This window comes from Siphateles boraxobius, unplaced genomic scaffold (genome assembly GCF_051911475.1).
Source record: "Siphateles boraxobius isolate OS27281-9 unplaced genomic scaffold, OSU_SipBor_1 66, whole genome shotgun sequence".
NCBI classification, from domain to species: domain Eukaryota; kingdom Metazoa; phylum Chordata; class Actinopteri; order Cypriniformes; family Leuciscidae; genus Siphateles; species Siphateles boraxobius.
In genome coordinates, this window is record NW_027509193.1 from 14796207 (window position 1) to 15372922 (window position 576716).

A 576716-nucleotide genomic window follows, 5' to 3' on the forward strand; every position below is an offset into this window, starting at 1 on the left:
CAAGAAGGTTATCGTTAATAGAGATCTGGATTGGAAAATAAATTAGATTAATGGCCTGGAAGAATCTGAACATACTCCCCAAACAAATAGCCTATATTTTTTCTCAGCAATGCTCAGAGGTGCCTTTATTGTACGAGCAGGGCAAAAGAGGCAGCCAAGTTTAAGCTTCAATTAAGTGAAACGTTTCTGGCTCCTCTTTACCCCTTCCCAGGAGAAGCCCCTTCTGCTTTCCCGCCACCGAGAAGATCAATTCTCCCGGCTAAATGAGCTTGCAATCCCATGGAACATCTACACCACCTCTATTTGTTTCAGGAGAAGAATATAAAAACAAATTAGCCATAAAATTGCCAATGCACTTTAGGTTATGCCATTGCAAGTCACCATCTTTATGGTATAATTTAGCTGGATTCAATTAAGGCACATTCCTAACGTTAGAAAGCGCCGAAGGAACAAGACTTGTTTTGTGTTTAACTAGTGTGAGATCAGACCTCAATGTCACCAATCCTATCCGCAATTGGCTCTGACTTTGACAACCTAACTGCACCGAGGATCATGAAACGATCTTAGACACTGATCTAATCAAGTGGCCCTAACTATCCCTCCATCTGCTACTTTGTACTCAAGCTTGCTGTGAGCATTACACGCCCTGCGCAGATGATAATGAGCTGCCTGCTTGAAAAAACATGCATCCTTCCACGGCATCTGAGCAATTCTCACGAATGGCACGAAACTGCGGGGCAAGGCTTTGCTTTCTGCAGGCAACCATGCTTGTTATGAGAATTAATCACAGTAATGATGGCATAATGAATGAACATGAATTAACTTGCATATGCATAATTCTGGTATTTGTGTTAGCGGAGGGGAAATATTTCTTGACGTGTGTGACAAATGGGGCATCGGCAGCATAAAGCCACGACGAACCTACTCTACCAGCGGGGACGTTTTTTTTAAAGCACTCTGCTTTAACGGATGAAAAAAAAGAGATAAATATGATGAATTCGCAAAGCATTTGGCCTGTGGACTCTCTGCTTAGAAGAGTCTACCTGGCTTCACATGTGGTCACATGCACACGACGGGACAGATATTAAGCCAGTGGTTGAGCGCTCTCACTTGCATGATGAATGTTTGTTTTGAAGCCCTGTAGAGTCAGGTACCACCTGGTCAGAATTAAATGAACCGTATCTAGGCTGAATTCCCACCGTACAATAATACAGGAGGCTGTTTACAATCTAGTTGACATTTATGCACTTATTCACAGTGTGCATGAATCTGAACATTTGGCATTTTAGCGATCCTGGAAAAAGAAGCTGAATTTTAATATTGCGGAGAAGACTCCACATTTATTTTGTAGGATTTCACTTAGTAGTCTGGCAGGGAAACAAACACTTGTGGGGCTTGCGTGACAGGCGGGTCTTAAAGCAAAACTGACTGTTGTACTGCTGGCAGAAGTATTATCATAACGACCCCTCCTGCCACATTAGAAGTTCGAGAGCGGAAGATTGGCTGCCGTAAACCGTGTGACTTTCCGGGCTTCATATTTGCAGCCATTAGTTACCCTTTTAGAGTGAAAAACCAGGCAAATATAAATGTGCAAAGATGAGACGTGGGAATTCAGGGTACATTGAACACTGATGCATTTTAAATACCGAGGCACATTCCTTTTACTGTAACCTTATTAATTCACCTCATTATGAGCTTTGATATTATTTTGGAGCTTATTCATGACTAATGCCCCATGGCGGCGGTTAGCTGATGGGGGATTGGGGGGGGATGGGGCTGTGGATGCCCGTATCAGTGGAGCTTTACCGAGGACATCTTCCATACGGCAACTTGAATACGGTCTTATTACTCATCTCCCAAACCCAAAGTGACAGATGCTCCAATGTTCCATTTATTATTGAAGGCAACCAATAAATATTTGCCTGACCTGACACAGTGAGTAATGACAGAGCACACAGCCTGACAAATTATGCTGCTCAAGATTTTCAAATTATGCATTTTCGATGCCGATTCTGGTGCAGACGTTGGCTGAGCGAGCAAGACCCCCTCCCATGAACCATGTCATTAGCCTGCGAAACCGTGGCCACTTTGATTATGCAATGTGAAGGATCAGGGGAGCCAAGGAGGTTCCTTCACTCTGAGATAAAACAGACTCACAGCTAACAAATCCAGCACATATTGCTGATGCATCTAATGCTTTCCTGGAAAACACATATTTATGGGGACAGCATGCAGCTGGAAAGTCATCCAAAACTCCCTATGCTGAGGCAGAGACTTAATGTTTTCCAATGCAGAACAAATGCAAATTCATGTGAACACAGATATAAGTACCTCCCCTAGCCACATGCTCAGACAGAAGGTTTATAACTTGAAACACCGAGCATTTAAAATTCAGTTGGAGGAGCAAATAAATTATGTCACTGAAATCTTGTCAGCCCTGATAAATGTAAAATATTCATCCTTTAAAGGCCGAGACAGGAAAGCATTTTTCTTTAAAGCCCAGGTGGTGTTTTATAGCAGGCAGAAGCTATGGGACGTTCTGGCAGGCTTGCTATCTACTCTTCCTTCATGGTGATAGGCTGGGGAGAAAAAATCCAAAGCTATTTAAACCATGTTGAATTTCCTTCTCGCCTGACTTCTTAACTGATGCTGGTTTCAGCCACCGGTGCAACAGAGGCGCACGCTTACTTGGAAGTTTTTAAAGGACAAGTTTGGTTACTCAGCATCACCGACTGACTGCTGTGTTTCTGACTGTCCATTAAGCACCATGACAGACATAATGCGGCTATCAGGGTTAAGATGTTTGACCAGCATTACCAGGCCTTAAAGTTATAGAATAAGATTACCAGAGGTGACTATGGTGCTTTATCTATTCTGAAGAGTACCTGAAGAGAGTTATCCGTTAACATTCCCAGCTGCTCAGCTGGACCCCCTGTTGAATATGCAATGTGACTAATCACTCTGGATGAAAATGACATATGACAAGGCTTATGGCACCAGAAGAACGCACACTTCATAAGCAACCTGAGCTATGATGTGAAAAGCAGCAGACAGGGAAAAATATAAGTCAATTTCACAGCTTAAAGAGTCCACCAAATATAATCTGTCACTGGTAAAAGATATACTATTGTATAATGATTATGGGGCCTGATTTCCTTAATCTATGCCAATGATTAATTGGGTGAACAATGTCATTTTAATGTGATTGAATTGAATTGAAAAGTATTTATTAATGTTTTGAATTAAGTTAGACAGTTTTAATGTATTAGCTTTTAATATCTTAAAAATTCTTAATTTCTTTTAATTTCTTAAAAGCTAAAGATATAAATTAAATCTATCTTTTAATTTCTATTTCAGTCATTTTTGTCCTTCAACTTATTTTAGTTAGTTGCCAGGAAATATTTCAAGGCAAAACCGAAATCATTTGATTTGCATATTAAAGAGGTGATCAAAGTAGCCTTCTTTCATCTCCGAAAAATCGCAAAGATTAGATCAATATTGGCACTGAAAGATGCTGAGGCCCTTATCCATGCCTTTGTTACATCTAGGCTGGATTATTGTAATGTACTGTTCTCGGGGCTGCCTAAGAAAAGTTTGCGAGGTCTGCAGATGGTCCAGAATGCTGCAGCTCGTATTCTGACTGGATCATCTAAATACATGCATATAACTCCTGTGCTGGCCTCACTGCATTGGCTCCCTGTTCAGGTTAGAGCTGGTTTTAAGGTTTTGTTGTTAACATACAAAATAGTGAATGGCCTTGCACCATTATATTTGTCTGATCTTCTAAATTCTTATGTGCCTACACGGTTGCTGCGCTCCCACGGGACAGGACTTCTGACTGTACCTAAGGTTAGGAAGAAAACGGTTGGTGAGCGAGCCTTTTCGTTTCGTGCTCCAACACTATGGAACAGTCTTCCGGCAGATATTAGGCTGGCATGTTCGATTGCGGTTTTTAAATCAAAGCTTAAGACCTACTTATTCACTGCTGCGTATGAGTCCTAAATGTTCAGTTATCTTTGATGTTTTTGTATAGTGGTATTACTTTTTACTGTCTTAATGTACTGCAAGGGACTGGTAACCTGTCTGGAGTGTACCTCGCCTTTTTCGTTAATGTGGGATGGGATTGGCTGCAGCCCCCTGCGGCCTTGTGTGCAGGGTGGGATGGATGTATGGATGTCTCGATTTTAAATTGTTATTGTACTGCTTGTATTTTAACTATATTCTTTTTGTAAAGCACTTTGATTGAGAGCGCTCTATAAATAAATGTATTATTATTATTATTAAAACATTTTCATCTAATATTTATATATTACATTTTTTAGCTTTATTTCCAATTACCAAAAAACGATTGCTGTTCAGCACTAAGCTCTAACCAGGGGTCACCAGAGATTCCCTGTGCCAAATAAGAGAGCCGACGCACAATAAACAATGAATCAAAGAAGCGCCCAGGCAAAGGAAGAGGCCACGATCATTTAATTATGCCAAGATATCCATCCCTGACTCGAATCTCATTGCAGTGACAGAGAGTGTTCCCTCGCCTTCATTCTGACTGACACAGAGTACTATTCGGTTCTGATTTAGAAGCACGTCTCTCCCCTCATGCCGCACCCTCTGCTAGCCAGCACAGAGGCAGTGGATACAATTACCCATTCTGATCGGGTTTCACTGCACTAGAATAATCCTCCCCATTATTGCCATAAATATTTTATGAATCATTTTGACAGAATAAAGGAGTCACTAAGGCCTCATATTAATCCGATGATGGTTTTTTTTTGTTGTTTCCTGTCACCATAACGACCCCCCATTCTTATCAGCCCTTGCCGCTGCCTAACATTCTTTACGTCTTCATCAACAAAATGTTACTGGTTGCTAAGTGGCACATGGCCTCTGGCCTCGTCTGGCCGCAGCGTCACCCATGCCCTGAACGGTCACTGCGCTGGCACATTTCCGCCGTCTCCCAGAAGCAGATGACATTTGTCATGGCTTGACCCCTTGCCTCAACGATCGACAGAAAGTGTGTTGAAGGAGCACTGTGGTATTGGCTCAAACCCATGCAGCTATTTCTACAAATATGTCTGAGTGCAGCAGGGTCAACGTGATTCAGTCCTAGTGATACTAAACTAGCTCGCATGACATTTAGCTGAGGGGAATCTCTGGGTCGGCAGGATTTGTTGCTTTGCCCTGGCCAGTGCCATGGATCTACCAGCCTGGATCAACCAACACCTTTCACATGATGCCGTGCGACATGAGGGCTTACTGAAAGCACGTCGAGCAGCACATCCTTCAGGGCAAGTTGATCAGTGTGAAAAGCTGTTATGTGTTGGTGCGAATGGTTTGCCTTTGGACAGGCATGCTACTCAGGTCAGACACATCACGCAGCTGCAGTCTAGATTCTGGCAGGGCCTGGATTTGTCCCTGAAAGGTTCACACCAGTTAATTGGCCCTTGCTCAAGCCTGCGAATCGTATGTCAGACTAATATTATCAGCTGCAATTATACACAGCCACCCTGAAAGAGAGACGGAGGGTGAGATGGGTGTGGAATGAACATATTGGAGTTTTCTGGGCAAAAGTAATGATGCAATTACAATAACATGATTTTTAGAATCAAATTCCAGATCTGATATTACATTAAAGTATTTTAGTGTGTGTTTAATTTGAACAAAAAGTAGGCCTACTAAAAGCAATGAACACTATCCAGTCTGTCTGATGTCCTCATTGCAAAATCAATAAATGCATGTTGTACTTCATTCATAATAGAATTCAGAATAGGAGTGTAATAATGACATGTAATTCCAACAAGTATATTTTAAAACAATCTAAATGAGTCTAAAAAGACTTTACCCTATATATGCATGAATTATTCAAAGCATTCCGTTAGCTCTGTTTATCAGTCCTTCTCTAGGTTTTTTTTCAGCCATGCTAAAAGTAAGAAAAGGCACAGATTATCTTGGCTGGTTTCATAAAGTTTAGAATGAACACTTTAATTTTGACCCCATTATCATTTTCAACAGTAATTGTTCTGCCAGTGTCAAAAAAACAGTGCCTGTAAATGTGACCTCAACTAAAAGCACTCATACACTGAGATGTTCATATTCAGCTCTTGTGTGACTACATTTAAACAAATTTTTTAATGTACTTTAGTTTTATAAATGCCGCCTTCTACAATTCACAACAGCAGGAGACTGGGGAACAAAAAAAATGATGTTCCAATACTGCCATCTACTGCTTGGTGTAAAATCAATCAGTCTTATTCAAGACAGTAACCATCTTCAAAACATGAATTAGCCTAACGTTACCACCCATCATAGAATTTAACGTTTATTTTGATTTACAATTTCGCCTTCAAACAGCTGTTAAACTCTTTCAGAATATTTCAGAAGTAACAATAGCTGATGTAAATAAAGTTAACATTGTAGTTTTGTGAGAAGTGTATTTTTTTATTGTTGATTCTTTTTTTTATTATTAGGCCTTATTTTTATGGTAGGCCTACGTGTTGGTAAATTCCCATTAATTTAATTGACAGATAATTTAAGTAGCTGCTAGGCCTAAACTGTTGTCTTTTTTCTCCGAGTTTCTCCACACACACACACACACACACACACACACACGCACAAAGCAAAAACAGAACAACAAACAGCGTTTAACGTTACCTGACGGACGATATCAGCTGCTGTCATCATCCCTGAGAATATTCTTAAGGTAAACAGTTAACTTATTTGAGACAAACAAAACCGATAACGTTATGGTGGGGATTTTGATTCATCACAGTGACTCGAAAAATTGAATACGTTTGAATCGTGATGTTTTCTGCAGGCCACATCGTTACTCCAGTCCAGTCTCACAGTAGACGATGCCCGATGACAAGTGACTTTTTGTATTTTTTTGTGTGCAAATCACTGAATCATAACATGTAGGTAGCTATCTACCAGAGGACGTCACAAAAATTCATAAGCGGTTAGGCTAAATAAAAACGAAGCAAATCTGTGATACTTTTGGTTTCCATTTTGTCAAATTTTGGACTTTTAAAAAGATTACTATGAATATTCCTTAACGTACAAAACACTAAAACGATCGAGTATTTGTATTTATATATTATTGTTGTAAATGTTTATTTAACACGCATTTGTTAAATATATAGGCCTAAATAACAAAAAGGTATTCATCTAATCTCTTGATTTAATTGACCATTTTGGAGTAACAGTTACTGATTCATTGGATTATTAGTCTTGAACAGCAGCGCCATCTTTGATTTTTAACGGGAATGAAAGCTAGGCTGTGAGGGATGGGGAAAAATTATATAAGACACTCATACAAGTTTGGAACAACATAAGGCTGAGTAAATAATAACAGAATTTTTGGGGAACTAACGTTAGGCCTATCCCTTTAAGCAGGTTACTGTTATAAGTTTTTTTGGATTATCAGTTTATGAAACACTGCAAAATATCTTTCTAAGAAACTTCAATAGACAAAATTCCAGACAACAGGAGCTGTGGAACATGATATGCGATCTAGGAGCTTTACAGCGGATGCCATTGAACAAAAAACAAACCGAAACACGGTGTTCTCTTTATCCCTCACAGCTTCGCTTTCATTCATAACTGTCCTCATGGCACGGCTCTGAATAAGATCTATTTCACTTGCTGATAATGGTACAGTGACACGTTCTGTAGGTCAAAAACCTTAAGAGAGACTTGCCATCCAAGACAAATGTGACAGATTAAAACATTTGCATGACCATATTGACTGGAAATTTTCAGAACAACCTAATCAGTTCCTAAAAATTTCCCTAAACAAAAGTAGAACAAATTAACCCTGTAACGGGGGAATGGAAATTAGAACAGATCAAATAACAGTTCATTTTTTAAGCTGTAAGTCCCATGGTGACACCAGGTGAGAGATTTAACAATCGGTTTGCTAACAACATCAAACATATCTTTCTGCCAACGTTCATGAATTTGTTTAATCCTTCAAAAAGTAAACAACAGTTGTTGTTCAGTATGTCGTCATTATATTGCTGCTGACAAGTTGAAAGACAGTCACAGTTAATGAATAACTAATGAATACCTTTTTAAATGTAATGCAATACCTGACCACAGAGTTCCTCCTGAATGGTATTGGTTGGTGAAACCCGTTACCCGGACAACAAGGCACAAAGATAAAATGAGTTACAGCCCACTTGTACCTTGTATCCTACAATTAAACCACAGCTTCCTTGTTCCTCCAGTGAGGTCAGCAAACCCAGCAGTTTATTGTTCCTGGAGCATGTATACATACATGTAGTATTTAAAAGGAATTTATTTATTCTCTGACAAATCTATGATCAAAACAGCAGGATGAGGAGGATGAGTGTATTCCCACAGCATGGCACAGCTCTGGGAACCCTGGGACTTACTGCAAACGAAATCCGACAGGAAGTTGAAAACAGTAAGTCATATTTGACCGAATCTGCTTGATATTTATATCTAGCCTATAACTATATCTAGCCTATAAAATATGCTGCTCTAGAAACATTTCTTATTATTGTATTATATGTTGAGAATTTTTTGTATTATATTTGAGGATACATTTGTTTTCAGGATTCTTTGATGAATAGAAACTTCAAAAGAACAGCATTTATTTAAAACAGAAATGTTTTGTAAAATTATAAATGTCTTTACTGTCACATTTGAACAACTAAATGTATTAATTTCTGAATAAAAGTGTTATTTACTTTTTATTTACTAAAAATTCTACTGGTAGTCTACGAATAGTGTAGTTTAGAAGTGTAGTGACTATATATAGGTATATAGTGCCTCGTGAAAGTATTCGTAGTACCCCTTTGGTTTTTTTTCACGTTTTGTTATGTTGCTTGCTGCCTTATGTTAAACTACTTTAAATTACAATCTACACTCCTTTCACCATAATGACAAAGCAAAAAACAGATTTGTGACAACTTTGCAAATGTATTAAAAAGGAAAATCCGAAAAGGGTAGTATTTCTACCCTTAACTCAATACTTAGTTAAAGCACCTTTATAGCCTCAAGTCTTTTTGGATATGATGTGACAAGCTTTGCACATCTGCATTTGGTGATTTTCTGCCATTCTTCTCCTCAGATCCCCTAAAGCTTTGTCAGGTTAGATGGGACCATCAGTGGATAGTCAGTTTCAGATTTCTCCATAGATGTTCGATTAGGTTCAAGCCCAAGCTCTTGCTGGGCCACTCAAGGCCATTCACAGAGTCATCCATGAGTGTTGCAGTGATGTTTGTCCTTCTGTATTTCTCCCATAACCATATATGATCAACCAGAGTGATCATCATCAGCTTGGTCGTCACTCTAACCAAGGCCCTTCTCAATCCATTGCTCAGTTTGGCTAGAAGGCCAGCTCTAGGAAGAGTCCTAATTGTTCCAGACTTTCTTCCATGACGGATTATGGAGGCTACATGCTTCTGTCAACCTTCAATGCAGCAGAATTTTTTTGTAGTCTTCCTCAGATCTGTGCCTTGATACAATCCTGTCTCTTAGCTATACATGCAGTTCCTTTGTCCTCGTGGTTTGGTTTTTGTTTTGATATGCATTTTCAGCTGTTAGACCATTCAACTGAATTTGCCACAGGTTAACTCCACTTAAATTGTAGTAATATCTACAAGCCAAATTGGACTGCTCCTGAGCTAAACTTTAAGTGTCCCAGAAATGGGTTTGAAACTAATGCAATGTATTTTTAATAAATTTGCAAAGTTGTCACAAATCTGTTTTTGCTTTGTCAGTATGGTGTATGGAGTGTAGATTAACGTGGGACAAAAAAAAGTAATTTAAAGTAGTTTAACATAAGGCAGTAACATACAATTAAAAAGAAGGGGTATGAATACTTTCACAAGGCACTGTATATTTATATTGTGTATATATTGTACAGAAAGGGTTTTGGAACAAATATGTTACATTGTCTACAATAAGAAGGACTGTTTCAGATATGAACTATCTTAATGTCTGTGATCCCAGAGACATCTGAACTGGTTTCAGACCTGGTTAACCTGTCAGCCGGAGGCAGATTTCAAGCAATTCGATCATTACCTATGTCATTTAATGAGAGGAAAACAATCAGGTTTACGTATTTTATAATAATACATTTTTGCAGTATTTCCCACAATGCTAAATTTGATCTAAACTTGAACTTACACTCCCCTCAACAGGAATAGAGTGAACTCTGTCAAACTCTCAAAGACCATCCTCCGTGCAGACTGTCGTCAACAGGTGTCTCGGGTAAAAAGATAAACACACTTTTTTAAATCTAGATTAATTATTATCATGGTTCACAATCAAGTGCTATAATATTTCAAGACTAATAATCCGCCTCTTTAGTCTTTCCGCAGATTCCGCGCCAACTTGGCATCAGCCAGGCAGCATTTGGTTGTATGGCAGGACACCCTGAAGGAGATCGGGGGCAGGTTTGGCACTTCTGTCCTCTCCTACTTCTTGTTCCTTAAATGGCTGCTGAAGTTCAACCTCTTCTCCCTCCTCATCAACTTCTGCTTCATCACAATCCCACAAATTGTGCATGCGCCCAATATCAGCAGCGTCACAGAGTTCAGAGGACTTGAGCTCCTCACAGGGGTGGTGAGTTTTAATATTGAGTCCAAACTTTATATTTATTAACACTTAACTAGTGAATTAAGAAGGTTTTTTTTACAGCGATGCCATATCGAAGATTTTTTTTATTTTGCTCAGAGAACCTTTTAGTGAACAGTTCTTTTCAAAATACTTTTCTAAGTTTGAAGAACATTTTAATAATCTAAAGAACCTTTTTCCCACTATAAGAACCTTTTTGTGGAATGGAAAGGTTCCATGGATGTTAAAGGTTCCCTTTCAGTCGCTCACGTCGACGTAGTCTACGTGTTGACTGGTTGGGATCACGCATAGGGAGCCTGTCATCTTCGAGTACTGTTAAAACAAGCCAATGCACATTGGCGTGCGAGATTTGCATCTCACACTCCTCCCCGCGGCGCGGGTTTAAATACGGAAGTGGATGCACGCACCAGTTGTCTTTCGCTTCAGAGCTAATCGGTCTTGATGTCGATGTCTCTGAAGAGTCTTGTTATATTACAACAAACGAGTTTGTCGGCGCTTCTTCAGGAAGTCTCTCCCGGTGCTGGTGGTTCTGCAGCGCGAGTGCAGCGGTGGTCGGGAGCCTTCTGAGCTCTCAACTGCTGTTTTAAAGATGCAATGTGTAAAAAATTTGAGTATCTATTAACAGAAATGCAATATGACATCCATAACTATGTTTTCAGTGGTGTATAAAGAACTTACTTAATAAACCGTAATGTTTTTTATTACCTTAGAATGAGACATTTATATCTACATAACCGCGGGAATCCCCTTCTATGAAGGTCGACATATTGTGACGTCATGTTTCTACCGTAGCCGACAGCGAACAAACAGCGCAACAGAGCGCGTTTCGTCACAAACTTGAAAAAGAAGCAGCAGAAAGCTAGAAGCAAGCCATAAACACCGTGAATAGTGACTTTTCCCTTGTCAGTGGTGTAAAATATGTAGTTGGATTGTTTCATGTAACTTAGTTCTTCTCCCTCGCTGTGTTATGGCTTTGCTATGTGGGGATAAATGTGCTGCACGTTCGTGAGACAGCTGATTAGTACTCTTGTCATTGACCGTAAAACAGTAACGTTACAGGAATCACCAACCCGTCGATCTTGGAACCATTTTAAGTCGATCGCGTACAGTTTTCAAAATCAGAGAAAAAAAGCCTATTGTTTGTAGTAAATGGTGTCTAGGGGATGCGGAGTGGCGCGCGCTGTACAATCATGCCATTTTTGCCGCGCGCACCTTTGGGCTCATGCGGACACGTCGAGTTTAAACAAGACTTTACGCTTTAACCAGCTCAGCCACAGTAACAGCTCATATTGAGCCAGCTAAACTTTTACTTTCCTGTTAGAAACAATATATAGTTGCATAGTTTCATGTGGTTCTTCTCCCTCGCTGTATTATGGGTTTGCTATGTGGGGGGAAATGTGCTGGTTACGTTTGTGAGACAATCAGCTGATTACTATTATTATATTATATATTAAGACCCTTGATCCTCACCTGACTATGGCTTTGTAAACTTTATCCATGATGTGGTTTATAATGGACCGTGGTACAGAAACAGTGACAATGTTACACACTCTTGGCTTACTCTGGCTATTCTCTGCTGTCTCAGACGACGATATGTTTGTCCAGTTTCAGGCACCGTAGCTTCTTCGAAAGGGAGGGGTGAGCAGTGGGCTGAGCCCTCAGTGCAACTCGCAGCCGAACCGCTAGATGTCGTAAAAAATCACACACTGCACCTTTAACAGCATCACATTTCTGTATTTGTTTGTCTGATGGCCGATTGAGGGCGAAGAAAGTGAGTGCTTCACTGGTACAGGCTCCACCATCCCTGTCAGTGTTGCCGCAAATTGTTGCATCACATGTTTGGGCTTACAGCACGCTGAAGCAGCTTTTGTGGATGGCTCATGCGGGAATATGATCGTGGTGTTGAGATCGAGACTCGCCTTCGTCCGCGAAGGCGGAGTCCCCATTACCATGCCCCACCCTAGGGTGCCGTGTGGGATGGGTGATCGGAGGATAGGATTGAAATACCCGCCCGGTAACCATTCCCTGTGGGCTCACTCCTACACTCCTCACACTTTTATTACAGCATTTAAGTTAATGTAAGTATTATTTTAAGTATTTAACCCTTGTGCTGGGTTGAAAACCCTATAACACTTGTGGTGTTCCCAGTCAAAAATGACCGGCTTGAAAATAATTGCTTATAAATCTCTTGATATGTACCGTATCACCAATATTGCATTCAATCTTTTTGTCAGCTTGTTTTCTTTCAATTAGGACAGGTTTTGTATTTATTTTTGGAAATGATAAATCGTAGGCCTCATTGATCTGAGCCTCACTGATTTGAGAATAAAGTTCATGTGACATGTCTGTGAAAAAGAAATTCTGCAAGCCTGCAAAATAGTTTGTTTGTGTACATAAATGTGTGTGTGTGCGTATGTGCGCCGATGCACGTGTATGCATGTATCCACACATGCACAGATCCGAGGCCTTTACTTTTGCAAGCCCACATGTACATATGTGAACATGATGAACATGCTCCTGTGAACACTAATTGTTTCTTTGATTATCGATTCTCCCATTCAATTCATTTTCAATGGGCAGTCATTTTTGACCAATATAAGCTCAGATCAATGAGACCTACGATCAAACATTTTAAAAATAAATACTAAACCTGTCCTAATTTAAAGAAAACAAGTTGACTAAAAGTATTAATCCAGTATTTGGTGATAAAATAGCATAACAATATATTTATAAGTTGTTGTTTTTTTGGCCGGTCATTTTTGACAGGGAACATCACAAGTGTTGCCATTTTGTACAAAATAAATGCTTTTTTTTTTTAAATCCTGGTTTAACATTATAGCACACTAGTGTGGTAAACGGTACAAATGTTTTTCACATTTTATGTAAAATTATTTACAAATAATGCCGTTTTTCACTGAAAAACTAAGGTATAATAACCTGTAAGACTCAGATAAATAAGGCCTCAATTCCAAAAAGAAATATAAACCCGGTCCTGATTGAAAGAAAACAAGTTGACAAAAAGATTGAGTTTAATATTTGGTGATGGTGTAGCATAATATTTGGTGATGATGTAGCATAATGAAAGATTTATAAGCAATTTTTTTTAAGCCAGACATTTTTTACCGGTCACCACAAGTGTTACAATGTGGAAAAAACCCACAAGAAATTACAAAAAGTATCAAAACATTTTTGGGAAGTTGTTAGACTCTCAGAGAAGTAAATTTACTTCTGTGAGAGTAAATTTAGTCAGTAAATTTAGTCAAATGCAATAACATTAACTAGCTTTTTGGGATACAGGAAAATCCTCTCCGGGTCAAAATGACCCGAACACAACTTAAGTAAATTAAATACTAAAGTTAATTTAATTGAAGTAAATGAATGATAATGTATTAATCATTAACCAATCATAATTTTTTACAGCTTTAAAAGTTAAAAAATGTATTAGAGATCTTAATAAATGTGGTAAAAATATTTAAAAAAAAATCATGATAATTAATGCATTAACTGAACTTAATGAACTGAATCTTGTGTTCATCATACAAAACGTTGGTTTTCTAGATCTATAGAATATGGAGTGACAATATCTTTGTCGACAGGGTTATTTCAACCAGACGGTCTTGTTCTATGGTGGTTATAATGGTGAAGTGATTGTATCCACACCAGCCTACAACATGCAGTTGGCCTACTTTTTCACCATAGCTGCATATCTGGTGCTGTGTGGGGTGTCTCTTATCTACAGGTAACATATTTAGCGGTACGCTAGGTTTCTAAGGCCTTTACAGCATACAAGCAATACAAAGCTTGTTTTGTAGCTAGACAACTTCCTGTTGCACATTTTCCCAAATTTCACGTATAAAATGTTTGCCATTTGAAAGCCATATGGAAATATAAGGTTCCAGTCATTGGCTATGATAATTTCCTAGACAAATATGAATGTTTTGAAGTTTGAAAATTTGCATTTTGTGACTCAAAAGTCACCATGTGAGCAGAAGTAATGAACGGTGTAACAAGATAACATGTATACAGAATGTTAGATTAATGCCAGAATGGAATGCAGAAAAAAAGATCTGGTTTTCTTTTCCTCCTCCTCAGCATGTCCAGGTCCTTTCAGAATAACTTTGTGCTGGAGACAGGACCCGTCTCTGGAGGAGCATGGCGTCTCTTGTGCAGCTGGGACTTCAGTGTGGTCAATGAAAAAGCCATTCAGTACAACAAGAACAACCTCGGTATTCAGCTGAAGGTTCATACCCGTTTACTTTCTTGAAAGTGTCATCCCTTTTCTGTTTCCATTGGCTCATTTTGACCGTGTCTTCCAGGAGTCCTTATCAGAAAGGTTACAAGAGAAAAACAAAACGTCTCTCTCTGACAGAATAAAGCGTTTGTCTCTCCACCTACTGGCCTGGCTACTCTCTTTAGGACTTGCCCTAGGCTCCGGTGCAGGGATCTACTTCCTGGGGACAGATCAGCTGGTAAGTTCATTCACAGTGTGGTAAATACACAAAAAATACTCATTTTGCCTGCATTTCACGCTCTTGTGCATATGTTTTACAGCAGACCTTTAATTACGATCATGATCCAAATGATTTAAAGGCCGAGGCATCTACTCTGCTTCTGCCTGTGGTTGTGTCTCTCATAAACCTGATCGTGCCTCTCCTCTACTCCCTCATCAGCAAAATGGAGAGCTACTCCAATCCACGAGCACAGATCTACATAAGCATCATCAGGTGTGATAATTGTTTTGTCACCAGAGGCATCAGATTTCCATTGCTAACAATACCAGGTGACCTCATCTTTATTGTCTGTTTTGTTCCTAGAAATGTTGTTTTAAAGATGTCTCTTCTTGGAATTCTTTGCTTTTACTGGCTGAATTTTGTTCCCAACAGAATCTCAGTAGGTGCACCATAAGTGAAATTTATCATGGATTACTAGCAAAGCATGATTATGTTTTTACGCAGTTGTAATCTTTTTTATATTCAAGTGTTGGGAGTCCTTTGTGGGGCAGAGTGTGTATCGACTGCTGATAATTGACTTCATATTCTGTCTACTCGGCATTTTCTTTGGGGAATTCCTACGCAAGTGAGTCAAATACATCTTGGCTGCTGAAGTAGGCCTGCAAAAGGCAGCTCACAGCTGGAAATTTAGTACCATTCAGTGGATGATTTCCACCACTTTAATATGTAAAAATTGTATGCAGCTTTAGTAGAATTTTTCTAAGATTCCAAAGAATACTACCGTTCCAAAGTTTGGAGTTTGTATGTTGTTTTTTTTATTTTTGTTTTTGAAAGTCTCATATGTTCACCAAGGCTGCATTTATTTTGATTAAAAAAAATGCAGTAAAACAGTAATATTGTGAAATATTACTGCAATTTAAAATAACTGTTTTGAATTTGAATATATTTTCAAATGTAATTTATTCCTGTCATGGGAAAGCTGAAGTTTCTGTGCCATTGCTTCAGCCTTACGTGACACATGATCCTTCAGAAACGAATCATTTTTTGAATAAAAAGTTCAAAAGAACAACATCGTGAATCTATTTAAAATAGACATATTTTGTAACATTATAAGGTCACCAATTAAATGCATCCTTGCTAAGTAAATGAATATAAATGCTAAATTTAAATAATTGTAATTTGTTTATTTTTACATTTTTTACATATCTTACTGACCCCAAACTTTTGAATACTGTAAAAAATATATTTGCCGTTTACTTTGTAGAATAAACTGTTTTTACAGACCGATAAATAAATAAATCTAAGAAAATGGTTTACATTACAGTTCTGTTCATGAGTGTACTGTGGACCCTTTCAAATGAAGAGTAATTACTGATTACAAATGACACAGAATCAATAGATTCACTTTCGTTTCACTTTTTCAAAATTGCTACAGTGTAATCGGAACCATGTGCATCCAGAGTCTTGGCGTCCCAGAGTTTGACATTGCTAGGAATGTACTTGATCTGATCTATGCCCAGACTCTGGCTTGGTAAGTCAATATCTGCATCTCTTAAGGTCTATACTTTGATATTCCTTCAAGCTGATTGCACTGTCTCTTTTATCTCTCTTCCTTTCTGCCCCAGGATAGGAATTTACTTCTCCCCCCTACTTCCTGTAATGCAAGTCTTCAAATTGTTTATCATCTTTTACTTGAAAAAGGTAAGCACCATTATAGCATCACTTTGGCCTTGCAGTCGAGATTATATTGCATGTTCTTAGTCTCACGGTTCCTGTTTCAGATCAGTCTGAGCATGAACTGTCAGCCTCCCAAACACACGGGCAGAGCCGCACAGATACAGACAGTCTTCATCGCCCTGCTCTTCTTCCCCTCATTTGTGGGCACGCTGTCCATGGTAGCATTCACAGTGTGGAGGTGGAGTTGACTTCCGACCAAATGACATATCTTAAATGTAGTTTGTTGTTTCATTTTGTTTCGTATAATCGTGAACACTTCCTAATTCTACGACAGATTAGAGAGTGACACCAATCAATATGATTTTTGTTATAGCTTATCTATTTAAACATGATCTAAATAGGCGCTTTGTTCTGCAAGCACCACATTTTTAAAATGCCATGTCAGTTTATTTATTAGTTGTTTTGACAGGGTATGTTCATGGCAAGAACAGGGTAAAATCGTTCTTTTTTAATCTCGTGTCAAGTTAAAGGAACTAAAAAACCTGTCTAAATACCATTTGTGTTTTAAGATGTAAGGCGGCGTAATCTGTAAACGAGGCTGTTCACGCTCTTGCATTTAAGCGCAGAGAAATAGAAAAATTAAAACTAAACGTTTTTAAAGGTTGATCTTTTAATTTGACACTGCCTTTTAATAACGTGTGAGACGCTGAGAGCGAGAGGTGTGCAATGGTCAAAGATATCCGTCTAGATCAGTTGTTCTCAACCAGGGGGCCGCAGCAAACTTCCAAGGGGGCTTCAAGAAGACCTAAAGTCATCATGAAATCAAAATGGAGAATTCTTATTGTTTATAGAATATTGCAGTCTTTTTTATATGATTTAACCATGCACAAAATTTTTTAATACATTTTTTAATCTTTAATCAAAATAACTCCTCCCTCTTGCAGCAACTAATGCTAGGGTGGGCCGTGGGACAACCTGTCACTCACATGACATCACAGCAATAGCAAACCACAGCGGTCCCGCCCTAAATTTCTTCTTGTTTCAGAATGTTTCATTTGAATATGTCACAATAGGGAATAAAAGACTATCGCAACTTTCGTTTCGATTTCCGACTTGATTTAAAATAACACAAAACAACAAAAAAATCAAAATATTTCTTATATTAATTCACCCTCTAAACAACTGTCTTAAAACAATTGGATATATGAGGCAGCCTATTTTAAAAGTGTGATTGCTATGCCCAGAAAAGCCAAATAAATTAATAAAATAATTTAAAGATTTTTTTTTTTATTGAATATAAATTTTTCTAGTTATGCCGGACTTCCAAATATTTGAATGGGGTAGAAATTTTGAGTTCAAAATATAATTTTAAAAACCTTCTCCTTGGGTCATAAAGTAAATCATGAACTTCTGGAAAAAAAATCATGAGGCATTTGAATATTGTTGTGGACGAAGGGGGTTGGGGTTATGGATAGGAGGGCCTTGGTGTCAAAAAAGGTTGAGAAACACTGGTCTAGCACATTATGTAGATAAAAGCAACACAGTGGGGTGCAAAATGCATTGTGTAAACCGGACCTTACTCTATGTTACAGTCTTTTCCGCTTGTCTTGCAGTCTACAGCCCTCAGATCAGTGTGGGCCCTTCCAGGGTCTCGACACCCCCTTCTACGCCATTTTCAATTGGATTGATTCAATCCAGGACCCTCCTGAAAGTAAATGGGTCTGGTGGATATTTGAAAACGTACTGAGAAGTGAACTCTTCTACTATCTGATTAGCCTCATCATTCTGTAAGTCCACAAGCTGGATGTTTTGTGAATGCCTTAACACAAAAGGAAACCTTTTTTCTGGACCTTTCTTCATTCCTCGCTCTATTCTTTCAGAGTCATCACTTTTTTTCTCTGGCAAATCACTCAGGGACGGAAACAGCTCATCAAGACTCTGCGAGAGGAGATTGTGAATGTGAGTGCTGAGATAATACGGACGTCACTTTAGCATCCACTGCACTTCTGTGTCGTCAAAAACTAATAGTTTTAACCTCAGTGACTCTTCTTCCATCTGCCTGACAGGAAGGAAAGGACAAAGTGTTTCTTTTGAATAAACTACAAACTATACAGAAGCAGAGAAGGGAAATGGCATCTTACATACCTCAGGTGCGTGTTTCTCATGTGTTCTGTCTGGTCTAACATACATTCTTCTTGCATCTAGTTATCGTTAGTAAAATACTGTACTCAACAGAAAGAGAAACATATTGTGATTGTGGAGATTTCAGCCCAACACAACAGAACTCAGGGTACTACAGTCCTTAGCAGGCTTCAGAGAAACCCCAGAATAGGGCACCTTCATACTGAAGATACTCTACTGCCAGGGGCCGTGCCTTCAAACGCCACAACCTCTTAACAGACAGAGGTCACACGTTCCCTCTTAACAGACAGAGGTCCCACGTTCCCTTCTGACATGTAGCAGGGATCGAAATAAGATCAATATTTATGTCAAATGTATTTCCATCTCACTCTTTCTGGCGGCCTGTAAAAGCAGAAAAAAAGCACAGCATTTTTCTTGTGAGGTCATATATTCAGTACAACTGAAACTTTTTGCTCATTTGAAAGCACTTTTAAACAATCATCATCTTGATCTTATTTTCTGTCATGTAGGACTTCGACCAGACACCACATTTCAACACAAACTGGATGAATACTCTGCCCTTCGATATGTGACAATATATTCTCTGATTATTTTTGGTGTAATCCCATTCATTTTTCTGTAAATATTGCATTTATCTGTAACTTACTCAGAAAAATCTAACTATCCTGTGTGTATTGGATGGGAAGAGGAATTGTTTGGAAACCATGTGTTCCCTCATTTTCATTTAGTTAAATAATGGCTACAACTTCTCTAAAACAGAAGAACAATTTAATAAGTCTTGGGAATTAATTCTAAATGCATGGGCATTATATCCTTTTTTCACCCTGCAAGTCATGCGCAGGGCTCCGTACTTTCCTCATGATAAGTAGGAAAAACAAGCTAACATTTTACCCCTAGTCATTTGAGTTTTTCCTCCCACTACATAATCTGGTACATCCTAATAATTTATTCTGATTTCTTTGTAAATATCAAGAAATAAATATTTAAATATGTAAATAAGTGTCATCTGTGGTAGGCAATGTTGGATGCAAAGAACCTCAAAGCTTTGTTTTACTGATAACAATGTCAATTTTATTGTGAAAAAGTCATTGCTTTCATACACTTAAGAACTGTACAATCAATAATTTAAAAAAATGTTTTTCGTTGTTATTGTTGCAAGAACTTCTGATAATTATGCAGGTATTTCAGCAGCTTTTAGCTTCAACCAAAGGAAAATAGTGTTTACAATTGTGTGTTCCTACTGCTCCACCAAATCACATTTCCCTTTATCCCGTTCACACAGAAGAGGAAACACCAGGAGGGTCCCGTCATGCTGCCCGACGTTACACTTAAAAAACATGAGCATGTTTTTTTTTTTTTTTAAATATAATCAGAGGCTTCAGTTACAAAGAGGAAAAACACTTTACAATACAAAAAAAGTTGAAATGGAACATTCTAACTAAGTCACATAATTTCTTTGCACCGTATGATGTGCATATTACAGAGAAGAACAACCAGTGCTCTCGACCGAGAGGCTCAAACTAATACCTAGGGATTCTGAAGATGTCCAAAAAGGATTAAAAGAACACTTCTTTGTAGTATTTCTATTACCACATCCTTTCAGGATTCAAATATTAATGGGGGGAGGCCAATAACATTCTGTGGACCCTTTAGTATTTATGTCACTCAACAGATGGACACTAATATGCACAACTGCTCTAAACGCAAGACAGGTTCATTCTATCAGCTATAGCGACTGCAAAAGGCCTGTAGCGAATAGCTTATAGGTCAAACACTGAGAGCTTGCAGCCCTCTAGAGGAAGTTTAAAGGCCTCCTGCTGGCAGCCTGTCGCTCAGCCCGGTTTAAACAGGCTTCATTGGGCAGGTCTGTCGCTGGAGGACGAGGCAGGTCCCTGAGATGAGGGGGTTGGAGGAGAAACGGAAAAGATGAGGAGCATCTATTATTCAGCAAACACGGCTCATCAGACCTGGAAGAAATGCACCGCTGCTTCTGACGTGATTTGATACCGCCAGGAAAAGCCAAAGGAAGTGCTGTAGATTCCACTTGTAACGTCACGATTTCATTTGTGCTTGATATTTAGGAGCAAGCATGAATGGGTTTATTATTCTTCACTCTGACATATCTATAGAGAAACCATGCTGTATGTGCAGATTAAAAGGGCTTTGAGCAAAAGACCTGACTTTTGAACTCATGCGACAACACTGAAAACTGGTAGAACACATGGGATTTGAGATCATTCTGCATTTTTGCCAGACAAAAGAGAAAATATAATGGGAAAGTACTGAAATGTGTGGCAAATGCAGGGTCACACAATGAGAAAATCAGGCAGTTGTGGTACTGAACTCTGGACATTAGGAGAGGTAATTACAGTATAATGTTAAAATATTGTAAATATGATGAATAATCCCACAAGACATGCAGGAAAAAGCAAATCAGAGGAGCCGAGTAAAAAAAAAAATTTTTTTTTAAAAAACTCTTTGCCAATACTGTCCGCTGAGGAGAAATTTCCTGTAATCTGTTTTTAAGGAGAAGACAGTTCTGACCTAAAGAGTAACATTTCCTCAAAAACCTTTTTTTCCTGGATCTTCAAGGACTTTTCAGCGAACAAAAGATGCATGGAAATGCTTGTGCCGTCTCTCTTTTAGCCGAGTGGTCCCACAGTCCACATTCTGTTGTTAATAAACTCTGTTGATTGAGTCATTGTGCAAACGGCCGGCAAATTCAAAGACCACCAACTTGCAGTGCAAATCACATTTTTAATACATCAGTTCATACGCAAGCACTACAAGTCATTTCGCATCAGCCCTCATTGTTGGTAAGCATGCAAGACCATGTGACCGTTTGAGGTACTTTGCAGGGAGCCGAAAAGAGGAAAACCATATGCAAAGCACAGAGGATTATGAGTATGAGCAACCGAGAACTCAACCAATGCGTAATGAGCCCATAAAACAACTTCAAAATGAGGCCTGTCAGCCACTGCAGGGTTTAATCTGCATGAATTCTCCAGCAGAGGGCGCTAGTGAAGAAGGAAACATGCTGTCGGTGATCACTGCATAAAATAAAAATAAAATAAAAATAAAAGAGTCTGATGAAGGACTCGTTTTTATTCAAGGCCTGTGGGTGAGAAATCAAATGTACTGCAGCAAGGTGAGGGGAATAATGTAGCCGTTTGTAGCGCCAGGAAGTGTTTGTTCACATCCTGCTCTCTCCACGTTGGGAGGTGCCACACCTCTGTTGCGCCATCAACACAGCCCTGTGTCGGTTTCCTTGTGTGTTTGCCCGTGTCCACCTGAGTGTTATATAAGGGAAGGGAGGGGGCGGCCCCACCCCTATGCCCGGAGGCTAGGAGATCTTACAGTTGCTCCTAGTGCAGTTCTGTGGCGGACTCTGAGGCGGCCGGATGGATTTGGAGCGTTTGAGGCTGTTGCCTTTGCTGCCTCCGGCGGCGTTGGCCAGCGAGTAGGACCGACCGTGCATCATGACGGCGTTCATGCCGTTCGCCATGGAGAATGACTTCAAATGGCTCTTGATGGCTACAGGAAGCGGTAGCTTATCGATTAGGTGCACAGGGGTACAGGAAACAATGGCGCGGCAGCACAAGTCCTGCAGACTGAATACTGCAATGATACAAAAGACAAAACACACACACACACACACTAGAGTTACAAAACAAAGGCGATCAGGAGGTTGAGCGGTTACATAATCGAACCATAATAACTAGATAAGCAAGCATGTGATACTCCAGGGATTCAATAGTAGCTGCCTCAATGCATCTGCATGCTGAGATCATTTTTTAATCTCTTTACAAAAGTAATGAGAACATTTAAATGATTCAACATTCCCTCGGCAGATGTTAACACGCTGCATGCATTTTTTTTAAAGATAGAGTCCAATGCAAATGGTGAGAATCATATGGTAAGCCTGACATGGGAATATTATTTAAGTATTGGAATGTTATCTACATTTTTAAAAAAAACCTCAGGGAAGATATTTGGTATGTTTAGCTTAAACCACAGTGCTGTTAGCAAGGCTTCTTTAACACAGTCAGTGTTTGGGATTAAAACCATATTTACTAACAGCTGTAATTCTTGAATAGTCCTGTTCATGCTACAGTTTATAGGGGGTTCTAAACTTGTAGTAAACATGAATGATGCCTGAAACTATAGTGGAAAAAGCCTTAATGTATAATGCATTTTAAAGGTATTAATAATGTAATAAATAATTGTAACCAAAGTTAAAATGCATTATAATATTTGCAGATTCCTTGTTACATCTGAAATGGTTGTTTGTCATGTGTTTTAATGCATTATATGTTCTAAAGGAGTAACATAAGTATTATGTATTATAACTGTTTACACAATTATTCACGAGATCATATAAGCTTTAAGTACCAACAGATGGATCTTTTATCTTTTATTTTATTCATAATATAATATAATTAGGCCTGCAAGATATTGAAAAAATGAAAAACTCGATAAACAACAAATAACATAACAGCTCCTGCATGAACAGTCAAGGAGAGAGTGTAAATGGCTGACATTTTGAAAGGCATGTTGAGAGCACTTCCCGTTCTCTGAAATGCAGGATACTGCTTCTGCTAAACAGCTCATCTGGGGCACTGTGAGGTCTCATGGGAAAATCCCACATAATAGTGGAAACAGACAGAGAAAGAAGTGCTTCACTGAAAGCCTTCTGCCTCTAATTACGCAGCTCTGGACGACATACAGTGTGGTTTTCTATGCTAATGGAAAGCTATGCTGATCGTGCCAGTCTTCCTGCATCACCCAGAAGGTTAAAACCAAAGATTTCCACTGTATTAGTGGCATTGCGGTCTAAAATATCAGGAAGAATAGGCCTTTTTGTCACTTTTAATGGATTTGAAAGTGAGGAGATGTTGCCGTATCGATCTATCACTAGTTATCTTATTCCTCTGAATGCTTAGGAGAAAGACTCACCTCTGTTGGGCTTCCAGAACTTCTCCATGCCATGCCTCATGAGCACGATGCGTGAGAGCTCCGTAAACGACTCTATAACGTTGAAGTTACAGAGGGGACTCACTTCGAAAAACGTCATGCCGTTTTTTTCTGCGTACGCCCGTGCCTGTTCAGTGGGGACCTGTCGCTTGAAAGCCAGGTGCAGCCGGTTACCCACAAGAATACGGGGCACACCAGGTGCATGCTGAGGAAAGACAGAGACAAGAAAGTGGGTTACAAAAGGGGGATGGGAGGACCAGAGAGATGAGAACAAGGGAGATACACAGTCCTGTCAGACTGAGTGAATCTCAAAGTGTCACAGCTGGCCTGTCTCATTTATTTATTCAATAAGGCCTGTCATATCTGTGCCCTTCTCTAGTCCTACTCTCTAGGAGCTGTACAGGGCAGCCGCAAGTGGATTCAAACAAACCAGAGTCTTTGAATCCGGGTCAAGTCTTGAATCGTGCTCCAAAAAGATGCGAGTCAAGACCAAGCAGGGATGCACAATATAGCAGTACCGTATATAACCGTGTATAATATATCAATGCTCTGCATTCCCAAGCCATTCGTGGACTCGCTGAAATAACATTAATACTATAAATTCCCTTGTTGGAGGTGTACCATAAAGCTTACATGATAAAATACGTATGTAACTCTCTGTCATTTATTTATTTGCCAAACGACTGTCTTTTTATTCAAATCTGCCCAGTTATGGCGGGTTTTGGGTAAGTGAAACCACAGCAGCTTTGGCGCGCTACGTTATGTATCGTCGTCATTGTCCCGGGTTCTCATTGGTTTGCTGGCATATGGGGAATTTAATGCGCAGGGAAAACTGTCCGGGAATTGCTCGCCCAAGAGCAAACTACATCAAGTGGGGGGAAAAGTCATAACTGAAACTATCATAGCACTTTATTTTCTCCACGGGGAAATGTACTTTTAATGAAAACTTGTAAACCGTTAAACACAGACCTACTGTAAGTAGACCAACTGCAACTATATGAGGTTGTTAATCGATAGTTTACACGTTTGTTAAAGTCATTCTTTAGTTGTTTAAAGAATAGTTAAATTTTCTATATATATATATATGTAGGCTACTAATACTTATAATATTATACTTATTTTTAATTCTTAATAAAAAAAGCAAACACTTCTGGCATACATTTAAATTAGCGCCTGCCATGGTTTCTCTTATTTGTTGTCTCTGATGTTGATGTGTGTGTCCTCAGCCGATGCACCGTACCGTTAATGGTGAAGCATGTAGTTTCTGCCACACTACTGACACCTAGCGAAATTACAAATATACAGCATATTTTGCAAACGGCCCTTTCGCACATCCCTCGAACACAATTCAACAACTTTTACGGGTGTTTGTGAAGGTATCAACAGGTAAATGTAGAATACTTTCAATAAAAGGTCAAACATATTAGGGCTACTTTTAGCTTTGTTGCTATGTGTAACGAGAATAAGCAACTGAGCAGCTAACACTCTGTCTAAAGTGAAAGAGAGCGACTCGCTTATTTTAAAACCCATCCAACACATCTGCACCAGGTGCATTTTTCACATAACACTTCACCCAGTATACCCGGGTAAAAAAGTCACCGCTCACCACTGCCGTATAGGTTACCATATCAGCCAATATTAGAGATTATTTACATTTTGAGTAACGCTCAATACTGAATATTTAATTGTGCATTAATGTACACTATTTTTACATTTAGATTATTTATAATAGTATATGTATACATATTTTTATAACAATTAAATCTTACTGATAAATACATAGCCAAATTATTAATTTACATTATTATCAGCAATTTAAAAGAAAAAAAACTATAATATGGGGATATATCTACACTACTGTTTAAAAGTTTGGGGTCAGTGTTTTTTTTTTTAAGAAATTATTTTATTCAGCAAGGATGCATTAAATTGAGCAAAAGAGACCATAAAAACATTTGTATTGTTACATAATAATGCTGCCATTTTCAACTTTCTATTAAAAGAAACTTAAAAAGAAAATTGATCAGTTTCCAAAAAAATAAAGCAGCACAACATCGATTATAATAAGAAATGTTTCTTGAGCAGCAAATAATCATATTAGAATGATTTTTGAAGGATCACGTGACAGTGAAGACTGGAGTAATGATGCTAAAAATACAGCTTTACCATCACAGGAATAAATTACACTTTAAAATATATTCAAATAAAGGTGGTCTCGCCCAGGGTGTAATTCTGTGTAGAACCGCCACTGGTATGGATTGTACAAATGTGATACCCGGTATCCTAAAAGTTTGGATGGGGGAGTGGAATTTTTTTCCTTCCCGAAAATCTAAAAGCCAAGGGGATGATGGGCGTGGATCAAGCAGTGGGAGACCCCATTCACAACTAAATGTAGCAGGATTAACAAAAACACGTATTGCTTGGAAATAATGACAGTTCTTGTTCATAATGCATATATTTTAACGTAAAATAAGACGATTAAAGACAAGACGGCGGCTCACTGACATACTTCAAAATATATTTCAGCATTTTGGTAATCGAAGGCCTACTACCCCGACTAAGTAACTTTAACCCATACACACTGTAATAGACGTGCCAAGTGCGAAAGCTTGTCAGGCGTAGCAACAGTAACTAGGGAGGGCGGGGCTTAGCGAAGGGTCAATTGTAATTTTGATCAAATAAATGCAGCCTTTGTGAGCATGAGACTTCTTTTTAAAATATTTTGAAAATCTCACTGACCCAAAATTTTTGAACTGAAGTGTACATGTTATTATTATACGTTTCTTAGCAGACTGCTAAAACAGTTTCCTCCCTATACTCATTTGATTCTTACTGAGCAAATCCCTGCACCATGCACCCTTTCAAAGCTCAGCAAGGTCAAAGCTCATTCCGTGTTGAAATGACTCATTATGAATCATCAGCTCAAGTCTGACTCAAGTAACAGCAGCAATGTCAAAGCAGAGGAGCCTCAAGTATTCTAATATTTACAAAAGCAGGTCAAAAGTTCTCAAGTTTAAGTCTCCTGTTCCAACTAATACAACCCTCTTTCTCTCCATAATATGTGCGGTTTGTGCAGCACAGATATCTTCCCGACATGTATCCACTTAATTAAACACAAGAACATACAACTCTCAAACGAGGAAGGAAGGAAGAGACTGTAACAGAGAAGCCTACAAGGAAGGGGGCTGCAGTAAGAGAGGACATCCTCTCTGGATATCAAGCACAGGGCCAGGAACAGGGGGACGAAAGACAAAATAGCTATAATAAATGGAAGTAGGGCTGTATATGTGTGTATATATATATATATATATATATTAGTGCTGTCAAACGATTAAAATATTTAATCGCGATTAATCGCATCAATGCCATAGTTATTAACTCACGATTAATCGCACATTTTTATCTATTCTAAATGTCCCTTGATTTCTATTTGTCTCATTATTTTTTCTAATTTTAATGCTCTTATCAACATGGAAAAGTGGATCAGCAGTAAGTTTGTTCTTAGCTGTGGTATCCATGTGCTTCTGTCTGAAGTCATCCATTGTAGAGCTTAGATCGGGCCCAAAAAATCAAGCCCGACCCGAGCCCGTGCGCATTGTGTCCGAGCCCGGCCCGGCCCGACACATAAACTGTAATTATGAGCCCGAGCCCGATTTAAACCCGTCCATTTTTTAATACGTGAGTCGTTATAACTGACGTTCTCAACTACTTTCTATGTTACTTTCTCCCGCCCGCAACATTTTTGTCCCGCTCCCGCCCGCAAATAGACTCTTTTTTTGTAGGCTACCTCCAAATACTTTCTCCTACGTGTCGCCACCATACACATCAGCATAAATGCTCCGGATAAATTATTTGTTATTAAAGCATTAACACACAAACCACTGTTATAACATAAAAGCAAGCAGGCTACTGAGTGCATGGTTTGGCATGACTGAATGCGCGCAAAGTGCGCTCCCTTAATAATTCCTAAAAAGCTGACATTAGTTCATCGCAATCTCACACATCTGTTATTATCAATGAAGCTGACTGCACAATGCATCTTCCATAATATATACACTTTGTTTGTTATAATTAGAGGATTTGCCAGCATACAGAATTCAGCACTGAACAAAAAGTCTGCTTTGAGCGGTGAGGGGAGTCTATTTTAAATGCTTCTGATTGCCCATTGCGTTCAAAATCAACACATATGTCTGTGATTGGCTACATCACTCAACGCTGCAAACATGTTATAAAAAGAAACTCTGGCCTGTAAATCGTTTCTATTTTGTTTTAGTTGTTCTTGTAGCTTTTCTGCAACATATGAATAAAAATGTATAAGTTTTTATGTTTTATTCATAGATATTTCTAGTTTGGGGGAGTCCCGCGAATCGTTTTATTCTCCCGTATCCGCACACACAGAGTGAGTGCATTACCGCTCGAGCCCACCCTCGCACTCGGCCATCAAATCTAGTCCCGCACCGCACTCCATTGCGTTGAGAGTGCACGTCTCTAGATCGGCGTCTCGCGCTCGCGCCATCCACTCAAAACGTAACGTTAGCCTACTACTCTTTGGCCGGCGCGCAAGCCCAAACAAGTACGTGCGGCGTGCCTGTTGTTTTGTTTCCGGTCTAGCTATCCGGTGTGATGTTGTAGTTTTTCTAACGTTACTAGTTGTTGCAACAGCATGTGAAAAAAATACAAAGTTTGCTAGGCCAAAAAGAGCGTTAATCTCACGATAAAAAAATTGACGCCGTTAAAATGTGTTTGCGTTAACGCCGTTAATAACGCGTTTAACGCACAGCACTAATATATATATATAAATATATATATATATATATACACACACACACAATACATACACACACACACACACACATCAATAAAATACGTTTTGAAATAAAAAAAATAATTAACAAGGCTCAAACATCCATTTCGTAACAGACGTGAGTGTTTATTTGAGCATTTCCGTCAGTGAAACAACACACTAAAGCCTGTAAAACATCGAAATAAATATCAGTAAATAATGGTTACCGAAATAATATAAGAAAGTATTATTTAAAAAACGTTCGTTCCCCACAAGATGCGTTATAAAGCCTACCGATCTGAGCTTTGAGAGGGATGTGGGGCACGAGCAGGAAAGAGACAACTCTTTTCTAATGTCTTTTCTAATTTTATCTTCCGCAGTTTCAAGACATTTAGGCTGTTTGATTTTGCGCTGCCAGAGAAAGCGAAACTAAAATCACCGGTGTGTGTGAAATGCACTTTACAAATAAACTTCACGCGCCTTATCAAGTCTAATAACAAGCACAAACTGTGCTAAATAGATTTTGATGTTTACCACAGTAAAGAACGCAAATATAATAGGCCTGATTTGAACATGAGCCAATAGGAAGAAACATTTATAATTCCCTGTGAAAATGGATGAGACGCGAGTTAAGATTTGGAAAACGAAACAAGAGATTCCATGTCCAGTGGAATAACTAATGGAAAACTGTTAAATTCGCCGATAATCTGGTGACTAGATTGCAAATCAGCATAAAAATCTTAAATTTATGGGCTTGAGTATCTCTCTTATACAGCATGAATCCAAATGTTTCCAAGGCTGCAATGTAACATTTAATTGCTAACCTATTATTTCTTTTGTAAACAACGTTTTGTGCTTCACTCATGTCATAATATTCACGTAAAACAAATCACATACCAAAAAAAATGTTTTGCGTCCCGGAGTATCAGCACCGCTGTGGTGCGGTTGTCAAATTTACAAGCAAATTCCTAAATGGGAGTTGCTTCAATCGGGGAAACCATTGTGGCTGTCTTTCGTACATCAATTGTTTGCGTGCAAACGAAACACAATAAACGCTGTCATGTCATCTTGCTTTCATGATGTTTGGGAATACAATTGCGTGACTTTTGAGATGGCATGTGATGAGATTGATCCGCTGGTTAGTCCAGTTATCCAATCAAATCCTCTGTTGAGTTTGCAATATCAAGCAGCATAAAAGGCTGTTTTGTACAGCTAAAAATGACTAGAAGCAGATGACACCAGACACATTCAAGTTACAAAAGCTCTCTGATGTTAAAAATAAGGTGGATAGCCTACAGAACTATGGGTATAATTGTGACATCACATCCTGTTATCATTCAGAGCAGTTTAATCTTACCTCATCAATCTCCCTGATCCATCGGTCTATCCCGTCAAATGACCAGCGGTTGGTGATGTCATACACCAACAGGATCCCCTGTAGAGGCCAAACAAACAATGCGTTGTGAGCCGGTATCCTGTTCATGCAGTGAGGAGGGACGTTAACAGACTAGCATGACATGAACTGTGCTCGGCAAAAGCATTTCAACACCCTCTAAGCCCACTAGTGAGAAATGTCCTTGTTCAAATCAAACTTTTGAACTCCCTTGAGTATAGACATACTGGTCCTTGTGGATTATGTAAACTTGTTTATAGGAAGTGAATGTGTATGCCCTTTTTTGCCTTTGTCTGAGCACTTAGTACAACATCAGTCCTCTGACCGAGATCATTAAGTGACTCTTTACCTGCGCTCCCCTGGAGTACGACCTGAAAATGGTGCAGAACCTGCCTTGTCCCGAGGTGTCCCTAGAAGCAAACGAGACGAGTCAGGACAAAAAGACTGTAAATACCATGTCAGTTAAGCTTGACACATCAAAACATTTCAAATTTCTAAACACCGTAAGCTGAAGCACCGAGGCATCATAAGCACATTTCTGATGTGAAAGCTGTCCCAAAAGGTAGGCAGAAAAATTGTCCTGCCTTTTAAGTTATCCTTCTTTTGGCCACAATTAAATTCTGTTGCTTTTTAGAGTATAGCACCGCTGCTAACTTAACAACATGCTAATATTAAACAAGTCTCCATGCTTCACATAAGGAGCACTATTTGTGTGGCCCTCAGAGTTAATGCCTATGAAAAGCGTTCCAAATCTGTCACTTAAGAGGTTCTATTTCAGTTAGGATGCTCCCTTAAAAGGCATCTGCCTATGTAGGCAGTAAATAGAAAGGCAGCTCACTTCATTTTGGAACAAAGCTATCAATTTGAAATCGACACTGTTTTGGATGCTGTACTGAGTTTAGAGTTAACCCAAATACAAGATGACTCAGGCGTTTGTGTTGGCGTCACAGCCTAGAAAACCTAGTTTTCCACTGTGGCACGTCCGCACCCAAATAACCTATCCAGCTGCATACACTCAGTGAGAACATTCTCACACACTTAAACTAGCCTTAACTGGCTGGAAAGTGTTAAATATATCTGCATTAAAAAGTCAGAGTGGCTGTTGCCTTTTTGGAGTGGTGGGACTGAACCCACTCTTGAGAATGCCGTTTAGTGCAGCACTTCCACAGTCGTATCAGAGAGCCAATCAGATTTACCTGGGAGCTCTGAAAAGTGCGTTAGCAAAGATAGATGTAGGGCGAGATGAAAGCCCTGAGGACAGACTCTATGAGAAGGAACATGCAGTTAGAAGCCCAATTACTATAAAGCATTACATTATATAGCCCAGCCATTACTGCACACCATGGGAAAACCCTCAAGGGTTTTGAGAATTGCTCCTCGGGCACTTACTACACTCTATGTTAACGCTAATGAGCTTGCTGTTTGTCTTCGTAATGTGTAATTCTGCTGTCTTACAATCCAATGCCTTCCTGATTAGGAAACTTTTCTGTCTCTCTGGGGAAGTGGCTAAATGCTTCTATGGATGTTTAACAGCGACTTCTCAGCCTCTCAGTTAATGGAACTTTCTCTTATTTATGATTTATGAGCTATACATGATTTCTGTATTTTTTTATGTATACACACACACACACACATATATATACAATTTCTTTTATGTTTTTTAAAGTAGGTAGTCTCATATGTTCACCAAGGCTGCATTTTTACAAAAATACAGTAAGAACAGTAATATTGTGAAATATTATTACAATTTAAAATAACTGTTTCTATTTGAATATACTTAAAATGTAATTTTTTCCTGAGATGTCAAAGCTGAATTTTCAGCATCATTATTTCAGTTTCATCTTTCTTGCTGAATGGGAAATAACCCAACACTCATATCTGTAAGGTTGATGAACATGATGGCCAGTGATTTATTATCATTTTGTAAATCTGTCTCAATGCTTTTTTTTTTCAGTGCAAGGAGAAGGAAGGCCTGCTGTCTGTGGATTGAAGCCCAACTATAACACACTGACTCTTTACTTAAAGATTGAATTTGCTTTTAGCAGGTGATGCATCATTCTGTCATGAGGGGAACAAGACAGACAAGAGTTGTGATCCACTTACCAAAGCTCTAGTTTCACTCTCCGTCCGTCCAACAGGATTGTGGTGGTCTTGTAGTCAATTCCTGCAGAATGAGAGACAGAGAACACTTAGCTAAGACCAGTGTATGGTTGTCTACTGAAAAGAAAATAAGTCAAGAGAGGATTGGGAACTCGAAAAGCTTCAGGCGTCATGGTGATTGCATTTGGTGTAAACCTAATTTAATTCCCAGCCAATTCTTTCTTTCATTAGAAGGCAGTAAAGCTGAGATGACCATCTTGACAGTGACGGCGCACATTCAGTGGAGAGTCTGACAGCTGCAACCAATCTGCTGTTACTTAATGCTATCATAGCAGAAATGTGACTAGGACGCTTCCAATAAGGCAATTATCTTGACTGCTCATCTACATTTATCATTCATAAAATGAAAATATGAACTCAGTACGGGCTCCATTAACTGAATGGCAATATCTGCATTTTCGGTCGCTTCACAGCAGGTCAGCATTCAAACCTGTTTTGCATTTTAATAGACAGCTCTGTCTCTAACAAAGGCTCACTTGCGTCTCTTTCCAGTGTGTGTAATATTCACCATGCCAAGAGCACTTGTCTCAGTGAATCATCTTTTTGTCCACTTGAAAAATCTGATTATCCGTAATGCCGACAACACGGATATGGACTACACCTGCCTGGAGTAGTCCAGGAGAGTTTATGAGAGTGGTTTTGGCCATTGCTTCCTCAGGAACATCAGTTCTAGAAAGGAAATCAACTTTGTTCCTCTCGGATTAGAGGAAAAAACAAAGTCACACCCCTCTGTAGTCTATCTATTCCACTTTATATCAGCCGTTTACTCCCTGCTAAGACAAATAAAAGTGGGGACACAGCTGAATAGGGCTGCATGCTTGAGGGGAAAAAACTAATTGCAATATTACTGATAAAAATTGTAATTATAATTTAAACCATTTTTAAAATTTATTTATTTATTTTTTACCTCCAGCTTAGCTGTGCTTGTTTGTAGGGCTGGCCAAAACTTGTCATTACATATGCTACATCCTATACTGCTATACTACAAAATAAAAAGATTAAGAATAATAATAGTAGTACAATAAAATTTCTATTATTATCATTAAATTAAAATAAGAAACATTACTATTGTAATTTATGGTTTTTTTTTTTTTTTACAGGACATCTATAAAATAATACTAATATTTACGGCTATCTTAATTTCTTCATTTTCAAATGTCAAACTATTGAGATTTTATTTGGCAGAAAACCACAGAGAGACCCTTAAAGTTTCTCTTTTGTTGACGAAAGCATGCCCAGTTGCAATTTCGAGGTTTGATTTTGATTAATCATGCAACCCTAAAGCAGAGGCTTTAAAATGGAGAAAGGGTAGGGCAAGGATGGGCGTCCATATTTTTTTCAACAGACAGATGTGGGCTGGTTCTGAGCCCATAGGCTTCGTCTGTCCTCCATTATTAAACATCTAGAAGAGAATGCAACGAGGGAAATGACTCGCACTTAAAAAGGACCACTAGGGCTGATTTCCTGCTGCTCTCCATCCTGCAAAAAGCTTTGCTCTTAAGCAGGGCAGCACATCAAGCCAAAGGCGCATCACACTTCCTTCCTCTAGTATCCCTCCTCCTTTGTTCTGGGTAATTTTATGGGCAGATGGCTCAGCAACGAGGCCTGATAAGGGCAGTACGGTGTAATTATCTCAGGTTCCAGCTCCGGGCCGCAGGCCAAGACTTCCCAGACTAAAGCGGCTAGTTTTGAGGAAGAGCCTGGAAGTGAAAGCTCCAGCAGGACTTGAGGACACCTGAGAGGGATTGAGTGGAGAGTGACACATACGGGCATGTTTAATTAAATTTAAACAGCCTATTATCAATGGGTGGTGGAAAACAAAATAGCTTACAACTGGAGAATGTAGAAGCGTTGGATTTCTTCAATGCAGGAGACCTTTGTTTTTAGAGCATGTCTTTGTGTCTCATTGTTGTGCTTGCTCATAACACATTCAGACAGTATGAATTGCAACGTACCCAGCTACGCTCAGGAGCCAGAACTGGGTGCATGTGAGTTTGAAAGTAATTTCAAAGACTGCAAGCGCATGAGAGTAATGAAACTAACATGCCTGAGGCTGAGAAAGGTAGAAAAGCTGGTTTCAATGAGACCCTGCACTTCAACAGTAGCAGACAACATGATTCTACGCTCGCTGACTTTCACATCTGATCATAACTTTACCATCAGAAGAAATGCCGATACTCTCTTTTTGCTAAAAATGTAACACAATAAAAGCAGTTTTATAATGATGTTTTTAAAGGTTTGCTCCATAATAACATATTCAGAATAACTTAGGTTTAGCTGCAAGTCTGACTTCAGGCCTCAATTTTGTAAAAGAATGAATGAAAACTGACTACAAATATGATAGGAGGATAGCAGTGATTTTGTACCAGGACTGGGGAAATGCAACATATTTTCAAAATGGACTGGACAACTAATTGGTCTTAAAGGGATAGTTCAACCATAAATGAAAATTATGTAATTATATTTGCCGTTCCAAACCGGATTGACTTTCTTCTGCGGAACACAAAATAAGATATTTTGAAGAATGTTGGCAACCAAACACTTTTGGTTCCCACAGACTTCCAATGTATGGACAAAAATATATATTTTTATGTTTCACAGAAGACACAAAGTCCTACAGGTTCGAAATGACATGGGGTTGAGTAAATGAATACAGAATTCTCATTTTTGGTTGAACTAAAACTTATCAAAAGTGACAGTAAAGACATTTATAATGTTACCAAAAGCTGCTTTTCCACCGTCGGGCCGAACGGTTCTTAGAACAGTAAGAATTGGTTCCAGTTGTATTTCCACTTGAGCCTGGTAAGGCATGGCATGATTACAAACTGTGCTCAGCCCGGAATTCTCAGAACGGTTGGCTAGACGGAACCGTGCTGTTAGGATGCGTGTAGTGATGTCGCCCCTTCACTTGACTGTTGCCTGGCTACCAATTTCTCACAAATTAATAATAAAATTAAAATAAATATCTGATCATCCTCGATAATGGTTGCCATTTACATCTCATATCGTCTGTAAACTGTTGCATTACCAAGGCAATGACTGGCGCATTTGTATGGCTGCAACTACTAATTGATAAAATCGATAATGATCGATAATGAAAATTATCGACAACGAATGTCATTATCGTTTAGTCACGTCTGCCGACCGTGTACGTTAGCGTAATGTTAAACATGGCTTGCCCTGTCAGGCGCGCTTTGACAGTGTGTTGTTTAATGTATGCTAATTCCTCAGCGCAGAATTTTCATTTTTATATGCTTATATCCTGATCTACTGACGTAGATTTGTGGGGCGTGTTTGAAAGAAGCGTTTTAGGCGTTTTGAGCGTTTAACTTTTACAAAGAATATCTCTTTGCGTTTGAGACTTTGAGCTTTGTAATTCTGCAGATCTTATACATGCACAAACAGCTACATAGCAAACTAAAGAAAAAAGAAAATAAGAAATCTCATCATCATATGACCCATTTAAGCAAAGAGAATGATTTGGCCTGACAGCGGAAAAGCGTCTAAGGATTTCTATTAATAAATGTTGTTTTTGAACTTTCTTTTCATCAGAGAATGTTGAAATTTTTTTTATCACAGTTTCCACAAATATAAAGCAGCACAACTGTTTTCAACATCGATAATAATAAGAAATGTTTCTTGAGCATTCAATCAGCAGCATATTAGACTAATTTCTGAATGATCATGTGACACTGAAGACTGGTAGCCTGGATGCCAGCCCGAAACCCGCCCACAAAATATTTAGGTCGGGAAGTTCGGTCTGGACTCGATCCGTTGAGGAGCTATTCTGCCCGAACAAAAATAGTTCGGACCAATCAAATTGTCAGGGCAGGCTTTATACGATGATGGACAGACAGATGAGCAACCATAGACATCATATCTATGTGAGCAACGGTAACGTAACAATCCACGTCATCAGAGCGCTTGGGTTGAATTCATGGCTGCCGCTGGAGAATTGAGTTGTGTATATTCCGCTATCGCGTGTGTTATAGATAGAAGGTTTAGACAGCACATTAATTTTAGAAGAGGAACAGAGAACCGCGATCAAGGCATTTGTCGATGGGAAAGATGTTTTTGCCGACCTTCCTACGGGATTCGGATAAAAGTTTAATCTATTAGTGTTGTCACGATACTAGAATTTCTAACTTCGATACGATACCTTGAAAAATATCGATATTCGATACCATTTACGATACCACAGAGAAAAAAACTGCCACAATATTAAGGGGGTCTTTTTTTATTTAAAGTTAAATATAACAAGTCTAGAACATGACAATGAGGTATATTTTACATGAAAAAAATGTCCTGAGTTCTATCTGTTAATATTATTTCATTGGACAAGAGCTAACATGAGCCGTTCTTTTTTTATTACCTACTGTTATCAAAGATTAAAATATACTGTTACAAATGCATTGTTCATCGGTCATAAATGCTGGTTAATACATTAGCGTAAATCAAAGATTAAAATATACTGTAACAAATGCATTGTTCATCGGTCATAAATGCTGGTTAATATATTAACGTAAATCAAAGATTAAAATATACTGTAACAAATGCATTGTTCATCGGTCAAAAATGCTGGTTAATATATTAACGTAAATCAAAGATTAATATATACTGTAACAAATGCATTGTTCATCGGTCATAAATGCTGGTTAATAGCCTACATTAACGTAATTTGATGAACCGATTTAAATGCAAACGTGCGTGCATCACACGCGGAAACAATGCTCAATGGATTGGCATGAAGTCAAGTCACCTTTATTTATATATTGCTTTTAACAATACAGATTGTGTCAAAGCACTTAACAGTATCAAATTGGAGTGTGAAGCGCGTCTCCGCGCTATTCTCCGACATGCCCGCTCGCGGTGTGTAGCGCGTGCCCTGTCCACACTATTCTCCGACATGCCCGCTCGCGGTGTGTTTTTTTACACGTGTCAGCGCTATTCTCCGGCATGCCCGCTCGCGGTGTGTTTTTTACGCGTGTCCGCGCTATTCTCCGGCATGCCCGCTCGCGGTGTTCTTTATCAATCAACCAAAGCCGGTCGCGGCGCCGCACTCGCCATCTTCCCATTCACTTTTGCTATTTAACCAGAGCGAATGAGACGAGTGCGTCACGTGTCGTGTTTGTCAACGCGCCTTTGGCGAGAAGTGAAAGTGACCCCTCGGCTAGTATCGGTGTATCGATACTTCGGGAAATTAGTATTGGTACCGTTCCGATATTTCAGTATCGATATTTATCGAAATATCGATATTTTTGAATACACTACATTTATCTCTCAACATACGTCACTTACTCCGTTGCTTTGATTGGTTCTAGGTCTATCCAATTGAGTGCAGAGGCCTTTCATTTCCTAGTTCGGTTGACACAGGCCCCATAATCACTGCCCAATGGAGCAGTATCAGACTCACATTCTGACTAGAATCTGAGTATGACGACGTCAGGCTACAAGACTGGAGTAATAATTCAGCTTTGCATCACAGCAATAAATTACATTTTAAATCTATGAAAATATAAAAGTTTCAATCCCAATATTTTTACCGCATTTTTGATCAAATAAATGCAGCCATGGTGAGCAAAAGAGATTTCTTTCAAAAACAAGAAAATCATACCAAACCCAAACTTGTGAATGGTAATGTATCATGGGTTCTTGTGTTCGTAAACAGTTAGGCTAGAAGAAGAGCAACAAAATAGAATCAAATTGGTCTCGAGATGCATTTTTAAAAGTTGTTCTATTTTAACTTGACAGGCGGTGTTAAAAAACACTGACGGAGCTTTAAAGGGGATAAATTCAAAGATGCAAGTTTCTGAGGATCTTACCTTACCAACTAGCCTGGTTAAAACCAGACCATTCTCAGTTGTAACTGAGTTAGGGTCTGGCAAAGCGTCATAGACAAATCATTTCCTGAGGGGCGTCACCAACGGACGTCGCGGATAGACCTAAAACCAATCAGAGCGATGAAGGAGATGACTGTAGCAATGTTTACGATTTAGGGAAGGAGGAGGCGGGAACCGGAGAACGTTAAACACTTTATTTAAAATAAAACAAACAAACAAACTACAAAGAACCGCCAGCAGCCCCTCGCGGACGACTGCTGGCTACCGAAAATAAAAATCAAACATAAACAAAACACAGGCCTGTTCCTCTCTCGATCATCCACGCCGTCGCTCCTCCATGAGAGATGCGAGACCGGTGTGCTCACAGGTGTCGCTCATTAACACTCGCACCACCAGTCTCGCGCCGTTCTCTCATGTCCCTCGGCCTTGTCCTGTTCGCCACAATGACGTATGCAGAGCGACGGAGAAACATCTCAGAGTGTTGTTTTTTGCTTGGTTTTTAACTAAAAGGAAACGTACAAATTGCTTAAAACAGACGCAATAGCTGATTCGAACAAGTAATGTTCGACGGCGGCATCCATCTTTGTAAAGAAGGCTACAAAATCTGCATCAAAATCCTAGTGCTGTCGTCATTGTGTAAAGCCCGCCCCAACGTTTCAGATTGGTGCCTCGATTCCGACGGATTGGAAATGGGTTTGAATGGGTTCTTTGCCAGACTAACTTTCAGAGCTAATCTAAATTTGCCGGAAGTTCTCTGGGTTTTCCCAGGCTACTTACCAACTGTCAAACAACTAAATTATACTGCCAGCATACTAAAGCACATACAAAGCACAGCCACTAAACACAAGTTTTGTACTCACGAAAAAGATAAAATCGACAGATCTCACTAATCAGCTAATCAGACATGATTCTGTAGTCTCTAGACTTCTGTGTGCAATGATGACCTTTTTCTATTGTATATGTTTCTTTCTTTACTTGTTTTTCTATTATGCCTTTTTTTTACTACTACAAGTACTGTTTAATGGAGAAAAACACTATCATGGTTATATTGGAATCGCTGTGCTTGTCTGAGCCAAATCCATCAATCACTAGCAGGCCAACCAAGATGTCTGCATCTGCAACTTTAGACTCTAAATATTTACAGATGTCCACTTAAAGCCAGCGCAAAGACGAATCAATGAGAGTAAACACCACAGAACCAATTTATAAGAATACAGACTGCAAAATTTAAAACCAACAGCATAAAGCGGTTTGACAAGGCTTCTCTGAACTCATAAAACATTTTATTTGTCATTTAGCTAAAGCATTGTAAAAAGTAGGTGGCTGCAGGGGAGCACTAGTTGACTTTATATATATATATATATTTCACACGTTTTACTTTTGAATTAATATTAAGACAAATATATTATGAATGATAATAATTCAAGTTAATTTATCTACACATCAACCAAAGTTTATCGTGTGTCTCCAAGTGAAGCTGAACTGACCGTCACGCAGAGTAACACATTCATGATTCATGCAGGCTACAAATGCGCACTTTGAATCTGAACTACTGGATTCGACTAAGGCTGCAAGGTTTGTGAAATTAAATGTTCAATAATGATAAATTATATAAATGCATACTTGCTGAATGCTGATGGTAAATCAGAAAGTATTATAGCCTTTCTGTTACTAATAATATAAAAGGAAACACTATAACGCTTTTTTGTAGGGGTGGCATGATCCGCTTTTTTTGCCTCCGATACCGATTCCGATACCTGGGACTCAGTATTGGCCGATACCGATTCCGATACCTGGGACTCAGTATTGGCCGATACCGATTCCGATACCTGGGACTCAGTATTGGCCGATACCGATCCGATCCAATACTAAAATAATAATTAAAAAAACAGTGCCAAATTACCTAATAAACTGTATCTGTATGCCTCACTGTGGGGAAGAGACTGTGATTATTCTTTTGTTGAAGGCATCAAAGCTTGACTTAAACATTATTTTCCTTACTTTGTAAAACAATACAGACAAAATATATACTATATAATTAAAATACATTTATTTTAAAATTTTAAGCGCAACTTTTTAATGAAGCAGCAACATATGATACATAGATTGGACAGAACAACTAATGCTTTCTGTACACCTAAAGACTTTGAAAAGATTTAGAAAAGACTTTATAAGATTATCAGCTCACATCTAAAGACTTGGGTTCACAGTTTTTAGTCTCAGACTAAAGACTTGCGATAATATCAAACATGTTTGATATGAAAGACTAGAGAAAGACTGGCATAAATCGGGTCGCCGACTGCAGATTATCACCTCACATTTAACGATCGAGACGACGGGAGCGCGCCGAGACTCCAGTAAGATTCCTAAAGACTGCCGGTCTTTAGTCTGGGACTGTGAAAATCCTTTGGTGTACGCCCGGCATAAGGCTATCAATAAACTGCCATTGCGCATAAAGTATTGTAATATGAAAGGATCCAATTCAGAGCGGCACAAAACCTTATGCGCTTCCCGTGCGCAGAATGATGCGCTCGAAGCAACATGGAGTCACGGCGTGCAGCGCGTCGCATTGAAAAGTTCAAAGCACAAAAGTAAGATATACATATATTTCTTTATTTATTCATTAGTTTGAGCCTTTTAACAGTTTTAAATTTCAGTTAATGTGCGTGTGAAGAGCAAATATATTGCTCTCTACTCCAGTGTTGTGATCACTGAGGAGTTGTGTTGTGATCTAACAGACACCCGGTTGAAAGTAACATGTGAAACTCCAGCACGTTAAAATCCTTTTATGCAAACCATAGACCTTTATCTACATATCTACAGTATAATAATAGGAACATTGACTCATCTTGGAGAGAGTTTCACCGTGTTGACTGTTTTACCCGAGCGCAACGCGCTGTTTGAGTGCTGAGAATGACTGACAGCCGCAGCGGAGGGAAGCACTTAGGTGAAGATTAATTTAACGATTTAAATCTGTACCTCACATTATGTAATGGCTTCACAAATCTTGGAATACAGTACACGAAAACATTATAGTGCTTTATAATGTTTTTGTGCCTTTTGTGTTGTATAACAATAACATAGGCTATACAATATCGGATCGGATTTGGATGGTCTCGTCGGGCGATACCCGATCCGGCAAATATTGCTAGTATCAGAGCAATACCGATACTGAGTATCGGATCGGCGCACCCCTACTTTTTTGCATACAGTTTACTTTCTTTGTTTAACATTAGGGCTGAAACGATTCCTCGAGTTACTCGAGTTACTCGATTACAAAAATTCCTTGAGGCAAAAACTCTGTCTCGAAGCCTCGTTAAATTCCTATGACGCGCACTAGGCGCGGCGTAGGGATTTGATTGTTTCACACGGACCGTTTATTCACACGGACCTGTTCAAGAAGCATATATTTTTAATTTAGTTGGCGCGATGGCGGAGAATAAATATGTAAATAAACGGCAGAAATTGTCTAAAGTGTGGGATCATTACACACTTAATTCACTTAATACACTTAACTCGCTGAAACAAGGTAACGTAGTCTAAGCCTATTGATGTTCGCTGATTTTAATCCCATACTGTATTGTAGCGATGTCGTCATGATGCGGTTTGACTAGATATGATTTTTAGCTTTGATGACATTTTTAAGTAGTAAACGTAACTATCACGTTCAATTGCAAGAGAGTATAGCCTAAAAAAGGAACCCCTTCACACACACACACACACACACGCCAGTCAGACCGATTGCAGCAATGCATCACATATGCTTAAACTTTTATGTAGCCACGCAACAATAATTTCAGCATGCATTCACTGTACACACCGGGACGGTGGAGGTTCCTCGATGGAGGAACAAATATTGTATTGCAGTCTTTGCGAGACCTTGTTTGTATTTCACGTCTGCCAAATACAGACAACAACAAAAAATTAAAGTCCCCAGCCTGTTAGTTTTTAATAAAGATTCAGAGTACTCATTTTTCAGTTAAAACGCACAGAACAAAAAGTGCGTCGGCTTGTACTGCGTGTTCAACAAGTCACGTTACAGCTCTTCTTCAGCGTCAAACTACCAGAATACACAAATATGCTTAGATTCTTAGAGTGGTTATATTATAACATCTTAAAGGAAAATTCACATATGAGATAGCTTTATAACTTGCATACTATATAACTTATAGTATATAACTTATAACAGCTTTAACTGAAATAGACTAAAGTTTAATATAACTATTCTGTTAATAAAACACACACACACACAAAAAAAATCCGATTACTCGATTAATCGATCGATTAAGTGCTAGATTAATCGATTACAAAAATAATCGATAGCTGCAGCCCTATTTAACAGTTCTATCTAGTAATGTATTAGACAAAAAAAAGATCATAAATAATAAAGACAGAGAATGAGAGCGCTGGCTCAGGCACTGCCATTCTCAGGCCCATCAAAATAAAAGTCCCGCTTCCAACACGTCGGCCAAACAGAAAAAATTAACACCCAATGGCAATATAAAAAAAATATAACAAAGTAAAATATCAGCCGATATGTTGGCATGGCAATATATCGGTTGACCACTTTATATAATGAGTTTTTAAACCATAAAAGGAACCATTCTTGGCTTTAATACTTCACCTTGCTCACAGCCAATTCCTCCAGATACCCTATGTATAATACATTAAAAAGGCCTTTCAACTTTAAAACAATCTGAGCACATCAGGATGGCATCTCTCTCAGGGATGTATACAAGCCTGCAGCGGAAATCACCAGCGCTGAATCCACGGACTGCTCGTGGAGCCATCTGTGTTGATTTTGAGTGATTGTGCAAGGCAACTCTTTTGAAGCTGGACCAGCAAGCTCCCCAAGAACACTTCAGAAAACAGCCATCAACTGTGAGATCTCTCACACCCATAGAACACACGGTTCCCTAATAGGTTCAAGCAACAAGATAAACAGCAGCCCGTATGTATAAAAAAGGGATAGAACAATAGCGACCCAACTCACATGAGGCTCATTTGGATATGAAAGGCATATCGGTCAATAATTGGTCTATCACCTCACTGAGTCGGCTTACGCCTAATGACAGAGCGTGGATGATCTCATCTCATCACAGCCAATGGAGAGCCATTAAATAAACCAAATAAAATTAGCTTGTGTTTAAAACTGGTCTTGACGGTGTGCTGTACTGACCTGTTCAATGAAAACAGACACTTCCAACTTCTTAGTCATGTTTACTTGTGTGTTTTGTATCCTGAGGGAAATCTCTGTGCTGGAACACTCCCCGAAAACATCTAGAACAATCTTAACTAATAAATAAAAGAGTTCAACCAATACTGATTTTTTTGACCAATACTAATAGGCCTACAGATTATTTTTGATAACATCTCAAAATTACAGATAATGGGTGTATGACCAATATTCATTCCACACTTTTTAAGTTAAACTGTTATCGATTCCACAGAAAAATGGCACCATTTGAGAGAAAAGCACCCAACAACAACATTCAGCTATGAGTGTCTGTATTTTAGGATAATTATTCAACACTTTAAATAGCAGTGATTCACTGTGAAAAATATTACGTGTTGTTTTTCCTCATGATCATTATTATTGTGACAAAATAAAACAAATTCAAATTGGTTCTGCCGGTTATCAGGTACTTGTCGGTCATAAAAAAGCAATATGGGTTGATCTCTACTCATTATCCATATCCAATAAGCAATGTGTAGAACGGATTTAAATTATTGGTCCTATTTTTAACACAATGATAACTAAATTATTATTATACTACAACAATAACACATCATATGCATAAATAATATTGGTATTATTATTATTTTATGCAAAGTTGATCTGCAATCTAGAGGGTCACAAATATATTTTTTGTCATTGTTTAAGCTACCTCTAGGCCTAATAGCTACACATTTCTTATTTGAAAATAAATGGTTACTTTTTAAAAAGTTAATGGTGCCATTTATCTATCCAGCACACTGCTATTTCCGCTCCTAAAGAAGTTTAATAAATAGCAAAGTTTCAGCTTTTTATATTTTTATCAACAACTGTTATATCCATTCCATGAACAATCACACATAGTCAATAAGTAAATCCACCAATCATCTAATAAATGTATAATTTATCCATCAAACAATAACCAATTAAACTGAGATCTGTGAATACTGGTCAACAATACTGTATAAAAACAATTATTGGAACTCCACTAAAAAACATGAAGTGTATGTTACACAACTACTGAGTAGAAAATGTGCAGCTTTTATATAACAATCTGATTGGGCAAATGTGAGAATTACACAATCCTCCAAGAGATAAACAGAATAATAAACTATTTTCAATCACATGCGTTTCCACCTCCTGTAAGTCACTGACACTGCAATATGGAACCCACAGAATGACTCACCATAAACACAAACATAATATTGACCATGTTATTTGGTAAACCTGTTAATACAACTATTCTCTGAATGGGTCACAGTAAGTGACAGCCTTGAGCTGAGATCATTCCGGCTGAATGATGTGTTACTCGCATTCTGCGTAGAGAAGATTGTGTGGGATGTGTTGACAAACTCACCACTGCTGTAGGCATATGGAGACTCAGCAGATCCATCTTGAAGGCTGTCCAGGATCTCTCCTTTTCCCACATCGCTGTCTCCAACCAGGAGGAACTTGAGCAGGTAGTCGTAGCTCTTTACAGGGCTGCCCTGGGTGCCCATGATTGCTCACATCAGAGCCAGACTGAGAGCAAAGGATAGGAGACAACCGTGTGTGTCCCTCTCTGATGTCAAAGATGGGCCCTGAATCCTCCAGAGCTTTGGGGGTCTGAGTCTCTTGTGTCAGGTCTATCTTTAAATGGGTGTCAGGCCAAATCAGCAGATAGACCAGTTCAAATCATTCCCCACCCGTCCAGTCCAGATCCGGAAATGGTTTAAAGTGTACAGCCTTTAAATTGTCCAGCCGTATTCACTCGTCCAGTCTAAATATTGTAAAATAATATGGATCATCAATACATTCATAATTTATTGGCTGGAAAACTGAACAAGTAGGTTGTTTACATTTCTTCCGAGACGCTCAAATCATCATTACTGACAAAAAATTAAAATAATACACGTATAAGTCTCAAAACAATTTACCAAAACATCTATTTTATCATAGCAAGTTATTGCTATAATAGAAAAGCAATGGAGCTATCAAGCTAGTGCATTGTTAGCATGCGCCTGCCAAGCTGTCAATACAAAGAAATAATCTCATCAAATTTTTATCTAATAATCGCCAGCACGGTTATGACAATATTAACAATAAGAATGTATATTTGTTATCTTAAAACGAATTAAAATACATTAAAGGCGAGATGTTGTACAGATGGCGCAACACAGCATCGGCTAACGCTAACGTTACTAGCTATGAGCCTAGCGCGTCAAAAACAAGTGCACATTGATTTTATATCATAGTTAAGGGAATAAACTTCTCACAATCACAATATATTCCTGCTGCAATTTGATGTTAGATAAAACCTCAGCCTGAAAAAAGGAAGAAGGATATCCACATTCGCGCTCCAGCTAGCTTGAGCAGCCGATGCTAGCGCGTCTGGCAGAAATCATGGCTCCATTTCTGTTTTTCTCTTAATAGAGATTCATGTGAGATCGCGCTGCTCGTCTCGGGACCTCTGTTCGTTATCAGGCGGTTCTGGGGTGAGGCACGGTAAGTGAGGGGTTAAACAATAATCCGACCGACCCGCAGGTTATTATTGCTTGTGCTGTAAATGCTCTCAGATATCCAAATATGTTCCATGTTCTCTCACACAGGAGAGATCACACACAACACACTGTCACGCTGAGCTTTCACCTCTGCGCTCTGACTGACTGTAGTGTACCTCCCCCTACACACACGCGCGGGCACACACACACAAAAACATTATTTTGATATAAATTTAATTTAAAAAATAAAATTATTGGAAATATTTTGATATATAATTAATAAAAATAAATTATTTTTAAAATACCTTTACGGTTTGGAAGATAGATAGATAGATAGATAGATAGATAGATAGATAGATAGATAGATAGATAGATAGATAGATAGATAGATAGATAGATAGATAGATAGATAGATAGATAGATAGATAGATAGGCAGGACACTAGGATTGGAAACGCATCCATTCATACAATTAATTTGTTCTCAGTGTGTATATAAAGGCAGGTTATGTATATGTCCAAATCTCTTTCTTTTATAGTTATGTAACTGTTTAGGCTGAGGGACAGTTCAATTGGTACTAATTCCAAATATGACTGAGGTTGTCCGTACCTAATATGCTGCATACATAAATTAAGGTGAGTAAATGACAGATTTTTCGTTTTTGGTTGAATCATATTATTTTAAATCTACCTTTTGAAAATCTAAACGGATGATGTTCACCTTCTGTTCACAGTGCTTATATTACAGGTTGCTGCTCATGTGACAGATGCAGGGGGGTTAATGTGAAAGGGACAAGCTAAAGGTCTTGGCACTTTCAGGCAATCATCAAACGAAGATAATCCCCCTCCCCTGAATAGATTAAAATGCAAATTGCATATGAAGTCTTTGTGTCTGCCCATTGAGATTAGAGCTACATGAGGGTCTCAAGAGAGACAAGGGGACATCTGGACCCTGCATCAAATTCTATACCAGCCATTAAAACCATAAATGCTCAACCCCCATCATATACATAATGGTGCTTGTTATATATGATTTGAGAAAGCTGTTTTGAATAGAATTCTATCAATTTCCTTTGTTCGTTCATGTATAGTGAGCTTCTCAGCTTCCAATAAATGAGTATACGACCATACACTGTATAACATGGCACATACTTATATGTGACTATACAAAATACAGATCAACTTTGTCCTATCTATGTAAAACAGGAAATAAACGGTGGAACTAAACTGTAATAGATATTTTGACTACCCATCTTTGTGTCAGATACAAACACAGAGGTGTTATTCCCTCACAACAAACATACAGGTGAATCCCCAGCTCATTTGTTTTCATGCGTCATTGAATAGTCAGTTGCCACAGCACAGCAGTCATTGTTTTATTGAGCTCTCAAGTCTAGTCTGAGCACATTCTTCTAAGGCTGTACTCCCAAACAAAAGATCCAACACTAGTTTCACTAGTATGTTTCGGAAAATGGGTAAATTTTAAATAGCAATTGTTTATAGTGCAAACATGACTCGTATAAGAATGATTTAAAAAGATGCACAAAGATACTGTAACGTGTAAAAGGATTAAATAAACTTTATTGAGGTAAATTAAGGGTTTTAAAATGAACATCAGAAATGTATGTTTTGATCATGATCATCAGAATTTATACAAATCATGTTTTTATTAAATCATTTATATTAATAACTATAGCTACAAAACAACATTGATTTGGCAACACTGACATAACACGCGGTTCATGGTCAAATAATTTAATACACAAATCTATATTTAAACTCAACACCGATAGCCAGTTCACATAAGTTAGCTAGATTAGACTCATAAAACTTTAAACACATTAATTTGACAAACTTCTACAAGTCATTCCCTTTCCATCTCATGAGAGACAGCAAAAAACTGAAGAGAAGTCAAAAGTTTTACTTCCAGTTCAAATGATCCTGATGAAATTATGGTTTTGATATAGTGACTAGTCTTAAAATTACATTTATTTTTAAAATGGCACATCTTCAAATGTTATACAAAAGTAGTAGAAGAATAAATACAAAACATAATCACAGTTTCAATCAAAGATTCTGGTCGGTGTCTGCAAAAGGAAAGATTATGATTTAAATAATAACAATGTAGGATTATTTCCATTAAAAACCTAATTAAGACTATATCTTGAAAGTCAGCAAAGTCTGACCAACACAGCACCTTCCCCCAGTGTGCACGTGTCTAGCTGGTGACTTCTAGGGGGTCTTGCAAGATCCCCCAAAGTTAGTCCATCTTAGCAGTCTTCTGCTTCCAGGGGTAAATGAGTTCTCCTACAAACAGTTTCTTGGACAATGCGGCCCAGGAATCCTTCGGGTAACAGCTATAGGTGGGTGCCCGGTAACACTGCAGTACAGAGCTGATCTTTAATGGGTTGATCTGAAGATGGAGGGAAAAGAAAATTTTTTTGCTCATCCGGAACATGATTCATTATCAAACCTCAGAGACAATTAAAGCACAGACAGTGTTTGCACTGATTATGTGTAATACAACAAACTGCACAGTGAGCCAAACAGAGCTATTCAATAACCCATCCCACAAAATCAACAGGTCAAACCCAAACCTGTGAAGTGAAACCCAAGCATAAATAAACTACAGGATGACATTCTGTTTAACCAATTACCGACTTACCTCCATCATCAGGTGAAGAGGAGTTCCTGGCTCCTGACAAAGCACCTTGAATTTAACCCCCTCTGGAATCCAAAGAGATTCATAAAGTACCTTTACTAATTGATCAGTTATATAGACACATAATTGGCAAGTACAAGGCCTAGAAGTACATTCATAATTTAATCTTTAACATCAATAAATAAAAAAACTTGTCAAAAGTTCTGAAAGTTTGCTTTCTTCAATGTTATACAGTATGGCTCACCTGCCAGTCTGTACGGTCTGCAGATACGTAGGCCAATGGCAAACAGGGGGATGGAGTTGATGAAGTCAACACTGAGGTGAATCACTCCCTGAAACAACACCACCACCAGCCGCAGCTAGAAACAGACAGAGAAACAACTTACACATCATAACTCATGTCTATGAGATTTCTAGATTTATTACTTATACTAGAGACATTTTACATCTAAAGTTGAATTTCAACCCCACATTTCTCTGCTATTTGCTTTATGTATTATGCATTAGTAGAGTATCAAGCGCTACGGTATAGCCATGAACCAATATATTCAGTAGACTTGTATTAGAACAATCTACAAAACCAGTAACAACCTGTTACGTTCACTACAGTTTTTTAAAAAAAAAGAAATTAATACTTTTATTCAGAAAGGAAGGATTAAATTGATCAAGTGGCAGGAAAAAGTGACTGTAAAGACTTACATTGTTACAAAAATTATATTTCAATCAAATGCTGTTTTTTAACAAGTCACCGAAGAAATCATGAATTTTTTTATCGGTTTCCACAGAAACATTAAGTAGCACAACTGTTTTCAACATTGATAATAATAAGAAATGTTTCTTGAGCAGCATATCAACATGTTAGTATGATTTCTGAAGGATCCCGTGACACTGAGGACTGGAGTAATGATCCTGATCAGAGGAATAAATTACATTTTAAAATATATTGAAAATAATAAAACCGTTATTTTGATCAAATAAATGCAGCCTTGGTGAGGATAAGAGACTTCTTAAAAAAAAATAAAAAAAAAAATATATATATACACATATATATATCTTACCGACCCCAAACACTTTTCAGGTTAAACAGAAAGCTCCTCAAGTAGGGGTACTCTCTGACGTAGGGTACTCTGTGACGGAACTCTGTCACGCCCTTGGTGCGAGCTCACCACGCCCTTGGCAGCCCCTGGTATAAAAGCATCTGCTTCCATCAAAACTACTGTAGCGAGTCAGGAGTTGGAATAACGAGTACTGAAAACGATCGTCATGATGTGAGTAAGCATATATTTTTAATCACAATTTATGTTCCTTAGGCTAAAGTTAACCCTCTGGTGTCGACAAACGCGCGTTTTGCTGGATATTTTTTTCACATAGCAGCAAAATATACTGAACGTAATAGTAATAATAACCCTGGAAAGAATTACCTCAAAATGACTGAATATAAGATGCAGGAGTTAAGACTGCAGTTTGAGCCAGCGGCTCAAACTGATATGGCTCTGGACCTGTGTCCACACAGACAATTCAACATCCTCCACTTCAGGTGAAGGTGGGGGAGAAAAGTCCTCGACTTCGCATGACTGCTCTGTCGCAAAGCTACTTGCGTCACTCCAGTCGCTCTCCATTTTAGAGTCTGACAGCAGCTGTCAATCAATCCGTCTCTGCGGGTCTCAGGTGCACGCCCCCCGCCTAGCCCCGCCCTCGGTTCGTCCCTTCCATCTCTGCTGGACTCTGCCCACTTTTCCAGCATTTTTCAAATATTACCAGTGGGTGGAGTCAGGCTCTGACCAGGGGTTTAGTTACCCTTTAAGACTTTACAAGTGTGAAATTAGCAGAGAACTGGATCAGATGCTCCAATGGGACTGGAATAAGGATGAAGTTGAAACTCATGTCAGAGTGACTCACCAGGGTAAAGACCAGGTAATACAGGGCAGTGGTGGGAAGCAGGAACAGCAGAATTGTAAAGAGCAAAGTGCCAATGAACAACTGCAAAGGAAAGAGAGCAGAGTCAATCATGTTCTGTAAGGTTGTGTTGAATAGCTAGTACATGAATGAGGGATATAAAAAGTGTGCAAGAGGACACCTGGTCCAGGTCGTATGAGCACGAGTCGACCCTCTGCCTCAGTACATTCCATTTCTTTCCCCTGAAAAGCCGCCACAGGGAGGAAAGACCATAGATCTTCAGACAGTACAGCCTGACCAGAGAGAAAAGAAAGTACAATTCACAACAAAGAAACTGCAATTCTCAGAAAAGATAAAAAGCCTTAGAATGTTGTGTAATCCTCAAGACCGTAAATAAAGATAGCAAGTAACAGACCAGACAGATTTGAAATATAACCTTAAAGAGACAGTACACCCAAAAATTCCAAGACCTGTATAACTTTCTTTCTAGCATAGAACATAAAAGTCACTTTTATTCCAACAATGTAAGGTATTGGTGACCTCAGCGGTCCCTTTAAGTGGCCCAATGTAATTATAAATGTTGAAAGATTGAGACCGCCCTCTACTGGAAAATGCTGGAAGTGCATGAACATGACAGTTAGTTAGAAAACTACATGCAGAACTACAGAATTGAACCTCACCTTGCCCCATACACATAAAAACAGTAGATGTGAAAAGTCAGGAGGGCCACAATGTCGGACAGTATGGAAAGAGCAAAGGTCAATCCCAAGCAGGCTGAGAGTCCAACATACCACAGGATCCTCTCAATGAAAGGAGACATGAGGTGGATGTAACCTACCGACACAATCACAAGATATATATGAGTTTTTGTATTAAGTTTAAAACACCATGCCTCAACTGAGGATGTACTTACTGATCCACAGATGGATGTGATAGAGAAAGAACCTCCCCAGCACCTGGTCGAGAGCTCTGTTCATCTTCAGTCCAGCAGGAGCTCCCATCAGCCATTCTAACAGCTCCTGGAGCTCTTTAGCCACACGCTGTGAGATAATAAAAAAAAAAAAAGGAAATTAATACTTTTATTCAGCAAGGATGTGTTAAAATGCTCAAAAGTGACAGAGAAAGCATTTATAGTGTTACAAAAGATTTCTATTTCACCAAAAACTACAAAAATATTACTCGGCACAACTGTTTTCCATAATAATGAAAGTTTCTTGTGCAGCAAATCAGCATATTAGAATGATTTCCGAAGGGTCATGTGACAATGGAGCAATGATGCTGAAAATTCAGCTTTGCCATCACCAAAATAAATTACATTTTAAAATATAGTGAAATAGAAAACAGTTATTTAAAATTTTAGTAATATTTCACAAAATTATTGCTTTTACTCTATTTTCATTAAATAAATTGTACTCAATTTTTCAATTAGATCCGCAAAAGTACTTACATCTGCCACAGGTACCAGAGTATCCGCTAATTTGCTGATACGATTCTCCCTATAAAGCCACGAGACAAGCAGCAAACCAAGGGCTATGTCCACAAGAAAGGACACAAAAATGTTTGCTTTTCTGCAGACAAGTGAAAAAAGAAGGGTATGAGAATAATGTAATATAACAATAATGCCATAACATGATACATCGTTCAAAACGCACATTTGTTTTAAAAATGTCATCAATTACTCACGCTCATGTCTTTCCAAACCCTTAAGACTTTTGTTCATTTTCGAAACACAAATTAAGATATTTTTAATAAAACCTGAGTAATTTCTGTCCCTCCATTGACAGCTACTCAACTACCAATTTGACACTTCAAAAAGTTCATAAAGAGATCATAAAACTGATTCATTGAATCAAGAGGTTTATTCAAAATTTCCTGAAGAGACTCGATCGCTTTATATGATGAACAGATCTAATTTAGGTTATTTACATTAAAATATTGATCAGCGAACATAAACAAAATCTAACACACGAGAATGAACCTCATTGGTTCTTGAGGAAGCTTAAACATGCTGCCTAACACGAGAATGAACCTCATTAGTTCTTGCAGAATCTCAATAGTACTCGCTTTAACAAGAAAATGACATTTATTCATTTAGCTGACGCTTTTATCCAAAGCGACTTTACAATTGCTATATATGTCAGAGGTCGCACACCTCTGGAGCAACTATGGGTTAAGTGTCTTGCTCAGGGACACAATGGTGTCTCACAGTGGATTCGAACCCGGGTCTCTCACACCAAAGGCATGTGTCTTATCCATTGCGCCATCACCACCCCTATGTGCCTCATTGGTTCTTGCAGAAGCTCAAACGTGCTGCGTAAAGCCCAATTTATACTTCTGCGTCGAACTCACAGCGTAGCTACGTCGTAGGCTGTGCGTAGCGCCAGTACCCTTCGGCGTACCCTGACGTGCACCTCTCCAAAAATGTACAACGCGTCAATTCTACGCGGACGCAAGCGCTGTGATTGGTCAGCTAGAACCCCTCCCTCTGGTTTCACATGTTCCGTCTGCATGTGTAATTGTGGGTCAACGCGGACAACAACGCAGAAGTATAAATGAAAACCAACGCGTAGTCTATAGCGTAGAGGCTCCGGCGTAGGTCCGACGCAGAAGTATAAATCAGCCTTAATACACGAGAATGAATCTCATTGGTTCTTGCTGAAGCTCAAACGTGCTGTGTAACACGAGAATGAACCTCATAGGTTCTTGCAGAATCTCAATCATACCTGCTTTAACACGAGAATGAACCTCATTGGTTCTTGCTGAAGGTCAAACGTGCTGACCAACACGAGAATGAATCTCATTGGTTCTTGCTAGGGATGCACCGAATGTTCGGCAACCGAAATTATTCGGTTAAGAATAAGTAAAAAGACCGAATAAATTTGACCGAACAATGATGTTTTGATGACGCGATCAAATAGTAACCAGCGAAGAGTGAGAGGCGCGCGCTTTATAAAAGCAGCAAACATGCCCCCTTTGAGCAGATAACAAAAGAGAAGCTCATCTGATGCATCTGTGGCAGACGTTATACCCTTACTTGCAGCACTAAAGCGTCTTTTAACCCTCTGTAGTTGACAAACAGGCCGCCGCGTTCTGCTGGATTTTTTTCACATAGCAGCAAAATAGACTTAAATACTCCGTCATTTATGGTCACTTAAATGCAGACTTAAGAAATATGAAAAAATAAACAGTTAAATGTCTACTTGTGTCCACTTACAATCGAAACAAAACTGCTTTTGTAAAATAAAGAAAATGAACAGGGTGTGCTCTCTGCCTCTGTCTCCGTTAACTTTTTTTCTGGAGCACGTCTCTAAACTTAAACAAAACTCAGCCAATACTAGTCACACAGGCAAAGGCAATATATCTTTATAATCATTTAATTGTCTACTTTTAAATGATCTAATTCAAACGAAAATAAATATTCTCTGTTTATGTAATCTGTATGAAAAGAGAGAGATGTCAGTCGTTCTCATGGCAACTCCTTATCTGCTAATCGCCACGGAGTGCGCGCGCTATATTGAAACCCAAATGATCTGAGGCAATCCATGCAAACCTGTCAACGCCCACGATAAAGTGTATGTAAACCGCAAAAGTAGGCTTATGTCTATGACAGTTATTCATTTGTTGTTGAAATTTGCATTTTTTTGCACTTTTCAATACACTTTTTTTTAGTTACATTCTTCCAGCAGTCACCTATAGGTCTAACATAGGCTATTCAAGAAGGGGGGCTTCAAAGATGGCCTAATAAAAATTTATTTGACTAATTTATTTATTTTAAGTTATATTGTGCTTTGTTAAATAATATCTGCTGGAATGTTTAAAAAAAATTCAGTGTTAAATAAATGGTATTTTTGCAATTAGATTTTTTTCTCTGAAAAGCAAGACAAAATAGTAAAAAAGGATATTTTTACTATTTAATTAAATGCAATGGTGAAAAAATTAGCATAAATGGAAAAAAAATGTGAAACCGCGTTCGGTATTCGGCCTTCGGCCAAGCGTTTCATTATTATTCGGCTTCGGCCAAGAATTTTCATTTCGGTGCATCCCTAGTTCTTGCTGAAGCTCAAACGTGCTGCGTAACACAAAAATGAACCTCACTGGTTCTCTCGCACGTCAATCGAACATGCTTGAGCTTCCATTTACCACAATTGATGTGCGAGTTGATTAATGTTAATGTCAATAAAAGCCTAAATTCAATATGTTCAAAACAAAAATATTCAAAATAATTGTGTCTCTTCAGATTTTTTTTAATAAACTGCTCAAATCACATGGATTAGTTTTAATATCTTGTGAACTTTTTGAAGAATCAAAGTGGTAGTTACGTAGCTGGCAATGGAAAGACAGAAATTACTCAGATTTCATCAAAAAGATAATCAAATTTGTGTTTCAAGAGGAACGAAAGTCTTACAGGTTTGGAATGACATGAGGGTGAGTAAATTAATGAAATGAAAAATTCATTTTTGGGTTTTTTCTTTTTCGCTATCAATGATGCTCTTATATGTCATTGACTTAAGCACTATACCTCATAAAATCCATGTGTGTAGCAGCTTTTTTTGGGGAGAAAACAGTCTTGAAATGAACTGCCCTGTACCCTAACTGAACACATGTAGACAGCTTGCTCAAGATGAACAGCACCGGCCAACTGTGTAAAATCCTGTAAAATACCAAAAGATTTTGAATTTCAATTTCCTCCATCACTCTTCAGTATTGACAACAGGTTCAAGCTGGAACACATTAACTCACCTGAAGCTGCAAAACCAGTGCCACAGAGACAGCAACCACGTTAGGAAGATGCAGACCGGAACAGATGCTTGTTTTAGAAGTTCTGCAATAATACTAGCCTCTCTGCCTTCAGACTGCCAGTGGGTGAGTTTGAGAGGCCCGTCGTCATATTTGTCCAGGAAAAAGAGAGGCTGACTTTGAGCCACTGTCTGGAAGACCAAGCGAAGCTCTGAAGGATCAATGTCAGACTTCTGGCTGACCTCCTGTACCGGGTGAAGCTGGGACAGCATAACCTTCCTCTGGTCGTAATGAACGAAGATGATCTTATCTTCCTCGCCGCTGTCATCAGCATTCTTCTCCTCCTGGTCCTGTAGAAGTTTCCCATCGTTCTGGACCACCTGACAGGTAAAGCCTGTTTTGCCAATTTCACGGCTCAACTGCAGCCAACATTTCTGTGGAAAGATAGTACTCAGGTCTTTTAGAAAGCTGTCCATTCCTTCTTTACCTTCTTTGGGCATACTCCAGGAACCCAGGACGGTAAGATTCACTTGAGACTGGCTCTGCATCTGACTCAAGTACTTCTTCACCTGACCCGGTATGAACGGGTAGTGAACGACGGCCAGAACCACAGCAGAAAATTGGCCTGGGATCCAGTGCCCAACCAGCACGCCACTGTCAGCAGTATTGCAGCACTGGGGAAAGAAGATCTTCAGCACCATGGTTGTGTGCTATAAAGTCCAGCAACAGCGAAAGATACAGTCCTGTTTGGGCAAAAGGCACAATTAAAAAGCTGGAAGCAAGCATATAATAAGTACAACTGATAATATGCATAGCACTTATAAGGCAAAGTTTTGAGTTATCAAGTCAAAATGAACGTGTAGTTCGCTTAACAGAATCCACAGATCGCAGCGAGGACAGTTTTGTACTCGTGCCCTTCAAATGCACTGAACACTCGGGTCGTTTCTATGGAAACCACACGCTCCGGGCAAAAAATTAAATCGATTTCATTTGCAATATTACCATGAACAAATGCGGTGACATGTTGCTGTAATTAGTAGTAAAGTAGTCAAAAATTACCTTGTGGATTTTGAAGGGCGAGGACTTCTGAGAAGTTGCTTTTATTTTATTAACGTTACCGACAACGAGCAAGTTATCTCTATGTGCGTTAAATAACAATGGCATACTCTCAAATAATAATAATTAAAAAAATGGTCACGCAAAATCATAGGAAAATAGTTCCAGAGAGATAATAGTCCAGTCCAGACTCTCGTTTAACTGAAAACCATTTCATAGGAGTAAACTGATCATACCGTTTGTAACTTCGTATTGTTGATAGTCCGTCATTAAAATTCCGCCGAGTGAACTCGAGGGATATTTTCAGTTCCGACACAAATGGCTCAAGTAACGTTTGACTTCATTTTACAATTACAGGTTTCCAACGTATCTCTGTATCTCATGTTCTCCACAATATATTAATACATTATTTAAAATGTAATTTAATAAAAATGTAATCAAATTTAAATGTAGCACATGCATTTCCCGCTCAACTGTTATCGATAGAGTGAGCAAACATTAAGATTTAGCTGTGAGGGACATTATACTTGTTAATAACAATCGTAGCATTATAGTGTTATCCTTTTCTCCAAACCTATTGATTACCATTGTCATTTTTTTTATCTCACTGATTTCATCTCATACAACACAATTTTTCCTTTGCATAGTATCGTCTTTGTTTTATAGGCCTATAAACAGACAGTGTACAGCCAGCCAAATTTACATACTTTGAATTGCCATTAAGTATGAAAATTAGTTAAACATGTCTTGCATTGCCTATAAAAGCCTAAACACGTCTACTTACATGTCCTGTCGACCGGTGAATGTGTCTGAATGGGAATCGTAACCTAAAGGAAACGTTATTATCTTAACATTCAAGACAATATAGGGGCCACTAAAGAACCAGCTTTTCTTTCCTGATAACAGCTTCACAGATGATAAGACTTGAATTTTAGGAGGGAACCGCAGCAAAAATGAACAAAAGCTATGGATAAAAATAAGGTACACTGTACAAAAGTAAACTGTTTTTTTTCTTTCTTTTCTTTTTGGTTTTTAGAACAGTTGTCAAACAAAAGCAAAGCATTTAAGTGTATATAGGCTACCATTTGCACCACTGTTTAATTATCAATATTGCCCAATTAGAAAGCAACTTTTGGTGAGCTTGACCTGAGTCCGACATATCTACATCAGTCACTCACTAGACATATTAGCAACATTATTTCACTTTTCTAAATGAACTGAAATAATGTGTAACTGATATAATTGATGTTTAAATTATGTGTAAATTAAGCTAAACATAGTGTTGTTCCCAGAAGATGGCGCTAGAGTTGAATAAATGTTTCCCAGAATGTCAAAGAATGATTGCATGAAATATTCAGTTTGAGTATCCAGGATGTTGAGGATTTTAAATGGGAATAACAGGAAGAGTAGCCTGACGTCGTCATTCTCAGATTCTAGTCAGAATGTGAGACTGACACTGCTCCATTGGGCTGTGATTAAGGGTCGTGTTTCAACCGAACCAGGAAAGAAAATGCCTCTGCGCTCAATTGGATCGACAAATGCCTTGATCGCGGTTCTCTGTTACTCTCTTAAAATGAACGCGCTGTCTACATCTTCTCTAACAGACGCGATGGCTGAATCTACACATCTAAATTATCCAGCGGCAGCCATTCTTTGTTGTAAAAGAATTCAACCCAGGCGCTCTTTGGTGACGTGATGATTAGTTACTGTTGATCATCTGTCCCTCATCGTGATCGTATAAAGCCCGCCCTGACAATTTGATTGGTCCGAACAGCTTTGGTTCGGGCATACTTGCTTTCACAAAGGATCACTCAAGACCGAACTTCCCATCCTTGCCTTATTATGGAAGAATGTTGTGTTTTGCTTTTATGAAATTCAAACTAAAGATAAGAGGTACTTCATTATAAATTTATTAATTCTTTTGGCAAAATTTCACATTCATAAGTCCAAATTTAGCGCTAAAACCCCTAATTTTGTTCTGTTTCTCCACGAAGTTGCACATTATATTAATCTGATTTCTGGTTCCAACAACAAAAAGGCAATTAAAACTGTCAACATATGGTCTTCTTTCTCTTTGTAATGGTCCGTAAGCTTCCCCTGGCAAAATTGTATTGTATTCTTTTTATGTGTTGTATTTTTGTATATTGTTATGTATATGTTGATTACTTATTTGTGATTTGTACCCTTCTCTGAAATTGAAGTTAATAAAAAAAAAAAAAAAAAAAAAAAAAAAAAAACTTCCCATCCTCAAATGTTGTGGGCGGGGCTAAATTCGGCTGGCATCCAGGCTACAGGAAGAGTGCAATTAAAGGAAATTCAACACATAGGCTACCCAAAAGTTGAGACAAAACTAGGCTAATAATTAGGCCTACGTAATTAATCATTATTAATTATACAGTCAGATACTTGTAATAGGCCTATGTCTCAACCGAAGACGTTCTTAAATAAATTAAGTTCAGTAGGCTACTGTACTGTCAAAACAAATAACATGAGCCAGTAATTCATCTTATCAAAGGGACAGTCATAATTTACTCACCACCATGTTGTTCTAAACCGGTATCCATTTCTTTCTTCTACAGACATAAAATAAGACATATAGCCTACTAGTGAAAAATTTTGGTAACCAAAAATTTTCGTTTGCCCCTGACTTCTAAAGGGCACGTGTAGCCTCTACTGTTAATCAGCATTCAGGAGCCACACAGTTTGGACAGGTGCCATCGGATATGCAACCTGTCTGGCTCCTGATTATGTAACAGTACACATGTGCCCCATTTAAACGCATCTTTGCTAGTGAACAGCAATTACAGTAAAGATGACGTTTCCATGAAAAGATCTGTGTGGCATGCATGGCGCCAGTCACGTGATAAGAATTTTATCAAGGGATTTTCGCATTTTATCGCAAATAATTTTTCATAAATTCTCCATGCCTCCAGGCCTTGCATTGCATCCACATTAAACGGATCAAGTTTATTATTATTTTGACTGATTATTAGCTTTTAAACAAGCAACTTTTGAAATTAGGAGTAGCAAATATTTAGCAAATATAGGAGTAGCAAATATATACATATGTTAAATATGTAGCCTACTCCTAATTTTAAAAGTAGCATTGTAAGTAGTTGGTACAATGTTTTTCGTCAGAGGAAAATCAAGCATCAAATTTAGTCTGAATGCAATAGTGCAAAAGTAGATTGTTGCAGAGGATAGGCCTATTATTGAATTGAGCTCACGATAATGGTTTCATACAAAAACGTAAGGGAAGTAGCGTTTCTAAACATTGGCTACTATTCAAGGAAACCACACGAGGTACATTGTGGTGGTTTTGTTCACGTGACTTAAGAAAAGTTCCAAATGAAAGTGACCAGTTTATTTTCTTTATCTGATGTCTGAATCACGACAGCACTGCTTTAATTTTTCGAGACAGTGTATGACAGATACAATTATCGAGCAGCGTAGGCTACGAGATAAATATGTGAAAGTGAGGTTCAGATAATCTTTACAACATCCTTAGTTTCTTTATGTTTTAGAGATGATGATAGTAGTACTAGCCTGCCTATTTAAAGCTATTCTTTGTTTTCCATAAATAGCACAAGGCGACTCCCGTGAACAGCGCCATCTACAGGAAATTATGTGGAAAAGCAGTAGGCTTTCACTTTCATTTTCCCGTAAAGCACTGGATTATGGAGCAAGATTTGAATAGCAAACACTGCTTTTCAAACATAAAGGAACTAGGTAAATATCATTTTCGTGTATGTAATTATGCAAACAGATTGTATGCTGCAAGCATTTGGCAGATTTATCCTGTAGCTACTGTGAGTTTGATCTGTAATAGCCTATAGAAGTGATTTAGTCGGATACTATTAATCTGCAATACAATAAGGAAATGGCTTTGTGAATTAAACGGATATGCACAAATTAAATATGCAATTGATTTCTGGTGGACTGCATCCTCAACACAGTCCCCAGACAGCTTGGATTTTGGGTTATGCATTTGTGCGTTGTGAATAAAAATATAGGCCTGGTGCTACATACTGTAAATATCTGAAGAGAAGTCTGGAGATGGCATGAACCAAAATGTCATTTAGAAAAATTTGCCTAACACGTTGAAGCAGTTCCTCCATCTGATAAAGAGATTTGTTTCATGGAAAAGCTCTGACAATTCACATGCTGTTTTTTTATTGATTTTTTTGTTTCCTCTTCCTTGGATCTGGAAGTGCAAGTTCGTTATTCTCCACTAGTGGTCCTCCTACTGTAAATATGTGTCTTTCTGAGAAATGCAAGTGAAACGAAAGTACAACCAGTAATTCTACTCCAAAGCAAACAAGTCATTGAAAAGAAAATACACCCTCGAATTTGCATGACTGGTATTTCAGTTTCACAATGATATCATTCAAAGGAATCACAGTCGGGACAGTTCATTTTAGAAAATTACTAAGTATTTAGTTCGTGTTTTGATGTAAGCTGATGTCATTCTTCTTGTTAAAAGGGCCCTCAAGTCACACTTAAATCTCTTTTATTGGGCCATAACGACTGAAAGCACATGCAGACTACTGATGAATTTTGTTTTCCTTAGTTATCATGAAATAATAATGAACTGCACTTCTAAAGCAGTTATTAATCTTTGTTACTGTTCATTTCAACAATACATGATCAAAAGTTGTAGGCTATATGTTAACATTAGTTAATGCACTGTCCCTGTTAATGCAATGCAGTGTTTACCATATCGGAGTGTCTATACCCATGTCATGCAACATCTCTATTTGTAAGAAATGAAACTTATGTAAAAATGTTTGCCTGGTCCGCAGCTGTGGATTTATGGGCTGAAAGTGAGTTTCATTTATGGCTTATGTTTTAAAGATCCACTGTGGATCTCAACTGACACAGTGTCACATTACCAGGACAAATGCAGCCAAACATAATCCACATAATCCCTTTTTCTTTTTTGGTGCTATTCACAGTATGACAATAAGCATGCTCAAACCCTAGATGCATACACTGATAGGTCTATATGATAAAAAAGCATAGTACTTTTAAGGTGTTTTCTTTATGTCAGGTGCACACTTGTTCATTGCAATAGTAGCCTAATAGCCATTTTTAATTTGTTATCATAAAGAAAAAGAATATGTAAAAAAAAAACACTAATATATGCAATTATATTTTTTTATAGAGAAAGGATTAATAATATAGTTAAGTGACCCAGTCAGGGTGAATCCGACTGTATAATTGAAACACAAATAACATAATGATTGTCATGTAACCCTTCACTCGCATGTTGATCATAAGTAGATGAAGATAAGATGTAATTTGCTTGTCCTATGAAAGTTTGGTATATATGGAACTTTTTTTGGAAATGCTTTAAGGGTTAAAGGAGAAGTGAAAGAATACTATCATGTCATTTAGGTAGGAGGGGCTGAATCCTGAATTGATTTCACAGAAAAAAACCTGTAAGTGAAAAAGGATTCCGGGAAATGGGCGGAGCTGCTCGCGTATATGTACAGTTTCAAAGCGCATATCACTTCATTCTGACATTACAAAGAGTTACTGTCGTGCGCCGTAAGGAAATCTCTATCGAGATATAACGGTGGAATAAATCAATCAATGGGAGTTCAAAAAAAACGAATTTTGGAAGCGGCGACGAGAGTTTGTCAAAGGCAAAGTTGTATTGACTACTCCTGGAGTTCATATTTGTTAAAACGGTAAGATTTACGCAGAACTAACTTTACTGTTTAGATCGTTTTAACGGTCTGTTTTTCATTTAAATCGCGCGATTAAAAATGAAATAATTGCTTGTTGTAGTCCTACGTCATAATGTAACGCTTATAACACGATCAATGAAGTAAACTTTTATATAGGCTAAAAGAAGTGTCTTGTATAATGTAGCAATGCTAAAATATAAAACACTTAAAATAAACGTATATTACATTAATATAATTGCTTGTTGTACGTCACAATGTAACGCTTATTATTAGATCAATGAAGTAACTTTTATACAAAATAAGTGTCTTGTATAATGTAGCAATGGTAACATAAAGCCTAAAACACTTAAAATAAACGTATATTAAATATAGAAATAATCAAATAGACTTACCTAACATAACTTTGCTTTGATAATGAAGTGAAAAGGATTTGTAATTTAACAGATAAATCCAGCTGTACATGATTGAATCCCAATTATGTCACAATCTTGCCATGAAACACTCAAGTCTATTGTAGCCTGTGTGATGTTCAGTACAACATGTGATTGGGTTTGGATGGGGCCGCTGAGTAACTGTTCTTCACTTGCTCTTCAACAGACAGATGAGTCTCATCTAGATGACCTTCCAGTGGTACGGTATGGAAGACCACACCGGTTGGTCTTTCCTGTAGGATGGTGGCGCACAGTACAGTGGAAGGGAATCAAGGCACAGAAGAACCCCAAGCGAGCACAGAAGCCTCCCCAGAGGTCTCCCAATCCCAAAAGTCCAGACCCGGCCAGCTGGCAGCTGTTTTCCAGACACATTTCAGGCCCTTCAACTTTGCGAGAGACTTCAAGACCATCGCAAAGACCACCTCAATGCTAGAGGAGAGTGGCTTCTACTGGGGTCCCATGACTGTGGAGGAGGCACATCTGAAGCTGAAGAAGGAGCCAGTCGGAACTTTCTTGATCCGGGACAGTCGTCAGAGCGACGTATTCTTTACACTGAGTTACAAAGGACAAAACGGTCCCGTGAGCGTCCGGATTAACTTCAAGAATTCCAAATTCAGTCTGACCGGCAGCAAGGAATCCTTTGACTGTCTTTTCAAACTGCTGGAACACTACATCAGTTCCCCAAAGAAGGGTCTCGTCAGGCCCTACAGGAAAGAACCAGTGCAGTCCCTGCAGCAGCTGTGCCGCAGACGGATTATTGAAACATGCGACGGAAAAGACATCGACCGCATTCCTGTGCACCCAATCCTCAAAGACTTCCTCCATGCCTTCCCACATCCACTATGAAGACGAGACTCATTGCATTAAAGCGCTGCTGGAATATTCTGGAGATACTTGATGGACTCCTCCTCGTGGTCCTGCTCTGTTTTAGGACGCAGGAATCATACTGTAGCACATTTTGGAATATCAGTCTTGAACACTGCACAATGAAAGTTTACATTGTCTGTGAATGTTTACACTATACAGGAATATTGTTTTCCTTTTATTACGTTTCTGCTATGCAGAAAGAAATATTTCAAGATAATTTTTATAAAAAGAATAAATATATTTGTAAACAATTTAAAACATCTCAATGTTTACTTTATTTGTTGGGGGACTCGTACACTCTGAGGCCTGAATGGAAATGCTTGGATACGGGTTATATATATATATATATATATATATATATATATGTATACACACACATTACAAAAAAAAGATCAACATTCACAAAAAAGCAGATCTACTTTAGTCATCAAACTAAACTGTTTTAAACTATTACATTTCAATGGAATGCTTAGTGAAAACTGTTTAATGAGAAGACATAAGTTAAAAAAAAACATTAATACAAATATTAGTTATAAATTTACTTTTTTATGATTAACTATGTAAGTGAGAACTTTAAGTTTCCCACACACAAGTCGAGCCTCACCCTTGCCTAACTAGATTCATATCTTGGCTTAATTCATGAAACCTGCCTTTTTCTTAGAATAAGGCATGCCATGTTTAAGATATGGTATTATTTACTAGATTACAGGCTTAGTGTACCTGGATTCCTGAAATGACATGAAGATGAGGATTTATTGTAAGTTTAGGCCAGATATTCTGTGCTGAACCAGGCTGATTAATCTAGGTAGTAGCGTGGTTGAGAGGCGGAGCTGTGGTGACCGTAAACTGCTTATGGCTCAGACAGACATTTACAAGAAATGAAGTGCGTTGTGAGGACTGATGGAGTGTGATGGGGAGGAGCCTGTGATCTCCAGAGACGCTAGTACACGGTATCAATAAAACTTTGCGACACATCTGACAGGCTTACACAGAAAAATGACTAAGAACAAAACAATACTCGGCATCAGGGGTTCACGTAAACTTTAGAGATCACTGCTTGGAATTCCACTCGAGGCTGAAGGAAGTGATCTGTACCGCACAATCATCAGATAAGACATGGCAAGAGGTTGTAACACTCCGATTGTGTGTTATTTTGTGTCAGACCTCTGTCTGAGTGATTTTGCTTTATAGAACAATGGAAGTGGGCTGCTTTCGGACTAAACGTAGTTGTGAGTCAAATCGATCATAAGCAAAGACAGCAGATGAAAACAGGTCAAAGGTCATAAGTACGATGGAGGCAGATTTATTACAAGGAAGCTTATCTTTGAGGAGAAAACTTTCCTGATTCTAATGAAATCATGATATCATATAGTGGAAGTGAGGGGGAAATCATTCGATGTGCCCGATTGGCTACTTTATCGAGGGATTTCCCTTCTTCAATCTCGACACACAGATTACCAATTAACTTTGTATTTATTTCACAGGCGAATGACACAAATAGGAATCTGCCTATTATAAAGAAAACCAAATGCAAAAGCCTTGTTTGATAAGGCTTAGGTTTGCGGGGTTGACTTTGGTGATGCCGTACAGGGTTAATCAGTCTGTCTTTCTTTGCTCATCTGTAGTGATTAATACACATGAAAGAGCATAGTCACTTCCAGGAAAGAGACAGTTGTGTTTCCCTGAAGAACCCCTAATCTCCACTGCATCTGGCCACAACTTACACACACACACACACACACACACACACACACACACACACACACACACACACACACACACACACACACACACACACACACACACACACACACACACACACACCTCCTGAGTGGTGTATTTCCTTTTGGAACCACAATGCACCCCTCCAAAATGCTGAGACTGAAAGACACACAAACACACACAGTTTCGCTATCTTTGTGGGGACTCTCCATAGGCGTAATGGTTTTTATACTGTACAAACTGTATATTATCTCTCCTTACATTAAACCAACCTTTCACACAAAACCTTTTGCATTTTAACATCTTCAAAAGAACAGACAAAAAAAAACAATTTAGTATGTTCATTATTCAATTCGCCTGTGGGGACCGCTGGGTGGTCACCACAATGCAGGTGATCTCAGGTTTTACTATCCTTGTGGGGACATTTGTACACACATTTGTGTGTACATTTTCCCCACAATGTAATATAAACCTGTACACACACACACATGCAAGCTTGTGTGGCTAATCTGCGCATAGAAACGGCCGTGGTTTGAGCTTTTGAGCGATCATTACGGGAGAACAACCTCAACTGATAAAGGCCAGAAAGTTGATATAATTCCATAATTTGGAACTTTTAATGAAAAAAAAAAAAAATCAAATTTGTGGCAAATAATAGTCTCTTTAAAATAAATAAAATAGTGGTAATATGTGGCAATATATATATATATATATATATATATATATATATATATATATATATATATATAAATAAAATAAATTCTCTGGTGTAATTTATTTTTAAATGAAAAGGCAAGTAGCTTGTCTGCACTACATCAAAACCTACTCATTGAATAGATATATGTTGCTATGGAAACTCGTTACACAAGATCAAACTGTAATTATTAAAATTTATGGTTATGATGCTGAAGACCCCTGGGAGTGGTTTTTGTAAATTGGCAATGTTTAAGACCACAAGCTAAATTCCAGGAAGGCAAGTGATATGGCTACCCACATAATGGTTACTATGACAACACTCATCTCTAGCCATCCCACATCAAGGTAGAAGGTCCCCATGACCTCCACTGAGAATATGTGGGCAGGACTTCCAATTTACTGATTCACAAAGATACATGTTTCACACTGACAGAACACACAGACCACCTTTGAGTAATCCCCTCACCTCCTTTTCTATACACAAACAAGTGGGTTTTAAATAATCGGATGAGTATGTAAAAAAAAAAAAAAAAACTCGGGCATTAAAGGGATAGTTCACCCAAAAATGAAAATTATGTCATCATTTACTCACCCTAATGTTGTTCCAAACCTGTATGAGTTTCTTTCTTCTGCTGAACACAAAACAAGATAGAGTGAAGATTTTTGGTAACCATACAGTTGATGGTGCACTATTGACTTTTCCATACTATGGACATCAATGGTGCACCATCAACTGTTTGGTTACCTGTATTCTTCACTTCATCTTGTTTTGTGTTCAGCAGAAGAAAGAAACTCAGGTTTGGAACAACATTAGGGAGAGTAAATGATGCGGAATCCCATTAAGAGGGGTTTGTGACCAGTTTTCAAACTGATTTTTTAAAACATTTTCCCTTTCACATTTAAATCTAGTAGGTGAAAAATAAACTGGGCAAGTATACAACTTTAAACATCAATACTTATAATGGCTTTCCAATGTAGCACCCGCAACAATCTTGCCATCTCATCTATTTACAGTGAAATACAGGTTGCTGTATTGTGGCAAGTCATATGGCTCCTCTCAGGCACATGCCGTGTAATGCAAACCACAAGGTAGTGAGCGTGTGTTCCTTAGAAATATCACCCCTGTGAGGCTGCCTTCAGCAGAAGGCATGAGACACTATCAGCAAAAGCTCCTGGAACGAGACCTCTAGTGAACCCGCCAATAAGACTCTCATGAGACTTTAGCCTGCGCGCATCCATTTATAGTTGCTCTTAATAAGTTTCATATCAACCCGTTTCTCAGACGAGGAACCACACTGAAGACAAAGGCAGCGTTTATTCATTTAACGGATGCTTATGGAAAACCAGCATATTCGTGATGACCATCCCAGCCTATTTTTTTCACAGAAACGCTTATCAATAGTGAACTGAAAGCATTTCACAGCATATTACTGCATGACATTCATTTTCAGTTGAAGAGGATCTGCTGATAAGCAGAAGTGGGACCCCTGAATTACATAGTTTGTTCACTAATTGTAAACATCTCTACTTAAATGTAGGAAGTGAGTGTGGGGGTCAACTCAATGCAAAGTCTCTGGGGAAAAGAATAAACATAAATGCAGTTTTCTCAGTATTGCACAGATCCATCACTGGTTTTCCGGATAAACAATTAAAAAAAAAAACCTTCCTATTCTGGGAGTGTTTAGTACAATTGCATGGAAAATGAACTAAGATAAATAACATCCTAATAAGCAGCCCACTTTACACAGTAAGAAAGAAAATAACCTCACCGTTTATTTCCATATTAGCAATTTCCCCTCCCACAGGTCATCACAGTAATAAAATACACATGCTTAGTTCCAAAAATGGTATGTATAATCTTTATTTTAATTAAACCATATCACAAGAACTGGGTTCCAGTAAGAGTTCCCCTCTATCATCAAGAGACCCAAGCACAGAGAAGCCCACCTATTCTAGGAAATGACGATCGGGAACTTCACTTAGGCTTGTTTAAATTTCACCAGAACAGGAAATTTGCACATCTATTTTGAAAGATTAACTATCAAAGATAAACAGTGTGGGGGGAATGATTTAATGGCAGATTAATGTTTAATAAAATTCTGTTTCTTCATTAAACTTAAAAAGTAAGACAACCGGAATGTACATCAGAATAATTTATTGCATGACTTGGTAATTAGTTCTAACATTAGATCAAAACAAATCTTTACACTGTGTACAAACTATGATGCCCTCCGCGCCACCTTTCACAATGAATTTAACCTCAAAATACTGATATATGCAGAATGGTATTGCTTTAAAAGGTCATATTTTACAAGCTCCGTTGGTAAAGCTTGTGAGTGCATTTCTTAGAGAGAAAAGCGCCCAGTCACGGTTACCACACATTTCCATCTGTGCAACACCGCAAGAGCGTGAGGATCCCTTCTATGTGCTGCTGTCTATAAACCAAATATTAATTTTCCATTTCAGTCCATTAGTGACGTTAGTCCAACTACTTGAATCTGTAAGTGAAATAAATTAGTCTTGAATTACTGTTATTGCACACCAAAGTAAAACGAAACCACAAATGCATCACACCCAGCTTTGATTAAGTGTGTCCAGCACAAGCTCTTGATGACCTCTAGAATATTAAGTGTTAAATATTAAACATTAAAACACGCCTAAAAAAAAAAATGAAAAACTTGCCTCAGCCTTAAAGAAAGGAAGAGAACACCTCGATACTAATAATTAACAACGTAACTGCATGAACGAAAACGGGCATATTTATCCTGCGTCGGCAGATTGCAGAATCTTACAGAAAGCAAGCAAACGCATGAAGGTACGGCAGTGACATAAACGCTCAGGAATGAAACTCGTCTACATCAGGTGTGTTCAACTGATGGAAAAAAACTCACTTTAGAAAGTGACCGACAAAAGCAAGTCAGCATTTTTTATACAAAGAGGCTTGGTGGAGCAAGAGTGGATGGTTGGATGAACCTTCTACGCTGCCAAAACTGAGCAAGAGTTCACAAGTTAAACACTGATGAATTAAAACGGGTCATTTTAAGCACATACTTTATCTGTTCCTTATGATCTCCAAATGATGACACAAAAGGGCTTAAAAAAAAAAAAAACTGTTGAAGTGCAAATGAATGTTCAACCCAAATGAAATATACCTTCAGAAAAGAGCACCGCTGGATAGACCCAGAAGTCTTTGTACATTCCTCAGTTAAGACTGGTAAAATCAAGCGGGCAGTCCCCACCAACCCACTCAGATATATATTTATACGAACTCGCCCTTCTCTCTGTCTGCACACACACACACACACACTCTCGAACAGTCGCACACAATCACAAAACAGTCACACATGCAGAGAAACAGCTGGAACACCTCAGCACCAGAGAAGGAAGAATAACGCACGACAGAAAAAAAAAACTGTGCTTTAAGCAGCACTCGTGATGAACAATAATGTCATTGTTCTGAGAGTGCCGTTTTCCTCTGAAATGCATCATGGTTTTGATGTGAAGAGAAGTATTGTTAACCGCTGTGTTGACAGTCGGCAACTACACAGAAACAATTGAGGACGAGAATCACTAAAGCTGAAAGCATGTGAAAACCAGAATCGGTCATGCTCATATTGAGTAATCAATAGAACATGCATTTCATGCTTTAGTAACCTGGCCCTAATTTCTTCAGTACATTTTAGTTTTAGTAGCACTAGACATCCTATCAGTCTATCGCGGTCTCCACCTCCAGGTCTGGGTCGTCCTCTTGGTCGGTCGTGACGCCCGCAGAGTCTGTCTCGGGCTGAGTCATAGGTACCTCCCTCTGAACCTTCGTCAAATCCTCAGTTTCTTCACTAAGCAAATGCCCAGACTCAGGAGATGCCTCATCTTCCTCTGGTATGACTGGAATATCCTTCCTGTCGTCTTGAGACTGTACGTCCACTGCTATCATATGGTCATCTGTTTGGCCAGCAGAAATCTCATCCGCATCCTGGAGGGAGGACTGGGTGCTGAAGGAGCGCAGGCGAGGCGGGTCGGCGGGGGGCAGCAGGGTCAAGGAGTCCACGCTCAGAGTTTCGGCATCATTGTTAGACAGGAGAGAGATGGTGGGTTGGGGTGCAGGGGTGAGGCTAGGCGCCAGGGAAAGTCCTGAAACAGGGAGAACAGGGTTGGTTAATCCCGACAGACCTCTCCTTACTTTTGGAGGAGGTGGGTGTGACACGCATTCAGAAACATCTATTCATACTGAACAGGCAAACAAGGCAAAGGCAGTAATGCAGACAGTGTGGAGGAGGAGAATGTTAGCTTTATTAGGTTGTTTGTAATGTGTCTAAGTTTGTGTGTGCTATGATAAATAAATGTGTGAGCTTAGAAGTTCTGCTAAGATGATTGACAAAGAGAATGGATTGATAGATGGCTAGATGCATCGATAGGCAGGTAGAAAGGTAGATGGACAAACAGGTAGAAACGTAGATCTGACATTCTATCTGAGCTAGATAGGTCAAATAATAGATAGATGGCTAGATCGACCAATAGATAAATAGATAGTTGGTTGGATTGATAGATGGCTAGATAGTAGGAAAGCAGACAAACAGCTAGACAGAGATAGATGTCTGCGAAAAATAATTATATGAATGTAAAAAGAGGAACCTGAATGGCAGAGAGCAACAGAAGTGACCAGATAAATAATAAAACGAGTGAAGGGCTGAAAAACAGGTTCTAGGGTGGAATTAATTTAAAGAGTCTTTGGATGTCATCAGCTTGCTAATACCATGCACTTCTAAAGAGAAGTTTCACAGTTTCTACAATGATGTTTACACACACACACACACACACACACACACACACACACACACACACACACACACACACACACACACACACACACACACACACACACACACACACACACACACACACACACACACACCTTTAGTTTTTTAATAGCACAATGGCAGTCACTGGAAACTAAGGGGGACACTCTGCATAGTCAATCTACATTAAAGCGTCACACGGACATGCCTGTTACGTCTGCCTGGAGCTCTAAACCCATTCTCCACCGTGCCTGTCATCCTCTGACAGAGAAAACACGCACCTCCGGCCTTCCCTGCCAGACCTGACTAGAGAACAGAGGGACAGATCAGAACGCATCCTACAGACATTAATTACAGCATCTAATCTAAAGGGTGCATTGAGCAAAACCTACAGCCAAAGGATATTATCAACTAGAAATAACATGCAATTCTATAGCTCAGAACATGCTTAACCATTGGTGCTCATGCAGGTGATCTGGGTTCGAGTCTAGCATGAAAAATATCTTGATCCTATTCCTCCTCTCTCTCCCAATGATTTTGTGACTCTTCCCTATATCTAGATATCTAATAAAAGAGGAAAAGGGGCACAAATAAAATTTAGTAGTGAACTTAAATGACCCTTCAAAATCCATTTTACTTCTATAATGAGCCAATGCAAATGAGAGGCAGAAGATTTTTATTACATTTTGATACACTATAAATTTATTTTATTTGGAATAACATGCACTCATGAAATGTGCACAATAAGATGGCAAAATAAGAAGGCAAAAAAGGTCAATTTGAATTTCTTGTTGACTTTAACTCTATGCAGGTTGCATACATGCAACCACACTTACACTAAACAGTCTCTGTCATAACAGACATGTACCGAGGAAGAAGAAATCGATGTCAGTCTCACCACAAATCCACACCTTCAAAACAATACGTCATCTGCTACCGCTGCTTCTGTTTCTAAGAACTTCTCTTCAAAGATGTACCACCCCACGAAGCATTAACAAACAGTGAATGTGGTCCGCTTACACTGCTGCACTCTGTTGTTTGTGACAGTGGCCCTTATAGAAACAACTTATTCATGTGACTTCAGAAGACTATTTTTCCAATTTTTTAGAGACACTATTAAATATGGACAGTTTCACTTCAGACAACCCCCAAAAGGTCACTGTATTCCAAAATAGATCATTATAGTGATTCCGAGAATAAAAGGAACAGAGATACATAGTGAAAGAAAAAAAAAAGCCCATGACCGTATTAGTTAAACGCCCCCGCCACAAGAAAGAAATCTGTAGGAGACTTCACAGAGGCCACAATACTCCACTCCTCTGTTCAGAGAATCAGCCAAAAGATTGGTTCCTGGTCTCTTGTGGTGTGAAGACTTTTTGATCTTTCAGGTTTTTCCAAAACCATACCCGACCACCAGTGTTCAGCTCAGGAAGGCAGCGTGGGAGGCAGAGAGTGAGATAAAGCACCAAATGGCTACACAGAACTTTAGAGGTGAACAAAGTCCTTCAGGGACCCTTGTTCTATACCCAGCAAACAAATTAAAGGAAGTTCATTTCAAAAGGAACATTTTGTCATCCTTTAATCACCCTCAAGTTGTTTCAAACCTGTATGAATTGCTTTCTGCTGCTGAACACAAAGGAAGATATTTTGAGAATGTCAGTAACCAGACAGTTGATATCCCATTGACTTCCATAGTAGAAAAAAATACTATGAAATTCAATGGGATATCAACTGTCTGGATACTGACATTCTTCAAAATATCTTCCTTTGTGTTCAGCAGCAGAAAGAGGGTGAGTAAATGATGACTTGAGTTTCATTCTGAAGTGAACTATTCCTTTAATTTCCGAGAGGCCCTTTAGGGGAACATTTAACAGTTGTAAAATAGTCTTCCACTTAAAGATCTACTTGACCATTGCTTACCATAGAATTTCTTTCTAAATGTGACAAAATTGACTGGCTGACAAGTGCGCAAAAGGATGAAGTGGAAAGAACATGTAATTACATGTATATACACATTCAATCATGCATACATGCCCTTGAATTAGCAAAGAATTAGTGTATGAGCTGTGAGGCTTTGAGTGTATAGAAAAGTATCGAAACATGAGTCTTAAGGTCCATTCACACCAAGAACGATGACTATATTAGTGTCCACACTAACGCACGATCTGTCTCTTATAAGAACGTGCTGCAGTTATATCGTCTACCACTTTAAATGCTTGCACTCTATAAAGTCGGATGGATTCTGATTGGCTGTCAATGTTTTTAACATTCATCAGCTGGGGTGATTCCAATAATATCATTATCGCTATATATGTGGTGTGGACTTCCCTATTCTCAAGAATGATTATTCAAACTTTATATTCATAATTATTGCCGTTTTTATGAATGGGGCTTTAATCATACAGCAATAATACTGCTGCGGCAGTTTAAAATCTTCATTTACAGGTGTGTGACTATAAAACTAACACCTTAAAAGCTACTGGGACAGAGTTTAAAATCCCACCCTACATTTTTTTCTCATTCCAGAAGCTGTTTCACTGAGGGAATAGGGAAGAAAAGACTATTTCAACTTCCGTGTCATGCAAAATCATAATAAATTGCAATTCAAGAATGTTAATTTCTGCACTAGCAATGCCAAAGTCATGGCTTCAATTCCCAGGGAATGTAGAAACTGATAAAATGTCTAACTTGAAAGCATAAATGTAAGTCGCAATGCAATTATTGCAATTATTAACTTAAGAACTCCAATCTTATTCCAGATCTGTGGAAATGCATACCTAGTGTTAAACTCGCAGAACAAAATCAAAATCACTCTTTATGTGGCGACTGACTGACAGAAAGACATATGATGATGCGAGACACAAATGACCAGCACTGTTTGCTGAAAATATACAAAGGAAAATAAATAATAGTTTTAATGGCCGAAATTCCATTAAAACTATTATTTAAAAAAAGAAAAAAAGAAAAATTCCATTTAAAAAAGAAAAGAAATAAAATGAATTGTCTGGCAATTTTTTAATTTTTTTAAAGTCTATTAAGTCTGATCTACCATGTGAGAAAACAAAAATGATTATGCAATCTGCTTCTTTGCTAACCTGATACTCATGTGGAGGTGCTTAGATTCAGATGAGGGTGTGTCGTAGCATTTGTGTGTGAAGTGTTTTGGTTTTTCAGTAAAAGCAGTTGATAGTAAAATGGGGTGGTTGAGCAAAAGTAGCGAAGGGAGTGGCATGTATGTAATTGTGTGTTTTACCTGTTTGACTCGGTGTTGCGGTGTGTGTGGATGGGCTGCTGGATGTGACAAAGTCACATGTGCCGGTGGGGCCACTAGAAGGTGGTGAGGTGAAGGAAGTTGATGTGGAGTTGTGCTGGGCAACGTGAGCAACTGCAAAACCTGGAAAACAAAACACATGGTCACATATAGATAGCTAAAACACGGACAGACAAATCAGTGAATGTCCTGCAATACTTTCAATTTTAAACTTTTTTTACTGATAAAAACCAGCAGGAACTGTGGCTTAGTTGATAGAACAGGTGCGGGTTTGAGCCTGGTCATCCCCCTATCTTGTCAAAATATTTTGTTTCCAAAGTAAATTTAAAAAAGATGAAAATAAGGAAGCTTTATATACACAAACAAATACACAACCTTTCTTGCTAATAACTGAAACAAATCAGATTCCTAAATTTTGGTACAAATGAGCACAACCTTAAAGTGATCCAGTGGCAGACAATGAACAGGTCAGGCTTTTTAAAACACTTGGCATCACACCAAGACTTCTGGGAACCACAATCTCTTTTACCTGAACCAACAACACATCATCAACAGGGACTGAGAGACAGCTATTAGTCATCTGTTTCCCTAAACAGAGAACTAACTTTTGTGAAATTAAGAGAATCACAATCCTACTCAAATCTGAAAGTATCGGTACATTTTGTAAATATTGAGAGATTTGCTCTTTGTAGCGAAGGGGCTTTTGAAGGGGGAGAATTCAGCATCAATTCGTCTTGGGAATGAGAGATGCAAGTGCTGCACATGGTCGGAGGAATTTTGAGGGATTCCTCTTGCAGAACAGTGGCCAGGTCGCTATGTGATGCTGGTGGAGGAAACGCAATAACTAAATCAGCATATTATCACCTGAAAAATATTGCAAGAATTAGATGCTTTGTTTCCAGTCAAGACTTAGAAAAACTTGTGCATGCTTTCATCACCAGTAGGGTGGATTATTGTAATGGACTTCTCACTGGCCTTCCCAAAAAGACCATAAGACAGTTGCAGCTCATACAGAACGCTGCTGCTAGGATTCTGAGCAGAACCAGAAAATATGAACACATCACACCAGTCCTCAGGTCTTTACACTGGCTGCCAGTTACATTTAGGATTGATTTTAAAGTATTATTACTGGTATATAAATCATTCAATGGCCTAGGACCTCAATACATTGCAGATATGCTCACTGAATATAAACCCAACAGATCACTCAGATCATTAGGATCACATCGGCTAGAAATACCAAGGGTTCACTCTAAGCATGGTGAGTCTGCTTTTAGCTACTATGCCAGCCGCAGCTGGAACCAGCTTCCAGAAGAGATCAGATGTGCTCCTACAGTAGTCACATTCAAATCCAGACTCAAAACACATCTGTTTAACTGTGCATTTACTGAATGAGCACTGTGCCACTGTTCGTCCGACTGTTTGCACTGTATTTTATTTTATGTTTTAATTATTCTGATTTCTGTATTTTATCTTTTATTCTAAACTGTTTTAATTATTCTGATTTCTTTTGATTATTTTAATTTCTTCTATGTAAAGCACTTTGAATTACCATTGTGTATGAAATGTGCTATATAAATAAACTTGCCTTGCCTTGCCTTGCCTTTCACACGGATCCGCGAAAATGACTAAAAACTATGTATTCTGCTGCAAGGCCATTAGATGGCTATGAAACACTATAAATTGAACACGTAATACGCATGTGCATGACAACATCAGTTTCAGAGATTGGCGTTTTTGTTGTTTACACTGAGACAGTTTTCGAAAGTTCCAGGCACCCAAAACGCCGTTGTCGTGTAAATGAATGGCCAAAACGTAAGTTAAGTTTTTAGTTAAAAAAAAAAAACGTGTTGTGTAAACAGCCCCTTAATTCTGCAGTCAGTTGGGCAGCTGTGTTTTTATGCTTTTTGTATATAATCCGGGTTAATACCTGGACATCCCCTTCAGACAGCTTCCTATTGATTCGACAGTTACTCCTGTTGGATGTGTTTCGGATCCTTTGTGGTGGTATGCCAATATTACCCTAATTCAACCTTCACACTCTGATCTTACTGATGGAATGTAAAATCACTGAAGATTAGCCAACAGGCCGCACGTATATAGGTGTGAAACCTCAAACACTTATTGCCAGTGTTTCAGTTTCATTGTCCAACCAATTTATACAGGATTTGAAATTAACTTTGTCACTCATCAGCCAATTTGGCTACTAAATTTTGAAGTTACAAGCCATTCAGAACTTCTACTAGCTAAAACATAAATATCAGAAATAATCCAGATTAACAAAGTCACTGCTTAGATTTAACTATATTTATTATTAAATCAGATTCTGAATCATTGTATTGTTTTTAGCTTTACGACAGTCAATATTTCTTTTGCAGATACCATTCAAACAAAATAAAATGGAAATAAAAATGAAATTCTCTGTGACTTCTTATAACTTCGGAGTTTACCTGCACATAGCAATAAAGACAGGGTGCTTTTTGGACATGCATCATTTATGAGAATGGGTTAATTGTCTCTAAAGGCTCTGGTGGAGCGTTAACCGCAGCATGCAGGCTTCATTCTGTTCTTGCGTTCAAGTTCAAGGAGGCAGTCCAAAACAGTAGATCACAATACAGGCAAAAGTTCACTTCAAGAATGAACAAAGTGGTGTCAATGAGATTGGATTAAGGTATTTGAAAAAAAAAAAAACAGCGGAAAGAAAATTATCTTCTGAAAATGTAAAATGTCCTGTATATGAAGCATATTTATTCAAGCCACCAAAACAAACCTGTTACTGAAAAGTGCACAATACATAATATTCTAGGGTTAAGTCAGTACCATACATACAATAGTTTTCCATTAAAATACAATGATTTAGGACAAATATGAGTAAGTCGTAGTTGTATACGGCACGTAGAAAACACGGTCATAGAAAACAACGTGTTCGAATTTTGAACTTTCTCTCAGTGTGCATCTCAGTTTACGTGTAGCTTTTCTAATGTTGAAGGCACCTTTTAGGAGAAGGGGTCTGATAGCACAAGTGATAGAACATAAATTATGAATCATAACCCACTGAATTGGCTAATGTGTTGATATGCGTTACCCGCCACAGTGGATTTTCACCAGCATTTGACTGATGACTCTATATATACATATATATATATATATATATTAACACCCATCACTTGGCATTACCCACTGGTCTGGAACCAAAAGTCTAAATAAGGGCTGCATACTGACAGAACAGCTGGCAGAGAGGAAGCAATACCTAGAAACCTCAGACAAAACATAACTGTAACTTGGAGAAGCACTAGAGAAATTCTGGGGAAAACAAAATTAGGATGTGCAATTTTTCAGAAAATGATTCACGTTTCTGTGCAAATCTCCACATGTCCCTTTTAGAAACAAAAAATGCAAAGGAGGTAAATGTTTCACAACATATTAAATATAGCTTAAATATAACAAACAGGAACCTCTGATGTTCTGAGCACTGTCCTATAAAATATAAATTTCACATTAAGACAACTCATCTACCACCATGTGAGTGGAAAGATTACAGTTATAAAAAATGACTGAACGCATTGTTTTATACCTTTAAGTTATGCAGCAGCTTGCTCAAAAACCTACAATAAAATATATATTTTTTAAATTAACTTCAGCAATAATATACACCAAGGCATAGCTATAAGTGAAAAATAACTCTTACATTTAATTTATACATACAATGATGTATAAATATGTAATGGAGCCTGTGATGGTACCCCAGTCTTCAGTGTCACATGATACTTCAGAAATCATTCTAATATTATCTGATTTGGTCCTCAAGAAACATTTCTAAATATTATTAATGTTGAAAACGTTAGAAGAACTCTTTACTTAAAATAAACTTCAAAAGAACATTTTATTTGAAATAGTAAAGGCTTTTAAATTATTATCTTTCGAAACTATTTTAATCGATTTCATGCAATCTTGCTTAATAAAAGTATTAATTATTTTCCACAGAAAATATGCACTAGTGGATAACAGCTGGCCGCTTAAAAAGATAGTTCACACAAAAATGAAAATTACCCAATGATTCACTCAACCTCAAGCCTTCCTAGGTATCTATGACTTTCTTCTTTCAGACGAATAAAATTGGCCGTCTGTCGGAAGTTAGTTATTTTAGTTGATTAAGTTTTAAACATTGATATTTTTCTTACACAAAGCATCGTTTCAGAAGGCCTTTATTATCCCCCCCAGAGCCGTATGGATTTACTTTTATCATGGATCAAAATCTCAACCTCCATTCACTGCCATCATAAAGCTTGGAAGAGCCAGGACATTTTTTGATATAACTATCCCTGTAATCTTCTGTGAATTCCTCTTAATCATTCAAATATTTACCTGGAACTTTATCTACGGAGGCGAAGGCTGGGCCACGTCTGGACTGGTCATAAAAGCGGAAAGGCAGAGATGATGTAACAGATGGTTGGCTAAAGCCCAGAACCTCTGTGGAAGGCTGAACAGGAAGGTCCAATAGAGCTGGAGGATGAATATTTATGGAAGGAAGGGGAAACAAAGAGAACATGAGTAAAATAAAGAAGAAGTGTCTTTCTATGTCATGCTAAAGGCTACTTATGCCAATCATTGTCATAATAAACTTACATTATACTTATGAAAATACCAGGGCCCAAGTTTGAAGAACGTCATATCATATCATATCATATATATGATTTTAGAACAAATCAAATAGGATTATAATCATGTATTTCTTAGGTTTCATATTTCATCTTTTTTGTCTTTTCCCTGTGCATTTGTTGATACCAGACTTCATACGTGTTAAATTACATTTACTCCGGTAAACTCCCTCTATTGCTCTGGCTAAAAGGATCAGTATAGTGAGACGGAAGACAGCACTTAAACATCCTAATAGAAATCTAATAGAAATGCTCATTCTTTGTAAATAAATGTGACAAACATATCAAAATCTAAATATTCGTTAAAATATCATAAGTCTTTGGATTTAAAAGCCATATCGGAGTGGTTTTGTGCTTTCCTGTGATCACAAATAGACGATGCAATAAGTATGTGTTCTATTTTTATGTTAAATAATGATAAATAATGATAAATACCAGTTTGATTTGAGATGCACTACTGACATAAATGAATAAATTGCTGTCATTGTAACTTTTATTTTTATCGTTCATCATTGGTCAGACATCGATGCTGTAGTCTTAAGTCTGTACGTGAAGACCTAACGTCCACTTCTGTTTTGTGATCTAGCAAGTTTTCTTTCAGTTTTCCCCTTGCTGGTGATATGTTGGGGTTGTGTGATGTTTTCTCCAGGGAGGCGTTAAGTGTGGGTTTTAGGGCAGTGCTGTGGTGCTACTGGTTCAACAGTGGAAAGGCAGCTTGATTTTGGCCTCGCTGCTCGAGGTCCGAGACTATTGGCCCCACTTGGCCAGTTGTTAGCCCTGGCTCGCACTAGCCAGACAGTGGAAAAGCGGTTTTTGATTAACACATTTTTCTTCAGCTAGAAATTAAAACAAGCATTACATGTGAAAAAACCACGATAAAGGGAAATTCCATGTCTCTGGGAATTGTTCCAATTAACTGTAAAGCACCTGGCATCCTTTCATTTGAAATGTTATTCAGGCATGTTAAAGTATAACTAAAGTCTAGGAGGTCTGAGAAAGTATAATTTATAAACTGATATGAGCTGCTGTAAAAAAATAGTTTATGGCTTTGTCTTCAAGGCAGTTTACAGCTAAAAAGCAGCCAAGGCCTGACCTGCAATCCTCTGCATTTTCATGCGCCTGGCCTGGATACGGCCCTTGGCTAGTCGCTGTTTGGCGATGATGCAGCGAATATGGTCTGCAAAAATGAAGTTAGCCTGCAGGATGGGGACAGGCTTGGCGTGAGGGTTAGACGTGGGCTTGTGTATGATGATGTTCAGAGCCCTGCTGTCATCTTCTACTCCTGAAACCTGCATGTCCTGTGAACATATGCAGATGATTAAAATTGAGTCATCAATTTATGCAGGTTCCTAAGACTAAAAAAGCAAGAAGTATTTTAAAGTATAAAATTTTCATTTTATTGTTTTCATTTTATTTGTTCATTCATTTTATTTAACTTATTTGCATTTGCTTTATTTTTTTCTTTGGGTGTGGCTATATGTATGTCTTGCTATCACTCCTTACATCTCACAATAATTATTTAGCTGCAAATAATGTCATAATTGTTGTGCTAACAAAAAGCTGAATGGTGTCACTTAAGACTGAGCCTTGCTAAAAAGAACGATTTGTAAAATGCCTAATTATGATTAATTTTGTTCAAACATGCAGCACTAATCAGTTTTAACTGAAAATATCATGTGATACACAAAGTGAAAATTATAATGTGATCATTTTAAAATTTCATTTTATTATTACAGTTGATTTGATTTCACCCCAGCCTATTATCACATTAATGCAAGGTAGGGTGCTTAACAGCTGGTTTAAAGGTATTTCATCCATAATGGGTTGCTTGGAATTGTTTATGAACACTCATGTCCCCATATTAAAATTAAGTAATGTCAGTATCATTACTTAAGGTACAATAAGTAAGAATTTTGTAATAAAATATCCCGAGATCACATGTACAGTGTGATACATTTCCTGCAGTTGTGTACTTACAATATCCCAAATGTTCCCAAAAATGTTTAATTTCAAAGAAATTCCAATTTTAAATAATGGCTTGTCCCGGACTCCCTGTTCACTTGTCGCCTGTCAATGACGTAATATCCACGTTATCCCTGTTTTCCGCTTGTACTGCCATAGTAACCATGGCGACAGACGTGGACAACAGCATTACGTCTAGTGGCAAGCTCACGCAGTTGTCGTTTAGTTCAAACATTATGGATCATGGCAAGCAGACTGTGGGACAAAAGGAGAACTTAAACGAGGATCAATATCAGCGTGGCGTTCTCGAGATGCAGAGAGCTCCACGTCCGCGACAAACTTCGACTTGACAGAGACGCTGCTCTTGCATGTACTTTATTAGACAGGTGAGCAAATGTACATAAAACTAATCAATGTTATATAGCTCAACATGATGAAATGTTAGAATATGATCAATATGTTATTCAAATGTTGATCCAGCTTACTGCTAGTCTCATACACCCAACAAACTAACACATGGAATAACATTGTAACTTTTAATCCACTCAAATGCAGTTTAGTGTGATAGTGTAGACCAAGTGAAACAGCGCTGCGTTACCTCACAGGTTTCATTCGTCTAATAAACTGACCTGTGTGAGTATTAATACAGCACATTCGGTTAGTTCAGTAGAATGAAATGTCCTTATTCATTTATATCCGCGGGACTCGCGTGTGGCGCTGATATCTGTCTCTCATTAGCAATCGCGCCCTGCTTCATACCACAGTGATGTTAAAAAACATAAATGTATTCACTCATCCATAAACATTATTAGATCCATCAGCTTGACGACAAGTTCCATAATTCCGCTGGAATTATGCATCATCAACCTACGCCTTTGTTATTGTAAAAGGTTAGCGACCCCTAGTGACGAAAAAAATTACATATTGCAGCTTTAATTCATAAAATCATTAAAATCAAAGTTCATGACATTCTTTTACTAGTTAAAAAACTACTTGAATATATTTTAATTAGTAATCTGTCATATAAAATAATATATAATGATATTATTGAAAGTTAAAGCTCCAGTCGTCAAGTCTGGCAGATTGAGTGGACTTAGGCAAAATTTTGAATGTTTACAACTCTCATGCCCCTCCCCCACTATCAACGAATACCCTCCCACCGAGTTCGTGGCTTCGTGCTCGTCAGTGCCAGTGCACCAGATTTTCTGTGAACGCGCCCGTCTCATCAGCATCCATCAACACCATGAAGTATTTTGTTATTGTTGTTTTGTCATTTTGGAGTAGATTGTTACGAAATGGATTACCCACCAATTAAACGTAAATAAACACCATCGTCTGTCTGAAACGCTATTATTGCTGTATGTGGCAGACATGGTCATTGTACATTTTTCTACTGCTTATATATCAGAGCTAGTAAGATAGCACATACAATAACAGTAGCTTTACTACTGTTCTTACTCTCGTAAGAAAGATAGAGTAGCATTGATTCTTCCTAAAATCCGAACTTTATCCCTTCATCTGGACATGTTTATCCACCTAACGTTACATTCACACGGATTTCAGTGCAAACAAAGGAAACTGCCCAACAAGTGCTAACGTTAGCTATCCATACCAACACATTTGGGCAAACATACTTAGATTACTAACATAACACTAAGAAATAAAGTAACTGGTTGATAAAGCACAATTACCTGTGGAGAAGAAATGTTGCAAGCTCTGCATCCAGCTTGAACCCAATTAAATCACGTAAATCTCTCCACCTTTCATTTACGCGCTTTCTTTCTTTACTTCTTTCTTTTCAGCAGGTGTTCTCTTTTCCTGTGTTGTTTTTGACCTCCTAGCTCTTGAGGTCAACCAAGGAATTGGAATCTTTTCCGCCATCACTCTTCATTACTGCGCGAACTTCAGGCGTGTGCATGTGATTGTAACGTTCGCGAGGGGTGGCGTGTGCACCCCCCTGCGCTGATTGGACCCGATGATCCGGGACGGGTGGATTTTTCCAAAACAAATAACACGCTCCAGGTGGAGTTAGAAGCTCGGGTTTTTTTCTAAAACCACTTTATTTATGTTGTTCTGTCGGATTATAGTGTCGATTTCACTGAATATGATCAAAAAATTGTTGCCGACGGGAGCTTTAATATAAAGTGTTGATTACATTTTAATGTAGTTTACAAATCCTCTGAGGCTTTAGTCATAAATATTAAGTTGGCTGGACAACCCCAAAGGGTTATGATGCAACATGCATTACCTAATTAATTATTTTAATTGATCTCGCTTTCAAATTGGGGCACTTTGTTCAGGGCAGTATAAATGCATTTCTGCAACTCTGAACAGCCAAAAACCTGATTTATGAAATTAAATTGGTTTGAGACAAGCCCTTAAATACCTTCCTTTGGTACATGCATTAACTTTAAAATCTGACAGGGAAGTTCCCTTCTGAGCATAAAAATCACAGTCTTGACAAGAATGTGGCAAAAGTGTACTTTTTTTGTTTGAGCGTCATGTTTGCAGTCTAGGAGTGGAAATGAAGCAGACCTGCAGAAGGCCGGCAAACTTGACAACACCCCAGCCAAGACGCTTTGAATCCGGTTCCACAAGACTCATCTGGTACACATCAACAGCCAGGAAGCGCTGAGCTTGAACCCCATCTTTACTCACTACCATGCAAGCAATAAGATCGCTGTTATCTAGAAGGGAAAAAGGACAAAAACACTTTTGTTTACGTTTAAATAATGGACAGTTAATTCCAAGGGTCCTTGAACAAACTTTCATAAATCAGTAAAACAAGTCATAAAGGTCAAAGTTCACACTGTGCAATAATTTCAAGCTATTAAAACAAACTCAGATGAAAAAGTTTGCCAAATATACAAGCAGGTTGAAGCAAGGAAGGATGCTTGCAGCAGCTTTTATTAAAACAAACTCTAAAACTCATAAACTGTATAACAAGACACAAGAACAGAACAATCAAACATAACAATACAACAACAGACAAGGAACAGACTGAAACAGAGGGGTTAAATACAAAGAAGAGCTGGGAACAATGAACTCATAATGACTAATTAAAAAGACAACAGGTGACAAGGATAACATCAATGAAACGCAGGGACAAACTGGGTGTGCCACAGGCAAACACAACATGAGCACAGACACTAAACATGACAAGAAGTCCAGAACTGCCTCACACACAATACCACATTCGATTAGTAGCCTCTGATCACATGCTTCAGGAAGTTTAGCATTAAAATTTCAATTCAGCCATTTAATCTATTTTGCTTAAAACATAAGGACTTGCCCATTTTAATATAGCCATTCATTTCCTATTTCACAAAGTGTTAAGAAAATGTCAGTGCTGAGTGATTTTAATCATATTAAAGAGACCTGGCATGAAATCAGACTGCACTCATGCGGGAGTTTTCAAAAACACTCCAATGAGTCATGACCAACACAGTATATCGCAGCTACATGGGTGGGTGGAGAAGGAGGTGAAGGAAGAAGGGGAGGGGTAAATAAGGGAGGTAGGTCATGAATGTTGGTTTCAGACCAACTGAACTACTAATAACTGAAACAGCATCGTCACAACTGAGGTTCTATGACTTGGTACCAGTTTCTCTTTGTGCTCTGCACTTCCTTAGAAGTCACACTGATGGGTTGAGGAATTACTTCAGAACTGAAAGAGCAAGGACCGCTCTTCCTTTTAACACATAGCCAACTTTTATGACAAAGACTTATATTGCCTCTGGGGAAAATGATCTGCTGTAATTCCAAGGAATGCCCACTTCCATGTAGTTACAGTTTGACTTGTTAACCAGACAGCTCACATTTTTAGAGCCACAAATACCATAATGCACACCAGTTCTGTGGAATCTTGTATCCTTAAGGGAGCTAGGGATGCACTTCATGGGTAGTCAAAAATGTTGGCCGATTCATTATAAAATTGTATTTTAAAATAGGAAACAGAACAGAGAGCATGAGTTTCAGTGCTTATAAATGACAGGCTTATTATGTGTAAACTGGGTGACTTCATAAAAAACAAAAACTTTTGATTGATTCAGAACAAATCTAATGAATCATTCAGAAACATTTGGTAACCAGTTTGACCAAACCATTAAAAGGACATTTATCAAAAGAATTCGCTCACTAATTGATATCACAAGGCAATATAGCCAACAAAATAAGTTAAAGCAAAACATAACCATGATATCTTCTACATTCTGTACATTTATTGACTCTTCTGATACTTTTAAGATGTTTTCAAAGATTTTTTTAATGTTGATAATTGTGATTACTATTGTAAAAATCATTTTGAATCAACAAATCTAATGAATCATTTAGATCAATTTAATTTTACAGATTATTTGAGAATAATATTATAAAATTTCCTAACTAACCAAACATTCACACCAGTGCTATATATATATATATATATATATATATATATATATATATATATATATATATATATATATATATATACACACACACTGCCGTTCAAAAGTTTTGGATCGGTACATTTAAAAAAAGAAAAGAGTTTTTAAAAGAAATCTCTCAGGCTCACCAATTTTTTGAATAAAAATACAAAAGACAGTAATATTGTGAATTGTTATTACAATTTAAAATAACTAATTTACAATTTAAAATATTCCAGTCTTCAGTGTCACATGATCCTCCAGAAATCTTTCTAATATGGTGATTTGCTCCTCAAGAAAGAATATTATTATTATCAATGTTAAATCTACAGTGTATATCTTAAAAAAAATGTTTTTTCAGGCCAAATTATAACTAAAAATGTACGGTATGTCCACTTTATGATATCTTTGCCTACCATATTAACATTACCTGATATTTCTAGGTATTCCATGAATCATGATGTAAAAGTCAAATATTAAGGGGACATTCACACAGAATACATTTTTGCTTTTGAAAAACATGAGACGCGGGCTGTGGAATTTGGGAAATATACAAGGTCTCGAGATGTGTATTTTAAAAGTTGAATTTTTAACTTGAGCACTGTTTTTTGAGAATGCTGTGTCCTGCACACGATGCAGCACAATACGCGAGACGCAAGCACAACAGTCAAACACGTCCATCTAGTGTGCGTTTTTACACTGAAAAACAATGGAAAAGTAGTGCAGTGGAATGAAAAACCGTGTTCCGTGTGAATGGCCCCAAATAATCTAGAAAATTTGAAAAAAATCTTCAGCACATGATAATTGTATTTACTGCAGAACAAACTCACTCTAACCCTGTATACGAGTAACCAAATCAGACCATCCAGACCACCAAGTGAATCATCAATAGACTCAGGACAGATACATCCTGTTTAATTTCAAGATAAAATGTAATGTGCATTTGCATTTGATCAAAATCCCATTAATAGAAAAGATATCTGCTCTCAAACAAAGTGGGGGTGGGGTGTTACATGCAAATGTACCATGTGACCAAGTATTCAAGGTGTGACATTTTTTCTGAGAACTTCTTCAGAAAGTGTTCACATGTCATGTGTATTAATCATTATGTGTATGCATGCAAAAAATACACAAGAACATGTGGTTGTAGGTCTTTCAGTTAATGTGTTTAAAAAAAACTGACAGCAAAGAGCGGAAAATATTCAGCAAGGATTCATGCAAGTTCACACAATGCACTGTGATGCTTCTACAGTGTTGCATGTATGCATCATTTCCTGCACATCTAAAAATAACACAGAACAGTGGCATGTCACTTTCTCAGGTCGATCTGTCTGCCTATTTGCTGACTGTCTCTGATCTATGCGTCTATCTGTCTGACCGTCTCATCCACTCACTGATGAGCTATTCCAGGATTCACATTAAAAAGGACATCAAAAGGCCAATGTTATCACAAGTCATGAGGATGCAAGACATGCCAGCTGTAAACAGCAGTTACTGTTAAGTAGGGGCTGTACAAGAGATTTTCCAGATAGGAAAATTAGAGATGATTTTATGTGCTAAAATGCTTTATAGACATACAGTGGGGGTCCAAAAGTTTGAAACCGCTAGAGAAAATGCTCCATGAATTCTAACGATGTTATCCAGCAGGATTTGAGAATGATCCAAATTTATTGTCACAAATTTGATGATTAGTGACCTACGAATGAGAGTGCAAAATCTTAAATATTTCTTTTTTAAGGTTTTTAGGATTTTGAACAGAAGAAATAGTTTACCAATTTTTCTGAATGATTCACTGAATCATGAATTGAACTGATTCAAATGATTCATTTTGAGCATTAAGAATATTTCAAAACACAGAAATGGTTCACAAATTCATATGAATGATTCATTAGATTCAAATAATTTTGAAATGTACAAAAAACAAAGAAATGGTTCACAAATTCATCTGAACGATTTAATTTTATCTGAATCAAAGTTATTAATTTTTAGGATTTTGACATTTTCAAAACAAGATATTTTATTCATTGCACGTTTCAATTTTAGATTTTGAATCCCCGATTTTCAATGTAATCTCATAACATTTGGACCACATTGTACTTTAAATAACCAAGTTCAATGCCAGACTAACAGACTTAGTTAAATCATCATCTCTTTGACCTTCTTTGACCAACATTCTCTTTGAAATGAATATTGCTCTAACACATTTGTGAATTCTAGTGAATCAACCGGTTCAAACCTACAACTACAGTCATCAAACAGTCATCCAGATGTCACGGCTTGTGCATTAACCCTTTTATGCGCAAACGGCTGTGAGACAGGAAGCAGTAGTGGGTTGATTTGGCAGCCAAATCTGAGCTTCCTCCCACCTGCTCACACTTCCAAGGCCCATTCTGCCCACTCTCTGACCCAGCCTGTAGGTGCTTCTCAAGCAGCCTTACTGTTAGACATGAGATATACTGGAAGAGCTCAAGGCTGCTGCCCACAACGGCTGCACCAGCTCTAGCAAAGGCCTCTGTAACAGTGGAAGGTCTGAGTCAGTTAGCTTTCACACACCCCCTCTTACCTGTCAAAGTGTGAGGGTCTGAGTTAACCAGGACACCTGGACAAAAGAACTGAGCTAGAGAAGCTGAGACAAGGGGCTTCCATGCAACACATCAGGGGTGAAATGAGAATCGGTTAACAGTACAAACCCACAGATTGCATTGCATGAAAGAGGTGCATAGGCGACGAGTGTGATTTCATCATGTGTGGTAAACACTTTGTGACTGAGTGTGAGATACAACTTGGAAGGTCATAACATGGAACTCAAAACCAAGAAGATGGTCACAGTTCACAAGAAATATATCGGCATCATGTTCTTTTTCTATTAAAAGAATCAAGCAAAGGGCTGCCATTTTATCTTTGCCTAACTGCACCTTATCTGATACCACCGAAAAATGAGTTCACAAAATTCAGTTTATGTGAATCACTCAGCTGTGGAAGTTAGTTATCAAGCTATCGCAAAGATTCACAGGAAAATTGGTGGTGAGGCTTTTAAAGCTAAGACAGGATGTTATAAGTGAGGTAGGATTCATTAGATTTCAGTTATAAATAAAGCAGATTATGATATTGCATAAATGCTATGAAAGAAAATAATTGTTTTGCTGTTTGGCAAGTAAAAACATTTTTTGGCAGGGCCAATAAAAATCTGAATTACTAGAAGAAAAATCCTTCCAGTTGAGCTCTGACAACGGAAAAACGATTCGCAAGACCGACTCATTTGAAAATCGATTTGCAAGACAAACTCATTTGTAGAGTGTTGCATCAGGTTTCTGTGATTCTTACTGAGGTCAAGCACATCGTCAGTCTTGATGAGATCCTCCGGTCGGGTGAGAGGAAGTTGAGTTTCTGATTCACCCTGCAGCTGTAGGGACAGGGAGCGCAGCATGAAGAACACACGGATAGCCTGCAGGGACACACAAAAACAATTAAAGATGCTACAGCAATTAATCAATCATAAAACAAGCAAAAACAATGGTTTTAGAGATGCTCCAAACACACGATCGCAACCGTGTTTTTTTTGTTTTTTTTTGGGGACAATCTCTATTCTGGACTTGAATGAACAATGTTGCAATCATTTCCCAAAATGTTATTTGTGCGGAAATATTTCTGTAAACAGGACATTAACACAGGCCAGAGATGGGACACGCTGAAGACTGAATCAACGAGGAGAGAAAATTCTATATCAGTCACAGCAAGCTCACTGTTCGTGAAGCTTTTAAAAAAAAAAATGTTTCCAGCCACCACCAGGGTTTTTGATTATTCTCGTAAAAAGGCAAATTTTGTGCAAAAAGCTGAGAAAATCGTGTTTTTGTCAAAGACTAGGTCTGGATCGGATTCAGAATGATGGTCAAGATTCAGTAGAGTAGATCAAGTTCATCAACACCCCCAAAGCTTAACAGTCCTGTACCTCGCCCTTGGTCGACATTTCACGATGTAACATTTGGCAGTTTTGATTTATATGCTGTTTAATGTTGAGATGATCGCGTTACTTTACATATGCATCTGCTTACATATTCTATCACTTGTTTCTGCTTCTTCACCTGTGTTTTGATCAAGAGATACAATACTCTTTCGGAAGATGTAAAATAGCGCCCCCTACTATATAACAGTGAAAACACTGAAAGGAGGAAATTTCCGTCAATAGCTGGGAAGTGTTGTCTCATAAATTACGGAAATTTCCATCAATGACGGGGAATTAGTTAAAGTAGTGTTTGCTACTTTGACATAGTGCAGTGCTGCTATGTGTACCATAAGTGCCACTTACTATCAAAGAGTGAATTTGCATTTCCATTAATTTCAAAATGCAATGTTTTATGTAGCATGATTTTACAAAGCTAAAATCAGATCATTCTGTTTTTTAAATGAAATCAACTGCTCATGCTACATGTGTCTAGCATCATTGTTTGAATCGTGATTAAAATGCAGTAGTTGTTTCTAATTTTTTGTAGAAAAATTCAAATCATGATTTGAGTCTTCCTGGAATTTATGTCCTACATGAGCAACAAGAATTATTTTAAAATATACTTTGAAATATTATGTAAATATAATATGCATCTCAAATATTAAAATATCATCAATGTATCTCAAACAAAGAACACATCTATATCCAAATGTCAGCTGTTTTCCTGTGACATTACCTAGAGTTGTCATGATATCAAAGTTTCAGTAAGAGTTCAGTACAACTCTTGGTGAACCCACTTTCAAAACTCATATAATATTGAACACACTGCATTATGTAGAAAGTTAAAAATGAAGGGGGAAAAAACAACAGTAAAACATGTTCTTCATTGAAGTAAACAGCTTTCCAAAAGTTTTTTTAATGTATAAATCCAATGTAATTTATACAAATGTAAAATATCAATACTTAAATTGCTGCTATAGTCTTCACTTAATGATTAATGCATATAATATTAATAGTACTTATTCAAAGTTGTAGGGAGTTTTACTGAGAAACAGCTCTACAGTTACTTTCAACCATTTCAACAATTTTTCTTTAGGCTTAAATTGTGTACATGCTAAACCAAGAAGTGCACTTGACCAATCATGTGCACAGCTGCATCACCAAACACACATGAACGTTTAAAATCAGCTGTTTGCCATTCAGACTGTGCATGGGTATCAAATTAAGTCAATACCGATCCTGCAGAAAGCCTGGTATTGTTATAATTCTAAGACACATAAAATCCATTTCCAAAATGCTTTGGAATGTTTCCCAGGAGACAAACAGTGCAAACACTGGCCAAGAAACACATGCATTCTTTGATTGTGAGAAAAGGTTCAGGGAGTTTCTAGATGAAGCCAAAATGTTTGACAAAAGGCCACGAGACCCACCCATTTAATTTAATCTCAGACCTTTCAGCATGAGTATATATGTTCATCACTGACCCTGCGTGTCCTCTCGACATCTCCACAGGGCAATCGCTTCACAAAGTCAATGCCGGTAAGAGGGGTGCCAGTGGGAGGAAGTAAAATGGAGGCATCCATCATAAGATACTCCACGTTTAGGGGCTTATTCTACATACAGATGACACATAAACAAAGAACACGAGCAACTTAATGGGTGCTAGACCAACAAACAAACAACAAATTCAAGCGTTTTTTGAGTTTTACTGGACGAACCCCCCGATGAGTTGGGTTTGTTGGTCCAGTGTGAACATGTTATTTTTCACAACATTTAAAACCAACTTCCATTGCAAATCTTTTTTCTTTTTTTTTATGAAACACAAAAGGCACATTTTTAAAGAATATCCTGGCTACTATTTTCAATATGACAGTGAATGATGACTGGGGCTGTCAAGCTATAAAATGTAAATACAAGTATCATAAATGTGGACCATATGACTTAAATCCATGCTATTTCATGGTCCATATGGACTCAATACATAATATAGAGGAATTGTATGGCATGTTTTTATGGGGCTTTTATGGTAAAAGATCCACTCAACATAATTTTAACTGCAAGAAAATTAGCAACTAACGTCATTTTATTATTATTATTCTTTTGTGTCCCATGGAAGGAAATAATGAGTAGTGTCATTTTAGGTTAGCTAATTCTTTTTTAAACAAATTTTCTTAACGGAAACAGGAAAGAATTGTTTTGTAAGAGGAAGCAGTATAACCTAGGATTTAGTAGCCACACCTTATGCAGTAAATGCCAAATAGATAAAGGTTTCCTTTCAGATCAGAAGCAGGATGTGTTGCTGTATCATCAGGTTATGACAGACAGTAAGAGTGAAGTTGCAAATAAGAAAAAGTTTATGCGTTTAGTAAGGCTGCTTACCATCATGCTCCTGTACTCATCCTCAAACATGTCCAGGAAGATCTCCTCCCCCTGCAGAAAGAGGAACATTAATCGGAAAAATTGCCATAATAGAATTGCCAAATCAATACTACCTTTCAAATGATTGGGGTCAGTAATTTTATTTCTAAATAAATTTATACTTGTGAAATTTGTGTAATAAGCTTGTAACAAACTTAAAAAACAAGACCTTACCTGACTTCCTAGGTTGCCTATGAAGGCTTGTAAACTGTTTTTTATGTGAAGAAATCCAAAGGATCTGACCGTTAAGAGAGGCTTCAGAGAGATTAAATGCTTATACAGTATTCAGAATAATGCCAAAAGAGCTACTCTGTACTGTAATGTAAATGTGTCATGCAAAGAAAAGGGATTCATTTAAACTGTAGTCCCACATAGCCAGATCTATATAATCTAAAGTCTCAAACATAATTTATATTCAAACTGTCATAACAGAGTAATTTTAATGACCTCATTGGACAACATGATGCCAGTGAATTGCAGAGCTTGTGCAAACATATCGACATCACTATGATCAGATGCTTTCTTAACAGCTGTTTTCTCACCACTGTCATTTTTGTTGTTGTTGTTGTTATTGAGGAAAGCGCACAGCACATATTATTCATCTAAACATCGCTCTCAGCAGTGTGGATGGCGCCTGAATGTTCGTTAACAGTATATCATTGCAAAGGTATTTCTAACTTTTTACTTCTAAGGAAAGAATTAACTTTGCTGCGAGTATATCAGGACATGACTCATTACGTGTGCGCAAGTGTGAGCAAGAGCAATAAGTTGCTGGCTGTAGTTCACTTAACGGCCACCAGTATCGCTAATAACAAGGGTTTCTGAATTCTACTTTTAGCCCCTTTAAAATATACTGCAATAGAAAATGATAATGATATTTTACAATATTATTGTTTTTACTGTAATCATGTTCAAATAAATACAGCCTTGGTGAGCATATAGGAGACTTAATGCAAAAAAATCACAAAAATCTTGCTAACCCCAAACATTTGAACAGTAGTGTATATTAAGAAATATAAATAAATAAATCCCACTCATGGAATGGGAAATATAAACATTACTTGCAAGCTAAAATACAAAAGAAACTCTTAAGTAACATTTACCCTCATCCTTGAACTTTTTTACTTGCATAAACAAGGTTTTCTTATTCTAGGATGACAATATAAAATTCATTAAAAGAAAATGAATGATTGAATGTTATTATTCGACTTGTTTTACCATCTGACCTGGTACTATCAAGAGATCTATTGTAAACATGAATCAGTGTGAATGCTCAGTTCCATGAAAACGGTAGGGCAGGGACTACAGGAAATACAGATAGACTTAAGAAGATAATGAGCACGAGTAGTTAAATTAGAACAGTCAGACTCTTTTATATATACAGTACAAATCATTTATGGCCACTGCATAATTTTCATGCTTTCACTTCTGTTATTTTATAGTTTTGACCTCACTATTATGCTGTAGTGTGTGGACAATAGAAATGATAAAGAAAATGCAGGTGTGTCCCAACTCCTGACTGCTACTGTACATGTCTGGCACGTTTCTTGGAAGAGCTGGAACAAACTGATCCATTATGAGCACACGCTAGAAACACAGATGAGATACCAAAAAACAAAGCCACTCCCGGGACTATCCATACTCCCAGAACAGAACATACAGTACTGTGATTATTTATAGTCCTCACTCATATAACACATTTTGGATGATGACGGTTGGAATTTGCAGTCTGCATACTGCATTCTGAAAGAGATCTTTCTTTAAATTGTGAAAGCAAAACTGTCTGCTGCTCCCATGAATGTAAAACCGTATCACGCCATACCACTCAAATTTCACGAGTGAAAATGACTTCGGGGAAAATAAAAAGGTGGGGGGGAAAAGTGCTGCAGAATGAGGAATTAGTTGGAAAACAAATCTATCACTGTTGAGACAAATGGCAGAGTGGCCAAAACAAAAGCTGAACTTACTAGTGTACTTTGTAATCTTGCAGGAATCCAAGTACTCTATTCTGTTTAATAGTAGCTCACTTTCACAGAAATGACTCAATATGAATAAGCCACCAAGAGAACTGACACGTTTTAACAGGAAGCTGTTGGGATTTTCCTAAATATCAAAACAGCAAAGTCTTTAGGATGAGCTGTCTGAGCTTAATTATTCCTCAGACTTTGAAAGAAAATCAACAGCGAGTGGGGTGACTAAGAGATAATTATGAGAATTAGCATGAAGGTTTGTTGCCTATCTGTGTTCCAGTAAGTAAGTGACTTTTATTAGATCTGAAATAAAATATAAGAGCATCTTGCCTTATAAAATCGCCTCAGAAGGTGAAGACTCTCTTCTCTGGCACCCTAAAAAAAGAAAACATCATCATAGCAATGGTATGATTGAGTTACACAATATAAACAAGTAAATTATCCTAGTTCCTGCTCTGTCTGCTATCAAAATAAGAATGAAAGAAACTGTTACACAATGTACAAAAAAAAAATACTGGGAAAATCCTAAGTGTGCTAAGTATGTGTTAAGAAACAACCAATAAATTAGAAATATGTTGTAATCCGTCTTGAATAATTTTGTTTGCAGAGGGTGATGAGGTAGCATGACTTTTTCATTTTTCATTTGACTATGAATTTTCAATATACCTTTTTCAATTATTGTGAAAGATCAGTGTTGGGCAAGTTACTTTTAAAAAGTAATTAGTTACAGTTACTAGATACTTCTTCCAAAAAGTAACTAAATTAGTTACTCAGTAACAAATTATAAAAGTAACTAGTTACTTCAGAAAGTAACTATTTCGTTACTTTCAAGTAAAGTTTTAAATGCTCAAATGTGACCCCATCTCCACCCCTCTTTAAAGGAACTTAAAATACATGTGCATGTTCAATTATTTATGATAAATCTGAATATCATAATGAAATTGACACTTAATACGATACATTATTAACAGAAACGATGTACACAAATCTGAACTATTTTAATGTTGTTGTGGGACACAAGTCACACCTTGTTTTTTTTTTAACACAAGGACAATAATAATCATCAGAGATGCACGCGATTACGTTTAGAAATAGACAATCCTTGTTTCTAAATCCACCAAGCAAATATATTGTCAATTTTATAAACTTTTATAAAACCAGCCAATATAATCACAATGAACACATCCAAAATAAAATAGCCTATTTAAGATATATAAAAACTCCAAAACGTGTAATTTGTAAACAAAATTATTTATGCACGAAATCCAGCATAAACTCCGGCACAATCTGCATATTTTTAAACTCTCAAGGCAGTTGTTATATATATATGTTAAATATTTAATTTTGGATGTGTTCATTGTGATTATACTGGCTGGGTTTATAAAAGTTGTAAAATTTACAGGATATCTTTGCTTGGGGCATTTGGAAACAAAGCTTGTCTATTTCCGAACGTAATCACGTGCATCTCTGATGATTATACTGTGTGTGTTGACACACACCGTTAAAACAATCAGCGGATGGCAGGCGGGTGCGGCTTTAAAAATTGGTCAAAAAACGTTGGTGTGAATGGATAGCCCATACGTGCATCTCTACTGCCCACTAACCAAGGAAGAACAGTAAAAAAAGGATTTGTCTCTCGGCAGAGAGATCTAGTTGGTCTGATGAAAAAAACAGCTTTATTTATAGTAACGCGCCACATTTTCTGGATGATGTGATGGCTGCCATATTGCGCCAGAACGCCCACCACACACCAGCTTACTGGTGGAGAGGAGACAGTGATGAAGCCAATCAGTATATATATATATATATATATATATATTTTTTTTTTTTTTTTAACACAAGGACAATAATAATCATGTATCATATATATAATCAATAATCAATAATCATATATATATATGGGGATGATTAGGAGGCCATGATGGACAGAGGCCACTGGGCAAATTTGGCCAGGATGCCGGGGTTAAACCCCTACTCTTTTTACGAAGGACATCCTAGGATTTTTAATGACCACAGAGAGTCAGGACCTCGGTTTAACATCTCATCGGAAGGACAGTGCTCTTTGACAGTATAGTATCCCCATACTGGGGTGTTAGGACCCACACAGACCACAGGGTGAGCGCCCCCTGCTGACCTCACTAACACCTCTTCCAGCAGCAACCTGGTTTTCTCAGGAGGTCTCCCATCCAGGTACTAACCAGGCTCAGCCCTGCTTAGCTTAAGGGCAACCAGTCTTGGGCTACAGGGTGAGCTACCAACTATATACAAAAACTTTTACATGCCATGGTAGATTTTTATACTATGCATCTTTTTTCTACAGCTAAATAAATAAGTAGACTGAAATTATCACTAGCATTTATAGGAGTAAATTAATATAAATATATGAATTGATACAAAATTAATTATTCATATTCTTTTACACTGATAATAAATGAGATTCTTTAATCATTACCATAAAAGTAAGAGATGATCTGTGTTAAGACGCCTACCTCCAAACAGGCCAAATGGATGTCCTTTATAATGCATTGAGAGCCAGACAGCACAGACTGTTTTAAAAGCAGACAGCTTAACTCCAGGGTGGCAAGACGCACCTTCCCATCTGAAACACACACATGCACACGCACACACAGTTGTGATAAAGCAAAACAAAACCCATTAGGAGCAACTGTTTTAGATTTACAACTAAATCAAAGTGGCATTACCACAGCAGACCAAACATGTGGGATTTCATATTACGCAAATAACTTCTGACCATCTCCAGAGGAGAAAGTCTAGCAAACGTGTCTTAAAAAATGAAGAGTGGGGCATTAGAATAGCTCAGATGTGATGTGTGTAACCACAGCAACAGCCAAACAACCACGTTGGCAAACAAACGCACTGCAAATGAAAGAGAAAATCTAAAGTTTAGCTTATTGTCATGCTAGTGTCACAATGGACACTAGATGGAAATGTCAAAAGCTCAAAGAGCATGAATCATACAATATGAGGACAATAGCTCACCATGCATATATTGTGGACTCAATCAGTTCTACGATTTAGTCCTAAGTATTGCAGAGTACCAATGATGGGCTTTCAGAAAACTCAATTTAGCATCATGCAAGCAAATTTAATGTGAATGTGAAGCAAGACAACATTCAAATGTCACAACACTTACAGGAACCCCTGAAAGGAGAAACTAGCTACAATTCCTCTTCACAAAGGTGAAAGTGATCAACATTTAGAAGAAATTGGTTGCAGTTTGTGTTACTCAAGGTTGTGGTCAAGTGTATGGAGCTAAAGAAATGTGTATCAGGTGAAAGGGCATTCAAATACCAAGTGATACTTCACTAAGCTCTGGCCCTCTTGCTCACACTGATGGTTGCTAAAGCTTTTCAGAACATCCCATTGGAATAAACTGGAGATTTCTGTAAACAGTGCGGTGTAAAATGTGCTCATAAAGTGGTAAAATTGAAGGGATTATATCCTGACATGGTCTGGAATGAACTCTGCATTGTTATACGAAATTTTTCTTGAAAAAATTAATTAGTTAATATTATTTTCCATATATCATCAGACAATTCATTTCGGAGCAGTATTGTTATTATTAAAATTATTTTTAAAAATCCATTCATTGAAATACATCTGAAATGAAATAATTTTTTTTTTTTTTTAGATTTAAATGTAACCTTGAACTAAAAATTAGAAATGATGCTTTGGGAACTAACTAAAATAAAAAAGTAACTACAATGTAAAAGTTACTAAAAATGACTTGTAACTAAAACTGAAAAATTCAAGTTAAATACATACATTAAAATAAAATTAAAAACAAAAATAAAATATTTAAATAAAAGCTAAATCAAAATATTGATAAATACCATAATAGTATATAAATAATACTAAAATTAACACTTTTTCAAAAGCAGAGAAAGTAATTACAGTTTATTAGAAAAAGTGACTGCCTCTAATAACTTGTTGAAACACGTACATTAATACCAGATACAGTCTCAAAAAAGAAAGTCCATTTTGATTTCATGTAGTCTTTAACCACTTTAGTTTGGACAACAAACAAGTTTGACGCATTAAAACCACAGCTGATATTTACTAAAGACACACAGAAGAAGTTTTGCTTAAGCTGTTCGTACATATCACTGGATTGGAATATCAGTAAAGGTCAACAATGAATAAACAGTGAATGCTTTGATCTGCACAGTCAAGTTCAGGCACAACGATGGAATCTGCAGAGTGTAATATATTATGAGCATGTTCAAGCAAGTGAAGGATAATATTTGGAGTCAGTTAAATAAAGTACAGTGAAGTGAGAACATGCTGGTGAGACGTGGAGTATGTGATTGTGTGTATTTGTGCGTGTCTCTCACCACGTACCTGGCTGAGCAGCCTGGTTCATGATTCGGATAACTCTCTCCACCAGCACCTGACTGTAAGATCTCCTGTCTTGATTTGGCACAGGTAGCTGGATCCTCTCTAAGAGCTCTGGGTTTATACCTGCATGGACACAGAAACAAAAAAGATCCAAAGATCAGAATGTTGAAGCATGATGTTGATGAATGTATACATGGATATATTTACATTATTTTAACATGATCCTACAAAAATAATTTTAATATACTAATTTGGAGTTCAAGAAACATTTCTCATTATTACCAACATCTAAGGTTATTACCAAATATATGGTTACCATGGTATAAAATGCCTATTGTTATTATCTTTGCAATATTGTGTATCGCGCCATGTAAATATTTAGTACTATCAACACTTCAGAGTGATTAAATGCAGAAGCACAGAAGTAATCCCTTTCTAGTTTAGTCTCTCGACATTGCGTCGACAGCTTAAGCTTTGGGAAAATTCCCTCTTTGAAAATGCAGAAGCCTGACTGAATCACGCTATTAGACCCTCAATATTCAAGCGGGGGAAGGCCCATCGCTATACAAGCCTGTGCTGAGCGCTATTGACTTTGAATCGTTCTCCATCACTCAAGCTTGTTGTTTCAGCGGATATTCTTGCCGAGCGGACGACGCAGAAAGAAATTATCCCCTTCTGCGATCCAGCGAAGATGCTGTCGCTAAGACATCTTATATGACATCGCTGATGCGGAGGAGCCATTGAACTACCAGACTCACGTCCTGGGCCCGTATTTATCAGCAAAGTGCCATTTTAGTCTGAAGTGCTGAGAATTCATGAAATTTGCTCATACTTTCAAACTTTCAAAAGCAAGTTATCAAATTTCTTAAACCTAAGAATCACTCTTACTCTCCCAGTTATGTAGGAAAGCACGAGAGGTCTCTCAAGTGGTTAGTAGTTGCCAGTAGGGGCTTGTGGTGGCACAGAGGAGACAGAGACATGCGCAAATCTTTCAGGAGAGGAAGAATGGTTTTGAAATGTTTGACAACAAGCAGTTAATCAAACGGTATCGTGTCGTGAATCATCTCTAAAAATGACACTTAAGATTTAGTCCTACACTTCACCTAAATTACGACTTAGATGCTTGATAACTAACTTTTAAGCACATTTTTGAGCCAAGAATTTTTTTTACTCTTAAATCAATTCTTAGCACTGTTGTGAGTAATTCTCAGAGGCTTGATAAATACGGGCCCTCGGCAGTGCCCATGCCAAGGCAGCAATGGAGGGATCGGATTAACGCAGTTTTCACTGCTCCCATTCCCATCGACGTTGAGCTGGGGGGCGGGAGACAGCTCGATCAGCTGACACCAGCCCAGCACCCGTGTGCTCATCGTCTTCCACAACACCCAATTTCATATTCGGAGGAAAGCTGTTGCCCTTCCCCTGAAGCGTGGGACCTCTTCGGACCGGATCTCCTTCGGATTCAGGGAAGATGATGCAATGTCGACGAACGCCTCTGACCCGCAACCCAAGTTATAAGCCGTTCCTTGACTCAGAGCAGGGATCAGTGAATTAGTATCAATATAAAGCCAGACAGAGAACAGAGAAGTTCCAGTCACTCACTCATTCATGCGATTTATGCAGCCCCCCGCTTCCGAGCGATACACTGTGCGGTGTGACAAAGCTGGAAGACAGAACGCAGAGGGTGCTTCTGTATCAGAATTGTTTTCTCTAATTTCGATACGTTCCCCCATCTGGAAGCGGCAGGTTAAGCCAGGGACCATTGGGTAATGTCAGGCGGTTTTCGAGCGTTGACCGACTTTTTCGGAGTGTTCCGGATTGGTGGCACTAGTCGAATGGCGTTGAGTTTTTTTAGGCCGATTCAGCATGTAGAATCGGGCTTTCGGTGAGAGAGAACTCTGATTGGCTGTTCAGTTTAGTGCACGAGAATAATAGTAGCGAGCAAAATAATAGTAGCGAGCAAAGAAGTCAAGTAAAGCATGTGCTGCTTTGTTTACGATCCCAACGTAGTGGCCGCACTATTGCGATTTGGGCTTTATATTGATACTAATTCACTTAAAGTATAAAGGCACTGGCACAGTCCCCGTTTTTCTCTGCATTACTGTGATATAAGCAGTGCCGCCGCTTTGCTGTCATTCACCCACGGTGTTCAACTAGGCCCGGTAGCTTTAGGTCAAGATATATTTACGCATCTATACATATATAGACATATATCTATATGTATACACAAAGCGCTTCAGAATAAAAGCTCTTCCTCCTCCTGCTCTTCCTCGCTTCCTGCCTTCAAGCGGCGAGTTGCCTTGTTTTAGGCATGAAGTGCTTTGGCCTCAGTCACTTTATACGAAAGCATAGTAGGCTACGGTCCGGGCTCTGACCAAAGGACTGGATTATGTCAGTGGACCTGAAATACGTCTACTTTTAATGGGCATTTGCTTATGTCCATCACCTTGTCCATCATGCAAGAGTACTCATGTTGCCATCATATTCACAATAGCCTGGCTGAATGTCCAGGAAATAAGTTTTTGAATGGCACAAGAAGGCTAATATACTCTGGTCCCTCAACATGACTAACTTGTGCTAAGCAATATTGTCAGTTTTATAAAATAAAAAAAACTGTATGATGAGGCTTACGTCTAGATGTAGTTATTTAAGTGCTCTCAATGCCCCTCAGAGCTCAGGTTACAACACTTCAAGTGTTTGATTCTCCCGGCATGATCTTTGAAGAAAGACCTGAAAGCATTCGCTGTACCCTGTTCATGTGCTGCATGCTTATGTGGATTGTGAGGTCATTTTACCTTTCAGAGCAACTGTTCATCTGCTTTGGGGAGCTAAGAAAGGCTATCAGGTGCAAAGCAGACGCTTTCGCACTGGATAGTAGAGGCTATCCCGTCTGGCTTATGCTACCCAGAGGGCGGACTGCTGTATAGGGTTCATGCCCACTCCAGTAGGGGTTTGGCTGCGTCTTGGGCTTGGTCTTAGATATGTCCATTACAGGACATTTGCCTAGAAATGGGTTGGTCTTTGCTAGATTCTATAACCTTGAAATCCCTTCTTTTGCACATCATGTGCGGTCTTGTGTAATGGGAGAGGGGTGAGCCGTCATTGGAAGGTTGAAAGACCTTGTGACCACACCCCTCCTCAGTGAGTGGTTACGACTATACACTGGCTCTCTACATATTTTTTCATTTATTTTGAACAAATATATTTACTGCACAACCTGCAGCGTTCTGCATTAGTATTTTCATGGTAATCATAGAGGCTCCAGCTAGCAGCTGCCTGCCTCACTGAGTGAGATTGTTATTTATATTATTGTTATTAACAAAAGAAAAAATAACTTACTCTTGACTGAATAACTTTTTTTTAGCTTTAATATGAATACATTTATATTTAATTCATGCAGTGAAGACAATGCAATATATGTATATTTTTACATTTGATTATTACATTTCTGTACTAATTCTAATTAAATGTTAAATAAACCTATTGTACCTTAAAAACTTAATTTGTTTAATTTCATATTTGTGTTATATTGTATTAGTTCTATTGTTTGTAAAAAAAAAGTGTTATATTTAATAACAGAATTGAGATACAATGACACAAAACAACTATATTTTGATAACATTTCTCATATTGTGAAATAAGAAGTTGGTCATATAGCCCACCCCTACCAACATCCAAAACAGAATTATAACATTATAAATGTCTTTAATGTGTTCTTGCAGAATAAAAGTGATTTCTTAAAAAAAAATTTATATAGTCTCTTTTACATCTCTTCCCATAATTATCAATTTATTTGCATGCTTTGCTTAAAGGGGGTCGAACTCCGGACGAGAAGCGCAGCCTGGTATGATTGTACTTTACAATTAAATACAATCGTTGCTGAGTCTGCAGTCTGAACACTTTCAGAGCGTCCTTTAACTGAATGAATTGAGAATCTCTCCTGAAAATCCGATAACATCAGAAATTTTCATCCACGCAGCTGATTTCTGTAAATGGATGTAAAACTAAATGTATACTGCAGCACAGGGTGAAGTCAGTATATACATTAATGACGATTTGAGACAAATATAATGTAAATTTAATATAAAACTATGTAAATGGCGCGGCAGGATTTTGAACAAGGTCCTGGACACCGAGGACAGAGGCCGAATGGCGCCGCCGGTGTGTGTACACTCAGAGAATAACATGTTCGAATTTTAAAGACGTGGCACTGCGCAGCACTTCTCGTCCGGTGTGCCACCCCCTTGAGACTGTTATTGCTGAAGAGACAGATCATATACCTTTACTGTGAGACACGGCATACAGAAGACAAAGCACAAACAGAGCCTGGTAATCCTCTGTGTCACAGTCCAGTGCATTATAGAACATGTCCAGGAAGGGCCTAGAACAACAACCAAGATAACAGCTATTCTTTCATTGATTCTACTTGAAATCATGCAGAAGTTAGCACAACAGAACTATGTGTAAAATACACAATGCACACACAGTTTATAAAGACTGTATTGTATTGTTTGAGTTTTGCAAATGTAAAAAGAATTTAACTAGGCAAGCTATCGTCTATAAATCATGTCAAAATTAGTATGGCTTTGAGGAGCACTCATATATAAATGCTAGTTACCTCCCCTCTAACTAAAAATCGTCTTCAGAGGTGTAAACTCTTCTTTTTAAGTACCAAATCATGTCCATGCAGAGTTTTCCTAAGAATATTGCTTTTGAAAGACTTGTGAGCAGTCTGAACATGTCCTGGGCTCTTTTTTCTTGGAGCACGCTAAAAAGGGGAGCTTTTCTGTACTTCAATGGAACTGAGCATAAGCCAATTGCAGGGTCATCAGTTCAATGTTAATACCCGCTAACACTGCAGACACTGATAAAGTACTATGTTGGACTACAGTGCAGTTTTAATGGATAGACTGAATTTGTTGCTTCTCAGGTTTCTCTTCAGTTAAATTTTAGAGCAGCACAGATCCACTGACCCTTAATGAAAAATGAAGATTGTCACTAGAGGTTTGCTTAATCTGAAGAAATTTTGGGGATGCTCTTAAAATGGTAAAGTTGTTTTCCAAGCCTAAAAAGGTTTTGGTTGGTTGTGTACCTGCTCTTCTGGCCTTCGGATCGTGCGGCCGCAGCAGCACTCTTCTCCTCGTCTGTAATGTTTTGTTCTGTCAACGTGGACACATCAGAGACCCTACATTTTTCCATCACCACCATCTCAATTTCTGCAAAACACAAACACAACACAGAGTATAACAGCACAGCTGGATTTTGGCATTGTACATGTGAGATGTCAGCCATGGAAGATCCCCGCACCAAACTGATCTGAGCTGTCTAAAGTTACACTAACGGATTTCCCTTGAAATTATTTCATGTTTGCAGACATTTTGTTCAAAAAGGGAAACCACTTGATGGTATTTAATAACTTCCAAAACTAAATCTAACAGCCCAAGTCACAAGGCAATGTTATTTATAGCTATATGTAATGATCGCTGTGATTATTAACAGTATGCATGTATTTATGTATGAAGTAGAGGTCTGAGCAGGACTGTTTTTTTCGTCCCGCTCCCGCTAGGTTATATTCCGCTCCCACCTGCTCCCACTTAAAAATTACTCCCTGTTCACCTGCTATCCGCTTAGAATGATTTTCTTCCTGAATGACCTGACCTATTTCCAGAATTAGATTTGCGCAAAACTTTTGCGATATTTTCTAAATGTCGATAATGAAAACTATTCCGAAATGACGGTGTTTATATTAGCCGATGTTATGTGACTAAAACTTTTTTCCTCGAGATAAGTCAATCCAAAAATAATAGCAATGGGTGTTGGTAGGTTAATGTAAATCCCTGCCACTGCACTAGCCATTATTTTAAATCGAAGGAGACGTAGGCGTGTTATCCAAGCATTAATGGCAAGGAAAGCCCCTTATACTTGTGAGTGCTGCTCACAAGTATAAGGGGTATAAGTATTATCTGAGATGTTTCTCCCTCCTATCTACTTCAAGTTCTTGATAAATTGTGGCTTTTTTGTTGTTGTTTAGAATCTAGTATTCCAGTGATACTTTTGTCTTTTATAAGTTTAATAAAGATAATAAGTTTTTTTCACGTTTGGTTCACGTTTATGTTTCATGTCTTTTATTTTGAAATTCTCAGTCATATTTCCAGGTTTCTTGTCATGTGACTTCCTTACCCACATGTGATCATGTATTGTGCTTCCCTTGTCTTGTGTCATGTTATGATTGGTTGATTGTCTTTATTGTTCACAGGTGTTTCTTTTTAGTCATAAGTCTTGTTGTATAAATAGCCCTCATGTTTCCATTGTATCTTGCCTAGCTTTGTTCGTGTAACTGCTGTTTGGTAGTCTTAGTCTTGCTCAAGTTCAAGTTCATGTTTATTGCCAAGCCATGTTCAAGTTTAATTCTCAAGTTTACGTTTAGGTGTTAAGTTTCTGTGTTTTGTCAATAAACTGCGTTTGGGTTCTTCACAACTCGCCTACAGTGGATTTGTTACATTATTGAAGAGTTATACATTTTTGAACAATCACATGTTATGTATTTTCTTATTAACTGGTATAGCAGTGTATTGGTAGTTTGTGTGCTACACCATAGACTGTAAAAAAAGATAGACGACGCCCCTTCGCTCTCTTCCATTGGCGAGAAGTGAAGCCGCCATTGTCCCGATATGGCGCTGACATCTTGGGACTTGAGTCTGCGCAGTTGCGATTTCGGGACCAGACATGCGCAGTAGTGAGCAGGAAGTAAAGCCGCGAAATCAACGTCCCACTCTGGTCCCGCCCTCACTTTGATGAATCAATCGTAAGCACGCGCCTCTGCTGCAGAACAAACAATTATGTCGGTGTGAAATAATTAATTATAGAAATTTAGATATTAAATTTAAAGCTTCAATCTCCTCAGTCCTCCAAAGATCCCGAAAAAAAGTCAGTTGTTGCTTCAGTGACTACTTTGCTCTGAGAACCTGTCAATCACAGCTGTCAATCATGTACGCCACAGCGCCGTTTTTATAGCATCAGATAACTAACTAAAACAAACTTATTTTAAAAACAAAAACTTGAAATTACATCAGCGTTATGAAAACTAGAGTAAATGACTGAAACTATCTTTGGAAAAAAGATATGTGAAGTGTAATTTAATTGTTTAGTTGGTCTCACGTCTCACTGAATAACATGGGGAGGCGGGGTTTATGAGCTATACTAGGACCAGTAACCGGGGGGCGATCGAGACGCTTTGGCTTCACTTTTCAGGGCTTGTGCGGCAGGCTTGTGCTACACTCTTAAAAAGGTCTGTAAAAATAGGGCAGCGTGTACTGTGTTAATATGATGGAATTATCCATATTGATTTTTCAAAGGTTTTAAACCTGTATTTTAAATTACGCATAGCATTTTGTGTTTTTTGGTTTACAGTGTTACAACTTAACGGATAATGTCCTGGCTGGAAATTACCAGTACCATTTCCATTTTTCTACATATTTTTTCAAACAGTGTACCTAAATGAACATCAATTATTGGAACAAGCTAATAACATGCTGTATCATAAATTAACAAAAATTATTGAACAATTGCAACTAGCAACTTAATTCACATGTGTGTACTGTTAGGCATCTTTCTCCAGCTCTCTTCAGGCTGATGTGCAGCTGGGCTGGCTAGCTTTTCAATGGTTTCCTCTTTTTGTGTAATTTAAATGAAAATATGCACCTTTATATCATTTGAGGCACATTTCGAAAGTTGTTAAAATTTGTCAAATAAATAAAAAAAAGTACCCAGAGCGGGAATGAAGTACCCAGAGCTCCTGGAGGGTGCACACTTGATGCTCATTCTGGTAAGGGATATTGTGTTAATGCAGCTAAGAGCACTATACTCGTACTAGGGGTGGCACGGTTCACAAAACCCACGGTTCGGTTCGTATCACGGTTTTAGGGTCACGGTTTTCGGTTCTGTACGGTTCTTGTTGTTATTTTTACTTTTAATCTTTAACACTCCCGAAATGTACTTCAGCATATGATATAGGCTATAGCTTAATTATCCACAATTCAGGAGACAGTATTAAAAAAATTTATATCATGTAATCATGCACAAACTGAATTTGACTTGACTTTAAGCACATTATTGAGACCATCTCTGAGGAAAGCTAGGTGACATTTCTATACAGCAACAGAGAAGACATTGATTAAATGCTTTTGTTTATTTGGCAAAAAAGGAGAATCTGTATTGCTATCTTTACAGGGACTTATGTGCATTTTTAGCACACAAAGATTAAAATTAACTTGCATTTATCAAACTGTCAACGTCAGTGTAGCTCTTACAAAATGTTTATCTTTTAAAAGAAAAAGAGAGAAACCCTTAAAACACTATCTTTTAAATAAGTCAAAATATGTTACACATAATTGCCTATAATGAGGCTATAACAATAGCAAAGGCATAACCATAAAGTGAAACATAAGTTCAACCTCAACACAAAAACAGTATCAATAATGCTTCTATTCCCTGAGAGTGAGGATAAATTTTTTTCACTTGAAATTAAAGTGCAGTATTTGGAAACATATGACTGGAGACCTTATCTAAACTTGGTGTCACTGTGTATATTTAAATATCATGGGTAACATGAAATCAATAATGTTCCCACACACTGGACTTATACGACGCTGGCGCATCCTCCAACTCCGGTTAGCCTTCCTTATATCTCCCACTTGCCATTTCTATAGTTACGTGACGAGACCTGCAGCACTCCATACTCCACTTTTACTGTAGGCTTGTTCGACTTGAACCGGCGCTGCACAGACCGATCGGTTTATGACATCAAAGTACCGCGAGAGCGATTGAAAAGCATACGGAGCCTTCGCGGTATTTTGATGTTATTCATCGATCGGTCTGTGCAGTGCCGGTTCAAGTCGAACAAGCCTCATATATACAGTATGTCCATTGTCCACACATCTCTTATTTCGCGCGAAAAGTAAACGCACTGTCTGAGGTCACGGGCACGAGGTTACATTGCGCATGCGTCGAACCGTGCGACGCACACACGCACCGAACCGAGACAAGCGAACCGAACGGTTCGGATGTTTTTTAATGTACCGTGCCACACCCCTAACTAGTACACTTTAGCCTAAATTATGATTTGTGTTTTATACACACACACTCCACTTGTGTGTGTGTGTGTGTGTGTGTGTGTGTGTGTGTGTGTGTGTGTATGTATGTATGTATGTGTATATATATATATATATATATATATATATATATATATATATATATATATACACATACACACACACACACATTTTATTTAATGCAATACATGAAAGAGTTTTACATAAATGTTGTTTAAATAAAAGGAAAATATTGAAAGGTTTTGACCAACTTCATTATCTCTCACACACACGCGCGGGCGCGCACACACACACACACACACACACACACACACACACACACACACACACACACATCCGCACACGCACGCGCACGCGCGCACACACACACACACGCACACACACACACACATCCGCACACACACACATCCGCACACATGCACACGCACGCGCGCACACACACGTAGCCATGGGTTACTTGAAAGCCACAGGTTGGGAAAAAAAAGTACATTTCTGAACACCTAATGAACTTGCAAACCTGGTGATGTAAAAAAGAAAAAAGTTGCTCACAAAGACAATCCTAAATCTTAAATCTGTTATTTTTGAGTTACTTCGATGAACTTTATCATAAGTTATAGCTGGCTGCGTGGGGAAGGACGACTAAAGGAATGAATCATCACACAGAGGAGTGAATACAACAAGTGACAGGGCTTGGCTCACTTTCCCCTCTCAATTCTGACAAGATTAAGATGATACACAAATGTTTCCCAAGGTGGGAGAGGGTGGGGGTGAGGTTTTGCCCAATCGGAGAGGTGAAGAGCACAGAATGAATGTGGACCAAAGTGACCGTGTCAAAACACAGAAATGATGCGAGAAGGTGGATTGCTCTCGCAACTGGCAAAACTTGTTTTAGCCAAAAAAAACTTGTTTTAGGACGTTCTTCTGGATTAACAATGTCATTTTTGTTGGGCCTGGAACAACATTCCTATGAAACAATCAAAGACCAAACCCTAACCTTCACCTAAAATCATCGGGAAAGGATTTTACTATTGTTCAAATCAATAGGCATAAGATAACCTAAAACTAGATTGGTTGATAGGATTATTGCTCCAACCCATATCCTACTTGGTTCAATCACAATAAAACGGTCTCCTTTTGAATTCAACGGAAGAAGGCCAGTCATTCAAGTTTGGAACAACATGAGGGTAAGTAAATTACACAATTCAAGTAAGTATTACCATATATTTGTGCAGACTGCAAGACTTTTTTGAAAACTCATATTGGTGCATCTGTAAGGTCAGTTTTGAGAGCAGAGCCACAGCCAAAGTGTGGTGTGATCCAAAGAATGGAGGGTCAGTCAGTCATGCTGGGACATTCATCTAGTGCTACTCACCTTCCGTGTCCCCACTTGTCCTGCTGGCCTTTGAACTAGCCTCTGTACCTTTAGCCTTTTCCTTCTCTTCTTCCGGCCCTTCCTCCGATCCTCGTTCTTCCTCCTCTTCCTCGCCCACGTTCTTGTAGTTGGGTCTTTTCTGTGCCCTCTTCCTCCCACGCTGACGACTCATTTCCAGGGAACGCTCCAGACTTTCTGGGGGCTTGGTGAAGCGACGAACACCAGCATTGCTCTAAAATGCAAAGACAAATGGATGAGATGTATGACTAATATGTCCAATATTTGAGGCTCATGAAAAGCTTTCTTTTCATAATAAAACTAAAAAGTATATGTGTGTGTGTGTAAACACTTTTTATTGTTATTTTCTTTTCAATATTTTTTCCCATATATTTAGACAAAGTACAAGTACATCAATTCACAGTTTGGAGGATTTCCAATAAACAGAAACATTAATAAGCTTTATTAGGAACATTTGAATATAAAAACAAAAAGGCAATATTTTCTTCCATATTAAAAAAAAAAAAAATTACATAATGAACCTTTTGCTGCTTGATCTCGGCACAACATATTCACACATTAACCATCTTGGATAACAGCAATAGATGCTTTTACAACGTCTGCAGAACTTAAAGAGGCAGTGAAAGGAAAACAGTCTCTGGCTTCTCAGAAACAAGAACCCGCTAAGACAGGAAACAGCTGCCAAACAGTCTAGGACACATTTGGTAAGTGCAATATGGACAGCAGCAATGTTTCCAAGGACCTCCAATAACTCATGTGAGATGAAGCACTAGGCAGTTGCTGTTGGACAGCACACCGAAGGACCCCCAACCTCATTCATGACGACCACACAAGAGATAAGACGTTTATTCTTAGAACGGCAGGAAAACACAGTGAACAATCACCTGCTCGTGGTCTCACAGAAGCGCTATTGCACTCTGAACCACTCGGTCTGCTCTTCAAAGAATGTCTGCAAGGATTCAAAGAACCCACCTCTACTGTTTCAAAATGTAAGATGATGTTCTCTTCAAGATTGAGAAAATGCAGCTTTGAGGAACATAAATTGTCTGGGAGCATATGAATAAAAAAAACAAATTAAAAAAAACAGGACCACAACAGGTCACAGTGACACGGTACGAAGAACATGCACCTTGCAGCTGAGAAGTGGAGCGCTCAGTAGGACGCCACACTTGCAGAAAACAGCCATCTGTGGTCTGACTGTGGTCAGAGACTTAATGAGTGAATTCTATTCAAAGTGCAATGTACATCACCAAGACTGAGCTATTTACGAGAAAAGACTGAAGAGATAAAAAGCAGCTGATGACCTCACTCTTTGTGCCATTGCAGTCAAGATAAGACGAATATAATAAAAAAAAACATCTAGAGTTTACTAAAGCTGAAAGTGTGGTCGTCTGATGTGTTGCATCCCCTCAGATATGTGTGACATCATTTTAAGAATCAAATCAACAGGTCTGTGACATCAGACTGATGCGAGAGTCCCATCCACATCAGCCAACCGAACTGACCAAGTTGCATTCACCAGAATGCTTAATTGTGACAACCACTTGTTGAACTTCCAGAAACAGGTTGCTAAAGCATGCCACTAGGCTACAGGTGCTCTTCCAGCAAACTGCATAGCAGGTGTGCCTTTGCTTACACATGCAGCCTGCTCTCTGTGCAGCATGTAAATCATATAATGAGAAAACAGGGGAAGCTTCTAATACGGTAGCGGTTTTGCCCTTCATCTCTGCACTACATAACTTCATACTTCCTGTCATCTGCGCAAGGACCTGTTTGAAATCCTATTCTACACATCCGACGTCTCTGTTTGGTCCCTTCTGTGCTTATCCTCTACCTGCGGCTTGTGGTAAAGGAAGGTCATGTGATGTGCGTGTGTGTGTGTGTTTGGGTGTTAGAGGGTTGCTGGTAACACATAGGTACAAGCACCTATTTCACAGGCCCTTACGGGAAAGGAAAAGTAGGTTAGAGGCAGTGTGACGACGGTGTAAGGCAAATCGCTGTACATCAGAGCAACGAGAGCCACAGCAAAAGACAAGACCAAAACTCTGCATTTACATAAGTATTCCCACTGGCTTCCTCAACCGAGCTCTTCACAATATGCCACAGCCCCACAACAGACTGTGAATTATCTAATCTAAACATTGATGGTCTGATAAATAACAAAAAAAATGTGTTTGGCTCAACTAAGTTTAAGCTTAAATGGAGACCTTCTGCCAGAAATGGAAGATAAAATGAAACTTGCGCAGTTCATATCAGTAATTCAAGAACCTTTTGGAGCTAAAGCATTCCGTTTCTAAAGAAAGAAAAAAATTATAATATGGAAGTGTTCTCTCACAAAGCAAAATATTTGTCCACTGTGGAATACTTGTACAAGGACAATAAAGAGCATAAATTTGAGATCTTGATATTGTGTATCAGATATTCCAAGAGAATGTAGTTTTTGCATAGTGAGATGTTTTTGCTGCTGGTATCTAATGGTCTTTGTTTGTATAAAAATACAATATTTGTTTAGCTTTGATAACATTTTGCAATTCAAAGAGTGCAAGTTACTTTACTTTTGATAAACATCCTATCTGGGTTTGATATATAGATAAATTAAAGAAAGCACCAGTAACAAGGTCAAAACTTATGCATAAAATAACTAATCTGTGCCGAATAGCAGCATTATTGTCGGCTGAGTCAGGTATTAAAATATGAAAAGGTTTTGCAGATGCAGACAGAGTTTTGTTTACAGTACATGGCAGCACAGATATGCATGGTGTCAACAGTTTCGTGCAAACCAAAACAAATGTAGCAGTCAGCAAAATTACTTCATTTCACAGCACTCACGCAAACCTAATGTCATTGTTATGATCCATTTACCTTCAGAACAGTGTCGTTTATTTAATCTACCGTACAGTACAAAAATGTGTCTACAGCTCTTGAATTTGAGTTGATATACCGAACAACACCTGCAAATCATTTTTGTTTAAATGCCTCTTTTCCTTGAACTGCTCTGAAATTTCAGTCACTCAGGTCGCACAGGTTTAGGGAAGCTGGGGTTGACAGATTACCGTCAGCTTGTCCAAAAAAAAGGGTCAAGTAGAGCAGGCTGTGGTTAAGCCTGAGAGGTGAGACACAGAAACAGACCGCAGAAAAGGGGCAGAGAATGGGAAAGGGGAAATGGCTTTTGATAATACTGACACAAATGAGTAGAGAGACTGTTTCCCTGAAAAGGCAGCTTGACTGCCTGTTTCATTTTTTTCTTTTTGCTGATGATAAACATACATTTATCAGAATAATACAGGATGGAGTACTGATGCATATCTACTATTAGCAGATGCGTTAGTTAATGACCATTCTAGGAATGCACGTTTATTATCTGTGACCATATCGTTTTCAGCCAAAATTTATTTTTTCAATTCAAACTCTATGCTAGCTTTCAAAAATACCAAAGAAAATTTTATTTCATGCTGACTTTAAAATGGTATTGATTCCACTTTAAACAGTTGTTTAGAAACAGCCCAAAAGATATAGATTCAAATAATCAAGGACCAATGGCGATAATTCATAAAAATAACTATCTTCTATTTATTTTAGGAAGTAAATTACATCAGATGAGAGGTTACTATGGTGTTTAATTCATCAAAGTTGGTTCAAATACCCAACCCCAAGTGTAAATAATAGCAAAAATGAATAATTATCAGCAAGTATTGCCTAATTTCTATATCACTGCAAACACATTTAAACACTACTCAATGAAATGCTACTAACATCTACAGTTCAAGCAAGCATGACATTCTCCTCACACTCTTTCAGAAACAAATCTGACATTTAAGTGATTTCGTTTTTGCCAGGTACAAGAGAACGACTCAACCCGACAAACATTCGGGACGATTTTATTGCAAATATTTGCATATGTGAATATGCACGGCTCTGCCCGGATTATGATATCCAGACAATATAAAAAAAAATATATAGAAAAAAACAAGTTATGTGCTCAGGCTGCACTACACAATCAGTCTCATATCCACCTACACGCTGCAGTGATGTCTGCTGTGCAGAAGACTTCAAAGCCGCCCATTAACACCACTGATATCACAGTGTTCTTATCTGCCTGCCTTACCTCAGTGTAAATACCCTCATGAAAATAACAAGAGCAGAGACAAACCGCAAAGAAGAATTCGCTTCTCCTCTTCAATCATCTGGTCCACAGACTGGAGCAGCAGCGTTTCAAAACTATCTGTTTTCTGAGAAGCTTATTTGGGGGGGGGCATCTTTTATTAAAAAAGGGCACAGTGAGACTGTAGTGCTTGACTGACATATTTTAAGCGATGAAGAGACGTGATAACATTTAGCAAGTATATCGGACACATAACTGTAAAACTGACACATTGATTGAACTTTCCTTGAGGTAGAGGAACTTTTGGCCAGTCTGATGTAGCCATGACAGCTCATTTGCCACCAAGTAAATATCAAATATCAGTGCTAACATTTACAATGGCACAAAAAATTATTCTCATTTCACTTCTGAATTCTAGATCTAATGAGCCGTAGATAACAAACAAAAAAATTACCGTTATTTTCCAGTCTATATATGTTTATCCAGATTTTGTGCTGCAAACATCCATGACAGCTTTTAACTTATCCAGGCTGGCAAATATCATGGTTACACTCGACGTGAATTGTAAAATTGTTTTAGTACGGCCATTCAAAACCCAAAGGTCAATTATGTCGCATATAAAGCGATCACCAACAGAATTTTTGGCACGTATGAATGTGTAAACAGTGAATGTAAACAGGTATGCCAACCTACCCCCCAAAAAAAACAGATATGATCAAAAGATCAGATCTGTGCATTAAGACTGGCAGTGTAAACATGGCCTGATAAACCCCTCACTGCTTATGAGAGTGAGACAGATCTAAATGCCCTTTAAACTAAATGCACTTTCATATGACTCACACGAGGGTTGTAATGCACCGAGATTCATGTGCCGCTTCACATAAAAAGCATGATAGCCAAAAAAAAAGAAGCAGTTTTACAATGTTTGTTATGAAACAAGAGGGCGGGAAGCAGGGCTTGAGCAATATGGCAAAAAATATGATCACAATTTTTTTTTTTATTGATCGATATAGAGATTTATCATGATATATAATTTGATAACGCTGCCAGCTTGAAGAATATCCTCACAGTGACTGAAGACCAGAGAAAGCAGAGGGTTCATTAATTACAGTTTAACATGGGACCGCATGTTGTTGCTGGAATTGTACCTTTTTGAGGTGATGGAAAAGGTTTGTTGTGTTTCCAACTGACTGCATATTTTGATTGCCTGCGCCAGTTCACACAGAACGCATATTCTTTACCATTTTAATGCACTACTTTTCCATTGCATTTCTATGTAAACATAGAACGTGGACATGTTTGACGTTGTGCTCACGTCTTTTGTCAAGTGGGGGTATCTGCAGGTTGAAGTAATGGGCATGCCAAAAGGTCTTTACAATTGGTCACAAAATCTGCCTGTTAGGGTGTAGGGTAGAATTTGTTTCTGCTGTTAAAAGTTGTTCAACTATTAAAAACACGTCTCAAGAGCTTGTGTTTTTTCTAGCATTTTTAACCGCAAAATGCATTTTTTTTTTTGTGAGAACCGGCCCTTAATCTGTGCATTTAAGAAACCCAAACCAGTTTATATATTATTATATATATTTAAAATTGACGTTGTTACCTTTAAAAAAAAAAAAAATCCTTGGCTTTAGAGGGTAATGCGAGTTAGGTTTCGTTTTCGCTTTAATTTCACTCGCCAGCTACCTACAGACTGATTGATGTTGTCGCGTTTATTTCTGCTGTGTAATACACTACACTATTGTTAATCCATATCTAGTACAAATGTCCAGCGCTTATCATCGTTATCGACATCAATCGTTCTCGACATCTCGATATGATACTTCATGCTAGGTCCTAGCTGCAAATGTGCAAAGTTAATGGTAAAAATAGTGATTCCAAATGCAGTGATATCATTATAGTTTAACATGTTTAAGTGTTCATTACAGTGCCACGGTCATGAAAAAGGCATTTAAAACAAGATTTTTAATCGACTAGGAGTCACTTGTTCCCTACTAAATGGTTCATGGCTTCTTAAAGGAATCAATCCTGAATCCATCTGGTTACCTGTTGAATAAACTTCCAAATGATGATGCCAATGAGCAGATGTACTCACTAAACTCTTGTTGGCACTCTGTTCTGTTTGCATGGTGAACACCGACAGGTCTCCATTCAGAAGGACATCGGCCAGGGAGTGGACGAGCGGCTGGTAGTGGATGATTAGGAACACCTATGACAGTGGGGCATCATATTTTGTCACTTGACCGCATGCACGCAGCTCACACTGTGTGTATCGTGGCTATTCTGCTCATTGCAAGTCTCAACAAAACCAAAGTATGTCTCTGTACCTGTGACAGCAGGTAGAGCGACACCTGAGGGTTGATCTTGCGGTCTTCGGACTGGAAAAATAAATATTGTCATCTTTGGCATGTAAACAAGTTTGTTTGGAGTGGAAATAGGCAGAAATTACATCAACACCATCCTTATATTACTGCTATATAGAAATACAAAATACTGTTTTCAACATTAATAATAATAATAATAAATGTTTCTTGAGCAGCAAATAATCACATTAGAATGATTTCAGAAGAATCATGTGACACTGAAGACTGGAGTACTGATGCTGAAAATTCTGCTTTGCCATCACTTGAATTCATTTTCAAAATATATTAAAAAAGAAAACAGTTACTTTAAATTGTAATATTTCACAATATTACTGCTTTTACCATATTTTTGATCCAACAAATGCAGCCTCGGAGAGCCGAAGACACTTCTTTTTTAAGATATGTTAAACCAATCTTAACAACCCCAAACGTTTAAACATACTAGAGTATCAAACATTTCTATTTTTGTATTAAATGTTTAATTTTGCAGCGCAGTAAGGATGTATCTTATCACAAGTAAACTTCTCCGTAATTCTGTAAAGATATGTGAGTGAATAAGTGAATACACTCTCTCAATTTAATTGTGAAAGTGAAATCTTGAACTTTTGCATGTTGAACTTTATATAACATTAAGATTGTTATTACCAACATTTTCAAATGAGAAAGTAAAAGTTTATTGGAAGCTATTAACTTGAGCATTTATGACTTCTGAAACAATAATAGGAAAAAATAAGGGCGTGTTCACACTTGGCATGTTTGTTTCGATTAAAACGAACCCTGATGCGATTGCTCGGTTAGAGCAGATCATTTGAACGCTGCCATCAGAAACCCTGGTGTGCACCAAACAAGCTTCCAAAACAAACTCTGGTGTGGTGCAAATGATATATGAATGCAACAAGGACCAAAGACATGTAAACGAACCAAAAACAGGAAGATGAAACTCTTAAAAGAACAGAATGGTCATGTACATCGTTTTTTTTCACAATGTTGCCCAGCACAGTTTGGTACAAGCATCAGAACCACATCTTCACACAGCAGATCTTCGGTTGAGTGTGTGACCGAGGGATTCCTGCTGCTGTTTTGAATCCTTCAGACATTTTATAAGCTCTTCACGAGTTCTCAGCTGGTCAAAATACCATCATATGCAGGCTACGCACATACAACGGGCGCGTTAAGCCCAACACACAGCATTGTTTTGTAGTTCAGTAAGTTTCATTTTAAAATAAAAAAATAGGTCATAAAAGCCGACCAATCAGCTTGTGAACGTATCCCAATGCCTTTAGGTTCGGTATCTTTTGGTACGGTGAAAAAAATGCCAATTTGAACACTAAGCGGACCAGTACTAAATGTTTTTTTTTTTCGGTCCGGATCAAACGAACCAAGCGAACCGAACTACAAGTGTGAACACACCTAAAAAAAAAAGAATAATCACCAAAATATAGTGAACCTTTATCGTCGTTTGCAATACAATAGTGTATCAATTTTATTCACTCGCCTAGTACAATGGTTATGCAAAGTCAGCCTGGAAAAAACAGGCCTATGCTAGTTGTTTTTCAGACATGTGCAGTTGTGTCCTCACCTGCTCTTGACTGACCAGAGAGTACACGTAGAGGGGCAGGAACAGGCGGTTGAGCAGGTGGTCTGTCAGCACTTCATTGAGAAACTCACAGTTGATGATGAGGATGTCATTCAGATAATGGAGATGATCCAAATGCTCAGCTACCAGATCGCTGAGTTTTCCTCTGTTTTTATGTCTGATGAGAATAAGTATAGATGGGGAAAAGTGCAATATTTTAATAATATATGTAATAAGCAGGCTATCCCTGTGTCCCAATGTACCATCCCTCCTAAAATAGTATAATGTGAGATTACAATAAGTGTGTCCCAATTAAGCACAGTATGTTGAAAAGAATATGTCAAAAGTCCCCAGATGGTCTACTATTTCCGGTAGATTTTCGAAGTGTGAATCCGTGCACATTATCAAGGCTAATATTGCCCACAACCCATTGCGCTTTGGAGGAGGATTTGGTGTAGAACTACAAACCGAAAGTAAAAAAAAGTTTTTTTTAATATACACGACCGAGGCGTAGTATAAGTAGCGCATTGAGACACAGCATTGGTTCTGAATTCAGATGGTTTAGTAAATCATTTCCACAGTGTTCCACTGCGGTCTATAGTGACACCTAGTGGTGCGAAGATTAACTGCACATAAAAAAGTGTCATGAAAACCTTACTCTTCATCAGTCTGCACACACTTGTCCAGCTCGATGACGTGACTTCCGATGAACCAGACCAAATTGGAGAAGTACGGCACAGCCGTTTTGTCCCGGATGTAGTGGAGCATGTGCTGGTTGTCCACTGCGGGGAAGGACCAAAAGCAAACACGGTCATTCAAGAACTGTGTGGTTTAATACCACAACTTTGGCATACACAGTGATAGAAAAAGAAAGCAGGTTAATAGAGCAATGTGCAATGTCATTGGTCAGATGTTGGAGGGTTATGTTAAATTAGGTTTTCTGATCACTAAAGGATGCTAAGTTGGAGTATATTTTTTCCTATGCAATAAACAAGTCCTGTACTAAAGAATGCTGAGAGTATTAGGTGTTGCAAAATTATTTTAAGCTTGTAAAGGGGTACTATGCAATAAAACAGTAGCAAAAGAATAGGGTTCTTGGTGGGTGCTACTTAACTAATAAACTGAATACGAATATAAAATGGGCCTGTTTGTTTTGTCTTGTGAGATTTCGAATGATCTGAGATTTGATGGATGGATCATAATGTAGGTTGATCTGTATCCAAGATTGTGGATGCTATAATGATCAGTTAGAGGACTAGGGGCTGCTCAATGAACCTCAATCATCTTTTTTTAGAAAATTAAATTATATTAAAACACAAATACAGCTGACACAGCCAAAATCACCACCAAAGCCAAAAAGAGGGTTTAAATAAAAGCCCAGTGCAAAATAAGTGTATTTGTTTAACTATCATCAGTGTGTCAATTGCAAACCTTCTGTGTATACAGACAAAAGAAGCAACTGTTTAAAAAACAATTCAAGACAACATGCAATACAAGTGGCACAAGAAAGTTCTGAATTTGACCAACTTACATGACACTGGAATAAGGCACACAGGAGTCACCATAGAGGGAGAGGGGAAGAACAGATAAAGGGTTAAACAGTATGAAGGAACTGAGCTAGTGGAGCTCTGGGCCCTAGAGGCCGAAAAATGAAACAATAACACCACCTCGTGGCTGGTACTAAACCTGCACAAAAGAGCATCTGGGACCAAGAACAGCCTAAAAACACTAGACATATAGACCAGCCACATGAAGCTGCCAGGACATGCTAAAAAGCAAAGGCAAACCATACCACCTAACTGCTTATTCTGACAATCAGGGATTTTAACTGCTTTCTTGCTATTAATTCAGTGCATTTATAGAATAATTATACATGCCATCCGCCATATAGAGAATGTCATCTGCAGCCCATGTGGCCACAGAGTATTCCAAGTACAAACACTTAAGCAACACTTTCAAATGTCATTGCATTATATAAAATAAAAAAAATATACATAGTATATCTACTGTTCAGAAGTTTGGGTTCAGTAACTTTTTTAATGTTTATAAAATAAGTGTCTTAGGCTCACTATGTTTGCATTTAATTGCAAAAATAATAAAAATAATACAGTAAAAACAGTAAAACTGTGAAATATTATTATAATATAAAATAATGTTTTCTGTTTCACATTTTTTTATATGTAATTTATTCATGTGCTGTGATCAAAGCCTTTATGATCCTTCAGAAATCATTCAAATATGATAATTTGATGCTTAAGAAACATTTCTTATTTCTTATTATCAGCAATGTTGAAAATAGTGTGCAGCTTAGTATTTTTGTGGAAACCGTGATCATTTTTTCCCCAGGATTATTTAATGAATAGGAAATTCAAAATAACAGCATTTATTTTAAATTTAAATCTTTTGTAACATTTTAAATGTCTTTATTGTCACTTTAATGCATCATAGCTGAATAAAAGTATTAATTTCTATCAATAGTAAAAATCGCACTGACCCCAAACTTTTAAAAGTTAGTTCAAAACAAACCCCCATTTTTTTCTAGCTGACCAACCTATAAAATAAAACAAGATCTGGGGCCGGTTGCATAACCCGCTAAGACTAGTCTTACAAGTTAGATACCCATTTCTTTTCTTTAAGACTGTTCATAGCTTTTTAAAATCAGTTACATAGATTAGCCTAATTTAATACTAAAAAGTAAAACTGACATCCCCAGACTAACTGCTAGTTGGTCACGCTAGAACTTAAGACACTGTCTTAACATAATGGCTATGTTTATACAACCGGCCCCTGTTCTCTGTAAGATTCTGTTTCATAGCCGGCCTACATTTGTCAAATGACTGATAAGAAAGATTGTTTTTGCAGATCTACCAATATAACAACATTGGCATTTGATTTTAAGGAAAGAAGGTTGTTTATTTAATGCAATGACATTCATACATTTTTAAGTGTTGGCTACATCTCCAAATACTATTTGGGGCCACTGTATGCACATTAAGGTCAGTAACATGCACCAATGGTACAATCTCCACAGGCAGTGATATTTTAGCTATAAACCACTTGAACCACAATCCAAGGGTAAGAGCCAAGCAGATAGTAAGAAATGTAAAGTCAGATATTCAATAAGGGAAGACGGATTTATGTAAAGCTCGAGCCAGAGAAACAGATCAACGAAAGCCCTTTTGTTTTCAGCACATGACCATACCCAAGTGAAACCCCACTGTGCACGTGCATGTGTGTAGAGACAGCAGCGATCGCTAAATGTAAGTTTGCGTTACTCACGGATGGCGGAGAGCAGAGTCAGCATGCCCATGCATCAGAGGCATGACAGAGCGATTGACAGCAGAGAGAAGGATCGTGCGTCAGGGCTCTACTCACCTTTGTACACATTGAGTGTGATAGTCCTGACCGCGATCCTGACCATGCTCTCTGGGTGGTTGAAAAACTTAATGGCCTCCGTGTACAGGGCAAAATCATTAGTGTGCTAGAAGCATGGGAGACAGAGAGTGAGGCCATCAGCAAGGAGGATTAGCTCAGAGAGAGGAGAACTGCAACTAGTGACAAATACACAAAACCTGTACTTTTGTGAATCCAGGACGTCCACAAGAGCAGAAGAAATGGGTGCATAACATCACTGAACTCAAAAAGCGTCCCTGAATAAAATGCTACTGGCTGATAAATAGGTTTAAATCCATCTAATCAAATCCTTGTTATACTGTATATAGTCCACACACAACGCACTTCAATGAAGTTGTGACTTGCCAATTTTTTAGTACTGAATAATTTAGGTAATGACAAGTATGTACATTACTATTTAAAAAGTTCGATTTTTTAAATGTGTTTGAAAGAAGTCTTCTATGCTCACCAAGGCTGCATTTATTTTAACAAATTATTATTATTTTTTTTACAATTTATAATAACTATTTTCTATTTTAATATATTTAAAAATGTAATTTATTCCTGTGATGGTAAAGCTGAATTTTCAGCATCATTACTCCAGTCTTTAGTGTCACATGATCCTTCAGAAATCATTCTTATATGCTGCTTATATTAACTGCTCAATAAACATTTCTTATTATTATGAAGTAATATTTCTGTGGAAACCGTGATGCATTTTGGTTACACTATATGTCCTTGTTATAGTGTAACTATACATTTGCGTCTTGAGTAATATTAATTAACAACATATACTTGCTATAATTAGGGTTAGATTTGGGGTTAATTGCATGTAATTAGGCATAATTTACTGTTATGTACTTAGTTATTACTAAGTACATGTAACATGCAACAAGGACACTGTAAAATAGTGTTACCTACATTTTTAATGATTCTTTGATGGACATGAAGTTAAAAAAGCAGCATTCTGATTATGCTCCTCATTAAACCCAACAAATCAAAAACAAAGTGTGAATCCTATCGTCCAATTTCATTACTAAATTCTGATACAAAGATACTTAGTAAGATATTGGCAAAAAGACTAGAAAATGTCTTACCAAATATAGTGAACCGCAATCAGAATGGATTTGTGAAAGGCCGTCAGGGATTTCACAATGTACGGATGTTGTTTCATATTTTACATTATAAAAAGGGCTCTCCAGATACAGCAATTTTATTTCCTTTGATAGGATGAAGTGGCCTTTCCTTTGGGAGGTTCTACAAAGGTTTGGTTTTGGGGAAGTATTTTGCTCATGGATTAAGTTATTGCATACACACCCTACAGCAGAGGTTCTGACCAATGGAATCATTTCAAAGCCTTTCAAAGTAAATAGTGGCACCCGGCAGGGATGTCCTCTGTCACCACTTTTGTTTCTCTTGGTAATCGAACCACTTGCTATTGCAGTACGAGATGAAAGCAACATTAGTGGAATTAGGATTGGCTCAATAACACACTGCATATCCCTATATGCAGATGATGTTTTATTATTTCTTACAGAGCTCAGCCAATCTATTCCAGCTATACTTAATCTCATAAAAAGGTTCAGAGAATTTTCTGGCTATAAGATAAATCAATCTAAATTCTCTATTTTATTTCTTAATCAAGAGGAAAAGTCAAAATTATCATACTTAACTTCCAGTCTTAACATTACAGATTACTTAGGACTCCAGATTGTGGCAGATATAGAAAAAATAACCTCATTGAACTACAATGCCCTAACAAACTCAATTACTAAGTCTGTAGATGGTCCGGTTTACTCATTAATTGGTCGCATTAATATATTAAAGATGAATACACTACCCAAAATAATTTATTATTTCCAAAATATCCCTTTGCCCCCCACTAACTCATTTTCCACCATTCTACGAAGAACGTTTATCCAGTTTATTTGGAATAATAAACATCCAACAGTCTGGACATCTTTGCTTTACCTACTATACGATAGGGGAGGATTGAAACTCCCAAATATTCAAATCATACTATTTGGCATCCCAATTAAGAGTGATAATGTTTCATTTTTCGGCAAGTGCTCCCCCTAAATGGCTAGAAATAGAAAATTTATTTGTGAAATCAAAGATTCCTTTTAACTTGTATCTTTATTCAGCCAAAATAAAATTGGCCAATACAATTTGAGTGGAATATCATTTAATCCAATAGTACTGAACATGATTAATGTCTGGGAGAAAGTACGAATTAATCTAAAGGAAAAAGAGTCTATCTGTGTTTAGCCCAATATGGGGGAATGATAATTTTATACCTGGTCGAAAGGATTTAGGCTTTTGACTCTGGGCTCAGAATGGTGTGTGGAAAGTTAAGGATCTATACAAAGATGGTGTTCTAATGTCATTTACTGATATTACTGACAAGTTCAAAATCCCTAAAAAACAGTATTATAAATATTTGCAAATTAGGAATTTTATAAGTACTGCCCTGGGACAAGGACTTGCTGAGCCAGAGCTAACTAATCTGGAGAAATGTGTATCTAAACCAAGTCTTAGTGGAGGACACATATCCTGTTTACAACATGTTATTGTTGGGTTCTCAGGAGACATCTACATCCAGACTAGCCATGTGGGAGCAAGACCTTGAATTGAAGATAGAGAAGGAAAAACAGGAGAAAACATGTGCAAAAGCCCAAACACAGACAGTAAACAGCAGACTAAAGCCCCTTTCACACAGAGATTCCGGAAAATACACGGATAAAGCGACCCGGGATTTGGGCCGGGTTCGTTTGATTTTGGTTCATTCACATTGCCAGTGATTTTCCGGAATCAAAGGAGTGCGTTCACACACAACCCGTAAAAATCCCGTAAAGACACGTGACACCGATGTGACATGTACGGAGAACACTTTTTGTGCGCAAAAAAAACTAAAATAACGACTTTATTTCAACTATTCATTTCCTTCTCTCTGGGCCTCGAGTCAGGTTACTAGTTTAACAGCGTATGATCTGTTGTTGTACGTCACAGGCATCACACACATGACCAGCGTCGGCCAATAGTGAGCCTACGTGTGACGTAGCTCTTCGCAATTACACTAGTTTAACTGACTAGAGGCCCACAGAGAAGGAAATGAATAGTTGAAATAAAGTCGTTGTTTTTGTTTGTTTTTGCACACAAAAAGTTCTCATCGCTTGATAAATTTAAGATTGAGCCACTGTAGTCACTTGGACTATTTTAACAATGTCTTTAATAACTTTTCGAGCCCGGCAAGTTTCAATCCCTCAAAAAGCCTATAGACTAGTATGGAGGAGTGATCCAGCTCTCAGATTTCATCAAAAATGTCTTAATTCGTGTTCCGAAGATGAACGAAGGTCTTACGGGGTTGGAACAACATGAGGGTGAGTAAATACTGACAGAATTTTCATTTTTGGGTGAACTATCCCTTTAACTCTGACTTACAAAAGCAGCATTTATTTGAAATATATATTTTTTTGTTAAAGTTCATCAAAGAATCATAACAATATATGTTCATCATTTCTTCATGTTTTATCAATTCTATATTGTTAAAATAATCAAGTGAGACTAACTACTCTTTATTCGTAAAGTGATTTTATTTTCATGTTGCTATTTAGATAATTAATTCACTAATACTATGTCTCTGTTTGCTACATTACGTAGTTCGGTCAGCAATACAAGTTAAACTCCTTTCATGTTTCTTGTTTATCACGAGATGCCAAAATGTTGCTATGGTTATCACTATCACAACCGTAATGAGTTCAATAGAGACTCATGTGGCTCCTCAAGCAAGTGAATGCAGTTGTCACTGACAAAACTTTGCTTTGTTATAATGTCATTCAGATACATTACACTGATCTAAGTTTATATTCTACATTCAAGCTGATTCAATACAAGTCTTTTTGTGTAAGTGGCATACATGTATTGGTTTACATGATACTTTGGCAATCTCAACTTCAATTTTACATTAGGAGAACATATTTACAATCAGTGCAGCATCAGATCTCTCATAGAGCAAATCCTTCCATGCAGGCCCTCTCCATTCCTGACACCAATGATTAACAGCATCAAAGGTGCCACGGAATAAAGAACACATGACGGTTAAATACAACCATTTACAGTACACCAATAACTTCCCCCTATACAAAGGAGCCCTGAAACATTTCTGTTACCTTCCAATCCACATAAAACAGTTGTAAACTTACAGCTGGCCTGCATTTGTCCAAAATTAAAGAACGTAATTGCTCAAGTTGGATGAACACACAGGAAACACGGTTTTACAAAGTCACGGTGAACTGTTAGGCTAGGTCTTCCTGGAAGTGGTCTGTTACACACAGACTGCATAGAGCCCACAAATAAAAGCCCCTTTTGCTTTCTGTATATAAACAGTCATTTGAAAAACGACAGTTGCCCCAGTAAATTCACCTTACCTCATTGTAGAAGAAGTGTACTGTGTGGTTGTTGAGTTTCAGGGACAAAGTCTTCAGAAAGGAGATATAGTAGGCCATAATTTCCTCGTCAGAGAAGTCAAATTTATGCACAATGATGGAATTAACATGATTATTGGACAGCAAGTAATCTAAAAAGAAAAGGAACAACATATTAAATGTTCAGGACATAAACATTAAGTTAGAAGGCATCAAATGTTAACTTCGTCAGGGGGTTTACTCACAGAGAGAAGTCTCATGACTGATGTTCTCGAAAAGTATGTTGAGTGTTTGCAGAAGCTGGACACACACATACCGTCCGGATTTCTGTCGTAGTATGTTGAGGAAAAACGCAAACATGTTCTTCTCCAAAAAGAAGCTACAAAGAGAGGATAATGCTTGCAGTCATGAAAATATTATTTTGTATTTTAGATACATTGTATTTTTATTGCACATCTAGCATGTGGAAACACTTAAAATGTAAGAATAACAAAGAGATGTGAAACTCACTCAAAGACAGAGCTGTCATTCTGATCACCCCAGATGAGAATCTCAGTAATGGTGCGAATAGTTTCCACCAGCAGATTTCTGTTGTGGTCAGTCACTGTTGTGTTCTTTGTTAGGACATGGTACATATACCTAAAGAAATATTAATAAAACGGGCTACTATTTAAATGCCACAAGATATTTCATATTATGACCAATTAACTTATTTATTTGTAACGAATTTGAGATCGTAACCACCATAAACCATTTCTGCAAAATAGAAAACTACTTTTAGTGATAAATTAAATAATAAAGTAAATAAAAACAGATAACTGTATTTAATATTCTAACCCACCAAATCATATAACCGTGTGTTAACTACAGCTATGGCTCGAAAAATAATGAGATGTCTAACGTTACATATACAGCTCTTTTAGGAAACATATTTGCATCCCCAATGTCACAAAATAATTTCTTGGTAGTAACACAAGTCTACGACTGCTACACACAGTTTTGGTCCTATGTGCTCAATAAATTATCAGTAAATAAATTATGTCAGGCGTAATATAAATGTTTACATTTACTAAATGGACTAGTAGTGACTTTCCACAGTAATGGCATTTACTAGCTGAATTAAAAAGCTAAAACTGCACGAGCTGCGCTAGCGACTTAGCTGCAAAAGGTCCATAAAAACTTACTTCAAATGATCCAAAGAATGAATGTTTTTGGACTTCCCCTGTCCTCCGACCCAACTCCTTGAACGGCCGAACATTTTCTTAGATGTTGTTATTTCCCAATATGTGCGTTTTAACACAATTTGCTATGCGAATGGATCCATATCCGCAGCAGTGAAGGCCTAGAATCCTCACAAGAAAACATACCTGCCGACCTAGCTTTCATGACAGCCGAAACGTCCGCTCAATGTCATTAAGGGATTTGTAGTTTATTATTGAAGTCGATAGAGTGAGTTCGCATACGTCACTAGACCATCGCGGACTCAATGTCCCATAGTTACGTGCGAACGCAAGGGTTTTAGTGAAGTCATGAGAAAGCGCCGTTTGTTTTGTTTTTCACGCGTTATAACGTTACAGCTTCTGCGAGCCACTGGACGACTTTTATTTCTGAATTGTATGCATCGCTAGCCTTTTGAGAGGGATTCGGGGTATTTTTGTCCTAATGTCAAAGAGCAGCGCGCGGCCTTGAAACATTCAAACATGCTGTTCTTCACTAACTTATTTGCTGTTTAGTGGAATGCAAGGGGAACCCTGCTGCATCACTGCGTTTTTGATTGAAATGGATAGATCCGCACTGACCTGTCTCATATAAACTGTTTAAATGCTTTCAATTCATTCAGTCTGTTCAATAAGACTGAATCTTATGTTTTGGAGTCTATGACACACTCAATTTACTCTCGGTTAGATTCAGTGGAATCGCTAATCAACGAGCTTCCATATATGTTTTATCTCGGCCTATTTTTTGTCAATGTCTTAATTCTTTACTATGCCTTTTTAATGGAATACATAGTCCTTAATGTAGGGATAGTGTTTTTGCCAGAGGATATGGACCAGGCACTGGTGGATTTGGGTGTTCTCTCTGACCCAGCCTCTATTCCCTATGACACAGACACTGAGCTGGATGTTTTTGAGGGATATCTGGAATAAACTACTATGAATGGCAATCCCAGTCGAAGCTTTTGTGGGGAAGATGTCATTTGGCCGATTCATTTGGTGGCTGGAGAACCATTGTCAAAGGGAACTGCATATCATCTCTGCAGACATAAAAATATGCTGCAGTGGTCAAATTATAAAAAAAAATGACTTTCATGAATGAGTAAGTAATGTTAAGGTCAGTTTTTAGATTGATTCATACTCATAAATAAATGTGCATTAATTGTCGTGTCTCTCTCCACACAGGCTGTCCAGGTTCAGAGGACTGACCTGCAAGCAAGCCACCGTGCCACATGGAATATTTACCTGGAACAGATAAGCCGAACACACTATGTGGTTTGCCATGAAGCCGCCGGCCAGTGTCTCTTCAGAGATAGAATTCGGGCACTAACCACTACTGTGAATATAAATGTCACATTAGCCTATTTATTTTTAGTTTGGCATTCAGCACCCAAGCAGGATTCTGTGTCAGCCCTGCAAGGGCTTGTTATTACCTGTAGACAACTCGCTTATTTATACATGGTCTGCCTCAGCATGGTTTCATTCCCTTTAATACCATTCAAATGAGCAATACGTCATGAGACAAACAGGGTGTTCTGGAGTTTTTTTTTCTAAAGGACTCTCTTTGAAACAGCATATTTAATTTGTGACAGCCTGAAAAAATTATATATTTGAGTTTCAGTTACCCACTCTATATATATTTAATAAATGATTAATTGTACTTTTTGTGTCACATTTGACTTTCCAATATCTGTTGCCATATTACAAAAACATACTGTGTTAACAGTGGACTTCCCTGAAATTGCCTATCCTAGCTTTAAAACTCCATTTATTGACTCATTGTGTATCCATCTAGTAAAAAGTAATTTATATTAACATGTTACATAAGATAGCTTGTTTAGATAGATAGCCATAACTGAATTGTTATAACTAATGCTCAAATTGAATTGAATTATGCTTATTCATTATAAATATGCTTGATTTATCTGAAACTGTCATAATCATGAAAACCAAACTCATAGAACTTGTTTATTGTTTAAAAAACAACAACAGCAGAACAATAAGTAGCTGTAGAGTCAGTGCTGAGAAACAGTATATCCACAACAATTTCAGAAAGTGCAAGTCAGTCACATGTAAAGTAATTTCAATGAGAAAGTGGAACAACTTTTTGAAGCAGTTTAGTGTCCTCTGGCAAATATCGATGTACAAATGAATTGTAAAGTAAATTATGCTTTTGTAAAAAACAAAAATCCTTGCTTATTTTAAAATGTGTCAAAGTGATCTTATCCGTGGATCTTGAAGACGAAGGTGTTCAAAAACTCCATATGGAATACAGTTATTCCACAGCCTGAGGGAGAAGAAAAAAACAAGATAATTTGCATATCTATGAAAAGCATATAAGCTATATAATGAATGATGAATAATAATGGACGTAATTCATAATCTTAGTGACTGTGATCAGATTTTAGAGATTAACTTCTTTCTGTCTAATGGATTGTGTTTCAACTAGCTCAAATGTGATGCTTAGTCTTAGTAGAGATTCTAGTATCAGAGACCTGATTCAAGAAAAAAAGTTATGCAAGTAAAAGTTAATATACTGGCCTATCAGATTAATATCCCTAATGATGTAAAAGATTAGACACTCACTCCAAAGACTTCATTCCACTGCAGTTTTTCAGAGCAGCACTGAGCTTTGTAGCTCCAATGTCTGTGAACTTGTTGAACTTTACACTAAAAAGTAAATAACAAGAAATGCATGGATATAATAAAATAAAATAACATTTCTTACATCTTATTTGAATTGAAGACAATTAGAATAGAACAAAAGAGGAACCAAATGTCAAAAATGACTAGGATACTAAAATTACCGAAACAAAATCTTTCTTGTTTAAATCTATTTCAAGGATTAAACTTAATTTGGAAGTACTAACTCCAAGTCCTGCAGGAATTTCATGTCTGGTAAAACCAAGGCCAGGTGCTCAGCTCCACTGTCAGCAATTGCATTTCCATACAGACTAGAAGTGAGGAAAGTGGAATAATTTTGTCAAAACAGTGAGGTTTTTATAAAGTTCCAAAATTCAGGTTTTATTTAATAAGTATATAGTTATTTCCGAAAGTGACTGTACCTGAGGCTCTGTAGAGAAGGGATTGAGGGGAGAGCTTTAGCCAGTTTCTCCACACCGGCATCTCCAATGAAGTTTTGAGACAGACTGGGTGGTGGGAACATTTGTCAGTTCAGTTGTGACAGTTCCTTTACAGGTTATAATCATATGGAAAATTGAGTTTTCCAGACACTAAATGTGTTATATTTAAGTGCATAAATGTTTCAAAACTTACTTTAGCAATTTCAGACATGCCAAAAACTGTAAAACGGCAGATAGCTTCTCAGCTCCAGAGTCTCCTATTTGGTTTTTCTCAAGACTGAAAGACAAAAAAAAAAAATTCTTAAAATCTTTTTCTGATCCAACTTGCAACAAAATCCACCAGAGAATACTCACTCCAGATGTTGGAGAGACTGCAGAGAAGGTAGGACCTCTATGAGTTTAGGGAAAAGTTCTGGACCATTCTGTACTCCAAGCCTACAGTGCAGAACACACCACCCCCAATATAAGCAACACTGAATGGATAAAAGGATAAAGGGAAAACGAAACGCTGGAGCAGGAAAATATAAGAGCGAGATTTGCATACTCAAATTCTAGCCTCTGCAGATACTGGAGTGCTGGTACACCTTCATCCAGTGCAGCAACAAATTCACTGAAAATATAGCCATTCTCCTTATCAACCATCATCATTTTATGCCACAATTGTAATTGAAAAACAGATAAACAACGATAGTCATTGGATGTCCCAGTATCAACATAAAATTGATGCTGTACCTCATTGGTAACTTCTTCTCTCTGTGAATTCGGACAAGGCCAGGCAGGCTCTCTATGTGATAAACTTGTGTTGCCTTGAATGGGTTCAAGGTGAATTTCTCAATGGCTTTTTTCAGGTTCAGGTTATCATTGCTTTGATGCAAGACCTCCCATAGGCCAATGGTGTCTGCTGTATGTGCCCTAATGGAAAAACAAATACAATAAAAATTCAAATGAAAACCTTTTGCTTAGAGCGCTAATTCGCGCAAAACTGAAAATTCTGTCATTTACTCATCCTCATGTTGTTCCAAATATCCTTGCTTCTGTGGAACACAAAGGCAGAAAAGTTTTCGTTGCCGTTTTCCATGGAATTAAAATGAACTTTGAAAAGGTCTTCAAAGTGGATATGAAGTATCATTAAAGTGGTCAATACAACTTGTGTGCCGTTTTTAAAATCTTTCTGACTCAATGAATAACTACTTGAATTTCGGTCTGATCATCACACAAGCTTTTGATTGACTTGGAATAGAGACCATGAATCATATAGACTACATTTAAGGTAGGTGCTTTTACATCCTTTTTGAAGCTTGAAAGCTTCAGTTTTTCTGTCAATGTAATTGCATTAGACACAACTTTTCTATTTTTGTATTTTCACATACAGGTTGTTGGTGGAGGGTGAATAAATGATGTCAATTTCCATTTTTTTAGGTGAACTCTTCTTTTAGCAATGCAGTTTCTCACCAAAATGATTTGATACATTTGAGACCCACAAGCTCTTTCAGGCCACTGATGGGAATGCATGTATCTTGCAGGTTAATGGAGAAGGTCCGCTTCATTGCGCTGGCATGCCGGAGGAGATGGCATATGACATACACGTCAGAAGGGCAAAGCTGCACCCCACAGAATGACAGATTGCCAGGCAGGTTTTTTAACAGCAGTTTGGCAAATTTGTCTCTGTTGGTCTCATAAACACAATGAAACAGTTCTAATAACCTGGCAGGAACCAAATCTTTAGGCTTCATTCTCTCCAGATGGGCTTCAACAGCCTTTCTTTTGGCCTTTATGTTGACACTGCTGTCCAGGATGCTTCCTCCGCCAGGTGCCTTCTGGAAGACCAATCCAGTGACAAACCTCTGCACCACGTCCTGCGACTCTCCCTGAACCTTTCGTTTCTTCTGCTGGACTGTGCAGTTTGCCACCACCATTTTTTCATTCACCTGTTTAGATTGCACCAAGTGCAAAGCGCTCAGGAGGTTCTGAGTGAAGAGGTCTGCAAAGTAGTTTTCTTGGCGTTCAGATGTTTCATAGGATACAAGTATGCCACTTTTAAGACCACAATCCAGCAGCTTTGTTGAACTGCCAGGGTTTACATGTGTATTGTGATTCTTGAATCCCTCCCATGCAATTTTGCACAGTTGTGGGATCTCCGACTGTTTCTTCTTACATAATGAGCTGTTTCCATGAATAGCCAATTGCAGATGCTTGGAGGTCACTCTGTGGTACAAGTCAGTGAGGGTTGAAGGCAAACCATCACCGCGACTGTCTTGGTGCTCGAGCAGGAAGCAGGTAGTCCAACAAAGTAGCGGGTTGGAGCATAAACTGAATATGTAGCTTTGATTCTTAATCTTTTTTAGTGCACTCCCTTGGAGGGTAGAATCCCCAAAATATTTTGAAGTATACAACTCGATGTCTTCAGGAGAGAAGCCACCCAGCTCCAAAAGGCTGTCGATTTTTCGCAGCACCTGATTTAAAACGTCTTTAGGCCTTGTGGAGATGAGAATCGTGCAGCCCGAGAGGATTTCCTTTTGGAACAAACCCGAAAACAGCTGCTTGATGGTGTATTTAGTGTCTGTGGGTGATTTAGCAGGGGACTGAAGAAGCCCCTCAAAGTCTTTAATGTGATCAAAGCTGTCAAAGATAATGAGAACTTCATCAGGACAGGACAGAATGTGTTTGAACACAGAATCTGAGTCCTCACAGCGAGGAGATGTAGACAAATCGAACAGTAAAACTTTCAAGCTGCAGTTAGATTGTGTGAGGTCTAGAATTTTAAAGTTCAGCAAAAAAACAAACTGAAATTGAGGCAGGCTGCCGCTCACCCAGTCCAAGCATAAACGCTGAATGAACGTGGTTTTCCCCACTCCGGCTTTTCCGAGGAGAGCGACAGATTGTTTTGGTCTGGAATTACTGCTACAAAACAACTGACTTCTGTCCAACATTGCTTTCTTTCGCTCTGAATCACTGAGGATGACCAGTTCTTTTTCTAAGCACTTGTTTGCATTCTTGCCAGATTTGATAAGGAGTTTTCTCTGGATCACATGCACATCCACGTAGTGTGATTCCATTCCCATTCCCCCACGCATAGTGCAGCAGACATCTCTCACACGGGACTTTACGTGATGTATGTAGTCTTTAACACATTCTGTAAAACAAACATTTATCATGTTTTCCTACAGTCTAATAAAGTTATTCAGGCTTACACAATGATTAAATAGGTTTCTTACCTGGTGCTTCTGGGCGGATTTTCCTTTCGGTTTTGGAAGATGGGGAATCAGTGTTTTTTTGTGGGTTTCCTTCTGTAATTCGCAAAACAAACAATTAATAAATTCTGTCACTATTAATTTCTTAGTACATGCTGAGACCTACCATATTTTTTTATTTATTATTCTTATTGTAAAAATTAAACACTTTTTCTTTTTCCTCAAAAAATTCAGCCCTTTTTCCACTCCATGAACCTGGCCCTCCATCCCGTCCCCGGGTCTGCCTCCATTCCTCCTGGACTTCTCAGACCCTTTGAGAAGTGTCTGAAATACGCTTCTTTAATGGTGGGGTAAGCGATATTTAAAAAACACTGTTTGGAAGGGGCTAATACAATGCTTAATCAGATAAATGTACAATATATGTCCAGAAATCAATTTCAATACAACAGTACATTGGGTTTAATTTGTCGTTTAATGAGATCTACTAATATTGTTAGTGCCGAGAATTTCCACATGAATAAATCCATAGATCCGCGTGCTTTAGATGTGTAACGTTTCTTTAATGGTCTAGTAGTGGTAGAATTTTTGCAGAGCGTGTCAGAGGTTCTTGGTTCTATTCCGCACTTGTACAGTTTTTTTTTCTTCTTCTCATTAAAACCGAATATGTTCATCAGTGGTTGTATATCAGGCAGGAACACTTTTGTGTGCGTTTTGTTTTGTGATTTCACCGGAACTAATAGAGTCTCCACAACGGCATAAAGCAATAGATTGAAGCGCGCGTCCGTGTGAAGAGACTGTGTGCGTGGCCACAAGAGAACACTGTATCTGCGCCACTGATAGCAGTGACAACGAGCACTTTGAGCACTTGATTTAGAAAACAACACATTCCAGTGCTAGGTTGCCTCTTCTTTAACAAACGAATGAAATTAATGCTCTGCTAGTTAACTGGAGATGTTTTATTTATTTGTATTAGGTACATCGGGGCCGCGAGATGTTTCAAAGAGTGGTGGGGACAATATCGACCCTGGCAAAAAAGTGGTGGGGACATGTCCCACACGCAAATTACGCCTATGGTTCATATCAAATATGAACAATGTCCAACAGCATTTTTTAAATATCGCTAAGCACTCTAACCCAGACTATTGCGACTCAATCAAGGACTACATTTCCCATAACTCACTGCCTGGTCTCATCCATTATTGTCTTCAGCTGTGTCTCATTAGCCCCCTATAAGCCTGGTTTACTCAGTCACTCTTGCGATATCTTGTAATGCCGAGTTCACACTGCACAATTTTCAAAGTAGCCGGGTCACTGTTATTTTCCCACTGCACGACTATCTGGGGTAACATTCAGTTGATGGTGTAATTACTGTAAAATATTAATTATATAATTACTATATAAGAGGCATGGAAGTTCGATAAATGGACAACAATATAAACAAAAACAACAGTTAAATTCTTACCACTGAATAAGCAGGATGTAGCCTATTTCTCTCTTTTGGTCAGTATACAAAAACTTCTCGGTTAACATAATGTTGTATTCAATCAGGGCTATGTGTCAAAACTCTCTGAAATCACACTATTTCTGTCATGATCCCGGTATCCTCCTCTTACACTCTACCACCCTCTCCTGGTCACACTCTTTATTACATCCATTTACACACACACATTCCCATTCATTATCTCTGCCGCTCTCAGCTGTCTCTCATCACCTCATCACTCTCCATCTTCTCCTCCCCAGCTGGTTCCCACTTTCTCTGATTAGACTCTCTATTTCTAGTCTTCCCTGTCCTTTGTTCTTTGTCAGATTATTGCCATATGATGTTTCATATTGCCATATGTGCCATATGTAACCAAGCCCTGTCGTGTCGTGTCCCGTCTGGTGCGTGCCTCAATCTGTCTACCGTATTACCTCGTCTCTGCTTTGTTACTTCTTCAGCTAACGTGAGTGGTCAAGGATTGGCGTTCCCGTGCTCTCTACGGACCCAGCCTGTCTCATCCTCCGGGGATTTCCCGTTGCCGGTCCTGACCGTACATTTCTGTTCTATTACTGAAAGACTTTCCGTTTTCCTTTGGATGAGACTTTCTTCGGTTGGATTTATTCGCCTTATGTGCCACCTGTGTTATTTTGCCTGAACTATAAACTTTGTCAAACTGCCTTTTGCTTTTGGGTCCTCTCTCCTACACGTGACAGAATAATCTGACCAGAAATGGACCCAGCAAGGGAGAGTCCTCTTCAATCTGCACTTGAGATCCAGAGAGCCATGCTGGGCCGTCACGAGGATGAACTGGCCGCCGCTCACCATGCCATGGATTCTCTTGCTACTCGCATGACCGATATCTCACAACAGCTTCACCACCTCCGAGTGGAATCCTCCACCTCTAGAAGCCGTGACACGCCTGAGCCGAGAGTGAACAACCCGCCGTGCTATTCCGGTGAGCCCAAGGAATGTAGATCCTTTTTAACTCAGTGTGAGGTTGTTTTACTTTTTAACTGGAGTTCGGAGGCTGACTGTCTCAGCCGTTATTCCTTCTTCAAGGAGGAGATGCTGCGGGTTTTTGACCGTTCTGCATTCAGATCGGAGGCTTCCCGTCTTTTGTCTACGCTTCGTCAAGGGAGAAGGTCAGCAGCAGATTTTTCGATTGAATTTCGTACCTTATCTGCTTCATGTGACTGGAACGAGCCTGCCTTAGTAGCCCGTTTCCTCGAAGGGCTCAATGCTGACATAAAGGATGAGATCCTCGCCCGTGAATCACCCACTCGACTGGATCCTCTTATTGATATGGCCATTCGTGTGGAGTGGCGCTTCGACATGCGCAGCCGCAGCCTTGAGAGGGCACTTTTCTCTACCCCGGCTCGCTCTTCTACACCGCCGCCTTTCACTGACTCCGAGCCGATGCAGCTGGGTGGTTTACGAATCTCCGCGGCCGAACGCCAGCGCCGTATAGTGGCTCGTCTCTGAATGTACTGCGCTTCCGCCTCCCATCGTGTCGCCTCCTGCCCGGTAAAAGCCAAAGATCACCAGTAGAGAGAGGGTTACTGGTGAGCGCTTCAACCCTAGACCCTCCGTCACGCGCACGCACTACTTTCTCTGCTCTTCTCCGCTGGCCAGGGTTTTCCACCTCCTGTCCGGTTTTGATCGATTCGGGAGCCGAGGGAAATTTTGTGGATGAGACTTGGGCTCGAGAACAGGGGATTGCCCTCATTGAACGTAAAGACTCCACCCCTGTCCACGCCCTTGATGGTAGTATCCTCTCTAGAGTGCGCTTTGCCACTGCTCCGGTGAGTCTCACCATCTCTGGCAATCATCAAGAGACAATTTCTTTTCTAGTTTTGCATTCTCCTTTTAACCCTGTTGTTTTAGGACATCCCTGGTTAGTCGAGCATAATCCTCAGATTAACTGGTCTAGAGGTTCAATTCTTTCATGGAATTTGTCGTGTCATGTCAAGTGTTTGATGTCTGCTGTCCCTCCTGTCTCTTCTGTCTCTGTCTTTCAGGAGGAGCCGGGTGATTTGTCCGGGGTCCCGCGGGAGTACCATGATCTTCGAGCGGTCTTCAGTCGTTCCAGGGCCACTTCTCTTCCTCCCCATCGACCGTATGACTGCGCTATCGACCTCCTTCCTGGCACCACCCCTCCCCGGGGTAGACTTTACTCTCTCTCCGCCCCCGAACGCGAAGCTCTAGAGAAGTATCTTTCTGACTCGCTCGAAGCTGGTACCATTGTGTCTTCCTCCTCCCCTGCCGGTGCGGGTTTTTTCTTCGTTAAAAAGAAGGATGGTTCATTACGCCCCTGCATAGATTATCGAGGCTTGAATGACATCACGGTCAAGAACCGTTATCCCTTGCCTCTCATGTCTTCTGCTTTCGAAATCTTGCAGGGGGCCAAGATCTTTTCTAAACTAGATCTTCGTAATGCTTACCACCTTGTCCGCATTAGGGAGGGGGACGAGTGGAAGACGGCGTTTAACACCCCCTTAGGACACTTTGAATATCGCGTTCTTCCTTTCGGGCTGGTCAACGCTCCCGCCGTGTTCCAGGCGTTAATTAACGACGTGCTCAGAGACATGTTGAACATTTTCGTTTTTGTCTACCTTGACGATATTTTAATTTTCTCTCCCTCTCTCCAAGTACACACTCTACACGTTCGACAAGTTCTCCAACGTCTCCTCTAGAACCGACTGTTTGTTAAGGCCGAGAAATGTACCTTCCACGCGCAATCCATCTCATTTCTTGGTTCGGTAATTTCCGCTGAGGGCGTTAGCATGGATTCCTCCAAGGTCCGTGCGGTCACGGAATGGCCAGTGCCTGAGTTGCGCGTTGCTCTTCAACGTTTTTTAGGCTTTGCAAATTTTTATCTTCGGTTTATCCGTAACTTTAGTCAGATCGCCGCCCCTCTCTCTGCCCTCACGTCCGCCAGGGTCCGATTTTCCTGGTCGGAGGGGGCTCAGACAGCTTTTGATCGCCTCAAGTCCCTTTTTTCCTCCGCCCCGATCTTACGAACTCCTGATATCTCTAGACAGTTCATTGTTGAAGTTGATGCATCAGAGGTGGGCGTTGGAGCTATTCTCTCCCAACGCTCATCTTCTGATGAGAAGGTTCATCCCTGCGCCTACTTTTCGCATCGTCTTTCGCCCGCCGAACGAAATTATGATGTTGGCAATCGCGAGTTATTGGCCATCCGTTTAGCTCTCGGAGAGTGGCGTCACTGGCTTGAGGGTGCCTCAGTCCCGTTCGTTGTCTGGACGGACCATAGAAATTTAGAGTACATTCGTTCCGCGAAGAGGCTCTGCGCTTGTCAGGCTCGTTGGGCACTTTTCTTTACGCGTTTCGATTTTTCCATCTCCTTCCGCCCCGGGTCTAAGAACCTCAAGCCTGATGCTCTTTCGCGACAGTTTGCTTCCCCAGAGGTTGTTCCCAATAAGGAGGAGATCCTTCCTCAGGGCGTGGTGGTGGGTGCAGCTGTCTGGGGAATAGAACGTTTGGTCAAGCGCTCTCTGGCCCACGCCGTTACTCCTCGTCTTTGTCCTAAGGGTCTTTTGTACGTTCCTCCTTCTGCTCGTCTCGCGGCCTTTCAGTGGGGCCTGAACTTTATCACGGGTCTCCCCTCCTCTGAGGGGAACACCGTGATACTTACTGTCGTTGATCGTTTTTCTAAGACCGCCCGCTTTATTCCTTTAACTAAACTCCCGTCTGCTAGGGAGACCGCCCAGATTGTCGTCGACAAGATCTTTAAGATACATGGTCTTCCCTCCGACGTCGTTTTCGATAGGGGTCCCCAGTTCTCTTCCCTGTTCTGGAGGGAGTTTTGTCGCCTTATTGGAGCGTCGGCTAGTCTCTCCTCCGGCTTTCACCCACAGACCAATGGCCAAGCCGAACGAGCTAACCAGATAATCGGTCGCATTCTCCGTAGCCTCGCTTTCCGCAATCCGGCTTCCTGGTCAGAGCAGCTCCCCTGGGCGGAGTACGCACTTAATTCCGCTCCGTCTTCTGCCACTGGTCTATCCCCTTTTCAGTGTTGTCTCGGCTACCAGCCTCCGCTTTTTTCGTCACAAGATACAGACTCTAAGATGCCGTCCGTACAAGCCTTCATTCAACGTGCTAAGCGTACTTGGAGAGGGGTCAGGTCCGCTCTATTGAAGTCTCGTGCTCGCACCCGGCGGGCCGCTAATAGACGTCGTGTCAAAAGCCCCCGTTATTCCGTTGGGCAGAGGGTTTGGCTGTCCAGCCTTAATCTTCCTCTCCAATCCTCTTCGCGTAAACTGGTCAATCTGTCTACCGTATTACCTCGTCTCTGCTTTGTTACTTCTTCAGCTAACGTTAGTGGTCAAGGATTGGCGTTCCCGTGCTCTCTACGGACCCAGCCTGTCTCATCCTCCGGGGATTTCCCGTTGCCGGTCCTGACCGTACATTTCTGTTCTATTACTGAAAGACTTTCCGTTTTCCTTTGGATGAGACTTTCTTCAGTTGGATTTATTCGCCTTATGTGCCACCTGTGTTATTTTGCCTGAACTATTAAACTTTGTCAAACTGCCCTTTGCTTTTGGGTCCTCTCTCCTACACGTGACAATTTCATCTTTATTAATTATAACTTATTTTTCAATAAACCAAACTCCAGTGTTACTTGTCCCTAAATAGAACCACAAAATTGGCAAATTACTGATCAATTACACAACTAAAAGAGAGACAAATTCTTTCAAATATCGATTCAGTGACCATGACTTATAAATGGAGAGAGAACGACATAAAATCCTGGATACCAAGAGAACAGAGACTATGCACTGTGATTTGAATCAGATAGACAGAAAATGAAAACACTTTCTTGTCTGTCCCAAGTACCACTACAAGGGGAAACATTTTCCCACAATTTGCAGGACTGAATTTTTCATTCTTTACTCTAAATGACTCAGAGAAACTTCACTATGCTCGGAAAGGATGAGCTGCAAAATACCTTACACACCATAAGAAGTGGTCAATCCATTGTATTTGTTTTTTTATATTATTTTATTTTATATTGTATTTATATTTTATGTAAATTGTATTTATAATTAATATTAGGATAGACTAGAGATATTATCTTCTGTTATAATTATTATTGCTATTATTATTATGACCTATTATCCAATTGCCCGAGACTTGTCTTTTGTGTGCATGTATGTGTGTATGCCTGTCAAATAATTTCAAACATTTTGTTAAAGATTATAACATCAAAAAAAAACAAAAAAACACAAAAACACTTTCACCTTTCCTGTAGCTATATCGTCACATCGCCTAGTCAGGCCAGTTAGATATTTTGCTGCATGCTCTTCAAAGCCAGTCTTCGCAGATAACCATCTTCCTCACAGATGCCATTATCCTCTCCACAGCTCTCGATGTACCATGACTTGCACTGACAACATCCCGATGTCGGTGAATAAAATTCAGAGCCTCTTATATAGTAATATATCTAATTAGTATATATAAAGTCGTGTATATATATATATTACCATGTACCAATTTACTAATGTTCGGACACACTCGGACACACTTGCACCAGAACGTCCACCACACACCAGTTTACTGGTGGAGATGCCTGGGATTAAAACCCTACTCTTTTTACGAAGGACATCCTAGGATTTTCAATGACCACAGAGAGTCAGGACCTCGGTTTAATGTCTAATCCGAAGGATGGTGCTCTTTGACAGTATAGTGTCCCCATCAGTCTTGGGCTACAGGGTGATATGGCTGCTGATTATTATAATTTTTAAAATAAAAAATCTAAATGATTCTAAAGTTTTTATTTAGTTGTAGTTTATCTTTATCTACACTTGGATGAAACCAAGCACAGACACACATGTGCTGTCCTCAAACCCTGAACTCACCTTTTATAGGAGAGAGTGTGTCTACAGATACTGATGGCAAACTCTTGCATGCACGGTCTGAGGATGAGCCGACTGGGAGTACTGAAACCGTGAGCTCTGGTGGGGCAACTGTGCCATCAGCTGGAAAAGAAAGAATTATGTTACCACACACCACAGTATTGCTAAAACCAGGAACGCTAGGTCTGCGTAACAAATCTGACTCAATGTCCAATCAAAAATAGCCCAAAACTACCACAATGACCCTATCCCAAATATCAAAACTCACAATATCCCACTCTAAAACTTAAAATACATATTTTAATGCGTATAAAATACAAATCACTTAGGTAATCATAAACAGTCTGTTTTCGTACCCTACCAGTGGCCCTCCCTCACAAAACATCTAGCACAGTTTTATCATTGGTAGAATTTAAAATGTGTAATATATTTTAATACAAGCATTTCAGTCAAATACAGTTTATGCACATTTATCCTTTTATCCACGTAAAAAGTCCAAAAGTAGCCCGACTCCACAGGAAAACTGCAGACTTGACAACGCACGCCAAAGAGGCTTAATTATCCATGAGACAACATATTTTTTTAACTTACCAGGTGAAAGTGGAAGTATCTGAGTGCCTGCACTCACATGTTGGGGCGACACTGCATAGATTGGATTTGAAAGGAGAAATACAGTGAATAAAATAATTAAAGAACACAAAAGGCACATGGAGTCGTTTGATGATGATAGCAGTTGACTCACCAAGCACGTACGTGGGCCATGTCGGAACCACAGTGCCGATCAGAGGGGCAGATAAAGGGCAGATGTTCTGGATGAACTGTAGTGCTGAACCGCCTGAGTGATCCAAAGAGTCATAGTCAATGTTCAAACGAAGGCCTAGTTTTCTTGAAATGCATGCACAATATGAAAATAAAAAAACTACAAAACTCACCACTAGAGGGTAGAGGAAGAGGTCTGAATGGAATACGTAAAATATTTTGGAATGTGTTTGAGCCCAACTGGAAACTACTCTGTGATGTAATGGCGGGCTTCTTTCCTCTTGAGGGGCTTTCAGAGCACGCTGTTGTTTTAACAGAGACATGCTTTTGGTTTGCATCATTATGTTTCACTTGTGGTTTCATTGCTACAGAGAGCTAGATTTATAATAAATATGTTTCCTCCCTTTTATTAATAAGTATAGAGTTCTAAAAACAATATATACTCACACAAATTATGTTACTTAAAACAGAAGTAAAAAAAAAGTTAGCCCTATATGTTTCAAACTAGTTTGGGAGTTAATTCAACACTTCTGGTTCTGACCATTAAACCTTTACAATGATTGTACTGTATCAATGCTACATTGTGATGTTTGAATTACCTTTTTTGTTCTGTTTGTACAAGGGTTTGCCATCAGTATCTGTATGGGTTTTGTTTGAAGGTGAATCAACTATCAATGGAAAACATAAGTCTTACTTTATAATTTCAATACAGGTATTTCATAAGAGAACATCTAAAAGAACATAACATTACCTTTTCGCTTTCTTGACCTTTTGTTTGTCAAAGATGCATTTTCTTGACCTAGTACTTGGCTAGGTTGTGTGCAAATTGTGTCAGGGTCAACTGTTATTTGTAAAGCAGATGTGAAAGACATTACAAAATGTATTTACCTTTATTTTCGAATAAAACTGTGTGATGCAAATGCTTTAACAAACACTCATTGGTTCCCCTTCAATTCCCAAAATATTATTGAAAAATATGATTCTATTCAAATAATATTGTTATGGAGTCTTACATAGAAAACTGAGGTTATCAAGGAAGTTGGGATCTGCCAAAACAAGAAAGGAAATTATTTATATACATGATTTTAAGTAGGCTAACGAATTGCACAATTAAACAGGGCAATGCGTAAAACTGACCAAATGCTTCTTCAGATTCACTCTGAATGGACTCAATATATTCAAGGAGGACATTATCTGTGAAGACAAATGGTAAATCTCATTTGAAAATTCATCTCAAATGCCAAATATAGGGCTACATTTGTTTACCACGTTAAAATAACTGCATCTACTCACCAGGTAAGAGTTCAGACATTGGGTCCGAGGCAATATCTTGCAATTCAGCATCTGGTGCAACAAATTGACACATTATAACATTACATGTTTTTAAGCATGACATAAATAAAATATGCAGTTACAATTTCCTGAGGTAGCCTAAAAATAATCGTAGTAGCGTGGAAGCGCAAGATGGTGTGCATGGAGCGGGCGCGCGTTCTGCAAGAAAATAAATAACCGGAGGGAAAAACCCCGTTTCAGATATATAAATATTTGTCTGAAAATTCACATTATACATTTATTTTGTTATAAAACTGGTTTTATGGAGCAAAGTAAAATAAGTACGACACAAAACGCATTATAATTTAACTTCTATTATAAATTAAAAGCTTTGAACTTTACCTGTTCCACTGATACAGTCCATGTTTACTCAGAATTATTTTTCCATTACATTAAAATTGTGAAGGAAATCAGTTTTCAGGAAAATTAGTTTTATTGCGCACGACGTGTCCTCATATTACACGGGTGAGGCATAGTCTGGCAAACACCAAAATAGGCTGCACTAGCTCTGCATACTTTTACTTTCACTATGTGAAAGGAGGCCGTTTTGGTAAGGCACAAAACCAAAACAAAACCTCCCTCTCTCGTTATGAGACATTATCAACTGTGTTAATATTAGTATATTTTACAGTAACAAACACGTTAAAAGAGGTTTATGTATTAACATTATATAATTTAATGCTATACGGTAAGGAACACTAAAATATGTATCTTGTATGTTAATAAGCTAAAAAAAAAAAATCAATCATGTAGCCTACTCAATACGTTCTAAGCCTGGCACTCCTATATGTGGTAATGCTCCACCCTGGAGTGGTAGGTATTTTCCACTGTTGTGACCTTTTCTTTTTTTTCCTTCACACACACTGGTCTTTATAAAACACATGTTTATGCCTTGATTTCCGAAAACCTGTTGAATGTTTGTGAACAACAAAAAAACCTCTGCAAATCCTGCCATTTACAGTGAAGTTTCCCAGCTCCAAAACAATGATAACAAACATCTCATGCCACCTTCCTCCTAAAATGAAACGATAGAAAACAGACTGGAATGACAACTTAGTTTGCTTTAGTTTTTTACTTAACACTGCCCATAATAGAAACTGTCTCACAGACTTACGTGGTTTGCTGGTGACACCACATCTTAAAATACAATATCTCACAGTCAACTCATATTGTATATTGAAGAAGGACATCTAAAATTATGTATTACAGTGGTTTCTTTTGGTTTGAATTCTGACATCTTTGTTATTTTTTAGTCAGCGATGCTCAAAGAAAGAAAAGAAAAAACTTCAGACTCCATGCCACACAACAGCGTGCTTAGAAAGTAACTCTAGTATCTGCGAGAGATCTAGTTACAGGTGCATCCTGTCAAGCAGTGGCTATTACTCTTGCAACACACATACAGAACCTTAACGGGGAACCGTTCTGTCAGACGGTTCATAGAACCTTTTAGGGGTTCCCATCATGGGATTATACAATCATTTAAGATCCTTTTTGGCATAGTGTTCCTTAAAATATAGTCAAGAATCCTAGGGTTCTATATAGAACCCGCATTGACAGTTTTTTGTTTTTGAGTGTAAATGTGGTCAGTATTTACATATAGAACAAGTATCCCGCTGTGTTGTTTTAAATGTTTATTCACACCCTCCTGTATTATTGCTACTGTACTAAAACTGTTAGACATTTGATGCATTTAATAGTCTTAGCAACAATTGCAAAAATCTAACCTTTCATTGAAGTAAAAAAGAATTTAAAGTGGGGGGTAAATCACATTATGAAATATGTGACACGTTGGCCACAATTATTGGCACCCCTAGAATGTTTTATTAAAATATCTCTGAAGTATATTCCCATTTATATTTACATTATTTAGCACACCAGGGTGACTAGGAACATGAAATTGTTGTCTAGCTATGACTTCTTGTTTTACAGGTATAAATATGAGGAAACAAATTCCCTTAATCATTCATCACAATGAGTGAAACCAAATAATACAGTTCTGATGTGCAGCAAAAGATTGTTGAGCTTCACAAACTAGAAAGTGGCTGTTAGAAAATAGCTAATGCATTGAAAATTCTCATTTCCACAATCAGGGAAATAGTTAAGAAGTTCCAATCAACTAAATATATTACGAATCTGACTGGAAGTCTATATCGTCTTAATGCACAGCGAGGAGGAAAGATTGAGTGGCCAAAAACTCTTCAAGGGTCAAAGTGAATTGCAGAGATTATTTGAGTCTTATTAAAGCCTATTATAATAACAATAATCAAATGGCACCTACAAAACCACATGTTGTTTGGGAGGGTTTCAAGAAAAATCCTCCTCGCTCATCCAAAAACAAACTCCAGCACATTCAGTTGTCAGACAAGACTGGAACTTCGAAAGGCCCCGGATTCCATGGTCAGATGAAACTAAAAAATATGGGGGTGTAAAAAGTACCCCATGCCCACGTTTTTTTTTTATGATTAACAATTTATTGGTTTAAACACACACACATATCCATCTGAAAAATGAAGCCGTACTCATACAACAAAATAGAATGAAAGGAAGACATAGCACGACCATAGACAAAAACTAAACCATAAATACATTATAGAAAATAATAATAATAAAAACAAATTATATATATATATATATATATATATATATATATATATATATATATATATATATATATATATATACATACACAAAATAAAAAAAAATAAAAAAAACAGTGATGCACCTAGCCCTTGAGTTACAGCCTTGCCTAAATGTAGGTACCGAATTCTGTCAAAATGTATCCATCAGTCATGTTTTCTAGTTTAATGCTATGTTTTTGAGCCGGAAAGCCATTAAACCTCAAAGGTGTACGAATGATACTTCCCCCATTTCAAGTTGTACACTTTATCAAGCAACCTATAGGACAGTTGTTCAAGGGCAGCCAGCTGACCCGGCGTGCCACAAATCCAGTGCAGGTGCAGAGGGGGCTTTCCATTCTTTGACCAAAAGTTTCTGGCCTAGCATGAGGACAGTCTGGGTCCAGTTAGAGAGTGGAGGGGTCAGGTCACTTAATGCAGAGGGGTCCCCCAAAATAAACAGACTAGGGGTGAACGGGATATTCTGGTCGACAATTTTCTCTACGATTGTATGTAGGGAAGACCAAAATGCCTGAGTTTTAGGGCAACTCCAGAGCATGTGTACTAGGGTACCATTTTTGTCCCGACACCTCCAGCATTCCGAGTTATCAACCAAACCAACCTTATGCAGCCTGGATGGTGTCCAATAGATTCTATTCAGTATTTTGAATTGGATAATTCGCGTTCGCAGTTCCCTTGACATTATTTTTCCCATTTTTAAGAATTCTGCCCCATTCTGCATCTGTGAATGACACCTTTAGGTCAGTTTCCCATGTCATTTAGGCTTCATGGCCGCGCCCATAAATTGTTAGAACCTTCTCCAACATGTCGCCGCTCAGTGGGACTACTGAAGGGGAGCCGAAGACCTGCACCAGGAGGTGTCTTAACTGAAAATACTTCCATTGTTGATTACATGGTAAGTCAAATTCCTGTCTAAGTGCCTCAAAGGATTTTAATGTCCCATCATGGTACAAGTCTCCGAGCACCCTAATCCCTTTTTGCTACCAGAGCTTCCAAAGGAAGGGAGATTTATTTATACAGAGCTTGGGATTTTGCCAGATCCCGGCAGCCTGGTGCAGATATGGATCAAATTTAAAGAACTTAGCTACTCTCTTCCAGACCCACTGAATGTGGGACAAAATGGGATGTGACTGATTCTGTTGGGCTAATTTAGCTGTGATGTATGCTATGGGTGTGAGAGGGGAGGACACCGTGCTTTCGAGGTGAAACCACGGGGGGCTCTCTCTAGGGGTAAAGATCACTGTGCCATATGCCTAATGGTAAATGCATAATGGTAAAAGAGCAAGTTGGGCCCACCTAATCCTCCTTTGACCACTGGCCTCTGCAGCTTTCGCAGGTTCATCCTGGGGCATTTATTATTCCATAAAAAATTATTACAGAGTTGATCAAATTGTTTGAAATAGCGCAAAGGAATTCGGACTGGGATAGCCTGTAGCAAGTAGTTGAATTTCGGAGCACAAATCATTTTAATGATGTTTGCCTTGCCCCACATAGAGGGATACAATGGAGACCAGCCCTCTAAATCAACCCCCAGTTTGTCCAGTAGGGGGTCAAAATTTGTTTTAATCAGATCCGTCAATATGGGGGGGAATGTTAAACCAAGATATTTAAAGACTTTCTTATGCCAGTCAAAAGTGCCTGACTGGAAGAGGGATTTGGGACTATATGGTGTGAGAGGATGAGCCTCAGATTTTGTCCAGTTGACTTTATAACCAGAAATGGATGAGAACTTGTCAATAATTTTAAATAGTGATGCAAGAGAATGTTTGGGATCTGTGACAAACAAAAGGATATCGTCTACATACACATCAATTTATCACTGCTAGCGGTTCAAGTACAACTGCAAAAAGTAGAGGAGAGAGAGGGTCTCCCTGTCTCGTGCCTCTTTCCAGTTCAAATGGGATGGAGATGATCCTGTTAGTAAGCACTGACACTGAGGGGTGAGTGTATATGAGCCTAATCCAAGCTATGAACTTTTTGCAGAAGCCGAAACATTCCAGGTTGGAGAGCAGATAATGCCACTCGCCTTTTCAGCGTTCAATGAGATAGCAGCCATGGGAGATGCGTTATCCTGAGAGGCGTTATCCTGAGTGGGCCACATAATATCAAGAAGTCTTCTGATGTTGTCAGCCGAGGAGCGTGAACGTATAAAGCCGACCTGGTCAGGGTGGATCTCCTTGAACGTTATAACCTTACCCAGATGTTAATTGGTTATTACCTTGTCCAGACGGTTAGCTACAATTTTAGATAGTATTTTACTGTCACAGGAGGTAAACCTAATAGGTCTAAACTTTTTACAGTCTTTTCCTTCCTTCAAGATAAGGGTGATAATGGCCTCAGATAATGAGGGTGGGAGTTTACCCTTCTCAAAAGCTTCTTTATAGGTGTCTTAAGAGTAATGGTGCAAGTCCCTCAGCATAAGCTTTATAAAACTCATAAAGCCATCTAAACCTGGTGCTTTACTTGAAGGGAGGTGTTTAATAACCTCCCTTATCTCCTCAATAGTAACAGGTGATTCAAGACGTTCAAGCTGGTCCCTTGACAACACCAGCAGATCAAGAGTCGACAGAAAAGATGTAATGTTTTCCCTGTCCCCCTTCGATTCTGAAGTATACAGTTTTACATAAAACTCTCTAAAAGCTGCATTAATCTCCTTGGGATCAGTCAGGACAGACCCATTGTCCCTTCTAATAGCAGGAATAGTACTCATTGCTTCTTTTTGTTTAATGTACCTGGCAAGTAGTCTACCAGCCTTGTCACCCTCCTCAAACTATTTCTGCCTTGCCCGAAAGAGAGTGAATTCTGCCATCTGGGTTATAATTGAATTAAATCATATTTTAGTCTAGTCAACCTGGTAAGGGTTTCAGAGGACATCTTTTTTTTTTAAGTTTGATTCTGCAGTTATGATCTGTTTTTCAAGCTCCTGGAGCTTAGTATTGTTTTCCTTATCCTGAATGACGAGTGTCGAATTATGTGGCCTCTCAAAAAGGCTTTCAAAGCCTCCCATGCTCCCCATGCTGATGGAGCCATTGGGAGATTGTTCTCTATATAGAGGTTGATTTGTGATCTAAGGGATTCCTTAAAGGTCTCATCTAATAGAAGGCTAGAGTTTGGTCTATATCTAGTTGACCTAGCCGGCTTATTAAAGGACAGAATATGGAGAAATAATGGACTATGGTCTGAAATAATTATATGTCACTCGGAGCGAGTATACCAGCGAAAATATCATAGCTGATACCAGCTAATGAGACACCAAAAAAAAATATCTATTCTGGAAAACGAGCTATGTGGTGAAGGGAAGAATTTAAAATCTCTCGAAGATGGGTTTTGTAGCTGCCAAATGTCTACTAGACCAGATGCCTTGGACATATCTTTGAGCACTGTGTGTGCCCTATTGTGGTGCGGGCCGATGGAGAGCTACGGTCTAATATAGGCTTCATTACCTCATAAAATCACCCCCCATGATAATTGGATAGTCTCCCAAATCATTTAGTTTCTTCTCAAGTAGCCCAAAAAATGCCGGATCTCTAATTGGAGCGTACACATTCGCTAGTATGATACCATTTCTTTGGATCTCACAAAGCATCAACAGCATTCTCCCTTCCTCATCTGCACTCTCTTTTAAGCATTTAAATTGTAGCCGCTTGTTAACTAGAGTAGCCACTCCTCTGCTCTTGCTACTGCCACAGTCAGCCACCACAAAGTTCCACGAAAACAGGCTACATGAGTCCCCTGGAGAGATATAGAGGAGTGGTCTATGGTCTCTGATCTCTTGTCAGGTGTTCTCCAAACTCATCAGGCATTATAGGAGAAAACTCAGAGCTGTTATCTTGACAAAAGGAGGTTGCAAAACGTATTTAATAAAAGGGTGCCTGCCAATAATTGTGGCCTATTTGTTTTAAAGAAAAATAATTTATTTCATATTGTGATTTAGACTCCACTTTCAATTATTTTACTTCAATGACTGGTTCGATTTTTTGCAGACTTTTTTAATAAAATATCAAAAGCATAAACTGATGATCAAAATGATCAAAAATTATCAAAATGCAGATTTATTTTTACAGACATCTTTGATCATATTTACCAGGGGTGCCAATAATTTTAACCACAACTGTAATTAGGAGGAATCTGTGCTGTGATTGGGTTAAGTCTTATGCAGCATTGTGGAGAAAAAGGTTCCATCATGTGATTGAGAACTGTATATGACTAAATTATACAAAAGTTTTCCATGGCAGGGTTATACATGTTAAAGAAGACCACATTTGCTTAATATTGCTATAATACACATCAAAATACATATCATGCACGGTAAAATACAAACGGTAAAAAAAACACAAAACAGATTTTGTCTTAGTATTGGCCATAAATTATTAAATGAAGCATTTCGCCCCAAAAATTGCAGCTGTGGGGTAAAGTGTTAAATGTTTTCGGGGTAAGCTCTGTCAGCGACTCAACCATTCTAAGTTCTTCATCCAAATACTAATTGCAAAAGCAAATAATAATAATAATAAAAAAAAACTATTACACTGTTATAACTAAATAAATTGAGTCCCATCCTCCGCCGAGACGCACCTCATGAAGACAACAGATGTCATTCGGAAGGGGAGGTGAGGTTAATGTTTTTGTTTAACGATTTTGAGGACACATCATTATTATTATAAAAAAAATGTAATTCATTGCACATATAAACCATTTATAATAAACATTGCAACAATCTGTTAAAAAAAAAAAAAGAAAAAAAAAAAGTCCATTTTGATTTCATAGTGACTTTAAAATTAGGCTCCAAATAGGGGTTCTCTTACGAGAGGTTCTCTCGTATTGCGTAAGTTAGCTTACGCTACGGGAAAGATTCATCTTTTCGAGATATTGAAGCCAAAAAATTATCCTTAATTTTTGTATCCATTGTCAATGCAGTGCAGCAGCTAGCAGACCTAGAGCAGGCAGCCTACCACTGAGCCCGACGTGACGTCACGTCCAATGAAGGGCGCTCGCGCCTTCACAGTGTCAAAGCCCGCCAGAATGGGCGTGGCTTAGCGTATATAAGCAGGGCTCGTAGGCATCTCTTCAGCAAAGCTCTCCGCATCGCTGGATCTAGAGAGAAGCCGCCGCCGTCGAGGAAGCGACAAGCCAGTTTAGGACAGCGCCTGAAGAAGCCGGCCGTCTTCGCCACCTTCAGCCATCCGTACGAGCTACGCTATCCGGCGACGTATCCTTTCTTGCAAAACTTACTGTCTAAAAGAGCAGCAAGCGTCTTTTTCAAGATGCCTCGCACTTCCTGCGGCTTTTGCAGAGCCCCGCTCAGCGACGGAGACCGCCATGTGATCTGCGCTCTCTGCCTGGGCCAGGAACACGCAGCTCTGCCCTCTCGGGGGTTTGTGAGCTCAGCGACGCACTTCCGATGTCGACCCTGCTGGCTCGGCTCGAAGTGTTCAACCCTCAAGCTGTCACTCCGCCCTTTGCAGGACCGCGCAAAGAAGCGCCGTTTTCAAAGGCCGCCGGAGCCGGTGGACTCCCTCTCTCGAGCCTCGCTCTCGCCTTTCCCGCCTCCCCTCACAGACGCGCAGCTGCCGCTCACGAGCCGCACTGCCGTCGTTTCTGATGCAAACGCTCGCCGGAATGACTCCCTCGAGCGTATATCTCTCCATCTCCCTCCCGGATGCGCAGCCGCCGGCTCCCGCCCGCGCTGCCGCCGCCTCAGGGGACGAGGCGCTTGATATGGATGAGGACGCGCCGCTGACAGCTGTTCTAACCGCGGCTAGCTTTCTTTACGTTACAAGAAAGCTATCCCATCCCGCATGCGTCACCAGCGAAATGAGGAAAAAGTGTGTTAGTCCCGCCGAGGCCGGACTATCCCCCATTTCTCAAACATTTCTCAGCTCCTCTTAATTCAAGCGGCTGGTAATGTCAATATTGCAGCATGAGCCTGTTATATAACACGCACGCCTGCAAACAAACGCCGACACACAGAAACTGTGATGACGCTCTCTTTATCTGCTCGCGCTAACTGAAGCTGATGTCATTCCCCCCTGTGGTTCAGTGGCGAAATCCACAGCGTTCGCGCCAGAGACCCGTGTTCGATCCCGGCTCCCGCAGCAGATAAAAATTATGCGGCTCTCCTCAGCGAACTGCCGTATTCATATCCGGCTCACGCCGATGGTGTTTTTACACCAAAAGGTGCCCACACCTCAGTGTTCACCCCTACACACAAGCACAACACTTCCCGTGTCACTCACAGAGCCCACTCCCATAAAGCGGTAAATAGCCGCTCGAGTGTTAAACATAGGAAATGTGTCCACGAGTCTTTGCCCACGCCTACTTTCTGCCCGCTCTTTCACACGGCCATTGAAACTCATATCAGTTAGAAGAATATAAACGTAAGTCCTGTGCCCGCCCACGTGCGTTCACGCTTACTAACACACATCTCTCCCCAAGCGCTGCCCGCGCATTCCAGAGTTGTCACAAAACGCCGCCCATCACGGCGTCACATGTAACTGTCAGTCTCGTGCCTGCTCACGCTTACTTATGAACACTCTGCTCAAAGCGCAGCGCGCGTCACAGAGTTATCATAAAACGATCCCCATCCAAGCGATCGGGACGTCAAATATGTATGTAAGTCTCGTGCCCACTCACAAGCGTTCACGCTTACTAATAAACACTTTGCCCAAAGCACATTTCGCGCGTCTCAGGACTGTGAATGTGAATGCGAATGTGAATTCTGTGAATGCAGAAGTAACACATCTACTTCGCGCAGACATAGCGAAGCTGCTGTGCAAAGGGGCCATAGAATTGGTACCGCCTTCTCTGAGCGAGTCAGGCTTCTACAGCCTTTATTTTCTTGTACGCAAGAAGGTCGGAGCCCTCAGACCCATCTTAGATCTGAGATGTTTGAACGAGGTGCTCATGAAAAGACCGTTCAAAGTGTTTACAACCAGAAAAATTCTCGCACACGTTCGCCCGAGGGACTGGTTTATTTCTCTCGATCTGAAAGATGCCTATTTCCAGATTCAGATAATAGTCCGTCACAGGCCATTCTTGAGATTCGCCTTCGACGGTCAGGTTTATCAATACTCCGTCCTGCCGTTCGTCCTGTCCCTGGCACCCCGTACATTTACGAAGTGCGTGGATGCAGCTCTCGCCCCCTTGAGAAATCACGGTTTGCGAATTATTAACTATCTGGACGACTGGCTGATTTGGCACAGTCAGAGACAGAACTGCTATCTCACAGTACTGTGCTCCTCAGTCACATGGAGAGCTTGGGTCTCACGGTCAACTGGACCAAGAGCTCATTACTGCCCAGTCAGTCAATTTCCTTTCTAGGAATAGAACTGGACTCTGTGGCCATGACGGCTCGTTTATCGACACAGCGCGCGCGCCGTGTTCGACACCTAGCCGCGTCTTTCCAGAAGGGCAGCATCATTACTCTGAAGACATTCCAGAGGTGCTTCCAGTGCTTCAGCTTCCAGTGCTTCTTCCTATTTCCAGTGCTTCCAGTGCTTCTTCCAGTGCTTCAGCTGGGCTTACTGCGCATGCGCCCGCTTCAACGCTGGCTCAATGCTCGTGCGTCTCGCCGAGATTGGGCTGCTGGCTGCGAACGAATCAGAGTGACTCAGACCTGTATTACGGCTCTGCAGCCCTGGTCAACAGCCGGCTGGTATCAGCGGGGTGTGATGATGGGAGTGGTCTCGTACCGAAAGCTCATCTCGACATATGCGTCCAACTCAGGTTGGGGTGCGCTCTTCGAGGGCAGACCGGTCTTCGGCCTGTGGTCAGACCAGGAGAAGCTCCTTCACATAAACTGTCTGGAAATGTTAGCGGTTGAGAACGCGCTGAAGCGCTTCCTCCCGCTCATACAGGACCACAATGTTCTAGTCTGATCAGACAACATGTCAGTGGTCTCCTACGTGAACCGTCAGGGCGGCGTCAGATCCAGGAACCTCTGCGATCTGACAGAGCGCATCCTCACATGGTCTCAGCATCACCTGCGCTCGCTGAGAGCTGCACATGTGCCAGGCCACCTGAATGACGGCCCAGACAAACTATCCAGGGACAACGTTCCCCCAGGGGAATGGTGCCTGCACCCCCAAACGGTCCAGAAATTATTGCGCCTGTTCGGCAAAGCGGAAATCGACCTATTTGCGGCAAAATACATGCTCACTGCCCAATGTTCTTTTCGAAGAACGAGGACGCGCTGGCCCAAGTCTGGCCCAGCCGCCCTCTGTATGCCTTCCCTCCGATCTCTCTGCTACCGCAGTTATTCAAGAGGATCAGGGAAACGCGCCACTCAGTGCTCCTCATAGCCCCGCGTTGGGAGAATCAGATTTGGTTCCCGGAGCTGACGCGGCTGTCACTGACAGCCCCATGGCCGATTCCGGTGAGAACGGATCTCCTCTCACAAGCTCGGCTCGATCTGGCATCCCCATCCAGAGCTTGGGGGACTTACACGCGCTGTCTGTCAGCGCCGCGTGTCTCGAGTTCGGGCCAAATGACTCAAAAGTCATCCTCAAACCTAGACACGGTTATGTTCCTAAAGTGATTGGCACTCCATTCAGAGCGCAGGTCACTTCTCTATCGGCTCTGCCTTCATCCGATAATGAGAGCGACGTTAATCTCCTTTGCCCATTCAGGGCGCTGATGATTTACACTGCGTGCTCTGCCCCTTTCAGGCGCTCAGAGCAGCTTTTCGTTTCGTTTAGTGGGCGCACCAATGGTCTCGCCGCCTCGAAACAAAGCCTATCCAGATGGATATTGGACGCTATAGCAGCCACTTACGCGTCGACAGGTCTGCAATGCCCCCTGGGCATCAGGGCTCATTCCACCAGAGGCATGACCTCTTCGTGGGCATGGTCCAGCAGAATTTCTATTCACGACATATGTGTGGCGGCCGGCTGGGCCTCCCCGTCCACCTTTGTCAGGTTTTATAACCTAGAAGTTCCCGCTCTGCAGGCAAAACTTCTGTCAATTTAAGTCAGATGTACGTTCTGTCCACAGATGTTCGTGCGCAGGCTACTCTCACGTATACTAGCTCTTCTGGTTGAGCTGCACTATTGGGTATGTGTTATATGCTTATACAGACCGGTGACGCCGCACTGTATTCCCTATGAGTGCTTATGTACAAGTGCTGGCCCGCGTTGCTGGCCACCTTATTTCCCACTTATTTGGGTCCCCGGAAAGCCCTGGGACTCATTGTGGATGCTTGGCGCGCACGGCGTTGACAAAGGGTTCCCGTAGCGTAAGCTAACTTACGCAATACGAGAGAACCTCTCGTAAGAGAACGTATTGGTTACATAACGAAACCTCGGTTCTCTCTAGAAGAGGGAATGAGTATTGCGTAACCTGCCGTGCTTGCACCACGAGCGTTTTTCGCTTCAGTCGATGAAAACCAGTGAATACAGCCTACGAGCCCTGCTTATATACGCTAAGCCACGCCCATTCTGGCGGGCTTTGACACCGTGAAGGCGCGAGCGCCCTTCATTGGACGTGACGTCACGTCGGGCTCAGTGGTAGGCTGCTGCAGTTCCCGCAGGGCAGCCTATGAGCACGCTAGACAGCCTGCTCTTGGTCTGCTAGCTGCTGCACTGCGTTGACAATGGATACAAAAATTAAGGATAATTTTTTGGCTTCAATATCTCGAAAAGATGAATCATTCCCGTAGCGTAAGCTAACTTACGCAATACTCGTTCCCTCTTCTAGAGAGAACCGAGGTTACGTTAGGTAACCGATACGTTTTCACAGCTATGCCACAGGAGGACTATTTTGGTTCCACAAAGAACCTTTCAGTGAACAGTACTTAAAGGGACTATGTGTAGTCTTTTAGATATTTTATTATCTAAAATCAATATTTTTATTCATAAATATGTCCTCAATGGTGTATAAATACCTCTGCCAATTATCTGGATTATCCTCATAAACAAAGAATTTATTATCTTTATATACATGTGACGGGTAGGTCCACTGAGGCTCTTACAGCAAAATCCCCAGTGTTAAATGAACTCTCCTGGTGTACATATGGCAACACGGATTTGTCTACGGATCTATATGTACACCAGGAGAGTTCATTTAACACTGGGGATTTTGCTGTTCATGTCGTTCTGCCATCTTGAAAAACTATAGTAGCAGTGAGGGACAAAAAGTACTAGGCCAACGCGTTTCCACAACGCGTTTTCGTTCAGAGCCAGCGTCACGTAACTGAAAGCAGCTGAAACGGAGGAGCTGCTCTGCGCCTTTTGAGACACATCCATGAATATGAACTCATTAAGTAATAGTCATTATGATTTTGACATCCACACTTTGACTTATGGCACAGAAATATTGTTGTTTCGTAACACATCTGGCACAGGTGCAACGTAACATGACACTAAAAAATAGACCCTTTTCTGACATACTGCTTAATAATGAGTAAATAGTCATGTGCCATCAACAAGTAAAATCATAGCACATCATTTTTGAAAATCACTAGCTAATGATTCATTAAAACAAATGGCTGGAAGATAAAATAAATGGCTTCGACCCATTCTGGTAATTAACATTAATTTACGGTATTAGTTAAAACTAGATGATTATAGGGAATTAATCCATGATCACTCTTTATTAGTTGCTGATGTGGCAATCATTAATGAATGGATTAGTGAGTCATAGATTAACTCACAATTATCTGTGCATAGCATGAATTAGTGCATATTAATGCACTCGTATTGTAAAGTGTTACCAAACCTTTTAATAAAGAAAGTTTTCTGCAATGGAAAAGTTCCATGAATGTTCATAGGGCAATTAATGCCAATAAAGTAAAATTAGTGTTATAAATAATATAAATACACAGTAAGCAGACACATAAAAGGGAAATAAAAATCATCTAAAAACGTTAACTCACCAGAAGGAACCAAATCTTCCAGTTTTCTGAGTGCTGAATCCAGGATGCCTTGGCTTATGTCCCAGTTTTGCCAGATAGGTAAAGAGAGTCTTCTGGCCAGATATTCCCCATCATTACAGACGACTTCACACAAGCGCTGCTCTTCAACTTCACCATCCTTGTAGAGAGACTGGTAATACTTTGTAGAAAAGACGTTGGCCTCGTGCAGCTCTCTGAGAAGATTGTGTAGTAGGTCAGGGCTAACCTGTAAAGCTTTTCTCACCTGAAACAGCACATCCTCAAAGGGAACCATGACTGGACAGCAGCTGAGAGATTCAATCATTTCAATGCTTTATTTCCTCCTTGCTATACTAATGCCAAACTACCTCTGCTTTTGTTCCTGGATTTAAAAAAAAAAGCAGATTTTTAAAAGAAGTACTAAACTTTGTTTAAGGACAACCAGTTTTACCCAGGTCAGGTGAGGACAGTTTCGCATGTACTTTTTCCACAAGAAAACTTATGTTGCTGATGTGCTGTGCATGGACAAATCAAGAGACCACATCTCCATCTCACTTCTCTTTTGTGACTAGGAATTTATATGGAAGAGATTCAATGTATTCATGCCAGATCGCAATCATTACCAATATAATACTAAAAAAGAATTGTGTTCCCTTAATATACATTTTATATGCATCCGAGGAATTGCAGGCAATATACACTCTTAAGAATAATGGTTTCAAAAGGGTTTTTTCATAGCAATGCCATAGTACAACCATTCTGGTTCCCCAAAAGAACCATTCTGTTTTTTTTCTTACTGTGAAGAATATTTCAATATTCTGAAAAACTTTCTCCCACTGTAAACATTGTGTGCAAATGGAAAAGATCCATAGATGTTAAAGGTTCTCCATGGAAACATCAAAGCCAATAAGGAGCCTTTATTAGATAATATGGAAATAGGAAAGCACCAACGCACAACCGAATCCAATATTTGTGTTACATCCGTCTATTGTGGTCAGTTTATGACGGTAGCAAACAGTAGATATTTTTTCATCCAATTACGTTACCCCACAATCCTTGGTGTGCAGTTTAGTGGTTGGTGTAAAGAGCACAAATGGCATGTGATGAAGCAAATGAAAAGTGTAAATAAACTTATAAATGCCAATTATTTCACCCAAAATGGCAGCTGTGTGGTCAAGTGTGGCAGATGCTTCGGGGTAAGCTGTGTCAGTGGCTAGTCTGATAGTGATTTATTACAAACTGAAATACTACTGATTTGTCCTAAAGGTAGCAGCTTTAAGCAGCTGTCACACTAGACTTTGAGCACATATCTACAGACACCACAACAGTCGTGATCTGGAAACATAATTTAACACAATACATCCAAAATGTATAAATATACAATCTACTCCACTTTACAGCAACGCTGCAATCCTACAGATTTAAAGTTTGTGTTCTTTTAAAATCAGCTAAACGGAGTGACATATCAATCTTCTATTGGGCATACGTCAAACAAAAACAAATTTGCAAGGCAGAATTTACCAAACTTTGAAATGCAGCGAAAAATTCACATGAGCTTGCATTTCCTGTCTCTCACATTCACAATTGTGCGTATGAAAGGAAATCAATTAGCTTTTTGCAGCCCAAACACAAAGACCCCTTAATACTTTACAGTGACTCATAAGAAAACAAACATTGCTCAGACAACACCTTGAAAATGGAAACTCCCTGAAATCTTGATTTGAATATAAGTACTTAAGGTAGCAGGTTTAATGGTAAGTATGCTATAAAATGTGTTCTTGCATATGCTTCATTTAAAAAATATATAAAACAAATTAGAGGTTTAGTACAGATCAGAATAGATGTCTTAAAGAATTTATTTTTACAAAGCATTCAAAACCAAATTAAACATTAGCCATTTTTCTACTCAATGACAGGAAAAAGCCGCTGTATGGCCCACATTGTACGTTTTCTGATAATAAAGCATCATAACTCTTCCTGGTCTGCTGAAACATGTCCATTTAATTACAGTAATTATTATATTTCTGTTTCACTTTCATCATTTGCACTTTGCAAACTTAGATTCACGTACAGCTCCGTGTGACATGCATCGTTGAACTCTACTTTTAAATCCATTTTAAACAGGAATTATTTTTTAGATACATTATTTTAGAAAATACGAAACTATATTTCAAATCTCCCTTCTCTAAAAAATATATGTCAAAATCTGTGATTTGAAGAAAATTGGTTATCCAGTCTTAAAAGGCTATATTTTCATGTAAATTAATTTTTAAATGAGACCAAGAGTATTGTGCAGATAATCATGACCTTTCTTTTGTGACTGGCCAATCACATGACACTGCTGTCTGAATTCATAGGATATTCCAGCTGTCTAGATAAAGATCTGGCTGGACGTTCTCCGTTTCAACAAAGATCATCTGATGCGGAATGGGAAGAACAGTAATCTCGGATTCCTGTGAAAGTAAAAAAAAAAAAAGTGTTATTGTCAGCACAAATGAAGGCCAAGCACGTAAAAACAGCAAACTTACTAAAGCTTAAGTAAAAATAGCAAGATATCCGGATTCTAAAGAATACACACTTCTGTAATCTGGTTCTTTAAAAAAGAAAAAAAGGGCGGGAGGAAGAGGGAGTTCATTATCAGAATCTAAACTATATCCTTGAGATCCTTTTTTTTTTAACAGAGCATATTGTCTATTTGTGTTCTCTAACATTATGCAAAACATACTCTGATTGGTCATTTTGATAGATACACCTTTCTAATATTAATGACCCTCTGGGGCAACATGCTAGAAACACTCCTGGTCCAGTATGGTCCATGATAGCATTATGTAGCTGTAGCAAATTTGTCCATGAATCCAAAGTTTCATGTCATTTAACAGGAGTCTTTCCTGATACTGGCTGGCTTTCTTGAAGCCTCCATAGGAAGAGCAGGTGCTGTTGTGCCTTTTTTTTACCTAGAAGAAGTATACATTATGTACAGCATAATATTAAATACTTCCTTCCTTGCTCAGTGCATAGCCATATAGACCACCAACATAAAGGAGAGTTGTGCTCAGAAAATCAAGGCCTTGTTGCAGATTGTTGTGTTTAAGTCAAGTGACTGTTGATAAGGATTTGGTTAATGCTAAACTGAGGTCAAAGAACTTGCTTGATGTGTGATGACCAGCGGCTATTGGAACAGTGACTTAGTTGAAGGATGCGATAAATACATCTGTGAAGAAATCTATTCAGCACACCTTTGGTAGGATTCTCCTCACATCTGCAACAATTATACTTATCGACGCCTGGTCACCCGGCATAAGGGCAGATGTGACTAAATCTAGTTACACATAACATTGTCTAACATAAAATGAATTTAACATGAAAAGTAGTTTTAAATAAATATATAAAAATTAATCTAGCATGAAAAGTAGTTTTTAAATAAATATATAAAATAAAAAAATAAAACAAAATTACACAATGCTTACTTTAAAAATTTCTTCACATTTCTTTTTTTGCAATTTACTGCCAAGTTATTATAACACCAAGCATAGCATTGTAATTTTTTAAAAACGAAAATGACCAGATTTACTATGTTGATGAGTGTGGAAACAGTCTGAAAAGGGTCTATTCTGATTTTGACAAGCACATGTACCATATCTTTAAGGAACCAAAAAAGGGGAAGATTGAATCTGTATAAAACAAGTTCTTGTCTTAGGCATTCTTGGCACTCAGTTTAAATCTCGTGGCCACTGGATTTCACGACTCACTGGAAAAACTTTTTTTTTTTCATTAAAAGAATGGGGAAATAAATTAACTCAAACTGCTAACATATTTGCTGTCTTTATATATACCTGTTGTCTTTGAAGGTGTTTACCTTTAATCTCAGGTGTTTTAGTTCAGTGGTTCTCAAACTTTATTAGCGTCAGGCTCCCCCATGTGTAGATTACACAATTAAGATTACGGTCCCTTTGTGGCCCCCCAAAGAAAATTAAGGACACAAAACAATCTCAAACTTACAATATTAATTTAACTAAAAACATAAAATTATACAATGCTGGAAGAACATCAATTCTGTTGGTTGATGGCCTTATTTCTCTGATGTATAATTAGAATTGTCATAAAACTGTTTTGACCGTTAGGAATATATTGTGTTGAAACTGATACTTTCAGAATTTTTTGTTTTGGAAAAGCACAACAAAAGTATGCTGTGACGGTGGCAATTTTTTCGAGGGCCAACCACCAATGGTTATGCAGGTTATGTAGAAATGAATGCAGAAATGCACATTGCAAAAACTATACTTTTAATGCGATTCAAACTTTAAAAGTGCATTCAAATTTAAACTATAGGCTGCAAAGTCCTTAAACATGGAAAGCAATTTTTCAAAGAAATTACATGAAATTTAGGAAGTAAGCTAAATTGAATAATACTTCCCCACAACGAAACATTTATCTTTGTATGTCCCGCTCTGCACTTTGGGGGGGACTGTGGGGAACACAAGTAGCACAGAGCCCATCTCTTGACTAAACCCGGGTGCACACTGTGCGATTTATAATAGTCCTTTACGATTGTTGCTTGTCAGACTGTACAAACATGATCCTCGCTGTAAGCCATGTCACACTGTAAGATCTCAGTTGTCATTAATGTCAGTCTCTACGACAGTCAAGAATCAGAGGAATCTTTTAGGATTTGCAAATTCAGAATCAGAATCAGAATCAGAATCAACTTTATTGCCAAGTAGTGTTGTACACATACAAGGAATTTGCTTTGGTATTAAGGTGTTACCGAGGCTGCTATAATCATCGCCAACTTGAGAAAAATACAGCATGACATGAGGAGAGGTGAGGACAAAAAAGGCAACCCCCAGACTATGCTCCTGTCTGGGAACAGGAAAAAACACCTCAGCAACATTAGCACATAAACAGTACACTCTACAACATACGAAACATAGAGTGCCGAAGTTATGACTTCACTTTGTAGGACAACTCGGAAGTTAGTGGCGCATGGGTTCCCTCGATCGAAAAGCTATGCATTTTCCACTCAGACTTTTGGAAAATCGCAAAAAATAAGATCTGTGTTCAACAAAGAGTTGTGACCCTTACACGTTTTGTCTATCAAGATAATCTTTACAAGTTAATCCAAAATGTATGCATTTTGAAGCCTACATAAAGTTTAAAAAACCACAAGCAGGTTATAACTGGTGTGTTGTATGTCATAGATCAAAATGTGAAAATATTTAGAGGCTTTGTTAACCACAGACCTTATTTCAGGCGATTTAGCTAAAACCCATTAAAAAAACCCATAGACTTTAGGGCGAGGGAACCGGAAGTGCTAAAATGAAACTCACGTCCGCGGTTTGGCCTACAAAGTGACGTAATAACTTCGGCACTCTATTGCAACATGGGTGGGGAGTGGGGGATTGAGGTAGCCCAGCACAGGCAAGCAGCATCCGGTCCTGCAGCCATTTCGGCGCTGGTCACAGACCCGCCTGTCAGACTGGGGGTACGAAGTGGCGAAGGCGGGGGATGGGGTGTGGGGCGGATGCGTATCTGTGTATATGTAAGTTCATGTGTGCCCGATTGTCATAGCGATACACAGCAAGTTGCCATGGAGACAACCTTGATCATGTCCCAGACAGAGTCAACAATCACCAGGTGTCTGTGGAGTCGGGAAAATTGTCTAAGATGGCCAAAATCGCATTGTGCACCCGGCTTAATATCTTTATGTTTTCCTGATGATCCAAAGCAATTGACACTGGTTTTATCGTCCGCATGAGCGAGATATTATTGTAAGGCAAGATCCGAAGAAGACGAGAATGATTAGACAAATGAATAGGATTTAAGAACTAGAAATAACAACAGACACGATGCGAGACAGCGTGCGTAGCACAAACAATACCGGACAATGAACTGAAACAAAAGCAGGAACTAAATGAGACGATTAACTTTAGGACGAACAGCTGTGATGATTAGTGTAGTGTCCATGGCAGGAAACATAGACAAAGAAATGATGAATGAAAACAAACTAAAAGACAATGAACTGGATACAACTGAACATAATAGTGACAATTATAGGCTATTTGACACAGCGCTGCCAGAGAAATTGAAACTGAATCACCGGCGCGTGTGAAATGCGCTATACAAATAAACTTGATGTACCTTACCTTGTCTAATGAGCACAAACAGTGTAAAAAAAAATTATTTTCCACGGGATAAAGACTGAAACCTACAAGATAATATATTTCTGTTAGTGCACACAGTGAATGTAACTCACTTGTTGTGTTGACTGTCATTTGCCGAATAAAATAAAAAGTTAATAGCTGAATGTTTTCTGTTTTTTGGCCAGTAAAATGGTATCTGGTGTAGTGTTTTTCTCCTCTGGCATAGTAAAAGATAAGAATATAGGGAACAGACGAAGAAACGTTTATAATCCTCAATGAAAGGACGTGAGTGAGGATTTTGCAAAAGAAACGAGATTCCATGTCCAGAGGAATAACTCACGGAATATTGTTAAATTTGTTGAAAATAGCAAAACAGAATACAAAGCCGACATATGGCTCTAATTTATGGGACTCACGTAGCCTACCTCAATCATTCGGCACAAATCCAAATGTTTCCATAGTCGCAATGTAACATTTGGTTGCCATTTATTTGGTAAACAAAGCTTTGTACTTCACTCATGTCCTAATATCTACGCAAAACAGCATTCACGCACACAAAAATGTGTTTTGGTAAACCACTGCCGCTGGTATTCGGCCACCGCGGTGGTCACACTAACCAAAACAAAAGGGAATAATATTGGACATTTATGTACTATCCACATATATGATGAATAGGCCTATTGAACATTTAGTTTACATTTAAGTTATTCATTTTATTTAAAAAAGAATTCTAGAAATTCTAGAATTTCCTCCTGGGAATTCTTGGTTTGTTTTAACCATTAATTAGGACTGTTTGGTAACACTGTAAAGCGGCATTACCAGAATGGTTTGTTATGTCAGTTCCTTAGTTTATGCATGGGACAGGTAAGTAAAGAGAATCTTGAACAGATGGCGTTTTGGATGACTCACTCTGGACTATGCTCTGATAGGCCACTGCTGCAGGAGATTCTGGAACTTCAGTTAGGAAAGACTTTCCCTCGTCACAGCTTTTCCCTTGAAAAGCAAAATACAGAAGTACATTTTGAGAACTAGAAACTGTTGGCTAGGCTGCTGACTTTTCCTCATATTTTTAAGAAGAACCACTGAAGGGGGTTTTTGTACTCGATTCAATCTACAGACTACACGCTGTAAATATAAAACAAGGAAACACTCTCACAAAATCAAGAAACGGGATGCACCACAGTGCTACGGTGTAAATTATTAAACTTCCTCATATCCTGACCACTTACTGCAGAACAAATGTAGAATAATATTTCATTACTATTTAATCTGGTTTAAAACATTCTCTTCCTTGGTAAAAGATTAAGCTTATTGTACCTATTCGTGGGTCCAGGGGTACTCTGCCCAAAAGAGGGAGATTTAGTTCTTCACACATTCTCTGTGCTCCTCCTGTGGTCGGAGGAAATATCTGTGAAGTATTCTGTAAACAGAGACAAAAGGTATCAAAAAACAACACATAATGTGACAGGTCAGTCGTTCCAATGTACGACTTTCTTTCCTCTGTAATACAAATTATTTGATCTCTCTTTTTCCTTGCAAGTACAATGGAGCTCTCAAAAAGGATGCAAAAGTATCATAATAAAGTAGTCCACACAACCCAGGTCTACTGAAGTTTTACAACAGCTTTGTGTGATGAAGAGAACAGAATTGAAGTTGTTATTCCCTGACAATCTTTCTGTCCAGTGATCTATTAGCGACTACAGCATTGAGTCAGAACTCAAGAACCGGATAGTCAGATTGGTGAATGAATGATTCTGCGTGTATTTGTGTTTGCGAATTTGGATCAACATATTAATTTAAAAGATGCTACTAAAAGAACAGTTTGTTCAGAAATTGGGGAGTGCTACTTCTCGGTGGATATCTGCAAATAACGATTTTTAACAGCATTCAAAAGTTTGAGGGTCTGCAAGATTTTTTTTTATGTTTTTGAAAGAAGTCTCTTATGCTTACCAGGGCCGTATTTATTTGATTAGAAATACAGTGAAAACAGTAATACTGTGAAATATTTTGACAACTGTTGAATATATTTTAAAATGTAATTTATTCCTGTGATGGGAACGCTGAATTATCAGCATCATTCAGTGTCACATGGTTCTTCAGAAATCATTCTAATTTACTGATTAATTTATTATTATTATCAAAGTTAAAAGTTGTGCTGCATCTTTGATAAATACAAAGTTCAGAGATACATATTTTGTAACATTATGAATAAGGCCACTTTACAGTCACTTCTGATCAATTAAATGTATCCATGCTGAATTAAAAACATTAATTTCTTTAAAAAAAAAAGCTTAGCCTACTTCATTTAAGACATTACATTTGCCATTTGACAAAAGAGGATTACAACTCACAGATTTTTTTCTTTATTTTTGGGAAGTGCAAATGAGAGTGGTATGAATATGGCAGATGAACTGTGCTTCTGCATCTGCATAAATACAAAATGATAACCATCATGCTAGGGATGATAAGGCATTATTAATTCCCCTGACCTCTGTTGTTGTAACAGTCTGGTCTGCAGCACGCTCGACGAGACTGAATATGAACTCAGAATAGTCTTTATTTAAACTTAACGCTCAGGAACACACAGGGAAACGTAGGAGAAATCAAATCACAAAACACTGAACACATACGAGAAGCGACTGAACATGATTGAGTTTATGTACAAGACAAACATAATGACTGACAGGTGATATTTATACGCAATCATAAAAACGAACGATGAGATAACCAGTAACCAAGGAAACCAAAACTAAACGGAGCAGAGAAACAGGAACTAAGGCAAGCAAAATAGAATATAGAAGTCCACAACCATGACAGTTGTGAACTGAAGTAGATCAGCAATATCTGTCAGATTTACATATAGATTGAGGTGAAGATCAAAAAAATTGCAAATGGTTATTGCCAATATACAGTATAACAACACTCAATTTCAATATATTCCTGATCTTTCGGATGCACGTAGAGATGGAATAACACAAAGACATTCAATTGTTTGGTGATTTTAATGAGGAAGATATACTCATAACATTTGCCCAATTGAGTGCAAAGTTCCTTTGTAAGGATTTACAGGTGCAGCATTATATTTCTACATAACAAGGTGGTAATTTTTATTGTACATTTCTTTCAGTTCCAACAGATAACATTATAAAAAAGGCCCAAGGACTTATGTCATATCAATCTCATTGATTTTTATGGAGAGGATACACCATCTTCTAAATCCAGATGGGAAAGATTTGGAGTGTATTTTTGAACAAGATACTTGGGAATCTATTTGTGAAAATTCCCTAAGATGTTCATGTAAGAGCATAGTCTGACGTCGTGTGAGACTGACACTGCTCCATTGGGCTGTGATTAAGGGTCGTGTTTCAACCGAACCAGGAAAGAAAATGCCTCTGCGCTCAATTGGATCGACAAATGCCTTGATCGCCGTTCTCTGTTACTCTCTTAAAATGAATGCGCTGTCTACATCTTCTCTAACAGACGCGATGGCTGAATCTACACATCTAAATTATCCAGCGGAAGCCATTCTTTGTTGTAAAAGAATTCAACCCAGGCGCTCTTTGGTGACATGGATCATTACGTTACTGTTGATCATCTGTCCATCACCTTATAAAGCCCGCCCTGACAATTTGATTGGTCCAAACAGCTTTGGTTCGAGCATACTTGCTTCACAACGGATCAAGTCCAGACCGAACTTCCCATCCTCAAATGTTGTGGGCGGGGCTAAATTCGACTGGCATCCAGGCTAGTAAGAGCCATAGGTAAGAGCATGCATAGGTTAACTCAATTTAAAGCCAAAATATGTCATTTTTTCACCGCTAGGGGTCGCTGACTTCTTACAATAACAAAGACGTAGATTTATGACGCAGAAAATGAGCGTGGAATCATGGAAGTTGTCGTGATGCCGATGGATCTAACGTTAATAATGTTTAAGGGGCAATAATGTTTATGGATGAGTGAATACATTCATGTTTTTGATTATTTATTATTACATGGCTTGGTTGAATTCTAATGTAGAGTGCGGTCTGTTATTTCTTGATAACAGAATGCTACTAAATATAACACACCGTTGCCATGAAAAACAGAGCATTGCCATGGAGACAGTTCTGTTCACTCTGGAGCAATACAATCATTTTTAAATCAATATTTTGTGTCAAATTATTGATTTATTTGGTAGGCAGCCATGTAATAAGCGGGATAATGTAGAGCGAGGCATTTTTTACAGGGTTCTACGCTTAGGTTTTTTCCAAGGAGCACATATACTCCTAAATGAGAAAATTTAGGAGCACACAAAGAAATTTTGGAGCGCAGTGAAAAATGTTCAAGTAACACATGTTTTAACAAACTATTTATTATATACATATATATATATACTACATGTGTGCTCCTTCTCTTTGTGTTCAACTATGGTGTGAAACCATTGGAGGACTATGGAAGTGATGACTGTTGTATCTGCACACTCAGCATTGGCCTTAAAAGTTTGTCGACGTATTTGAAAATACTGAAACGGATGTTTTGAAAATTTGACACATTGAAAAACGCTTTTAAAACACTGATCACTCATCACAAAAAACTGTAATTGGTGCTTATGTAGTTTTTGAACCAGGGATGGATTCACGATACACCAGCAGCACTCAAACAACTCAACCACACCTAATGTAAACAAGACTACTGAACAGTATTAACGCGTAGGCTACGCCGTCGATTTGATGCAGAAGTATAAATCACACTTTACAATCACTTCAGTAAAACAGAACAAGGGGAACGTGTTGCTCTCAGGAGGAGGCTAGGAGCACATTGGCACACCTGTGGAAATCTGAATCTTTCCACAACATGGAGGAGAAACTAATTTAAATGAGTGTATTAGTATTTATATTATTATAATAACATTAGATAAAAGGTCAAATTTTAATCTAATAGTATACTGTTAGTATGTTAATATATTCATGATTTAATCTTACTATATGCATTGTCATTTTATGTAATAATATGGTATTTTTTCAATGTGTCAATATGGGGGGTATTTTCTGGTAATTATTTTAAATAGATTAAGAAAGCCACCACTACTGCTCACATCTATGGTTAGATTGATTTCTTTAGATCCAGTGAAGTCGTGTCCCACCACTTTCTCTCAGGATTGATATTGTCCCCCACCACTTTTTGAAACATTGAGGTACAGATGTACCTAATACAATTAATTAAAACATCTCCAGTTAACTAGCAGAGCATTCATTTAGTTCGCTATTAAATAAGAGATCTAGCGCTAAAATGTGTTGTTTTTGAACTCAATCTAAGCGGTCGTTGCCGCGGCGATCAGTTGCAAGTATACAGTGTTCTCTTGTGGCTCGCAGAATTAGCGGATCGATGGATTTATTTCCGGGTTAAGCAGAGAGGGAGCACAGTTTGACAAGCGGACAGCAGCCGCACACCTGGCCGCCGGATGGTGTTCTTGAGAACTTGCAATGTATAACTATTATCAGACCGGCTCTCGCGACCTCGAAACACTACCGGCCCACCTGGAAAAGTCCCGACTCTCCCGATTGCCACTCCGCCCCTGCTCCAGCTGCTGACATCTCTGTCTTTTGTTTTTGTGATGAGCTGCTCAAGCGGCCACCGAGCGACCCGCACACCAGGATCTCTCCAGGTGCTCCGGTGACTAGCCGTCTTTTTCCCTGCGTTTCAACAACTTTCATATGATTGACACCAGCTTTGCGTTGCGTCCTGCCCGCTACTCGGGGCGGGGTGTTTTGAACGATTAGGCGAGGTGCACTGCAGCGGGCGGGTGGGGGGATTATGGTAGGTTGTAGTTACTCGCACATTGTGCTCGTAAATCATTTTTCCGGTTCGCACGTATCGATTTTTAGGCTCATATGCGAGCAAAATGGTTGCATTGTCGAGCCCTGTGTTATAGCGAATACAACCCCTTCAGGCTGATTCAAGACCCCTCCGCTTCACGTCGGGGTCCTGATCAGCCTGTCAGGGTTGCATTCGCAATAACAACTGCCTCGCTCTACATTATCCCGTATGCAGAGCCGGATTATCCATAACGGCACTTGGGCCAGTGCCCAGGGGCACCAACCATTCACAACCACTAGGGGGAACCACATGACACAAGCTTTGAAAATATTTTTTGTAAATTGTTCTATTATTAACTTGAAATTCTTGAAAGACTATACATAACTCGTTTATGAACACTAATTTAACAATAATAATAATAAATTGTAAATAAATAAAGATTACATGACCTCTATCACTCCCCCCTCCCCAATCTGTCAGAGTTGAGTTGGTCCACAACAAGTACGCGCCGCAAATGTGTCATTTTTTTAACGGCTACAGAAAATGAATCTAAATCCAAAATGGACAGACGTCAATTGAGTGGTTTTGCAAAAAGAAAGTTAAAGAAAGGCAAGGACGCTAGACGTTTAGCTACAATTCAAAATGTTCCAGGGATCGAAAGTTTTTTTGTGAGAACATCACTAGTTTTTTGTGAGAACATCACGGGAATTGCGATCACTAGCAGCGCTGAATCTGACGAAGCCGGAGCTAACTGTGGAGACGGTAACAAAGAAATGGACTTTGGGGATGTAGTTGACACCTTTGCTTGCGCAAAATCAAGGAAGAAGCAGTTCTGCTAAACTTCATACATGAAAACGTTTTACCAGATTTAGTGCTACACTTATTATCTTTTATTTGTTCCCCACAATATATATTCAGATTTTATACAACTATTGTGCACTTGTGATTTTTCTAAATTTTACTGCTGAGTAACCCACTAATTTTTGTCATAGATTATGATCATATATTTTTTTGATTTGTTGTTTTTCTTTATAATGACGTTGTCTGTATTAAGTAGATTGTGTAGCACACAAGAGTGATTATCAGTTCAGCACACAGAGTTATAGAAATTCAAGTTGATTTTTTTTTTTTTTACTGCGCTGGTAAAATTATTAGCTAACGCTACGGAGGCCATAATATTTTTGACTCATGGCCAAAGCAAAGTTTCTCCAGCTCTCCCCAGGTTGGCAAAAAAATGCATCTCAAAATGCATCAGATTGTTGCTTTAAAATATGGAATATTAAAAATTTTCTTACGGGGGAGCATTCCCCCGGACCCCTCTACAGGGGCAATATCCTTCTCACCTTTTTCACCCCTGACCCATTTTCAAGCCTGTAAAGGTAAGAAACCTGATAGATTTATTATTATTTTTGGGCAAACATTAATTGACGCGGTCAATGAATTGATGCACATTTGGATTTGAGACATTTGAATATAGTGCTCACTGCTCATATGCCTACATGTATGTAGTTGGACAAGTTAGTAAATTACATTTGAGAAATCACCTTGATGTCTGAAGGGGGGGTTTGGGGGTGGGGGGCCTTTTGAGGTATAGTGCCCAGGGCCACCACACTGTCTTAATACGGCCCTGCCCGTACGTATTATATTTTTTTCATGAAGGAAGTTGCGATTGCTAATGAGAGAAAGATATCAGCGCCACACGCGACTCCCGCAGATATAAAGGAATGAGGACATTTAATTCTACCAAACTACCTGCAAGTGCTGAATTAATACTCACACAGGTCAGTTTATTTGACGAATTTAACTTGTGAGGTAACGCGCGTTTCACACATACTCCGTTTGCAGTGCGTATCCGGTGCGTGTTTTTTTACGTACCCATGTCAACAGGTTAGAGCGTTCACACTGCACGCGGATGCGGTCCAGCGATCCGTTCCAGGTGCGGAGCGTGTACAGCAGTGCATCGTTTCCGCACCGCACCAAGTCTATTTCTGCTGTGCTGCACCACTCTGAATTAAAATGGCAGCGCATTGTTCACATTAAAATAGACATAGATTGACAAGAAACTGTAATAATTTCATCATATAGCCTACGCATAATTACAGTTAATGTGTTATACAGTTACTAAATTACAGGGTCAAGAAAAACTAAAAAGTATGATTATAGTCCCAAAAGTAGAAAAATGCTATCATATATGATTTTTTTCCCCCTCAAACAATACATGATATATATTTTGGGGAGGGGATCGGGGGAAACTACATGTAAAACAAAGAATCACAATGATTAAAATTAATTTTCATACTGTTTCAATGTCTTTCCATACAGAAATGTAATAATATAAGTAAATTACATATATAATGTCAGTGCCTATGTATGTCTGCTGCCTATATGAGAATATATGCAAAATTCAAATATATAAAACATAGACATATATGAAACATATTTAGCAAAAAGGGCCGTTTTCATGTAAGTGCCATATATTTTCCTGTATATGCACATACATGTTATATGTAAGACGCATATATGTAATGTACTAATTGCAAGGCATCAGTATCACATGCATGTATGTTTACATACATTTATTAAATATTTGGGAAACAAATATGTATGTTACATATACATAATGTTGTCCATATATGCGAGAAACCAGTAGCCTACTGTAATATATGCAGATATATGGTATCATATATGGATGAACTCAAATATTTTTTTCACATGTTTGGACACATAAATATTCATATATGTTACAGGCATATATTGTGTTCTCAGATAAGTCAAATATATGTATAGATGTCATGCTATTTAAAATATAAGTACATATATGGCCATATATTACATTTTTGTATGGGTTAAACAATGTCAAAGTTAACGTTTGGTTTTAAAATAAAAATTACTAAGCCATTTTTGATTTTGTGGAACACAGAAACTGCGTCTCAGTAGCGCACTGCAAACGCAGCATATGTGAAAGCACTATAGCGCGTGCTGCTCCTGTACCGTATACGCACTGCACACGGAGTTTGTGTGAAACGGGCGTAACGCAGCGCTGTTTCACTTGGTTGAACGTTACAGTAAACTAGATCAACTTTAGAATAACACAGATCATATTCTAACATTTCATCATGTTTAGATATATAACATTGATTTGTTTTATGTACATTTGCTCACCTGTCTAATAGAGTACATGCAAGAGCAGCGTCTCTGTCAAGTCAAAGTTTGTCGCGGACGTGAAGCTCTCTGCATCTCGAAAACACCACGCCTATATTGATCCTCGCTTAAGTTCTCCTTTTGTCCCAAAGTCAGCTTGGCATGATCCATAATGTTTGAACGAAACAACCACAGCGTGCCGCTAAACATTACACAGTTGTCCACATCTGTCGTCATGGTTACTATGGCAGTACTAGCGAACACCAGGGATAACGTGAATATTACTGTACGTCATTGACAGGCGACAAGTGACAGGCACTATTTCAAATTGTGAATTTCTCTGAATTGACAAATTCTTGGAAACATTTAAGATAATGTAAGTACACAATTGAAAGAAATATATAAGATTGGGCAAGTGGTTTTTGGATATTTTGATACAAAATTCTTACTTATTGTACCTTTAAAGCTGCAGTCCGTAGTTTTTCCTCTGTCGCCATCTCTGTTCGAAATCTGCAATTGCAGTAATTCGCGGAATTATCAACTTTAGGTTTTTGCCTCGGCACGGAACAGCGCGGATGAATCCAATGTTTTGAGGAGAATCTGCGGCTGTCAGTCACCGCGCCGGTGTGGCTACGGTCCTTCAGAATCACAGATTCTACTTTTTGGGAGTACGACCAACATAAGAATTTTCACCGGAAAAAGTCATCTGAACAAGTAACATACACTTTTTTTCTGACCAACTAAGGGAAAAAAAAAAGCATTGCAGTAAATTGCGCTGATTAAATCTAACGATCGCTTATCATATCACGTCAAACCATGCAAATTATAGCCTACTTTGTTCTCAAATTGTTAATGTTAACAACATCAGCATTGCGTGACTACATTTAATGCCCTTCAGACATTTATCTTTGTTTTCGCATTCGCCTGGTTGAACCTTTCTGTATCCGCCATCAAATTAATACGTTTAATTATATGAAGTGCTGTGAGAAAAGGCTATAAATCTCCACCCCCATCCTCACATCCAATATAGCCTACTAGCCGAGACACCTTCTTTATGTGTACAGATGTGACGTAATGACGCAAAGACATGCCCGAATTTCCCGTGGAAATCCACCAATACCACTGGATTTAAAAACATTATTACAAGAGTGCCTTTTTGAATCGAGCTAAGGTAAGCAGATCGTTTTGAACACTGGCTGGTGATTCCTATTCAGAATGTTGCCCTGGGTGTGTTCACCCAAAACATATTAGGGAAAATATACCACATGCAATTAACAAAATTGCTGAGGTTAAACTTCCATTTGTTCCAAGATTTATTTTATATGGGAGTGAATCAGTTCAGCAACTTGGCCCTATAGCAGCAAGTATGGTAAATAATACTTTTTCTTTTTGTTACCTTATCGTATGCTTATTATTTTAATGAAATCTTAAATTATTGATCTGTTTTATTTTATTCACTGCAGCTACCCGCTCTGAAATTAAACTGCTCTCTACCCAGAAGGAGAGGAAGGTGGTTTAGAAAAGACTTATGACTTTCATAAAAGGACAAAAAAAAGAATTCTCACACAAGTCCTGATATGGCTTCGGAAAACTTAGCATGCAGCATACGGACTCAAATTGACTTCTTGATGGGACATTCTTCAAAACTACTTTTTCTCCTTTCCAGTAAGGAAGTCATACAGTTTAAAATGACATGAGGGTGAGTAAATTATGTCAATAAATTTAAAACAAAAAGAAGAAAATATCAAGCTCCATCACACAAGTTCAAAAAATCATGTGCAACACTGTTAACATACAGAAAACATTAAGGATGATGTGTGCTGTATTTTTCCTTAAGATACTGCATTTAAACTTGAATACTATACCTTGCATTTAGGACAAACAAAGCCACTCATGTTTTCAATCACGCCTATGATGGGCAATTTGACCTTTTTACAGAATCTGATCTCTTTTCTCACATCCTGCAAAGATACTTCCTATTTGAGAAGGGAACAATAAAAAAAAACATTATACAGTAGTCAAAACATGTAGTTACATCTTAATAGGAATCATTGAACATGTTTAAATGCTTGTATAAATTAAAAATACAGAAAGACTTTTCTTCGCATGTGCCACGACAATGGTGACCTAACAGTTACAAAGCAAACATTTCATTTATAGTGTACCACTGCAAAGCAGTTTGGTATTGCAAAACACTATAGTCCTGCATAAAACAAAACAAAGACCATTGCCTATTTTTAAGGAAGTGTAAGTGCATTTGTGTGTACTTTTACACAGCTGCAGTGAAAGCCTCTCTAAACCTGAATGATTCTTGATGTTATTAATTAACTGGCTAGTAATCAATGCTTAAATGCTCAGTTGGGAAAACTATTTGTTGGGGGCTTCGTTAACCATGTGTGCAAATAAGCAGCACAACTTGTCTGAAGACATAAATAACTTTTTTCTTTTTTATACACTGTTCACACTTTTCACACAGTGGGTTCCACTTCACTGCTAATGTGCAGGAAATAACTTTTTTTTTTTAAACAACTTTCAGTTAAGTGTGAAAGCATGTTGTTCCCCACACTTCAATACATCTGAACTCATGATTAAAATCAAAATATATTATTTTGCACTTGTTTCTGTTTTTTTATGCAAATCTTTTTTTCTTTGATCTTAATCTTTTTTTAATGCAAACTAGATCACACTGTGTAAAAGCAACTTCCTGAAGCATGAATTGTTGCTGTTCACCTGCGGGGTGGTGATGATGACCGCCCCATCGATGCCAGCGCCGCTGAGATACTGTACAATGGACAAGTGCTCATCAGATGTTCCTGGGGGCGTGTCTACGATCAGATAGTCCACTTCTCCCCAGTCTACATCCCTCAGGAACTGTTTTATCATCCCTAAACAACAGTAAGATACTGAAAATGAGAGAATGCACCATAGCAAATGTATAAATTTGCAAACAACTGCACTGTTTAGCCTCTTTAGTCTTATCCTTTTTCTCTCTCTTAAAAAATGTGAAGGCCAAATATGGTAGCCCATACTCGGAATTTGTCCTTTGCATTTAACCCATCCAAGTTAGTAAACACGCATTGAGTAGTGAACTAGCAGTGGGCAGCCATTTTTGATGTGGCACCTGGGGAGCGATTGGGGGTTCAGTGCCTTGCTCAAGAGCACCTCAGTCATTTCCTGCCGGTATTTAGAATCAAACCCGCAACCTTCAGGTTATCAGTCTGGCTCTCTAACCATTAGGAAACGACTGCCCCTGTCTCATGTGAAATGCAATCTCAGTGATGGTCAGATAAGTAAACAGCTTGGCAGCCAAAATCCTTCTTTTTGTACACTTGTAGTGTTTTGATGCTTGATGTGCACCACAATGAAGCCCAATCCAATACATTTGCTTATGTGTGTATCTCAGATGCCAACATTTTCTACACAAGTTGTTATCCTGCAGATAGACAGTACACCGATAGTGATTTACTTCCTCTAAAAAAGCAAACAAAAACACAAGGAATGTTGAAGTTTTTTAACCATACAAAAAAAGATGACTACAGAGAAAGTACAGAGATAACAGAGTGCTTAACACAGAGTAAATACACATAACAGAGGAAGAGTTTAATATATTCGATGTTTGGAATGATACTGTACAAAATGTATCACACAAAATCATTCTAGTTGCATAATAGTCACTGTCCTGCCAAACCACCCACCTGTGCTAAATCATCACACACATAGGACACATAGATACAGTCTTCTATTTAAAAAGAAAGAAAGAAGAAGAACAGAACGAATTTGGTTTTGTAACAGGTAAATGTCAGTGTCATAACTTTTATTTGACTAAGTATATATATATATATATATATATATATATATATATATATACACTGTCATAACCATTTGCATTATAAAAAAAATACCTTCGCCTGAATCATACAATGTTACTTCCTAAAATGCAAAAACAACAGCCGAGTCGACATCTGATAAACATGATCGGAAACGGCTACTGCATATTTCTGTGTATATGAAATTCAACACCAATCAAGAGTCATTCATCTCACATATGTGCATCAATGGGGCTACTCAACATCTAGTCCATTACTGTATCAACAGAAAACAGAATGGAGATGACACATTCAACACACCTGTGAAACACAGTCCTCATCACAGATGAGACATTCAGATATCAGACAGTGGTCATAATACACAGCATAAGGAAGTGAAACTCATCTGGTCTAAACTTAACTTAGTGCTTCAGATAAACAGAGCTTTTCGGAGCATGTCATCATGGAACAGGATGCCAGTTTTTCTGTTCCTTTGTAGTAAAGGGTATAAAACACATTTAAACTTTATTTCAATGGTCCACTTTAGACTCTACTAGAAAGTCTAATAATACTCTAATGACTGGTCGACAAGTAGTTGGAAAGTTACTAATAGTTAGTAGAAAGTCTAAAGTGGACAATTGAAATAAAGTGTTACCCATTTAACCAATAATACGTCTTCGAATGATGAATTTCATACAATACATCATGATTTCTGTTTTGTTTTGGCCAAGTTCCGCTTATAGTCATATCTGTCGGAACGGAACCGTTTTTAAATTTAATTTTGAAAGCAGTACTTCTGCTTCATATAGAGTTGTATTGTGGCAGGAAGCTAACACTGCCCTTTTATCAGTTCTTTTGCCCTTTTATTTATTTAATTGCATTTACATGTACAATAAAAAGCACCAGCTATTTCACACCAATTGACACATATAGAGATGAAAAAATGGTTTACTGAAATGAAACCTGCAGATTAACCAAGTGGAAACATTTTATTTGAAAACAGCTATATGAAACCAAAAATGCACCACTAAGATAAACTTAACCATTAAACCAACAATCCTATGACTGCTACCCACAGCGAATACACCACATTCACCATACCCGTCATCTTTTATGCCAAGGACATGATTAGACTTGCTCTGGAATGTAGGCAAATACTTAGGTTGGTCATTTCCATTCACCTCCTGAAATTTTGCAACACCAAGATGTGATTCTTCCACTCAGACTTTTTAATACCTGCATAATGACCCTGCTTGAATTCCTCTAGCACTCTGAAATAGAGCATTCTGGGTAGAATACAAATAGGTCACATGGTTCTGTGGGCTAGTGAAGCACTGTACCAGTTGAATAATACAATATATAAAAGGGCTAAAGTGAACTACAAACCATTCTTTTTGGGGCCTCTCCAGATAACAGCATCATCTGGACTACTGAGCAGAAAGCCGATGGACATGACAGCCAAGTTGTCCTCAACATACTAGACACAGAGAATATATCAGCATGTAATAATGACACAAAACCCTTTGAACCAATGAAAGGGCATCAGAATCTAAATCAAAAGAACAAAAATCCAAAAAAGAAATCTCACCACTGGGGACCAGCCTGAGCCACTCTGATGAACCTGCAGAGAAAACAAAGACAGAATGAGATTATAAAACATTCAGACACCTCAGCATTCTTGCACATTCTCAGCACATACCTGCTCCCCCTCTAAGCCCATTATTCTTGGTATAGATGGCCCACAGATGTCCACATCTAGGAGTGCTATCTGGAACAGGGGAAAAAATTACAACTGGCATAAGATTGTTTATTTTAGATATGGATTATGTAAACATGTAATGTTTCATTTTTACATAGTGTACCTTCTAACCATAATTAACCGTATTTAAAAATGTGGCAAAAATTACCAATCAAATGTGTAAATTTGGTCAGTCCAATGGAGTACCTTGCTCATATTATTTGCTTTAATAAACATACAAAGCAAATAGGTTGGGATTTGAACAAAATGTATTTTTTCGATGGCAAATGAAAATTGCACCACTGCAGTGCAGTACAATGATGTTAACACAAGATGTCAGTGTAGCACAGCTTAGTGAGTCAGCAACTCTCAAAGACAGCATGCACATACACAGTCTGACCAGCAGCACTGACTCATAAGTCATTACATAAGACCATCACTTCAGTTCCAGCTCTATACACCAGTGGCGCCACCAGGGGGTGGCCAGGGGTGGCCGTGGCCACCCCTGGCCGACTCCTGGCCACCCCACTTGCCACCCCACTGGCCACCCCAATGACCAGTATAAATTTTAGTAGCATCAGTTATGCATTTCATAAATAAGTCAAAAATATTCTTTAGTAAAAGAAGACGGGGAATTATGTGTCGTTACGTGCTTTTTAAGTGCCAAATGGTTACAGTATACTGTTACAGCAGCTTTTCGATGTGTCTTTGCCACGTTTTGACAAGCAGGGATGCAAACAGCGCGCTTTTCGGCGCCTCCCGCTTTTTTCACGTCAGTTTGGGTGACAAAGTCATCTGAAGTCATTCCACGGATTAATGTGAGGGACAGAAGTCTACTTACATCATTAAAGTATACGGAAACTCGTTTTCCCTCCTCTGCGGCTGTCAATCATTCTCCATTCATATTCAAACAGCGCGCGCGCCTCTTCGATGCACGGTAAAACTCTCTCCAATATGATATATTCACATTATAATGCATGATCTGTAGATAAAAGGCTGTAGATTTGCATAAAATTACTTTATTTTGGTGGAGTTTGTTGCTGCTGTTTTTAAACGACTCACTACCGTGTGCTTGTTGGACTATGAATCGGCATCAAACGCACAATAACTGGAATTTAAAACTTTGAAACAAAGGAACAAATCGCACTAGGATTTGTGCGCTCGACATTTCTTCGCTTTCTGACGTGAACTTTTAAATGCGCACTTATGCAGCGCAGCGCTGAAGTAATGTAGCCTACTATTATTATAAAGTGTTACCCATCATTTCTGCCCCCGCGAATCCCGCGATGCGCATACACGCTGTGTGCGCTCTGTTTTTTCATGTTATCATGGGTTTGCGCACTGGAATATTATTAAAAGCCAATATATTTCGTTATAGCTAGCCTGCTCAATACATTTAAAATAAGAATAATTTAATTGTATATTATTTCTTTGTAGTGTAGGGTATATATGCAATTCTGAATTCTTGACATTAATAGCCAATATAAATATAAAATTGCGAAATGTATGATTGCCTGATTGAATTTTATAAGATAACTAATAGTAATTTGTTTTTATTAACATATTTAGATTTTATAAAATCACTGTGCAGATTTTTTCAAGAATTACTTTTTGATGCTAATTTATACACTCATTAAGTTTATTAAAAATTCATAATACATTTATGTAATATTTAAAGGTGTTAACTGTAATCTTACACTGCAAAATAATAACTTAAAAAGGATTAAATTCATCACAATTATGTAAGTATCTGGAAATTTGCCGCGGGGCGAGGGCCCTTATATATATCATATCTATATAATATATATCATTATATATAATATAATATATATTAGTAGGGCCCTACTGATATCATTAGTAACATTAAATATAACACAATAAACCAAAGTATATCAGGAGGAGTTTCCTTAAGTCTTTCTGATAGTTTTCTACAGGCCGGTTTACTACAACAGTAGAATAAAATTCTGAAATTATGGTTTATAGTTTTGGTGTGCCACCCCAAGATTTTAAGTGGCCCCATCTGGCCACCCCTATGAAACATTTCTGGAGGCGCCTCTGCTATACACACAGACCTCAACAACTTCCAATACCTGTTTAAGCTTTTAAATTCATCTCTGAATGGCACATTACCCCGTTGTGACCGGGAAACAGAACCTTTCCATGGCATTTGTGGTATGAATGAAATCATTGGGTCAGTGGTTATCTCATGTCTTAGTGTACAGCCTTGATTTGGTGTGGGTTGAGTGTATACCAGACCTGATGGTTATTTTTGAACTCTAGGCCAGATGCGGAGCAGAGCTGTGAGATAAGAACAGGTGCCCAAGTCTCCCGTTGGCATCTCATTTAATAGTGTCTAGGGTCTTAATTTGTATCATTGATTGATGTAGACGAGGACGTTCATTTGGCGAATTTGAACTAGCCTTGTGTATAGTTGGTGCTGCAGGTAATTATGCCGTAAAAATAACAATACAATTGCAACGATATGCGTCTGTTCATTCATGTTGTCAAAGTTACCCGCTGGCGCCGAATTGACAACACGCTGACGTCAGACGCACGTCCATTTACAAACCAATTAATATGAAGATGCAGCCCACATAGATGATGACGACAGGACGCAAGTATGTCACGTAAAGTTCTTTAGTGCGCTCGCATAATTGCAGTGTGAAACCAAACCAAAACTTTCTGAAAGTATAAAATGTATCAAAACGTGAACCTTGGTTCGGACCTTGGAGCGGACTTTCAGGTGTGAAAATGCCCTGAAAAAAATGAGTTTGTCACTAATCCGTGGACATGATAGGAACTGAGGAAAATTCCGGATGTGCTGATTATTTGACTTTTTGGATCCATGGAAGGGAGCCCTTGCTTTTTCTGCAACAAAGACATGACTCGCACCTAAATGGATCAGAAATATCAACAATGATTTGATTACAAGTTCTCAAAGCGTTTGTTTAAGTGCTTAAATGTATTTAGTTTAAAAACTAAAAATAGAGTCTAATAAACGTATGACCGTCTTGCCCCTGGCTTTTGTTAAAAGTTATTTGTCGACGGCTGAATTAAGCAGCACTCTTTTAAACACACTCTTGTTATGGTCACACTCAGATGATGTTTATTTCTCCCTCCCTGTTCCTCTGCTTCCTGAATGACATTTACTGAAAGCAAACTAAGGAGTGAAAGCAGCAAAAAAGGAGCACAGAAGCCCACTTAATGGTCCCACAGGAGCCAAACAGAGTCTCTCTCTCCCTCTCCCTCTCCCTCTCTCTCTCCCTCTCCCTCTCTCCCTCTCCCTCTCCCTCTCTCTCTCTCTCTCTCTCTCTCTCTCTCTCTCTATCCCTCTCTCTCCCTCTCCCTCTCCCTCCCTCTCCCTCTCCCTCTCTCTCCCTCCCTCTCCCTCTCTCTCTCTCTCTCTCCCTCTCCCTCTCCCTCCCTCTCCCTCTCTCCCTCCCTCTCCCTCCCTCTCCCTCCCTCTCCCTCCCTCTCCCTCTCTCCCTCTCCCTCTCCCTCTCTCTCTCTCTCTCTCTCTCTCTCTCTCTCTCTCTCTCTCTCTCTCTCTCTCTCTCTCTCTCTCTCTCTCTCTCTCTCTCTCTCTCTCTCTCTCTCTCTCTCTCTCTCTCTCTCTCTCTCTCTCTCTCTCTCTCCCTCTCCCTCTCCCTCTCTCTCTCTCTGGAAATGGCGGCACAGTGAGCAGGATTGTAAAGAGGCTAAGACCATAGTGGCTAGAGTCAGGGATTCTCCCACAGAGCTGCAGGGAAAGTCACACCACATCCTCCCAGAGTCTCAATATTTTTTTTTTTTTTTAAATGTACATGCTCTTCTGTGTCTTAGTTGGCCTTCTTAAATCAATGTCTAAAAACCCTTAGGGCTCATCAAATATATGTTGAGCGAGGAGGGGAGGGTACGTCTTAACCTTACAAAAATGCTAAGAATCCCACGGACCTCTTGAGGGAATATGGAACATCCAGAACAGGCCATTTGAGTACAGTGCTACAACATTAAACATGATAATACTGTAGGTAGTGTGGCTGAGCAGTTAAAGACCTGGACTGGTAACCCAAAGGTTGTTGGTTCAAAGCTTAAAGGGGATATTCCTGAATCATTATCAAAGACCTCTCAGCGACTGGTCACACCACAATAACTGATCATCCAATAACTGATCAAATACTTAAACTGTCCGGGTGTGGGGAATTATTCTCAACCATCAAAACAAGTTGCTCCTATATTCATCAGGATTCTGCAGATAGCTACTAAACCACCAGCATTTCCTTAGAAAGCAGCTTGGGATACAGAAAAAAAAGGAGAAAAGGTTTTACATAGGCACAGCTCTCTCATAAAGGGTATTTATCTTCTGTTAAAGAGGAGGAGGAGAGAGTTCATCCAAAGGGAAATTCTTATAGCTTATAAATTCACACGTCTAGAGGCAAGTTATGAAATACGTCACTGTATCTCTACAGGCAAACAGAAAGATATTTCATAGAAATGTCTAAGAAAAATGAAAACAGCCTGAGATTAAGAAAAAAAATTATGGTTTCTACTCAGAGAATCAAGAACCAAAAAAAGGGTGTTTTCAACAGCCTAAAGCACTTAAAATGGCACAAGAACAAGACATTCTTGGGTCAAACACAAGTCTCTTCCCAGTTTCAGTTGAGCGGAGTAGTCCCCTGTAATCAAAACTATGTGACAGACTCCATATGGAAATACAGCCTTTGCTTTTTGATACAAACTTATTCTAACACAGTGATTTAACATTAAAAGATGTCTCATCACAATTTCATTGAGTTTCAGCATGAAGTATAAAACAAAATGTAGGATGTTTCATTAAATGTATAAACTTGATCGGATTACAACTGTACAGCAGGTTCATCCAGTTATCACTAGTAACACACAATCTTCCTCATTAACAGCTACATAAAGCTTTTCATTATGCTCTAACGATGACCTAATCCCTCATTGCACTGCTCCAGTTACTGTGAGTGATTGCCACACCTGTAAATTACACTGTTTTTCCAACTAGCATGCACCTTCTGTCAAAAGCCTGAAGCACTCAACCTATTAAAATGTAAATTGAGTAAATTCAATACATAGATGCTTATTAGCAAGAAATGAGTCTTAGGGTAAACAATATGTTTACTAAGATAATCTACCCTATTAAAAGAACACCATGCATTCTTTAAATTCATGATGTCAGTCTACAATGTTTAACAGTATGACCTTTAGCGTTTACTGTTGCAAACCAAAATAACAAAGCAAAATAATAAGAAATGGATGGATGGCTGTGCTTAAACTGGGACAGTTTATCTATCTACTCCTTTTTTCTATATATTTATTACATAATATACACACACTATTGATAAAAAAAGTTTGGGGTTGGTATTTTAATATGTCCTAAAGTAAAGACAATCACAGAATTGCAGTCTTCAGTGTCACATGTATATCTGTACTTACAGTTGTAATTGAAAAATTTCAATTTTTATTTGCAGAATTTACAGACTTCCAACTGTTTGCTATGACCAAATCAAACAAAAGTAATTGAAATAGCTCAACACAACAAATATTTCAAGTGGTTTCCCCAAATTCAACTGAAAACGGTCTCAAAATTGTTCAACCCCCTGAATAGAATTCCTCACAACAGCACAAATCTGCAAAACAGATTCACACTGAACAATTTTAAACCCAATTTTCGCTCACCGACAGGTTTTGGAAGATCGCCGACAAATGTTAAAAAAGTTTAAGGAACAGTGGTTACACTACACGGGGCAGAAAAAGGAAGCTATCAATGGCTGCAACCAGATTTCTGAGAAGGCAGGTTCAGAAAAAGACCAGCAAAAGACCTGCAGCAAGAGTTGGTGGCAACAGGCACTAAGGTTTCAGTTTTCACAGTAAGGCTTTTACAGTAACAAATGCGGTTTCCATGCCAGAACTCCAAGTTCTGACCCAAAAGCACAAGAAACGTGCTCAAAAACATATAAATAACTGACAGAAGTTTTGGGATTCTGTTCTGTGGAGCGATGAAACAAAACTGGAACATTTTGGCCCAATGGATCAGCAGTGTGTCTGGAGGAAGAAGAATGAAGCATCTGCTAAAAAGAAAACTCTGCCTACAGTTAGACCTTCCAACTAGTGTCGTCACGGTATCAAAATTTCACTATTCGGTACCAATACCATAAAAATACACGGTTCTCGGTACCAATTTCGGTACCAAAGCTTAATTTAGATTAAATTTACATACATTAAAGTGTATATCACGGTTACAAAGATGGAAACTGTACATCTGTATTAAAAACACTTTACAATAAGATTAGATAAAATGACCTAACAATAAACAATAGTTTATAATATAAAGTATAATATACTGTAGCAATTATTCTCCTTGGGGTTAATTTAAAAATGTACTAACACATTTTTAAAATCAAAAGTTTTATCTGTTAAAAATTATTTAATGCAAAATGAATGAATGGAACAAACATGAACAATCAAGTGTTTGTATTAAATAACATTCACAAACATGAATTAATGTTGTAAAAATATATTGTTCACTCAATGTGTTGATGTTAGATAACGCATTAAGCAAGGTTAATGAATGGTATCTTATTGTAGTGTTACCAAACTATAGATAAAACGTGTTTTATTTGACTTGACTGTACCTTTATTTAATCCAAAACTGCAATCATATTTCATTTTAAAAGGGCCTTTTAAACCTGCTAAGAGTTATCCAGGCAAGAATAAGCCTAGAACTGCTTTTCTGACGGACTGATATTAAAGGGTAACTAAACCCCTGGTCAGAGCCTGACTCCACCCACTGGTAATATTTGAAAAATGCTGGAAAAGTGGGCAGAGCCCAGCGGAGGGGGGGCGTGCACCTGAGGCCTGACTTCAAATCCCACCAGAGATTTTCTATGGAGTTCAAGAAGGTGATTGCAGCACACAAACCCAAGAATATTACTGAACTGGAGGCCATTGCTCATGAGGAATGGAAAAGCTGAAAAGCTGCCAGAAGCTGGTGTCTGGTTGTACATCTCATTTGCAGAAGGTCATAACAGCAAAAGGGTGTTCTACAAAGTACTAAAAATGCTTTCCATGAAGGGGTTGAATAATTTTGAGACTGCAGAAGTCATTAAAAGTTGCATTTTCAGTTGAATTTGGGGAAACCACTTGAAACATTTGTTGTGTTGAGCTATTTCAATTATTTTTGATTGTTTGATTTATTCATTGCAAGCAGCTGAAAGTCTAGGCTATACATTTTGCCAATAAACCTGATTTGCAAAGGGGGTTGAATAATTTCGATTACAACTGTATATAAACAGAAAAAAACTAAAAATAAGAAGAGAAAAGGTCATATCAAAGCTAATAAAGTTGAAAGACTATAAAATTAACATCAGATGCAAGGTTTCTCTTTCTGTTCCACATCCAGTTTTTTCCATGTGAAATAAACTCTTTATGACTGATATCGAGCATGTGCGGTAAAGTGTATCTTATCTGCTGAAGGCTGCACTAGGAGGGCCATTCAACGCTTTCCTGATTCTTTCAGTTCTCAGGAAGTGTGAACACCACACAAGGCATACAACAGGAAGTTCCCACTCAAGCTCACAGGCCTTTTGGAATTGACGGGGGGACGGTTGACACAGCAGATAAGTGTGAGCTATCAGCACACAGGCCTCTGAGTGGAAGGTGCTGTTTGGAGATCATACTAACACACACATAGGGTTTCAACGGTCAACAGCATCAGCCAGGGTGACGATAGTCCAACACTCACCTCAGATGACCACAAAAAAAGACATCATCTCGATTATTTTCTGCAGGCTACAGCGTCCTATTACTATATATACCATGTGCTTGAGAAATAGTAACAGTCCCTGAAGAAAAAAATCAATGTAGAGAAAAATGCAGTTGCACAAACTGCAATCTAACAATGGAGAGTGAGATATAAAAAAAACCCCCAAAAAACATGACCCATAATTTCACAGTGAGACCTTTTAAAGGCACTTCTGAATACTGGAAGCAGAAAGCATATAACTAGATACCTCTCGGCTTTTTAGATGTCGGCCAAATTGGATCGCTTCATCGCTTCACATTGTGAATGTCCCCAAGCTGTGAGATTTAAATTGTTTTAGAGATTGAAGATTATTTCATTCAGTGAGCTGCCAAGGGGTAAACAGCGGACTCCGTCTGCACACGCTGACAGCACTATTGTGGCCGCAGTTTGTTGAGACGAGATCAATACAGCTCTCCCTAGTGCACTGGCTCAGAAAGAGTCACAGGCAGAGCCGTGCTCTTCTCAATGAACCCGGTAAACACAGCTCTTTCTGCCGCAGAGCCCTACAATGCACTAAAAATAGCTAGCAGTCTCAGACAGAGAAACATTATTGTGAAGTGCTTGGCTCGGATGCTGTGATACAAACAGAAGCTTTTCCTGTTCACTGCACTCTCATAGTGATTCATCCAAGTTCGAAAGCATAAGTGTTATGTTATCCCTCAGCGGTTGGTAGGTTTTCCTATTCTGATTAATACTATAATGTTTTGCTAAAGGCACTGCACTTAAAATGTCTGATATGATTTCAGAAATATTTCTGAATGAGTTTGGAAATGTGACTTAATGTTTACAGTGCTGTAAAGCAATCTGCAAATAATACTCTGAATAACAAGCTAGAAAGAAAATGAATCAAAAGGTATGAGTTACGCTTTCAGCCTATTTAAATTAGTTGTGACACTTGATATTTTGATGAGTGCAAAATAATAACTTTTGAATCGAAAAGAGGTGGTCATAATTAAGTCTTGAAAAAAACACACACATTCACTGGTATCAAAATAGTACGAGAATTGGACAAAACAAAGGCTGTGGATCATATTTAGCGATCATATTTCTATTAAAATCTACAGCAGTTGACTAAGTCGAAGGCAACATAGATATTCAACAGAGTAACCCATGACATCCAACAGGCGGATGTACGGTTTGTTCAAAAAACAAAAAAGCCATCAGTGCGGATGAAAAAAGCTGATGAATGTTTTTGTACATAATTTACTTCTATTGATTCAAAGAATTTTTTCTACCAAGAAAATAGTACTTCAAAGGCGCAGTATGTAATATTGACAGAGCTAGTGGTTGAAATGTGTACTGCATGCGTCCAAATTCAAAATACTGGAGAGAGTAGTTTCCCCACCCCCTCCTCCTCAGACTCAACGTTCACTTGCATTGCCAGATTGAGGACAAGCAACAAGAACGAGAACTTACACTGAAAGTTGATCAGTTGATTTAACTGCATTTTAATATGTCTCTGGTGGTCATAGAGCTTTTTAGATGGATGCCAAGGCTTCCATCTGGGATCGCTGACCTAGTTTGTTTGCTGACTTCCATGGCTGCAATACGCTAAGTTTCCCGCCAAATTACAACCCGGGGTGTAGAAATACTATTGGGTAAATTGGCTGTGGGAGGGATCACACAGACCAAAATAAAAAAAGGCATTGGGACATTGTACGCACATTTTGTATTTCATAGCTTGGCATTATTTTTCAAGAGAACAAGTATGTGAACTTAGCATGTTGCCTAAATATCTGCAAACATATTATGGTATTTTTATGCTTTAGTACACTCCAAAAAAATCTGTAAAGTTTAAATGAATTTGTTTTGAAAAAGTGAAAAAACAAACAAACAAATGTACTTTTTTTTCAGTATTAAAATTAAGTATTTATATATATATATATATATATATATATATATATATATATATATATATATACACACAGGTCCTTTTCAAAAAATTAGCATATTGTGATAAAGTTCATTATTTTCCATAATGTAATGATAAAGATTTAACTTTCATATATTTTAGATTCATTGCACACCAACTGAAATATTTCAGGTCTTTTATTGTTTTAATACTGATGATTGTGGCATACAGCTCATGCAAACCCAAAATTCCTATCTCAAAAAATTAGCATATCATGAAAAGGGTTTCTAAACGAGCTATTAAAGGTGGGGTATGTGATTTGCAAAACGGCCCGCAGATTTTGAAAATACACAACCCATAAGGTCCTACCTACTTCTCCTGCAACGCTGGCTCTGACTCCACCCATTCGAAAAAATGGACGCGCAATAAAGCACGAGCGAAAACTCAGATGCCCGTACATAGATACAATCGCTCACATTAGCTTCCTCCCCAAACAGGTTGTTTAGCTAGCTAGTTCTACATATGGCTGGGCTATAACGTTAGAACAGCTACAATTCTCGTGCGCATATCGTAAGTAAAGACAGTTCCCTGATTAGTAGTAAATACTACAAGTTAATCGGCTTCTCACCTGTCAAGCAGAAAAAATGCCACAGCCGCATCTGTTGGTAGTCCTTCCTGGTCCTTCAGTTGCCGCCAACGTTGAAAAGCATCGCCTAGAATGACCCTTGTTTTAGACCTTTCTCTTTCGGCCGTTTTGTTCGCAATTGCTCTCTCGAAAATAGATTTCCTTTTCTGTGATGGTGTCTTGTCTGACATTCTCCAAACGGAAGCAACTATACCTTCTCCTTCTCTCTCTGTACCGGGGCGATTTGCACTTCCTGTGACTGGGTCAGGAGTTTTGAGTATGCGCACGAACGGGACACGAGCGCGAGGGGGGTGGGGGGAGGGGGGACATGGTAAGACCGTTTGAGTGACGCATTCTCTGTCCAATGATTCTAGAAGGTCTTGAAAATGATTGGCTGGAGTTTTTCGTGTCCTGCCCGTTCCACAGATGATTAAATTTCTTAATTTTCATTTCAGTGCTTCTAATTTACAGCCAGCAAGTGGGTCAGGAATAGGATTTCAAGTAATTTTGAAAAAATTGTCAAAAAAGAAAATCACATACCCCACCTTTAACCTAATCATCTGAATCAACTAATTAACTCTAAACACCTGCAAAAGATTCCTGAGGCTTTTAAAAACTCCCAGCCTGTTTCATTACTCAAAACCGCAATCATGGGTAAGACTGCCGACCTGACTGCTGTCCAGAAGGCCATCATTGACACCCTCAAGCAAGAGGGTAAGACACAGAAAGAAATTTCTGAACAAATAGGCTGTTCCCAGAGTGCTGTATCAAGGCACCTCAGTGGGAAGTCTGTGGGAAGGAAAAAGTGTGGCAAAAAAATGCTGCACAACGAGAAGAGATGACCGAACCCTGAGGAAGATTGTGGAGAAGGACCGATTCCAGACCTTGGGGGACCTGCGGAAGCAGTGGACTGAGTCTGGAGTAGAAACATCCAGAGCCACCGTGCACGGGCGTGTGCAGGAAATGGGCTACAGGTGCCGCATTCTCCAGGTCAAGCCACTTTTGAACCAGAAACAGCGGCAGAAGCGCCTGACCTGGGCTACAGAGAAGCAGCACTGGACTGTTGCTCAGTGGTCCAAAGTACTTTTTTCGGATGAAAGCAAATTTTGCATGTCATTCGGAAATCAAGGTGCCAGAGTCTGGAGGAAGACTGGGGAGAAGGAAATCCCAAAATGCCTGAAGTCCAGTGTCAAGTACCCACAGTCAGTGATGGTCTGGGGTGCCATGTCAGCTGCTGGTGTTGGTCCACTGTGTTTTATCAAGGGCAGGGTCAATGCAGCTAGCTATCAGGAGATTTTGGAGCACTTCATGCTTCCATCTGCTGAAAAGCTTTATGGAGATGAAGATTTCATTTTTCAGCACGACCTGGCACCTGCTCACAGTGCCAAAACCACTGGTAAATGGTTTACTGACCATGGTATTACTGTGCTCAATTGGCCTGCCAACTCTCCTGACCTGAACCCCATAGAGAATCTGTGGGATATTGTGAAGAGAAAGTTGAGAGACGCAAGACCCAACACTCTGGATGAGCTTAAGGCCGCTATTGAAGCATCCTGGGCCTCCATAACACCTCAGCAGTGCCACAGGCTGATTGCCTCCATGCCACGCCGCATTGAAGCAGTCATTTCTGCAAAAGGATTCCCGACCAAGTATTGACTATTGTGTGCATAACTGAACATAATTATTTGAAGGTTGACTTTTTTTTTTTGTATTAAAAACACTTATTTTATTGGTCGGATGAAATATGCTAATTTTTTGAGATAGGAATTTTGGGTTTTCATGAGCTGTATGCCAAAATCATCAGTATTAAAACAATAAAATACCTGAAATATTTCAGTTGGTGTGCAATGTACCTAAAATATATGAAAGTTTAATTTTTATCATTACATTATGGAAAATAATGAACTTTATCACAATATGCTATTTTTTTGCGAAGGACCTGTATATATATATATATATATATATAGACAATATATATAGACAATTCAGAGTGGTGTCAGGCATTGTGTGGGATTATTTTCCTCCTGTACAACCAAGAACAACACATGAAAAGAAGGTCAGCGAACTCATCTGATAGGAGACAATCTAATCAACATTTGTCAGGCCTCATTGAATCACATTTGTATTAACACTTTTAATCCTAAAAATAAAAATACCCCCCCCCCCCCCCCCCCCCAAAAAAAAGAATTTACTTAAAGCTGTATGCGACCCTAAACAATAAGAAAAACACACAATTCACAAATAATTAAATGAAATCTTCATGTACAAAAACAAATATCTCAGACACCAGATCTAAAACTAATGAAGCCAGGCAGAAATAGGGAACTTACCTCTTTGGAGTCATCACTAGCTAATGCATGAGACAGATGTGCGCTGAATGTGCTCTTCCCAACACCCCCTTTGCCAGACAAAACTAGAATTTTGTGCTTCACAGAGGTCATTTTTTGTCTGATTTCCTCTATGGCTGCCATGACAGAAAACAATGTCATACACTTCAGATTTAGATGGAGCTAACAAGCTATTATAATTAAAAGAACACTGACGTTGTACATCAATCATCATCCAATAACAAATCTAAGAGAATAACATCTAACATTTGAAACATCTAGAATGAAACTGCTCACATACAACTGTAAAAGTGTAATATATATGTATTAAATAAATTAATCAATGCATACCTGGATCAGGGGCTTTAGCGGCCCCGGACGCACATATATTCTGGTTTGGGCATCCCTGACATGATGAAGATTTCCCAGCCTGGTCACTGTTTGTGCCCGGACAGTCTAGACAGAATGATAACAGACTTTTTTAAAAACGTAAACAGAGATAAAAAGTGTGAATCAGGTACGGATGCCTCCCTTTACTTTATTTTTAACAGAGATTATTAATAAACACAAAGACAGATGGACTCAGACACAGGTTTAGAAGTTCACCCTTAATTTGATAGCATGTTGCAACTTTAACTGTATTTATGGATGTTAAAGTAAACAGTAGATAAACGTCTAGGCAGCTGACACAGGCAGTTGTTGTGCCAGACTGTCTAAAATGACAGATGTCAGTTTAAGATAAACATCAGAGAGGCACAGCGAAAAGTGTAGTTGGATATGTGTACACTTGGCGAAAGTAGTCTAAACTAAACTGTAAACAGATAGCAGTTAAAAGAAGTGTGGATTCATGTCCTTAGAGTTAATGATATACACATTTATTAGACTTACGCTCTGGCGCATCACTAGGAACATCCGCCATCTTTCAAATCCTGCGCAGTTCCACAGTAAAAGAGCAGTGGTGCAACGACCATCAACTTCCCCGGATAATGCAGTGTATCGAAAGTTCCGCACGCTCACATTGCGGTATTTTGACTCATAGTGAAAAGTCAAATGTAAAAATATTTGTTACATTTGTATTCACATCAGGGACCACTTAAAGTGCAAATGAAACATTAAGTCAAGGTAACTTTAAATAAATTCCCACTCTAATTAAAAATTATATTACAAACATGACAAATTAAACAGAAAAATAAAATAATAATAATAATAACAATACAGACTGTTGGGTAATTTATGATTTGCTTATTTAAGGATTTCTTAACTCTGATGTGGTCTGGAATGCCTTTTATGAGGAGGAATTTTTCTCTGAATTACTTCTCATTTCTAGGTGGTAGCCTAACTAGTGTATGCAGATATGGCTGTACAAAATGAGCATACAATAATATAACTCTTACTTAAATGTCCACTTTGTCATCGTCCTTTTAAAAAAAAAATCTGTATGTGGCATGTTAAGTGGTTAATTGTAAATTTCTTGATGTCTTACAAACGTTATTTGAATGGCAAACACGTAGCTTTTGAAAAAAGTCAAATATTGGGGCCTTCTGCCTTCTTGAGCGAAAGTGGATGAGAGGTCAGTAATAACGCTTGTGCAAATCAAAAGGAATGTAGCTCTGTGACTACAAATGCCTATCACCATAGCCACAACTTTTGATCTTGGATCTTCACACTCTCTCAACTTTTAGATAACTCAACTTTTAGTTAGATTAAAATGCAGTTTTACCTCTCAGTCACAGAAGGGCTAACTCAAGTGTTTGTACAGGGCTTTTTAGGAAGCAGAAATGACTTTCTGGCAACACTGGAGTTAGTTTCCTACATCCTCCCAAGGGCCGTGTCACTGTATACAGGATGGCTTCGTGTTTCAATTGCCCAGTTACGGATGTTTCTTTTTAAATGCCAGATAATGACATAAAAGGCAAAAGGTGATTGTCTGACGTCTGGCCACTTGTCATCAACAACTTTTATAAAGCTTTTGAGATTGACTCTTTAAACTTCTCACACATTTAATATATTGATGTTGTGGAACAGGTGGCAAAATTAACCTCAAGCTACATCAACATGAGATTTTCTGTCCTGTATGTTCATTTATCCATGATAAAGTTTTGTTGGGACTTTTTCTGGAAAAAAAGAGAAAAAAAATCCCTTGTGCAGGGGTTGGTTTGTTTTCTTGACGGTTGTAGCTCCCGGTGATCCGAATCTGAATTTTGGGCCCCTGAGTTTTCCATGGACATGATGTAATATGAGATGTCCTTTGTTTTTTAACATTCTTTACAAATGCTTCTAGAGTGCAGCTGGCCATGAAGAGACACGCCCATAGACAGGCATTATGGGAGGAGATTTCCCTCGTCCCCCATTCATATAAAATCTCTTTTATGAATCCCTCAGGTTGGCTGAGGAATTTTCTCTTTTGCTGAGTTGATCAGAAAACATTTTTATTTATTTTTTTTGCAAAAGCTGTACTCTCTCTGAAAAACAGTACAAAATATTAGTGATGTAAATTTTAAAAATACAATTTAGCACTGAAAAAGAAAAAAGTGTAAAAAGTGCAGCAATATTATATAAAGTTTTCTTTTTCTTTTTTAGTTCACGCACAAACCAGTGTAATATTTCATGCTGTCCTGTAGGGGGTGACAAAAGAATCACTGAAGAAAAAGAGAACTTTGCATTTATTTATTAATTTGTATGCATTTATGCATTTTTAAATACCTAAATTATGGAGAAATAAATATGGAGAATATCTACAACCTGAAACCTCAAGAATACCAACACAAAGCAGTAACATTTAGAATAAAAATCACATTATTGTGATTGGTTATCCCCTTACATCACATGACATGCACTCAAATCAAATCATGCAAATTCATATAAAAGCACTGACTCATAAACGGTAGAAAGTCACTGTTGGTCTATAAGGGTGTCTCTGTCTGTAACCTCAAACACTCCAGGGCAAGTACACAGATAAATGTCAGTTTGTTGCCAAGGAAACTATTCCACCTAGCTTAAGATAGACCCAGTCACCACTCCTTGTCCACTGGAAATGGTGTGGGAGGGTGTGTTTTTGTTTTATTGTAGGCCTACTGAGACCAAGAAGAAGAGAGTATTATTATTTACCAGAGCATTATTTTCTTTTAAGAAGATCTTCTTCAACCCAAACCCTTTGAGAAGTCAATTTTGGATTGCATCTCTATTGGTTGGTGAGGGTAAAGTGATTTCATGGCCACCTGTCCAAGTTAAAAGAGTTCAAGAAACACATTTTGGACATGACCCTGCTTCTCAGGTTAGGATTATTATTAATATTACAGTAGAGCATGCTTTTCCTTTAAGCAGCTATATGTGAGAGATTCTGTTCTTCAACCCAAACCCTTTGAGAAGAAGGCTTTATGATTCATGGTGGAGAAACTGAGATAAGCCCCCATGTGATAGGTCTTTCTCCCAGGCCTCAAGGATAAAGACTTAAATCTTCTCCACTTCCCTTAGGTCCACTCACTCTTCTGTGCAGATTAGCCTCCAAGGCAAGTGTGAGCAGTCTTGTCTACGGGATTAGATTTTGCTCTTCGAAACTTTGCCATACCCCACACTTAAAGGCCAGAACAAAGGATTGTGGCGCATACTTCAATCAACACGAGGCTGATCGGCGAGCGCTCCAGGAGAGCAGAGAATGCGCAACCAATATCCATGGACGCACTCACCCTGAAGGGCCTGAGACATGTTCAACACTTGTTAACAAGTGTTCTCTTGTGACGACCCTGTAAATCAATGAGAGTTGATCTCCACTATTCCAGTACAGCCGTCTAGAGAGCGATGAGGACTGCAGTGGATTTTCATCATACACAGCCCTCACTTGTTGTACTAGAACAACATGACTTCTGTTCAATTAAGTGTTTTGATGATTCCAAGTGGAACAGTAGATGTGTTATGGATGATCCAGGATTTCTGCCAAGACTTCATTTAATCCAATATATTTGGAGGAATGCTTGTGAGACACCAGTCTTTGCTGTGTCTATAATTCATCTAATGTAAACTCAGTGCAGGCTATTAAATGCGGGAGCTCTTTTTCTTTGAAAGTTAATTACAGTAATCACTATACTAGGATGGATAGAATAGGCTACATAGTGTTATTCTGACCTTAAATTCATCCCAACAGAGTATGTATATGAACATCGAGTGAAAACAGCAATCTTTGGAAGAAACAATGACAATATTTGATTAATAACGAAACAGATGCTAAATGAACCGTATAAGACTGCGTTCAGGATAAATTTATCTCTGTGGAAAGAAAGATCAACAAGATGTGTGAGTGAATTTTATAAAGTGCTGGTAAAGCAAAGAGCAAAGCAGAATGCAAATGCGCATTGTTGCAGTGACTCAGTCAGAGTGCCAGCTTGCTGCCCAGGGGGAGTGGCTCACTGGCAGAACCAGCCATCACTATGATTGGACTCACTAACTACAAATGTGCTAATCTTGCCATTTCTCATTTGTCTCCATAGCACTGTAACAGAAACAGAGAGTCACACAGAAACATCAGTCCACATAGTCAGACTGGAGAGCTTGAGTCACAGAGAGTCAGAATATGACAGCATACCTGCCACAATCTGTTCTTGAGCTCTTTCCGCAGACCCTGCAGGAGATTTGCTAGATTGAGAGGACAGCCAGTGAGCTGGAACAGGCCATATATAAATAAATAATAAAACACACACACACACACACACACACACACACACACACATGCGCGCGTGCACGATTTGGAAAGATACATCTGTCTATATATATATCAGCTTTACTTTTGCAGGAATAAATTACATTTTAAAATATATTAAAATAGAAAAGCCCAGTTATTTTGAATTGCAATACTTTTATTACACAATAACCGTTTTTACTTTATTCTAATCAAATAATTAATGCAGCCATGGTAAGCAATTTCATTCAAAAACATTAAAAAACCTTTGACCAGTAGTTTATCTATACAATTTATTAAAATATGTATCTTGTTTATGAACTACCTAGAGAGCATTTTTTTTTAACAATATAAAATGGACAATATAAAAAGTGACAAAAGTAAAAACAACAAAGATTTTCAGACAAGATCAGACAAAAAAAAAAAAAACCCACAAAAGGCCAAGGGGAAAATTACATTATATAAAATAAATTTGCCTCAAAAGGCACTCTTTAACAACCAGACAAAATGTCCCAGAGCGTAGGAGAGAATTAATATATAGTCCAAAAAAATATAATAAGAAAAAGGATAGCCTACTGATTTAAGTTTCAATGCACAAAAAGTCACTGAAGGTAATGACAATTTCCGGTTCTGTAAGTGAATTGAATCAGATCTAAATGATTCAGTGAAAGTTTGTCAGACAGACTGGTTCAAACATGTGACTTCTTATTGTCGAACGATTCATTAAAAGAATATCATAAGAGTAATTTGCTCGTGAATCAAACTAAACTGCGCGCAGTGCCTTACAGTTAAATAATTATTCATGAATAGAAAAACTTTTTTTCCTTTCTCACGAGGACTGAAAGTAACAACATGCATGTGACACCATACAGGTGAGTAAATAATACATTTTTGAGTTTGAGAACTGTTCCTTCAAGAAAAGATTTTCCAAAAAATCTTCCAAGATCTTAATTTTTCAGCTTTTAATTTGTCTAACGTTACCTGTTCCTTACTTAAAATGCGATTTTATAATATAGTGCTAGTAATAATAATGAGAACATGGCATTGATCCTTTTGTTTTGGAGTATTGCTCCTCATAAATCCAAGCCTGCATGTGTTCATTCACATAGGCTACTCAGCTGTTATAGGCCTATCTTTAGATTCATAGGCTATTCCATAGAGTCGCTTATTGTTTGGCCCACATCTCACCCTTTGTGTATGCTGCTACTCTTTGTTATGAAATCTTTCAGTTGTGTCAGAACCTTACATGCCTCTCATGGTATAGCCTAACATTACAGTTCTCACTGCTCACGTTTTATTTTGTCTGATAGGAGACCGCAAAATATCCGTGAACCTGCTTGGAGATTTCTCCTTGTGCATTATGAGAAAGTGGCATCTGTCTCGGCATGAAACGAAAGCTGCGCAAGTGTTTTCTTTCTTTTTGTATAGTAAAACGGCTTCTTGAACAAGAATAAATGTTGGACGGGACTTGATTTTGTCCGGTTGTATTGCTGTGATGAGAGTGACAAAATCCCACCCTCGCACCAAGGGTAGCCCACAGAGATGTGTTATTTTGATTAAAGATTACAAGGACACATGAATATAAAAAAAAACGATGTGCACAGATACATCAATTAGTATAAATATCCTACAACATTGCATAAAAAATAAGAATTAGCTAATTTGATTTCATCGTGTCTTTATAACGAGAAGACCCAATGGCACAATTAGATATTAGTGACAATTAGTGTAGACCTGTCCCTGAAATAGTATGATGTGTGTGTGTGTGTGTGTGTGTGTGTGTGTGTGTGTGTGTGTGTGTGTGTGTGTGTGTGTGTGTGTGTGTGTGTGTGTGTGTGTCTGTTTGGCATTGATTCCTGGGATATCCATGAGACAATGAACATGATGGAACACTGCCAAGTGATGCACGTGACACAATGCGGCAGCTGGTTGGCTGACTTCAAGGCCACACTGAAGCAGGAGGCCAATTCATTGTTTACAGACCCGGAGAGCTGCACGGGCTTGAACAAGAGTTTTCAATGTGCACCGCACCACGTGTAAGATTCATTCAAATTTCTAAACACAACAGCCATATATGTTAGGGCGCACAATATATTTGGTTTAAACATTGGGGAAAAGATGAAGATTAAACCATTTTAACAGGGTCCCAGGGGATTTTTAATTATTTTTTCACAGAACTATACTTTGTGGTTGTTCATAAACTCATGCAAAGTTAGTTGAAACCACATACATAAGTAAGTATATAAGTAATAGTTAACATTTACTAGATTGCATAAGATATGTGAGGTGTTCTTAAGCGTATGGAACCTTATCAGTTTGACAGAATTTTACTGATTGTGTACGATCAGTATGATATCTACCGATACCGATGGTTTGAATAATAATAATAATAATAATAATAATAATAATAATAGAGCATATCTTAATTGGCTGGCAATCTTAGTCCAGATTAAAATGCACAAATGTATGAGTGTAAACAAATGTTTGTGGGGAAAATGGCGTATTTAAAGGGACACTTCATCCATTTGCATTAAGCTTTGTATCTTTAGAAACCCAGTCATATTTTTTAATGGTCATGATTTATTCCCTTATTTTCCCCTGAGATGGGAGAAATAAGGATTTAAGTGTTCCACTTCCTGCTTTTTATGATGTAAAAATCGTCATTTTGCGTCATAAAAAGCCGGAAGTCCCATTTCTTTGTATAAGGGTTAAGACCATAGACATCATAGAGACTAGATGCCCTATTGGCCGCAAGAAATGCGGCCGCCATCTTAAACCGGTCATACTCCTATTTGCGTTGCATAGCAGCAGATGCCAGAGCACGTGACCGGTTTAAGATGGCAGCCCCACGGCTCGTCCACGCCAATAGGCAGTAGCGGTCGATAGGGCGTCTATCTATATTATGTCTATGTTTAAGACTACAAACACTAGCTCATCATTTATTCAGGGGGAGGGTCCCACTCACGCTACAGGCCTATTAAAGAGCAGTGGGTGGGACTTCATTTGCCGAAACTAATAGCAATAGGGACGTCCCGCGTGACGTCACGCCATTTGGAGCAGCCATTTTGACGGAATAGAAAATGCTATACCGCCGGTGATAATACAGCTCGTCGCGAAATATTTCTATCATGCCCGAGCGATGCTGTGCAATTGGATGCGATCAGATACGTGATCATACAAAAGGAATATCTTTATACCGTATCCCAAAAGAAACAAAACGGAGAAACAAGTGGTTGGCGGCAATAAACAGGCAAAACGCTGATGGCGGTGTTACTGTTTGGCTTCCAACTCAACACAGCTTTGCACTCTTCATTTTGGATCAGGTAAGTTGTCCCCTCAAAGGCAAATGAATGATTTCTCGGTATCAAATGTTATAAATCCACTGTTGCCATAGAAATCCGCAATGTGTGTGTGCACACTACCATTCAGCATAACATAACAGGGCTCTCAAGTGACAGTCACTCATTTCGGTCTTTTGTCACGCTCTCCCACCACACATTGTATTTCTCACGCTGAAAAACTATTGGTAATATATTTAATATGCCGCAGCGCCCAAAACTCTGGCCGCGCCGCTCTCACTGTGGAACCGGTGTTCTGACGATTCATGCTACCCATCGAGATGTGCTACTTACTGGTTATGCGCATGTGCAGACTAATTTTTCTTCTGCTTAACACGCCCATAAATCTATGCATCCTTGCTGTGGAGACTTGTAGGAAACTCTGACAGGTCAAAGATTAATATTTGATGATAATTTTTTACTTTTCACCCCGTTTTAAAAAATAAAAACAGTACAGTATACTGCACTCTTAACTTCGAATTTTATTATAATTGTATTTCATATAATAATGTCATTTTCACTTGTTATATCAAAAGTGATAATTGCTAGTTCATTTAAAACATCAAAATATGCTCCCCATACACCTACCCTGATTTAAATGAAATAACGATGTCATAATATTGTGAGATTTACACAATTATGGAAACAATAGGGAATGAATCAAGATTCTCTGTGATCGATTCGCGGTCGGGTAGCATTTTTTTGCGAAGGCAGCACAAATCGACAGACTCTGCTATCGATTCGCGCTACGGTAGCATTTTTCGACAAGGCAGCACAAATCGTCAGAACACCGGCAGGAATCAAGCGCGTCTCCTCTGGTGTTGTTCGTCGAGCTACACGATAGCCAATCAGAAAATAGCACTATTGTATCTGGGTAAGATTTAACACAACAACCAATAAAAAACGGCTTGACCAGTCGGCCTAAACTCGAGCCAGTGCGGGCTCCTCGTCCGCGACAGGCAGGTCTTCTGATTTGGTCACGGTCCTACCCGGTCGTGTCGGCAATCCGACTGAAATATCCAGCTCCAGATTGCCTGTACTGCGGGCACCAATAAGTTGAGGAAGCTCAGGAGGAATTACTGTTGTAACTATTGTATTGTTGAACTTTTATTGTTAACATAATTATTTTTGTTTATATCATTACTGAAATAAATGGTTCACATTTACGTTGTTTTCCTTATTAGTGTTTTATTCCACGTGTATGTTAGATAAATTTGCACGACCAACATTCCATCAGTGGAACTAATGTTACTAACCTACTGTTACCTTACATGATAATAGATAACAAAATAATGGTCATGCCTACATATTTTTATTCTTATTTTGCAAATCCAAATTGCATTACAATGTTCGGACTGAATATTCAACATAAATAGAAACGAGGAGTAATTCAATATTGATTTCGGCAAAAAACTAGATTTTTTTTTTCTGTGAAATGGATTTCAAACTCTGGCGCCACCCAGCCTTGTAGACAGTAGAGTGCTTTCTCTGAATCTGATAGGCGGATAACTCCTCAGCGTTGTTCTGGATTAGTGGGAGTGGCTTGCTGAGCTGTGCAATGTGGTGCATGGTGGGAGTTGGGGTTTTCAGTACAAATGCGCCCTAAAGTTACTTTCTGTCTTTACTCGGTCAAGAAGGCACCAAATTTGAAAATTTTATTATATTTCGACTACATATATATGATCCACTTTCAATAAAGATGAATGTTCCCACAGGTGAAATGCTCCTTTAAGTATTTAGTGTTTTTTTGCTCCAAAAACACCAACATGGATAAAAATTCTGAATGGTTGTTTGAAAACATGTAAATACAGTTGGACTTCCTTTCTTCTCCGTGTCAACTAGGTGTCTGAAACAGAAAGTTGTGCTTGGTGTAACCATGATGACAGCTGTATTTCTGTTGTTCCACAAGCACCACCTACTGTCAGAGTGTGAGACATTGCATTTTCTTTCAGGCGGTCTGCTGCTTTTGTTCTGATCAATGTGAAAATCTGACCACCAAAAGTCAATGCAACAGTGTTGTAAATTGTAACTGGTCAATGGGAAAGAAGCTCATGTGCATTCTACAAAACTAAACTTATTTTGAAGTGCCCATGACAACAATCATCATGCATGTTCATAACCGCTATATGGATGAGACTTACACTGTTACATTGGCACAGCGTCTTCAGGTGAAAATGCTTCTTCTGGTGAAATGCTGAATTAAACCGATAAGACATGATGCAGCAACTACCATTTCAACAGTATCTTTTCAGAATTAATCACTTACCCTTATCTTGCTCTCTTTCTTTCCTCTTTGATAGTGCTGCCTCTTCATTTTCAAACATTAACACACATGACTGAAACAAGCAAACTTTATCAAAGTTATTATTACCAAGCATTAATGTATCTGTACCCCTGGTATGGGGCCCTCTAGTATCCACGAGGGCCCTATTCAACTGCTTATATCGCTTAGGTAGGGCCGGTGATGTACAGAATTTCGACTGCCTGCCAAATTAGTACCCACCTTGTTGAAGTATCTACCTGATTGACTAATCCTAACCCCCACAACTAATCCTAAACCTACCAATACTAGGGGGTAATAATTTGGCTGGGTCAGAATTCGGCACAACACTGTAAAGAGATCCATGTCTTCTTAAGAGACACAATCACTTTATATGATGAACAGATTGAATCTAGGCTTTTATTCACATGTCATTGATCAGCAAACTTGCATAATGCGTGAGTACCAATGAGTTTTGTTCTTGCATGTTGAGCAAGTACAGTTGAGCTTCCGCTTACCATACTTGAGTATAGTTTGCTGATCAATGATTATATGTAAATAAAGCCTAAATTAAATCTGTTCATCATACAGTATAATGCAGCCATGTCTCTCCCTCTCCATCCCCCTAGAAACTATTACGGGACAGCATCCTGGACACAAATATACTGAGAATTATCCAACTGTTTAGCGTTCTTCTTTTTCTTCCATGTGCAAAGTGAGCTTAAGTTCACCAAATTCTGTCATCATTTACATGGCTTTCTTTCTTATGCAGAATACAAAATTAGTAAGAATATTGTTATACAGTGAGGATATTTCAGCAAACCTATTCATCTGGATCAGTTCATTCAACAACTGTTATCGTGTCCCAGCCACATTCCCCTTTATGATTTTTTTTCAAACAATGATGCATGACCCGTTTCCAAGAGCAATACAAAGCAGCACATGCGTGACATGCAAAACACCCCTAAAGACTGCAAGCTCTTTCCATCCATTCAACATCTCATGTATGCAAATGCTGGCCGGCTTTGGACCATCAAAGGCACTACTTGTCATTTAGCTTCCCGTCTTCACCTTGAAGAGATTTAGAGTTGTGAGTGATTGCAGTCTAGTCCCTTGATTTAAAAGTCAATCTGAATACAATGCAACTGTTACCGGTACCACACACTTTTTCAGCAGCATAGATTACTGTAGTATTTTTCCTATACATTTTTTCTGTAGAAATTGTAAAGGATTTTTCAATAAAATTTTCTGATTTTATGTAAAAAGTAGGGTGATATCAGCTAAAATGGGCCACTTTTTGGTAAATCATTTGGGACAATAATGCAATACCATATATGCCTTTTCCACATATTAAAATGTGCAATTAAAAAAGTCAATTTTGGAACAGCATAGATTAGTGAACTGATGTGTGTGTGTGCATGTGCGTGTGTGTATGGGTGTGTGTGTGTGTACATGTGCCTTTGTTTATATTACATTGCGGGGACCAAATGTCCCCACAAGGATAGTAAAACCTGAGATCACCTACATTGTGTGGAGCAGCCAGCAGTCCCCACGAGGGAAATTGTTTAATAAATATACTAAACTTTGAATTTTGAAACTATAAAAAAATGCATTAAGTTTTCTGTGATCGGCAGGTTTAGGGGTAGGATTAGTGTAAGGGGAGAGAATATACAGTTTGTACAGTATAAAAACCATTAGGCCTATGGGACACACACACACACACACACACACACACACACACACACACACACACACACACACACACACACACACACACACACACACACACACACACACACACACACACACACGTGTGTTTGTGAGTGACACAGATGATGGCCCATTTTAGCTGAAACCATGTGGCTAATTTTACCTCAGTGGGTTAAGGTAAATTGGGCCGCCATAAAAACATCACTTTTTCAAAAAATATGTTCATATACCAACATTATTTCTGATTGATGCCATCAAGACAGATATTATGCATCATTTATTTATGTGCATGTTTTTTTTTTATATAGATTTATCATCCTTATAATAGTTTAGTTAGATTTGGCATGGCAGGCTACTTACCATGCAGCTTTCTGGTGTAGTCTTGATTTGAATTATTCCCCTGCCCACCATAGCAACCATAAACTAATCAAATCACCTGTCACTTTTATTTATAGTTAAATAATAAAAAATAGTTTATAAAAGTTAGATAAGTAACAAAACAGTTAAAAAACGATATATTTGAATATATAATTTTTAAAAGGAAGTTCAGATTACACTGAGTGTTTTTGCAGCAGAAGCAAATTCCATTGCCTTTAAAGGTTTATACAGAATCAACAGTTTTTACATAATTAAGGATTTTTACTTACAGAACTGTTTGCAACTCATTTCATAAATGTGACGTATTTCCAAAAGAAAACAGAAATTCAATGAGAAAAGATGACTTGATTTTATTCATCTGGTATTGATTAGATCTTGGAGAATGGGTGTTACACACCAGACTCAATGTGAGATTCCTGAAACAATGTAAATAGTTTTTTGGCCTATTGGTTAACTTTATCTAATAGTCTACGTGGCCTAAGTGACATCAGTGGAAAAGTTGTTTCAGAGGAAGAGCAAGTTAGTTCTTTGGTTAGAAATTCCAAAGACATTTTCTTTGGAATAACATCCACCAATGAATTGTTCACAGTAAGACCAAGAACATGCAGGAAAAGAAATTTGTCACGATTGATTTCATGTTGATTTTAGAAGCCGTTTTTTTCTTTTTTTCTGAACTGATCATGCTCTTTTTGTTATGGCTTGTTTTGTTTGCAAGCATTGAGAGTAAAGCTATTCTTTGTTTGGAGAAGATAAATGTGTTTTCATCCAGGTTGTTTGCACACATACTGTAGTGCCTGTTGTGTCAGCAGGGATTATTAGCAAAGTGTCATTCAATCTTAGTTCACAGAAAGAAAATGACACCCATTTGATTGAATTCGGGAACGTCAACCTGTAACAAAAGGAATAGCAAGCTAATTTCTAAATGTATTAGCTCAATTTATTCTCAGTTGCGGAAATTATGAAATTCAAAGATGTTTGTGAGGTTTTTCTGCATTGCGGCTGAAACAAAGTAGGCGTGTGGGTGAAAGGATGGAAAATGCAGTGTATGTGATCAACAAAACTTCAGTCTCTCCCATATATGTAAACTATGGCCAAATTTAACCCAATAAACCATACAGTTTAGGTGTCTGAGTTCACACTGGCTATGTATGGCAAGTCACTATGGCCAACAAAGAAATTTGCCTTACAACTACCATTTATGACACAGTTGCTCCAGGAAAACACTCAACCCTGCACAGTTGCGAGGAAGGAAGCTTTCTATTTTTGTTGCACTCCGAGTAGTGTAAGTTTAATCCATTTCTAGCAAAGGATCTAGACATGCATTTCCTTACAATGCCAGCACGTGTTTCCCTCTTTGAATAGTGCAGGACTGGCAGGGATGTTGTATTCTGGGCTACTAGATCATCAGTCACATTGAAGGAGGCACCAGTAGATGTTTGTCTCTGGGGAGGATTGCCTGCAATGACCTCAAACAGCTGTGGAAACACACTCCCATCTTACAAATCATAGACATCTGCCAATGGATTTTTATTGCCACATTTGAAGAGTGTGGCAGACATTCAAACTGTCAATGGTAGCTGAATGCTGTTTAACTGAAGGAGTGTTAGAAGTTCCCTTTCAAGGGAACTTCGAGCTGCGTCAAACGCTGCGGGAATGCCCCTGCGTTGTGCGTCATGAAGCACGTATGGAATCAGCCCAATGGAGAGATGAAACGTCATAGGCGGGTGACGTCATCGACCAGGAAACTATAAAGCACCCCAAAAACACAAGCGCATTAGCTTCTGTGCTTTCAGTCGCGCTACATGTGAATCTGTCCCTGTGTGATATTGTCTGTCTTACATACCCTGCACCACACAAACAATTTATCCCTATATATATATATATATTGAGAGATTATGGCGGACGAACAGCAGTTTAGAAAGTGTGTTCCTCCCTGCTCGCGTTATTTAACGAGCGGGGATACACATGATCTTTGTGTTGTTTGTTTGGGAGTTCAGCATGCCCAGTTTGCTCTCGAGGGAGCAGACTGTGAGCATTGCGAGCGTTTGCCGTTAAGGACGCTCCGCTCCCGCCGATCGCTCTTTGAGGAGAGCGGTTCGGTGCGCGCTCCCCGCGGTTCGGGTCCCGCTTCTGCCGAGGCAGAGCGGCGGCGCTTATCGTGGGGATCGCAGATGGATCTCACAGCGGGGTTTGAGACGGGCTCTGCCTTATCTCTCCCTTCACCTGTGAGATCCAGTGCCTCAGTCCCGGGTTCGGAAGCACGCGCTGCGGTTTCTTCCGCTCGGGCTGAGGCACCAATGCTGCAGCTATCCAGTTCTGAGGAACTTGATGTTGTTAGTGTTGAGGGAGATGTGGAGGATTCGCCACCCCACACTCCTGAGAGTGATGAACTTATGGAGGTGTTAACAAGAGCTGTTGAAAAACTTAATATTGAATGGCCAGTGACTAGACAGGAGTCTGTTTCTAAATCAAAGTTGGATGAGAGATTTTTGCCGTCACGTGTGCAGCCTCCACGCCGGTGCCTGCCGTTTTTCCATGATCTCCACACCGAGGTGTCGAAATCATGGAGAAAACCGGTGTCATATAGAGTGTTTAGTCCCCAGACTTCAACATACGCTAATATTATGGGAGCCAAGGCTCATGGTTATGGTGCTTTGCCTCGTGTGGAAGAGACGCTTGCGAGCCATCTCTCCCCCGAAGCAGCATCATCTTTTAAGGCACCGGCATTACCCACCAAGCCTTTAAGAAACACTTCGGCTTTGGTGGGTAAAGCATATTCGGCAGCAGGTCAGGCTGCGTCATGTCTGCATACTATGTCAATCTTGCAGGCATACCAGGCTGATCTGCTAAGGGACATGAGTGAGAGTGAGGAGGTCAGTACTGACGTAGTTCGCGAACTGCGTCAGGCTGCTGATTTATCCCTGCGTGCCACCAGAGAATCGGCCAAATTAATGGGTCGTTCTATGGCAGCTCTGGTGGCCGCAGAAAGACATTTGTGGTTAAATCAGACTAATATTAAAGAGAGAGAAAAAGCTTTTCTTTTAGATGCTCCTCTTTCTCCCATGGGGTTGTTTGGTGATGCTGTGAATTCAGTTATCGATAAATTCCAAGAAGAAAAGAAACAAACTGCAGCTTTTAAAAAGTTTCTTCCCCTTAAAGTTCATGTCCCTGGGGCTGCTGGGCGGGAGCAGCCCCGGCCGTCTTCGAGCTCATCACATAGAGCGCAGCAGAGGCAGAGTGTCGCGTCTCGTGCTCCCCCTGCTGGACAGTGGGCTCAGCCGCGACACTCTCAGCCGAAGCCTTCTCCCAGTAGAACTGATCTGAGGACAGTTATATTGGCTAAGAAGGCTTCGGCTAAGAAGAAGTCCTGACGCCAAGCCGTTCAGGATGCTGAGGGTGGTCCCCACCGAGGCGGAAAGGTGTTCACCTCTTTTTACGGTGCCCATTCCTCCTCGGTGCCCTCAGGGGCTCGTTCTGCCAACCCCGCCTTTATGCCGGGGCACAGACGATCCCAGCGAGCGCTTTCCCGAGGGACGCTCGCTCCCTCTGAGGAGGGTCTCAGAGCGGTCAGACCAGTTGTTCCCTGCCGGTGCGCCGTTACAGGGCGCTGCGTCTGCTGCTCAAGTTACACCAGAGGCCAGTCTCGAGAGGCTGGTACCCTTAGTAGAATTTCTGGCAGAGTGGAAAAGCCTTCCAAAAATATCTCATTGGGTCCTGCAGACAGTAGAAAAGGGTTATGCTATCCAGTTCAGGTGTCGTCCACCAAAATTCAGAGGGGTTCTGCACACAGTGGTGGGCCCCGAGCAGGCTCTGGTATTGGAACAAGAGGTGAAAACGCTCCTTCAAAAAGAGGCTATAGAACGGGTTCCTCCACCCAGTTTGTAGTCAGGTTATTACAGCCGATATTTCATCGTTCCAAAGAAGGATGGGGGGTTGCGTCCAATTTTAGACCTGCGCATATTGAATCGCTCGGTAGGGAAGCTAAAATTCAAGATGCTCACTATCAAGCAGATCGTGTCTCAAATCAGGTCCGAGGACTGGTTTGTCACGATAGATCTGAAGGACGCATACTTCCATGTGTCCATCCTTCCACAACACAGGAAGTTCCTGAGGTTCGCCTTCGGGGGCGAGGCGTACCAGTACAGGGTTCTTCCGTTTGGCCTAGCTTTATCTCCCCGCACTTTCACGAAATGCATGGATGCAGCACTAGTGCCTCTGAGGCTTCAGGGCATTCGTATTCTCAATTACATCGACGATTGGTTGATTTTAGCTCAGACCGAGCAGTTGGCGGTTCGGCATCGAGATGTCGTCCTCGCTCATATCAGAAAGTTGGGGTTGAGGCTGAACGCAAAGAAAAGTGTATTATCTCCTTCCCAGAAGACCACTTTTCTGGGTGTCGTTTGGGATTCGGTATCGATGCGGGCGCGACTCTCTCCGACCCGCATCGCTTCGATTCTCTCAGCTGTGAAACAAGTGAAGCTAGGCCAGCTACTCACTGTCAAGCAGTTTCAGAGACTGTTGGGTCTGATGGCAGCAGCGTCCAACGTTATACCTTGCGGCCTGTTGTACATGAGACCGCTACAGTGGTGGCTCAGGACCAAGGGATTCTCCCCGAGGGGAAATCCGCTCCGCACGTTCAAAGTCACGCGGCGCTGCCTTCGTGCTCTGGTCATGTGGAGAGAAACTTGGTTCCTATCCAAAGGTCCTGTGCTGGGGGCTCTTTGTCGTCGCATAACGCTAACGACGGATGCTTCCCTCACAGGGTGGGGGGCGGTCATGAGTGGTCGCCCAGCCCAAGGTCTGTGGCAGGATCATCATCTTTCGTGGCACATAAATTGTCTAGAGATGTTGGCTGTGTTTCAGGCTCTGAAACACTTCCTAACAGACCTGAGAGGCCATCATGTGTTAGTTCAATCAGACAACACGTCGGTGGTCTCTTATATAAATCATCAGGGGGGCCTGCGGTCTCGCCGGCTTTACAAGTTGGCCCGTCAGATCCTCCTGTGGTCCCAAGGGAAGCTACTATCTCTGAGAGCAATGTATCTCCCTGGGTATTTGAATGTGGTAGCAGACTCCCTGTCGAGGCAGGGGCCGAGGCCAGGGGAATGGAGACTCCACCCCGAGGTGGTGGAGCTCCTTTGGTTGAGTTTCGGTCGCGCCGAGGTGGACCTATTCGCTTCCAAGGAGACCACTCATTGTCATCGGTGGTTCTCCATCACTCTTCCAGCCCCCCTGGGGTTGGATGCTATGGTGCAGCCGTGGCCGAGGTCACGTCTGTACGCCTTTCCCCCGATTGCTCTGTTACCAGGAGTTCTGGAGAGGGTCCGCCGGGACGGGGTCGGTCTACTACTAGTAGCCCCGTTCTGGCCGGCCCGAGTATGGTTTGCGGACCTGATTTCTCTCCTGGACGGTTCTCCTTTGGAGCTCCCGGTCAGGAGGGATCTACTCTCCCAGGCGGGGGGCACGATACTTCACCCCCGCCCAGAATTGTGGAAACTGTGGGCTTGGCCTCTGAGGGGGCCCAGCTCATAGACTCCGGTCTCTCAACCGAGGTTGTTGAGACCATTCTTAACTCCAGAGCTCCATCCACGAGGAAGCTTTATGCCTTGAAGTGGAAACTTTTCACTTCTTGGTGTGGAGAACACCTGCAGGACCCAGTTAACTGCCCAGTGGGTGCAGTGCTGGAATTCCTGCAGGAGCGCTTCTCCACAGGGTTATCCCCCTCCACACTAAAGGTGTATGTGGCGGCACTAGCTGCTTACCACGTCCCTTTCAGTGGAGTTTCTCTTGGGAGACACCCGCTTATAACTCGTTTCCTCCGTGGCACTTTGAGTCTGAGGCCAGCAGTTCGTACGAGGGTGCCGACTTGGGATCTGGCCATTGTATTAGAAGGTCTTTCCCTAGCTCCTTTTGAACCTATCGATGAAGTTCCCGAGAAGTTTCTCACTTTTAAGACTATCTTTTTGCTTGCTATCTCTTCACTAAAAAGAATCGGAGATTTGCAGGCTCTGTCGGTTTCACCCTCGTGCCTGGAATTTGCACCTGGCATGGTTAAAGCTTTTCTGCATCCTAGACCAGGTTACGTTCCTAAGGTTCCTACTAATATTGTTAGACCTACGGTTCTGCAGGCTTTCTGTCCTCCTCCATTTATGTCATCGGACCAGGAGAAACTTAATTCACTCTGCCCTGTTAGGGCATTAGACGCTTATGTCCACAGAGCTGCCCTGTGGAGGAAATCAGAACAACTTTTTGTATGTTTCGGGCCACCCAGGAAAGGGTGTCCGGCGTCTAAACAGAGAATGAGCAAGTGGGTGGTTGAGGCTATCTCACTTGCTTATGAGTCGGCTGGCCAGCCTTCACCTTTGGTTGTCCGAGCTCACTCTACCAGGAGTATGGCTGCTTCTAAAGCTCTTTTGTCGGGGGTTTCCCTGAGTGATGTTTGTGATGCGGCTGGATGGTCTTCACCGCATACTTTTATTAAGTTCTATGACCTAGACTTAAGCTCTACCCCTGGGGCACAGGTGCTCTCGTCCTCTGTGCGCTAGTCTCACATGACGGTCATTTGGTCCTATGGCGACGTGGGTATTCGCGTTCCCGCAGCGTTTGACGCAGCTCGAAGTTCCCTTGAAAGGGAACGTCTCGGTTACGTATGTAACCCTAGTTCCCTGATAGGGAACGAGACGCTGCGTCGCTCCGCCATACTCCCGGCACTCCCGTTAGCGCTTCCTTCAAGCCTATCAGAAGCTAATGCGCTTGTGTTTTTGGGGTGCTTTATAGTTTCCTGGTCGATGACGTCACCCGCCTATGACGTTTCATCTCTCCATTGGGCTGATTCCATACGTGCTTCATGACGCACAACGCAGGGGCGTTCCCGCAGCGTTTGACGCAGCGTCTCGTTCCCTATCAGGGAACTAGGGTTACATACGTAACCGAGACGTTTTCTTGCGGTGTAATTTAACCCTGGGATATTCTAACCAGTGTGAGATGTGACAAAACCAGGGACAAAGAGGCTCTGTAGGTTCTTGTCATAAGTTTTACAAGTCAATCGGGAGTGTGTGCAGTTGTTCAGAATTGAATTGAGAATACCTTTTAAATAGTTCAATTATGGCATTTTAAATCAATGTAGCAAGCAAGTAGAATTTGAATTCATGATGGTAGAAATAAAATTGAATACAAATAAAAGAAAAATTTAAAACTACTGCTAGTAGTGGTCAAAAGTTGGAAATTATACAATTTTGTATTTTAATTTAAGGTGAGACGGATGCGAGCGGTCACTTCTCTTTACTCCTTTAAATATTTTTCATCGTATATTACATACAGAATTGGTGTGGGTACATACCTTAGCCTTGGATACAAAAAACAAACAAATTATAACCACTGTTGTTTTTCAGAAATAAATAGAATAAATAGTTCATGCATATTGTGACAGTTTGCCCTGATTTGAGATCACATTTGAGATTTGTCGAACTGATTTTCCTGTCAGTTATTAATACACCTTCATGTTTAAAGTTGGCTAAGCACATATAAACAAAATTTTTTTTGTTACAACAGCTACTGTTCCAACAGCTACAGTAAAAACACAATGATAAGGTCATTTTAGTTTGAAGGACAGAATTTACAAAAATTCTTCTAAGTTAAGGTCTCTGAACTAGAGTGGTTGAACTTGAACCAATACTAGAGAAAACACATTTGTGTTATTGGATTTTGATGCAACATCCTGTGAATGGTGGCAAATTCATTTAAAATTCAAACTTGTGTATTGAGGAGCTTATTCTTATGAGTGTTGCTCAACCCAGGTGACCGTCCATATATAGGACCAAGTTTACTCAAATTCTCTGGTTTATTGACCTATAGTGTATTTCATTATTTATCGGAGTTATTGAGGTCTGTTGATTCAGAAGGTGTGGCCTTATAAGTCAATGGCCAGAATCGCACATAATCAGTTGAGCTGCTGGCACAAGGAGAACTGCTCTAACAACTGACAGGAACTACACTCTGTTCAGAAGCTTGGGTACAATTAGAGCTCTTTTATAAATCTTTCATTCATATTCATCTGTAAGGACACTTTTGTCTTCATTTCCTTCCACTTCCGCAGGACTACGAGAGCTCTTGAGCTTAATCAGAAAAGGGAGAAAGCAATTCATTCTGCTTATGTCAGTGTGAAAGAGGAGCCTCTGTCAGGAGGCTGGAGAGCTCTTGACTCGTCTGCTCAAATGCTCTCCTGTGGGTCACACGTTTTTAAACAAATGAGCGAAAGATGAAATGCAAATTGTATGGAAAACATGTCCAGCAAAATAAATGTTGAGCTGTTCACAGCTATTGATGGGACTGAAAAGGTGTAGGAGGGAGTGTTAGAACTGGTTTTACTGCTAACACAATAGAGCTTTTCCCCCCATTTCCCCCCGAGCAAATGGGCTGTGTCTTCATGCAGGACACTAAATGCACAGAGCTTAGAGTTTAACACCTGCTCATGTTCTCAGCAGGAATCATAAAAGACAAGGATCTTCCTGCCTACAACATAGTACTGTTTAAGTTTTGGAGTAGGTTATGCTTTACACAGACTCTTGACGTGTATTCAGAAGCTGTTAATGCAATTAATATAAAGGTATTTTTTTATATAATGTGGTAACACCACAGCCATAAAAAATACTTTTTGTAAGTTATAAGAAAAAATGTTATTTCAGTATGAAATAATTTATACTATTTTACATTAATTCAATATTTTTTAAGTAAATTAATAAGAACTATTGAATTAATTGTTAATTATTGTAAGATAGTATCTTTTTTATCTGTATAATTTGCTATATTATACTATATATATAGCTTTTCAAAAATGTATTTATATTTTGAAATCGAAAATTGGGAAAAAAATTGGAAACATGCATATATTTTCTGTAAGATACTTTCAAATTTAAAATAACTGTAAATATTATTAAGTACTGTATACTTTTCTGAATTAAAAAGTATTTTAAAAGGTACATGAATTTCTTTACACCGTAAAAACGAATTATTTCAGTTTACTTAATTAAATTGTGCAAACTCGTTGCCTTAATTTAAGTAAGCATAACTTAATTACATCAAATTTTATCTGTGATCTGAGGAAGTGTACTCCCAGAGTGCATTGCGGCATGAATAAATGAATTGCTTTGTTTTACCATTTTTGGCTTTATTTTACCATTAAAACTGTATTTGCTATCGTTATTGGGGTTATACTGACAAGAGACAGCAAATAAAATTGCAGTGGTCTAATTAATTAAATTAATTAAAAAAAAACTTGTTACCATTGTTGTGGCTTGCATGCTGAATGTTGAAGTCTGTGTGTGACTCAAGCTAAATTGCTAGATATTGTCACAAATATAGAGGGATTGTATCAACCCAATTAAAAGTTCATGCCAAAAGTGTTTGCAATTAAAATGTAAAAAGATCATTATTAAACATGATAGTAATGTTATAAATCATAAATACATTCATTAAGAACATGGAAATAATTTAAGTATAAATATATATAATATTTATTACTTCACTTCCTTTGAAATCAAATAACTGTGATTTCATGTTGCATCACTGCATCAATTGGAAGAGAATCAAAATGATATAAATGAAGTTCCAAGTGCCCAACCAAAGGGAACACTAATCACAATAATGGTGAGAAATTTTAGGTTGATTTTAGGAAATCAACATGAATTTATGAAGAACGATAACTGCAGAAGTTGAAGAAATTAGTGAAAAGTCTATTAAGAATTGCCCCGCATCAAAAACCATTTGCCCCGCCTGTTTTTTGTTTTTGTTTTTTGCTTTGGCAAAATGCTACTTAAATCAGTCGAGTAATGTTTAATAGTGTTTCTGAGTAATGAAGGCATAGCATGCAAATAGTAAAGATTAATATTTTTTTATATAAGTAAGTTCAACACATTATCGGAGATTAAGTAAAGTTAACTAAACAATAGTTAGTAAGAACAATGTTAGATTTTACAGTGTAGGAATTGTTTATGTTGTTTTTTTGCCATCTAAATGAAGTGGCAGTATATTCCCTCAAAACTCAAATGCTTTTAGCTATGAATTCTTTTTTTGTATTCTATTGTTCCCAGGTTAGTTGTGATATGGTATTTTGCAAACATGGTAAATTAGATGAATTAGGAAACAGTTATTAGGAAACAAACTATTTATCATGGAAACAAACAGTCTTGTTGCTTTTAAAAAGTTCAGAGACATGGTGTAGTCCAACCCACTTCAACCCCCCAGGGTTTTACTGCTGTACTTCTCCACCTGTGACCTGGTCACATCACCCACAGCATTCTTCCCAAAACAGCCTGTCACTTCTGACCTTCCTCGTCTGCACTTTGTCACCTTGGCTGCTCAAGAATCCTGATTATTCAGGCCGTATGGTTTGTTCACCCTCGGTGAGGAAAACACCCACCAAAGAACACATGAATATGATTCATTAGAGCTGTTTGATGTGAAGGATCACTTTTATAGAAATTAACCATTACATTTTTTGGAAGCCTTTTTCTAGGTTGATTTCCCCAAAAAGTTTAACACAGGGTGGCGCTATCAAAGCTGAAGGTTGCGGGTTCGATACTGCAATGACTGAGGTGCCCTTGAGCAAGGCTCTGAACCCCCAAGGCTGCCCACTGCTCCATGTGTGTGTGTCCACAGTTTGCAGTGTATGTGTGTCCACTACTCACTCCTCCTAATATGTGTGCCCTAACATGGATGGGTTAAATGCAGAGGACAAATTCCGAGTATGGGGTACCAAACTTGTCCTTCACGTGTTAATTTCACTTAAATGACCAATGCGAGACAGGGAGGAGTGTTCAGGGAACCTGTTTGAAAGCAGTTTTTGCAATTCAAAAGAAAGAACACACCTCAGCCTTAACTTGGAGATGGTTTGTAGTTCCATTCAGTCATTAAAACTTATATTTGACAATAGTGATGAGATGGGAGAAGACTGACTTGGAAGTACAATGGAAGGATGATAGACTATAAACAAACAATAATTAGTTCACATACTGTGCTCTGATCCTGCATACATGCGTACAGATTCCTGATGCATGTAATGGAATACTTGTTTCCATTTTTCCTTTTTCATTATCAGAGATCTAAAGCACAATAATAGACTAGTGCAGAGGGTTTAGAGAGGCCACGGTGGGGCCACCCCAGTTTTTGGCTCCACCTTATTCTGCGCAGTTTGGCAGTCAGCCTGCTGTTTCACAGCTGTCTAGATCTCCAGAGTTTCCCCATCACTGCACTGACTTAGCCAGAAGCATCCAGACATCCAGCACAAAGTCTGAGCACAAAAACCTGCTATGTCTGATCGAAATCAGAACCTTTTTAATTGTAAACTCAGCATAGAGGTGATGGGTGTAACTTTTTGATAAGACATTCATAGGTTGATTTCCCCGAAAAGTTTGAGCTGCCCAACATTGCAACATTTTGGATGATTTTGGGGTGGGACTGTATGTTTGTTAGACCAGTGGTAGACGGCAATTCCATTTGGTGATGCTCCTAAATTACACACTTCACCTTTAACACACTGCAGCAGTATTTTATTTTATTTCATTTGAAGTGTTTTATTATGACATTTATGGCACCTAGCAATCTCCTATGCTGTAACTTTTACTCCAAAATCTTGCACTTTAAGTCTTTTTTAAAGACCTAATGGTAAATATACATTTTACTGCTTTCATTTTTTTTATTACATCCATCTGTGCACTGACAGTTTTGTCAACAAAAGCACACACATCTAAAATGTCCAAGATAGGGGGAGAAAAACAGTTTTCACCTGCGTTACTTGTCTTTGCAATGTTTTGTACAGCATAAATGAGGGCTGTGGGTAAAAGCGGCTCATAGGCATTTCTCTTGGCAATGCTTTCAGAAGTTTCTTTGTTGTATTTCTGCTGTCTTTAATTGAACAATGGCATTTCATATCCCATAGTGGATTTAAATATAGCATGAGCAAAGTTTGCCTGCTCTATGATCACTGCAGAATATGACAGTTGAGCTATAAAAGAGGAATGCATTGACTGAATAGCTATGGAGGAGTGTGCATGCTGGGAAAGTCTTCCTTCTAGAATAGAATTTTGCATTGTTAGTTACGGTTCCAGTTTTCAGAATTTTGGCACCAGAGTAAGTGTAAAAGATACATGACTGATGCATTAAGTTGTAAATGAGCACCATCATTTATTGAGACTGTGACAAGATTTGTTTTCCCTTGACAAATCATATACAGTACTTTGTACAGGCATCCAAGGGATTTTCTGAAACCGCCAACTGATGATAAAGGCATGTCAAGGGTTGCTATAGATATAGAACTTAACTTGAGTAAGTAGAATATATTTTGAGTAATTGTAATGCAAAAAAAAAAAAAAATTTCTAAAAGCGTTAACATGGTTATTCTCGCATATTTGATTATTCAATTGACCTAGTGACTTAAAAAGTGTGTAGAATCATCTTAAATATTTCTTCATTACTTTACATCATATTATAAAATTAAGATTTTTAAAAGTTGTATCCCTGATTTTAAGTTTGGAATCTCACTGTGCAGTTTTACAATTTACTAGTGCTGGTGATTAATGTTCCTCTTAATTAGGATTAATTAGTTAACAAACATCATAGTTTGTCTACAAAATTTACTATAGTTTGAATAGTAGTTCATATATTTTCCCATGTTTAAAATCAGATAAAAAGATATTTGGTCATTTTTGTTAAGAAGCTGCGTGTCCTGTAAAAGCAACAGCTGTTTACAGAAAGGAAAATAGTTTTTTAAGCACTGCTGTCATGTTAGAGATGAAGAAAATCAGCCAAGTCTTAGTCTGGAGTTACACAGAGTCAGTCAACCCATAGAGTCAGCTTAGATCTCATACACATACTCAGGAAACCCAGGGAGCCAGAATCCTGGGGTTGTAATGCAAAAGGGAGGAGCACACAGGAAATGAAAATACACAAATATTTGCAGATGGCAAAAACAATGCTTTATATCAATATAGCCCTGTAATAAATATGCACAGTGGAACTACAAATATACATACATGTAGCTACACTGTTCTTATCTATTGACTCAGTATGTACCGTACTTAACTATAGGCATTGTGGTAATTTTATATCTGGAGAACCATCTGGACGTCCACAGAAGCAGCAACTCAGAAGAACAAGGGAGAGGTAGCTGAGCATTCAGTGGCTGAATTTGGGGGCGTAGCCTTTGGATTTAACAGTTTCCTATGTGAGTAAATCTCCTTGCCGCTGGCCTCATTTTCAGTTCCCGCCAGGAACAGGCTAAGACTTTCCTCTGCACCCTTGGTCTTCTTTAACACCACAGAGAACCACATATAGAGACACATAAATACCAACCAAATCTGTCACACTCTCTTTTGAGAGCATGTGAGAATGAGAGGAAAAATATGCACGAGACATTTTGAGCTGGCTTTATTAAGACAAACGACATGTGATGTTGACTTCTGAAGACTTAAACCTTGTACAGATTCAAAAGGATGCATTCCACAAAGAATTCAGTACATAATGTCAACACCTAATGCTTCCAGAAAAGCTTCCCCTCCCTCCCTTCCTCGGCACAGCATGTATTGAGTTCCAGACCACACCCAACCAGAGTTCTGGGCAGTTCAGGATTTTGGAGAGGAGGAGCGCGCACTTTTTCCTCATTTCACTACTACTACGTTTACTCTGCAGTCACGCTTTCATCACTTCGTCTCAACATCTGGCTGCCCTTTCCAAACCATACAATATTTACCCTTTTAGGCTTCTCTACAGCGGTGAGTGTGAATCATAAGTAACTTTTTCTGCATGCAAACAGTTTTTAGGTGAGTAATAAAACTCTTAGAGAGGATCACAGCATCTCAGATGTCTCGAAAATACTGTCTGGAGTCAGTAGACAGTTGATTTATTGCTGTCTAAGAAGTTTTATTTATGTGTTTGAGAGTTTATAGCCTTTTAAACTGAAGAGAAGAGAGTTTGTGAGAAAAGGGGCGTTGGCGGTGATGCTTCACTGATGAATCACCAGCTTATACTTATTACTTAGACATGTTTTGTTTACTTGTTATCTTTTTAATTATACTTTGAAGCAAGTGGGAGAATCTAGATGGAATTCAGTTTTTACATCAGAAAAGAAAAACTATGTTTTGAAAAAACAAAAATATCCAGAAGGCTACTTAAATCCTCAGCATTAGTTCTCATGTTTGGCGGCTGTGCATTTTAAAATCTTTTAGAGCGAAGAACCACCAACTTTGTCTCCTATATCGCCCCCTGGTGAAAGCATTTCATCTGTCAATATAGCAAATATTTAATAAACAAACATGTTCCACTTAAAATATGTTGTAGACGAAAAATAAATGTAGATGTTTAAAAAAGATGAACATTAAATGTAGAGGGTGTGATGTTTTGTGGTTTACAGAAGACCAAGTGTTGTTCCTGAGGTGGTGCTATAACATGTTTCTCATGTCTGATTAATTTTGCATGTGTGGCATTTTATCTCACTCAGTTCAGTTTGTGCGAGATAGATAGTTGCAGTGCTTTCTCAGTGGCACATTCCAGCGTGTTGCTCGTGGGATTTTGGGGGTGTTGCTCGTGGGTTTTGGGGGTGGGGGAGTGTGAAGTGTGTTCATGAGGTGCAGTCGTTTTCACTGGACTGCCGGATGCCCGTCTGCTCTGCTATTACAACACAAACACAGCCGCAGTGAGTGCCATAATTCAAACCAACCTATCAAAGCCAAACCGCTCTAGGAAAGGATATATGCACAAGCCTTTAAAACACAGTATGATTTATAGTCTGGCCACCATGAAAACTCATATCCACCGTTATTTGAAACATATTTATCATTCTACACACAGTTTGTGTGGGAGTCCAACTTTTCCATACACCACCCACGCCACAACTCTGTTGTGGTGGCCATTTTGCACCAACTCCCCCGTTGAGAGTCTATTGGATGATTGGATGACAAAGTGATGGCTTTTTTTTCTCTCCATGTATTTATTTTTCATGCTGCAAAAGTGAACGAGTTTCCCAGTTGCTTGTTGACTAAGTTGTTTCCAACCTCAGTTTCTTTTTCTCTTTTGTTTTGGGTCTCTGATTGATCTAACTGATGTCACTCGGGAATGTGCTGCTTGCAGGGCTTCCCAGAGAATAGGTGGCGGGTTTTGTTAGCGGATGCACTGTTTCATTAGAATGCATGCTGTCAATGATTGGATCAGGAAGTGCCTCTCCCTTTGGCTGAGCATAAGCTCTGGATACTTTGTGTTTTTCTTTTCTCATGTCAAGCTCAGAGTGACCGAGCTACAGTTGATTCTTCCATATAGTCGTAGATTTTTTTATAAGAGACTAAATTCCCCCCAAACAAATCATGTAGCCTATCTTTTTTAAATCAAATCGCAAAAGAGTTTAGCGTGTAATGCCGGTAGTAAAATAAACTATAGGGTTGAATCAATAACTGACTCAGAACACCGTGTGAATAAACATCCATCTTAATATTAGCATATTCACAGTATTGCAAAGCAAAATAAAACATTGTTGTAAACCTTTGGACTGGGTATCTGTTTATATTTTCCTGATTTGATTCACTCTGTTTGTTTTAGATTCACTCATAAGAGTAATTTGTTGGTGAATCATGCAAAATTAGTCTATGTTTCTGATTCATTAAAAATAACCTCATAAGAGAATCCCATTAGAGTCATTTGTTCATCAGACTACATTGGTCATGTTGAATGATTATTTTTGTTGGCATAAAAAGACTTTCTGACATTAGTTTATGGTACACAGTCTTTTTATGCATCACATTCAATACAGACTGCAAACTCATTCATAATACATGTTATATGTGTTGTTTATTGTCCACATGCAAACATAGTAAGTAAGCATTAGATCTTTAAAGGGATAGTTCACCCAAAATCATTCATTTACTCACTCATGTTGTTCCAAACCTGTATGAGTTTCTTTTTTCTGTTGAATACAATATAAGATATTTTGAAGAATGTTGTTAACCAGACGGTTGACGGTAGTCACTGACTTCCATAGTATTCTTTTTTTCCTACTATGGAAGTCAATGGTGACCATCAACTGTCTGGTTACGAACATTCTTCATAATATCTTTTATGTTCAGCAGAAGAAAGACATTCATATATGTTTGGAACAACTTAAGGGTGAGTAAGTGATGACAAAAGTTCCATTTTTGGGTGAACTATCCCTTTAAGGTATATGAAGCTTAAAATGTGCCGCTACTCCTTTACATGGTGATTTCATGCTCAAATGAAACTAACACCACATGATTCTGAACTTTAATTGAAGGGAAACTTTAATGGACTGGGAGATGTTTTCAAACTCTATTACTGCTTCAGCAAAACTATAACAAAGAATTTCAAATAGTTTCATCTTGCCATGAACTACTATTGTGAGGATTTGGTAGATAGTATCAGATTATTGGAGAGTTCTCTGGAAAATAATGCGGTGAAATGAGAGAGAAAAAATTAAGCAGTCCTCTAAAGATGTTTCTATTGACTTGAGGCTTTGTAATCTTTTTTTGTTTTCACCAATTACAGAAAGAAAAACACTGAAACTCATTCCCCTCCAGTGATAGGTTGAATCCAGGGTCACTGTTTTGTCACTGACAAAGTGTCTTGGAAAATGTGTGAATCATAAAACCAGTCTGAGTCTTTGAGTCTGGGATGTTATGATGTGTTTGCATGTTTTTGGGATTGAGACAATGAGTTGCACATGTGTTGCTGTGAATTTTGGTAGCCAAGTGTGCATAGGGGTGACATTTCTGAAGCTTAAAGACACGTTAGCATATGAAAAACTCTGTCAGAAAGGGCATTTTATAGAATTTGGAGAATCAAAGGGAGGGTGCCTGCATGATTAAAGCAGTAATGTTCATGTTAATGACAATAATCAATAGTCTATACTTAAACCTATAATATGTTTCTAAGGAAACACTAAAATCAATGTCAATTCAATCTGTATTTTGAGATGGCTAATATTGTGAAAAAAAATGACATAGTAATAGAGTAATAGTGAATATTTCTTATTAATACTGTGCTGTTTCTTAGATTTCAATGTGTTTTCAGACTCCTGGATAATGTAGCATCAGTTTTTCAGTGTGTGTCACACTTTTGTTCAAAAGTTTAGGGTCAGTAAGATTTATTTGGAAAGAAATTAATACTTTTATTTGGCGAGGATGCATTAAATTGATCATGACTATTTCAAATAAATGGTGTTCTTTTGACCTTTTTATTCAAGAACCCTGAACATGTCATAGTTTCCACAAACATTAAGCAGGACAACTGTTTTCTACATTGATAATAATAATAAATGTTTCTTGAGCAGCAAATCAGCATATTAGAATATTAGACACTGAAGACTGGAGAAATGATGCTGAAAATTCAGCTTTGACATCACAGTAATGGTTTACATTTTAAAATATATTTAAAATATTATAATACACACTTAAGATTTAAAACCTGCTGCTTTAAGTGAAGCAACAAGTAGCTCTGTGGGAGTAACAAGAGTCCTCTCTTCATCCCTGCTGAAAGATCAAAGGAGCTACTGAGAATCTGGACAGTGTGTAAATGCATCAATCATGGACGTCCTGAATCTCAGCGAGAGAGGTTTTCTGGATGTAGCCGCTGGGTTTCGGCAGTGTGTCTTTTGACAGACCCATGTGGGAGCCGTTACTCACGCTGGCGGCGTGTCATCATTGGAATGCGATGTGAAAACACAGCCTGCGGCACCTGAGTGCCATTGCTCTGCGGTAGAGCCACAGAAATGAAGATGAAAGCCTATCAGCTCCCAGTGCAGACTTTCAACCCAGCAGGCCACGCCGAGAGCCTAACAGGACCCAACCGTGTGTGAATGAGGCTCCTCCTGAGATCAGCTGCAACAGGAACACATGTGCCTTGCCAAAATACACTCCTTTTACAAAATGAGGAATCCCTTGTGCCAAAACTGCCCGGTGTTGAAATATCAGTGGAGAACCTCAGGGTTGTTTATAGAGACCTTAAGGCTTCGTAAAAGTTGCGTTCACACTGTACATAATTTTTGCTGGGAGTTTGTTTTGCTTTTTCCTTTCCTTTTTTGTGTGTGTCCAAAAGTACTTGTGGGTGGGGCTTAAAATGCTTTATAGACGATACCCAAAACCAAGCTTTGTTTGTTCAGTACATTTAACCCTAATTTCAGGCAGCCTTCCAAAGGCAGCAATTCTGGCTTTTGTGTTTTCTCCAAAAATAAGCCTTGTGTTCCCATTATATTTCACCAGCTTCAGTGGTGCTGCAGGGGTTGAACAGTATGGAAAAGATAATCAGAGATGTCAGTAACAGATATGATTCTTGGTGTGTGTTCAGAGCTGCATAATTTCAATTTCTGCGACATGTGTAAGGTGTAGTTGTTAATTTGAGGAGATATTTCTATCTGAACTGACTCAAAAATCTGTTTGTTTTAAGCGTGGTTTGGTGTAGTAAATTTGATTCAGGCATATTGAATAAGATGTTTGAGTTAAACCAGAATAAAAACAGATATTAAGGTCAGCATGAAATGGAATATTATTGTGAACAATAGATTAATGCATATCATTTTTTAACATTTTAAACAAAAGGTCATAACTGTATCTGTCATAGTCCAGATCTCTCCAATAATTTTTACTGCTTTAGCCCCTGCCCTTTCTCAAAATCGACTGAAATCTCATATTCAGCTCTGCCTCTATCCAATCAACAAACGATACATAGGACAAAGTCCCCGCTCTACATTTTTGTCTACTTGCTATATGTTTTAATTAGGAAAACTTTAAGACATGTCACATGACATTTTAGGTTAACTGGCAAAACATATTTACATACTATTATGGCTTTGAATTATGTCATAAAATTAGTAGGGGTGGGGAAAAATTATTCACCAATGCATTGTAATCCTTCCTCAAATGATTCTGAATTTGATTGATTAAAATGATTTAAAATATGTTTTAATCAGAAATGTTCATTATTATTAAATCTGTTATAAATAACAGTTCACCCAAACATGACAATTCTGTCATCTTTTATTCACCCTCATGTCGTTCCAAACCCTGTGTGTCTCTCTTTCTTCTGAACAAAAAGAAGACATTTAAATTTTTTTTTTTAATTATTCAGTGAAAGTCAATGAAGTCCAATGTTGTTTGGACCCCAGTGTTATTTATAGTATCTTCTTTTATATTCCACTGAAAAAAAGTAATACATGTTTGGAACAACATGAGGGTGAGTAAATGATGACAGAATTTTCATTTTTCACTCTATGTAAGCTGTCCACACCGTACACAAAACAACCATTGCAAATCCATTTGTCCTAGCATTGAATTATGTCAGAAATAGAATGGGGCATCAGTTTACTGTCGGGAATTTGTCATGTCACTTTGTGCCATGCTGTATGTAGACAGCATCACAGATTATTTGAGTTATAATTTATTTTTTTCACGCCTCTCGCTTCTGGTGTAGACATGGTGTTACACGCCCAAGATTTAACATTATATGGTAAAAAGTGTGATGTAGAATATAATTTTAAAAAGGGAAAGTATGGTGCCCAGCCCAGTATTCTGCATCACGTGAATGAAGTGACACAGACCAGTCAAAGATGTGTGGCAGAGGTCTGTTTGTTTCCTTGATCCTTGTAGCGATTTACAACACATACCCCAGATTACATATTTTAGCTACAGATTACCCCAAGATGCCACTGAAAATATACTGTACGGCAGAATGTGTGAAAATGCTTATTTTGATGTTTTGATGTGTGAACTGCAGCCAACGAATGTTACAAAAGGCCTCTTAGGAAATAAGTTAGTAAGGACCAAGCAGGCACATTTCAGCTGCTTGCTCTTAATTTGAACTTTATTGAGCAAGAACAGGGCTGTGTTTAATTTACAACTGTATTTTAAAACAAACGCCTGTCCCTGATATGATAAACATGTGCCTCAGTGGAAATGACTCTGTGAGAATGCATTGATCTTAATTAAACCATTGTTTATATTTCTTTAAGAAAGCCTAGCACTTGCCTGAGAGATGAAGATGTTGTTTATCCATGGCTGTTAACCTTCACTGTTTCAGAGAACAGTTCTTATTAGCCCCTTTCCTTTTATCCTGGCAGTGAAGGACGTCTGAAATGAAAGGCGTGTACGGGTTGACTCCACACTAAACTCCTCATCATTTCTGCCCGTTTCTGATCCATTGCACGTTTTTCTTCCTTTTAACCTGCATTCTTTCAGATCTCGAAGGGTGAGTTGGTCTCAGGAGTATGAAACAACCCATGAATGCTTTGTTACTGTACCCTTTGGGACAACATTTGAAACCGCCGGCCATGTCAACCGAGACACTAAAACATTCCTCCTGAAATCCCTTGTTTACTTTGAGGTTTTCCCTCTTGCTCAACGTTAGGATCAGGTTAGGTCAAACTGGGTGGTAGTGTTCTCTGCAGTTCACATTTGCATGCTTTTCTCATCATTAATGGATTTATTTAACAACTGTTGGAATATCTGGACTTCATGAGCACAATATTTGCAACAGACATAATTCATAAAACACTTAATCCTTTGGATTTCAGTTTCACTCAAAAATTTGTTTCATGAGCAGAGTTAGGGATGTCTGGCTGCGTCATGTTGCTGAGGAACATTCCTTTCCCTGAGTTCACTCTGCTTCTGTTTAAATACTGTAGGAGATACAATGACGCACAATGAAATTGGAGTAATTGTTGGGTCGTATGTGCGGTAACTGCTGCCTTTGACATCACATCTCAGGATAGTCAGTTATAAAGGTAACATTTGTTTTAATCCATTGACCTATGTGCATAACTCCGATTCAACTGCAAATATAATGTAAAAACTATATTTTGAAATTAATTTTATAAATATATTAAAATAAATATATTCAATAAAATATTTTGTTTGTTGTTAAACATGATTTTTTTTTCATAACGCATTGTTAAAAGATTGTTAAAACGAAAGAGTAATAGCATAATAATCAGAAAATATATAAAAATCAAATATAATATTTTACTGGTTTCTAATCAATTTATGTATCAGCCTCCTTAAATGGACCATCACTGTTTGCTTATAAACAGCCAATCAGCGTTCACATCACTTTCAAAAGTAATTTGTCACATGGTATTTACTGCTTAAAAGGTTATGTGGTCCCATGAGGACCGCAAAATATGCCAATATGAAAATAAAGTGAAACTATGTTGCACTTAAAGGGGTCGTTCTCCCAAAAATTATAAATCTGTCATCATTTACTCACCCTCATGTCATTTCAATTTTTTTTGTAAAAAAATGTGAAAGTAATTGAGGTCTGTTGTTTTTCAGACCACATTTGACTTTCATTTTGTAGAAATATTCTTGGAATATTAAGGTTTGGAACAACATGAGGATGAGTAAATGGTGATATAATTTGTATCTATCCCTTTAAGACAAGTACATAATAATTGAAGCAGGTCTGTTGATATTTTTACTGAAATGATTCCCAAATGAATCAAAATTTAATCAAATCAGAATTAAAACAAATCTGTTAATCAGTGCTGATATTCTAGTCATACCGTAATTTACATGCCCGGGATTAAATCCATAAAGCTTTGCTGGGTGGCATTGAAGCTTTCCTTCTCATCTCAATCATTTGTTCCATGACTGCAGTTTCTGTTTTAAGCAGTGGCCGACTTGGAAGCTTGCTGGAGACTGCGGCTTTTATGAAAAAATTACATTAAAAGTGAAACTCAAGTCAGCGTTTTCCACCAAGCTTAGGGGAAATGATCAGGGACTTCTTAGTGTCTACACACACACACACACACACACACACACACACACACACATGCACGCACACACGCACGTAGGCAGACAGAAAGAAGTCGACATGGCTTATCTGATACCTTAAAATGCTGACTCCAATTAATTTACTAATGATGGTTTGTAAGAGCTCTGGAAACCTCAAGGCAGGATCGTACATTGAACGTACAAACTGAAACTCCACGGCCAGTTTCCAAGACAAACGTTCATAGGTTTTCATGTCTCAGCCTATATAAACTTTAACGGGGCTTCAGCCCCCCAACTCTGATTTGAGGCTGAACTAAAAGCTGGAATTTTTCTCTCTCTTTGTCTTGTGAAGCTGTGGTACAGATGTCTGTGATTTGTGATTTGACTTTAGCCTGACTGATTGGTCTAATGTAGAGAACTGACAAATTTATTCATTAAATTGGTTAGCCACACTCAAAGCCACACGAGCTGTTTAGAATGCACTTATGTAATCACTGTTGTTGCAGTTCTGTTCCCACATGTTTCATATATATATATATATATATATATATATATATATATATATATATATATATATAGAGAGAGAGAGAGAGAGAGAGAGAGAGAGAGAGAGAGAGAGAGAGAGAGAGAGAGAGAGAGAGAGAGAGAGAGAGAGAGAGAGAGAGAGAGAGAGAGAGAGAGAGAGAGAGAGAGAGAGAGAGAGAGAGAGAGAGAGAGAGAGAGAGAGAGAGAGAGAGAGAGAGAGAGAGAGAGAGAGAGAGAGAGAGAGAGAGAGAGAGAGAGAGAGAGAGAGAGAGAGAGAGAGAGAGAGAGAGAGAGAGAGAGAGAGAGAGAGAGAGAGAGAGAGAGAGAGAGAGAGAGAGAGAGAGAGAGAGAGAGAGAGAGAGAGAGAGAGAGAGAGAGAGAGAGAGAGAGAGAGAGAGAGAGAGAGAGAGAGAGAGAGAGAGAGAGAGAGAGAGAGAGAGAGAGAGAGAGAGAGAGAGAGAGAGAGAGAGACATAATCCAGATTCATCATTTAAAGGAATATTCTGGCTTCAGACCAGTGATATTTTTTGTATTATTTAAATACTATTGTAGTTTTTTTTATTTATATTTTGGATTTTTTTATATTTTCATTTGAACTTTTTTAGTCCTTTTATTATTATATATTTCTTTTAAATATTATTATTTAGGTTTAATTTATTTCAATTTAAATTTAGTTCAGTTTAAGTTTTTATTTATTTACCATCTAGCAATTTTATTGCTTAATTAACAAAAATTATCCGTTTTAGATTTAGTTTTTGTTAACGATATATGAAGGATATTTTTAAAAGCAGAAAATTGAAGCTTATTATATATGTTATGAATACTGTCCGTGTTTCCCTTTCTTTGTGTTTTTGGTTTAGTCCTGTTTTTTGTTTCCCGCTCCTCGTTTCTTGTTTAGTAGTTCCCGTTAACTCTATTAGGCCCTGTCCCAAATGGCGCACTTCATGCGGACTTTGGTCTCGTGGACTTAAGGCCTCATTATGCTTCTGCGTCAACTCCACGGCGTAGCTACGCCGTCACTCCTACGGCGTCGTGGCTGTTTTATGGTTCTGCGTCAGGTTGCTTGCATCGCGGTGCATCTGACCAATCACAGCCCTTGGGGTCTGCGTCGCCTCGGCGCGTAGTTACAATTTTTTCGAGGTGCACGTCGAGCTACAGCGGAGGGGTTGGAGAGGGGTTTGTGGCGACGCAGAGGGGTCTGCGGGGGTACGCCGTCGATTCGACGCAGAAGCATAAAACAGGCTTTAAATTGCGCGTGCTCGCCGAGTCTACGAGTCCGTAGGCCGTCCCATTTAGCATTTTAACGCTCTGAAGTGTGCTCAGCAGCGCCCCCTTTGTACCCATAGATGCAGGCTCCACACACTTTAACTACCCAGGAATCCTTGCGAAATGCCAATCAGAAAACGGATGGGAGGAGATTTCGCTCATGGACTGTTAACATGGCTTTATGATATAGGCGTACATTTTACCAGTTGTTACTTACAGTTTATACAAACAGTATCGACCAGTGGTTGATATCTCAAACATAATAATAGCGTGTTAAATAATACGATCGCATTCTGATTACATAAATAGAACCGAATGTCATGGCTTTACTGAGTCATATAAACGTAGTTTGAATATTGAAACCTATACATTTTTCTTAAACTCATTTACATTTTAATTTTGTGTTAAAATTGAATATTATGTATTATTATGTACAACTGTATTGATCATTTACATAACCATTACATCTATTATAATGCAGGTGGCATATACAACTATAGAACTGTAAAAGCAGGCTGTGTAGTTCACATGGACATAAGATTTGGGAAAATAAAATAAATCCTGTTGTCGATGCTAAAGACTGTAATTTTAATTTTAATGATATTTGTGATATTTTTCTAATAAAGGGACTGATGAGATGACCTTTAAGTTTATTCAGCTTCGACGTCTGAGCTGAGACCTTCTTCCTGTTTCCGGCGTGACGATCGAGTCTGTCCCAAAAATACCTCTCAATGTGCCCTCGTGGACTCGCGCTAAGGGCCCTATAGGTCTGCACTACATGACGTCACCGAAGTGTGGACTCTGAGGAAGTCCACAAGTCCGGAGTGTGCCATTTGGGACAGGGCCATAGTCTCCCCAGGTGTTTCTCATTGACCACGCCCCCTTGTTATCCTGTTTAGATCGTTTGCCCCTGTATTTAAGCCCTGTGTTTCAGTCCATCTCTGTGAGTTCTTGCGTCTGTGTGTTGTGTGTGTATCTCTGTGATGTTGTTCTCTTGATGTTGGTCGTGCTTTCCCAGAGTCCTGTTCCTAGCCTGAGTCTTTGTCAAGTTTAGAGTTTGTTTAAAGGGCACCTATTATGCCCCTTTTTACAAGATGTAATATTGGTCTCGGGTGTCCCCAGAATGTATTTGTGAAGTTTAGGCACAAAATACCCCACAGTTAATTTATTATAACCATTTGTAAATGTCATTTTTGGGGCCTGTTTTAAAAAGAGCTGTTTTGGTGTGTACCACCTTAAATGTAAATGAGCTGCATATCCCCGCCCTGCCTTTGGATGAGGGCGTAACTTGCATACCTATGGCACTAAACAGTCGGTAGAAGCAGAATGGCTGAGAGTGAGAGACCCGCTGTTTTGTATGGCATTCAGCCGTACATGTTTGAATCGGAATCAGACCCAGATGATGAAGAGACTCCGGCAGAAGAAACAAAAATGAGAATGGACCAGGACATCTCGGAGTGTTTATTTGATACATTTATGTACTTATAGAGTTGTAATCGCGTCCCCTTTGCAATTATGGCTGTGCAATACACACACAGACACACACAAACTGTGATAACGTTGGCGCAATTTTTTGAAACTACAAACACAAATACTGTGATAACGTTTGCTATGTACAAACGAAATTACATTTATGCGAGGGACCTGTTGTGTCATGTTTACATTACTTGTCGTACAGGTGCTTATGTGGCATATGTTGTTGAATTGGCTGACATCGACTGAAATTACTATTTGCTCAAAATCATAAAATACACTTACTTCTACTGGAGGTGACGTTGGATCGCGAACAGTAGGCAACGATCCACACTTGGGATTAACTTTGAAGCAAGACCTGCAACAGAACACTTATGTTTCTTAGGAGACATGTTCGCCAAGGCAGCACAAATCGTCAGAACACCGGCTGTCGTTGAAACAATGGAGGATTGTGTACAGATCACCGAGGGCGGGGTCTATGCCAAAACCATAGTGTCAATCAAACCACTCGGTGGGGCTTGCGCAATTCTACGTCACATTGCACCGAATCTTAGAACAGCTCGTTCTGAGACAGTGCTTATGATTTATTGAGACTGTAAAAAACGTACTCGGTTACTAACGTAACCTCGGTTCTCTCTAGAGAGGGAACGAGTACTGCGTAATATCTTACGCTACGGGGAAAACCTCTTTTCCACGAGATATTGAAGCCAAAAATTATCCTTAATTTTGAATTAATGTAAAACGCTGTGCAGCAGCATGCAGACATAGGCAAGACGGCTTGCGCGCCTAATGGCTGCCCTGCGGCAACAGCAGCAGCCTATCGAGAGAGGCTCTGCGTGACACATATCCAATGGGGGCATTTCGCGCTCATTTCGTCAAGTCCAATGCAAAGTCACAATGCAAAACGCCGTGCGTACTGGGATCCGACACCAAAGTCTCAAGGGCAGTAGCCCGGGGCTCATATAGTGCATAATCACCATAGACTCACAGAGAGTCGGAGAAGAGAGGCTGCAAGCATCATTCCCCATGAAATAGCATCCTATAGGAGCTAGTTATGTTAACAGTGTTTCACACAGACAGGGTGAACGTGTTCAGCCTGAACTGGGTAATAGTACGGGTTATTCAACACCCATGGAGCTGTTTTATCGCTAAGTGAGCGATGCACAAGCGAAACTCAGCATCTGGGCCGGCACAGCGGGGCAGATAGCACTGAATTCTATACCGACAGAAGCTTGGCCTGTAAGGCGGGAACCTCTAGGTTGTAAGACCATATAAATGTAGAAGGCGAGGCCCAGCCCGCGGCCGTACAGATATCGGTAACCCCACAATACCACGTCCAAGATGAGGCCACACCTCTCGTGGAGTGCACTCTGACACCCAAAGGACACTGCAGGCCCTTAGAAGTGTAAGCCAGTGCTATGGCGTCGACTATCCATCTGGATAGGCTCTGTTTTGATGCGGCCAGTCCCTTGGGAGCGTCCGCCAAACAAAACGAATAGCTGCTCTGTCTGTCTGAAGACCGACGAGCGGGACACATAAGCTCTCAGTGTCCTGACAGGGCAGAGGAGACTCGCATCCTTCTCCTCATCACGAACCGGGAGGGCGCACAGGGAAATAAATAGGGCCCTGAACGGTGTGTTGAGGGATGTGGGCACGTACCCGTGCCTTGGTTTGAGTATGACTTTTGAGCCATTAGGCCCAAACTCCATGCAAGACGCGCTTACCGAAAGTGCTTGCAAGTCCCCTACGCGCTTCACTGAAGCGAGAGCCATAAGGAATGCCGTTTTGAGAGACAGATGTTTCATGTCTGACAAATGGATTGGCTCGAATGGGGCACCTTTCATGGCTTCCAAAACCGAAGAAAGGTCCCACACAGGGACGGAGGGGGGTCTGGGAGGATTAAGCCTCCGAGCTCCCCTGAGGAATCGCACGACCAGGTCGTTTTTCCCCAGTGACTGGCCAGACGTCGGTTTTGCAAACGCCGCTATGGCCGCCACGTATACTTTGAGCGTGGATGAGGTTCTGCCCTTATCCAGCAGCTCCTGAAGGAAGTAGAGCACTTCCGTAACCCCGCAGTCTGTGGGTGAAAAGTCCTGAGCTTGACACCAGGCAGAGAACACAGACCACTTTGAGGAATAGAGCCATCTACTAGATGGGGCTCTAGCCTGCGTGATTGTATTTAACAGTCCCTCTGGGAGGTTAGCGGGTACCCGTTGATGGCCCATGCATGTAGGGACCATAATTCCGGGCGAGGATGCCAAATCGAGCCCTTTGCCTGAGAGAGGAGGTCTCTCCTCATCGGTATCGGCCACGGGGCAGTGCTGGTCCGCCGCATTAGGACTGGGAACCAATTCTGGTTTGTCCAGAGCGGAGCCATGAGTAGCACTGGGCATCCGTTTTCCCTGATTCGTTCCAGCACTTGAGGCTGGAGCAAGACGGGGGGGAAAAGCATAGAGGGGGCAGCGGGGCCATACATGGGCCAGCGCATCCCTGCTCTTGGAGAAAAAGTTCGGACAATGATCGCTTTCTTGGGACGCGAACAGGTCCACCTGCGCTCTGCCGAATGTCTCCCACAGCAGTTTGATCGTCTGCAGGTGCCGCGACCATTCCCCTGCTGGGACATTGTTTCTGGACAAACGGTCTGTTCCCAGATTCAGGCGACCAGGCACATACGCTGCTTCAGTGAAAGCAGGTTGTGCTGAGCCCAGACCAGGAGTCGTTCCGTCAGCCTGTAAAGGTTTCGGGACCTGACGCCACCCTGGTGATTTATGTATGCCACCACTGACATGTTGTCCGACCGGACTAAGACGTGGCGGCCTTTTATCTGGGGACAAAGCGCCATAGCACGTTGTCGACTGCCAGCATTTCTAGACAGTTTATGCGTAGGAGCTTTTCCCGTTCTGACCACTGGCCGAAGAACGGTCTGCCCTCGAGCAGCGCTCCCCATCCCGAGGTGGAGGCGTCCCTGGACACCACCGTCACACTCGAGGGAGTCCCCAGACTCACGCCTGACTGATACCAGTCGGCTATTTTCCAAGGTTCCAGAGCCGAAACGCATTTCATGTCGACCCTGAGGCGAAACAGACCAGAGGTCCATGCCCGGGGTGGAACTCGCACATTCAGCCATAACTGCAGTGGGCGTATGCAAAGGAGGCCCAGCTGGAGTACTGAAGATGCCGAGGCCATGAGGCCCAGCATTTTCTGAAACCTTTTGAACAGGACTATAGAGCCGCGGCGAAAGGATTTCGCGGCGCGCTGAATGTCCAGTTCTCACTCTGGCGACAGACGTGCTGTCATAGACAGCGAGTCCCGCACTGTTCCCAGAAAAGAGATTTTCTGGCTGGGAAACAGCGAACTCTTCGCCCAATTGACTGTGAGACCCAGATTCTCGAGATGCTCGAGTAATGTGGTTCTGTGTTTTATGAGCTCTGAATGTGATCGAGCTAGAATCAGCCAATCCTCCAAGTAGTTCAAAACTCGCATGCCCTGAAGTCTCAGGGGGGCGAGGGCCGCGTCCATGCACTTCGGAAATAGTCCGAACGGTAGGACTGTGTATTGATATGCCTGGCCCTCGAAGGCGAATCTCAAGAATCGCCTGAAATGTGACGCTATTTGTATTTGGAAATAGACGTTTTTCAGATCTATTGACATAAACCAGTCTCCATGGCGCACTTGCGCGAGGATTTTCCTGGTTGTCAGCATTCTGAACTGGCAGAATGAGCACTCTGTTCAGCTGTCGCAGATCTAGAATGGGTCTGAGACCCCTGTCTTTTTTCGGTACCAGAAAATATCTGCTGTCGAGCGAACTGTAGCCAATAGCCTCCTTTTAGAGTGTTCAACACCCATTCTGATACCCCGGGAAGCTTTTCCCACGCATCTGCGTGAATAGCTAGGGGTAGAATGAAATCCGGGCTCTGGCCGCGACATAGCGGCGGCTGCAGAGCTTCGGTGTGCTGAGACATAAACACTGTGTTTATAGTGTGCGAGGCGGGAGGCGCGCCGATCACGGCGGGCAGCCTGGTCGCGCTCGAATTCTCTATGACCGGTTGTAGAGAGAGAGCGAGCAGGACAAACCCCGTGAGGTTGAGCGTGTCTGTGAAGGAATGTGGGCGCGGGGCGGCGGGCACATTCACTGCACTGAGAACACCGTCGGCTTGTGCTGACCGAATGTGTGTCGGTTTCGTTTTTACAGAAAACGAGGGACACGCATCGTGTAGTGTTTGTGGGCACTGTGTCGTGGGCACATTCACTACATTTTTGCACAATCGACATGAGTCGATTTTATTTGTGCTAGCCCTGAACTGTGGCGGGCTGTGTCTGTGTGTGGGAATGGGCACTGAGACATTGGCATTCTTACAACACTCATAACACCATCGGCCGTGGCCGGAAAACCAGAAAATACACTCTTTTGGGATTTATCTGGGTCGCCGTAAAAATGGCATTTGTGTGCAGGCAAGCGGGCTGTGGTGCCGGCTTGTTTACTGCGAAATACACTGGAACAGTCACATTGTTTGGAACTGAACGAGCGAGAAGTTTCGGTGGAGTCTGGCCGCGGCGAGACTTAAACACCGTGGGTCTTAGCTGACTGTATGAGTGTTGGTTTCGTTTTACAGAAAACGTGGCACATGCAGTGTGTAGTGTTTGTGGGCACTGGGTTGTGGGCACATTCGCTACATTTTTGCACAATCGACATGAGTCGATTTTTATTTGTGCTAGCCCTGAACTGTGGCGGGCTGTGTCTGTTTGTGGGAATGGGCACTGAGACGTGGGCATTCTTACAACACTCATAACACCATCGGCCGTGGCCGGAATACCAGACAATACACTCTTTTGGGATTTATCTGGGTTGCCGTAAAAATGGCATTTGTGTGCAGGCAAGCGGGCTGTGGTGCCGGCTTGTTTACTGCGAAATACACTGGAACAGTCACATTGTTTGGAACTGAACGAGCGAGAAGTTTCGGTGGAGTCTGGCCGCGGCGAGACTTAAACACCGTGGGTCTTAGCTGACTGTATGAGTGTTGGTTTCGTTTTACAGAAAACATGGCACATGCAGTGTGTAGTGTTTGTGGGCACTGGGTTGTGGGTACATTCGCTACATTTAATGCACAATGACATGAGTCGATCTCATTTGTGCGAGCCCTGCACTGTATTTGTGTGTAGAAATGAACACTGGGCTGTGGGCATTTTTATTACACTCATAACACCATCGGCTGTGGCCGGAATACCAGAAAATACACTGCTTATATGATTTTTCTGGGTCGCCGTGGAAAAGGCATTTTTGTGCAGGCAAGCGGGCCATGGTACCGGCTTGTTTACTGCAAAATACACTGGAACAGTCGCATTTTCTTGGAACTGAACGAGCGAAAAGTTTCGGTGCAAGTCTGGCCGTGGCGAGACAAAATTTTATCTGCTGCGAGACCTGGGTTCGAACACGGGTCTCCCGTGCGAAGGCTTTGGGTTTCGCCATGGGGGGAAACGACAAAAGCATAAAATAGCTCGAGCAGATAAGAGATTGCATCACAGTTTGTGTGTGTTGGCGTTTGTTTGCAGGCGTGCATGTTATACAACAGGCTCATTGCTGCAATATTGACATTTTCAGCCGGTCAAACTAAGAGGAGCTGAGAAATGTTTGAGAAATGGAGATTGGTCTGGCCTCGGCGGGACCAAAACACACTCTTTCCTCATTTCGCCGGTGACGCATGTCCACGGGGGGCGGGGTAGCTTTCTTGTAACGTAAAGAAAGCTAGCCGCGCAGCGGTTTTGATGCTGGCCCGTTTCCCTGACGACTCGCGGGCAGAGGGGGGAAGGTCCACAGAGCTCGCCCAGTCCTCACTGTCCGACGCCAGGATAGAGCAGCTGGCCTTCTCTACAGATGCAGCTATCTCGTCATCATTAACGCCAGAAGCGGCGACGAGCGGCGGCCGTTGTCCGTCAGCAAGCGACTCGAGTGAAGCTGGTGAAGCTGGCGGGCGAACCGGCGAGCTACCACGGGCTGGAGAAGGCTTGGGGCTGTTTCGTCGACCTCAATGGCGGAAGCGGCGGCAGACGGCGGCCGCTGTCCGTCGGTGAGGGACTCGAGCGATGCCGGCGAAGCTGGCGGGCGAACCGGCGAGCTACAGCGGGCTGAAGTGCAGGCTCTGAGAATAATGCCAGGCGAGTCCTCAGAGTCACCATCGGCAGTAGCTCACAGTGAGGGCATCCGCCGTCGACGAGAGCGAGAGCCGCATGATCCTCACCCAGGCAGGAAACACAGATGACATGGCGATCCTCTTCACTGAGTTTGGCTCGGCACGAGCCGCAGGATCTATGCATCTTGAAAAAGACGCAGCTCTTTTAGGAGCGGGGAGAGACAGTGAAAAAATGTGTGTCGCAGCGGCGAACACACACACACACACACTTGCAGAAAAGGATATAACGCCGGAAAGCATAGCAGGTTAAAGGCGGCGATGCCAGCGACTTCAGACTCAAGGCTCGTCCCGCTGTGTGCTTTTTCTCAGACGGCGTGGCTTCTCACTCCGGATCCAGGTGATGCTTCGCTGAAGAGATGAAAATCAGTTGTACCAGCCTAATCGAGCTATGTTTATAGGGCGAGACCAGGCCCTTTCTAGGGGGGACGTTACGAAATGGGCGTGAAATGCCCCCATTGGATATGTGTCACGCAGAGCCTCTCTCGATAGGCTGCTGCTGATGCCGCAGGGCAGCCAATAGGCGCGCAAGCCGTCTTGCCTATGTCTGCACGCTGCTGCACAGCGTTTAACATTAATTCAAAATTACGGATAATTTTTGGCTTCAATATCTCGTGGAAAAGAGGTTTTCCCCATAGTGTAAGATATTACGCAGTACAAGAGATACTCTCGTAAGAGAACCCACTGGGTGGATTTTTATCATTCTAGGGTGGTTTTGCTCACACACTGCCAACACACATTTATGTTCAAACACCATGTAAAAGTGAATTTTGCATAATAGGTGCCCCTTAATAAAGTGTGTTCTGCAAGTGGATCCTGCCTCCTTGCTTCAACCACCATCGTTACAATATAATAGTACTTACATTAATTGTTCTGTTAAGACCTGTGCATTATTTGAGCTGTAAAGCGGTTTAAAGGGATAGTTCGGCCAAAAATGATATTTAACCCATGCATTACTCACCCTAAAGCCGTTCGAGATGCATATGTCAATCTTGTTTCAGACGAACACATTTTCAGTTATTTTAGAAAATGTCTTAGACCCTTCAGTGGATATAATGTGAAGCAATGGGGTCCACCTCCTTCAAGTCCCAAAATGTGCATACATCCTTCACAAAAGTAATCCATCCGGCTCCAGGGGGATAAACGAAGGCCTTCTGAAGGTAATCTGTGCGGTTTTGTCGTAAAAATATACATATTTAAAACTTTATAAATTAAAATATCTGACTTCTGGCAATGATCGACGCGCGTTCACGGGTGATGGAAGTCGGCGTACGAGGTAGGACGTAGCGTAGGATCCGTCGTGACGTAGAACGAACGCGCCTGCGCAGCCAGAGAGCAGAGCAAAACAGTTTTGAATCATGGGTAAATTCGCTAACCAGGAAAAAGGTGGATAGAACAACTTAGTTTGAATAAACGAGCAGACAGTGATCAGCTACTTGCTCAACGTTTATTTAAAATTAACAGCAAGACAACTGGAAGTGAATGTGCTTTCCATTAAATAAATCACAGACAGTAAACAAAACCTTAACAAAAAAAACTTTGCAATTTAGACGCGCAAACTGGGTGCCGGTGGTGTGAGACGAACGGCTTGGGCAGATTCGGCTTGAAGTCGTTCATCCTCGGATGCGGCGCCGCGCTTGCTGTTACAAAATACCCGTGCACACAGGCAAGCGAAATGGGGTCTTGCCGGTCTTGCGCACCGAACGCATGATTTTTGCCCCGGGCACCTTCGTGCTCGTGCGTACGCGTCGAGTATAAACAAGGCTTTACTCCGTGTCAGCGCGCGCTCTGATCGGTAAAGCGGCACAGACCTCTCCTGAATCATCTCCAGCAGTAGCAGCCTCCGAAGCACCACTAACTCCGCCTCCGTTTCCCTCGTAAGCTGATATTACCATTTAAACATTCTCTATGATAAATGTTTGTGAAAAATAGAGTTCTAATGACGGTGTTCAACTATAACCGTCACACATAGTTCCACAGCGGCATCCATCTTTGTAAATGTAAAAAATCTGCTTCACCGTCGCTGTGGTGTCGTCATCGTGTAAAGCCCGCCCCAACGTTTCTGATTGGTGCCGCGATTTCGATGGATTGGAAATGGACTTCAATGAGCTCTTTGCCAGGCCTACTTGCAGAGCAAATCTAAATTTGCCGGAAGTGGAACTTGGTTTTCCCAGGCTAGGAATTTTCCTCCTCAATTTCGCACCATTCAGAGCTACTGTGACATAAACAACAAACCACTAGTTCTCTGTGTGTTAAATGCCACATTTGTGCCAACATAGATTTCAACAAATTAACAGGAGCCTCCCAGCAGCTCTCGGAAATGCAGGGATTCTAACCAATTGATACAGTGTCTGCTGAAAAATACATAGAGAAATAGCCTTAATATGTTTATTAAGTTATTTAATGCTATTGTATATATACATTTTTAATATTTTAAAGTTTTGATGAAATTTAATATTTTAAAGTTGTGATACCGGTATTTTTTTCCATATTGTGATGTGCATCCAAGTGCGGATTATCGTAAAAGAGAAAATGCAGGGCGGTAATTTGAAAGCGACACCCCCATCCCCAGGACTATATTTTCCCCCCCAGGAACTCAAATTTAATTTCCCACACCCCTGGCGATTGGGCTAGTTTTGGCCGTGATTGGGCAGGTTTTGAATAGCAATTGGGCTGGTTTTGTAAGCAAACCTGGAAACCCTGAGGCAGATGAATGTGAGCTTGCAGGGGCAGAGTCTTGAACTAAATGATTGGAGAAGTCCAGTATACATCACCAAAAAGAAGTCTGACCATTTTACCGGAAGGTTATTACATTTTGATTAAACATTATGAGCAGGGTCGGTGATTGGTCCCACAAAATCGGCAGGGCAGTGGCATAAGGTGTACAAAATTTTACAAAAATAGAAAAATTTAGAAAAACCACCATGTGTTTTATCTGTACTACTTTTATGATAATTGCTGTGTCTTTAACTTGATAATTTTCATCTTAATGTCTTCAAAAAAGGTGTTAAAAATTGTCATACAGTTTGCACTATTGCCATTTGCAACACATTTGCTAGTTGAAATCACAGATTTTTGGACAGCATTTTTTGAGATTCCTCTTCCTCTGGCTCCTCCCATTCCAAGCCTCTACGCCACTCAGTACAACACAGGAAGGTAACTGCAGAGAAAATGAGGAACATGTGTGGACCGAGACCATGATACACTACTATTTAATGAGACCAGCCTCCCACTTTACACTCTACAGAGACAGACAGCTAAGGTGCAGCCTGGGGGGATGAAGGCCTCCATGAGGATTTCCACTACAGGCTCTGAATAAATGACCAACATGCTCCGTCTTTATTAAAGCCTACGCTTAATTCGGTTCCCAGTACCTTCCCTGACCTAACAAGAAAGTTAAAAAAGAAGTGATTTTTCAGGCTTGTGATTGTAGAGACTGCGCTGAGAAACTTGAACTAGATGAGTGTCATCCTGTATCCTAACACATTGTGTCTCCCTTGTGACCTGAGGCTGGCTTCCTGTTAGCCGACTCAGGTCACTTTTATCATGACCGTGTTGGATGAATCTCTGTGGCTTGGGTATGAGCTGTAATTCGGTATGTTTTTTTTTTTTTTGCTTTCTTCAAGCTGGGCCTTAATTCTTAATTCGAAAACCATTTTCCCGCCTAAACTCTGCATTGCTGAAATGCCACACCCTGTATCCCACATCCCTTCTTAAAGGGACAGTTCACCCACAAATGAACACTCTGCCATTATATGCATGTTGTTTCAAACCTGTATGACTTTCTATCTTGCACACCAAAAAAATTTTGCAGAACGTCTGGGTTCTTTTCTACACGGTGAAATTGAATTGTGACTCGTCAAACTCCAAAAAGGACAGAGGAGTAAAACAGCATAAAAGCTTAATAAAAGTAGTCCATGTGACCTTGTGACATTCAGCTATATTTCTCCTTTTGTGTTTTATGACTTTCTATCATGAATAAGAGAAAGTCATAACAGAATCCATCCATCCATCCATTCACCCATCATCCATTGTTGATGTAAAGAGAGTTCACCACATACTGTATGGTTTTGCGAAAGCGATCTAGGCATGTGTTTCACAGCCTTAGTGCTGAGGTGATTTTGTCCTTTTTTATTGTATCCTCAAGTAGTGAGCTTTAAAGCACTTCAGTGCAAAAAATGGGTTTCTCACCCCCAGTAAACTTACACCCACTATTCAAGGTGAAAGGGGAAAAAAGCCATTCATAAATGGCTCGAAGCGTCTGTGGTGCAGGCTGAGATGTATAGGCTGTCTGTATGTGGCCGTACTGCAGTGAATCATGGGAAGCTAAATTAGCAGCCAACTCCAAGGCTCACATGTGTGACGTAGGCAGAAGCTGACTGCATTTTTCAGCAAAACCCATGTGAAGTTTTGAACTTAGCTTCTATCTACTTGAACAGGGAAGGACTGAAATCTCAATAAAATAGGACAACTGGTATATATGTAGCTTCTTAATCTCAAATCATGCTAATAACAGTTTATTAATAATATATAATGGTTTGACTCTGTATTGTTTATTTATTTATTTATTTTGCTGTTAAACATTACTGCAAGGTCTAGTAAGTGTGAAAAACAAAATTAGGTAATTAATCAAATTAATAATTTTAAAAATAATCTTTGTCCATTAATTTCCTGTCATTGGTGTTCATTGTTCTAAAGTAGTATTTTTAAAATACAAATAGTCGTGGAAAAGTACTTCCAAGGTCAAATTTCAGAGTAAAAAGAGGCTGTTCATGTGGACACATGGTGATTTTCCCACCAAATCTAGAGAATCACTGTTTACACTATTATTGCTCAAATTACAGTTCCAGTTCTCAGTTTCAGCTCTCATGAGTGTCTGTGTATTCATTCAACAGGATGTTTAATATTCATGTATCTTACTTTTTTTATAGATTCTCCTGCTTTTGATTTTCTGTTACATCATCAGCCATGTTGATTATTTTGGCCGCCATCATCCTCTTCCACATCACCTCCGCAATACTACTCTTCATAGCAACCATCAGAAATGTAAGTTGATTCATCTTTTGTATTTTTTAATTAATCTGCTCTTACTGCTCATTGTTAGCATTAGGGATTTCAGCAAAAAAATCCCAGCAAAACTCTCAGAATTAAACTTTGGTGTTTAAGTCATCCAGCACCTGATAAGGTTATTTCTGATATACCTCAAAAGGTACAGTGTGCTGTAATTTTTCTAAGCAACCAAACTAAGATTTTCTGCTTTAAATAAATAAATACAAAACTTTTTGGAGCATGTTTAGGCTTCATCAGTTGTTAAGATGTTTATTTTATTTAATATTTTTTTATTGTGAAACATCAAGAAGTTAAAATGGCATAATTTTGCTAGTTGTGTGTGTGTGTACATGTTTATATTACATAGTGGGGACCAAATGTTCCCACAAGCCTAAGGATAGTCAAACCTGAAATCACCTATATTGTGGGAACCAGCCAGCGGGAAATGGAGGGAAATGGATTAATAAAATTGTTTTTTTTGAAAATGTAAAAATCTAAAAAGAGTTAGGGGTAGGGGTAGTGTAAGGGCAGAGTTTGTACAGTATAAAAACCACTATGTCTGGAGAGTCCCCACAAAGATAGTCAAACCGTGTGTGTGTGTGTGTGTGTGTGTGTGTGTGTGTGTGTGTGTGTGTGTGTGTGTGTGTGTGTGTGTGTGTGTGTGTGTGTGGTGAGTGTGTGCATGTGTGTGTGGTGTGTGTGTGTGTGCATGTATGAATGTATGTGTATAAAGAAGTCTCATATGCTCACCAGGGTTGCATTTATTTGATCAAAAATACAATAAAATATTGCAAAATATTATTACAAATCAAAAGAACTGTTTTCTATTTGAATATATTTCAAAATGTAATTTATTTCTGTTATGACAATGCTGATTTTTTAGCATGTAGCTAAATAAATGCAGCCTTGGCAAGCACAAGAGACTTCATTCATAAACATAAAAAGATTTTAATGTTTCCAAACTTTTGATTGGTACATATTGTTTATTTTATATTATATTATATAAAGTAAGACTAAAACAAAACCATTCTCCATTCTTTTAACTTCTAGGTATGGTGGGTTTCAAACAAATGCCTCCTAGATCTCTGGTATTACTGCAACACCACAGACTGTTATGATATACCAAACAGTGCAACCTCTGATGCAGGTAGGCCTAAATTATCTTAAAATATAAAATTTGAACCAGTATTTATTTATTTTATATGAACCTTGTGTCATGTTCTATTCTTTTTTATCAGCCTATCTTCAGACTGTCCAGGCCACCATGATACTGGCCACTATCTTTTGCTGTGTGGGTTTCTTTGTCTTCATCCTTCAGCTCTTCCGTCTGAAGCAGGGGGAAAGATTTGTCTTTACGGCCATCATCCAGCTCTTGTCCGGTGAGTTCATGCCCACAATATATATTCTAAATAATCTTTATCAGCACATTTGCGATTTCTCAGTTATTGCCTATGTACTATGCAAGTCAGCTGGTCATTACACAAGTCAAGAGCGGTCTTGAATCACCTTGAAGTGGGTGATTTTGTGACTAAACAATTATTTGACAGTCACTTTTTTTCTAGTCTGTAATTTGCCCGAATTTTGAAAATGTTTGGTCCCCACTTTATAACTCAATGAAACACCTTGATTGTATAGTCTTAAAATTTCACAATATCCCTTGTTTAAATAATTAAAGGCATATGCAAATAAAAAGGGCATTAGTGTGCTGAAGCTTGGAGTTATAGTAAGGGGCTTTACATTTCAGAAAGCAGTTGACCAATACCAACACACTGGTCTAGCCGACCAATCAAGCCCTCCTTCGGAAGGAGGGGCTTTATAGAGACAGGAACTAAATATAGCGTTACTGACAGACTGGGTAGAGAGGTGCTGCAATAAAGTAAAATATGTGAAATATAATGTTTTTTGAACATTCAAGCATGAAAACCTGTCCTAGTTGGACCACCCCCCAAAAAATCAAGACTTTGTAAAAGAGCATAATATGTCTTTTATAAGTATCTTTAACTACTATGAAGTACTAACATTCAAATTAATCATGTGATACAATACATTTATTGTATACATACAGATTGTACTGTACTTGTATTTTAAAAATACCTGCATGTGAATACAGCTATACTTAATTTGTATAATTAATAACCTATAACCACATTATTGACCCTTACCACCAAACCTGTGCCTTACCTTACCCGTATCCCACCTCAATAGCAGCAAAAGTGTTTTGCAATACAATATGAACACATAAGTATGCCTACCTAACAGTTGTTTTTGAAAATACATAGTACTGTAGTTAAAGACACCTAACACAAAGAGTGAGTAATGTTGGCATCGGTTTTATTGTTTGTTGAATGTTGAATAATGTATCTGCCTCATAACAGCCTGTGAAGCTGATATGGCAGGCAACTGAAATGCAACCAACCAACTGTAAATTGCCTCTTTTTTTTTACTTCCACAGCCTTCTGTGTGATGACCAGTGCGTCCATCTACACAGCAGAGCACTTAAACTTCAAAGGTGATGATTTTCAGAATGGAGAGTATGGGTACGCCTTCGTAGTCGCCTGGGTCGCCTTCCCCATTACATTTCTGAGCGGCTTGATGTATCTTGTACTAAGAAAACGCAAATAAAGCACAACGCACCACCTCGCTAGCTGCCAACAGCTACAGTCTTAGCCAAGAGACTTTATTTGTAATGATACTTGTTTTTATATGTAGATTAAATACTTGCCAACTTGTAATATTAATCTCTGCATACTGGAAACCTAATTCGATTTTATTCACAGTAGCCTATGGCACTTTTCTTTTAAAAACTTTGTGTATAATTTAGTTCTACCTGCCCAGTAAAATAAAAACAGTGCTGTGATTTAGAGTTAAAATAGGGAGTGGAAAAAGACATGAGTGAGAGATATAATAGGACATATTTATAACATGGAACCACTATGGGCTCGACCTGTATTCATACTCAATCCATGGAGTGAAATTGGCCTTACATGTAACACTTAGTGTGTTGTAAGTAACATGCTATAGTGTGATGTTTCCTGGTCATTATATGTGCTTGGGGGAAAAGTAACTAAAAACAACAAAATCTGAAATATTGTGCTGGCAGTTTGCTAAGCACTATATCATACTTGAAGCTGAACAAATTGTCAATATTAGTAACACGATATGTTCTCGTGTATAGTTTTTTTTGTAAAATAGTTTTTTAGTTTTCTAATTATATTGCATGTTTTTATTTGTTTGCAGCATTTCATTTGAAATCATTATTAACATAAGTACAGATCTGTAGTCCTTTAGGCATTGTGTTTGATTTGGGCACTTGGGATCTATGTAATATTCATGCAAATAATCTGAAGATGATGGTGTGGGTGAAGCACACCAATGGGTTCAGTTTTCCTGTCTTGTATGTAATCTTTTCATCCTCCAATCTGCTATGGACTAAAAAGCATTTAGCTAAAATTATTTAGGCGAAAGTGAAGTTACGCTGTATTTATTATGACTAACTGCATTGTTGCTGTTCATATTTTTTTTGTAATGAAGTATTATATCAACAGGCCTGAACATTTTTGTTTAATGCTCACATTTCAGAAGGTTTTAATGAATATTAGTGAAGGCTTTTGTAATTGGAATGAAACCACAATGGCAGCTTTGTTTTTTTAAACGTCTGCTGACTTGTTCAGGTCTGTTCTGTTTCTGGAGACTGATCCCCACCAAGGGCTCAATATTGTTCATTTTTTAATCAAATAAATGTATTTTACATTCAAAACCGTTTGAGACTCTTTCTGTTTTGGTGTACAGCAGAATACTGCCGGGTCATTCTCAAAATATGGTGACAAATATGATTCAAGACAGTTTAGTCATGAAAAATATGCGTCAAAAAAAACAGGCAAAATGATAGTAAAAACATTTATTACATAAATATTAGGTTTTAGAATAAAGGATTTTCAGAGTAAAGCATTTTATTCTGAAACCTGACATTTTATGTAATAATAGAAATGGTTTGACTAAAAAAAAAGTATGCAGAAGTGCCTGAAAAAAAATCTCCTGTTCCAAAATCCTGCTTTTAAATGTGTCACGATGTCGCTACAAATTAAAAGGTGATCGGGCTTTTTCTGTCGCTGGGCCTAAGCTTTGGAATGCTCTTCCTTATCATGTGAGGTCTGCTCCTTCATTGGATATTTTTAAATCTACTCTGAAAACACACTTTTATTCTTTAGCTTTTGGAAACTTGTAATTGTTTTTATAGTGTAGTCCTGCTATGCACTATGTACAGCACTTTGGATCAATTTGTATTGTGTTAAATGTGCTTTATAAATAAAGGTTGTTGTTGTATTCGTCTGGTGCAAATGTCACAAATGACTTTTTCAGTTTTTTATATTTTACTCATTTTGCTTCTCCAGGTTAAGCATTAAACTAAGGTCTAAAAGTAATTAAATAATTTAATAAGAACATTTAATGCCATTCAATTTTAGAATACAAATTGTTGTGGAAAAATACTTCCGAGATATTACCCGTTTTCAAAACATGAAGTTCATTTTTTCGATTTAGATGTCAGTGGTGCAACATTGTTTGATGTTTGCGTGAAAGACTAATCTGGAAAAATACATTTCTGTAGATGAATGATTGTATTGATTTTAGTCGGACAAGGCAACTCATGTCATTTGAGGAAAATTATATTTTATGGAAATTTCAGTTGTTACAAACCTCACTTCATCTGTGAAATAAAATAGAGATGAAATCAAGATCTAAATAAATACCAAACATCAGCTCTTATAGCAGAAAATGGAACAAAGCTGAATTCAAGACTTCAACATTTGTAAAGTCATAATTCTAAGACTATTATAGACTCAATGAACATTGGATTTAGGGGTATATTTTCATTCGAGTTGAATGTCATTTCTGCTGCAGCATGAAGTAGAATCCTCAAATGCAGTCATTACAGGAAACAAGTGTTGTCTCAAATGGTTTTCTGCCACTAACATTAGACGATAACAATCAGATTTCACTTCTGTCTATTATAGCTAGTGATTGCTTTGTTGACTCATACCACTGAAGTCTTCATATTATGAAGGAAAGAGGCAAATTAAATCGTTTCCTAACTTTATAACCAATAAAAACAATACAAGACTTTCTGACATTTAAAAGAACAAACAAAAACAAACCTATTCTCTTGTCAGAGAAAGAAAAACAACTAAAATACAAAAAAGGAGAAAAACAGCAGCTTCAACTTTATTTTTACTGAACAACATTTTTTGAGAAATTCAAATCTTAAAAAATGAATTATTCCATATTCCAATATAAAGAGTCACGTTCATTCTACCTGAATCTTTATAAGAACAAGGGTTCCGACACACTAGAGAATTGTTGCCAAAATCATATTTGTCCTGGTGCAACAGTACGTATGTCACTGTACGGCCCATAACGGCCAAATATATCCTTCCCCACAACAGTAAAACACAGTCGTTTATCTCCTTTGCAGTCAGACACCTTGCAGGCCATAGGAAGAGGCATAGCTTTGATCTCTCCGAGGCACTTCCATTCCGAAAAAGTGCAGTTTTTGTGTTCATGGGAAACGTAAATGTAGTAGCAATCCATCTCAGCTGCGTGGGGATCTTTCCGATCAACGTTCCACGCAATGCCTAATTCTTGTGCACTTCCAATCCGAGCTAGTTTCACCACTGGCTTCTGGGGCAAGTTATGAGAGGCAGCTACAACCGGAAGCTCCTTGGGGAATGGAGTGTGCGGAAAAGGATGGAGTTTGGAGTGCCAGTCCTCCTATTAAAGAAAATGTTATGGCTGTTATGACATAAAACTTAGTGGTGTAGTAGCACATACAAAATGATTGCTTACCTTTTCTGACTGTACTGAAGAAATGACACGGTGCTGCTCCTCTACAACACTCCGATTTTCTTCTGTTCATTTGACAAGAAAATGACAGTAAAAAAAGACTTGTTAATACAGGGTTTTTGCAGGTATCTTCAAATTCAATCGATTAAAAATGTTTTACTCTATTAATTTTTTTCTGTGATTAATCACAATTAACAACACTTAAATTTGTATAGGTTTATATATTTTATAATGTAATCATTTCACAGTTAATCTACAAATGAATGTAGAGACAAAATAAAGGCCAGTATCACTGATACTAATACAGCTATTGATGTCTGGATAAAAATGATTTCCCCCCCCCTAATTTTAAACCTTAATTATAGCCATCCAACATTACAGTGTAATTGAAAGCTATATATTTTTTTTTACATTAGGCTTAAAAAAAATATAACTTTTAATTTAATTTAATGTATTTAACAAACAATCCTCACATAAACCTATAATAAATATCATATTTACCTTTGCCCTTCCTGTCTAACAGGTAGGACATATAAAAAATAAAATAAAAGTTATCAAACAGTCTGCACGGCATAAATTATAAATTAAATATAGACTTATCCTTATTAAAGCTACAAAAGTTCTTTAGTCAATAGCAGTGAGTAATTTTCTCTGTTCCCTTTGTTCTGTGATTAACTTTAGTGACAGAAAGCTTTATTGACTGCTGTCCCTTTAAGACCAGCCGCTGCTGCACGGCACATCTCACACGCGCCTCATTCTCTCACAACTCTTTGCATTCATTTAAGACTTTATTTATCTAATTTAAGACTGCTCTTATGTTATGAGGATACTCGACAAAACAGAAATTTTGGCAAAATTGTTGTGTTATTGTTCGTTCACAATAATACTGGCGCACGTCTTTCTCATTCTCTCTGTGTGTCACATAGACAGGAGGACATTCATAGGCAGCGTGTTTAAAAGCATTTTGCATGAATAAGAGCGGGATCATAACGCTACCCAAAGGATGACAAAAATTAATTTTTAAATAAATTGATAATATAAAATTCTCTTCAAAACTATCTACATTTTTAATGCCAGTAGGCTCAAAATGTAATGCTTTTTAATGCCATTTAAGGTCTTAATTTTCGCAAAATCCATTTAATGACTTTTAATGCCCCACGGAAACCCTGTAATATTTAGAAAAAAGAATGATAAAAACAAACATGATAAATTCAATGGCATCATACCTTTAATGGTTGTGGGTGGCATGCTTGAGTGTTTTGATGGTTCTGGTTTTAAAGGTACCAATTTCTGCAGGGCACAAATGTGAAAACAAAACTACTAAGAAACAGTCTGAAAATGTTGCAGAATGAGCGAGAACCCAAGAGAGAGCATGATGGCGTACCTGATCTGGTGGCTGGGTAACCAGGCTCTCTTCATTCAGTCTGGCCACTGAACCAGAACAAAAAAATCATCATACAGTCAATACAACAGCGCATTGTTTATAAAGTCATTTGATTTGAATTCAAGATCAAATACCTCTGTCTTCCTCCGTAAGGTCAACAACCTGTTTCTTAGACCGCTGAAATGAAAAGAGGACGGTTTTCCAATTTGAAGTTTATATATAAACAATTTTAATCTATTGTCTCCAGCACGGTCTGGCCATGTCATTGCAAATCACATGAGACATATTACAAATCTTATACAAGAATAAACAAGTAATGAATGACAAGACAAGAGAATGAAAGAAATAGTTACCAAACTCTGCCAGAACCCTTCCTTTGGTCTTCTCAATGTAGACACCACACAGTCATTGACTATTAGAGCAAAAACAATCCTTTCAATCTGTTGAATTACAAATGTTTGACATTGTTTGAAGCTAGAATACTATGATGATAATAGCAAAAAGACCTGCTGATGACACTGAAGCGTTGTCAATGAAACTGCCACTGTTGACTGAATTTCTGGTAAAAAACATATTGCATGAAATTAGAATTCTGCACCCCCAACAAGACATTCAAAAGTGAAGTATAATTTCTGCACTTTTTTGGGCTATTTAATTGTGCATTCCCACTTCACATTGGTTTTACATGTTATTACCCAATGCTCACTTAAAACTTCATCTTTAAAAACATTTGCTAGATGTGATATTCAGCAAATCACAAAATAATATCCACTTTCATACTGTACATTATAAGGTTGTGATGTCTAAATTTAACTGTATTTAATGGTTTTATTTCATAACAAAAAGAGATTTTAATATTGGTCTATCGGTATTGGCCAGAATTAAAATTTTGCTGCATCTCTAGCAGACAAATCAAACATACAATGACTATGTTTATATGTGCACATCAAAATTTCATTATTCTGATTATTTGCTAAGAATTGTGGTTATTTTTTACCACAATTATTCATACACCCAAACGCACAGGGCAGATGAACTCGCATAAGTAGGTGTGTTACTGGCCAAGTTCTTCCAGCGCACATGGAATTTTTGTCTGCTTTTTTTAATGAGGCACCTAAACATGTCTCCATATCAATGTTTTCAACCATCAATATACTGCCTTATATTGATGCACGCAACAATGTAGTACACTCACCATGGTTTTAGAGCTATGAGTTTATTTTGATTTTATTATTAAAAGTATTACTATTAAATTTAAACAACTATAATGCAGTGTTGTATGAAGAAAGATGCATCACATCTCAGATACATTTGGAGACAGTAGAGCCGAGCTCCTCGAGTTTCTGTCCATCACACTTGAGTTCTTACAGTGAATTGTGATTGTGGTAATTCAACAATTAAGCAGATGGCTAGAATAACAAATAGCTGTAATCATTGCATTGAATGAGTCTGCTTTGTTGGCCTTGGTACACAAACATTAAGTGGCAATGAATGCCTTTCCAGTGAAGCACACTAGTTTAAAATGCTGCAACAGCCACACATGAAAGTAAAGGAACGCCACTCGGCATGAAGCACCTCAGGGAAAGAAAAGAAATGGAAAGGTGCCAAGACTGCACCCTTGAATCATTACTGAATTTAAAACAACCAAACCGAAAAGCAAAAGATCCACAGGGGACCACTGAGATGATTTCACTTTGATTATTCTATTAGAATATCTTCTGATTAAACAGTAAATGGAATATTTCAGTGATTGTCATTCAAACAGCAGGCTCTCTGGCTCATTTTCCTGCAGCATAAGTGCATTCAGTTGTCTACACCAAAATAAACAACAGTTTTTACTAAATTGGTGACATGCATGTATTATTAATGAATTTTGTAATATGTCTACAATATTGCAGAATACCTGGACATATAGATTATTGGTTCGGCTGGAGAGATGCATCGCTGCGGCTGGTCAGGCGGAGGACTTAAAGAAGGGGGAGACTGTCAAAAAGATTAAAAAAAAAACACAACAGTGATTGGTTACACATAAATACCTCAATAAAAGACAGAATTTACAATTCTTTCAATTATGATAATCAAACCAAATCAATCTTTGAGTTTAGCGCTTTGAGTTTGAGAAAGGCGCATTACAAATAAAATGTATTATTATAATTATTAATCTCATAATCTAGTTCATACCTGACTGTAAGAAATCCCTAAAGATCTGAATTTTCTAATATATGCAAATACTGCATCTCCTCTTCGCTTTATCTTCCTGACATGGGCCTGAAAACAAAAGAGGTTTGATTTGACATGGAAAATGCATATGGTGGTTATGGCATTCAGGCCTGCAGGGCACTACAGTCACATATTGGATTTGGATATTTGGACCCATATTGTCCAAAAATGCAAATGACCTACTGAAGTCCACATATATTGGCATTCTGTTCACTTACTTCCAGTTTCTTGATTCTGGCATCATATTGGGGTTCACTATTCACCTCACCGATTCTTTCCATCAAATTCTTCATCTTGAGGTCAGATTGCTCAACTGCAGTCCCAACCTTATCTGATATTATTTTTTCAACCTATCAATAAACAGATCACAACTGGAAGAGATGAAATTAAATTCTGACAAGTGTAAAACAGGTTTGTGAACCATTCAGAATTGAAGTAACAAAATACATTTTTGATTAAGAACATATAAATTAGTACTGTAACTTCGTTCTGCTGCTAGGCTGATTACTTTCTAGGTTGTAACAGTGTAACTCCCATTTCACAGACAAGACTTAAGCTAGTCCCAGACTAAAATGCATGTATTAACGGAAAGCTATTTGCACGGACATATCTAAAAAGATGTCAGTTCCATTGTTTTGTCTCAAGGTGCACACTAGAGGATGGATACACGACCCGGGCCCGACGGGACCCGTCGGGCCGGGCCGGGTTTGGACAGATATTTAGAAATTATGTTCGGGTTCGGGTCGGGCTCGGTCACATCAGCGCGATATGGAATTGAACATTTTAAATTTAAAACCGCTTATTATGTTGGTAGCCAATGTGCCTGATGCTTTCACGTGATGCAAACGTTCGTTTTTGTGATTAAAATACATGTAAAATATTACCATAACATCTGTCTTCCTGTGTGCGGAAATTTGTTAATGTAGCCGTGACAACGAAACACGTGCATGGGCGCCCGCGTTAAGTGCGCTTGTTTCTCCGTGCGCGCTGATGCTCATCCTGCTGACATTTCCGAATGTCTTCCTACAGTTGCTTAATAAAAGCAGGCTTTCCACACAAACAAACGCACATGTGTCATTAGTATGAGAAAAAAAAAAGGGATTTTAACTGTCGGTCTCGGGTCGGGCTCGGACATAAATATCTTTATGCCTGTCGGGCTCGGGTCGGGTTCGGTTGCTGCTCTGTCGGACGCGGGCCGGGCTCGGACAAAAAAATTCGGCCCGATCCGAACTCTAGTGCACACCAGTAATGTTTTTTTCTAAGATACGTTTATAAAAGTACCTTAAATGTCCCAATTGAAGGCCTAATCCTGGCTTAATCTAAGCCTTGTCTGTGAAACCAGGCCTAAGTTTCTAAACAGAAGAAACTGGTATCAATGTTGATTGTCAACTGTCTGGTTATCAACATTCTTCAAAATATCTTCTTTTGTGTTCAGCAGAAGAAAGAAACTCATACAGGTTTGAAAGAACATGAGGGTGAGTAAATGATGACAGAATTACATTTTTTGGGTGAACTATTCTTTTAAAGATGCATTGTGTAATATTTAGGAGGATCTGTTGACAGAAATGCAATATCATATACATAACCATGTACTCTTACTTATGGCGCTATTTCACTCCATGGTACCGCTCGGTACGGCTCAGCTCGGTGCGGCACAGTTTGGCTCGCTTCGCTTTTCCACTGCGTGGTACGACTCGGCACGGCACGGCTCGGTTTGCTTTTCCACTGCAGTTAGTACCGCTTCAAAGTGGGTAGGATTATAGACTGATCGTTATAGTTTATCTGCTCCTCTGCAACCAACGAGAGGAACGTCTGCACTTCGTCCACTGACCACGATTCAGCCATTTCTTTTTTGGAATTTTTTTTTTTCTTTCTTTTTTCTTCAAGCAAGTAAAGCAAGTAGTTTTAAAACAGGTGCTACAGCGGTGGCTGTTACTGGCTATTTAAATCTAGCGGGTTTGAGGTCTCGCAAATATAATGCTGCTTGTAGTGACAATTCTGTCTGACCAATCAGTATCTGCAGTGTTTTCACGTCACATTTTAGTATCAATACGGTACGCTTGGAACCTCAACAGAGGTGGTACCATTTAAAGCGAGCCGAAGCAAGCCATACCGTACCGTGTCCATGCAGTAGAATGCGCCAAAGCATGTCGAACCAAACCGTACCATGCAGTGGAAAAGCGCCATTAATGAACACCGTGGGTCTCCTTACATTGAAATGGACCGACATGTTTCTACATCGGTCAAACGTGTTTCGTCACTATGTTGTTCTTCATGCAAACAAGCTAGCTAAAGTCAGCGAATAAAACACTGACACAATGATGAACAAGTAACAATAATATACACAATAACATATTGTTTTACTGAATAATTAAAGCTGCAGTTCGTAGTTTTTCCTCTTTGTCGCCATCTCTGTTTGAAATCTGCAATTGCAGTTATTCGTGGAATTATCAACTGTACGTGGGTTGTGCCTCGACACGGCACAGCACGGATGAATGTTATGTTTAGAGGATTTTTTGTTTTGTAGATACTGTCATTCAGAATCACAGACTCTAGTTTTCGGGAGTATGACCAACATAAGAATTTTTTCTGGAAAAAGTCATCTGAACAAGTAAGTAACATCCACTTTTGTTCTGACCAATTAAGGGAAAAAAAGCATTGCAGTAAATCACGCTGATTAAATCTAACGATCGCTTATCATATCACGTCAAACCGTGCAAATTATATGTTGTTCTAAAAATGTTAACATTAACAACATCCGCATTGCGTAACTACATTTAATGCCCTTCAGATATCTATCCTTGTTTTCGCATTCGCCCGGTTGCAGTCTCTTTTTTCTGTAGCCACTCCGAAGTCTTTTGCATTTTACAACGGGTGAATCTCCAGTTGTCACTGGTGATTGTTGTTTGAACCTTTCTGGATCCGCCATCAAATTAATAAGTTTAATTATATGAAGTGCTGTGAGAAAAGGCTATAAATCTCCACTTCCAACATCCTCACACTCATAGCCTACTAGCCGAGACACCTTTATGTGTACAGATGTGACGTAATGACACAAAGACATGCTCAAATTTCCCACGGAAATCCACCAGTACCACTGGAATTAAAAACATTATTACAAGCTTACCATTTTTAATTGAGCTAAGGCAAGCAGATAGTTGTGAACACTGGCTGGTTATGTACAGGGGTGGTAAAAGTACTCAAAAATTATACTCGAGTAAAAGTATATATACCTAAATAAAAAATTACTCCAGTAAAAGTAGAAAGTCCTCCATTAAAACATCACTTGAGTAAAAGTACAAAAGTATCCGATTTAAAACGTACTTAAGTACCGAAAGTAAAAAGTAAATATTCAAACTGTAAATATCAATAATTAAACATTGCATATCACTCCCAAAACAATTGATCTGTTTTAATTGAACAAATTATTAGATACTGCAATTAAGAATTTGTTAGATTTGCAATCATAAGAGACAATGAAGCACCTTGCATCAATTCTAAACAATTTCATTAAGTTTAGTGACAGCATATTATGGTGCAATGACTGGTAGGACATTCTTTGATACAAATGTTACAATTTAAATTGAATTATTGTGGTTTGATTCCGATCTTGATTCAATAGATTCATTTTGATAAATATTTGGTACAGTAGATGCATGTTAATTTTTAAATTAAGAAAATCTCACCTAATTCTGTAAACATAGGCTACAGAGAGCCCTGTCAGCTGGTATTATTACATGTTAAAAATACATGTGATTTTTATTATAATAACAACTTTATAATATTTTAATGATATAAGTAAAAATATAATAAATATATAGTGCATTTGTGTTTATTTACAATTAACTAGTAGTAAAGAGATTAACGGCACCCCATAGCAGGCGCTAGCTATCTGTCACATCACATTTAAAAGCTCCAAAACGGTATTTATTGTTTGAATTTCATAATAAAATTGACAGAATCTGAGAGCTGAGGATTTGTTCCATATCAAAAGTAACCTACTCTGTCTTGTCTGTCGGTGTCAGTGTCCTCTTTGCTTCGCGATTTTTCTCTGCGTGAGAAAATGGATGTGTGTCGTGAGAGCGTGTGGAAAGTGTCAATTGCGTGAGTCTCACACTGAATGAGTGAGAGTTGGCAGCTCTGCAATAGACATGTTCCATAACATTAGCTGCATCAAACAGAAGATGTGCAAGATACAAGGGATCTCAGGATCATTGCTGAGCAGAGCTGCACCTTCACCTGTTTCTGCGGTCATTTTCCACAATGGCGAACTGACTGCTATGTGAGCGTATGCTGGCAAAGAGCTTGAGCATTCTTTTTTTCAAAATAAAACCAAGTTTTTCATTGGTTTGGAAAGCCAGTGTAATAAATACTTGGAGCAGGCATGGGGAAATGTAACTGAGTAAAAAGTAAACTTTGTCTTCAATATTGTAGTGGAGTAAGAGTAAAAGTAGATGCAAATAAAACATACTCAAGTAAAGTACAGACCCCCGAAAAAAATACTTAAGTAAAGTAACGAAGTATTTCTACTTCGTTACTTACCACCACTGGTTATGTACTTGCTCAAAAAAAATGTGGGATAATTTTTAACCCAACATAGTTACAGACTGGAGCTTTAAGTAAACATAATTTCTTAATTTATCTCTGTAAAGAAACCTCATTGCTTAACTGGCTACTCTCTGCTGTCTCAGACGACAACAATTTCCAGTTGGCCACCGTAACTTCTGTTGGTTGGAATTCACAGCCTCACCACTAGATGCCGCTAAAATTTACAGAGTTTAAGAAAGATAGTAGAATCATTTCAAAACTCTCAACTAAAATTTATTTGCAAAGTAGCCATGTAATATGTAGGATAATGTTCAGTCTGTCAGACAGTATTAAAAATAAATCCCTTTAGGGTGCTAAAAGATCTTGATTACCAATGTACACCTGACATACTGTAAATAAATTAGCTTTAAAGTTGGCAAATTTGTAATAGTCCTTTCTCTTCTCTATAGTGAAGTATAGTGAAACGGCTTCTCAAACAAAAAATGTAGGACAGGACTTGATTTTGTCGATCGGGAATTGATTGGATGGTTGTGGTTTGCTATTGCTGTAAAGTAATGTGTGTGACAGGTTGTCCCGTCCTCACACCAGCAACATAGGCTATTTCATCAGAGAAGAGATTAAAGATTACGTGCGCACATTAATTATAATGAAATTTTAATAATTTATAATGAATGCTGCCCTATTTTATAAAATTGCATTGTCAATTTTGATCTTGATTGTTGACTTTATGGTCTATGGTAAAAGAAAATGACATTTCCCAGAATGCTCTTTACCCTAATGACTGGTTTCACAGACAATTATTGCCCTAATTGCATCCTTCGATTGAGATGTTAAACCGAGATCCTGACTTTGCGTTCATTAAAAATATCAGAATGTCCTTCGAAAAAGAGTAGGAGTTTAATCCCGTCATCCTGGCCAAATTTGCCCATTGGCCTCTGTCCATCATGGCCTCCTAATCATCCCCATATATATATATATATATATATATATATATATATATATATAGCCTCATCACTGTCTCCTCTCCACCAATAAGCTGGTGTGTGGTGGGCGTTCTGGCGCAATATAGCTGCCGTCGCATCATCCAGGTGGATGCTGCACATTGGTGGTGGTTGAGGAGATTCCCCTTCTATGTAAAGCACTTTGAGTACCCAGCGCTATATACATGTAACAAATTATAATTATTATTAATTGAACTAAGGCCTAATCCTGGCTTAGTCTAAGCCCTGTCTGTGAAAACAGGTCTAAATATCACCACGTTTTGTGATGCTGTATTGATATCTTTTTGATTGCTGTTTTTTTCTTTTGACTGTAATGTTACTTAACATGATACAGATGAATGTCCATCCATTAAATAAATAAATACGTTCTCAGTAATTCAGATAATAAATCCACATTACAAAAACAACACGTTTGTGTAACTGTATGGGATTTCTTAGAATTGCAAATCAGTAAATTATTCCTGATATTCAAATTCATAAGTTAAGCAACACCCTGTGAGTTGTGGCCAATTCAATATTAATTCCAGCTCATGAAAGGAGAATTTTGCACAACCATAAATGTAAAGTACAATAAAAGTAACTTACTTTCATTAAAAAAAACCATATCTAAGTCATTATTATCGGTAAAGAATATCATCCAAAGAACGTAAATGACAAACTTGCCTCGGACCGAGGGAGCTTGTTCGGCCTCTGCCATGTTTCCTCTTCATGTCTGCTCCTTTTCATAACTGAGATATAAAGATGCAAAGCACATTTCATTTCGAATGATTGGCGATAACATATTATAATTAAAACCAAACAAATTAGAGATAGAATGAATCATTAGTTCATTTACCACCGTCAATTTAAACATGTGCACTTCGTTTGAGATTAACCAACGATTCACTCGTAGCCGTTTTATTTATCTTTACTAATACAAGCGGGTTATCGTAGACAATCCTATGCTTTTCATACTTCAAAATCAATGAAGGGCTTTCTATATATAAACATCCACACTGAAGGAAACAAGCAAACCGGAAGTGACGTACCTAAACAGTATGGCAACAAGATCGCCACTCTTCCAGCTGCACGAATGCAGAGCCATATAGAGTGCACGAATGGTAACAGCCTTTCCTATGAATCGCAACGCAAGCTACATTCAACCATGGAGAACCAGACGCCTCTGACAACTGCAGCTAACATTGATGCAAAAAATTAGGAGTAAACGATGAAATGTGCAATCCAAATGGCTTACTAAATATGCTGGCCTTGAAAGTAAGCTTTCTATGACCATGCAGGCATATTATAACGCGTTTTCGAAACCATTGACTCTAGCGCTTGCCATACAACGCGCGTAACAAACTCCAAACGGAGCCCGCGAATGCTATCTGTGACACCGCGTGCGTTGTTTTTGAACAAGACAAACAGAAAAAAAACTATTTCCAAAACAACCCACCTGAACAGAATGCCGAATTTGTAGTAGCCAGTGGACAGCTTATTGTGTATTGCCCCTGTGCGGGATTTCTTGCGTCCCGTCACGAACGGTATTGGACAACCGATGCAGGCTTTGTGATTGTGAATGAATCGTTTTTGAGTCGGATCTTTGTAGTGATTTGATTGAACCGGTTCACAAAACCGTACGTTTCATTCACGAATGTGGCTAAAGAATCAGAATATTTCATTGATGGAGCGAAAAACAAGCTGAATAATAGAAAGAATAATTACAAATATTATTGTATGACAATTTTATATGTAAATTAAGTAATATAAAACGTATTTGTAAGATATTTTTAGTATTAGTCTATTTTAAATGTAAATTATATTTATACACTAAGACGAGTTTTAACTTAAAAAAAGAGAAACGGTCAAAGCCTAATGGGTTTATTCGACGTAGAAATCTTGACGCGTCATGGCTGAAAATAATCACTGAGTCTGTTTTTTAACCGCTTCTTTAAAACGAACTTTAAGAAATAACCGCGGACCTTCTCTCACTTGTTGAAAATCAGCAGTGGCAATGCTTTTTTCTCACGCTCGTATTTCTTTTTACTATTGGCTGCTTAAAAAAAAAAAATTATTGGTTTTGCTCAACCCTACAGTATGATGTTTAGTCTAGGAATGCAAATATTTTTTTCTCCACCAGATTGCTTAGCTGCCTGAATGTAATCTACATTAACTTTCTCCCTAGTCTCACAAATTCAAGTTGGACCCTTAAAAGCGCCACCCAGCGGTTGGGGATGTTTTTGCCATTGCAGACTGTTGACATCTCTGTCCCATGCACAGGAGTTCTGTGAGAGCAGCACCATACACGTTTTACAGTGCGAGGCTTGCTCGGAAACATAATGAAATGTTTTCCCCTCTAAAAAATACCCAATTAACAACGTCTTTGATTGAGATATAAAATGTTGTAAACCAGGTGTACCCTAAGCCTAAGGCCAACACGCATAAACAATTCACACCGAACCTCTTGGGTGCTGCAAACGAATACTGCTATGCCACAGCGTGGGAAACTAGCCTATAATATTTCCATTAATGACTATGAAACTACACTTAGTGTCATTCGATCCACACTACACAAAGGTGTACTGTTATATACAGTCAAACAAAAATGTATTCAGACACCTTCAACATTTCTCACATTATCACAGTTTATTCGCTATAGTTTAGAAAATGGTAATAAAATATGACAAACTCAGAGTTATCAAATCAGTTGATATTTGCCCATCCTTCTGTTAGACTGTCTCACAAATGAATTAAGTTGAATAGCTGTCAGTTGTCAGCTGTTATATTTAAGTATTTAATTAGATAATACCAATTTAGGTTAACCATTTACCAAGCAATGCTTAATTTGGTTCAGTCTGTGGTGTAATAAGGTCACATTAGCATTTAAAGAAGAAAAAAACATGGTCAGGTCAAAGTGTCTGAATAATTTTAGGTCCCAAATTTTTATAAATTGTACTGGTAGTCCACTATGAAGAATTTTGGGGTATGTCACATGTTTACTATAAATTAACTATAGTGTGCACAGTAAAAAAAAAAAATTGTGAAAAAATGTCTGATTCATTTTTGGTTTGACTGTAGCTAGTGCAGGGACCACAGCTACATACCCTATATGTTGAGACAGGCTGTCCCTGTTTATTCAGAATAGTGGTAAATCTAAAAATTTTCCCCTTCCAATGACCAATATTTTATTTTAATTTACTTTTGGTTTCTGGAGTTTTGAATATTTGATTGCATTCTGGAATGGGATATATCATTCTGGAAATCTACTTCTTTGGTCAATCCATTGATTTTGAGTTTTAAGGGTTGTGTATGTAATCTTTGTTTGCACTGTCTTCTTGTCTTGTAACTGTATTTGCTCACATTTTCTTTGTGAGAAAATGTAACTGCTCACATTTTCTTTGTTTTACATTGCATGGGCATTCACTTTACATTACTTCTCAAACAGACATGATACCGCTTCCCTGCATTCACGCATGACTCTATACCCAGCACCACAGAAGATAGTATGAAGCTGAAATACAAAACCCTCAGGGAAAACCCAGAGCTGCAGTTTGAGTGTGAACATTGCTTGATTATATATAGGCCTATGTAATGTCTAGAAAATAAGGGCCAGTATGATGGTTGAATTGAATGAACCAAAATGGAAGGGGTGCTTGGTTTCTCACATTTTGTGTGTGTGTGTGTGTGTGTTTTTGACATGTAGAGCTAAAAAAATAGAAATTTTTACAGATGTGTTAAAAAAAACTACATCAGCTAAGAACTTCACAGGCAGGAGGAGCGTGTTCTCCTTTGAGATGTAAAGGCATAGCCATGTTCTGCACCTGCTGGAGTAGCCTGCTAATGAGTAAATCATGTTCATTGCGATTGCAGAAAATGAGAAAATGGCAATTTCCTTCTGTACGAGAGGATAATGGGAGTTGGGAGCTGAGTCTGACTGTGTAGCAAGTGTTCTGCCTCTGATAATCTTCCATGAGCTTGAGCTTGAGTCCTTCCCACAGGATCTGGTGACATCACACAGAGAGCTTTCCTATGAGTCATGCCTGTGTTTTGAATGCGTAGTTTGAATAGCTTGTCACGTTTATTGAAATGATTCAGAGGGGGGTTATACTAAAATAGAGAGGTAACATGTCATCATGTGGTGCTTTTTGGATGCAGTTCTTGAATGGAGCATCCGAGAATCAAGAAATATATCAAATAAAAATTCTGTCATCATTTACTCACCCTCAAGTTATTTCAAACCTGTATGAATTTCTTTCTTCTGTTGAACACAAAGGAAGATATTTTGAAGAATGTCAGGAACCAGACAGTTGATATCCCATTGACTTCCATAGTAGGGAAAAATACTATGGAAGTCAATAGGGTATGCTCAACTGTCTGGTTCCTGACATTCTTCAAAATATCTTCCTAGGCCTATTGTTTGCCTTCATATCTGTATGTTGTAATAATGGAAAGGCAAAGTAGGCTATACAGTAAAAACCTGTTATTTTCGTAATCAGCTATGTTCATTATGGTGTTTTATGTTCATGTTGTTTTAGTCGATTTAATTTATGACCATCCCTGAATACCTGAAACATTGTCACAGTTATTATTATAGATATTTTTACCTATTTAACACGATTTGTTTGATTCATGCAATTAGACCAGAACACCTGAGGGGATAAGCGCATAAGTGGGTGTTGTGGGTATGTAACGAGCTGAGATAAAACGCTCGAGGTTCCCTCATCTCATCAAGATAAGTATTGACCGACTGATGTAGAAACGCATGGAATCGAGCATGTAGCCTAATGAACGGTAAGATGAGTATAATGTAAGATGTGTGTATGTGTGTGTGAGCAGCATCTGCGCTGATGAGCCCCTGATGTGTCCGAGCAGCGCTCGCTCGCTCACTGTAGGCTACATTGGAAATGATGAGCTCAGTGGTTTCCGCAGTGAAGTTTGGCTCTGGAATTTCAAACGCACGTAGGCTACGTCACCGAGAGGCAATCCCACACCGAAACGACTCAGACGAATCACGCCGCGACAGGTTAAAGCTCCACAAACAGAACCAAGGTAGGGTAATCCGCAATAAAGTATTGGCAAGTTTATGAACATTTTATTTATTATAACTTTTACGCTTATGTAACCTACGTTAGCTACGACAAGTGACGGCTGGAATGACATTTAAACGCTCTGATGTTTGAGACCGATGACCAACTGACGAGATTTGAAGAACGTTGCTCTGAAAACTGTTTTCTTCTAGGGGGTGTCTTGCTCTAAAACAGGGTGTAATTCTCATTTTCACCTTAAGGATGTTTTACTGACGGCATCCCTCAGTTTCAGAGAGGCTGTGGGGAAAGAGGACTGTGAGACTGTCCTGTGGTCCTGCTGGCAGATTCAATCCCAATTCTTGCAGATTCAGTTACCAGCGTGAGAGTCTCGCGGTTCTATTCATCGACGAAGGGTCATGGATAATTTATAAAGATGCAAACCACTGGATTAATTTCATTCACATGGTTCTGTGGTTGAACTTAAAGGAATCGTCGGTGGGAATAATTATCCATATTTCCAACCTGGCTGGTGAGAGGAGGAGGACTGTTGCAATGTCACCCCATTCAACATCTTTGGAGCTTTGTGGAAGAGGGATGCTGTGAGTAGGCTATCACTGTTTTCCCCTCTCTGTTTTCGGTAAAATTCACGTGGTTCATTACGATGTGGTTTCTTAAGGGCAATGGAGAATGAACATAAACGTTTTCAAATTCAGTCTCACCATTCAGTTACACTGATATGAATTTGATGCAGCAATACGCGGCTTTTTCCTGCATCATTAGGGACGCGCGATCCTAATGGCATAAAATGAAGAAAGGGGAATTGGTTATTTTATATCGTTAGAATTTAGCGGGGTTTAACAATATGTTGTATTTTATTGAGTTATGTTCAACAACACGCTCTTGTTTTACCTGTAAGAAAACTCGTGTCACGATCATGTGAGCTTCCCTCAGGAGTGCGCTTCGTTTTTGCTGGATAAAAAAGAAATAAAAGAACAGAAAAAAATTATTTGTAATTTGAAAAGGGTTTACATGATAGAGGACTTGTCTATGCTTCCTTTGATGTGTAACAGATGAATGCGGATTTTGGTCGAGTTGTTGATCCAACTTCGAATTACAGCTAGCCTACGTAGGCTACTTTTCTCTTAAAACAGCGCTGATTTTATTTTTAATTGAGCATAGGGATTGGTCATTTCGTTTTTTTTTTTTTTTTTTTTTTTTTTTAATAATGAATATTATGAATATTAGTTGCTTCTGTTGTAAAGTTGTGACGCGCATACTATAGGTTACTTTCCCATTGGATATGGTGTCCTAGCGTAGCCTACTGAAGTTCCAGCTGAGAACGCAAAACGAGACGCGTCAATAGGGGGCGCACTTGCATAGTGGTCGTTTTGAGGAAATTAATGAGGAATCAAAATAAATATTCATCTAGATATATTCCCCATGTTAAGATCTCTGTCACGTTGTAAGAACACTGACATCGTATTTGCCTAAAATAACAAATCAGGTCAGTTTTTTTATTCACGCAAACAGAAAAATCTACATAAATGAAGCCGCCCCCCCCCCTCTTTAATTAATTACATTAAACTAAAAGATCATATCAATGTTAAATGTAATTGTCATAAGACCTGGTTTCCAGTCACATTCATATATGTTTGTAACATTGTTCCTAATTATACCTCTGATGATTTTTTTTTTGAGTAGCTATAGCCTATTTAGAGCATGAACACAGCAAATTTTTGCTTATATAAAAACATGATGTGTTGGACAAAATGCCACGTATTAATTTACAACAGTGATTCAATACATACAGAAACTTAAACAAGGATGTTGCTTTATTTGCACATCTATATTTAAAAAAAAAGATTAATTCACTGTAAAGCTAAATTTAAGCATCTAGGCAAAAATGCATCACATTTTGAGTCTTGGTCTCTTAAAACAAGTCTAGATCAAATCACACAAAGCATGATATATTCACCAATCTCTGCTCAACTGCATTTAAACAAATCAACCATTCATGTTGCTCTACTGAATTCTTATCAGCCGAAACGAATAAATCTTGCTTTCTCAGTAATTTATCTTTATTAATGATGATATGATGCATTATTCTTCATGAGAATCGCAAGCTTCAACAGCCCCTGCACCATATGCCGTTTCTCTGCAGTTTTATGCCTTGCTTTACAATGCATCTGTTTGCGTACACATGCTGGCCACAGTAGCGGAGGGCCTGTGAGGTTCCTCCGCTCAGTCAGTCCAAGACTTTTCATGAGATGATGTCAGCTCCGCTCTCTTCTGCCCTGCTTGCTGCTCAGCAGTGTCACATCTAATATTCATCATTTGCTCATTGCTAGTTATTCATTGCCTAAATTCCAAAATGAGATTATAAAATCCTGCTGCGCTTCTCGCCGTTATTGTGTAACTCCACTGGATGCAATATAGGTATTGTTGGTAAAACTAAAATATGTATTAAGCAGTGTTGCATAAGATTTAGATATGTGGAGTCATTTTGCGTCTCTTCTTTAAGAAGAAAGTCCTAGCAGTGAATTACATGGTATATTTTGTAAATCTCTGAATGCATTATATCAAAAACAGCCTCTGTTGTGTGTGTGTGTGTGTGTGTGTTTGTTCTGCAGGGAATGAAGTCGAGCACTATGGGGCTTTCCAGGTTGGTTCTTCTGACTCTTCCAGCTCTCCTTACCCTCATCAGCGTCTCACATGCGGCAGAGAAAGTGCCCATACTGAACATTGCTGTGATCCTGGGTCAAACACGCTACATTTCCGATCGAGATATACGGGCTCTGTGGAGCAAAGATGATCCCATTGATGTCAATGTGGTGACCCTGCTGGTGAATGAAACAGACCCCAAAAGCATCATCACCCATGTGTGCGATCTCATGTCTGGGACTAAAATCCATGGAGTGGTGTTTGGGGACGGCACAGACCAGGAAGCCATTGCGCAGATTTTGGATTTTATTTCCTCTCAGACTTTGATACCCATCCTGGGGATCCACGGAGGCTCGTCCATGATCATGGCGGATAAGGTCAGTCTGTAGTATGTCAAGCATCAGCTCACCTGGAGCAGGGTACATTATTGAATACTAAAGTGCTCTGCTTTTCAATTTTGTTTACCTAGTTTCTGGAGCGGAAGATGAGCTCGAAATATTATTGAGATCACAAAATTAGTTCAGTTGGTAAAAATGTGCACTCTTAATGTGGTTTGGTAATGACAATGATGTAAAATAATATCATTAGTGCAACGTGCAGTCGTGCCTTAACTGTTCCTCTGACAAATTACAATATGGAGTTATTTCGAAACATATGTTCCATAAAAAAAATTGCATTCCACTAGAGTAATCACTTTACTGAATCAGATACCAAATGTCTCTTTATACTGAACCATCATGATTTCAATCACAGCTGTCATCATGCAACACTCAGAAAGAGGAAAAAAACAAAACTCGGAATTGAGATCAGTTTATGGTACAATTTAAGATGGTAAACCCAGAGAGATGATAATTTGCCACTCTGTTGACTTTGTTCCATTTCCATTACCGACTGACCACTAACTGCACATCTGAATTTCCACTCCCAAAAAATCCCATTGCAGATCTGCATTGAGTTTATATAATAATCCTGTTTCTTATGAGCGCTCGCTGCTGCATTTAAATGTTTACTCTCTTTTCATCTCGAGATGTCGCTGTATCAAATGAAGCAACGTTTTGAAAGCTTATTCTCGGGAGACTTTCTTCAGCGGTACATTAAGTCATTCTAAAGCACTCTGTGTTGATCCTTAAGGAGATAAATGTCGGGCTGTTTTAACTCACAGGGCCCTTTGTGTCTTCTTTTGTTGAATAATACATTGTGCATACATTTTAAACTGTATGTCGCAAGGATGTGAGTATATACTACCAGTGACATGTAAATGTGAACTTTGCTTGGTTTACATACATCTATGTCATGGTAACTTTATGAAATCACTGTATGCTTCACCTAGAGCTGGGACGATACACCTATCTCCTGATTCGATACTATCACGATACTTGGATGCCGATACGATATTTAGTGTGATTGTTTTTTAAGAATTGCGATTCGATATTGCAATATTGTATTTTTTTTAACACTAGACCATCGGGAAAAGTTAAATCCTACACTTATACAGACTGTACATGATGTATAAGATGAGTCATATTTACAAAAACAAATCATCACATCTTCCTTACTTTTATTTCAGAACATCATACAATACTATATTCTCTTGAATAAATGATTCAATAACAAATACATTTTTAACAGACACTTGTCGCCACTTAGTAGCGAAACAATGTAATCAATAAATGCGTTACACCAAGTTTCTATCAAAAGCTGATTTTGATCGCTATCGTAGACATCAGTGTTCATATTTGAACTTTAAACTTTTATCCAAGTACTAATATGATAATTTTAACTATTGCAGCACAGAAACAATGACACTATGAGATTGAAAAGACTGTTTGTTAGGGCTGGGCGATATGGCCTAAAAAAAATCCCAGATGAAAAATCCCTTGATTTTCCCTTCTGGGATTTGATCTGGATTTCCCCCTTGGGGTTAAAGTGCAATCAGAAACAACAAGCCAAAAAGACAAGATGGCAGGCCCTGCCTTTGTAAACAGTGAAAATGTAACATACAGTGTTATGTTGTTCTCATATTGTGACATAGTGTTCTCCAGCTGTTTTATGGACCTCTTTCCGTGGATGAAAAACACTGATCGATCGATTTTATTACATTTCAGTAAGTTGAACTGTATCTTTCAAATTACCTATTGATCATTCGTGTTTATTTACTAATATCTAGTAGTAAAGAGTAACAGATGATCGGTTCACGTGCCGCTTGAACTGAGATCTGTCAGCGATCTGTCACGTCACATTTACAAGTGCCAAAATGTGTTTATTGTTTGAATTTCGTAATTAAATTGACAGAATCTGAGAGCTGAGAATTTGTTTCATATCAATAGTAATCTTCTCTGTCTTGTCTGTCGGTGTCAGTGTCCTCGGTGTGGCGTGAGAGCGTGTAAAAAGTGACAATTGCGTGAGTCTCACGGTGACAGCCCTGCAGATTCAGTTGGTAAATGTTTTTGGCGGGTGTGCTAGTGCTGCCGCGGTCTTGTTCACTTGCCATGTTGTTTGTGTATAGTTTGTATATAGTTTGGAACTACGGGAGTCCAGAGGGGAGCGTCGGCGGATGTTAAAGAGAAAACCGTTTTTCATTAGACAAGTCGACGTAAACTTCACATTTGAGTCAATCGATAAAATTGATTTATCACTCAGCCCTAGTGTTTGTGAAGCTGTTTCATGACAACTCTCTCTGCGGCAGCGGCAACACAGCTTTGAATGTTGCGATATGATTTTGTCAAAGTTTAATAGACAGTCGAATTGAAAGATCGCGTGGGTGTTTGAATCGAGATCACAGTCTTTTAAAGATAAATCGTGCAACTCTATTGTCTTATCTCTCTCTCAGCATATGAGTATCTTTTCAGTGCTTTCAGTCTAACGTCTCTTCCACGCATCCACTTGGGATATTACGTCACTCAACACTTCTCAGATAGCAAAATTGTTTGGGGCCTTTTATGGCCCAAACACTGGCAATCATATCGCCAGGAATGCAGGGCCCAAACAGTTTTGCTAAAAGCACGCCAGAAAGCTGCCAAAAAAATGCCAATGCCTTACCGGACGAGAGCCAGAAGACCCTAAACTGGCCCATATTCATGCCATAATATCCCTCCACCACCTCAAGCTGCGCCACCACCAATTCCGGAACTCTTCAGGGTTGCCATCCATTTTCCAACATCGTACACAAACCAAACAAATGCCAGATATCCAGAAAAGGCCCAGAAGATTTTGCTATCTGGGTTATTAGATAACAACACATTTCATCCTCTGTTGGAACGAAAGTGGCTAACTTCTGTCAACCTCATCTACAAGCAAGGACAAAAATAAAGCAATTGAATTTGAATTAATAGCGATTCTGGAATCAAAAAAAATTATTTTAGAATCAAAAAAATTGTGATAGCTAGATGATTCGGATTTTACTCCTAGCCCTAGCTACAGCTCTTCAAATGTGCTTTGTTATTTATAACTTTGTGTGCATTTTTAATGCCCTAAAGGTTGCATTTTAGTGGCATGTCAAAGTGATAGTCATTTGATTAGATTCTGAGAACCTTTACTGGTTAGGAGAGACAAGGCGAAATCATTGGTAGCTCATGCCTTTTCATTCTTCAGGAGACAAGAAAGCATACATGTGGTAATTAATGTTGGGCCGCTGGGCAGGTCTTTCTTCATTTAGTGCACAAACAGCAGAATTTGAACCCAATAAACACAGGGATCATTGGCATGTGTCAGGGGATCCTTTGTTTTATATCTAAAGTGCTTCCTCCCACTTAATGCGGCCAATGCACAGTCACGTTCACGGCTAGTTATGGCCAAAGATCAACTGACTGTCTTACTGACGTTTTTAGGTTGCTTTTTCCATATATCTCCAGCCTGGAGCAATTGATTTAAGACACATGATTGTCATTTAATATACACAGGTGCCAAGAGAGGCAACATACAATGGAGATAGCCATTTAGGCAATTTAGCTCTTTCTCTCTTCCATCACTGACAGGGAAATGCAGTGATCTGTCTTGCCAGTGTGGATATATAAATTCTCAAGTTCTTATCCATTTATATACTCCTAATAGATCCCAATAGATTCATAATATGCACACTGTGGCTCAAACTAAAGCCTCTGCTATCTTTGAACTGGTTAGATTCTTTCCGGTGATTCGACACATTCAGTCGTAAATGCATGTGTCAACATTGCGTTTGTTATGTACAGACTAATCTGATGCAGAGTTCTAAAACAAGAGTTTTAAATTTTGGTAGTTGTGTGTGGCTTTTACAGAACTATTTTGATGATGTCAACTGTCCTGTTTGTGCTTTGAACACACAAAGTTTTTTCTGTGTAGAGCAAACACCATTAATCTTATTGTGACCTCATTTAAGGCATGTAGAGAGTTGTTCATGGACATGGTGTTTAAGGAGTCTGCTGATCATGACGTTCTCTTTTGGACGAGATTAAAGACTTGAGTTTGAAGGAAGGGCCTTGTCACCCCAGAGAGGTGTGTAATGCATGTGAGAGCATACCATATGGACACAAAAATTAGCCCAGGACCTATCTTAGAAATTCAGCTGATACAGGAGTCATCATAATGTAGCCTAGAGTTGTTAAAAAATACCGACTACGGTACCAAGATCGATACTGAAATGTAAAAAATGTGACGCTTTGTGCGCTGTTGAGCGGAATCACCTCTGATTGCCCATTGTACTTACGCGCTCATCGGATATGTCTGTGATTGGTACAATGATCAGCGCTTCAAAAACATGTTGTAAATATACATCAATGACGCTCCTCACCGAGCACTTACACAGATACAGACGGGAGCGCTGATAGACGCCTGCTTGTGCTTGCAAACGCTCCCGCTCCCGTTTTTTAAAAACGCTTTAAAAACACTTCCGTGTGCTCTCAAATGCCTCTGTGCGTTGATCATTGTAGCCAATCACAGACATATCCGATGTGCGCATGAACACAATGGCCAATCAGAGGTGTTTACGAATTTGCTCAACAGCGCTCAAAGCGTCACAATTTTAAAATGTCAGTAAAACTGGCTTATCTTGGGCATAATTCTCTAGTCTAGACAACCTACTATTTGCAAGCTGATACAAAGTATCAAAGAGTAGGTTCCAAAGAGTTGGTAAACTTTTTAAAAGCAGTGGCCTCTGGTTTTGTGGTCAATGTTTGTTCTGTTCAAAAGTTTGGTGTCAGCAAGATTTTTAATGTTTTTAAAGAAGTCTCCTATGCTCATCTGCATCAAGGCTGCATTTATTCGATCAAAAATACAATAAAAACAATAAAGCTGTGAAATATTATTTCCAATTTAAAACGACTGTTCCCTATCGGTCAGTCACTACAACGTAGGTCATGACTGACCAATAGGAATCTCGCTAGAGAGGCCAATCTACTTCGAGTGAAACTAAAACAAGCCAATACACATTGGCGTGCAATCATTTGCAACAGCTGTGCAGCCTCGCAGCGCGGGTATTTAACAAGCAGCTGGTGCGATTGCACACTAACTTTTTGCTTCGGAGCCAAGCACTTCGTATGCTGAACAGAGTGAATTTGAAAGCAAGCCTCTTCTGGATCTCTCCACTTTGGTGCGGGCGTGACGGCACAGCAGCGCGAGCGGTCTTTTTCTCTTCTCTCTCTCTCTTCTTTGTTTGTTGTTTTAAAACTGAGCAAACAAAAAAGCGGTTTTCACGGCTGGTAAGGTGCGCGGTTAAAGCGCTCAACGGCCGTTTTTACGGTTGGTAAGGTGCGCGATTAAAGCGCTCAACGGTCGCTTTCACGGCTGGTAAGACCAGCGAGAGAGAATCGCGCACAGACAGGTGCACATTCCTGTCTGTGTTCGCTGTGACCGTTCCCCTGCGTGCTTCAGCACCAAGGAGAGCAGTCTCTAAAAGAGCTTACACAGATAGTTTGCGTCTTTTTCAAGATGACATTCTATCTGTGTGTTTCTGGATGCGGTCGTTACCTGGGGTCGCGGGATGGTCACGATCGCTGCCTTGTGTGCCTGGGCCTCGAACACGCACAGGCAGCGTTCGTGGATGAGTCATGTACCCATTGTGGGACGATGACCATCTCGGAGCTGAGGTCGAGACTCACGTTCCTGCAAAGGGGCAGAGTCCCCGTGCCTGCACCTCGTTCCAACCCCCCTTCGCGGGTTGCTACGGGCAGTGACACGGGTGACCTGAGGATTACAGTGAGCGCGCTTCCTTCGGGGAACCAACCCCCTAGGAACCCTCACTCCTCTCATGCTCCGCAACCAGTTGAGCTGCCAATGGAACGTTCTGGACCATCCTCGAGATGTGTACCAGTCGTTTCGTTCGGCGCTCCCTGCGACGACCAGATGTCGATCGCTGCATCGGAGGGTGGGTCAGACCTCTCCGCGGACGACGGCTCGGATCCGCTGCCTCCTTCAGGTGTGTCAGTGGTGCCCGAGTCGGACCCGGAGATGATGGCCATGCTTTCCCGGGCCGCCAACAGGATCGGGCTCGTATGGAACCCTCCACCGTGTCCCGAGCCCTCGAGGTTGGACGATTGGTATCTCGGGGTGGCGCGCGCTGGTTCTCAGCAACCTACCCCAGTGCCTTTCTTCCCGGAAGTGCATGAGGAGCTCACAGGGACGTGGACGGCACCTTTTACTGCCAGAAACCGTCTCGGTGGCTCCTCCTCCCTCACCACCCTTGATGGCGGGGCAGCTAAGGGATACGCGCGTATCCCGCCAGTGGAACGGGCCGTTGCTATGCAACTGTGCCCTAACTCCACTTGGCGTGGAGAACCGTGTCTTCCTTCCCGGGCCTGTAAGTACTCGTCGGACCTGACCGGCAAGGCTTACAAGGCCTGTGGGGAAGCTGACTCTGCCATGCACGCTATGGCGTTGTTGCAGGTTCATCAGGCCAAGGCACTGAAGGTCATGATCTACAAGTTCTCCAAGAACTTCGTACCGCAACTGACCTCGCGCTTCGTGCGACGAAGGTCACTGCGCGGTCAGTGGGTCGTGCGATGTCCACACTAGTGGTCCAGGAACGCCACCTCTGGCTGTGTCTGGCTGACATGCGGGAGACCGACAAGATCAGGTTCCTTAACTCCCCCGTGTCCCAGACCGGCCTCTTCGGCGACGCGGTCGAGAACTTCGCCCAGCAGTTCTCGGCTGTACAGAAGCAGACTGTGGCCATTAAACATCCTGCCGCGGCGGTCAGCTGCTGCCTCCACCCCACCGCCTGCGTCTGCCCCTGCTCCCGCGCCGCAGCAGCAGCCTCCATCCAAGCGGCACCGTGGAGCCAGTCGCAGGCAGGGCGCCCCGCCCGTCCAGGCCCCCGCCAAGAGGGGCGGCAAAGCCAAAGGTAAGCGGCCCAAGGACGGGCGACCCAGAGGTGGAAGAGACTGCTCTCCAGGAGACGATGACTGCATCGCTCCCTCCCGGAGCCTCCACAAGCTACCGTTCAAAATGCTCACGCAGAGACGCATTTTCGAATGCATCCGTCCCCAAGATTGGTTTGCAGCGATCGACCTGAAGGACGCGTACTTTCATGTCTCGATTCTTCCTCGACACAGGCAATTTCTGCGCTTTGCGTTCGAGGGTCGAGCATATCAGTACAAAGTCCTACCCTTCGGGCTGTCCCTGTCCCCCCGTGTCTTCACGAAAGTCACGGAGGGGGCCCTTGTTCCCATGAGAGAACAGGGCGTTCGCATCCTCAACTATCTCGACGACTGGCTCATACTAGCACACTCTCGAGATCAGCTATGCGAACACAGGGACCTAGTGCTCAGGCACCTCAGCCAGTTTGGTCTTCAGGTCAACTGGGAAAAGAGCAAACTCTCCCCTGTGCAGAGGATCTCTTTTCTCGGTATGGAGTTGGATTCAGTCGCCCAGACAGCGCGCCTCACAGAGCAGCATCCTCAGTCGGTGCTGAACTGCTTGAACACGTTCAAGGGCAGGACAGCGGTCCCACTGAAACTCTTTCAGAGGCTCCTGGGGCATATGGCAGCAGCATCAGCGGTAACCCCGCTCGGCCTACTGCATATGAGACCGCTTCAGCACTGGCTTCACGGCCGAGTCCCGAGATGGGCGTGGCATCATGGCACTCACCGGGTGGCAATCACACCGGAGTGCCGCCAGACCTTCAGCCCGTGGTCAGACCCCTCGTTCCTGCGGGCAGGAGTCCCCTTGGAACAGGTGTCCAGGCATGCTGTGGTATTCACAGATGCCTCTGCCACCGGCTGGGGTGCCACGTACAACGGGCATGCAGTGTCAGGGGTGTGGACGGACCCTCAACTGCATTGGCACATCAACTGCCTCGAGTTGCTAGCAGTACATCTCGTCCTGACCCGCTTGAAAAGACGGCTACAGGACAGGGACGTGCTGGTCCGTACGGACAACACTGCGACCGTTGCGTACATCAACCGCCAAGGTGGTCTACGCTCCCGTCGCATGTCGCAACTCGCCCGCCATCTCCTCCTCTGGAGTCAGAAGCATCTGAGGTCGCTTCGAGCCATGTATGTCCCCGGCTTGCTCAACCGTGTGGCCGACGAGCTATCACGAGCTGTGCTCCCGGGAGAATGGCGACTCCACCCCCAGGCGGTTCAGCTGATCTGGAGAGAGTTCGGGGAGGCTCAGGTAGACCTGTTTGCCTCCTCAGAGACCTCCCACTGCCAGCTGTTTTACTCCCTGACCGAGGGAACACTCGGCACGGACGCACTGGCACACAGCTGGCCCCGGGGCCTTCGCAAATATGCGTTTCCCCCAGTGAGCCTACTTGCGCAGACACTGTGCAAAGTCAGGGAGGATGAGGAGCAGGTCCTTCTGGTGGCTCCCTATTTGCCCACTCGGACTTGGTTCCCAGAACTCATGCTCCTTGTGAAAGTCCCTCCCTGGCCCATTCCTCTGAGGAAAGACCTTCTGACTCAGAGACGGGGCACCCTATGGCACCCGCGTCCAGACCTCTGGAAACTCCATGTCTGGTCCCTGGACGGGACGCGGAGGTTTTAGGTGACTTACCCCCTGAGGTACTTAACACCATCACTTCAGCACGGGCGCCGTCCACGAGACGTGTTTACGCCCTGAAGTGGAACCTGTTCGTCGAGTGGTGTTCTTCTCGCCGAGAAGACCCCCGAAGATGTCCGAAAGGGTCTGTGCTTTCCTTCTTGCAGCAGGGGTTGGAGCGTAGACTGTCTCCCTCCACCCTCAAAGTACATGCTGCCGCTATTTCAGCTTATCACGACCACATAGATGACAAAGCAGTTGGAAAGCACGACCTGGTCGTCAGGTTTCTTAGGGGGGCGAGACGATTAAATCCTCCTCGACCCCCCTCCATACCCTCTTGGGATCTTTCCCTGGTGCTTCGAGCACTTCAGGATATTCCCTTTGAGCCTCTGCAGTCAGTAGACTTAAAGCTTCTTTCCATGAAGACTTTGCTGCTGGTTGCACTGGCCTCTGTCAAGAGGGTAGGAGACCTGCACACATTTTCGGTCGACGAATCGTGCCTAGAGTTCGGGCCGGGTGACAGCCACGTGGTACTAAGACCCCGGCCTGGCTATGTGCCCAAGGTTCCTACCACTCCCTTCAAAGACCAGGTAGTGAACCTGCAAGCGCTGCCTTTGGAGGAGGCAGACCCAGCCCTGGCTTTGCTCTGTCCCGTTCGCGCTCTGCGTATGTACGTGGACAGAACTCAAAGCGTCAGGACCTCAGACCAGCTCTTTGTCTGTTACGGAGGCCAGCAGAAGGGAAAGGCTGTCTCCAAGCAGAGGATGGCCCACTGGATAGTGGATGCCATCGCCTTGGCTTACCAAGCACAAGGCGTGCCCCGCCCGCTCAGGTTGCATGCACACTCCACGAGAGGCGTTGCATCCTCCTGGGCACTGGCACGTGGCTCCACGCTAACAGATATCTGTAGAGCTGCGGGCTGGGCGACACCTAACACGTTCGCTAGATACTATAGCCTACGTGTAGAGCCGGTCTCCTCCCGTGTTCTCACCCTAGACGGGTAGAAGCACTGAGAGGTCTGGGTCTGTCGGCTTGCTGCACCCTACTGTGCACCCTTATTGCTCCAGAGTAAAACCTGTCGAGTCCTCCATAACCCCTCGGCCCGGACTTGGCGGAGCGTCCGGCGCCAGGCCCTTATCCGCTGAATCCTTGAGAACCGGATCTAGGCTGGGTTCCATATGTGTGACCCTACAGGGATCCCATATGTGTATATTCCACAGCTGCTCCTATCGGAAGCCCGTGTCTTTCCCTTGGGCTAAGTCAACCATTATTTCACATGCAGTACAGCCTTCGGGCTAGCCCATATGCATTTCCACATAACTCTTTGAAGAAGTGGCTTCCGCAGCGTTCCTTCCTAAACAGAAAGGGCACGCTTTCCCAGTGTTATCCAATATCTCACTGTATGGGTTATCACGGAACAACAGTGTCAGACTCACTCTGTGTAAGCCTCCGCCTATCGTCCTTCCAGGCAAGAAGGTGTAGAGGCTTGCATGGGGGCGCTGGATGGGGTGCAGCAGCTGTGGCGCTTTGGTAGGGATTCCTATTGGTCAGTCATGACCTACGTTGTAGTGACTGACCGATAGGGAACGTCTCGGTTACATATGGTAACCCTCGTTCCCTGAGGGAGGGAACGGAGACGTAGGTCCCGTCGCCACATCTGCTGCCGCCCGCCGCTTTTTCAGGCTTTGCTCCTCAGCAAAAAACTAGTGTGCAATCCGACCAGCTGCTTGTTAAATACCCGCGCTGCGAGGCTGCACAGCTGTTGCAAATGATTGCACGCCAATGTGTATTGGCTTGTTTTAGTTTCACTCGAAGTAGATTGGCCTCTCTAGCGAGATTCCTATTGGTCAGTCATGACTACCTCAGGGAACGAGGGTTACCATATGTAACCGAGACGTTTTCTATTGTAATATATTTTAAAGGAGCTGTATGTAAGAAATGTATTTCAAATGTATGTATTTCATTGGTCAGTCATGACTCCCTCAGGGAACGAGGGTTACCATATGTAACCGAGACGTTTTCTATTGTAATATATTTTAAAGGAGCTGTATGTAAGAAATGTATTTCAATTAATCATAAAATGGCACTAGTATGAAAGTGTGATATGTCACACTTTCATTAAGAAATCATGTTCATTTCAAATACTTATATCACTGACAACAGTAGTCCGGCCAGGATATTGTCATTTAAAAAGTGAAGTTGCAGTCCTCAACTGATGTTGATGTTGTCATGTTGTGTTTTGCTCTGATGCGCCACCCTCCACCTATCTACCAATCACGAAGTCAGTAGTGTTGCGGCATCCGGCTTGCCAGCTCTGCTCTAGTTACCACAGCTGCAGCTACAAACGTGTCGGAATCGGATAAAAAAAAAGTCTAACGTTGCGAAACCAAACAAAAACTCGTTATGAATCCGAAATACTTTGTGTCAAAGTCCGAAATAAAACAAGGATTTTTATAGGTGATGCCTTTGAAAGATGGAGACGGCTGAAAACGGAGAAGAATTTGAAGACTGACGCCAACGTTGCTAATTTTCTCCTGGACACGTAAGATTCATCTATGTTTAGCTAACTTGTACTTGATGTAAATGGACATTTCAAATATTCATGACAGTCGAACAAAGTTATGCATGTTCGTGCAAAGTAACGTTACGTTAGCTCATATGGAGGAGGTGGGTCATCGAATTGAAAAGGTAAGGAATTGTTTGGGTAATAAAAACGGCGAGTCGTCATTACTAACATTGGCAATGCATTATCAGAGCACGTTTCTCTGTCATTATGATGAGACGCTGAGGAAAACAACATTAGCACGCCCCCTTATTGTTTATCATGCAAGTTCTACAGCCAAAAATAATAGAATGAATGAGAATGAGAATTTTAGTGTTATGGATGTGTACTGCAGGGTAAGTTAAAAAATACAGCTGGTCGCTTTCACTTATAGCGTCAGCGAAATGAATAGCTGTATCTTTGATGTCGGTTACACACAGTGACAGAGGCTTGTGCTTGTACTTACGTTAATGACAGACACTTACCGTTACAAGTTAGACAAACAGCTACTGTTCTATCAATGTACTGTCACATACGAGCGTACATCTTTAAGATTATATTTGGCTAATCGCCATTAGTACATTTTTGCGATATATTACTTTGCAAAACATCTCTCATTTGAAGCATAAACATAATTAACAGAAAAAGCTTCTTGTAGCAGCCTACGTTCCTGCTGTATCCTGCAGCCTATCTGGCAACCTCGAGTCAGGGAGGAGGGGAAGGGGATACACCGCTCTACAGTAATTTGAAAGTGATTGCAGTACCAATTTTGGCCACAATCTTACATACTGCTCCTTTAAAATTGAATTTATTCCTCATGTAATTTATTTATTTAGCAGCCTTTACTCCAGTCTTCAGTGTCACATGATCCTTCAGAAATCATTCTAATATGATGATTTGGTGTTCAAGAAACATTTCTTATTATTATCAATGTTGAAAACAGTTGTGCTGCTTAATATTTTATTGGAAAGAAAAAAAAAATCATTTTTTTTCAGGATTTTCCAATGAATAGAAAGTTTAAAACCATTTAGCATAGCACAAAGCATTTATTTATAATATCAATATTTTGTAACATTATAAGTGTATAACTGTACTATTATTTTTTTATAATTTTAATGCATCCTTGTTGAAGAAAAATGTCAATTTCTTTCACATAAATTTACTGACCCCAAACTTTTGAACGGTTGTGTAAACATAAACTTTACCGCTATACATGTATGGTGTTTGCAAAAAAATATATTTTGTCAGAGTATATGACTGTGACAATCAATGGAGAACTGTAACATTCAGCTACAATCCGTTATAATACTTTGAGTTCCGAAATTGGGTCCTGTAAGTCATATCCATTGAGCGCTTTGTGTTATTTATATGCAAATTCATTAACAAAGACATGCTGTGAACAAGCGCAGCACTTATGTTTACTGTTCACTAATAAGAGAGCATTTATGAACATGTATGAAATGTAATTAACTCAATGCCATCTTACAACTAATAACCTGCTGTTGCTTTAGATGAGGGAACAAAAACAGGGTGGAGATTTTAAATTATATTATTAATTAACTACAATGAGGCCATTGTGATGTCACAGCGTTTTCTCAAAACTGCCATATTGCTGACCACAAAAGTGGTATCAGTCCCTCCAAAGAGATGCCTTTGTCTATCCTCATTGTGTCCATAAATGTTCTCTCTGTTTGTGATTTCAGCGAGTGCTTATCTAGCCTCATGTGCACAATTTGCAGGTGTGTCCAGCGAAACGCCATAGTTGTATTCATTCGAAAGGATTCTGAGCCATGCTTCTGACCAAAATAATTGCGCTATTGTGAAGCAACACAGCAGAGATTGCAAATATCTTCTCAAATTCTAATGTCCTGATCCCCTGAGCATCATCACATATTCTTCGCAGCCATATTACCAGACGACTAGCCTTGAGGGACATGCTGAAATGGCACAGTTGTAGATGTGACACCTCTTATGTGCTCTAAACCTCACACAGATGTTTAATGTTCAACACATTGTCTCTAGCTGTTACCTCAGAGGGGTAAACATGGCCACCCATTATCATTCTTCAGCAGCATCTGGGAGATGGTGGCTTGCACACGGGGTGCAGAACTCATCAGATCACAGCACATGTCCAGCGGACAAGCGTTACAACACTCTCTTGATTATAGTTGTGCTTTCTTGTGTGCCTGGCACCCGTGGACAGGACAGCAAGAAAAAATAATTTAATTAGCTATAGCTGCTCTTTCCAAGGCAATAAGGCTTTGCGCAGCGGTGCTGGAGAGTAATGATGAAAGGAAGCACTTTCCCACAGGAAAATCACAAATGAGATCACTTTAAAATCTCAGTTGTTTCTCCTAGACTGCAGTGAGATTATATGAAGATCGAATGGAGAATTTAGCTATGCCTTATCACTTAAGGATACACTCTAGTGTCACAAGAGATTTCAAAGATGTCTCACATTGGGTCTTATTTACTAATAATTTCAAAAGTTAATTAAAAGAAAAGTTTTGTGTCACATAGCTAACTAACCACACATTAAAGAAATATTTCTTATGATTATCTGTTACTATCAAAACACTTGTGCTGCTTAATATTTTTGTGGATTCTTTGATGAATAGACAGTTAAAATAAAAACAGCATTTTTTTGAAATAGAAATCTTTGTAACATTAAATGTCTTTACTGTCACTTTTGATCAATTTAATGCACCCTTGCTAAATAACAGTATTCATTTAAATATAAACTTGACTAAAAGAGTAATTTAAAGTATACTGTACAAGCATAATGTTGAATTCTTTAACAAATGATCGCACACAGGTTTTACTCACAAATACAATGATTTTTCATCAAATTCTTGCAAATGTAAATGTCTGAGATATGCAAATTCGTATCATATTTCTTCATTCTTACAGTATCTCAACAGAATACTGAAATATACAGAACTTGTGCTTCTAGTCAGTTTATGGTCTCTTTATCAGGCTTGAGCAAAATTCAGAATTTCAGCATTGGCCTCCATTCAATTCATGAATTGGAATTTAAATTGAATTGACTCAGCCCCACAGGAAGTTGAATTTGAATTTGAATGACAGGAAGTGGAATTAAATTCATGGCAATTCAAAGAAATTCTACACAGTCACACATAGGGTGACCACCATCAAACAAACTACATGTGGGACGATGTGGGACATGTTACCAACACTAAAACATAACCTGAAACTGTTATATAATGTCCATTTAACTTAATAAAAACATTTGTATTCTGCATTTCAGCTGATAAAAATACTTTATTATTTAGTCCTTTCCAGACAACACAATTACATCACCAATGTAACATAACATGGCTTTATTTTACTTGCCATTTAAATTCAACATCACTGAGCAAGGCAGCAGGCATCATGCAGATCACTATTTTTGAAACAGTTCTGACTAAGTCCAACTAAAATCCAACAAAATAAATAATGCACAAATAAAATATAAAACAACATGAAATTAGTTTATTGACAGCCTTATATATTAAGAATATATTACACCAAACACTTTCATGTTTTTAGAAAGGATGTGAATTAAAACAACTACAGCAGGCAATAAGTTGATAAATTCTGTTAAATAAAATTTTTAATTTACCGAATTATCCATTTGTTTTCTGACAGGGAACACATGGAACGAATCACCGCTCAACATTTTGATTGACAACCTACTAGTGACCGTGTTTCCTCCTTTCATTTCAACCATTGGATATGATTTTAAAAATGGCTGTTGTATTTGTACTTCTGACGAAGCGCTGTTAAATATAGGTGAAAAACTACGGCGCAAAAAGAATAAATAAAATGTTTTCTGAAAAAGGCAAAAGAACACATGCACATTTTCTTAATATGATCATTAAAAACAAACAGATTGATAAAAATGCGTGACATTTTCTCAATATGCGACGTGGGGGACAAGGGGTGAAAATGCTGTGCGGTACAACACAAAGCGTGACGGGTGGTCACCCTAGTCACACAACAGAAAGAATATGTTGAATCTCACATACATTCAGCGTTAGGAAGGTTACTTTGGAAATGCAATTGCTTACTGTTATAAGTTACCCATTATAAATGTGGTTTGGCTTATTTTATTTGGATTACTTTATCAATGTAAATCAATTTCCTTTTAATTTGATTAGTAACTAATTAAATTACACATTTTACCTCAGTAATACAACTAAATACAATTACATTCATTTTGTAATTCAGTAACATAATTTCATTACAGTTAACTCACTCCTCAACCCTGCATACATTTTGTTCTAATATATATATATATATATATATATATATATATATATATATATATATATATAAACAAATGTCCACCTAAAATTGTTTTTTTTTCTTCTAAAGATTTACTAAAGTAATTCTGGTAGTCATGTTCTATCATGTTCCACAAAATTACAATTACAATAAATCAAACTTAATTATTTGTTCTGTGACTAGAGCTTTTAACATTCATTGCTGGGGGAAAATATTTCCTGTTAATGTAATCTGTACAAGTAGTTCAAACTAATATCATTTATAGAATATGTAATGCAATCATATCTGACATATATTGTAAAGCTTCATTGTTAAACACTTCACTTAAAATATCTATATGAATTTCTTAGAATTTGATTTGAATTGCAATTCTGCTTCCTTTAATTCAAATTCGAATTATAATTCTAGATCCTGTTTTTGACATCAATTCAAATTCAATTCAAATTCAAGAATTGAATTGGAATTTAGCAGTCATTCTCAATTCAATTCTGAATTGTGCACAAACCTGCTCTTTATGTTGTATGTAAGGTCAGTGTAAGGTCAAAAACAAGGATGACACATTTTCATTTATTCCCTCCTGGAAGCATGAACAGTTGTTATTTGGAACGGTTCTACTAATATAATATTTGAGAAATAGAGCTGTTTTCACTGAGTGTCACGTACTGCTCTGACACACACAGGTTAAAGATCTAAACTCAGCTTTAATCCTGTTGTGGTTTTCAATCTTTCTGAAAAATAACTTCGCAGAGATCTTTGATGCCAGAAATAATTAGACTTTATTTTTGAATGTCGTTCCGTTCCATAGAACGACACTCTAACGCTCTGGCCTCTGGGTTATATACATACATCTTCTTCCAAAGAAGGTAACACACCCTATAGATAGTTTTGGGTAAAGGTCTTTTACCATGTGACTTCTCAGAATAGAATTGTCTGCAGCAAACAACATTCCATTCAAGGTCTTTCACATACACAGAGGAAATCCAAAGTCACAGACAGAAGAAATAATTGTCCAAATATATAGCAAAATTACTTGTTTTTTAAATAATAAAATCTTCAACAATCCACAATCATAGTCCAAAATACAGGTGAAGGGTCAAAACCATAGGGCAAACATTCCAAACAATAGCAGGGCAGAAAACGCAGGCAAACAGGGAAATCCTGGAAACCAGGCTGAGAGTCTGGACCATTACACAGGAAAAGAAAGAGCACTCAGAAATGCAGCGATGACACAAACAAGACTTCACAAAAAAAAGAGTGAACACATAGGGCTTATATAGGCAGGCCTTAACAAGCTAACGGGAAAAACAGCTGAACCAAATCACAACATAATTGCAAATCAAAAAAGTCAAGGCAATGGGTTATGGGACTTAAAGTTCTTGATGAGGTCGCCCATGAAGTCGTAGTTGTGCCCTCTGGAGATAATGGGCACTCCAGCTGGTGGATGTGAAACTGGAAATGGCATGCTGCAAATGTTACTTAAAGGTGTGTGTTTTTATTTTCAGTATTAAATGCAAAATGTAATACCTATTATGCAAAATTAACTTTTTAACATAATCATGTGTCCACAGGGGAGCAGCAGCTCATTTGCATTTAAAGATACATGCAGGAAAACAGCATGTTTTTGCTACATCTCAAAAATGCAACATGGTATAATACATTATCTGTGGGGAATTTTAAGCTGAAACTTCACAGACACATTCTGAGGAAACCTAAACATTATATTAGAATTACATTACCTTAGAATTATATTACATCTTGTAAAAAGGGGCATAATAGGTCTGCTTTAAAATAGTTCCTCATTTCTCAGCAAGATGCATAGACAGCTGATAGTAAGTGATTTGTGGGTTTATGCTGCAACATTGGCTCAACCAATTGCATGCGATTTAGGGATGGACAGTCTGTTTGTCCACCTAATGGCAGATGGGCAGTGTTCAATAAGCCTTTTTAAAAAACTAAATTGTTACAAAAAACTAGTCATTATCTTGGCAGATTTGTGTGGTTATGCTAGAGCTTTCATTATGGTTTCTGTTTCAAGAAAGTTCATTGATTGATATAAGGTAGGAGTAAACAATTTTGCTGCAGTCCTGGATTCCCAAGCAGCTGCAAGCTGCACTCTGTGCTGGAAATGTGCCATTGACCCCTGGAAACGCTGCAGTTCAGACTTGCTGATGTCACTATTAATGAAGGATGTTATGAAGACAAGGTAGTTTGCACCAAAGCAATCTAGGGTCACAGGCTAGCCGTCTGTTGTTTCATTTGTTAAATGCTGCAAATTATTTACTATCAATTATGAGGTAAATGAAGCCTCTGACATTTATTAGTCAACAAAGGTCTAGCTGAGAGATTGACCCCACAGCTATATGCTCTCTTATGTAAAGACAAATCCATTGGAGGGTGTAATCACACATTGGGCCACTTGCTAACAGCGGACCTTAACAGCCAAACTGTAATCTTATGTAAGACAGGCTGAAAGCACAGGGAGAGCTTGAAAATAACAATGATTTCATTGCATTATGAAACTTGGCTCATTAATTAAAGACAGGTCAGTGCAGTTGTGAAGGGTGAAGCATGAGGCAGATGTTTTTCTGGCTTCTGCAGTGCTCTTGTTTGGCCTGGTTAAGGGCACCCAATGTTAATTTGATTGTTTTACTCTCTCACTGTAACAGTTCAGGGCTTTACACATGTATATAAACACTGTGGTAACACTGTACAGTAAATGCATGATTTTCTTTTTTATTTGGATTATTTCATCCAGAATGTTTTTATTTGGATTATTCCATCCTACTTTAAATTAGTTTTTTGTTCAACATCAATCTACACTCCATACACCTTACTGATGAAGCAAAAAAGATCTGTGATAACTTCAAATAAAATAAATAAATAAAAAAAAACCTGAATTAATTACATTGCATAAGTGTTCAGTATTCCTATAAGTATTCCTTTTCGGCGACCCTTAAAATTTAGCTCAGGAGCAGTCCAATTTCGATTGTAGACTACACTTTAAGTGGAGTTAACCTGTGGCAAATTTAGTTAAATGGTTATGATTTGTAAAGGCACACACCTCTCAATAAAAGGTCTAACAGCTGAAAATGCATATCAGAACAAAAACCAAACCATGAGGTCAAAGGAACTGCATGTAGAGCTAAGAGACAGGATTGTATCAAGGCACAGATCAAGGTAAGTGATTTCAAATTCTGCTGCATTGAAGGTTGACAGAAGCATGTAGCCTCCATAATCCGTAATGGAAGAAGTTTTGAACAATTAGGACTCTTCCTAGAGCTGGCCTTCTAGCCAAACTGAGCAATGGATTGAGAAGGGCCTTGGTTAGAGTGATGACCAAGAATGGTGGTGGTGGTCACTCTGGTTGATCATATATGGTGATGGGAGAAATTTACAGAAGGACAAACATCACTGCAAAACTCCACCGATCTGGGCTTTATGGCAGAGTGGCCAGACTCAAGCCTCTCCTGTCAGTCAACATGTGTTTGCATAGCACGCTAAATCCTGTTCAGCAAGACATAACGCCATCAGCGTATTTCACGTTCCCTGTGCAAGCAGAGCAAGAATGGCAGGCAAACAACCTAACGTTCCTTCTGAACTGACAACAAGTAGCAAGTATCTACATTTTAGATTTCACAGCACAGTTCTATGTACCGCTGACTTTGCCCTATGCAGATAATTCAGTGAGATTCGACTGTGTTGCCGCTATGTCCTGAAATCGCATATGAATACATTTTAAAAAGTACAGTGCATTCTTTGCTTTATGTCAACAGGTCAACTTCTGAACTGGAGTCATTTCACAATCACGTATGCAAGCAAGCGCTACTGTTTCTCCTCTCACTGAGATGTAGTTTTCTCACTGGTGAATGACACATGATGTAATCCAATAACGTTGTCTCTAGTCGTCTCGCTTCTGGTCTGTGCACGTTCATTTGTTATGGAGGAGGTGTGGCTTTGGACTGCGATTTGGACATCTTTTCAATGCTAGCAGGCTAAAGTTATAATTTTCCAGATCCCCTATTGCACCTAGAAATACCTATCTACTTATTTCAGTTTTTCCTTTATAATAAATTTACAAAATTCACAGATCAGTTTTGTTCTTTGTCATTATGGTGTATGGAGTGTAGATTGATGTGAAAAAAGTAATTTAAAGTAGTTTAACGTAAGGCAGCAACATAACAAAATGAAAAAAATTCATATATCACTGATTCACTGACAATCGTCACCACCAATGAACTGTTATTTGCAGTCAGATTTGTGAATGAATCATTCAGATGAAACAATTCACCAAAAAAGATCACACTGAGAAGAATGATTAATTCACAATAATATCAGTTATCAAGATGTTCAGTGAATAACATCTTAAATTGAATAAAATTGTCTTGCACAAAATTATTGTATGATTTGAGAGCACTTGGAAACTAGTGCATCAGTTATGTGTACCACCTATATGTTTTTATTTTATTTTTTATTTTGGTTCTTGACAATCGCAGTTTTCATTCACATTATAAAGAAGTCACCTTTTGTTTTTCACAACCTTTATGAAAGAAAGTTTAGAATGAGGGTCGGTAAATGATGATATTGGAGTGCAAAAGTAGAAAAGCTTATCCAAGTCTTGAAGCAGAGACTGAAGTGCTTCTTCCATATGCTTTTATGGAATGCATATGCCATATGAATTGCTTTGCATCTAACTTTTTAGTACCTCATACTGTATTTTAGGCAAAGTAGAATTTCATCTTCACTGCACACTGTTTGGCTTTCATGCGACTGCAAAATGAATAAAGCTTTCCTCTAGACTTGCTTTTCCTCCGCCGAGGCAAGATGAGAGATGCACTGCAGTGCTCATGCAGCGAACACAATTTCATCAGAATACACTACTCAATATTGGTACAATTCCTTGTCAGAAGCAGTGAAGTGTGTTCAAAGACAGAAAATGGAAGTGGATGGCATGAATTAAATATATTTAGCTTTTTGCTCCATGCATTCAGTAGAAACACTTTTTATGTATGATGGCTCAGCGGAAGTTACAAGATTGTAAATTGCTCACAAAAGCAAGGCATAGTCTTGAGGAAAATCCCGTAAGGTTTATGGGTTGAAGGAACAGCATTGAGTGGCATTGTTCTCTTTCTGCAGAGCTCAGCCTATTAATGTTAAGAACATTTAACCTGCTCTGGAATAGATCCTCTGCTTCAAAAGAGCACTCAAATGTACATAATGTACTGGACTAAGCCTATGGCGGCTTCACTAAATTGCAAACCATTCAACATGACTTTTCAAACTAAATAAGATTGCAAAAAATAATTGTGGAAAGAAATCATCTAATTCATGAAGCTGTTAAGCACCTTGAACAAACCTTTTTCACATCGAGCTGCATTTGCTCCAGGCACTAGACTAGAGGCTGAATTTAATAGAGGTTATCTAAACAGCATTATTGTTAAATGTATTACAAAAGTGTTTGCTTGAGGATTTTGATTGGATAATTGATTAACAGAGCTTTAGCATCTTAATCGATGGCAAGATATTGCCTTGTTTTGTGCTCAACGAGAGGGCCGCTGTTCTTATTTCTGAATGGCCTAAGGTACTTTAATTACATTTTTTGTTGGATTCTTTAAGTAATGTCTCTATGTAATATTCATAGAGTATACTGTATAGACTCATACCACGGCCAGCTTGGGACTATGACTGTCAATGCGCGCTCTGTCTTCGTTTTATTTTCTTGAACCCACGATCCTTTCTAAAATCATCTTTCTAAAAGAGAGTAAACTAGTTTTTGTTCTACTTCTTCCCCATGTTCCTTCGTTCTCAATACATGGACATGCCTTTAAAAATAGGTCCAAAGGCAGCAAAGATAAATGACAAAACAGCTGAGTTTTTTAGGGTCAGCTTTGACAAATGAGGTAGCGGACTTTCAGAGCTCCAGAGACTTCCACAGTTAGGTCGCTAATCTCAGGAGGTGGAGGGAAATGCATTTTTGTTATGCTGGAGGAAGCAACCGAGGTCTTGAAATAGTGCTATTTGCTGATGTAAATGTAGCTGTTCTTAGTTGTCAGGGATGCAGGGGATAAACGTCAGACTGAGGTTTAGATTAAATGAAATTCTTGTTCCTGAAACCTTGACTGCTTTTTGTGCATGACAAAAACCGAAGACTTTCAGCACGGGGGTATGTGCGAATCGTGACAGCCGTCTTTATAAAGGAAAGTGTAGAGGCGTTCTGGTTTATTAAGTGGCCTTGAAGATGTACGGAACATTGGGGGATAATGCCAAAGAGTTTATTTCATTGGTAAGGTGAAAATGTTTGACAGTCATAAGAAATATTGTAAGGTGCTATGTTTATTGAACAATGAATGTGAAAAACTTGTAAAGAAGCAGCTTGTCCACCACAGCTGAAAAGAGTAATTATGTAGCTGATAAATAACGGCTTCCCACATTACTCAGTTTCTGAGGTGGAAAGATGCGCTTGACACTTGAGATTTACCTCCTCGATGTATGTCAAATAAATGAACAATTGAGCGTACATACAAGCTGGGCTATGTATGTCTGTTCACATGTTATGGAAAGGTTTATTCAGACCACTCATAAAAAAAATTACCCTAGGGGAAACTAGATAAACAGTAATAATAATAATACAAACAAACAAAATCAATCATTTTAAATGCTGCAAGTGAATTTAGGCATCACGACATTACACTCACCTAAAGGATTATTAGGAACACCATACTAATACTGTGTTTGACCCCATTAGATCTGGTGACTGTGGGGGCCATTTTAGTACAGTGAACTCATTGTCATGTTCAAGAAACCAATTTGAAATGATTCGAGCTTTGTGACATGGTGCATTATCCTGCTGGAAGTAGCCATCAGAGGTAGGGGTGCAACGGATCAAAAAACTCACGGTTCGGATCGTTTCCCGGATCAGAGTCACGGATCGGATAATTTTTCGGATCAGCAAAAAAAAAAAAAAAATTTGCCTCATGTCTGCACCTATAAACACACTGATAGCTAGGCCTTTCACGATAACAAATTTTGCTGGACGATAAATTGTCCAAGAAATTATTGCGATAAACGATAATATTGATAATAAACGATAATATTGTCGTTCTGAGACCATTTTCATCTAAAATAATGATAATGGCATAATAATGCAGGTATACCTTTTCAAAGATCAATAAACTTATTCCTATAGACTATTTAACACTGAAAACATTTTAAATATCTGCAATAAATGAACAAAACCAAAAACAATAAAAGCAATGGACTCTCATTCTCTGTTAACAAAAAATGCACTTACCAATGTGTGACTTATGTTCACACTGAGAATCATATGCATCATGTACTGTGTGAGCATGCGTCTCATATGAGTATGTGCGCTAGTGTGTGTGCTCGAGTCTCATGAGTATGTTCGTGGAGAGTTTGTGTGTGTGCTCGCGTCTCATTGAGTTTGTGCGCGAGTTTGTGTGTGTGTGTGCTCGTCTCATATGAGTATGTGCGTGGAGAGTTTGTGTGTGCGCGAGTTTGTGTGTATGCGCGTCTCTCATGATTATGTGCGTGGAGAGTTTGCGTGTGCGCGCATCTCGTGTGTGTAAAGTTTGCGTGTACGTGAGTGAGCGACTTTAGGTGTGTCTGTGCATTTCATATGTATTTGTTTGAGCTTTCAGCAGTATACATGCATGTTTGACTACTTAGTATAGGTGTATGCAAGTGTTTCATATATATGTGCGTGAATGAAGTTTGATTTAAAACGTAGATGGCACCTCATATGAGGGAGAGAGAGTGCGCGCGAGAGAGAGAGGGTCGAGCGAGGGGTAGTGCTGCGCGAACGCCGTTTGTGATGGCTTTAGCCCGCTCTGATTGTGCAACAAGGGGTTGCTTAAATGCCGCGGTGATAAGCGGTTGTTGAGCAGCCTTCGTTTTCACTCCTGTGAGTGAAACATCGGGGCGATGTCGCTTCAAATGCGTGGCCATGCTGCCACAGTGCCTACACACCGTCACGGGTTTTATCCACTAACCTCTTCCCTTCATCATTATATTTGACAGGGAAGCCAACATGCTCCCATACAGGGGATTTAAATGACGCGGGGCGTTCCAGCTCCTCCGTTCGCCATGATCACGCTGTGTGTGGATTGAATATGCGCACAACTTTTTTTTTTTTCATAAATCAATCCGCGGATCACGCGTGTGCCGAACCGAAGATATTGATCCGAACGGATCACGGATCAATGATGATCCGTTGCACCACTAATCAGAGGATGGGTACATGGTGGCCATAAAGGGATGGACGTGGTCAGAAACAATGCTCAGGTAGGCCGTGGCATTTAAACGATGCCCACACCATTACACCACCACCACCAGCCTGCACAGTGGTAACAAGGCATGATGGATCCATGTTCTCATTCTGTTTATGCCAAATTCTGACTCTACCATCTGAATGTCTCAACAGAAATCGAGACTCATCAGACCAGGCAACATTTTTCCAGTCTTCAACTGTCCAAATTTGGTGAGCTCTTGAAAATTGTAGCCTCTTTTTCCTATTTGTAGTGGAGGTGAGTGGTACCCGGTGGCGTCTTCTGCTGTTGTAGCCCATCCGCCTCCTTGTGCGTGTTGTGGCTTCACAAATGTTTTGCTGCATACCTCGGTTGTAACAAGTGTTTATTTCAGTCAAAGTCGGCCCATTCTCCTCTGACCTCTAGCATCAACAAGGCATTTTCGCCCACAGGACTGCCGCATACTGGATGTTTTTACCTTTTCACACCATTCTTTGTAAACCCTAGAAATGGTTGTGCGTGAAAATCCCAGTAACTGAGCAGATTGTGAAATACTCAGACCGGCCCGTCTGGCACCAACAACCATGCTACGCTCAAAATTGCTTAAATCACCTTTCTTTCCCATTCTGACATTCAGTTTGGAGTTCAGGGGATTGTCTTGACCAGGACCAAACACCTCAATGCATTGAAGCAACTGCCATGTGATTGGTTGAGTAAATAATTGCATTAATGAGAAATTGAACAGGTGTTCCTAATAATCCTTCAGGTGAGTGTATAATGTACAGCATGAAAAATGGATATTCATTTTGAGAAATATTTGTTATTTAAAATGATCTGTGTTTCAAAGATGAAAGTAAGCCATACAGGCACATCATGCAGTGAGTAAATTATATTTCTTGGTCATCTATTCCTTTAAGGGAGCATTTGATGATGGTAATCAGTTCTAAATGCACAATTATACAACCTATATTGACTGATACAATAAAAACAAAATCTCTAATGTCAGCCTATAACTGATATACTGAGCAAAAATGATAGGAAATGGATCTCAATTTAGCTTCAGAAGTCATTGTAAAGAATGTTAAGAGGAACATTTAGATATCTTATGAGTCCTCATCTGAAAAACAGCCAATAAACCAAATCAAAGGGTGGCTGTTGACGTCCTTTGAAAAGCCAGGGTTACTTTAACAGTGTGGCATTTTTCAGCTTCAGGCTGGAGGCAGTCCGAGCACACCAGAGGAATTAAAAAACACTGGTTCAAAACCAGTCACCTTCACAGGAGGTGTATGATAAAGGAACGCTTAACTGTAAAATATCACATTTTCAGAGGAGTTTTATTGCATTATGGGCAAAGAGGCACTCGTATGCTACATTTTATGTCTAAATTGAGATTCGAAATAGCAAATGTGCTGCAAAGATCTCTCTGTGACACAGTTTCTCTTGGAAGTGTCTGTGATTATTGCCAGGATGGTGCATATTGAACTCCTCAGAAGTCAATTTGAAACATGTGTTTTGCCCCAAAGGGCTGAAGACTTTACTGGAGTTTGGTGCATAGAAAGCGGCCCCAAGGGCAGAGCTGTAAAATCTCTTATGCCAGCTGAGTCCCAACCCGCACAGGCAGCTGCCGTAGTTCGGTCGGACCGGCTTTGATCTGTATTTTGTGTATGTGTAGCGAGTAGAGCAGGGTCAGAGGTACGAGTCTGTAAAGTCAATAGCGTCACCGAATTGCTGCCTATGGTCATCTGACTCTATAATTAAAACTCTTGTGACATTGCCTTTAGCCTGTTAATAGCTGCTTGTCATAGCTAGTCATGTAGCATCTCTGTGTAAAGACCTTTTCAGAAGTTCAGTCCAAAATTTCAACAAAATCACCAAATCACCAAAACCACAAACATTTTGTCAAAGATGTTGTACCTAAAAGAGTATAGCTGTCCAAAGAGTATCGACCATTATCAATTATCAACCAATAGGCCTTGTAGATATATACACTTCCTGTCAAAAGTTTGGAGTCAATACGTTTTTTTTTGAGAAATTAATACATTTATTCAGCAAGAATGCATTAAATTGATTAAAGTAAAGATATTTACGTTACAATTTTTTTTATCACAGTTTCTACAAAAATATTAAGCAGCACAATTGTTGATATTGATAATATTAAGAAATGTTTCTTGAGCAGCAATATTAGAATATTTATGAATGATCATGTGACTGAAGTTATGATGCTGAAAATGTAGCTTTGCCAACACAGGAATAAATTACATTTTAAAATATAGTGAAATGGAAATTTATTACTTTGAATTGTAATAAATTTTCACAATAGTACAGTCTTTACTGAATTTTTGATCTAATTAATTCCTTCTTTCTAAGAATAAAATACTTCTTTCAAAAACATAAATCTCTCTCTCTCTCTCTCTCTCTCTCTCTCTCTCTCTCTCTCTCTCTCTCTCTCTCTCTCTCTCTCTATATATATATATATATATATATATATATATAGATGCATACATACATACACACACACATATGTATATATATGTAGCAGCAATGATGACATTATGACATGTTATTAGCCTGCGAACACATTTGCTGAAACCTTAAGCACTTCATCGGCAGCCTGTGAGTCATGTATGTCAGACATGCTTAAACAGAGGAAGATGTATGTGAGGACATGCCATCACAAAAAAGGACATGGTGGAGATATGCTGGAATTTTTTACATTAAAGGGATAGTTCGACCAAAAATGGTGAAAGTCATTCTGTATTCTGTCATCATTTACTCACCCTGAAGTTGTTCCAAGCCTGTATGAATTTCTTTCTTCTGCTGTACACAAAAGAAGATATTTTAAAGAATGTCAGTGATGGACCCCATTGACTTTCATAGTATTTTTTTTTGGCAATAGGCAATAGGGTCCAGCACCTGTTTGGTTTTCGACATTCTTTTACCTCACTATCTGCTTGTGTTAGAAAGTCTCTCCTGATGGCAATCTCCCACAGAGAACCATACTCTGGGCAGGCCAGAACGGGGCGACTACGAGTAGACTTAAACCATCCCGGCAAACTCTCTCTACAACTCCCGGGAGCAGACCGATCGAGGGAAATGCTTACAGATATAGCCTCGGCCACATATGTAACATGGCATCCGGCCCTAGCGAAGCTTTGTTCCGGGTATCATTTATAGCTTCCGTGGTACGTCATCTGGCGTCACCGGGTGACGTTGCACCAATCAGGATTGGACAGACATTCAGGCATTCCCCATAGCATCATCGTCAGACGCAGCGTGGAGTTACTTTGAAAGGGAAGAACATATTCACTGGATATGATTATATTTATTAAAATAATAAATTGATGCTGCTGTATTGGGCCTACCCCTAACCCTAACCATTAAACGCTTTATTCCCACTAACCTGTGTACCTATACCAATTTATTTCCACTTTTTGAATATTTTCTTAATTTAAAATAAAAATAAAAATCCTCTCTGAGCTGATATGCGATGGGAAAAGGGAGAAGAATGAGTTTTGGAAAAAGGCGGATTCGAACTCTGGTCGGTCGGGTCAAAAGCTAATGCCACCCACCTTAATCTTCATGCCACTGGTGCTGTTATCAGCAGGATTTCTTTTGTAATTTTGTCTCGATCTATCAGACAATTGGTGGGCAGAGTTAGTGTAAATGGCATCTGCCAACAATGAGAATTATACTATATTCTTAGCAATAGAATCTTTTACCTCTCTTTTACCGATTTAGAAATTGAACTGATAAATAATGATTTCTTAACAACAGGTTAACTAAGAATATAATAAATATGTGATATAGTGCATATATTAAACAAAACGCTCCTCTCTAGAGTTTTTTTTTTTAGCTGACTAGCTGACAGAGCATCCATGAATGACTTTCCTTAGTTAAACATAATTTACCTGACATATTTTCTGTTCAGCTGAAGAAAGAAAGTCATACGAGTTTGGAAATGACAAGAGTGTGAGTAAATGATAGAACTATTCCTTTTTGGGTGTATTTTACAAATGTATTGCTTATTGTACAATTTAAATACATTGCTTCTGCAATTCAAACGATCAATTTTACACATATCAAAATACTGAACATTGAAAATGATATATTTGTGATACACAATACAAAAGGCAGTAGTTTGTATTAGGCTGGCATAGATCCCATGCTGATTTCAGTTTCAGTCCCTCCTTGGTTAAAACACAGTAACTGAATTCTCAGCTTCCCCAGTATCTCCGCTCTCTCTCTGTCTGACTTCGTCAGATGTTCTCCTCCCCTGTGGCAGCTCATCGAGTTTCCCCCGTGGGACCCCCCTGTACCTTTCAACACACTCTCTCTCTTATCTCTTTGTCCAACACACAGACCTGTTTGGATTCCTTAGCTCCTCGTTGCCTCTAGCATGTCAATCACTCTATGGCACCCAGCTCTGGTGATCAGACCAGAGCATCCATCAACAACGACGGAAAAAGTAGAGGAAGAGGAGGAGAAGAAGAGGTTATCTCTAGTAGACTGAGTCGTGCCATCACCGATAACCTGCAGACATTACTGGATGAAAGTGGTTTGAAAGAAAATATCTAATTCTCAGTTTTGCATTCAGATACCGAAGTTAAGGTGTAACAGATCTTCTTAGAAATGTATTACGGTGTGAAAGAAGCGGCCTCGTTCATACTCAATCACATGACCCCAATTAAGCTTTTGATGAGGTCTCTCATTGGCGGATCAAGTCAAAATGTCTCAGTGCCAGCTCTGATCCACACTATTCCTAAAGTTTCATTACGGCTTTTAAGAAATAGAGGACATTTCGACTTCTGGGTTAAGAGATAAATGAACCACAGAGACACTAGACGTGAAAGTAGTGCTGATATGACATCAAAGCATAGGGACCTGCTTAAAATAAAACAGTCCATCACATGATTGTACTGTATGTATTTCAGTTTAGAGAGCAATACAAAGTGAATTGGTAAGTAACTGGGGACAAACGCTTGATAGATTTAGTCTAAAGATGTATGTAGGAGGCTGTTCCAACCCTCTCTTTTCTCAAGCTCGATGTGCCGTGCACTCGTAAGCATTCTGCGTTTGTTGTTCATTGACAACAGTTGCGTGGATTTATCTAGAACGAGCGCCTCATTGTAAACAAAATGAAATGTGGTTATTGTAGCTCTCCGAGGATTTCATTTGCTTCTGTTACAGGCTGTAATCAGAAAGCCTGGTGCGAAGAATCGACTTTGAAACTTTGCTGCATAATACATACAGAAAAGACTCAGCTTTGCAGGGTGGCTGAACATATTGATATAAGAGCACTAACATTTTCTGCCTTTCATTGAACAGTATCTCATCGTTTTTTGTGATGTGAACAACCGTTTTTGTGGACAGGCCTGGAGATTTCAGGGTTTTGATTGATCGTGGCTGCCTGAGTGTGTCCCTCACACACATGTAACCGAGGTTAGCGGTCTAACACCTGCTCAAAATATCACAATACAGCAACCCCATAGCATCAAATGTCTAGGCATCCATTTCGGCTAAAGGAGAAGGATTTCCTATTTTAGCATAAATTTACAGTAGCAGACAAATGTTGGTAAACATCTGACTGAATTTGTTTCTGGTTTCTAAAACTTTCTAAGGCTGACATCCATCCATCCATCCATCCATCCATCCATCCAAAGCCGGCATTATATACCCGAAGTCATATCTTTCCATCTTTCCATTTGTTATTTCATACATTTGACAACTTTAACAAGATTAAGGCAGATCTTAAGGCTTTCTACTCAGTGTTTATGCAGTTTGTCTGTGACAATATTGACTTATATATGTGGCACCATCAGACATTTGCCATTTGAATGGTTTTGTCATGGTGACTAGGCTGTACATCGATCCAGTGCCACTGGGAAATCCATAGTCCACAACTTAATTTGATCTTGATTATAAAGAGAGAGAAGAGAAGAAGATTATGCTTTTTGTCCTATGTCCTACCTGTGGTTTTTGCTTGTCTTCGCCACTCTTTCATATGATAGGTCTACACCCTATAAGCAATGTTCCGAAAGTAGGGCTGCTATGACTGTCATCCCGCAGGAGATGTTTCCAGCAGGATGAATCCAGTCACCTGAGCTCTGTTTCATCAGCTGCAAGTTATTACTCATCTGTGTCCTTTTGTTTCATGCGGTCTGATTGGCTCATTGTGGGTGTGCTTCACTACTTGCTCAATGAGACAATGAGACGGCCACCACTGATTGTGTGTACATCTTCCTCACTTATCCCGAAAGTCAGACAGCCTAAACCTGGTGTTCCTGGCAGATTAATTATGAGTGAGGTCAACACACCTCCAGATGCATCTGACGGATAGGAATAGATTGTTCTCTGTGTGCTGGAGGTGTCTACCACTGATGAATGCTCACAGCTGAGTCACAAGTCAGGCTCTGTTTTGGGCAAATCTTTCTGTAAAAGACAAGCTTTGTCTCTTGATGAAAGAAGAGCTCTTTTTTGTATCTACTGCCTTGATTCTGCCAGGCCTTATGCGAGGAGAGGTAAAACCACAGGAGGTCTTTAATACCTAGAGAAAGTTTTCAGTTAGCATTCCAATTTATTTCAATGGCAGTTGTTTGTCTGATGCAGGATCCCTAGTAATATGCGGATGAAAATCTGTCATATTTGCTCAGTTCTGGACACACTTGTTTTTGAGCCAATGCAACAAATTAGCACTGGAAAATATATGTGTACATACACACATACATACATACATTAAAAGTATTGGGGTCAGTAAGATTTTTTTAAACAATTTTGAAGGAGTCTCATATTCTCACCAAGACAGTAAAACAATCATATACTATGATATAAATAACTGTTTTCTATTTTAATATATTATAAAATGCCATTTATTCATGTGAAAACAGTTGTGCTGCTTAATATTTGATGGAAACCATGATCGATTTAGAGAGTTTTGTTGATGTTTTTTTTAAAATGATAGCCTAAATCTCTCTATGTTCACATTTGCAAGTATTAAATTCTTTACAAAAATAATCTTACTGACCCTTAACTTTTTAACTGTAGTGTATATTAAATAAAAAAAAGAAATAATTGAATTCGTTTTTTAATTATCTTAAATAATATTTTTTCCATTAATTTTTTTTTAATGAACATTTAATAGACTTGAACTTACTTAAACTGTAAATTATCATACAACCTCATTAAAACCGTGGACTTGGCAACACTGTAGCCAAGCCTTGACCTCTTCAGCACTTTCACATCATGCTGTAAACGCCACTTAAGAAAACCTGAAGCTGAATAGCTATTCATTAAGGCTTGCGAAATGTTTTTATGCACAGTAAGTTCTTTGTTGTTGTTCTGCAGCCACACAGCCATCAGAAACGTCAAGGATGGATCCTGCACTCTTTTTTTCATGTTCTGTACAGTGCAGGACCTTAGGATTCAGGAAAGATCATAGGGGTGTTTGAAGCAAAGCAACAGCTCTTTCAATCTTGTTTATGCTTTTTATAATGTTTCTTGCACTTTTATCTGCAGGTGAAAGTAAGTGCAGGGCAGTATCATTGCCGACAGTCTGCCAGTTGTTTTGTTGGTGGCGCAAATGACAAGAATGATGTTTTCTCTCCTCTGGCCTAAGAAAAAAAAATAACCTCAACCATCCAGTAAAGTGTGCGGCCTCTGCCTGGCTCGTTGATGAATGGGGAAGACTCTATCTGTCGCTTGCAGGCTGTGAGTCGGCATGTGTGTTTTGTGAGTTTGTGAGGGGGTGTGTGTAAAGCGGAGTGCTGTGGTTATCTGTGTGTGTGTTTTGGAGAGTGTGTGTGTGCCCTGTGGTCTCCTTCTTCCTCTTATGGTGCATACTTATTAATGGTTCTTGGGCAGTGCCAGTTCCTCTCTCCTCTCTGGCTCTGAATATGGGCGGACCCGGGGCTCTTAAACTAGAGTGACTGGTACTATGGCCGTCTGGCAGGTATAGTGGGCCATTAACATGACTGAATCTTCCTGTGTGTGAGTTGTGCAGTGTTTGTTTGTGTTTTTTCTGTAGGGTTTAAAGGAGGCTGGTTAATGGCTCTATCAGGGCGACAAAAAGCTTTCTCTCGTCTCATTAAGTGAATGGGCTGGATTATTGGGCTGTGACATTTCTCTGACACACCCACTGAGGTACAGAGAAGCTCATGTTCTCACCCCTGAGGAAGTTCATAGTCCTCCTCTGGTCTGTCAACCGACTGTCTCCTCAGCATCTGCCGACTGATCCGATTACACACCGTGAAGTAATTCATTAAAGAATAGTACACCTAAAAATGAAAATGCTGTCATAATTTACTTACCTTCATGTCAGTATAAATCTGTATTAGGGAAGGTAACTGGAGCTGTCAAGCTTTAAGAATGACTTAAATGGACCTTAATAGCATCATAATTTTAGTTTGTATGAATCATGCGCTATATTATACACTGGGGTCAAAATCTTTTATTTATTTATTTTTTTAAGAAATTTAGAGAATACATTAAATTGATCAAAAGACTATTATATATTTTTCAATTAAATTCTTTTTTTTTTTTTTTAACTTTTTTATTAACCAAAGTAAAGTTTTTAAGAATCCCCAAAAAAGTTTCATTGTTTCCACAAAAATAGTAGGCAGCACAACTGTTTTCAGCATTAATAATAAGAAAAAAAATGTAAGCACCAAATTAGCATATTTAGAATATTTTCTGAAAGATCATGTGACACTGAAGACTCGAGTAATTGCTGCTGAAAATTCAGCTTTGCCATCACAGGAATACATTACATTTTAAAATATATTAAAACAGAAAATGTTTATTTTAATTTGTAATATTATTAATGATGATGTTGGCTATTAATAAAGTTTTTAATGTATTTTTGATCAAGTGAATGCAGCCTTGGTGAGCATTTGAGCCTTCTTTCAAAAACATTAAAAAATCTTAGCAATCCCATACTTTTGAATGCTAGTGTAAGACTACTGAAGCCATACGATAACTTTGTATGATGAACTGAAGGAAATTTAAGTTGTTATTTATGTTCATGATGAGAGAAGTAACAATGCTAAGTTTGTGTCAACTCATTATTTTAAGATCTTTTATTTGAATCAGTTGATTCTGGTAAAAAAATAAAATAAAATAAAGTCTGATTGATTTAATAATAAATCGAATTAATCCGGTTCTTGAATTCAACTTGTTTACAGTTATGTTTACAAGCACATTTGTATTTACAGTGTTATATTTGTGTATAGTCAAGCTACAGTATCGAATATCTAAAGGATTAAATAAACATCACGTTACCTCTTTCAGCAAAAATACAGCAAGGCTGATTGTAGTCGTGTACAGTATATAGTACATGCTAGGCAATTACATTATGTACAGTAGGTCTGTAAGAACTTTGCAAAATTTTGTTGGTACACTTTTATAACTAAAGCATTTACATGACAAATGATTGTTTAAGTCCAATTCAAAAGTGCATGTAAACACACTTGCTGACTGTTAATCTAATTATTTTTTAAGTGGCAAGAATGTCCCGAAACCTACACACAGCAACTCCCTCACACATTTCCATTCATTGAAATGTCAACATACATGCCACTCTCTCTCTCCAGACACTGAAGCCATACATAGACTTGCATCACCCGCCTGCAGGCTCTGCAGAAACGGCTGTCTGTCTGATGTCCTCTGTGGGTTCGGGGTAGTCAGAGGCAGGCACACGTTATTCCTGAATCATTGGTCACTGCAGTAAAGCACGCTAAGCTGCATGGCTCTGTACCTCCTCCTAGGTTCCCTCACTAAAAGCCAGTGATGATTGCTTTAAACTGGGAGCTTTGCCAGGGAAACCATGAGAATTACAAAATCAATGATACGCCAGAAGAGTCATTCAAGGGTGCCAGGCTGATTCTGCAGGCAGCTATCCTGCTTTATTAGTGGTGGCGTAGTCAAGATAAAAGCTGCGGTGCGTACAGCGTAAAGCTGTGGTGGGGAACAGATGAGAGAAATGGGGGGGTTGGGGGGGGGGGGGGGGTTGTGGGAATTTAATGATGGGTATGAATGACTGGAGGGACAAGAACAGGGTGGTGGACTCTGTGGCCCGGTGTTTCATAGACTATTGTGGAAGAAGCGTCCAGCCAACGCTGCTAAATGAGGCATTTAGAAGACCTCTGCAATATCACTTTCCTGTTTTGTCCCTATTCTTTTTGCTGTTCAGAAGTTTGGTGCAGATTTGGTCCATGCCCTGGAGAGTCATTACTTCACCGCTTGCCTGTTATCGATTCTTTCTGTATTGTACCATATAGCCCCTGCTTGATGGGGTGGGTGGCGTTCGTCACTAAAGGATTTGTTCTTATCTTCAAGGTTGTCTGGCCCCATGTTGGGGCCGACCTTGTGAAAACCGCATGTCCATTACTCCTACTCTGACATCTCTGACAGAACCTGTTAGTCCAGGCTTCAATCTACAGAACAGAAACTGCCAGCCTACACAGAGACCACCTGTATCAGACCTTTCTAAATCTACCAGGTATGACTCACCTACACAGGCTATTAGGACATGGTATAGATACAGATTTCCAGATTCAATTTGATTCTGATTCAAAAGTTTTTCCAATTCAAAATTGATTCAGTTGTACATAGTTCTGTATAATGTCTATTTTGCATTCAAATAATGCTGTATATTATACAGGATATATACTATCTAAATCAGGGCCTGAATTTCGTTTTGGAAAATAGGGGGGAAATCCCCCTTTAGGTTATTCTTATGGGGGGGATTGTTTAATTTGAGGGGGGAGTTTTTTTAGACAATTTTTAAAAATACGTTCAGCTAAATGTTTGCTCACTCATTGTATTTGTTTTTTTACAATGGGGTCATTTTTTTAGTTTACACAACAAAAGAAAGCTTGATTTCATTCTTTGAATTAAATTGAAAAAAGTAGCACAAATAAATGCATGAAATAAAGAGAAAAGTTTAGGTCTAATAACACTAGTATTCAGAAATACTACAGAAACGGAAAAAAGTAGGCTAATCAAATGTAAAATAACACGGAATAGTCTTTAGTCCTGATTCCTTACAATTAATGCTATCTTTTGTTGTTTTATATACAATAATGACAGACACATTTTAGGCTACTCTCACTTTAAAGGGATACTCCAGCTGTGGGAAGATGAATGTGTATTTAATAGTGGTCATTTATGTAGTAGAAATGTGAAATTATTTTTGAATTTGAAGCATTCTAGACTAAGAAAAGGCAAAAAATGTATTTTTTACTCATGTGGCTGAAAGACAACAACTCCCAGAATGCACTTGCTTTGCCGCACTTACGAGGCCACTCCCAAACCACGCCTACCGGTTACAGGCGGCAGTATCTGCTTTGTTGTGAATATTAAAACAAAAAAATTGTTCATCTTACCCTGTACTCCAGTGTACAATAAAGTTCTACATTACAGACTTGCTGAGCGAGGCTGAATGGTTACTGTCACTGATTTTGCTGTAATTACTTACTGTAGACATATAAGACCTGGATTATTTCCCTTCTTGGAATTGATTTTGAATTAAAGATAACTTTACTAAAGTTAGGAAAAGTTAGACTAATGTATATAACACAACTTGGACTTTTGCATAAAAAAATTTAACTCCAATTTAAATCAATATTTCTCTAAGCTAATACATACTCTAGCAACACTAAAGATTTATAAGAAGAACCACAACCAGTGTCAATTCTAACTTTTATTGAAAAAAATAATTAATAGTAACACTTTTACATTCAAAGCTCTTCCAGAGCTTCAGTTGTTTCCTGATATCCACTGTATTGCCCGTCAGGAGCTGGATATCTCCGTCTGATATTCTGGACAACACAGGTGGGCAAAACGATACGATAGCCTTTACCAAGTCTCTCGCCTTGCAGGACCCATTCCATGAAGTGACGGTAAGCTGTTAGGCGATATTGTCTACAAAATAGTAAACACAACGTTAGTAATGCAAACTATTTGCACATACAGTATGTGCGCATACATGAAAATATAACAATAGCTCAGCTGACTACGCGGGAACAACATTGTGATTATGACGGGTGTCCAAACTCTGTACATTACGTCTTAGTAACAAAAAGAAATACAAAACAAATACTCACTTTACACTAAGCCGTCCATTTGTCCCTGCAGGCTTTGGCTGGCGTTTCCAATTTATCTCTGGGATCCTGAAATAAGTTTCCAGGACCCCCCTGTCCATGTGTGGTACAAAACTTGGGTGCTCAGTTACACATGCTAGCGGTGCAGTTTCATCAGCGGATTCAGTGATCTCATTTAGAAGAAAATGGCATCGCTGAAATTCGCGACAGCAATAGGACTCTCTATCTGTTTGCATAGACGCACAGCGAGAGCCCTGACACCACCAGTTCGCCCCAGCTCGAGTCTGGCCGGGCTCTTCCTCCTGACCGCCAAGCAGGTCTTGCTCCCCTGCTGCAGCAGCTGCTCCGGCTGCCTCTTGTTCCTCCATTTCCCGCAACTGTTCGTCGCTGTATTGCGGCTCGTATAGGTAGCCGCGAGCATCCGATTCACACAAAAGATCTTCGAAATCCCCATCTGTCATTACTTCAAAACTTTCTTCCGCCATCGTGATTAGACTATTATACAAAGTTTTACAGAGCAAGAGCCTGTTAGCTTAGCTTAAAGATGGCTGACACTGTCTTTACATTCTATGAGTAAGATCCCGGCTCATATGGGCGTGGTGAAAACATGCGGAACTAGCTACTAATACTGGCTGTAGTTTAAAGCCTCTGGCCCAAAAATCCTCCGATGACGCAAAATGACGATTTTTGCGTCATCGGAGGATTTTTTCCAGACTAAAAATGAAATTTTATCTCATATCATGGGGATATGAGGGGGGGGAAAGCAGGGTAATTCGAAAATACTACTGGTTTTCTACTGATACAAAGCTTAATGCTAAATCCTGGAGTATCCCTTTAAGAGCTAGTGCACGGATCCAACGTTCACATGTTGCGTGTAAAGCGCAGTCCGCTCCACTTTCTCTTCTTTTAAAAAGGGCTCCCTGTTGCTAAGCAGCCACGTTCTCCATGAAGACGAAGACGTTTCAGTAAAGGATGAGCGCCAAAAAGACGAAACGTGAACGGCCCATACTGTTTTCATTATAGTGTCACATGCATTTTCTTTTTGTATTATTTTTTTTAAGACATAACCGATTGTGTTTGAGAGGATACTCCCCAAGACTTTAGACAATGTTGTGTGCTTTTGACCATTAAAGCGCTATAATTCAAGAAAAAGAACTCAGTTTTGTTACTCACAAGCTGTTTGTTATGCGGTTTAAAATCGCTTCAATGTTTAAATAGGTAAGACTTAAAAAGACGCACAAATTATAAGCATTAGTGACGATGCAATGGCCCGATTGTGCAAGTGACATTTCCATCCTATGTCCCGACTCCTGAAAGACGAGAGTCTAGAATCACCGCCTGCAGCTGCTCCGCGATTGGCTAACTTGTGTAACCTATTTTAAGAGACAGAGAAGACGCGGCATTGGCAGAATCACTCACGCTGTTTGTGAAATTGCGTCTCGCATAAAGTTTTAAAATGACTGATTTGATCGTATAATCTGTTAGGTTAAATTCACTCATATTCACAGAATTTCCCGCATTATAAACACAAGACCTGCGGGAATGATTAAAATGATGCGCAATACCCGCAATCCCGCACCGAAATTCGAGCCCTGATCTAAATCTTTTTAGATCGATAACTTGTCTAAACTAAACTGAACTGATTAGTAAAAGTAATTTGAATCTGGTAACACTGACTGGTCGCACTGTATGTTTTTGATTCCATGAAAGGGAACATGCTCCTAAGATTAATTTATTTGTGAATATGGCTAAGTTGTATGTTTTTGATTCACTTAAGCCCCTTTCACACAGAGATTCCGTAAAATACACGGATAAAGTGACCTGTGATTTGACCCGGGTTCGTTTGACTTTGGTTCATTCACACTGCCAGTGATTTTCCAGAATCGGAGAGTGCGTTCACACACAACCCGTAAAAATCCCGTAAAGACACGTGACATTGATGTGACCTGTAATGTCTCAGCAGCGTCTATAGTTTGCTTATGAGCTGCGATTTCTCTCTCGAGAAACCACATTTGTGCATTTTTTTTTCTCTGATTCGATCATAAACTAGCGCATTACGTACCGTTTCACGCTGGCGAACGATCCCGGCTTCAGTGCCATCATTACGACACGGCATTGATTACGGCTTTTGTTCACACAGCGCGCGTTCCGGGACTGAACCGATCGATCCCGGCATCAATCCCGGGTCGTGTTTGCGCTCACACAGAAGGTGTTCTGGCAATTTCCCGGGATCAACGCACTGTATGAAAGGGGCTCCACAAGTACTACCTCACATAAGTCATTTGTTCGTACATCAGGTGACAATGATCACGTATTTTTTGATTTGCTTTAAATAACCATCTCATAAGAGTTATTTGTTTGTGAATCGGACTACACAGCTCACGCTGCAGGTTTTTGAATCACTGAAAGGAAATGCCCCCTAAGAGTCATTTGTTTTGTGAATCGGGCTAAACGGGTCACGTTGTATGTTTTTTATTCACTTAAAAGAGCCGGTTCACAGAAGTAATTTGTTCGTTAATGGGGTGACACTGATCATTCTTTATGTTTTGATTTGCTTAATATAATAATTTTTTTGTGAATCGAGCTACAATTCTTGATCAGCATGGTTTTGATTCACCACAAATAAATAACAAGTTGTTTTTAAATATGACAACACTGGTCTGTTTGTTTTGTGTGTTATGTTTGTTTTAACAATTGTTACCATTATTTCTTTCTTAATTTATACAGAAAACCTTTTAAATTTGGAAAATGTTAACGTAAATTCACAACATGATCCAAGCAATGTTGTTTAGTGAGTTAATTCAGCAGAATGCAATGACATCTGTCATAAATGTTCAGGCACTGAAAATAAGCACAAAGTAAAAAAAGTAAATCTTTAGATTTTAAGATGCCAAATCAAAATGCATGAGGAAAAACGATATTTGGTAGGCTATCAACCTTTAACTCAACTTGTTCTGGAAGACTTCCCTAAAACGAGATGTACTGCGAATGCAAACACTCCTCCAATAAAATAAGACCTCCTACTGTGAGGCAGACTGTGAATTATTAGAGTGATGGACTACATTCAGATACCCCTTGTACCTTTTAAGGTCAAATTTAATCAGTCCAAAAGCATAATTATTAGAGGCTAGATTGATACTGTTTTTTTTTTCTTGATAGTAATGAAGAGATGGCCATTTGTATATTTCCCAGCCTCCAAGTCTTGTGACAGCCGCATTGATTTAAAACAAGGCCATGCCGCAGAAGAGGTACAAAAGGTTGCTTGTTCGGAATGCTGAAGCCATTTTTTGGATCCCATTTAAAACTAATTTACTTGTCTTCCAGGAAACCCTTTGACGACGCGCACAATGGGTTGGAAGCATCTTCTGTGTACCCTAGGGACTGCTTTGCTCATGTTTTTTCAGGGGCGAGTGTAAATGGTGTTTAAAGGAAGTCACTTAAAAATGCTGCCAGGGGACTTAGGTAATGGGCTGGGAATATAAATCATACCGTCCCTCATATCGACTTTTAACATTACACTCACATCTGTGGCACAAGAGCAGCTAAATCGCTCTCATATATGCAGGGCTGTAAATAAATAAACAGTGCCCTGTATTTTTTCCGAAGCTTCTGGAACGTCTCCAGACAAGGAAATGTTGGACTGACATGCCTCACTGCTGCACTTTGGCTGATTAATACAGCAGTGTTTTTTTCTGCATTATAAACTGTCCTGTGCACTATAATCTGAAGATGAACTGGGTCACATATTCCTTTCCTTCAAAACTAATTATAAGCCTTGCACTTTTAAATTATAAAAATGATCTTATCCTTTCCACTGGCCCTATCCTAGATGACAAGATTAAGAGGGGAAAAGAGGGTTGTGCTAGGAAGATTTATATCTCTGAGAAGTACAACACATAGACATGGTCCTTTAGGAAGAGCTGTTTGTATGAATTCCTGCTGTTACGGTTACCTTTTTTTCCGCTGCTTATGGGTGACTTTAGCTGACTGGCTCTCTCTCTAGAATGAGGGAATAAAAGTGTGTGAATTTACGAAGGAGGAAAAGAAGCTGATGTGGTAGTGGGATCCATAATCTTTTTCTGTTTTGTACGTGTGACCGAGAGAGGGAGAAATGTGCGGTCGTGGCCATGACTAATAATGAGGAAAGATGTAGCTTATACATTCATTTAAAGCTGTTTTTAGCCACGAGTATAGGACTATTTGGGCTGCGGCAAACTTAAAACTATCACAGTGCATCCTACCGTTGCTGTATCTGTGTTAAAAAGCAAGTGTATGGTGACATATTTTCATATACAAATATTTTACATAAATTAAAGGTGCAGTAAGTGATTTCTAAAACTGACTTTTGAAATCAACCCAAACAAACACTTCATTCCCTTCATCGCTGAAGCAAAGCAAAATAATGCTTCGTGAAAAATAAGAAGATGATAAGCGAACGACTAGAACACAGAAATTAACATACAGTACACAAAAGTATATTTGAGCAAGCGTTTGTTGTTAGTCACCAGCAACACAGCACCTCCAGACAAACAATGACACTCAGAACAGTCTTGTTTCTATAGCTAACATTATAGCAACAGCATATCTTGGTTCTGCGAAAACATTGCAAAACGTCTCGGTTACGTATGTAACCCTAGTTCCCTGATAGGGAACGAGACGCTGCGTCATTTTGTGGGAACGCCTCTGCGATTCCATACGTCATGAAGCACGTATGGAATCAGTCCAATGGAGAGACGGAACGTCATAGGCGGGTGACGTCATCGACCAGGAAACTATAAAGCACCCCCAAAACACAAGCGCGACAGCTTCTGATAGGCCTGAAGGAAGCGCTAACGGGCATGCTGGGAGTATGGCAAAACGACGCAGCGTCTCGTCAAATGACCGTCATGTGGGAACTAGCGCACAGAGGACGAGAGCACCTGCCCCCCAGGAGTGGAACTTAAGTCCAATTCATAGAACTTAACAAATGTATGCGGTGAGGACCACCCAGCCGCATCACAAACATCACTTAGCGATACTCCTGACAACAATTCTTTAGAAGCAGCCATACTCCTAGTAGAGTGGGCTCGTTCAGCCAAAGGTGAAGGCTGACCAGCCGACTCATAAGCAAGTGAGATGGCCTCAACCACCCACTTGCTCATTCTCTGTTTAGACGCGGGACACCCTTTACTGGGTGGCCCAAAGCACACAAATAACTGTTCTGATTTCCTCCACAGGGCAGCTCTGTGGACGTGAGCGTCTAACGCCCTAACCGGGCAGAGAAGGTTAAGTTTCTCCTGATCTGATGACACAAAAGGAGGAGGATAGAAAGCCTGCAGCACTGTAGGTCTGACAGGATTAGTAGGGACCTTAGGGACATAACCTGGTCTAGGGTATAGAAAATCCTTAACCATACCAGGCGAAAACTACAGGCACGAAGGTGCAACCGACAGGGCCTGCAAATCTCCGATTCTCTTAAGTGAGGAGATTGCAAGCAGAAAAAGAGTTTTATACGTGAGAAATTTCTCAGAAACTTCCTCAATAGGTTCAAAGGGGGCCAAAGAAAGGCCCTCTAGTACAATTGCCAAATCCCAAGTCGGCACCCTCGTACGAACTGCAGGCCTCAGCCTCAAAGTGCCACAAAGGAAGCGAGTTATAAGTGGGTGTCTCCCAAGAGAAACTCCACTGAAAGGGACATGGTAAGCAGCTAGTGCCGCCACATACACCTTTAGTGTGGAGGGGGATAACCCTGCAGAGAAACGCTCCTGCAGAAACTCCAGCACTGCACCCACTGGGCCGTTAACTGGGTCCTGTTGGTGTTCTGCACACCAAGAAGTGAAAAGTTTCCACTTCAGGGCATATAACTTCCTCGTGGACGGAGCTCTGGAGTGAAGGATGGTCTCAACAATCTCAGTTGAGAGACCAGATTCTATGAGCTGGGCCCCCTCAGAGGCCAAGCCCACAGTTTCCACAACTCTGGGGGGGGTGAAATATCGTACCGCCCTCCTGGGAGAGTAGATCCCTCCTGATCGGAATCTCCAAGGGAGAGCCGTCCAGAAGAGATATTAGGTCCGCGAACCATACTCGGGCCGGCCAGAACGGGGCTACTAGAAGTAGGCTGACCTCGTCCCGGCGAACCCTCTCCAGAACTCCTGGTAGCAGAGCAATCGGGGGAAAGGCATACAGACGTGACCTCGGCCACGGCTGTACCAGAGCGTCCAACCCCAGAGGGGCTGGCTGACTGATGGAGAACCACAGATGACAGTGCGTTGTCTCCTTGGAAGCGAATAGGTCCACCTCGGCGCGAACGAAACTCAACCAAAGGAGCTCCACCACCTCGGGGTGGAGCCTCCATTCCCCCGGCCTCGGCCCCTGCCTCGACAGGGAGTCTGCTACCACATTCAAATTACCAGGAAGATACATAGCTCTCAGAGACCGTAACTTCCCCTGGGACCACAGGAGGATCTGACGGGCCAACTTGTAAAGTGGACGCGACCGCGACCGCAGGCCCCCCTGATGATTTATATACGAGACCACCGACATGTTGTCTGACTGAACTAACACATGATGACCTCTGAGGTCTGCTAGGAAGTGTTTCAAAGCTTGGAACCCCGCCAACATCTCTAGACAATTTATATGCCATGATAGATGATGGTCCTGCCACAGACCTTGGGCTGGACGACCACTCATGACCGCCCCCCATCCTGTGAGGGAAGCATCCGTCGTTAGCGTTACGCGACGACAAAGAGCCCCCAACACAGGCCCTTTGGATAGGAACCAGGTTTTCCTACCAGAGCACAAAGGCAGTGCCACATGACTTTGATCATGCGGGGGGGATTTCCCCTCGGGGAGAATCCCTTGGTCCGGAGCCACCACAGCAGTGGTCTCATGTACAACAGGCCGCAAGGTATAACGTTGGACGCTGCTGCCATCAGACCCAGCAGTCTCTGAAACTGTTTTACAGTGAGTAGCTGGCCTAGCTTTACTTGTTTCATAGCTGAAAGAATCGAAGCGATGCGGGTCGGAGAAAGTCGCGCCCGCATCGAGATCAAATCCCAAACGACACCCAGAAAAGTGGTCTTCTGAGAAGGAGATAATACACTTTTCTTTGCGTTCAGCCTCAACCCCAATTTTCTCATATGAGCGAGAACAACATCCCGATGCTGAACCGCCATCTGCTCTTTCTGAGCTAAAATCAACCAATCGTCGATCTAATTGAGGATACGAATGCCCTGAAACCTCAGGGGCGCTAAAGCTGCATACATGCATTTCGTGAAAGTGCGGGCAGATAAAGCTAGGCCAAATGGAAGAACCTTGTACTGGTACGCCTCGCCCCCGAAGGCGAACCTCAGGAACTTCCTGTGTTGTGGAAGGATGGAAATATGGAAGTACGCGTCCTTCAGATCTATCATGACAAACCAGTCCTCGGATCTGATTTGTGACACGATCTGCTTGATAGTGAGCATCTTGAATTTTAGCTTCCCTACCGAGCGATTCAACAGGCGCATATCTAAAATTGGACGCAACCCCCCATCCTTCTTTGGAACGATGAAATATCGGCTGTAAAAACCTGACTCCAACCTGGGAGGAGGAACCCGTTCTATAGCCCCCTTTTGAAGGAGCGCCTTCACCTCTTGTTCCATTTCCAGAGCCTGCTCGGGGCCCACCACTGTGGGCAGAACCCCTCTGAATTTTGGTGGACGACACCTGAATTGGATAGTATAACCCTTTTTTACTGTGTGCAGAACCCACTGAGATATTTTTGGAAGGCTTTTCCACTCTGCCAGAAATACTACTAAGGGTACCAGTCTCTCGAGACTGGCCTCTGGTGTAACTTGAGCAGCAAACACAGCGCCCTGTAACGGCGCACCGGCAGGGAACGACTGGCTTAACTGCTCTGAGACCCTCCTCAGAGGGGGCGAGCGTCCCTCGGGAAAGCGCTCGCTGGGACCGTCTGTGCCCCGGCATGTGGCGGGGTTGGCAGAACGGGCCCTTGAGGGCACCGAAGAAGAGCGGGCACCTTGTAATGCGGTGAACACCTCTCTCCCACGGCAGGGACCGCCCTCAGCATCCTGACGCCAGTGGCGTCAGGACTTCCTCTTTGCCGAAGCCTTCTTAGCCATAATAACTGTCCTCAGATCAGTTTTGCCAGAAGACTTCAGCTGAGAGTGCCGCGTCTGGTCCCACTGTTTGGAAGGGGGAGCGCGAGACGCAACACTCTGCTTTTGTTGCGCCCTATGTGAGGAGCTGACTGACGGCCTGGACTGCTCCCGCCCAGCAGTACCGGGGACATGAATTTTAAGAGGCATAAATTTCTGAAACGCTGCCGACTGTTTCTTCTCTTCCTGAAATCTATCTATGACAGTATTTACAGAATCACCAAAAAGACCATGAGGAGATAGCGGAGCGTCCAAAAGAAAAGCTTTGTCTTTTTCTTTCATACCAGAGAGATTTAACCATAGATGCCTCTCTGCGGCCACCAGGACTGCCATAGTACGGCCCATTAGCTTGGCCAACTCCTTGGTGGCGCGCAGAGATAAATCTGCAGCCTGACGCAGTTCGCGAACTACGTCAGTGCTGACCTCTTGAGTGTCACTCACATCCTTTAATAAGTCAGCCTGGTATGCCTGCAAGATGGACATCGTGTGCAGGCACGCCGAGGCTTGACCGGCCACCGAATACGCCTTACCCACTAAAGCTGACGTACTTCTAAGAGGCTTAAAGGGTAAAAGTGGTGCTTTAAAAGAAGATGCAGCTTCAGCAGAAAGATGACTAGCAAGCGCCTCTTCTGCTTTGGGCATCGCCCCATAACCATGAGACTTAGCCCCCACAATGTTTGAATAAGTGGAAGTTTGAGGGCTAAAAACACGATAAGAGACCGGCTTTTTCCACGATCTCGAAACCTCTGTGTGGATATCAGGGAAGAAGGGCAAGCACCGGCGTGGAGGTTGAGAACGGGAAGGCAAAAATCTTTCATCTAATTTAGATTTTTCTCTAGACTCCTGCCTAACAGCTGGCCACTCGATGCTTAATTTAGAAACAGCACGAGTGAGCACCTCCATAAGTTCCTCACTTTCGGGAGAGCGAGATGGCGAATCATCGACATCTCCCGCATCCAGACTAACAACATCCAGATCCTCAGAACTGGATAGTTGCAGTACTGGGGCCTCAGTTCGGGGGGAAGAACCCGCAGAGCGTGCTTCCGAACCCGAGACTGAGGCACTGGATCTAACAGGTAAGGGCTGAGATAGGGCAGAGCCCGTCTCAAGCCCTGCTGTTAGATCCATCTGCGATCCCCACGAATGACGTCGCCGCTCAGCCTCGGCATAAGCGGGACCCGATCCGCGGGGATCGCGAACCGAACCACTCTCCTCAAAGAGTGATCGGCAGGAGCGGAGCGTTCTAAGAGGCAAACTCTCGCAATGCTCACAATCAGCCCCCTCGAGAGCTGACTGGGCATGCTGCACTCCCAAACAAACAACACATAAGCTGTGTGTATCCCCGCTCGTTAAATAGCGCGAGCAGGGAGGAACACACTTCTTAAATTGTTGTTCGCTCGCCATTGTCTCTCAATATAATATATATATATATATATAGTTTTTTGAAATAGTGAAACTCCTGCTTACAGATCCACATATAGCGCTTACTGAAGGCAAAGAAGCTGTCGCGCTTGTGTTTTGGGGGTGCTTTATAGTTTCCTGGTCGATGACGTCACCCGCCTATGACATTCCGTCTCACCATTGGACTGATTCCATACGTGCTTCATGATGCACACACGCAGAGGCGTTCCCACAGCTTGACGCAGCTCGAGTTCCCTTGAAAGGGAACCAATGTTACTCACGTATGAAGCAGAAACAACACAACCTCCGCCTCCATTTTCAGGCCTTCCAGCTTAGTTCCTTTTCAGTCGAGAATGTCGGACTTAGTCTTACGTCGACTGAATGGGGACTACGTCCTCCGTTCCCTCCTTCAGGGAGCGGTGGGTTGCATACGCAACCAGGGCGCTCTCTCTAGCATTGGAAAGCTTTTCTAATAAAAAACCCTATCTTTTTTAACCCGTCTTAACCCTAATAAGGACGTCCGTCCTTTGGATGAGACGTTAAACTGAGGTCCTGACTCTCTGTGGTCAATCCAAAATCCCATGATGTCCTTTGAAAAAGAGTAGGGGTGTAAATCCGGCATCCTGGCCAAATTTGCCCTTTGGCTTCTGTCCATCGTGGCCTCCTAATCATCCCAGTATACTGATTGGCTTCATCACTGTCTCCTCTCCACCAATAAGCTGGTTTGTGGTGGGTTTTCTGGTGCAATATAGCTGCTGTTGCATCATCCAGGTGGATGCTGCACATTGGTGGTGGTTGTGGTTGAGGAGATTCCCCCTTCCATATGTGAAGCGCTTTGAGTACCCAGAAGCGCTATAGAAATGTAACAAATTATTATTATTATTATTAACGTGGGTCCAAAAGCTATTGCCTGATCATAGCCCCTTTTTTTACATTGGGTTATTTTTAATATTTTTTACCTAGGTTCTAGTTAGTTTTTCTGTAACTCAGCTGCTGCGTCATTTTTACTGTCAATACAAATGATGAAACCCCTCACACATGTACCTCGTAGCTCTGGGTCAACGTAACCCAATGTTGGGTAGTCTGTGCCAAACCGGTTAATTAGTCATTTTGTGTTCTGTTCTGAGAGAAAACTTCCTGAAATTAAGGTTTGTATTACATTGTTTTCCTTTAAAATGATTACTGTACAAATAGGAAAATGTCTGTAGTCTCACATCTTACCTTTTTTGTTACATGTACGTTGTAGCTAACGCCTGCTTGGAACGCTATCCTTCTACAAACATAGGATACACTGGATCTACACTCAAAGCAAATGACTGCGCCACCACGGAAGTTTCACCTTCCGCTAAAGAATGTACAACCAGGGCTGAAACACAACACAACATTGGTGTCAATTGTAACAAAGTTGCGTTGCGCTCCATTGACTATAATAGGTTCAATAGGAGCGCTATTGATATTGTGCGCTATCATCGCAGCTTTGGTCGCGCTATGCTTTTGACGGGTTGAAACTTACAGACGGATGTCTTACAGACGAGATGGCACAAGTTAAAGCTGTTTTTGTAACTTTTCAAAACATAAATATATAAGATTGTCATTTAATGAACTGTATCAGCCTACTGATACCAGTTTTCACAGTTTCCCATTGGCTCCTCCTGTCACGTCCTAAAATGTTTGCCAAATGTTTTGAGTATTTTATGATTGTAAAAGAAATTACTTTCCATCAAATAAAAAATATTGTATTTAAACTGTTCCTGTCCAATATATATACTGTGTATATATATATATATATATATATATATATATATATATATATATTAGGGCTGGGAATTTATTAGAAAAAATTAACTAATTAATCGCACAACTTGCTGTGATTAATCGCAATTAATTGCATTTTTTCCCAAAGTTTGTTATCAATACTTATACGTTAAAAAATTATACATTTACACAATGAAGTATATTTTAAACAGAACATTTTATTACAATGATCGTATGAACTGTAGACAGTCCCTCCTGGGAACTAGTATGGGTAATTCCCATAAAGTGCAACATTATAAAACAAAGTGTATAAGTGTAAGTTGAATTTGATCAGAACTCCTGAATCATCTTATAAAGTAAGGCAATAAGCCAAAAGCAATTTCTTCATATCCACCAACAATATTATTAAACAAAATGTTAAAGTGCAAGTTTAAACTAACAAGATCATCAAAATGGTTAGAACTTAATCCAAGCAAAACATTTTTTTTATGCACCAAATATATCAACAGCCATTGCAGTACAAATAACACAAGGATAATGTTACATATTTTACCACAACATTTTGCCTAATCTTTTGCATTGAGCCAGCAACTAAGACAGACCAGTTTGTTTACATTATCAGGAGACAAGGAAGCTCTCTTCTTTTGGACGATGTGGCCTGAGAGTGAGAACAACCTCTCACAAGGCACTGTGGTTGCAGGTGTGGACAGGTACTTGCGTGCTATGCGTGCGTGATGGCCTCCTGTAGCCTCGCTAGTTGCGGCAATAACACCTGGGTGTTTTGCATTTAAATGTAAAGACAAATTGCTTCGGTGGTATTTAAATTCGGCTTTGCAAATTGTACATACCACCACTTTTCTGTCTAAAGCGCCATCAGGACATTTTTTAAATGTAAACTTTGCATCTAAAACTCCACTGTTATCGCTCTCCATCATGCAGTGTAATTTGGCTCAGTTAGCACACTCATCTTTCGCAACAGGAAGTTATTAAAATGGACACGATTGTCTTGCGTCTTTGCGTTAATTTATTTTAATGCGTTAAACATGTAAAATTAATTGCAGAGATTAACGCGTTAACTTTCCCACCCCTAATATATATATATATATATATATATATATGTATAAAACAGAGATTTTAGAGAGCATTTTTATTTATTTTTTAAAAATGGAAAACCTTTTATATTAGGTTGACTGACCCAGCACTGTCAAAAAACAACCAGCAAAATGGGTTAATGTATTAAACCCAACAAGCTTTGTCAAAATAACATGTTCGGTCATATATTGGGCATCGGGTTGCCAAATAACCTAGAAATGGTTGTGTTTAACCCATTGTTTTTTTAGAGTGTAGATAACACATGTTTTGTAAGAAAATGGAAGAGGCAGTAGATTACACCAAAACATAGTGTATCTAAAACATGTTTAACATTTTAATCCCAAATAATTTCTTGATACATTAACTGTTTTTAGTTTTGTCCCAGTCCTCAAGAATCGGTGTAACCTTTCTTTTACTGTAGCCCATTGTGAAGTTACTCTGTTTTCCAGATAGTCTTTTGTGGAGAGAAATGTCATAGTCCCCAAGAGCTCATTGGTACGGTCTAAATTACTTATTCCTCTTGTATCTTTCCAGCAAATTTGAGTTGCAGGACAAACAGAAACACTGCCAGCCTTCCTTCTCCTGTATCCAAATCACTATGTGCTCAAATTAGACTGTTCATTACATTCTTTCAGCACAATCAGATTCAGACATGGCCAACAGGGCTGCCCAGGGTGTAATCAAGATCAGATGGAATCTTCACAAAATAATGTGTTATTATTGCTGATCTATGGTGTTAAACTCTATATTCTGATATATGCCCGAGGGTAGAGATGACAGGGGTCCTGTTGCTCAGATCCTGGATGCTATTTGCTCTCAGCTGAACACATCGCTGATATTTATTATTAATTTACCTGCAATTTGCCATACAAACTTCACCATCCTACTTGCAAAAACCATCCATTTTTAAAAATATAATTTAGGCTCTCTGATAGATCAATAATTTAGCAGCTCCTCCTAAAATTTGGCGTATTTTTGCAATTACACCCAAGGCCTTAGGAGGGAACTCTAGGAATGAATATTGCATTATTCACACTTTTTTTTAAATAAAGTTAATTATTTTAATAATGAAGATTTGTAGCCTTCACTTAATGAAAAGGAATAGTTCACACAAAAAGGATTTTTTTCTCATTATTTATTCACATTCATGTTGTTCAAAACCTGTATGATTTTTTTCTTTAATGGAACAAGGTGATTTTTTGGAATTCATATCCTGGCCACTATTTTCAGTGTTATGAAAGTGAATGAGAACTTGGAATGTTAAACTTTTTGAGGACAAAAAAAGCACCAGTTTCAGTTTTTCCCCCTACCATTGTACCATTCAAAACGACCCCCGCCCCCCCTGAAAGAATGACAAAACTATATTCCAAAAAAATGGACGCCCGAACTCCATAACTTTAGCGGCTATGATTTGCGCGATATAGCAGTTCAGTACACTTGAAATCAAATCGTGATATAGACTAGTCTGTGAATATTAAAGCACAAAAAAACTATTTCATTACGAATCCTACAGACGTGCAGTTTCATTTACCTCTCTCATTTTTTGCTGAAGCACGTGTGACGCTCGAGATGTTTTTTTGCCTATATGAGGACACGAATGCATGAACTTCATCGCCAGACTCTAGATCCGATGTGAAAGTTACTTTGTGAGCATTTAACAGCTTCATTTGAGAAAAACTATTGTCATATCATAAACACAGAAACTCAAAGGTATTCACGGCAACCCGTCAAAATAAAAGTTTGGTTTAAAGGTGCTGTGTGTGATTTTTAGCGGCATCTGGTGGTGAGGTTACAAACTGCAACCAACAAAAGTTACGGTGGCCGACAGGAAAAAATGTCATCTTCTGAGACAGCAGAGGGTAGCCAGTTCAGCAATGAGGTTTCTTTACAAGGATAAATTAAGGTAATACAAATATAATGGTTCATTAAGTAAGGTCTTTATACACCACTGAAAACTTCTTTTTCAAGGTAGTGACGAAACGCGCTCTGTGGCGTTCTTTGTTTGCTGTCGGCTACAGCAGAAACATGACGACACAATATGTCAACCTCCATAGAAGGGGGTGCCCTCGGTTATGGAGATATAAATGTCTCATTCTAAGGTAATAAAAACATAACGGTTCATTATGCAAGGTCTTAATACACCACTGTAAACATAGTTATGGATCTTATTTTGCATTTCTGTCAATAGATCCTCAGAAATATTACACAATGTTACACAACCTTTAACTTGACAGAAATATATTATTGTTGTACAGTAGAATTTTCTACATCTCAATGTAATAATAATACTAACACTAATACAAATAAATTATGATCAAAACATTATTTTTCAAGGAATAATCACAATTTTTCTTCCATGTTTTAATTTTAACAGTAAATGTGCAGCACGTTGTTTGACAAAAAGTTTGTTTGGATGTTTGATTTCATGATTAAAAGATATTTATTAATAATAAATAATTATGTTTTATGTCTTCATTTGACTACCAGAAAAAATACAACACCGAATTTGTGTGAAAAAAACAACAACATTTCATAGATTTAAAAAAAATTATATCTATTAGGATCTACCCCCCATGAGAGAAAAAATCCTAGGGGAAACATTGAGTTTCATAAAAGTGGGCTAACTGACTCATGCGCTTTATTCCAATTCTTCTGAATCCACATGATAGGTTTATGTCAGGAACAGACATGAAAAACATGAGGGCAATTAAATGATTTTTTTTCTTTCTTTCATTTTTCATTAAATCCATATGTGGAGATACATTCAGTGTTTTATACGTCATGGTGTTGTTAGCAAATAATTAGTGGTGTTAGATTACAACACAAGCTTTTAGGCCAATGTTGAGTACAATGTCACACATTCTTGAATGTGAGAGTGTGAAACTTACCTTGCAAAATCCCTGAGGCTGCATACATCAGCCCTGACTTCCTTAAAATGGAGCAAGAAGAAGAGCAGGTTGTGCTCACTGCACCAAAAAATATTCCATCCACCATTTTATAATCCTACCTAATTACTGTTAATGCGGTAAAACCCCTGCATATATCTCCTGATCTGCTACTGTAAGACCAAACGCAGTCCCCAACTCCATTTATAGGACATCAGTGTGCATTTTGTCATTTTAAATGGAATCAATAGGATAAAGGGGTAATTTATTCATCATCAAGGTGCTCGGTGGGAGAAATTGTCTATTGGCAGAATTTGGATTTAGCTACCTAGTCAGTGTTCGGACAAACGTGCTGTAATATAGATAATGCTAAATTAACAGTCTCATAATATATCAAGTCTTGCAGCTGCTAGTGTACATGCAGGTCAAAGTGAATCCTATCGCGGGGGTAATTGAATGTTGGTATGAGACAATGTTGTTGGTTGATGAGGTCACCGGACATGCTTGTAAAGCCCTGCTTTGCTTGTGTGTCTGTGTGTGTGATGTTCAGTGGGAGTGCTGTTGTGTAGCTGTTAATGAATGGGGAGAGAAACACAGCTTAGTCAGTGCTATCAGCAGGGGTGTAAAATGCTGGCTAGAAATGATGTATGGGGGTGTGGTCATCTAAAGAGTGAGAGAGGGAAAAACTTGAGTTGTGTCCCAAATTATGCACTATATACTACACACTTATATGTACTCAACCGTGTAGGGAATTAATGTTTTAAGGTTATTTTGTCATTCAACATCAGAGTCATCTGGTATTTAAAGTGCATGTTTTCTTTTAGGAATTTGCAGTGTGAACACACCACACACACAGACACAGACACAATAACAGACGCAGACACACACACACACACACACACACACACACACACACACACACACACACACACACACACACACACACACACACACACACACACACACACACACACACACACACACACACATATATATGTATACATATACTGTAAATATATATATATATATATATATACTATATATATACACTACAAAATGGCATAGAATAGAGTAGCACTGGGATGCACCTTTGGAGATTCTGCTTCACAACATGTTGGTGAGTAAATTATAACTTTTCATTTTTTGGTGAACTATCCTAGCCTGGGTTTCCCCACGCTGCCTTGCCGCAGCGCGATTTTATTCACGCTGCTAGGCAGTCTGGATACCATGGTCCAGATTTCCGGCTCATCTAGGGAACCAATCACAGAAGGGGGAGGGAGCAGCAAGACGATGACGACGTCTATGCGACACACCGAAGCAGTTTGTTTATACCTATGGATCCAACATGGCAGCAGACGTGAAGTTACCTTTCGTTGCACACCGCAAGCATGAGCGGCACTTGAGCAGTGCGTCACTGTAACTACATCGTCACTGCAGCTGCAGACGCGCGAGAGTATTCACACTGGAAGCATTTGTACAGTGTCATAGCAGCGGCTCCAAAGCTACATATATAAGCGAGCAATTCTTTACAAAGACAACTATACCTTTGTTTTTAGAAGTTGGTCATTTATAACATTGATAGTCTTGAAAGTTTGTTATGGGGAGGTGTACAACATTCGCATATAAATGTTAAACAACAAAACAACCCAGAAAATGGCTCCAATCTATTAGTTTCATTCATACTTTCGAGACTGCAAAGTTGATGGTTAAAGGAAAACCACAACAAACAGAAAACCACACACTCGGGTTTGATTTGGGTTGTGTTAGCCTATGTAACTGTTTGTGTGTTACATAAACTAAAAGAAAATGTATATATAATATTTTCTGGCTAGTTTACTTTATTTTTTTTAAATATAATACACAACTTTACCCAAAGTGAATAATTAAAAACACGTTTTTACCTGTAAATATTTTTGAGTCTTGATTTTCTTTAATTTGCCTACTCAAGTTCAAGTTAAAACTCACTAGACATGCTTATTCTGTGCATTTCGGGCACTTTTTTTGTGAAATATTTATTTTTGTCCATCAAAAGTGTGCTTTCACTTTAATTTAGCGTGAGCAGTGCAGCAAAAACCGCTTCACTGCTGCTCACGCGCCTCTACTGCTCGACGCTCACGCGCTGCTCCTGCTCCTGCTCCCGGTGTATGCACTCATTGATTAACATGCACGCCGAAAAAAATACGCACTGCTCACGCATGCGTTGTGAAAATGAATATGTGGTTCCCAGACCCAAGTCTCAATGAGACTTGGGTCTGACGTTAGCCAGGCTAGAACTATCCTATATAGTCAACATGTACAGTGTAACACTGTTCACACACAGCTCATTTTACTTATAGAATTTGGTGTGTTTCTCAGTTGAACAGGGTATTCAATCAGAAAAATATGTAAGCCGGGAAAGTGAAGTGAAAATTTTTATAATTAGAAAATTAATAAAGTTATTTTTAAGGGAATAAACTACTCATCCTAGGAAGCATTGCTTATCGAACAATTATGACAATATAACTAAAGATTTTATAATTATAGATTATAAATACAATAACTTTTTTTCTCAGCTCATTGAAAAATATATATACAAATACAAATATATAAGTAGTTTGAGATTTGCAATACAACTGAGTGGTCACTGGTCATTTTCTGTTTCTATGGTAACAGCAACTTCTTTGATTGGTGAATTGTGGGTAGTGTAGGTCTTCACTGGGAATTTGACAATTTAACACAATGCGTCTTTTAATACAGTTGGAAATGACCATAAATTTGGACTTATACAGAAGCATATGTGCCCAGGCTGGGCTTCTGATGATCTGTGCCGAACATGATGGACAGGTAATTAGAGCTGGTCCGAAGTTTGGCATTGTTAATGAGTCAGCATCTAGCAAACAGGAGCAACGTTCAAATCCCATTAGTCTATATCGGCAGGAGATTACTGTCATTCGCTCCCTTTCCATGTTACGAAAGAAGCTTGAAGGTGGCAGGAGGTAGTACTTGTTGACCGCGCTATACTGTCGAGCAGTTGATTAACGCTGCGCTCTGGAAGTTTTATCTCTGCAAACGAAGGAAAACTCAGACACTGTTAGAACAGTAACTTCTAGAGATTCACCAAACCCCTGTGGAGGATTTTAACACGTTCCAGAAAACGGACCTCATTCACACTGTACAATAAAGCCTCCTCCTCTAGCACTTTGCTGCCTCTCCCTGCACCAGCAGTGCTTTTGTTCAGCGGCAGCCAAACTGTCATTTATGCATGCAAAAGGAATGTTCAGTTGTAAAAGGAATATTGGGCTGTATCGTTGTTCTTAGAGCTTAATCAATCACATCTTGGGAGAATAGGTTCTGGGTTCCAGCTCTAGTTATGGCCAGGTGACTGATAAGTAGTATTGATCATTCCTTTTTTTCCCCCCATTACCTCTGTTGAGACTGATGGAGCCCTGTTTTTCCTATAGCGAGCTGTTTTCAGAACCACGGACAGCTCCCGGCAACCCGCTGCTGCTGATTCCACTGCCACTGGGGTTTTATTATTTATGGGCATGCTTGCCCTTGAAACCAATGCTTTTTTAAAATGTATTTAGCCGCTTTGTATCTGAGGGAATTTCTGAGAACATATCAAACCTTATTTGGAAAATATACGCCTTACCATAAACGAAGGAGTTGTGTTAAAGAGATAGTTCAACCAAAATGAAAAGTCTGTCATCATTTTAGTTCCAAAACCTTTATGACCTTTTTTTTTATCAGTGAAACCAAATACTCAAACAGTGGTGGACTTAATTTTCCATGCAAAAACAAGGAAAGGGATTTTGTAAGCAAAAAGCATGCAGAATCAACATAATGGTATGATAAAACTATATTTCACATCTTCTGAAGCCTTGCAAGAGCTTTATGTGGGAAACAGACTGAATTTTATATACTCATTTTTCATTTTCTCCTCCATTGAGCTGTTAAACTCTGGTGGGTTTCCTGTACAGCGGTTCTAACTCCCTGCTTAACTTTCCATTGTATGATGCATCATTGGTGAAATTTATAGATTCCCAAAACTGTAGTAACTTTGTTGTCTGAACCATGTTGGTTCAACAATATAGTTCAATATATTATTATCAGATGTTTGATTTATTCGCAGCTTCCCTCTTAATGTACGTCATAGCGATCTGTATATTCGCACATGCACACTCTTCAAAAACTGCACTTTCTGTTTGTCCACATGCGATATTAACAAGAAATTATGCTTCTAACCACAGGTCGTGAGCTGTTTCAACCACACAACTTTGAGATGCTGAATATTTGTTAGAACTATGGTTTCCGAAAATGCAGAATCGTTGAACTATGTTTGTAACGACGGAACTTGCACTCATAGTTTTCTAACAATGGTTTGGGAAACACACCCTTGATTATTGAACGAATCATTCTGACTAGCTGTGTAAAGGCCAATTCACACTGCTCCGACAGACGGCAACAGACACTTTGTCCAGTTTGGTCGGATCAGTGTGTTAGAGTCTGATGGCGTCTGTCGGAGCTTGTTCTCGCCGATTAAACATGCTGAATCGTAGTTAGAATGTCTGAGAAGTGACGTGCTGTAATCTGGTGACTGTCGGCATTGGTCTGCGTCTGTCGGTACAGTGTGAATTGGCCACAATTCCATAAAGGATCAATCGATTAATTTTTCAAAATCCCTTTGTGTTCCACAGAAGGGGGAAGTCACATGGGCTTGGAATGCTGTAACAAATTACAATCAATGAACTAAACATTCCTTGACAATAGCAGTGGCCCATATGCATGCAGGATGGCAGATTTTCTATCCATTGACCCACTTTTGGTGAGTGTGGTTTCATCCAGTTAATTATGTTTTTTTGCATTTATTAAGAGTAAATTTCTAGCTTTGACTACACATATTGTGGGATATTCCTTGATGCAGAAAATAGAGGGGAGTAAAGGGCAAATCACATGTAGAATTGTTATAATCTCATTCTTAACCCCTCGCCAAAAAGTATTGTCCTATTAAATTTATCTGTTAATTAATCTCATTCCTCAAATAATTGTTAAAGAACTAGAAATGTAATTGGAAGCAGAATAGAATTCTGTACTAGTCTCATCCCTACTGCCGCATCTCCTACTTCCCCATTCCCACATCTAGTTGAATAACCTGAGGAGGGAGAAGTTGTGTGCAGCTTGCTGCAGTGCAGTTACTGCCCACCCCATCTCTCTCTCTCTCTCTCTCTCTCTCTCTCTCTCTCTCTCTCTCTCTCTCTCTCAGCTGCGCTTTTTTGACTGACTTTCCACATATGGTTTTCTCACCACTGCTCTTTCTCTCTCTCTCTCTCTCTCTCTCTCTCTCTCTCTCTCTCTCTCTATTCATTCTGTGTTCCTTACTCTAACTGTTGTTTTTGTTAGGAAACAAAGCAGTGTAAGAATTTGCTTCTTTCTGCACCTCTCTCTCTCTCTTTCTCTTTTGCTTTTCCCATGTTCTGCGCAGCCCCTGATGGTTTTTGAGCAGTTATTGGTTGCTTCCACTGCCTGCTAATGTGAGAGAATAACCTTGATAATGTGTTTGTCAGGGGCTGATGCATGTGTGCATGTGTGCGCGTGAGTGATGGATCTCATCTGGGACTCAGTGCGGGGTGATAACCGCTTCCAGCTGCTACTTTTCATCCATTATCAACACAGCTGGATCAACCCCCATCCTCTCTGTCTCCATCTCTGCCTGTCTATATCCTCTTTTTTCCACATATTTTGCCCTACCATGTGCTCACGTCATTCACACGGTGATCACATTCCTCCTCAGATGCCACCCGTATCGAAAGCTGGAGCGTCTTTTTGCTGACTTGCTTTATATTGCAACTCTTGCCTGCTAAATAATTCACCTCATACATGTGTGGCTGTGCTCCCATTCAGAACAGTTCCCTCCCTACCTACATGCACTGCACAAAAGAGTCGGGGGATTGTATTACATCTGTGTAAACACGTGCGAGGGCTTTGATACTTCTGCACTTTTCAACTCGTAGCCATTTTTAGCATGTTTGCTGCATTGACGTTCAATTGCAAAGGGAGAACGTGCTATAAAAAGACTCGTTTGAATGTCTTCAGACTGCTTGCTGAGCCTTTGGCGTCAGAACACTTTAATAACTGTCTCAATTAGTCATTGTTTCTCATTGCTTGGGCTCTTTTAAAATGACACTCTTCATTTTAGTTTTCTGTGGCGTTTCTGAACTCTTTCCAAATGAAATTGCTGAAAGTGCAAGAGATATCTATTAGGACTTCCTACCATCAGGGGAACAAAATTCCATCTCATTAAATCATGTTAAGTCTATTGATTTTTCTTTTCTTTTTTTTATTTATCTGCTGTTGCTTTTGTCTTTCCAACAACATGAGCCAATCTCATCTCGGCCTCAGGGAGTATTGGGACAATTCCAAGACTGAATACCATGATCATTCAAGGATTTTTTTTTATGGTGGAAGCCAAAACCTCTGCTCGTACAGTTGTAGATCTAACCAAAAGCTCACAAGCCCTAAACATTTAAAGAACACTAAAAACATGCTAGAGATGCATGATATTTTGGTGCCATAACTGTTATAAAGTCTATATACAATATATACATCACTGTTCAAAAGTTTGTGGTTGGTAAGATTTAAAAAAAACTCTTCTGCTCACCAAGGCTGCATTTATTTATCAAAAATACAGTAAAACAGTATGAAATACAGTAAAATAATATTACATTTTAAAATGTCTGTTTTCAATTTTAATAATTTTTTTAATGTAATTTATTCCTGTGATGCAAAAGCTGAATTGTCAGCATCCAGTCTTCAGAAATCATTTGAATGTGCTTAAGAAACATATATTATTATTAAACATATATATATTATTAACAGTTCATTTTCTTAAAATCCCCCTGTAGTCAATAATTTTAACCCTTAAAACTCATCTTTGATGACCAAAATGACATATTTAACATCGTAGTAAACATCATATAATTCACCCTCTATACCCTCTAAATTGCTACATATACCTGATTTTTCATATCAACAGAAACATATACCAGGATAACCTGGCTTCTCTTGAGACTCCCCTGCTTCTCAAGTTCGCAGCATCGTTATTGTGATATGCTAAAGCCCGCCCTCCTTATGACAGGATTGGTTACAACATGTTACGGCCCAGTATAGTGACGGGGACACTACTGTCAAAGTACACCATCCTTCGGATGAGACGTTAAACCGAGGTCCTGACTCTCTGTGGTCATTAAAAATCCCAGGATGTCCTTCGGAAAAAAGAGTAGGGGTGTAAACCCGGCATCCTGGCCAAATTTGCCCCTTGGCCTCTGTCCATCATGGCCTCCTAATCATCCCCATATACTGATTGGCTTCATTACTCTCTCTCCTCTCGAACAGTAAGCTGGTGTGTGGTGGGTGTTCTGGCGCTGCACATTGGTGGTGGTTGGTGGTGGTTGAGGAGATTCCCCCTTCTATGTAAATCACTTTGAGTAACCAGAACTCAAAGTGCTCTCAAACCAGAACTCTAATCTGTAAATCTGAAAATGTCTATTCTGACTAAACCAAACTGTGATAGTTTTATTCTCATATATTTATATTTATATATATATTTTTTTTATTCTTATAATTTGTAGTATTATGTTTCATGTTTCATGTTGTATTTGTATTTGTATAGTCCTCTGGAAGCCTCAGTACCAAAACAAATTCCTTGTGTGTGCAAGCACACTTGGCAATAAAGCTCTTTCTGATTCTGAAAAGCACTATATAAATGTAACAAATTATTATTATTATTATTATTATTATTATTATTATTATTATTATGTTTGTGATGAACAGAACATGGATGAGGCCATCCTTAAAAATATTTTGGTTTGCAGTAACAGCAAAAAAAAAAAAAGGGTCGGTAGGTAAGTCTATATTTTTTTTTTCAAGATTTAATGGGGGAAAAAAATGTTAATGCTAACAGGCATTAGGACTAACGCAAAGAGGGCGCTTGAGACCCGCACAAGTAAGCAATATTTCTGATGATTTTTTGGTGTGAAGTTTCGGGCACAATGACAAACAGGAGTGCAACATTCAGGGATTAAAATTAACACCCTCCAACCCGCCAAATAAGGGTAAAAATGAACTTTGGAACCAAATCTGCGCGGATTTAGCGCAAATACGCAACTCGTGAGTCCTCATGATATATTAAATACAGCGTATTGCGCAGAATCTGCGCATTTCTGCCTTACTTGAACACACACGTCACTAAGCAACAAATAACGGCGAGCATGTTCACTTGCATTGAAGTAATAGCGAATATTAAAAAGCATTTAGTTAACAGAAAAGACATTGTTATTTTCCAACATCCTACATGTTCTGTGTACTATATTGATCTGTCCACCTAAAACACATTTTTGGTTTAAAAAAAAAGGCCGGTGGTGGTGGCTCACTTTGAAATTTCTGAAATTTCCGCTGTTTCTGGTTCAAAAGTGGCTTGACCTGGGGAATGCGGCACCTGTAGCCCATTTCCTGCACACGCCTGTGCACGGTGGCTCTGGATGTTTCTACTCCAGACTCAGTCCACTGCTTCCGCAGGTCCCCAAGGTCTGGAATCGGTCCTTCTCCACAATCTTCCTCAGGGTCCGGTCACCTCTTCTCGTTGTGCAGCGTTTTTTGCCACACTTTTTCCTTCCCACAGACTTCCCACTGAGGTGCCTTGATACAGCACTCTGGGAACAGCGTATTTGTTCAGAAATTTCTTTCTGTGTCTTACCCTCTTGCTTGAGGGTGTCAATGATGGCCTTCTGGACAGCAGTCAGGTCGGCAGTCTTACCCATGATTGCGGTTTTGAGTAATGAAACAGGCTGGGAGTTTTTAAAAGCCTCAGGAATCTTTTGCAGGTGTTTAGAGTTAATTAGTTGATTCAGATGATTAGGTTAATAACTCGTTTAGAGAACCTTTTCATGATATGCTAATTTTTTGAGATAGGAATTTTGGGTTTTCATGAGCTGCATGCCAAAATCATCAGTATTAAAACAATAAAAGACCTGAAATATTTCAGTTGGTGTGAAATTAATCTAAAATATATGAAAGTTTAACTTCTATCATTACATTATGGAAAATAATGAACTTTATCACAATATGCAAATTTTTTGAGAAGGACCTGTATACTTTTCTTCTCTCTTTGCAGTCCATTTCGGAGCGCGCGTCACCTTGTGAACAGCGTCTTTTGCGCAGATTTTATAGATGCTTATAATAGCTATTTTAATGATTAAACGCGTCCGCAATTTAGCAACAGTAGAGTCTGCATTTTACTACAATCAGCGATCGTGCTGATTCTGACGGTACGTTGGGTTTTAGGAAGAAATGACAGCGCATCGCTGTGAAGGGAAGGAAGTTGTGCTAGACAGAATGAGTTGTAATGGTTTCATCTCAAATATCTTTTTTTCTAATCTTTGAAAGCCGAAACTAAAATAAAATTAGAATAATCTCCCAGATCTAAAGTGTAACCACGTTTGAATGTTTAGTTCTGTCCTCATTGTCACTCATTAAGCAGGGCTGTCGTGTTGTGCGCGCTGTGGCTCCGCGTGAGAGATCGCTCTCTCTCTTCTGGACTGCGAATAGCAAAATTGCATCACAGACAAATGGTTTAATATTATCATACATAGAAATGGCTGAAACTCAGCCCCGGGGCCCGTTTAATACCGAGTTTCGGTACTCATCCCTAATCATTACCAAGCGCAAACAGTGAATGAAACGAAGCGAATGTACAAGCCATAGTGTGACATGCGTAAACCAATGGTGTAAACCTAATCATAGATAACGATGACGGCGCACGGGTTTTTATTTAAAAGAAAGAACGTAGCCTACGTTTGTATGTAGGCATAAGCAACTTTCACAATACTAACTAAAATATAATTAATATTATTTTATTTTATTTGTATTAGTTGTTTGAAGAGTACAAAAAAAATCGGTCAGTCTTAACGCAAGTTACAACCGGCACGTCGGTCGGACTAAAAGGAAAAAATAGAATAATAATTGGGTCGGTCCTAAATTGACAGGGTCGGTCGGGTTACGGCAAACAAGAATATTTTTAAGGATGGCCTGATTTCAAACTGCATTTTTGAGACTGTCTTTGGTTCACTGCAGTTTTAAGGAGAAAATACTCAGCAATGGTGTTGACTTATGACATTGCACATGGTTTGTCTTAAAGGTGCAGTGTCTGACTTTTAGCGACATCTAGCGGTTCGGTTGCGAGTTTACACTAAGGGCTCAGCCCACCGCTCACCCCTCCCTTTCGAAGAAGCTACGATGGCTAAAACGGGACAAACATCGTCGTCTGAGACGGCAGAGAATAGCCAGAGTAAACCAAGTTTCTGTACCACAGTCCATTATAAACCACATCATGGATAAAGTTTACAAAGCCATAGTCAGGTGAGGATCAAGGGTCTTAATACGTAATATAATAATAGTAATTAGTTGATTGTCTCACGAACGTAACCAGCACATTTCTCCCCACATAGCAAACCCATAATACAGCGAGGGAGAAGAACCACATGAAACTATGCAACTATATATTTTTTCTAACAGGGTAGTAAAAGTTTAGCTGGCTAATATGAGCTGTTACTGTGGCTGAGCTGGTTAAAGCGTTAAGCCTTGTTTAAACTCGACGCGTCCGCATGAGCCCAAAGGTGCGCGCGGCAAAAATGGCATGATTGTACAGCGCGCGCGCCTCCGCATCCCCTAGACACAATTTACTACACACAATAGGCTTTTTTTCTCTGATTTTGGAAACTCGATCGACTTAAAATGCTTCCAAGATCGACGGGTTGGTGATTCCTGTAACTGTTTTACGGTCAATGACAAGAGTACTAACGTTAATCAGCTGTCTCACGAACGTAACCTGCACATTTATCCCCACATAGCAAAGCCATTAAGTTACATGAAACAATCCAACTACATATTTTACACCAAAACAAGGGAAAAGTCACTACTCACTGTGTTTATGGCTTGCTTCTAGCTTTCTGCTGCTTCTCTTTCAAGGTAGTGACGAAACGCGCTCTGTTGCGCTGTTTGTTCGCTGTCGGCTACGGTAGAAACATGACGTCACAATATGTCGACCTTCATAAAAGGGGATTCCCGCGCCTATGTAGATATAAATGCCTCATTCTAAGGTAATAAAAAACATTACGGTTTATTAAGTAAGTTCTTTATACACCACTGAACACACAGTTATGGATGTCATATTGCATTTCTGTTAATAGATACTCAAATTTTTTGCATTTTTACACATTGCACCTTTAAAGCATATTAAAAACACCTCATAGATATGTAAACAATATTAAACGCTTGATTTTCTCCACAGGGGGACTTTAAGTATCCTTTAATGAATATAACAAAATATTTTGTACAATAAATGTCTTTATTGTCACTTTTGAACAGTAAGTTGGTATTGTGAATTTGTACATACTCATTTCCCCTATTTTTAAAATATATATATTTTTTACGTGCTTGTGTCTAACGCTCAATTAAAGTTACTCTTTAATAACTACTCTTTAATAACACAATCTTTAATAAAAAAATACTCAGTAATGGTGTTGAATTTGCACATGGTTAGTCTTAAAGCATATTAAAAACACCATAGACACAACAATAACATTAAAAACAGATTTTCTTCACAGGGGGACTTTAATCACTTTTAAATGTATTCTTTTGTAAATCTCAAAATTAATTTGCATCTTTTATACTGTACATTATAATGTTGTGAATGTGATGCCTAAACAGATTGATTTCAGTTTGTTTTTTACGTTGTTTTTTTTTTAAAATGTATTAATTTTATTTAGATACAATTGTATAGAATTTAATGAGTTATCGCCATAACTTAAAAATAAATATAGATCAATATAATTTTAAAAATGGTGTATCGTTAATTGATGCATTGGACAGGTGCTTTAGTCCACAGCAAATTAAAGTCCATTCAAGGTACTGTACACCTTCGATCAGAATTTGTGTTCCATTAGAATCAAACACACAGCCTTGCCATTGCTAACACCATACAGTTGGCTCGTTGTACTAGTGATGCAGGTGTTGGTTACCGCCTGTGTGCTGCTTTAAGCCACAGCTCAGTGACATGCGGAGAGCTCAGGGTTTTATGTTGTACTAATGATGTCTCTATAGGTCATGGAAAACCTGCTAGAAAGAAATGTGCTTACTTGAAGGACGGGGGCTTCTCTCCTTCCTGTCCAAGTGGCTTTATTAATTGCCCGGTTTGAATTTAAAATAACTGTCTTAATTAAACAGTCTAGAGTTGTTCCAACAGGGTCGCCACAGAAACAGTCACAGTCTCTTTTAGCTACCAATCCCCGCATGCCTGCATGTGTGATTGCGTATACCCTGAACACCTGAGCAGTGCAAGTTTAATTGACAGAGAGAAGAAACTTTAAGTGAAGAGTTCTTAAGTTTCTCATAGGTATTTTGGAGTGTTTAAGAGCTGTGGCCTAGTGGTTAGGTGACATTGAGCTGTGATAGTCATGTGGATGATTGAAGTTGAAGTCTGTCATTTTGTGTCATTTCTCTTACGTCAGTGTTAAAAAAAATGACACAAGACCCCAAAAAGGATGACAAACACAAGCTCCCAGCGTTCCTTTCTAAACTCAGTGGGAGAGGTGGTGGGTCTGCACCATCACTCAGCTCACAGGCTGCTCCCGAGGAGAATGTTTCAATTACAAAGCTCTGATTGATGTTCTCTCTGGTCATCTGGCATGCAGTGAGGCACAATATTCAGAGGATTCCTGCTACAGTGAGGCTGACATAAATGAGCAACAAATCCAATATGAGCTGAGCACTATCAGTCCTCTAACGCTGGGAGGGAGATCTATAGTCTTCCATGCCAGACCTCATGTTGGGATTGATGCATTGACTTCAAGTCAATAAGTCTGAATGCTCTCTGAAGAAAATGACACTCGTTTTTACACTTGAAAACTAATCAGGTTTCAAAAGGAACAAAGATTATTTGATTGAGAACATTTAAGTGCATCTTATGGGAGCAGCTTTGCTATATAAGTGAAAAAAATTATTGAAAGTATGTGTGTAGTTAGTTTAGGAATGCATGATAGGAATGCATATAAATTGTGTAATATAAATGCCAAAAAGACGATAATTAATTTCATGTTATGTCCAATAACTGATAAATGGCCTATACTATATATTGTCTAAAAAAAGAGTAAAAAATAAAAATGAAAAAGATTTTTATGATGTACAAAAAGATAGATTATATTTAAATTATTAGTTTATTGTTAAATATGATGTTTGAATTTTATATTGATATTACATTTTAATACTAATAATATATATTTTATATTAAATATCAATTTTACTATTTGATTTCAATAATAAATATGTAATACATTTTTTATATTTTTTTATATCAGCCAATATGGTACAGATATATTGCGCATCCTTGTACAGAAAGATATATTACATTGAAATTATTAGTTTATTGTTAAATAGATAGTTATTTTAATATTACATTTTAGTATTCATATTAAATATAAAGTTTAATATTAAATTAAACATTAAATATTGATATTAAATATGAAATAAATGTTTACTGTTTTAGTAAACGTGTAGAGCACAATATCTAAACTAGAATTTGTGAGGCATGCTGGGTAATCATTTTTGTGTATTTAGAACAGAATCAGGTTTTATGCATGGTTTTACCATGCATTGTTTGTCCATAAACAATAGAGAACAGTTTCTTTATTGTTAATTTTAGGCAATATTAATGTTTTTGCTATAGTAGTAAAATATCAGCAGTGCTTATATTTGACCACCAGAGGGCGTTGCTTTCTTTCTCTCTCTCACTCAAGAAACACAATCAGCAGCCATAAGCTAGCAAGTCTGCCTCTGTTCAACGCAACTGTGCTATGCAATGCGTATGTGTGAGAGAGAGTCAATCCTCGCTCCGCTATGCCGTCTGAATGCTAATGTCTTACGCTGCAGCAGTGGCCCACTTATCCAAGTAACCTCGTACAAGTCTGTCTCTTCCTCCTCTTTCATCACTCACTTTCCCTCTTGTCCTCCTCCTCCTCCTCTCTCTTTCTTTCTCTGACTGGATGGATGAGGAGGGGTGAATCAGCCCACAGGACTGAAATGAGGACGCCTTACTGCTTATGCACACACTTCTGCTCAAACAGCCCACAGTTCTGTGTTCTAAGGTGTGTGTGTATGCATAATTATTTGTGTTTGTGTTTTGCGTGCATTCCTCTACACACATGCTCAAGGTAACGTCGCCGGATATTTGGAGCAGGTTGATCCCTGGCAGCCCGCACCAGGCGGCATCGTGTGTATGTGTGTGTGTTTGTGTTTTTGCTAATGGTGACTGGCCTTGGCACATTAGCTCAGGGAAGCGCTGGAGCTTGTGACAGCCGAGCCAACGGCAGCCGCATATGTCCACCCCGGCATGGGGAGTGTGTCTGCGGCATCTGGGGTCCTTTCAGAGGCACACATCTGCTTAAACTTCAAATACGGGCATTAAAACAAAGCTTCCCTGCAAAGGACACCATCCCTGGGCTCTCGAAAAAAAAGGGTTTTTTTCTTGTAGTAATGCCATAGAAGAAACATTTTGGGGCCAAGAGTGTAGATGCCAATAAAGAATCTTTATTTTTAAGCGTGTGGTTCTATGGTTGTACTAAACATAGTGATAATACATTGTCGGGTTGTGTGAGGTTCCCACGGTTATATGGTAGCCAAACACTATACGTCACAGGTATTTCACACTTTACGACATGAAAATCGATTTGTAATAGAACAAGAGAAGCCCCTCAAGCATGTGAGATGGTATCTGAGAACAAAGGGAAGCTGTGATGGTGTGAAGAGCTCATGATGCAGAAGATCTGCTCTGGTATTGAAGTAGCTCTGAAGAGCGGATCCATGCCGCAAGCGCTGGTTTTATTATCAGGCCAAATTAGTTTCAGATAACGGTGGTTTGTCTGAACATATGTTGGATATGTAGGAACAAAAGCGTCTGAGCAGAACACTTTTAGTACGTGTTTTAGTCTGTTGTTGTTTTTTGTGTTCTCAATGCAATTTATATTGGCTTTGTATTTGCTCTGTCCGGAGTTGGACTGATATAAAAAGATTTTTAGTGTTTTCTTTCCTTTATGACCATTTAACTGGGGAAAATAGAAAGAAGATAACGTTTATCTGATGACACATCATTGTAGACATAAAAACAGTACAAATGGTTTTAAAAAGACAATACGTTCTTGAAAAAGAATTAAAGCCATATTAAAGCCTTTATGAAATACTTTAAATGGATAAGATGCCCTGATTTATTTTTATAGTGACTGTAACAGGAGTCTGTGCAGCTATACTTTGCAATTGCAAGGTGGCCTGCACTACCTGGTGAAAACATACTAATTAAATCTTAATTGCAGCTTCTTTTTGGGAAAAAAATAGTATATAGTATAGTATATAGTAATAGTATTTACTAATACATTTTTTCAGGATTTGTTAATTGAAACAGACTTATTTTGTAACATAAAAGTCTTCTTGACTGTATAAAATTAGGCATATTCATTTTCAACAGTAGTGTATATACAGTCGAAAAACATGGTTAATTTTGAATGGCTGTCAATGGATAAAGATAACTGACTTGGAAACAATTTACCACACCATGACAATGTCTTACTTTTTTGTTTGCCCTCTTTCAATCTTAAAATCTTAAAATTTGATAAACAAGTCAGAATACAAGACGTTTCAGTGAAGAGCATGCTTAAGTTGAAATTTGAGACGCATGGATAAATTAAGAAAATGAAGAAAACAGAAAATATCACTTGTGAACAGATTTTTTTTGTCATTTCCGGTTAAACAGTAATTTTTAAAAATTTTGCTAAAAGTGTAGAAATATTACTGTCTAAATGACAGTTTAAATTTTATAATGTAATGACTTTATAAGTAATTTCCACCTCAAAATGCAATCAAGCACAATATTTTTATAATAAACTCAAAAATCATTTGAGATGTGGAGGAAATTACATTTTTAACTTGTTTTTTAAAAGTCTACAAAGCTAAATGTGCCCATTGTTGAAGAAACACCCATTTTACAGCCATCTACCAGCAAGGGCTAACCAGCCAAGTCCAAAACCCTTGAGCCATTGTATAAAAGTATAATAAATGCAGTGGGTTTATGTGTAATTTAGAGGATCAAAAATTATTATTAATTACAGAATCACCTTTCCAGATAACCCAATTCATCATCACATGACCTAAGCCATGGCTCTGTCTCATCTGTCTGATGCTTTACCAGAAATTCCACTTTGAACTTCCCAGTCTTTTCTTCCATTATTTAAGGATGCTCACTCTGCACTTAGGCTGAATCCGAAATCGCCCCCTAAACCCTTAATCACTATTCCATACGTTAGTCTTCTAATACGGTTCCCTTGAAGGAGTGAATAAAAACAAGTGAGCGAATTTGGACAGCCGTAGAGTATACACCGGCTCTACACTCGTTATTGTGGTTCAAAGTGGGATAGAATGAGTGCACTCAATAACGTACACTATGGTTTCAGACCAGTGGCGCCTCCAGAAATTTTTCATTGGGATGACCAGATGGGGCCACTTAAAATCTTGGGGTGGCACACCAAAACTATAAACCATAATTTCAGAATTTTATTCTACTGTTGTAGCAAACCGGCCTGTAGAAAACTATCAGAAAGACTTAAGGAAACTCCTACTGATATACTTTGGTTTATTGTGTTATATTTAATGTTACTAATGATATTGGTAGGGCCCTACTAATATATATTATATTATATATAATGATATATATTATATATATATAAGGGCCCTCGCCCCGCGGCAAATTTCCAGATACTTACATAATTGTGATGAATTTAATCCTTTTTAAGTTATTATTTTGCAGTGTAAGATTACAGTTAACACCTTTAAATATTACATAAATGTATTATGCATTTTTAATAAACTTAATGAGTGTATAAATCAGCAGCAAAAAGTAATTCTTGAAAAAATGTGCATAGTAATTTTATAAAATCTAAATATGTTAATAAAAACAAATTACTATTAGTTCTCTTATAAAATTCAATCAGGCAATCATACATTTCACAATTTTATATTTATATATTAATGTCAAGAATTCAGAAGTGCATATATACCCTACACTACAAAGAAATAATATACAATTAAATTATGCTTATTTTAAATGTATTGAGCAGGCTAGGTATAACAAAATATATTGGCTTTTAATAATATTTCAGTGCGCAAACCCATGATAACATGAAAAACAGAGCGCACACAGCGTGTATGCGCATCGCGGGATTCGCGGGTGCAAAATGATGTGCTCAAAGCAACATGGAGTCACCGTGTGCAGCGCTGCGCTGTATCAATAAATATTGATACAGCTTAAGGGTTTTAAACGACTCACTACCAGTGTTGGGAAAGTTCACTTTCTACATGAACTAGTTAAAGTTCAGTTCACAAATTTTAAAACGAACTACTTCAGTTCAGTTCATACTTTAAAATTTTGAACTAGTTCATTCATAGTTCTTTTTTCCATATGTTGCTGCGAGCTATTATTTTTCAAAATGATCGCCACAACCCATGAACTACAGATAGCAATTATTTTATCGGTGGGCAAAGTTTTAACAGAAATGTAAGATTTTTCCCATCCTCACCGACCTTGTCATAAAACCCGTTTAAATGATCATACGATCCTCCTTGCTGCATTTTGTGTTGATGACGCATGCAGCCGTGCGACGCTGGCGGCGGTGTTGCCAGATTCGGTGTTTTTTCCGCTACATATTAAGGCCTGTTTACGGTGTGTTTTAGCCGGGTTTTCGCCTGGAAGGCTCTATAGAAATCTGCCACCCTAATGAATGAAGTTAAAAGGCTTGTTCGACTTGAACCGGCGCTGCACAGACCGATCGGTTGATGATATCAAAGTACCGCGAGAGCGATTAGAGAGCAGACGGCTCCTTATGCTTTTGAATCGCTCTCGCGGTACTTTGATGTCATCAACCGATCGGTCTGCGCAGCGCCGGTTCAAGTCGAACAAGCCTAAACTGTGAGCGCGCCGTTCACAGACACCACAAATGAACGAGTTCACATGAACGTTTATCAGGCAGTAATACAGTGTGCAGTTCACGTTCACCCAAAATATGAACGAGTTCATGAACTATCGTTCAATGAACGCGTTCAGGCACAACACTGCTCACTACCGTGTGCCGTTTAAAAACAGCAACAAACTCCAACAAAATAAAGTAATTTTATGCAAATCTACAGCCTTTTATCTACAGATCATGCATTATAATGTGAATATATCATATTGGAGAGAGTTTTACCGTGCATCCAAGAGGCGCGCGCGCTGTTTGAATATGAATGGAGAATGATTGACAGCCGCAGAGGAGGGAAAACGAGTTTCCGTATACTTTAATGATGTAAATAGACTTCTGTCCCTCACATTAAGCTATGGAATGACTTCAGATGACTTTGTCACCCAAACTGACGTGAAAAAAGCGGGAGGCGCCGAAAAGCGCGCTGTTTGCATCCCTGCTTGTCAAAACGTGGCAAAGACACATCGAAAAGCTGCTGTAACAGTATACTGTAACCATTTGGCACTTAAAAAGCACGTCACGACACATAATACCCCGTCTTCTTTTACTAAAGAATATTTTTGACTTATTTATGAAATGCATGACTGATGCTACTAAAATTTATACTGGCCATTGGGGTGGCCAGTGGGGTGGCCAGGAGTCGGCAACCCCTGGTGGCGCCATTGTTTCAGACACTACTACAAATGACTTTCCCCTCAAATAATGCCCTATTAGAGGGTATAGGGGGCATTTCCGGATTCAGCCTTAGATTTTAGATTCGCTGCAGATATGCAGAACATCAGTGACGACTGCTTCCCATTGGAATGGGGCATCCCATTGTGGTGGTGTTTTGTGGTGGTGGTGGTTTTTTGCCCTTTTGGCAGTGCTCTAGAAGTAGTAATACGGCAACAGGCAAAGATAATGATTTCAGTTCCTTGACCATAGAGGCCGCACACAGGGCATCGTCTTTATAGCCACCGCCTGACTAATTAATCACTGTACTTATGCATAACTAACAGCAACATACACAAGAGCAAGGAGAGTTTCAGCTCTGTAGTAAGTGGTCATCTTCACCGCCCTTGTCCTGCTTACAGCAAGCACATGACTGAGGGAGTCAGAAATAGCACTCTGAAGCAGAGAGGAAGGAGGTAAAAGAAGAAAAGGAGGTCAGAAAGATTGAGCACATATTTATCTACAGGTTAAATCTGTCAACCGTTTTGCTTGATTGTGACTTTTAGCTTCAATAGTGTATGTAACACAGCTAGCTGTGTTGCGCTGGCAGATCAGCTCTCGTCCCCTTGTTCGTGGCCCAGTTTGGAAGAAATTCTCAGTGTGTCGAGTCAAAGGCATTCACCCTCAGTTTCTATAAATGTGCAATAATGAGCTCGCCCCCTTACCACCTCACGCTGCCCTGCCTGGGGGCCTAGGCTTCATTCCAATTAGCCTGCTGCAGTTAACGACCATGAAATGAGATTTGGTCACCCAGCCGATCAGTGGTCAGCGGCCACTCAATGGGAAGGATTAAGATCACCCATAAATATTTAAGGAAACATCGCGTATACATAACGCAAGCGCCTGTCCGCTCAAGAGGGACCGGTGGGTATACTGCTCACTGGTGTGTCAATAAAAAAGGCTTGTTCATGAAAAATGCATGCAACACTTGCTGTTAGAAGGGGTGGCATGAGCACTCGCTGCATTCGTGCTGCATCCTACTGTACTCTGAGCATCGTTCATAGTCATAATGCAGCGGTGGCATTTGTGACATTGATATCATCTAGTGTGATGAGCATTTTCTCTTTATAAGAGTGCTGCAACAACTGGATTGTACTCTAAAAATGAAAAATGGAAGTTTACTACAAGCTGATGTTATGACAAATATATATTTTAAAAATCTGCTAGTGGTAAAGCCCTATTTTTCATTTTCAATTAAAAGATATTCTTTCTTATTAAATTAATTAAATGTTAATAAAACATTAAAATACAAGTTTAACACTAGCATTTAAATTATATAATATATTACTATGATATTTTACAATCAGTAATACTGATAATAATAATAATAACAATAATAATAATAATAATAATAATAATAATAGTGTAATTTATTGTGTATAATTAATCATATTTAATTATTTAATTAATTAACTAATTTGATTAATTTATAAATTAATTAATTAATTAATTAATTAATTAATTAATTATTTGTTTTAAATAAAACTTTAAATATTGCGTTTAAAAAATTGGAATTATTCTTATTTATAACGCACAGGATAACTTCTCACTAAAAATTTCCGCCTAATTCACAAAAAATGTGTACGCATATGGATTTATTATCTTATTCTTTATCCTTGTTTGAATGTTAATGAAATTGGATATTGTATCTAAATGAGCAACCGCGTACACAATGTTACTTATTTTCATAAAACATGCCCAAGCCATGTCCATATAAAGGCTCTCCGCACACCCTTTCCTTTTTTGCACTCTCAGCATACATGGTGCTCTCTAAAGACGTGCTGAAAGCGCACGCAGCAAGATCCTCAAGCAGTGCCAAGTGTGCCATCCTCAAAACAAGTGCACACACAAAAAACACCTTTAATACAGACACATATACAGTATACAACACAGACCTCTGATTAGCTAGCTGTATAACTCAGATGTGCAGTATATAACAATGTCTCTCTCTCTCTCTCTCTCTCTCTCTCTCTCTCTATATATATATATATATATATATATATATAAGATTATGAAATATATTTCAGATGAAAAATGTAAATTTCATCTTAACAAGTTTATAGGACCAAAGTAAGAGATCAGAGTAAGTGATTTTCCATAGCTACGTATGGTTTCAGGTGTTCCACTTTTTTTTTTTGTAAATGTAAAACCAAACCAAAAACAGACATGACAAAGCTATTCTGTATGTAGAGAGCTGTAAAACTACAGTGTACAGTTAATTAATTAATTAATGTAAGTAGATGTAATGCAAGTCTTCCCTATTGTGACATATCTGAATTAAATGGCTTCTGGACTGAGAACAATGTAGGAGGGCATTTGTTTATTTGTAATAAACACTGCAATATTCAGTAAAAAAAAAAGAGAATGGTCCATTTAGATTTCATGGTGACTTTTTCTGCACTTTTTTTTTGAGAGCTGAGACCCAATGACCCCATGTCAGTCACAATATGTGTGATTCAGCATGTCCTTTCTGTTTGACTTATCAATAGCATCATCTGTGGCATGTTATACCACATTTTCTTCCTGTCAACCTCAACACTACTTCCTGTAACCCTCCCTAAACAGAGCAAAGGATACGTGGGTGGACAAGTGTGTCTGATGTTGATTGTTCTCACAGGAGCGACCTTCGTATCTCATATGATGGGATTAGCTCATGACTGACCTCCTTGTTTGAGCACATAGGGCCTGAAATGATAATGCTGGAGTTTCTTATGTTCATAACTTTTGAGATTTTTTTTCTCTTTACTGCAACCAAGAAAAAGCAGGAAACGGAGGAATAACTCATTAGCAACCAAGTTTTGGGAAATGATAAAGAGCCTGCAGGCTAAAATAAAAGGCAGGCTGTAGCGCAGTCAGCCTTGCATTGCGAGGCAGCCTTGTGGAAGAATAGGAACCCAAGGGCCTAGTGGAGAGATGGGCATGCTTTAGGGTGGGGGTGGGCTGGGATGTTAATGCAGTTTTTGGATTTAGCAAACAGTCCGCAAACAAACAGGATGTAAAGAAAATGCCGAGATATTTAATGGTAATAGGTAGTTCTATTTTTTCTAGATTCACTGCAGGTCATTTAAATCTACAGAGCAATCTTTTCTTCTTACAATTAAAAGAACCTCAAACTTAGTTTGAGCAGTCTTCTAGAGTGTCCTTTAAACATGATGGTGTATCTGATCGTGAAATATTTCCTGAAATAGCCTACTCACAGTCATGTAAGACCACAGGGAGCTTTCAAGGACATTTCTTTACTATAGTCTGTCGTTTTAAAGATGCCTTCTAAAAACATTCATTTGACCGTCTGACTGTACTTGAGCATATATGTCCCTGATGTATCTCTTGTCATAGCATCTGAAAATCTAGGCCAGAGTAAGATCTCCAGCAGTCATGTGTTCACAAACCCTGTGGAGCTGGGCCTGCTTCCTTTTCTGATCTGTGATCTAGGTAGGGTTGCACCAGCCATTCGTAACTTTTTTCTTAAATTGAAACGTAAAGTCGACTCTAAAGGCTTAGTAACTAGCCTACTAGCTAGTTTGTAACTAACTCTGTACTTTATTTGGTTGCACCATTTTTTTTAAACCATAACAACTTAAAGTAATGCGTAGTCACATAATATGACGTTTACTCTCAGTGATCAAATAGCAGCCTTCAAATATGTGAGCAGAAGTTGTGTTGAAATGCCGTGATTTTCAGTTTAATCCTTTATTCTAATTTCTTTTGCCTCATGTAATGGTAAATATAAGTTCCCTTTCGGTTAGTCACTGCGAGTTACGTTAGTGAATGACAAAATGCAGGTTTCGCTTAGAAACCTATCACCTTCGATTTTTAGAAAACGAGCATGGCATGAAAATTTTGGGCTTAATCACGTTTGGGCTTAATCACGTTAAGGCAGCGTTTGTGGATGACCCATGTTCTCATTGCGGGACCATCGCGGTGCTTCTGTCAAGACTCCATGACCTCCGTGGAGGTAGAGTCCCCTCTGCCACACCCCATTCTATTCCCTCCGCGAGAGGCGATACTTTGGCTGGTGGCCAGGGTGACCTGAGGGTTACGGTGTGTAACAAAACCCAGACGATTCCTCCTCGGGCCACAACCCCCTCTTGTGCACTGCAACCCGTGAGAGTGCAGGATGAGATTGCCGGCCGGTCTTTGGACCCGCCCCGTGTCTCGTTCGGTGCTCCAGATGATGAGATGATGTCGATCGCCGCATCACATGGTGGGCTGGAGTCTTTCAGAGATGAAGACTCGGCTGAGCTGCTGCCTTCGGGTTTGCCAGCATTGCCCAAGTCTGATCCGGAATTGACAGCCATGCTTTCCCGGGCAGCCGCGACCATCGCGCTGGAATGGAATCCTCCACCCTGTCCCGAGCGCTCACGGCTGGATGATTGGTTTTTGGGGGCGGAGAGTGCTGACATCCGATAGTCTGAGGAGCCACTCGTGTTGGAACTACTCTCCGGCGCCGCGATCTTTGTTTTGGGTCTGACGAATCGACGCGCATATTTTGCGTCCATGTAATCGATGACGTCGATGCGTTGTCCCAGCCCTAATGTAAAGCACTTTGAATTACCGTTGTGTTTGAAATGCCCTCAAACCTTTCTTCCTGGACGTGCATGAGGAGGTCATGAGATTGTGGAAGTCTCCTTTGACTCAGCGGCCTCTTCCACCTACTTTGCCCTCGATGAGACCGCGACCAAAGGGTACACTGGGCTTCCCCCCATGGAGTGTTCTGTGGCAACACAACTGTGTCTCAACAGCGCCTCCACCTGGCGTGGCGACCCTAAGCACCCCTAGAAAAGCCTGTAGGTTTTTGTCTACTTTGGTGGCAGCGACCTATAGAGCTGCGGGACAGGCTGCCGCCTCACTGCATGCTATTGCCATCCTTCAGGTTTAGCAGGCCAGGGTGCTCATTGACATGCACAAGGGTAGGGCTGATCCAGGGCTCTTGGAAGAGCTGCGTGCCGCCACCGACCTCGCTCTACGGGCGATGAAGGTGACCGCACGCTCCCTGGGTCAGGTTATGTCCACATGCGTGGTCCAGGAAAGACACCACTGGCTTAACCTGGTTGATATGCGTGAGGCTGAGTGAACCCACTTCCTCAACTCCCCCATATCCCAGGCTGGCCTCTTCGGCGGCGCGGTCGAGGATTCTGCCCAACCGTTCTCGGCCGACTAGAAGCAGACTGAGACGATCAACGTGTTCTGACCCCGCGGCAAGCTGCTGCCACACAGCCGCCGGCGCCCTCCTGTGATTTCTGCCCCTCCCGTCCGGCCCCAGCAGCAACCTTCACCGCGCTGTGGAGGTGGTCGCAGGTAGGGGTGCGCCGATCCGATACTCAGTATCGGTATTGCTCCGATACTAGCAATATTTGCCGGATCGGGTATCGCCAGACGAGACCATCCAAATCCGATCCGATATTGTATAGCCTACGTATGTTATTGTTATACAACACAAAAGGCACAAAAACATTATAAAGCACTATAATGTTTTCGTGTACTGTATTCCAAGATTTGTGAAGCCATTACATATAGTTTAATGTGAGGTACAGATTTAAATCGTTAAATTAATCTTCACCTAAGTGCTTCCCTCCGCTGCGGCTGTCAGTCATTCTCAGCACTCAAACAGCGCGTCGCGCTCGGGTAAAACAGTCAACACGATGAAACTCTCTCCAAGATGAGTCAATGTTCCTATTATTATACTGTAGATATGTAGATAAAGGTCTATGGTTTGCATAAAAGGACTTTAACGTGCTGGAGTTTCACATGTTACTTTCAACCGGGTGTCTGTTAGATCACAACACAACTCCTCAGTGATCACAACACTGGAGTAGAGAGCAATATAATTGCTCTTCACACGCACATTAACTGAAATTTAAAACTGTTAAAAGGCTCAAACTAATGAATAAATAAAGAAATATATGTATATCTTACTTTTGTGCTTTGAACTTTTCAATGCGACGCGCTGCACGCCGTGACTCCATGTTGCTTCGAGCACATCATTCTGCGCACGGGATGCGCATAAGGTTTCGTGCCGCTCTGAATTGGAGCCTTTCATATTACAATACTTTTGCGCAATGGCAGTTTATTGATAGCCTTAGTTGTTCTGTCCAATCTATGTATCATATGTTGCTGATTCATTAAAAAGTTGCGCTTAAAATTTTAAAATAAATGTATTTTAATTATATAGTATATATTTTGTCTGTATTGTTTTACAAAGTAAGGAAAATAATGTTTAAGTCAAGCTTTGATGCCTTTAACAAAAGAATAATCCCAGTCTCTTCCCCACAGTGAGGCATACAGATACAGTTTATTAGGTAATTTGGCACTGTTTTTTTAATTATTATTTTAGTATTGGATCGGATCGGTATCGGCCAATACTGAGTCTCAGGTATCGGAATCGGTATCGGAGGCAATGAGGTCGCTCCGAACCCTTCACTTCCCGGGAGACCTGAACCGTGCAGCCGACGAGCTCTCGTGGTTTCAGCCACTTCCAGGGGAATGGAGACTCCATCCCGAGTGGGTTCAGCTGAATTGGGAACAGTTCGGTGATGCACCGGTATATCTTTTTGCCTCCCATTACTCTTCCCATTGCCGCCTGTTTTACTCCCTGACCGAGCAGACCCTCGGCACGGATGCACTAGTGCACAGCTGGGCCAGTGAGTCTTCTTGCAGACACTGTGCAATATCAGGGAGGACGAGGAGCAGTTCCTTTTGGTTGCGCCTCATTGGTCCACCCGGTCTTCGTTCTCCGAACTGGTGCTCCTCACGACAGCCCCTCCCTGGCCAATGCCTCTGAGGAAGGCTGAGGACTAATTATATGTGACATGCACAACAGGCTAATGCACGAAGTGGCGTGCCGTTTAGGATGGGTTCATGTTGAAGAGCCGCTAAAAAAGTTGCTAACTATTCACATAATGTTTTCTCTCTCTTAAAATGTAAGCGAGTGTAAATGTCAGCATTATCATATAGCCTATGTCTAAAGAATTTATTTAAGAATTTAAATAAGAGCTTATTGATGCAGTTCAGTCAGTCTGCTATTTTATTGCAACCATTACTCCTGAGCGGAGGCTTACATAAATATTTAGTTTATACCTAGAGTTACACTTCAACTAAGTTTAATGGTGCAACACGACTCGACGCCTATGAAGAGATGACTCAACGCCGGCGATATGTTATGCCCTAAATTACTACATGATTAACTAACTGTATTTTTTTTCTATGTACATTTCTGAAATGCACTTTCTGTAAAGCTGCTTTGAAACAATATGTATTGTGAAAAGCGCTATAGAAATAAGTTTGAATTGAATTGAATTGAACACAAAAATATTTAGTAGCGGGTAAGTTAAAACTAGGCTAATTTACGTCAAAACAAGGCTATGTTGTGACTTCGGTTTATGTATCATTGATGTTCCATTGACAGCAATAGTCCTTTCAAACTCTAGAGAATTTTACATATTACATATTACCTATTAGTCTGGGTTTCCCCATGCTGCCTTCCCGCAGCGCGATTTTATTCACGCTGAAAGGCAGTATGGATACCATGGTCCAGATTTTCGCCTCATCTAAGGAACCAATCACAGAACGGGTAGGAAGCAGCAAGACGATGACGACATCTATGCGACACACCGAAGCAGTTTGTTTATTTCTATGGATTCAACATGGCAGCAGACGCGAAGCTACCTTTTGATGCAGCCTTAGATATTGTTCTAAGTAGTTTAGAATGCAAGTTTATTTTGAAAAAAGAGCAGCTTTTGCACAAACGGCAATAGTCGTTGAACGTCATTGTTTTCACAAAAATATCTTACCCATCGTCTTCTTCCTTGTCTAATTTCTGTCGTTCTACACACGTCATCTGGTATAATTGAAACGATTGGCTATGAGCTACGTACCGGCGCATTTGATAGACATTCTTAGCACCCAATAAACGGCGCCGGGCATTCGTAAACCACGCCTCAAATACGAGAAAATGTACATGTGGTTCCCAGACCCAAGTCTAAACGAGAATTGGGTCTGGCGTTAGCCAGGCTAATTACCAATTACAAAATTATAAAATTTTTGCAAACAATTTGTTCACAGCACTGTGAAATTTAGCAAATATTTGATCACCTTGCACTGTTTCGTTGCATCGAACCCTTGTGTGCCATCCACATTTTTTTTTAGCTCCGGTTGAAGTATATTTTCTGTAATTAAAATATGGTGGCAAACCCCTAATTTCAGTTTTAGAAACTTTTTAAACCCTTTTAAAAATATTTTTGTAAAAATGTTACATTTTAAAACAATTACAAAATTATTATTTAATATATTAATAATATATTCTTTGCCATTACAATAAAAAAAAGATTTTAAATGTGATTTTATTAAAGATATATGAAAGATATATATTTTTTTGAATGTACTGTAAAGTCTCTTGTAATTTCTCTGTAGATGTCCTAAAAACTTTTATGTTGTAAATAAGCCATTCTATATTTAGAGTGTGATGCAACCAGTAAGGGGCAGTATGAACTAGTTCTAGTCTCTGATTATTGTATATTTCGACTATACATTCAAATCGGTATTATGGAGTTCAAAATCTTGTCATGCATATTTTTAGATTTGATGTGAATAGGTTTGGTGCAGGAAGGGTGAGAATGACAGAACTAGATACCCTCTCTAAAGTTTCAAGTGGGAGAAAAGGTAAGTCACGCGGTGCATGCAGCCCTGCTTAATGAAAAGATAAAGGGACGTTGGCCTGGTACTTGAGCGAGGGGAGAAAGACAGTGCAGTGGATGTGCGGTCTAGACCAGAACTCCCTTAGGAACTGATCTGTCAGTGGCAGAAGAGAGAGAGAGCTGTTTTTAGATCCTTGCTGGCAAACCTAAAATCGATCCTGGGTGATTGAATTTTCAGAGGGAGGTGAGCGAAGATAAATTAGGCATGGCATCACACTGGGCGTGTGAAGGGAGAGGACTGGAAATAGAAATACATAAGATAAAACCCAATGAAAGAGGATTTCAGGCCTGTGCTGGGATTAAAAGATGCAGCTGTTCACAAATAATGGTTACAGAATTCAGTGACAGCTGTAAGAAAATTCATATGCGAATTAAAGAAGCTATGTTTTGATTGTAGTCTGACTTTATTTATGTATGCTTCTCTGTACCTGAGTATAGATATTTCATGAGATCCCACTGAACGGGTCTGAATGTGAACATGATGAGTGACACTATTACTATTATTACTACAATTTAACACTCAGGAATTGTATAAATGAACACACCCACTCATTTTGTCACCATTGATCACAGATTGCACAGATTCGCCAAACTGTGAAATCAAATCTCGCTTAACCAACCATTATGGGCTGCTTGGAGGACTGTCAGAAAATCTGTTCATACTACCCATGGGGCCGACACAGGGAGGCCAGGTAAACTGTAAACCCGATCCCAGCCACACGTGGCAGATACAGCTTTGTGCAATGACTTGTGCTTTATAGAGCATGGCACTCTGACAGTCCTGTGGGAATGGGATTACGGCTCAGTTACGACTCTTTCGCTCTCCTTCACTATTGATTTACACCATCACAGGGGTGCGAACCCACGTGGCCGCTGGTCCACTAAACAGAATTCCCAGCCTGTGTACAGTGTTAAAACATGTTTTGTCAGGTTTCTAAAATGTTTTGCATCTAAAATAATAATTAATATGACTCAATTGACCTGGTTTTATGAACAAAAGGAAATTGCACTGAAACAGCACATTTTAGTAGGAAATTGTCTTAAATGTAAGGTTGACAAAAATAAAAATTCCGACTTTTAGAGTCCATCATGACTTTCATTAGTATGAGTATGATGGCAGTATTTTTAAATATAAAGCACCAAAGAGTGTCTGCAAAGAGTCCATGTGGCTTCATTTCCCAAGTAGTCCAATTGGACTTAGTATAAAAAACATTTAAAATTTAAGCAATTTTAAATGTAAAATCAGGCCACCATTACCTTTATGAGCACCACAAAGTGCTTCACTCTTTAGTCCAGTAGGTGAAGAAGATATTTTACTCCTTCTTCTGTTTTATCTGCACACCAATGTAAAAGGTGCATGTCTGCCAAATACTGGACTGAAGTGTGAAACTCCAGATGTCAGCTTGTAATTGTGACCAACAATTAAAAAATAATGCAGAAAATATGTGAAATTAATGGGAATATTGTGTAATTCATTCAATCTGATTCGATTGAAAGCCCTAGTTTTTATTTTTTTACAGTATACACATGCCGTCTGTCCTGGAAACCAACTGGCTAGTGAAAATCAGCTTACAAGCACATGCTCTGTCCACTTGCTGGACGAGGCGGATGAAAACGATATTTTAATAGGATCAACATTGTTGTGATAAAGCGATCATCTCCCTCACTGAGTAAACACAGTACTGTGGCTTGAGCACTTTTTGATATGATGTGTATGTGTCTCTGTGTGTGTGGAGACTAGAGATTGTCTCACTCTCTTACAAAGCCAAGGCCTTTCCATCTTCTCAGAAAGCTTTGGTGCAAATGAGCTGGTCCCAACTGCAAGGATCTGCCAGAGAGATGCGAACATAAAATCACACAGGGGTTTGCAGTGATCGCTGGGCTGAAACTGTAATTGGAAGATGCAGTGAGCTGTGCAGCATTGGCCGGATGCTCGGTGAGATACAGCCATAAGAATCTCTCCCATCCATGTCCAAACTTCGTCCCCACATGCTTCCCTCAAGCAAATCACTTTGATCTTCAATTTCCCTCGTTTTCATTCTCATTCTCTGCAATCTCATGTTCCTTTTCAAAATAATATCCTGAAAGTGTTTGCCACCCAAAAAAACAACACAAAACAAAAAGGCATGCAGTCTTCCTCCAGAGAAAACAGAGATATCTGTTGTGGAGTTTGATTTACAGTATGTTACTGCCAAAATTAGTTTTTATTCTTTTGGCTTTTGTGGTGGGAGAGAGGTGGTTTCGTGGTGGTTTTAATTTTCTAAATATTTTCCAATGGCTCTTTTAAATACCTGAGTGGAAATGGAGCAGGTGTTAAATTACAGTGTGATTCATTATGGTACAAACCTTCTGGCCCCTTTAGAGAAAATCTCAGGTGGTGTGTTGAATCCACCGAGACGTATCTGATTTGTAAACGTGACTCAGTGGTGGTTAGATTAATCTTACAAGCATTATTACTGTAAGTGCAAATCAATCTCTACTGTATTAAGTGTGAATCTAAGTGCTTGTGAATGTTGGTGCAGGATGTGAATTATGAACTTAAATGTGAAGTTTTGCTGGAGTAGAATTGAGTCGCTTTCCTCATCTGTCAGTGTGAGACACTTCCCCTGGCTGTAAGCTGCTGTTTTTATTGATCGATGTGTGTTTATGTCTGTGTGCAGCCATTTTAGAAATCTTTCATAAGCTTTCACCTGGTAATTACCCTGATCCCCAGTGTCTATTTGTTTGTAAATCTCTGTTAGGAAGAGCAAGTATCCTGAGCCGCCGCCTATAGTCCACTGAGATCTACTGGATCTACTGTGTCTTATTTTGTAATTGAATCTTAAACTCTGTCAGTTATCTGAGATGGATATTAGTTGGTCTAAGATGTCATTAGCTGATCTAAATGGTTATTAGTTGGTTTTAAATTGTTATTAGCTGTTCTTAGATGTTCATTAGCTTTCCAAAATGGACATTAGTTGGTCTTAGATGGTCAATACCTGGTCTAAGATGGTCAATCTGGTCTTATGGAACTTTTTCACTGCATGGTACGGCTCGGTATGGCTCACTTTTTGTGCTTTTGCACTGCATGGTACAGCTCGGTATGGCTCACTTAAATAGTACCACCTCGGTAAAAAGTAAAAAGTGTACCAGTAAAAAGTGACGTGTAAACACGGCAGATTATTGATTTGTCAGAGAGAATCCTCACTACCAGTGGCATTGGATTTGCGACACAAGACATTAAACCAGAACAAACAAACTTTTCTGTCTTGCCGACATCTACATGCCGAGAATCAAGAACACCATTCCATCGATATGCCCCATTGCTCCTGTGTTGTGAATTTGTTTGTGTCGCGTTTACGATGATGTCATAGCAGAACATGTGGCGCAACTATAACGATCAGTCTATAATCTCACCCACTTTGAAGTGATACTAAACTGCAGTGGAAAAGCTAACCGAGCCATACCATACAGTGGAAAAGGGCCATAAGATTGTCAATAGATGAACTAAGATGTCAATAACTTGTCTATGATAGTTCTTTGCTGGTCTTAAAGGGACAATGTGTACGAATTTCTCCCATCTAGTGGTGAAATTGTATTTTGTATTCAAACAAATAGTGCTCTACAGCGCCTCGCTTTTTCAAATGCGTGTTGCAACTACGGTAGCCACCAAAAACCTATGACAGGATTCTAATAGCACTTCATCGAGTTTTCCTTCGGGTGAACAGGTTTGCTATTTCAAACAAACTGCAACTTGACACTGTAACATACAAACGGATGTTTGATAGAACTGAAAGTTTCCAAAAGCAGAGAAGCGACCAAAAAAAGCTTGTAATTTAGACCGTAACATTGACTTAACGTTACCTGTTGAGAAGAAAGCAGGCAAGTTCAGCGTCTCTTTAGAAAGCTTTCTCCTGCATCAACTCTTTCCACCTGGAAAAAGCTATCCCGACATTAAACTTTGTTTTTTGCAATCTCCGGTCCTGTGGCTCCACATAAGTATGGTCCTCCATTATAAATAACCGTGCAGTGCAGCCTTTTAAACTTGCCGGGGCAGTGACAAGCGTCTCTCAAATCTTCTTGTCCGGTTCAGCTGCTTTCAGTCACGTGACGCTGGCTCTGAACGAAAACGCGTTGTTGAAATGCGTTGGCCTAGTACTTTTTGTCCCTCTCTGCTATTATAGTTTTTCAAGATGGCGGAACAACATGGAAGCCTCCGTGGACCTACATGTATATAATGATAATAAATTCTTCGTTTACGAGGATAAGTCAGATCATTGGCAGATGTATTTGTACACCATTGAGGACATATTTCTGAATAAAAAAATATTGATTTTAGATAATAAAATACTTAAAAAAACTACACATTGTCCCTTTAAATCGTTATTAGTTTGCCTAAGATGATCAATTTAAACTGGTTTGACCATCTGGTACCTGGTTTGTTGTTGCTTCAAGATGGTCAACCACAGGGATGTGCAAACCTGCTCCTGGTCTACTCCTGGTCTATCAGCTAATGACCAGCTAATAACCAGGTTAGACTATCTAGAAACTAGCCATGTTTTAAAACTCAGACAACAGCTTAGGCTTAAGCTACTCCTCTACAATAAAATAGACAGCAAATAAGCCTTGGTAAAGCAAGCTACACTGTATATTTGAGAGATGGGGTTAGAGAATCATGTATGTATGCGGTAAGTGACGTCACATTCTATACTTTTCTCTTCACAAATAATTTGACACATGACACAATCCTGGAGAACTGAGGGCTTCTTTATTTAGTGCTGCTGTCTCAGAGCTCTGGCTTGGCCCATGCGAGGTACAGCTTCCCTCTCTAATAATCAACCTGCTCTGGACCTCCAGTCTGTTTGCTTTCCTGTTTTATAGGAAACCCTGTCAATTACTATCCTCTTGCCAAATCATACAGGATGCTGTGCTGTCAAATGAGAGGAATTCTTGATGAAAATTCACTGGAATTCCTGAGGAAACTGCTTTTATGGATTTTAAGCAAGACTCTGTAAATATCATATTTATCATTTTTTAAAAGGTTAAAATACCGGTTAAAATACCAGTGGAGTGTTTGAAACTGTTCTGGTGTGTGTGTGTGTGTGTGTGTGTGTGTGTGTGTGTGTGTGTGTGTGTGTGTGTGTGTGTGTGTGTGTGTGTGTGTGTGTGTGTGTGTGAGAAAGAGGAAAGGAACAGCATTTTGATGGCTGAGTGTGGTCGAAGGGAAGGAGCATTTGGCAGAGTAAACAATATGCACTAATGAGGTAAAACAACAGGAACAGGTGACCTAAGATTGACTGAAATATTGTGCGTGACGTGTCAAATCTAGAACTGATTCATATTCTCTCTGTCTCCCTATGCTCAAGTCAGGGTTCTATGTCTATGTTGCATTCAGGGTTGGTTTTGATTGTTGTAGCTGACAAACACACATGCACACATTCCCACATACATTCACACATTTGACAGCATTGAAGGCAGGGGACTTGCTGAGGGCCAGGGTAAAGTGTCCTAGAAGGCCCTGTCCGACCATTTCTCTTTGCCTGACATGGCTGACCTGGTTTCACCTCTGACCAACAGATTGCCTTTCACTGGTTCACTGTAAACCCTAACAAGTTGGTACATCCATTGTCTCAAAGTAATTATATGTGTAACCCTATGCTCACATCTTTGCTCACACAAGAACACAATGATTGGAAGCACTTATTCCCTCCTTTTATAGCAATCATCTATCTGCTCTTATAATTCAATAAGACTATTAGAGTGATTTTACTAGTACTTATTCACACTTTCCAATGTGGTAAAGATATGATTAGTGAAATGATGTGAGCTGTTCATTTTGGGCCTGGGCCAAAAAAACAGTGAAAACAGGAAAAAATCAGTGCGATGCACTGGCCTCATATCTCTCATGGAGGAGCGGAAACATAAAAGGAGGAGTGACGTCAGTGAAGGATGAGAGAGGCCAGGCCTGGACTTTACGTTGTGTTTTGTTTCTGTTTTATTATGTGGCAGCAGTCGTACGTGAGGGACAACTGCGTTAAAGTGCCAAAGTTATTTTATTTTTTTTTAGGCCAATGAAGCTTTTTGCAATTATTCAAAATGCATATGATCACTCTGCACAATAATCTAACAATGTGAATCAACACAGCAATAACTGAAGCAGAAACGCAAAATCACTGCCGATATTTTTGGCCACGACTGTACATATAATTTAGAACACTGTAAACCCTTATGTGTTAAGCTCTATCATTACAAGTTGTTATTTTATATGTATATCTGTAATTTATCACTACATATCGACTATCTGAGGCATTCCACTAGATCCTCCATACGTATACATAGTTGTTCTGACCCCAAGAAACCTCAGTGTTTGCATGTTACTGTAGCTATGAGATCTTAACTGATCCCTGATCCGTGTCATGTACACGCAAGCTCTGCTGACTGCGTGGTGTCCGTGTGACTCACCGCCCCTTCGGCCAGTGTCTGATGCATTACATAGCAGAGCGCTGGACATGTCCCCTTTGAAGTTCACCTTTAATTGCATGCTTTGTGTGGAGGTTTTTGTCATGGAGTTGATTCAAGGGAAGCGCTGTCTCCTGTTGTTGTGCCTGTTGTTGTGGATGTTGTTTCTGCCACATATGCCAGGACTGCTCAGTGAGACAGGCATTCAACACCACGTCCAAACTTCTGTTGTGAGGTCAAGGTGGGTCTCCATGGGTGTACCGCAAGTTTGTACCTATCAACAGATGTTAGACGTGAGTTTTAAATACCACTGGGCAGCAAAAAAAGAAAGTGGAGAGCAGAAAAATTGGGGTAAATCTCCTCAGGCTGTTTGGGCTATAAATATCTGACTCTCATTTCTTTGATTTGCAAATTAGGAGGCATTTTTTTCTCTCTCTTTCCATTCCTCTCCTGCATCACGCTATCATTTAGGGCTGTGCCGAGTAGTGTTGTCAAAAGTACCGGTACTTCCGTACCAAGTCGGTACTGAAGTTTTTTCATTTCTGTAGTACCGAGTCCCAGGTATATTCGGTACCCACTAATAGGGGGTGCTTCCAGTCGCCTCTGTGTTTATCTAAGCGCGGGGCTCCAGACTAACTTTTTTACTAGGAGCACTGTAACCAATATATACCGCAATGTATTATACTACTGTCTGTGAATATTAAACCGCAAAAAAAAAACTAGGCTATTAACCCTGCATGTTCTGCTTGTCTCTGTGTGAATGAATGGCGCAGACGCGCGGTTTCATTTACCACACACACACACACAATCACACACTGAAGCATGCGTGGCGCTTGCGCAGATTTCAGTCTCTGCTGCCTCACGATATGAGGACATGATGAACTCCAGACCCGATCTGAGAGTCACTGCATGATCATTTTACGGTTTCATTTGAGAAAAACTATTGTCATATCATACACACACAGAACCTCAAAGGTCTTCACTACATTTAACTTGAAGAAATTGACTGAAATAATTATATTAGCCTACTGTTGTACAGTAGATTTAGCTACATCTTAATGTAATAAAATATATTATATTATTATACTAATAATAATGTGTGCATAGAAGGTTGCTTATTTTTCACCTGATCTTTTTATAAGCAATGTTAACTTTTAAACAGCATGTAGCCTTCAATGCTTATATGTATTATGTACTTATGATTACCATCATAAATAATAAAGTTATTGCATTTAATTTAATATTTTTTTCAAAATAGAAAAATAATTCCAACATTTTTTGCTGTGGTACCGAAATTGGTACCGAGAACCGTAAAATTGTAATAGTATTGGTTTACCGACTACTAGAATTTTGGTATCGTCACATCCCTAGTGCCGAGCATCTGTGATAATCTCTCTACTAACACAGCACTACAGGGAACTGAGGGTGTAGCACAGGGCCGTGTCAGATCCTTTAGTCATAAGAAGCAAATGTTGTCTGTTCAGCTCTGTCTGCCAGCCCCATCCAATGACAACGTTCATTAGTGTACACGGACACACGTACGCTCTTTTACTCTTCTGCTTGTGTCTCTTATCTCCCCTGTCTCTGGTTCTGTTCCAAAACTTAGTGGGCTGCCTGGCTGCCTTTTGCCTACATAAACAGCTGCCTTCTGAGGAAGCATCCTAAATGAAATGGATCCTCATAAGTAACCAATTTGGAACATTCTGCATAGGTAGCATCTTAAAAAACCCTCTGGGGTCGACAAACGCGCCGGCGCGTTTTGCTCGATTTTTTTCACATAGCAGGAAAATAGACTTAAAATACTCTGTCATTTTTGGGCATACAAACTAGCCTATATAAAAAAATAGGTCACCTATTTTTTTTATATAAAAAATAAACTGTTGAATGTCTATTTTTTATGTGTCCACTTACAATCGAAATAAAACATTGTGCTTTTGTAAAATAAAGAAAATAAACAGGGTGTGCTTTCTGTCTCTCCATCTCCGTAAACCTTTTTTCTGGAGCATGCCTCTAAACTTAAACAAAACTCAGCGAAAACTATTCACCCAAGCATGACCAATATATCTTTAGAATCATTTAAGTTTGTACTTTTAAAATATCTAATTCAAAACTAAAATAAATATTCTCTGTTTATGTAATCTATAAAAAAAGAGAGGGGTGTCAGCCGATCTCATTATCGTTCTCTCAGCTCATTATTCTGCTAATTTGACACGCCCACGGAGAGCGCGCACTATACAGACGCAAATGATCTGAAGCGACACATGCAAACGTGTCAACGCCCCTCATAAACGCGATAACAAAACAAATTTAATCATCAGATTAATGTACCTTTTCGTCTTGTGAGGCTGTGACTGTGAGGAGTAATCCTCGGACATTTACCTCAGAACATGTGCTGGTTTATTTTCATTTTGAGGAGCAACCGATCTAGCCGAGAATTGTGAGTAGCCTAAGTTTTTTATTCTTGTGCTTTGTTCTAATGTCTGTAAATGCAAAAAGACTGTTTAAATTTGAATCACGTTTCTGTGTGTGAATGAATGAATGGCACAGATGGGCGCTGTTGTTTATGTTTAGCCTATGTTACAGATGAAATATGAAAGACAACATTTCGTTGTTTTGGATAAATTATAAAGTTTTTATTCTAAAATATCAAATAAGCTTTTGTCATCCAGTTTCTGCTCATATTTTAAATATATAGTAGGCTATGTTCTGTCAAAAATAAACTCATCAACTAAGATGTTATTATAGTGTTTGTTCCAATGTAAGCTATATAAAAACTAATGAATCCTTAACTTTAAAATATGTATGATAATACTGTAGGATAATACTGAGGAATACTGTAGTAAGTTTTTTTCATTCTCAAGTGAATCGCGTTTCTGTGTATGAATGAATGAACGGCAGATATGCGATGTTTACCACAACTCGCAAAAAGACAGTTTAAATTTGAATCGCGTTTCTGTGTGTGAATGATCCGCTTTTAGCAAACTATATTGCTATACTGAGATGAGTAAAAATCGACTGAAATATGTTGAAATAAAATGTATTTGTATAAGCAGCGTATTAAACTGCAAATTAACATTTATATTTCTTATACAAACGAAAGACCTATGTTACAGACATATGAAAGACAACATTTCGTTGACTAGTTTTGGATAGATTATACATTTTTACTGTAAAATATTTGCCACCTCAAATAAGCTTTTGTTTGCCAATTTTTGCTCATATGTTAAATAGCCTATAGTACGTTTTGTCAAAAATAAAGTAATCAAATAATATGTTATTATGTGTTTGTTCCAATGTAGCCTAGGCAATATCCAAAGTAATGAATCCTTAACTTTGAAATATGTATGATAAAATGTATACTTTAGTTTTTACAAAGAAAAATTGCACTTGAATTGTTGTTGTAATTGTAACATTTTTAATAAAAAAATAGGTTTACAAGGTAGATGTTAAACAAACTATTAAAAGGTAAATATAAGCCTTCTCGTTAAATAATTTTTATTGAGTTTTATTAGTGACAAATTTGGGGAGAGGATACATATTCCAAAACTGAAAATACAGTATGAGAATTAACTGCACAATTACTAGACATGGAAAAAAAAAAATGAGATGCTTCCAACTGTGAACCAATTTGGTAGAATATATATATATATTGCTCTTGCATTCTTTCTTGTGGCTCAGTGACACACCTGAATGAATGGCTCATTAAGTATGCGGGCCCCATTGTCTCCTCAGGTGTGAACCACTAAATATGCATGATGGTGTTGAAATCGTTGACGCCCCTTGCGCATATTGCCTTTCCAAACAAAAAATGTCTTACAAAATTTAAATCAATGTATTGTTTTATGTGAATGATTAGGCAGGATGATTTTCTCATCATTTTGAAGAAAAAACTCTAGCCAACGACATCCATTAGTCAAAAGTCTTGTGGACACATATTTAGTATGTGTTTTGTGGCCTTATTTCAGAAACTTTATTTTTTATTTTTTTCAATAACCATGCATAAACAATATTCCCTCAAAAATACAAACATGTACATACATGTTGCTCACATATTATGGTAGCCCTGTTTGTACTAAATAGAGTGTAATTACACATTTGCCATTAATATATTTATATGCAACTGAAAAAAGCACAAATGTCAGGGCATGTCAGAACATCTCAAGGACCCCAAAAACTCTATCTTGCTTTCGGAGGCAGATGTCTGCTGTTTGGGAATGCAGTTGTGTTGGTAATTTACACTCAACCACTTTGACGACAGACTTTGCCCAGGCATTTCAGAGCAACCAAAACAGCATTTTAGATGCTGTGCAACGAGATTGGTCCACTGGTTGGTCTAGTTATGCGCATTGAGGTATTTATTCGGTAAATGTGTTTCCATCATAGTTTATGTCCTCTTACCAGATAAAAAAAATGACTCAATTGATAAGTTTTATTATACTTTTTTTTTTTTTTTCATTGATGCCCATCTTGCCGTTTCCATCCAGAGTGTTTTATGCGGTATCCAAAAATGCGCACAAAAAAGTGGTTGGAAACAATAGTAATGCCTGCTGAAAATTCAGCTTTGCCATCACAGGAATAACTTAACTTTAAATATTAAGTTTTTAAAATATACTCATATAGAAAACAGTTATTTTAAATTATAATAATATTTAACAATATTATAGTTTTTTATCTAATAAATGCAGCTTTGGTAAGTATAAAAGTCTAAACAACATTTTATTTTAAATCGTATCGCACCTTTTTAAGTTTTGAATTGTAGTGTTAAATAATTGTATTATTTTATTAAATAATAATATATATTATAAAATAATGAAATATTACAATAAATAATTGCCTAATTAAATTTTTAATATATATATATATATATATATATATATAATTTTAAACAATATATATTATTATTTAATAAAATAATAAAATAATTTAATTATTTAAATTGTATAATTGGTAAATGTATCAATGTAATTAGTATATTTCAAAATTCATGCTTTGTCTGCCATATCTTTCTCTCATTGTAATGCATTATGTGATTGCCTTCTCTTTTAAGTATATGTATGGCCAAAATGAGGTACCCTAGGAGGCAGCGTAATTATGCTACCTACCTTTTAGAACAACCTTTGCATTGCAAGCTTGTTTATGATGCCTTAAAGCGCTGCCTACAATGACAACTCACTAGGATTTTTTTCCATCTCACTCTCGCTACCACCTTCCCAAGAGAGACAACAATCGGACTACAGATGTGTGTTATGTGTGTGTGTGTGTGTGTGTGTCAAGGGTGATTGGGAGGTTTGGGGAGGCCAGGCATCTGATCTTTGTGTGCGAGCAGGTGAGCTCTCTCTGTAGAGCACAGCTCTTTAAGAACAGCTTGAGTCTAGCGCTCCTCCTCTGTTCTCATGCAGAGAGCTTTACCAACATGTTCAACTGCCCTCTCAAAATGGGGATTGGAAACTTTGAAGGAGTGAAAGTAGGTCAGCAACTTTTGCTGTGTTCTCCTCAGCCTTTTGATATGAATTAAGCAAACGAGAAAAAAACATTAAATGGTAATAAAGCCATGTATTATTTGTCTTGCAATTTCAGCATAATGGCAACTTGCTGCCTTGCAATCTTAATTAGCTGTTTTCATTTTTTAATGCTCGAGTGCTTAGGTTTAAGTTCTGAGGCGCACTTTAGCCCAATGTTGCAGTTCTCAGCGCACGCGGAAAGCTTTTCGGCTTCACCTGTACATTGAAGTTGCTCAGGCTAAAGCGAGATAGAGGACAGGACTGGGCGGCTGACCCAGTTACACTTCCCTCTTTTAGCAGTGTGGATCACAGATGGCTCACACTGTCTTATATAAGGACTTTAATTTACTGTTACTAAATGTTTATATTTCTCTGCTCATGCCCTCACGTTGAATGCCAGAGGGGGCCGTTTGTAGCAGACATTTGATTCGATGCATTTTATGAGCACTGCAGAGATGTCAGATTGCTGTATTTCAAAGGCATCAGAGCTGAGATGTTTCCAGCTGCTTTTGCAAAATTGGATGATTTTAAAGCAGTCTTATTATGTTAATATGTTGAGGAAATAAGGCCTTTTTCATCTTTTTTAAAGGTCAGGCTATTTTTAATCTTACATGGTATCAACTGTGTCGATTCTAGTCCAATTAGACTGCAGTAAAACACCAGGGTGAAGTAAAAAAACAATACAAAACCCCCAAACATTACTTAAGTTAATGATGAAGTAGGTCTGAATTGGAGGCTTTACTTTAGGCACCATAAACAGTCTCTGAAACCAGAGTAAAAAATAAAATTGGTCATCATCAGCATCTGTTTAATGGATGTCTGATGATTTAAACTCATGTTAACCCTCTCTGATTAAACCTTTTTTTTGTGCAATCAGAACAGTTTTTAAGAACAGTCTGCCTTCTTATGGATGTGACATAATGCAACTAGAAAACACCCTAATTTATATGAATGAGATGAAAACATAGTGAGCTATAGCAGTATATTATTAAATGTTCATAGAAAAACAATTTATGCATGTGGAATCAAATTAATTGGTGAATATTTTTTTTAACCCGTTCATTAAAATAAACTGTCCAAAAGAACCAAATCAGTAAAGTGAATCATATTTCAAAGTGCTTTACATAATGGTGAATGATAAATGTTCAGAGAAGTTTTTTTTTCTTTGTTTGGAATATAAAAATGAAATTCAGTACTGTATATGAACGAGATAAAACGGCACGCATTAGTTGGCAGCAGACCAGAGTGTCCCAAGCTGTTTTTTAGTCCCAGCGCATCTCTGACATCAGATCTCCCTCAGGTTCTGTCTGATAAGACCGAACGTCTGTTCTGGCACGGACGCTAATTGGTTGAGATTGAACCAGACATTCTGTCAATCAAGCTGATGAGTATACAGCGAGGCAGAAAATGAGCCACAAAGTCAATAGAGGGCCGGTCAATGGTGACACTTTGGCTGTTTATTCCTGTCCTTAGGAAAGTTCACAAAAAACTTTTGCCATGGTTACAGAGGGAGCATGTCTGTGTGTGGCAGAGGAAATCTAATGTTGAACACATGGTTATATTAAGACAGATGTGGTAAGCTGAGCTTTTTACACAAAGCTGCTCCATCTCTGTTTTCACCTGATTTGTCTCAACATCGCAAACTACATTTTCTCATTTTTATTGTCTCACTTCTTCAGAATTGAGTTTAAAGTCACATAATATTTTTTCAATTTGTGTAAACCCCAATAGAAAGAAATATGATTCTAGCACAATCACTGTCAAGGAGAGAATTGAGAGTCTCTGCAGCAGTTTCATTCGTTTGATTTTTCTCTTTAGCCAGCGTCTCCTGACTACACTGATGGAATATACTGAGTACGATTATTAGCTTCTTTTGTCGAGAGATTTTGAGAAAGCTGAGAAGCAGGAGAGTTATGCAAAAGGCTTCGCAATTCAATAGCAATTGATTCTCAATTATGCGATAAAACAGATTTTTTTTCAATTACTCAAGACTAAATGTTCTTGTGTTTAGTCTATCAACTTGCTCCCAGATGTTTCTCCTAAAATTGAAACATCTCCCTGCCAGTTTCTTTCCACCAGCATTTTTGATAATTTTCATAAAAGTTTAATGACCCCCAGAATATTTTGTTGTACGAATATCTGAACATGCAATACCAGTATTTTAAAAGAAAGAACAGAGCCTCTGCTTTAACCAAAAACAACAACAACAACAATTTTTTTTTTTAATTTAGCTTCGTGCATTCTTTTTTTTATCAACTCTTGAATGTGGGTATGTTTCATAAAAAGGAGGCATTTTGAGCAAAAAGCTGAGAAAATTGTGTTTTTGTCAAAGACTACATCTGCATCGGATTCAGAACGATCATCAAAACATAGATGGAGTAGATCGAGTCCATCTTCACAGTCCTATACCTCGCCCTGGGTCGAAATTTCATTCTGTAACGTTTTGTTCAGTTTTGATTTATATCCTGTTTAATGTTGATGATCGCGTTATTCACATATGCATCTGCTTACATACGCTATGGCTTGTTTCTGCTTCTTCTTCACATGTCTTTTGATCTGGAGATTCAGTACTCTTTCAGAAGATTTATAATAGCGCCCCCCCACCAGTATAACAGTGAAAACACGAAAGCCGAAAAATTCCGCAATGGCATGGAAGCGTTGTCTCTTAAATGACGGAAATTTCCGTCAATGACAGGGAAAGAGTTAATAGAAGTAAAAATAGACTGAGAATGTGTTTATATACGGTAAGAGTTAAAAAAAAAACGATCTAGAAAATTCTTTTGTAATAGCATTGCTCAAATAATTTGGTGTTAGAATTGTGAAGAGAATCGTTTGAGTTTATATTAAAATCTTTGACATTAATATAAAGTAAAACTATTAAAAATAGTTTTCATTAATTGATATAAAGCTGAACTCAAATATAATAAAGATACAATAAATTAAAACTAAGTAGCATTAAAAAACAAATAAAATGTCGAAAGCACAAAAAATTACTAAACGTTAAATTCAAATTCAAATGAAAACCTGAAATCTAATAATAAAAACTGCCTATACAAACAGCTTTAATCTCATTTAATCTCATATCTGTCTTTGAGAAACAATTGAAATATTAAAGAGATCAGTTGTGTTTTTTCTTTCGCACAATCTCTTAAAGCTAATAGGTCATGATTTAACACCTAATTGTGACGATCGGCAGCTGTAGTGCCCTCGAGAGCCACTGGAGGGCACTCTCTCATTGTGTTATGTTTTTCCCCATGGACTCATTATGTTATTATGTTCAGCTGTGTTTCATTATTGGTTATTGAGTTCCTGATTTAAACCTGTGTTTCTCCTCTGTCCTTTGCGAAGTCTTGTTTCACTGTTGTGTACATCTCCGAGCGTTTCCTAGTTTTCCTAGTCTAGTCTGTTCCTGTCTGTGTATTTGACCCATTGCCTGTTTGACTACCCTGTGAATAAACTCACGCTGCGTTTGGATCTAACCTTGTCTGGTTGTTCATGACAGAAGACTTCGCCACACCAGATCCAGCAGCATGTCAGCCTTGTATGCCTCCCAGTCAGCCGCCGTACACCAGGATGAACTGGATCAACTCACCGCGTCGTTGGAGAGGTTGGCCAAGATGGTTCGCGGTCTTCGTGTTTCCCCACCGGGACCATCGCAGAATCAACCCGTCTCCACAGTTGTTGGCCCAGGACCGATCCCGATGTCATGCCAAGCTCTCCCGGTAAAATCCAACAGCGAGGTATTTCGACGAGCTCACACAGCGATTCCGAGCACAGATACGGGTGCTGAGATAATGCAACTTCATCAGGAGGATCGTTCTCTCGAATGGTATGTGGCGGAGTTTTATGAACTTTCTCATCATACGTGTATGAACAACGTTTTTCTAACGAACCTGTTCCGCGGAGGGTTGTCTGAACCGCTTCGCTCATTGATGCCCAACCCAGAGCCTCACAGCACTTTAAGGCGGTATATTAACACGGCTCTTCTACTGAGTGGTTCGGCTCTCACTGTGGGTGAGCTTGCCCAGCTGGTCCCGTCCAGTCCAGCCGAACCAGCACGTCACGTCAGCCCCGCCGAACCCGCGGCCGCGCTTCTCGACTTCTCTTCCGAGCCCGCACTCCACGTCAGCCCTAACGAACCTGAGCTTCACGTGAGCCGTCCCGAGTCAAGTGAACCGAGTCCCGAGTCAAGTGAACCGAGTCCCGAGTCAAGTGAACCGAGTCCCGAGTCAAGTGAACCGAGTCCCGAGTCAAGTGAACCGAGTCCCGAGTCAAGTGAACCGAGTCCCGAGTCAAGTGAATCTAGCCCTGAGTCAAGTGAATCTAGCCCTGAGTCAAGTGAATCTAGCCCTGAGTCAAGTGAATCTAGCCCTGAGTCAAGTGAATCTAGCCCTGAGTCAAGTGAATCTAGCCCTGAGTCAAGTGAATCTAGCCCTGAGTCAAGTGAATCAAGAGCTGAGTCAAGTGAATCAAGAGCCGAGTCAAGCGCCAAGTCAAGCGGCGAGTCAAGCGGCGAGTCAAGCGGCGAGTCAAGAGCCGAGTCAAGCGGCGAGTCAAATGCGTCCAGTGCTGAATCAAACCAAGCGAGTGAATCTAGCCAAGTGAAGGTATCTAGCCCAGTGACTCGCCGTCGCAGGAAGAGGACTCGTTCAGCTCGCCAGGCTCCGGTGAGCGTAACCAGACTCCTCGCCCTGCCGGCCCCGCCTCTGCGCCTCGCCCTGCCTGCGCCCTTTAAGCTCCGGGAGACCTTTCCTAAACCCGTGGATTTCCCCAAGTATTTTTTGGGGGGGGGCCAGGGGTCCGGTGAGGAGACCATGAGGGCTGTGCCGCCATGGTCGTCTGCAGGGGCTTCACCGCCCTGGCCTCCGCCTCGTCTTGCTCCGCCCTGGCTGCCTGTTCAGTCAGGTCCACCCACGCTCCACGGCCCAGGCCCGCCTTGTCTATGTCCAGGGTCCGTTCCCCTGCATGGGCCTGGCCCTCCATCCCAGCCCCCGTTGACCTCCCCCCGGAGCTCTTAGGAGCGTCTGGAAGCCGCTCATTAGAGGGGGGGGTTATGTGACGATCGGCAGCTGTAGTGCCCTCGAGAGCCACTGGAGGGCACTCTCTCATTGTGTTATGTTTTTCCCCATGGACTCATTATGTTATTATGTTCAGCTGTGTTTCATTATTGGTTATTGAGTTCCTGATTTAAACCTGTGTTTCTCCTCTGTCCTTTGCGAAGTCTTGTTTCACTGTTGTGTACATCTCCGAGCGTTTCCTAGTTTTCCTAGTCTAGTCTGTTCCTGTCTGTGTATTTGACCCATTGCCTGTTTGACTACCCTGTGAATAAACTCACGCTGCGTTTGGATCTAACCTTGTCTGGTTGTTCATGACACTAATATTAGATTTTTTTTAAGATTAGATAAAAAAAAAAAGACCAATAAAAGTCTATGATGACTTTTATATTGGATGTGACTGTTGGGCTCTTTATTGAACCTAATGAATTCAAGTTAATTTAATTTAAAAAAATAGTGTGTGCATTTTCTGGGGGATGGTCACAGTTAAAATCTGGTTGAAATTGTACGTTATATTAGTCTGGTGCTCAAGTGGAGTATTTTGTGTACGTCTATGCTTGAGTGAGTGTGTGTGAACCGTTGCTTGGTTTCAGGTTCAGTAGCTCTGGGTGGTTACGTCACAGCCTCGAGCGTGTCTGATTGACATCTCCCAGGAGTGCCGTTTGTCTGGTGAAGTATAACAAGTGCCAAGTATAACAGTACTCTGTACTGTTTGCTGGCAGCCAATCAAAATGAAATGGCAGCACTTAACACGGGCTGGTTGCGTTCCCCCAGAACCTGCCATGTGACGAAAGATGGAACAGTGTTTTTCCTCATCCTCATTGGCTTTTGTTTTGAAGTCGATTAGATATGGGATCTTCTTTGTTGGTTTTAAAAAGTTTGGGTAGATGGTGACGTTTGCAGCTGAAGTTTCTCTGTAGTACAAATGGACACAGCACAAACCACAGGGCAGAACATCCATCCGTTCCAACACTCGGGTCCTGCCCAGAGCCGCTGTATACATAATCTGATTTAGTCTAGATGTGTGTGCGTGTGTGTTCTCTGTCAACTTAATAAATGAATGCAAGCTAAGGAAAAATGACAAAGAAAACTGCATAAGACAATTGATGTAGAGCTGTAATGTTAATTATTTGGCTTCTTTTGGAAGTGATTAAATGCCAATCCTATAATGCAGCGCTACACTCTCACTCTTTTTTTCTCTCTCTCTTTCTCTTGCTCTCGGCTCTTCTCCCGAACTGCTACTTAAAGGAATGGTTCATCGAATAATTACAATTCTGTAATCATCTACTTGCCCTCATTTCGTTTCAAACTTTTACGATTTTGTGTCTTCTGCGGAACACAAAAAGAGATGTTATGAAGATTTTCCACACTAATCTCTTTCATAGTAGTGGATGGGCTCCAAAAAGGACAAAAAAAAGCACCATAAAAGCGTAATAAAATAGTCCATATGATACATGCACTATATTCCATATAATATCTTTGAACATTCTAAAACTATTTACAGCCATTTTCGTGAATTGCAATGAAGCTGAAATAAAATAATATAAAATATAAGATGAAAAACTAAAATGGAATTTAGAAATATTGCTTTGGTAACTAGCTAAAATAAAATAAGTTTAAGTACTAAAATTACTAAAACTGAAATAGAATAATAAAAAATAAAAAATAAAAAAATATACATAAACAAATTAAAGCCTAAACTAAAAGCTAATTCAACATATTCATAAATACTATAGAAGTATATTAAAAATATATAAAAAATAACATCAAAATCTAAATGACTAAATCTTGGATTATAGCTCTGGTCACCATTCACTTTCATTGTATAGAATAGAGCAGCTTGGACATATTGCCTAACATCTCCTTTTATGTTTCATGGACTAAAGAAAGTCTTACAGGTTTACAGAGTTGAGGGTGAGTATAGGACATAATTTTAAATAAGTGTCTCATGTGCTCCTTAAGCGCTGAAATTGATATTGAAATTGAATCATTTATTTAAAGCTTCATTGCATCTGTATGAAAAGCAGCAGAAAATTTTGACGTTGCTGTTCTGTCATATAATGCTTTGTATTGAGTCATCAGGTCATTTCAGAGAAAAAGATGCCTGCTCTTTGTTACATGCTCTGCCACATCCGATGATTACCAGGCATCGTGATACTGACCTCTCTGACCGCCTGTATGATTTGGGGATTATCATCTTGCTGGACAGGCTGCGTCACAGATCATGACATGTAAAGATTGAACAAACAGCTTGAATAGAGTGCAAACATGCAGTTCTCCTCAGAATGACAGCACTTATAATGTGATTAGTAATCTGATGATGTAAACAGAAAGGACTCTGAAGGGAACGTCCTCAGGAATTTTCTGACAGGAGTGGGGCAGTGCCCACAGAGAGAGAGAGAGAGAGAGAGAGAGAGAGAGAGAGAGAGAGAGAGAGAGAGAGAGAGAGAGAGAGAGAGAGAGAGAGAGAGAGAGAGAGAGAGAGAGAGAGAGAGAGAGAGAGAGAGAGAGAGAGAGAGAGAGAGAGAGAGAGAGAGAGAGAGAGCTATCTGTGCTTGGAGAAAGTTTATCTGCCTTTGTCAGCTTGCCCCTGTGGGGTTTTGGTGCTTGTTAAAAAGTCCTGACAGAAAAAAACAGCAGTAACAAAAAGACAGTTGTGAATGCAAGCTCAGTCAGCGTGTAGATGAACAAATTTTTTTGCCATCTGCTATTTTTAAACTTTATCTCTCACCAAAGAGCATCTTTTGCCTCTCGTTACCTCACTTTGCGAACATATCTAACTCTATAAACAGGGTTTTTCCTGGCTCAAAACAAGGCGGTGGTAACAAAGGTGGTACAATCCTGATAATGTATTTTAATAATAAGATAATTAAATTTTTATTTTTCATATAGCCTACTGTGTTTCCAACAGTGATTTTGTGGGTGAAGCTCGCAACCTCTAGGGGGGTCCGGGGGAAGAAAATTTAGTACATTGTAATGATAAATTCAAGCTCCAAACCTATGATATTCTCTGATTTAGATATCTGCATCTGATCATCACATTACAATTATTCAAATTCTCAGTGTTCAGCATGATACTATGGTAACATATCACACTGAAGTAGGCACACTGATTTAAAATTAACATTTATTTAAAAAAAAAAGTTCTTCTTTTGGCAAAATTACATTTCATTAATAGCCTAAACAGAGGCTTTAGGCTACTCCCTTCAAACTTAAATTGTCAACGTTTCATTAAATCACTATTGAAAAACACAGTGAACAATGTACAGAATAGCCTACATTTTTTTTACCTTTATAAAGGGCATTTTCCCCCTAATTTTATTAAATATAGGTCTATGCTCCATCTTTCATTTCAAATTCTTAAATTTGATCAATACATTCAATTAGAATAAGAAGACACTAGGCTGATGGCTGAATGTTCCTGTGAGATGCGCTATGGTACTGCTGTGATTTTTGTTTGAAACTATTTTCGCTGCTGAAACCGAACAAAAACATTCATTGCGTCTAAAATGTAAGTGACTTAATTTTAACTATTTGTTTATTGAACTATTATGAAATCAGTGCACTCTGGTCGTGTGATGTTTCTTAACTGTATAATGTTATAAATAACTGCGAGCCTCAACAGCGCAACTTCGTTACCGTGAGTAGGCCTACATTAGAGGCCTATATTATTATCAACTATAGCTAGGCTATCATTCGCCACTTACATTAAATGAAATAAAATCAGAATAATCCTTGTGTTTTCTGTGATTTCCTAGTTATTTTTTTATTTTATTTTTTTTTATTAAAAATGGTTTTAACCAGGGCATTTGTACGGTTGGGCAAGTACAATTCCCGGTCCCACTTTATATTAAGTGGCTTTAAGTACTATGTACTTACATTGAAACTAATAATTTGATACAATGTACTTATTGTACATACCTGTACATGTTTTTACAATGTACTTATATTTTAAAAATACCTGAATGTAATTACAGCTGTAATTAATGTATGTAATCACATTTGTAATTACACTGTTTACCCTTCCCTTAAACCTTAACCCACCCTTAAACCTACCCATACCACCACATCAGCCCCTAACCTTACCCGTATCACATCTCAATAGCAGCAAAAGTGTTTTACAATACATGAAGACAATAAGCTCATTGTACATATGTTTCAACGTAAGTACATAATACTTAAAGCCACTTAATATAAAGTGGGACCCAATTGGCTTTCACTTGTCCCTTCAAAAAAACACGTGTCTCGGACAAGCGTTAATGTCGAGCCCTGATATGTTTTCATTGGATTGGCTTTCCCTGAAGATAATTACGTTGTTGAAAACGAAAGTAAAAGAGTGATGCACGTTCATTGCGTTTTACCGTGAAGAGAGTTCCGTGTCTTTATTAAACTCAACACATTATAAGGATTTATCTGTCATCCACCCTTGATTAATTGGAATATTATGTTTTTATTACTTGGCCCGCCCGACGCGCGGATTATGATCCATGCAGCACTATCAGCAAACTATACGCTTTGAGAATGGACACAGGCCGGGAACCCACAACAGAACCGTCATGGTGGAAAAAGTGTATCTGAGCAAGTGACAGTGACTGCCTGTCCGAGTTTTGTCTAGAGCCGGAGGCGGCACGAAATTTGACGGAGGCGGCCGCTTCGTAATTCTCTATGCAGGAAAAACCCTGTTAAAGACAGTAGCTGATCATCCGTTTGTCCTCATCATATGTTTTGTTAATTATCGTAATGCGTCTTTAAAACCCCCCAGATTAGATGATTAGATTAAGCTTGTGATGTTTAAAGTGCAGGCTCAAACTAAGTCTCAGTGTTATTTTAAAGTGCTTTAGGGGGCTCAATGTAAGAGGGAGCCACTGTGATCATTCATTCATTACCGCCGCTTGTTTGAGGTAAAATATATCCTCTGTTTTCTATTGATCTCCTAACAGTTTCCAGCAGGGATCAGGTCTTATTCTAAAGAGGGCATGGGAATTAATAAAGGGATTTTTCCGGGTGAGCATGGAAGATTCATTATGATTGGTTAAAAATGTAGACAGTGTTCTGCTTCTCTAGTTTTCTGCTTTATCTCTTCTTTATCCCATCGGGTTCTGGTTCCTGTGAGCCAAAGATTGAGGGGTTTTCAAGTTTTTTTTGGTGTATATGAGCAATATCACATGAGTAGGAGTGCGATTTGGCTCTCTAGCAGCACAGTTGTGTTTAGGCCGTAGGCACGAGGCCATAGACCGAGTGCTGCAGGCAATCACAGCAGTACTGATATAGAGCCATATCGCACTCCTATTCGTACGATATTGCATTTATACTACAGTTCGATGGCACAACTGTGTAAATAAATAAGAATCAACTATGGAGTGTCTTTAAAACCCATCTTTTCTGTGGAACTACTTCCTTCCACCACGGATTCAAATCTCAAGTTGATAGTTTAACAGTTAAGTCCAAGCCATTACTAATTCTAAAACGTCACTTTAGAACTAGCAATGAAGGAACGTTGAGTCGCTTCATTTAAACGTATTGTATTATGTAGAGAAGAGTATTATGAGAGAGAGATCGTCTGTATTACCTGCATCTGTTATAGCACTTATTCTTCAGGTCAGTCTGATATCCATAATAAAAAATAAATTTGAATGTCCGCTGAGTAAATCCTTAGTATCCTTTTAACAGTAAAGGGGATTTCCCATGACAGCACTTGTCAATGCATTTGTCGGTTGCGTCTTATAAGGTGTTGTTTAAAGTTAAAATACCATCCTTTTTTACAACCTTGGGTGCGGCTTAATCAGCTCCCTATCTTCCCAGGTCGTGAATCAGTATATCATGTATGCAACTTCGGGCACTGGTAAGGACAGTAGGACCCTGGATCACTACCCCTTGGTACACTGATGACTCTGGTGACTTGAAAACGCCCTCAATGTACATCTTCTACTGGTATTTATGAACAACTCACCCAATGTCTCAGTCCCTTTCATTACAAGTCTTTGCTACTGACTCACTCAAAAAAACAGTCTTTGCCACCATCTAATGTTGTAATAATGTTATTTCCACTGAATTTGAAATCACAATAACAGACGGCCCCTTTCTCAATACCAAATATGGCATATTATTTATATAAAGTTAAATATTATTTAACGAACAATAATATTTAAATGAACAATAATAGCCATTTTAAAAGTATAATAAGTTTTTACAATAGGAAATAAACACAGGCAAACAGTTAAGTCAAAAGTACAAAACAAGCCTCTAGTTATTGTATAGGATGAAGTTAAATAAAAATATAAAGTTATGAAACTCAACTTTGCAGATTTGCTCTGGAACAAGTAATAGATTAATAAGGCCAAAGACTGCCCGTTTGATATACCCAAAATGAATTATATCTCAAAGTTAACCACTATCTACATAAGAGCCAGCTACAAATTCCTGAAGGACTGGCAGAGATAAAGCTGTTCTCTGGAGCTCAGCCAGGAGCTCATATCTCCGAAAACGTATAAACATTTTCAAAAAGGCTCTTTTTTTGTATATAAATCACATATTTGAGGTCTAAACAACTACATTCTCTCCTATAAAAAACTCCTAAAACTACATTTTGTGACACAATAACAGTAGTATTTACAAACTATAGTGGGTTTGCTCTTTTGCATTGCTGTCAGAAATGCTGCTAGTATAGAAACATGTGGAGTGATACAAACGTGAAACGGTTCCCATGGTGATGGTAAAATATAGCGTATATATGCAATATATATATATGTGCTGACAGACATTTGGGTTTGTTCAAGCCCAAAAGAGAACTCGATACTGACGCGCGTCTTTTCTGTGTGTGTAATAGGCAGGACTTATAGCGCGGACTTAAGTCCTTAAGAGACTTAAGTCTCTTTAGTCTTGTCGCGCTTAAAAGCATTCACATTAATAAGAGCGTGATCATACAACGCTAGTCAACGGGTGACAGAAAAAAACGGATACTGCGTAATTGCGTTAAATATTATAATGCTTTAAAAAAATCTTCAATTTTTTCACCGCGGTGTCGTGGTGGGCAAGTGATGAAATCGGTGTTGCGACTGAACACCGTGTAACACCGGTAACACCGACTAACGTAGCAGGCCTAATATATATTAGACAAACGGTCTTGCCGAGCACAAATACTGTACGTAACGGCGAAGAAGATATACGCCAAGTAGCGTCTACAACATAGACAGTAAAAGGTCTACACACTGCCGGGAAGACGACGAGGAAGATGCAAGCCAAGATAAATGTAGAGCTGTTGGTCTCGTTGGTGTCGGAACATAAGGAACTGTATGACAATCACGACAGCGAATACAAAAATATTGATAAAAGAGAACTGTTTTGGAGTGGTATTGCAGAGCAAATTGGCTTTGATGGTGAGTTTAATTGTCTTTCATGTACATAGGCTTGTAACTTTTTCAAACATTTTCTGTTATTTCTGAGGTATTTCTGTTTTACATTAAGCGCCATCTAATGTCAGGGAATGAATTTGCATGTTCACTCGGCTCATCGTCAGCGAAAATCGCTTGGGTGTGAACACAAAAAACGTGTTGAAAAACACTGGCGAATAACGCACGCTGATATTCGTCCCGGTGTGTACCGCCCTTAATAGTCATTCGGTGCCGAACCTGAAAAAAGTGATGATAGTAATGATAACAATATTCAATAAGTTATTCAGTAATACATTCAGGGTCATTTTTAGTGAAGTGTCAAACCTGTAACAAGTAGGACCAATTTTTCCACTACATAAGCATTAAAAAACGAATTATTAAAAATATTCAATAATGATAACGATTTTCAAATGTAGGATGGGCATTTCAAGCAAAAATAGTATTCGAAGATCGCTGGGTATTATTCGATTATTATTTGAAAATTGCACCCCTCCACCACATGCACGCACACATGCATGTATAGGCTAAACACATCAGAGCATGTGAGCAAAGCAGAGTGGTGTGATGCTTAAATATAAGTTAAAAAAACCCCATAAACATACGTTTCATATTTATGTTAAATAATATAATGTTATTTTTTAAATTTAATCTATGTTGATTATATGAAAAGGGAACCGCATGAGAGGAGTAAGATAGGATCATAAGATGCCCAATATATCGGAAAACATTTGGAATGTGTCAGACATGATTTTGACCACTTATTAAGTTTTGTTTTGTAGAAAGCCTTTCTTTAAAGTGAATTTCGTTTTGTATAAATTGTATCTTCATTTTAATCAATGTTTCATCAACAAATTGACTGGATTAATAAATAAGAAGCAAATATAGCAGACAAGAACGCGTCTCATAAATGAACCGAAACACAGCAATACTTGCCTCACAGACCTGAGACCTCTATAGAAAGCTTGAAATGTATACTTTTAAACAAAACAATTAAAAATGAAAAGAAATTGGCTACTCTCTGCTTCTGTAGGCTAATTTGTATGAAGTGTGCATTCGTCTCTATAGGCGCGTTCACTACTGTGAAGATGGCGAGTTAGCATCGTCAACTTTATCTTTGCAGCCGTCACTGACAGAAAACACTAGTTTATTAATAAACAATTCAAATGTTTCATGCATAATCATTACTTTTGCCAGTTCTTTGTGGCAAGCTTTATGCGTGCGTTGAGATGCGGAATAGGCAATAAAAACGCTCATTATGGTTTCTCTCCCATATATATTTAAGTAATTAAATCAATATAAATATGTGATTAGACTAATGGCTTAAATGAACTTCTACTAGTCGACTAAAAACTAGCACTCATTTTGAGGAATGAATGAACATAAACAAACCTCTGTTCAGAGCGCCGTCGTGTTGGATTGCGTAGAATGCTCATTAAATTCTGATTAGTCGAGAGGATATATCGCATTTAGGCTAAAAATAGGTTCGGCGCTTATCGTGGTTTGGAAAGAAACTGCATCTTGTAGTACTTTTTAAACAAGGAAATATAGCGATTTGGCATGACATGTTGATGGAGCAGTGAATAGGTTCAGTACACAGCAAAATGACATGACAAACTCTTTTTTTTTTTTAAATGACGTTTATCACGTTTTGGAAAAGAGCTCTTCATATATAGGGTATATATACTGTAGCTACATTATAGTAATGTTGGGTGTACAATCCTGAAGAGAACCACTCTTTAGAAAGTAGAACAGTAATAAAGACAAATTCTGTCACTTGTCATTTGAAAATATTTTTTGTCCATAGTTGTTGTGTTTTGCCTTTGTACGTCAGCCATTGATGGTTTGTAAGTCCTCCTTAAACCAGGTTCTCTCGTTAATAGTAATCTGCATTTCACTTGTATTGTGAGGTGAACACCTTACTGTCTTAGGCAGCTGTCAGTCACTTCCCCCTAAGGCTACGAGAGCGTTCTGCAAAATATGTTTTTTGAGAAACTCATGACAGTTATGTAATGAACACTTCATGAGACACTGGCATAGTCATTACTCAGAGCGCAGCATCCAGGGGTTTACAGACGCTCTTCATCATACCTCCACCCATCTTCTCTATCTTTTCCCTTTTCTTTTTCCCTCAAACATTGTGGAGGAATTTCATTAAATATTCAAAAGAAGCTGTTCCAACAGGATCATAAATAATGCTTCTCTCCCAATTGTGACATACAAAGTGATGAACCTGTTTATCGCAAGTTTTTCAGACATGATCTTAAAGAGAATAATCACGTCTTTTGTTCACAGGAGAGCTAATTGCACTTCAGTGAGTGGCGTTTCACTTGGGCACTGTTTTTTCTTCCTTTATCTGTTTCTTTTTCTCCAGCACCCCCCACCCCCCATCTCTCTCTCTGTCACCAGCATGTCAGTATAATTGAATTTCTGCACACGTTCCCCTTTTTCATCAATCACACGTGCTGATAAGGTGGTTTAGGAGGGACACTCAGGCGGAGCCCAGAGAGAGAAGGAGATGAAAAGAGAGAATGAATAAGGAGAGAAAAGGACATTGAAGGAATGGAAAACAGAGAGAAAGACTGTGGAGTTGTGTAACTAGTGACGGTGGTGGTGCAGTGCGGTGCTTTGTAAGTTCACCTGAAAGTGTCCCACAAAGTGGATTCACTGGGAATTCAACCATCTTCAGAGAGATCAGAGCCGGCCTTTCCATTTTGTTATTCACGTATTTTGAAGAGCCTGCGACAACAATCATCATGCATGTTCATAACCGAAATATGGATGAGACTGACACTGTTACATTGGCACAGCGTCTTCAGAGGTCTGGCGAAATGCTGAATTAAACCGATAAGACATGATGCAGCAACTACAATTTCAACAGTATCTTTTCAGAATGAATCACTTACCCTTATCTTGCTCTCTTTCTTTCCTCTTTTTGTACTAGATTGATAGTGCTGCCTGTTAATTTTCAAACACTTACAAGCGCAAACTTTATCAAAGTTATTATTATTTAGTGTATCTATACACCTGGCATAGAGCCCTCTAGTGTCCAACAAAATTTCAAATCATAAGGAGCGTAAATGTTCTGCCTAAACTACACTCAATTGGCAGGAAGTGGAGGATTTACCCACCAGTCATTGCACACCACCTGATTACTATACTGAGTTTGGCTAATTTTAAACACAGTGAAAAGGAGCTGACACTCCAGTATTTTTATTCAGCTTAATTCCAAACTGTGAATCTGGTAAAAGCTTATTTATCTCTCTCAGAGGTCCAAAATGAAACAAAATCTCATTCATTGAAATATGTTAAATGCATTTAAATTGTGGAAAGTCCCCGTCATGATAGAAAAACAAATGTGTGCACGTGAGTTTTTGTGTTCTTTAGCATGTCACACAATCTTCTTTTGTGTGAGCGACAATAATCAGTATGCAGAAATGTAATCTCTGCTTTCATTTAATAAATGTTGATACACACATATTTACAGGGCTGTCCAAAGCATGGGGCAGGGCCCAGTGCAAGAGGAAGTGGGGCCCACCTCAGTTGTTCTGCGTTCTCCTCTGGGCCCCCAAAAGGTCCAGCTGCTCCTTATACAGTAATGTGTATACTGCAATGGTTCTTGACCAAACATCCCAGGGACATCAAGTTTTCAAATTTAACAAAACAAGCTAAAATACAAAATAAGCTACAAATCAAATTATCTTTTTAACCTCTTTAACAACAGTTTTCCCCTCTACTATGAAGAAGCCTGATTTTAAAAGTGTCATGCATAATCCTAATAAATTCCCACTCTCTCTTGGAATTTATATAATCAATATAGATTTTCTATTAATGCAGAGTTCAGTGGGTAGAAAAGTCCAGTTTATCATAAATATCTTAAAGTCATAGGACCTTTGAATATTTTTGTGTATATTTTGAGGCCTTGGAGTCAAAAAGGTTGAGAACTTTTATACTGAAAGTAAATTTGTCTGTTAAAGCCAAATCCACCATTGAGCTGAATTGAAACCTCTGGGCATTTCTCTTGTTCTTTTTCAGACTTATGTTCACAAATACGTATTATTATGTAAGTATTCTCATTCCAAGGATTGGCATCTGACCAACAAATAAAAATCTGCACCAGAAATCTCTATAAATTTCTATAAACTAATTATAACTTATTCAGTAATCATCATGAATGACAGTAAAAGTCATAAAATGAGAGAAACCATGTACTTTCATATTTGGGATATAATTTCTTCTGCATAAGTAAGATGGTGACGTGTAGTTCTGTCTCTTTGGCTATAGTACTGCTCTGAAATATCAGCCTTTCTCTTTCTTTTTTTACTTTGGCTTCACTAATTTGCTTTATTCACTAAGAACTCTATATCACACTTAAAATGAGCTCATGGAGCAGCTCTTAAGACCTACAGTAGGGCCAGATTTACTAACCGCTTGCACCAGCGCAAACCCTCTTTTGGCATTAAGAAACTACTGTCAGGATTTACTAAACACACGCAGTGAAAAATTAGCGCTGAAGAGGCGTGGACAGTTATTTTTGCGTCTCTCCTTATTGCATATGCATTTGTAGGAGATTCCCTTTCAGACGCAAAATTTATGGGAGGAGAGTATTTTAATGAATCATGCAAGGTGATCTACTAAGGTTTGCACTCGTCAATTTACTGGTATTTGCGCTAATGTTTACTGCCCAGAAAAAGCACGTCTTAAACCAGACGCTAATTTGCACTGCTCTGTTAGATATGCATCATTATAGAAATGATCTGGCTGTTCTTTAATTTGAACGCATCGTCTGTAGATATCGCGCAGAACTTTCTACTCCCATGTACATTTTTGGAATTGTGCTCTTACTCTAATTTGCCCTGTTTAGTAAGTATGGTCCCTAGTCTTTGACAAACGGTGCAAGACACTGGCATTAGCAACAACAACATTATGGTACTTGGTGGAGTACCACTCCATCAAAAGCAAATTGACAATTTATAGAGTTTTCAAAGTCAAAATTGCTGGGCTGGATGCTGTGATTGCATTAACCTTTTCACACGTACGATCACACCGGTGTGATCAGTCTTGGCTGGTCCCTGGAGCGTACGATCACACCGGTGTGATTAGAACGGTCAGTGCATCATGTGATCAACTGCTAAATTCAAACGTGCTTTCGCGCGTTTGAGAAGGACCCACTCAGTGCTGTCATGTATAACAACTATTGAGTGTTTTCAACCACATAATGTTTATTTTAGGTTTCAGACATTTAAATACACACAAGTACTAGCAAAACAATGATTTTGAGTTTGTAAAATACACACTGATGTCTATGGAAGCGGCAATAATAATCCTTTACATTATAATAAGACTACACGTTTTATTCATATCAGATACACATTGTGTAAGTAGCTTTACATTTGACCCTAATTCTTCTCCCAGTTCACCGGCCACTTACTTTCATGCATTTCGTGAGAAGTGGAGGAATTGACGTGTCAATCCAACAGATCCGATTCTCTGAACTGTGAAACAAACTAACATGGCGCCGCCCATCGCGCATACAGCTCAACTAACGCGATCGTTATAAAGGTGTTTAAACATCAAAACACATTCACTTGCACATATTTGACAATCGGAGTATCAGTGTTTCATGCTATAGCTAATCAATTTGTGAATATTTTTAATAAAAAAGGGAAAATGACATAAAAGCAGATCATCATTCATTCAGTGCTGTTTTGTGGTTGCGCTGTGTCACGTGACAAGCAATGACGCGTCACCATGGAAACATTAAAGTGACAAGTTCTAAATAACGGTCGCCTTGAAAAACTCACGCTGGGGGGGTCAGTTAGAATATTTGAAACTTACGTGTGAAAGGGTTAACACTGTGTGGCTCTTCTGTGTTGTTTTATTACTAGACTAACTCTGCTGTGTTTGCTCCGCTGTTCTGGAAATGATATGAGCTATAGGGATAACACCAGCCACCCCTAAGCGGCCATGTGAAGCACTTTAGATTATATACATGCTCGCTCACTTACAAAATGGCATATTTACAGTAGATTATGTACATGCACTCTTGTTGCTTGCTCAGCCAACGACGCCAACCTATATTGGCGGATCATGTCTCCTTGTAATGGAGGTCTAATCAGGCTAATAGGCATGAGAGATTGTGGCCACTTGTTATTGCCGCTAGATACTGTGATCTGAATATCTTAGTGATTGTTTCTGAACAGAGAGATCTAAATCTCTCTAATGTGTATGAGAGCTGTTGAGGTGTCAAAAGAGCACCTCAGATGCTCTTAGTGGTTATTGATGTGATTCATTGCATTTAATTTCTTCAGAAATAACACATTCAGTCTGTCAAGTTTGTCAGCTGCTTTTTAAATTTAAAATTAAGTGTTTTTGATGTGGTGCTGCGAAGCATGAGCTCGCAATTAAGATTTCACCTTTTTTTGCAGAATGATTGATGTCAGTCAAACCCCAGTTTCACATACAATAAAGGAGTTATCAGAGAACTTCAGAAGGTCTGAAGATCTTAAGCGATGTCTTTTGAGAAATATCTCCACTCCAAATCATGTATTTTTTTTTTTTTGCTTAGAAATAAAATACAGCACGGTTCCTATTTTTGAGCTAACAATATAGCTTTATCGCCTCTACCGCTGATAATGGCATATGGTTATATGAAGAAAATGGCATTGAGAAAGCTCAGCAGCAGGCAGGTGTAGTGAACAGCAGACAAGATGGCATCACAGGTTACCTCGTCATAAAAGGAGTCCCTTTCTCGCACTTTGATGAAAAGACAAATGGGTGCGATATGACCCTCAACAAAGGAATATCACAAACAAGTGACCATTTTGATCAGGATTGTCAGAGGTGAATGGCAAGAATGAGGACCCACTGATATAGCGTCCCACTGATCACAAGCTAATTTCATGACCAGTTGCATATTGTAAGTACATTTACATTTATCTGACGCTTTTATCCAAAGCAACTTACAATTGCTATATATGTCAGAGGTCGCACACCTCTGGAGCAACTAGGGGTTAAGTGTCTTGCTCAGGGACACATTGGTGTCTCACAGTGGATTTGAACCCGGGTCTCTCACACCAAAGGCATGTGTCTTATTCATTGCCCCATCACCACCCCATTGTTCACCTCAACCCTCCATTCTTGAGACCAAGGTGTAGACCAAGCTCCACAGGATGGAAAGGTGGGTTTTTGACGTGACGAGGGAAGGAACAAGAGGACGAACAAGGTTATACTCTCGCGAGTAAACCTTCACCCGCATGGACCTTCAAGCAGCCCAACCGCTTCTGCAGAGGACTTTGGCTCCAGCAATCAACGCCTGACCTGGACGAATCTCGCCGTTGTAACCTCCAGCCTGCAAAGGACCCTGCGGATTGACCACCGCCTGACCTACAGTTCTCCGGATTACACAAGGACCAGCAGCGAACTCCCAGCACTCAGTGTGGCTCTGCAACGGTTGGAAAGCGATCCAGTCTACTTCCACTGCGAGCAGAAAGATACCAGTGGAAGACATACCCCATCGCCGGACTGATCCCCCAACCACGTGGGACATAAATATAAGCTAACTAAACCTCTTAAAGGCCTTGCCATTAGGTTGTTGCTATATGAGATTGCTATTTATATAGAGACTGTTTATCAATGGTCAGCGTATACATTAGACACGTTATCTGTATTCATAGTAAATGCTTATTTACTATTTCATATCAGCATCCAGCAAGACCACAATTGAATCCCCCATAGACTGCTAATTACTAGGGGTGTAACAATACATCGATACTCCACTCTCCACTTCCTCACGTAACTTTTCTCAGCTGAAGTAGACGCCTGATAAGATTGACTGAACCCTTTGTCACAAAAGCCGGTATTTTCCACTGTCAAGGCATTGCGAGTTCATGTTTTACAGCAGAAACGAAAAGCACTCTTGTTGTTTGTGAACACAACCCGAAAAGTCTGTTTTAGCGAATCAGTGCGCAGTATTCAGGTCAATACTGAGGGTGTGCAATTTTCAAAGAGTTTAATTAAACTTTCATGTTATATATTTTTGGATGCATTTGTGAGTTAATAAACGTAATTGGTTGTGTACACAATTTACATAATTTATATACATTTATTTAATTCTAATTTAGTCAACAATCTTCCATGATTGTTCTTTATTGCCAAGGTGAAATTCTTTGGTTGGTGCCCCGTAGTATAAGAAGGAATCATCTGACATTGTCAAACTCACCTTAGGTGACGTGTGACCAAAAACTCAATATCAATATTAATACTAAATATTACTATTAATATTTAAGATCATAAATCAACACACAGGGATGATGCAGACTCTCAGTAAAGTGGGTGGTAAATTAGCTAGTATATTGCTACACTTCAGATGTGCAGACAAATCTTCTTTCACACCTCTGAAGCTTATTACACATGCCTGTCATGTCACACTCTGTGCTTTGAAATGACATTTACTGTAGACAACAATGCAAAATCTTTATAAATGTACTTTGTGAATCATACTTTTCATGCTGGAGTTTGTGGCTATGAATTGTATTAAAACATTATACAATTAAATTATATTATGCTTATATAATTATATTATATTTCACATCACGCATGGTATACATCGAACTATAAAATATCTTATTTTTGTTCATCAGTGTCTTTTGTTTCTTTTTCATGGTCTCTGTAATTGTTGGTTGCATTCATGTTGCAGAAAGAGAGCACATTGTTTTTAACATGACAATTACCCCTACCTCTCTTTCCATCATCTATTGAGTTCATTCGCAGAATGATGTCAACGAGGGCTCACCTCGCACAATCTACATGTTCACCCCACACATAGCACCCACTAGACTGATGATTATGAGGTCACATTTGGTTAACCCTACACTTCAAGAGTTGATGGACAACTGTGGGGAGCTGGCAGCTTGAGCTGATTAATCTTTATGCCGTTATTTGATACATGTAATATAATCTGCTCCATTTGCGTTGACATCTCCAGATCTGATTTAAAAAAAAATGCCACTTAAAACTGTGGCTCTTTAAGATAACATCATTCTAACTTTTGAGTAATAATTAAAATCTTTTCAAGGTGAGACAGCGAAAATAAATTAGGACCGTCTTGTCATCGATCCATTTAAATAAAATGCGTCTAGTCTCATAGGGGCCAGTTCACATAACATTGGCACTGTTGCACACAATATTTCAATGGAAAAAAAATACAATGTTTTATCGAGTTTATAGATTCTGGATTCAAAATAACATTGTAATTATTTTTCATTACCCTAGAATGCATAATGGGGCTTAAATTGACCCAATAGTGTGCGATTTATCAATCCTGTGTGAGTTTTATCAATATAATTGAAATATTTATTTTAAATAACCTTTTTTTAAATACATTCTATGCATATGCATTTTTTAAAATTTAGATTTACTATGGTATTTTATTTAGCTTTTTTTTGTATTTGTATTAAGTATTGAATTTATTTGTATGACAGTCTATGGATTACTCAGAAATTTGGTTTTATGACTCTTTCCTTTTTTGTTGAAAACAAAAACACTATTTCTAAGGGGGTGTAATGGTACATGTATTCGACTCGATCCATCACATTATGGACATGATGGTTCAGTGCATATCAGACAAAGAATACAATCGGTCACAGGCGATCCACACTCCAATCTTGAAGGGGGAGTGCGCGGTAATGCAACGCTGTTTGCTAACCACAACAATAGGAAAAAGCACAGAAAAAGAAGAACAGACTATCTATGCATAGATATGTTTACGTGGCGTGATTTTATTTTTTCCTAAACTGGTTAAGAGATTACATGTTAAACACGTGATTTTTCCCCCCAAACCAGTTCAGCGGAAATCCCACCCTGCAGCTAATTGTATTGGTTAAGGTTACGGGTAGGTTTAGGGATCAGTGTTTGGTGTAGGCAATCAGTACAGTGATTGCCATGACCAATGAATTCTTTAGAATCGTCTGCAGGGTGGGATTTCCTCTGAACTGGTTTGGGGGGAAAAATCACATGTTTACATGTAATCTCTCAACCAGTTTAAACTGCAGAAATACATCAATAAAACAGCTTGAGAATAATATCTCACTTAGCATTACATTTGCCTCTAGCAATTCATTTAGTGTCCACAGCATGTTAGTTCACTAGAGAAATTAACTCTAGAGGGGAGCATTTCACTACATATGCACTATATTAGCTTATATATTGATTATATTTACTTTACCTGTTAGTAATGTCTTAATTATTTAATATATGTTTAAATAATCTTTCATGAAAACAAGTTCCCTATCAGTCGGTCACTCTCAGCGTGCGTCTTGACCGACGAATAGGAATCTCGCTAGAGAGGCCAATCTACTTCTAGTGAAACTAAATGAACATTGGCGTGCAATCATTTGCGTCAGCTGTTCAGCCTTGCAGCGCGGGTATATAATGAGCAGCAGATGCGATTGCACTTCAGCTTTTTGCTTCGGAGCCAAGCACTTCGATGCCTTCTACAAACTGTCAAGAGTGTGAAATCAAGACGAGCCTTTCTTGGACCTCTCCATCCCGGTGCAGGTGTGACAGCACAGCAGCGCGAGCGGTCTTTTTTTTCTCTCTCTCCTTTCTGTTTCCTTTGTTTTTGAACAAAACAAAAAGGCTGTTTTAACAGCTGGTAAGGTGCGCCGGTGAGAGAACTCAAAAGCTGTTTTTACAGCTGGTAAGACCCTGCCAGTTAGAGAGAGACAGCGCACAGACAGGTGCACATTCCTGTCTGTGTTTGTGGTGACCGTTCCCCTATGTGCTTCAGCATCAGTGAGAGCAGTCCCCAACCTCGAACACGCTGAGACAGCGTTTGTGGATGAGTCATGCACCCATTATGGGAAGATGATCATCTCGGAGCTATGGTTGAGACTCTCATTCCTGCAAAGGGGCGGAGTCCCCCAGCCTCTGCCTCGATCCAACCCTCCCCAGAGGGTTGCTTTGCGCAGTGACACGGAAGACCTGAGGATTACGGTGAGCGTGCTTCCTTCGGGGAACCAACCCCCTAGGAACCCTCATCCCTCTCATGCTCCGCAGCCAGTTGAGCCACAAACGGAGAGTGCTGGACCATCCTCAAGGTGTGTATCAGTCGTTTCCTTTGGTGCTCCCCTCGACAATCAGATGTCAATCGCTGCATCGGAGGGTGGGCCATGGCTGGATGATTGGTATCTTGGAGTGGCGCGTGCTGATTCTCAGCAACCCACCCCAGTGCATTTCTTCCTGGAAGTGCACAAGGAGCTCACAGGGATGTGGACAGAACCTTTTACTGGTAAAAACCGTCTCGGTGGCACCTCCTCCCTCACCAACCTTGATGGTGGGACAGCTAAGGGATACACGCGTATCCCGCCAGTGGAGCAGGCCGTTGCTATGCAGTTGTGCCCTAACTCCACTTGGCGTGAAGAACCGTGTCTTCCTTCCTAGGCCTGTAGGTACTCGTTGGACCAATCCGGCAAGGCTTACAAGGCCTGTGGGGAAGCTACCTCTGCCATGCACGCTATAGCGTTGCTGCAGGTCCATCAGGCCTAGGCACTGAAGGACCTGCACGAGGGTGGTCACGATCCACAGGTTCACCAAGAACTTCTTACCTCAACGGACCTCGTGCTTCGTGTGACGAAGGTCACCGCACGGTCAGTGGGTTGTGCGTTGTCCACCTTGGTGGTCCAGGAACGCCATCTCTGGCTGTGTCAGGCCGACATGAGGTAGACTGTCAAGCTCCGGGTCCTTAACTCCTCTGTGTCCCAGACCGGCCTCTTCGGCGATGTGGTCGAGAACTTCGCCCAGCAGTTCTTGGCTGTGCAAAAGCATACAGAGGCCATCAAGCACATCTTTCCACGGCAGTCAGCTGCTGCCTCCGCCCCATCGCCGGCGGCCCCTCAGTCTGCTTGTCGCCGCGGGCGTCCTCCTGCGTCTGCCCCTGCTCCCGCGCCGCATCAGCAACCTCCACCTAAACGGCGCCGTGGAGCCAGTCGTAGACACGTCAGCCCTGCCTGTCCAGGCCCCCGCCAAGAAGGTCGGCAAAGCCAGGCGTGCCATTTACATGTTTTATTTATTTATTTGAGTGTTGATTATTATATTTAAAAATAAATAGAAACTGAATTTAATAGTTTGGTTTCTGTTGTTAACTGTAACCTTTAATATTATAGTAATGTGTTAGTAAGGGCTCCCCATATATAGTTTACTGCATTAGCAGAGGTAGATTTTTTTTATCCTTAAGAAAATGTTAATTGTAATTGAATTTATTCATGAGAGAGACACAATTTGTTCAATAAACCACTGTTTACTAAAAAAATAAGAAAAAAGTCCCCCCCCCCCCCCCCCCGAATAATAACAATGAATAAAAAAAATAATAAAAAAAATCATCACTTGAATTAAACTTTCTTATGAAGGAAAAAACTCTCATTACCAGCCCACCGACTGGCTAATAAACATCTATTGCAAAACCACTCAATGAAGCATCTCCAGTGACGACCCCATGTTTCATTAACTATCCGTCACCAAAACAGAAGATAATCACTGCGTATCTCAGTAGCAACTTTTAATGAATGTGTTATATTAGGCTGGCATCAAATGAAAAGATCGACAAAGCCCGGAAGAAGATCTGATATGGTGTTTGAAGATATTGATGCCGCTGAGTGCCAGATGGTTGGTCATTTAAAAGTAACATGGCGGTTTTGGTTAAAGCAGATTTGTGTTCAATTGGGCCATGGTTGTGTGTGTGTGAAGTGTTATCCTCAGTGCTTGTGTTTACTTTGCAGTGTCAGTGTCTATTTAGTTTCCTCGGTGTGTGAAATTGGCAATGTCAAACCAAGCTTCCTTAAAAATAGCGAACCAACTAAGTGAAACGTTTTTCCTCCCAACACATGCAGACTCACTACATGTTGCTTACTACAGTCGTCTTTCACACATGCACACATTCACAAACACAGATGCCTCATCTTACAACTGTATTGATTCATGGTCTACCTTTCATTTCGCATTTATGAAGCCATAGTCATTGTTTTGACATTGAAATGGTGATGGGAAAACTAGCGTCCACTATGACTGAGAAGGTTAATGAAGGCATGTTGCGTTCCAGAAAAGCTTCCGATCCTCTCATTCATAAAATGACTGAAAAGTATGAATCTTAAAATGATTGTGTCCTTTGTTCCTCAGGGGACCTGTTAAAGCTGTGGAATTGTGGGACGCTGGAGGGAATAGCTCTAAAGGCACATTGGGATTGAATCTGCTCAGCCAGAAAGAACTGACTCAGTGCATCATTATGATTAGACAATGAGTTCATCAAGGCCAGAGCTGCACATATCAGATGGATCTCAAAGGAGTTAAAGAACCAGAATAGCTCTTCTCTTTCCTTTTTGTCTCGTTACATTTTAATAAAGAACCTTATTAACTTTTGTTAACTTTGTCAGTCTGTAATACTGAGTTCAGAGCTCCCTAAATATTTAAATAAAATTTTTCTGACTTTTCTGCTGTATTTATTTGAGGGAATTATGGAATTTTAGCTGATGTATAATTTAAAGTTTATTAGGGATGCACTATAAAATATTATTATTTTTAAAATGTTTTTAATGTTTAACTTTGAGCGTTAGATGCCGGCAATTGTAAATTAAATATAAAAAAATATATATAGACCCAAAAGCAATATGGTACCGTTATATTGTTGAAAGCCTACATTTATCATGTTGTAACTCACATCTTTTTATCTTTTTTTGTTCAACAGGATGTAAAATCAACATTCTTCCAGTTCGGGGCCTCCATCCAGCAGGAGGCACTGCTCATGCTTAACATCATGGAAGAGTATGACTGGCACGTTTTCTCCATAGTGACCAGCAAGTTCCCAGGCTACCAGGATTTCATCACCATCCTGAAGACAACGGTCGACAACAGCTTTGTCGGTTGGGACCTCCAGAACACCATCACGCTGGATGCCGTGGACGGGGACACCAGGACCCAGATCCAGTTGAAGAAGGTGCAGTCTCCAGTCATCCTCTTGTACTGCTCCAAGGACGAAGCAGCTTACATCCTGGAAGAGGCCCGTTCGCTGGGCCTGACCGGGTTCGGGTACATCTGGATCGTGCCCAGCTTGACCACGGGCAACCCAGATATAACTTCAGATTCGTTACCCTCTGGAATGATCTCTGTATCCTACGATGACTGGGACTATCCTCTCGAGGCACGAGTTCGAGATGGGCTTGGGATTATAACCACAGCAGCTGCAGCCATGTTGGAAGAGTTTGGGGACATCCCTGAGGCCAAAACCAGCTGCTATGGCCAAATGGAGAAAACCAAGTTGCCGCCCAGTGCGTTACACAAGTGAGTAAAGGACGAGAACCCGCTTATTATCTGTGTGTCTACAATATGTTAGTGTTTTCTGTCAACAACCTGTCAATATTCTTCCTGCACTTTAAAAAGTGGAAACTAGGGGTCGACCGATCTGTGATTTTCAGGGCCGATGCCGATCCCGATTATTACTGATCAAGTAGACCGATAACCGATATTCTGAACCGATATATAGCCTATGTCTGGTGTAAAAATTTTAATTCATGTCAGAATTAAGAATAACAAAGGGTTTTGACAAATACTTTCTTTAAATGATTTTAAAAATATCTTTGAATCTGAGAACTGTTATTAATAATAATAATAATAACTTAAAAAGTGCAGTGAGCACCCAGCAGCATTCTGTAAATATTTTGTAAAACTCTATTTTAATGTTTAAATAAAATTTTAGTAATCAAAAAGCATTTCTAATTAATTGAAATCATCAAACTTAATCAATTTATTTACAGTTTAACAAAAAATAAATTTTTAGGGCCCTAAGAAAAGACAAACTTTTATTTTGGCGGGTTGCCGTGGAGGTCTTTGAGTTTGTGTGTTTATGATATGACGATAGCTTTTCTCAGTTGAAGCATTAAAAAGCTCATGAAGTGACTAAGCGGCTCTGGAGATGATGTTTATGCAATCATGTCCTCATATAATGATGCGGCTGAGGCTGAAAACAGCGCAAGCATCACGCGTGTTCCAGTGTGTGTGTGTGTGTGTATGTGTGTGTGTGTGTGTGTGTGTGTGTGTGTGTGTGTGTGTGTGTGTGTGTGTGTGTGTGTGTGTGTGTGGTAAATGAAATCGTGTCAAATTCATGAACGCGGTTTGAAATTCGTTTTGATTTGTACTGACCTGCTTTTTATTAATTCGACAAATTCAGTGCCACTCCGCTTTATACAGTAAATTCCGTTTTTATGACTGGATTCCACGATTCCGTCGGTGTTTTCTGCATCGCGGAAATCACAGGGCCCTATTATATTGAGGTGTTTTGCAACTTCAGTGTAGTAATTTATTGCTTCTTCAGCAAAGTCTGCTGCTGCCTTAACTCTGAGAGACAACTGATGCGTGATCAGTGAAGCAGCTTCAGTCTGCAAGTGCTTTCGGTGTGAGAGTGCAAAACTTTCAGTGCCTTCAGCTTTCCGCGTTGATTGCCCGGACTCGTCGTGACTCCCAACAAATCAGATGTGCGGGGACATTAGTCTAGTCTACAGAGTGGTGAGTTCCGACAGAGGCGGCTGCGTCAAAGCCAAATATAGCGCATTTCAAAAATAAAAATTATTTTATCGGCAAATCGGTTTTGAAAATGGCCGATACCGATAACCATAAAAATGCTTAATATCAGCACCGATAATCGACCAGGCCGATAATCGGTCGACCCCTAGTGGAAACAAGAGAGATATTTATGTGAGAAAACACATAAACAGTTTTTGACCAGTCAAGTGGAAAAAGGAAAAGGTGGAAAAAAACAACCTAAGAGGTCTGTGTTGGAGACAGAGTATATCGGGAATATGCAAAGTAAAGTCTCAGCTTTCTAATGATAGAACTACTATGTTTCTAAGTGGCCATCAATAAAACTTGTTTATAAGAAAATGGCCTCTAAAGATTGTAAATATATATAAAATATACATATATAAATATATGTATTCATATTAATGAATACTTTTAATTAAGAATACTTTTTATATCATATAGCTCCTTTATGTAAGTTTGGTGTCAGTATGACTTTTTATAAAAAATGTGTTTAAAAAGAAGTCCCTTGTGCTCACCAAGGCTCCATTTATTTGATCAAAAATTCTTATTAAATATTATTTTAAAATACATTAATATTTTAAATATATTTTTAAATGTTCTTTATTCCTGTGATGCAAAGCTGATCCTTCAGAAATCAGTATAATATTCTGATTTGCTGCTCAAGAAACATTTCTTATGGCGCTTTTCCATTACACAGTACCAGCTCGACTCGACTCGACTCGCCTTTGTTTGGTTTTCCACTGTGTAAAAGTTGTACCTGTACCTGCTTTCGGGTACTTTTTTTTGTATCACCTCCGGCGAGGTTCTAAGCGGGCTGAGGCCATACTAAAATGTGACGTAAAAACACTGCAGAATGCTGATTGGTCAGAGAGAATCGTCACTATTCACCGCGTCATCATTGCACGCACCAGACGTAGCTATTTTTTTCAGCAGTGTTTCGTTTTACTGCCCTCAGCCTCTCCTGAGACAACATTTGTCTTCTTGCTGTGAGAAATAGCCACATCCCGAGGATCAAAAACAGCATACACTCGATTTCCTCCATTGTCCTGTGTGTGTGTGGGTAGCTGGTGTATATCGCGTAGTTCCTGTGGCGTCGCTATGAAGACCAGGTACTATTGTGGAGGTACTATCTGTAATGCAAAACGGAGCGAAAAGCGAGCCGAGCCGAGTCGAGGCGAGGTGAGTTGAGCTAATACTGGTAATGGAAAAGCGCCATTATTATTATCAATGTTGACAACATTTGTGCTGTTTTTGTGGAAACAGTAATACATTTTTTCAGGATTCTTTGATGAATAAAAAGTTTAAAAGAACAGAAATTATTTGAAAGAGAAATCTTTTGAAGCATTATAATGGAATTTATTCTCACCTTTGATCAAATGAATGCATCCTTGAATGGCATTATATGGTATATTGATGTGATGACAAGGTGTTGTTTTATTGACTTCTTATATTGATTTCAGTAAAATAATTATAATATTTAAATGGAAATAATATTTTTTGACATCTTTCAGCTATGTAAACATAGACCTATAATTGAAACATAATTTCAAAGCTGAGACTTTGTTTTGTCAAAAACAAGTTACAAAGTTAGTAAGGGACTGCTGCTTATTATGTGTGTTTTCTATCCATCTTGTTCCTGCACTTAAAAAGTGGAAAAAAGGGGGCTGGGCCTATTTATGTGAGAAAACAGTTTTTGGTCAGTCAAGTGGAAAAAGGAAAATGGGTGGAAAAAAGCAACCCGGGAGATCTGTAAGAGAGAGGGATGGGTTGGGCGTATGCAATATTCATTGTCACATCCTGCAAATATATTTCTCAGTGTGAGTTGTGTTCTTGAGTAAGCTAATGGTCGAATGTGGTGAAGGGGCAAGCGAGTGACGATGAGGGAGGTTTTTAGGGAGTTGCAGAGTGCCGCTCAGACACCCAGAGGTGGGTACTGCAGCACTTCTCAAACTCTCTCGGGACAGCGCAGCGCTCCTGTGCTTTTAATGGATAATGTTTTACACAGCGTCCTGAGAGAGCCAGTGCTGAGCAGAACAGCATGGACCTTGCTAATGCACTTGGAGAACTCTCCAAATATAAAGTGCTCTTGATGAGCCCGGGTGCTTTTGTTCCTTTACGCTCCTGGATTGGAGCCGGTGTCGGCTGCAGCACCCCGCTTACATGCTGCCAGTCCTTAGTCTGTCTCACCCATATGCCTCTGTACCTGCCAGTGCTGGGCAGACACCCTGAATTGCCCCATTTGCAGTAGAGCGGTGTTGCCTGGGATACACGTTCACCCTGGTGTCTAGGGTACATTAATCCTGATAGCCTCAGCAGATGGTCAAAGGCTTGGCCAGAGATCAGCTCTACTAGAGCCAGCTAAGATGAAGACTCGTGCCCTGAATGCATGGGGGTCTCTTTTGTATTCTAGACTTTTTAGGCATGTAGATCAAAAATGTCAACACCTTCCTGTAAATATTAGATTTTCATTTTATTTTACACTATATGTGACATGCTCATTTTGAGTCACTTTGACCCAGAAACACATTTGGAGTTTAATGCACTAGCAGAAAAAAAGTCTCAACTTTCTAATGATTAATTAATACTATGTTTAATTTTCTAATTGTGGAATTATGATAGAATTATAAAATATTGAATATAATAGATATAATTACATTGGTAAATTAATAATTTAAACAGGGCTGTCATAAAGCCTCAAAAGTTGGATTCTAAAGAGACATTTTTTTCTCCTATACAGACACTTTCAGAAATAATAGAATATCTTCTGTATTTAAGTTGGAAGGTAATATAGGGAATATATCTGGCACAGAATTTTTTCTTTTTCTTTGGGGTAAAAAACAACAACAACAACAACAACAACAAAAAGAAAAACTGGCAATTTAACCTTTTCTGAATTTCATGTTCTTGTTACGATTGAGTGTCAGAAGCCAGGGTGAAATATGCAGTCCCTAAGCAAAATGTTCCTTTATGACAGATTTAAGACTGTCATCTGAAGTGCTGTGAAAAGCAGGCCTTAGCAAAATTTAGACTTCATATATCAGTGACGAATACTGAAATTACCTGTCAACAGGGGAGAGGCATGGCAAGTCCAATGTGCCTCCTCCCATATGTTGGGGACCATGGGTAGCTGTCAGCTGTGCTCTATGGAACCATACATTTTTTAAATAAAGGGCACTTTAAACACTCCCACTGAGATGGGAGCCAAGCTGACCACCCCCAGCAAAACACCATTTCACAAAGGGCAATGCTACAGGAGTCACTGCTATTACTTTGAACTTTCATAGGCAATATGTAATATGACTTATGGTAGTTGAAAAAAAAAGCTGGATTATATGTGTGGGCAGAACATTTCCTGACAGTGGCAACAGGTCATTCTCTTTTGGGGAGGGTTAGCGGTGATGTCATTGCGCCTAAAAAGGGACAGAGTCTTACCCTCAACTCAAAGCCTTTGTGGGCTGGAGTGAAGGGAAATATGAGATTGTGTTGAAATAATACTTTTATATGGCCCTCACAGCGCATTAAAGGGAGTTAAGTTGGCAGGCAGCAGCACAATAGGAAGCATTATAAAAAGCTGGGTTAAAATAACTGTCTTGAGCCTTGACTGTCCTCCCTATGGGGAAGAAGGCAGTTTTTTTTTAAGTGTCAAGGAATTGGTTCAGACTTTTTAAGCCAATCAGAAACACTCTGGCTCACAGTCAAACTCACATTTTTGTAATGTTTGGGCTTGCTGACATGCCTGTTGAGAGTGGAGTTTTGTAGAAGATGTATGATTGAAGTAAGCAAAATAATCTGTCCGTCTACTAGTGGTCGACTGATATATCGCCAAGGACGATCTATCGGCCGTTATTGTTTTTTTTTTAAATGTCGGCATCGGCCGATACGTTTTTCTGATTGGACGATGTGTTGGAAGAGGGACTTTTATTTTGACGGGTAGCGCTGAGAAAACCAGTGCCTGAGAAGAGAACGGCAGCGCCTGAACACATAGCGCTCAATCACATTCTCCGTCTTCATTATTTTACGTTCTCTGTCAGTCATATCTAATACTTTGTTTGACAGAACTGGTAAAATAAGAAAGTAAATGGTATGAGAAAAAGTAAAGTGTTCGTTTTTATATTTTTTGTAACAGAAAAAGCAAACAAGCAGGCTAAAATACTTTCTCATTTACCATCAACTAAAGCAAATGCGCATCTAATGTTACATAATTTAAACAAATCTCTGAATATCTAATAAACATTTAATTTCACAAACCTTGCCGATTTAATCAAATCCTGCTGTGATATCTTGTGAAGTGTGCATTTGTATCCTGCATAAACAAGTTACTGCGAGTGACGGTCGGTCTGTGAGAAGTGAGTGAATGCGAACAGAAGATCAGCTTCACAGGAGACGCGATCGAAAAACTTTAAATCCTTCATTTTAAAATATGCTGTGCTATATCCAGTTGCCCACTGTATCATATTCATATCGTTTTCACTGTGTGCTGTATGTAAAATTAGCGTTACCTTGTCTTTAATTGAAAAAATATAAACCAGTGCGCACAAAATTACTGGATTACTGAGTGACCTGTTACAGTGTTTACTTCCTTTTTATTCACATATTCATAAATATTTAAACAATTACTTTGTTTGTGAAAAATACTGTAATGGGATTGCAGATTCAAGAAGTTGCCATCTAAAGTATAAGCATGTTTATGCTAAATTTATTAATAATTCATTAAATATTGATAAAAAAAAAAAATATATATATATATATATATATATATATATCGGCTATCGGCCACCCTGCTCTCTAAGATATATCGGTCGACCACTACTGTCTACCTTGTACTTTAATTTGTAATTTAGTTAGATTTCAATTAAAAGGTTATTAGACTCTTACTACTGTTATTGTGTCTACAGTACAGTAGAGACACTCAGACAGAACACACGCACCCATTGGTTCACTGAATATGGTGGAATGATCTGGTCAAGTATGAAGAAAAATAAGCCTGAAGATGTTTTTTAAATTTGTATTTATGGTCAATATCCATTAGCCTGACTACGTCAGACTTCCTACTTCCGCTAATTTCATTTCGCTCCTGTAGTCAGATCAAAAAAGTCGTTTACAGCCATGTTCACTCGGGTATTTCGCTCGCATCATCAAGTGTTTACAGTGGAAGTTCGATCATAGATTTGAGTTCGATGCATGATGTCTGTGGTTCGATGCGGCTGTGTCGGCGCATAACATGCGTCATAAACAAACTTATCTGATTGGCTTACGGGTAACCAATGATTTTAAACTTCAGTACGCGCCCCCTAGCGAGAGAGAAAACACTTCTCTATTATGCTATCCCAGACTCTGTGTACGAAGCAAAGTGAAGTAGCAGAGTCTGGTATTACCAGGCTAAATATCCATAAGGTCTAAAATCCATTTTTTACACAAGGATGGCAAAAGGTAGCATGTCCGAGTCATGTTTTTATTTTAAAACCTTTGGTTGGAAGGACTTTAATTGACCTGAATGTGTCCTCAGGGGAGAGGAGAGAGAGCAAACACCAGTCACTCCCTTCTCTTCAAACGTGCTATCAGGACCATATTTGCTCTTAAATATGGTTCGCCATGCCCCACTTTTTGTCTGATGCACTTAGTACTGCAGGTTTACGTGTGCACTCATTCTGCCATTCCCTGGGTCTTTGTAACGTCTGCCTGAGCCTCAGGTGAAAAGACCTCCACAGTCCCAGCTGTCCTGGTATTGTCACACCGATGAGATGCCCTCCTATGACACTGATTGAGCATTGCGCAGATACCCATGTCACAAAAATCATTGGATTTGTTTGTATATCACGTCCGGAGTTATTACTCAAGGGAGAGTTAATTTCATTTACACATTCCATCATGCCAGTGGATTCAGCTCGAGATGTGCAGACTCCCCTCAAATTAACTACTGTAACTTCATGTAGGAACATTTTCTTGCTTCTCTAATGACTGAAAAATTCTATATGTCACATAGGGAACATCTTGCCTTCCCTCATTAGTGTCAACCTCATTACTATAAATGCCTAACGAGGAACTGTTATATTCAACTGTACTCGACCGGTTGGAATGCAGCTGCCTACTTCAGTTTGACCACATATAACATACTGCGAACATTTTCAGGCCAGTTGTACTGTACCACCGACCTATTTTAATCTGTCTGATTCCAGAGCAGCTGTGTGGCACTTTCAGGCACACCTGCTGTAATGAGGACTCTGATGAAGGGTTCACAGTGAGCAAGTGTGGGTCAGGGGTTGTTATGTGTTTAATTAGGGAGAAGTGAGCTGTGCTCAGGTTGGGTTCTTTTATCCTTGCGAACACTAGGTTGCCTTGACATTGTGCTCAATTAAAAACGTTGGGTTAAAAAATAACCCAACTATGGGGTGGTATATCACCTTCCCAACTGTGGGTTATTTTAACCCAATGCATTGGGTTAAACTCCAGTTGGGTTAAAATAACCCAACAGTTGAGTTAAATATTTATTTTCATTTATGACCTTATTTTAATAAATAAAATGCACATTGTTTTCAATTACAGATTGTTTATTTGTATAAAACAATACATATGTTTCAACAAATATATTTTAAATTACAAACTATATATCGGGGAGTCTAGCATTTAATGTAAATATACATAATTGTGTACATAAATTCAAAATACACAAGTTTACATACAACACATAATACATTCAAAACCTACACAAAAATGTACATAGAGTACAAATACATCATATATATATATATATATATATATATATACATACACATATATATACATACAGCATACAAAAATTCAAAATTAACACTAGATTAAAACTACACATTAATAACCTACATTTAATCCAATAACCTATACAAATATGGACATAATACATACATTAAAAACAAATGAATCCTAATCACAACTTTATTAAAAGGTCTTCACTGTACACTGAATGCATTAATGTGTTGTTGTAAACATACCTCAAGTAATAAAACTACAAATACATATGTTGACTACTGGAGGTAATGATGATGAAGATCAAACTCCCAAAATGGGTGCAGAGGTTTTGAAATAGTTTATGTCATAGATGCAAAACATTTTTGAAACACATCCATTGCTTGAAATAAAGTCTTCTGTTCAACTGTTTCCACACTGAATATGAGAAAAGCTTGCAAGTTTTCTTTGTCCCCAAGCATCAAGTCATGTGGATCCGGGCTTGCCTCACTATTCAGGCAATGCACCATGTTAGTTCCAACCTTGAGAATAAATAAAGTTCAGTTGGGCATGCACTGTGACAACATCAACAGTGTTAAATTATGAAAAACGTTACATCAAAGCAGTGCTGTATTGAATTAAATTATGGTCACTCTAATTAGTTATTACACCTGCTGTTAAAGGGTTAGTTCACCCAAAAGTGTAAATTCTGTCATTAATTATTCACCCTCATGTTGTTCCAAACCTGTAAGACTTTCGTTCATCTTCGGAACAAAAGTCTGAGAGATTTCTGTCCCTCCATTGACAGCTACGCAACTATCACTTTTAAGCCCCAGAAAGGTAGCAAAGACATCATTAAGGTAATACATGTTACTCCAGTGATTCAACCTCAATTTTATGAAGCGACATGAGTATATTCTATACCTTAACCATAATTTATCACTTTATTCAAAAAATATTAAACTCAAATGCATGTTCACGAGAGAACCCAAACGCATGCGTGTTGTGTTAATGCAAGAGCAGACGACAAGAGCGTGAACGCAACAATTATGTTTTTTTTGTCACAAAGCCGTCACGTCGGTTCATAAAATTGAGGTTAAACCACTAGAGTCACATGGATTACTTTAATGATTTCTTTACTACCTTTCTAGTGCTTGAAAGTGGTAGTTGTGTAGACTGTCAATGGAGGGAAAGAAAGCTCACCGATTTCATCTAAAAGATCTTCTTTTGTGTTCCGAAGATGAGCGAAAATCTTACAGGTTTGGAACGACATGAGGGTGAGTAATCATGACGGAATTTTCTTTTTTTTGGATGAATAATCCCATTAACAAGTGGAATCATTGAATAAAAGTAGTTGATGAACATGAGCCGCAGAGCAGTGTAATTTATCAAAGTTAATTTGATAGTGTTGCTTTTACTTACAGGCTAAATGTCATTTAAGCTGCGCTTCATTTCAGCATAAGTCGGACACACCATTTTTCCATTTGTGAGGTATGGCGATGATGGCAGGATGTCGGAAAGTGTTTAAAAAGGCAATTTCTCCATGATTATCTTTGAAAGACAAGTTTACAGAAAAACAAACAAACAAACAAAACAAAACAAAACAAACAAAAAATATTCGTCTAAAGCACACGTGTGTGAACCTAATTTCATATGCACTTAGACACAGCCAAAACATTTTTCCAAAATAAGACACCCCTTCCCTATAGAGGGTATGCATTGACGTCACTTTCCCGCCGAAGAGCTGCTGCGTGACTGGATTTAATAGGGGAAACTGCGAAAACGCAAGTAAAACAAACGATTATCAGTTTAAACTAAAGATTGGACTCAATATAGTGTTCCTTACAACTTACCAAAGATCCAGTGATCCATGGATATTGACATGCAGCCAGGGAAAGTGTTTTTTTTTGTTGTCAGTGTTTATTTAAAAACATCCAATTATGCGATCCATTTGCTTCTCTGTACTATAGTGATGGGTCGGTCATGAAGGATTGTAGCCTGGGAAAACCCAGACGAACTTCCGGCAAATTTAGATTTGCTCTGCAAGTTAGTCTGACGAAGAGCCCATTCAAGTTCATTTCCAATCTTTACAAGATGACGATCGATCTGATTGGTTTTAAGGTCTATCCCAATGGCTTACAGAGGCATTTGAGCGGCGTCCGTTGGTGACGCCCCTTTGGAAATTAGTTGTGAATGAACCTTCCCCAGACCCTAACTCAGTTACGACTGAGAAGGGTATGGTTTTAACCAGGCTAGAAGGATTCGTTAATTTTAAGCAAATCTTTAATATGACTCGGGACTACCGAGTTGTCTGAGAGAGTGATTTGTTCATTTTGTGTTGACCGCGCATGCGCAACATCCTAAAAGTTCTGTACTGGAAACAGAAATGATTAGTTCATCTCTTGCATCTGTGGGTTCGGGTCCGAGTCTTTCGTTCTTCCGTCAGTCCCATAGAGGCTATGCTGTCAGTACAGGAAATAAAAATTATTAGTTCACCTCTCGAGTCTTTGGGTCTGATTCTTTCATTATTTTGCTACGTGACGTGATGTGACAGCGCTGGACACATAAATGAGTTCGTAATTTTTTAACAGTAACATGCTGCGTTTTTGGTCTCAAATTATAGCTTTTTCATTTTTTTCAATTTATAATTTTTTAAGAATTTCTGTTATGATGGTTCTTTTCCATATGAATGTGGTACTAAAGAATTGGTAATGCTTTAAACTTTATCTATGATGGGGAAAATCACTTTGATAAATATATATATTATATATAAGTCTAATAACAACACACAGTTACGTGACATAAAACTGAACGACTCGAACCCAAGAGATAAACAATTCTGTATCCGGTACCAATTGCATAGCTCAGCTTATGTGGCTGTCACGTGTTGAAAGAAATTACTCGAACCCGAAGTCGATAGACTCGAAAAGGGAACTAATCAATTCTGTATCCGGTAGGCTACTACAGACTGCAAAGCTCAGTTTATGATGTCACGGGGTGAACGAACGGCTTAGATCGGGAGGTGAGGTAAACTACTGCAAAGCCTGAAGACCCAGATAAATGAATTAATCGTTTCCTTTTCTCATAATTTGGCCTCTTTCTTGCATTGCATTTTTTTTTCTTATTCTAAATGTGATCAACATTTGATGTGTTTGGTGAATTTGGCTATTGACATTTTAAATACATTCTGCTGAAATGAACGAAATGACTTGGAAAAAGATTTGTTAATTTTTATGAATGAGATTCAAATATCCGAGTCAGTAAAATGATCCGAACTTCCCACTACTACTGTACTGTAGCTTTTGGCAGTCTGTAACAATATACCTCAGATTTTTTGTCAAATCTACTTGTACAGTCAATCGAAAAGCTCTTTCCCAGTTTTGATGTGTTTTGTGTGTTTTTCACGGCAGTCATTCTGCCACTCAGTGGGCGTAACCACAGTCACTTGACGGTGACGTCACACGCATACCCTCTATACTGAAACTGAACATCATTAAACTCATCATTCCAAGAAAACTGTGAAGTCTGGGACGTTCTCTAATGATTTCCTCGATAGTTTTTGTTCCAGAGGATCAATTCCACGCACTGCAGATTGTTGAGGTGGTGTGTGTCTCATGAACTCCTCGACTTGGCTGTGAGGACTTCTTGCTTTCTTTTACCACTCAATCATTGTCAGTCATCAGACAGCTCTGACTATATTGAAATGAAAACATACTGTATTAAAACGAGGGAAGACAGCTGAAAAAACGAACATGCATAAGTAATTACCTGTACCTGGATCTGTAGTAGTCCCAGCACTGCACATTTGGTCTCTCTAATCATTATTCAACTTACCAGCTTGTTAGTAGAGAAACTCCAAGACTGGTGCCAGATAAGGAAGACATCTAAAATGTGTACTATTGTCAACTATCCAGGACCAGAGTTGAGAACCATTGTCATTCAGCAGCGTAAAACTTTCATTTACTCCTTCCTGTGTTAAAATGAAGCAGAAAAAAGAAATATTTTCAGAAAAGTAAACTAGTCCTTAAAAATGTGTTACTACAGTAAATCAAGGTAATCTATTGGACAACATAACAAACTTTCTTTAACTAATCATGAACTAATCGTTTATTTGTTGCACAATGTTTCTTATGTTTTCCGCTTCAATGTTGTTGGGAATATCTGCACTTTTTCATCTTTGTTTCATCTTGGAGATTTCAGCAAATTCAAACGCTTCTCCGAGTCATCTCACAGCGCTGTTGTGGTGTTGTGTGACCGATGTCTGAGCTCGCGCTGCTGGTCCGAGCTGATAAATGGTCCGTGCACTACGGTTCAGATGAGTAGAGCCCTTTCGTTACGCATTTAGTGACCATTGTAGTTGCACTCGTATGAAAAAAGTATGTTACCAGTCTGGAGCACTGCTTCAGCTGTGACAGACCATCACTAAAGTCCCTTTAAGACCTTTGCTATCACGAATACCATAAAACAGGCGTAATGCTAGATAGTGATTTCAGACTAGGCCTACTTAATTTATTGTAGTAGGTAACTTACTGGTAGGACATCTCTATACATTAAAACGATATGACTTACCTTTCATAATTAGGATGCAGCAGCAGCTTCTGTGTAGACTGTAGACTAAAATTTGAACCGTCGCTGCAGAAACCGTAGGCTATTTAACCCAACAGTCAGGTTATTTCTAGAAATTACCCAGCAATTTTAAAATAGACCCAATATTTTTGGAAAATAACTCAACATATTGACCCAATATGTGTAACCCAACGGTTGGGTTAAACAAATAACATTTTTTACTCCATGCATGGAGATGGTCATGGAAGGGTGGAAGGGCTGTTAGGTTGGGTCGGGTCTAGTTGATGTTCTGGTGTAGGGCATTGTGCTTTTTTTGGCAGTCCTTATTGGTACCCTAGGCAAAAATATTATGCTATCATACATAGATGGATATCTATATAGATTCAAAAACTGGTTGGAATGGGCGTTCAGTGCTCCCTTCCACCCTCCATCCACCACATATTTTTGTTCTGTTTGTCACTATGAGCCTATCCAGTCTGTCCAAAGGTCTAGTGGTGACAGAACATACTAAGCTAATGAGCACGAGTCTCACACTCCTGCGATGCTGCTGAGAACCTAAAGCACTATTGACACACTGTGTCCAGTGTCTGGTTTCCTCAGTAATTGGTAAAAGGGACTCTGCAGGTGTGATCAGTGTAGTGATCCATGGCTCACAGTATTAGGTGCAGTATTAGGAGGTGTAAAATATGAAAGAAGGTTTAAAATAAATAACGGAGCCCACTGTAAATTGAAACATGTCTTGTAGTAGAGAAGAGCAGAGCTTATTGATTATTTTCCTCTCCCGCAGTCTGATGTAATTGGATTCAACGATATATCTTGGGTGAGTGGGCCTTCTCTTTGCCCCCTAAATGGGACCCCAATCAATTCAACAAGCTACTCTGTGCCATTCAGTCACTAGACGCCCACTAAGACCAGTTTCATAAATCGATCATCGCACCACACTTCTAATTCTGCTCACCTGGCAGTACTGCGGCATAAAACATACCACCAGACTGTACCCGTGCCGCATTGTACGTCAAAATGACTGGGTTGTAATAACTGCAGGAGAGGGGCAGTGTGATGTGTTTGTGTCAGCTGGTGTTTTTCCTCTTGAGTCTCATGTCTGACGACATGGTGTGAAAAGTGAGAAGGCTACACAATGTGTTTCTTGGTTTAACGCCTTTAATAAAGTGATATAACAGGAACATGGTGGCATTGTGAAAAGTGAAGGATCCTGTCTCTATTCACTTGAGTTGTACTTTCCCTAAAAAAGCTCATCATCATAATCTCATAAATTCAGTTTTTTGAAAGATGAATGAAATAGTAATAATTATAGGGATTATAGTAAATATCTCAAAAAATATTTCGTTTCATATATTTAATATCAAGACATTTTATCCTGTGCCTATGTGGTGTTTTTAATATATTTTAAGACAAACCATGTGTAAATGCATCAGTCAGCACCATTGCTGAGTATTTTCTCCTTAAAAACTGCAGTGAACCAAAGACAAAATGTGGTTTGAAATCACCCATTTCCTACCATCACAAACAAATAACCAATACTTCAACGTGCGGGGCGGGATTTTCTTACAATCATGCTCTGTGGGCATTTTAACAGAGTGAGCACAAAAACACCTTTATGAAGGGACAGGAAAAATCATCAATTACTGTTATGTGTCCGACGTTGTAGACTTGTATCAACTTGTAGACAAACCTGTATGAATCGCTTTTCCTCTTCTTCCTCTGAATCGGTTTCTGGTTCAAACATATACGTTTACATATATGTATTACTTCTGTACTGTAACTGCGAAGAAAAAAAAAAGACTAATCAGACATAATGCAACTAATGCTATTAATGTGCTTGTAATGAACCCAGACTGGTCTATTTTATGGTCTACATGCTCTCTCTTGCAATTTCTTTGAAGATGAGGACAAAAGAAAGAATGGTTGTGATTCATGTAGATTTCATTAGATACTAATAATAACCCCGGGCAGATTTTTCATCTTCGCTTAATGTGACGGCTGATTTAGGTCAGTCATTAGTCTTCAGATGGCTCATTAATTCATCTTTTTGTCTTCTTGCATGTTTAAAATGACCTTCATATGTTATTTTGATCTTTTAGGTATAGAACGAACATCATTAGGATGAAAAGTTATTTTTATGCCTACTGCAGCAGATACGATTCGTGTCACCTGACTGCTCTATTTCTGGAGCTGATGAGTTCTCTGCTTCCTGTAGGTACATGATGAACGTGACCTGGGATGGCAGAGATTTGTCCTTCACCGAGGATGGTTACCAGGTGTATCCCAAACTGGTGGTGATCGTGTTGAACAAAGACAGAGAGTGGGAAAAGGTAAGGCTGCCGAAAACAACTGACCTTTTTAACTGCGTCATTATAATTTCATTATAACTCCTCCAAGCAAAGCGTCATTAACAACTGTTCACACAATATTAGTACCCATGAATTCGCCATCTTAATTACACCCTGGAACGATGTAAAAGTGTGTCAGTGTGGTAATTACCTCAGACACACACTGCCAGAGTCTGCAAATTCAGAGGTGTAATTAGGGCCGTTTTTTTCCTTTTAGACTGTAATCCAATCCAAGCCCAAACATGTACGGAAACACATACATATGCATTAGTGCTGGTATCTTGGATGAGCGTGTCCCTCTTTTGTCTGTTCTAGGAGCGAATGTGGTTCAATGAAACCAGTGCGGGAGGAATAATTGGAAAAGCAAAACAACGGGAGTAATTGATTTGTGCAGTTCGCTCTGCAAATCAATCAATTTAATTGACAGAATAAGGCTCGCACTGAGAGACAGACTTGGTTATGAATACACATCCATGTGGCAAAAGGCACATTTGCTCTGATTAGGCCTCTTGATCTCTTGTTGGAAGAGCATGAAGATCATCCCAAAGAAATTGTGTTATTTTGAGGGCAATCTGCATACCGGTGGTCTGTCCTAATATAAAATTATATTGCTCATTAAACGGCAGTTGTTTTGCAGATATGATATTGGGTTTGTATTACAGTAGGATACAATACACTAAATTAGCTCCCAGAGGTGGTTAGGGCCTTATTATACATCTGATTAGCAAAGCGTTCTTGTGGGCTCCATTAGAGTGGCTCTGTATTTTTTTCTTGCTGTTTTGACTGTCGATTGAGCTTAGTGTTTAAAGCAGAATACATTAGGTGACAACAACACCTTCAGATTCTCTTAAGTGTCTCACAAAAATAAATATAAATGTTCAGCCAAAATATATATTTTAATTATTTTAATAGGATTAAATTAGTCATTGATACATTTTTGTAAGTGTAACTCACAGCACTTTAAACTTGTTTTGCCTATGCAATATTCTCCAAAATGCCAAATGGCAGTGTGGAGAAAATATTTGCTGAACCAATACGAAATGCAGTGAGAAGATGTAGTTTTAAGATTCACTTGCCAGGTAGTTCATGTTCTATGGTTGTTTTCAAGAAGTGGACAAAACAACAAAAACACTTTTTTATATTTTTTTCTTTTTTTTCTCAGAACTGAAGTTTACAGTTTTATGGATTCAATTTTAGACCATAATTGAACCCAATTTAGTCACACTAATAAAATGGTTTAACTGTATAAAATAAACTAGCTTTTCAAAAGAATGTAAAAAAAACAAAAACAATTTGGACTTTAAATTTGGAATTGTGTTGTTTAAGTTTGGAATTCTTTGCAAAATGAACTAAAGAAATGTAAAAATATATTTCAGTTTAAAAAGAGATTTAAAGAGAAAACAATGGATTTGTATGAACATTTATAGAAGTTGATGATGATGATGATGGTTGTGATCATGGTTTGCTTTTGCTTTGGAAATCTGTCTCAGGTTGATGTTTTGGTTTCTGGTTTGTTTCATTAGTTATCATCATGTATTGACGGGGACTTGATATGTTGAGTCTTTTTGATATGTTGAGTTTATTTTTTATTTTCATCCTTTTGTGGAGGGGGCAGGAAATATAAGATATTCTTCATCCTGCCTCCTTTTCATCATGGTTTTATAAGCTACATAAATGAGAATGATGAAGTAAGTTAATGGAAATATCCATGAATGAAATAAATATAATCAAATCAAATCAAATCAAAAAATTCAGTTACAAAAGGTAGCTTCACTGTGTGGGTGAAAGCATTTTACTTTTAACATTACAGATTTAAAAAAAAGTGCCACTTGCGCTTCAATTCCATTGGCCAATTTTAAAGATGTTTTGGTATAAACCAGGCTTAATTATTCAGAGCTCTGCATGCCAATACAATTGTCACAGGTTCAGGTCTTTTAATTCATATTTTTATTTATCTATCAACTGTTTCATATAAATTTCTACAGTTCAGATCATGAAGTAGGTCGTCCAAATAAGCGTAAACTCTGAAACCAGTGATTCTCAGCGTAGTCAAAGCTGATTCGATGAGATGCAGCACTGGCCAAAAGTTAAAGAGTTAGTTCACCCAAAAATGAAAATTCTGTCAGTATTTACTCACCCTCATGTTGTTCAAACCCCGTAAGACCCAGAGATAAGGAAATTAATCGTTGAAATCAAGTCGTTATTTTTTTGCGCACAAAAAGTATTCTCGTCGCTTTATAAACTTAAGATTCAGCCACTGTAGTCACTTGGACTATTTTAACAATGTCTTTAATGACTTTTCGGGGCTGGCAAGTTTCAATCCCTGAAGAAGCCTATGGAGGAGTGATCCAGCTCTCAGATTTCATCAAAAATATCTTAATTTGTGTTCCGAAGATGAAGGAAGGTCTTACGGGGTTGGAACAACATGAGGGTGAGTAAATACTGACAGAATTTTCATTTTTGGGTGAACTATCCCTTTAAATAAACTGCACAAGAGAGGCTGAAACTGATTCCGCAGATTAACTGTCTCTCCCCCTCACGCTCAGTCGGTCTCTCACTTGCAGATTCAATCTCGATCCAATTATGATATTGTGATGCATCTCAATGAATCGTGACATGTGTTACAATGCATATTGTACCGTGAGGTGGTTGTCAGAAATGCCATGGTACTTTGGTATGATACTTTTATGCAAGGATGTGTTAAAATCATAGAATGTAAAAAAAGATCGACGACGCCCCTTCCCTCTCTTCCATTGGTGAGAAGTGAAGCCGCCAGTGTCCCGTTATGGCGCTGACATCTTGGGACTTGAGTCTGCGCAGTTTCGATCTCGGGACCAGACCTGCGCAGTAGTGAGCAGGACGTAAAGTCGTAAAATCAACGTCCCGCCCTCACTCTCGCCGAATGCACTCTGGACTTTTTTTTAAGTGGCCTAAGTCTGCTCCGTTCCTCCGTTCTGCTCCAATTTTATTGTCTGTTGATTGCAGTACGACAAGAGGCTTGTTAAAATAAAATAAATACAATCTCCTCAGTCCTCCGAAGATCCCGAAGTCCTTCAGTGACTACCTCGCTCAGAGAACCTGTCAATCATGACGTCACACCACCGTTTTTATAGCATCACGTAACTAACTAAAAATAAACTTATTTTAAAAACAGACACTTGAACTCACATCAGCGTGATAAAAACGACAGCAAATGACAGAAACTACCTTTGGAAATGTATTTGTTTAGTTGGTTTCACGTCCCGTTGAATAACACAGGGAGGCGGGTTTTATGACCTATAGGACCAGTCACCGGGGGGCGATCGAGACACTTTGGCTTCACTTTTCAGGGCTTGTGCGATACGCTTGGTTAAAATGATCAAAAGTGACAGTACAGAAATGTAAAATGTTACAAAGAATTCTATTTCAAATTAATGGTGTTCTTTTGAACTTTCTATTCATCAAAGAATTTAGAAAAAATCTATAATTATTGATATTTACAAATTTTAAACAGCACAACTGTTTTCAACATTGATAATAAGAAATGTTTCTTTAGCCACAAATCATCCTATCAAAATGATTTCTGAAGGATCACTTGACACTGAAGACTGGAGTAATGATGCTGAAAATTCAGCTTTGTTCACAGGAATAAATTACATCTTAAAATATGTTCAATTCCCTTTCAAGGAAACTCGAGCTGCGTCAAACGCTGTGGGAACGCCCCTGCGTTGTGCGTCATGAAGCACGTATGGAATCAGCCCAATGGAGAGATGGAATGTCATAGGCGGGTGACGTCATCGACCAGGAAACTATAAAGCACCCCATAAACACAAGCGCAACAGCTTTCTGTGCCTTCAGTCGCGCTATATGTGAATCTGTCCCTGTGTGAATATTGTCTGTCTTTACATACTCTGCACCACACAAACAATTTATATATATATATATATATATATATATATATTAAGAGAGATATGGCGAACGAAAAGAGATATGGCGAACGAACAGCAGTTTAGGAAGTGTGTCCCTCCCTGCTCGCGTTATTTTACGAGTGGGGATACACACGTTCTTTGTGTTGTTTGTTTGGGAGTGCAGCATGCCCAGTCAGCTCTCGAGGGAGCTAATTGTGAGCATTGCGAGCGTCTGCCATTAAGGACGCTCCGCTCCCGCCGGGCGCTCTTCGAGGAGAGCGGTTCGGTGCGCGCTCCCCGCGGTTCGGGTCCCGCTCTTGCCGAGGCAGAGCGACGACGCGTATCGTGGGGATCGCAGATGGATCTCTCAGCGGGGTTAGAGACGGGCTCTGCCTTATCTCTCCCTTCACCTGTGAAATCCAGTGCCTCAGTCCCGTGTTCGGAAGCACGCGCTGCGGTTTCTTCCGCTCGGGCTGAGGCACCAGTTATAAATGAGGGAAATGTGGAGGATTCGCCACCTTACACTCCCGAAAGTGATGAGCTAGTGGAGGTATTAACAAGAGCTGTAGAAAAACTCAGCATTGTATGGCCAGTGACTAGACAGGAGTCTTTTTCTAAATCAAAATTAGATGAGAGATTTTTGCCGTCACAAGTGCAACCTCCACGCCGGTGCTTGCCGTTTTTTCCCGATCTCCACACTGAGGTGTCGAAATCGTGGAAAAAAACCGGTGTCATATAGAGTGTTTAGTCCCCAGACTTCAACATATTCTAATATTGTGGGGGCAAAATCATATGGTTATTCGGCTATGCCTCGCGTGGAAGAGACGCTTGCGAGTTTTCTCTCCCTCATGGCTGCGTCATCTGTTAAGGCACCGGCATTACCCACCAAGCCTCTTAGAAATATTTCGGTTTTTATGGGTAAAGCGTATTCGGCAGCGGGTCAGGCTGCGTCATGTATGCATACAATGTCTATTATGCAGGCATACCAGGCTGACCTGCTGAGGGACGTGAGTGAGAGTGAGGAGGTCAGTGCTGACGTGGTTCGCGAACTGCGTCAGGCTGCTGATTTATCCCTGCGGGCAACCAGAGAGTCGGCCAAGCTAGTGGGTCGATCTATGGCAGCGCTGGTGGCCGCAGAAAGACATCTGTGGTTAAATCAGACAAATATAAAAGAAAAAGCTTTCCTTTTAGACACTCCTCTCTCCCCCCTGGGTTTATTTGGCGATGCTGTAAATTCTGTCATCGATAAATTCCAGGAGAAGGAAAAGCAAACAACAGCTTTTAAGAAATTTCTCCCTTTAAAAATTCATGTCCCTGGGGCTGCTGGGCGGGAGCAGCCCCGGCCGTCTGCGAGCTAATCATATAGGGCGCTGAAGCAGAGTGTCGCGTCTCGTGCTCCCCCTGCTGGACAGTGGGCTCAGCCGCGGCACTCTCAGCCGAAATCTCCCAGTAATAGAACTGATCTGAGGACAGTTATATTAGCTAAGAAGGCTTCGGCTAAGAAGAAGTCCTGGCGCCACGGCGCGCAGGACACTGAGGGTGGTCCCCACCGAGGCGGAAAGGTGTTCACCTCTTTCTACGGTGCCCATTCTTCCTCGGTGCCCTCAGGGGCCCGTTCTGCCAACCTCGCCTTCATGCCGGGGCGCAGACGGTCCCAGCGAGCGATTTCCCGAGGGACGCTCGCTCCCTCTGAGGAGGGTTTCAGAGCGGTTAGACCAGTTGTTCCCTGCCGGTGTGCCATTACAGGGCGCTGCGTTTGCTGCTCAAGTTACACCAGAGGCCAGTCTCGAGAGACTGGTACCCTTAGTAGAATTTCTGGCAGAGTGGAAAAGCCTGCCAAAAATATCTAATTGGGTCTTGCAGACAATAGAAAGGGATTATGCTATCCAATTCAGGTGTCGTCCACCAAGATTCAGAGGGGTTCTGCCTACAGTGGTGGGCCCCGAGTAGGCTCTGGTTATGGAACAAGAGGTGAAAGCACTCCTTCAAAAGGAGGCTATAAAACGGGTTCCTCCTCCCAGTGTGGAGTCAGGCTATTACAGCCGATATTTCATCGTTCCAAAATAGGATGGGGGGTTGCGTCCAATTTTAGACCTGCGCCTATTGAATCGCTCGGTAGGGAAGCCAAAATTCAAGATGCTCACTATCAAGCAGATCGTGTCACAAATCAGATCCGAGGACTGGTCTGTCACGATAGATCTAAGGGACGCGTACTTCCACATTTCCATCCTGCCACAACACAGGAAGTTCCTGAGGTTCGCCTTAGGGGGCGAGGTGTACCAGCACAGGGTTCTTCCGTTTGGGCTAGCTTTATCTCCCCGCACTTTCATAAAATGCATAGACGCAGCACTAGTGCCCGTGAGGCTTCAGGGTGTTCGTGTCCTCAATTACATCAACGATTGGTTGATTTTAGCTCAGACAGAGCAGATGTCGGTTCGACATTTAGATGTCGTTCTCGTTCATATCAGGAAGTTGGGGTTGAGGCTGAACGCGAAGAAAAGTGTATTATCTCCTCAGAAGACCACTTTTCTGGGTGTCGTTTGGGTTTCGGTTTCGATGCAGGCGCGACTCGCTCCGACCCGCATCGTTTCGATTCTCTCAGCTGTGAAACAAGTAAAGCTAGGCCAGCTACTTACTGTAAAACAGTTTTAGAGACTGTCGGGTCTGATGGCACCAGCGTCCGACGTTATACCTTGCGGCCTGTTGTACATGAGATCGCTACAGTGGTGGCTCAGGACCAAGGGATTCTCCCCGAGGGGAAATCCGCTCCGCACGGTCAAAGTCACGCGGCGCTGCCTTCGTGCTCTGGTCATGTGGAAACAAACTTGGTTCCTATTCAAAGGGCCTGTGTTGGGGGCTCTTTGTCGTCGCGTAACGCTAATGACGGATGCTTCCCTCACAGGGTGGGGGGCGGTCACGAGTGGTCGTCCAGCCCAAGGGCTGTCGCAGGACCATTATCTATCACGGCTTATAAATTGTCTAGAGATGTTGGCGGTGTTCCAGGCTCTGAAACACTTCCTAGCAGACCTGAGAGGTCATCATGTGTTAGTTCAGTCAGACAACACCTCGGTGGTCTCTTATATAAATCATCAGGGGGGCCTGCGGTTTCGCCCGCTTTACAAGTTGGCCCGTCAGATCCTCCTGTGGTCCCAAGGGAGGTTACTATTTCTGAGAGCAATGTATCTTCCTGGGTATTTGAATGTGGTAGCAGACTCCCTGTCGAGACAGGGGCCGAGGCCGGGGGATTGGAGACTCCATCCCGAGGTGGTGGAGCTCCTTTGGTTGAGTTTCGGTCGCGCCGCGGACCTATTCACTTCCAAGGAGACGCATTGTCATCTGTGGTTTTCCATCAGCCATCCAGCCCCTCTGGGGTTGGACGCTATGGTGCAGCCGTGGCCGAGGTCACGTCTGTTCGCCTTTCCCCCGATCGCTCTGCTACCTGGAGTTCTGGAGAGGGTTCACCGGGACGGGTCAGCCTACTATTAGTAGCCCCGTTCTGGCCGGCCCGAGTATGGTTTGCGGACCTGATTTCTCTCCTGGACGGCTCTCCCTTGGAGCTCCCGGTCAGGAGGGATCTACTCTCTCAGGCGGGCAGCATGATATTTCACCCCCGCCCAGTATTGTGGGCTTGGCCTCTGAGGTTGCCCAGCTCATGAACTCTGGTCTCTCAACCGAGGTTGTTGAGACCATTCTTCACTCCAGAGCTCCATCCACGAGGAAGCTTTATGCCTTGAAGTGGAAACTCTTCACTTCTTGGTGTGGAGAGCACCTGCAGGACCCAGTTAACTGCCCAGTGGGTGCAGTGCTGGAATTCCTGAAAGGAGCGCTTCTCCACAGGGCTATCCCCCTCCACACTAAAGGTGTATGTGGCGGCACTGGCTGCTTACCACGTCCCTTTCAGTGGAGTTTCTACATACGTAACCGAGATGATTCTTATTAACAGTTATTTTAAATAGTAATAATATTTCACAATATTACTGTTTTTACTCTATTTTTCATAAAATAAATGCAGCCTTGTTGAACATGTGAGACTTCTTTCAAAAGCATACAAAATAAAATTACTGACCCGAAACTTTTGATCGGTAGTGTATCATCGTTTTTAAATTTTTTCTCCATGGTAAAAATAAATAAATAAATAATAATAAGTCCCCTCCTGATTTCTACATGGGATCTGACTCGTTTGTGATGGCAGACAGCCCAGTTGGTTGGGCCTCAGTCACTCTAAAAATAGCCTTTGACTCTTTGCACTCTGCACTCGCCAGTGGCCATGTACAAACGTAACGCTCTCCTCCCTCCTTTTATCAAGGAACTGACAGCTGCAAAGATCAAGCTGCTATGGTGCCAAATTAAATCCACATGAAAGTAATTACATTAATTAATTCCATGTCAAGTTGCCTCTTGTTGATGTTGATTAAAGCGGATAAAATGTTGAACTGGTTGTCACTCTAGCTGTGTGCTGTCACATATTATTTTTCGCCTTTGGACAGAGTTTTGGAAACAGATGACAGAAAACATTGAACTACAAGTGTTAAGAAAAGAATCACGACTTATTTGGAAATATCCACACAAATGTGGTGACATCACGGCAGACTACTAACTGCCTATTGACTCATCAGTGAACCTTCTCAATCGGGTTTCATCTCTATGGATTGAAAATATAGAGCTCGCAATGATGCACTAGCTTCATGGTGGAGGACAGAAGACCATCAAAAAATCATAAAGGTGAATAGCTTGAAGACATGACCCTGATTCCACAGTCTGCCTGTGTACTATTCTGAGGGGAACTCTTAAAATCCTTTAGGAGTAGACGCAGAGTTACATGTCAAATGTGTATCTCTAAGGAACATAACCGCAGAGTAATGCAGTTTGACACCACACTATGTTGATATTAATCTGACAAAGCCTATTCATCAGTGTGAAGTGCTGGCAGAGAAAAGACAAAAGCATGGGGCAGATTTACATCCCTGTTGAACCAAAGCAATATCTCACACCTTGCCCTGACAACATGTACACGTGGCCATTAGTGTGCAACATGTCATAAAGCATATTCCACAAAGACTGCACCAATGGTAGAAACTGAGCACAAAAGCTATGCTGAATGACATTGATCTTGCGTCGTTAATGCATAGTTCTGTAAATGCCTTAAACAATGTTCCTTTATCAGGTAAAGGTCATAAACGATTCATGCAAAACCTGATTGGATTCGGCACACATCGTTTTTTGTATATTTTACAAATTTTGCTCTGCACATGAAACATGTTTGTGTGCATGTTCGTTTAAGTTTTGATTTCAAGACAGACAATTAAAAAATTTCATGTAAGCACATTTTGTCAAGTTTTTATAATAAGCTGATTTTTGATTGTTATCAGTGTTTAGTTATAAACACGGTTTTATTTTGGGATAAGACATAACCGATTCACCAGAGTTGATCAAAATTCAGACAGATTTTCATTCATTAATTTTAATGTGAATTTTGTTGGAAACAAAAAATATGCATTACATTTCCAAAATACACTTAAAAACTGTGAAATTCAGAATTAATGATTCAGGAATTTAATGAATAGAAGGTGGTGATTTGCATATGTGCATTTGGAAAATCTAAACACATTTTTTGTCATCCTGCATTTTTAGGAAGTATTGTGAAATGTGAATAAAAATACAGAAATCCAGCTACTTTCAACACTATATTTGTCATATAGTCATTAGTATAAATTTAAAATAACTTCCACATTGCCATCGTTTTTGTCGCTTATGTCACCAGAAATCATCAACTCTAACTCTAAAATGAGACATCTGTTCATTTTGTCACTGCAAATCACTGTAAGTGTGAATGTGCCTTTATGCTTATAGAGCTGCTGCAGTAGTAGCAGCAGTTGATAAGCTAGACATGTTCTTCACCAGAGCACTGGAAAATCTTTGGAAATTTGTTTCAGCTACCTTTAGAACTACAGTTAGATATAAAATATTGAATACAGTGTTGGGTTTTGGCTGTAAAAACCAGTGTCTGTGTAAAACAATGTTTATTAATGATATCACAACCTTGCAGGCTGCCATGAAAGCAGTTTACACAATTTTTACAGTAATTTTCATTCACAAAGTATATATGATTGTGATTAGTCTGCAATTTATGTCTGGGCAGCTCTGCCAAACACAAACATCTGCCTGTTCTTTGTTTGTTTTAACTGATCTTATTATGACTGGAACGGTTGTGTTGTCATCATGACACTATCAGGAATGTCTGTCACCTCTGAGCTTCTTTTTTCTTAAGCTCTTTTGTGTGTGCATTCATTAAAACACCAAAATAGATGCATTAATGAAGAGTATGCAAAGTCTTGATGAAATGCTTCAAGTGTGACTGGCATAGAGTAGATACAGGAGCAATATGACCATGACAAGTAATAATCACCAGTGCTCTGCTCATATCAAACTCCCTTTTCAGTTTAAGAAATAACATCTCGGTTACGTATGGTAACCCTTATTACCTGAAGGAGGGAATGGATACATACGTTGTGACCGACGAATAGGAATCTTGCTAGAGAGGCCAATCTACTTTGAGTGAAACTAAACGAGCCAATGCACTAATATTGAGCAGCAGGTGCGATGGCACTTCAGTTTTGCTGAGGAGCCGAGCCGATGAGCTGGCTGCTCCGGCGGGACGCAGCAGATGTGGCAATGGGACGTACGCCTCCGTTCCCTCCTTCAGGGAACGAGGGTTACGTAACCATACGTAACCGAGACGTACCCTATCAGTCGGTCTCCCTAATGTCAGGCAGACACAGCCAGAGATGCCGTACCTGGACCACCATAGTGGACATCACACGACCCACCGACTGTGCGGTCACCTTCGTCGCACAAAGTGCGAGGTCCGTCCCGGCACAAAGTTCTTGGAGAACTTGGGGATCATGACCTCCCTTGTGCAGGTCCTTCAGTGCCTTGGCCTGATGGACCTGCAACAACGCCATGGCGTGTATGGCAGAGGTGGCTTCCCCACAGGCCTTTTAAGCCTTGCCAGTTAAGTTTGACGAGTACTTACAGGCCCTGGAAGGGAGACACGGTTCTCCACGCCAAGATGAGTTAGGGCACAGCTGCATAGCAATGGCCCCCTCCACTGGTGGGATATGCGTGTAACCCTTAGCCGTCCCGCTATCAAGGGTGGTGAGGGAGGAGGAGCCACCGGGACGGTTTCTGGCAGTAAATGGCGCCGTCCACGCCCGAGTGAGCTCCTCATGCACCTCCGGGAAGAAAGGCACCGGGGTGGGTTGCTGAGAACCAGCGCGTGCCACCCCGAGATACCAACCATCCAGCCTCAAAGGTTCGGGACACGGTGCAGGGTTCTACACAAGCCTGATCCTGTTGGCGGCCAGGGAAAGCATGGCCATCATCTCCGGGTCCGACTCGCGCACCTGTGTCACAGCCGAAGGGGACAGCGGTGCCGAATCGTCATCCGCAAAGAAGTCTGACCCACCCTCCAATGTAGCGATCGACATCTGTACATAATGGGGGGTACACACCTCATGGATGGTCCAGCATGTTCTGTTGGTGGCTCTACTGGCTGGGTACATGACTCATCCACGAACGCTGCTGAAGCCGAACACGGACAGGAATGTGCACCTGTCGTGCGCTGTCTCTCTCAGTGGCGATCTTACCAGCCGTAAAAACAGCGCTCTCACGGCGCACCTTACCAGCTATAAAACACGCTTTTTTGTTTTTGCTCAAGAAACAGTAAAGATAGAGAGAGAGCGAGAGAAGAATTCGACCATGCTGCCGTGCCGTATCGCCCGCACCAGACTAGAGAGGTGCCGTTGAGAGCTTGCTCGTCGTAACACTCTTGATGTAGAGAACACAGCATCGAAATGCTTGGCTCTGAAGCAAAAAGCTGATGTGCAATCGCACCTTCTGCTAATTATATACCGGTGCCGTGAGGCTGAACAGCTGATGCAAATGACTCTCTAGCGAGATTCCTATTCGTCGATCACGACATACACCGAGAGTGACCGACTGATAGGGAACTATTGTTTAGTAGTTTTTCTAATGCTTTTTTTTGCTGTGCTTTTCTTTTGCTGTGTTCAGTGTCTATTCTCAGCATGATAGTCCACAGACTGAAATGTCTGAAATTTACCTCAGTAATATAAAAAATACAAAAAAATTAACATGAAACCATTATACACAAATATTGTTATCATTTCATATGGTTTTATATTTTGAAGTATATGGTAAAAGTTTTTTTTTTACAGCCATCAATATATTGTTGTACCTTTTTTGTATGATTTGTGGATGCAAAGAAAAGTTATTTTGTGTAAATGTATTGTTTTTTCCCCTCCAACTGATCCCTTTGCTTATAGATACTGTATATATATATATATATATATATATATATATATATATATATATATATATATATATATATATATATATAAGCTGCCTTTCATGTAAATGTTTTGGTCTACTTAGGGCAGTGTAACATGGAATGGACAAAACAAAGTCTCGGCCTCACAAAACCACCAATCATTCTGCATTCAAGCCAAACAGGCAGTGCTGGCAAGACCCTGCTCCAGCTGGTGTGTTGAGGGCTGGTCTGAATGCCTATTAGAGATGAAGGAGTGATGAAGAAGGCTCCAGAACCCGAGGCTTGATGAGGCCAGCATGGGGGTGGTGGTTGAGCTACTACACTGTGTTTCTGTTTTGACGCCAAGCGGGAGAGAAGTGCTCTCATGGAGAGCCAGGAGGAGAACATGATTGGCTAATTAAAACAGATGAAGACTGAGCATCTTGGCTGCTGATGGGCCTCTTCAATGCCTGGAAGTGACTGGTAAAGTCAGGGGCCACATGGCCACTCGCTCCGGTCTTACAGGGGCAGCAGTGTGTGCGTGTGTTTGTGTGGCACGTACTGCCAACATAACAGTGCAAGTCTCAGTATAAATCATGAAACACACAGTCTGTGATGTGCAAAGTGCTGCTGAATCATACATAGGCAAGTCAGTAAATAATTAACATTATAATCTTGGCTTTGTACTTACATATTCATGAATCTAACACTGTAGTCCACCATGCACACTTTGTTCACCTGTTTAGACCATCTAATATCTAGTTGTTTGCTTTATTTGTCTGCCACACGTGTCCAATGCTTGAAAGTGTTTGTTACAACACCTGAAGCAAACATCCTTAAGCTCATCCCAGTGGCTCAAAGCGCAGATATTACTGCAGCCAGTGAACTTGGAAATCATCTGAACCTTGAGTTAATCAAAATCTGATCCCTGAGATCTGCTGGACTGTGGCTCACTGCAGTTTGCCCTCAGAATTTCATTTATTGACAGAGCTGCCGCATGGGGCCATGGCGCTGAACCTGTGGGCACCTTAGCCGAGAAAGATATTTATCTGAGTGATCTCTCTATGACAAAGGATTGACCGCTTGATGGAGGAAAGATTTGGGACTCTGAGGGGCATAATTGCTGGTCAAGTAATAGTCAACATACAGAATTTCTTTCTGTCTGTCTTTTTCTGTCACATACACACACATGGAACAATAAAAAGGAGAGTTCATTGCTCACTAAGTTAGAGGTGGTGGTGGGATGCCCTCAGGACGTTCTTGCAACTGAATCTGTGGAAGGCAGTTGTAAACTATGTCAGTGTGAAATTGATCCCACTGACATTTTTGCCTTCTCACAGTGGAAAATGACTGTGCCACCTGGGCAATTGCTGCGGTCTGACCATCCAACAGCTCTCTCATTAAAAAAAGATAGAAGAAAAAGAAGGAAGACACATTTAGTCTTTGTTTTTTAATCTCTTTTCGGAATTTATAATTAATATAACATCATTATAAATTGCTACATTTGCTCATTGTTCGTTTCTTATTTTTGCTTTGCACTGTTATATTACTATCTCATTTTATTTAATTTCATATTTTTTATTTTATTTTATTTTATTTATTTATTTTGTTAATACTAGTTATGTTTTGCTGTATTGTGTTTTGACTTTATTTTACTTATTGTACACTGATTTGACAAAAACAAATGTGCAGAAAGAAAGAAATAAAAATTAGCAAACTGATAAATACAAAGACAGACAAGGCTGGGAGCTTTAGCAGGGCTTCTGCTGCCTGCACTGGCTTTGACTCATCCAGCAGAGATAAGGCGTAATTCTCTTTAGTAAGCCTGGTGTGCTTCTCTTCACCTCCGCTGTCCGTCATACTTACAGCTGTGCCCCTCTCCATCTCCACCCCTCACTACACTGACAATCACAGCTCTGCCCTTCATAGCTACTGCGTTCTGCTGTGGAGATACACTTGATGATGTGCTCGTCTGCTGCCTAATTTTACGCACTATCAAATCGACAAAGTTTGACTGATGGGACGGTCAAGTCTCACTGCATGTTGTCATGGTCAACAGTGAGGTGCTGTGCTCGGACTGATAGCAGAAATTCTCATTCTCAGTCTGGACACAGGAAAGTAACAAAAAGATCCTGGGGCTAGCATTTTATTAAACATTTCACAGGAGATTTTTATCCTTTCAGTGACAGTCGCCCTAGAGTGACCTGGGGTTAAGTGTTGGCCTGTCCGCCCCACCATGAGAGCCCTGAGGCCCACCTTACATCATAAAGCTGGGCCTGGTACAGTGGTAATAGTCCTTTCGTCTCTATATTTGACCACTACACCACACCAACCCCAGGTTTAAAAATTATAGAAACTCTTGAACTAATCCAGTCATTTGAGAAGATATCTTTTTTGGGTAATTTAGCATTCACTTCACTCCTTTCTTTAAATTTATACCAACGGTTCTCATTTCTTTTGTTTATTTTGAAATAAAAAAAATTTGCTCTTCTTTCTCTCATGCTAACATAATCTGATCATCTACTGTAGTTCCATTTCCAAATGTTGCCACCTATAATTTTTGAAATAATTATATATATATATATATATATATATATATATATATATATAATGTTAGTGTATGTCATGTTATGTTTTTATTTCATATCATGTGATTTTATAGTATGTTATGTCATAATATGTTATGCTACAGTATGTTACAGTTATTTTACAGTATGTTATGTTCTCTTACATTTACACTTTACAGCGACTTACAAATGAGGAACATCACAAGCAACATCGCAAGTATACAGTATATGTTATTTTAATCTTATATTGTATAATTCTAACATTAATAGTTTTTTATTGAAGAATCGCTGTGAGGAACATTAACGTCCTGGTTGCGTATGCAACCCACCGTTCCCTGAAGGAGGGAACGGAGGACGTAGTCGACGGTCGACTGAATTGGGAGATCGCTAGAGAGCCTGTCTTCTTCGAGTACTATTGAACGAGCCAATGTAATTGGCGTGCGTGATTCGCATCACACACTCCGCCCCCGCGGCGCGGGTATAAATACGGAAGTGGATGCACGCACTAGTTGCTTTTCGCTGAGGAGCCGAGAGTAACCCGGGGTCAGCGGTGGTCCAGCGGTAGTGGCAAGGGGACTACGTCCTCCGTTCCCTCCTTCAGGGAACGGTGGGTTGCATACGCAACCAGGACGTTCCCTTTCAGTCGAGAACGTCAGACGTAGTCGACGGTCGACTGAATTGGGATCGCCCATTGAACACGCCACTTACGCTGCCACCTTCCAGTGCCTAAACCAAAGCCTCCTGATGCCCCCGCAAACTTAAGGCGGGGAAGAGCAGGGCTTAGGCCAGGGAAGTCACTGCTGTTCCTACAGGACCACTGGGAAAGCGTTCCCCATACGTTGGAAGGAAGGGACGCTGCGGATGCCACATCCAACCCAGAGGGAGGTAATGTGGAGAATACACATATGAACTGGGCGGAAACCGGGCAGTCTAACATATGGAATGTCACTGGGGTGGCTCCAGCCTAAGACGGGGGGAGACACACCGGACAGTGACGGCAGAGAGACTCTGCCGAGGGAAGACACGGGCTCACCGCAGGGAGCCGTATCGTGGAAGAATACACATATGGGGTCACCGAAGGGACCGCAACATATGGACCCAGCCTAACACAGGTTCCACACTGCTTACGAGTGGTAGGCCTAACACCAGACGTTCCGCACGTCCAACGTCGGAGGGGTGTGGAGGAACTCAACAGGATTCAATTTTAAGGGAACTCAACTGGAGTAAAAAGGCGCACGTATCCAGTCCATAGGAGGGGAATGGCGCAGCAAGCCGACACTTGAACCGGGCTCACGGTGAAACTGGCTTCATGAGAAGGGAGCCCACGTGAGGCAGCGGTTCAACTAGGTGTCGTCCAGCCCCTAACTCTAGAATCTGTTTTAGCAAAGCATATCGTCAACGCCCAGGCGGAGCACTTTACACTCATCATAGAGGAGCTCAACACCTAAGTGGACATGTTGCATCTCGGATCTTTGCCGAAATGAAGGCAAGCACTAAGTGCAACTTTGCATGGAAACAGCCTTCCCTCTCTGCTGAATTCCAACAGATATTTGAAGAGCTGGTCTGAGGTCTATGACTTGCATTCTGTACACGTCCAAGCGAACGGACAGAGAAGCCAGGGCTGGATCTGCCTCCTCCAGGGCAGCGCTTGCAGGCTCACCACCTGCTCCTATTACGGGAGAGGTAGGAACCTTGGGCACAATCCGAGCCGGGGTCTCAGCTTGTGAGAGTTAGCCGGCCCAGACTCCAGGCACAAAACGTTGACCGAAAGCGAGCAAGTCCCTACCCTCTAGTAGAGACCACGCGAGCAGGAGAACTGATATAACAGAATTTTTAACTCACTGCCTGCAGTGGCTCAGGGGCGGTCTCTGCAGTGCAGTCGCACCAGGGACAAGGCCCAAGAGGATAAAGAGGGACACAAGGATTTACAAGACCTTGCTCCTCAGGAACCTGACGATCAGAACGTGCTTCTGCATACTTCTGCAACACGATGAGCGTCGTTTAAACACCGAGGCAACATAATTTTGAGGGTGAAGGAAAACAGCCTACTGAAACCCATTTTGCAGGAAAGAGAGCACTGAAGTGATCGAAAGCTTTCAGGATCTCCTCTGGAGAGAAGACGCACTCAACGACTAGGTTCCACTTCTAAAGGCGTAAGCACCTACCCAATTCTAGGGGGTGCTCGCAGAAGTGATGGTAACTATCACATGTTCTTGTGATAGCCACCTGAACCTCCGCGTTCAGATGTAAGACCGCCCGGAATCTCCGGGGGAAGAACCCGTGTGCCATCGTGCCCCGTCCCCGAAAGAGTTTTCAGGGGAAGTCAGGAAGGCTGTTGAAGGGAACCAGGTCTAGTTGCCAATAAGGGGCAACTATGAAGACCTGTTCCTCTCCTGACTTGGCACGTAGGTGCAAGCGACGGGCGCAAAAGACAGGAGCATTGCTCAACACAACTTGCGAAGATCACTGGGCTTCAGGAGCATTTTCTGCTCAGCACTTGGGTGTGACAAGTTCACTGAGCTTCAGGAGCATTCCTGCTCAACACCTGAGTGTGATAAACTCACCGAGCTTCAGGAGCATTTCTGCTCAACACTTGAGTGCGAAGAACTTCACTGAGCGACAGGAGCATTTCTGCTCAGCACTTGAGTGTGACAAGTTCACTGAGGTTCAGGAGCATTACTGCTCAACACCTGAGTGTGATAAACTCACTGAGCTGCAGGAGCATTTCTGCTCAACACTTGAGTGCGAAGAACTTCACTGAGCACCAGGAGCATTTCTGCTCAGCACTGCGTGTGACGAATTCACTGAGCTACCTGTGATGAACTCACAGAGCTACAGGAGCATTGCTGCTCAACACCTGAGTGCGATGAACCTCACTGAGTTTCAGGAGCAATTCTGCTCAACATGAAGAGTGATGATTTCACTGACTTGAGCAGGCGCAAGGCGACCATGAGTCGCAGTCACTTTTAGAAGGCTCACTGGGGTTAAACACATTTCTGCGGGCCCCTGGGGCAGCTGAGACCCAGTGTTTGTCCAAGGGTAGTCCGCTCGGTTTACCCAAACACTGGCGGAAAAATAAAACCGGGGGGGCAACTGAGCGGCCCCGGAATGGTCATGACCCAGCCGGACCCAGGGGATGGAGTCTCCACTTGCTCTGGCTATAACTGTCGTGAGGCTCGATGGCGGCACGATTGAGTAAGCGGGAGGAGTGGAACAAGGCGCCCTCAGAAGCGTCTGACTCCAAGGAGGAGGTGACGGGTGAGTTTGTGACATGCAGGGGAAGCTTGCGCAACGGTCGCAATGTCTATCAACTCGAGGCACGAATGCCCGTGTAGTCGGGGGTCGCCCAGGCCCCCGTTAAAACACGCCCTTTGTACATGGCCCCTCTGTTGAAGAGGGTTTGGCAGCAGACCGGGATGAACTATAGTCACACAGGGTGAGCTGCTCTGCCACGGTCACCTCGGGACTCGATCGTGAAGCTAGCGCTGAAGCGGTCACATATGGAGGGAGCCAAAGGCTGCGACTACCATATACCCCAGGAGCCTCTGAAAGTTCTTTCAGTGGGACCCTTTCTCACTTCAACACCAGCTGAACACATTCTCATTGGAGAGACATGTTGGACCGAGTACCTCTCCAAAACTAGAAAAGAGATACTCAGCCCGTGGGCGAGATTACTCTCTTCCAGTTGACCTGAAGACCCAACGGGCTCTGGAGCACTCGAGGGGAAGGACACTGTACTGATACTCCACCCTTAGACGCAACACACAGGATGGCCTGCGGTGCGGGAGGTAGAGATCTGAAGCACATGTCTTTCAGGTCAAAGCTGCAGACCAATCTTGGGCCAAGATGGTCACGACCCACCACCTAGTAGCACGAAGAACGAGTTTACAACTGGCCTTCGTACCGGCTGGAGGAGCGGCTATATCAAATCCTTCGCCAGCAGGATAAGATAAGCACGCACAAGTCAGGAGCACTGCTCAACACTCGGTGTGATGAATATCACTGAATTTTCAGGAGCACGTCTGCTCAACACCTAATGTGATGACTATCACTGACTTGAGCGGGGTAGCCGAGCCTGAGGTGGGGCAGCCAAGTAGAGAGAGTGGTGTTAGTGTGCTGTGCAATACTTACCTGTCTCCACAAGCGGCAGGGGGCGCGTGAGAAGGCGGATGACCGGGTCCTCGAACGCATTAAGCTGCCTGCTGGCGACCAAGGGGGAGCTGAGGGGTGTAAGGCTATACAGGGTCACACCCGCCAGACTGGCCCTCTTGGGACCCAGGAACAGATGAAATTGCTCTCTCTTTGAAGTGTGGGTACCGCTTGCTCCGCTTTTTTTTTTTTTTTTTTTTTTTTTTTTAGGGAGCCAGCGGCGGAACAGACACACACACAAACAAAAGGCTCCACCCGGCCCTCATCCGGGGGGAGGGAGTGATCGTGCCACTCCAAGAGCATCTCCTCCATTCCTGGGCGGCCCGCTCCGGAATGCTTTCGCTGTCGCTTGCCACCTGGCTTGGCAGCGCCTGGAGCGGACTGGGCGTCTCTACTGCGGCCGGCTCCATGCTAAGGCCTGGGTCGAGGCTGCTGCGGCGGGCCAGCAGGAGCGGCAGCCGGGGAACGCCCACGGCGAAGAGCAGGCGGAGGAGCTGCCACCGGCGGCGGGTGGAGGCAGCAGCTGGCCACCGGGGCAGGATGTGCCGGATGACCTCCGTCTGCGCTTGAGCGGCAGAGAACTGTTGGATGCAGTTCTCCACCGCGTCGCCGACCAGCCCAACCTGGGAAATTGGGGAGACCAGGAACCGAACCTTGTCCGCATCCGCCATACCAACCAGGCTGAGCCAACGAAGGCGCTACTGGACCACGAAGGTGGACATCGCCAGACCGATCACGCACGCTACGACACCCGCACCCCGGAGGGTGAGGTCGGATGCAGTGCGGTGCTCACCTATGAGCGCACGGTCTGGATTACCCTCGTGCATGCCATGGGTGCCCTAGCCTGCAGCAACGCCATGGCATGCAAGAGGAAGCAGCTTGTCCACAGGCTTTGTAAGCCCTGCCCGTCGGAACGGACAAAACCTCACAGGCCCTAGGGGGGAGACGAGGATCCCCCCAAAAGGCAGCGGCCGCCGGACACAGGTGCACCTGTGTCGACAGACCGCTCCAATGGAGGGACACCTCGCAACCCTTCACCGTTCCTCCATCAAGGGTACTGAGGGGGAAAAGCTATTCAGGCAGTTCCTGGCAGAGAAAGATGCTGTTCACCACCTGATAAGCTCTCCATGCATTTCGGGAAAGAAAGGCACTGGGGCGGCGAGCTGAGAACCAGCGCGGCCCGCCCCAAGATACCAAACTCCAGATTCCAACCGAGACTGAACGGGACACGGTGGAGGTTCCACTCGAGCCCGGCAGCCTCGGCGGCCCGTTTCAGCATAGCTGATAATTCTGGATCCGGCTCGGACAACATTGAACTCCCGGAGGGAGACAATGCAGCCGAGTCATCATCTCTAGAAGTCAGCTCACCCTCCGATGCTGCAATCGGCGTCCTGTCCTCCAGGGGAGCCCCGAGTGAAATCGCTGGCCCACCCATTACAGATGGACCAGCAGACAACACAGGAGGCTCCAGTGGTTGCAGTGGAAGGGAGGAGTGAGGAGCCCACAGGGAATGGTTACCGGGCGGGACATCCAACACTATCCTCCGGTCACCCATCCCACACAGCACCCGAGGGTGGGGCATGGTAATGGGGACTCGCTCTCCGCGAACGAAGGCGAGTCTCGCCCTCAACACTGCGACAGTCATGTTCCCACAGTGAAAACATGAGCTGTCCACAAAAGCTGTCTCAGCGTGCTGTAAGCCCAAACACGTGACACAACAGTTGTGACCATCAGAGAGAGACAGGGAACGACCGCACCCAGAAACGCACGGGCGGAATGACATCTTGAAAAAGACGCAAACGCACCCGTGTTGCTCTTTCAGAAAATAGGACCGTCACCAGTGCCGGAGCACACAGGGGAATGACCGCGGCAACACTGAACAGACACCTGAAACAGTGAAGCACTCACTTTTCCGCCCTCTAACCAGCCATCAACACACACAAACATTTAGAAATTTGTTGCTGTTAAAACAGCAGGTGAGAGCTCAAAGCTCGCGATCACCGCTGCACTCGCGCTGTAGAACACCAGCACTGGGAGAGTCTTCCTGAAGAACACCGACACACTCGCTCGTTGTAGACAACAGCACTCTCAGAGACATCAAACGATCGGCTCCGAAGCGAAAGGCAACTAGTGCGTGCATCCACTTCCGTATTTATACCCGCGCCGCGGGGGCGGAGTGTGTGATGCGAATCACGCACGCCAATTACATTGGCTCATTCAATAGTACTCGAAGAAGACAGGCTCTCTAGCGATCTCCCAATTCAGTCGACCGTCGACTACGTCTGACGTTCTCGACTGAAAGGGAACTAAATTTGTATTTAGGCACCGTTTCTCTATGATTAATAAAAACATCTTTAAACATCTAAATTAGCTCGCTTCCACTCAACCACAGCAGCTCAGAATTGAATGGTGCAGGTATGACATCATTTTGCAGGTCAAAACGTGGAAGTGAGTTAGCATTTTAGCATTTAGCATCGTCCTGAAGTCAATGTTTTTTTTATGGTTGTTTTTTGTTTTTTTGTTAAATGGCTGAAATAAGGTCTGTGGTGAACACAAGCTCAAGACATTTTCAGGCTTTATTCTATGACATAAATTTGACCCAACTCTTGATTTTTTAAAGCTATTACGTGTCTTTAAAAAGGCGGATGCTAACAAGTGGCTATATGGGACTAAAGAGGGTGTCGAGGAGATTAAACATCCTCACGCCGAACAAGTTAGCTCAGTCTGCTTTTACAGGCTATTTATGCTTATAATTGTGCTCTTATAAACTATTCTAACGTTCAGGGAAAATGTTTTTAGATAAAAAAAAATGAAAGAGATTGAAAGATTGAATTTGTGGGATCGTGGTGCAGTTTGTTTATAGCCTACTTTTAGCTTTTTACTTCTGGAGACTGCATTTAGGCTTCAAAATTCATAAAAGTTGTGATCATCTGTGATAATTATCTCGATGGACAAAATCCTATTGTTTTTTGTCGAGGGAACCAATTTGATGCTAACTGCCGTTTGGCCTACAAAGTGACGTCATACCTGCACCACTCTATACCTGATCCACTCGCTCAACTGTAGTAAACTCTGCACAATGGCAAGTGGAAATACTGGTTTAATTCAGCCACATATGTTTCAACCAGAAACTGATTTAGAAGAAGAAGTGGAAGTAATTAAATAATTAATTTGATTAGTTTTTTGCTTGACCACGTTATCAAACCGCTAATAAAGTGTTGCTAATGTTGCACAAACCACGTTCCCGTTTGCTATCTCAGTCTACCTTCTAACAATCTGGGCTGAGTTTCCCGAAACCTTCTTAACGCTACGTCGTTCTTAAGTTACACCTTAAGCTGTACTTTAGCGTTAATATGTGTTTCCCTAAACGTTCTTAGTTAAGTATACCTTCTGTAAGTCATACGTTCGGAAGGTTGGTCTGGAGCACTCTTAGCTATACCTTATCACTGTTGGCAGTTCACTCCGCTAGTGGGCACCACTGCAAAAAGCTTCTTTACATCTTAGTCTATACGAATATTATTTTAAATTGAATACACCCAGTGTTCAATTAGGCTAATTCAAGTGTTTTCATAAAAAATAATAAAATTGTCATCACACTGATTGTTGCTTTTTAATTATATTATCCAAAGGTACATCAGCTGGCAAACCATTAGAAAGTAAAGGCTTAATCGTCTATTTAAAGAGAATGATTGTGGTGGGGAATTTGGTCAAACTATGGCAGCGATACAGAGAATAGTTGTGCTGAATCAAAGACGGTGCCGTCCGCGAAGCCATTTAGTGTATGTGCACTATTATATTCGCGAAAACTTTAGTCCCCTGACTACCATGTCAGAAGATACAATTCAAAAGAAATTTCGCCTGCCACGACAGCAAATTCAGCAGCTTTTAGATCTTATTAGTCCGGATGTGTCAAGACAAACTTGACGGAACAACCCCCTCAGCCCTTTCTGGAGTGCCACCTCGTCTAAAAGGATGTCCATTTCAGTTGGATTAAAGCTGGGGGCTCTCCTCTTTCTTTCTTTTTTCTCCGCCATAGCTATTGATTAAATGTTTCACGTGTTTCGCTTTTATTGAGTAGGTCATCCAATCACAGAAAATACTTATTTACACCAATAATGTGATGCAGCTGCTGGGCAATCAAGCCTGGTTGTGGAGTAAATAAAGAAATTATAGCAAATATATTATGATAATATAAGTGGCCCTTTCTAATGCAATGAAAGCATATGGACAGTTACTGTAGTGGGTTAGACGCATGACACGTTTGAGCACGAAGTTGTGCGTTCGCGCACTCTTTCCGAAATTATATAAAATATCCAGGGTTTAATTTAGTTTGCATTTGTAATGTTTTATTTTTTATAATATCCCATGAGTTAAAATAAATCCAATTTCCACTATTTCTGAAGTGCTTCTTTTAAAAAGAACACCGCTTTCTCACATAACGCAGTGAAGCAGCCCCTGCACGAGGGAATAATTGATTCTCGAGCAATCGATAACAACAAATTCAGCACCATCGCCACGGACAGCACCGGGTAACGTCGCACGTAAGAAGGTATATCTTAAGCAGCTTCCTAAGGCATGGTTCGAGGAACACACCTAGAAATGGTATACCTTCAGTTAAGTTTTACCTTAAGAGTCTTCGTAGCGCGCTAAGAGACAACGTTATCGGGAAACTCAGCCCAGAATCCTTAGAAACGCTTTGAACGACTCAGAACATCAGTAGAGAAAGGCATATAGTTCACCATAACATCGTAATACACATCATATACATAATTTAACCGCTATATTGCTAAATATACCAATTGTTCATATCAGCAGAAACATACCGGGATTACCTGGCTTCTCTTGAGACTCCCCTGCATCGCAGCATTGTAATGATATGCTAACGCCCGCACGTTGACGTGGTTGGTTACAACATGCTTGTGACAGAGAACAAGGGTGATTACAAACCGCGTTTTTAAAGCTGTCTTTGGTTCACTGCAGTTTTAAGGAGAAAATATTGATTTATTATCTTGACTTATGAATTTGCACATGGTATGTCTTAAAGCATATTAAAAACACCACATAGACATATAAACAACATTAAAAACTTGATTTTCACCACAGGGGGTTAACAAAACAGTGAAACATGAAGGTGCATTCTTCAAAATTTAATTGACCTTTTTTTTCACCAGACCTATTATTGTTCTGTTATTTTTTAAATACTTTCCAAAGCTTCACCATTATAGTTACAGCTTTAAAAATATCCCAAAATAATTTTTTTCACCATTGTTATTGAACTTCTGAAAGAGTACTGAATCTCCAGATCAAAAAACATGTGGAGAAGAAGCAGAAACAAGCCATAGCCATAGCAGATGCATATGTGAATAACGCGATCATCAACATTAAACAGGATTTAAATCAAAACTGAACAAAATGTTACCGAATGAAATGTCGACCCAGGGCGAGGTATAGGACTGTGAAGATGGACTTGATTTACTCCATCTATGTTTTGATCATCATTCTGAATCCGATCCAGATGTAGTCTTTGACAAAAACAAGATTTTGCTTAAAATGTTGCTTTTTCATGAAACTTACCCACATTCAGGTGTTGATAAAAAAAAAAACATGAAGCTAGAATAAAATGTTTTTCTTTTGATAAATTGCATGTTAAGATATTTATACAACAAAATGTTCTGGGTGGGGGCTATGACACTTTAGTAAAAAATGATCAAAAATCCTGGTGCTGGCTGGCAACTTTTATTCCAAAAACACTGGCGGGGAAAGAGTTAATGAATAGAAAGTTCAAAGAACAGCACTGATTTGAAATAGAATTCTTTTGTAATATCATGTATGTTTTTATTGTCCCTTTTGATCAATTTAATGTGACATTAATTAATAAAAGCATTGTTTTTTCATCAAAATAAACTTACTGCCAGCGTTTTTGTTGATGGAAAGTCTTGATCTTCATGGTCAAAACATTTCTTTGTTTATTTTTCTATTCCTTAATGTAATTTTTTGTATAATTTGTTTACTTAAGCACAGTGCAGTGGGCATTGCTTCTCAAGTGTATCAGCAATCTGCAGTAATATCTTTCACTTTGAGCAAGAAAATCTCAACGAGAAGTATGCTAGATGTTTTCCAATACTCATCTGTATCCGTAATAAAGTCAAGCATGTGATCCTATGGAGAGGTGAAACCTGATCCTAGTGTGGCTTTTCCATACTGTGTAATTATTGGTGTCAACGTGAGCTATCTGCCTCAGTGAACAAGACGAGAAGAATGAGCACAAACATTTAGGTGGCGTTATGGAGGTGTGACCAGCGGTTTCGCCACACAGCTGTCTGGCTGTCTGTATGGGGAGAAGTCGTGTTCAAAATAAAGACATCAGAATTCACCGCATGCGTGAGTCCCCTAAGAAGAGATTTTGTTCAGCTTTCTTCTCGTGAATAATTGTTTACACAAATGGCTTTTATTTTGGAGTGGAGGTGTTGAATGTTTTAAGAATGGTGCGGGGCATTAGGGAAGGGCAACAGAGGTGTTTTTGACTACTGATGAGCTGAAATGATGCACAAGTGCCCTCCATCTCCTTGAAAATTATGCAGAAAGCCTTTCCATTCTGTCTTTGTCTGTCACTTTCGCTCTCCCACTCGTTCCCTTCGCTCCTGGCCTCGTAGGCCGTGTGGCAAATTGCTTGTGTTTTGTAATTTACTCGGGGACTGAAGCATCTCGTCAGGAATCCTTTTTGGGGGGTCAACTCTGTCCTATTCCTCTCTGCTCAGGGGCGGTCTCTTGATATTGCCCATAAATCTGGGTATCGTTGATTATTTTGATACTATTGTCCGACAGAGTAATGGAATGTCGGTCCTCTTAAAGTAATCCTCCCATCTGCGTGACCTACCCAAGACTTGCGGTGAATTGGCCTGGCCGCTAAGCCGTGGACTATGGTTGCAAGATATAAGCTGCTGTCCTGCTTCCATTCTTCTTCTCCTTCTTTTTCACCCAGAGAGAGTGGAGGGGATACAAGTGCTGTACTATAGCATTCAACCTGTACTGCTGTCACCTTGAAAAACAGCCCTCATTTTTCACTGTTGTTTTTTTATTTTTTTTATTTAGGCAGCCAGAAAACACACACATCCTCCAAGCCCTTCCCCCAATATGCTTTCCATATTGTTCAGTTAGGGATCATTATACTGTTGAGTCATCATTTAACTGGACCAGGACTTTTAGTCAATGGCAGGATGGAGCATTTAATATGTGTGAATACTCAGTGTATTAGGCAGATTTTGTTTATAGACTAATTAGCTGAGAATATGTTTTTATTTTTCCTGTAGCTTCTCAGTCATTATGTAAAGAGATTAAGAAATTAAACTTATCATCATTTTCTGAACATCATGACTTTCAAAAGCCATTTTGATTTCTTTGTACTCTGTGTGTATCAAACTCATAAAAGTGATTCATATGGCCTGTGCGTTATATAATTCAGATGTCATATGATTAGCTTTATGTGCGGAACAGATTACAATTTAAGAGACTGATTGTCTTCATCTTCATTAGAATGCTGAGATCGAATCAGTCGAGTCAGTTAGTTGAATATAAGAACCAAATCAGTCAGATTTGTGAATTAATCATTCAGACAAGATACAGGAACTGGATCAAACAATTCATTGACTCAAATTAATGATTTATACACATATGTTACCTACATTGTTACTTCTCTCTTGAACTCTCATAAATACGCGGCCCACACATGCTGAGAAAAAAAGAATAAGAATTAAGAATTCATTCCCACGACTTCCTATTCCGTTCCCCAAATTGTGGCAACGTTGTACTTTCCTTGTTTTAGTTCAATTTTGGCCACAATTTAACTAAATTAAAATGATGGAATGAATAAGTACAATGTGGGCATGATATAAGTAAAACGAGGGAATGAACTAGTAAAATGTGGCCACTATGTTACTAAAACAAAGGTTTAAAAAAAACATTTTTTTATATAAATTGTGCCCACAATTCAATACATTGTAAAAAATAAGGCCCAATGTTGTTAATATGAAGTATTTTTTTTTCATATTTATTTTTCACAGGTGGTTTACCTGTATTTTGAATCATGGATTGTTGTGTTTTAGGCTGTGTGTCCACCAAAGTGTTTTTAGCCTGCTGTAAAGACTAGCCTGTAGGCGCCCTGCTGAAAACACCTGGCTGAGGGAGCACATTCTGCTTGTACAACGTCAACAGATGACAACAACAAGTATAATAACAGAACAAAATAATTTAAAACAAGAGCCAGAGCAAATACATTGTATCGACATTTTTATATAGAAACAATACATAAACAAACTATCTGTGAAATGAGATACAAATAACACTTCCGGGGACATTCAGTATCATAGCAAAGCGTCTCAACTGAAACAACCGCTGCAGTGCCGAATCGCTCTCAAGCAAGTTGGTCGGCGTGGTATTTGTCCTGCCCCTCCTTCACTATGATTGGACGGTTGGGTTAAAAGTGACAGTGATGAGCGCTGCGTTTTACCAAAGCTCAACATTTTTCAACTCTCGGCAACCGGTAAAAAAACAATTGGAACCATTGAAAACAATTGGAAAAATACAGTAGCCACTGGAAAAAAAAAAAAACTGTTGGGTGGACTCACGGCCTTAGGGTCGTCAGAGAAAAAATATCCATAAACTTAATGGATAATGTCCTGGCCTATTGGAACAAATTCTTAATTTATGACCACAATATCTATATTTTCTTCCACATGTCATATGTGTTCAAAACAATGTTATGTTGAGTAAATAATGAATTAAAATTTTAAGGTGAACCATTCATTTAAGCGTTTTCTTTTGTGTGTGTGAACTATTAATTTAAGCACTATTTTGGATGTGATTTAGAAACCTAAATTTTGCTGGAAATATTATTATTAAGATGGGATGTCTTTGATTTCATGTACTGATTTGGACGGATTTGGCGAAAGGTCTGAATTCATAATGAAGGTACACCAGACAGAGCAGCAACATGCATTTTTATCCAGATGATATTCCATTCCTCAAAGGGCCTCCAAGTTACTGAAAAACAGTAGGTATTTTGTTCTGTGATTTTTACCCGAGGTTGTGCGAGAAAGACACAAATGTATTCGATTTATGCGGAATTAAAATCACAAAGTATACCTCTGAAACTCAAATTTGCCTAAAATGCTTAAGGAAAAATATTCCCATCTGAATAGGCTTTTGCTGGCTGGCGTGAGATGAAGCATAACCCGAATGGATTGCCCAGGCTCAAGTGTCAGTAAATAGACTCAAATGACGTCTAAACTGAGCAGGTCATTGTGCAGGCAGTATGGGTGATGCTGTGGCAAAACTGTGGCCTAGAGGCAGTTCATCAGACAGTGTCGCTGCTTTTAATCAGAGTGGGTCACTGTAAATCGTGACCAGAGGCTGTGATGAAAATGACTGCGGAGCAGCACCTAATGACGCACATTAGAGCCCTGTTGTATTTTATTCCTCTGTTTATCTTGCTTTAACTCTCTCTCTTTCCCATCTTTATGTCTCAGTCAGGCAGAAATCCCATGCTACTCAGTCCAGCTCTCCTCTACCATCATTGAACTATAAATAATCAACGCCTCACACTTAAAGCAGATCTATCCTCCTCAGATGTTACGGAGGAGTTTGGTTTTCTGGAGCTAATTACAGCTTCAGCCTTCGTGATTAAACTCTGTCCCAACGTTGATTGGCAGCCAGAGAATCTATTGTTGCTGTCTCATGTTGGCTGAATGCTGGATCATGGATCCACATGGGACTTCAACATAAGAACAACTGCTGCCCACACAGAAAACCCAGACTTGACTTGAACGATGGATCCACAGTTTGACAAACAAAAGAGAATATAATTGCTCTCTTAATGGGCTGAACAGTATGCACCACATAAACGTATGAGTGTTTCTTCCCTCTCTTTAACTGCTGGCCATTCAAATGGCAAGATAAAAGAATAGTTCACTCATAACGAACAAGCTGTCATCATTTACTCACACTCTTTGGTTCTGTATGACTTTATTACATCTGTGGAACACAAAATGATTACCGTAATTTTGAAGAATGTGCTGGTCTTTTTATTCCATGCAGAGTGGGAGTGAATGGGAATTAAGGCTTTCAAGTTTAAAAAAGGACACAAAAGTACCATAAAAGTACTTATTATTATTATTATTATTATTATTATTATAGTAAAATTATTATTCACTTCTCTGTGTTCAGTATTTTTTATTTCATTATTTTTATTTTAAATAATATAAAATATTATAATTCTACTTGTGTATATTTTTTCATAATTTGCTTAATTATTTATAATTATTTTAAATTATTGTATATAATTTACTGTATTATTTATTTTAATATAGTGAATAGAAAGTTTTTAATATAGTTTTTAATGTAACTGTCCCTTCACAAACTACATATTTATATAAAATAACCAAAATTAGCAAAAGTGTATATAAATATTTGGTCTGTTTTTCACTCAAAACTATCATATAGTTTCAGAAGACTTAGAATATTTTTTTACAAGAATGACCAGTATATTTTGCAAAAATTTCTTCTTTTGTGCTCTGGTAAAAAAAAGAAAATCTTGGAATGTCGTGAGATTGAATTTTCATTTTTTGGAATACTGCTCCTTTAAGAAAGTTGGAGAATATTCTCATAGTCTCATGGGCATCTGTGTCCATCACTGTACCAAGAGCATGTCAGTGAACAGAATACAATTTTTTGTCAAATACTCCAATGTTCTGCACTACTGATATGAACAATTAATCAACCCTCAGGGTATGACTCCCACATCAGCACTCAGTACCCACATCGTAATTCATTTATGCATCTTTTGGCCCTGGTAATAAATGATGCTTGTAGAAATATATAGAGTGAAGTATCCAAGGTCAATACTCTGCAGCAAGCTGCAGCTCTACCAATGTGGAATTTTGAGTGGGCAGCGGCCGACGCGTTGCTGAGTGTCAGCCGCTTTCAAGCTAGCTATTTGGTTAGTGCTTATATGCACACAGCCCCTCCCCTCTGCAGAGGAGTCATTAATTATACCTCCTCAACCGAATTAGACATGGAGCATTTTATCTTAATAGTTCTCTGCAAGGAAAGCCTCCAGGATGTGCATTATATTTTTTTATCTGGCGAAGGCGTTCTCATTCAATTCAATTCCTCTGTTGCTGTTGAAGGCAGAGCATCTATGAAAGCTTGTCACAAGCCTTCCTCATCCTCATGGGGCCTGAAGGTGAAGCCAGAGCTCTCCAATATTGTGTGACATTCATGTAATCACTCTTGAAGGGGGGAGAAGTTGATTGGAATAGAAGCAGGTTGAGATCTACAAGCACAAAATGTATTTGCACCGTGACCATGGAAATGCACAGCGAGCAAACAATTAAAATGCTAATTTCCCATCCCTGTGGTAAAGTGCTAATGACTTTTCTAGTCATCCAGCATCTAATAAATCGTTCCCAGTGAAGGTTATAGCATGCAGTTTGGAAACCAGTTGAGGACATACATGCACTGTGGGTCAGTGGTGCAGATCGATACATACGCTGTTAAGTACTTCACTGGCTATAGCCTGTTCCTATATTTAAAAAAAAAAATTATGTAAACCTTTTCTTTTCTTTTTTTTTAATTATAAATATGTAGTTTGTGAGGAGACAGGGATACATAAATTGTATTAAAAAATATTTAATACAATTATTTTTTAAATTATTATAATTTTAAATTAGTTCATTACTAATACTATTAGAATTATATATAATTATTTTATAAAAAAATCATCAATGAATCATTTAACATTATAGTTATTAAACATTTTTATACATTTATTTCAATTGCCTTTTGTAAAATAAAATAATTGTGATTTTTTGTAACTCTGTCTCCTCATAAACTATATTTCCTGCAGGTGTTCACAGTGGGTGGAACTATAAACACTCTGGGACAGTCTTATCAGCAAGACAGACATATAATCACAGATAACCATGTCTGTTTGAGTGAACAGAAAATTGATTGTTTTTACAAACATTCGGTGATATGTCAACTGTTCATTAACTGCCAGATGCTCCGATATTTGACAGCAGAATGAAAAAGTGGCGCACCCTGTCTGACATTAAGTAAAACAAAGTTCGATATATCACACTACTGCTTGGCGAAATAACTACCCTGCATTTTCAAGAGATGGACTTTAACATTGTCATGGTTTTGGTCTATTTGTATTTTGTGACTCTTGGTTCGAAGTCCTTTCTGTTCCGTTTTGCCTAGCTTCCATTTTTCTGTTTCCTTAGTTGTCATAGTTATTCATTGTTTAATTGAGTAGAGTCTCACCTGTTCCTCATTGCCACTGTGTATTTAAACCCTCAGTTGTCTTCTGTTCTTTGTCTTGTGTTGAAGTTTTGTCCTGGTGTTTCTGTGTGTTTATTAAATGTTATTTCATCGTTCGTCTGTGTCATGCATGCTTGTCTGGATTATCAAGTCAAGCCAGCATGTGACAACAATCTTCCCCAGCTTCAATACTGACATCCCCTATAAAACCGGTTTAGTTACTTCCTCACGTTTCATCTAGATTATTTCTCAATAGTGATTTTACTGTCAGTATGGCAATGTTAGTCTCACTCAACTTCTTAAAAGTTTTCGCCATCTTCCTAGGGCTTTTTTTTTTACCCCTTTTTTGAAAGTAATTTAAATACTTACAATGCCATTTTTTTAATATGATAATTGTATGTGGACACGTAAGACATAAGACGTACGTTTTAACAGTTTCTACTGTTTGGTAGAGATGCGCGGATGGGCTATTATTTCATCCGCAACCACATCACAAAACTCATCATCCGTCCGCCATCCATCCGCACCAACGTTTTTGACCAATTTTCTCACCCACCATCCGCTGATACAAGGCGCTGCTGATGACAGCCGCGAGACTAGAAACCGCCCGCCACCCGCCCGAATTTATTTCAAATATTTTTTTTCGTCATGTCATCCGCCCGATCCGCGGTTTATCCGCGGAGTCCGCGGCTATAACCGCCAACCGCGCATCTCTACTGTTTGGGCCCCTTAAATAGTCAGAGGCCCCCTTGGTTAATGTGTGCCTGTATCCACAATAACCAAATTTCACTGTCATACAAAAACATAATATATTCAAATGAAATAAGAAAACAAACTTACTTCTCTATTAAGAGCAGTAATACAATGAGGAGGAAATTAAGCATCTTAATTTGGATTCTCTGCTCCATTGCTTCACAAAGTTCCCTTTTAATTATATTTATCTAATGAGGTCATTGAAATGCATAGGCACAGCCTGCTTACTTCGCATAGAGGCGGGATGCAACTGTTTTCATCACAGGCGCTACATTGCCTGTGTTGTTTTATTAGATTTTGAGTGGCTCAAACAGTGTCATTACTTAGTGTCTGGAGCACAAGTGCCTTTCAAGTTTCTCCTATTTCTTTGTCTTTCTCTCTCTCCCTTTGCAAGTCTCTTCCTGTTTTCCTTGTTTTATGCATGGTTTTTAGAATATTCACTGTTCATAAAAGGAAAGAACTTTCACATAAAAGAGACAAGGTTTCACAGCTTGATTGTAATGCCTCATAAATGCATTATGTAGTATATTTAAAACCCCTTCCTTTCACTACTTTTTCAAGTGCAAGGACATTCTAAATGGTTTTCACACAGTATGGTTTGCAGCTATTTGTAGTACGTGTAGTATGTTCTGATTGCATTCAATCTAGTACACAACTTTTTCTATTCAAAGCCGGCAAGTGTAAAATGTAGTGGAGCAGGCAATAATGGATCTAAAAGTTACTCAATAATCACTTCTTGTTTATTTAGTAGTTGTATAAAAGCATTATCACACTCGCATTTATGTTGTTGTCTTGAATATTGACATTGTTTATATCTAGTCTGAAAGGTCTTAAGACATCAGGGGCCCTATTTTAACGTTCTAAGCGCACGGCACAAGTGCATTTAGGGCATGTCCGAATCCACTTTTGCTATACTTTAACAACGGGGAAAAAATGGTTGGCGAGCCCAGCGCATGGTCTAAAAGGGTTGTCCCTATTCTCTTAATGAGTAATGGGTGTGTTTTGGGCGTAACGTGCAATAAACCAATCAGAGTGTAATTTCCCAATCCTTTTAACAGCCAGATGTGCTTGCGGCATGGCAGATTGCTATTTACATGGCAGAATTTGCAAGCGGAAAGACTAAACGTGTCTCCAGAGAGCAAACGGATCTGCTCGTGCGCAAGGTTAAATCGTGCAAGCAGAACATCTACGGGACAAGCCTGATTCCACCATAGCTTTATGTAAACAATAATAATATTTTACATTGTAATCTTTTTATTTTTTATATTTGGCTAGTTCGTGTGCTGCTGCGTGTCCCTGTGTGTGTGTAATAAGCAGAGTGTACACATGTGCATATTACTAATGCGCCCTTTAAATTATGAAAAAATATATTTTGTTGCCTCAAAATAGCAACGCACCAACAATGCGCCTGAACACACCTCGTTTTCAGACCAGACAAATGGGCGCAAATGCATTTGCTATTTAAACAACTTGACGCAGGATGTGAAAATGCTAAATGCGTCGGGTTGAAACTAGCAAAAAATCACTTGCGTTGTGCCTGGCGCTGCATTGTGTTGAGTGTATTATAGGGACCCAGGAGTGCCAGGTCTGGATTTTTACAATATAGGTATGTGTGTGCATTTGTAATGAATGTATGCTGAAATGTGTTTCAAGGGCAACAAAGTTTCAAATACAAATGCTCAAACATATATAATCCAAATAACAGAGGAAAAATAGGGAGAGCAAGCTGAGCCAGAGGCCGAAATGAGCAGAATGAAAACAAGAGAGAGAGTGTGTGTACTACTCATGAGACGGTGGAAAGAAGTTAGATGAGAGAAAAAAGCAGCAAGGACTAGGTTTATCAATTTCTGAATCCTGTTCCATTAAGAATTAATAGCTAGGTGCAGTTTCAACTCAAGACAGCATTGTGTTGTTCTTAGCATTTGCACTCTTTTTTCATTGGTGGGCTTGCTGACGTCAGCTCACCCTTCCAAAACACACTGAATTATTCAGTTGCTTGTGGCCTATCGCTCCATCATCAGCAACATATGTTTCATGCATAAGCATCACTATCGACACTCAAAGTGGGAATTTTGCCCGAATATTACACGTCTTTACTCCAGCATCACTAAAATGTTTGCATGACATCTCTGTAAATGACTGACTATACAAGAGGAGTCATGTCCTTTTATTTTCAGAAAAGAAAATACTCTGAAAACATTGAATTCATTAATCATTCTTTTAGGGTGGGAAGCCTGACAGAAACTGCTAGGAGTTACTTTTGTTTTCAGTTGAGACAGATAAGCTGGGTGAGCCATTTTTACCTACAATGCTTGACAAAAGAAATGTACCATCAAACCAAATGAAACATATTAATGAAATGAAATTTTCACACAGTGGAACAAGAAGCGTTGAAGAAAGTTGGAGGGGGAATTCAAAAAGAAAGGCGCTTAAACTCTAATAAGGTTACGGTTGAATCGGCGGCTGTGCTGCTGATAAAGGGAATTCTGACGGTGTCAGACACGTCCTCAGTCCCCGGTTCATCAGGAGTAGGAGAACCACGATTACGGCTTCCTCCTAAAACTTGCTGATAGGATTAACAGCATTAACCCAAATTTCCTTTGACACTGGTTAGCACTTCTGCAGCTAGTGAGATCACTGTTCATCTTTCTCCAGTACACTGACCTTGCACACTTAGGGGAGTTTGGTGTATCTTAGCCATGGATCTTTGACTGAGACTCCAGCAGATCTGCTTGGTATCTTGACATCATGACTGAACGTCTTTTTCAGGGGGATTTTCTTGTTCCCCAGAGTGGCACCAATCTGGGTATCATCCGGGTATTGTTGGCCTACTGTGTAATGAAGACTGAGTATTCCAACATTATACTAATTTGACAAGCAACTTTTTCCCTATGTAGGCAAGGCAAGGAAAGTTTATTTATATAGCACATTTCATACACAATGGTAATTCAAAGTGCTTTACATAGAAGAAATTAAAATAATCAAAAGAAATCAGAATAATTAAAACAGTTTAGAATAAACAGTATAGTATAGCAGAGAAGTGTGCATATTCGGATACAAGGAATGTGTTATATGCAAGCTTTTCATAATGTTGTTTTATTATGAATGTGTTGGGCTGGCCTGTGTGGATCTGATATGATTCAGTCTCAAGCATTGCTTTACCCCACACCTTGCCCTCTGGGACAGAGAGGAAGATACAAAGCAGAGATGGATCCCTCAGCAAATACATGCTTAGTGATCACAGTCTAGCCACAGAAGACTGACAGACAAACATGGCATCCAGAGAAAAAATGACTCTTTGCTTATTGTGACACTGGTGATGTCAAGACAGAGGGAGACTTTCCCTTTCACTACTATAATTTGAAAAATAAACTCATTCCACATTCAGCCGAACAAATATTTTAATATTTTTAAATGAATTTTATTTTGTTTATTTTCATTATGTTTTAATGATTCTTATTATAATTAACACCTACATTTTCATTTTTTTTTCTGTCACTGTTATTATTATGTGTATTGATACATGATAATATTGCAAGTAAATAACAATAATGCCAATAAATTAGTTTGAAATGTAAAATTAAGCAAGAATATGAAACTCTTCTTTTTGGTTTATTTCCAGATGGGCAAATGGGAGAACCAGAGTTTGACCTTGAAATACCCGGTGTGGCCTCGCTTCAACTCGTTTGGCGATGCAGAGACAGACGACAATCACCTGACCATTGTAACACTAGAGGAGAAGCCCTTTGTCATCGTGGAGAATGTGGAGCGCCTAACGGGCACCTGCATGAGAAACTCTGTGCCCTGTCGTAAACACATCAAAGAGTGAGGCTTGTTTTTCTTAACCTCCCCTCATGCTCACCTTTCCCATCACTCACGTCACCTCAAAAAATCACTCTCAAACTGTTGGACGTTTGACGTTTTGGCCTTAGAGAGGTGCAAAGAGGCATGTAAGCTAGCTTGTTTGATATATGTTGAGTGTTGTTGACTGCATGACTACATATCAATCAAGACACTCACCTTTATTTCTATAGTGCTTTTTACAATACAGACTGTTTCAAAGCAGCTTTACAGTGAAAACAGGAAAATAATGCAACAAAGTTTGTTTCGTCTGGACAGCAGATCTAGAAGAAAATAGTGTCATAGTCCAGCTTAAGTAAGTTCAGTAATGGTTCGTTTTTTTTTTTGCAAAAAAGTTATTAATTTAGTTAATTTATATATATATAGCCGCTCTGGTGAAAACAGTGGTGTCATCGTCCAGCTCAGTTCAGTTCTCATACAATGGTGTCAATGCAGGCAGATCAATAATATTGTTGAATATTAAGTATCTCTTAATATCTCTTACTTAATATTAAGTAAGCAAGCCAAAATCCAAAGGCGACTGTGGCAAGGAACCAAAACTCCATCAGGAGACAGAATGGAGAAAAAAACAGGCTCAGTCGAGGGGCCAGTTCTCCTCTGGCCAATGAACCAACAGTGTACAGTATGTTAATGATTCAGGCAGAATTACAGGTCTGGAGTCGGAACATTGGATCGTAACATTCAGATCCATCTGGTTGAAGATCAGAGTCATTACGTCGGTATGGAGACAGGTTTGTTGAGGATCAGTGCTGATGGCTGTCGTGTCGATGAGGCATTCACAGGGGAGAGTAGTTGGCACAATCTCTGCTGACACTTGCAGGGATGCGTTGTGGTCATGTCTAGTCGCAGATCCACCATCTTATCTGGATACAGAGAGTAATACAGAGAGACTAATATTAGCATATATGCCATTTTTCTTATGATGTAACGAGTACACCGGGTGTAAGTGTGGTAGAGTGTTACTGTCCACATGTAGTTGGAAGAAACATTTGATTTTTACAAGTATAAACTGAGTCTTAGGTGCTTATTGTCAGAGAGACATGAAGGTGTTTTGAAAAAAAAAAGTATACTACTGCTTAAAAAGTTTGGGGTCGGTAAGATTTTTCAAATATCTTGAAAGTCTCTTGTGTTCATTTACATTTTTATGTGCATTTAATTATTTAAAAATGTATTATTATTATTATTATTTTGTGCTAGTAATTATTTTTGGTGGAAACCGTGATACTTTTTTTTCAAAAGTTCAAAATAACTTTTATTTAATTTTTTTTTTTAACATTACAGATGTATTTACTGTCACTTTTGATCAAATTAATGCATCCTTGATGAATAAAAAAGTATTTATTTAATTTTAAAAAAAAGTACTACTGACCCCAAACTTTTGAAAGGTAGTGTACACTTTTGAGCATATATACAAGTATTTAAAAGTTCAGTCATAAAAGTTCTTGTGATCTGTGAGCCATGATTTATGGAGACTGTGAGAACTGCCCATGTCCCTTAAAGAAATACACAGGAGCTTTTATTGGATTTCATACACTGCTAAATAGGGCGAAGAATATATGATCTCAAAGGATCACTATAGCCTGCTCTGTATGCATGCAGATTAGTCTCATCAAAGAACTGAGCACACACACAAACACTCGAGAGAATACATGGATTCCACACATGTCCACTTGCAAGCAGGCCAACGCTCTCTGTTGTTTTCCTCCAATGGCACAATTCCCACTCAAGCATCCATTGTGCCCGTTTGGAGGAAGAGGAGGCAGGAATTACTGAGGCATGCAAAGACACTGGCAGGATAGACCTGCCTCTCTCTCTCTCTCTCTCTCTCTCTCTCTCTCTCCCTCAGCCTTACTTTATTGGTTCCTCATCTGTTTGGTTTTATCAGCAAAATTACTCAGCCAACTTAACTACTTAGCCATAATCACAGTAAACAGAACTAGAACTTGTTAACTTTAGTGCATCAGAAAACCCAACGGGAACTTCTGCCCTGATTCAACCTAACGTAAACAAGATCAGAGAGTTGTTATTATCTTCTGTTTTATGATTAATTTCTGTGTGGTTTGACAAACAGCCTTTAAATTACATTCCCAAAAGCTAAAAGTTTTATGGTAAAAGCTATAGAAAATTCCCCAGTTATTTGAAAGCTCATCTGTCAGTGATGTGTACAGTTTTAATTTGCATAAGTAATTTCAAAGGTATAGTTCACCCAAATGCTCGAAAGGAAATTAATAATTTTCTTCAGCATAGATGCATTAAATTGATCAAAAGTCACAGTAAAGGTGAACCTTGTTTCAAAAACATATTTTAAATAAATACCACTCATTTGTAATTCAAAGAATCATTAAAAAAAAATCCACAAAAATATAAAGCTACATAATGTTTTCAACATTGATAATAATAAATGTTTCTTGAGGCAGCAAATTAGAATGGTTTCTGAAGGGTCATGTGAAACTGAAGACTAAAGTAATGATGCTGAATATTCAGCTTTGCCATCACAGGAATTACAATTACAAATGTACAATTACATTTTAAAAATATAACAATAGAAAACGTTATTTTAAATTGTACAAATATTTCACCAAATTATTGTTTTTACTGTATTTTTTATAAAATAAATGCAGCCTTGGTGAGCAGCCTTCTTCCAAAAACAAATTGTACAGACTTCAAACTTGTCATTATTTACAAAGCCTCATGTCTTCTCCAAACCTGTATGACTGTAAGGAAGTCCACTGAAAGAGAGTAAGCACTCATGTGGAGTTTAACAAACATGAACAATAAACAAAGACCTGACTTAAAACATGAAACAAACTTGACACAAAACAACGTGACATATCCGCCCCCTCAAAAAAGGGCAGCACCCGACGCCCTAACGAACCACCCAACAAAATAAACACAAAACAACATATAGTGCAGAAGGGTGGAGGCTGTCTAGGGGGAGGGATGGAGGGCCAGGATCGTGAAGAGAAAGAGCGCCTGGATTGTGGTCTAGACTGTGCAGCGGTGGCAGACTTGGATCATGGAGCAGAGGCGGCCCTGAGCCGTTGGGCAGAGGAGGGACTGGACTGTGGAGCAGTGGTGGACCTGGGCTGTTGGGCAGAGGACGGACTGGACCGTGGAGCAGAGGGTCGGGGTGCACTTGCGGCCCTGGAGCGTAGAGCAGTAGACCGTGGAGCAGTAGACCGTGGAGTGTTAGCAGACCTGGACCGTGGAGCAGAGGGTCGTGGAGCATCGGCGGGCCTGGAACTACCTCCGTAGCATGAGGCACAGTGAGTTCATGGGTGGCCTCTGTGGCCATAGCACTTAACAGAAGGGCATGGTCAATGTATTCTGCAATGGACCAGTCTATCTTTCCCCCAGGAAGCCCCGAACAAATCACATATTCTTCAATGGGTTGATTCGCCTGGCGCAAATGTAGCAAAGTAACTGCTAGGTTCATTTTAGAGGTCTAGCGGTCTGTAAGAAAGTTCACTGAAAGTAAGTTGCAGTAAGAACCCATGTGCTCATGAACCCATTTGTTATGTTAATTTAAAGGAGAACTCCGGGCAATTTTTAAGTTAATCTTGATCGTTATACCTTTGTGAGTACGGTCTATAGAAAAAAAAACGAACCAGATTAGTGCTTGGAACACTGAGCTGCTACAGCTAATGCCCAGAGCTCCAACTCAGCTAAAACGGCAGTTATGGGGGCATATACATAAAGAGTGTCTTAGTGCCTCTTAACAGACACAAAATGCAATTAAAATGTCTGTCCAACATGAACAGGGCCCTTACATGTGAACAAAATACGTTTAGCAACTTAGCCATTGTTTAAATTCACCTAACTAGTGTTTAGACGGCTAGCTGTAGTCTCGCGCTGAAGTCCCGTGGGAACTCAGTTGTAGCCGGAAAAAGGTACATAGAAAGGTAGAAGAAATTGTTCGCGTTTGTGCCGTTCCGAATTGAGGCAACAGAATGCGAAAATACAAGAACTTACAATTTCATCGTCTTCCTTTCCATGACCTCGAGATTCTGTAGTTGTACTTCAACTTGATGTGCAAACTCCCATACTAGTACTATGCGCTAAAGTTTACCGCATATGCAGCGAACACTTTGACAAGGATGACTACACAGACACAACACAGCGGGGCTGGTTGAAGAAAAAAGCCAATAAGTGGACGAAGACGGGTGCAACCACTGTGGAGGTAATGTAAACTTTATTTATCCTTCCATTTGGGCACACACGGCTTGAGGAGAGATATTTACCTTTTTCCGGCTACAACCGAGTTCCCACGGGACTTCAGCGCGAGACTACAGCTAGCCATCTAAAACACTATTTAGGTGAATTTAAACAATGGCCAAGTTACTAAATGCACCTTGTACACATGCAAGGGCCATGTTCATGTTGGACAGACATTTTAATTGCATTTTGTGTCTGTTAAGAGGCACAAAGACACTCTTTATGTATATGCCGTTTTAGCTGAGTTGGAGCTCTGGGCATTAGCTGTAACAGCTCCGTGTTGCAATCACCAATCCGGTTCGTTTTTTTTTTCTATAGACAGTACTGACATAGGTATAATGATCAAGATTAACTTAAAAATTCTCCTTTCTCCTTTAACATAACAAATAAAGGTCATAAACAAAGACCTGACTTGAAACGAACATGAAATAAACAAACTCACCAACAGAGATTACAGTGAACAAAGGTACAGTAGACAAAGGAACAATGAAACATGAGGGCTATATATATACACAAAGACTAATGAGCAATTAGAAACACCTGTAAAAAGAGACCATAAACCAATCACAAAACAGAACAAAAAAAAAACATGACACATTCACAAGGGGGGCACATGGCAGGATAACATGAGGAGCAAGGGAAGCACATGACTGTGACTAAACTTTAAAATAAACTACATGAAACGCATAAACATGAAACAAAACCCAAAACAATGACAACTTATATTTTTGCATTCTTTTTAAACCTTGAAAGCTCCCAGTACCCATTTATTGTAATTGCAAGTATGACCTCAAAAAATAAGAAATAATAAAATTTCATGAAAGAAGAAAGCCAATTTTTATCTTCATGAGTGAACTAATCCTTTAACCTCAGAATAATTAATTATATTAATGTGAAGGTTTTTTTTTTTTGGCCCAGTCTGACAGATAGACAGTCTAACACTTATTAACATAGATAAATCTGATGATGTGGTATCCTCAGCTGTCATTTTCACCCTCTACTTCAGCTGCCACTGAAGTCTGTAGATGCAGAAACTGATGCAGTGCCAGCTTGACAAGCCACAGACACAAATGAAACATCCTTCAGTGACCAGGACACACACACAAATGCAAACAATTCAAGATCACTCTGCGCCATTGAGATATTTGTGCTTTCAAAGCAAATGTCAAGAATTCAGATATCTTAAACCTGTTGTCAACTCACAGTCTAACCTCCATCTTTTAGCTCCATCTTTTATCTGCCTAGATTTACACATTCTGTTGTCTTGGCAAGTGACCACATTAGCATGCCATATTTCTCTAAAAGAAGAAACAAACATGGCGGACAGTGTGTCTTCATAAGAATGTAATTGGTGTTGTAAATGAAGCGAGGAAGTGTTCTGGTAACATAAGGGATCCCTTCTTATTGCCGCTGGGGTAATCGAAATGTGAAGAAGACTGTAATAATATGGATTCTGCCATGTGAGAGTTTGAATAGAGGCTCTGCAGGAGCCGGGGGAATTCATCATGTGCATCATAGCCAGCACAGAGGGGAAAAGATTGATTTTAAACTGGATTTTGCCTAGGCAGTCGAATGTGTGTCTTTCTCATTGTGGAGACAGGAAAGTTTGTTAAATTCTGCAGTCAGAAGGCATCAGGCCACTTCCTGCTGCCAAAAACACTCCTCTGCTTTTATGTGATCAGTGCTAGGCTGGCTTTACAATAAGCTTCCCACCAAAACACAATAGCAGGGAACACACATTTTATTGCTCAGCTTTTACGTTTTTGGTAGACTGCATTGTCTCTGTATTGTAAACTAATTTATTTTGTTCAGATATTAGTTGTAGAACAGCTAGGACAATCAGTGAGCACTGTAATTGATTAAAAATGTATTCTATTCTATTCTATTCCTTAGTATCTTTTCCCCCAGGCTTATACAATACACATGCACTTTCTCTGGCCATACATGGCTGGAAGCATTTATAAATTTTGCATTATTTTGAAGTAACTGATATTTATAGCTGTTGCAATCAAATTACATCGGGGGGACACATATGGCGATAGTTCACAGTAAGAAGAAGGAATTGGTGCACATGGGAGCAATCCCATGGGAGACAAAGTATATTCATAAGTGGGGGTTTTTTTCTTAGTGTTGATCTTTTTAAAGAACATAGAAATCTGAGTCTTAATTAGTTTCAGTCTAAAAGTTAAATGAGGCTCCCAGGTGGCTTTGCTAGTTTAAGTGTTCTCTGTATGAACTCCAAAGTGGTGATGCTCCACTCTCTCAGATGGGGGCTTGATTACTAATGCAGCTCTGTCATGTCTGCAACCCTGTCATTTTTTTTAAACCAAAGTAAAAAAGAAAGAAAAAAATTCTACAAGCTTAGCTGCTTTGTACATCTGCCTGATAAATGTATATAGTGCTATATTTACTTGAGTCTCTCATAATTATGTCCAAAACATTCCTCCCCCAGAGAGGATGTTGTGCAGACTTGTGGTTGAGCATCTGAGCTGTTAACCAAAATATTGTAAGTTTAAACACAAGAAGAGACAGTCCATTAACCACTGCCATTGTGCCCTTGAGCAAAGCATTTAACCTCAGGCTACTCCAAGAGGACTGTCCCTGTAATAAGTGTACTGTAAATTATCTTGGACAAAAGCAAAAGTTTCACGTGTCCCTGACTCATGTGTAAAGATCTCTGTGATTAAAAAATGTGCACAACTCTTCCTCACTACTTGTCAACATGACCATGTTAAAAACATCTGATCAAGTGACAGTGTTAAATACAGGTGTAAATGGAGGACTAGGAGCGCCACCTATAAATGTGAATTATATGCATAAATTAATAATACATGTATTAATAAATAAATGTTTATCGGATTCTTGTTAAAAATGTTAAATGTAACGATAAAGAATAAATTAAAGTCATTGCATTTTTTTAATCCTTGTGCCATTTGGCATGATTGAAGTGATTTATATATTTACATTTTTATTTAATAAAAGTTTACAATTGAATTATAATTAAATAAATTGATCAATTTTAATGTTATAAGCCTTCGTTTTAACACTCATAGTCCCTACCAGGTATACAATTCAATGTGTCTGGCTAACCATTTGTGATTGGATTACACCAGATAGATTTTAATATGAGGTTGTAAACAGGATGTTTGTTTGGGTGAGGTAATATTCTTCAACTAAGAAATGAATAAGGGGGTGAATGAGAATATGAACACTAGACATAAGCTGTAGTAATGCAGGTCCTACTCCAGTCAACGCCTCCTGACTGTGTCTAAGAGCAGGACTTTCTCCCCCAGTCCAAATGAAATAAAAATCTTGACTGCCTTTAAATAGAATTGTCTTCCTCCTCGCTCAGGAAAACAGGAATCCCTGTGCAATTAAATCGGCACAGAATGACGGTGGTCTTTACGAGGCATCAGAAATCTCCAGCCAACTGCAATTTTCACCAGAGGTTTGGCACTCCCTTGATGGCTCCCAGAGTGGCTCTCATGGGAAAGCCCTACTATTTATTGTAATTAAGAAAAATCTCCACTGCCGGCAGCAAAAGGCTCTATCGTTCATGCTTCAGCAGACTATACCTACTGTACTTTAATCCCAGCTAGAGCCTGATCTGCACAAGCAGACAGCTGTCCAAAATATGCTTTAGACACAATGCAGCTAAATACGATTGTGACTCCTCTTCTGAGTGCTTAATCCTGTTTTGTTTACACAGAGATTGGTTATACATGCAGTGAAAATCATGTGAAGCTCACATATCCAATATACTGTTATGCCGGGGACACACTTAACGACTAGCTGAAACATTCTAAGACTGAACTGAACACACTTACAGACTGTTTCCAATGACTGGAGCAGATTTTAAACACCGACTGAACGCAACTGTCTCTGACTCGACGCGTTTGGGCATGATCAGTCGTAAGTATCAAATTACATTCATAATCAACCATAGTGTCCCCGGCTTAACTATACTATACTAAAAGGGCTACAAAGATAACAACTATCATTTCGCTCCTAACTTCATGTTTTTGGTGAGAGAAAAATGTTTTTACTTTTTTTGTGTGATTTATAAACATGAAGTAGCAATGACATAGTGTGTGATGAAGGTAGTCATGGAATCAGAGACTTGAAATTCTAATCACTCTGAGTACAACATTTTTTCTGTTCACACTGACTTTTGATCTGAATTTACTCTCCAAAAACTCAGGGTTGTAACAAAATGAATGGGGCAACCCATAAATTATGTTCCAGAGAGAGCATGTTTATTTAAAACAAAAGGCACTTCTGTAAATGACAGTTTAGTAATAAGTGTTTGTAGTTGTTAACATTTCTTTCGTTAAACATATCTGACTAAAAATGGATTAAACTCTTATCTACACTGCATTTCGCAAGTTTGGGGTCGGTAAAACGTTTTTTAAAAAAAAAAATTTTTTATAAAGAAGTCACTTTTGTACGGAGCCCCCCTAGTCCCACTTTGTAAAAAAAAATATTATTATTATCTCGTGGCCTCAAGATATTAACTCCTGGCCTCAAGATACTAACTCCTGGCCTCAAGATAGTAACTCGTGGCCTCAAGATACTAACTCGTGGCCTCAAGATAAAGCTGCCACCTGCTTAAGGCACTTGGTAGGCTAATAGCTATGGATTGAGAGCATTTGATATAGTTGTATTTTAATTTAGGGATGCGTTACCAGGATATACTGAACACACTTGCTTTGCAAGGGATTCAGTAAAAGGCAGTGAAAGGAACACTCCACCGTTTTTTGAAATTGAGGTTATTCACTGTCTCACCTACATTCAGATAGTATTTAGATTTAGTTGCGTCGCACAGTAAAGAACTTATCTGAAGCAGCAGAAAGGAGCAGCAACTGGCTGTGGTTGAGACGGAAAGATTCTAGCTGGCTGTGTACAGGCCGCCATGCTACGGTTTCATAGAATTCTTGAAAACTTGAAGAGTCTGTTGGTTTATTTGTATAGGTTGTATAGTATTTACAGTCATTACGTTCCTGTGTATATTGCCTGAATGATGGGTGGTTGGGCAGATATTGTGTTTTGCGGTAGGTGGTATGCCATACGGAACCATTGCCACTGAAACTGCATATTAACGCACCAGTGTGGCTCGACAGCCTTAGTCAAACGGGTTGGCACGTATGGTTGGGTTGCGGAGAGATTGTGAGATTGTGGTTAGGTCTCAGCAGCAGGAGGGATGTAGAGGTCAGTAAGCTGGGCTGAGTTGAGTGGGGGACGGAGGGGGGTGACTCTGGGACGCCAGAGTCACTGTCGAGCCCTCTTGAGGTGTCGTGGGCTAGTCGACGAAACACTGAGGATGGAAGGTACCCACTTGAAGACCCTAGAGATGTCCCCTACTCAGGTCAATCCAGACGGTTGTCATGGGGGGACCGCACTGTGGTTGCAGCCGTTGTGTGTGCTGACGCGTGTTAACACTAGACAGAAGGAGATTTACATCACCATATGGAAAGAAGCGTAAATGGATGGAGAGGCATAGGTTACTGTAAAGCTATGTCTTAGTTGGTGTTTATCTTGGCGAAAGCCGAGTACAGATCAGCATGAAGTTTTAACATCTACTCTCGTGTAATGGAAATCATAGGTGGGCAAATGCATTTTTGTCGAAGTGCATGCATCATCGTAGTCTGGCAGCGGCGCCGAAGTAGCAGGCGAAGCACTGATACTTGGGCGCAGAGATATCACGCAACACCTGAAATAAAGCTTGCTACAAAGAACCGGCAAAAGTAATGATTATGCATGAAACATTTTAATTGTTTATTAATAAATTAGTGTTTTCTATGTTAGTGACTGCAAAGATACTATTGACGATGCAGACTCGCCATCTTCGCAGTAGCTAGTGAACGCGTCTAAAGAGAAATGCACACTTCATATGAATTAGCCGACATAAGCAGAGAGAAGCCAATTTCTTTTTGTTTTTAATTGTTTCGTTTGAAAGTAGACATTTCGAGCTTTCTATAGATATACTTTTCAGGTCTGAGTTTTGGTTAATTTATGAGACGCGCTCCAGTTCACGCGCCGGCGCCTCCAGTGTCCTGATTATATTGTCTACTATATACATTTGCATCTTATTAATTAATCCAGGCAAATTTGTTGATGAAACATTGCTTAAAATGAAGATACAATTTATACAAAACAAAATTTTCAAGCAAAAATAATATTCGAAGATTGCTGAGAATTATTTGATTATTATTCGAAAACCGCAAATTAAAATACAACTTTATCAAATGCTCTCTATCCATAGCTATTATCCTACCAAGAAGTGCCTTAAGCGGGTGGCAGCTTTAGCGTGCACTTTCTGCTTTGGGGAGAAAAGCTGCTCCATTGTGCATTCTCCTTTTATATACACTTGTCTTGAGGCTACGAGTTACTATCTTGAGGCCACAAGTTACTATCTTGAGGCCACGAGTTAGTATATCTTGAGGCCACGAGTTAGTATCTTGAGGCCACGAGTTAGTATCTTGAGGCCACCAGTTACTATCTTGAGGCCACCAGTTACTATCTTGAGGACACGAGTTACTATCTTGAGGCAACGAGATAGTTATAATTATTTTTTTTTGACAAAGTGGGACTAGGCGGGCTCCGTATTTTTGCTCACCAAGGCTGCATTTATTTGATACATTAAAAACAGTAATACTATTACAATTTAAAGTAACCATTTTCTATTATATTCTACTATAATGTAATTTATTCATGTGATGGCAAAGCTGAATTTTCAGCATTATTATTTCAGTCTTCATTGTCACATGATTCTTCTAAAATAATAATAATATGATGATTTTATGCTCAAGAAACTTATTATTATTATCAATGTTAAAACAGTTGTGCTGCTTTTTTTGTGTGCAATTTCAAGAGTGACTGCTGTATTTTTTTAATGCACAAAACTCTGCATTTCTTACTGCTTTGAATGTTCATTGCAACACATGCCATATATCTCCCCCTACATTAATTAATCTAGAAACTGCATCAGTCAGTTAAGTGTGAAATGTTCCTGACATCATGATTCAGATATTTTGCTTTAAGTTGAGCTTTGATTAATATGCTCTATTCATCAGCAACACCACCGAGGGAGGAGGAACATACATCAAAAAGTGCTGCAAAGGCTTCTGCATCGACATACTCAAGAAAATTGCTCGGAATGTGAAGTTCACCTATGACCTTTATCTAGTGACCAACGGGAAGCACGGCAAGAAGATCAACAATGTGTGGAACGGCATGGTGGGAGAGGTGAGAAGATTTAAATAGCCAAATCTGCTTTTCCATTTACAGTACTAAACAAAGGTTAGACTGAATAAAATTTTGTTCACAGAAGCGGAGTGAGCTTCTCTCTCTTTCTCTACACTGGAAGTAATCACTCAAAGCCTGAAAGCAATCAAATGTGAAATTGGGGAAAAGAGCTACTGTAGATATTTGTTCAATTTTGATCCAGAGGAGTGAAATGCTGTTGAAACTCAAAGTTTCATTTGGTTGCAAAAATAAATTGAAATATCCCAGGTGTTCTGTATACAAATTTAGCAGATTTTGTCTGAACCTTTTTGTTGTCTTGTCTTCTGCCACAGGTGTTGACCAAAAAAGCAGTCATGGCCGTGGGCTCCCTGACAATCAATGAGGAGCGCTCAGAGGTCATCGATTTCTCCGTCCCCTTCGTGGAAACGGGGATTAGTGTGATGGTATCCCGTAGCAACGGAACTGTCTCTCCATCAGCGTTTTTAGGTAACTATCTGCAGGGCACAGCGGCCGTTTTCCTGATGATCGTGAGAGGCGCATCTTATTTCCACCTGTCAAAATATTGAGGTCTTCTCACCAATCAAAGCACAGATCTAACAGGCCAATAGAGTCTCCCACAGATCTGCTGAAGTGGACCGCTTTTAGATTTATAGCACCCCGAGTGCTTCTTTATGCTTGATGGCACTAGATCAGCAAGCCATTATTTAATTAGCATAAGGCCAATAATTATAGGGTCAGAGAAACCTCCCCAATGGAAACTTGCCAGTTTCCCATTTACTTCCCATGGTAAAGCTCTTTAATCTCTTCAGCTTGTCTATAGTCACATACCATGCAGAATGCCTGCATGATAGTCGCTGACTGTGTTGTTTTTTCCCCTGATCTACCTGTCTCTTGCTCCTCCTTCTCCTACCTCGCTGCAGAGCCCTTCAGTGCGTCTGTGTGGGTGATGATGTTTGTGATGCTGCTGCTGGTGACGGCAATGGCTGTCTTCATGTTTGAGTACATCAGCCCCCTGGGCTTCAACAGGAACCTCGCTCAGGGCAAAGGTACGTAACTAGAACCCTCAGCTACTCCCTCCCCCTGCGGTTCCCCTGCAATACAGTTGGTCTTTCAGTTTCAGGCACACTCTTAAACCCTTGCCCTGCTCTGATAGAGCCTGTCTCAAAATCTGTACCACAATCCCTCGGTTCTTTTGCAAAATATGAAGGCTTAATTTATTCTTAATTTCACTGTTTTCAGTGCTGAGTGGTTTCAGGCTCTGAGTTAGTTCAAGAAGGTTCAATTCATTTTCATTTGATTCAAGTAGATCAGATTTAATTCATGTAGTCTCATTTGGAGTGCTTTTGTTATGTGGCATTAAAAAGCATTTCTTCTCTTGTTAGATGACTCATTTAAAGCTTAGATTGTTCCGTTTTCAAAAGGGAAACGCGTCACAGAAATCTAAAGATAAATCAGCTGTCTAGTTCTACACCCACCTTACAAACAAACCGTTTCCAGCTTCACTTCTGTGTATTTACACCAATGTTCCACTGTTAACTCTTGCATGCAGTTTTGCTTATATAAAAACAATGAACTATTCAAGAATATAATGATTAACAGCTGAGCAGTAGGGTGCTGTATGTTGTCATTAATATGTGTAAGAACTCTAATGACCATGCAGAGGGGAAAATATATTATTTCCAAAATTAAAGCACTGAAAAAGGCACATTGCAACACATTTGTCACAAATGAAGGATGCTAATGAAAACATGTCTTCTGCAGACCCCCACGGACCGTCTTTCACCATGGGGAAAGCAGTGTGGCTGTTGTGGGGCCTTGTATTTAACAACTCTGTGCCGGTGCAAAACCCCAAAGGCACCACCAGTAAATTCATAGTGTCTGTCTGGGCCTTCTTTGCTGTCATCTTCCTGGCCAGTTACACTGCTAACCTGGCTGCCTTCATGATCCAGGAGGAATTTGTGGACCAAGTGACAGGTCTAAGCGACAACAAGGTAAAACGATTTATATATCCATACCACCATTCAAAGTTTGGAGTCAGTAAGATTTTTTTTTAAAGAAATGAAAACTTAATATATCAAAAGTAACAGTAAAACCTTTTGCAAAAGATTTCTATTTCAAATAAATGCTGTTGTTTCTACTATAGAAAATGTATCACGGTTTCCACAAAAAAATATTAAGCAGCACAACTGTTTTCAACATTGATAATTATAATAAATGTTGATAATTGATCATAATAATACATTTCACAATATTCAACTAATTTCTGAAGGATCACGTGACATGAAGACTGGGGTAATAATGCTGAAAATTCAGATTTGACATTACAGGAATAAATTACATTTTAAAATATAATGAAATAGAAAACAGTTATTTAGCATTGAGCATAAGAGACAATAACAAAAAAAATATTACAGACACCAAACCAAAATATATATAAATATGTATCATTGTTATTATATATATATATATATATATATATATATATATATATATATATATATATATATATATATATATATATATATACTGAACAAAATTATAAATGCAACACTTTTGTTTTTGCCCCCATTTTTCATGAAATGAACTCAAAGATCTAAAACTTTTTCTATGTACACAAAAGGCCTATTTCTCTCAAATTGTTCACAAATCTGTCTAAATCTGTGTTAGTGAGCACTTCTCCTTTGCCAAGATAATCCATCCACCTCACAGGTTTGGCATATCAGGATGCTGATTAGACATCATAATTATTGCACAGGTGTGCCTTGAGCTGGCCACAATAAAAGGCTACTCTAAAATGTGCAGTTTTATCACACAGCACAATGCTACAGATGTCGCAAGTTTTGAGGGAGCGTGCATTTGGGATGCTGACTGCAGGAATGTCCACCAGAGCTGTTGCCCATGAATTGAATGGTCATTTCTCTACCATAAGCCGTCTCCAAAGGTGTTTCAGAGAATTTGGATTTACATCTAACCGGCCTCACAACCGCAGACCATGTGTAACCACACCAGCTCAGGACCTCCACATACAGCATCTTCACCTCCATGATCGTCTGAGACCAGCCACCCGGACAGTTGCTGCAACAATCGGTTTGCAAAACCAAAGAATTTCTGCATAAATAGTCAGAAACCATCTCTGCATGCTCGTCGTCCTCATCGGGGTTTCGACCTGACTGCAGTTCATCGTCGTAACCGACTTGAGTGGGCAAATGCTCACATTCAATGGCGTCTGGCACTTTGGAGAGGTGTTCTCTTCACGGATAAATCCCGGTTTTCACTGTACAGGGCGGATGGCAGACAGATGGTATGGCGTTGTGTGGGTGAGCGGTTTGCTGATGTCAACGTTGTGGATCGAGTGGCCCATGGTGGCGGTGGGGTTATGGTATGGGCAGGGGTATGTTATTGACAACGAACACAGGTGCATTTTATTGATGGCAGTTTGAATACACAGAAATACAGTGACGAGATCCTGAGGCCCATTGTTGTGCCATTCATCACCTCATGTTGCAGCATGATAATGCACGGCCCCATGTTGCAAGTATCTGTACACAATTCCTGGAAGCTGAAAACATCCCAGTTCTTGCATGACCAGCATACACACCGGACATGTCACCCATTGAGCATGTTTGGTATGCTCTGGATTGACATATACTACAGTGTGTTCCAGGTCCTGCCAATACCCCACAACTTTGCACAGCCATTGAAGAGGAGTGGACCAACATTCCACAGGCCACAATCAACAACCTGATCAACTCTATGCGAAGGAGATGTGTTGCACTGCGTGAGGCAAATGGTGGTCACACCAGAAACTGACTGGTTTTCGGACCAGTTTATATTTTACTTGCAGTAATATTATTCACGTTCTTAATGCCTTTTAAGTCATGTAAGGATATTCATTTGATAGGTCTTGTGTCAAGTGCGTGTGTCTCCCAAAGATCTAATGAAAGCTATACCACTGACCACTGACTGGGAGTACAGTCAGTGGTTTCGATCCTGTAATAGTCCAACAAAGTACTTTGACCTTTGGTAAGACATTGCAGTCTCTGCTGGGTATTTACTGCAGTCTAGAGTGTTTACTTTGCAGACTTGAAGTTATATTGTTATATTCATAAGGCTTGTATCCAAGACTAACGAGTGTCTCTCCTTTACATGAAACCAAAGACTTAAGAACTGATTACTATCAGAGCAGAGAATGCACAGGAATCTTTCATAATGCTGCTGTGAGTGTTGAATTACAATGAGGTTGAGCATTCTTTAAAATAATTAGTTTTTAAAAGGACACTGTAATGGTCACCAGCTGGAGTGCCCTTGAGAGCCAACAGAGGGCACTCCACATCAGACTATTGTCATTCCATCACAAACTACATTTCCCATAACTCACTGCCTGGACTATTCATCCATTATCAAATTCACCTGTGTCTCATTATCTTGTTTAGCTCACCCCATATAAGCCTGGTTTTCTCATTCATTATCTGCGAAGTCTTGTTTAGTGTTACATTGCAATTCTGAGCATTCTCCCTGGTTTCATGTCTCTTGGTTTTTGGATTGCTTGCCTGTTCTGTGGATTACTCTTTTGCCCGTGTTCTCTTCCTTGTTGTGTTTGTTTGTATGGTCTGCCTACCTGTACTTTGGATTACGTCTTTGGATTACCCTTTCAATAAAACTGCATTTGGATCCTCAACCATCATGTCTCGGAGCAGTTCGTGCGGACATTACATTGCAGAATTAGTATGTGGAAGGAAAAAAATGGAACAATAAGGATGAACAATTGCCCAGAGCCATTAATAGTATTATTATATTATATTATATTATATTATATTATATTATATTAATGTTCAGGTATTACAGCTAATTAAAATCATTTGAACTAGTTCAATTCATTTTCTGCCACATAAAAATATATTGTATCTTTTAAGAAGGTTGAGGTTTTTTTTGTGTTTTGTTTGTTTGTGTGTGTGTGTGTGTGTGTGTGTGTGTGTGTGTGTGTGTGTGTGTGTGTGTGTGTGTGTGTGTGTGTGTGTGGTGTTGGTGGTGGAGCTATTGAAAATTTTGGCAAAACAAGTATAAATCTAAAATATATTGTCTGAAAGTAAAAAACAAAGCCCAAAGCTCTTTGACATAGATTGTGAACTCTCTTATATAGTAGTGGGCGTGATTAAAGTAGAATCATTTGTCTTGTTCAGCTGTCATGGGACTTTTAGTTGGTGTTTTATTGCAAGCTCAGCATTTGTAAATGGTGTAGTGTTTTGATGCAAAATTTCACTTACAGAACACAGAGCATTATGCTTTTGTACAACAGACAGTAGTGTATGTATGAGTGTGTATTTTTCCTGATTCCCAAATACAGATATTGTTTGTCCATTCAGAAAATGTGTTATTTAAGTGTTGCCATGGCTGCCCAGTGAAAATGAATAACCATACTGAGTCAAGTACAGGGAGAGCAGCAGGTGTAGACTGGCTCGAGAAGTGCTCCTCAGCTAATTGTTCCAGACAAAAAGGGCATTTATTTGGGTTGTAATAGAGAATTAATGGTATAATAAGACAGGCAATGTTAGTTCTCTAAAAAGTAGGTCAAGAGGAGAGATGAAGCCATGTATGGGCCTGCAGAAGAAGACATTAAGAGTCACTCATGACACAGTTTGCTCATGAAGACACATTCAAGTGGCATAACTGTGGTCAAATGGTCAACAAACAAACACATTCAAACACTACTGTATATTATGGCTTCTGTATAGGTGTTAAAAGTACTAGAGAATGAAAAGTTTGTGAACTTTAAATGAGTTGGCTTGTAAAACCATTTTTTGTTCTTATCGGAAGCAGTTTTTTTGGAGTGTAAGTGATAAAACGTAATGTTTTGTAAACACAAAAGAAGCATTTTATTTCCTGTTGTTCTTTTATTGATTGTTTATTTTTTTTTTAACTTTTAGTTTCAGAGCCCCTACTCCTACTCCCCTCCTTTCCGCTTTGGAACGGTCCCAAACGGCAGTACAGAGAGAAACATCCGAAAGAATTACCCTGACATGCACCAGTACATGGTGAAGTACCATCAGACCGGGGTGAATGATGCACTAGTCAGCTTGAAGACCGGGTATGTATATTACACCCTCACTGTTTGTCTTGTCAGTCTGAGCAGAATGGTTGAAATAGTGAGTGAGACATTGTTTTACATGCTGACCGTGCCTCCTTAAACTGACAGGACTATTATTAATGGGTTTAGTTTGCCCAAAAATGAAGATTTTGTCATTAAGACTTTTTTTCTTCTTCAGTGGAACACAAAAGGTACATTTTCCTGGCCACTATCAAGGCTGTCGAGTTACAAAATGTCTTTAAAACTCATACAATAGCTTTGTGTGAGGAACACAGTTATTTTAGAATTACTTATATTTGGTATTTATAAATAAATATTTTTATTAGCTTTTATTTTTATATATTAATTTCTATTAAGCATTATTTTATTTTTATTTCGGTTTTAGTAATTTTAGTACTGTAACTTGGATTTGTTTTGATTTGTTTCAGCATCTTGGATCAGAGAACAAAATAAACATTAACAAAAGAGCAAAAATTAACTAAATTAACTCTTCTGTTTAATGAAAATGATAAAACAAAATCAATGATGATCGCATGGCCCCAGTTCATTTTTTGACAATTTTACTGTTCACCAAGACGATTCAGTTTAATGTAATTCATGCATTATAAGCAATACTGCCTTCTGAATATTAGGGGGTACAGTGAAAGAGAAGAGAAGTAGATCAGCAGCAAGGGATATTAAACAGCTTTCATTATCTCTTTAAATGGCAGCAAAACTGTGCTGTTGTATAGGCTTATTTGTGGATGGGTACAGCAAATGCACAATAATAAATTGCCTTGCAGTATATTAATAAAGTTTCAATGATTTTCTTTGGTTGGACACTGCATAATTTTTTGCAGCTCAGCATATCACTACGCATACTGTAGATCCAGCCAGCAACGTTACAAAAGAATCATTGAGCAAATCTACTGGATGTCAGCGTGATCCCTGAGTTACATTTGACATTCTTGAAATGTCAGACAACCAGACTAATGAGTCTTAGACGAAGGCTTTTCCAACAGAGAGATCGAGTTTGACAAGCAGCCCACCATGGCTCCAAATGTCAGTTTGTAGGTGGGGTCGAATGTCGCGTGCATGTAGTGTGAGTTTTTTCACGTTTTTGCTGTTTGAGACAAATTTCGTAGGAGATTTCTGTCATGAGCTAATCATATGGCTTTTAATGAAGCAGCACAAACTTCCTTGTTTAGAACTAAGGTTTTATTTATCTAGAGATTAGCATGATAAGAAAAAAATATATTTTTGTAAGTTTCTTTTGTGCTTAGACTGTAATGTTCAGTTTAGTTTATAATAATAAATTATAATACAGTCTGTTCCCAGACTTATTATTGTTAATCAAAATCAAAATCAATAAAAAAATCATTAATTGAAATAAAGCGAAAATAAAATAAAATAGCTTATTACATCATCAAAGACTGAAAAATTGGGTCTCACTTGAGAGACCAAATCACCTTTGAAAACAGCCAATGGAATTGGCGAGTGGAATTTGCATGCCAAGCCACTCCCTCGTACATACAGGTATATGGCACGCATCCACTCATTCATGTTTATGTTGAGGAGCCAGACAGGGATCCTGGCCATTCAGAAGGGTGGTTCAAGGTTGTGGCAGGAGTGGCATAGTGTCTCTGTTCCCTCCATCAGGAAGATGTTCCATATATGTTAGTCACATTCGATGTTATGTCGAACATTGACAAATGGGGCCCCTACGGAAAGCGCCACAGCCACTGAACTGTGTTATGAGTGTTGGAGACAAAGATGCTGGCAAGCTGTACTCATACAACTGCTATCATACAGTCATATCCTAACCAGTGCCCCACGTAAGCCCAAAGAATAATAGGCCTCTATGCCAATGGGATGGAAGGGCCAAGGCTTACCATGCAGACGTTCATAGCTGCTGTTCCTTTAGTATGTTTACTCAATGGGAAGAGTGCTTCAGTTCTCTATTCCTAGTTTTGTTAACGTTGGGGAAGCGTACCTAGTCCAATGTAGATGGATGCTACGGAGGTCACATCCTACCTCTAAGGAGAAGCATGTGGAAACACACAGATTGACTGACCCGTGGGGCAGTGCTACATATGGAAAGAACTCTGCGGTAGGTCCTGTCTAGACAGGGATGGAACTACTACATACGCAGAGACGGGGCAGAGCATAAACTGCCCAGCGAAAGACACAGGTTTACAGACGGAAACCGTACTGTGGAAGAATACATATATTGTATTACCAAGGGGGAATCACAACATATGGGGCATCTAGCCCAGTATAAAGGCTGACAGGCCAGAAGCCTCTGCTGCATCAGACTGGCGAAGGATGCTGTGAACTGCGTGCTGCACCAAGGAAACAATAGTTCCCTTTCGTTGTCACTCCGAGTTACGTCGGATGACGACGAATGGGGTTTCGCTTAGAAAGCCTATCAACTTCGAGTATTACAAAACGAGCCAATGGCAAAGAAATGCCATGGGTCTGCGGAATTTGCATGACGTAACTCCGCCCCACCTCGTGGGTATAAAAGGAGGACGCCAGCAACAGGCAGATATGTTTTCGCTTCGGAGCCAAGTGTAATTCTTCACTCCTTAAGCTATCTCTGATTGTCAGCTTCTTACGAGACGAGCAACTCTCCAGTGTTGGTGTGACGGCGATCTCCCGGCGAGTGCACACTTCCTGCTTATCTGAGTGTGGTTTGCCAGCGAGTGTGTTCTCCGCGGGCGCTTCAGCACTGAGTTTCTCTCACAAAAAGAGCTTGCACGCGGCACGTCTTTTTAAAGATGCCTCGCCCGTGCACTTCTGGTTGCGGTCGACTGGTGTCTGACTCTGATGGGCACGAGCGCTGCTTGGTGTGTTTGGGCTTTGATCACGCTAAAGCAGCGCTCGTGGATGAGTCATGTTCTTTCTGTGGGAACATGACCATCGCAACACTTAGATCGAGACTCAAGGATCTCGCAAGAGTGAGAGTCCCCTCATCCACACCCCCGATCTAGCGCCTCCTCGAGAGGCTCTACTTCGGCTGGTGGCCAGGGTGATCTGAGGGTGACTGTGTGGAACAAAGCGCCGACTATGTGTCCGTGCCCCGCAGCACCTTCTCCAGTGTTGCAACCCGCGAGCGTTCAGGGGATCATCGCGGGACCGTCCTTTGAGGTCCCGCGGGTGTCCTTTGGTGCTCCAGAGGAAGATGCGATGTCGATCGCAGCATCACTAGGCCGGTCTGATTCGTCTGGAAGTGACGACTCGTCACAGCTGCCACCCTCGGGTGTGAATACGGCTGTGGCTCAGTCCGATCCAGAGATGACGGCCATGCTTTCCCGGGCGGCCGCGAGCATTGGTTTGGAGTGGAACCCTCCACCCTGTCCTGAGCGCTCGCGGCTGGACGACTGGTTTTTGGGTGCAGCTGCGGCTTCCCGTCCTCAGCCTGCCCCAATACCTTTCTTCCCGGACGTGCATGATGAAATCTCGAAGTCCTGGAAGACTCCCATGTCTTCCCGCGACGGCTCGTTGATTTCATCCGCCTTTCCTCCCCTCGATGGGGCAGCCGCCCGTGGGTACACTGGGCTCCCCCCGGTTGAGCGCTCTGTTGCGATGCAGTTGTGTCCTCAGAGTGCCTCTTCTCGCGGCGAGCCTAAGCACCCATCCAAGGCCTGTAGGTTCTCGTCTACCCCAGTGGCGAAGTCCTACAGAGCGGCGGGACAGGCGGCTGCCTCTTTGCATGCCATGGCCACTCTGCAGGTCTATCAGGCGCAGATGCTAAGGGACATGCACGAGGGTAGGACGGACCCAGGGCTCTTCGATGAGCTGCGCGCCGCCACCGACCTCGCCCTCCGGGCGACGAAGGTGACCGCACGCTCCCTGGGTCTGGTGATGTCCACAGCTGTGGTCCAGGAGAGACACTTGTGGCTGAACCTGGCTGACATGCGGGACGCTGAGCGCTCTCGCCTGCTCGACTCCCCCATGTCCCAGGCCGGCCTATTCGGCGGTGCGGTGGAGGACTTCGCCCAACAGTTCTCCACCGCCCAGAAACAGACTGAGGCCATTAGGCACATTCTGCCCCGACGGCCCGCTGCTGCCTCCACCCAGCCGACCGGGCAGATCCCTCAGTCTGTTCGCCGCCGAGGGCGCCCTCCTGCGGCTCCCGCCCCTCCCGCCCGGCCCAAGCAGCAGCCTCCACCCAGGCCCGGTCGCGGAGGAAGCCGTAAGAAGGCGCCCCAGCCCTGTCCAGCCCCGCCCCCCGCTAAACGCCGGGCCAAGCGGCGCTCCTGAGACGGGCTGCTCAGGGATGCTGAAAATTACTTCTCAGGAGATGGTAGCAGGACCACTCCTTCCCCCGGTGGAGGGCCGGGGGAGAATCTTTTGTTCTCCACTCCCCGCTGCTCACCCACGGGTGGGCAGCACCCTAATGTGGTTAAAGAAAGAAGTAACATTCCCATCCCTGAGCACACAGAGTTCTCGGACGACACGGTGCGCCGCCTCCGAGCCGTGCACCCCTCGTCCCCCTCTGTCCCAGAGCCGGTTGGCAGTGCGCGCCGTCCCCGGACCGTGCCGCTCCCTTCCGCCTCTGTCGCCAGCCCCCTGGCAGAGCAGACCCCCGTGGAACGTTCTTCCTTCCCTGGTCTCCTCTGTCAGGGCGCGGTTAATGACTGTGCCCCCACACCGGGCCGCTATGCCGTCCACATCCGGGCCAGTCATTCCACCCTGCTGCACCATCGGTGGGAAGTCTGTGGTCCGTATGACCCCGCTGGTACAGTTTTTGGGAGCCTGGCTAGAGCTCCCCCTCCTGTCCCGCTGGGTCGCTCGGACGATCAGGCTCGGCTACGCGATTCAGTTCGCGCGGTCTCCTCCCCGCTTCAGGGGAGTCCGCTCCACTTTGGTCGGTGGCAACGCCCCTATCATGAGAGCAGAGATCGCCACCCTGCTGGCGAAGAGTGCGATCGAGACCGTCCCTCCGGCCGAGATGAGGACCGGCTTCTACAGCCCGTACTTCATTGTCCCCAAGAAAACCGGTGGGTTACGGCCAATCCTGGACCTGCGTGTGCTGAACCGTTCCCTTCACAGGCTGCCGTTCAAGATGCTCACTGCCAAACACATTCTCGGATGTGTGCGGCCCCAGGATTGGTTTGCAGCAATCGACCTGAAGGACGCCTACTTTCATGTCTCCATTCTCCCTCGACACAGACCGTTCCTTCGGTTTGCCTTCGAGGGGCAGGCATACCAGTACGCGGTTCTCCCTTTCGGGCTAGCCCTGTCTCCTCGCGTCTTCACGAAGGTCGTCGAGGCAGCCCTTGTTCCCCTCCGGGAACACGGGGTTCCTATCCTGAACTACATCGACGACTGGCTGATCCTAGCTCACTCTCGAGACCAGGTATGCGAACACAGGGACCTAGTGCTCCGGCACCTAGCTCGTCTGGGCCTTCGGGTCAACTGGGAAAAGAGCAAACTTTGCCCCGTGCAGAGGATCTCTTTTCTCGGTATGGACATCGACTCGGTCGCCATGTCCGCGCAGCTTACGAGCGAGCGCGCAGTCACTGCTGACTTGCCTGAGACAGTTCGATGGCAAGAGTACGGTTCCACTGAAACTCTTTCAGAGGCTCCTGGGGCATATGGCATCTGCAGCCGTGGCAACACCGCTCGGATTGCTTCATATGAGACCGCTTCAGCTTTGGCTTCGCGACCGAGTCCCGAGGTGGGCATGGCAACACGGCACCTTCTGAGTAACTGTTACTCCGTCCTGCCGTCAGACCTTCACCCCGTGGTCGGACCTCAGTTTTCTACGGGCCGGAGTGCCCCTGGAACGAGCTTCGCGGCATGTTGTTGTAACGACAGATGCCTCCTCCACGGGCTGGGGTGCCATGTGCAATGGACGTGCTGCCGCGGGCTCCTGGACAGGACCCCGCCGCCTCTGGCACATCAATTGCCTCGAGTTGCTGGCCGTACGTCTTGCTCTGCGCCGCTTCCGGGCCGTGCTCAAGAACCAACACGTACTAGTCCGTTCAGACAATACCGCCACTGTAGCGTACATCAACCATCAAGGTGGTCTACGCTCCCGCCGTATGTCGCAACTCGCCCGCCACCTCCTCATATGGAGTCAGAAGCATCTGAGGTCGCTTCATGCCATTTACATCCCCGGAGCCCTGAACTGTGCAGCCGACGAGCTCTCACGGCTTCAGCCCCTCCCGGGAGATTGGCGACTCCATCCCCAGTCGGTTCAGCTGATTTGGGACCAGTTCGGGGACGCACAGATAGATCTGTTTGCCTCTCACGACTCGACCCATTGCGCACTGTATTATTCCCTGACCGAGGGCACGCTCGGCACGGATGCACTGGCGCACAGCTGGCCGCGGGGCCGCAAATATGCGTTTCCCCCAGTGAGCCTTCTTGCGCAGACCCTGCGCAAGGTCAGGGAGGACGAGGAGCAGGTAATTCTGGTCGCGCCATACTGGCCCGCCCGGACCTGGTTCTCCGAACTAGTACTCCTCGCGACAGCACCTCCCTGGCCGATTCCCCTGAGGAAGGACCTCCTTTCTCAGGGACGGGGCACCCTATGGCACCCTCGTCCCGATCTTTGGAACCTCCACGTGTGGCTCCTGGACGGGACGAAGCAGGTTTGAGTACCCTTCCACCTACGGTGGCGGCTACCATCACTTCCGCTAGAGCGTCGTCCACGAGACACGTCTACGCGTTGAAGTGGAACCTCTTCGTCAACTGGTGCTCTTCTCTTCAAGAAGACCCCCGGAGATGTTCGATTAGTGTCGTGCTTTCCTTCCTTCAAGATAGGCTGGAGCGAAGGCTGTCTCCCTCCACCCTGAAAGTCTATGTTGCCGCTATTGCCGCACACCATGACCCAGTCGAAGGTAAGTCTGTTGGAAGGCACGACCTGATCATCAGGTTCCTGAGAGGAGCGAGGAGACTGAATCCTCCTCGTCCTCCTCTCGTTCCCTCTTGGGACCTCTCAGTGGTTCTAACTGCCCTGCGGAGTGCTCCCTTTGAGCCTTTGCAATCAGTGGAGCTTAAGTTCCTGTCTATGAAGACAGCGCTCCTGGTTGCATTGGCCACCATCAAGAGGGTGGGGGACTTGCATGCATTCTCCGTTGACGAAGCGTGCCTGGAATTTGGGCCGGCTTACTCTCACGTGATCCTGAGACCCCGGCCTGGATATGTGCCCAAGGTTCCTACCACTCCCTTCCGGGACCAGGTGGTGAACCTGCAAGCGCTGCCCCCGGAGGAGGCAGACCCAGCCTTGGCACTGCTCTGTCCAGTACGCGCCCTCCGCGCCTATGTAGACAGGACGCAGTGTTTCAGGACCTCAGACCAGCTCTTTGTCTGTTATGGTGGGAAGCTGAAGGGAAAGGCTCTCTCCAAGCAAAGGTTGTCTCACTGGATAGTGGACGCCATTGCCTTGGCATACCAGCAGCAAGGTCGACCGTGCCCCCTTGGTGTGACCGCCCACTCCACCTGGAGTGTGGCATCCTCTTGGGCTCTAGCGCATGGCGCCTCGCTAACAGACATCTGCAGAGCTGCAGGCTGGGCGACACCTAACACATTCGCCAGATTCTACAATCTCCGAGTGGAGCCGGTGTCCTCTCATGTACTCGCTTCAACCAGCTAGTACTGGACCCGCTCAGGTGTCTTCGCTTGCTCGCCATTCCACTCCACAGACTGGATACGTGCGATATTCTCCTCAGGTGAGCTTCCCCGAAAAGCCCTGAGTTCCTCCAGCACTCCTGACGTTGGCGCCAGTGTCTATTGCCTGTGCGTCGGCTAGGTGCCTCCCGTGTGCATGGTCCCTCCCCTGAGCGACCCCCACATGTGTATTTCCACTGTAAGCCTCTTGAGCATGTGTCTTTCCCTTGGCAAGCCACCTTGCCTCCCCTGGGGTTGAAATATTCCACCTGCGGCTGGACACCCCAGTGTTCTCCATATGTCTCCTTCGGGTCATATGTGTATTCTCTAAGTCCCCCCCCTCTGGGTTGGCAGTAATTGCATATTTCCCCTAAACTTTGGGATATGCTCCCCAGTGTACCTTGGTATTCCTGTGCTAAGTCTCACGACAGGGATCTCAGATTTACGCAGGGCACTGGAAGACAGCTGAGAAGGTGGCGTGATTAGACTGGTAACCCCATTCGTCGTCATCCGACGTAACTCGGAGTGACAACGAAAGGGAACGTCTCGGTTACGTATGTAACCCTCGTTCCCTGAGTAGGGAACGGAGACGTTACATCTGCCTGCCACTTTCCGCTGTACCGCGGGGATCGCCTGAGCTCAGTCTTGGCTCCTCAGCGAAGAAACATATCTGCCTGTTGCTGGCGTCCTCCTTTTATACCCACGAGGTGGGGCGGAGTTACGTCATGCAAATTCCGCAGACCCATGGCATTTCTTTGCCATTGGCTCGTTTTGTAATACTCGAAGTTGATAGGCTTTCTAAGCAAAACCCCATTCGTCGTCATCCGATGTAACGTCGCAACCGTGAGCGCTCAGGACAACTTGGAGGGTTCCACTCGAGTCTGATGTCCGTGGCGGCCCGGGAAAGCGGGTCTCGATAGAGACCTCTTCTCGAATGCAAGCTCTTTTGATCAGAAAAATGCTCTTTGTGAGGCATTTAGAAGAGAGTGATCACTGTATGCAACCACTCGCCTCTGAAACAAAAATCTGAATGAGTGGATACGTGCCAGAATCTTATATACCCTTATGTACGGGGTAGTGGCTTGGTATGCAATATCCACTTGCCAATTCCATTGGCCATTTTTTCTACAACTCAGAGGTGACTGGGACTCCCATTTGAGACTGCATTTGTCAGTCTTTGACATATTGTTGAACATGACTGACAGATAGGGAACTTCTATTCTCCATCTCCCTTTCTCTATTTGTGTGTGAAGTTTTAATTTTTTTAATGCCAAAAGACCCCCATAGATGATGACACCATTCCTAAAAAGGCAGTTAAGTATTCTGTGAGAAACAAATTGCAATATTACAAAGACAGCATGTTGTTTCCAAAACAAAATAATTGGCTTTTGTTTGTCTTTGTACTACAGCCAGAAAAAAAAACAAAAAAAAAACAACAAAGGTTCTGGACTAAAATATTTAGATATTTACAGTTAATATATAATTAGTTAATACATATCTTTTTCTACCCAGTGTGAGACTGTTATATTTTCAATTCAAATTTAATGCACATTTCACAACAAATATTATTCCAAAGGAGCATTACAGAGAATTGTTCCTCACAAGCCTCAGTGAACAAGCAACAATGGCAAGGGAGAAAATGCAGGCTTATATAAACAAACAATTCTGGAAAGTATGCAGCCTTGTTTTTATTTCTTACTGTTGAAATGGATTTTGTATTTTTTTCTTTAAAAATGTCTTCTCCTTACAGGCACCAGTTTGACAACCCCTGGCATAACATACAATAAATTAATTAAGCCAAAGTCAATCAAATAGCTTTTATTGCTCTGTTTCTCTCCATTGCTGGTGATGTGATTGGACCCAGTGCTGTCTCTCACCTTAAACTCGTGACTCTGTGTCTACACCATAACAAGTTAAAATGTGTTATGATTCATGACAGTGGTGTTAAGGCATAAGAATGACTAACCTCATTCTTATAAGAACATTTAACCTCTCTATTTGCCACCTGAATAGTGTCTGTGCTCTTTCCTTTCACCAGCAAACTTGATGCCTTCATATATGACGCAGCTGTGCTGAACTACATGGCCGGTAGGGATGAGGGCTGTAAACTAGTGACCATTGGCAGTGGCTACATCTTTGCTACCACTGGCTATGGCATTGCCCTGCAGAAAGGGTCACTTTGGAAACGCCCGGTGGATCTGGCCATTCTCGCTATTATTGGAGATGGTAAGAGCATGCATGCCTGGCAGCAGTCCAGAATGCTGTGCTTGTTAGAATGGGCAGCTTGAAAGCCCTATAAACCCAATGAGTTCACTGTTGTACAAGTACTATTGACATTTCCATGGAATCCCAAACATAGAACTGAATGTAAATTCTTATTAAATACGTATCAAAGACATATACAGGTAGTGAATCACTCCTTTTTAGGTTATGGCCTTGGAGGTCCACACGTGCACTATGATCGGACATAATAATTTGTGAAATAATGAATTAAATAATATTTTAATTATTAAAAATTATATATAAAAATAATTGTGTGTGGGGAGGGAGGCTTACTATGATATTAGACTACATAGCCTATAATAAAAGATAATGAATTTCAAACCTGAACCAAACATATTTTTATTCAAAGATCAACAGTCTGTCATTAGTCTTTAGTCTGCCACAAAAAAAGCGGCATGTTGGGGTTCCAGGACAACAGCCATGTCAACAAAACGAATGAATGAAAATTAGCTTATCAATGCATATCTAAATTTGCGCCTACGGTATCTTTGTAGAACTTCAAAAAAAGAAACAAAAAAGATGCTGCAGCCAATGAGCTGCAACAGTTTTTAATGTTTTATCAGACAATCAAGATTTTGCTTTAGTGTAATTTTCGGGACAATTAGGGCCGGATTTGTGATTCGGGACAACAGCTTAGATTTCGGGACTGTTCCGAATTTTTCGGGACGTCTGATCACCCTATGCAGTCTCTACCTGCATGTTGAAAATATATCGGTTTCTCATTTGTAAGTCACTTCGGATAAAAGCGTCTGCTAAATTAATACATGTAAATGTAAATGTCGGCCCTAAAGAGTTTTTATGCAGTGTAGTAAAGCCAGAATTAGAATGTGTTGTTTTCATGCCGCAATGTCCATCTTCTACATTATTTAGCCTTCTTTTAGTTCAGATTTCTTCCTTCACAGACAACTGCAGTGTTTCTCTCTATTCATACTATATGCTGTTTCACAGTAGTGCTATATGGAGACCATGACAAATGACAGAATTATCCACCTGGCAGATGCACCTTGTAGAGAAAGAGAAAAAAAGTCTCAGATGGTGCTAACATATGGCTGAAGCTTGAGTGTATAATTTTATTGAATTGATCCTCACTTTGACATGTTATTGCATGGGGAGTTCTGGAAAAGGAGGATATGTCTGTGAATGCTACCAGTGTGGTCCACTGAAGTGTACATAAAATGGGAGACAAAGTTGATTGATGACGTGGGCTTGGGCATGTGCATATCTTCACAGGTGAGATGGAGGAGTTGGAGGCTCAGTGGCTGACTGGGATCTGCCACAATGAGAAGAATGAGGTGATGAGCAGCCAGCTGGATGTGGACAACATGGCTGGAGTGTTTTACATGCTGGCAACCGCAATGGGTCTCAGCCTCATTACCTTTGTCTGGGAGCACCTGTTCTACTGGAGACTCAGATACTGCTTTACTGGCGTCTGCTCAGGCACACCCGGCCTGCTCTTCTCCATCAGCAGGGTAAGGCTTCTATTTTCTCTTTGAGGTCAATAAAAAAGTGTAATGTTATCTTGAATAAGACATTATATTTAATAAAATATAATGATAATAATAATTATTATTATTAATAGTAAATAAATAATTCTAATTAATATTATTGATGGGCAGAATCATACTTGTACAGTATATTTTAGCTTTATCTAGTAAACTTTAATGTGGAAGGGGCAATAAAAAAACCTTTTCACAAATTATTTTGAGACCAAACAATAATTACTGCAGTAGACCCCCTAGGGGTTGCGAACCAGCTGCTGAAGACCCTGGTTTTGGTGTTGTATTGGATCACCCTCACAGTTATTGATTTTAGTATCATGCCACAGAAGATGTCCTCTGCCTGAGTTTTCCTGTCTTGACAGTAAAGACAGCCAATGGACAGCCAATATCACTCAACCTAACTTGTGACAGTGTAAGCTGTAATCCAGTTGGCATTTGAGCTCAGTATTTACCCTTACATGGCCAGTGTTTGAAATAAAAAGTATGTCAGAAATTTTATTTTTGACCACTGGTTCCATGGCCACAGAGCTTAAAATGACAACGCAGCAGTCTGTTTTGACAGCTTGATTTCTAGCACCGCCAAAAGTTTAGAAGGTATTTTTTTAGTTTAGATCCCTGATAGGTTTGTGTACATGCTGTCAGTGTAAGAATATGTTGCCTCTGATTAACATCTTTAAGGTAATGAAATGTTGGTGTTGATGAGCCCAAGCATAACTGATAGAATGTTTACTGGTGAAAAGAGATTCACAGAGCTAGTGAGAGGATATGATCATTTTTCAAAATAAACCCACTAGCAGTTTGTTTTAAAATTTGAAGGCATCTTTGTCACCACCTTAAATTATGCCCTAAATAAAAACTTCATAGTGCTCTGTGATCTCACTGATGGGTACATTTGAAAGTAAAATCAGATATTGGGGTCTTCTAATACTGTAAGAAGAACTGAAAGTCATATTATTCACAGACACCAGGGTCAGTGCATGAATATTGAGCTTTATTCACTTTTTTTCCATAGGGTATATGGAGTTGCATTCATGGTGTCCATATCGACATGAAGAAAAAGTCATCTGACCTGGACTTCAGTCCACAGTCCAACATGCTTAAGCTTATCAAGTCCGCCAAGCAGATGACTAATATGACCAATCTCAGCGGCTCCAGGATCAACTCTCCTAAACGCAGCAGTGAGTTCATGCATTCGGCAAGCCCCATGATCATGGACATGATGGCGGAGAAAGGGAACTTCATCTACACTGACAATCGCAGCTATGCCCAAAAGGATATATATGGGGACTCCAGCGACTTGCAGGCATATCTGTCCAACCGCCATAAGGACCATCTGAACAACTATATCTTCCAGGGTCAGCATCCCCTCACCCTCAATGAATCAAACCCTAATACTGTAGAGGTGGCGGTGAGCGCAGACACAGCCCAGACTAATGCAAAACCCAGAGCTCTGTGGAAGAAATCTGTGGATACTTTGCGTCAAACACAGGGGCCTGATACCCTAGACCCCCGTTTGTCCATGAAGAGTCAGAGGTACCTGCCAGAGGATGCTGCACACTCGGATATCTCTGACTGCTCAAGCAGGGCCACCTCCTACAAGGATCCAGACATTAACAAGCACCTAAAGCCCAAGGATAACTTAAAAAAAAGATCGATGACGTCAAAATACCCTAGGGATTGCAGCGAAGTAGAGCTGTCCTACTTAAAAAATAAGCAGGGCGGAGCGGGCCGGGAGAAAATCTACACCATAGATTCTGACCGGGAGCTGAGTCTGCACTCAGAGCCACAACACTACATGGAAGGCAGAGCCTTTACAACCGACGATTTGGATTTTGGTGAAATTTACTCAGACCACAATGACAATTACAGGAAATGTGACCAGCCCATCATCCATCTCAACAGCAGCCCCCTGCATCAAAGTGAATCTGACCTCCTGCCTGACAACACCTACAACAAACACTACAGCTTGAAGGAGAAGAACCTCAGTCCACACGAAACCAACGACCGGTTTAAACAGACTCATTGCCGGAGCTGTCTTTCCAAGGTACCCAACTACAGCACGGGGCCATATGCTGCCGCACGCTCGCCATATAACCGGTGTGAGGCATGCATCCACATGGGGAACCTGTATGACATCAGTGAGGACCAGATGCTGCAGGAGGCCATGATCAGCCCTAGCATGCACCACGATGACGTGTTTAGCCACTACTGGCCTCAGACGGACGGGCCACACGTACAGAGGAGGAACAGACTGAGGCTTAGCCGTCAGCACTCCTTTGACAATATCATGCTCGAAAAGCCCAAAGAGATTGACCTGAACCGGCCGGCGCGGAGCGTCAGCCTAAAAGAGAAGGACCGCTTCCTGGAGGACAGCCCTTATGCAAACATGTTTAACATCAAGGCTGACAAACTGTTTGGCAGTAGGTCCATGCTCTTTAACCGAAGCCTGGAGGAAAGCAAGCGTAGTAAGTCACTTTACCCCGATCACCCCTCGGACAACCCCTTCATGCAATCTATACGGGACGACACTCGCCTAGTCCACGGCAGGAGCTCCTCAGATATTTACAAACAGTTGGCTCCCATCAAAAACAGGAACGAGAACAATCTGAGGTCCTCCGTGAAGTCCACCACTTCATACTGTTCCAGGGATGGTCAAATACCCAATGACATGTACATTTCAGAGCATGTAATGCCTTATGTAGCCAACAAGACTAGTGCATACTCAGCTCCCCGGGTTCTCAACTCTTCGCAGTTTAGCAATAGACGAGTGTATAAGAAAATACCTAGTCTCGAGTCAGATGTTTAATGCTTTTTTGTGAAGTTGAACTATTTACTCACTTAGAATGCCACATTCACCTTCATCTAAAGTACCCGAGATATTGCTCTTCTTATACGAGCACTTTCCAAAGGTTTTCAGCATTTTAAGATGCCTTCTGGGCGTAAGCCAATAAAATGTGGTCCAGCATGGAAGTTGTTAATTATCCCCCACGCTTGGCCTAGTGCTAGTGTGTTCTCAAAACACTGAGTGCTAGGACAGATGTACTGCTTCGAAGTCTGACACGAAACCATGGTGGACCGAAACAGATCCTAGGGTGGGGTTTCAAGTATTTGGACCCACATTGCATGTGACAAGAGCGTGCCGGTATCAGACAGACTTTGGCTGGAATAGTTCCTGTACTTAAGGCAAGCAAGGGTATTTCATTCATTCATTTGCACTCAGCAATTGCATTTTTGCTTTTATTACTATAGACTTGGGATTTTTGGCATTCTAATCCCTATATAGAATTTAGACTCTTCTCTATCTTATTTGGTAGCACAATAATCATTAGTTAACCGCACACCTCTGCTTTATAAACAGAACTTCTATATTACTGTCAGGGGTAGATTTATTTTGCATGTGTGTTTCTTTTCTTGTCTTATTTGTTTTGAAGATATACTTACATTAAGGTGATTTAATTTGATAGCTGAGGTGGTCATCTGTGCAATGAAAACTTGACCTGTATGTAGGTTGTTCGACTAAGAATATTGTGTTGATCCTCCATTTTCAAGATTTTGGGGAAGTTTTTGCGATGGAAGTTTGTTGTGCATTTATTTAGTTAAATACTTCCATCCCGTCACTGTACACTGTGAAACCGAACCAGAGCATCACCTCTTGAAGACTGTTGTTTACTGTAGCTCAGCGGAGCCTTACTTTGCTGTCGCAATCCACTCATTTAATGTAACGAGGGCCATGTGTGAAGCTTGAAGTCTGAACTAGAGCATTGGTAGCCAATGGTTGTTGCAGTCCGTAACACGGTCAACGCGCTATTCACATTGAGGACTACCACGCAAGATCTTTGTTCTGCAGACCTATTACTAAACTTTATACTGTACGAACACACTCGAACTCCATGCAATGTGAATCAGAACACATAGCCAAATTGTGTATTAGATCAAATACCTCAGGATGGTTCTGTGTCATTTTGTGTAAGGTTTTCTCTGCACCACCGAAAGGTACATTCATGCATGTTTCCCTCCACTCCACTATGGTTGTCCAAGGACTTCCATTACAGTCGCGTTTATGTGAACAATAGAGAGGGGATCTTTCAGGCATCTTTGAAACAAGCTTTATGTTTACGATTTCAACGTTTGTTGGAAAACAGGATGTTTATCGACATAACCGTGTTATATGACTGCTGTAGCAGCTTCCACTCTCATATCAGATTTGCTTTCTTTGAACTTCCCCAATAATGTGACATTATTCACTGTACACTTATCTTGAATATGTCATCACTGTCACAATCATAAACATATTCAATATATGAAGTGCTGCTTTAAGAAGCTAATGTGCGTATGCACACGTAAAATATCAAGGTCTTGTAATCATATATGCCATACATAGTTTTTACTCTTTGCAACTTGTTTTTCAGTTATTTTTCACCCTTGTAATAACCCCAGTCTTTAAGGAAAATGTATTTTGATTACATGAACATGAATTATAATAATGGCATGCAACTAAATTGTAACTCTTTCTATGTTTTTGTTATGATGTTATGATCATAAATTATTTGTAACAGGGTGCAAATATAGCATATAAATGAAAAGAAAATGACCATTCATATTGCAGAGCTGCAGTTTTGGGGAAATAAGCCAGGCATTAGCCTCTATTATTAATCACAGAGCTACATCTGCATTGAATTCATATCCTTTGTGAGGCGAGGTGAATATACTTGCTCTTCCTCGATTAGCAGGTGAAAACATCACCAACTATGCGTTCTGTCTCTTACCTGTCACATATAGCCAGATTTAACCTGTAAAGAGACAGAGAAAAAAAGTCGGGTCTGCTCTTTTCGGGTCTGCTATCCCTCCAAAGATATGACGTCTTCTTGATTTTCTCTATTATCTATCATTTGCTGTAAGAATAGAGCTTTTTTCTTAATTCCTCAAAAACTTAGCAACTATTTTGAATATAAGGCACTTGTATATTGCTTGTAAATTCGTACTCAAATAATTCATGAAAGTTAAGATGATACAGAGTCAACAATATTTTTTGTGTGGGTTTCACAGGTCTGTACAGTAGCACTCGTTTTCTGTAGCATATGTACGAAAATGACATCACTCACAAGGTCTGCATCGAAACATCACCTTTCGAGATTTCAAAGTCTCCATGCAGTTTGTTATCAGGGATTGTAGCCCTGCAGTTTTTGTAACCTTGAACATTTCGGGGCAGGGGTGAGGGTGGGGGCTACAGGCATTGAGGCAGATTTTTTTCTAAGTAAATATTGTCAATCCACTTGAAGGTGAGCTTGGATCAAGCAGATCAATGCGAGGAGAACTGGCCCCCTTTGCTCATAGGCGCAGGGGTCGTCATGAGACTGCAGGGTACAGATCTATCCTGCTCATGAACCAAAGCTCAGTGGCCACTTTGGCCTTTGTTTAGGCCACCAAACATCTGGGATTTTTACACAAAACATCTTGAAAACCAAAATGTACTTTTAACTTCATCATTTTGTTTTTGTCGAAGGTTATCGGAGGCGGTCAGATGTGTCGAGTGGAACAGCGCAGGTCAGGTATTGATTGCAAATGGAAACAGATGATCTGTGTGGGATTATTTTATGTAGCAGTTTTTGGCTAGGCAAAAACCATCTGTAGTTTATTGAAAAATCTATTATATTATATTTTTGGTTTTATTTACCTCTCATAGAATAGTGCACAAATGTGAATTTAAAGTAGCTCAGATGCTGATTATTTCCATAAGATGAGCTAGACTAGGTAAAGTAGTTGAGTAAGTCAACAAAGGAGGATTTTGAAGTCACAGAAAAAAGTTAGTTCTTTCTCAATTACACATTAAACAGCAGTTAAGGGTTAATCTGTTTCGTCCTTCATGTTTGTTACACTCCAGTTCTTTCAGCAGAGATGTGTGTTTGGATACATTTATCTGTGGATCATGAAGAGAGGGAGTTTTAGGATCAACGGCTAATGGCACTCAGTTTGTATGCTGAATATTTACACTCTAAAAGTCTTTGTAGAAAGCAGAGATTCCTCCATCACCGCAAGTTTGTCTTTTATAAAAACCCATTAGACTGCAATATACAACAATTTTCTTTCCCTTTGAGGCGAATTTTTTGACCGCATAGAGCAGAATATCAAAAAGCGAAGCAGGGAAGTGAGACAGTTACTTAACACAACAATAGATTTCTGCATCCACATGGAAGGCCATTTGAAATCTATTCTTTCCTAAATTGATATTTTGCCAAGTGCAGTGCAGTAAGAAGGATAGGCCCTTTTCGTCTGCCAGGCTAGCTGGTGTACTGTCACTGCATCATTGGCTGTGTTCCAATCGAGGTAGTTTCAAGGAGAAATCACCTCAGCTCAAATTACATCTGCCAGAGCCACACAAGGCATGGTGAGAAGGGGCAGGTGGCTAAAGACAGGAGCGGGAGTCCTCATGCATGACTGTGTCGACTGCAGCTCACTCCCTTTCGTTCTCAGGCCGCTTTATAACCCTCAGGAAGACGTTTGCAGGGGCAAAAATGGCAGCTTGGAAACAACTTGTAAATGCTCACTGTCAGTCATGTGGCTCTTTTAGCAATGGCATTTTTATCATTGCATTACTGACATGAGGATTATCTTTGCTCACCTTCCGTTTTAAAACTAAGCGCCGCTCATGATTTCTGTAATGCATTTCCTGTGATGGATATTTTAAATGTTTGATTATTTTAATAGGGAATCAAAAATGAAAGACAGACAGCGCTTTAGTGAGTACTGAACCCAAAGGTGGCAAGAAAAGTTTTTTTTTTTAATTCTGTTTGGTTGTTTGAGTTTGAGCAGAGCTGCTGGAATACTTGCACTTATTAAAGGAAAGAGGAATGCTGCCTTCCCTGTAAAAACAACGATTTTGATCGTAGCAGACTCACAGTAGAAAGAAACATTTGTTTAAAACGAATCACTTGTGTTTCCTGTTTAATAATCACTCTTGTGAGCTTTGCATTCAGATTTTATGTGGTTAAAAGTAGAAATTATTTTAGAACAGTGTTTTATACTGGGGCGGGTGGGGATTGTCACGTGACTATAACCTATTTATCACTAAAACATATGACCTGCTGCCTAAATGTTATTTTATAATGAAGCATTATCACTTGTGTGCGTACTGAAATGTCTTAACTTTTTTAAGTAAGTTGGAAGTAATCGCTTACATAAAAGCTGACACAAACTTGCATAAATTAAATAATTTCTGCTATTGGTAAATTGCATGAGAAAGTACTAAATCATTGGAGCGGTTTAAACATATCTCCTGTACATTTCGTTCAAAATATTGTGTTCAGATTTTTTTTTTTTCTCTGCTTTTTTATGTGTATGTAGATCATATTAAAGGAACAGGTCTGATATGTGACTTGTGAAATGTCAATACAACGTGGTTGCAGGACGTGTGCTGGGTTACAAGATGTAAAAACATGTATATAAGTCAAAGTTTCATTTTTCTAATAAAGGCTCTTTCTGCCACTTTATATGATCACTGTATCTGTTGCGGTATGTTTCCAAATGCCATGCTCCAGGTGAATATTACAGACTCCTAGATAGTTCGTGAAGCGGGGGGTTGGAAACTGACTGACAGCTCTGGTAATTCCAGCAGTCATGATTAGTACATGCTGTAATGGCGACAAATGTGACACTCAGGCTTCAAGTCCTCAGTCTAAATATTTGTGCAACAAGAGCCGTGACCCGGTAATATTTACACGGGTCAAAAAAGCAGCTTTGCTATCAGCAGAAATGGAGCATTATGTGTGCACAATGAAGACACTCTGTCACAGACAGCACTGACAAATTAAAGGGATTTATCTGTTTTGTCATTTTTCCTTAGTTTTGCATCATCCATTCAAAATTATTAACTGATTCAAATATTTGACATTCCGAGTTTTAGTACAGTCATTAATTATGCAGGATTACAGTATAGTTACCAGCATCAAAATATCATTAAAATGTAAATGTGATATTTAATCATTTATTTATTTTTATATTTATTTTATTTATTAAAGTGTATTTCTATTTAATACATTTTTCAAAACCATATCCATCAACCCAAAAAAAGTTCAAAGGCTATTCGGTCACACTTTAGTTTAGGGTCCATTTTTCACTATTAAAACTGACATTTGCCTCAATAAACTTCCAGCTACTGCCTATCATTAGTTAATGTTTTTGTTAAGTTTAGGTATTGGGTAGAATTAAGGGATGTAGAATAAGGTCATCCAGAATAAGGCATTAATATGTACTTATAAGCAAAAATAAACTATAATAAATAAAAAATAAACAGCCAATATCCTAGTAATAAGCATACTAATAAGCAACTAGTTAATAGTGAGAATAAGACCATAAACTAAAGTGTAACCATTTATTCTTATAATTTAATCGACAAGTATTGTTACTTTTTAATAATCCAATCAAAAGTGAATCGTAATTTGCACTTTTTTCTTGACCACTCATTATTAAAGTAAATGATTCTGAACCGTTTAAAGACAACAGAGAAAGTAGAAAAAAGAGAAAGTAGTTTCACTAAATAAGTCAGGAATAATTTCAGGCCATTTTCCATCAATTTCCACATTGCAGCAAATGTTGTACTGTTCTATAACTTGCACCTAACCTACATAGCTCTGCCTTTTGTTCTGAGGTAATGTGATATTGATCATAACTGGTATGACCGGGACAAATACTCTCTCAATCTCCAAATAAGCTTTATGCTTTAGAGAGAAGAGTTAATGGATCTCTAGGATTCTGGTATTCATGGTTGAATACACTGGAACAAAGCACAATACTGTCTAAGACTAACAATGACTCACTTTCACTGGAAGAAAGAAAACAATTGAAGATGTAATCTTTAGGTGGATTAAACTGTTCAGAGTAAGTGAATTGGTTTAGATGGAATTACTGGCAGCATTTTAGCACTAAAGAATCTAAAATCATCTGCACATGAGGATGCTAACAATAAACACAATGTTACCTGTCTAAAATTATTAATCAGCCATGCAATAGTTTCTTATTTTAATCTTATGAGTGATCTAATTTTTTTCCAGAAGAAAGATAAATGAAAAAGAAATACAAAGGAAAACCCCGCAGGCGCTGAAAGGAAATATGCAATGACAGCAAATATATGGGGATCTGTGTGCTATGATTTAATTGCATGCAGAATGACTTCAGCTGCTGATGTGCCTTTGTTTCTCACTGAAGGGAAATGAATAAGTTTGCTCAGCTTTGCTTATTTTCAAATACTGGCTGAAGTAGACTCTTGTATCTTCTGAAGAGCTGCAATTAATCATCACAAGCGTGATGTGGACTGGCAGGATTGAACCTGTAATTAATTACTTTACAAACTTGCCAACAAAACCCACTTTAAGGTCATTTACTCTGTAGTTGACACAGGCTGACAAAATATAGCATTCTAAGCTAAACACTGGTATTCTCTCTCCTTTGCTTCTGTTGTGATTCTTCTCTATTTAGCAGAACAAATGAAACTCAATGTATATGAATCCTAACAACAAATCAGAGATTTTTATTATTGTAAGGTTAAAAATTAACGCCTTTATAACTGCTTCTGTTGACCTTACGGTAATGGTGTGTTCATGCCATGTCAGAAAGATCGAATTTTTACAAGTTGAATACAAATGAGTGCCACTACATTTACGGCTGGGAATCTCTGGATTTTTTTTTGAGCTTGGATTTTCCGAGTTGGCGGTGTGTCAGTGAGAACATGAAAACGTCTCGGTTACTATGTAACCCTCGTTCCCTGAAGGAGGGAACGGGAGACGTAACATCGACGTGACAACGTAATTGGGATCACTTCTGGGAGTTCTATCATCTTCGAGTGTCTACAGAACGAGCCAATGAACGTTGGCATACGAGATGTTCCCTATCAGTCACTCAGGTTCGATGTGATGACGTAATTGGGATCCCTATGGAAAATTCAACGGTTGCTGCCACATCCAGCGCCCTACGCAAGACTCTCAGACCCCCAACTGGCTGGGGCGGAAGGCCTGCGTAGAGGGAGTTCAACTGCTTTTCTGTTATACCCCACACAGTGGAACTCTCTGCATAACACTGGGAAAGCGTGCCTTCCAAGGGAGAGGGACGCTGCGGAAGCCATAACCTGCCCGAAGGGAGGTAACATGTGGATAATACACATATGGACTGGCCAGTAGGGGCAGTGCAACATATGGAATGTCACTGGGGTGGCTCCAGCCTGAGAAGGGGGAGGCTACACCGGACAGTGACATGGGCTCACCGCAGGGATCTGGTCGTGGAAGAATACGCATATGGGATCGCCGCAGGGATCACCACATATGGAGCCAAGCACAAGTTACACAAAGCATGCGAGCACTAGGCCTGGCGTCAGACGCTCTACAACGACTGTCTGGCGAAGGGGTGCGGAGGTACTCAACAGGGTTCGCCTAAGTGGGGAACTCGACTGGAGTAAAAAGTGCACGTATTCACTCCATGTGGAGGGGTGGGGCGCAGCAAGCCGACACTAGAGCGGGAACTTCAGTGTTAACGGCTGGTTGAAGCGAGCGCACAGGAAGAAACCGGCTCAACACATAGGCTATGCACAACGAACGTGTTAGGTGTCACCCAGCCCGCAGCTCTACAGATGTCTGTCAGCAAGGTGCCGTGTGCCAATGCCCAAGAAGAAGCGACACTCCTAGTGGAGTGGGCTCTCAACCCGGGCGGGCGGCGGTGGCATCCACTATCCAGTGGGCCATCCTCTGCCTGGAGACAGCCTTTCCCTTCTGCTGGCCTCCATAACAGACGAAGAGCTGATCTGAGGTCCTGAGGCTTTGCGTTCTGTCCATATATTGGCGCGGAGCGCGAACGGGACAAAGAAAAGCCAGGGCTGGGTCTGCCTTCTCCGAAGGCAGTGCTTGCAGGATCACCACCTGGTCCCAGAAGGGAGTGGTGGGAACCTTGGATCCTGAAAAACTCATGGGTTTCGGGTCGGGTTCGGCTTAATGTTTAATAAATAGCCTCGGGTTATGGTCGGGTTCGGGTTTGTAACTAAGATAAATTATATAGGCTATACATATAGTTTGCGGTCCATGTGCTTGCCGTGTTGTGGTTGTAAGTATGAGCACGCAAGAGAGAATGTACGTGCGCAGTTTCAGCGCCACCGTCCTCCCCTGATTGCTGTGTTGTGACCGAAATAGTGAGTGCGGGAGCACATGCGCAAAACCATTTTGTAAAATGGTATTTTTATTTGATCAAATATCATTTAAAAAAACTGTTTTGCTCATTTGCGCCCGTGGGCACAATTTCAGTTACAACCATAAACCATAAACCGTCGATGCTGTTCTCTTCCTTCATAACGCGAACTGAGAAGGATATATTTATGTAAATAGTTGTGCAACTGCACAAACTTTGTTTTGAAGTTTAATGTTTGAGTTCCAGAGGAATTTGTGACTGTTTCACCTGTTCAACCACATCAAAGTTTCGTAATTAGTAAGTCCGTGCTTTTTCTCTTTTTTCTTGTGTGCTGACTGCTGAGGGGGCAGCTGTGCCTTGGTGAAATGGGTTTGTATATGTATATTGTATATTATTGCAAGCAATCATAAAATACAGCTTATTGCAAAAAAATAAAGGTATTTCTGTGAGAAACCTCGGGTTCGGGCTTAGAATATAACCGTAATGGTCGGGTCGGGTTAAATGCTTTCGGGTACGGGCCGGGTTTGGGCTTCAGTTTAAAGCCTATGCTGACCTCTACCTTCGGCACATATCCGGGCCGGGGTCTCAGGATCACATGAGAGTTAGCCGGGCCGAATTCTAGGCATAATTCATCGACCGAAAATGGATGTAGGTCCCCTACTCTCTTGATGGAAGTCAATGCAACCAGGAGTACTGTTTTACAGGACAGAGTTTTTAACTCCACTGACTGCAAATGCTTAAAGGGTGGTCTCTGAAGTACCGAAAGGACCAGAGATAAATCCCAAGAGGGTATAGAGAGTGGGGGCGAGGCGGATTTAGTCACTTTGCCTCCCTCAGGAACCTGACGATCAGGTTGTGCTTTCCCAGTGACTTACCTTCAACTACATCGTGATGTAAGGGTGGAGGGAGACAGCCTTTGCTTCAACCCATCTTGCAGGAAAGAAACCATGGCTCTGATCTAGCAAGTTCAGGGGTTCTCCTCGTGAGGAGAACACCAGTCAATGAACAGGCTTCCGCTAGAGCCTCCTCTACAAGATGGGTCAACTACCGCTTGGGGTAGGTCACCTAGAACCTCTACTTCCCATCCAGGGACCAGGCATGGAGTTTCCAGAGGTCTGGACGCGGTGCCATAGGGTGCCCTGTCTCTGAGAGAGCAGGTCCTCTCTCAGAGGAATGGGCCAGGGAGGGGCTGTCGCGAGGAGCACTAGTTCTGGAAAGCAGGTCCGGTTGGGCCAATACGGCGCAACGAGCAAGACCTGCTCCTCGTCCTCCCTGACTTTGCACAAGGTCTGTGCAAGAAGGCTCAATGGAGGAGATGGCGGGCGAGTTGGTTAGACCACCCTGACGGTTGATGTACCCAACGGTCGCAGTGCTGTCCGTACAGACGAGTACATGTTTGCCTAGTAGCGACGTTTTGAAGGTGTTGTGGCTCAGCGCAAGATGTACTGCTAACAACTCGAGGCAGCTGATGTGACAATGCAGTTGCGGCCCCGTCCACAGGCCTGAAGCTGCATGCCCATTGTACGTGGCCCCCCAGCCGGCGGCAGAGGCATCCGTGGTGTCATCCACAGAGTGCCTGGACACTTGACCTAGGGGAACACCTGCCCGCAGGAACAAAGGGTCTGACCATAAGCTGAGAGTTTGGCGACAATGCAGGGTAATTTGGACCCGGCACGAGCCGCTCTGCCATGCCCATCTCGGGACTCGATCGTGGAGCCAGTTTTGTTGCGGCCTAATATGAAGCAATCCGAACGGCGTTACCGCGGCTGCAGATGCCATATGCCCCAGGAGTCTCTGAAAAAGTTTCAGTAGTGCCGCTGTTCTGCATCTGAGCAAGCTCACGCAGTTCAACACTGACTGTATGAACACCATGCTTGCACATGGGAGCAATGGCCGCCTCCATGACTTGCGTGAAGACATGGGGCGACAGGGCCAGCCCGAAAGGTAAGACTTTGTACTGATATGCCCGCCCCTCGAATGCAAAGCTAAGAAACGGTCTGTGTCGAGGGAGAATCGAGACATGAAAGTACGCATCCTTCAGGTCGATCACTGCAAACCAATCTTGGGGACAGATGCACTTGAAAATGTGTTGCTGCGTAAGCATCTTGAACAGCAGCCTGTGAAGGGACCGGTTCAGGACACGCTGGTCCAAGGTTGGTTGTAACCCACCACCTTTCTTGGGTACAATGAAGTACGGGCTGTAGGCAGGGGTTAAAATGGGCCGGAACGGTCCGGAACTGCGTTCCGGCACCTCAGATAAATTAATAAATAAATAGAATCATTAATCTCAACGAATCTCGCTGGTCCGGAGAACAACCTCCCTTCCTCCCCGCTGAACGCGAGTGATTATAAATGCGTGAAATGCACCCACGGTGGTTGAGCGCAGTAAAGTTAGTTTTAGATTCGATATTTCGCCGGACATTGTTTTCCCTTGCCACTGTTCTATAGGGTCGACAGTCTTACAAAGATATCAATAGCAGGATTAGTTTTAACGTAACCATTATCGACATTAAATATTAGTTCGAAATGACCTACATGCATTAATGCTGCATATTTATACTTGAGAATGCTTTGACGCGTTTCCACAACGCATACCTAAGGGAACGTCTGCCAATTCCACTAACTGCGTTAAACGTAGCCTATAATTTGTATTATTTAAAATTACTTTTCAAATTCCAAAGCTTGTAGAAGGTTCCTATTGGCAATGCTGATCTGGTAGCCTTGAGTAAATTAATTTATCTAAGAAAATGTTTCATAAAACTCATCAGTTGAGCCTATGTTTACTTTCTTCACTGACACAGACGAAAATGAAAAGACTAACAGTCAAAGTTTAGCTTAAGGAGGGGAAGAAATACGGCACGAAAATGACAAGACTAACAGTCAAAGTTTAGCTTAAGGAGGGGAAGAAATATGGCAAGATAAGGAAAAGGAGACTGAGAGAAAAAGAAAGATTACGATGAGAGCGCAGGTATTGACAAATATTCTAATGCCCACTGTCATGGTTTTAAAGCTATTTTTAATCATTTTATTATCATTATCAATTTTAACATAGTATCGCCATCATATCAGTGTTGATGGACCAAAATAAAACCATTAAAATATCAAGTAAATAAGTATTGTGATACTTGGTGCCACAGTGACACTCTTGTCCCAAAAAGAATTGCTATACCACGATACTCAATATGTTGTCCCACGGTTAGTCTTTTACCTGTTGCACCTACACAAAATTTGACGGTTCCCCCACCTACCAAATCCCTCTTTAACCACTGGCTGTAGGAGCCAGTCTTCATATCGTCTGGAGGGACTGGCTCGATCAAGTCCTTCGCCAGTAGGACTGCGATCTCTGCCCTGAGCACAGGGGCATTGTCCGCTAGAACACGGTTATACTGAATGCCCCTGAAGCTGGGGGACGCCGGGCAAACTGAATCGCATACACGAGTTTGATAGTACGGATGAGCCAGCGAAACGGGCTGGGAAGCGCTAGAAAGGCTCCCAGACACTGTGCAAGTGGGACCAACGGCACCACAGACCTACCCGGGGTGGGGCAGCGCGGCGGGATGCAGGTACCGACTCGGACGGCAGTGGCGGAACAAAAACAAAAGGAAACAAAATATTATCCATCTGGCCCTCCACCGGGGGAAGGAGCGGCGCGTTCACCATCTCCTGAAGAGCAGTCTGATCCACTTCTGGGTCGCCCGAATCAGGGTGATTTGCATCTCCGCTTGCCTCCTGATTTGGCAGCGGCCTGGACGGGCCCGGCTGACTTCCTACGGCTTGCTCCACGCTGAGGCCTAGGTGAAGTCTGCTGCTGAGGCTTAGCGGGAGCGGAGGACACCGCAGGAGGTCGGCCTCGGAGACGAGTGGACGGAGGGTCTGCGGCCGGTGGACGGGTGGGAGCAGCAGCGGTCCTCTGGGGCAGGATGTGCGGGATGGCCTGTTTCTGGGTGATCGAGAACTGCTGGGCGGAAGCAGCCTGTCCACACGCTCTGTAAAGCCTTCGGCATAAGACCGGACGAAAACTAACATTCCTTGGAGGCGTGGATTTCCCCGCCAGGAGGAAGCGGACGCTGGACACAGTTGCATCACAATGGCACGCTCCACTGGCGGGACATCCACATACCTCTTAGCTCCTCCGCCATCGAGGGTGGTGAGGAGGGAGGAGCCACTAGGACGGCTTCTGGCACTATTCGGCGCCATCCACGTCCTAGTGAGCTCCTTATGCACTTCCAGAAAGAATGGTACCGGGGCGGCGCGCTGAGAACCAGCACGGCAAAAACAAAAAAGAGAAAATAAAACTCTTTCCGCGCTGAGGCACCCAGGGGTAGCCGCGAATGTGATGTGTATAAACTCAGGAAATGCCCACCGAACCGACACACACACACACACACACACACACACACACACACACACACACACACACACACACACACACAGTATAATGCTGTGAAAACAGCAGTTGTGAGGTGTAATGCTTGCGGCCACTGCTGATTACGCCGTCACACCAATGCTGGAACAGAGTTGAGATGAGTTTTCCAACTTGTAGAGCCTTCTTGCAGCACTCGTAAAGTCAAATAACCTTTCGGCTGTGAAGTGAAAGACAATGTGTGTGTGCGCCCGCTTCCTGTTTATACCCGTGCTGCGGGGCGGCGTGCGGCGCATGACGCGATTCACACACGCCTACGTTCATTGGCTCGTTCTGTAGACACTCGAAGATGATAGGGCTCCCTGACGTGATCCCAATTATGTCGTCACATTGACGTTACGTGATAGGGAACTTGGCGGATGCAATCTGTAGTTGAAGATAAATTTGTTGAAATGTATGAAATTTATATATTTTTTCATTTACAAAACTAGCCAAGTTGCATGTACAAAATATGATAGTGTTAAAAAAAGTAGAGTTAAAAAACTTGCTGTATTATTATTATTATTTTTTACATTGCCATCTTGCTCCAACCAAAGTGATTTGATCACACTGTACTGTAATTACTGTAATACTGTAATTACTGTAATAATACTGTAATTACTGTAATTACTGTAATAATACTGTAATTACTGTAATTACTGTAATTACTTGTACTGTAATTCTGAATTTCCCATGGAGGACTTGAACGCCCCATAAGCTCCAGGCCTTCCGTTACTGTTTCTAACTCAGACACACATTAGAACATCCCATAGAAATAAACTGGAGCTGTCCTTGACCAGCATAAAGAGCTGTTTTATATTTCCAGGAAGTTGGGTAAACTTCCCACTCTTAGAAAAAAGGATTCTAGAACCTTAAAAGATTCTGTCAGGCAATTCCTATATAGAATCTCTTAGGGGTTCCCATCATGGGATCATTGTATGGATTTAGTTTTAATTCATTTTCAATTTTAATTAAATTTTATGAATTAAGCGTCTCGTAAACATACTTTATAAGTAGAAAAAAAATAGAATAACCCATGAAACATGAAAGTATTATGCAATCATTGAGTCAAGAACCCCACTTAGTGGTGAATGAAAACTACAACACATAAAATTGTTGTGTCAGATTTGCCATTGTATCACAAACACTCATGCTGGAGCATTAGTATTCTGTAAGCTAATATAACAAGAAAATATAATATAAAAAAAAAAAGTCAACAAGAGGGGGAATGTGTGTACTTGATCAAACTGGACAACACAGGTGATAGAGGGGTGAAAGTTGGTGACGAATCTAAGCTCCCAGTTTTCGGGGGAGGATTGAAGTTGATATTACCTGCTATGACGCGACACAACTGTTTACCATATCACTGTGCAGCTCCCGTAGCTGATCGTTGTTGTGTTGCATAGCAACGTTCTGTTCTGTCAGGGACTACATCTTCTAGCAGAGGGGTAACACTTTAATGAATTTGCTTGATAACATTTTAATGAGAATTTGTGTTCTTAATCTTTTTAATATGCACAAACTGTATTATACAAGACATCTGAGTGCCTAGTATAGTTTATTATAGTGAGCGCAAACCAAATCATCAGTCAGCAATCCTTCCATCTATTTATGAAGTCATTTTTATTCAGAATGGATATATTCCCATCACCGGGTCTTGCTGGCCTGAGGTAATGTACAGATGTAATGGCTCATCTTTCTGGAGTCATAATGCAGGGGGCACAAGATTTATGTGATACTCAATAATGCTCCACGATACCTTCTAGCATTATTAAAAGTCAAAAAGTTATCTAGGTTAACAGTATGGATCCCCAAGCTGACTGCTTTGAATATGATTTCCAGCAATTGAGGCAGGCTTATTTGGGTATCTAGGGCATGTATTTAAATGCATGTGCTTCCAGCTCCATGTTGACAGCTTATCTGTGCAAGCTTATTCCACATGCTGCGTGTCTCTCTCTCCACTGTCCTTTATCAGGTTGTGACCTTACACAGGAACTTCTCAGATCCCAGAGGAGAGAGAGAGAGAGAGAGAGAGAGAGAGAGAGAGAGAGAGAGAGAGAGAGAGAGAGAGAGAGAGAGAGAGAGAGAGAGAGAGATTTTTTTTTTGATTTTTACAATCAATTTATTAAAAATATGTGTTAACATTTTATACAACTTTACACACACCTAAGAATAATTAAAAAAAATAAAATAAAAATATGATTACTTTAACTCTCTTACAAAAACAATTTTTTCAGCATCAACTGAACACAGAGCATTACAACACCACTGCGTTTCAAAATCTTTTATCGTGTTCATCAATTTATGAAAGTTAAAATCAATAAGAATTCTTGATTTTACCATATTTTTAAAAACTAAAACAACATCTTGTCCTGGCTTTTCTTCTATCTTATTTCTCCTAGTGATATAGACAGCATATTTTGCTTGTCCCACAATAAAATTAATGACATGACATTTGAACTTTTGTTTTGAACTGTAAAAGAAACCCAAAATATAATCTTGCTTTGAAAAACAAATATTAAAAACATCTAAAAACAGACTTAATAAGTCAAAAAGAGGGTTGAGTCGATTACAGTACATAAAACAATGAAAAATGGTCTCTCGTTCAAGACAAAAAGGACATTTGTCACTTACAGTGAGGTTTAAAATAGATACAAAGGCATTTACAGCAATAGCTCCATGTAAAATCCTCCATTGCAAATCACAAAGTTTCTTTTTTAATGGTGGTTTGTAAAGTGCTCGCCAAACAGGTTTAGTTTCAGAATTAATTCCCAATTTTTCTCTCCATACTGTATCTGTTTTGATACTAAAATTACGTTGATGAATAACTTTCACAATGCATTTATACAATATTTTCCCTTCTACTGTACAAAAATCAATATACTCATTAACTCCACATTCTAACAAAGGGCTATTAAGACAAGACTCCTCTATAACAGGGCAAATTTCAAGATCTGGAAAAAGATCTTTACTATCAGGGATTAAAGTCCCTGCACCAAACTCTCCTAAAAGCGTCTTCTCTTCAACAGTTAACACTTTAGTTATTTTGTCAAGAAACTTCTTTGCAAAACGTACTGATCTAACTCCTAAAAGGATAGCAACTTTTTCAGCTCTCAGTAAATTATAACCTGATTCATTTATGATGGTTTTTAGCTTAAAAAGCTTTTTATTACATAATATATTTGTTAGACCAGGAAAGTCTTCTCCTGAAGTATCAAACCTAGCTCCAAATACAAATGGTTCTTCCAACAACCAATAAAGAGAATTTGCTGGTTCCATCCACCGATGTTTAAAGAAACCCCACACTTTGAACAAGTTTTGATAAAAAGGAGGAATTCCAGTAAAAGTCAATCTTTTATGATCCATTAAAAACAATGTGAAATCTATTTCCATATTTCCCACTCTTCTCAAGATGCTTAAAGCCAAAGGTCTCCACGCAAGTGAGTATGGTCCCATCAAAAGTTTCTGTATGTATTGGAGACGGTAAGTGGCTCTTCTGCTTGCGAGGTTAACCAGTCCTTGACCTCCTTCTTCTTTGGGCAAGAACAGAATGCTTTGAGGAGTCCAGTGATGCTTGTCCCAAAAAAAGTTTACCAGTTCTCTTTGAATATTTACAAGCAGTCCATTTGGAGGGTCCACACAAGCAAGTTTATGCCATAATGAAGATGCCACAAGATTATTAATTATAAGAATACGTCCTCTATAAGATATCTGAGGGAGCAACCATTTCCATTTTTCCAATCGACCTTTTATTTTCTCAATTAAACCTTCCCAATTTTTCTTAATGAAGTTTTCATTCCCTAGATAGACACCAAGGTATTTTAAACCTCCTCTTTTCCAAATTAATCCTCCAGGTAAAGCGGGAAGATCTCCACTCCAATTTCCTACTAGTACAGCCTCACTTTTCTTCCAATTGACTTTAGCAGAGGAAACACATTTAAAATCATTAACTATTTTTTCTAACTTAACATCCTCATTTCCATTTACAAAAACAATAACATCATCAGCATAGGCGGAAAGATGTAAAGAGTTGTTACAACCAGGAAAAATCAGACCTTTTAAATGAGCTCGTAACTTTTGAAGTAAAGGTTCGATGGCAAGGGAATACAACATGCCAGACATGGCACATCCCTGCCGAACTCCCCTCTCCACTGTGAACGGAGCACACAAACCACCGTTAACCTTAAGAACACTCTCAATGTTACAGTACATAGCCTTAATCATGGATACAAAAGAATTGCTAAAACCAAAAGCCTCTAACGTATTCCATAAAAACAAATGTTCAACTCTGTCGAAGGCTTTCTCTTGATTGAGAGAAATCAGACCAGAGTTAATTCCCAGGAGTTTAGAAGCATCTAAAACATCTCGAATTAAAGCAATATTATCAAAAATAGACCTGTTGGGAATACAATAAGACTGGTCAGAATGTATCAATTGTCTTAAAACTTTACTAAGTCTTATAGCCAAACTTTTAGATAAAATGTTATACTCTGAACATAAGAGTGAAACAGGGCGCCAATTGCCAATACACTGAAGATCACCTTTCTTAGGTAACAGTGTGATGACTGCTCTCCTGCAGCTCAGTGGCAACAGTCCTCTTTCCAGACTGTCATTAAGAACTGTCAGCAGATCTTCTCCTATGACGGGCCATAGAGTCTTATAGAACTCAACAGGTAACCCGTCAATTCCTGGAGATTTACAGTTTTCCATGCTCATCATGGCAGCATAAAGCTCTTGTACAGACAAGGTCTGTTGTAGTTCATTATTGGACTCTTCGTCCACCTTTGGCAGTCCTTCAAGGAAAAGATCAGCATCTGCACCCCATTCCCTCAGTTCAGATTTATAAAGGTCTGAAAAAAACTCTACAGCACGGTTACGTATGTCAGCAGGCTCTGTTAGTTCTTGTCCTGTAGCTGAGCGTAGAGTATGGATCATTTTACTTTGACCTTTTTTCATTTCCAAATTAAAAAAGAATTTTGAGGGGGCGTCCATTTGTGTCACAGTTTGAAACCGTGAACGGACTAAAGCTCCCTGTGCTTTAACTCCCTACAGATCTATCAAAACTGCTTTTTTTTCCTTCAAGTCATCAATATGCTTTTTATTTTTCTTAGATGCTAATAAATCCTGCAAAACAATAATTTCTGTTTCTAATGTCTTCATTGACTGGGCTATGTCTCGAGTAACATTCACAGTGTACTTTTGACATAAATCTCTAATAAGAATTTTTCCACAGTCCCACCATTGCAGTAAAGAAACATAAAAATGTTTTTGCTGCTTAAAAGTTTCCCAAAAAATTTGGAAATTATCTAAAGAAAATTGATCATTTAACAATGAAGTATTAAAAATCCAGTGTGCACTCCTATACTTCACACACTTCATTAAAACACTACACAGAACTAAACTGTGATCAGAAAACCCCACTGGAATAATTTTACAAAATTTAAAAAGATTACATTGATGTTGAACACTATAAATTCTGTCAAGTCGTGCCAAAGAGATAGTATGTTCAGAGCCCAAGTGTACTGTCTAACATCTTGATTCATATTTCTCCATACATCACATAAATCATGAGTTTCAATTAGTTGCATAAGTGTTTTCTGAGAAGCAGCGTGTGGTTCTATATGATTCCTATCCAACTTATCATTGGCCGTACAATTAAAATCTCCACCTAAAAATAACACATCTTCTGAATTTAAATCTTTCAAAACAGCATCCACCTTATCAAAGAAAATAACTCTCTCTAAACCTTTTGTAGGTGCATATAGATTCAGAAGCACCATGGTGATTTTCTCAAATTTTACTTTGATCTTTAAAAAACGACCATTAATTATTTCCTCAACTTCACAAGACAGAGGTAAAAAATGCTTTGAAAACAAAACCGCAACACCTCCACTAATAGAAGATTTGTGACTCAGGACAATCTGTCCGTCCCATTCTCTTCTCCAGTCGGTCTCATTTTGAAAATCACTGTGTGTTTCTTGTAAAAACAGAATATCTATTTGCTTTTGTCTAATAAACTCAAATAACATCATTCTTTTATGACCATCTCTGGCACCATTTAAGTTTAAAGATCCAATTTTAAAATTAGTCATTTTTGTTTTAGAGACCAGAACAAAAAGAAGAAGAGCTGCCAAAAGAACAATTTTTGGCAGAATTTTAGAAGTTGACAGCCTCATCATCTTTAGAATGGTTTTTTTTTAGTTTGTTCACAAGTTTACGAAGACGATAAATCTCTAGATTTTGAAAGGCTCCCTCTTTCATTAGATACCTCGCATCATTGATGAATTGTTTACAATCAGGAAAAAAATTCTCAACTTGCACTCCTTTCAATCCCTTTGTTTCTTGCAGAAATTTACTAATATCATCGGCGCTATACAAACACACCAAGCTTTCATTTTGAGAGCTTATAGACATATTTGAACATTGAGACACATTTGAGTCAGAGGAATCTCTATCACTGTCTGATCCCACATTCTTAACACCACCCTCATCCTTTCTTACTTGTTTAAAAGCTTTTCCACTGTTTTTTTTCTTTCTTTTAACTGGGATCTTGAAAACAGATTTTGCTTCCTTTTCAAAATCAACATCGTCCACCTCAATTTCATCAGCATCTGTTACACAGACGTTTTCAGAATGTTCAGCCTGCTCATCGGACTTCGAGAGAGTATCATTTTTACTAGGCTCAGTAACAATCTCAATGGTATCAGAATTATTCTCGGCAGCCACGACTGCGATCGGCCCGAGCTCAATCTCACCGGCCTCGATCACAGCCATACCGGCGTCAGCGTCATTCGCGATCTCAGCCGGAGGAAGAACAGAAACGCCCTGTCCCGTGCTTGTGCTCGCACCTGCACTGTCCTTTTTACTAGGACAATCACGAACAAGATGTCCAATCTTACCACAACTAAAACATTTAATTGTAGTGTCTGATGTTGCAAACACGGTGTAATCGAACCCATCAATTTTGCACTTAAAAACCAGATCGATCTCATCAACTCCATTTTTCAGAACCATGAAAACTTGTCTTCTGAATGAAACTAGATGCTTCACTAAAGGTGACTTACACCCGAGAGGGATTTTCTTTATAGGGGAAACCAGTTTTCCATACCGAGACAACTCTTGCACGAGTATTTCGTCTTTAATAAACGGAGGTACGTTAAACAGTATGACCTTTTTAGACGGGGTACTTAAAGGTAAAACAGTCACGAGTGAACCATTCAACACAACGCCGCTTTGGACAACATCATTTGCCTTTTCAACTGTTTTAAAAAAAATAACAATTGCACTGTTCATTCGCGATGCCGAGACAATATGATCATGCCCCACAATCTCTCCCACCGCTAAACAACACTGCTCCACGTTAATTCTAGACTCCACCTTCACTCCATGGCGGCGGGTTAAATCTTTAAAACTCATTGTGTTTTGGTTCGTCATGCCTCCCAGCACAACGCTGGTTGCAGACCAAAACACCTTTACAATTTAAATACACGAACAAGTTCAACACATAAAAACAAACATACACAAAAAAGATAGAAGATAGAAAAGTTTGTTAGCACACGGCCACAACACGCACTCACCCTCACCACACTCCGTTCACTCCCAGCATGCACGAGAGAGAGAGAGAGAGAGAGAGAGAGAGAGAGAGAGAGAGAGAGAGAGAGAGAGATCATTCCCTCCTTAATATCCTTCATAATTCAATCAATTTAGCAAACTACTGTATATAGACATGGGAACAGTAATATTATTTTAGTTGGCAGTAGGATTCTTTCAATTGCTTTGGTTTTATTCCCAGATTTGAAAAGGTGCTGAGCATCACCCTGAGTAGGAAACACTAAAACCAGTGATGTTAGGGGGTGTTACAACTATCATCTGTTGTAAACAGATTTAAAGGTAAAAATTTAATTGATGTTCAACAAATAAAAAGCAGATATAATACGGATGAACAAATGATAAAGCTCGGGTTGCTGAATATCGATCCCTTACTTCAAAAGCACTTATTGTTAATGATATGATTACAGTTTATAACCTAGATGTGCTGTGTTTGACAAAAACCTGGCTAAAAACAGACAATTACTTTAAATGCGTCCACCCCGCAAGATTACTGTTATAAACATGAGACTCGTCTGAAAAGCAAAGGGTGAGTGGTTGCTGTAATTACTCAGAATTACTGAGAAGTCTAGTTTAACATACTGTATAATTCTTTTGAAGTGTTGGTGCTTAATGTAACACTGTCTAATGTAAATGATAAATCACGTTTGAGATTTGTGCTGGCTACTGTATACAGGCCACCAGGGTACCATACAGACTTTATCAAAGAATTTGCTGATTTTCTATCAGAGTTAGTACTTAAAGGTGAACTCCGGCGCAAAATTAACCTGGGGTGTAATAACACATTGGTACCGAGTCGACTGTTCTCTGGGATTTGTTTTCATGATAATCGAATGTAAAGAGTTTTATCTCTAAAAACTTTTTAGCTTATAACGCTAGTATATGGGGCATATAATAAGTAAAAAGAGATCGCTAGTTAATACCACTAACAAGGCTCAAAATAGCCCCACACTAACACGGTAGCTTGATGAGGGTCTCTACATACAAACCGAAGCACTGAGAACTTTGTAAGTGTACAGACAGTTTAATAATAATATGCTTTATAAAGACAGTACCATTGCGGAGCCATCTTTGGAAAACAGTCTTGACCAGTCGAACCACGAACGCAGTGCTACGAGCTGAACTGCGACTTGGAATCTCACAGTTCAGCTCACATAGCTCAACGTTAGTGGTTCGACTGGTCGAGGCTGTTTCCTAAAGATGGCTCCTGCCTGTATGCCGGTCAAATGCATTCGGGCGCCGCATGATTAACATCGCGCACATCAACATCACACCTGCACACGGAACCCACATGTAGGAAACCATGTGAATCACGGCCGTTTCACACCGCAAGCGTGACCAATGCACTTTTTTTTTTCGCCGTGCATGTTAATCAATGAGTGCATTCATTGATTAACAGCGTTGACCTCAAGCAGGAGCAGTGCGTGATCAGCGGTGAAGCGTGAGTTTCAGCGAAGAGTCTATTTTTGCTGCGCTGCTCACGCTCAATTAAAGTGACAGCACACTTTTGATGGACAAAATAAATATGATTTCACCCAAAAAGTGCCCAAAATTTGCATGTCTGGTGTGTTTTAACCATAGACTGTAAAAAAATATGGACATAGTGTCCATGACGTCACCCGTAGGTTTCTGAAGAGCGTTTTTGAAGCCTAAAGTGGGCGGAGTCGGCCGCCACCATCTTGGCAGGGTGTCACCGCGCGTCACTCCCGGATAGGGATGGGAATTGATAAGAATTTAACGATTCTGATTCAATTATCGATATTGCTTATCGATTCGATTCCTTATCGATTCTCTTATCGATTCTCATTGGGTGAGGGAATAAGAACAAATTTGTTTGTTTGTATTAACTTTTTGAACTTATAACTTAACTTATTTGTTTGTTAATTATTATTAACTTGCTGACACAGCACAGAGTATTAGGGGTGTGAACCTACACTGGTCTCACGGTTCGGTTCGATTACGATTATCATGTCATCGATTCAGTTCAATTCGATATCTCGATGCATTACATGCACTGCATCCTCAATTTTCAGTTTTACTTCAAAAGTGGTGCGCCTGTTCGTGAAGTCGCGGTGACAGAAACAGTGACATTCCAGTTTAAGTTTCATGGGACTAACGTCTGTTCATGATGTGTGTGTGGCCAAATGTTTCTGCATATTGGAGGTAGTTCCCCCCCTTTGACGAAATGGAAATTTTACAAGTGTTGCAAGTGACCGTATTATTATGAGGCGCCGTCATACTCTCATTGAGTATGTGCGCGAGTTTGAGTGCGTGTGTGTGTGTGTGTGCTCGCGTCTCATATGAGTATGTGCCTGGAGAGTTACGCGCATCTCGTGTGTGTAGAGTTTGCGTGTTTATGCGTGAGTGACTTTAGGTGTGTCGTTGTGCATTTCATATATATTTGTTTGAGCATTCAGCAGTGTAGGCCTACATGTAGGCCTATGTTTGACTACAAGTATACGTGTATGCAAGTGTTTCATATATGTGTGCGTGAATGAAGTTTGATTTAAGCCCTAGACGGCGCCTCATATTGTCGTCTTTTCTCGTAAAATATAACCAAACTTTAAAGCGTTTCTGCCTCGATGCCATGTTTGCTGCGTTCTGAACCAAAACAAGGCAGCGCGTGTGTGACGTCATCACACATTTGCAATGAGCAGAACCGATAAGCGGGATCGTTAAGCAGGCATACTAACGGTTCCAAGGAATTGGTTCACTGGGCACCGGTTCTGAAGAAGAACCGGTTCTCGATTCCCATCCCTACTCCCAGATAAACGAAAATGGGCAAAAGGCGGGTTTTGGGTGGAGGTGAGGAGCCTGGATCCTGAAACTACGCCCCCCTAGCTTGACGTGATCAAGTTTGCTCAGGCTAAGGAGCTAATGTGCCACTGGCCTCACGCTAAAGTGACAGCTGACTTGAAGAAGTAGGCCTAAAGCCAATAGTTAAAGTTCATGTTGTTGCCCTTTTCAAATACTATAATAGTTAAAAGACATAACTAAACGTGAGACTATGTGTATTGTGATGCATCATTATTCTGCTAGATAAAAATTTAATATCATACAGTAACTTACAATATTTGCTCTTGAGCGTGTGTGTGAAAGTGATTCATGCGCATACATGTCAGTCAGCGCGGCATTGCACGTTAAGTTCATAAAGAGCTTTATTCAGTCCATTTTAAATTCTGATAGATATTACCTAAGAAGTTCAAGTAATGCACTAGAAATCCATGCTCATTTAATGGACGGAAAGAAAGCACTGACACCAGCAGGATTTAATCTGACTGTACTTTTTATTTAACACTAAAAAGTTAAATAAGCATATTATAGTCTATCTGTTCCGTAAGATCAACGGTACCGCAGAACGAGTGTGGTCTCTATATCTTAGACGTTTTTAAATCTGAACTCCAAAACGCAATGAAATTGTCAGACATCCATGAGTGCATGTTCACAGAGGACAACAACTATAAAACAGCGCTGGTTGTTCTTTCGATACTCGACAACAACGGAATCCAATGGCATGGGCGAAGGTATAAGGCGTGTATTAAATTTTATGAAATAATCCCGAAAAAAGTATAAACACGGCAGAGATGGCAAGTTCAGCAGCTGGAATCAGCTGAGGTGACATGATGGCTAAGAGAGGGCAGACAAACGGCTAACAGCAGCGGCAATCCACCTGTCACTGAAGTGGCCACGCCCTTGATTATGCAGCATTTTAAGGCTTAATATAATTTATACGGATGGGTTATAAAAAATTCACCCCCCTCAAAGTTGTCATGAATGGCAAAATTAGCTGTATAGACCAAAACAACTTTAGACACCAGGCTGTAAACATATTTTGTTTCTGCTGTAAAGTTCGGCATTTTAACATGGGGGAGGTACAGATTTGACTCACTTTTGCTCCCAGCCTCAAGCGGCCAGTCGATGAATTGCAGTTTAATTCACTTCCGTGTTGGTTTCAAGAGAGAGACAGGGAGGTTGCCACTTGGTTTTAACAAGAACTGGAGTAGGCTATGTCAGAAAAGAAAATGAAGACTCAAAAATATTTATAGAAAATGTACCCATTTAAACTTGTTTTTATTATTTCCCAATCGTTTCCCTGCACTTGCTCCACTTCACCGAGCTTAGTGCTTGTTTAGCCTGGCTGGACATGTGGCAGATGAGAGAAGAACTGTTTGCGAAATAAAACTTGCCATTGATGTACAAGTGATTGCAATAGGCCTGTGTGTGTGTTTTGAGAAATATCTTTATACTGCAAGGCTAAATTGATTTTATTTTTATTTGCTATGTATATATTATTTTATTGCCATTACCCGTTTTCATACAGAAGTGTAGTTCCCTAAATAAGTAAATATATCACATTTTATTTAGTTGAATATTGGAAGTGAAAATGGTTCTTCCATAACACTGCACTTGGATATGTGCGAATTTCCCACAGGAGTAATAATTTATATAGTTCTATTTCATTTAATTTGTTCAAAAAATCTTCTATGTTCCATGTAAAATGTTCTATTAAAGAAAAGATAGAAAATAAATATTTGTGTTTGCTGTAAAGTTGTTAGAAAAAAAGAAATCGGAATCGGCAGGCCAAACTCATGAAAAATCGGAAACCAAAATCGGCCTAGAAAATTGTTATCGGTGCATCTCTAATACAGTCCTAATTGTTGGTGATTTTAATATACATGTAGATTACGAAAAAGATTAATTAGGATTGGCATTTAAAGACACTTTGGGCCCTATCTTGCACCCGGCGCAAATTACTTTGTACACTGACGCATGTATCATTCCTATTTTGCACCCGCGCAAAGCGGACTTTTCCCTCCACAGACACACGTCGGTTAACTAAGAAATACACTTGCGCTCCCCGGGGCAATTCAGCGCAAAGAGGAGGCGTGTTCCGGCGCAAACTTTCCCTCATGCTATTTTGCTGTTCTATAAAACAATTGCGCCACTGACCAGAAAAAACCTAGTCTAAAGTAGAGGTGGGAGATATAGCCTCAAAATTCTATCACGATATTTCAAGAATATTTGCTATAATGATATTTATGTCGATATAGACATTTTTTTTGTAGTTGTTGAAAATTTTCTTATTATGTTTATCTCGCCCAAATTTTTGCTCACTCATTGTGTTTTTACAATGTGGTAATTTTGTAGTTAAGAGTTTACACAACACTAGGAAGCTTGATTTCAATCTTTGAATTAAATGTTATATGTGTGTAGGTCTAACACCAGTGTTCAGAAATACTACAGAAACATAATAAAGTAATCAAATGTAAAATAACACATAGTCTTTTAGTTCTGTTTCCTGATTAAATTAAATACATAGGCTAATAATTCTCATTCATTACAATTAAAGCTATCTTTTGTTGTTTTGACGACAACATTAATGGCAGACGCATAGCATATGGCTGCTGACACTTTTACAGCTAGTGCACGGATCCATTGCTGTTTTCATTATACTGTCTGTCACACTGTCACATGCGTTTTATACATAACCGACTGTGTTTATGAGTATACTTACCAAGACCGGAAGTTTGACACAATTTAGCGTTTTTCCCCCCATTAAAGCGATATAATCCGCGAAAAATAACTTTAGTTTCTCGCGAGCTGTACTCTATGTATGCACGCAGTGCAACTCTCGCAGAGAGTGCGCGAGTAGCTTACTGGATAGTTTAAAATCACTTGAATGTTTAAACTGATAAGAATTAAGAAGACTTGAAAATTATAAACTTTAGTTACGATGCACTGATGGCCCGATTGTGCAAGAGACCATTCAGTCATGTCCCGACTCCTAAACGCGCGAGAGAGAAGACGCGCGTCGGCAGCCCCGCTGAACACTCAAGCTGTTTGTGAAATTGCTAAATCGTCATTGGAGGCTGACAGGCTGCTCTCGCGCTCAGACAGGTGTTGTTGTTGTGCGTGCTAGGGAACGTAAATGCGCCATACGTCATCGCGTCGCTATATCATTGATATCGCAATATGACACTTTTTTTATCATGTAAAAATGTATACCAGTATTATCGTGGACGGTATGATATGGCACACCCCTAGTCTAAAGTCAGTGGCGCATTGCGCGTACATTCAGATGCTATTTTAAGCACGCATGCTTGGCCATAATACAGAGTGTGAACAACGCGCATACACTGTAGATGATTCTCTCATCTACTCAGATGCATTTAACTTTTTGCAAATGATACATTATTATAAGGAAAAATTTTAAAACACGAGGGAAATCATTGTTCCCCCATGACGATGGGGAAAATAGGCATAAAGCTTACACATTTACCCAAATTATTATATGCATGTTTAACCGAAGCTAATTTGGGTGGGTTTGTCCCATCCCCAATGTCACTTCTCTTTCTTTTACGCCCCTGACGAGAACATCGATCTCCTCGGCTGTGAACCGATTCTTGAGCGCGCCTGGTAAATGCGCCGTTATAATAGTATTGCGCCATGGAACAAGCGCACCTCGTTCATCATGCTCTTAAAGGGAATGTGATATAAGGCTCTTATTGGTTTGTTTCCTCTTACGCCCAAACCACACCTATGAATAATGAAGCTACTTCAGACCAACCCCTTTTAGATTTGCGCCAGGCGCAAGAGGCATTTATCCCACCGGGAAAATAGCAACAGCGCTGGGATCCGCCCACAAAGTTACTTGCGCTTTGCGCTTTGACACTTGCATTCCAGATCGTTAAAATAGGGCCGTTTGTTTCAGCCACCCATTTGCGTCCTGATCTCGTAGTGACGCCTACTTCTCTGACTTTTTCATCAGTGGAGTCTTGGTACATCATCACAACCCGGCACTTTGCCACCTTGAACTCTTCCACCACTGATGATAGGGGTAGCTGTACTTGACCAGACCTGGTATATAGCCCAACTGACGTAAAGCTTGGTGGGATTCCGAGCCACTTGCGAAGATGTTTGTTCACTCGCCTCTCGACTCCTTCCACTGCTGTCATAGGTACCTCATAAAGTGTCAGTAGCCACATGAATCGTGGTAACAGACCGTGTTGGAAGAGCCAGGTCTTGAACTTCCCTTGCAGTTCTTACCCCTCGATCTTGCTCAGCCATACATCTGCCTGTTTCTCTGTCCTAGAAACATTGCATCTGGCGGTCAAGGATGCATCGTACCATTTCCCTAGGCACTTAATTGGGTTTTCTTCAATTGATGTAATCATCTCCCCCTGTACTCGCAACTGGAACTTGCTGGTCCCGCTTCTGATCACCATATTTCTTGATTTCTTTGGTTTGAACTTCATCCTAGCCCATGTTACCACATCATCAAGTGCCTTCAGGATCCATCTTGCTTGCACATGGGTTGAAGTTGTTATGGTAAGGTCATCCATAAAGCCTCTTATCGGAGGTTGTCGGATGCCGGACTCCATTGTTGGCCCTCTGGATTCCTTTCCTGCAGCTGTTATGAGCAGGTTCATTCTCATGACAAACAGGATGGGGGAGATGGTGCAACCTGTCACGATTCCCTTTCGAAGGTCCTGCCCCTGAGTTGTAAACTGGGCAGTTTTGATCCGTAGTTTAAATCCTCCGAAGTAGCTGGTAATTATACCCCTGGTGTGGTGGGGGATATGGTAGTGTTCCATAGCCATATTGATGAGGCCATGCGGGATTGAACCATATGCGTTAGCCAAGTCGAGCCAGACAACCTTTAGATTTCCTTTGTTCCCCTTGGCCTCCCGGATCAGCTGGTTGAGGATGCCCGTATGTTCCAAGCACCCAGAGAAACGTCTCGGTTACGTATGTAACCCTCGTTCCCTGAGTAGGGAACGGAGACGTTACGTCGGATGACGACGAATGGGGTTTCGCTTAGAAAGCCTATCAACTTTGAGTATTACAAAACGAGCCAATGGCAAAGAAATGCCATGGGTCTGCGGAATTTGCATGACGTAACTCCGCCCCACCTCGTGGGTATAAAAGGAGGACGCCGGCAACAGGCAGATATGTTACTTCGCTGAGGAGCCAAGACTGAGCTCAGGCGATCCCTGCGGTACAGCGGAAAGTGGCAGGCAGACGTAACGTCTCCGTTCCCTACTCAGGGAACGAGGGTTACATACGTAACCGAGACGTTCCCTTTCGTTGTCACTCCGAGTTATGTCGGATGACGACGAATGGGGTTACCAGTCTAATCACGCCACCTTCTCAGCTGTCTTCCAGTGCCCTGCGTAAATCTGAGATCCCTGTCGTGAGACTGGCACGGACGAAGGACTCCTATTTAGCACAGGAATACCAAGGTACACTGGGGAGCATATCCCAAGTTCAGGGGAAATATGCAATTACTGCCAACCCAGAGGGGGGGACTTAGAGAATACACATGTGACCCGAAGGAGACATGGAGAACACTGGGGTGTCCAGCCGCAGGTGGAATATTTCAACCCCAGGGGTGGCAAGGTGGCTTGCCAAGGGAAAGACACATGCTCAAGAGGCTTACAGTGGAAATACACATGAATCGCGTAGCCGAGCCTGATGGTCCGTGCCACCCATCGGGACAGGAGGGGAAGCTCTAGCCAGGCTCCCAAGAACTGTACCAGCGGGGTCATACGGACCACAGACTTCCCACCGATGGTGCAGCAGGGCGGAATAACTGGCCCGGACGTGGACGGCATAGCGGCCCGGTGTGGGGGCACAGTCATTAACCGCGCCCTGACAGAGGAGACCAGGGAAGGAAGAACGTTCAACGGGGGTCTGCTCTGCCAGGGGGCTGGCGACAGGAGCGGAAGAGAGCGGCACGGTCCGGGGACGGCGCGCACTGTCAACCGGCTCTGGAACAGAGGGGGACGAGGGGTGCACGGCTCAGGGGCGGCGCACCGTGTCGTCCGAGAACTCTGTTCGCTCAGGGATGGAAATGTTACTTCTTTCTTTAACCACATTAGGGTGCTGCCCACCCGTGGGTGAGCAGCGGGGAGTGGAGAACAAAAGATTCTCCCCCGGCCCTCCACCGGGGGAAGGAGTGGTCCTGCTACCATCTCCTGAGAAGTAATCTTCAACATCCCTGAGCAGCCCGTCTCAGGAGCGCCGCTTGGCCCGGCGTTTAGCGGGGGGCGGGGCTGGGGCGCCTTCTTACGGCTTCCTCCGCAACCGGGCCCGGGTGGAGGCTGCTGCTTGGGCCGGGCGGGAGGGGCGGGAGCCGCAGGAGGGCGCCCTCGGCGGCGAACAGACTGAGGGATCTGCCCGGTCGGCTGGGTGGAGGCAGCAGCGGGCCGTCGGGGCAGAATGTGCTTGATGGCCTCAGTCTGTTTCTGGGCGGTGGAGAACTGTTGGGCGAAGTCCTTCACCGCACCGCCGAATAGGCCGGCCTGGGACATGGGGGAGTCGAGCAGGCGAGAGCGCTCAGCATCCCGCATGTCAGCCAGGTTCAGCCATAAGTGTCTCTCCTGGACCACAGCTGTGGACATCACCAGACCCAGGGAGCGTGCGGTCACCTTCGTCGCCCGGTGGGCGAGGTCGGTGGCGGCGCGCAGCTCATCGAAGAGCCCTGGGTCCGTCCTACCCTCGTGCATGTCCCTTAGCATCTGGGCCTGATAGACCTGCAGAGTGGCCATGGCATGCAAAGAGGCAGCCGCCTGTCCCGCCGCTCTGTAGGACTTCGCCACTAGGGTAGAAGAGAACCTACAGGCTTTGGATGGGTGCTTAGGCTCGCCGCGAGAAGAAGCACTCTGAGGACACAGCTGCATCGCAACAGAGCGCTCAACCGGGGGGAGCCCAGTGTACCCACGGGCGGCTGCCCCATCGAGGGGAGGAAAGGCGGATGAAATCAACCAGCGGTCGCGGGAAGACATGGGAGTCTTCCAGGACTTCGAGATTTCATCATGCACGTCCGGGAAGAAAGGTATTGGGGCAGGCTGAGGACGGGAAGCCGCAGCTGCACCGCCCGGGAAAGCATGGCCGTCATCTCTGGATCGGACTGAGCCACAGCCGTATTCACACCCGAGGGTGGCAGCTGTGACGAGTCGTCACTTCCAGACGAATCAGACCCACCTTGTGATGCTGCGATTGACATCGCATCTTCCTCTGGAGCGCCAAAGGACGGTCCCGCGAGGATCCCCTGAACGCTCGCGGGTTGCAACACTGGAGAAGGTGCTGCGGGGCACGGACGAATAGTCGGCGCTTTGTTCCACACAGTCACCCTCAGATCACCCTGGCCACCAGCCGAAGTAGAGCCTCTCGAGGAGGCGCTAGATCGGGGTGTGGATGAGGGGACTCTCACTCTTGCGAGATCATTGAGTCTCGATATAAGTGTTGCGATGGTCATGTTCCCACAGAAAGAACATGACTCATCCACGAGCGCTGCTTTAGCGTGATTAAAGCCCAAACACACCAAGCAGCGCTCGTGCCCAACAGAGTCAGACACCAGCCGACCGCAACCAGAAGTGCACGGGCGAGGCATCTTTAAAAAGACGTGCCGCGTGCAAGCTCTTTTTGTGAGAGAAACTCAGTGCTGAAGCGCCCGCGGAGAACACACTCGCTGGCAAACCACGCTCAGATAAGCAGGAAGTGTGCACTCGCCGAGAGATCGCCGTCACACCAACACTGGAGAGTTGCTCGTCTCGTAAGAAGCTGACAATCAGAGATAGCTTAAGGAGTGAAGAATTACACTTGGCTCCGAAGCGAAAACATATCTGCCTGTTGCCGGCGTCCTCCTTTTATACCCACGAGGTGGGGCGGAGTTACGTCATGCAAATTCATACATTCAATACATGTTTGTAACCACATTTGACTGACTTCCCCTTCTAGGTCTAATTCTGACTAACTCTAAATCTGACTTCCCCTTTTAGGCATCCTAACATTCTAATATTTGAACAAAATGTATGGTTCGAAACTGGTGAAAACTCATGACTTTGGTTGTGTGAATTTAAAAATAACAAATATGGGAAATGAAACTAGACAGATGTCTAAACTTCAAACCTGCTCGCTAAACTTGAAACTTGAATGCAACTTGCTTTTTGTTTGAATAAGACTTAAATTCTGATTTAATATAAAGAAAAATAAATGAGAAATGTTGAAACAAGATCAATAGATCAATATCGTTATCCTAGGATTTAAATTTTGAAATAAAAAAATGCAGAAATTGTTAAAATTATAAAATGTAATAATAAGAATATGCACCTGTGATGCACTCTGTAAAAATTAGGAAATTCTAAGTCATGAAGAAACTTTTGAGTTATAGTTTGATTTATTTAGATGAGATGACCGAGCAATAGGTGTTCTTAAAGTGATGAATAAATAGTAAAATATTAACTGCATGTGTTTAAATATTATACTTTCTATCTGAAGACGTCTAGAATGTGTATCCCGTTATCCCTGGGAGACAGTGTGAAAAAACTGATCCATTGCAGAGTTTCTAGAGAAATAGAAATTGTGATTTGAACAGCCACATAACAGACATCTTACAGTCATTTTATTTTGTTTTCTTGTAAAAAAGAAAAGATAAGAAATTCTTCATTTACATTTTACACTGTAATCTAATTAGAGTTTTCCTGCTTTTTCCTGCATTTTGCAAAGAAGAAATGTTTGCTTTTTTCCGCAATGAAGGACTAAGCTTTTTAATAATATGAGGAACTGCTGTTGTGTTGTTAACAAGAAGAGACTTTTGGAAATGAAGCTGTAGGTTTAATTTGAGTTTTGCGGTTCTCTGAGTGTTCAAAATTTCAGACAGCTGCCTTGACAATTGGAGCTCTCTCAACGGGATGACTGCAGAAAAAGAAAGAGGAAGTGTGCCTTCAGCACCTATCCTGAAAGAGGAATTTGACACTTCTGAGAGGGTTCAGCATGGAAAGAGGAAGCTTCATCGTCGGTTTGGAACCTGAGTGTGCTCTTTGACACCAATCTTTCATTTGAAACTCACGTGTCTAGTATTTGTAAAATCCCATTTTTCCATCTTAAAAATATATCTAAATTACGTCATATGCTCTCAATGACAAATGCGGAACAGTTTGTTCATGCCTTCATGACATCAAGGCTAGATTATTGTAATGCAATTATGGGTGGTTGCCCTGCACACTTAATAAACAAACTACAGCTGTCACGGTTTATGAAAACGCTGTTTCCTTCTTGTCTCGTGTGTATGTTGTGTGTGTGTGTGTGTGTTATGCGTGTGGGCGGCAGCGCTGATCCCCACCTCTGATCTTCACCAGCTGCGGCTCATCAGCACGCCAGCTGCAGTCGATCAGCGCACCCTATTTAATCCCTCTGTTTTCATCTTGTCTTTGTCAGTTCGTTGTTGGATGTTCCTGAGTTCCCGCTTGTCTCCTGTTCTCCATGTTCCCGCCTGTCTCCTGTTCTGTTGGTTCTCTCTTGTCCTGTCAATTCGGTTGGTCTCATCTATTCCTCTGATTCCCATTCACTCGGATTACGGACCATTTCCTCGTTTCACCTCATCTGCCGGTTGTGACTGGAATTACCCACAGCGTCCCTGTGCTACCAAGTGCCTTTACCTGGACATTCTGATCATTCTTCTATGTTCTCAATAAACTGCCTTTTTACTTGCATTTGAATCCTTCCTCTCTTTATCGCGTAACAGAACGAACTGACCCACATGGATTCAGCAAGTAGCACGCTGGAGTTAAACAAGTTCCTGTCTCGTAGCATTGCCAGAATGGATCAACAGGAGGAGAATCTGGCGGTCACCGGACGTGCCGTTCAAGCCTTGGTAGCACAGGTGTCCGAGCTCACCCAACAGCTCCAACACATGGCTGGTCCCACCGCGCCCAGCCCACCGCCGATTCCCCCACCTCCATCAGCACCCATTCGTCAGCCTGAACCACGGCTACCCGCCCCCGAGATGTACTACTGTTCTACTGTTGGGCGGGATCTCCGTAAGCAAGACCTCGTCCTCTATTCTCCTCCCGGTAAGACTGCTGTGGGGAACCTGGTCCCATTCCACACAAGCCCATCTGGACTCTGGAGCTGAGGGTAATTTTTTAGACTTCACCTTTGCTCAGACACTTGGATTACCCATCACTACTCTCAAGAACACCATCGCTGTCAGTGCACTCAATGGTCAAGAACTACCAGCCATAACTCACTGCACTCACCCCCTGACACTTATCACATCCGGCAATCACACTGAACAGATTTAATTTCTCCTTCTGGACTCACCCATGCACCCATTGTCCTCTGTCACCCCTGTTCAGACAGCATAGCCCGAGGGTTGACTGGGGACACAACTCCATTTCAGCCTGGAGCACTTCATGACATAAGTCCTGTCTTGTGTCTGCCTGTTTGTCTGTGTCCAGTTCTGTCTTTCAGAAGGAGGCGGCGAATTTGTTGAACGTGCCCGCGGAGTATCACAACCTGAAGGACGTGTTTAGTAAGTCCCGTGCTGCTTCTCTTCCTCCGCATTGTCCCTATGACTGTGCCATAGATTTACTGCCAGGTAAGTCTCCGCCTAAGGGCAGACTCTGCTCCCTTTCTGTCCCAGAAAGGGAGGCCATGGAGAAATATATTTCTGATTCTCTAGCTTCCAAATTCATCCGCCCTTCCTCTTCTCCAGCGGGGGAGGGGTTCTTTTTTGTGGGTAAGAAAGATGGTTCTCTGCGACCGTGTATTGATTAACGAGGGTTGGACAACATCACGGTAAAGAATACTTATCCTTTGCCACTGATGTCTTCAGCCTTCAAGCGGTTGCAGGGAGCATCTATATTCACAAACCTGGATTTACGTAATGCATGTCAGGTGGTTCGCTTCAGGGAGGGGGATGAATGGAAAACCGCGTTCAACACCCCCAGGGGTCACTTTGAATATTTGGTTATGCCGTTCAGGCTGTCCAACTCCCCAGCGGTTTTCCAGGCACTCTTCAATGACGTGTTGAGAGACATGGTAGACCAATTCATATATGTTTACCTGGATGACATATTGATTTTTTCATCGTCTCTCCAGGAACATGTTCAACACGTCAGGCGAGTGCTTCAGAGGTTGCTAGAGAATGGGCTTTTTGTCAAGGCGGAGAAATGCGCGTTTTATGCACAGTCTGTTTCTTTCCTAGGGCACATTGTCTCGTCTGAGGGAGTGCGTATGGATTCTGACAGGGATAAGGCTGTGATGGATTGGCCAAGTCCCGATTCCCGTAAGGCCCTACAGAGGTTTCTGGGGTTCGCCAACTTCTATCGGCGTTTCATTCGCAACTTCAGCCAACTAGTCGCACCTCTGACTGCCTTGACCTCTCCCAGAGTGACGTTCAGGTGGTCCGACACAGCCGAGGCTGTGTTCGCCAAACTCAAAAGCCGATTCGTTTCGGCTCCCATCCTAGTTGCCCCTGATTCCTCACGTCAGTTTGTGGTAGAGGTCGACGCGTCAGAGGTAGGGGTAGGTGCAGTGCTTTCTCAACGCTCTTCCACAGACAAGATGCATCCTTGCGCGGTTTTGTCCCATCGTCTGTCACCTGCCGAACGTAACTATGACATTGGTAACCGAGAGTTGTTGGCGTTGGAGGAGTGGCGGCATTGGTTAGAAGGGTTGGGGGTACCTTTTATCATTTGGACCGATCACAAGAAACTTGAATATATTAAATCTGCTAAAAGACTCAACTCCAGGCAGGCTCGATGGGCACTTTTTTTCCGGACGTTTTGACTTTTCTCTCTCGTACCGCCCGGGCTCCAAGAACATCAAGCCCGATTCCTTATCTCGTATTTTTGATCTATCCGAATGCCCAGCTACTCCCGAGTGTATTTTACCCGAGAAGATAGTTATATCTCTACGCTCACATGGGAGATCGAAACGAAGGTCAAGACGGCCTTAGAAGGGGTAACGCCTCCGCCCGGGTGCCCACCGAGTCGTTTATTTGTGCCGGAGGGGTTACGGTCCGACGTTATTCGATGGGGTCATTGCTCCAACGTGGCTTGTCATCTCGGAGTAAACCGCACCAGCTGTTTAGTGAAGCAACGATTCTGGTTGCCATTAATGGCTCACGACATTCACCGTTTTGTGCTGGCTTGTTCGGTTTGTGCCGTTGGTAAGACATCTAACCGTCCTCCTGATGGGCTGCTCCAACCGCTGTGTGTCCCTTCGAGACACTGGTCCCACATAGCACTAGATTTTGTCACCGCCCTCCCGCCTTCTAATGGCATGACAGTTGTTTTAACCCTCTCAGGTCTTGCGTGTTTTTGGGGTCCTTGAGATGTTTTGACATGCTCTGACATTTGTGCTTTTATCAGTTGCTTATAAACATATTAATTGCAAAGGTATAATTACACTCTTTAGCACAAACAGGGCTACCATAATATGTGAGCAAGATGTATGTACATGTTTGTATTTGAGAGAATATTGTTTATGCATGGTTATTGAAAAAACTAAAACTTAAAGTGTCTGAAATAAGGCCACAAAACACATACTAAATATGTGTCCACAAGACTTTTGACTAATGGGTGTTGTTGCCTAGAATTTTTGCTTCAAAATGATCTGAAAATCATCGTGCCTAACCATTTACACAAAACAATACATTGATTTAAATTTTATAAGACACTTTTTGTTTGGAAAGGAAATATACATGGAGGCGTGTTCACACCTGAGGAGACAAAGGCCGGATAATGAGCCCTATAATGAGCTTCATATTAATTAGCCTTTCACACAGCTGTGTCACTGGGTACCAAAGGATGCGACCTCGGCCAAAATAAATTATATATATATATATATATATATATATATATATACATATATATATATATATATATATATATATATATATATATATATTACAATTAGAAATTGTAACCAATTACAAATAGGTTACAATTACAACAACAATTTTAACAATAAGTGTATTATTTCTTTTTAAAAAGTATACATTTTATTATACCTATTAAAAAAGGTAAGGATCCATTGGCTTGAATATTGGAACAAACACTATAATAATATCTTAGTTGATAATCCAATATACCTACTTTATTTTTGACAAAATATCCCATACTATAGTATATGAGCAGAAATTAGAACAGATTATGCGATTAGAACAAAGCACTTAAGAATAAATGACTTACTACATCAGCTGGATCCCTTGCTCCTCGACATGAAACTGCCAGCACTTCTGGTACATTTTCCAGGGTTATTAGATAGTATTATTCCTCACAGCGTAGGGATACGCTGTGTACACAGCGGTAGTAAGATACTTCCTAAACATGATGTGATTTATAATCTAGCTGGTGGGCGTTGGCATGTTTGAATGGCTTGCCTTAGATCATTTACGTTTGAATACCGCGCGCTCTCCGTGGGCGTGGCACATTAACGCGTAATCAGGAATAATGAGCTGGAAAGAAAAAGACTGACATCTCTCTCTTTTCATACAGATTACATAAACTGAGAATATTTGTTTTTTATATAAATTAATTAATTTAAAAGAAGAGAGTTCAAGCTTCATTATGGAAAAACACTCGTGCCTGTATGACAAGTATTCGCGGAATAACAGTTAATTTTCGGACGCGTTTCAGAATGGACTTTACTGACAGAGAGAAAGCAAAACTAGCATCATGTTTATTTTTCTTTATTTGACTAAAAGCACAATACTTTGTTTATATTGTGAGTATACACAAAAAAATAGAAACTTAACAGGATCGAATGATGTATAACACTAACTCGTAAGAATAAAATCAACAGAGTATTTTGAGTCTCTTTTGCACTGATAAGAAAAAAAGCAAAACTATCGCGCCAGAGGGTTAAAGGCGCAATATAAATAAAGGTTGACTTGCCATTTTATTTATTTATTTAAAATCACAATCAAACATAAGCTGTGTACTAATTCAGATTTGAAGGATGCAGCCTTCAAATTGGAATACAGCTATAGTTCCCTCTAAGGGAACTCGTGATGTGTCGTTTGACGCTAAGGGAACGCTTTGCGTGATGATGTCTTGAAGCACATGTGAAATCAGTCCAATGGTGTGGCAGAACTTCAGAGGCGGGTGACGTGGAGAACCAGGAAACTATAAAGCCTGCCCAAACAAAGCAACGCGAGCTTCTATGTCTTCACAAGCGCTCTGTTTGAAACCGTTTTTGTCTATTTGGTGTTGAATTGTCTCTCTCTATATATATAAAAAGATGGGAGTAAGCAGCAGCAGTTCAGACTGTGTGTGCACCCCTGCCCGCGCTATTTAACGAGTGGGGACACTCGTTCTGTGTGTTGTATGTTTGGGTGAGGAGCATGCATAGTCAGCGCTCGAGGGTGCTTCCCATGCGGACACTCCGATCTCGCCTGGTGTTCTTTTGCGAGGATGCTCAGGCTTGCGTTCCCCAAGGCTTCAGACTTGGGGTTCGCAAATGGATTTGTTAGCGGGGTTAGACACCCAGGTGTTGAGATAGTGGGATAAACAAGTTTCATATAGAGTTTATAGTCCACAAACATCTCACTATTCCTCTAACACAAACTATAAAGAGCACGGTTATGGGGAGATGCCAAAGGTGGAAGGATACGCTTACGAGCTATCTCTCCCCTGAATCAGCATCTTCCCTTAAGGCCCCGGTATTACCCACCAAGCCAGTCAGAACAACTTCAGCTTTGGTGGGTAAGTCTTATTCAGCTGCTGGTTAGGCTGCCTCCACACCATTTCACTGCCGCAGGCTTACCAGGCTGAATTGTTAGGAGACCTTGATGAGGGCAGTGGTTTTGGCCCGAACGCGGTTTGTGAACTGCGTCAGGCCACATATTTGTCTCTCAGGGCCACCAAGGAGACGCCAAAAACTATCGGCCATTCTATGGCAGGCCTGGTGGCCACTGAGAGACATCTCTGGCTCAATCTCAGTAATATCAAAGAGAAAGATTTAAACTTTTTAATGGATGCACCTCTGTCACCATCTGGCCTCTTCGGCAATGCAGTGAATTCGGTTGTAGAGTGGTTTCAGGAGTCAGCTGAACAGGCAGCTGCATTCCAGAAACTCCTCTCCCGCCGCACACATGTCTCCACGGCTGCTGAGAGGGGGCAGTCCCAAACATCAAAAGTCAGCTCCTCACACTGTGCCACACGGAAACAGAGCGATGCTTCCCGTGTTCCCCCAGAAAAAGACTGGGGACACGGAAAGTGCTCTCAACCGCAGCCTTCGAGGTGTAAGATGGACCGTCATTATTTCCAAGAAGGCTGCGGAGCCATATTTGGCCTCAAAGCATATAAGCCATTTGAGTGGCAGAGCATACATGGCAGCGTGTCAGGCGGGTGCTGCCCTGCACACCATGGGGGTGTTACAGGCATACCAGGCCAATCTGCTGGGGGATCTTGACCAGGGGGCAGGGATGTCCCCTGAGGCGGTTGCTGAGGTGCGCTGCACCACAGATCTTGCTCTCCGGGCTACTAAGCAAACTGCTGCCGCAATCAGCCGGTCGATGGTGGCCACGGAGAGACATCTGTGATTGAACCAGGTAGCCAGCCTCAAGAGGCCTCCTGTGGGGGAGCCCCAATATTTGTGTTGGTGTAGTATGGTTTCCAACGGTGTTATGTTTGTAGCAGAATAGACTTGCCATCAGCTAGCAGACCCTACCAGGCCTCCCTTAAAGTGAGTCCCCAGCAGTATGGGTAGATGGCTGACAGCACTGGTGTGCTTCAGGCCGAGTAGGCCTCTCAAATCCTCAGAGTTTTTGAGTAACGGGGTACACAGCGAGCAGTGTTGACGGTCAGGCACTGGCCTTAGCAGGCCTCCCTGACCGTGAGCCACAACATAGGGTGCTTGGCTGTTAAATTCACTGGCCAATCAGACAATTGGCTTCAGTGGGTCTCTCTGGAGGCGAGCCCTGATCATGATCAGCCAAATAAGATTTGCCGCTGTATGGTTGGCCGTTTAGGCCTCGCAGAAGGCAAACCCCCAACAGCGTGGGTCATTTTTGCCATCTAGTAAGACCATTATCAGGCGGTTGGCCTTATCAGGCCACCATGAAGCCCAGTCCCCAACCTTTTTGGTCCATAGCAGTCAGTTTCTTACTTAAGAAAACTTTCAGGCGGCCGGCCTTAACAGGGCGCTCCGAGACTTATCCCCAGGTCTGGGCAGCTGGCCTTAGCAGGACACTCTTTGACTGACACTCAGAATCGGGGTTCATAGCAACCAGTTTTCTAGCTTGCTATCAGGTAGTAGGCCTCACTAGGCCTCCCTGAAGGTGAGTACCCAAGTATGGGCACTAGGTAACCAGCCTACTGGTTATCAGGTAGTAGGCCTTACCAGGCCTTCCTGTAAGTGGTTTCCCAGCGATACTGGGTTCTGGCAGCTAGTGGGCACTTGCTATGAGTTCAGCTGGCCTTAGCAGGCAGCTTCTGAAGGCGAGCTTGCACCCTAGCATGACTAAAGTGTTTCCTTTCTGCTTGTGTTCCCTCCCGGAACCTCTTTTTTATATAGCCTACAGCCTGGTGTGGCTACCAGGCAGGCCAAGTGCTCCCCTCACTGAGGGTCACTATGAGTACTCCTCCTCCTGAGTCTGGTCAGACGGTCGTAGGCCTCTCGTGAGGCCTCCCAGTTAGATCAGCCCTTAGGCCTTTCAGGCCTCCTCAGTGTTTTGAAACACAAACGATGGGTGGATCCGTGGATCGAGCAGAGAAATTCCCCTCGTTAGCAAGGGTTGTAAGCACTATGCTGAGTCATGCTCTCCGGGATACCCCATCTCTGAGATCTGGGCCGAGCGGTTCACTGTCAGCTTTGCATTCCCTCGGGCTGGATGCCTTACCTAAAGGAAAGTGTCCAGAGGCTCTGTCTTCGGACAGACCGTAAGTTGGCCAGAATGAAGTGTCCCATGTAAGTAGAGGTGTCTAAAGTATTCACATTTGTTACTCAAGTAGAAGTATAGATACTAGGGTTTAAAAAGACTTCTGTAGAAGTTGAAGTATCAACTCAACCTTTTTACTCAAGTAAAAGTGTAAAAGTAACTGGTTTCAAAACTACTTAAAGTATAAAAGTAAAAGTAATGCAAAGAAAAAAAATCCCATTAAGGACAAAAGCTTAGGCCGCACCACAGGGGCACTACCACCTCCTGAAAACAACATGTTCCTAAAGGCCATGACTATAACGTTATATTAAAATGTTAATGTTGAAAAATTTGGGATGCACTACCTGTTTCAGCCGCATATATGCCCATAGAAAATGAATTTCAGTCCAATTTCAATTTTAGTAAAATGCAAATACATTAAAGAACCATATGTGTGTACTACTGAGCATTAACATGTGTTTCATGGAGAGGAAGATATGATGACTAGTTGCCTATAAGTATTGTAATGGTGCAAAAAGTCAAACTTCAGAGGCATGTTAACATCGAAATGGTATATGTTTATACTTCTCTTTAAGGGCGTGGGTTTGATTTTGAGATTGGTGGGGACTGGGGACAATCACAGAAGTGGAGGAATCAGGAAATTAATAGGATAATGTATTAAGGTTTTTAGTCTATATTGACCTTAACAAATACGTTAATTCATTAATTCTGTAATGTTACAGGTAACTAATAAAGACAAGGAGGCAGTTTAACAGAGACTTAACTTTACTCCGTTCATAGTGCAATGCAATAGTGCAATACTGTCTTGTTCCTTGCTTTTTAAAGAAGCCAAACACGTTGGCATCTTTCATTAAAAGGATATAGTTTAACAGTGCTTGAAGTGGGAAAAGAAAGGTGCCGGTACTCTCTTGCATTGGCAAATCAGGACATTTGAGATTTCTACAGTGAAAAACAAAACTTATAACAAAACTTGTTGTTATTTATTAACAACATAAATGTAGCCTATTTAAACAAGTCGTGCGTGTGTGCACGTGCGTGCGAAAACGGAACTCCTCCAAGTCTGCAAGTTCAAAAATACATTTAGATTATTACATTTTATTTAATTAAATGCATTTATGGTGAGATTATTATATTTTCATGTCAATCTGTGTTTCGACCACGAACCATGAGCTGTCACTTTAATTCACCGCGTGCAGCACAGCAAAAATAGACTCGGAACGATCTCTGCACTGTTGTATACGCACAGCACCAGGAGCGCATTGACGGACCGCATGCACGTGCAGTGTGAAAGCTCGAACCTGTTAACATGGGTGCCGAAAAAATACGCACTGCATACGCACTGCAAACGAAGTATATCAACGTCGTGACACTGGCGCTTTTTCTGTCAGTGGTCGAGTACCGGCTACATGCGAGAAGTAGCGGTACGCAAGAAAAAGTGCAGGTACGCTTAAGAGTAAAATGTAGAAGTGCCGGTACTGCGTACCGGTGAGTACCGCCCCACTTCGAGCACTGTAGTTTACCCAAAAACAAAAATCATTTAGGCTACTCACTCTCAAGTTGTTTCAAACCAGTTTCTTTCTTTCTGCTGAACACAAAAGAAGATATTTTGAAGAATGTTGATAACCAAGCAGCTGATTGTAGCCATTGACTTCCATTGTAGGAAAAAAAAATACTAAGGAAGTCAATGGCTATAATCAACTGTTTGGTTATCGACATTCTTCAAAATATCTTCTTTTGTGTTCAGCAGAAGAAAGAATCTGGTTTGAAACAACTTGAGAGTGAGTAAATGATGACAGAATTTTCATTTTTAAATAAGTGAACTTATCCCTTTAACAGAAATTAACTGTTGGCATATATGTTTTGCATCAATACTGTCAAGTTTGTCCTATTGGACACGACACACAGCAATACTGTCAAGTGTCATTGAGACCATTGCTCTGAGACATGTTTTCAGCGTCCTAAGTGCACTGAAATTTCATTCAGTCCAGCTGATGAGACTGGAATGACAAGGGTTCAACTTGATCAAACAGGCCTCTCATTTCAACAGACCAAGCAATGTTATTTTTTCATGTTTTATAGGGACTTTCCATAAACAATGATTTTTATACTGTACAAACTGTGTATTCTACCCCCCTACACTAACCCTATCACAGATAACTTTAAAAAAAAATATTATAAAATTTAAAAAAAATCCCGACAAGGATTTCGGATATTGCTATCTTTATGGGGATATTTTGATCCTATAATGTAGGGTTACACACACTCACTCTCTCTCTCTCTCTCTCTCTCTCTCTCTCTCTCTCTCTCTCTCGCTTTCTCACACACACGCTCACACACACGCTCTCTCTCTCTCTCTCTCTCTCTCTCTCTCTCTCTCTCTCTCTCTCACACACACACTCTCTCTCTCTTTCTCACACACACACACACACACACTCTCTCTCTCTCTCTCTCTCTCTCTCTCTCTCTCTCTCTCTCTCTCTCTCTCATGTTTGCCACTTATCCCGCGATTGTCTTACGGCCGTTTCACACCGCAAGCGTCAGCGCCGCGTGAGCAGCGCGTATTTTTTTCGGCGTCCATGTTAATCAATGAGTGCGTTCACACGGCGAGCAGGAGCAGCGCGTGAGCGTCAAGCAGGAGCGTCGCGTGAGCAGCAGTGAAGCGGGGGTTTCGGCTTCGAGTCTATTTTTGCTGCGCTGCTCACGCTCAATTAAAGTGAAAGCACACTTTTGATGGACACAATTAATATGATTTCACACAAAAAGTGCCCAAAACGCATAGAATTTGCATGTCTAGTGTGTTTTAACAAGAATTGCAGTATCCCAGCTAGAAATTTTTTGTTCTAAAAATGTTCTGAGAACATTTACATGCGGTGTTCTAATAATGTTTTCAGCGGTTAGTTTTATTTTGGTTCCCAGAATGTTCTCCTAAAAGCTAGGATAACATTCTCTAAAAACATTCTAAATATGTTTAATGCTAACATTGTTAGAACATTATTCGCTAATGTTCTTATAACATTTTCAGCGGGTAGTTTTCTTTTTGTTCCCAGAATGTTCTCTTAAAAGTTCTAATAACATTCTTTAAAAAACATTCTAAATATGTTTAATGCTAACATTGTTAGAAAATTATTCCCTAATGTTCTTATAACATTTTCAGCGGGTAGTTTTCTTTTTGTTCCCAGAATGTTCTTAAAAGATCGGATAACATTCTCTAAAAACATTCTAAAAATGTTTAATGCTAACATTGTTAGAACATTATTCCCTAATGTTCTTATAACATTTTTAGCGGGTAGTTTTATTTTTGTTCCCAGAATGTTCTCTTAAAAGATGGCATAACATTCTCTAAGAACACTCTAAAAATGTTTTGTGATGACCTTCTATAAAGGTTTAATCATAACATTTTTAGAACATTACATCCCCTAACATTCTTATAAAGTTTTTAGCGGGAAGTTTTATTTTTGTTCCCAAAATGTTCTCTTAAACAAAACAAAAAATGCTTAGCTATAACATTGTTAAAACATACAATTTTATTAATCTCAAAACTAAAACATCAGAATCTAACAGGTTTATAAATGGCATCCACATAAATTATTAGAAGTTCTGCGTACAGTAAATGCCCAACATTAAATTGAGAAATCAGTAAAGTCCAATGTGCAATCATGCGTCTTGACTGCAGTGTTTGCTCAGAGCGCTCATCATCAGTCTTTGCTTGTCTTGGTTCTTGCAGAAGAATAATACAGTCATCTGTATTAATATGTGTTCTAGTGTTCTCTCTTCTAGTTGTCCAGCTGCTCTCCCAGTTAGCAGCAGTGAACTCTATTATCTGTGTGCATGGTAGGGTTTTTCCTCATAGCCTATAAAAGAAGATCATGCAACAGTGTAAACAGAAAGAATACAAATACATACATATTAAGATCACGAGCAATATTGACATTGAAAACTTTCAAAATTAGCCAGCCTAATTAGTAATCAGAAATTATGTAAAGACTAATTTATTGAAAATATAAATATGATACCTTATGAGTATCTTTTTTGTTTCTGTAATTTAAAACATATACTTAATCCATATTAATAACACAACTAGAGGCTAAATTATGTGAACAAACGTTGATGTTGGCTTGAGAAGCCTGAACCTCGAACCAGGACTGGAACTCAGGTCGCCGTGAGCACAGCTCCAGCATGGCACAGCGCTGCCCACGAGGCTATTGCTCTGACTTAACAGCGCTTATATTGTCTATGGATCCTTACATTTCTTACAGATTTCTGCTTGTTTTAAATCAGATACAGATAAAGTAGCACTGCATTTGAATGTATTGGCGATAGAACTAATTCTAGAGTGAATTAATCATACCTGTAAGTGCAGCATCTCTTTGCTATTAGTGAAGCTGTACGTTTTAGTTACTTCAAAAGCAGAAAGAAATATATGCTAAGCTAGTTATTTTAAAGCTAGTTATTTTAGTCAATAAAGTTTTAAATATGGATATTTTTCTTACACAAACGCATCGCTTCGCTTTAGTGCTGGGCGGTTTGACCAAAAATTTATATCACGTTTTTTTTTCAAAATGATGCCGGTTTTCCGGTTTATGAGGTTTTTTTTTTCTCATGCATAATCAGGTGTTCAAAGCATTTTCTACTGGTTGAGAGAGGAATTACTGCAGTAAATTGACTTAGGATGGTCTATTTTACTGTCATTAGTGAATATTGTAGAATAGAATAGCGCCCAGTATAACCTAAAATTGTTATTTCTTAACGTTCTAATAACGTTCTTGTAACCAGGAAATAACGTTAATACAACGTTTATATAACGGGAGAATTGAACGTTCTTATAATGTTTTGAATAAAGTTCTTATAATAACCAAGAAATAACGTTAATACAACGTCTAAAAAACTGGACGTTTTGAATGTTCCTATAACATTCAGAAATAACGTTTTTATAACTTAATGGGAACGTTATGAAAACGTTCTTATAACCTAAAATTGTCAGCTGGGGAAGAGGAGAGATTCGCAATTGCACTGAACACGTTTTAAGTGCAGGATTCTCTGAGCGAGTCCAGAGAAAATAGACCTATTCTAAAGCCTCGTACACGCCGGGACGAATATCGGCTCGCGTTATTCGTCAGCGTTTTTGTGTTCACACCCAAGCGATTTTCGCTGACGATGAGCCGAGTGAACATGCAAATTTATTCCCTGACATTAGATGGCGCTTAATGTAAAACAGAAATACCCCGGTCCACAAAGTGCTTCTGACACTCGCTTGTCACTCAGAAGAAGAGAGCAAGTTTGTCGCGTTTGTCATATAGTTCTTTATTCTCGTTTGTGTATCTTTATAAAGACACCAACAAGACCAGCAGCTCTACATTCATCTGGCCTTGCATCTTCCTCATCTTATTTCTTCCCGGCAGAGTGTTGTCAGAGAATGTCTAATAAGTCTAATAAGTCTAATAATAATAATGTCTAATAAGAGAATGTCCGTAGACGGGCTTTGGTCATTAGACATTCTCTGCTTTGGTGTAGTAGACGCTGTATATCTTCTTCGCCATTACGTATGTGTGCTCGGCAAGACCGTTTTGTGTTTGAGCGCCCCCAAGTTGTGTTTTACTGTAACTTCAGAAGCTCCAGACACGTGAGCAAAAGCGCCAATCTCATTGGTCGGATAGTTTTTGACGCGGCGCGTCAAACCAAAAAAACGAGCCCGAGGCGTTTTAAAAAAAATGCGGCTTTTACGCGTGGCGTTTTACGCGTCGGTGTGCACACTCACATTGGCGCCCATTGTTTAGTCACGAGGCGTTAAACGTTGCCGAATATCGCACGCGAAATTCGTCCCGGTGTGAACAGGCCTTTACGTGAGCAGCGTGTATCTGAGAGCGCGGCACATTATATTCCGCGCGTGAGCAGAGAGATTCGCGCTCGCGCATTATATTAATGTACTTTCGCGCTACAATAATGCGCTCTCGACATTTGACAGGAAAATAACGCCATAGTTCTGCAGCATCCATCTTCCCTGTAATGTAACACCAGAGCACTGCTGTTTACTCTCGCCTCGCAGTCGCTGCTTAGAAGTGCAACATTGTAAAAAGTCCGTCTGAAACAGTGTCGCGTGGCGTAATGTCGTTCCGAACGTTGTGTAATTAAATACATCGGTATGGCGGTATATTAAAAATTAATATCATAAAAAAAATATACACCGGTTTTCGGTATGAACCGGTATACCGCCCAGCACTACTTCGCTTCAAAAGGCCTTTATAACCCCGCCAGAGCCGTGTGGATTACTTTTATCATGGATGGATGCACCTTTATAGACTTAAAACAGAAACGGCCATTCACTGCCATTATAAAGCTCGGAAGAGCCAGGACATTTTTTAATATAACTCCGATTGTATTCGTCTGAAAGAAGAATGTCATATGCACCAAGGATGACTTGAGGGTGAGTAAATCATGGGCTAATTCTCATTTTTGGATGTCTTTTGGATGAGATCATTTATGGTCTGTGTTAGGTGCTTTTAGCACTAAAGCTCTAGGAGTTAAGAGTTGAACATTTTTGTCTCAGAAAAATAATAATAATAATAATATTTAGTTTAAATAGGTTAACAATATGTTGGCTTTCTTAAACCAACATAATTATTTCCTAACATTTGAACAAGATTACTATAATCTGTATTATAATATAAAGGTAATTCTGTGAAGATTTACAACAAGTTACAAAACCACCTACCAGTTACAAGGCTCTTTAGCTCCCATATCCATTCACCTCTGCAGGTTTGTGTTTGCCAGATTGTGTCCTTTACATTGACCATCAGCCCCAGAGTAATTACCTGAAATATTTTAAAACATGGTCTGTCAACATACAACGATATTACAAGCACATACAATATTTGCTAGAAACACAAAAGACTGAAAACGTTTTAGACTGAATGCTTTTTCCAATTTTCCCATTACCTCTTTATGAATTACTGAAATATTATTAACTTTTACTTTCAAAAGACAATAAGATTAACACTTTTAAGTTGCAAAAATAGAGTATTCATATACACAGAACACAATATTATAGTAGGCTACCTTTGTTGTAAATGGAGACTTTATTGCGTCATCGGTTTTATATTCATCTTCAAACAGGCAGTTTGGAGTCTGGATTAAAACAAATCTAGCTGTTATTCAAAAGTAACATATACTCAGATTTAATGCGACTGTCATACAATTCTAAGAAAGTAAAATCTAACACTGAAAGACATATCAAGGATAAGAGAAAGCTATATGTAAACTGAAAAATACACACACAAAAAAAACTTACAGTTGTGAAAGAGCTCTTCCGTTGACCAGGAGTTCTGTTGTTTGGCAATTTGTCAATTTAGACAACGGGCATTTTGCGCCGATTTCTTCAACAAAAACGTTACTTTCTTTGCGCTGTTTGTCGATTTCAAATGTTCTTACGTCATGAGAAAATCAAGCTGTGATTGGTAGTTTTAAACGTCGATCCACAGTGACCCCCAATCAGCTTCTCTTCTCTTGTAAACACATTTCGCGCAACAGTTCAGAGTAATATCCTCAAAACACTTTACAAATGCTGTTTTGATAATGTTCCTCTTTTAATATGGAACATTATGCCAATATTTTATAGGTTAAAATAATTCTACAATCTGTTACCTAAACAGCTTCCCTAAAATATCCTTAAAATGTTATGAGCTTTTGTTACTCATCATATTATGAGATTTTGTCATCTCAGGCCAATAATGTCCTCAAAACATTTGATGAATGTTGCTTTGATAATGTTCCTCCTTTGTTATTGTCCTAATGATTTATAAAAGATAACAACATCCCTAAAAAAATCCTCAAAATGTTTCATGCAAAATGTTAAAAAGTAAATTGAAATGAATGTTTTATTAAAAACACTCCGTCATCTCAGGCCTCAATGATATCCTCAAAAACATTTTACGAACGTTAATTTGATAATGTTCCTCCTCTGTTATTATGGGACATTGTGTCAATGTTTTATAAAAGATCATTCTACAAACTTTTACCTCAACAACATCCTGAAAATGTTACATATAAAATGTTCTTGCTTTGTTAACACGTCACATTACAAGAACGTTTTATGAAAAACACTTCGTCATCTCAGGCCTCAATGATATCCTCAAAACATTTTGCTAACGTTGATATGATAATGTTCCTCCTCTGTTATTATGGAACATTGTACCAATGTTTTATTGAGAACATTGTATTATCTGTTATCTCAAAAACATTCCCAAAACATCCTCAAAATGTTACAGTTAAAATGTTCTTGCTTTGTTAACACTTCAAATTACAAGAACGTTTTATAAAAAAACACTCCGTCATCTCAGGCCTCAATGATATCCTCAAAAACATTTTACGAACGTTAATTTGATAATTTTCCTCCTCTGTTATTATGGGACATTGTGTCAATGTTTTATAAAAGATCATTCTACAAACTTTTACCTCAAAAACATCCTGAAAATGTTAGATATAAAATGTTCTTGCTTTGTTAACACGTCACATTACAAGAACGTTTTATAAAAAACACTGTCATCTCAGGCCTCAATGATATCCTCAAAAACATTTTACGAACGTTAATTTGATAATTTTCCTCCTCTGTTATTATGGGACATTGTGTCAATGTTTTATAAAAGATCATTCTACAAACTTTTACCTCAAAAACATCCTGAAAATGTTAGATATAAAACGTTCTTGCTTTGTTAACACGTCACATTACAAGAACGTTTTATAAAAAACACTGTCATCTCAGGCCTCAATGATATCCTCAAAACATTTTGTGAACGTTGATATAATAATGTTCCTCTCCTATTACTATGGAACATTGTGCCAATGTTTTATTGAGAACATTGTCTTATCTGTTATCTCAACAACATTCCCAAAACATCCTGAAAATGTTACAGTTATAATGTTCTTGCTTTGTTAACACGTCACATTACAAGAACGTTTTATAAAAACACTCCGTCATGTCAGGCCTCAATGATATCCTCAAAACATTTTACGAACGTTGATATGATAATGTTCCTCTCCTGTTATTATGGAACATTGTGCCAATGTTTTATTTTGAACATTGTATTATCTGTTATCTCAAAAACATTCCCAAAACATCCTCAAAATGTTACAGTTATAATGTTCTTGCTTTGCTAACACATCACATTACAAGAACGTTTTATATAAAACACTGTCATCTCAGACCTCAATGATATCCTCAAAACATTTTGTGAACGTTGATATGATAATGTTCCTCTCCTATTATTATGGAACATTGTGTCAATGTTTTATTAAGAACATTGTCTTATCTGTTATCTCAACAACATTCCCAAAACATCCTCAAAATGTTACACTTAAAACGTTATATCTTAGTTTACATTTAACCTTATAGGAACATTATTTGAAATGATAAAACATCCATAAAACATTCTTAGAACATTACATTCAAATGTTTTCTTTAAAACATTAACCAAACTTGTAGGGAATGTTAGCCAAAGTTCTGAGAACGTTCCCTGCTAGCTGGGATGCCAGAAAAGGAAATGAAGACTAACATAAAGAAAATAACATTTTATAGAAAATGTACCCATCAAACTTGTTTTTAATTATTCAGTTTGGGCTTTGAACAAACTTCAAATGTGTTTATGACCACTAAATTCTAAAAACAAAATGTTCAAAACTCCTTGTAAAGAAATGCTTGCTTACATGTAGCCCTATGTGTAGCCTGGGAGCCGCTGTTGTGACGCTGTACAAACGCTTGCAGTGTGAATACTAGCGCGCGTCTGCAGCTTCAGTGACGATGTAGTTGCGCTGACGTGCTGCTCACGCGCCTCTCATGCTTGCGGTGTGAAACGGCCGTTACAGTACTATATTATAAAAACGGCTGTCCCCAAATCAATATTTGACGCGATTTGCCCCGTATTCTTGAGCAGAAAACTGTTGATTTCTCCGTCACTTACCACATCTAGGTTTCCTAATTCCTTCGGATGAGTTTTGCCGCTTCACACAACCAAATGTAACAGCCTCTCACAAGTTAGAAAGAAAACACAGATCCAATCAGTTTAGCGATGTTCAGGAGGTGGGACTCAGATCTATTAAACGTTTGTGTAATTGGCCATTTTTTGAACGATGACAACCCGAAATGAAAACAAGCCAAAATGAAATAGGAGTAACGAGGCTATTTATAAAATGTAAGGAGTAGAAAGTACAGATAATTGCCTGAAAATGTAAGGAGTAGATTAAAAAGTCGGCTGAAAAATAATTACTCAAGTATAGATACCCAAAATTTCTACTTAAGTAATGTTACGAAGTATTTGTACTTAATTACTTGACACCTCTGCATGTAAGTGATGCCAGGTGGCACTTCGGGTGAGTATGTTCCCCTAAATTGTGATTGTCTGGGGTTCCTTCGAAAGGGAACGTCTCAGGTTACGACGGTAACCTTTGTTCCCCGAGAACAGGGCACGAGACACTGCGTTTTTCTGCCATGCCTCGGGGCCTGCCAACCAAACAGTCCCTTCAGACAATAAGGTGAATGTCATGTTTACAAGGTGCCCTTATATTCTTCCAGGTCACACGTTGACAATATCATGGGCTGTCGCCAGTCAATAGGATTGCTGTGATTCGATAGTAGTTTCAGACACCTGTCACACCTGAGGTGTTCCCCAATGCGACAATCGACGCAGTGTCTTGTTCCCTGTTCTCAGGGAACAAAGGTTACAGTCGCAACCTGAGACGTTTCTTTTAGTCAGTAGAATGTCTGTTAAGGGACCATCACAATAAAGTGTTAGCATATATTAAGCAGACAGTCAACTTATACTGATAGTTGACATGCAGACAAAAAGTTACATAGCAAAATAAAATGTCACCACTTTCAGCCATTATTTACAACTTAAATATTTGTGTGTAGTAAGTGATTTACATAATGTTACATTTCTGTGATATACCATCTATTATGTAAACAGTTTTGTTATAAATTGTTAAAATTGTGTAATAACGACAATTTGACCCCCTGTTCTAAAGCGCAAAGTATATCCACATCTATTATTGATTGTATGGCACTTACCAATTGATGTTCAAGTTTATTCACCTGTTTAAGCAAGTAATTTGGCTAAGCAGGGAACATTTACATGTGTTGATTATCATACCAATAAAATGTCACCTTTTACTGGTAAAAAAACAAAAACAAAACTGCACCATAAAACTGCATGTCAGGCAAAATTGAGGGAGTTCTCATCCATGCAGAATGAACACATTTGATTACTTTTTGTTACTTTTACAGTTACTTTTTGGGTGGAGGGCTGGCGGTTGTTTGCTTGTGACATTAAATATTTAATGCAATCATGCAGCTATTGGTTCTGGGGAGTTTCTGACAATTTAACATTTGAGATTTTATTATTCTGATAACCTCCAATGACAGTTTAATATAAAAATTGCCGTAGATACCTTATAAAGCGGCTCTGATTTTTTTTGACCTAATTATGTTTCACCACCTTGAAATCATCTAAGCTACATGGAGGACAACAGTCTTAGTGAGCCAAAGGCACATAGTTAGCCATCCATGGTTCAAGGCTGGTTTAAGGACAAGATGAAAGACAACCAGTGACTCACTGCTGTATGTAACAAAGCTGTTGAATATCTCTTTTAATTAGCAAGAGAATGACTCATGTGGACTAACTTTAGTTTTGAATCTTGATCTAACACTCTCTCATTTCAGTGAGGGCAAAGAAAGTGCTCATTGTTCAATGTCTTCCGTTATCTTCATGTAGTCAGAGCTTTGACTGTCCTTCACAATTCAACAGGCAGTGATTTGAATTTCAGGCTAATTTAGTTAGCAGCGAGACTGTCTCCAGAGAATTCCACTCCATATCTGAACATATGGACAGTGTCTCAGTGGTGAGGCTCCATTTGGGGGAAAATCTCCAATTAGTCAGAGAGACGCTTTCATGGCAGAGCTATTTTCTCCATCTTTATATTTAGATAATGAGCACTATCATATTTAGAACATTTGGTCATCTGGAGGTAATTAAATTCATCACACAGAGCAGACAATGATGGCTTCTTAACATTAATACTGTAAATCAAAGCCTATGTGTAGAAACTAGTATCAAGTTTAGTTATCTGGGGTCTGTTCATGGTCAATTTTGACAGAAGTGGATGGCGCTAATCCATACTGCCGGCTCCGTTATTGAAGGAAGCCACGATGCATGAAATTAAGTGTTCGCATTGACCATCCCTCATCGTCCCCTTCTTCTCTCGGCTCGGCTAACGTTTGAGCTGCTCTCTGCACTGTAAATTTAATTAGTACCAAAAACTGCTACCTTTGCTGTAAAATCAAGAAAGAAAAAGAGAAAGTCACTGCTCGGATCAATTCAGCAGCTCCTCTGAGTTTCACTCTGAGACATGAAGTCTAGTGTTGTGAATGCTAATGTCGGAAACTAGCGCACTGCTTCAAAACTGCACATCCGCCTTATCTCTGTGCAGACACTTCACAGAACTGCAAATGACCCCAAAAAAACAAGTTTGAGAAAAGTTGCTGAAAATTCAAGGGCAGCTTAGCAAGATAAAAAGGAAGCACTAAGCCATTTTAAGGTGGTTGTTTAATATATTATCTTTTAATGAATACAATGATGGGGGAAAGCAGTTGAGGCAGATTAAATTTGTCAAACAAACTGGCTTATATTAGGTGCTCATATTACCATATAGGCATATGAATTCTTATGAAGAAACATTTTGCTCCCTAAGGTGAAACAGAATTTGCACAAAGTTTGGTCCTTGCAAAATCTTCATGCATTGTTTGAACCGTTCAGATTGTTTCAGTGCAGCATATCAAATAAAACACCATAACATCATATCATTAAAAATAAGTCACACTACAATTCAATTCAATGATTTGGAGGGCCAATCATTTTCCTAATACGTACTGATAATTAACTATGTTAGTACTCTTTCTCCATTGAATGTAACCAAAATTGCCATTCTATGCCAGAGGATGTATAATAGTGTGTTTTATTAGCTCATCTGCATGCATTGAGCAGTTTAATCTCATTCACATCCTGCCTTGCTAAACAGTGTGGTCTGTAAATTAGTATTTCAGTCGCACAAAGATATATTAAATTAGATTAGAAGATTTTTTTTTTTAATCTACTGTCAAACCAAAAATGATTCAGACATCATTTTTGACATATTTTTACTAGTGGGTGCTGGACACTATTTATCATTTATGTAAGTGAGGATAGCAAAATAAAGTAAACTGTGACATATTTGTACCCCAAAAATTCCTCATAAAGTGGACTACCAGTAAAATTGATAAATATTTGGGACCAAAAATTATTCAGACACTTTGACCTGACCATGTTTTGCTTAAGTGTTTTTTTCTTTAATTGCTAGTGTGACCTTTTTACACCATATACTGAACAAAATTAAACACTGCTTGGTAATTGGTTAACCTAAATGGGTATTATCTAATTGTGTACTTAAATTTAACTGCTGACAACTAACAGCTATTCAACCTAATTAATTTGTGAGACAGTCTAACAGAAGGATGGTCAAAACCAGTGAAATATCAACTGATTTGATAACTCTGAGTTCTTGTCATATTTTATTACCATTTTCTAAACTATAGCGAATAAACTGTGATAATGTGAGAAATGTTGAAGGTGTCTGAATAAATGTAGGATTGACTGTATATATATATATATATATATATATATATATATATATATATATATATATATATATATATATATATATATATAATATATATATATATATATATATATAAATCTATATTAAAAAAGCCTGACTGAGCCGCATACTACTTGTAATATTCTGCAAATTTTCCATATTTCTCTTTTTAATTAAAAACATTACAAAATGAAGTACTTCACGCTCCAAGGATAGAACAGAACTCTCTTGATACATCACATGGTCCAAATTAGACTGTAAAAAGACACATTAGTTTCCAAATAGCTAAGTTACTGAAAACTTGCCTGTACCTCATGTTTTTCTAATCATACAAGATGGGCTAGTTTTCTAGGAGGCACATGAATCATTGTGCTTTTTCTGCTAAGTGTTGCTTGTTTTTTCTTGCAAAAATACCAATTAAAACTGAAACAAATAATTGATGAAATCCAGCTTTTAGCTGAAAGTGAATCATGTTATTTTGCATTAAACCTCACTTCAGTTTGACCAAATTTCATTATTGTTCTCTCTGAGATATTTAAATAGATGATTCATAGCTCCTTCAATGAATCAGGGTATACATTTTTCAGTAGTTCTAAAAATAATTTATGAGTAGATTTTGGTCTGTTCAGAATGTGACAAAAATGGCCTATAGACATTTTTTCCCACTTTATCGCACAGATTCAGTTGTCAGTAAGACAGTGAGCGTCTGTGCATGTCAAACACCTCGGATCATTTTTATCTGATGCTTTTTACCCTAGAAAGCCCAATTTACTAGGATAGCAAATCTCACAAAAGCAAGTCTCACAGTGTGTCTCATTTGTAGGGTTATAAAAGACAAACACTACATGACTTTCACTGAACATCCAACCCAGCTTACAGCAGAATACACAAGCCACGGTAAGGTAATACTTTAAAATCTTGACAAAGTTGTTAAGCAGAAAAGGGGGATTTCAGTTAATCTGGGTAAGGGGTTTATTATGTCTTTGGGGTTTTCTGCTGTTTAGTGATTTTGACAAAAGCTGTAGTGACACCTTTCTGTAACACCTGCTTTGCAAAATTTGTGTTAACAACCCTTGCTAACAGGGTCGGCTTAAAGAGCAACATGCAGGTTGAATTTATTTCTGAATTAACACTTTAAATTGTCTGCAGAGGTATTTTAAAAACACATGTAGAAATTACTAATGAAATCTCATTTGATATTGAGATTTTGATTAAAATGTACTAGGCTCTGGAATACGCCTTTCCCGCTATAGCAAAGCGTCATATGATATAGGCCGAGGTAAATAAAAGAGCTTGCGGTCAGCTTTCTCATTGTTGGGTGTTGGTGTAGTTAGAGCAGTATTGAGAGACAGAAAGTTTTAGATCGAGTTTTAGAGAAGCCATAATGGTAAATTATTGTGTTTGTGCTAGTTGCACGAATTCCAGCCTGTCAGGACATCGTGTCCATCATTTTCCTTCTAGGAAAAACAAGGCTTTTCGGTCTTGGGTGCGTTTTGTGCAGGTGAAGAGAGCAGACTTTACTGCCGCGTCTGTTACCACACACTCGGTCATTTGTGGCGCACATTTCACTCCGGGGAATTATCGACCTGGAGATTTGATGGAGTCTCGGATGGGATTTCGGAGTAAGGACCAAGTGAGGCTGATTACTGATGCTGTTCCCTCGGTGCACTCGATGGAATCAAGTCCACCGTCAAAGTTTACACCGGCGACGCCATAGACTCACAATGTCCGCACAAGCACCTAGCCAACAAAAAGCCATCAGGGAGACCCTTGCCTCTCTTCCTAATCTGCCCCTCTCCTGCAGTCAAAACCGCGTACTGGAGTTTTATACAGATATGACTGTTTTGGCGCTTTTCCACTGCATGGTACGGTACGGCTCGCTTTAAATGGTATCACTAACTGCAGTTGAAAAACAAACCGAGCTAAAGCTGAGTCGTACCACGCAGTGGAAAAGCGAAGCGAGCAGAACCGTACTGAGCCGTACCATGCAGTGGAAAAGCGCCATTAGACTGTTGCTATTGTAGGTATTGTCATTATTAATTTGTTGTTATGGCATGGTATTTAGTCAATGTAGATAGTGCTAACCAGCTTGGATGGACTGCATAATCACTGTCAGCGTAGAATATGAGAAGACAAAACGTTGCTGGCTTAAATTAAGACAATCTAAATGGATGTTTAATCAAGAACAAGGTCGAACGTATGTTTGCTAAAGCAGATTTATTGAAAAACACCAAGGTAATAGCCATACAGTAGATGAAACAGCGTTAGCCACGGTGCTAACTTACATGAACTCACCAAGTCACTTGCCCTATTCGCCACTGGTTTTCTTGACACCACAACTCTACTTCTCTCCTCTGCCCATTGTTCCTCCCCCTGATCTCCCCCTGTCTACTATCTCGCCTATTAGGCTCATAATTATAGGCCTGTGGGCCATCATAAGCATGTTCGTCCACATCGGAGAACTCGGTTTCTTCATTCGCACCCATTGTAATCTGAGCTTGAACTAGACCAGACTCCCTCGCCGATCGTCACTTCCGGTTAGTGATTTACAGACGCGGAAGTTATTTTTTTCACAATTTATCTCAAAATATTGTTAATGGCTAAATATATATTATTCCAGTTAAGAAAATCTAGTTGTTCTATCATCAACATACACTATGCTATATAGGGGTGTCCAACCTGCATGTTGCTCTTCAAGGCTTCAAAATGTGAATTAATTTTGATCACTCAGAAATTGGGATAAACCAGATCAATGGGCCAATCAGAAGACACAGGAGTCGAAGGAGGCAGAGGTGTACACACATAGACTTCCCCAGCCACACTTTTTTATATAAAAACAATCAATGGAGTGAAATAATTAAACAATAAAGACAAAAAAGCAGATATGAATCAACAATATCCTTTAAAGAAAATAAATTGTACACAATTCAATTGTGACTTAAACTTAGTTACAAATTAAAACAATTACCCAAATTAAATAATAATTAATAATAATAATAATAATAATAATAATGCTTTTGACCTAATTTAGTTACACCTAATTAACAGGTTTTATTAGTTATTTTACTAGTTTTGGATATATCTCTTTGTAGTAGTGTTAGCTTGGCCTTAAACATCTACAGATCAACAGGAACTCTAAGCAGGTAAGCATCAAAACAAAAACTTCTCAATCAGTGTAGTTGTAACAGAAAACTGATTCTGTTTTGTTTCAGGTATTTAACAATTATTTATCTAAATCACTCTTTCTCCTCTCTGTATTCTATCCAAGTACTCCTCGCTGCAGACTGTAGCGCGGTGATGTCACGTATTTGCCTCATGTATCTTACTAATATGTCTTCTTCTTCTTCTTTAATTGGCGGTTAGCAACTATTTCTTGTGCATTACCACCACCACTGGATTGGAGTAAGGAACGGGAGTTACTAACTATTCTGTACTGTTTTGAACACACAAAATAACCAAAAAAAAACAACAACAAAAAAACATATGAAGTAGAGTTTATCTTTTAAAAAGGCATGTACTTTTCAAAAAAGAAAGTAAGAAACCAAAAATGTCTCCTGAACTTCTTTCCAATAAAGTCTTAGTATCTAAAGACACTTTCTTTGCTTCCAGCTGATTAACAAGCCTTTGCCTAGCCTGATTCAGATTGTATCTATGACAGTAAACTATTACATGCTCTACTGTTTCAGGTTTATTGCTCTGGCAATACTCACAATTTCCATCACCATGCTTTTTAATTAAGAACAGTGTACTTTTCAGCTTTATATGATCCAACCTCATCCTAGTCAGCACAATTTCTTCCTCTCTAGATCTGGTCGTTGGTGTGTCTTTTCCCACTTTCCCTTGTATCCTATATAGATGTCTTCCTGTGCACCCATTGTCTCAGATATGTTGCCACTTTTTAATGGTTTTAGCCTTAACTATACTTTTTATCTCTGCTTTACTGTATTTCACATCTATATTATTTTCCCCCGTTGCTCTCTTTGCATGTTCATCGGCCAGTTCGTTACCTTCCACTCCTATATGGGCTGGAACCCATAATAATGTCACCCTCCTCCCTGCATATTTGCCATAATATTTTAATAAAATGTTAAAGTATTAAAAAAACTCTTAAGTAATAATGAAAGAAGCAAAAAGGAGTACAGCACATATCAATAGTTTTAACTATGCCTAATCTAAAGGTAAACTTATAAGGAATTACAGAGTAATGTGTAATATCTGTGTTAGAATGGAAATGAAATGGTCCAAACGAAAAGTGCCCCAAATCTTGGTCTTTATTATGAACAGAGAATACAATATACCCGGCGCCGGCTGGAGTAAAAAGCTCAGCTCAATATCCTTTGTCTAGAGTTTATATAGTGAAAGTCTTAAAGAAAAGAATACAGGTCTAACCAATAAAAAATCAAACATTACATCATAGATATCATATAGACGTTATATAACAGCTTCTTAATATGGGCAATATCCTGTTAGATTCCCAACTTTGCCTTGAGCGCCCAGAAGCCTTTACAATACACATTTATAGAATGGAACGAACATTCAGGGGAGGAGGCGATTCCATCCTCCTTTAATGAATACCAGATGTTTAGCTTAAACAAAAGAAAAGAAGAATGTGCAGACGTGGCAGCTATGCTGGCTTGAATAAAGAAATGCACATAGACTGTTATATTGTATGCTGAAGGAAAAAGATATTTCTAACAATGGCCACTTTGATACGATAATTTTCATATAATAGAATTATCATATCACATCATACTTCAGCATACTCATGCAATATTCTTCAATCAAACATTTCCTTCAAAATCATTAATACTTGACAGTTCTATTCATTAAAGCATACTGTGAAGATACAAAAGTATTCATCGCACGATGAATCAACATCCTAATAAATGGAATAATACAACAAACAATAAATGCAAGGATTAAAAGTATAACTCCTATTGGGATTAAAGCAGATATATGCATTTGTTTCCAATTTGTGATCCAATCTCCAAAACCACTTATATCGCTCACTTTTCTTCTCTGTAGCTCGTCAGCAATTCTTGTCATATTATCTATTCCATCAGCTATAATGTGACCATCTGCATCATTGTCAGGGATGTACGTACAACACGAAATTCCAACAATCACGCATACTCCTCCTCTAGAAGCGATAAGTTGATCCAAGACTAAACGATTCTGTAACGCAGTTAAGCGAAGTGCTCGAAGCTCTTCTTTTACACCAGCTAAAGTGTTCCTTGTAGTTTTAATAAAGGAAATCAATTCATATCTAGTAACTTCTACTTCAATTTGCAGACTGGATACACCTATCACTGGAAAAATCACTTCAAAGAATTTTTCTGTACCAGTCCATAATCAGTTTTCTTTTGGTACTGGATTATCTCTACCCAAACTACTAACTGAACTGCGGTCAGAGAGAGCACGTGTGTTTCTTTGGTTATTTACCTTCTCATTTCTTTGTTGTCTGATGACCATAGAATACTCTTCTAAAGTTACGAGGCCACATCGTCCACTCCAGTTAAAAGGTAACGAGGTATAAACCATGTGCCCACATAACCAAAACCAATCTTTCAAAGCTCTTGTTCCTTTTACAGATGGCACATACCTATTACAATTTTTACCAGAGTATAGTCCACAATACTCATCACATAACTCTTGTAACTCGGAAGTTGCCCCTGCATAAGCATGTAAAGTAGTTAAAGGGAGTGAAGATCTTTTTGAGCATTCTTCCAAGTCAAATGTTCCTTCTCCAGAGAAACAGCTCAAACAACAGGGCATATTTCGTACTTCACAACGGCGATATATTTGATTACATTTATTCTCAGGAATTGAACCCAATGTTGCGGCTCCTATTCTTCTTTCCATACAGAACAATGAATCTGGAATAGGACCTACAGTTGCCACTTTAACATGTACTTGTACCGCAACTGTCAGCACCTTATTACCAGGACAAGTCCAATTTCCCGTTGAATTTTGGGGAGCAAGTGCACCAATATTACTAAGATATAAGGGACAGAACAGTTCTTCTTCTGTCGTTGGCGATTGAACAGTTACATGAGGTCCAGAAGCACTTTGTGGCATTTTTGTACAAACATAACAGTCACCCCGATTTCCTGTAGACTTAGCAGTGAAGTTGGCTAACCTCCACCACATATTGGAGGCAAACGCATGTGGTTCGTCTTCCTGTTTCAACCAAGTTTCATTGCCACTGCCAATAAGTGCTTGTGTATATATGAGCAGGCTTGTCAGCAGGATCAGGCATATTATCGACTTTGCAGACATGGCTTAATGGATTCACTGATAATTATCGCTAATCTCAATCAGCAATTTCGTTCTTCGTCTACTTCTCTTCCTTGTTCTCCTTTCGATCACCGCTTCCGCATAGGCTCATGCGTTCCCCTGGGATGGAGCTGCTTTCACTCGGCTGGCATGGATCCACTGGGGCTGGAGATCAGTCAGAACACCTGTCCTCGTCACATCGATAACAGTGGATGGTCCTAAGTAGTTCGGCTCACCGAGTTTCGTGGGCTTCAGACACTTTATCAGCACCTGCTGTCCTGGAACAAAATGATGTGTCGGCTTTTCTGAAGGAAGAGGGAGAGAGAGAGAGACATCACCATTTATGCCATTCAACGTTCTAACTAGGGAATCCACGTAATCCGCGATGATCACCTCCGTGTCACCTGTGGAGAGATTGCCAGCGCGACCTCTGACCCAAGGGGTCGGGAAAGGTCTACCCATCAGAATTTCAAATGGAGACATTTTTGTGGTTGCCGATGGAGACATTCTCATTTCCGTCAATACGGCAGGCAAAGCTCTTTGGCTAATAATTGTGTGACTTTTGAAGCAAACGGAGTTCCATTATCACTTGCGATAACGGTCGGAATACCGAAGCGCGGTATAATTTCTTTTGCAAGAACCTTTACTACCGTCTGCACGTTTTCTTTACCACACGGAAAAGCTTCTGGCCACTTTGAAAATCGATCAACAATCACGAGCAAATATTTGTGATTTCCACATGGAGGCATGTGTGTAAAATCGATCTGTAAATATTGAAAAGGAAGCTCAGGATGCGGTAAAGCGTCATGGCGGGTTGCCTTGTGTCTGTTTGTTTGCGCACACACTAAGCAAGCATCCAATATCAACAAAGTATTCTTTCGAACATTTGCTATGCAATATGATTGATTCAAATTTTGAATCACTTTCTCTTTTGACACGTGTGATACACCGTGATAATGTCTGCACAGCATTACAACGGTGGATGCTGGTAGAGCGATTCTACCCTGTTTGTCTCTTAGAATACCAGCTTGATCTGGTTTCGTTTCGTTTGCGGCCAATGAAGCAAATCGGCTTGTGTAGGATTAGCTTGTAGTACTTTAATGTCCAAATCATTAATTAGCGATGAATTCATCATAGGCACTTCGGTGCTCTTTTCATTTACATATGGACTAAGTATTACTTCTTTAGCAGCCCATTTTGCGACTTCATCTGCAAACCTGTTTCCCTTAGCCTCATCCGATTCACCTGTTTTATGACCAGGTACTTTAATGACAGCAAGTTTCGATGGTTGCTGTGCTGCACTGATGAGTTCGGCCACGATGTTATGATGGGAAATTGGTTTTCCGTCGGAGGTTTTGAAATTTCTTTCTTCCCACAATTTAGCAAAATCATGGACAACGCCGTACGCATATTTGGAGTCAGTGTATATATTGATGCACTGACCTTTTGCCAATTGGCAAGCTCTCGTTAGAGCAATTAATTCTGCTACTTGCGCTGATTTATATGGCAACGAATATGCCTCAATTACCCGATCAGGTAATTCAACAATAGCATATCCACACAAGTACAAATTGTCATTTGGCTTGAAACAGGATCCGTCTATATACCAATTATCTCCCTCCTCCAGGACAGATGTAGACACATCTGGCCTGCAGGCAGTCGAAGTTTGGATTCTGGTCAGGCAGTCGTGGTCATCACTCTCAAATTCACCATCCGTCAACAACCTGTCCAGATGTACAGTAGGACCATGAATAACAGAAGTTACTTTCAACTTTAAATTAGCAGTTGCTAACAATAAAGCTTCATAGCCAGAACGGCGTTGAGCCGTCATATGTTGAGTCGAAATGTTATGCATGATTGCTCCCACTTGGTGTGATGTGTGAACTATGAGTGGATGTGATAAAACAACCCTTTCAGCATCCTGTACCATGTCCGCTGCAGCAGCCATTGCACGTAAACAGGCCGGGAGTCCCCGAGCCACTGCATCAAGAGTTTTAGACAAATAAGCTACTGGACGAAAGGTACCCCATGCTCTTGGGCCAGGATTCCCGTGGCCGTGCCTCCACCTTCGTGCACGTACAGGTGAAAATCTCGGGTGTATGATGGAAGGCCGAGGGCGGGAGGCCTTAACAGAGTAATGTCCTCTTTGTCATCCAGCGTAGCATCTCGCAGGATTTTGTCATACATGGAACAATTCGGCTCCCATAATCGACAGTAATTGACCAGTCCCAGAAAGCTTTGCATTTGCTTCCGTGTGGAAGGGTGCTTGAATGAAGCGATGTCTTTGACTCTGTCCGCCGACAGGCGAACTTGGCCTTGTGACAGTTCATGGCCGAGGTAAGTGACTTTCTTCTGCACCCACTGAAGTTTCTCTTTAGATACCTTGAAACCAGCCTCTGCTAAAACGTTGCAGACAATTGTAGTGGCAGCAGCACACAGGTCCGCAGAAGCACCAGTGACGAGAATGTCATCAGCGTATTGGAGCAGACAGGTGTCGGGAGGGAGTCTGACATCCTTCAGCGTTGCGTGCACTACAGTGGAGAAAACGGCCGGGGAGTCGCGAAAGCCCTGTGGGAGTCGGGACCAGGTGTACTGCCAATTCTTAAAACAGAAAGCAAAAAGTGGCTGAGTTTGTTGGTCAACAGGAATGCTGAAAAAGGCGGAGCATAAATCAATAACAGAAAAGAATGCATGTTCTAAAGGGATAGAATTAATAATAGTCTGTACATCTGGCACAATAGGAGCAAGTGGTTTTATCAAATCATTAATTTTTCTCAAATCTTGCGTTAAGCGCCAAGAACCATTTGCTTTCTTAATTGGATTAATTGGTGTGTTGTAAGGTGAATGAGTGGGAACCAGAATGCCTTGAGCCAGAAACTGATCAATGAGAAGTCGAATTCCCTCCTCTTTTTCCTTTGAAAGCGGATATTGTTTTTGAAACACAGGCCTATTCGTTGTCAAATTGGCCACATAAGGTGGAATGTCAACTAGTCCTACGTCATCCTTATGCGCCGCCCACAGTTTCGGGTTTACCCCAGCAACTTCCTGTCCGAGCTCAGTTGCAGACACATCCTCGAAAGGAACACTTCCTATGTCGGTCGTAAGAGAAAAGGCTGCTGGAAACATGAGTTGCAGAGAGTCAGAGTCAAATTCAAATTTAACACCCAACTTGTGCATTAGATCTCTTCCTAGCAAACAGAATGGAGAATCAGGAATTATGGCAAACGCATGCATTTTGAACAATGATGGTACATCATTAGAAGTAACTGGTAAAGTTGGTGTCAAATTACAAACCACAGGAACATTGTCTATTCCTATAGAATTCAATTTCTTTCCCGTGATGGGGCCCTCATAGACATTAGAAGACAACGATGAGATAGAAGCCCCGCTGTCAATTAAAAAAACACATGGTTTGCCGTTAACATTCAATTCAATAAAAGGCAAAACATTTGACTTGTTTGCCTAACTCATTGAAATCTGTGAAAAGTTATCAGAAAAATGCAGCACCTTTTCCTGGCACAGTCATTGCTTTTGCCATGCGTTTGGATAAACAGGTCTCTGTCTTTAAGAGGGAGGAATGAAGGGAGTGTGTTTTGGCATCGCGCCATCAGAGCGCCTCAACATCTGTTTATCATTATTTTGCTGAAATCTCTCAGCTCTTTTCTTGCAAAAGCGTTGCGTGTGTCCGCGACACCCACAGAAAAAGCACTTAACGTCTCTTCTGTCATTGGGCGGCGGGCGATTTTGGACAGCGGAACTAACTTGAAACATTGCGGGAACTTTTCCTCTGGAGTTTTCAAATGCCCCAGCAGCCGAAAGTTCACGCAAACGTCTTCCCAATTCATCAACAGAAATGTTACTAATATTAGTTGTAGTGATTCGAATCATTTGTACAGTCTCATTGTGCATGTTATTCAAAAACGTGTTCACAAACAACAAACGATTATCCTCATCAATAGGAATCGCAGATTCGTGAATCCAAGCATTTCGAAATCGATTAAAAAATGCAAGTGGACTTTCACCCACCTTCTGCTTTGTGTTCGCTGCGTGCGAAATGTCCTGTTTAGCTGAAGACAGCTTCACTAAAAATGCAGTCAATTGTTTGAATTTTTTTTTCAATTTACCAGGACTGGACCAAATCCAGTCGGGATTATAGTCTCCATAATCAGCTATCTTAAATGCGCTCGTTGCGTCGGACAAATCAACAGGTTCCGAATCTTTGAACACAATACTCCGAACGGGTGGGGCGTCGTTCACTGGGTCTAACAGAGCAACCTCATCAATTAATTCTTCTTCTGTAATTTCAGCAGGCAATGTTTTGGTCAAAATAAAGCGATAGTCTCGACCAGTAAGTTGGCTGTATGCCGTTAACCGTTTAAGCATCGACACGTACTGGTGTGGCATGCGAGACGGGTCTGGTAGTTCTTTACAAATTGCCGTAACTTCAGACAGTTGTAATGGATGAACTTTAAATCCTTCTGAAGTTTCAACAAAAGGACACAAAGTCGCGGTCGTCAAATCGGGGTATAATCTGTTTTTTGTTGGTTCAGAAAGAGTCGGAATACACTCATATTTTGGAGGTAGGGGGGTTTTTGCTACAACAGGCTGCGGGACAACTTGCTGTTCCACAGACTGTGAGAGCCTTTTTTTCTCCTCCATAGGCTGCGAGAGCCCCTCCCCTAGCAGAGAATTTCTGTCTCTGTCAGCCGGAGAAGAAAGGACAGCAGAAACTGCAGTCTCTCTCCCAGCCACTTCATATTTTGAAGTCAAATTATCACCAATATTCACAACTCTTTCCGGACCCTTATTCCAATAACTTTGCATGTCCTTCCAGATTTTATAAGATTGTTTCATGTAAGAATAATCCCAATCGGGGTCGCCCCAATTTCCAAAAATCATATATTTTGCTGCGCGTAAATCCGCGTCTTTGAATGAGCCGTCACGGGGAAACGGATCTAATTGTGTTTTGCCAGTTGACCAGCCGGCTAAATTTGACAAATATGGCTCCGCAAAAAATGCTTGATTATTTCTAATCATAAAATCTTTTGGATATTCGTCTTTTAACGGTGGACTAATTTTATTCCCCATTAACAACACACAAAAATGTATCCGTAATGCAACTGAAACAAATTAAAGTATGGCAAAATAAAAAGCAAATAAAAAACATGCAGTAGAAAATTAATTGTGTTAGTAAATTGGCCAATAAAGAGAGAAATAAGAGAGAGTAATAAGAGAGAAATAAAAGAGAAGAGAAAACTGAGAGAGAGAGAGAAAAAAATAAAAAATAAAATAAAATAATGTATTATCTATCCATAACCAAGACCAAAGGTAAATCGAAATAGACTTTGCAAGAGAAAAACCGAATGTCTCTTGTCAAATCTATATTTCCAAACGGAGGAAAGTGATCAGTTTTCCTGCCGTTCCTCCCGCGTTCGATCACAAACACGAGGATAACGTCCCGTATTTATTTATACGACGGACAAACGTCCCGCATTTATTCATGCGACGGACAGGCGTCCCGCACATACGACGGACAGGCGTCCCGCATATACGACGGACAGGCGTCCCGCATATACGACGGACAAACAAACAAATTTCACCAAATATGGTGAAAATCACGGCACTATAGGTAAATTTTTCTCAGCAGACAGGAAGAATCAACCTTTTCTTTTGTAAAAAAAAACTTAATTCTTACCTGTCTGGAGAAATCCCGGACGAGCAACCCAACTGTTAGAATGGAAATGAAATGGTCCAAACGAAAAGTGCCCCAAATCTTGGTCTTTATTATGAACAGAGAATACAATATACCCGTCGCCGGCTGGAGTAAAAAGCTCAGCTCAATATCCTTTGTTTAGAGTTTATATAGTGAAAGTCTTAAAGAAAAGAATACAGGTCTAACCAATTAAATCAAACATTACATCATAGATATCATATAGACGTTATATAACAGCTTCTTAATATGAGCAATATCCTGTTAGATTCCCAACTTTGCCTTGAGCGCCCAGAAGCCTTTACAATACACAATGTACCGATTATCGAAAGCTTAATTCTGTGACTAAGCCAGATTCCTTCCCACTCCCGCGAATGGAGGATTGTGTAGACCGAGTTGGTAGTGCACGCTACGTCACAAAGTTGGACTTGCTAAAAGGATATTGGCAAGTCCCCCTTACACCTCGTGCTTCAGAAGTTTCCGCATTTGTTACACCTGATAACTTCCTGCAATACTCTGTCATGGCGTTTGGCATGAGAAATGCACCTTCCACCTTTCAAAGACTCATGAACAGAGTATTGGCAGGATTGCAGAACACTGAAGTTTATTTAGATGATGTGGTAGTGTACTCCGACTCATGGGAGGATCACTTGATCAAGTTGGGGGAGGTGTTTGAACGGTTAGCTGATGCTTCACTAACCTTAAACTTAGCCAAATGTGAATTTGTGAAAGCTGTGGTTGCATATCTGGGTAAATGTGTGGGACAGGGAAAGGTTCGACCAGTAGAGGCTAAGGTCTCTGCAATTATTGAGTTTCCCACCCCGACTAACAAGCGTGAGTTGAGACGTTTTTTAGGAATGGCCGGATACTATCGTGGCTTCTGCAGAAACTTTTCTGCCATTGTTTCACCCCTTACTGACGTCTTAAGTACATCTAGGACGTTTGTATGGACCTTAGAGTGTATCCGTGCTTTTAACTCTGCTAAAGACCTTCTTTGTACTGCTCCTGTTCTCTCTGCTCCCAATTTTGCATTCCCCTTCCAGTTGCAGGTGGACGCCAGTGCTACCGGAGCTGGAGCCGTGTTGATGCAGGAGGACTCAGTGGGCCTTGAACATCCTGTATCTTTTTTCTCTCAGAAGTTTTCTAAGAGTCAACAGAATTACAGTACAATTGAGAAGGAGGCATTGGCTTTATTGTTAGCACTTCAACATTTTGAGGTGTATTTGGGTGGAAGTAATAGCCCCATTACAGTGTATACTGATCATAACCCCTTGGTGTTTCTTTTGAGAATGTCCAATTCTAATCAACGACTGATGCGCTGGTCTCTTATTGTGCAAGAGTATAACATTGATATCCGGCACAAAAAGGGAGCGGACAACGTTGTAGCTGATGCTTTGTCAAGAACTTATGTCCTGGGTAATTAAGACTTGTACACTTGAATGTTCTGTGTATTCCAGCCTATGGCCGTAGTCTTTTGTGGTGAGGGTGTTACGTCCAAAGACGTATCGGTTTTTTTGTTTTTTTTGTTTCTTTCTCCCTGTTTCTCTCTCTCCCTCTCTTTACCATAAGCAGGAAGTAATGGCTGCCACCTGACTTCAATGATTGGTAACCTGATGTGATTGGAGGAGGAGAGGAAGCTGTGGGGATTTAAGCAGCATGATCCCATAGACCTGGGTGTGTGTGTGTGGAGGCTGCATCGTGGGGTTCCATATCTCAACCCTGAAGTTCTGTTGATGTTCTTAATTATATTTGGTTGATTGATCCTCTTCAGTGTTATCTTGTTAAACACTCTTGTGGTAATTGGTGCCTACGACAAGACTTTCTGGTTAATTTGTAAGCTATTATCTACTATTAATATTTATCTGTGTTAAAGTATCCTTTGTTATTATGTTATTTTTATTGGAGAAAAGGATTGGTAGAGAGGTGGGTGCTTTTCTTTATTGTATCTGGTTTTCTCCTGTTTAAGTTAGTTAGGGAGTTAGAGTATTTGTTGTACTTTTTCTTTTCTTTTCTTTTGTAGATTAGTTAGTTCCCCCTGTAATAGTTAGAGGGTTTATGTTTGTTATTTTTCCGTTACCCCCTCTTGAAGCCTGGAAACCCTCCCACACTCATAAAAATAAAACCTCTTGTTTGCTCTTGAGTTTGTTTTGGGTTATGTTTGTTAAGGAATTGGGGTTGGGAGCTGAGCCTTGCTGCCTCCACACATCACACCATTTATTTTTCCTTCGTTTTATTCTATTATACGTTCCTTCAACCCTAGACTAAACAGGGACGTAACAGAATTTGGGGGCTCGTCCGGGATTTGAACCAGGGATCTCTCGCACGAACATTCAGGGGAGGAGGCGATTCCATCCTCCTTTAATGAATACCAGATGTTGAGCTTAAACAAAAGAAAAGAAGAATGTGCAGACGTGGCAGCTATGCTGGCTAGAATAAAGAAATGCACATAGACTGTTATATTGTATGCTGAAGGAGAAAGATATTTCTAACAATTGTGTACAATTTTATTTAAACTTTATTTTCACATTATGTTGCACTTCACTGTATAAATTACAAAATTACTGTAAACATTAATGGCACCTTATATATTTCTTATTTTAATCATTCCTCTGTAATAGTTCCCCTTCAGTCGCTCACATTCGACGTAGTCAACTGATCGGGATCACGCCAGGGAGCCAGTCATCTTTCAGTACTATTGAAACGAGCCAATGGAATTGGCATGCGTGATTTGCATCACACACTCTGCCCCCTCATCGCAGGTATAAATACAGAAGTGGATGCACGCACTAGTTTCCTTTCGCTTCTGAGCCGATTGTTGGATGTCTCTGAAGAGTGCTGTTGTTAACAACGAGCAAGTGTGTCGGTGTTCTTCTGGAAGACTCTCCCAGTGCTGGTGGTTTTTACAGCGCGAGCACTGTTTCAGTTCACTGTTCAGTGTTGCTGCGGTCATTCCCCTGTGTGCTCCGGCACTGGTGATGGGTCCAATTTTCCGAAAGAGCAACACGGGTGCTTTTGCGACTTTTTCAAGATGTCATTCCACCCGTGCATTTCTGGATGCGGTCATTCCCTGTTCATCTCTGACGGTCACAATTGTTGCATCACGTGTTTGGGCTTACAGCACGCTGAAGTAGCTTTGGTGGATGGTTCATGTTCCCATTGCGGAAATATGACTGTCGCGGATCAAGATTGAGACTCGCCAAAGCTTCAGTCCCCATTACCAGGCCCCACCCCTGGCTGCCATGTGGGATAGGTGATCGGAGGAAAGTGATGGATGTTTCGCCCGGTAACCATCCCTGTGGGCTTCTCACTCCTCCATCACACCGCAGCCAGTGGAATTTCCTGTTGAACCCTCTGTAATGAACTGATCAGTCGTTTCAATTGGGGTTCCCCCAGAGGATAGGATGTCGATTGCAGCATCGGCGGGTGAGCTGGCCTCTGGAGATGACAACTCAGCTGCGTTATCTCCCTCTGGGAGTGTAACGTTGCCCGAGCCGGACCCAGAAATGTCAGCTATGCTGAAACGGGCGCGGAGGCTGCCGGGCTTGAGTGGAATCCTCAACTGTGTCCCACTCAGTCTCGGTTGGGGATTGGTATCTCGGGACAGGCCGCGTTGGTTCTCAGCTCACCGCCCCAGTGTCTTTCTTTCCCGAAGTGCATGGAGAGCTTACCAGGTTGTGGACGGCACTTTTCTCTGCCAGAAAATGCCTGAATAGTGTTTCCCCCTCACTAACCTTGACGGAGGAGCAGTGAAGGGTTGCGAGGCTATCCCTCCAGTGGAGCGGTATGTCGCGACAAAGGTGCACCTGTGACCGGCGGCCTCTGCCTTTTGGACGGGGGATCCTCGTCTCCCCCCTAAGGCCTGTGAGTTCTTGTCCATTCCGATGGGCAGAGCTTACAAAATCCATGTGAAAGCACCCTGGCCTGCCGCCAAACCCTCAGTCTGTAACAGACCTTTTGTTTCTCCAGGCCAATGGTCCCTAGAATGAGTGTCCATCAATACCGGCTGAGGGGCCACATACAAAGGGGATGCAGTAACTGGGCCGCCCTCTGACTGCATTGGCATCCATTGCGTCAAGTTGCTCTCAGTTCATCTTGCTTTGAGACACCGCTACTCAGCGAATTTGTACTGGTCTGAAAAGACAACATTGCGACTGTTGCGCTACGCTTCCCTCGCATGTCACAACTCGCCCACCACCTCCTCCTCGGAGTCAGAAGCTTCTGAGGTCGCTTCATTCCACTTATTACTTCTGGCCTGCTCAATCGTGCCGCTGACGAGTGTCACGACAGCCTGTGGCCCAGGAAGAGTGGAGTCTCTGTCCCCAGGCGGTCCAGCTGTTTGGGACCACTTCAGGGCTGCACAGTTACATCTGTAGCCCCTCTGGACTCGTCCCTCCGCCAGTTGTTTTTTCTCCTGTTTGAGTGGACATCCCTCGACTCAGAAAAAAATCTGGCCACAGCTGGCCAAAGCCCCCGCAGAATTGCGTTCCCGAGTGTGCTTTCTTGCACACAACTGTGCTAAAGTCAGGGAGGAGATGGAGCAGGTCTTGCTAGTCGCCCTTTATTGGCCCAGCCACTCGACAGCCCTTCCTGACTCCTTCCTCAGTGTACATTCTGAGGGATGGGGCATGATGGCACCCGCGTTTAGACCTTGTAGAGTTCCAGGTCTGGTTCTGAAAAGAATGGGATGAGGAGGTTCTGGTTACTACCGCAAGAATATTTTATGCCACAGAGACCATCACTTCTGTGATAGCACCCTCTCAAAATGAGGTACGCTCCCCCTTAGAAGTGGAACCTATTTGTTGAATTGAGTCATGAAGATGTTAGACAAAAATATGCTTGAGTGTTATTGGTTTTATCTGTAAAGTACCTAAGAGACTTTGTTTATGAACAACAAACTAGATTAAAAAAAGTTTGGCAAGACACACTTTAGGTTGATTTGAGAAAGCCTAGCCTGAAAGTTTGAAATAGTTTTAAAAGCTTGAAGTTTGAAGGTTTTCAGTTTGAAGTTCAAAGTAGTTTTCAAGCTGAAAGTGTGAAGGTTTTGAAGGCAATACAGTCTATCAGAAAAAGACAACAGACAGACAGACAGACTTTCTCAAGTAACATACAGATCTCACTACTTATTTAGGATTTAAAGAACTTACTGTCTAATTCTCGGAATTCGGGCTCGCTGACAACATCCCTGAAAATCTTGCACGTCAGTGAAAGTCTCAGGAAAGTCACATCGCCGATTTCAGGTGGCATCTGTGCAAAGAAGCCAACAGTCAGTCCAAAATAGCATCATTTCTCATTTTATAGTAGCATCATTTTCAAAACCATGTTATTTCAAAAATTAAAGTGAGAACCAATACCTGCTCTCTCTCCTCTCCTCTTTTTCCAGAGTTCTTTTCTTTCAGCATCTGACCTTCAAATGTTTAAAATATAAAGTCTCATGAAGACAGTTTGTTCTTAATGACATCCCACAGGACCAGGATTGAAATCCACTTGTTTAGATTGATAAATGCAATGAATTTATTTGCAATCTATTGTTAAAAACAAACTGCATCATTTATGTTCACAGATAAGTTGGCAACATTTTAAATACAGTACAACTTGAATAACTTACTTAAAAGGACAGTTGCTCAGCAGAAGGATGCACCACCATCTTCTAATTGTTAGCGTGTCACTGGATATTTTTTAAAAAAAAGAAAGAAAAAGTAAGAAAATAAAGGATTAATTGGTTGAACTCAAAACGCCCCTCCATTACAATGTAGAGTGCATACTACAATATGAATTAAAGCACATTAGAGCAGACATTAAAGAAATGTACAATAGTACACTAAACAATAGTTGAGTATTGATTAATACAATCAACAAAAAACCACATGCAAAATATTTTAGATGTAGGGCATTGTTAATACTTTCTGGTGTGACTTAGTTACAACCCTGACTTAACATTAACACAAACACTCTGCAGTTATTTGAATTGGGTTGTCTGGGAATGCCCTGAGAATTAAATAATAATAATAATGATTATGAAGTTAATACATCAAAAGCTGGTAGGCCTGTTATGCTTAGAATGGTTACTGCTAGAATGTCGTCACAGCTGTATTCATCCATAGCCCAGGATTTACATGTTTTGCTAGTTGTCTGTGAAATGTAATATTTAAGCGCAAACTAAATAAACCAATAAATAAAAGATACAATCTAATACTGAGGAACAACATTTTTTTTTGCAATGCATGCAACAATCAAAATGACTTTCTTAATTAAAGTATTTATCCTCTGTTTTAAGACATCTTCCAAGCCTTACTTTGTTTAAAGGCTATTTAAGATTTTTACAGATCCTTTTAAGACCTGCAGAAACCCTGTAATTTCGAATGCGAACACATATACTAAAACATGTCATAACTTTTTTTGAAATCTGGCATCTCTTACTATTAAAAGCCGTTAACACAAATGCACAACTGTTTAAACAGCATAAATAATGCTTATTACTTATTGCCATCGAATCCATCGCTTTCGAACAAACGCTAACAACATCCAAAATTATGAACTTGTATATGTGCAATTAACAGCAGTCAGTACGGCAACTCTGACATAACTTTACATCTGAGGCGTCCAAAGAATTCATTTGTCCATTATTTATTTCTAATGAAACACGACAATGTATAAAAGGTTCCATTACATTGTATCTTACATTGTGGCACCGTAGAAGCCGTTTTTGTAAAAATAGGCTAACAATTGCATCATAACCACGCGACTCTCTGTCGCACAGTAGAGAAATTAATGTATAGACATCAGGAGAAGCTCGCAGGCAATCTTGTACTGTCTATGAGGCAATCGGGGGGACATGGATGCATAAAGTCAAGGGAGAAGCCCATAGATAGAGAGTCCATAAAAGCAACGGGACAAAATATTTCAACAACGTTTTTGAGGAATTGGAAATAATTTGGTATGTGGCACAGCTACAATAAGATTGAAGAAACTGTCAAACAGGTTGCGCACGTCACATCTACGTCGTCAAGCTCAGAGCCTGCGCAGTACATTCAGCCATCAGGAAGTGAGTGCTTCTTATGGGCTTCACGTTTCTCCGTTGAAATCAAGGGGGTCGCTGTGTCCATTTCTTTACTGTCTATGCTTCTATCTCCGTTTTCCGATCTGTGTTGCTTCACAGGGGGCGCAGTCTGTCCAGTTTTTCTGATTGGATGCCTAACATCTGCAGTGCTATATCCAGTTCTTATTAGTTGCAATATGCTGCAATAATTAACATATTACTTATATGAATAATAAAATATATGATTTACATATTATAATAAACTATTATACTGTCACAAGGTTTTGTTTTATTTGCTGTTCACTCACATACATATTTAGTTAAATATGTATAGGCCTAGCGATTAAAATTGTGAACTTTTTGGAAAAATTTACTTTGGCATAAACTGCAAATGTACTAATTTGAGTCTGGTTTACATTTCTCTGACATATTTCCTAATTTTCTCTGAAACAACAAATTCAGAAAAAAAAGAGTCCAATACCAAATAATTTTGAAGTATTGTTGTGACACTACAGATGCTTCTTAATATCCCTCCTCGTCTCCTCGCTCCTCCGTCCTCCATCCTATGACCCGGAAACCGATCGAGCTCAACCATCTTGAAGGACATCTCAATTCTCTAATTGCACCACGAGGAGTCGAAGATCGAGGAGTGAGGAGGCTTTCAGAGGAGTCATGAGCGAGGATACACAGGTGTAGTATCCTATGCGGAAGTGTTTTATTGACTAAACGTGACACACATATAAATTCTCTTCCCCCTTCACATCATCACAATCGTTTTAATTTATACTTTACCTTTGCAGTTTATAAACCAAACATCACACATATTTCAACAGGGTATCTTGCTTTATTATTATTTATTATGAATTTCTTAAATAACCAAACTTCAACAACATAAGGGCAGATCATTTGAGCGCTGCTGATGACGCTGTGAAGAGCTTAAGGCCGCTATCGAAGCATCCTGGGCCTCCATAACACCTCAGCAGTGCCACAGGCTGATTGCCTCCATGCCACGCCGCATTGAAGCAGTCATTTCTGCAAAAGAATACCCGACCAAGTATTGAGTGAATAACTGAACATAATTATCTGAAGGTTGACTTTGTTTTTTTGTATTAAAAACACTTATTTTATTGGTCGGATGAAATATGCTAATTTTTTTAGATATGAATTTTGGGTTTTCATGAGCTGTATGCCAAAATCATCAGTATTAAAACAATAAAAGACCTGAAATATTTCAGTTGGTGTGCAATGAATCTAAAATATATAAAAGTTTAATTTTTATCATTACATTATGGAAAATAATGAACTTTATCACTATATGCTAATTTTTTGAGAAGGACCTGTATATCAGGGGAGTCTCAAGAGAAGCCAGGGCCCGGTTCCCCGTTTGGTTTCTAGTTTAACCATTTCACTGCTGTGTGGTTTGGCCTAGCCTGGCAAGTCAGACCTACATCAAGATGTTAGGTCTGGGAACTCCCAATTGGCATACCTCAATCCGAGGGGCGGGATAAATGGTTGTCTTTCAAATTCCCTCTTCACGCAATAGGACAGCCCTACAACCAACCAGAGCAACGAACGGCTGTGGCTGAGTGAGTCCCATGCGTTTTTCCACCAGCGGAGCTAGTTGATATATTAAACTTTTGCTGTATCCGGCCGTCAAAACTCAGAACACATCTTCCTTTTTTAAGAATGATTTAAGTGACGTTCTCTTAACTCCAAATCATCCAGAGTCGTGGCCAAAGCCGATTCAAAAGACCACTGTTCGCCAGCAGCATCATCTTTGTTTTCAAGTAGCATGCAGGGATTTCAAATCACCTATGGAAATCACGCGGGGGAACCGTCACAACTCTGCCGTCATTATGTTAAGCCCGCCCACCAACTCTATACAGGATGTGATTGGCCTGACCAGAATTTGGTTTTTCCAGCTCAAATGTCAACGGAGAGTTGCTAGACCACACTTTAATGCAAAATAATTTTTGCTGCCGCTAGGGTGCGTCTAGATTTCTAGGCTAGGTTTGGCCTGCATTAAAAAAGAAAATAAATATCTTAAGCGTTGTATTTTTTAAATACGTTTTTTTTAATAAAGTAAAGGCATATAACCAGTTTAATTGTAGTGCATTGACAATAGTTTTATATAATTAGTTTATTAATTAAATTAACTTGGTCCATAAACTTGGTCTGAAAATTTGGCCCATAAATCAAACACACTTGCATGTAATAATATGAAACTCGGTACACATAGGCCTATAGATCTCATTGGGCCAAACAACTTTAAAGGCAAAATATGTAAGAATTTATCGCCACAAGAGGGCGCAGGTTCCAACAATAACAAAGGTGTCGGTCGATGACGCAGTGATGAGCTGAATGATGGGACTTGCTGTCAAGCTGATGGATCTAATAATGTTTATGGATGAGTGCAAACCTTCATGTTTTTTAACATTACAGTAGTATGAAGCAGGTCGCGATTGCTAAAGAGACAGATATCCCACGCGAGTCCCGCGGATATAAAGGAATAAGGACATTTAATTCTACCGAACTACCCGCAAGTGCTGGATTACTCGCACAGGTCAGTTTATTAGACGAATTAAACTTTTGAGGTAACGCAGCGCTGCTTCACTTGGTCTAACGTTACACTATCACACTAAACTATACCACGTGTTAGTTTGTTTGCTTTTTGAAACTAGCAGTAAGTTAGATCAACATTAGAATAACATACTGACCATATTCTACCATTTCATCATGTTGAGCTAACCTTACATTGATTTGTTTTATGTACATTTGCTCACCTGTCTAAAAATGCTGTCAAGTTGTGAACAAGTCCAAGTTAATCGCGGACGTGGAGCTCTCGGCATCTCAAAAACGCCACGCTGATATTGATCCTCATTTTAGTTCTCCTTGTTTGTCCCAAAGTCTGCTTGCCATGGATGGTCTTTGTTTGAACAAAGCAAGAACTGTGTGCCGCCAGAGGCTCTGGTGCCGCTAAACTTTACAAACTACGCAGTTGTCCGTGTCTGTCACCATGGTTACGTCATGCTATGGCAGTATGAACAGAAACCAAGGATAGCGCGGATATTGCGTCATTGACAGGCGACATTTTTTTCTTGGACGGCCACTTATTTAAAATGTGAATTTCTCTGAAATAAAAAATCTTTGGAGACTTTTGGGATATTATAAGTACACAACTGCAGGAAATATATCACACATATTTTATACAAAATTCTTACATATTGTGCCTTTAAGCCAGCCCAACAGGAAGTCGGCTATTTTGGTCTGAATGTGGATATTTAGCAAAACCAGCCTCTACATTTTTACTCACTCCTCTTAAGTGGGTTATTTTATTCCCACCAAACTTTCCCACGCTTGAGAGCGTTTTGGCAGCGCTGCATTTTTTTGGTTGAGACAATTCGTTGCTATGATACAGAATATCCGCAGCACAGTTTATTTGTAACTGATTTCATAGATAATTTTTTTCATACTAAAAAGTTATTTTTCATCCATTTTGTTCGGTTAGCTCTGCTGGTTGACGTTGTTGTACAGAAAGAATGTTGTGACAGTTGGTCAGTGTGGTATTTGTCCCGCCCCTCCTCCACTGTGATTGGACGGTAAAAAGTGACAGTGATGAGCTCAGCGTTTTACCCAAAGTTGAAAATTTTCCAACTCTCGACGACCAGTAAAAAACGCCGGGCGCTCAGCGCTTGAGCGTTAAATACACGCTCAGCGCCTCGTCACGCTCATGGCGTTTAAAAAACGCGGAGCTCCCATTAAAAACAATTGGAATTATACGCCAGCTGCTTGAAAAAACGCTTTGGTGGACACACGGCCTAGTGTCACTTTAAAATTAGCGCAATATAATTGTGGATATATATATATTGATGTATGTATATGTATATATTTATATATATATATATATTTATATATACATATATATATATATATATATAAATATAGCTGCGAGCACGTTAAGAGCCCCAAAAGTGCCTAAATAGTCGTAAGAAAAAATATAGCTGCGAGCCGCGATGAAAGGACCAAAGCTGGCGGCCCGTCATCGCTGCTCGCAGCTATATTTTTTAAATTATATTTATATTTGAATGTATGTCAAAACCTAGACTTTCAACCATCAAAATGTAATTTATTAATATGTATTCGTGTACAAAATAACATATAAACATCTTTTCCTATTCTATTTTGGCTGGAAACGCTTCCAACACGCTTGCGTGTGGGTAAAAAATAGTCGGTTCTATTTCTAGCATGCACGCATTTTCCATGCGGCTCAATCCGCGCCTGAGACGCGCGTATCATGCAGGCAGTCTGCAAGCTCTAACCTGTTAACATGGGAGTCGAAATAAAAACGGACACGCCACGCAGCTGAGACGCTTATGCCACGCAGCCGGTGACACATACTGGCTGAGTGGCGTGAGCCTGGCGTTTCTGTTGCGTGTCAGCTGCGTGGCGTCTGCGTCGCGTTTTCTGTGTCTTTGCACACCAGAAACGTGTCTGAAGCCCCGTTCACCCGCCAGCGACATGCAGCGACAAAGCGACATGATCCCATTCATTTAAATGGAGCGCTGGCGACATTGACCGTTGGCGACAGAATGTGGGCGTGTCAAGCGACAAGAGACAAGCGACAAAAGTTGAGAAATTTCAACTTTATGCAAATGAGAAGCAATTTTCGCGAGCGACAACCAATAGGAAAGAAGCCTTTCAGTGGAGCTCACTTCACCGTCTCGAGTGCAGGCAAGACAGAAGAGTTCGAGGACGGTTTCACTGTTTTATATGATTTGACAAGGAAATTGATTATTTGTCAAATTCGAATGACCTTTTAGTAATTTATGACAGTATGAGTGAGTTTAATTTGTTGATTGATCGATCGTTAATCTAGTAAATTAATTTAATCCACTGAACACTGTTGTGGTGATATAAAAACACTCTCCCAACAGCATACTGTTTCTTTTGAGCCTAATTCCTAGTCAAATTAAAATTATATAGTTGTTTAAATCACTTGTGATGGTATTTTGTATAGATATGGCCAGACGTGCAGTCTACCAATAACATTAGAGCGACAGCACTACGAACGCCCACAAGCGACTTCACAGTACACAGCCTAGCGACATACAGCGACATAGTCGCTGGCGGTGTGAACGGGGCTTGACGCGGCGCTGCTGACACGATCACCCTTGTTCGACATATGGGAGAGAGTTGTGGAAGCCCTATAGCAGGGTTCCTCAATAGGCGGCCCGCGGGCCACATCCGGCCTGTGAGAGGAAAATGTTTGGCCCGCGCTCATTTCAAGGTTGTCATGGTAATATCAGCGTAAGCAAAAATTCAAACGCAGTATCTGAAAGCATTCGCGCACAACGAAAATATGGCAAGTGTTAAGAAAAGAAAAGTGGACACAGAAAATAGATGATTCAAATCTCAATGGACTGAACAATTTTGTTTTATTTTGCCTGACCACCACAACGCAAAGCCAACGTGTTTGTTATGCACGCAGACCGTGGCTGTCTGTAAGTCTGATAATATCAAAAGCCATTTTAACTCATTGCACAGCAATTTTAACAGCAATTTTCTTGAACATTCTGAGAGTCGCAAACAGAAGGTAACACAATTGGTAGCATCTTACAAGCAATCAGTTGCTGTTATTCATAAAACCACATCCATTCAGGAGAATGCCGGCGCAGCATCCTTACATGTGGCTTGGAACCTGGCAAAGGCCAAAAAGCCGTTCACGGATGCAGAATTAATTAAAACCTGTGCGATTGACATGGTGGATGAAGTTTTAAACCACGATGAGAAAACGAAGAAAATGGTTGTGGAGCTATTACAGAAGGTGCCATTATCCAATTGCATGGCAACAAGAAGAGTAGAGGCACTGGCGGGTGAGTGTCTGTCCAATCTTTTATCCGACATAAAGAAAGCTGAAGTCATGTCACTTGCAATAGACTCGACTGTCAGTGTTCGTCAGATTTTTTGATGGGAAGGTTTTCCGAGAAGAGCTGCTTTGTTTGTTGCCAATACAGGGACGCGCAACCGGAGAAATAATTTTTAACGAACTGATGCAATTCTTTGAAACGAAGGGATTAGATTTAAGCAAAGTTGTGTCAGTTGTCACTGATGGGGCTCCGTCAATGGTTGGACATCACAGAGGCCTGATAAGCAGGCTAGCTGCTGTCAATCCAAATCTCATAACATTTCACTGCATTATCCATAAATCGGTGTTATGCGCCAAATTGTCTGGAAATATGAAAGAGACAATGGATACTGTGATGAGGCTGGTAAACTTTATTCGCGCGAGTTCTGGTCTGCAACATCGTCTTTTCCGAGCTTTGCTGGAGGAAATGTCTGCAGAATGGCATGATCTTTTGCTGCACAATGATGTCCGATGGCTGAGCAAGGGCCAGGTGCTGGAAAGAGTGTGTGAACTTCAAAATGAACTTTGTTCATTTTTAAGCAGCCTTCAAAGCCAAAAGGCAGAGACATTTCTGAGGTTTTTGAAAGACAACACAGAGATGGCATTCGTGCATTTTTTGTCTCACCTAATTCAGCTTAATTTGCAATTGCAAAGCAAGAACCACACTATTGCTGACATGTACGAAGCGGTTGAAGCTTTTCGTTTAAAGCTGACGCTTTTTGAGCGGGATCTTCAAGGGAGAAAGCTGCAATTTCCGTATTTACAACAGCATTGCGAGAAACACCAGGTGCCAGAGGACCCGTTAATGTGCGACTTCGTGATGAGACTGGCAGAGAATTTCAAAGAGCGATTTCAGAGCTTTAACCTGTCAAGTAAACTACTCCTCTTCCTAAGACAGCCATTTTCAGTCCCAGCAGATGGCCAATGGACTGCTGAGGCCAAACGCCTGGTTTCATCCTTAGATGAAGCATCTTTGCAGCTGGAGATTTTGGAAATGTCAAAGTCTGATTTGATCAGAGAGCAACACAAGGAGGCTAGTGTGAGCGACTTTTGGACAAAAGTGGTTTCTCAAGCTAAATTCAAGAACAGCAGAATTATTGCAATGTTCCTTCTTTCAATGTTCTCTTCCACTTACATCTGTGAGTCATCGTTTTCTATAATGAACATCATCAAGAACCAGGATAGAAACAGACTGTCCAGTGTGCATCTTGATCAGTGTCTCAGAATTGCTACAACAGAATATAGCCCTATAACATCAGAGGTATTGCTTCAGCCTCTCGCTGTCACTTTTCTCATTGAATGGTGAGTACATGCCAGTTAATACTTTTAGTTTGATCCAAGTAAGAACAATAAAATATTAAGGCTGATAGGTCTAATAATTTAATCTGCTATTAGGGAAATTGATGAGAAGAGATCCAGTGTGGTGATGAGCAGGATCAGTCGACTCCCATGCAGACATGGAGATCCAGAGTTGTTGTTTGTTAATTTGTTTTCAATATCCACCATGCAAAGTTCTTAAGTTTTCTGTACCGGAATACAAAAATGCTCAAAATTGCTTAAATAAAACAGACTAAATAATAAATAAAAATAAATAAAATCAGAATAATTATATTATGATTTGTGACTCTTTTAACAAAACAACAAACAACAACAACAAGAACAAAAATAGCAGAGCAAACATTGAGGTCATAACATTGTGGTTGGTGGCCCTTGGCTCTGTATTGTCGGCAGAATTTGGCCCTTGGTAAAAATTAATTGAGGAACCCTGCCCTATAGCCTACTTCATGTTAAGCATAAATATAAGCCTACTGATAAAGACACTGTCAGCAGTATTGACAGCAAAATAGACTACAGAATATTTCGTTCCGTATTGACAAGTGCAATATATGAAAATTGATAATTATTTATTTATTTATTTATTTTTAAATATTTATATCTGAATTTGTCAAAAACTAGACTTTCAACCATCAAAATGTAATTTATTAATATGTATTCTTGTAGAAAATAACATACAAGCATCTTTTCCTATTCTATTTTGCCTGGAAACGCTGCCAACACGCTTGCGTGTCGCGTGAAAAATAGGCGTCGGTTCTATTTCTAGCATGCACGCTTTCCGAGCGGCTCAAGTCGCGCCTGATGCCGGTTTCACACTGCAAGCGTTAGCAGAGCGCAAGCAGCGCAGGAGCAGTGTGTACGGTGAGCGGAAGCAGGACACGCGCGTTTTGCTTTCACACTGGCAGCGTTTGACGCGCGCAGCTGAACCGCGGTGTGTGTATAGACAGAGTAGCCTACTGAGTAAGTTGGCATTGCTTTATTTCGTTTTCAAATGCATTTAAGAGAAAAGACTTGTCAAGAAGCTTATTTTATTAATTAATATATTATATAACGTTTGGTTCATCTTTGTTTTTGTAGTTTGGGCAACAAGTTTGTTTTTGGACATTTGTTTTCTTTTTAAATTGATGAAGGACCTTTGATTGACTGTTTAAAACACAATAGATATCATCAATGCGATTTTTGGGTAAAGCTGGTGTGTATTTTGGCCATGATCAATGCAATGTCACTTTAATTCAGCGTAAGCGGCGCGGAAAAAATAGACTGGGCGCCGAAAATCGCGGAACAGCTGCTCCTGCTCTGCTCCGCGCTGCCGCGCCGCCTCTGTGTGCGGTGTGAATGCTCTCTGTTAACATGGGGGCCCAAAAAAACACGCGCTGCTTACGCTCTGCTACGCGTGCAGTGTGACGGCCGTTTCACACCGCACGCGTCAGCGGCGCGTGAGCAGCGCGTATTTTTTTCGGCGTGCATAAATCAATGAGTGCGTTCACACCGCAAGCAGGAGCAGCGCGTGAGCGTCAAGCAGGAGCGTCGCGTGAGCAGCAGTGAAGTGGGGGTTTCGGCTTTGAGTCGCTCAATTAAAGTGAAAGCACACTTTTGATGGACAAAATTAATATGATTTCACACAAAAAGTGCCCAAAACGCACAGAATTTGCATGTCTAGTGTGTTTTAACAAGAATTGCAGTATGTCAGAAAAGGAAATGAAGACTAACATAAAGAAAATAAAATTTTATTAAAAATGTACCCATTAAACTTGTTTTTAATTATTCAGTTTGGGCTTTGAACAAACTTCAAATGTGTTTATGACCAACTTCTAAAAACAAATTTTTCAAAACTCTTTGTAAAGAAATGCTTGCTTATATGTAGCCTGGGAGCCGCTGTTGTGATGCTGTACAAACGCTTCCAGTGTGAATACTCGCGCGCGTCTGCAGCTGCAGTGATGATGTAGTTGCGCTGACGTGCTGCTCACGCGCCGCTCATGCTTGCGGTGTGAAACGGCCGTGAAACCGGCGTGAGACGCGCGTGTCATGCAGGCAGTCTGCAAGCTCTAACCTGTTAACATGGGAGCCGAAATAAAAACGGACACGCCACGCAGCTGACCTAGAGCAGGCTATCTTGCGTGCTCAGTGACTGCCCTGCGGCAACTGCAGCAGCCTACCACTGAGCATGGCATGTGACTTCGCGCCCTCTATGCGTCACAGCCCGCCAAAATGGGGGTGGCTTAGCGTATAAATAGGCTTGTTTGAGATGCGCCTTGCCTCGCCTGAAATGTAGGCAAGAGGCGGCTGCAGTGAGAGGAGGTCTGAAAAAGCGCAGTCAAGCCGGACAGTTCTCTCTTCTCGCGGTGGATCTGACACCTGCGAGATCAATGATGGATATCGCGGGATTCACGCTCGTGCACAGTGTTGCTGATAAACTGGATGTAATTTAAGTTCTGTTGCTTTTATATGAAAATAAATATAATGAACAAGGCACCCAAAGTACTTATTAAATTCCATTCCAAATAAGTGTTTATCAATCATTTTTCTTTAATATATATATTTTTTGTGTGTGTTTTCCTTTTTGTAATAAAATTACATTGCATAACCCATAGAGATCGCACTGTCCGAGAGTTTGGGAATATTCACACATAACATACATATAAAACATGATATTCGATTTTTAAAATCAAACATTTTAAAAGAGAACAACACATCACGGTTGTTTAAAACCAATCAACATTAAGCTGTGTCGTCAGCAAGTCGTTTCCCATCATGCTTTTGATCAGCGCAGTCGGTGGAGAGCAACTGCGCGCGACTGCAGAATCCGACGTGTGCGCCTTGCGCTCGCGAGAGGTTTTTGACACACGTCAGCATGACATCAGAGCAAGGCGGACCACACTCTGACACATTTCTAACCGGCATGCATCTCACGCTGATCACCGGTGATCGGTTCTGTGCAGATTTTGCTCATCTCAAACAAGCCTAAAGTCAGGCTCGGAGGCTGTGTCGCTGGTTTCATCAGCTGAAGCGAAAATCGCTTGTGGCGCCTGTACGGTCGGGTTACGCAATACTCGTTCCCTCTTCTAGAGAGAACCGAGGTTACGTATGTAACCAAGTACGTTCTTTTACGAGAGGTTCTCTTGTATTGCTTAAGTTGATTACGCTACGGCACTGGTTCCCAAACTTTTAACAGGCATGTACCCCCTGAGACATTATAGATCTTACAGAGTACCCCCAACACCACCAATTGTTAACAACAAGTTTTTTTATTTATCTATTAATATTTATTTTTTATCAATTTTGTCGAGAATAGTGAATAGAATCATAAACATATGATACAAATCTCATCAAAAGTCAACATATGATACAAATGTGCTGAATATAATGATTTTAAACTGATATGCACCCAATCTCACACACAATAGGCCTACAACACATATCCAACATCTCATTAAAGCTATTGTTAACTTTTCACATACTTATAAGTATTGCTTTTCACATATGATAACATTGTATATTTTCTTAACTTCTCTGCTGTAAAATAATAATAAAAAAGAGAACTCATTAACAATAGTAAACTAAATAGTAAACAATAAACTAAATTGTAGTAAACCACACAGAATAGACCTACCACCTCTCCATCCACATCACCAGTTTAATCAATGTGAGGGATGTGCCTGGATGTTCTTACATAATGCAGCGATGTTAGGCCGAATTGGGGACAGTTTCAGTCTTAGATCATTTTCCACAAACAGTCTGTACTTATACTTGGTCTTAAGGCAGACCAAAGCTGAGAATCCAGTCTCACATAAATACGTTGTAGCAAATGGCATCAACATCTTAATCGCTCGGTTTTCCAGGTCCGAACTTGAAATATAAATTCTCAGAAAATGCATTTAATACTGAAACGTCTGTTTATATATCCATACTCCCTTAACCCTTTGATGCGCAAGCTATGGATACCCGTTCTAATGCGCAACATGGGTCTAAAAAGACCCGTATTCATTTCCTATATTATTTCAGTCATGGCTGAATGTTTCTTTGCTGAATCTTTAAAATATATGTATTTTATCATTTGTTATTCCAGGTATTGATTAAATATCTTGTTTTTGATTTCCGCAAATCATTATGTTTATGTTTTCTTTCTTACTTTATAAACAAACACAGTTTTTGTATTTCTACATCAATTTTACGTACACGGGTCTAAAATGACCCATATTCATTTCCTATGTTATTTCAATCATGGCTGAGTGTTTCTTTGCTGAATCTTTAAAATATATGTATTTTATCATTTGTTATTCCAGGTATTCATTAAATATTTTTGTTTTTGATTTCCACAAATCATTATTTTTATGTTTCCTTTCTTTCTTTATAAACAAACACAGTTTTTGTATTTCTAAATAAATTTTACATACACAGGTCTAAAATGACCGTAATCATTTCCTATGTTATTTCAGGTGGCTTTGACAGTTACAGATTTTAAAATCAAAAAGGTGGGGAAAAAAGGACCCTAAACTCTTAACACATCGAACCATTTCAGCATAATGGCTTATTCAAGACTATACGGTTCTTAATAGAACTTTTAGGCCTATTACATGTAAATAAGCTTTAAAGGTGCAATGTGTAAAAAATTTGAGTATCTATTAACAGAAATGAAATATGAAATCCATAACTATGTTGTCAGTGGTGTATAAAGAAATTACTTAATAAACCGTAATGTTTTTATTACCTTAGAATGAGACATTTATATCTACATAACCGTGGGAATCCCCTTCTATGAAGGTCGACATATTGTGACGTCATGTTTCTACCGTACCCGACAGCGAACAAACAGCGCTATAGAGCGCGTTTCGTCACTACCTTGAAAGAGAAGCAGCAGAAAGCTAGAAGCTAGCCATAAACACCGTGAGTAGGTTCTTCTCCCTCGCTGTATTATGGGTTTGCTATGTGGGGGGAAATGTGCTGGTTAAGTTTGTGAGACAATCAGCTGATTACTATTATTATATTATATATTAATACCCTTGGATCCTCACCTGACTATGGCTTTGTAAACTTTATCCATGATTTGGTTTATAATGGACTGTGGTACAGAAACAGTGACAATGTTACACACTCTTGGCTTACTCTGGCTATTCTCTGCTGTCTCAGATGACGATATGTTTGTCCAGTTTCAGGCCCCGTAGCTTCTTCGAAAGGGAGGGGTGAGCAGTGGGCTGAGCCCTCAGTGCAACTCGCAGCCGAACCACTAGATGTCGCTAAAAATCACACACTGCACCTTTAACCCTTTCGCACGTACGATCACACCGTTGTGATCAGTCTTGGCTGGTCCCTGGAGCGTACGATCACACCGGTGTGATTAGAACGGTCAGTGCATCACGTGATCAACTGCTAAATTCAAATGCGCTTTCGCGCGTTTGCTGGCGCTGAGCCAGAGAAGGACGCACTCAGTGCTGTCATATATCACAACTATTGAGTGTTTTCAACCACATAATGTTTATTTTAGGTTTCAGATATTTAAATACACACAAGTACTAGCAAAACAATGATTTTGAGTTTGTAAAATACACACTGATGTCTATGGAAGCGGCAATAATAATCCTTTACATTATAATAAGACGACACGTTTTATTCATATCAGATACACATTATGTAAGTAGCTTTACATTTGACCATATTCTTCTCCCAGTTCACCGGCCACTTACTTTCATGTATTTCGTGAGAAGTTGAGGAATTGACGTGTTGTAAATCCAACAGATCCCATTCTCTCAACTGTGAAACAAACTAACATGGCGCCGCCCATCGCGCATACAGCTCAACTAACGCGATCGTTATAAAGGTGTTTAAAGAACAAAACACATCGACTTGCACATATTTGACAATCGGAATATCAGTGTTTCATGCTATAGCTAACACATTTGTGAATATTTTTAATAAAAAAGGGAAAATGACATAAAAGCAGATCGTCATTCATTCAGCGCTGTGTTGTGGTTGCGCTTTGTCACGTGACAAGCAATGACGCGTCACCATGGAAACATTAAAGTGACAAGTTCTAAATAACGGTCGCCTTGAAAAACTCACGCTGGGGGGTCAGTTAGAATATTTTAAACTTACGTGTGAAAGGGTTAAAGGGGCATTCGGCAACTATTTCAACTTAAAGGGATAGTTCACCCAAAAATGAATATTCTGTCAGTATTTACTCACCCTCATGTTGTTCCAACCCTCTAAGACCTTCGTTCATCTTCAGAACACAAATTAAGATATTTTTGATGAAATCTGAGAGCTGGATCACTCCTCCATACTAGTCCATAGGCTTCAAAAGGATTGAAACTTGCCGGCCTCGAAAAGTTATTAAAGACATCGTTAAAATAGTCCAAGTGACTACAGTGGCTCAATCTTAAGTTTATCAAGCGACGAGAATACATTTGTGCGCAAAAACAAACAAAAATAACGACTTTATTTCAACTATTCATTTCCTTCTCTGTTGGCCTCTAGTCAGTTAACTTAGTGTAATAGCGTAGAGCTACGTCATACGTAGGCTCACTATTGGCCGACGCTGGTCATGTGGGTGATGCGTGTGACGTACAACAACAGAAGCTCTACGCTTTTACACTAGTGAACTGACTCGAGGCCCACAGAGAAGGAAATGAATAGTTGAAATAAGTCGTTATTTTTTTTTTTTCGCACAAAAAGTATTCTCGTCGTTTGATAAACTTAAGATTGAGCCACTGTAGTCACTTGGACTATTTTAACAATGTCTGTAATAACTTTTCAGGGCCTGCAAGTTCAATCCCTCAAGAAGCCTATGGAGGAGTATGGAGGAGTGATCCAGCTCTCAGATTTCATCAAAAATATCTTAATTCGTGTTCCGAAGATGAACGAAGGTCTTACGGGGTTAGAACAACATGAGGGTGAGTAAATACTGACAGAATTTTCATTTTTGGGTGAACTAACCCTTTAATAAAACCGTTTAGAAATCATTTGGATGGTTTAATAACCTGTTCTGGTGAGAATGGTGACTTTCCCTGCTCCCCCCAACGTTCCTAGGTGGAAAACCAACCTTGCAACATGGGGACTAACGTCCCAGTAAGTTGGAAACAGGAAGTCTTGTGAGAAGCGAGAACGAGCGAGAAACACAAACTGCTTTATGGCAATTCGACATAAACACACACGCCGCCCTCAATGTGTGTGATGTATTACCCACCTTGGTAGACATAGCTCCACACGATAAAGTTGGCCGGCTCCGATAATAACAAATGCACATGAGCAGCGGTAGAAAGGGGTAGGAGGGTGCCGCAAGTGAGTTTTTTTTACAACACTGTTGTGAAATATACTCCCACAGCTGTAGGGGGAGCTCGTTGAGAAAACATGCGACAACAAAAGTGAAAATCAGCGAAGAAATAGCTAGAGTTGCTGAGATCCCCTTTAAAAACCCATCTTTTTTTAGTGTAGCTAACATTAGCTAGCTAGAATAGAATATGTCAACAGCTAGCTAGCTAATAGAATTGGATATGTTTCTCTTTCTCACAAGTAATTTCTCACTAGGATTTCATTGTCAAGGTAACCATAGCCTAATATTCAAATATGATGTCCAGTTATCTTTTACAGAATATCAAATATTTTCTGTGGTTAAAATAAAATAAGATTTGCATCAAATATACAAAAGCAGCTTTCTTGAGTTGTGAAATGTGTGGCAGGTGAATAGTATTATGTAATACTATTGTAATAGTATTTATGCAGTAAATATGTTCCTACTTGCAAATATGTGCAAATATCAAAGGTTTCTATATGGGTCATTTTTGACTCATGTATGTAAAATTGATGTAGAAATACAAAAACTGTGTTTGTATATAAAGTAAAAATAAAAATAAGGATTTGTGATAATCAAAAACAAGTTAATTGAGGAATACCTGGAATACTGAATGAGGAAATTAATTTCTTGCAAAGATATAGAAAATTAAAACTCAGTCGGATCTATTTAGACCCATGTTGTGCATCAAAGGGTTAATAAAGCTCCAGACATTAGAAAAATACCAATCTACACTAGGGATGTGGGGTATACCGGTACTGCCAAAATACCGGTATATATTATATTTCAAACGGTACAATATCATAATTTTGTTCAATTCGGTATTTAATGCGCTGCTGTTTCGAAGTTCACCGCTAGGCGGCAGTGCGCTGTCTAAACTGACGCGGGTCATGCGAAACCGGCAAACGGTTACAACAAAGGAACACGATGGATCAAACGAAGCTCATTCGAATTTCTACACGCCCGAAATTAATAAATTGAGAGAGCACTGAGCAGTATGAGTGAAATAAGGCATTACTTTGCCTACAAAAGTAATGAGAGAAAAGTAACGAAACAGATCTCAATGCACCACTCTGCAAACGGAGAGGCAACCCATCAAATCTGCCTAACTTAAGCACTTGACTCGTCAGTTGCTCATCCTGACTTGTTCAAAGAGTTCAGAGATCGACAGGTTTGTGACCGTTAGTCTATCATTCAACTGATTTAATTTAGACTTTTATTGAACACTGAACAGCGCACATGCATAAGAGCTTATCAATTATATATGATAGGGTAAACAAGAAAGCTCAAATCTGCTTGCATGACACGCTAGAACCAATTAAGTTTGGGTCTCATCATTTTTGCACTTTCAAACAAACATATATTAATTGAATTTGAATGAATAAAGAATAAAAAATGTAATGATATTAAATTTATTATTAGTGATAGTAAAATGAATGGAATATTAATGCCGCTGTGGCGACCCCTAGAGGAGAAAGGAGAGAGAGAGAGAGAGAGAGAGATAGTAGTAATATGAATATAACAATTAAGCTACATTTGTCAACATTCATTAGGTAATCTGAACTAACAGTATTATAGCATTTATTAATCTATATCAATCAGCAATTAAATGACCTAAAAAATTAAATGTACTAATACATGTTTAGCATGTTATGCAATGCACTAAACTAACATGAACCCAAATAGTAACCAAACCAAGATGAATAAATGCAATAAATGTTGATGCATGACAGCTAATGGTTCACATGTCATTTCATTATTCTATTATTATTATTTTTATTATTATTATTTGTGAATCTATCATTTTGGATATTAACCTATTTTAATTGTATAATTTCAGGATTTTTTTTTCCAAAATCAAAATTTAACCTACTGTATGTTCCCTGACTTTTTTTTTTTTTTTTCTTTACACATTTTGATACCCTTTCTTTGCACATTTGGTAGTGGAGAGTTTCAAGCAGTATTTTTTAAGTGTCACTTAAATTTTGAGACTTTTGAGACAGTATCGATACTGAGGTATTAGGTTCTGGTATCGTACCAAAGCCAAAATTGTGGTATCGAGCCATCCCTAGTCTACACATGTGTTTTATATTTAATATGAGGGAAATACACATGTGACGTGACACAAAAAATCTTTAACTTTTAGGTGGCAAAATATTTTTTTAGTAATTCTATGAACTACACTGCGCAAAACAAAAGTAATACTACCCACCGGATGAGGGTCGGCCTCCACAGAACATAAAATATTATTTTTATTTAATTTTTCGTGTTTGCATTTATGAGGAAAAAAACAAAGTTACGGACGTGACAGTTCTCCGTTACGGACATGACCGCTCTGAAAGCGACTTTAAAACTTTCACAGAGACCTCAAACAGAAAGCACAAAGCCTTTCTTTAAAGTGAATTTTGTTTTTTTATTAATTGTATCTTAATTTTAATCAATGTTTCATCAACCAATTGCCTGGATTTAATAAAAAAGAAGTAAATATAGTAGGAAATAGATCATCATGACACAGCGGCGCCGGCGCGTGAACTGGACTCTCGTCTAATAAATGAACTGAAACACAGCGTATAAGGTACTTGCCTCACAGACCTGAGAAATATCTAGAAAGCTTGAAAAGTCTACTTTTTAACAGAACAATTCAAAACGAAAGTAATCAGACTCTGCTTGTAATCCGTATGAAATGTGCATTTCTCTCTGGCTACTGCGAAGATCGCGAGTCAACATCGCCAACTTCATCTTTGCAGCCGACACTGACAAACACTTGTTTATTAATAAACAATTAAAATGTCTCCTTGCTATATTTTACATATTCATAATCATTATGCAGGTTCTTTGTGGCAGCTTTTAGATACTTTATTGGCAGCGTCACCCTTGCATGTTACATGAACCCGTCACCACTGTATCAGCACCAAAAACATGATTTTTTTTCAAATCTAAAATCAAAAATCGTGATATGACCCGAATTGTAGGTTTGGTCTATCGTTACAGCCTTAGTAAGATGAGAAAGCAGAAGTTTAGTCGTTTGTCATGGTTGTAAAAAAATAAACCCAATGGCTATCTGAACATCTTTGCCAAGCCAAACCAGTACAGAAGTAATCAATAAATTATCGGGGAGGGTCATGCCTTTTTTAACAATCATTTTGGAGGCTTATAGAAAAAATTATTGCTGGCGAAGGGAGGGTCAAGTCTTTTTTGATTACAGATCTCAAAACTCCTCCGGTAGCCCCTTAAATAAAAAACAAACAGTCCCTTAGATCTTTTTTCGCGTACCCCCTGAAATCAGTCCATGTACCCCTGGGGGTACGCGTACCCCAGTTTGACAACCGTGGCGCCAGGGGAACCCATTGTCAACGCCTTGCGCGCCCAGCATCCACTTCATGAGTCCCAGGGATTCCCGGGGAACATAGATAAGTGGGAAACAGGTGGCCAGCAATGCGGGCCAGCACATGTTATAAGCACATATAGGGTATACAGAGCGGCGTTACCGGTCATGCTGGCAGAGCCGATAGAGAAATGACCTGCGCTCTGAAGGGAGTGCCCAACACTTTAGGGACATACCCATGCCTTGGTTTGAGGATGACTTTAGAGTCATTTGCCCCAAACTCAAGACACGCAGCGCTAACAGATAGCGCGTGTAAATCCCCCACACGTTTGACTCATGACAGAGCTGTCAGAAAAACGGTTTTGAGCGAAAGGTACTTTAGGTCCACGGAGTCTATCGGTTCAAAGGGGAAAGCTTTCAGGGCCTCTAGGACCAAGGAAAGATTCTGGCTCCTCTAAGGAAGCGGATGACAAGCTTGTTTCTTCCTATTGACTGACCGCGCGTCGACTCAGTGAACGCTGCAACGGCCGCCACATATACTTTAAGCATGGATGGGGACCTGCCCTTATCCAACAGCTTTTGAAGGAAGCCAAGCAACCACGGGACCCCACATGTTCGTGGGTCTAGATCTCTATCAGCTCACCATTTGGAGAACACCGACCATTTAGACGCGTAGAGCCGACTCGTAGAGGGAGCTCTAGATTGCATAATCGTGTTCATCACTCCTTCTGGCAGGACAACGGGTATCCGTTGATTAACCATGCATGCAGAGACCGGCGCTCTGGATGGGGATGCCAGATTGAGCCGTGGGCTTGAGAGAGGAGATCTCTCCTCACCGGAATCGGCCAAGGGGCTGTGTATGACAGCCGCATCAGCTCCGGGAACCAGATTTGATTCTCCCATCGCAGGGCTATAAGGACCACCGAGTGGCACGTTTCCCTGATCCTCTTGATTACCTGTGGTAACAGAGAGACCAGAGGGAAAGCATAAAGCTGGAGGCTGGGCCAGATTTGGGCCAGCGCATCCTCTTTCTTTGAAAAGAACATTGGGCAATGTGCATTGTCTTTTGACGCAAACAGGTCAACTTCTGCTTTGCCGAAAAGGCTCCACAGTAACTGGACTGTTTGGGGGTGCAGGGACCACTCCCCTGGGAGATTGTAGTTCCTGGACAGTTTGTCTGGGCCGTCGTTCAGGTGGCCTGGCACATGCGCAATTTTCAGCGAGCGCAGGAGTAGCTGAGACCATACGAGAAGGCGTTCTGTCAGATATCAGAGACTCCTGGATCTGACACCACCCTGACGGTTTATGTAGGACACCACGGACATGTTGTCCAAGCGGACTAGCACGTGGTGGTCCCGTACGAACGGGAGGAAGCGCTTGAGCGCGTTCTTGACCGCTATCATCTCCAGACAGTTTATGTGGAAGTGTCTCTCTTGGTCTGACCACAGGCCAAAGGCCGGTCTGCCCTCGAAGAGGGCGCCCCAACCTGAGTTGGAGGTGTACGTCGAGATGACCTTTCGGTGTGAGACAGCTCCCATTGTCACACCCCGCTGGTACCAGTCGGCCGCTAACCAGGGCTGCAGAGCTGAAACGCAGCTCTGAGTCACTCTGATCCGTCTGCGGCCTGAAGCCCAATCCTGGTGAGGCACTCGGGCGTTCAACCAGCGTTGCAGCGGGTGCATCGCAGTAGGCCCAGCTGAAGCACAGACGCAGCCGGTGCCATACAGCCCAGCATCCTCTTGAATGTTTTCAGAGAAGCGATGCTGCCCTCCTGGAAAGACGCGGCCAGGTGTCGGACACGGCGCGCGCGCTGTGTCGATAAACGGGCCGTCATAGCCATAGAGTCCAGTTCTATTCCTAGAAAGGAAACTGACTGAATGGGCAGTAATGAGCTCTTGGTCCAGTTGACCGTGAGACCCAGGCTTTCCAGATGACTGACTGATGACTCTCTGACTGTGCTAAAATCAGCCAATCGTCCAAATAGTTCAGAATTCGCAAGCCTTGTTTTCTCAAGGGGGCGAGGGCCGCGTCCATGCACTTCGTAAATGTACGTGGTGCCAAAGACAGGCCGAACGGGAGGACGGTGTATTGATATACCCGACCGTCGAAGGCGAATCTCAAGAATGGCCTGTGATGGGGTACTATCGGAATCTGAAAGTATGCATCTTTCAGATCGAGAGAGATAAACCAGTCCCTCGGGCGAACTTGCGCGAGGATTTGTCTGGTCGTGAGCATTTTGAACGGTCTTCTCATGAGAGCTTAGTTCAAAAATCTCAGATCTAAGATAGGTCTTAGAGCTCCGTCCTTCTTGGGTACGAGAAAAGAGCGGCTGTAAATCCTGACTCGCTCAGAGAACGAGGTACTGGTTCTATGGCCCCTTTGCACAGTAGTTTGGCTAAATCTGCGCGGAGTAGATGCGCTACATCTGCTTTCACTTTCGTCTCGGTCCGTGCTCAAAAGCGAGGGGGACGGCGAGCGAACTGAAGCGAATAGCCCTGTCTTATCGGCTCAGCACCCATTCTGATACCCCTGGAATAGCCTCACATGCTTTTAAATGTATAGCTAGGGGCAGAATGGACTCCGGGTTCGATCGCAGCACTTCGTGGGCTCGGGAAACTGAACCGGAGGTGTGTGCGGGGCCCATGCGCCCTCGGATCTCGGACACGGCGGCTCGCTGACAGCAGTGGCTGACTGTATCACGTGTGGCGTCCCGAAAGCTGTGAATGGGGTACGTTTTGTGATAAAATTGAGCGCGAGCGGAGCCTGGGGCGAAGTGTTTGTCAGTAAGCGTGAGCGCTCGTGAGCGGGCACGTGACTTACATTCATAACTTGGCCGAGAGGCTGTTGTGGCCGTGTAACAGAGTGGGTAGCGAGTAGGTGTGAGCACAGATTTGTGGGCACATTCTCTACATCTAGCACTCAAGCGGCATTTGCCAACTTTATGAGAGTGGCCTCTGTGAGTGTGTGAGACACGGGGGGCATCGTGTTTATGTGTAGGGGTGAGCACTGATTTGTGGGCACTTTTTCTACACTTAAAACACCAACGGTGTGAGCCGGATGACCAGGAATTATACTCTTTTTGAGATTTCTCTGGGTCGCCATGACAAGGGCGGTTGTGTGCAGGCGAGCGGGCTGTGTTGCCGACTCGTTGGCTGCTAAAAGAGCGGAGCGCTCAGATTCCTTCATGTCAGCAAGCGTCAACCAGAGGTGCCTCTCTGTGACGGTGAGCAAAGCCAAGCATCTCCGATCGCCTGAGCCGCGGATTTCGTAGCACGAAGGGAAAGATCCGTTGCGCTCCTCAAATTCGTGATGGGGATTCTGGGTCCTTGCTTTTCTCGTCCCATTCACAGAGGAGATCGGCTTGAAGGATCTGCAGTGCAGCCATCGAGTGCACTACTTTGAACGCCATCTCACAGAGCGCGGGCAAAGGTGGCTGCGACCGCCTCCTCCACTGGGGGGATTGCTTTGTACCCCTTCTCGGCGGCGCCGTCCACTTGGGAGAGCGTCGAGGAGACATGTGAGTGGAGTTGCGCAGAGAATGCTGCGTTCCACAATTTTGCAAGCTCAGCGTGAAGCTCTGGCAGAAATTGCGCAGATCTGGAAACGGGCGGTGGGCGGCGGCTGTGGAGGAAACTGCCGTCGAGCCTATTGGGCTCGGGCTCCTTGGGCGGTGACCAATCCAGTCCGAGTTGGTTGACGGCCTTAGAGAGGAGACGCATGAGTTCAAGGTCCACGCCAACCCGAGTACTGCTGGATTCCTGGAACGAGGAGGAGGCGGAGTGATGAGAACTCGACCACTCCTCACTGTCCGATGCCAGGATGGAACAGCTGTCACCTGGGTCGAGTCCTTCAGCTTCGTCCCCTGAGGCGTCGGCAGTGAGGGCCGAAGCCTGCAGCTGCGCGTCCGGGAGGGGCGGAGAAGGAGAGAGGGAGACTGGTGGGATGTATCCGGCGAGCCCTTCACCGTGACCTCAGGCTCCGGTATCCACTGTGAACGGCGCTTCTTTTTGCGCGGTCCAGAGGGCGGACTGACAGCGTCCGTGGTGAAGGCTTCAAGTCGAGCCCGCAGGGTCGACAGCGAAAGCGCTTCACAGTGCACGCAGCCTCCCGAATCCAGGGCGAGGGCTGCGTGGTCTGGGCCCAGGCAGAGAGCACAAATCACATGGGGCTCTGCACGAGCCGCAGGAAAGGCGAGGCATTTTGAAAAAAACGCTCACGCTCTTTCAGAGAGAGAGTGAGTGTCGCGGCGGCGAACACTCACAGGAGGCTAATAGCACTAAAAAAGGATACTCGACGCCGGATGGTGTAGCAGGCACGGAAGGCTGAAGGTGGCGACGACGGCCGGCTTCTTCAGGCGCTTTCCTCTGCATGCTGATCCCTAGTTTCAACGGTGGACGGCTTCTCTCAGAGTCCAGCGATGCGGAGAGCTTCGCTGAAGATGATGAAATCAGTGACGCAGCCTCCGAGCCTGACTTTTATACGCTAAGCCACCCCCATTTTGGCGGGCTGTGATGCATAGAGGGCACAAAGTCACGCGCGAGGCTCAGTGATAGGCTGCAGCAGTTGCCGCAGGCCAGCCAATGAGCACGCAAGATAGCCTGCTCTAGGTCTGCTGGCTGCTGCACTGCGTTGACAATAAATGGAAAATTAAGGATAATTTTTGGCTTCAACATCTCGAGAAAAGATGACTTTACCCGTGGTGTAAGCAACTTACGCAATACGAGAGAACCTCTCGTAAGAGAACTTTTCTTATTGTACACAACAGCACAAATAATGAGTTCCCTTTCAAGGGAACTCGAGCTGCGTTTGAGACGCGGTGGGAACGCTCTGCGTGATTACGTCATGAAGCACCTGTAAAATCAGCCCAATGGAAGCCCACTACGACATAGGTGACGTCATAGACCAGGAAACTATAAAGCAGCCCTGAAATCAGACCGCGACAGCTTCTGTACCTTCAGCAAGCGCTCTCTGTATATCTGTCCTTGTCTATTTATTGTTGTCTGTCAAGCCCAATATATCTATCATTATTATGGCGAGCAAGCAAGATTATAGACAGTGTGTTGTTCCCTGCCCTCGTTATATTACGGGTGGGGACACACATCAGCTTTGTGTTGCTTGTTTGGGAGTGGAGCATGCCCAGTCAGTCCTCGAGGGGGCTGATTGTGAGTATTGTATGAGCCTATCTATGAAGACGCTCCGCTCTCGCGGATCGTTCTATGAGGAGAATGGTTTGGTTCGCGCTCCCCACGCGGGTCCCACTGTTGCCTAGACACGGCGGCGACTCGCATTTTGGGATTCGCAAATGGATCTGACAGCATGGGTTGGGACGGGCCCCGCCCTATCTCAGCTTTCATCTGCAGATCCAGTGGGCTGCGATTTCCAGTTCCGAGGAATTGGTATCGTTAGTGTTTTGTTAAGAAAAAGTGAACAAAACAAATAAAAATATTAAGAAAAAGGCAGATGTTTGATAAATAGGCAGCTCATAACTCTGTTGAATAAAGAGGAGCTTTTAAAAGGAGGTTTTACTAATGCTGTTGCTAGTTAAATATTTACTGGACAGCTGAACATTATGATAGTGACAATAAAAAGTGTTTATTAGATGAAATATAATCTAACAAAAACAGGAAAACTCTGTATCTCAGCCTCCTCGTCGGGGACTACTGGTTTTTCCCTATCTCCACACTGAGGTGTCGAGATCGTGGAATAAACCGGTTTCTATTTTATGTGTTTAATACCCAAAGGTCTAACTAGAGTAATGTTATGGGTATTAACTATCATGGTATGACAGTGCCTTGGATTATAGAGACGCTTGCGAGCTTTCTCTCTCCCGAATCGACGTCATCATTTTTTAACCCCGACGTTACCCACCAGCCATCTTTAATAATAAATAAATTTTATGAGGCAGTACTGGTGGGTAAAGTATTTAAGGACATAGATGAATGTGAGGATGTCAGCATTGACTCTATTCGAGAATATATTCGAGAATATATATGTTTATTTGTATACGTTTTTCTGATATAAAAATAAAGAAAAAGAAAGATAAAAATGTCTGTTCTTCTGGACGCTCCGCTTTCAAGAAAACGTCTCAGGTTACGACTGTAACCTATGTTCCCTGAGAACAGGGAACGAGACAATACGTCAACGACGCTATGGGGAACGCCTCAGGCGTGACAGGTGTCTGAAATCACTATCAAATCACGTCAATCATATTGACCGGCGACAGCCCGTGAATCATTAGCGTGAATGATTAACGTGCGACCTGGAAGTATAAAGGGGCGCCTTGCAAACATGACAAATCACCTTATCGTCTGAAGGGACTGTACAGTAGGCAAGCCCCGCGGCATGGCAGGGAGACGTATTGTCTCGTTCCCTGTTCTCAGGGAACATAGGTTACAGTCGTAACCTGAGACGTTCCCTTTCGAAGGGAACTCAACAATACGTCAACGACGCTATGGGGAACGATATACCAACGCCGCCATGCTAAGGGGAGTGCATGCCAAGTGGCAGTGACAACTGTCAGAACCAGCAACTTCAAATGAAACGCTAGAACCACTCACCCTCAGGTCACACTGGGCTGTCAGTGACAGCATTCCCTACGGTCATAGCCCAAGCTACAGCCTCACAGAAAAACCTTCATAAACATGGTTAAATGAAAGGTCTACCTGGGCCGGCTCCGGGCCTGGAACCTCAGCTTCCAATTAGAAGGGGTCCCTTCTAGGGAATGTGGCCAGGGAACCCAAGGGAACCCCAGCCAGTCACTATTCAGGGGAACGTACTCTGCCCCGAAATGCCACCAGGACGGCCTGACCTGGCGCCAGTACATAGACACTTAGTCTGGCCAAATCCTGTCTGTCTGAAGACAGAGCCTCTGGACAAATACCTTAAGTAAGGCATCCAACCCGAGGGACTGCGAAGCTGGCAGTGAACCACTCGGCCCGGATCTCAGAGACGGGATATCCCGGAGAGTATGACTCAGCATAGTGCTTTCCGACCCTTGCCAGCGAGGGGAGTTTCTCTACTCGATCCACGGATCAACCCAGTGTCTGTGTTTCAAAACACTGAGGAGGCCTGTGAAGGCCTAAGGGCTGATCTAACTGGGAGGCCTCACGAGAGGCCTACGACCGTCTGACCAGACTCAGGCAGCCGCATGCTCAAAGAGACCCTCATGAGGGGAGCACAAGGTCTGCCTGATAGGCAAACCAGGCTGTTGGCAGAAAAGGTTCCGGGAGGGCACCTTTAGCAGAGAATGAACACTTTAGCGAGCCAGGGCGCAAGCTCGCCTTCAGCAGCTGCCTATTAAGGCTAGCTGAAACTGATAGCAAGAGACCACTAGCTTCATAAACCCAGCACCACTAGGGAGCGTTACAGGGAGGCCCGGAGAGGCCTACTACCTGATCCTTTAGGGAGGCCAAGAGAGGCCTGCTACCTTACAACCACAGTATGTGGGGAGCTCACCTTCAGGGAGGCCTGGTGAGGCCTACCACCTGGTCACCACTATCTGTGGGAACTCACTGGTAGCTTTGAGCCCTGAGTCCGGGTGAAAGTATAAGGTGGCCTGCTAAGGCCAGCCAGCTGGGGACTCGCCTATCAGGGAGGCCTGGTCGGGCCTACTAGCTAATAGCAAGTCATATTCTGCCATAAAGTACACTGTTGGAAACCATACTACACAGCATAATTCACTAATGGGCTTCCAGTAGCGCTATAAGGTATGTCCCACAATGTTGGGACTCACCTCCGAGGAGGCCTGTTTAAGGCCTACTACCCATCAGTGAGTCAACTGCCCGAACCACCAAGGCCAGCCACGTAAAGTGAGCTGGCCTACAGTGCCCTCTGGGGGGCTGTCCAATCAAGGAGGCCTGCTGAGGCCTACTACCTAATGGCCGCCTACAGCATCCTGGTGCCTAATCACATTGCCCATGGCAGTGTACTCCGCAAGAAAGCTAGCACCCTTAAAACAAGGGGAGTACAACATACGCCACTCTGCCTCAACGGAGGCCCCAGGGGCCTACCATCTATGCATGGGCGTCAGCTCAGGGCAATGCTCTGGCTTCAGGGGAGCGTACTTCGACCATTCTCTTATTTTAGAAGAAGTGAAGCTTACTTCATACTCGACCCGAGCCATAGTGGTGCGAGGTGGGATAAAACAGAACTGGGAGTGAAGTGCTCAGACCTACCCTGTATCACAGGGGAATACTCACACCTCACCCTGAGGTTATCAGGGTGCGGGCCTGCCAGCGGCTCTAGGGGTGACAGAAATGTATCTGTGCCCAACCTAGGGGAGTGGGGCTTGAATGAAAGCCAACCACCTACAACCTAGCGCTCGAGCAGTAGCTCAGCGAGGTGAGTGAAGCCTAAACTGGCGGCCTAAATCCATAGGCCAGTTCTGCATGGCAGGGTCGGGCAGGAAACCCAGTCTTCTTCGTGAAGCGAAAGACGGCCTAACCCTGCTCAATAAAGACATATATACCACGGAGGCCTGTTTGAGGCCTACCATGTCCTTACAAACCATCCTCAGCACCACGCTGCATTACTCTAGTCACCCCAGAATGCAGAGAAGGGGGCGGGCCTTGGCCTAACGACTCCCACGGGAGGAGGCTGTTTATACAGGGATGCTAGAAACCAACATTCACACAGTGAAGGGTCAGAGGAAGAAATGCTAAAACTTTTAGCAGAGCGCCTCTAATATCCCTGGCACAGCCTAGGCCAGCTACAGAGGCGGCCCTGGTGAGGGCCAGCCTGCAAGCATAGATCAATCTGAGGGCTCGGAGGAGCCACAGCCTTACTAAAGAATATAGTCTGTATTATTCCATACAAAGGGCTGCAGAATCGCTCAGCCTAATGAAACCCAAACAGAGCTCAAGGGGCGAAATACTCAGGAAGAAGTCAACGGACCCGTGGGCCGGACATAAGATCTATCTGAAGCTCTAGCGTCAGTCAACACTCTAAGTAAAAAATTCTAAGAGAGAGACCAACTACTCTACCCTGAGGTGGCTAACAGCCCGAAGGCTAACATAGTTATCGTTCTGGCCACCTAACGGGGAACTTCAGGGCCCTAATGATCCAGGAAACTTCTCTTACCTTATTACCTTGACATGACCCCATAGCTCTATACAGGGAACGAGGTCTGTAGAGAGATACATCTCGGAATTTTAATTCACAAAAAATTACTCTTAAAAGACCAGTCAGCTCACCTGCGGCGTGCGGAGTGAAGACTCGCCAGATAGTTCTTTATGACCCTGGGGTCCACCACTTTACATGCCTGAAAGAGGCGTTTCTACTAGCCAAGCCTAGGCGGGCCATTGGAACATCGTTCTTATCATAGGCCCAGCCCCAGGCCTGATGTAATGAACGTCTGGGGAGTCAGAAGAGAGGAGAGGGCTGGATTTCTTTTTAATGAAGCCCTCCGGGGAGATTATCCATCAGCGACACTGTGTGCGCTTGTGCTGGATAACCTCCCTCAGATCCCTCTTCTTGCGGGAGTCACGCCTCTTCTGCGCCCTGTTCCTCCACGGAGGGGGCGCACGAGAGGCGACACTGGCTCTCTGGCCCTGTCTACGGTCCTCGGACCGTGAAGGGCCAGGCCCTCCCGCCTGCCTGGGTGTGGAACCGGATCTCAGCGGTATGCAGGATCCTGCAGCAGGTCGGCCTGATATGCCTGCAGCACCGCCATAGTGTGCAGGGAAGCACCAGCCTGAACCGCTGTCGTGTATGCTCTGCCATTCAAACGTGCTGTTGACTTTAGCGGTTTGGATGGCAGGGTTGGAGCTCTCAGTGTCGACGCCTGCCCAGACACGAGATAGTTCGCAAACGACTCGTCAAATGGGCGGCATCGACACATACCCATGCTCTGCGACCCCCTCAACATCAGCGAAATTAACCCGCTGATGTCGGTGAATACTGGCAGAGTATGGGCTCTTCCATGCCCTCTCGATCTCCGTGTGAAGATCAGGAAGGAATGGAAGGCTCACCTGAGCTGGTGTGTATGGCAGGGGAGAAACCGATCGCCAAGCCTACCGCGAGCGGTCTCTCCTCTAGCGCGTCGCCATGGCAGCTACAGCCTGTTGGCGGCGCGCTCCACAACATCCACCAGGTCTGCATACACGGGGCAGGGTGGCTGAGAGGGTTCAGGATCTACCTGATTATAAACCTCCTCAGCCATCTCCTGCTCGTCCTGAAGAGCAGCAACTGCAGGAAACCATTGGTGCCTGCAGTTCGCCCTCGTCAGCCGTCGAATCATTTGAGAGGTTTACAGGACTCTCAAGATGATCGATGAGCTCTATCTGGAAGCCCATGATGCAAGTCGCCGCTCTGCCTCGGCACGAGCGGGACCACGCGGACCAGACGTTGAACCCCCGTCACTCGAGAAGAGGGCCAGACGAGAGCGGAGCGTTTTAAGAGAAAAACGCTCACAGTTCACACAGAGGATTCCCTCGAGAACCCCTCGTGCGCGCTCTTCTCCCAGGCAGGAAAAAACACACTCGTGTGCTGTACATTTCATTTTCTTACCGTTTCATTGAGTAGCGTTTTCAAACAGACAGTCCCTGAAGACGATGAGATGATTTGTCATGTTTGCAAGGCGCCCCTTTATACTTCCAGGTCGCACGTTAATCATTCACGCTAATGATTCACGGGCTGTCGCCGGTCAATATGATTGACGTGATTTGATAGTGATTTCAGACACCTGTCACGCCTGAGGCGTTCCCCATAGCGTCGTTGACGTATTGTTGAGTTCCCTTCGAAAGGGAACTAAATCTTTCAGCGGCATTCCAGAGGTTTCTTCCTCACCAATCTATGTTTCTGAAACTGGCATAGAGTACAAAAAAAAAAAAGAAGACCTGATGCCAAGGCTATCAGGCTTCTAAGGGTGGTCCCCTCCGGGGTAGGGACGGTTTTGAGAAATCGTTTCTCCTCGGCGCCCTCTGGGGTGCGACTCTCTGAGGAGGGTCGCAGCGCTGCCAGTTCGGTTGTTCCCTGCCGGCTCGCCGTTCAGGGCACCGAGGTGTCAGCGTCCCCATACGATCCGCCGAGGAGGGTCGTAGAGCAGTCAGTTCGGTCTCCCTGCCGGTTCGCCGTTTAAGGGTGCCGAGGTGCCTGCTTTTTCCTACGATCCTCCGAGGAGGGTCGTCGGAACTAAGCTAGTTAGAGGTAGGCAAGATCTAAATAAAAAGAGGACTGTCGTCATCTCTAATAAAGCTTAGACAAGAAGTCCTGCCGAAAGAAAAAGGAGGGACGGTTTTGAGAAATCGTTTCTTCTCGGCGCCCACTGGGGTGCGACTCTCTGAGGAGGGTAGCAGCGCTGCCAGTTCGGTTGTTCCCTGCCGGTTCGCCGCTTCAGGGCGCCGAGGTGTCAGCGTCCCCGTGCAATCCTCCGAGGAGGGTTGTAGAACGGTCAGTTCGGTTGTTCCCTGCCGGTTCGCCGCTTCAGGGCACCGAAATGATTGTTCAATCAAATCCAGAGGCCAGTCTCGAGAGACTGGTTCCCTTATCTGAATTTCTGGCAGCGTGGAAACTTCTGCCAAATATCTTCTCTATGGGTCCTGCACATAATACTGACACTTCTTCAAAAAGGAGCTATAGAAAGGGTTTCTCCTCCCAGCAGAGAGTCAGGGTTTTACAGCCGTTACTTCATTGTTCCAAAGAAGGATGGAGGGTTGCGTTCTATTCTAGATCTGCGCCATTTAAACAGCAGAGTTCAGAAACTCAAGTTTAGAATGCTTACACTCAAACAGATTATATCACAGATTCAGTCCGAGGACTGGTTTGTCTCAATAGACTTGAAGGACGCGTACTTCCAAGTATCTATCCATCCTCATCACAGGAAGTTCCTGAGGTTCGCTTTAAAAACGGGGGCGAAGCATACCAGTATCGGGTTCTTCCATTTGGCCTAGGTTTATCACCCCGCACCTTTACAAAATGCGTGGATGCAGCTCTGGCTCCTTTGAGACTCCAGGGCATTCGCGTATTATATTATATCGACGATTGGTTGATCCTAGCTCAATTTGAGCATATGGCAGTTCGGCATCGAGATGTCGTTCTGTCTCATTTAAAGATGTTGGGGTTGCCACTCAACGCCAGAAGTCCGTTCCAGCTCAGAGGACAATTTTTCTAGGTGTAATATGGGTTTATCTAGGCCAGTCACTCACTGTGAAACAGTTTCAGACTGCGGGTCTCATGTCAGCTGCGTTCAATGTAATTACTTTTGGCCTTCTGTACATGAGACCCCTGTAGTGGTGGCTCAGGACCAAGGGGTTTTCTTCGAGGGGAAATCCGTTTTCGCATGATCAAGGTCACGCGGCTATGCCTACGTGCCTCGGTCATGTGGAAGAACCTTGGTTCCTCGCCCAGGCCCAGTGTTGGGGGTTTCTTGTCAACGCATAATGCTATCGACGTATGCTTCCCTCACAAGTCGGGAGTGATCATGATTAGTCGCTCGGCGGAGGGTCCGGACGACACACTGACGATCTCGTATATCAGAGCAGATATCCTGTTGAGGCAGGGGCTGAGGCCCGGGGAATGGAGACTTCACCCCGAGGTGGTGGAGCTTCTATGGGAGATCTTTGGTCAAGCCCCCGATATCAATGCTCCCGGGAGTTCTACCTGGGGTGCGACTCTCTGAGGAGGGTCGCAGCGCTGCCAGTTCGGTTGTTCCCTGCCGGTTCGCCGCTTCAGGGCGCCGAGGTGTCAGCGTCCCCGTGCAATCCTCTGAGGAGGGTTGTAGAACGGTAAGTTCGGTTGTTCCCTGCCGGTTCGCCGCTTCAGTGCGCCGAAATGATCCAATCAAATCCAGAGGCCAGTCTCGAGAGACTGGTTCCCTTATCGGAATTTCTGGCATCGAGGAAACTTCTGCCAAATATTTCTCTATGGGTCCTGCACATAATAGAAAAGGGTTAAACGGAGTTGTTGAAACGGTGGGCTTGGCCTCTGAGGGGGCCCAGCTCATAGAATCCGATCTCTCGACTGAGGTCGTTGAGACCGTCCTTCAATCCAGAGCTCTTTCCACGAGAAAACTATGTACATTGAAATGGAAACTGTTCTCTACATGGCGTGGAGAACGTTTTTTAAATCTTGTTAACTGCCCGGTTGGTACAGTTCTCGATTTCCTCAAGACCGTTTCTCTGCTGGATTATCTTCCTCCACCTTAAAGGTGTTCGTAGCGGCTATATCTGCTTATCACCCCTCTCGGGGCTTCTTTTGGGAGAGAATCCTCTTATTATTTGTTTTCTCCGTGGTACATTGAGGCTCAGGCCTGCACTGCAATCTAGAGCACCGGCTTGGGATTTGGCCATTGTACTTGAGGGTCTGGCCTTGGCTCCCTTCGAGCCCATCGAGGAGGTTTCAGAAAAATTCCTCACTCTTAAGACTATATTTCTCCTTGCTATTTCGTCTATCAAGAGAATGGGTGATTTACATGCTCTGTCGGTTGCTCCTTCATTTCTGGAATTTGCACCTGGTATGGTGAAAGCATTCCTCTACCCTAGACCGGGTTATATTCCTAAGGTCCTAGTGCAGGGTTTCCCAAACTTTTCAGCCCACGACCCCCAAAATAAAGGTGCGAGTGATTCGCGACCCCTATATCCTCGGAGGTGGTTAAAGTATACAAACATTGCGTGAAACTGTGCACACGCACTAATAGGCATACTTACAACACAAAATAGGGGCGCCCCCTACATTTACATAAGTACTAAAAAAAACAGTACATTTAGAGTTTGTAAAATACACACTGATGTTTATGGAAGAGGTAATAATAATCCTTTCCATTATAATTCGACACTTTTTATTCATATCAGATACACATTGTGTAAGTAACTTTAATGTTTAGGCTACTCTATTCTTCCAGTTCATCAGCCACTACTTTAAGTATTTCGGGAGTGGATGAATTCACATGTTGTGATCCTCTCCCTCGTTCATTTCACCTAGGGGTTCTATTTAATTACCATTTGTTCATTTCATTCATTGCGCCTTGACACCAGTTCAAAACTGAGTCCCAAAAGTCCGCGCAAGAAGCATAACTGTACATTCACACCGCCGCCGACTTGAGCGACAAAGAAGCTCTGGTCGCCCTGTCGAGGACACTTGTTAAAAAGTACGGGGACGCTTATTGAATCTTGTTGACGCTTGTTAAAGCTTGTTGACGCTTTGGTCGCTCTGACGTATACCAGCATTATGTTCGAGAGAAGAGAAGTGTCACAACATGAAATGTAAACAGAAAAACAAGCAATACATTGACACTAGAAACCTTTTATAATTTACAGCATTTTTATATTGCCTATTCCGCATCTAGACGCACGCATACAGCTTGCCACAAAGAACCGGCCAAAGTAAGGATTGTGCATTAAACATTTGAATTGTTTATTAATAAACTAGTGTTTTCTGTCAGTTTTCGGTTCATTTATGAGACGCGCTCCAGTTCACGCGCCGGCGCCTCCGTGTCCTAATTATATTGTCTAGGGCCTACTATATTTTTTTATCAATTTTTTAATCCAGTCAATTTGTTGATGAAAACATTGATTAAAATGAAGATACAATTTATACAAAACGAAATTTACTTAAAACAAAACTTAATAAGTGGTAAGAATTATGTCTGACCCATTCCAAATGTTTTCCGATATATGGTGACTCAAGCACTGATGGACCAAAGAGCGCGCATTTTCGCATTTGCAGTAAAAACTTGAAATATAAATTCTCAGAAAATGCATTTCATACAAATATATTGAAACGTCTGTTTATATAGGCCTACTCCGTTAATAAAGGAGTCCCGACATTGGAAAAATATCAGCCCACGTGCGTTTTTTAATATGAGGGAAATAGACATGCATGCATGCGTGACACAAAAAATCTTTAACTTTTAGGTAGCAAAATATTTTTTAGAAAATTCTAGACTAATGTCACCCATAAATCATGAAATTCCACACATCCACTATCTCTCGAGTTTTATTAAAAATCTTTAACTTTTAGGTAGCAAAATATTTTTTAGTAATTCTGTCAATTACACTTCTGGAAATCATCTCGAAAAAAACCCCAAAGCAAAATAAAATAAATCAACAGATTTTCAATATGCTTTATTGGTTCTTCTCTCCATTCCTTTTAATTTACCCCCTTTTCATTTTTTTTTTGTACAGTCTCCCCTCTTTCTATTTATCATTCATATTAGTATGCAGAATAACATTCAGAGTAAGTATATTTCTGTGTTGCACTAATGAATCACAATCTTGTCAGTGGCAACAGAACTAAACCAATATATTTCCCTTTAAAGTTTTGGTTTTGCTGAGACAAAAGCAGTCACTGTGATTCAGAGAAACAGCTCAGCTGAACGTTATACAACATGTCAGTTTATTTGCTTATAATACATGAATAATTAATCAGCTGCACAGCTCTATGATTATGATGGAAGTATGAATATTCATATGCATTTAATATTGAATAATGGAATTTTATTTATTTGTTTGGTTGACTGATTCAGAAACATTGCCAACTTTTCAATTGATTAATTCTTATTTATGCCCTTTAAAAAGCAGACGATGCAAATGAAGAAACTAATGCAAACATTCAATGTCTGTATGTATCAATTTATGAAAAGGATTTAAATATTATGCACTGGCTTTTACAGTATCTGACCTTATGGTGGACTTTGGAAAGTATTAGGAGATGAACCACAGTTTGATGCCATTCCACTCTCCATTAGGCTACTGCGCATTGCCATTGAAATAAATATGGCTTTACAACATCTGGGCTGTTGTTATTATGCAAGTATAAACTGGCACCATCTGTTTTCATTGATGTTAATTATCATTCCATTCTCCAGACTTCAGTTTAGGCAACCATTTGGGAAGCAGGAATGCGTGGTTCAACCATCCATTGTTCCCTTTAAAATAAGAGCCAAATGTGAAAGTGTTCTTCTTTTAAATGAGTAAATATGACCAGTCAAACCCCAAAGAGCTTCAACTATTTCCATTTGAAATAAAATTATGTGTATAATACTTGCCAAATGAAACCATGTGGTGATTTTTTACAGATCTATTGATAATAGGCTAATAATTAAAGCTGCAGTCCGTAGTTTTTCCCCTTTGTCGCCATCTCTGTTGGAAATCTGCAATTGCAGTTATTCGTGGAATTATCAACTTTACGTGGTTTGTGCCTCGGCACGGGCCAGCACAGGATGAATCCAATGTTTTGAGGAAAATGTGCGGCTGTCAGTCACCGCGCTGGTGTGGCTACTGTCATTCAGAATCACAGATTCTACTTTTTGGGAGTATGACCAACATAAGAATTTTCACAGGAAAATGTCGTCTGAACAAGTAAGTAACATCCACTTTTGTTCTGACCAACTAAGGGAAAAAAAAGCATTGCAGTAAATCGCGCTGATTAAATATAATGATCGCTTATCATATCAAGTCAAACCATGTAAATAATACGTTGTTCTCAAATTGTTAATGTTAACAACATCCACATTGCGTGACTACATCTAATGCCCTTCCGATATTTATCCTTGTTTTCGCATGGGCACGGTTTCAGTCTCTTTTTTCTGTAGCCACTCCGAAGTCTTTTGCATTTTACAACGGGTGAATCTCCAGTTGTCACTGGTGATTGTCGTTTGAACCATTCTGGATCCGCCATCAAATTAATAAGTTTAATTATATGAAGTGCTGTGAGAAAAGGCTATAAATCTCCACCTCCAACATCCTCACACTCATAGCCTACTAGCCGAGACACCTTTATGTGTACAGATGTGACGAAATGACGCAAAGACATGCTCGAATTTCCCGCGGTAATCCACCAGTACCACTGGAATTAAAAACATTATTACAAGCTTACCGTTTTGAATCGAACTAAGGCAAGCAGATAGTTTTGAACACTGGCTGGTTATGCACTTGCTCAAATTTATTTTGGATAATTTTTAACCCAACAAAGTTACGAAGCAGCTTTAAGTAATAGCATAATTATTATTTTGTGTTTATTTAAGTCATTCATTTGAGTACAATCATTTAGTATATTTCAGCTCAATGCAATACAAATACAGGTATGTACAATTACCTAATGTGTTTTAAATATAGATTATACTCCAGGTTTGTTCAATTGTTTCAAAGTATAACTTTTTTCTCTTTTACAACAGAAAATAAATTAGAAAAAGAAATAAGGGCACAAAAACAAAAAATAAAATAAACGTCTCGGTTACGTATGTAACCCTAGTTCCCTGATAGGGAACGAGACGCTGCGTCAAACGCTGCGGGAACGCCCCTGCGTTGTGCGTCATGAAGCACGTATGGAATCAGCCCAATGGAGAGATGAAACGTCATAGGCGGGTGACGTCATCGACCAGGAAACTATAAAGCACCCCAAAAACACAAGCGCATTAGCTTCTGATAGGCTTGAAGGAAGCGCTAACGGGAGTGCCGGGAGTATGGCGGAGCGACGCAGCGTCTCGTTCCCTATCAGGGAACTAGGGTTACATACGTAACCGAGACGTTCCCTTTCAAGGGAACTTCGAGCTGCGTCAAACGCTGCGGGAACGCGAATACCCACGTCGCCATAGGACCAAATGACCGTCATGTGAGACTAGCGCACAGAGGACGAGAGCACCTGTGCCCCAGGGGTAGAGCTTAAGTCTAGGTCATAGAACTTAATAAAAGTATGCGGTGAAGACCATCCAGCCGCATCACAAACATCACTCAGGGAAACCCCCGACAAAAGAGCTTTAGAAGCAGCCATACTCCTGGTAGAGTGAGCTCGGACAACCAAAGGTGAAGGCTGGCCAGCCGACTCATAAGCAAGTGAGATAGCCTCAACCACCCACTTGCTCATTCTCTGTTTAGACGCCGGACACCCTTTCCTGGGTGGCCCGAAACATACAAAAAGTTGTTCTGATTTCCTCCACAGGGCAGCTCTGTGGACATAAGCGTCTAATGCCCTAACAGGGCAGAGTGAATTAAGTTTCTCCTGGTCCGATGACATAAATGGAGGAGGACAGAAAGCCTGCAGAACCGTAGGTCTAACAATATTAGTAGGAACCTTAGGAACGTAACCTGGTCTAGGATGCAGAAAAGCTTTAACCATGCCAGGTGCAAATTCCAGGCACGAGGGTGAAACCGACAGAGCCTGCAAATCTCCGATTCTTTTTAGTGAAGAGATAGCAAGCAAAAAGATAGTCTTAAAAGTGAGAAACTTCTCGGGAACTTCATCGATAGGTTCAAAAGGAGCTAGGGAAAGACCTTCTAATACAATGGCCAGATCCCAAGTCGGCACCCTCGTACGAACTGCTGGCCTCAGACTCAAAGTGCCACGGAGGAAACGAGTTATAAGCGGGTGTCTCCCAAGAGAAACTCCACTGAAAGGGACGTGGTAAGCAGCTAGTGCCGCCACATACACCTTTAGTGTGGAGGGGGATAACCCTGTGGAGAAGCGCTCCTGCAGGAATTCCAGCACTGCACCCACTGGGCAGTTAACTGGGTCCTGCAGGTGTTCTCCACACCAAGAAGTGAAAAGTTTCCACTTCAAGGCATAAAGCTTCCTCGTGGATGGAGCTCTGGAGTTAAGAATGGTCTCAACAACCTCGGTTGAGAGACCGGAGTCTATGAGCTGGGCCCCCTCAGAGGCCAAGCCCACAGTTTCCACAATTCTGGGCGGGGGTGAAGTATCGTGCCCCCCGCCTGGGAGAGTAGATCCCTCCTGACCGGGAGCTCCAAAGGAGAACCGTCCAGGAGAGAAATCAGGTCCGCAAACCATACTCGGGCCGGCCAGAACGGGGCTACTAGTAGTAGACCGACCCCGTCCCGGCGGACCCTCTCCAGAACTCCTGGTAACAGAGCAATCGGGGGAAAGGCGTACAGACGTGACCTCGGCCACGGCTGCACCATAGCATCCAACCCCAGGGGGGCTGGAAGAGTGATGGAGAACCACCGATGACAATGAGTGGTCTCCTTGGAAGCGAATAGGTCCACCTCGGCGCGACCGAAACTCAACCAAAGGAGCTCCACCACCTCGGGGTGGAGTCTCCATTCCCCTGGCCTCGGCCCCTGCCTCGACAGGGAGTCTGCTACCACATTCAAATACCCAGGGAGATACATTGCTCTCAGAGATAGTAGCTTCCCTTGGGACCACAGGAGGATCTGACGGGCCAACTTGTAAAGCCGGCGAGACCGCAGGCCCCCCTGATGATTTATATAAGAGACCACCGACGTGTTGTCTGATTGAACTAACACATGATGGCCTCTCAGGTCTGTTAGGAAGTGTTTCAGAGCCTGAAACACAGCCAACATCTCTAGACAATTTATGTGCCACGAAAGATGATGATCCTGCCACAGACCTTGGGCTGGGCGACCACTCATGACCGCCCCCCACCCTGTGAGGGAAGCATCCGTCGTTAGCGTTATGCGACGACAAAGAGCCCCCAGCACAGGACCTTTGGATAGGAACCAAGTTTCTCTCCACATGACCAGAGCACGAAGGCAGCGCCGCGTGACTTTGAACGTGCGGAGCGGATTTCCCCTCGGGGAGAATCCCTTGGTCCTGAGCCACCACTGTAGCGGTCTCATGTACAACAGGCCGCAAGGTATAACGTTGGACGCTGCTGCCATCAGACCCAACAGTCTCTGAAACTGCTTGACAGTGAGTAGCTGGCCTAGCTTCACTTGTTTCACAGCTGAGAGAATCGAAGCGATGCGGGTCGGAGAGAGTCGCGCCCGCATCGATACCGAATCCCAAACGACACCCAGAAAAGTGGTCTTCTGGGAAGGAGATAATACACTTTTCTTTGCGTTCAGCCTCAACCCCAACTTTCTGATATGAGCGAGGACGACATCTCGATGCCGAACCGCCAACTGCTCGGTCTGAGCTAAAATCAACCAATCGTCGATGTAATTGAGAATACGAATGCCCTGAAGCCTCAGAGGCACTAGTGCTGCATCCATGCATTTCGTGAAAGTGCGGGGAGATAAAGCTAGGCCAAACGGAAGAACCCTGTACTGGTACGCCTCGCCCCCGAAGGCGAACCTCAGGAACTTCCTGTGTTGTGGAAGGATGGACACATGGAAGTATGCGTCCTTCAGATCTATCGTGACAAACCAGTCCTCGGATCTGATTTGAGACACGATCTGCTTGATAGTGAGCATCTTGAATTTTAGCTTCCCTACCGAGCGATTCAATATGCGCAGGTCTAAAATTGGACGCAACCCCCCATCCTTCTTTGGAACGATGAAATATCGGCTGTAATAACCTGACTCCAAACTGGGAGGAGGAACCCGTTCTATAGCCTCTTTTTGAAGGAGCGTTTTCACCTCTTGTTCCAATACCAGAGCCTGCTCGGGGCCCACCACTGTGTGCAGAACCCCTCTGAATTTTGGTGGACGACACCTGAACTGGATAGCATAACCCTTTTCTACTGTCTGCAGGACCCAATGAGATATTTTTGGAAGGCTTTTCCACTCTGCCAGAAATTCTACTAAGGGTACCAGCCTCTCGAGACTGGCCTCTGGTGTAACTTGAGCAGCAGACGCAGCGCCCTGTAACGGCGCACCGGCAGGGAACAACTGGTCTGACCGCTCTGAGACCCTCCTCAGAGGGAGCGAGCGTCCCTCGGGAAAGCGCTCGCTGGGATCGTCTGTGCCCCGGCATAAAGGCGGGGTTGGCAGAACGAGCCCCTGAGGGCACCGAGGAGGAATGGGCACCGTAAAAAGAGGTGAACACCTTTCCGCCTCGGTGGGGACCACCCTCAGCATCCTGAACGGCTTGGCGTCAGGACTTCTTCTTAGCCGAAGCCTTCTTAGCCAATATAACTGTCCTCAGATCAGTTCTACTGGGAGAAGGATTCGGCTGAGAGTGTCGCGGCTGAGCCCACTGTCCAGCAGGGGGAGCACGAGACGCGACACTCTGCCTCTGCTGCGCTCTATGTGATGAGCTCGAAGACGGCCGGGGCTGCTCCCGCCCAGCAGCCCCAGGGACATGAACTTTAAGGGGAAGAAACTTTTTAAAAGCTGCAGTTTGTTTCTTTTCTTCTTGGAATTTATCGATAACTGAATTCACAGCATCACCAAACAACCCCATGGGAGAAAGAGGAGCATCTAAAAGAAAAGCTTTTTCTCTCTCTTTAATATTAGTCTGATTTAACCACAAATGTCTTTCTGCGGCCACCAGAGCTGCCATAGAACGACCCATTAATTTGGCCGATTCTCTGGTGGCACGCAGGGATAAATCAGCAGCCTGACGCAGTTCGCGAACTACGTCAGTACTGACCTCCTCACTCTCACTCATGTCCCTTAGCAGATCAGCCTGGTATGCCTGCAAGATTGACATAGTATGCAGACATGACGCAGCCTGACCTGCTGCCGAATATGCTTTACCCACCAAAGCCGAAGTGTTTCTTAAAGGCTTGGTGGGTAATGCCGGTGCCTTAAAAGATGATGCTGCTTCGGGGGAGAGATGGCTCGCAAGCGTCTCTTCCACACGAGGCAAAGCACCATAACCATGAGCCTTGGCTCCCATAACATTAGCGTATGTTGAAGTCTGGGGACTAAACACTCTATATGACACCGGTTTTCTCCATGATTTCGACACCTCGGTGTGGAGATCATGGAAAAACGGCAGGCACCGGCGTGGAGGCTGCACACGTGACGGCAAAAATCTCTCATCCAACTTTGATTTAGAAACAGACTCCTGTCTAGTCACTGGCCATTCAATATTAAGTTTTTCAACAGCTCTTGTTAACACCTCCATAAGCTCATCACTCTCAGGAGTGTGGGGTGGCGAATCCTCCACATCTCCCTCAACACTAACAACATCAAGTTCCTCAGAACTGGATAGCTGCAGCATTGGTGCCTCAGCCCGAGCGGAAGAAACCGCAGCGCGTGCTTCCGAACCCGGGACTGAGGCACTGGATCTCACAGGTGAAGGGAGAGATAAGGCAGAGCCCGTCTCAAACCCCGCTGTGAGATCCATCTGCGATCCCCACGATAAGCGCCGCCGCTCTGCCTCGGCAAAAGCGGGACCCGAACCGCGGGGAGCGCGCACCGAACCGCTCTCCTCAAAGAGCGATCGGCGGGAGCGGAGCGTCCTTAACGGCAAACGCTCGCAATGCTCACAGTCTGCTCCCTCGAGAGCAAACTGGGCATGCTGAACTCCCAAACAAACAACACAAAGATCATGTGTATCCCCGCTCGTTAAATAACGCGAGCAGGGAGGAACACACTTTCTAAACTGCTGTTCGTCCGCCATAATCTCTCAATATATATATATATAGGGATAAATTGTTTGTGTGGTGCAGGGTATGTAAGACAGACAATATCACACAGGGACAGATTCACATGTAGCGCGACTGAAAGCAGTTAGGTCCTAGTTAGATTCCATCCTTAACAACCTCAAATGACTTATGATAATTATTATTACATACACAAGCAAACATATATTATTAACATATATATTATACATTAATCTTATAGCAACAAAATCTGACCTTCCTTCTGATACATATTCAACCCATTTCCTCCATTTTTCCAGAAAAAGTTCTTTCTTCAAATTAACAAAAAAAGTTATCTTTTCCATCATATAAATCTCAATGGTCACATCGATCCAGTCATCTAATGTTGGTCTCTCTTGTTTTAACCATTTGCGTGTGATTGCCTTCTTACTGGCTGCCAAAAGCACACCCATCAGGTATTTATTATCTGCTGCTAATATATCTGGACATACATAGCCAAAATACAGTAATTTGCATTCTAGAGGTATGTCTCTAAAAATATGTTCAAGAGCATCCTGTATTTCTTTCCAATATTCTTGAATATGTAAACACTCCCAAAATATATGATAATGGTTTGCTTCATTACATCCACAGTTTCGCCAGCATTTTGGAGTGTTATTACTGTATTTGGCCGATTGTATTGGTGTTATAAAATATCTAACAATGTTTTTCCAGCAGTACTCCTTCCAATTTAGTGACCTAGTTGATTTCCGCTGAAATTTCCATACAGTTGACCACTCTTCATCAGTAAAAATTATTCCACTTTCCGTCAACCATTTCTCTTTGATGTAACTTGTAGAATGTTTTTCCATATTCATTAAACTCTTGTATATCTGAGAAACTATCTTATATCTAATACCTGATGTGTATGCCTTCTTAAGCAAGTCTATTAGTGGATTCAAATTGTCTTTGAGTTTTCCTTTTATTTTTTTGTCATAATAGCTTCGAACCTGAAGGTATCTATAGAAATCTTGATTTTCTAGTAAAAACTTTTCCTTTAATGCTTGAAAGCTTAACATTTCACCTTTCTCAATGATTGTGCAGAAAGAAGTTATTCCCTTATTTGTCCACAATTTAAATCTGTTATCAGACTTATTTGGAGTGAAGTCTGAATCATAGGCGATCCATTTAAAAATGGAAGTGTATTCCAACAAATTAAATTATTTTATCACAGTTGCCCAAACATTTAAAGTAATCTGTATCCATGGGTCTTCAAGGTTATCTACATATTGTCGTAAATTATTATCTGGTAATATTGCTTGTACAGGAATATTCTTTGTAGTACAACTTTCCATATCCTTCCAAGGAGCATTATAATGTGGGTCACACCAGTATACCACGGTCCTAATATGCACTGCTGTATAATAATCTTTTAATGAGGGAAGAGCCCACCCTCCTTTATGTTTTAAAGCGCACTCTGGGCTTTTTCCCTTGCCAAATAAAACGTGAAAGCATTTTATCCCATTCTGTGAATTGTTTTCCGGTAATTTCTACAGGTAGACATTGGAATAGGTAAAGATATTTTGGTAATACGTTCATTTTAATTGTTTCAATCCTTGAGATAAAGCTAAAAAAGGGAATTAAATTCCATTTGGCTAAATCTTCTCTAATTTTTACAGTTAGTGGATCAACATTCTTTCTTTGTAATTTTTCTACGTTTTTCGTCAGATGGATACCTAAATATTTAAATGATTTTGTATGCCATTTTAACAAATATGTGTTTTTAATATTTACAGGGGGATTATAGTTATATCTGAAATTATTTCTGTTTTATCAATATTTAGTTTATATCCAGAGAGAGGGCCAGCATTCTGAAATTGTTTCATGAGTTGAGGTAAAGACTTGGTTGGGTCTCCAAGATAAATCAGTATATCATCTGCATAACAAGCTATTTTGTGTTCTACTCCTTTTATAATGATGCCTTGGATTGTTTTATCCTGTCTGATGCTTTGTACTAAGGGTTCCAAATAGAGTGCAAATAACTGAGGGGACCATGGGCATCCTTGCCTAGTGCCTCTTTCCAATGTAAATGACTTTGATAAATAACCATTAATCTTTATATTTGCAGTTGGTGTATCATAAAGTGCCTGTATACTTCTAATTATAACTTCATGAAAGCCAAATTTGCGTAGAACCTTATAAAGATAGGCCCAGCTAACTGAATCAAAGGCCTTTTCCGCATCTAAACTTAGTATCATTGATTTTAATTTATTTTTCCTGATATGATTCATAACTTGCAATGTGCGCCTAATATTGTCCTGTGTCTGGCGCTGACGGATAAAACCTGATTGATCTTGGTTTATTAGGTTGGGCAGGAATTCTTCCATTCTTCTGGCCATAATTGATGTGAACAGTCTATAGTCAACATTTAATATCGATAAAGGTCTATACGATCCACATTCTAACTTATCTTTGCCTTCTTTTGGAATTATAGATACAACTGCATCCTTCCAAGATGGGGGAATTATCGCATTCTTTAAAACCCAATTAAAAGTACGGACTAAGATCGGTATTAATTCCTTTTGGAATGCTCTATACCACTCCCCAATGAATCCATCTGGTCCTGGGGATTTATTCGATTTTAATTTAGTAATCGCCCCTTTTACTTCATTTGCGGTTATTTCTGCTATCAGTGTTTTATTTTGCTCATCAGTAAGGGTAGGTAACTTTAATGCATCTAAAAAACTATTAATCTCCTTGTGTCTGTCTTGGGGCATTTTAGAATATAGTTTTTTATAAAACCTTTCAAAAACATCTTGAATGTCCTCTTGTTTGGTTTGTATTGTATTGGTAATAGGATCCCTGACTTTGTATATTGTTTGATCTGCTTGTTGTTTTCTTAATTTCCATGCTAATATTTTAATAAATTTAGATCCATTTTCGTAATATTTTTGCCTAGAAAACATAATTTTTTTCTCTATTTCTTGAGTATACCGCATATTAATTTAGTTTCTTATTTTTTTCGTTTGTTCTAGTATTTTTGGGGTTTGCTTGTCCTTATGTTCTTTTTCAAAAAAATTTAATTGCTGATGTAGTTTTTTTAACTCCTGTTGTCGAATTTTCTTTTTAAGTGAGGCTAGTGCTATAATTTTACCTCTTAATACTGCTTTTGCAGCATCCCACAATATGGGGGGTGTGACCTCTTGATTATCATTAGTTTCTAAATAATAATGAATTTCATTTTTAATATACATTTTAAAAGAGGGATCATTAAGAAGATTCAAGTTTAATTTCCACAAAGTATCCTTAGATTTATTATCTAATTTAACTTTTAAATAGATTGGGGCATGGTCACTAATATCTATCGTTCCAATATCGCAGCTTGTCACCCTGGTCCTATCTCTATTGAACATAAGGTAATAATCTATCCTGGTGTAGACATTATGTGGGGGGGGGGGGGGGAAATGTGTATAATCCTTAGTGTTTGGATATAGGTCTCTCCATACATCAATTATGCCAATATCATTCATCAATGTGTTAATTTTCCGAAGAATGGGTTTAGAAAACGTAGTTTTTTTGTTTGAGGAGTCAAGCTTAGGCTGTAAATGTACATTTAAATCGCCTCCACAAATCAATATACCTTGTGTTTCAGAGGACATAATCTGAAATACTTTTTGAAAAAAGGTAACATTACTACCAGGAGGGGCATAAATGTTAAATAAAGTAACATATGTTCCATTCATCATTCCGTGAACAAAAATAAATCAACCCTCTTTATCAGCATACTCATATTTCTTTTCAAAAATAACCTTGTGGGATATCAAAATAATAACTCCTCTCCTATGCCCTGTATGAGTGTATCTGAGTGAATCCCATTCTTTTCAATTTTTCATGCTCAATGTTACTCAGATGTGTCTCTTGTAGATACACAATATGAGCATTTTCTTTTTTCATTTTGCTTAAGATTTTTTTCCTTTTGATTGGGTTAAGCAAACCATTCACATTGAAAGAAATTACTTTTACTTCGTTATTTGTCATGTCAGTTCAATATAACATCTAAAGGATGATAGAGGCACAGTCCCTGGAAAACCAATATACGAACAAGTAAAGAGAATATTAAAAACCTGACAAACATGGCTAAGCTCCATTATTTTTCTTCATTCATTTTTGTCTTTTTTGTAGAGGCCATATGCAGCCTCACATTATCTTCTATATGCCTGTAGACGGTTCAATGATGTCTGTCGATCTCGGAGCCTTTTTACCTCTTGCCTTTCGTTGTGAAACAGTCTCCCAAGACGTGCGTTCGAGTTGTTCAATGAGTGATTCAGACAGTGATGTTTTTTCCACATTGAACCCTCTTTTCTCCATATCCAGATACGCTTCTTCAGCTGTGTGGTAGATGTGGGTCACATCCTCATAGAACACACGTAGTCTTGCCGGATAAGGCGTCTGGAATCGAATCTTCTTTTCTTTCAGCGCTTTTTTCACCTCTGTGTATTCCTTCCTTTTCTGAAGAACCGCAGGAGGATAATTATGATCGAAGTAGATTTCTTGTTGACCCACAAAGATATCCTTTTTCATCCACGCCTTCCGGATCACTTCTTCTTTCATTTTGTACCTGAGGAATTTCACTACAATCAACCTGGGTCTCGCGTTCACTCCAGGTTTGGGTGCAAGTGCCCGGTGTGCTCTCTCCACATGCAGCTCTGTCTCCGGAGGAAAATCCAAAGTATCTCGCAGGAGTTGCTCGATGTAGTCAGTCATAGGATTTCTCTCTGCGTCCTCTGGTACGTTGTATATCCTTATATTATCTCATCTTGATCTACCTTCTTGGTCATTCTGCTTACTTTCCAGATGCGACTGCATTTTTATCATTGTTTGCATTGTCTCTTCCACGTTTTGCACATTTCAATTTCTTCAATGCGATCTTCTGCGTGGCCGATTGTTTGATTTGTCTTGTTTAATTCGATCTTAATTTCATCCAGCTGACGATTATTCTCTTTGCGAAAATTTTGAATCTCCTCCAAGATTCGTTCCAGATTGGTTTGCATGTTATCAGCGTGAGTTTGCTGGCGATTAGCATCTTGCTTTTGTGCTAACGCATGTGCGCCGGCGCCTTCTTGCCATCTACCTTCGATTTCTAGGACCTCTGTGTTAGTTTTCCTGCTCTTCTCTCTTGTTTCCATCGTTGTCCCACTATTATATACTGCTTTAAATGAGTTTTTTTATTTTTCTCAAGATTTAGTGGGATTTTTAATTAAATCGTCGGAGGAGACAATGAACTATGCTGCCATTCACTCAGTCGCCGGAACCGGAAGCCATA

At 40.4% G+C, this 576716-nt stretch overlaps 11 protein-coding genes and 1 long non-coding RNA gene across 30 annotated transcripts; 5 read left to right on the plus strand and 7 right to left on the minus strand.

The window, feature by feature from the left end:
• Nucleotides 1-6584: 6584 nt before the first annotated feature.
• tmc5 (transmembrane channel like 5) lies at nt 6585-19871 on the plus strand. Of its 3 annotated transcripts, none has more exons than XM_077212477.1 (18): nt 6585-6700; nt 8331-8425; nt 9979-10081; nt 10170-10239; nt 10339-10593; nt 14202-14344; nt 14698-14845; nt 14922-15074; nt 15157-15329; nt 15420-15495; nt 15584-15681; nt 16492-16587; nt 16682-16757; nt 16838-16971; nt 18347-18520; nt 18614-18692; nt 18800-18883; nt 19385-19871. In XM_077212477.1, the coding sequence occupies exons 2-18, from the start codon at nt 8335-8337 to the stop codon at nt 19445-19447; spliced, it is 2016 nt and encodes a 671-aa protein (XP_077068592.1). In that variant the 5' UTR covers nt 6585-6700; nt 8331-8334; the 3' UTR covers nt 19448-19871. The 3 variants fall into 3 exon arrangements, with proteins under 3 accessions (XP_077068592.1, XP_077068591.1, XP_077068590.1); XM_077212476.1 differs by lacking the exon at nt 6585-6700 and adding an exon at nt 7301-7332 and having other exon boundaries at nt 8330-8425; XM_077212475.1 differs by lacking the exon at nt 6585-6700 and adding an exon at nt 7693-8229.
• A 48-nt stretch (nt 19872-19919) lies between these two features.
• On the minus strand, nt 19920-45887 carry rab40c (RAB40c, member RAS oncogene family). 2 transcript variants are annotated; one of them, XM_077212479.1, is made up of 7 exons: nt 45493-45887; nt 44595-44996; nt 32126-32186; nt 30372-30432; nt 29987-30064; nt 23832-24054; nt 19920-22493 (listed from the first exon to the last, which is right to left on the minus strand). In XM_077212479.1, exons 2-7 carry the CDS (start codon nt 44734-44736, stop codon nt 22219-22221), a joined length of 840 nt encoding a protein of 279 aa, XP_077068594.1. In that variant the 5' UTR covers nt 44737-44996; nt 45493-45887; the 3' UTR covers nt 19920-22218. The 2 variants fall into 2 exon arrangements, with proteins under 2 accessions (XP_077068594.1, XP_077068593.1); XM_077212478.1 differs by having other exon boundaries at nt 44595-45887.
• A 1389-nt stretch (nt 45888-47276) lies between these two features.
• pigq (phosphatidylinositol glycan anchor biosynthesis, class Q) lies at nt 47277-58699 on the minus strand. Of its 5 annotated transcripts, none has more exons than XM_077212485.1 (11): nt 58603-58699; nt 55014-55753; nt 54793-54924; nt 51721-51841; nt 51187-51313; nt 50954-51107; nt 50455-50566; nt 50277-50357; nt 48622-48736; nt 48381-48442; nt 47277-48128 (listed from the first exon to the last, which is right to left on the minus strand). In XM_077212485.1, the coding sequence occupies exons 2-11, from the start codon at nt 55709-55711 to the stop codon at nt 47976-47978; spliced, it is 1755 nt and encodes a 584-aa protein (XP_077068600.1). In that variant the 5' UTR covers nt 55712-55753; nt 58603-58699; the 3' UTR covers nt 47277-47975. The 5 variants fall into 5 exon arrangements, with proteins under 5 accessions (XP_077068600.1, XP_077068598.1, XP_077068595.1 ...); XM_077212483.1 differs by lacking the exon at nt 58603-58699 and adding an exon at nt 56851-56961; XM_077212480.1 differs by lacking the exon at nt 58603-58699 and adding an exon at nt 56070-56377.
• Nucleotides 58700-59734: 1035 nt separating this feature from the next.
• socs1a (suppressor of cytokine signaling 1a) lies at nt 59735-63315 on the plus strand. 2 transcript variants are annotated; one of them, XM_077212487.1, is made up of 2 exons: nt 59735-59795; nt 62357-63315. In XM_077212487.1, exon 2 carries the CDS (start codon nt 62431-62433, stop codon nt 63034-63036), a length of 606 nt encoding a protein of 201 aa, XP_077068602.1. In that variant the 5' UTR covers nt 59735-59795; nt 62357-62430; the 3' UTR covers nt 63037-63315. The 2 variants fall into 2 exon arrangements, with proteins under 2 accessions (XP_077068602.1, XP_077068601.1); XM_077212486.1 differs by lacking the exon at nt 59735-59795 and adding an exon at nt 61567-61759.
• Nucleotides 63316-67613: 4298 nt separating this feature from the next.
• On the minus strand, nt 67614-125028 carry clec16a (C-type lectin domain containing 16A). Of its 6 annotated transcripts, none has more exons than XM_077212546.1 (24): nt 124798-125028; nt 124124-124252; nt 123859-123992; nt 123617-123765; nt 119172-119277; nt 116455-116578; nt 115800-115974; nt 114185-114235; nt 113953-114066; nt 107789-107972; nt 102351-102474; nt 101539-101639; nt 97262-97381; nt 95389-95498; nt 93230-93274; nt 90891-90941; nt 89996-90124; nt 87893-88013; nt 82698-82849; nt 79294-79498; nt 77908-78045; nt 73525-73665; nt 70480-70577; nt 67614-69606 (listed from the first exon to the last, which is right to left on the minus strand). In XM_077212546.1, the coding sequence occupies exons 1-23, from the start codon at nt 124869-124871 to the stop codon at nt 70501-70503; spliced, it is 2754 nt and encodes a 917-aa protein (XP_077068661.1). In that variant the 5' UTR covers nt 124872-125028; the 3' UTR covers nt 67614-69606; nt 70480-70500. The 6 variants fall into 6 exon arrangements, 5 of the variants coding, with proteins under 5 accessions (XP_077068661.1, XP_077068660.1, XP_077068657.1 ...); XM_077212545.1 differs by having other exon boundaries at nt 107741-107972; XR_013196781.1 differs by having other exon boundaries at nt 69500-69606; nt 70388-70577; nt 107741-107972.
• A 343-nt stretch (nt 125029-125371) lies between these two features.
• On the plus strand, nt 125372-125900 carry dexi (Dexi homolog (mouse)). Its single transcript, XM_077212630.1, has one exon. The coding sequence runs from the start codon at nt 125491-125493 to the stop codon at nt 125758-125760; it is 270 nt and encodes an 89-aa protein (XP_077068745.1). The 5' UTR covers nt 125372-125490; the 3' UTR covers nt 125761-125900.
• Nucleotides 125901-126782: 882 nt separating this feature from the next.
• ciita (class II, major histocompatibility complex, transactivator) lies at nt 126783-155824 on the minus strand. Of its 2 annotated transcripts, none has more exons than XM_077212532.1 (20): nt 154052-155824; nt 140510-140560; nt 140354-140410; nt 140230-140262; nt 139968-140057; nt 139816-139884; nt 139390-139518; nt 139200-139292; nt 139049-139099; nt 138461-138580; nt 131126-131197; nt 129363-131043; nt 128643-128822; nt 128455-128520; nt 128265-128345; nt 128104-128187; nt 127893-127976; nt 127698-127781; nt 127414-127497; nt 126783-127114 (listed from the first exon to the last, which is right to left on the minus strand). In XM_077212532.1, exons 1-20 carry the CDS (start codon nt 154371-154373, stop codon nt 127039-127041), a joined length of 3507 nt encoding a protein of 1168 aa, XP_077068647.1. In that variant the 5' UTR covers nt 154374-155824; the 3' UTR covers nt 126783-127038. The 2 variants fall into 2 exon arrangements, with proteins under 2 accessions (XP_077068647.1, XP_077068648.1); XM_077212533.1 differs by lacking the exon at nt 154052-155824 and adding an exon at nt 140891-141053.
• Nucleotides 155825-155886: 62 nt separating this feature from the next.
• nubp1 (nucleotide binding protein 1 (MinD homolog, E. coli)) lies at nt 155887-188270 on the minus strand. Of its 2 annotated transcripts, XM_077212608.1 has the most exons (11): nt 188169-188270; nt 187632-187736; nt 187284-187417; nt 174631-174699; nt 174520-174552; nt 174318-174408; nt 171856-172010; nt 170991-171101; nt 161506-161608; nt 161098-161181; nt 155887-156501 (listed from the first exon to the last, which is right to left on the minus strand). In XM_077212608.1, exons 1-11 carry the CDS (start codon nt 188197-188199, stop codon nt 156452-156454), a joined length of 966 nt encoding a protein of 321 aa, XP_077068723.1. In that variant the 5' UTR covers nt 188200-188270; the 3' UTR covers nt 155887-156451. The 2 variants fall into 2 exon arrangements, with proteins under 2 accessions (XP_077068723.1, XP_077068724.1); XM_077212609.1 differs by lacking the exons at nt 187284-187417; nt 187632-187736; nt 188169-188270 and adding an exon at nt 180642-180803.
• A 4490-nt stretch (nt 188271-192760) lies between these two features.
• emp2 (epithelial membrane protein 2) lies at nt 192761-239651 on the plus strand. 2 transcript variants are annotated; one of them, XM_077212492.1, is made up of 5 exons: nt 192761-192824; nt 235777-235891; nt 236945-237041; nt 237133-237273; nt 238347-239651. In XM_077212492.1, exons 2-5 carry the CDS (start codon nt 235814-235816, stop codon nt 238514-238516), a joined length of 486 nt encoding a protein of 161 aa, XP_077068607.1. In that variant the 5' UTR covers nt 192761-192824; nt 235777-235813; the 3' UTR covers nt 238517-239651. The 2 variants fall into 2 exon arrangements, with proteins under 2 accessions (XP_077068607.1, XP_077068606.1); XM_077212491.1 differs by lacking the exon at nt 192761-192824 and adding an exon at nt 212892-213404.
• Nucleotides 239652-240537: 886 nt separating this feature from the next.
• On the minus strand, nt 240538-252461 carry atf7ip2 (activating transcription factor 7 interacting protein 2). Of its 3 annotated transcripts, none has more exons than XM_077212488.1 (12): nt 252321-252461; nt 251549-251613; nt 245555-245686; nt 245298-245384; nt 245020-245099; nt 243623-243675; nt 243470-243528; nt 243251-243293; nt 243117-243163; nt 242959-243022; nt 241736-241797; nt 240538-241660 (listed from the first exon to the last, which is right to left on the minus strand). In XM_077212488.1, exons 2-12 carry the CDS (start codon nt 251609-251611, stop codon nt 241259-241261), a joined length of 1092 nt encoding a protein of 363 aa, XP_077068603.1. In that variant the 5' UTR covers nt 251612-251613; nt 252321-252461; the 3' UTR covers nt 240538-241258. The 3 variants fall into 3 exon arrangements, with proteins under 3 accessions (XP_077068603.1, XP_077068605.1, XP_077068604.1); XM_077212490.1 differs by lacking the exon at nt 252321-252461 and adding an exon at nt 251914-251945; XM_077212489.1 differs by lacking the exon at nt 252321-252461 and adding an exon at nt 251721-251906.
• A 3714-nt stretch (nt 252462-256175) lies between these two features.
• grin2aa (glutamate receptor, ionotropic, N-methyl D-aspartate 2A, a) lies at nt 256176-463321 on the plus strand. The gene is made up of 13 exons (XM_077212528.1): nt 256176-256490; nt 258522-258929; nt 375573-376165; nt 390909-391023; nt 426664-426866; nt 438191-438362; nt 438695-438848; nt 439283-439408; nt 440124-440353; nt 444287-444447; nt 454088-454275; nt 455563-455801; nt 456844-463321. Exons 2-13 carry the CDS (start codon nt 258525-258527, stop codon nt 458635-458637), a joined length of 4380 nt encoding a protein of 1459 aa, XP_077068643.1. The 5' UTR covers nt 256176-256490; nt 258522-258524; the 3' UTR covers nt 458638-463321.
• Nucleotides 463322-505380: 42059 nt separating this feature from the next.
• On the minus strand, nt 505381-506060 carry LOC143722449 (uncharacterized). The gene is made up of 3 exons (XR_013196885.1): nt 505965-506060; nt 505733-505801; nt 505381-505488 (listed from the first exon to the last, which is right to left on the minus strand). It is a non-coding gene; the product is annotated as an uncharacterized LOC143722449 (long non-coding RNA).
• Between the last annotated feature and the right edge of the window lie 70656 nt (nt 506061-576716).

What these genes read in the sequence shown, in the direction of transcription:
- tmc5 (XM_077212475.1), top strand. Translation starts at nt 8,162, where the DNA reads ATGAGTTACAGCCCACTTGTACCTTGTATCCTACAATTAAACCACAGC. An exon ending in TCCTGGGGACAGATCAGCTG is followed by an intron (nt 15,075 to 15,156) that starts GTAAGTTCATTC and finishes TATGTTTTACAG; the next exon opens with CAGACCTTTAATTACGATCA. An exon ending in TTGTTCCCAACAGAATCTCA is followed by an intron (nt 15,496 to 15,583) that starts GTAGGTGCACCA and finishes TTTATATTCAAG; the next exon opens with TGTTGGGAGTCCTTTGTGGG.
- rab40c (XM_077212479.1), bottom strand. Translation starts at nt 44,736, where the DNA reads ATGGGCACCCAGGGCAGCCCTGTAAAGAGCTACGACTACCTGCTCAAG. An exon ending in TCCATATGCCTACAGCAGTG is followed by an intron (nt 32,187 to 44,594) that starts GTGAGTTTGTCA and finishes CTCATTCTGCAG; the next exon opens with GAATTGACTACAAGACCACC. An exon ending in GTTCTGGAAGCCCAACAGAG is followed by an intron (nt 22,494 to 23,831) that starts GTGAGTCTTTCT and finishes GTATCATTGCAG; the next exon opens with TATTCAGTCTGCAGGACTTG.
- pigq (XM_077212485.1), bottom strand. Translation starts at nt 55,711, where the DNA reads ATGGTGCTGAAGATCTTCTTTCCCCAGTGCTGCAATACTGCTGACAGT. An exon ending in CACTGGTTTTGCAGCTTCAG is followed by an intron (nt 54,925 to 55,013) that starts GTGAGTTAATGT and finishes GGTATTTTACAG; the next exon opens with GATTTTACACAGTTGGCCGG. An exon ending in ACACACATGGATTTTATGAG is followed by an intron (nt 51,842 to 54,792) that starts GTATAGTGCTTA and finishes ACTTGTCTGCAG; the next exon opens with AAAAGCAAACATTTTTGTGT.
- socs1a (XM_077212487.1), top strand. Translation starts at nt 62,431, where the DNA reads ATGGTGGCGCACAGTACAGTGGAAGGGAATCAAGGCACAGAAGAACCC.
- clec16a (XM_077212541.1), bottom strand. Translation starts at nt 124,871, where the DNA reads ATGTTCGGCCGTTCAAGGAGTTGGGTCGGAGGACAGGGGAAGTCCAAA. An exon ending in CTCTGGTCAGTCAAGAGCAG is followed by an intron (nt 114,236 to 115,799) that starts GTGAGGACACAA and finishes TTATTTTTCCAG; the next exon opens with TCCGAAGACCGCAAGATCAA. An exon ending in GAACCAGGCTGCTCAGCCAG is followed by an intron (nt 95,499 to 97,261) that starts GTACGTGGTGAG and finishes TGTGTGTTTCAG; the next exon opens with ATGGGAAGGTGCGTCTTGCC.
- dexi (XM_077212630.1), top strand. Translation starts at nt 125,491, where the DNA reads ATGACACACTCAATTTACTCTCGGTTAGATTCAGTGGAATCGCTAATC.
- ciita (XM_077212532.1), bottom strand. Translation starts at nt 154,373, where the DNA reads ATGATTGAATCTCTCAGCTGCTGTCCAGTCATGGTTCCCTTTGAGGAT. An exon ending in AATCCGCCCAGAAGCACCAG is followed by an intron (nt 131,044 to 131,125) that starts GTAAGAAACCTA and finishes TTTGTTTTACAG; the next exon opens with AATGTGTTAAAGACTACATA. An exon ending in CCTTCTCTACAGAGCCTCAG is followed by an intron (nt 127,782 to 127,892) that starts GTACAGTCACTT and finishes CCTCACTTCTAG; the next exon opens with TCTGTATGGAAATGCAATTG.
- nubp1 (XM_077212608.1), bottom strand. Translation starts at nt 188,199, where the DNA reads ATGGCGGATGTTCCTAGTGATGCGCCAGAGC. An exon ending in TTGTTTGTCCTAAATGCAAG is followed by an intron (nt 161,609 to 170,990) that starts GTATAGTATTCA and finishes CTCTGTTTACAG; the next exon opens with AATACTTCACAGATATTTCC. An exon ending in CTATCAGAGCATAGTCCAGA is followed by an intron (nt 156,502 to 161,097) that starts GTGAGTCATCCA and finishes TTACTTTCACAG; the next exon opens with GAATCCGAGATTACTGTTCT.
- emp2 (XM_077212492.1), top strand. Translation starts at nt 235,814, where the DNA reads ATGTTGATTATTTTGGCCGCCATCATCCTCTTCCACATCACCTCCGCA. An exon ending in CAGTGCAACCTCTGATGCAG is followed by an intron (nt 237,042 to 237,132) that starts GTAGGCCTAAAT and finishes CTTTTTTATCAG; the next exon opens with CCTATCTTCAGACTGTCCAG. An exon ending in CATCATCCAGCTCTTGTCCG is followed by an intron (nt 237,274 to 238,346) that starts GTGAGTTCATGC and finishes TTACTTCCACAG; the next exon opens with CCTTCTGTGTGATGACCAGT.
- atf7ip2 (XM_077212488.1), bottom strand. Translation starts at nt 251,611, where the DNA reads ATGAAAAGGAGCAGACATGAAGAGGAAACATGGCAGAGGCCGAACAAG. An exon ending in CCTTACGGAGGAAGACAGAG is followed by an intron (nt 243,164 to 243,250) that starts GTATTTGATCTT and finishes GTTCTGGTTCAG; the next exon opens with TGGCCAGACTGAATGAAGAG. An exon ending in GCCACCCACAACCATTAAAG is followed by an intron (nt 241,798 to 242,958) that starts GTATGATGCCAT and finishes TCAAATGAACAG; the next exon opens with AAGAAAATCGGAGTGTTGTA.
- grin2aa (XM_077212528.1), top strand. Translation starts at nt 258,525, where the DNA reads ATGAAGTCGAGCACTATGGGGCTTTCCAGGTTGGTTCTTCTGACTCTT. An exon ending in CCATGATCATGGCGGATAAG is followed by an intron (nt 258,930 to 375,572) that starts GTCAGTCTGTAG and finishes TTTGTTCAACAG; the next exon opens with GATGTAAAATCAACATTCTT. An exon ending in TGCTCTTCTCCATCAGCAGG is followed by an intron (nt 455,802 to 456,843) that starts GTAAGGCTTCTA and finishes TTTTTTCCATAG; the next exon opens with GGTATATGGAGTTGCATTCA.